Source organism: Bacillus rossius, chromosome 11 (genome assembly GCF_032445375.1).
Source record: "Bacillus rossius redtenbacheri isolate Brsri chromosome 11, Brsri_v3, whole genome shotgun sequence".
NCBI classification, from domain to species: Eukaryota; Metazoa; Arthropoda; class Insecta; order Phasmatodea; family Bacillidae; genus Bacillus; species Bacillus rossius.
The window spans coordinates 21,085,044-21,599,557 of NC_086338.1; the positions used below are offsets into that span (position 1 = coordinate 21,085,044).

Consider the following 514,514-nt stretch of genomic DNA (forward strand, 5'->3'; position numbering starts at 1 on the left):
AGCTTAAGGGATAAACCTGGATACGCGATACGGAACACATGAAAGCATTAGTACTTGCTGCTATATCTTTCGGGTTTCTGCGAGCGAGCATTAAACACTTTTGTACGATGTTACATTTCTTCGGAATGCTGACAAATATTTTCTCCGGTGTTTTAACGGACGTGTTAGTGCATTGTGGCACTACGCACCATTTGTAAGCTATTTCACATAACAGTAAGAATATCAAAGTTCTCACTAGCCGCATTGCGACGTGAAAGCTGACAGTTTGTTTACAAGCATGTGACGTCATGACATCAGGTGACCTGCAAACATGGCGTCTCACAATTTTGGCGGCTTTTTTATTCATTTAAAATTTAATGGTGATTTTCATAGAAAATAAATAACTTCACAAAAAATTAGTCAAATTGCTTAGGTATTATGTCATAATGAACAATTTTAGACATTTACCTAAAACCTGACAAATACCCTATTATATCGTGCTTGTATATATTTGTACAGTTACTTCATGCATTGCGGAAAGCACTTGTGTCTATTCATACTCTTTTTTTTATTTCTAAACTATATTAAATACAAAGTGAGCAACTAGTAGTATTGTGGAGTGAAATGACAGTCGTATTTATTAAACTATGATATGAAAAAATAATTTTAATGTTATGGCCCCATATTTAATAATGTAGGCATTTGAGAACTTGAAAATACATTCTGAGTTACATTTAACATTTTTGTCTAATGGCATAGATGTCACTTTTAGTAAACAAATCCACGGCTCCTGCCTGTTGTGTAGCCTCTGCGGTAAAGTTTTGATAGTTTGTGGTTATATGAACGCAATCACTTAAAATCAATTTTTTATGAGTGTATCCATATATAAGTGTGTGAGGACTTGACTTAGACATGAGCTGTGCTTATACTTTTATATAAATTCTGCTTCCTGGAGGTTTAATATTTAGTTGTAAGGTCATCTTTCTTTTGATGTTTATGTAAACATTCATTTTTTAATTAAGTTTTTTTTACAAATATTTGATTACTGACATTTCTTCAAATTCAATTGTAAAAACTTAATAGTATATATTCTCATTGCTATACAAATTGATAGTCTGTGGACAATAAAGTCAGAATTCCAATGACATGGTGCATCCGTCCAGTCGTTGCCAATCAATTACATTAGGATGTATATCCATTATAAATCATGCTTTTGTACTGCAGCCAACTTATGCATAGAAAAATACTTTTTAACATAATTCACAAGTTTATTTTTCTTTGTCAAACCACCAGTAGTAAAGTACTCTTCCATGACAACAAACTTTGGGCCGAAGTTATATTCTGTTGGAAATTACTTGGTACCTACTTAATTAATTCACAAAACCCCTAAACGTTCTGGAAATTGTAGTTATAGTATGCTGTGTTACTAACATAAACAAAAAATTAAGACCAAACAAACTTCGTGCTCTAATGAAATATTTGAAACCACTGCCATTTGTGATTTTATCCATTCCCCCCTCTGAAAGTTTTAGTGTGGCAAGCTTTCAGTGACAACTATGTATTTTACATATTTTATACTTGTGATTGGTGGAACATCATGTGTTTAATAGATGGGCGTGATAGGTGAATGTCAATCGACCTGAAATTTTTTTTGCTACTTTGCTTATCGTGCTTTGGTGTCGTGCACACAGCCTTGCTGTGCATACGAGACACTTGCAACATACACATTTTAGTAAAATTCAAAATGGTGTATATATTGGAGCAAGGACAAGTATTATGGCCTTAACACCAATATAACAAATGTTAAGTAAAACTACAATTTTGTTCATAGAGAGCATGGGACATAACACTATGCTTAATCAAAAATTCATACCGATATGGTAATGTTACTCCTACAAAGCACGTGTAATGTTACAATGGTGATCAATCAAAACTACTAACTAGTATGGTAACATACTTGCTAAGTACATTTTATTTAACTTGATCAGTTAATATTACCAACTGGTACGATATAATTACAATAAACAAAGTACCTGTTATTTCACATGGATATCAATGAAAAATGCTCATTGGTATGATAACATTACACTTGCAAAGTACGTGTTATTTAACTTGATGATCAGTTAATATTACCAACTGGTATGGTAGAATTACACCAACGAAGTACGTGATATTTAACATGGTTATCAATGAAAAATACTCACTGGTATGGTAACATTACACTTGCAATGAACGTGTTATTTAACTTGATGAACAGTTAATATTACCAACTGGTATGGTAGAATTACACCAACAAAGAACGTGTTTTTTAACACGGTTATCGATAAAAAATACTCACTGGTATGGTAACATTACACTTGCAAAGTACATGTTATTTAACTTGATGATCAGTTAATATTACCACCTGGTATGGTAGAATTACACCTACGAAGTACGTGTTATTTAACATGGTTATCAATCAAATCTACTAACTGGTACGGTAAAATTACACCCTTATTGTACATGTCTTTTTACATGATGTGTAAATAATTATTAACTACTTAGGTAAAACTACCCTAACAATGTTTATGTTAATTTACTATAACGTTGTGGAAAAATGTCAGCAATTATAGTAACATTACATGAACTGAGTACATGTATTATGTTATCCTGGTTAGTAAAAATACTAAAAGGTTTCGTAAAATTACACTTCATTGCAGTTGTAAAAATACCTTATATGTACTGTAAAAATACACGTACACATGTACGTGTTAAAATACATGAACATGCGTGGAGATAGTGCTGCCACATACTTTCGGGTAAAATTACACAATTTTTTTTACAGTGTAGCTAACATTGAAATCTCCGGTGTAATCGCCGTCGGTGCCATCGAGTTCTCTGCTGCCATTGTCGTCCCTGTCATCGAGGTTTCCGATGCCGATGGGAGAACATACGTCCATGTCGACATTAAAGATGCCATCAAGTTCTCAAGACTAGCGGGTTTATGCACCAGACTTGTCAGAAAAGACGATCCGCACTGCACCATGGTTATAGTTGGACTGAGGGACCTGTCTTTCGGTCCGTACGGCTGCTGATATACTACGTTAGTCAAAACAACTGTTAATTTTTTTTTACTAGGTTTAAATGCAGGGATTTTAATTTAATCTATAAATCAAAGCCCACAAATTTCAAGTTTTACAATTTTATTTTTAAAAAATACAAATTATTTAAAGATAATAAGCATATTCGCAAGCAACGCTTTAAACGCTGCATAAACTGCCTCGTGGATTCCGGTTGCAACTGGTTAACTGGTCTCGGACTCAGGCACAGTCTCAAGCTCAGGAACACAGGTATCCAACTGGTCAAATTATTCGGCGATGACTGCTTCGGTGAGACTTGGGCGACGATATCTGTGACCACGACCTGGACTTAGCTTTGCCTCGGTGCTTTTTGAGACAGGATCACTGACTTAACTACGAGACGCATGTCGTTTGGGCTTCTGTGCAGATGCATCGCAGGTCACAACAGGTATCAACAGTAGTATAGTTTGGGGGCTCCGGAAACAGGATGCAGGATGTGGTGCCGGTGCCGGTGCCGGTGTCCGCCATCTTGGATTGTGTGGATGAGTGTAACGGGACACAGCGTAACGGGACACAACGTAACGGGACACATCGTAACGGGACAAGTAGATCACGGCGGCCATTTGGGATCCGCCATCTTGGATCCGCCATTTTGGATGAGGTCATTGTGTTCTCGAAAATTCCTGCGATGTGTTATCCGCCATTTTGATTAATGACGTCACCGTTGCAATTTCCGTTACGGCCGCCATCTTTAACTTTTTTATTTATTCGATTTCAACGGAAAAAATTTAAAATTTATAAAAAAAATAATAAAATTTTAATAAATTATTTATAAAAATCATACATTAACGTCATGGAGCTCGGAGTCCTCGGTTCCAACCCGATTAGGGCAAAAAAAAATTAAAAAAATGGCGACCGATCCATCCCCCGCGGTGGCTGCAAGCAGACTGACTCCCACCACATGTTTCATAACATATATATAATCCGGTAGTATGACGTCATGTACGCCATCTTGAAAATCTTTATTTATTATCCGATTTTAATGAAAAAAATTCCAAAATTCATCAAAAAATTAACGTATTTCAATTCTGTTTGATTATATCGATGTACGTTCTTGGTTCGATTCCTGGCGAGAGTAAACAGTCGATCCTTCCTCCATGAAAGCTACCTAGACTGATCTACCACCATTAATACCAAGGTATATATCGTCAACTGGTATGACATCATGTCCGCCATCTTGTCTTCATCCGCTGGAGACCACCATCGTGTTTTCGTCTGCTAGAGTGTGCCGATACCATGTAGTATAATTATCTAGTTACCACACCTTTGAACTTGACCTTGAAATTTGACCTTGACCTTGAAATTTGACCTTGACTTTAAAAGTTGACCTTGACCTTGAACCTTGACCTTGAAATTTGACCTTGACCTTGAACATGACCTGGACATTGAAATTTGATTTTGTCCTTGTCGACCATCACGGACCAGACATTTTATGTTCAGTAGATGCTACCAGGAGCTACCACCTGCTGGAGTACGCCATCTTGTGTGTGTACTCGTATTAAAGAGTACATTTCCATCTGGATAATTTTATTCTAACCCGCTACAGTGCAGTAATCATGTATAACTGTGACAGCCGCCATCTTGTCATTTGGCCGCCATCTTGAAAATCCGTAATTATTTAGCTAGAAATTCGGGAAAAGTTCCAAAATTCATCAAATAAATCACTCATTAATTTACATATTGATTCGATCCGCTCCTGTCCTCGGTTCGATACCCGATCGAAGTAATAATGTTTAATTTTACATAAAAAATAATTTCAATAAACCATGTTCAACATTCGTAAAGAGACTGTAAATCCTCTACGACCATTATCCTATCAGACATCAAGACCACCATATTGGAAATGCGTAATTTTAATGCTAGAGATTCAGGAAAAAGTTCAAAATTCATTAAACAAATTTGTAATCTATATACTGATTGATTAGATCGACTAAGATCCTTGGTTCGATCCCTGTCCGATACAAAACAACTTTATATTTTAAAAAAAGTACCACTAAAGTGTCAGGTTTGAGAAAATAAAAAACACCACAAGTTCTTTTAAAAAAACTTTTATTACATAAATTATACACTACCACAAGTACAAAAAACACACAGACAAATTACCAAAGATTCGTGGATCTCACGATTCAAACAGTCTTCTTACTATACGGACTATGTCCTTTACATGACTTTAAATGCCTATTCAGTTTATCAGCTCGACATATTGGTACACCACAATTTGCACACAAAGTCGAATTATCGACTTTATTAAAAGGACAGTGATATATTTTGTGTCGTTGTGCACTTTGAATATTTGCCAATGTTTTGTTACAAAATATACAGCTCGATTCCAATGAATGTACAGCCAGGCTATCACAATTCCTAAGATGCCGTTTTAATCTTCCATATTGTACAAACTTGCTTAAACACCTGTTGCACTGATATTTAATGCGTTCAGAGTTATTACTACAATTATGTATTACATAATTCCGTAATTTCAAGTTTTTGATCTTCTCACAGTACGTGCAGTCGGGTGATGGAACACCGCTGGATGCTCCTTCCTTCATCAATGCCACTGGAACTGTTGACAACCATTGTAACACTGCTGACATGTTAACTTCTGAAGCCGTTGTGGTCTGCTTGCGGAAGATGTTGCACGCGTCAAAATCTTCTGCTGTGCTGAGAGAGCAGGTGTAGCTGTAGACGTTGTCATCGTGCTCTGCACTAATGATGGTAGACCTTCAATCCAGGTTGGTGTAGATAGTGGTAATGATGCCATCGAGTTCTCAAGAATAGCTAGATACAGGTCTATTATGTTATACAAGTCTAACTATCCGATCCGTTCATTACCGCAGACAGAGACAGACTAAAGTCCATATCACCAGGGTCTCACTTATATAGTCTCATCAGCTGGTACAACACATGAATCAAAACAATAACCAGGTTCATTATACTCGCAAATTAACTTTCTCGGTGGATTTTTTATAATGAAGATGTAAGCTATCAAGACGTGAAATTAGTTTTTTGCACTTATTGCACTGAAATTGTATTCTTTTAACATTATTAGAACAACTGCTTCTTTCATGTCTGCGAGCATTTGAGGTGATAGTAAATGATGCGTCACAGTATTTGCACTGACGCAATGTACGCTCTTCATTAGTTGAAGAATCCATTGCTGATGATGAAACTTCAGCTGATGGTGGAACAGAACATATCGAAGTCTCCTCCAGTGTTGTCAGAGGCATTGCCAACGGGATCTGCTCCAACATCGTCGGCGCTGACGTCATGGTTCCCGTAGTCGATGGTACATCCTCCATCGAGTTCGACGTTAAAGTTGGTAAAGATGCCATCGAGGTCTCAAGAACAGCTAATTGACACGACTCATACACCAGAAGAAACAAACTAGGCGATCCGTACACCGCTGATGTCAGTAACAAACTGAGCATCCTGCTGTCTAGGACTCGCTTATATACATGCACCGTATGGAATAATACGCTAGTCAAATCAAGAACCATCTACAATAATACTAGAGTCAAAACAACATTAAAAATAGAAGGACCATCAACGAAAAGGCAGCACATTTGGAAGCACCGACAACGAAAAAGCAGCACATTTGGAAGCACCAACAACGAAAAGGCAGCACATTCGGAAGCACCGACAACGAAAAGGCAGCACATTTGGAAGCACTGACAACGAAAAGGCAGCACATTTGAAAGCACCGACAACAAAAAGGCAGCACATTTGGAAGCACCGACAACGAAAAGGCAACACATTTGGAAGCACCGACAACGAAAAGGCAGCACATTTGGAAGCTCCATCAACAATAAAAAAAGGCAAAAAGGAAGCACAAGTTACGAGATAAGTGTTAGTTAGAAATCAGAATACAAGAAATAAAAACATTAAATTCTTATAATTTAAATATTTATTTTATTTCTTTACATTATACAAATGCAAGTAAAACAAACTATTATTGTATGTAGCCAGCTTTCCTCAGTTCCATGGAGCTACGAATCTTCTAGAACATAAGTTTACGAGACTGCGAGAATACAGGACTACAAGTCTACACGAGTACTTGACTACTTCTTAGCTCCAACAGCTCCAAATGCTCCAAATGGCTCCAACAGCTCCAAATGGCTCCAAATGCTCCAAACGGCCTCCAAATGCTTGACAGCTCCAAATGCTCCAAATGGCTCCAACAGCTCCAAAAGGCTCCAAATGCTCCAAACGGCCTCCAGATGCTTGACAGCTCCAAATGCTTCAAATGGCTCCAACAGCTCCAAAAGGCTCCAAATGCTTCAAAAGGCTCCAATTATCGCATCTGTCTAAGTCGGCATTTTCTCTTTTGCTCCCACTGCTCCAACAGCATTATGTTATATGATTCCATGGATACTTTGTTACGTAGCTACAGGTCTACGAGTTTCCAATGCATCATGTTTACGAAGCTTCCAGAACACAAGGTTACGAGACTGCGAGGCTACAGGACTACGAAGCTTCCAGGACACGAGGCTACATGGCTACGAGACTACATGACTCTAACTGTTTACAATAGCACCACTCAGTGGTGAGAGGTAGGATATCTAATGCATAGGTACTTGATGCAGGTAGTTCTACTTTTCAACAACAGATGTCGCCACATGTTGCTTGCAGGTAAATAATATTTAGCTCTTTTATGCGGGATGCGGGATGCTCACTAACGATCGCAAAAGATGGATGGCTTCGCTAGACACCAAGGAGAAGGAATTTCGTCTTGTACGTTAAAGCTTCACAGAAGTCTCATGATATATTATTTGACCGAGCAATGATTTTTTTTGTTTCCACCTGATAAAATTATTCATGCACAGATCAACTTCTCATCTGTAACCAGAAGCACTCGGAGAACACCATCAAATGTCTAGTCAGGAATAATCAGAAGCACTCGGAGAAAACCACCAGATATCTAGTCAGGAATAATCAGAAGCACTAACAGAAAACAATAAAAAAATATTGTCAGGAATAATCAGGAGCACATGGAGAAAACCACCATAATATTGACAAGAATAATCAGGAGCACACGGAGAAAACCACCATAATATTGACAAGTATAATCGGGAGCACACGGAGAAAACCACCACAAGTTTTCTTTGATATCATAAAATTACAGAAAAAAAAATTAATAAAAAATTTAAAATAAATACAAAAAAAAATACAAAATCAAATTCTACTAGCTTGTGAACTTATCATTGACTTGCAAAGTTAGAGTTCTAGTACAAGCCAGAATTTGATTTTGTATTTTTTTTTTTGTATTTATTTTAAATTTTTTATTAAATTTTTTTTCTGTAATTTTATGATATCAAAGAAAACTTGTGGTGGTTTACTCCGTGTTCTCCTGATTATACTTGTCAATATTATGGTGGTTTTCTCCGTGTGCTTCTGATTATTCTTGTCAATATTATGGTGGTTTTCTCCAGGTGCTCCTTTTTATTCTTGTCAATATTATGGTGGTTTTCTCCATGTGCTCCTGATTATTCCTGACAATATTTTTTTATGGTTTTCTCTTGGTGGTTCTGATTATTCCTGACTAGATATCTGGTGGTTTTCTCCGAGTGCTTCTGATTATTCCTGACTAGACATTTGATGGTGTTCTCCGAGTGATTCTGGTTACAGATGAGAAGTTGATCTGTGCATGAATAATTTTATCAGGTGGAAACAAAAAAAAATCATTGCTCGGTCAAATAATATATCACGAGACTTCTGTGAAGCTTTAACGTACAAGACGAAATTCCTTCTCCTTGGTGTCTAGCGAAGCCATTCATCTTTTGCGATCGTTAGTGTGCATCCCGCATCCCGCATAAAAGAGCTAAATATTATTTAACTGCAAGCAACATGTGGCGACATCAGTTGTTGAAAAGCAGAACTACATGCATCAAGTACCTTTGCATTAGATAACCTACCTCTCACCACTGAGTGGTGCTATTGTAATCAATTAGAGTCATGTAGTCTCGAAGCCATGTAGCCTCGTGTCCTGGAAGCTTCGTAGTCCTGTAGCCTCGCAGTCTCGTAACCTTGTGTTCTGGAAGCTTCGTATACATGATGCATTGGAACCTCGTAGACCTGTAGCTACGTAACAAAGTATCTATAGAATCATATAACATAATGCTGTTGGAGCAGTGGGAGCAAAAGAGAAAATGCCGACTTAGACAGATGCGATAATTGGAGCCTTTTGAAGCATTTGGAGCCTTTTGGAGCTGTTGGAGCCATTTGAAGCATTTGGAGCTGTCCAGCATTGGAGGCCGTTTGGAGCATTTGGAGCCTTTTGGAGCTGTTGGAGCCATTTGGAGCATTTGGAGCTGTCAAGCATTTGGAGGCCGTTTGGAGCATTTGGAGCCATTTGGAGCTGTTGGAGCCATTTGGAGCATTTGGATCTGTTGGAGCTAAGAAGTAGTCAAGTACTCGTGTAGACTTGTAGTCCTGTATTCTCGCAGTCTCGTAAACTTATGTTCTAGAAGCTTCGTAGCTCCATGGAACTGAGGAAAGCTGGCTACATACAATAATAGTTTGTTTTACTTGCATTTGTATAATGTAAAGAAATAAAATAAATATTTAAATTATAAGAATTTAATGTTTTTATTTCTTGTATTCTGATTTCTAACTAACACTTATCTCGTAACTTGTGCTTCCTTTTTGCCTTTTTTTATTGTTGATGGAGCTTCCAAATGTGCTGCCTTTTCGTTGTCGGTGCTTCCAAATGTGTTGCCTTTTCGTTGTCGGTGCTTCCAAATGTGCTGCCTTTTCGTTGTCGGTGCTTTCAAATGTGCTGCCTCTTCGTTGTCAGTGCTTCCAAATGTGCTGCCTTTTCGTTGTCGGTGCTTCCGAATGTGCTGCCTTTTCGTTGTTGGTGCTTCCAAATGTGCTGCTTTTTCGTTGTCGGTGCTTCCAAATGTGCTGCCTTTTCGTTGACGGTGCTTCCAAATGTGCTGCCTTTTCGTTGATGGTCCTTCTATTTTTAATGTTGTTTTGACTCTAGTATTATTGTAGATGGTTCTTGATTTGACTAGCGTATTATTCCATACGGTGCATATATATAAGCGAGTCCTAGACAGAAGGATGCTCAGTTTGTTACTGACATCAGCGGTGTACGGATCGCCTAGTTTGTTTCTTCTGGTGTATGAGTCGTGTCAATTAGCTGTTCTTGAGACCTCGATGGCATCTTTACCAACTTTAACGTCGAACTAGATGGAGGATGTACCATCGACTACGGGAACCATGACGTCAGCGCCGACGATGTTGGAGCAGATCCTGTTTGCAACGCCTCTGACAACACTGGAGAAGACTTCGATATGTGCTGTTCCACCATCAGCTGAAGTTTCATCATCAGCAATGGATTCTTCAACTATTGAAGAGCGTACATTGCGTCAGTGCAAATACTGTGACGCATCATTTACTATCACCTCAAATGCTCGCAGACATGAAAGAAGCAGTTGTTCTAATAATGTTAAAAGAATACAATTTCAGTGCAATAAGTGCAAAAACTAATTTCACGACTTTATAGCTTACATCTTCATTATAAAAAATGCTCTGAGAAAGTAAAGTGCGAGTATAATGAACCTGTTTATTGTTTTGACTCATGTGTTGTACCAGCTGATGAGACTATAAGTGAGACCCTGGTGATATGGACTTTAGTCCGTCTCTGTCTGCGCTGATGAACGGATCGGATAGTTAGACTTGTATAACATAATAGACCTGTATCTAGCTATTCTTGAGAACTCGATGGCATCATTATCACTATCTACACCAACCTGGATCGAAGGTCTACTATCATCAGTGCAGAGCACGATGACAACGTCTACAGCTACACCTGCTCTCTCAGCACAGCAGGAGATTTCGACGCGTGCAACATCTTCCGCAGAGCAGACCTCAACGGCTTCAGAAGTTAACATGTCAGCAGTGTTACAATGGTTGTCAACAGTTCCAGTGGCATTGATGAAGGAAGGAGCATCCAGCGGTGTTCCATCACCCGACTGCACGTACTGTGAGAAGATCAAAAACTTGAAATTACGGAATTATGTAATACATAATTGTAGTAATAACTCTGAACGCATTAAATATCAGTGCAACAGGTGTTTAAGCAAGTTTGTACAATATGGAAGATTAAAACGGCACCTTAGGAATTGTGATAGCCTGGCTGTACATTCATTGGAATCGAGCTGTATATTTTGTAACAAAACATTGGCAAATATTCAAAGTGCACAACGACACAAAATATATCACTGTCCTTTTAATAAAGTCGATAATTCGACTTTGTGTGCAAATTGTGGTGTACCAATATGTCGAGCTGATAAACTGAATAGGCATTTAATGTCATGTAAAGGACATAGTCCGTATAGTAAGAAGACTGTTTTAATCGAGAGATCCACGAAACTTTGGTAATTTGGCTGTGTGTTTTTTGTACTTGTGGTAGTGTATAATTTATGTAATAAAAGTTTTTTTAAAAGAACTTGTGGTGTTTTTTATTTTCTCAAACCTGACACTTAAGTGGTACTTTTTTAAAATGTTAAAGTTGTTTTGTATCGGCCAGGGATCGTACCAAGGATCTTAGTCGATCTAATCAATCAGTATATAGATTACAAATTTGTTTAATGAATTTTGAACTTTTTCCTGAATCTCTAGCATTAAAATTACGCATTTCCAATATGGTGGTCTTGATGTCTGATAGGATGATGGTCGTAGAGGATTTAGAGTCTCTTTACGAATGTTGAACATGGTTTATTGAAATTATTTTTTACGTAAAATTAAACATTATTACGTCGATCGGGTATTGAACCGAGGACAGGAGCGGATCGAGTCAATATGTAAATTAATGAGTGATTTATTTAATGAATTTTGGAACTTTTCCCGAATTTCTAGCTAAATAATTACGGATTTTCAAGATGGCGGCTAAATGACAAGATGGCGGGTGTCACAGTAATAAATGATTACTGCACTGTAGCAGGTTAGAATAAAATTATCCAGATGGAAATGTACTCTATAATACGAGAACACACACAAGATGGCGTACTCCAGCAGGTGGTAGCTCCTGGTAGCATCTACTGAACATAAAATGTCGGATCTGTGATGGTCAACAAGGACAAAGTCAAATTTTAAGGTCCAGGTCAAAGTTCAAGTTCAAAATCAAATTTTAGGTCAAGGTCAAATATCACGGTCCAGGTAAAAGGTCAAGGTTAAGGTCAAATTTCAAGGTCAAGGTCAAATTTCAAGGTCAAGGTCAAAGTTCAAGATCATGGTCAAATTTCAATGTCGTCCAGATCAAGGTCAAATTTCAAGGTCAAGGTCAAATTCCAAGATCAAGGTCAAAGGTGTGGTGACCAGATAATTATACTACATGGTATCGGCACACTCTAGCAGACGAAAACACGATGGTGGTCTCCAGCGGATGAAGACAAGATGGCGGACATGATGTAATACCAGTTGACGATACATACCTTGGTATTGGTGGTGGTAGATCAGTCTAGGTAGCTTTCATGGAGGAAGGATCGACTGTTTACTCTCGCCGGGAATCGAACCAAGAATGTACATCGATATAATCAAACAGAATTGAAATACCTTAATTTTTTGATGAATTTTGGAATTTTTTTCATTAAAATCGGATAATAAATAAAGATTTTCAAGATGGCGTACATGACATCATACTACCGGATTATATATATGTTATGAAACATGTGGTGATAGTCTGCTTGCAGCCACCGCGGGGGAAGGATCGGTCGCCATTTTTTTATTTTTTTTGCCCTCACCGGGTTCGAACCGAGGACTCTGAGCTCCGTGACGTTAATGTATGATTTTTATAAATAATTTATTAAAATTTTATTATTTAATTTTTTTTATAAATTTTAAATTTTAAATGGCGGATAACACATCGCCAGAATTTTCGAGAACACTATGACGTCATCCAAAATGGCGTATCCAAAATGGCCGCCGTGATCTACTTGTCCCGTTACGATGTGTTCCGTTACGTGCTGTCCTGTTACGCTGTGTCCCGTTACGATGTGTTCCGTTACACTCATCCAAGAGGGCCGCCGTGACATCACAATCCAAGATGGCGGACACCGGCACCGGCACCACATCCTGCATCCTGTTTCCGGAGCCCCCAAACTATACTACTATCAACACATCCAAATTTGGTGTTTATGTGCTGACGAAGCCACTACTTCCCTGATGTTGGCTGGTAGTATGGTGTACGGTATTATGTAATAAATCGCACGGTTTCCAGGTTTCGCAGCAATCTAGTAGCTGCTGAGTCGGTTCGGAGGACACGGAAAATTGCGAAAACCGCCAGTGCTGAGCGCCTCCATCACAGGTTTCCGTTTATGTGCGTAGGTATCCGGCGTCCAGGTATATGTACTCGACACTACTGAAGCTAGGTCTTACACTCACGTACAACTTCTTGCATGTCGGACCACAAAAGAAGGCACGAACTGTTGCACGTCTTAATATATTCAGGTCAAAATCACACTGCGAGAGCTATTTCCGCATTAGTTGCGAGTTTGTACAAGCACACACTCGTTTAAACAAGTCGTGTGGTTGCCCACTATACATTACACTTGGCTTGCGCAGTAGTCAGTATGCGGGTCTACAATTTCAAACAAGCAAAATTTGCTCAGCCATTTCTTCTGCTCAGGTCCGGCGACATAAATGATGCCATGCGAATTCTGCAGAAGCAAATCATCTAGAGTGTTTTTCACTTGGTAGAGTGGAATTTTAACTTCATCCCACTCCAAGCCAAATAGTATATAGGGGCTCCTGCACCAGGCTTCAGGCTGTGGAGCCGACCGCCATCATTGATTGTGACGTCACGGCGGCCATATTGGATGACCTTGACCATTGACCTTAACCTTTACGACATTTGACCTTAACCTTGACCTTGACCTTCGAAATTTGCCAAAATTCGCCAAAATTTCCAGTCTTTTGGCAAAAATTCCGCCAAAAATTCCCAACAAATATGTTAATTCGAAAATTACGATTTCGAAAACCTCAAAATACTTTTTGCCTTAGAAAAAACACAAATTCCTAAAAAAATGGCTTTAGTATCAATGTCTACAGCCTACGATAAGCCATTTCTAGGAATTAGGATGCCATGACCGCCATATTTGATTATGACGTCACAGTTGCTTTGGAGCTCTTGGAACCGAATGTGATGAGGCCTGCGCATGAATCTTTGCCTAAGCCTGTACTCGGTACATTACAGTTCAATGATAACGGATTCTACTTGGCGAACTCTGCATTTCGTGGAATGTAGAAAGACTACCACTATCTAAATATGTTTAGTGAGTTGAAATTTTTTTTAACATTTATTGATGATATCAGGCAGAAAATTATCAGTAGTATAGAAAAGGGGCTACGGGAATGGGTTCTAAGTGTGGAGCGTGGAGGCTAACCACCATCTTGGATTGAGACATCATGGTGACCATGTTGTATGACCATGACCTTGACCTTTGACAATTTTGGATCCACCATCTTGGATGAAGTCACCACTGCCATTTTGATTTTTTTAACTTTTCACCATTTTGAATTATGATGTAACCATTGCAATTTTCGTTACAGCCTCCATCTTGATAATCCATAATTTTTATGCGAAAATTTAAAAAAAAATTGAAAATCTATTAAAAAATAATTTATTTAAATTTTAATAAAAAACATTTCTAAAAAAAACGCACTTAGATCATGGAGTTCTCGTTTAGAAGCTGGCGAGGACAAAAATAAAAAAATAAATGGTTTCACATCCTTCCTCCACGGAAGTGTATAAAACAGCCCTGAAGACACGGCAATAGAGATATTCAGAAACATTCCAATAATTCGAGGCCGACATATAACGGCTCGTGCACCTCGCCTACCCAGAAGCACCAACAGAGTTCCGCTAGTAGCTAGCCACTAGTGCTTTTATAGACGGGCTTAGAGATGCGGAGGTTCAGCAGTCTCTTCGTTTGGCCCGACACAAGATGAACTGCGAGGCCTTGGTCCATGCCCTGGAAGTTGTGGCAGCACACAGTGCCTCAAGAAAAACGAGAATAACGACAATAAGAGCTTGTCTGGAGCTGTACAATGCAGCCAATGCTAGAAACACCACTAATGCAGTAGATATTCTCAGGACATTGAAGAAGCTGCTGAATGATACTCCAGGTAACCAGATCAGAAGATCAGGAGGACGCCCGAGATGATTTGTCTGCAATGTACCAGGATACTTCCAGTAGGACTGTCTGTTATGCAGGAAGACATCGCAACATAAAGAGAAACAGAATGATTAGCAGGGAAACGAGCAAATAGCTGGTGTGAGGGGGCGCATGCTAGTTCTACAGGAAATGGTAGCCTCCAGGGTTTTTCCTGTATCTATATTTCGTAAAGGCCATGAAAGTTTGTTGCCTTATAAATGGGTCAATGGCAGACAGTGTTTACTTACGGTTGTCAGAGGGGCATCGGCGTCCATAGTTCGCACAGACATTTAAGTAGTGAAAAGCTGAAGAGAACACCCATTCCGTACAGACTCAAAACAGCCACCGGAGACACTCTACCTGTACATGGACAGCTGGATTTGGAGGTAAGGATTGGAACATGGGCATTAACACAGACCCTTTTTTTTGCTGCTATCACCGATGAGGTGATTCTAGGAGTGGACATCATGAACCAATACGGTTTCGTTATTGACATAAAAGGGCAGGCACTGCGTATTAAGGATGAAGGTATGACCTTGTTTAACCCCGACCAATTGGAAGTTCCTCTAATGCAAAGTGGTAGTTAGCGAATCTGTTTCAATTCCAGCAAACTATGAGGAGATAATAGCAGCTATGATTATGGGAGACCCTAGGTTTCCCAACCTGTTTCAGCTGGCGACCCACCTGTCCTTATCGGAATACATCCATAGTCCATCAGTCCATGGTGGAGTGAAATCCTCATTTGTATTGTATCCCTTTCTTATGTATATATAATATACCACAAAATATTGCATATATATATATATGCTTTTTGGAAGATACAGATTATTATTGATAAAAAAATTGTGTTCTGATTTGAAAATGGTTGACAAAATATAAGCTCTGTATAGCAAAACAGTTATTTATTCAAAAATAATTTTGTTTGCAATATATGCAACAAGTGGTTTCATACTCACTAACACGTGTTCCTGAAGGAAGATAAAATCTTTAATTTAAAAAGTACACAAAGTCATGTTTAATTTTTCAGGCAAAAAAATTCATGCAGCTTTGTTATTATTACAGTTAAGAAAATTGTTATCACAATATATCAGTATGTAAAATTGTTTTTTTTAAGTAAGAATTCGGTATTAATGAGATTTTTGGGACTCTTTCGATTGAATTAACACTTCAATGTCAGTATTAATGAAGATGTTTTTAATCTTAAGTCAATGTGAACATTGAACCTTTTTTTATGTACTTGGTTTTTAGGAAAACCAAAGTTGAAAAATTACGTTCGCATACATACGTAGTGCTGAATAACATCAGAAACCTCAATGGTGTTATGGATATTGTTGGATAATCGGTCCTCGTTTCCATCCAAAATGTTGTTAAATCTTTCTGCTTATAAACTGACTTCATCATGGAATCACAAGAAAGTTAAATGAATTTTTTTCCTGCAAAAAAAAAAAACAAATTAATAATACTGATTTTTCAAAGAACACACTTAAAACAATTAAGGGAAATCTAGAATAGCTAAACATTTCAAACTTAGTATTTGAATAGAAAACTTCACAAAACTGACTTCATATTTTGCAGTAACAAGTTTAATCAATAGAGTATATAGTATTATTTTTTAAAGAATTCAATTTTTTTAAATATTTTTAATTGATGTATTAACATTTTATCACGGTGATTAGTCATAAAATTAAAATTGTTAAAAAGAAATAAAACATATGTTCAGTTACAGCAATAAATTAGGATTTAATAGAGTGGTAGCTTACCTGGGAGGTCGTGACGTTAAGAGGCTTTAAATTGCGTATGCAATGGTTAGCACATTCAATTTTGTGCACAAAACGTCCAAAAGGAATATTTTGAATGATTCTTGCGGAAACACTAGAATCTCCATCACGCACGAACTATTTGTACTTTAAACCATGCATTTCCATACTGTTACAAAAACCTTCTACAATAACACTTTGCTCAATCGCTGTGGATGGCTTTTGTTAACTCCAATTTTTGTAGAAGAAATGTGTTTTCGGTTCCTTATTTATTCTCGAATGAAGACGACAGATGGTAAATACTTATTTTTTACGTCTAAGAACAAAAGTTTTTTGTTCTTTGGCCTATGATCACTGCCTGGAAAGAGAAGTTAATAATAAGTTTACTTCTGTTGAAGTGAAGTCGATTTAAAGTAAATAATTGTATGTATTAATAGTAGTATATATTAATGCCTATATATTAAAGAACTGAGTTTATTCAGGTTGAAAAGAACTTAATGTTTTAGCACATTGTAAGATTTACATATATTTCGAATTTTATCACCATAGTTAAGACATGTTTGAGTAAAAAAAAATCCAACATTCGAACATTCACATTTTTGAATAAGAAGAACGGAATTATTTCTATTGCAGTTTTGTATAATAATTTTCGTACGTGGAAAACCTTTTAGATGGTTTAATATCATGAACTTTTCTTAGTACAAACAATAATAAAATGGCATTTGACTGAACCTAAGAGTCTAGATTCACTAACCGAGTGGCAGATAGATTTATAATGAATCGACTATATCCAATTACATATTTGACATACATAGGAGTAAATCCATAGACATATAAAAACGTAATCCACATATCTCACTTGCAGAAGATTTGGACTAACCCTACAGGAAGATGAAATATCTATGGGACGTATATGATTTGACAAATTCACATTTTGCAATCACAAATATATTGATGTATTATACTGTAGACATAAGATGATTTCATAACAGAACTACTTTAGAATGACATAGGTAGTCTTTGTTGTGATTTAAGTTTTCTTGAGTGTGTGAAATTCGTTGCATTTGAAACATTTTAATGTGCTTGCTTAACAGCGAATTTCAAAAAGAAATTAAAAATTGTTAATATCCTATTATAGTTCTACTTATGTCTTTATGTAAGTGTTCTTGGATATTGAAGGAACTTTTAAAACGCTCAGAATGTTTTCTAATTGTGTGAATCCGATGCCAGATGATACAGCAGCCCATGCCTCCTTACTATTCAGTACACTGCTATCACATTCCTCGTTCTGTATCTCGCATTGTCGATTGCAGCCATCACATGCCATGAACCACTTACAGTGTAGCCCTAAGTCATTTCTGATTTATTTTTTGAACTGGATTGTACCCAAAGTGCACTGCTTCTAGTGGCTGCTCTGAAGGCTAAGAATTTTTGGGAATTACGTTTGCGGGATCAAAGAGCCAGTTTCCTTTCAGAATATCTCAAGAAAAACCTCCTTGGTCAACTTCAAATAAAAGTGGTGGCATTCTATCTTCCAATTCTGTCTGTTCATTTTCATTCCTGTATGTAACCAAAAAATATTAAACTACATAATTCAAATAACTTTAAAAAAACAAAAAAAATTAAGGTTAATAGGTGTACAGATGTAGAATGTGTATGTTACACTTTACATCTTTTTTTATCTCACAAAGTGATTACTGTTAAAATCAAGTCTCAAGTTATGCATTCAATTGTGTACAATTCGTCGCCTGAGAATTGGAGTGTTCTATGTCCATTGAAGTCGGAACTGAGATATAGGCATTTGAAAGTTCAAATAACTATGAATACCATGCCATAGAACAAAATAATATTGGTCTTAAATTAAGAACAAACATTTTTATGTGCGTAGACGTGTGTGGATATAGTACAAATGAATACTAATATTAATTTCGTGTCCATAGCATAAAAAACTAAAAAAGTGGACATAGAACACTCTAATACTCAGGCGGCGAATTGTGTGCAAAAAATACTTTACCTACGATTCACATGTTTTGCTATTGATTTTTGTCATGTATATTCTTTGGAAAAATAACTTAGGAAGAAGTTCTTTGCCACGGACTATAGGCCTATAAGGACTTGGAAGCTCGGCCAGGAAGCCGCAGGCAGGGGGACGGGTCGAAACTCCCTCTTGGGCAGAAAAGAAAGAAGAAAGTCCACGGAGCGACGAGCACATGTTTACAACCTCCCTCTGTCTCATGGTCGCCTGATACTTTCGGGAAGGAACTGCTCGAAATTTTTTTTTTTTTATCTTTTCTTTAAATTTTTTTATTGGCTTGAACATTTCAATGCCCACCATTTTAATTAAGGGCCTACCATTTGTTCGAACAAAAGGAGCTCGGACAAGTGGTCATTCGGAGAAGTTGACACTCGGACAAATGGTATACACCCTTTTACTTTAACTTCCCCTTACAGCCCCCGCAGCCCTCTACCAGAGTGGGGGGGGGGATTAAAAAACGGTTGTGAGCTGACGAGGTCGTAGAGATGTCATACATAGACAATGCTCAACGAGCCTTTCACTCGAGCAAGCGAGGGGGGAGACAGGCACGTCGAAGCCGTGGTCTTAAAACATAACGGGATTAAAATATATACTCAGGATATAAATTTCACTAATTTAAACTACCCAACAGTGGAAAAAAAATCATGTTACAAGTCACAATACAAATTGTAAACAATTTCTAAGTACCACGACTGCTGGTACGTTGTTTATTCAACACGTTTAGTCTTTATTCGCAGTTCTCTTATTTGTTGAACATCTCGATTTCCATTTAGTGAAATTTCTTTCGAAATAATACTAATTCCATTAATAATTACTTAGTTTCCTCTTTCGCTTGTCCTTTGTAACCATTATGTTTATATTTTGCGTAGCGACATCATTGAAAAGCAACTGGCAAACAGATCTGCTTGAATGAGCTAATTTAAATGAGTTGAGTAAATTAAAAAAAAATAACACTTAAAAAAATATGTTCCATTTGAATTATTACATTTAATGTTGTAGTTCAATACATGACATTCCAACAATTGTCTGCATTTAAATACGTACATAACAACTCGTATGTGCCAAATTTAAACTTAGTCAAGTGTATCTGTCATGGCGTACATTTTTGACACTTCATCTGTCAAGTGAGCCACTCATATTTAAAACCATAAATTGGTTTATGAGCATTGTACGAGAGTGATCTACTTTTATCATCTAAAAGCTATGGAAGCATAGGCGTAATGGTTTCATCGCTAGGCTATATCTATGAATGACGCTACTGTTTTTTTTATTGGATTTTAGGCTTTTACCTCTTAATATTCCCAAAATTTATAATGTTAACAATCCAGTTTTCTGAAATGCAAGCTAATAAAATGCATTTAAATAAAATAATGTTCTTATTTATTTTAGCGTGAAATTCGAATTTTGTCATTTTAATACTAACACTATTCAAGTACCTTTAAAGTAATTCAAATTAATAATACCAATATAAGAGCAAAAATAAATGCTTCCTTCGTCAAATCATAAAATATTTGGCATACGATTAGGGTACGACCTAAGATAATATGATAAACAGAGTGTATCCCACTATATAAACGTAAATTAATCACTTAATATTCACCAAGGATCGCAACATATAATATTGTCTGGTGTCCTAAAATTATGCGTATCCAAAGTTATAGTTGACTATCAAACAAATGGACACTAACTCGTTGCTTGTAAAATATTTGCCATATCAGTAAATGGCTCGATTTGGTGGGTGGGGGAAGCGAAAAAAATAAGAAAAAGCTGTAACTAGAGAAAATTAGTAGATTTATTTATTAAAATAGAATTTTTTGTTATTGTCTATTATTCTATGGCACCATGGATCCTCGCCCCACGAAAGAGGTTGATTCCGAAAAATTACTCCCTTCCCTTTCATTTTTTTGAGCTAGATACGCCGAGATTACCAGTGAAAGGATTGAGCGTGTAACTTAACAGGTAATATTTTCTCACAACATAAGCAAAACGCATTACCGCGCACAACCACCGTTCAAATTTTTTTTAGGGGGAAAATGTACCCCAGTTTCTTATAATTATTTACTCGTTGTTGAATTATTTGCATGTTGTTACTAATCAGAATATAGCTTTTCAATAGTTTCTATCAAGATTTATTAGCGAAAATAAATACATGTGTTTGTTGTTATAAATTAAGTCTAATTAAAAATATCAAAATTACTTATTGTGATGAAATTTCCTGCAGTTGTTTCATGTGCACTTGTGTTGGTTTTTTATTTTGATAATGTTGCAGAATTCTTAGTAGTATTCTGTCTTCTCCAGTAGGAAGAAACTAACAAAGCTCTTGTATTACGCTTGTGATGAGATAATACCTTTTTCTCTTGCCCATCGTAAATAATAGTTCAATTTGCGCGCACTGTGTCACCACTACCAATGATTTCAAACTACTAAAATCGACGACTTGGCATTACTGTACCATCGCGTGCTCTCAAAAGCCGGCTTGCGACGCAGCGAGCGAGGATTGCACTACGCTTTGTTGGTAGAACTGACAACTATCCGTTAACCTTGCAGTATAGGAGGAAAAGTTTGTTTTTGATTATTCAGCTCGTCTATTGCTCTGATTTAAAGTGTTGTACTGCCAAAGTCAAGATATGACGTTATTCTTTTAAGTTAGACACTGACTTATCCAAAAATATATACCACAACTGCTTAAAAACACATATTTTCACTAGAAAATTATCACGTCACACAAAAAATTAAATTTTAAAAATATATCAAATAATCAGTAAGTCTGTTTAGTCAGGTTTATACCCAAATGTCTGAAGATTGTTGGAAATACAATTCAATACTTGTTTATTTTAATTACACGTATAGACGCATTATACCTGTCTGATGGTGCTGAACCTTGGAAAAAATCTGATTTCAAAACTTTTTATTAAATTCTGTATAAACGTCATTGCGTTTAACCATATTCCCAAAAATAGGTTGAACGTTTCTTTTAAGATATCTCATTCTATATCTCTATAACTTTAATCATGCTGGCTCAGGTTTTGATCAAATAACATGTCAATTCTCAGAATGTAAACCATGAGTTCAGCCTACACCTAGTTCCTTTTAGAATTCAAACGTGAGTAAGTGAGAGTGTGAGTGAGTGTGTTGGTGAGTGAGTGAGTGTTGGGTTTGGGTGGAACCAGCCTTCGTGCGTTTCATTTTGACGTGACGTTTAATAAATCGATGAACGCCGGCTGCACACACGAAAAAGTGTCCCGTTACGCATATTGTTCTGTTACGCTATGTCCCGTTACGCACATTGTTCCGTTACGCTGTGTCCCGTTACACTCATTGTACGCTTGCGCCGCATCTATCTCTCTTCCACTCTATTGGCCTATGCGTCCGAGGAGAAGAAAGACAGCGGCAGCACACAACTTCCTGTACACATGAACAGTTTCGTCGACTGTTTATAAAGTGAAGTGAAAAGTTAATGTGGTTTTCATTGCTTATTACAACAACAATTTCGGCAAAAAAGGGTTATTATTCTTGCATTTTAAAAATCTGATTGCTAGTATAATATCAAGTATTTATTATTTTATTATTAAAAAATGTAGCATTTGTCGGCGAGTGGAGTAATAATAGGTTATGTTAGATATTTGATGACATGTTTATTTATATGAAAACTTGTTAATAATTATATTTAAACGAAAAGTTAATGTGGTTTTCATTGCTTATTACAACGAGAATTTCAGCAATAAAGGTTAATTATTCTTGCATTTTAAAAAATCTGATTACTAGTATGATTTCAAGTATTTATTCTTTTATTATTAAAAAAATGATTCAATTTTATTCATAAAAGTATGCAATCATATCATCAATATTTTGTTATAACGTTGTCACGTTAAACTATCGTCCGTAAACCGACTTTAGAGATGACCAATTTTTTTAATCATGGTAATTATCATATCAGTTTTATTACGTTCACTATTATAGCGCTTATGCCTTTTCATGAAAATTCTGAATACGTAAAAATAAAACCTGTAACATTAGGTTAATTAATATGTCTACTAATTACAAAACTGACCGAGGTAAAAAGTCTGAACATTATTTAAATTACGAATAAAGTTATTGGAAATTATTAGTTACGTTTTAAATTACTCAAAAATAACTAACTCCAAAGTTCAGATATAACATAAAACTTTTAGAGGTAAAACATTAATATAAATATGAAAACGGTAAAACAAAAAAGGAGTAACAAATTTTTAAATACTCAAAAGTACATTATTAAAAATAATACTGTTCAATGTAAAAATTGTGATAAAATTATATTTCTTTTTTGTAAATTGTAAATGGCTGTGATAAGTTTTTAAAAATTATTTATTTAATTTTTGAAATTTTTGTATTAATTAAAATCATCAATCAACAACTTTATGGATGTTAATAAAATATTTTTTTATTTATTAGGCTTAGGGTAATGTATAAACAAATATATTTCATCCCGGAGGGTTTGAAAAGTGGTTAAAAGTTTTTTTTTAATTCTTTAATTTTTTATAGCTAGTAAGTATTTGCAAACACATTAGGTATCAATAATATATATTAAGACTACCAACCACTTGTTTGAAACATTCTGCAAATTTTTGCACATAATGGCTGTAAAAGTGATTTGATTTATTTAAAGAAAAAATGTACATTTCCAAATTTTCTAGATTGAGAGAGTAGTATATAATAGCCGGAGCTGCGGCAGGATGCAGGATGTGGTGCTTGGTGCCGAGCCACATCTCTGATTCTGACGTCACGGCGGCCATCTTGGATGATACATAAACAGATTCTGCTAGCTTGTGAACTTCTCATTGTTGAGCAAAGATATAGTTCTAGTACAAGCCAGAATTTTATTTATTTATTTTATTTTTTTAAATTTTTTATTAATTTATTTTTATTTTTTATTATTATTTTTTCCTGAAATTTTATGATATCAAAGAAAACTTATGGCGGTTTTCTCCGTGTGCTTCCGATTATTCTTGCCAATATTATTGCGGTTTTCTCCGTGTGATCCCGTTTATTCTTGACAGTATTATGGTGGATTTCTCCGTGTGCTCCTGATTATTCTTGACAATATTTTGATGGTTTTCTCTGGGTGCTTCTGATTTTTCCTGACTAGACATCTGATGGTTTTCTCCGAGTGCTTCTGGTTACTAATGAGGAATTTATCTCTGCATGAAGGATTTTTTTAATTAATGAAGCATGTCATTTTTTATTCAAGGTTGCATATAATTAGTGAACTTCTGCTACTTAATCATCACTTGTAATATTTTTATCAGGTGGAAATTTAAATAAATATATATATAATTACTCAGTCAAATTATCTCTGAGAAATCTAAGAAGCACTAACAGGATGGACGAACTTCCTTCTCCTTGGAGTCTAGCGAAGCCATCGATCTATTGCGATCGTTAGTGAGCATCCCGCATCCCGCATAAAAGAACTAAATATTATTTACCTGCAAGTAACATGTGGCGACATCTGTTGTTGAAAAGCAGAACTACATGCATAAAGTACTTTTGCATGAGATAAATTAATTCTCGCTGATGAAATAATTAAAAAATTCTATTTAAGTAATATATCTAATTTGAAACTCTTAGTTTGCATCTGGCATTAGTCTCAGTAACTAATATGAATCCTGATTCGGGATTTGATGCTGTATCGAAACGTCATCACTGTAGATACTGTAGCAAGGTGTTTACCTTGAGAAAGAATGCTAAACGACATGAGAGAAGCGAGTGTAATTTGGGTCCTTGTCAAAAACCATTTCATTGCAGTCAGTGTCAGAAATCCTTTGGTAGAAGATATTACTTGGATAGACATTACAAGACCTGTACAATTAAGATGAATAAAGAAAACGAAGACTGGGCTACAACATCGCGGAAGAGGAACGAAGGCGAAAAAGCTAATGCTAAAATTACTGATCTAGATCAAGATAATAATTTAAAATTTAAAACAAACGAAGGAAGTTGTAACCACATTAGAAATGAAAATATATTTACTCCAATATCTAGTAGTATCCATGAAAATGAGAAAGATGGAGAACCATCTGAAGCTTACAAGGTCGAAGACTTTGATGAATCATCTGAAGCGGGCATGATTGAAGGTAGTGGTGACACATCTGAGGCTGACATGATTGAGTACTGTACTGAAGCACCTAAAGCAGGTAATATCGAAGACTGTGATGGCGGTCTGAGACCAAAACGATGGAAACGACATAATAAAATAAATTTTCCTGATCAAGTTTGTGGTGCTGACATGATTGAAGACTGTGGTGACACATCAGAAGCTGGCATGAACGAAGACTGTGCTGACACATCTAAGGCTGACATGATTGAGTACTGTGCTGAAGCACCAAAAGCATGCAAGAGCGAAGACTGTGATGGTGGTTTGAGACCAAAACGATGGAAACGTCGTAATAAAATAAATTATCCTGATCAAGATTGTGATAATCACTGGCACGATGACAAAAGTGACCTTGAGGTTGGTGTTAAAACGAAAGATACCAGAGATAATAATATTTATTATAAACATGCAAGGATGATGAACGCAGCAGAAGAGATTAATTATACCTCATGGGAAGATCCTTACATATTGGTTGACAGGCTACGACTACTACATGGATCGCTTTGTGCAGGAAACTATTCGAACATTAAAGAAATATCTTTCATACTCAAAGAACTGAGGGAAGCTGGCTACATACAATAATGGCTTAAATTAAATGTATGTGTATAAACTTGAAGATAAATTAATATATTTTCTTTCCAAATGGTATCTACCATTTATCGAAATATGATTTCTAAATAAAACTTATAACTTAAAGGTGCAAAATACGTTACCACTGCCAGTCAAAATGTATACTAATAAAGACATGTTAGTAATCATGCCAAGTTCGATAAGAAAAGTAATTGGAATCAGTTGGAACCAATTGAAGATGGAGCTTTTGGAACAATTGGAGCCTTTTGAAGCATTTGGAGCCTTTTGGAGCTGTTGGAGCCATTTGGAGCATTTGGAGCCATTTGGAGCATTTGGAGCTGTCAAGCAATTGGAGGCCGTTTGGAGCATTTGGAGCCATTTGGAGCTGTGTTAAGCATTTGGAGCCTTTTTTGGAGCTGTTGGAGCATTTGGAGGCCGTTTGGAGCATTTGGAGCCTTTGAAGCATTTGGAGCCTTTTGGAGACATTTGGAGCATTTGGAGCCTTTTGGAGAATTTGGAGCTGTCAAGCATTTGGAGCCTTTTTTTGGAGCTGTTGGAGCATTTGGAGCCTTTTGAAGCATTTGGAGCCTTTTGGAGACATTTGGAGCATTTGGAGCCGTTTGAAGCATTTGGAGCCATTTGGAGCCGTTTGGAGCATTTGGAGGCAGTTGGAGCCATTTGGAGCCCGTTTGGAGCATTTTGAGTCATTTGGAGCTGTGTTAAGCATTTGGAGGCTATTGGAGCATTTGGAGCCTTTATTTGGAGCTGTTGGAGCATTTGGAGCCTTTTGAAGCATTTGGAGCCATTTGGAGCTGGCAAGCATTTGGAGGTTGTTGGAGCTGTTGGAGCCATTTGAAGGCCGTTTGGAGCATTTGGAGCCATTTGGAGCTAAGAAGTAGTCGTTGCACTTCTATGCAGGGCTAAATGTTAATAAGATTGCTTGCTTTCGCAAGTGATTCTGTAGTAGGATAGAAATTGTGTAATAAATATTATGTTTGTAAAATACTTTGAGGTGTTTTATTTCTCGAACTTTACACTTTTCTGGTACTTTTTTAAAATTAAAGTTGATTTGTATCGGTCAGGGATCGAACCAAGGACCTTAGTCGATCTAATCAATCAGTATATAGATTACAAATTTATTTAATGAATTTTGAACTTTTTCCCTAATCTCTAGCATTACAATTACGAATTTCCAATATGGTGGTCTTGATGTCTGATAGGATGATGGTAGTAGAGGATTTAAAGTCTCTTTAAGAATTTTGAACATGGTTTATTGAAATTATTATTTTTTATATAAAATTAAATGTTTTGCATCATTCAGGGATCGAACCAAGGACTGGAGCGAATCGAATCAATATGTAAGTTAATGAGTGATTTATTTAATGAATTTTGGATTTTTTCCCGCTTTTCTAGCTACATTATTACATGATTTCAAGATGGCGGTCGAATTTCAAAATGGCGGGGGCACTTTGGTAATAAATGATTACTGCACTGTAGTGGGTTAGAATAAAATTATCCAGATGGTAATGTACTCCATAATACAAGTACACACACAAGATGGTGTACTCCGGCAGGTGGTAGCTCCTGGTAGCATGTACTGAACATAAAATGTCGGATCCATGATGGTCGACAAAGACAAAGTCAAATTTCAAGGACAAAGTCAAATTTCAATGGCAAGGTCAAATTTCAAGGTCAAGGTCAAATTTCAATTTCCAAGATGGCTGCCGCGATCTACTTGTCCCGTTACGCTGTGTCCCGTTACATTATGTCCCGTTACGCTCATCCAATATGGCCGCCGTGACGTCAGAATCAGAGATGTGGCTCGGCACCAAGCACCACATCCTGCATCCTGCCGCAGCTCCGGCTATTATATACTACTTGAGAGGTAAGAAATTATTAATGAACAACTTCCATTTACAGTTTCGTACTGCATTTTTATTATTTAAAAATTTTGAACTTTCAGTGGGTGAAAAGAGGTAGACAGTTTCTTAAAATATATATATATCCCTGAATCGAATCAAGGGGTAATAAAAAAAATTTGTACGTATATGTTTTAAATTTTATAGAGATTTAACAGTAAAGGGAATATAATATGTATTAGTTTTAAATATAGAAATTAATCTTATTGAAGAAAATCAATTGGAAGGTAAGAAAATTAGCATGAAATCTTCACATAATGTTAAACGTCAATTGGTATTGCTATTTCTCTCATTTCTACGATAAATGGGATAAAACAACTGTTATAATTGGTTTTATACGAGAATATTTAATCTACATAAAATGATAAGTAGTAGGTGAACAACTGAGTATGTATAACTTCGTTACATAAAGAGTAAAGTACTGTGTTTATTTTTAATTCGACCGCAAAGGGGGTAAAAAAATGTGCAAATCTATATCTAGGTATATCTAAAGCATAAAAAGTGAGAGGCGAAAGAAACTGACCACAAATTGTTACGAAGATTGTTATAACCATTTTTTTTTTAACTTTACCAAAAGAAAGTTAATAATTAAGTAAGTTTGCATTTACGGTAAAAAAAAATCGAATGTATGAAACCAATCTAGCGAAAAGTAAAAAATTGAGCATAAATAATTTACATAAAATTTAACGTATTGTGTTTTAAAATAATTCAAAATTTTAAATTCAAATTATGTGAAAAGCATTAATACTTTAGGAATTTCAACGTTAAACATTATTATGAATCAAATCTTATGTGCACCTGATATAATGTTGTGTATATTTATTTATATTTAACTTTTGTAAATAATCATATTATTTCCATACAATGTTAAATATCTAAAATATCAAAATATTTGTACGATAGAAGCCACGGGCTATTACGTATTACATTTATATGTCAGGAACGCAGTCCGAAGACCTAGTCGGAGTTCGCATCAATTTTCATTGAATCGAATGTATGGGAGGACCACGTGTTAAACGGTTTTATCTAATCGGGTTATATAAACTTTTATCATACCGAAAAGACGTTATAAAAGTTAAATAAATTATGTGGACAAGTTTATTTTCTATCTGTATACAAAACTAGAGAATGAGATATGGGAAGAAATTGACCAGTGTCAGAATTAGATTTATTTATAACTACCGGTGAGACAAAGGTTTGTCGGCATATAAAAGAAGGGTAGTGCAATGCATTGCGTAAACAATTATCACATTTTTTTAATACAAGAAACAAATTATGTGTTAGTCTTGTTATTTTTTTAATCTATGCCAGCAAGCTTCACTAAAGACTGTTTACATATTACCCTACCTGACCTAAATAAGTAAAAGAACATTTTCTGCTCATGTGTGTAATCGAACCAACGTTCTCCCGATCACAGAGTGGACTATCTCCCGTAAGAACTACTTTACGTAAATGCGTGAAATAAAGAGTATAATGTAATAACTTTTGCAACGAAGAAATATGCAACTTTTAACAGAATTGTATCTGTTTCACTGCGTGCGACCCAGACATGCTTTGTGAATTTTTTTAGTATTTCACTTTTAAATTAACAATAGTACTGGTTTGAAAATGTCTGTTTTAATATACTATTGTAATCTTTATAAATTAAAAAAAAATGTTTATGAATACTCTCGTGATGAACAAAGAAAAATATAACTTGTGTTGAAAAAACTCTCATAAATTATTAATTCTAGACCAAACACAATTTTTTTTTTATACCTGAAGTTTCACCGATTTTATAACAGTACACAGGACGGAAGTTTGAATTTGACGTAGTTGCTACGAAAATCTAGGAATTTATAGCTACGAAAATACCTTCGTTTATTTGTGGGGCATTCTTCGTTGAAAAAATACCGTAACTTTCCGTAAACATACACACGAGACTTAAAAATGTTTTTAATGTAATATTTATTAGGATGAAGGTCGATTAAATTAGAAAATGATTTACAAAACATAGTTCATCTCCTTTCTTAAGCCATGACAGGTCGCCTTCTTGTGTAGTAAAATGCACAAACTGAAGGTTTTCTTTGTTGGAAATTATAATCATAATCCGAATGAAAAATAGTTTCGGCCTTTAAAAATACATACAGAAAAGCAGTGTGATGAAAATTAATTTAGTGAAGCTTTTGAATAAAGCAAATTTGAATTTGTAAAATAATTGTGGGTTAGTCTCAGAGTCTCTGCGCAAACTTGCTGCTGAACAGGAGCGAAGTTAATCAATTGCACGACTTCTGGGACAGATGCGGGAACACATTGAAAAGCATTATTCGTGCTTTCACGGCCTTATGCGTCACTGTCGGCCATCTTCAACTCGGAGTGAAGCGCCCGACTTTCTTTTCCCCGGGAACTGAAAAGGAATTAAAGAGCTCGCAATTAATCTTCGGCACAAGAGCGCAGACTTGCGGCAGGGAAAAAAATGAAATATTACTTCGCAGTTTGGCATCCGGCGAAGAAAAGCGAAAGCGAGGATGAAGAGTGTGTGCTTGCTGTCCGCTGTGTCAGAGTTTGTTGCAAAAACTTTGAAAGCGTGTGCACGACGAAAAATTATACATATAGTAAAAAACATAAAACCATTTATGGTCTATAGTTCTTTACAAAACTAGTATTTGACTTTAAATTTGAACCAAAGATATTAGTTCAGTACATGCACTAAAATTAGTTTTAAGATTAAAAACATTGTGCCCGAATAATTTTTAATAAAAATTTACTTCAAATACTACAAACTTTGTGTCTGACGAATAACAATTTTATTGAAAACCCCCGTAGTAGTGTAGCTTCAAGCTGTGGGTTGGGAATGGGGTCAATGACTTAATTCTCTGACGTCACGGCGGCTATTTTGGACACAAAAATAACTCAAAACTCCTCCAAATTTCCCATTTTCGTGGGAAAATTCCCGTTTAGAGGAAAAATTTCCCGTTTTAGTCCTCAAAAATGACATCAAATACGAAATTCCTTAATATTGCTTAGATTCCTTAGGGAAGAGAATGATATCGCCACCATTTTGGATTAGGGGCCGTTCAAGTATTACGTAACGCAATTTTTTTTAAGATTTTTAACCCTCCCCCCCCCATGTAACACGTCGTAACCTTATTCTGTACCCCCCTCACCCTTCTTAAACATTACGTAACACCCAAGTGACCATTTTTATCTAAAAGTCATAATAATGTTTCGCAAAGTACCGGAAATTTGCTAAAATACCTTTTTTATTGTTTTAATTGCGTTTCCGGGAATAATAAATAAAACAAGTGTGTGTACTAGGTGTTCGTCTCGTTTCCTGTCTGTACTGTGTGTTCATTTAATTTCCTGTGTGTACTGTGTGTTTTTTTTCTTTTGTTGAATGTGTGTCGTTACTTTAAATTCGGGTAGCTCTTTAGCAGCTCTGAATATTTACTAGTCCAATACCTCTTTGGTTTGATTAAATGAGTAGTGTGTAATAGGGGCTACAGGCACAGGATTTAGGATGTGGTGCCAGTGCCGGTCCGCTATCTTGGATTGTGACTTCATGGTAGCCATCTTGGACTCAAAAAATCCTCAAAATTCCTCAAAAATGGCTCAAAATGAATCAAAAATTTCCGTTTTAAGAAAAAATTTCCAGTTTTCGAGGGAAAAATTCCCGATTCGAAGGAAAATTCCCCGTTTTAGTCCATAAAAATGCCAGAGGCTGAAAAATCCTAAAACTGGCTTAAGCATCCATGTCTACAGCCTACGATAAGACTCTTTAGGATTATGACGTCACCATTGCAATTAATGTTACGGTCGCCATCTTGAAAATCTTTTTTTATTATACGATTAAATAAAATATATTTTTAATTAAAAAAAATTGCAATTATTAAAATTTTAATAAAAATATTAAAAAAACCTTCATTTACGGCACGGAGCTCGGAGAGCTCGGTTCTAAACCGGTGAGGGCAAAAAAATTAAAAAAAACTACAGATCATTCCGCACAGAAGCCACCTCCAGACTGACCCCCGCCACTTGTTTCATAGCATATTTATCATGACCTTGTATGACATCGTGTACGCCATTTTGAAAATCCGTAATTTTTATGTTAAAAACCAGGAAATATTTTAAAAATCATAAAAAAGTTAAATAATCGAATTTAAATATAAAATTTTTAAAAACCACTGTTACACTTATCATTACGGTCGCCATCTTGGATTATACAAATGTTGCATGTTTCGTTACCCCCGCCATCTTGTTTGAGTACGGTGTCATCATTACACTTTACCTTACAAACACCCTATTGGATCCTATTAATGTTGCAATTTGTGTTATGGTCGCCATCTTTAAATTCCGTAAATTTAATGCTAGAAATTCGGGAAAAATTCTAAAATTCAACAAAAAAATTCACTCATTCAAGTAATGATTCATTCGAAACTTAGTCCGATCACTAGTTGGTATATAAAATAATTTAATGTAAAAATACTGCAATAATGACAAGCTCGAAAATAAAACACCTCAAGTTCTTTCACAAACATAAAAATTATTACATAATCTATATTTTACTACAGGATCACTTGCGAAAGCCATCAATCTTATAAATATTTAGCCCTGCATAGGCGTGAAATGACTTATTCTTAGCTCCAATCGGTTTATACTAGACAGAGACCAACCAGATCCTTTACAGACATAGTCCTCTTCTTCTTGACAGATTTTCTGGATACCGTTTTTAACAGTTTGCTTCACATCGTCAGAACTGTAAATTACTGCAGCCGATGTCTTGAATGCACACTTCTTCACTTTGTCATCGAACGGATATGGCTTACATATAAACAGTCCAAACACAAGTTATATTTCAAAGGTCCGTTTGTTGCTACGTCATCAGTAAACTGATTGATTATGTTCTGTCTGAAATCGTCAAGAAAATTACAAATGTCTTTCTTCTCACTAAACGTATTTAGATAATAGAAGTCTTTCAATGTTCCACGAAATGCAGACTGCGCCAGTAGAAGCCATTATCGTTCACTTGTAATGCTCCGAACACAGTCTTAGTTTTAGTTCCATGTTCTAACGTCATAGCAATCGGTTGCTGCTCATCTGTTTTTTTGGTTGTACGCTTCCGTGTCTCCAATCTAAAGCGAGGAGTCGAAATGTCGGCAGGTAGTTCAGCAGTAGGAGCACAGACTCCAACTTTACATTTTATCGCATGATGTCATAAACTGTGAATTCGAGTAAACCATTTATGGCACTAATCACAGCGAAACTTCATGCGAGAAGGATTCTTCTTGCATTTGCTCTGCTCATGTCTTCGTGCATCATGGGAAAATGCGAACGACGTATCACAGTAGCTGCAAGGATACCGTGGTGATGAAGAAGGGCCTTTCAGACCTATTCAGATACTGATGTTGCAACAGTAGTACCATTTCCAGGCATACTCTTATGCACATCGATGCATCGTTGTTGCACCGAAACCTTTACTTTCTGCCGATTTGACGGACATTTGCATATATTCATGTGCGTTTTCATATCATCTTTTCTGGCAAAATGCTAATGACATTTCTCACAAACAAAAATTTTTCGAAATAGGTTCTTGACACATTCGCTCTTCTCGTGTCGTCGAGCATTGCTGTTGTTTGAGAAAATCTTGTCGCAGTAAGAGCACCGATGTTCGTTAGTTATTGTCAAATCAGCATCCATTCAAGTCTCCATCGAGGTCGTATCGTCTATCGTGGTGATTTCCTGCACAACCAGCTCTGTAGTCATGAAGCTCTCTTCTGCTGGTGGTATAACATCTGTTGAAATCTCCTCCAATGTTGACGTCATCGTTGCCAACGGGAGCACCGTCAACAAAAAGGCAGCACATTTGTAAGCACCGCCACGAAAAGGCAGCACAATATAGTTGGCTAGAATTCTACTAGTCTAAGAGACTATTAGGCCACAAGGCTAAATGTCTTAAAGGATCTAGCTGGTTACGAGTTATACATGGCTAGATACAGCATGGCTAAAAGACCGCGTGGCTACGAAACTTCATGACTCTAACTGACAACAATAGCACCATTTAGTGGTTATAGTTAATTTATCTCATGCAAAGTTACTTGTTGAAGTAGTTCCGCTTATCATCAACAGATGACGCCACATGTTGCTTGCAGGTAAATAATTTTTATTTTTTTGCTGCATGACTAATTGGTCGCGTGGCTACAAAACTTCATGTCTCTAACTGACTACAATAACACCATTCAGTTGAATAGGTGACTATGGATCTTCAAGTTTACGAGACTGCGAGGCTACAGAGCTACGAAGCCTCTGGAACACGAGTTTACGTAACTTGGAGGATACAGGACTGCAAGTATGCATGATAACTTGATTACGTAGCTACCCGTCTTACAAGGCTCCAATTGCCGCATCTGTCTTCGTCGGAATTTTCTCGTTTGCTCCAACTACTCCAGCAGCATTATGTTATAAGATTACATGACTACTTGTTTACGTAGCTACAAGTCTACGAGGCTACTTGAATAAGCAGCTACAATTATACGAGGTCCCAAGACATCATGACTACGCGACTACGAGCCATGAGGTTACGAGACTACGTGACTACTAATCTTCAATTTTAGAAACTGCAAGGCTACAGAGCTATGAAGCTCCTAGAACAAGAGTTTACGTGACTGCGAGGATAGAGGAATACAAGTCTGCATGAGTACTTGACTACGAAGCTACTCGACTACAAGGCTCCAATTGCCGCATCTGTCTTCGACAGAATTTTCTCTTTTGCTCCAACTGCACCATCAGCATTATGTTTTAAGATTACAAGGCTACTTGCTTACGTAGCTTCAAGTCTACGAGGCTCCAATACATCATGACTACGAGACTACGAGCCATGAGGTTACGAGATTATGCGATTGAAAGTCTTCAAGGTAATGTGATAGCGAGGCTATAGGACTACGACGCTTCCAGAACGCATGGTTACGAGACTGCATGACTAATTAGCCGCGTGGCTACAAATCTTCATGACTCTAACTGACTACAATAGCACTATTCAGTGTTGAGATTTAATTTATCTCATGCAAAGCTACTTGTTACAAGTAGTTCCTTTTTTCATCATCAGATGACGCCAAGTGTTTATTGCAGTTAAATAATATTTATTTATTTTATGCGGGATGCGGGATGCTCACTAACGATCGCATAAGATGGATGGCTTCGATAGTCTCCAAGGAGAAGGAAGTTCGTCCTTCCTGTTAGTTCTTCTCAGATTTCTCACGGTCCGCCATCTTGGATTGTGTCGACACAGCGGCCATCTTGGATGGGTGTGACATTGACCTTTGACCGATACCACAGGAATGATCGTAAACACACGGAAAAAACCATCAAAAAATTGATAAGAATAATCAGGAGCACACAGAAAAAACCATCATAATATTGGCAAGAATAATCAGGAGCACACGGAGAAAAACATCATAATATTGACATGGATAATCGGAAGCACACGGAGAAAACAGCCACACATTTTCTTTAATCAAATAAAATTAAAAATAATTTAAAAAATACAAAAAAATACAAAAAGTACATAAAATTTTGGCTTGAGAACTTCTCATTGATGAGCAAAGATATAGTTATAGTTCCTGTATCCTCGTAGTCACGTAAACTCGTGTTCTAGAGGCTTTGTAGCTCTGTAGCCTCGCAGTCTCGTAAACTTGAAGATCCGTAGTCACGTATTCCACTGAATAATCTTATTATAGTCAGTTAGAGACATGAAGTTTCGTAGCCACACGGCCAATTAGTCATGCAGCAAAAAATAAATATTATTTACCTGCAAGCAACATGTGGCGTCATCTGTTGATGAAAAGCGGAACTACTTGCAACAAGTACCTTTGCATGAGATAAATTAACTATAACCACTGTATGGTGCTATTGTTGTCAGATAGAGTCATGAAGTTTCGTAGCCACGCGGTCTTTTAGCCATGCTGTCTCTAGCCATGTATAACTCGTAACCAGCTAGATCCTTTTAGACTCGTAGCCTTGTGGCCTCATAGTCTCTTAGACTAGTAGAATTCTAGCCAAATATTTTTGGAGTTGGAGAGACAAAAGTCAGTTGGAGCCAATGACTGTAGGAGCCAATGACTGATGGAGTCACTAGACTGATGGAATCAATAGACTGATGGAACCAATGAATATTGGAGCCAATGTATGTTGGAGCCTTTAAATATTGGAGCCAATGAATAGTTGAGCCAATGAATGTTGGAGATAATGACAAATGTGCTGTCTTTTTGATGATGGTGCTGCCTTTTCGTTGTCGGTGCTTCCAAATATATGCTGCCTTATTGTTGTCAGTGCTTCCTTTTTGTTGACGGTGCTTCCAAATGTGCTGCCTTTTCGTTGGCGGTGCTTCTAAATGTGCTGCCTTTTCATTGTCGGTGCTTCCAAATGTGCAGCCTTTTTGTTGTCGGTGCTTCTAAATATGATGCCTTTTCGTTGTCGGTGCTTCCAAGTGTGCTGCCTTTTCGTGGCGGTGCTTCCAAATGAGCTGTCTTTTCGTTGTCGGTGCTTCCAAATGTGCTGCCATTTCGTTGTCGCTGCTTCCAAATGTGCTGCCTTTTCGTGGCGGTGCTTCCAAATGTGCTGCCTTTTTGTTGATGGTGCGTCCAAAATGTGGTGCCTTTTTGATGGTGCTTCTATTTTTAATGTTATTTTGACTATAGTATTATATTAAATTGTTCTTGATTTGACTAGCGTATTATTCCATCCGGCGCATGTATATAAAGGAGTCCTAGACAGCAGGTCGCTCAGTTTGTTACTGTCGTCGACGGTGTAAGTATCACCTAGTTTATTTCATCTGGTGCATAATTCGCGAAATACCTTTACTTGCAAACTCGATGGCATCTTTACCGACTTTAACGTCGAACTCGATGAAAGTTGTACCATCGTCTACGGGAACCTGGACGTCTGCGACGAAGATGGAGGAGCAGATCCCGTTGGCAACGATGACGTCAACATTGGAGGAGATTTCAACATATGTGATACCTCCACCAGAAGAGACCTTAATAAATACAGAGCTGGTTGTGAAGGAAACCACCACTATCGACGATACGACCTCGATGAAGACTTCAATGGATGCTATTTGACAACAACTAAGGAACATCGGTGCTGTTACTGCGACAAGATTTTCTCAAACAACAGCAATGCTCAACGACACGAGAAGAGCGAATGTGTTAAGAACCTATACCGTAAAATTTTTGTTTGTGAGAAAGGTCATCAGCAGTTTGCCAGAAAATATAATATGAAAACGCACATGAAGACATGCAAAGGTCCTGCTGTGCGGCAGAAAGTAAAGGTTTCGGTGCAACAACGATGCATCGATGTGCATAAGAGTATGCCTGGAAATGGTACTACTGTTGCAACATTAGTATCTGGAATAGGTCTGAAAGGCTCGTCTTCATCACTACGGTATCCTTGCAGCTACTGTGATACGTCGTTCGCATTTTCCCATGATGCACGAAGACATGAGCGGAGCAAATGCAAGAAGAATCCTTCTCGCATGAGTTTCGCTCTGATGAGTGCCTAAATGGTTTACTTGAATTGACAGTTTATGACATTATGCGAAAAAATCTAATGTTGGAGTCTGTGCTCCTACTGCTGAACTACCTGCCGACATTTCGACTCCTCGCTTTGGATTGGAGACACGGAAGCGTACAACCAAAAAACAGAAGCGCAGCAACCGATTGCTATGACGTCTGAACATGCAACTAAAACTAAGACTGTGTTCGGAGCATTACAAGTGAACGATAATGGCTTCTACTTGGCGCAGTCTGCATTTCGTGGAACATTGAAATACTACTATTATCTATATACGTTTAGTGAGAAGAAAGTCATTTGTAATTTTCTTGAGGATATCAGACAGAACATAATCAATCAGTTTACTGATGACGTAGCAACAAAGTGATCTTTGAAGTATAACTTATTGTTGGACTGTTTATATGTAAGCCATATCCGTTCGATGACAAAGTGAAGAAGTGTGCATTCAAGACATCGGCTGCAGTAATTTACAGTTCTGACGATGTGAAGCAAACTGTTAAAAACGGTATCCAGAAAATCTGTCAAGAAGAGGAGTACTATGTCTGTAAAGGATCTGGTTGGTCTCTGTCTAGTATAAACCGATTGGAGCTAAGAATAAGTTATTTCACGCTTATGCAGGGCTAAATATTTATAAGATTGATGGCTTTCGCAAGAGATCCTGTAGTAAAATATAGATTATGTAATAAATATTATGTTTGTGAAAGAACTTGAGGTGTTTTATTTTCGAACCTGTCATTATTGCGGTATTTTATATAAAAGTATTTTTTGTATCGACCATGGATCGAACTAAGTTTCGAATTAATCATTACTTGAATGAGTGAATTTTTTGATGAATTTTAGAATTTTTCCCGAATTTCTAGCATTACGTTTATTGGCTTTCAAGATGGCCACCGTAACGCGAATTGCAACATTAATAGGATCCAATATGGTGGTCGTAACGTAAAGTGTAACGATGACATCGTACTCAAACAAGATGGCGGGCGTAATAAAACTATTAACATTTATATAATCCAATATGGCGACCATAATGATAAGTGCAACAGTGGTTTTTAAGTAATATTTTATTAAATTTTTATTATTTAATTCTATTAATTATTTGTTTAATTTATTTAAAATTTTTTCTCGATTTTCTAACATAAAAATTACGGAGTGTCAAGATGACGGACATGACATCATACTAGGTATTGATAAATATGCTATGAAACAAGTGGCGGGGGTCAGTCTGCAGGTGGCTTCTGTGGGGAATGATCTGTTTTTTTTTTTGCCCTCACCGGTTTAGATCCGATCACAATGAGATCCGGGGCGTAAATGTATGTTTTATAAATATTTTTTATGAAAATTTTATTATTCGGATTTTTTTATAAATTTAATTTTTTTTTATTAAAATCGAATAATAAATTAAGTTTTTCATGATGTCGACCGTAACATATGTTGCAACGGTGACGTCATAATCATAAAAGAGTATTATCGGAGGCTGTAGACATGGATGCTTATGCCAGTTTTAGGAATTTTCAGCCTCTGGCATTTTTATGAACTAAAATGGGAAATTTTTGTCATTATAGTAAAAACCATTTTAAATACACTCCGGTGTTGAAGACTAATGAGTCAGCTCAAATGTGGTCTTATCAACACCACTGGAAGTATACACTTGAGAGCGAACACGAGCGAACACAGTCGCACGTACATCACACGGTGGAGGAAAATGCTTATCCAATCACGGACAAGTAACTGATTGGGAAAGTGACACGGGGCGACGTGGTTGGCGCAGGTTCAACCGTCGCAAACCCTCCTTCCTCTGCCCGTGGAAACCAATTAATTACCTCTTTGGCTTCGTTTATTGGTCGTTAAGGGAGGCTCCATCACTTATTCAGTAATTCCACCTTCCAATAGTTCGGCCATTGAACCTCTCCAACAAAATTTTAGTCTCCACATTTTTTCGCCCCATGCTCTCCAAGAATCCTCACGACTTAAAATTTAACCAATAAAATATAGGTCTTAAATATCACGAAAATATATAGCTAAAACACGTATACTTCTTAAATATGGGTTAACCTGCTTCCCGAGTGTGATAATCACCATCAAATCTGGAGCTGAATAACTTGTACTTAGATCGCAAATAACAAGTTCAGTTTTTTAAATGTAACACTTGGCGTTTACATAACGTTACAGCGTACAAACTTTTACAGACACTAGAAAAACTGTCGTTCCCATAAAATTATTTTAATAAACTATTAAAGGAGAAGAAACATTATTTTGTATGACAATTTATGATGCAAAAAAAGGGGATAAGTGTAGAAAGGGGGTTACTGGCAAAGGCTTATAGTTGTTTATTTTGGATGTGGTCAGTGACCGACCACTCTGACGCCACGGTCGCCATTTGGGAATCAGAAAAAACTCAAAATTCCTCAATATTGACTCAAAGCGACACGAATTTCCAAATAAAAATCCCATTTTCGCAGGGAAAATTTCCGTTTTGAAGAAATAAAATGCCATCGGCTTCAAAATTCCTAAAAATTGCTTAAATTCCTAACGATCACCCGCTCTAAGCTGCACTATAACAATAAGGATGCTATGGCCACTATCTTGGATTATGACGTCACGGTTGCAATTTCCGTTACGGCCGCCATCTTACATTTTCATAATTTTTATGCTGTAAAAACTTGAAAAAATGTTTAAATTCATAAAAAAATTAATTTAATAAAATTTTTATAGAAAATATATAAAAACACATTTGCACATTTTGTTAAGGTCGCCTTCTTAAATTATAGAAACGTTGTACATTAGGCTATGTCTGCAAACTTTGACGTGTATGACATAATCGTGGCTCGTTTGTTATGGACACCATTTTGGATACTAGAATGTTGAATATTTTAATTTTATGTAAATTAAATTTATTTGATGTGTCATGTTCAAAATCCTAAAAGTAGTTTAAGTTCCACATAACCCAGTCTTCAGTAAGTATTTATGTCCGCCATCTTAGAAAGTAGTTATGTAGCTAGATATTCGGGAAAAGTTCCCAAAATTATCAATAAATTCAATTATCAATATAATGATTGGTGCGAAGGATTTACCTCCATGGTTTGATTATTGGACAGTGATAATAATAACTAAAGCTTAAAATAAATTATAAATTTTGTTTCCCATTACCTTTCGTGGAGTCATTCACTCTACGAAAAACGACGGCGGAACCGTACCCACAATATTCTGATTACCTGTTCATTGCTCCGACCGCTTTTATTTTTTATTTTTAACAGTGTTTCACTTGCCCGTTATTTTAGTCATAAGCCAGCCAAACATCGCCCCTTTATTTACTTATTATTTCTTATAGTTTGACTATTTCGTGTGACAGTCTCATTGACCTCGACAAATTAGAGACAAAAGTGAACACTTACAATTTTACACCCATGCCTTACCCGGGAATCGAACCCAGAATACCTGGGACCGCGGCAGTAGGCCGAAAGGCACTAGGCCGAAAGGCACTAGGCCGAAAGGCACTAGGCCGAAAGGCACTAGGCCGTAATTTCGGCAAAATGACTTTCGGCCTAGTGACTGCTACCTGAATCCCTTGCACCATATGGACATACGCCATTGCTAAGAACATGTATGTCTGTAGAAGAAAACTACAAAAAAAACAAAAGACAAAAATACAAAATTAAGCAAAAAATTGCTGTTGTCAACAGGATATTAACACCACATAATATTCCATAACAGGAAAATGGTCAACAAACAAAGAAAAACAAAGAAAAATGGACTAAGAGAACGAAAAAAAAACCCAAATGATGACAGCACAAAAATATTGAACCCAAAAAATTCAGCACAACAGTTGAAACGAGACAAAAACACGACAAAACAAAAAGACGAAACAAACACAATAGTTTTCCAAAACAGAAGAGAACTAAAAAAATCCACAAATGATGACAGCACAAAAATAATGAACCCAAAAAATTTCAGCACAACATTTGAAACGAGACAAAAACACGACAAAACGAAAAGACGAAACAAACACAATAGTTTTCCAAAACAGAAACAAGCGACGTTTCTTCTACAGACATACATATTCTTAGAAATGGTGTAAGTCCAAAAGCTTAGACCAAGTGATGCACTCCCATTGCACAAATCTTTCAAAGATAATATCAAAGACGTGTTTGACGGTCTGACGGGTCAGAGTTGCGCTTGGTCGCAGATGCAAGCACAGCTCTGGGAGTGGGCGGAGAATGCAGGCATCGAAGCGACGACTGCTCGTCTGTGAGCGAGGCTCGGGAGCCACGGAGTGTTTCTTCGCGCGTGTGTGAGGGGAGCATCACTTCGCAGATTGGGAAGGTAGCGGCCGCTGCTACCCCACCTTCTTGTGTGACCTTTCCGACCCTTCTCTCTCTCTTTCTCTTTCTCGACCCTCCTTTCCGCTATCTGGACTCGCCACGGCAGCCGAGAGCCGCTTCATGGCGAGAGTTAGGGTGGGGAGGGGCGGCCGATGCGAGGCCATGAAAGTCACTGGCGTGGGTGGCGTGGAAACTGCCGCATTGCCCTCCTGTTGCACGCCTCGCCCAACAGGACCTGGCTGGTCTCTGCGCGAGGCGCCACGCCCAGAGGCCTGAGAATATATATATCTTATATATAAAATTCTCGTGTCACAGTGTTAGTTACCATACTCCTCCGAAACGTCTAACCCATTTTTATCAAATTTTGTATGCATATTCAGTAGGTCTGAGAATCGGTTACTATCTATTTTTCATACCCCTAAGTGATAAGGGTTGTCCACCCCTAACATTTCTTTTTAATTTTTGGATAATTTTTTTTTTATTTTTTTATAATGTGGCATTAAAAAATACACACAACCCTAAATTTTCACCCTTCTATCACCAACCACTAATTTTTAATAGAATTTTATATTTTTTAACCCCGTTCGATAGCTGATCAATTAATACTTGACCAACCTTCCCCGCCTACAGTGAGCTCATTGCCTGGATTAACACAGAGACCACGTATTAATATGTAATTCCATCCCTAAGGGAGTGAAAAAGTGTTAATTTCATTTTATAAAAGAAAAAATCATAGGTCATAGACATATAAATAGTGAGTGAGTGTCATTTCTTTATGTCTGCCACACGATCATACACATAGTAAGGTCTTGCAAATTCATATTTTTCTCCTTGGTGAGACCAGCCCGCTTAGTGGAGCTCGCAGCGGCTAGCAAAATAAAGGCGCTCATAACAGTTTTGTTCTTAATTTCGTCAATAGATAGAGTTGTCTTGAATTTTAAACGCACCATCGTTTGATGCGTTTGTCATGTCTTTAATTTTCGTTTGTTTGTGCCGTATGCGTTCCTATACCATTCATCTGATTGCGATGAAATTTTGGTGAGTTTTTATGCGCATCCCCGTGAATGTTTCTGAGACGGTATAACTGTTTTTGCAATAGTTTCAAAAAAATGTGTTTCTTCATATTATATAGCGGCACTTCGTCTGTTTTTGTTGGCTAAGTGCGCACGCATGACACAATTTATTTAATAAAAAAGAGAGGCAGAGATATATTGATATATATACAGAGTGAGATAGAGTGAGACAGAGAGATAAGTTGAGATAGAGCGAGGTATAGAGAATGAAATTGGTTAGATAAAGAGATATATAGATGTATAGAGCTATATAGAGATTTATATATAGAAGAGATAGAGATAGTGTGAGGTATATATGTAAATATGTAGATATAAAGAGATAAATAGTGATAGAGAGATACATAGATATATAAATATGTAGAAAGAGATAAATACATGTTTAGAGAGATGGATAGATGATTCGTATATGTGTAACTACTTCAAACATATTACAAAACAAAACAGAATGAGGCATTGCAATGCATGCCGAACATTAGCTAGATAATGGAATCTTTTCAATATTAGTAATCTCTTTTTTAAGCTTTTTTCTAAAGTGCTTTATAGAGTCAAGACTACATACAGACCACCAATTTTTAGATATATACAGGTAAATAACTATACACTGACAGAACGTCTGTCGGGATCTGAAAGTGATATAAATTATTTTGCAAACTGGACATTCAAATTAAGAAGATATTTATTACTAACTACATCTGATTTCGAAAAAGGTCCCCTTTACCCTGTGTTCAGCCCGGGCAACGCCGGGTTTTGCAGCTAGTGGCTGAATAGGCAGGAGGCATCATTTTATGCAGAGGGTATTGGAAAGCTGGTGCATCGGTACGACAAATGCCTCAATCTGCACGGCGATTATGTGGAAAAATAGAGTAAAGATGTACGTTTCTTTTGACATTAAAATAATTTCCCAATTCATTCCCGTTTTTTTTATTACATTATTTTTATTATTATTATTATTGAAAAAAAAATAACCCTCTTACATTAAAATATGTGAACCATTGGGCGTCTCACTATACTACTATGCATAGCAGCTGCGGTACGCTTGTCTCAACTTACTGCCGCATGTTGGCGTACATGAAAAACACATTTATTTCAATAATTGGTTGCTTGTCTATACAATTATTAATATTAATAGCTATGACAAAATACATTGTTTTAAGTAATTGTATTTAGAAATATTATGCTCATAAATTGTGATTCGATTACTTTGTTGTCCGTTGGGAACTGAGCCCTTGTTGACTGATTGAATGATGAGTGATTTGATAACCATTATTATTTTTTTTCTTTAGAGTCTCTGCTTTGTAATATTTATTAACAATGAACCACACCTCCCCAAATTTACTGACTTGTTATTCAGATAAAATTGTTTCATTTAATTATATCAATGATCATTCCATATTTATTAAAAATATACAATATACGAGTATATACGAGTATTGACACCAATGACTTTCTGTGGGACTTAAACCCAGAACTCCTTTCACCGAAAGCCGTCTGCGCTATGGATATAAACTGCTCCAATTCGTTGACGCTAAGTTTATGGTGATGGCAAAATCATCTGCTTAAAATATACAGGCATGATTACGGTGATTCTGATGTTCCGGTGTGGAAGGGTATGGAACCCGATTTTCATTGTTTCAAAGTGGATGGCTGGAGGGACATAAAAGGTTGACGACTCGGGAGACGGGAATATCTTCAACACATGCAGTGGTTTTAATGAATGCACTTATTTCAATGACTGCAGCTCTAATGAGTCTGTTAACGTTGTACAGAATTGAATAATACAACCAGCACTAATGTTCGTTGAATCTGTGGCCGGATGTTCTCCAAAATAAAAGTTTATCCCACGTAACCTGAGATACAAGAACGTCAAAAGAATCCAGCTTGCATACGGTTTGGCTTCAAGGACTCTCACATGCAGTTATCTACAAACAATTGATTACAATTACATGGAATATGCTACGAACAATGTATATTCCCGTTAAGTTGCAGTGCCTCCACTATTGCAGAACATTGGCTATGAAGCGTCTACAAGAGCTAAGTCAGATAACTTAACTGCAGCAATGAAACACGATAAACGAAATCGCACAAAAATAAAATAACTTTAGAAACTTCGGCATCAGCATATTTATTGTGAGAATGAATTAAAATCTTCTACGACCAATAAATATATTTTGGATTTTATTTATTTCTTGTATTAAAGATTAGTTTCATTTATAGAGCTAGAGAAAAGCGAAAAGAAATTTTTTTTTTCGTGTTCGCAACTGGCCACTTATATTTTCCATTCTATAATCATTACTGGATGAACGTAAACCTCCAACCAAATTGTTCAACAATTTATGCGTAATAAATGACAATATTGTTACAGTGTGAAACTAAAACAAAATTTTGTTATGGTTTAATGTTTAAAAATGTTCGAGTTTTGAGATTTTCAACAGGAAATTCTGTTTCATTTTATCAATTCTTATTTGAAAAAAAGTAATTTTGTATAACAAATCAAAACACACCTTTTTTCACCAAAAACATCACCAAACACAATTGGTCAAACAACAAACAAATTTATTGGTGTAATATTGCAGCAGAATACTCTAACAAGGCACAAAATTAAAAAAAAAAAAAAAAAAACATATTTACGTACAAAGCTGCAAAAATATGAAAGCACATACAAGGTGATTTGCTATTCATAAGGAGACATTATAAAATGCATATAATGCTATTTAAGGCTAATTAAAGTTGTATAAACAGACATATCGTTAAACATTTGTACCCATCGTTTTGTTTTATTTTGAATTTCACCAAACAAAAATATATTTACAAAAAATCCTTTTTCTCTTATGAAAGCATACAAATAGTTACATTAAAATGGTTCATTTAACTTAAAACAAAATTCATTAATGTATTAACAATTTTGTCTAGGTAATTAATTTCTTATAAAAGCATTAAAAATAATTTTTTTTGTTACAGTTGTTAGTTTAAATGAGATTTTAAATAAATATTTCTAAAAAATTAGGTAATAATAAACACAATAAATTAAAAAGCTTTCAAACATTCAGGAACTTGTTGTAACAAATCAAATTAAATGACTAGAAAATTTTAGTTAAAAACGGTTTCTTTGTTTTTAATTTTAGGAACAACACATTCTACAATAAAACAAATCAATTTTATTTTAGTAACAGTACATTATTAGGTTTTGCTTTGATATGAATAACAAACAAACAATTGGGAAATTATTTAAATTGACTGAAAATAATACAAAAATTCTAAACAAAGTTTGATTTGTAGTTATTATTAAAATTTACTATAAATAAAAGCATTTATGATTATGGGGATGACACAAAACTGGATGAATTCAAGTGATACCAAGCTGTATAAAATTACAGCTGCAAAAGTTAAGAATTTTAAAATTTATATGATACAAACAATCAAAACAAATCAAGTGAAAATTAATTAAAATTGTGTGAAGGAAGTATGCAGCTGAATTATTTTGTATTTTATGTGTGTAAAAGGTACTTTCATTAATGCCACTGACGTATTCACGTGGATAAGGTTGCATTGATTACGAGGCGTGTAAGGTTGGTAGTGAGACCTTGTTACAATTGGTTAGGCACTTGATAATTTTGCACTTTGCGTTTAACTTTTATAAGCCTCTGAACTGTATCGCTTTGGCTTCATATGTTTTTTTTTTATTTTCCATTTCCTGCTGATGACGCATTACAACCATAATAAAAAATTCTACATACTTATCTAAATTATTTCATGAATAAATTGAGAGTTATTTTGGCCACTGTCCCATATTTAGAAAGGCTTAGTTTATAATAGCAATAAAGTCGTAAATCATTAAAAAATTATAAAAGTTAAAAATGTATATGCCTTTAACCGCATTTTTATAGCTTTAAAAACTTTTTTTGCCATATGCTTAATATATAATATATTTAATGCATTTATAATCGCATTTAGAACTTAAAAAATGTCCAGGGTGGTTCTTCACGTCTGAAAACTATTGAACTGAAAAAACGCTAAACGCAAATTTCAAAACTGTGTCACATATGTCCTCGACAATTAGGTTCATGTAACCATTCTGCATTTCAAAACGTACCAAGTGGAATCTGACACAAGGCGATATCACATTTGTACGGGGACGCAAGGTGGTGCTAGTTTCAGGTCTGTTTGTTCACAACCGTAGCAACCATGCTTGAGTGCAGCTGAAACAAATGTATTTCGTGCTGGACGGTAACATTAAAGTCGTAGGAGAGTTGAAATTATAATCATTTAAATAACTGGTAATGACCGCTGATACACGGTTCAATTGAGGTTTCAATCCATGCAGTGAGGGATTTTTCTGCAGTTTCGGCCACTTTGGTAAACATAAGATGGTCATCAGTACAAACTTTTGCTGTATAAAGGCTCGTCCTGCAATTTTTTTTAACTTCTTGGAAATAAAATAAATTGGAAAAATCGCAAGATATGCCGTCATTAGGCCTGTACTTTAAAGAAGATATGTCATATGAGCAAGAATTAAGCTTAAAACTTCTTTCTAAAAAGAACAAAAATGTCTTTCGAAACTCTAAATTTTTATTAAAGATAGAACACTAGTATTCATGTTCAATTACTAAATTTGTACATTTACATCAATTAAACTACAAAAAAAAAAGTGTTTGCAGGAAACTGAGTTTGGTTTATTGCTCGAGCATGTATACCAAGTTTTATCCCAGTACCTAGAATAGTAATAATTTTTGTTTACAGTTACCAAAATAGTTTTCCGTTATCAAATGCGCACATAAGAAGAACGATACAACAAAATAAAGTCATATTGTTAAACATGGCATTTTTTATATGGTTTGAAAACATATACTTGAAAGCATCATCTATTAAGATAAAAAAAATTATGCGCCAATTTACGGAAGAAATAATTAGTATTATCTCGAAAAACTTATTTCATAAATGCAAAAACAAGCTTGAGACTTATGTAACAAACAATTTCTTTGGAGCAAATGATATCCTAATGTATGTATTGTAAAGCAGACGCGCTGGGGAGTGCAGGCTGCTCAGTTGCTGCGCGCCTGCAGGAAGTGGTCCAGGCGCGGCCGGTGTCTCAGCATCTCCAGCTGGAAGCCCAGAGACATGCCGCTGCGGGGACGCGCGGGCGCAGTCAGCTCTCTCTTGCCGCCCGGTGCCCTGCCACAGTCACAGTCCGCACTGCGGTCATACGAACAACCTACAGCAAACATTCCCAAGCTACATTTTCTGCAATGTGGTGGAGTCAACCGCGCTATAAAAACCAATGCTGAAGGCGTACCACTGTAGACCTGGTGCGTATTAAATTAAAGTTAAAGTTAAAATATAGTACAGAAATTTCTTAAAATGATTTAATTTAACGCATAACGTATTTCAAATATTTCCTTAGGTTTAATAATAAAAAAACAACAAAAAGTATATAACAATCAAATCAATTTTTTGTTCAGTTACGAATCACATATTACGTTTTATATTTATTTGTGACATGTTAGTGTGCCGCCAACCATTATTTTGGCACAATTTTAAATTTGAATTTTTTTTTTTTAATTAAATAATGTCACCAGTCATTCCTCTGCTGCAACAACTTAAACTTGTTCCTCCTCCTGTACACTGCCATTCAACCTTTGTCAGACATGTCCCCCCAATTTTTCCCAGCCCTAGATCCGATTTTTGCCGAGTCCTTAGCCAGTCAGACTCAGTATTGTTTTATACACGCCTTCGCGCACGGATGTGGACTTCGCCTGTAATTCGCCTCTGATCCGTGACTAGAACTCCTATGAAATGCAAGCTCATAGGGCAGACCACTTCCAAGACCTCGCCTGACGCGAGCACTTCTTGATATGATCGCGAATCAACTTCGCCAAAGTGAAGTCACGCCTCCGGGTCCTGAAGAGCATCATTTCCCACTGTCATCAGCAGCCCCAATCCCCTCCCCCCCCCCCCCCCCTGGCCCAGAGCGATGACCGGCCTCTAACCCCGGCCAGGGTCGGCCTCTCCTCAAGGCCACCACACTAGTCACAAATGTCATGCTTGTGTCACCTAGCGATAGTTTTGCGAATCACTTCCCCTGGGAGTTTGAACGCCCGCGGAGCGCCTGCCCTCTGGCGTCTCTCGCAGTAACCAGTTCACGTAGTTCCTTCCCAGGCCACCAGGGCACTGGCCTTGTCCACCCCATAAGCTCAGTGCTACTAGCGGCCGCCTCGTGCGAGATGACCTCTACTCGGTTCAACCACACCTCAGTAGGTCGCGCTGACATCGGCCAGTACCACCCACTTCGAGATGTCGAAGTCTGCCTTTCTCAACAAGAACCTCGGTAATCTTCGGAACCTTTCGGTTCGAAAGCCGAAGCCTCCCCTCTTTCTTTCTTTAACATAGCCTTTTAATTCCGAGTCTCGGTCGCCCCAAACTTTCTGCGCGCCGCGATTCGGGACTGACTGCATCGCATCTACGTCATCGGGACGACTCTCCGTTCTTCTTTGAAGATGTCATCAAACTAGACAAGTGATGGTTCTCACAACGGTAGTTTTTAGGCGTTAGTCAGTCCGTATATATGTAGCTCGTAAAAGTATTAATGTGTAAGTAGAGACCGGAAAAATTCGCGGGTTCAATGACCTCCAGGATAGACTCCACTATCCTCTACAAACTCGAGCAAATGCCAACTGTTCATTGGCTGTTAACTTGTGAGTCGTCTCAAATGGGTAGCCTGTGATTCAACATTTCTATGAGGGAGGGTCTCTAATTGGCCCTCATATCTCCAGATTAACAAATTACCAATGGCAGAAGCAGCACTAAGGTATAATTATTTCAATTGTAGATTTCATGAAATGAATCCGCGAATTTTTCAGGTCTCTATGTATGTCATCGTAAATAATTAATTTAAAAAAAAAAAATACATGAAACATCCGCGGCGGGTTTGTGTGCTCAACAATCAGGCAGACCCTGGAAGACATCAACCTGTTTGACAGGGACCAAGTACCGGACCAGGGTGCAAGTAACAAGTACCAGGCACCATGTACCAGGGTACAAGTACCGGGTACTTTTCCAAGGACCAGATCAGTCTCTACGGTCCGGATGACTAAAGCCCCCTGACGTCCCGTCAACTGTTCCACTTCGCCTAGCAATCTTCAAGCCGCCAGGCCTTCAGTTCTTAAAACCTTTTCGGACTAGCATGCAACCACGAAATTTCTCAGATCAGACATCCAGAAGCTTCCTTCGACTCTTTTACGTGTTTATTGTCATGAACTTTATTTAAACTTTGTTAAAAATATATATATTATTGTCTAATAAGGGCCGCCCCATTCTTTTAATAATGTGATCTTAAATCCATGTTGTATATATTTTCTGTTAATAAACTTATATTATATACTTATAGTATATAATGGAAACTAACCAAAAGTAAAATAAAAACAGAGGAACTAATGTCGGGACGAAATCATTATTTTGCCTTCCAAACCAAAAGATCCACACGTCACCCCCAGTCATCAGGAGAGACTGACGAGGTGTAACATTAGCTATCAGTATAGAGCACTTGGTAGGATTAATTTCGTGAATGAAACGGAAATTTGTAAACACGATGCTACCATCCCTAGCGAATGTTACGAACCAATGTTCACAAAGCCAAAGGGAAATTTATAATATTAACTGCTTAGTAATTTTTAAAAAGATGGGTAGTGTTTTCATAATTTTCCTTTTAAGAAGTAGGTCCAAAATATTAGTTTAGTATTTTTTAATTTTTTTGACTTCATTATCGGAGCCGTTTCAATATATATTAAAACATTCCGCTCTATAAATCGAATGATTTGGAACTACTTTAAGTAAAAGAAGAAAACATGCCCCCGAAAGGAAAATATGCGATACCGCGGCGCGCGGACTATTAATAGACCAAGGTCGAATCATTTAAAAATTATTCTATACAATTTAATAAGTATTCATTCGTGTAAATAGCTTTTTTTTTAGTACTTTACATGTGTAAGGGCTTAAATTGCTCAATTATGATAACGAGGCTGAATTGTATTAAGACATTTACGGTATTTTTAAATGCGGTACGTAAAAATGTACAGTAGTAGCAAATATATTGTAGCTTTTATTGAATGCGGGCTGATTCATTGCATGCTACAGGAACCATTTTAAAACATAGAGTTAATTTGGAATGAAGTGTTGAACGTATTTTATAGTTGCGTATTTTCTACTTATGAGGTGATTGCATTTGGTTCTTACCTTAAATTTAGTGTATTTTAAAGTTTTGCTCTGCTTTTCGGAGCACCTGCTTTAAGGAAAGGCAAAAAAAAATTACACTTGAAATTAGATAAGAAAATTCAATTGTTAAATTTAATTATTTTGGAGAATATTCCCAAGTGGGTGTCTGACTTATGTAGGCTTATCCTGGATTGGGTAACCTATCACATTGTTTCACTTCCATTTCATATTTTATATTCTTCTATATGGAGAAAGCTAATATTTGTCCTTCGTGATTCGCCTGTCGCCAATGTATACATATATATTGTTACGAACGTGAGCAAGGCCGGGACACGTGCAGGTGCAGAGTAGGCTGACGGCTGCCGCAACATGATATGCGCCGCGCGCGCCTGGAAGATTACAAGGATTATCTCTTTACCCCCTCCATCGCAACATTCCCCGCGCGGCGCCCTGCCTTTGACACGTCACTGACACCTGACAGCTGCGGAGTTACGCGAGCCGCCGACATGTGTTTCGAGAGATTTCTGCCACCGTGTCGGCGCGGAATGAGGCGACTGGCCCCGGCCGCGCACGTGAGTTCTGGAAACTGCGGCTGATAGATGAAACGAGGACGGCGGCCTTAGAGTAGAGAGTTCAGAGAGAAGTCAGTGAGAGTTCAGTCGGGAGCTTTCCCGCGACGGAGTTTCCGGACGATAGAGCGGCGAAGTCCCTGGACAAAAGTTCCAGGGCGAAGAGTTCAGTTCCGGGCGATAGTGTCGCGGGCCGGCGGAGTTCCGAGCGAAGTTCCAAGCGAGGCGCCGAGTGGGATCTCGATGAAGGGGAAGTGCGACGGCGGCGGCGGAGTGCGGCGACGGAGTCCTGCGACGGAGGACCACGAGGTGTGCTGCGGCGAGAGTTGCGCCAGAGGTGCGGCCCAGCGAGGCGTGTGGATTGTGAGAAGCGAGTGACTGGAGGAAGCATCAATTTTAAGCACAATTGATTAACTTGCATTTTTAGATTATTTGCTAGTAATGTAAAGAGTGGCAATAAATAAAACTGTGTGTGTGATAACAACCTTTAATTGGGCTGTCCCTTTACGAACCCTGTAAATCACAACAATATATATATATATACATATATAGCTTTACAGAATCAGTAGTCAGTGATGTAGTTAAATAAATATTTTGTTTTCGTTTAATTTGTTCGTGGATTGCCCGCGAACAGGCGATGGCTGATCAGAGCGCCAGGAGGAGTGTCGCGCGCATAATTGGAGGGGTGAAGGGGGGTGTAAACGAACAAAGTAGGGCAGCGGTTCCCATGAGGAGTTCCGCAGAACCCTGTGGTTCCGTGGCAGGTCGCATGCGTTCCGTGAGTCAGGACGAATGTCATATAAAGCAGGCATAATTACTGCCAAATAACTTCCTTCCAAGGAGTTGGGGTTCCGCCAATAGTAAAGTCAATCATATGGTTGCCTGGTAGAAATAATTTTAGGAACCGCTGAAGTAGGGAATCGGAAAAATTTTGATCTCTTTGTATTTTTTCGTTCCAAAGATACAAACATTATGAACCTCCAGTTTGAATATTCGTTAAGTGTTCTTAGGTTTAATTAGGTACTACCATTCAAATGAATTAGTACAAATATTGTTTTATCGATAATGTGTTTTATTTTCTTCCAAAGAATTTTGTGAGCTGTCAGGGCATATAAATTTTATCATCGATTAATTTTTGGGTTATTTTCAGAGTGTCTTGCTTTTTCATCCTTTTTTGCAGATAATGATGTTTAACTATGGCATAGCTACAGCTTAAGTCAAAAAAAATTTTTTGATATAATTCATCCCCATTGGAAGAAACATTAAAATGCGTGGATAATTTATATGGGTTGTTTCATTTCAAACGAAAGTGGCAATCAAGCACTCATTTTGGAAGTGAATATTCTTTGGGCGTGATAAGAGTAAAATTTCAAGTGTGAATTTCAATGCAACGTTTTCGTGAGCCAATGTTGTGAAACGTTTCTGATGTGAAAAGAACAGAGAATAGGTACCTACTTGGCCAAAGATATATGAAGAGAGCACTATGCCATATACTTTAATGGACTCGTTTTCTCTCTCCTCTTTTTGCGATTATTCGCCCCCCCCCCTAAAAAATTGAACCGAGAGAGAGAGACGAACGATCGAATAAGACCGAGAGTGTACGCATGCTCTTGTTTCAGAAAATAGATATAGGTATCCTATATAGTCAGGCTGTATAATGCCTGGAATTTTATATTTGCCACCGGTGCGCTCGCGTCCCTCCTTGATCAAACAGCAGCATACAGAATCTCTGCATTTCCCGCAAAGTTAGCGTTACCTGTTACTAATTTCATAATTATTTCAGAGATTTGGCGTTTTTTAAATAGCATAATTGTTTGAAGAAACAGTAACATGCGCAGTTTTTTTTTATAGTTTGTTTTATCAACGGGTAATATTTATTTTAATTTAATCATTACTATTAGAAAATTGTCTTCTTTCTTACTTTCTCTCCCTTTCCCGTTTTACCCCTTAGGATAGACTTATGATTCGAAGTTTCACTTCCATCAAATGTGCTTGGTTACACGTTCTCTTTATTTATTGTATGTATTATTTGGTCATCGACAGACGTGTGAATGGAGTCAGTAATAAGTGACGAGGTAGGCATGGAATGTCAAGGATTTTCCTCCAAGCAAGATACAGAGCAGAATGCTGGACTACGGTGTGTTACGGTGGGAAATTAGTCCAGAGTCCTCGCCACTATTTATATTTTTTTTAAATGTTTGGATCATCTTATTGTCATCCTCGCCTTCACACGTACAAGTAGTGGGTTAAAAGGTTAAGTAAATCTAATATAGTATTCAAAATTTCCCCAAAATCCATACCTGGCCCAAGAATCCGAGCACGGTAACTTCGTAGTAAATTTGTTTGGTGTTCCATGACAGTTGGTGTGATATGAGGAATAAAATGTGGAAGGAGGAAAATTATTAATTATGGATTGAGGAAGTGAAAAAGGAAGTTATCAGAAGTGTTTAAAGAGGAAGAACTGAAGTGAGAGGGAAATGGAAGTGAAGAACATGGCTGTAGGGTGGATCAGGTGTTTGAGGAAGGTGATAAAATGGAATAGGAAAGTGCTTAAGAGGAAGGAAAATACAAGAGATGGTAGATGGACGGAGGATAAATGGATTGGGAATGAGAAGGAATACAGGGGTTGAGAGGGAGAAGATGAGTGTAGACGATAATTAAGTGGACCGCCCCCAGGATATTCAGATTGGGTTATTGGTTGCCAAAAGGCTACCTCAAGGCAAATTTTGTGATCCAGAAACAGGGGCCATATCAACTTTCTAAATTTATAAATAAACAATTTTTTTTTCGTTGCATTGACAAATTTTGGGGTACTTGCATTTTATTTATTTTTTACTTTCTGTTAATGTGTTGTTTTGGTAAATGTAGGTAGGTACATGTATAAGATCGGTTTTTCTCATCATAAAAAATTGTTTTCTTAAATAAGTGACTTTAGTGATTTATATAGTTCAGGAGTTGATTGTTTTTGCTGTTGATAACGCAGTGAAATAAGTATGGAAAAATAATTATGTTTTCAGAAATAATTAGTAGGTTAACTTGTATGTCAAACGTGTTATATGATTACCATTTTTTTTTAATTTTACAGGTAATTACATTTAGGCATCAATTTAAAGACACAAATAAATTAATATGTTTTGTTACAGTTATTAATGCATTGGAACTAATAATTTGTTGCATATTGCAATTAAAAAACAGAAATATTGTACATTTCCAATACATTGCAGTTGGATGAAATTATTTATGCCATTAAAATGTACATAGTGTACGAATTAATTTTTTTTCATACAAAATGAAATTGTAAATATATTTCGAGATAAATTCTCTGAAAATTTCTTACATTGAGAGTAAGCGCGTCTACGGCTTCTGAAATGTTTTTATACCAAGACACATCATATTGCTAAAAAAAAAAAAAAACACTTAATTCACAAATGTCTAGTATTTATATGGCAGCAGTATAAAACGTTGTTATGCTAGTGGCAAACAATCTTAAACTCTAAAATCCACACGCGTGTAAAGAGATCAAGATATTATACCCGGTTTTGGGTTCGAATCTACATGAGTTCGAACATTGCAACATCACACCGATTTCAAAGAGCATAGATTTTTATTTGATTAAAAAGCTTGAGAAACAATAAACATACATACATTTAGATAATAAATTTATCTATTCGTTGTTTTTATATAATTGCTCACTTTAATGTTAAAATAACTTCTATATGTTTTTTCTTATGCATTTCACATTTAAAACTAAATATAAAGTAAGAGCGAAACAATCATTGTAAATAGGACAACTCATGACAGGGATACATTTTTTTTTGTTCTGCACAAAGTACAATGTCAAAAAAATGGGTTGCTGTAAAAAGTAAACATACAGATCTTTAAAATTACAACTTGTAGCTGTATCTTTAGCAGAAGGGATTTGTAAAAGATTATAGAGTATTCCAGCTTATACTAACCCATTTTAATTCGTGTTTAGTTAATCTCCATAGGTCACTAATTGATTGAGCTATCATGTGGTCAGCTTGAACAGGTACAAGATAGGCTATGTTTAAGATTTTTGTGCATTTGTTTAAAGGAATGCTATAATAAGCAAGTTTAATTGTTTGTGTAGACCACTGGCATTTATGTAAGCTGGCCCTTGAAAAAACAGGCATACCATAATTTAAATATTGTAATATTTCTTCTTAAATCTGTTATAACTTACTATCTAGTATACACAGTTGCCTCATTATAACTGTTTAAATGTCTTGTAGCACTTTGTTTGTACGATTTTCTTTGTAGTGCTGGTTATTTATATTAACATGAATACTATATACATTTTCTAACGAAAATTTTACATTAAGGTAATAAAATTTTAAAAGCCATCTGCTGCAGTACTATTTGTACAATCAAAAACAAAGTTTCGTCGTTTACATTCCCTGATTTCTGCAAGTTTGTTGATTGATCGTGACACAATGATTTTAACAAAGCACTGAAGATTAGAAACGATTTATTATCTTTAATTAATCAAACAATCAAAATTTGTTTGAACATTTTTTGATCAGATTAAAGACCATTAAATGTCAGGTTATCGTATGGAGTGAAATATACATTTAGTACAAAAGTTTTAAGTTAATCATATGTGGTACAATAACTATAGGTAAACTCACTGTAAAGAAATAATATAGGTTGTAATATAATAATTGTGGTACACACATTGTAAGTTGACAATATGGTATGTAATTCAATATGGTATACTCAATTTAAGGTGTTCATATTGAATAGAATATAATATGGTTACACTCAATGTAAGATTATCATCTGGGGTTGACCATATGGTGTGGAATATATCATTAGCAATTTTACGTTTATCCCATGGAGTGGAATGTTCTATACACACTCTCACTGTATGTTGTTGGGGGGGGGGGGGGAGGGGCTGTATTGTATCCCCTTGGAAAGGGTACCTTTCATACTTCTGGTGGCGGTAGTGTAGCTGGGTAGAAACTGGAAAGGAACCCTTTCCGATTTCTTAAAATGTTTCGGTTTTAATGCAAATATGCACTGGAAAGGTATCCCCTCGGAAAGGTTAGGTTAGGTTAGGTTAGGTTAAGTTAAGTTAGAGGGGATCATTTTCACGACTTTAAAGCCGAAAATAATTAGCATTTTAAGAAATCGGAACGGGTAACTTTTCAGTTTTTTTTTCTGCTGTGTCATTGCACAGAAAATTATGAAAAGCACCCTTTCCGAAGGGATACCTTTCCAGAGCATATTTGCTTTTTAAGTAATCAGAAAGGTTACGTTTCCAGTTTATAACCAGCTGCACTACCGCCACCAAAAGTATGGCAGGTACCCTGTTTTCGTGCGTGATGGAACTCACCTCGGCCGCGCTAGAACGCCTGGATGCGGTGGTTTTCCCGGTCGCACACCAGGATGTTGCCGTTGGACATGACCGCGATGCCCTCCAGGCCCTTGAACTCGCCGTCGCCCGAGCCCCAGCAGCCGAACGCCCTGAGGAACGTGCCGTCCGGGTGGAATATCTGGATGCGGTTGTTGCCCGAGTCGGCCACGATGATGTAGCCTTGGTCGTCCACCGCCACGCCCCTGCAGGCACACGGCTGTGTCGGCACACTACAGCGTGAACCGCAGCCAACATTGTGTATACTGTCCTGAGGATGGAATCAGAAAATTCTCAGAACTGCTGCATGTCAGGTATACTAAGGCAAGAATAGGAACGATAAAATAATTTAAAACAATCAGAGATATTAGGGCCGAAAAAGGGAAAAAAAATATTCAAAGCAGTCATGAGGACTGCCGACAGAAGTGAAAAAAATTTCGCCATTTTTACGAGAAAAAAAAATCTCACACAACAAATTTGTTTTATCACGGTAGTAAAATAACTCCTGAATTACTATAAAATACGCATTGTATAGTAATTGCAGGTATTTAAAAAATTAATAATGACGTTCTTAATTTTTAGGTTATATTGATACAAAGACTCCATTTTCTTCGTTATTCAAACTATATATCTATATGAGAATATTAATATATTTTATACTCACTTTTTACTGCACAGTAATCTTATACTTAATATTTAAAAGTGCAATAAGTTATATTAATAGGAACATATATAGTGTTATCGTTAACACGTCACGTGACCATGTCGATACGACTTACGTGAATTTACTCCCTATTGAAACCTTCCCATAGAAATTTTTACTTCAAAAACACTAAATATTCTACAAATCACAAATAGCGAGAAAGGAATCCGAAATATAACAAGATACACGAAAATGTGTCATGTCAACCATTATGGCTTTTGACGACACGGCAACCCGGCGGCACAATCTTCTTCTTTAGTGTTCATTGCAGCCCTATATTTAAACAAGTATGAGAAGTGTAGTGCCACCAACCGCTCACAGATAGTATTTGAATGTAATCACAATAAGTGTGCTAAATTGGCTTGTGACATCACCTGCAGTTAAATAGGTGAGCACTATAATTCCCATGTGTTATAATTAGATGTATATTTGTGTAAAAAGGCACGATTTTCAAATCATTTATGTACATTAGGGTGATGCTTAAAAATGGTTAAAAAAATTTAATAGTTCACCCTCTCATTTTATTCTTCCACATGTAAAATGGTCTAGAATTTTTTTTGGCTGTATTTAAAGTTAATTTAGGGGTCGCTACCAGCATTTAAAGTTTATAAAATTACCAATATTGCAGCACATGAAGTTTTAATATAAGGAAATAAGTAATTTTAAAATACTTGAGCAATCAACCACCACTTTACACGTTAAAGGGAACATTGTCGTACTGAGACTCCCCTCCAAACAACCTCACCCCTCCCCCCTCCTCAAAATCCCCCCGTTACACCCCCCAACCAACCCACAGCCGAGGTCATGTGTGAGTTGCCTGTCAGTACCTGTCTGGGCAGTGTGCCTGTCTGATCTGTGCAGTTGTTCATGTAGCTTATCCAGAGTGTTTTTAAAAGTAATTATGATTGTGAGTGTGAGGTTAAAGTTAGTTATGGAAAGTGATTTTGGTTTGTGAATTCATAGTAAGTGTTTTTGTATTCATTGTTTGAATAGTAAACCAAATAATTACACAAAAAACTAAAAAATATTATTTACTTGAAAAGTTTTTATCTATGGAGGCTGCAAATTTATGTATTTAAACTGAAAAGTCATATAATTTATGGTTAATAATTTTATAACTATTAGTATTTACCATGGAACATAGAAAAAACTCTGCAATATATACAAGGAAAAGACAGAAATATGGTTGGTCGGACAGATGTCTGAAACGCTCATTCATACCAAACTTCCATCTGAACGGGAAGTACTGTCCGTATTTTTTTATTATAAAGAACAAGTAAAGCAAAATATTCGTGAAGCTGCTTATTCGACCTCTAAAGATTTGCTAGCCGTTTGGAATAAGGCAATGATACTTACCAGACAGCAAATACATGTTGTTGATAAAGTAGAAAAGTTATTCAAAGAGTGGCAGAATCTGAAGAAAAATAAAGAAAACAAATCTAAAAGATCAGCAGTATTAAGACTAAAAGAAGAAACATGGAATTAAAATTTAGATTACTTATTTGATGTAGCGCATGCAAAGGCACTGGAAATGATTCAAATTCAAGAAGATAGAGACTTTTTAGTGTTGCAGCGTGAAAAAGAATGTCCAGGGAAAGTAGGTGGCATTGACAAGAAACTATCCAAGAAGGAAGAAGAGCAAGAGCGTAAAAACGCTAGAATGGAGGTGCTTAAGGCAAAAGAAAGTGATAGTATTAAGGCAATCACGTGTAAATCAGAAATTCCTAGCATTTTTTACGATGTTGAATCCTCACATGCTTACGACAGTGACTTTGAGGGGCCTTCAACATCTAAATCTGGGGAAATACAAAACATAGGACTCAAGAAAAGAGGAAGAAAAAAGCTGCTTAACAGAGAATTGACTACAAGCTTGGATGTTACAAAAATAAGTGATCGCAAAGCAGCTCTTGTCCTTACATCCACTTTAAATCGGCTGGAATGTGATCCTGCAAAATATAATATAAATTTTTCTTATATACGCCGCCAGCGAGTTTAATGCAGACAGAGCATTGCAGAATATATAAAAAAGGAGTTTTCAGCTGCTGTACCTTTAACTGTGCACTGGGATGGGAAAATGTTAGAATATATTACAGGACAGGAAGTAGTCGATCGTCTTCCAGTTTTAGTTTCAGGGAAAGGAGTGGATCAGCTCCTTTGCATACCAATAAAATAATCTGGAGAGGGTGAAAAAATAGCATCAGCAGTTTATGACTTTCTCGTTTCCTGGGGTATAATTGATAAAGTGAAGAGTATGTGTTTTGATACAACTGCATCTAATACTGGATCACACAAAGGGGCTTGTATTTTACTTAAACATAAAATGGATAAAGAAATTTTTTGGCTACCATGTAGGCACCATATTATGGAAATAATGCTCGAATACATCGTACAAAACCAACTAGGACCTTCTTCAGGGCCAGATAATTTGTTATTCAAGAGATTCCAGAAATGTTGGTCATCGCTCAATAAAGAAGAATATCTAACAATTGAAAATGATGTAGAATCTATGGGCAAGATAAAGAATCTTAAAGATTAAATAATTTATTTTTCTCAAAAACAATAAGAGAATATCAGCCAAGAGATGACTAAAAGGAACTGTTGCAGATAAGCATAATATTTCTAGGAGGAGTTCCAGAGAAAGGTGTATCATTTAAGAAGCCGGCAGGTCTTCACTGTGCTCGATGGATGGCCAAATCAATTTATTCTCTGAAAATATTCTTATTTAGAGAACAATTTAAATTGACGAAGCTCAAAGAAAAATGATTGCTTGAGATCTGTATGTTCTCAGTCATTATTTACAAAAGTTTTGGTTCCAAGTTCCATCAGCATGTTCGGCACCAATGAACGATTTAGAGCTCCTTAAATAGCTGAAGAAATATGAGGAGGTCAACAGTGTTTTAGCAAAAAGGGCATTTAACAAAATTTGTGGCCATTTATGGTACATTTCTGAAGAACTGATAGCTCTATCTTTTTTTTGATGATAACGTTGCAAATGCAACAAAGAAAAAAATGGTGGAAGCACTGAATAAAGAAGGAGCTGAATTCTCTCCAAAGCGCATCACTGTTGACCTGGACACTGGATAAGAAAGGGCTGGAGGATTTTGTCAGCAGTAATACAAAACGATTCTTTTCCATCGCCGGAATCGATTCAAAGTTTATTGAAAAAAAAAAGTTGAAGATTGGAATAAAGACGAAGAATATGTCAATATGAAAGAAATATTGAAGTCATTCAAGGTAGTAAATGATACTGCAGAGAGAGGAGTGTCCCTTATACAAAAATATAATAAAATTCTTACTCTTAATGAAGACCAGAAACAGTACATTTTATTAATTGTAAAATCATTCAGGCAGAAGTATCCAGACTACAAAAAATCCACATTGTTGTCTGCCTAGCAGTTGGTTAGGTTTGATTGAATAGTTTTTAAAAGACTCTGTGTCTGTACTATTGTTATTGCATCATTATGTTAAAACAAAAATTTATACTGTTCGTTAAGAATCTAGAAAAATAATTATAATTTCAGACACTTTATCACAGTATTACAAGACCATGTTTGATATCTATTTGTAAGGAAATAAAAATAAAAAGAATTATTTGCCAAATTGAGTTTTTTTTAACATTAACCAGTTATTTTATTATGTAATTAAAAACCAAATAGAGATAATTTTAGCATTTAAATTAGGTTTTAATAACATTTTTATACTGAACAACCAGAAAAAACTGGGTTGTAATAAAAAATATTAATTCCCTACAAACAATTTTTTTTTGAAAAATGTTAATTTTGCAATATTTTTTATAACTTCAAAGCATGGTAATAACCCCTTAAAATTGTCCAAAAAAAAATTGAAAAAATTATATTTTGTTTTTCTTATCAGGTAGAACAAAATGGTGGGGTGAACTACAGCAAAAATAAAAATAATTTTTTTTGGTCTTTTAAGCATCACCCTTAATGTACATGTACCATGTAAATGCAGGTTATAGACTAATATACAACATTGTAATATATCTGACTTAGATGAGCCAACCACTTCAGATATCGTCACTTCAGGGCAATCTGGGGTAAATAAAAACCCAAATAAGTTACAATAACTTGGATTTCTCTCTCACACACACACATTCCCATTCCTTAGTGGCAGCGAACCCTTGGGGACCGCTCCCGAATTCCTACCCTGGTAGCGGCTGCAACAACAGCCCTACTGACATCCCTCCCACCTGGGAGAAGTCACATGAAGGCCTGGGAAAGAGTTGGAACTATCCAAAAATTTACACAAACCAGAGACTTATGGGCAGGTAATAAGAACAAACCCATAATTTAAGAAAAAAGGCTTTACTGATCACGTTGTCAGAACCATCCCAGATATTGCACGAATCATTGATGATGATAAGGGAAACGGAACCATCTAAGAATAGTCTGGATTAGTTTTACGGATTTGAGATTTGGTAACAGGCAAAATTATCTTCCGAAATATTTTTCAAATAACAAAACTATGTTAAAAAGTCTAATTTTCCGCAAAAATTTCATTTCTTATGAATAAGATTATTTGATGAAATGATGAAAGTATTTAATTCTGTATAAAAATGTTAAGAAATGTGTTTTTTTAACATGCGATTGAAACAAAGTGTTTGTACATTTCTATGTACAACACAAATCAAGAAACTTGGTGAAAAATTTGGCCACAGCCTGATGGGAATGCAATGGGCACGATTCAATATTTTGCCTGCAAAGTTTCCGGTAACCCTGCATGGCCGGCCTGGAATTCTCAACCCTGAATATCTTATGCGAATCCAGTAACAATTTCGTGCTCCAAAAACTATGTAGTGGCTGTTTTTTTCCAGTAGAATGTCTATCATATAGTTAGGTACAAATTTTATTTTTATTTTGATCATACAAGTTCCTTTGTAGATAAACCTTTTCCAACGTTGTTAAACGTTGTATACTCTTTAAGATTTAATAATTGAAACATTAGCAGGGGTTTTACTGAAACTAAATAAATTTAAAAATAAATATGCACTAGCTTTTCAGTACTCGACATCTTACGTCGGTAACGAGAAAATTCATGTATTCTCATGTAGCAAATACACTTATAATATGAAACTTGGACACGTAAGTAAAGTCGATTTTTTTAAAATAAAGATGAGCGTGATAAATATACAACAATTGTGTTTGCAACTACATTTATTGACACGAATCACTCGTAGTTTCCGCACGCACCGCTAGAATTCGTTGCCGGAGCAGCTACGTTGTATGTTGAATCATTCGATTTTCAGAGAAAAGGGATATAATGATACGGCTTCAATAAAGACGGTGAAAAAACCTGGAAATTTACTGAAGTTGGACATTGGATCTGATTCTTGGCCAAGAATTCTATTAAAATACTGCCCATATTTTAACAGTTCATTAAACAGTTAATACTATAAATATTCCTTTTTTAATTTCGTTATCGCTGTCGGCCACATAATTCCGTTTCATGCAGCTTTAGTTTCATTTACGGAATAACTCCTAAAAAATGCCGTATACCGATAGCGCAGACGTTACACATCAACATATTTATAGTATTTATAATATTTTTCTTTAATTATATACATCACAGTAATTATACGTATATTTTGATAATTTTTAGGCAGGTAAAAAGAAGACGAAAGAAAATAAAAGTCATATTTGGTTTGGAGTTGTTTCTATAATGGTAACGCAACACTGAGGTCACGATATCGCAGTGCATGCTAATTACAAGAAATGACGCAGTAACGCCATATTGTTTTAATCAAAACGAAATTGTTGATCAAGAATAAAGTAATTTAAACCGATAGGTGTTTTTGAATACGCCACAGATATATGATAGCCATTAATATTCATTAAAAAATTTGTTTGATTAAAATTGTTAAGTGAACGCGTTAACGTTGGTAGATTTGATTTACAATAACTAAAATTCATCGCACAATATTTTTTTACCCTTGTAAAAATACCACTACATTTTTAGATGACTAACTTATTAAAACCTAACCCAAACACGGTTGCAAATGGGGTAATAAAAATTCGGAAACTTTTCTGCTTCCACTACAGTTTAACATTTCTACGTCACGTATAATTATTAATATTTTAACTCATCTGCTCTGTCTTGCAGCTTCATTGCGATTTTTAATTGTACCCTTCATTTCCTGAATTTCCTGGGACGGGTCTTCATTAATCATTCACACTCGCATGTACGAATTAACTGAAAGTTCTCCCCAAATGGTGGGTTTTGTTAGCGTTCTTCACATACATTACAATTCCACGCCAGTTATTTTTCAGCATTCTCCGCTCTTTCGCCTGCAATATTTAACTGGCGTGGCTGCGCGCTGTTTCCCCGAAGCGGTCGCTAAATGACTCCGCCACTCGCTGCCTGCTTAACGACTGTGGATGGCCAATTTTAGCAACATCCACCATGACCTCACCGGTGATATTCTTCCAGCTTCTAGCAGCTGTATCTTTCTTAATAATTCGTCGGAAATCTTCCTTAAAAGCTACTACATGCTGTTCAGTGGTCTCTTCAAGCTGAGCTAGCTCTTGTGCCATTAGTTCTTTACTCTCGGCTAAATACTGTTCCATACTTTGCACTTTCCAATATATCTTCAAGCTTCTTTCCTCTAATTTCTTTCTCATTTATTTTATGTAAACATTATTTCATCGGGCATTTCTTTTCGCATTTCTTATTATTTCTTCTTGTATTTAAACTCAATCTTCGTGGCATTATTTACCTCTTCATAGCTATTACTAATTTAATAATTCGAAGGTTTTTTATTCATTAGTTTATGGGCAGCCATCCTCCTCGTCCACATACACAATTAGGACATTCCTAATTCCTTTAATTTATACATAAATTTAACCTATGTAATAGCCTAACTTGTATTCAAAACTAACCCTTACATTATTATTAACAAAACCAACACTAATTTTTTTGCACTCAAAACTAACTAGGTACCGTTACTAACTTACGAATAGGTAAATTCTATTATTTATATGTTATGTTTTTATTTTATTTATTTTTATTTTTAAAAATATTTCTAAAATCAAATTGTGAAAACAGTTTAAATGATAAATCTTACAACAGCTTAAAGTAAGCACTGCTTGCAAGTTCAGGGTTGCGCGTGAAAGCGACGCGGTTACATAGTAAACACTAAATTTATAGAAACTGGTTTTTGTGGACCGACGCGTAAATCTGTAGGATTCGCACGGGGGCACATGGAAACTCGCTGGGGGAAGGAGGTGCCTGAGAATTGTCTGCGTTGATGCGTAACCGACACCAGTCAAAACCAGATAGGACGCTTGTACGTTGTATACTGCCAATATGTTGGCCTATATGCATGAATAAAAAATACTTAAAATACAAAGAAAATTTTTCATAAAACATAGTTTTTATATTTAATTTTATCAACCCAGTTTCTCAGTTACAATTTTGCAAGTGCAAGAGGAGGGGAATCCTAATTATTCCAGGGGCCCCATGTTTGTGGGATTAATCTCGTCTAGGGCATAGGAGATTTTTCCGACGTTTCGGTCAATACTTCAGTTGTCATAATGGTAGCATCATACAGAAGATGGCGACTGCAGTGTCAACCTAAACGTCGATGAAACCTTCGCGCTCGATGCGGCTAAACCCACCAAGTAACCAAGTAACTGAGACAATGGCTCGAAAGCCCGCGATCATTTTTTCCACTAAATTTACCAAAAAAGCTTTTTGACGTGACAAAGTCTAATAAATCTATGAACGCCGGCTGCACGCATGAAAAAGTGTCCCGTTACGCATATTGTTCCGTTACGCTGTGTCCCGTTACACTGATTGTACGCTTGCGCCACATCTATCTCTCTTCCACTCGATTGGCCTATGCATCCGAGAAGAAGAAAGACAGCGGCAGCACACAACTTACATCTACACGTGAACTGTTTCGTCGACTGTTTATAAAGTGAAGTGAAAAGTTAATGTGGTTTTCATTGCTTAATACAAAAACAATTTTGGCAATAAAGGTTACTTATTCTTGCATTTTAAAAATCTGATTACTAGTATAATTTAAAGTATTTATTCTTTTAGTATTAAAATAAAAATGATTTCATTTTATTCATAAAAGTATGCAAACATTTCATCAATGTTTTGTTATGACGTCACGTTAAACTATCGTCCGTAAACCGACTTTACAGACAACCAATTTTTTGTGTGTCTTTTCTTTGGACAGTGACCATGTTTCAGGAAGACTCGCGTCTGCAGTAAGGCGAGTGTCGCAGTCCCTAACCACGCGGCGGATACCACCCGCCACACTCGCGACGACAATGCTTTTGTGACTCTTGATGCTGCCTACACCCGCATAGACGCTCCCTGACTTCGCTTCGAACCGTGCGGGCAGTTATGACCGTTTAATCTTTCGGAAAAGTGACAGCCACCAGCGAGTGAAAGATTCTAGCATCGGAACCACGCCCACTATCCCGGGAAGGAGAGAAACACAGAAAAAGGAGGGAGATAGAAGTGCGACTCTTACAGTGTCAACGGGAACAATGTTTCCCGCGACATATGATTATATGTCGGGTTTGCCCACAACTACCTACAAAAAACAATTAGGGTCAGAAGTTATAATATATAGTTTTATGTTTATACTGGTAATTTAACTATTTGATGAATAAAAGCTTCGTCAAAGAGATGTCAGCTGTGCGTGAAATACTTAATGCGGGTTTGTAATAAAAATAGCATGTTCTGTATAAATGCCTTAAGATGAAGAACTTCTAGTATGCCATACCACAAAATATGTGGTTACAACAATATAATGAATTATTTTCACTCGTTTATTTGCCTAATAATAGCTATGTTAGAAATACGTTACAAAATTTACCGTCTAGCGGGTGGACTCGAACCTACTTCAGAAAACTAGGTCCCTGTCTTTAAGTTGGAGTTTCTGAACCGAGTTGATTGCCTCGCTAGCCTCCGTATGACGTCACTGTGCCGCTACCCCCCCCCCCCCCCCCCCCCACGTACAAATAGTAAGCCCGCAGCTTCGCAGACTTCATCGCTTGTGCGGCTCGAGTCAAAGTTTAAGCCTGATTAAATGTATGCAGTGAAACAATAAGTGCGACTTGTGTTTCGACAAGTAAACGAGTAAGCTCACGACTTGAGGAGTGGAACTCACTTGCTGAACTATTGGAGTTGATGACGAGTGAGAGTAGGGACTTGTTAGTAACTGTGTAGGCGTAACTGGTGCTGACACTAGGCGTCGTAGCTGGCGCTGAGCAACGACCACACACGACAACACGAATTGTGACTACAACCTGCATCGGTGGTGACTGGACGGACGTTACTGCTCGACTCTACTGGAATTGCGTCCCGATATTCCGTTGGGCGCTATGATGCCAGACTTTGGATGTGGAACTCATTTGGTTTTTATAATCGGGAGCTGCAGAGTTCTTGGAGATAACTCACCGACGTGATAAAAAAAGTATCGAAAATTTTGCATTATTCAACAAGATAGGTGAAATCATTTCATAAAAGTTGTTATATATTTGGTTAAAGCTAGTTCAGGTTTATGTGAAAGTGTTTTTATTTCATTTATGTAAAATCAATCCTTGTGCATACGATCTGCTTGAGTAATAGAAAAATGGTGCAAAATATGTTCTTTCCGTTTTTTTACAAAATCATTTTTTTGTGGATTACATGGTAAATACAAAAATACATTGGTATTTGAAGCTGATTTATCCGGTAATACATTGGCTAAATCACCCTTGGTAGCTACTTTTCACCCGGAAGCCTCATACTTGTTTTAATTTTAACGTCCCGCATAATTTTATGGGACCTATTATTGAAATATGTGAAATTTTCAATTTAAACACCCCTGAAAACACTCCGCGGGAGCTAACTTTTCGGAAAACCACAATCTCAGATGAAGGCTATGTAATACATATAATGAACATTACTCCTGAATTTAAAAGTATTTAGGTTATAAACTTAAAAAAAAAAAAAAAACCTTTTTTATCTATAACTCCCCCGTAGCCCTACTTGGGAGTTGATTTTCGTAAAATAGTTTTTTTAGCAGATGTGTACTCAGTAATGAAGTCACGTGCCAATTTTCAAGTCTGTAGGTCTTATAGTTCCTGTGAATTCGTCATTGAGTGGTATTTTGCTTCATACAAACTTTACCAACACTTCTCACCCATTTAGGAATAAAATTTCTAAAAAAAATACCTTATTAGAGCACTTTTATTGTACTCAAGGAATATTTCCACCTAATTATAAATTTTAAATAAAAAAGATTTTTAAGAGCAATAAAATTAAATTTAAAACTATATAACTTATTAAAGTATGTCAACCAAAACTCCTGACTTCATTTCAGTAAAAACAAAAACATTGGGTTTATTTTCAGTGTTGTTTACTTAAAACCACTTACCTGCAGCTAAAGCGTTCATAAATTGTATTTGTTAGTAAAGTTAAAGAAAACCATGCCGTCAGATGGATGACTGTTATAATTCACACTTTTAATAACATTTACTGTAGGTATCATTTCGAATGCTGGTTTGATCCTTTCGTCGATTAAATCATCATTTTTGAAGTAATACATTTATATGAAAAAATTACATTGTTACATATAACATTCATACCTTATTTATTAAAGTTTTATTTTTATTTGAACAATAGTTTTCAATGCAATTCATTATGCGGGAAAAAATCGGGGAGGGATATGTCAGTTTTATTTTTTATTTAATTTTACGGTTCAACGATGTTTTTTAACTAAGAATGTATTGCGTAAAAATATATACAATATATAAAATTGAAATCAAGCATATTCATTGAACAATGGTTGCTAAGTTTAAATTAGTTACTTCAGATCATTTGTATAATTTCTGTTTAATACAAGTAGAGAGCCAAAACTAAGGTTTTTTCTTTTTTATTTAATTGATCACTTAATTAGTTCATTAATATAAATTTCTTGATTACTATACCCGAAATTTATTTTTAATTTAAAAAGCTGTATTGGAGCATTTTCGCCATCGTCCGTGGAGACACAAAAATTGGAATTTCTGTCATCTTTCTTTTAAAGAATGTGGGTCTTCCAGGCATTAACAATTAATTAATTATTTGAAGTAGGTACTTCCTATATTTTGATGAGATTTATTTTTTAATGAAACTTTTAATTATAAATTAATTTTGAAGTCTAGGTCTAAAAAATGAAATGCAAGAAACATTCTTAAAAAAATTAAAATAATCGATACCTATTGCTAACCCCTTAACTCGGAAAACTGATTACGCTATTCTTCTTCCGTTAACTCGTGGGTTATCGGGCTTGCTGCAGCAGAGTTTTGCCAAATCGTGATGTCTATTGAATAAATATTTGTATATATAGTACTTTATATAAACAGGTCTTTGTTTAGTATATAATGTTACCCACAATTTATCCCCAAAATATTTGGGGATTACATGTTGGATACATTTTGCGTATATGTTCAAAAACATTGTGTTAAAAAAAATTCCATAATCTTTATTTTAATTGATTTCGTGCCTTGAAAATCTTACTTTGGGACGTTCTACGTTTAACATCATGTGATATCTGTGCGCATATTACCAGTTCCTGTTAGAAAACCTCCAATCTTGGTCCTCGTGCTATGCCCATAGAATACATCTCTAGGCACATCATCCTTGGTGTTACATTTGAAGTCATATTGAAGTAAGGTATTTATAACTATTTCCATGGTGACAACTTCTTGTCAGTAGGCCTACATGCTAACACCGAAATCTTAATTAAAATCGTGAGATCTTAAAAATGCCGAGCATTCTGACAACTTGGTCTACTTTTAATACAGAAAACGTGAACTGTCTATCCCCTCTCACTTGCACAAATTCGAGTTTTACTCTATGAAGGGAATTTTCAAGGCAACTTCTTTTTTTGCGTTCATAAAAGTACAGGCTCTCATTTCGAAAGCTGATTAAAGAACTGAACAATTATTGAAACCTGAAACAAAGGAAATACCCTTTCTGCTGAACTGGAGAAATTGTAATAAATATAACCTCTTTGCTAGATAACTAACAATTGCCCAACTGGGAAACATGAGCTAGTTCTCCTCTCTGACGATAATCAGTAACTGGGCCTTTAGTATTTGATTATGATTTTCCCTAAGACCTGAAGGATTTGAATTGGTTCGATCTTCTGACACGAATAATTTTAACTTGTCCTGCGTTCTTATCAATTGCTCTCCCCTCAAATTTCATTAAACGGGAAATGGCTCTCCCTCTTACTAGGAAAACTTGAAAGAGACTTTACTCTGCCTTGGATATTATGAACTGGCTCTCTGTTATGACCTTGATAATACGAGAATAGCCGGTCATTCCATCTTAAATTAAACAATCTTAATTGGCTCCCATATTGAATATGGGAACATTAAAGGGCTCATCTTTAGGACGCTTTAGATAAAGGGTCATCAAATAGAAATTTAAAAAAACCTAAAAATGGCTGTCACTCTGACTTGGAGAATATGGCCGCGTCTGCCTTGCCATCCTTATACTGGAAACTGGTATATCACTCAAAAATGGGTTGTGCCAAATAATTTTAACTCGGACTTAAGGAAAATATACCGCCTTTTCCTTATCATCTCGATATTAAAACTGGGTATTTCCGCTAAACTTCGGTAATCCAGATAGCTGTAACTCTGACTTGTGAAAACATAAACCGACTCGTCCATGCCATCCTGATGTTTGAACATGTCACATGGATTGCCCTGGGGAACATGAAGCACCCCGACGTGAAGCGGCCGCCCCTCACCTGGGGAACTTGAACTGGCCCTCCTCGGAGCCCTCGCTGCCGAAGGTGGTGAGCACGCGGCCGTTCACGTCGAAGATCTGCACGCGGTGGTTGTTGGAGTCCGACACGATGACGCGGTTCGTGCTGGACACGGCTATGTAGTGCGGGTGCTCCAGCTGGCCCGGCTTGCTGCCGTTCGAACCGAACTTGCCCACGAAGGTGCCGTCCGACTGGAACACCTGGGACAGCCGCGGCCAGGCATGGCTTACACGCAGGAGCACTCGTTAGTAGAGACCTGTACATTTCGCGGATTCACTTCGTGAAATGCTGCTTCTGCCATTGGTTCTTTGTTAATCTGGAGTTATGAGGGCCAATTGGAGACCCTCCCTCATATAAGTGACGAATCACAGGTTACCCATTCGAGACGACTCACAAGTTAACAGCCAATGAACAGTTGGCATTTGCCCGAGTTAGTAGAGGATAGTGGAGTCTATCCTGGGGGTCATTGAATCCGCCAATTTTTCCGGTCTCTAATCATTAGGGTTCAAGCGGATGTCTTTGGGTTTAGTACCACAGATTAAATACATGCTGGCATAAATTTTGACCATACAGATTTTATACTTTGTAGAGAGTATAAACATAAAAAATTAGCTGAAAAATTTAAAGAAGTAAAAGGATTGATTTCATAGTCTAATAAATTCATTGCCACTCAACAATAAAGGTACAGTGGAAATTATATTAATTATATATATATTACAAGACATTTTTAAAACAATTGTAATAAATATTTATTTTGCCAACTACTATCTGTACAGCAGTTTTGTAGCATACGGGTAGTTTTCATGAATATGAACAAACAAAAGTTATCACTTTCTGTTACCGAATAACAACTTATAAATATTGAAAAAAAATTACGAACCTTATTTGATCTGTGGATACTAAAAAATTACAAGTCAGCGTGGAAAAAGTATCAAAAGGGGAAAAAAGCAAACCACAAAATTATTTTATAAAATGTTGTTATTGACACATAACATAGGTGACATCGATAAAAGGTACTTTTGCCAATATCAGTAGTCGTTTAATATTGGTACCATGATTTACTAAGGAAGTAAGTTATGGCAATTAATATTTCCTTACTTTCACTTACACCTAAAATTTTATATGAATATGATTTTTTTTTCATATAGGCACACCGAATATTTTTTCTTAAATATTAGCATAACTTAATGATCTACCGCAAATACATCCAAATAAATGTTTAAGAAAATTGCAATGCTCAATTTATTAAAAGATTCTGCGAAAAAACCAAAAGTAAATTTTCTTATACAATGCTCCTATCCGTAGGTTAAATGTAACAATAGTATTTTGAAACATTACAATTTTAAAATACTTATATTTATTTGTTACAACAGTTACTAAATAATTTTGATGTTATACGTTGACACGCAAAAGCTGATAATATGGACTATTTTGTTAGCAAGATTTGTAACATTTTTTCCCTGTCCTTTCTTATACGTAAAATCCTCCTAATTTTTTAACAAATGTTCTAATAAAACAATTCTAAATGTCGACGTTTCAAATGAGTTAAATTTATATTATGTAACTATGTTATTCATAGTGTTATATGATTAAAATATATTGAATCATAGTTTTATCCCACATGATACGTTCTCCTACTGAAATTTAAAATTTCTTTTGATGTAGGAATACGGAAAAATATGTAATCAATGAATTTCAGAAATGAATTTTAAAAATTATTATTGCAAATGAAATAGTTTATTAACTATTTGGTAGCTAAAATTTTCTTAGAATTTAAATTAATCAGATTTAAATCAATTAAAAATATTTTCTCGAACTATCTCGGTTACTCAAGGATGATTTTGGTCCACACCACAATGTTAAATCAGTTATTTCACACAGTTAGTTAAAAAAATTACATTTAGTTTCAAGCGTTATGACATTTAAGTCAAATATAAATATATATATATGAAATCTTGCATTTAATATTTATTTTTTTCAGTATTAAAACTTTTATAAAGCTTGTAAATTTAAATAGGTACTCTAAGTTTTTTTTTTATACATCCAACATTCTATATGCAACAACTGCATACACGACATACTTTTTATTATTTTGAAATATCCTTCAAGTGCACTTTATTCCACGATTAGCAGTCTACCATGAACGAAAGGGGTGTAATTGAGTAGAATGAATGGTCAAGCCTCTTAGCTGTCATGAACGCCAGGACCATTTTATTCTCTGTACTGCAACAAATTGAACCGCTTTCTTGCACATTTCCTTCGGCAAGGTTCCGCTTCTGAAAATATTTTCTCTAAGAATTTCATAACCGATCATATATCGGTTTCACATACCTGTAAAGAGACACAATATTGGGTCGAATAAAAGAAATTATTTGTACCGCATTGTTTTCAAAATATTTGGACAACAGTGTACTTATAAGGTGTGCCACTTATTTTAGTTTTCCGAAGGTAGTATTAAAACCCTTGTGAATAATAAATATTGTTAGGAAATCTCATGGCAATGGGGTGAAAATAGTTACGAAACAAAGGTACAACCCCAAAACGTAAAACAACGTTGCCTGGATGTGCATGATGTGCATTTTAAAAACCATTAAAAGTTTTTATTTTAAGATGATAATCTATTATCGTACTATTATAAAGCCTATATATTGACTAAACCACTCAAGTTTCACCATGATGGTCCGGAATCAGATTTACGGTGAGGTCAAACCTGCTGTTCTTATGTGACGAACGTCTTGTACGTTGATGATGACTTGTGTTTCTTTTTTTCATTGAATTCATCGATGTTAAATATCTCCAGTTAGAATATGAAAAACGTCTATTCGTCTAACTTCTTTAAAGTCAACCACAATGTGGGTAATGCACTGTCATTATGTTCACACTGCATACGTCATTATCGTTTATAAACTGACCATATGTTTTCATTTTCATCAATCTTTGTTTCAAATTACACTTAAAAGGTTTTCAGTACACCTTTATTAATACTTTTTATTTATATGGTCAGATAAACTGAAGGACCTCTTCTTATGTTATCACTTGTGGTCTAGACTAATTAATATATTTGGTGCAGTCACTTTGGTTATATATGCAGTTACTAACTAAATAAACAAAGTTACACAATAAATGCGCCAAAAAGATCGAAAAAACAATATTCAATGCACTTTATTGAAAAAATCTGTGTTAAACTTACAAATTAACCAGTTCAGTTCGATGCAACCATTTGGTCAGGTCAACCAAATATTTTACATAACATAATACTTATTTACTTGTTTGAAAAAGCTGTATATATTTTTGTATCATCACATAGCAGCAAACCTTTTCATAAAAGAATTAGATCCTTTTTGTAGTGCATGCAATAATTATAGATATTTTTTATAAACACAATTTAGGCCTTCAAGTGATCATAATGATACATAACAAGGTCTGAGGCCTCTCATCCTATCTACTGTGTCAAAATTCATCAGGATAACCAAGACCCTTTTTAATTACTGACTAAAGAATATACAGGGCTTGTGAGTTCATTAAATTAAATAAGAATAATTTAATTTCAAATTATATTAAGCCACCATATATAAACCTGATGTCCTACTGATGTATCCTATATGGTTGAATTCACTAACGAGTAGCGTTCTTGTGGCTATCGGAACGGATCTAAACCCAATATTTTGGTCTGACTATTTTTTTGTAAATTTCAAATTGTAACTCAAATGGTAACAGACTCCGTTACAATTTTGGAAGTCCTCTCACCCTGAACAAAGTTAAAACAAATTTGAGACGTATAAGCGGGTTATTATCTATGGTATGTTTAGTTTAGACTTTTATAAACTCTTAAAGCTCTCATCAGTAGTAGTACCAGTACTACAAGATTTCCCGAATTCCACTTGCAAAGTTCCAAACACTGTTGACAGGACAGCAGTGACAGAAGTATTCGTCGACCAGGGTAACAGTCGCCAAGATTGTGAAACAACAGACGGGTCCCACGACGCTGACCTGGGCGAAGCGGGAAGACGGGAAAGTCACTCCTCTTTGCGGAGATTCCTGCGTGGAGAGCGGGCTGGAGCCACAGCATCACGCGGCTGTTCCTGCTGAGACAATGGGATGAAGCCTCACCTGCACGCGGTGGTTCTCCTTGTCGCAGACGTAGATGAAGCCGAGGGCGTCCGTGGTGATGCCCCAGGGGTAGTTGAAGCGGCCGTCGGCCGTGCCCTGGCTGCCGAAGCTCCTGAGGAACCTGCCCGCTGGGTCCATCACCTGCGCCGAGACAACACTGCTCAGCCGAGTGGAGCCTCTCTCAGCCGAGTGGAGCCTCTCTCAGCCGAGTGGAGCCTCTCTCAGCCGAGTGGAGCCTCGCTCAGCCGAGTGGAGCCTCTCTCAGCCGAGTGGAGCCTCTCTCAGCCGAGTGGAGCCTCGCTCAGCCGAGTGGAGCCTCTCTCAGCCGAGTGGAGCCTCTCTCAGCCGAGTGGAGCCTCTCTCAGCCGAGTGGAGCCTCTCTCAGCCGAGTGGAGCCTCACTCAGCCGAGTGGAGCCTCTCTCAGCCGAGTGGAGCCTCTCTCAGCCGAGTGGAGCCTCTCTCAGCCGAGTGGAGCCTCTCTCAGCCGAGTGGAGCCTCTCTCAGCCGAGTGGAGCCTCACTCAGCCGAGTGGAGCCTCTCTCAGCCGAGTGGAGCCTCTCTCAGCCGAGTGGAGCCTCTCTCAGCCGAGTGGAGCCTCGCTCAGCCGAGTGGAGCCTCTCTCAGCCGAGTGGAGCCTCTCTCAGCCGAGTGGAGCCTCTCTCAGCCGAGTGGAGCCTCTCTCAGCCGAGTGGAGCCTCACTCAGCCGAGTGGAGCCTCTCTCAGCCGAGTGGAGCCTCGCTCAGCCGAGTGGAGCCTCTCTCAGCCGAGTGGAGCCTCTCTCAGCCGAGTGGAGCCTCTCTCAGCCGAGTGGAGCCTCTCTCAGCCGAGTGGAGCCTCACTCAGCCGAGTGGAGCCTCTCTCAGCCGAGTGGAGCCTCTCTCAGCCGAGTGGAGCCTCTCTCAGCCGAGTGGAGCCTCGCTCAGCCGAGTGGAGCCTCTCTCAGCCGAGTGGAGCCTCTCTCAGCCGAGTGGAGCCTCGCTCAGCCGAGTGGAGCCTCTCTCAGCCGAGTGGAGCCTCTCTCAGCCGAGTGGAGCCTCTCTCAGCCGAGTGGAGCCTCTCTCAGCCGAGTGGAGCCTCTCTCAGCCGAGTGGAGCCTCTCTCAGCCGAGTGGAGCCTCTCTCAGCCGAGTGGAGCCTCACTCAGCCGAGTGGAGCCTCTCTCAGCCGAGTGGAGCCTCGCTCAGCCGAGTGGAGCCTCTCTCAGCCGAGTGGAGCCTCTCTCAGCCGAGTGGAGCCTCTCTCAGCCGAGTGGAGCCTCTCTCAGCCGAGTGGAGCCTCACTCAGCCGAGTGGAGCCTCTCTCAGCCGAGTGGAGCCTCTCTCAGCCGAGTGGAGCCTCTCTCAGCCGAGTGGAGCCTCGCTCAGCCGAGTGGAGCCTCTCTCAGCCGAGTGGAGCCTCTCTCAGCCGAGTGGAGCCTCGCTCAGCCGAGTGGAGCCTCTCTCAGCCGAGTGGAGCCTCTCTCAGCCGAGTGGAGCCTCTCTCAGCCGAGTGGAGCCTCTCTCAGCCGAGTGGAGCCTCTCTCAGCCGAGTGGAGCCTCGCTCAGCCGAGTGGAGCCTCTCTCAGCCGAGTGGAGCCTCGCTCAGCCGAGTGGAGCCTCTCTCAGTCGAGTGGAGCCTCTCTCAGCCGAGTGGAGCCTCGCTCAGCCGAGTGGAGCCTCTCTCAGCCGAGTGGAGCCTCTCTCAGCCGAGTGGAGCCTCTCTCAGCCGAGTGGAGCCTCTCACAGCCGAGTGGAGCCTCTCTCAGCCGAGTGGAGCCACACACAGCCGCGGTGTCCCGACTCTGCTGTGGCCACGAACACTCGTCTGCGCGTTCACTGTGTGGCACCACATTGGGCATGACGCATTCGAAGAACGTTCTTGACGTATTTTCTTTCCCAGTATATAGCAATTTTTTTACAGAAAATATTATGGAGCCACTAATTATAACTTCGTTTTCGTCGTTTGTATAATAATCATCAAAAAAGAAAATGTAATTTTACAGTTTTAAAAATTTTCTGAAATTTTACGGTTAGTGTGTTTACTTTCTTCACCATATACTCAAAAAAAAATCTTTGTATATCAATAAAACACTATAAATTTAATAATAAATCCACAGCTTACCCACTATTCTGTGCTATTCAGTTTACGAACTACGGTGTATTTACTCTGTTCACAGCGGAATACAGATCACAGAAGTCAGAATCCAGCGTGAATACTACACGTTTACACGTTTACCGTGTTGCACCACATTGGGTATGACGCCCAAAACATTGGCTCTAGTGTAGTGTTTTTCATTGTGGAAACAGTTGCAAATTATATTTTTTAATGTGACTGAGATTCCAATTCATTCTCTACCCTTGGTAAATAATAATTTCCACGATGTTTTGGGCAGGAGAGTATGGCAACGGCGAAGTTATAAAGTGACTTCACCTATGTCACAGCAGGCCGTCTCCTGACTATTCATATCTTTCCGTGTGTAGCGGCGTCCCCCATTTGCCTAAAGCTTCTGGTTCACATTGTCAATCTTAAAAGGCAGCATTTGAGATTGCTTTGCTTTACTCAAAATATTTATACAAAATAGGGATTAAATAGCATTCCTGTCAATGGAATGTCGACAATTTTAATTGAATATGTGTTAAAGTGTTGAAGTTTAGTATTTATTTTGGCCAAACCAGTTTTTTATGCCTGGACACATTAAAAATTATTTATTTGTGTTTTTAGGGTATAAATTTATCGTTTCAAAGTAAGATGACAAATAATAAATATGTATTGCACTCTAGACTAAATTTCAAAGATATAAAATAAAATGTTTGTTTGTTAATGTATATTTTCGCGCTATCTTACGTTTTGTTTGTACACATCATGTTTCTTACAGTCGAGTGTTGTTAATGACGTCACATGCAGATGAAGCTGTCTGAACGGTCTGACCTCGGAAGAACATGTTCGCCATTCGTGGTCAGACACGTCCGCTCAGAGCGACTGTGGCATCAGCACTTGACGCCAGACCTCACGTGCACCGATCCAATATCTAGAGACCGGAAAAAAATCGTGGTTTCGATGGCCTTCAGGATAGACTGCACATTCCCCTGTACATTTTGGCAAATAACGCAAGTTCATTGGCTGCCGACTTGACAGTCGTCTCTGCTGGTTCGGCTGTGATTCAATCCTTCTTTGGTTGAGGGTTTATAATTGGTTGAGATTTGTCAATATGAACAGTAAGCCAATAAAAAAAAACCTCTAAGAGGTATATGTATTTGAATTCTAGCCCATCGCCGAATGAATCCGCGAATTTTTCCGGTCTCTACCAATATCATATTCACATCTGCGCCATCAGCTGCGGCACATCGGACAGACGTGACTGCGAGAATGTGGCAGGGCTACATATCTGCTAGCCTGTGCGCCACAAGGATAGAAATTGTCACCGTCGAATCCAGGTCTGGGTTGGGAGGGAGCTAGCAATCAAGACACTGCAACTTCATCTCCAGCATAACATAAAATGTTTCGGGAAGCCTAAGATGTACATTAATTTCTGTCCTTGCCCGAACACGCTCGAATATTCACCTTCGGCGATCCTCGGGTTTATTTATATATATTTATATTTTTCTGTTTATTTTAATGTAGCTATACTTACTAAACTAACCGTCCATAGTGTTTTAAAGTGTTTTAATGTAGCTAACCTAACCAACCACTTTTAATATTTAAATATATTTTTCCTGCGCAAAAATAAAACAAATCCCTTGGTTGGCCGGTGAATATTTGCGCTTGCTCGGGCAGGGACAGAACTTGATGTACATCTTAGGCTTCTCAAATGTTTCACAGGCGTGAAAAAAAATTGTTAGTAGCTTAAGGCCCTGTCATGCTGTCAAAATTCCGCTTCCAACACTTTCCTACATGGTTTGTCAAATATAGTTGGTGGGTTATGACGTCATGACAGCCATGTTTGTTTGACCAATTGGATGATGTGATTTTCCATCAAATACATTTCATATGGGACGGGTTATAAATTATGTTTGATGTTTTATATAATCGGACTCTCAAAATAGAGTCTTGCGAAAACGGAATTACATCAATTTCCGTCACTAAAATTGGCGAAGAACACATGGACATTAAAAAAGGTTTTAAAAGTGATATAATTTAAATATATATAGATAACAAAATAAATTTATGTTTAATAAATAAATTATTTTTCTATAAGTTTAAAAAAATTCCAATTATTTAACGATAATTGTTGTGAGTTCGTTTAAACATGTTCGAATAATTAAAAAATTCTCAAATAGCATAATAAGTTAAAACATTTGATGGAGAAAATTGGACGCGGTATGTATTTATTCATCCAATTAATTACCTCACATAAATCTATGAAAGCGCTAAAATATTTTATATAATTTTTATATAATTTAGGTTCCAAAAGTTTATTTTGTACAAAAAAATTAAATGGCGGCGCACAGTAGTGGTTACTCAAATAGCAGTCACACAAGTAGTCATGTAACAATATTAGCAGGTTCCTTGTCGCCGTATATTTTACGCTTCAAAAAATATAGTTTCAACCACCACCAATGTTTGGTCTACTGAATTATTTATTTTCAGCGTTAAAGTGAATAGCTATACTATTTTTTAGCTTTAGTTTAAATGCGCGAGATGACTAAACGCTGTTTTTTTCTTAAATAATCGTTAAAATCATAAAACTATCATAAGAAAACAGTAAAATTGTGAACCTTCTAACTAAGTTCTGCGTTCCGTTCATACCAAGATAAAATTTTACTTGGAAGAAAATAAAGTAATTTTAGTATGTACACAAGCAGATCTCAAAGGGATATTTTTAATACACCAATATGATTCAAAGGAGTTCATATGTAAAGCAAAAAATCTCAGTTACTGTAAATAAACGTTGATTTTAGAAACTTTTACGGAGATCCCCACATAGTATTTAACCACTGTTCTCAATGATAAATGTAGGAATGATTGGCAGAGTAAATACGCCACTGTTCTCAATGATTAAAGGTAGGAATGTTTGGTAGAAAAGAGACTCCACTGTTCTCAATGTTTAAAGGTAGGAAGATTTAGCAGAGTAGAGATGAGAACGCAAAAAATGTATCCTGCGCTGTAATTAATTTTTTGTAAATGGAACGCCAATATTCATGTAAAATTACAATTATTTGTACATGTGTTAATTTACAATAACAAAAACTGCATTACAACCATTTAGTGTTTCCAGTGATACTGGGATCAGATTCTTACCAAGGCATTAATGCGTTAGGTTGTCCCAATATCTCCAATAGTTAAAGTTATTGGAAACCGTTATTTCAAGTGCTTTTCTAATATTAACTCAGCACATTAATCAGCATTATAAATAAAATTTAATATTTGTTTGTCTTTTATATGGTTTAAAACATTATGGTTGATTGAAACTTCAATAAAAATGTAAAATCAGGCACCAATTTTAGAACGAAATACTCATTTTATTTCGGAAAAAGGTATTTCATATTTGCAAAAATAACCATAGCCCTAGGTTATACCAAAATACAATATCCTTCTTGTATTGTTTTTTAAAAAACTACTTCTTGGCAAATGATTTCCAAAGAAATCCATAGTGGGAGGCAATCCAAAAAACCGTATGATAACAAAAACAATTTGGCGTTGCAGCTACATATATATCATCTCCATCCAAAATTTAATTACACCGCTGGATAGCTAAAGGATCAAAGAATTCGTTACGATAATTGAGGACTCTGACGCATCACGCGCGGTGGAGGGGGAAGCGCTGTCATTTTATGGTCATTTTCGTGCGTTTCGAGATTTACATTTAGTATAACTTTTGACTTGGAGAAGCTACAACGTTCTTTTAAATTTCAGTCGTCAGCTGTCGTCAAAATCTATAGAATGTATATGTAAAACACTAGTGTAAAATAATTACCGTTAATATATATGGTGTTAAAATTTAATATATATATATATATAAATATATCTAAATAATGTCAGTCTATACGCAACTTATTAGTGTTCAAACACGAATAAAACATACATTAAATAGCGTATTTTACATTTTGTATAGAAAATATTACCTGTTACGTACACGTATTCACGTACAACACACGGCCGTGTCCATGACACAGCCACACCCCATTTTTTCTGTGTACCTAAAAACTAAATATCTTAAATATTTAGTATCAAAATATGTATGTTGATTTTACAGTTATTTTTGTCATTACTCAAAAATTAATAAACGGATTGTTATGTTATATTTTTTGTAAGTGTTAATAATATTAATAAAAGCTCATTTTTAAAATGCTTTATAGCCGATAAACATAATTTTACCCCCAAAAGTTTGAAAAGTATTTAATGTGTAGTAGATTGAGTAGTATTTTCGAAGATAATGAAGCATGAGTAAAGATATAGGGCATGGTCTAATGAACTCTACAATGAATCAGACTCGTTCCACGCCAGAATGTGAGTTTGATGGGTACGTTTCGTAATTCCAAAATTTTCTATATCTGGAGGTAAAAAACTGCCTGAATAACTTATCTATAAAGTTACGTAATGCCTTTTTTCATTATTTCTAAATCGACTCCAATGGTTGTGAACAAAAGAACTTAATCACGTTAACACAAAAAATAATATTAACAAAGGGATCAAAGCTTAATTCAAGACATTAGAATCAAATCACTTACAACCGAACAATAAAAAAAGAGTATTTTATTAAAATTTACCCCAATGGTAGTCAAAGAAGAATATTTAAGTGTAACGTGTGTACCTTTACAAAGAAAAATTAATGTCAAATCTACTGAAGCACGTGGTAAGTGTCTGAGCACAAAAATTATGTACACAGAGTTATGTACTGTATTGAGTCTACAATTTTTGGTAATTCCTTGTTAAATAGGGGAAGTGTAAGTGATTTTGGTCCATAAACGGCCTTATATGCAATGGTATTAAGCGGATGATAAGCAATTTAGTAAGAACAAATAAAAACAAAACACACTACCTTAAATCTTATGACTATTAATTCGCAAACCTAAATCAATTGAGATAAGGTAAGAAAATATTCATGAAAAATTGCACGCAGATGTTTGAAAAGTGTTAATTTATGTTCGATACAATGTTATGGTTAGCGGTGTAATAAGTGTATATTAATAAGATTCAGACCTAAACTAGAAAATTTGAGGTTTGGGTGAAAAATTGTTTAAATGACTTAGTGATAAAAATTATATATTTTTTCAACGCTAACCATTTACACGAGTTATTATTTTGTTGAGGTGACTTCGCGTCCCACAACGAGAAAAGAGACTTGCCCTTGAAGTAACTGTCACCAGTGATACGTACTTGTGTGGCGGGTGTCCAACGCCACAGGCGCACTAATTAAAAATTGCGAACGCCCCCCACCCAGAGAGCTCATTGGTGGGGGTAACCACGTGACTGGGGAGTGGTCTTTTGACTCGTCATACGACCTCCCTCCCCTCTAGCCATACAGTCTGACGTAGGAAGTCCATTTAGTTTAAGTTATATTTCTTTTAAACTTAATTATATTTAATTTAAGGCTTCCTCCAACACCATCACCCCTAACATTTTCACACAACCGTAGCCTACCTTTGCGTGGATGCTGAGGATAGGGCCTCGCGATGAATTACTGGACAATTTCCCTAACCAATCTCGGCCAATCTGAGGCTCTATCTCCTGAGTGCAGGCTCAATGCACCAGCTCGCGAAAAAGCATGAATTTTATAATAGCTACCAAACTAAACATATTTTAATGAACAGCATCAGAACTCGGAAGGATGACTTCAGGAACCTTCAACTGGGGCTAATGTAGGCTTGCAGTAGTCGCCTCGAGCGGCGCGACCATCAACCGTCTCTGGGATTTTGGGCAGCGAGGTTTGGACCCTCCCCCACCCTGGCTTGAAAGGTACACTGCTGTCCACTAGAAGAAGGAAGATGAAGATAGCTGCCTGGCACCCCGTGCGCCCGCAGTTCGAGCCGGTTTACTGGTTCGTCTGCCCACCGCCGAGAGCTGGCCTTAGCTGGCGGCGAATCAGTGGGTTTACCCGCTTGCAGGGCTTGCCTTGCCGCCTTCTGCCGCTCTGTCCCGCTGGCCTGGCCGCGGCTCCGGCGCTAGGGGAAGGGAATATTTACAGCAGCCCATTTCTTTTTTAACAAGTGGCTGCCTTGGCAGCTGGGCTGGGCTGACGAGTGAAGTCGCCCACCCCTGGGGTCGCATGCATCCCTAGCTAATAATATTAATGCGGGCCGCCCAACCCCTGCATGGCTGATTCTTTCAGCCCCACCCAACACTTCTTACCTGAAACTTTTCCCTCTTGTTCAGTAGTTTCTTACTTGCTTAATGCATGTTAATTGATCCCCGCATGACCCGGCCTAGGGTTTTCCCTGTGTGCATGTTTTACCTGGGTCACTTTAGTTAGCTTTTAGGCTAGGCAATTAAAGGGGTGTCAGTCATGGCGCCAATCGCAGCCATGGCTGGCAAATAAACCCCAAATAAGCACACGATGCACGCGCCCTTGTACTGCTCGGTTAATACCCCGCATGGTAGAGTGTATAGGCTTCGGCCTAAGACACACTTAGGTTTTCCCGTAACCATAAACACCCTCCCCCTTTTACACACTTAGATTAACTTAGGCTAGGAAAAAAAATCGTTTATGAGGCAGACCATCATAGGCGACCAGCGGAAGCGCTGCTCTACCGCAACTGAGACCTGCCGCCGCGCTGTCTGACCACCTAGAAGAAGACCGTCACTAAGGACACCGATATTGGACTTAGGCTCTGCGAAGGGTGTGGTGACCGAGAGACTCAGTGGAGAAGTTGTGGAGGATGACACTTGGTAATAGCGTGTACGAGACAGTCAAACAACAGCATACGTTTATAAACACTCTTATTTTTAATGATATAGCTATCGGAACTACAGAGTAATTACGAGTGGGCAGTGGTAAGGGCAATTCAATGTATGAGAATGTGTGTGGTCAGACAGAGGCAGACATACCAAGGCAATGTGTGACAATTCCCGACTTAGACTATGAACACCAGATTTGAACCTTAAATCGAGTAGGGGTGTTCACTCGGTCCAATCCAATCCAGGAGCAAGTTATTGTTTGGAAGTTACGATTCGCTGGTGTGAGTGTGCCAGGTGCGGACAGCATGACAGTCCGGCCAAGAGGGTTCGTGGCCTGTCCTTCGCTCCTCTCTTCGCTGTCGTCAGGGGAACTTGAGGTTCCGAGACAACAGCGCACGGCGTGGTGAGGGAAGCAGGTGCTGCCTGCAGTGTCGACTCGGCGAGTGTTGCCCGGGACAGGACGACCACCGAGTGTGGAGGGAGTGTCCGGCCGTATTGGACCCGCTACCACCAGGGGTCATTTACATTTAAATATTCTGGCAAGCCACAAGGTACACTTGGACTTAAGATTATTAACGTATAATAGTTTGTAAGATATCTTGTGCTCAATCACAACCATAATATTCTCTTGTAATTTTTCCTTTGTGAAAAGTTGTGCATTATATATATTTTGATTATAAGCAGCTTGTTCCTAATTAACGTAAATACATTGTGACTAGCTCTTATTTATTTAATTCATAGAGTAAAGCGAGAAAAGGAATTTAACAAATATATTTCCAATTCTTTTTGAAGAGTAATAATTAATAATGCTGGCATTCTTTGTATTGTTGCTATTGCTAACATATGCTATATTTTCATTTTAGCAGCCAGCTAATGAATTCAAGCGGGTCAAGTTGAAGAACAAAAGTTATTGCTCCTATGACAATTGAGTGTGTCGTATTAACATTTTATTGTTTATTTTTCATTACTTTATGTTTATAAATCGTGTTACTCTCAGAACGCAGTTTTATTGTGTCGCTCTAACTAAATCCCTTAATTCGCCTATCCGGGGAAAACAATTGACTTTAATAATGTGGCATTTCCTTTTATAAATACATATTTTTAATGGTGCTTAGAATAGTAGGATAAGTTAAAGAGTAAAATACATATCTCATAATTTTTTCAAGCACAAAGTATTATATAAAGTAAAAATAGTAGGTATACATACAGAGCTAAAAATTTCGTTTGAAAAATTTTTGAAAATTATTTTCTCAAAGTCACTACGTTATGAGAATGAAAGCACATTTTATTTTAAAATTAGTTATATATATAATTAATTAAAAATATACCAAAAGTTATATGAAAATAAAAAATTATTTTGGTTTGACAAATGTTTTGGATGTTTCTTAGGAATCATTTTTTTTAAGAGTCATTCAAATAACTATATTTTATCGAAGAAACCCAATATTATAACAATAAGAACATCCATAAAAAATAACATTTCAATTGTTGGAACACTAAATTTAATTTCATTATATAATAATGTCGTATGATATTAGACAATTGTATAATTTAATACAATCTTTGCACTTCCTTCTAAGGGCGTTTTTTTTCAACACTCTTTTAAAGTTTCAGCACTGTTCCATAGATAATCTTTGGTAAGTAACATTTTTATTTCTTTGATATGCTACTTAATATTTAGTCCCAAACAATTACTGCAGCAAAACTTCTCCTACATACTTCTCACAGGGAGCATTCCTAAATGTATATAAATAGTAATGATGAATATTTCAAAAGAATTTTATACTTTTAACACATTAAATTAGTAAAAAACTCCACAAATTTTTTTAATTAACTTCCAAGTATTTTTCGATATAATTAAATAAAAAATTCTCGAATGGACCGTTCTAATAAAAAATCACTTCAGTGTCTTTCTTACTAGGGTGTCTTGAATCATACAAGTAATCACCAAAAATATATACATCAATTAATTAAGGAATAATAATTGCTTACACCATAGATAAAAACACAACGTTTAAAGCTGGAAGCCTTAATTGATTTCAAAATTAATGCAATAAAATTATATTCTGTTGTATACCTCCGTTATAAACCATATACGTAATTCATTTTCAAACAAATTTATATAAGTTTAACTATCATTATGTATCACAACTATAACCACTGTCATAAGCTAATGTCATATGTGTTCTCTTAATGCAGGCAAAATAACAGTCTCTCGTTGGTGACACCTGATGTAAGCTCTAGCAGAATTTTGAGATTCATGCTGACCATTCATCAACCAGAGATGTAGGAACCTCCGTAAATCACAATACTCGCAGCAAATGGAGTGTTGGCTCGGGGCACCGAAGTCTTCGTGTGTGTGACTGGCAATAAATAGTGATATTCCCGTGAAGGGTGTTGCTTTCATTGACATGGAGACAAGATGGCTTTAATTGCTCAGGGAAAACGTAAACTAATAATTTATTTAGTTATGGTTTAGAAATGATGACTTTCAATAAAAAATTTAATGTATAGGCTTGAAAACCTACAGCAACAACATTTCTTCTTGAAATAAATAATCAGTCCTAGAAGAAATTTTAACTAATTGAATGTTACTTGTTAAATGTCGTTTTTTTTGTCTTTTATTTTTCAGTCTGAAATAACGAACGATGTCTCTGCTTATCTAAGCGGTATTAAACACACTGAATTCTGTGAACTAACACTAAATGTCAACTGCTAAGGAAAACGCATTATTTTGTTGCAAAAAAGAAGTGTTCATGATTTATTATTAGTAGAATGTATTAGCCGGTACGTGGACAGGAGTAGGAGTATGGATTGGTGATGGGGTCAATGTCCAACCGACCTCTGACGTCACGGTGGACATCAAAAATATAAAATTCCTCAAAACTCCTAACATTCCCTAAAATTTTCCCTATTTAGAAAAAAAAAATTACCGTTTTTACAGGAAATTTTCCGTTACTACACCAGAATAATTAAAAAATTCGACATGTCCCCAATGTGCCTTAAATTGTTCATGGCCAAGCTGCCATAAGTCACTGTTTAAGAGCTTTGACACCTCGGCCGCCATTGTTGCGCTTTACGGCACGGCCGCCATCTCGAACTACCGTAATTATTAACCGATTTTAACAGAAAAAAAAATTTTAAAAATTATATAACAATTTAATTAATAAAATGTTATTAATATCATTCCTATAATTTAGTTTGCCGCAATCTTGTATTCTAGAATGTTGGGCTTTTCGTTCTGACCACCCTGTTGGACAGGTATTATGTCATCGTCGCACTTTTCGATATGGTTACTATCTTAAAATCTATAACGTTACATTTTCTACAATCGCCATCTTGGATTTTGGATCATTGCAATTATTTTAAAGCCACCATCTTGAAAATACGTAACTATTACCCGATTTTTAGAAAAAAAAATATATTAAAAAATTCATTTAATAAAATTTTGGTAAAAATATACTTGCATCTCGGAGTCCTAGGTTGAAACCAGACGAGGTCATTCGATTAAAAATGGCAATTGATCCTTCCTCCACGCAAGCCACCGACAGACTGATCTCCCACCACTAATTCCAAGGAAGATATTATGTTAGACAGTATGAAGTCATGACGGCCATTTTGTTTCCGTCTGCTGGAAGCCGCCATTTTGGATCCAACGTATTGTTTTCGTCTGCTACAGTGCACTTTCAGAATGGTTTCGCACCTCTTGAAAGTGTGTAACGTCGTCAAGGTCAACTCTACACCCAAAGCTCTGAGAACAATGGTGTCCTAGTTATCACGTAAATGAGGCTCTGGAAACGAGCGGTACCCTTCAGAGCTGCAGAGAAAGTGATGCGGAATAAAGTAAAGGAATGGGTAGAGATACGCTATTGCTAATAGGATTAAGCATGTAGCACTTATGGACCGCACCCCTACCTTGTGCTAACGGAACATCTGGCTGACTAACTGGGCCTCTGACCTGCATCATGACCTCGCATATAGTATTCTCGAAACAATATAATATTAAAAAAATTGATCAATCTTAGTGTTTTTGATCAGTGCTGAGGTACTGAGAACCTATTACTAAATATTACTTATGAAGAAATGTATAGTTTTTTTACAGGTTTTTAGAAAACCATCTTTTGTTGAAGGTACCTGCCTTTTTCCAACTTTTCCTGTAAAATAGCCTGATTTAGATTTTCTGACCTTATATGTTAATTAATTTATCAGTCTAGAAGAATATTGTAGAGAACTGTTATAGTTATCACGTCCATTAACATTCATATAAAGTTTATTTATTTAAATATGTACATGGATATATTTTTGAAATAACATTGATTTCGGTGCCTCGGTAAATGTAATGTCATACCTGAAACAAACCCTTCATACCATCTAAAAACGATGTTTCTCATTGAAATATACATAAATCTCAGTACACACTATAAGCAGTGGCGGTTATTGCATTAGAGCACACTCGCACGTGAACCCCCTCGCCTCATTTAAATAGGCACCTACTGTAATACTTAAATATCATACACATCGAATAATAAATAAATGCATCCCATTTGGTCTTATAACCATTAGCAATATTTTCCAAACCCGCCGCTATAGAGTAAGCGCAGCTTGCTGGGATCGCACGTGCGATGGAGGCTAGGCGGGCGACGGCGCGCCGCTCGGCTCGGAGCGACGTGGTGGGGGCAGCTCCCCATAAGCCAGCCTAGCAGCACAGTCTAGGCGTGCGCAACGCTATCCTGTGCGCGGCGCGACCTTTCTTGTCCTGTTCTCCCATTTTTGCTCGCTCTTCGAGGATGATGACGGCGCTGTTTGTCATGTGTTATTGTTATACTTTAGTGCGACGTTTAAAAAGTTTGTTTTAACTACTAAGTTAAGTTACTCGTTATGGCCTTGAGTAAGTTAACAGTCTCGAACATAAAAACACTGGTGTTCTCTAATTTGCCATTGGAAAGGAAAATCTAAATAAAACAAGCAGGCAGGCCAATGCCTAAACTTACTATAGTGCAAGTGACTAAGTCAAAAAATAGGGAGTTCAGAAGAGAATTTAAGCAGGACATTTGCGAGAAAAACTCGTGGATATGTGGATGCGAAGAAACCAACCGGCTCTATGGTTTTCCCTGCCTGCTCTTCGCGAAACTAAGTGGTGAATCTAGTTCTGTAAGTTTTGGCGTCTCACATTTGTCTCACTTAAGTCAAAAAATAAAGAAGCATGAGAGTGCAGAAACACATTTGAATTCCGTCCGAGAGTTTCATCTTTTGGGGAAATTAGACATTCGCCAACAACTTGATTGTGCCTACCGTTTGAACATTAAACAACATAACGAGCAAGTTACAAAAAATCGTTATGTCTTGTTTAAAATTATAGATTGTATAAACATTTGCGGGGCGTTTGAACTCGCGCTGCGAGGTCACGACGAGACACAAGAATCTGCTAATCCTGGAATTTTTAGAGTGTTAATTATTTTTTCAGCAGAGTTAGACAAATCTTTGAAATAACACCTTGCAATTGCAACTGTTTTCAAAAGGACTTGTAAAGAAATCCAAAACGATTTGCTAGATTGTATGCTTAAAGTCTGCCAAGAATACATCAAAAAAGAAATTTCATGTGCAAGTTTTGTTTCAGTGATTGCAGACGAAACGACAGACATATCATCTTTATTCCAATTGGTTATAGTTTTTCGCTATGTGTTACCTAACGGGCAAGCAGTATAACGATTCTGGCAGTTTGTAAATCCTCCAGGACATGATGCTGCGTCAATCGCAGAATGTATTCGCATTGTTTTGGAAAGTATTGTTGACAAATCCGAGAAATTGATATCTCAGAGTTATGATGGGGCTAGTGTAATGAGTGGGCATCACAATGGTGTTCAGGCCATTATTCAACAAAATTATATATACGCGCATTACGTGCATTGTTATGCGCATCAGTTGAATTTAATTGTGGCACAATCTACAAGCCAAAACCCACAAGTCCGTGTATTCTTTTCCAATTTGAGTGATATAACTAACTTCTTTAACCACTCACACAGAGAATTTCTGTTCTTGATGGCGTTGTTGGCAGGAGAATTCCTCGTGCTTCTTCTACAAGATGGAATTTTAAGAGTCTTACTGTTAACACGGTGTACGAGTACAGAAAACAACTGATTGAATACATGAAAAAAATTGAGTCGTCATGCAAGCAGTCAACAACAATCAATCAGTCGGGAGCTATTCGGCGTATGTTGAATGATCCAGTGTTTGTATTTTGGCTGACAGTTATTCACAATATAATGCTGCACCTATACATTTTGTTTAATCAGCTACAAAAAAGGAGCATCGATGCCGATAAGTCAGGAAACATGTTGACAGTTTTCGACTTTCATTTGAGAAAGAAAGAGAGAATATGGATAAAGTGAGAATGCGAACTGAAATGTCGGTGCCAGAGCAGCATTCTAAAAAAAAGAAAGTGGAAGATGCTCATGTAAATAGAACTGTTGCAGCCAAGGTAGTATGTGATGTGATTACTAATCAAGTAAAGGAGAGGTTTTCTTTCACAACATATTATTCTGCGGTATGCCTTTTTGATCACGTCTGGACCACCCGCTTCAAAGGCGGGGTAGGGGGGGGGTGGTTCGGCGATTCTTTATTAAAAGAGCCTAATGCTGTGTACCCCCATTTTCAAAAGGCACCAGCCGCCACTGACTATAAGACCAGACTACTAAAGCATCAGTGAGTCTGGCATCTGGGAGTAGGTTGCACTATGTGTAGGCTTGCTTTCGGAGTAATTCTGTTGGGGCAGAATGCCCGGTTGTCGGATTGGAAGATCCACTAATACCGCAACATTATTTGGTCTGTTCTGGGGGTCGGTGGTGTGGTCGCCCTGAAAGTCGTGACTAGATCCCAGTTGTTGAAACGCGTTTGTTAAAAACATGTCATGTAACTGATATCTAGAGACCTGGAAAATTCGCGCATTCATTTCGTGAAATGCTACAATTGAAATAATTTTACCTTAGTGCTACTTCTGCCATTGGTTCTTTGTTAATCTGGAGTTATGAACGCCAATTAGAGACCTTCCCTCATATAAGTGTCCAATCACAGGCTACCCATTCGAGAAGACTCACAAGTCAACAGCCAATGAACAGTTGGCATTTGCCCGAGTTTGTAGAGGAAAGTGGAGTCTATCCTGGAGGTCATTGAACCCGCGAATTTTTCCGGTCTATACTGATATCTGAACAAAAAGTAGATGTCTACTCCCAGATGGAACGTTGAAAGGGACACGGCGCACCTGTATGCGGTGGTTGTAGCGGTCGGCGATGATGAACTGGCCGATGCGGTTGACGGCCACGCCCGCCAGGCAGTCGAACTCGCCCTCGCCGCTGCCGTAGCCGCCGAACTCCTTGACGAAGGAGCCGCTGGCGTCGAACACCTGCACGCGGTGGTTGGACGAGTCGGCCACCACCACGGAGTTGTCTGGGCCCACGGCGATGCCGCGCGGCCACGTGAAGCTCCCGGGCTCGCTCCCCCGACTCCCGATCTTGAACAGCTGGCGCCGCTTCTGCAGGTACTGGCCCCTAGGGGAGGAACCTGCTGCCGCCGCTGCGAAACCTGCGCAACCAGTTCAACACTCGGTGCTTCGCTCCGGACATTACCGGCAGCTCATCCACTGATACCACTGATACTTCGCTCCAGACATTTCCGGCATCTCATCCACTGATACCACTGATACTTCGCTTCAGATTTTGTACAGCTCATATATACACATGGTACTACCAAACTATGGGGTGGTGCCCGATTTTTGGGTCCGCCATCTTGAAATACGACACCATTTTGGTTTTCTCCCAAATATTTCGTCACTCGTTAAAAAACTGCTGAATATCACCCCTACTGTCGGGTTTTTGGCAAAACATGTGGGCATATGTTTTATTAACAATTCAATTTTCTACAATTGGAGCCCAAGAACGTCTTTGTAGGTTGAATGTTTGGCGACAAATAAATTTTTTAACTTTAATTTAGTTTTAAAATCTTTGTCATTCGTCCAAAAATAGCTGTATAGAACCCAAACTGTTGGGTTTATGGCAAAACGTGTAAGCATGTGTTTTATTAAAATTTGAATTTTCTGCAATATGAGCCCACTAAAAGTTTTGTAGGTTAAATAGTTTGTGAGAAACAAATTTTCAAACTTTTATTTCATTGTCAATTATTTTACTTGCACCGAAAAATAACACCAACAGTTCATGGTACTAAAAACTTTTTAATTTTGATTAAATGTTCAAAATTGATGTGTTTAATTGCTTATAATATTTAAAATTTTCAATCCTTTCTTAAAATTTTGCGCTAAACATTTTGTAAGATACAAGTTTCTTATAAACATGTCTAATATTTAATCTTTTTGGAAAGGTCTTTTAAGAAACTTTATTTGCTTGTTTCAGATTTCTGATGAAAGGAGAAAATGAGAATCATAATGGATTGGTACAAGTGTATTATTTGCCATAATGAAGGTGGAGACTTGTGGTCTCCAAGTAATATATCGCCCGAAGAAGCAAGGAAAAGGTATGACGACTTTTTACAACTTGTAGCGGATTTTGAAGAACTCAAGTGTTCGCCATATGAGTTTTTAGAATGTGGTAATACCAATACTTTATGGAAAACAGTGCCAAGTGGCACAAACAGTGCAGACTAATGTTTTCTCAGTCAAAACTCGACCGAACAAAAGAGCGACTGAAAAAAAAAATGTAAACATTAGTCGAATGATCTTGGCCGAAAGTTCACACGTCAGTCAACGATGCTGCCATCGTCACAAAGGAAAAATAACGAAACGTACATATTCTGTATGAAAGAATGTGTTCTTCATAATTGTTCAACGTTAACTCTTGACAGGAGTGTGAGAAATATGGCTTGCGAATTACAAGATATAGAACTATTATAACGAATCATTGGTGGATATTTGATAGCCATAGAAGCAAAGTATCACAATAAATGTTTAACATCTTTCAAAAATGGCCACAGAAGTATGGAGAGAAGAAGAAACTCTGTGTCGTCTGATAACAGTTATATTGACGCAATGGAAGAATCCCGGGTGTTTGTGGAGCTTGTCCTTCATTTAGAATCATCTTTGGAAGAAGTAAATTACATTTTCAAAATCTCTGATTTATATATTTTATATGAAAATCGGCTAAGGGTTATGGGCTTTCCGAAGAAAGTCAACAAATCAAGACTCAAGAAAAAGCTACTTGAACACTTTCTTGGTGACTGCCAAAAGCAATCTGATGGTAAAAACGTACTTCTGGTTTTCAATGAAGGTCTCCAAAAACTACTGAAAGATGCTATGCTTTCACACGATTTTGACCAATGACTCGGGTTTCCAAATTACTGCGAACAGAAATTTCTAATGCAGTCGTACCAAAATTCGCAGGTTCTTTTGTGCCAAACTGTCAGAGCACTCAATACCAGCAAACTTAAAAAAATTTGTATCGATGCTTCTATATGAGCCAAATATAAAAGAAGAGAGTATTAAAGTTAGCAAAGCATGTCTTACCATATGTCAGTTGATAGTGTTCAATAGCAAGGTTAGGACACCAGCATCTACACAACATTATATTTAAGCCTTTATGTCCATGCTCACACAAGAAGCAAGGCACTGGCAACACAACTTTATGAATGTGGGATTAGTGTCAGCTACGACCGGGTGTTAGAAGTTCAGGACTTGCTCACAACAGCTGCCTTCCAACGTTACAAGGATGATGATTTAGTGTGTCCCACTCAACTCCGTAAGGAACTATTTACAGTAGGTGCTCTGGACAATATTGAATATAACCCTTCTTCAACAACTTCTATAGGGTCTTTTCATGGAACCAGCATAAGTATGTTTCAGTTTCCAAGTTTTATGAACCCTGGCATACCAAGACCTAAGATTATTGTTCCAGTTGCTGAATGCCACACGAAGCCAACACTACCCGATATCTACCGTATTGTTCCAGCTGTGGTTTGCCATACGGGAAGCCTAAAAGTACCAGACATGCCCATGCGGAATATGGAAGGCCAGTGTGAAAAGGCTATGAAAAAGGAATTACAGTGGATCAAAAATAGTATTCCCATCCTCCAGAAAGTAAAGATAGAAACTGATGATGTAGTGGCCTGGGGTGCTTATCATGCATCTCGTTAAACTGAGGCTAATTTTATACCTAGTATAACATCCCTTTTACCTTTGTTGAAGAAAAAGCTGCAAGCATAACCATGGTAAAACACGGCATGGATATTGTAAGAGCTATTACCGAAAGCTGCAATCCGAGCCAGGTTCGAGTCATTGCCGTCGATCAACCACTATTCACCTTAGCTAAGTACGTTCAGTGGCGTTGGCCAGAAATGTATGGAGAAGATAAGTATGTTGTAATGATGGGTGGGCTTCATATTGAGATGGCTATGTGGAGTATGGTTGGTGATCTGCTGCAGGATTCTGGATGGATAGAATTTCTTACTGAAGCCAAATTTGCATCATCCGCAATGGCCAATTCTTTCTTAACGACATCGCATCTTACTAGAACAAGACACGCACATCAAGTAACAGCTCTTTCCTTGGCAGTGCTTCAGGACAAAGCATTCAAATCTTTACCTGGACCACATGATGACGAGGCTTTTGTACAGTGGAAGAAAGACATGATTGGAAGAAACCCTACAGTTGAGTTCTGGAATCTGATTTTGGAACTAGAACTCAAAGTTTTGATGTTTGTACGTTCACACCGTCAGAGAAACTTCCCTCGTTATGTTTAATTTATGGGACAATTAGTCCCTTGGTTTTTCATTTTAGATCACAAAAATTATGCCCGTTGGCTTCCCAATCACATTAGAGATATGAAGTGTATTCCAGATGTCATCAAAGATCAGTTTCAGAGCTGTTGGTCTTTTCCGAAGACCAGCAGGGCATTTTCAAGCATGCCTTTGGAGCAGGCACACGAACAAAATAACAAGATGGTCAAAGTTGCAGGTGGTGCAGTTGGTCTGATGGAGAATCGAGATGCTTTTAGAAGGTGTATGGTTTCGGGTACAGAAATTTCATGTATTTTGAATGAATTTGAAGATATCACAGAAGAGTCCAACACCCATGATAAAAATCATGAACAGGGCTTTTCTACACAAAATACAGTCAAAGATCAAGTCAACAATTTTGTTGAATGTATCTCATCAAAGTTCAACCCCTTCCTTAAATGTGACGAACTAATCAACATTTACAATCACGACTGTGTCGGAAAGGAAATGGTAAGCGAGCTACGCACAATGCTGGATACTGCAACAAACCAATGTACAGCATATATAAAAGATGTTATCATCGATAGGACAGTTTCAATAAACAGACCACTTAAAAGGAATCATGTAACACTCTTTAAGCAACCTGGACGTAGTGCACAACGAAATAAATGTGATCTGAGCACTGACTTAAAAAGTGACTATGGACTTTTCGCTCAACTGTTTGTAGCATGCCAAGTGCGTCAAAGTGATCTTTCCGAGTTATTTTCTCACGAAAACCACCCATGGCCTCCATCTATAAGTAAACATGGAAATTTGAGACTTACAAGCGATAAGTCAGATTTGCTGCCTTGCCTTCCTCCTAGCAAAAATCTTGAACCACCTAAGTTTGATATCAAAATATTTGATGGACCTTGCATTGTACATGCACTTCCTAGATATGAGGCAAATACTTTTGGAGACTATTGTGATATCGTATTCTTACCATGGATCGATAATCAACTTAATGACTGTTCCAGAATAGATGTTGTATGGGACACTCTCAAAAAATACAGTCTGAAATGAGCTACCCGTGCTAAGAGAGGGAAGGGAGAAAGGAGAAAAGTAACAAGAGAATCTAAACTTCCTAAAAACTTTGTTACGTTCCTTCAAAATTCAGAAAACAAAACTGAGCTCTTTGCCCTACTTAGTGATACAATCTCTATGCATAATGTACAATAAGATAAGCATTTGTTCATCACACATGGTAAATGTGTCATTTCTAAAATCAGTGGTACGCCCATGCCCGAAACTGATCACTAAGAGGCTGATACCAGAATGTGCCTTCATATACTGGGTGCATTACAAAAAGGTGCACCTAACATCATTATAAGCACTGTGGATACAGATGTGGTTGTAATACTAGTAAGCATATTTTTCAAGCTACTTACTTACAAACCTCATTTTCAACTGTGGGTTGCATTCGGTAATGGTAAAAAGTTCCGATATTATCATATCAATGACATTTTCCAAGAGCTTGGAGAAAACAGGTCACAAGCATTATCATTTTTCTATGCATTTACGGGCTCAGATAACATATATCAATTTTCTGGTAAAGAGAAAAAAAACGCATGGAAAACATGGAAGGCATACCCTTCAGCTACTGAAGGATTTATTTTTCCTGCAAAACATCCTTATAAGCCAGTTGATAATAAACCAAAGGAGTTTGAACTCATCGAGAGATTCACATGCATAATGTACGATGGCACCACAGAACTCGACTGTATTAATGAGGTCAGACAGGATCTGTTTACACAAGGAAGACAAGTTAAGATGATGCATAATCTACCGCCCACACAGGATGCTCTCTTGCAACACACAAATCGATGCCTCTATCAATCTAGCATCTGGCTAAATAGTTTTAAATCGTTTCAGGATACACCTAATACAGCTAATTTTGGATGGAAATATAACGAAGAAACTTGGCAACCGATCTGGATGTCCATACCCGAAGCGAGTAACAGTTGTAGAGAATTGATAAAGTGTGGTTGTAAGGTTGAACCCCTCTGTTCTAACAGTTGTTTTTGTAAAAAGGCCGCACTTGCCTGCACTGCTCTTTGTCACTGCAAATGCCATTGTGGATAGTGTAATTGTGAATGAACTGTAAGCATCTTTATGTTAAAATATAAACATTTCAAATTTTATCAATGTATGGAACATTACAGCTCAGATATTTGTCATATTGCAGGTGCCCAAATGCATGATCTAGCTATTTTTTTATGATTGTACACTTATTTATACTTATTTCAACCACATTGAGGTCTATGTATATTTCCGAACATTGCAAGTTATTGGAGAATTGTTTAATTTGAACACTAACTGCATTTTATATTATCAGAAAAAATCTTAATTTTGTGGTTCACTGCAATGACCTATAAACAATTAAAATCTAAATATCTTATAATTATATATAAAAACATTGAATCTATTACATATGTTTGGTGGATTTCTTCATTATTAACCCTGCAGTTGTGGTTACAGTTGGTGTTATTTTTCGGTGCAAGTAAAATAATTGACAATGAAATAAAAGTTTGAAAATTTGTTTCTCACAAACTATTTAACCTACAAAAATGGTAGTGGGCTCATATTGCAGAAAATTTAATTGTTAATAAAACCCACACTCACACATTTTGCCATAAACCCAACAGTTTGGGTGCTATACAGATATTTTTGGGCGAATGACAAAAAATTTAAAACTAAATTAAAGTTAAAAAATTTATTTGTCGCCAAATATTCAACCTACAAAGACGTTCTTGGGCTCAAATTGTAGAAAATTGAATTGTTAATTAAACATATGCCTACATGTTTTGCCAAAAACCCGACAGTTAGGGCGATTTTCAGCAGTTTTTTAACGAGTGACGAAATATTTGGGAGAAAACCAAAATTGCGTCGTATTTCAAGATGGCGGACCCAAAAATCGGGCACCACCCAACAGTTTGGTAGTCCCAAGTGTATATATGAGCTGTACAAAATCTGACGCTTTAATCCAGCGGGTCACGATTATTCCGCTAAGCCACCACACTATTACAGGCAGTCATCGTTTAACATAGCTACACACTACCGTCAGAACCAACACTTTAGTTAGTCTACTGTCTCTAAAGTTAAGAATACGGAATAACGAAATCCAATGGACATTTTATTTAGGAGGCTAGTGTTAAAAACATATATATATATATTGCTTTTTTTGTTAGACTTTTACCATAGTCGTTTACATAGGACAAAGACTATTTGTATTTATTCAGCAACGCTCCTCTCTATTTTTCTTTCCAAAAATATAAACTAAGTTAGGAAACTCTGAATTTTAAAAAAAGAATAACATTTGATCCCTTTTATGACTGTTCTCACTTAGTTTCAATAAATGAATAAGAAATGCTCATGAAAATTTACTGATAATTTTAACAGTGGAGAATGTCAGCTCGGCAAAACCATATTGTAGCCTCGGAACCCTTGGGCCCATTTGACCGATAATCGATCTTCATGTGCATTTTGAACTGATATTTCGTGTATCATGGACAAGAAGATAATTATATACGGATAAATAAGTGAAATGGAACAATGATTTTGGCAAGGAATTGTCAGTTGCTTACAGTGTAAGGAACATCACAGAATTTGCCTACAGTGACAATGGGAAATACCTTGAAACAAAAATCAGGTTTGTATTCTCTGGAATTCCAGCCCATTATCTCATCACTGTTTTATTCAGTTACTGTAAAATTGGGAGTTAAATGATGTAAGTGCTGTAAAACCTACACATAGCCAGATGATCTCTCCTGCTGCATAAAATTTCTTCAATGAAGAAATTTCGCCAACTACAGTTAGTTAATTTTCAAGTCTTTCGGAGGCTACTACAATCCTGTATGCCCTATCACTTCAAAACTTTGTTACTTTACTTAAAGCTTGTTAATTCATATTAATATTTGTATAAAACTAAATTATTAATTTTTAATTTTCTTAGAATACCAGATTTTATGGTTTCGTGGACAAAAGTCACAAATATATCTTGGCTTCTGGGTTGGGTCCACGTACTTGTAATTAATTATGTTGTCGATCTTTTTGGCATGCCTTGTTTCAGTCAACTTACAGGTTGATTAAAAAAGGAAGTTCCTTATGTCCTGGCACAGTTTTTATACCTAGTATTTCGGGCGATGTGCCATTAAATTCCCGAGGGAAGACATGATTGACGGTGGGTGTGACCAATCACAAAGTAACTGTCCAACTCATCGCTTGACAAGAACTCATTAAATCATAACCTTGACACTCTGTGCGATGTCAACATCAGTCTGTAATCAAGGCTAGTTAGATGCTCAAAATAGAATGAGATTCCATCGGTATCACCTTGGTGACCACTTCTGCTGATAAATGTGTCACTTTTTAAGACGAAGCTATTCAAGAAAATAAGTACAAACAAAATAAATCTGGTTAAGATATAAGTATGATACTTATGCTACCTGTTTATAGAGACGCAATTTAGTCACATTCTTGAACCACCAGAACCACCAGCAAGATAAAATTAAGTTAATCCTGGATTTGGAGAATGTAAGTACTCAACTCTTTCTGGTTTTACTTGTCAACGGAATTGGATGCACAATGAAACCCAAAAAGAGTACAGAATACTCATAAAATCAAATATGTAGTTAAATGGGTCTCCCACATTTCTTCCTACCACGACGGACAGTTATATTTACACTTTTAAAAAGAAAACATGATATCTGCGACGAAGGTTGTAGTTAGAGATAATAAAAAAAATAATGAATACATTGTGGCATACAGCTACCCAAAAAAAGAGATATCTTCATTTATGTACAACAACAAATAGTTTCAATGGAAACAGTGGCCATCAAATATATTTTTAAGCTCTGCCGTACATCAAGGATACTAAAAAATAGCAAGCAAAGTCCTTTATAAAATATTACATTAGTATAAGTCAAAAAACGTTCAGTTAACTGAAGTCATCTAAGACCCGGTGAAAGACTAAGTCATGTATAAGAATCCTCCAAGTTTTTGCAAAATAACATGCTGCTGCAAGAATATTCATGTAAAATAAACTGATGTTTGGATCTACATTTGTCGAAAACAAATATTCAAAAACACCAAATAACAATAGAAATCACTCAGCCGTATCACAGCATTACAATGAAACCAAACTCCTAACTTACTTATAATATTACCGTATATATTAACATCCTAATTCAAGCCCCAAATATTCAGAAGGGCCATGGAATTAAAAAAAAACTCCCCAACAACTCATCAAAAGGTAAGGCTAGAAATAAGTAGTCTTTGATTAGCTAAAATAATTTATGGTCAAATTCTAAGAATAAGCTTAGAAGGATGTCTCTTCACCGTACGAAGCAGAATTGCATACGGCCATACACAGGAACAGCTCACTGCAAACGTCTTTATATAAATACTGTGCCAGAACCTCAATTCCTGGAGTTGCTTATCGTCCTTAAGATGGCTGCAAAAGGCAGCAACAAGCTAAACATTATAACTGCACTCGGAAGGACCCAGGCTTGAACTCCGACACAGCCAACCCAAAAGAAATCAAATATATGATATTGCAAGATAGACAGAATTCTAAAATATCTCTTTTTATTTCTTATTAATGAATGTTTGTCTAGTTATGATATTAAAATTTCTGGTGGTTTAATGTGTTATCGTTTGGTAACGTTTAAAGAAAAATAATAATTTTATAAGTTTGTATTATATTTTTATATTCTAAATTATATTTTAATAGAATGTATTTTTGTTATGGTGGTTTAAACTTGATAGAATTCTAAGTTATGTGTAATTTACAATAATTTTAATACAATGTGTCCATAAAGAAATGTTTCAGAATCAATTATATATTATAACATTTAACTAGGACTATTGACAATAAATCATAAACCAATTGAATGTAATTAAAACTAACTTTATTAAAAATGTTCAATATGTGCACGCACCTTTATTTATGTGGCACACATCCAACCTAATGTCCCATTATTCCCACATTTTTGTTAACAAGTCCGGAGTAACGGAAACATTAGCCTCTTTAATTAATTGTGTGTCTCATCTCTGGCAAATCATTAGGTAGTGGCAGAACGTAGACACGATCTTTTATAAAGCCCCAAAAGGAAATAATCGCATGGCTTTATGTCAGGTAAACGTGGAGACCAACAAAAAAAAACACTTTCATTTCGACCATTACGACCAATCCAACACTCAGAGACTTCGATGTTCAACCACTCTCGTACAAAGAGATCACAATGTTGCCAAATAAATTTTACAGGTTCACGATCACTAATTGGGTAAAAAGCCATTATTTCAACATAGTTGGAGCTGAAAGAGCATGCACTTATGTAAAACAGTTTTAAATACTCCTTAATTGTGACCATGGACCAACCCTCTAACGGTCAAAGATGATACTATTGGGACAATATTTCTTGGACATAGCTCACAAGGTAGGTGGAGCACTGACCTGCTGCTACCGCCGTAGCTGCTGTGGGGGAAGTGGGGGAGCCTGCCGGGTTTTTTTGGTCGTCATCAGAGCTCTCGATGCTGGCCGAGTTGTGTCGCAGCGGCAGGCCCAGGGACAGGCGCCGCGCCGCGCTGCTCGCCGCCGAGGAGGTGGCCGTGCCCCCCGGGTCCTTGGAGTCCTTGGAGTCCTTGGAGTCCTTGCCCGCGCGCGCGCCGTACTTGTTCTTGAGGTAGCGCGCCCACGAGCTGAGCGCCGCGCCGTCCTTCTCCGAGCCGCCGGCCGGCGGTCTCTCGGGCGAGGCCTCGCGTGGCTTGAGCGCGTGCGTGGAGCGGCTGCGCGCCAGCTCGGAGCTCGCCGTGCCGGGCCCGTAGCGCGACGCCAGGTAGGACGCCGGCATGGCCGTGGGCGACGAGGGCTCCTCCGCGTCGTCGCCGTCCTCGCCAGCGCCGAAGTTGTGCGAGCTGCGGCTGCGCGCGAGCCGCGTGCGCCGGTCCTTGAGCGCCTGGTAGCGCGTGCGGCCACTCGAGTACTTGCCCGCGTCGTCCGCCGCGGCACCGTACCTGCGCGGCTCGGCGTCCTCGTCGGGCGACACCACCGCCGAGCTCTTGCTCTTGTTCAGGAAGCGGCTTGTGTAGCCGGAGGACCCGTGGCGGGACGGCGACTCGTCGTCGGGCTGCGCGCGCGACAGGTACCGGCTGGACGGCTCCTCCTTGCCGGCGCCGTACGTCGAGGCCGGGCTCCGGTAGGAGGCGCCGCTGTCGACGGCCGGCGTGTTGCTGTATCGCCGGGCACTGTAGCTGCCCGTGTCGTCCCGGCTGCCCTTCCTCTGCTGGGTGTCCGTCGTGTCGCGGGCGTGCGCGCTGCGTGCCAGGAGCGGACCGATGTCCGTCTTCTCCATCGCCTTCGACGGCGCGGGCGCGGGAGTGGGCTTCTTCGTCTTGTGGTCGTCCGACTCTTCCTCGGAGTCGGTCTCCTCCGACTCGGAGCTCGTCTCCGTCTCCTCCTCCTCCTTGGGCTTCTCGACGGGCGGCGTGGTCGTCCTGTTGGGCAGGAAGCGGCTCTGGAAGCGCGGGGTGCCCGCCGCCGGTTCCTTCTTCGTCGTGTCGGAGCCCGTCGATGATATCCGGGTCCTCGGGGTGGAGGTCCCGCTGCCGCCACTCTCGCCGCCCTTCGTCAGGTACTTCTGCTTGATCTCCTCGGTGGAGAAGACGGCGCCCGTGTTCTTCACCGCCGTCGACGAGGCGGTCGACGAGTCCGACGACGTGGACGAGTCCGAGCTCGCGGACCGCGCTTTCTTCGGCGTCTGGGGGGAGGCGACGGCGCCCGCGGCGTCGGAGGACGCGGAGGAGCGACGCGACAAGCTGGCGGAACCCTGCCTGCTGGCGGCGACCTTCTTCTGCGTCTGTTGCAGCGAACTGACGGAAGAGCCGTCGTCTGATTCCGCGTCGCTTGAAGCCACCTGAAAACACAGGAGTGTGATGTTAGCTGGTTACGGGATTATAGGAGGTTACAGATCGTTAAGAAAGGAAATCACAACATATATTACTAAATGAAAGGACAATTGTTTAGTGATTTTAGTTTACTAAATGTGCTTTTACTTTATTACTTTAGGATGAAATTAAGTTTTCGAAAGAAAGTTAGATGTGTTAAATCTAAATGTGGTCAATTCTCGCGACATCACCAACTCACCGCGTAAATCGTGATGTCCATAATGTCTCACTGCCAATAATTTTAAAAACGGTAGGCTTCCGGAAGTATGACGACACATTGCAACACGTATTATAAAAATATTTTTATTTGTACGAACTTTAGAATGCTTGGACGGTAGTGCCAGATTTCAGTTTTGATAATGTTCTGGTCTATATAGTCACGTTAAAGATTATATTGACATGGTAATGTTTGTACTGTTCTGTTGTCTTCGTTAAACTGTATTTATTTTACATCCATCTGGAATACTCAGATTTTTTTCTGTAGCTGTGCATTACCAGAGGATAGGTACTCTGAATATATGTAAGCATTGCAGCACAGCCGTTCTTTGTATCACGTATTAGACTATCGCCAACTCATCTAACAAATTGTCCTCTAACAAAGCTTTACTAACATGGACAATGGGGAGAGGGTGTTATACCTCGGGTGCGGTTGTTCTAGAGGGAGACTGCAGCTCGGAGGCTGGCGCCCTGGCCGAGGTCGGCGACGGAGGGACGCTGCCGTCTTCAGAAGAGTTCTCGCCCCCGGCAGACCGCTGCTTCAAGGCCGCGACTCTCTCCGACGCAGGACGAGCCTCTGTCTGAGCTTCAGGCGCCGTGGACGAGGACGGGGCGTTCTTGTTTTGTTTCTTGATCTTGGAGATCTCGTCATCTTCGCTGACCTGCCGCTGGGCGGCCTTCTTCGGCGCCGGAGCCTTGGCCTGGGGCTGCGGCGGCGGCGGCTCCTTGTCCTTCTTCTTCTTGCCCAGCTCCGACTCCTGCAGGCGCTTCATGACGCGCGGCGAGTCGTACAGCCGGAAGATCCCGCTGAGCGGGCCCTTGGTCGCGTCCTCGGTGTCCAGAACCCTCTCCCGCTCCTTGTGCTGGTCGCCCGTGAAGCGCACCGCCCGGCCGGCCTGCGCGTCGGTGTCCGAGTCCGCGTTCTCGCCGTCGCGGTGGCGCGTGAAGCGCGAGCGGTAGCGCGACCTCGCCGACCTGTTCTCGCTGTCGTACGGAGACTCGAACTCGCCGCCGTAGTCGCCTCCTCCCCCGGACCGCCCGTACCTGGTCGCGTCGTAGCGGTCGTTGCCCGCGCGGTTCGCGGCGTAGCGCTCGCCGAACTTCCTGCCCCCGAGGGGCGAGACCCTCCCCGAGGGCTGGTCGCGGTCCTCGCCGTAGCCGCGCTCCTCCTGCTGCCGGAACTGCGAGGTGAGGCGGTGGTCGCTCTTGGAGCGCATCAGGCCCGCGCCTCCGGGCGGCTGCAGCAGTCCTCCGGCGCTGGCGCTCGTCGTGATGGCGCCCGCCGAGCCGGGCTGGTGCGGCGTGTTCATCAGCAGCTCCCCCAGGCCGGCCAGCAGGATCACCAGCTGGTTGGGGTCGTGCGACATCGTGAAGCGCACCCTCCGGTTGTAGTCGGCGTTCTCGTACTCGAAGTTCCTGATGAACTCCACCGTCTTGAGGAAGATCTCCTTGGCGTCCATCAGCTCGCAGTCGTCCCACTCCACCGACTCGGTGATGTACTTGTCGGCCAGGTCGCAGTTGCTCTGGATGTTGGCGATCTCCAGCTCGAGGTTCTCCTTGAGCGTGATGAGGTTGCGCTTCTCGCTGGCGAGGTAGCGGTCCACCTCACCCGACAGGAACTCGCAGCGGTCCTTGATGGCCTTGGCCAGCCGGCGCTGTATCTCGGCCACCTCCTCCGACACGGAGCTGCAGTTCTGCTGCAGGCTGACGGCGTTCTTCTCGACGAGCGAGAGCGCGTCCTGCAGGCGGTGCAAGGCGCGCCGCACCTGGTTGTTGATGCGCGCGATCTCGCGCCGCAGGATGTCCATGTGGGCCTCCTTGCAGTCGGCGCAGATCTTCTTGTCGCAGTGCAGGCACAGCGAGCAGTAGGACTTCTCGGAGCACACGCTGCAGCGCTCCATGACCTGGCCGCTGGTGGGGTCGGGCAGCTCGCCCGTGATCTCGATGTGCAGCTCCAGGAAGCGCTGCAGCGTCACGTTGGTGGGGAAGCCTTGCACGCCCTGGTAGGGGATGCGGTGCTCGGCGCGGCACTCCGGGCACTTCACCTGCAAGCCGCGACCAACAAGCCTCACACCAGGAACTACCCCGGCACGGACAGCGCGGAGAACTCCGGGAAGAAACATCACACACTGGTCTGTCAGTGCCTCATGACAGGAATCATCGCAACTGTCTTGTCTAAGGAAGCAGTCATCGCTGCGTTGTCAAAAACATCTGGTTTTTTTTATTTCATCGCTGGGTTCACTTGTGCGTCACTGTGTTTTCGTAGTGTTGTCCGTGTTATCAGTTGTCTGTATCATCGATCGGTTTGACTGTTTGTCGTTGAATTGTCCAAGGTTTTTTATTTGTCTGTGTCATGTGTTCTTGTTACAACTTTCTCGATGCTGTATGTCCACTTTGTTCGTCTATGGTGTGATATTTTTTCCGATTAATTGCTTTTACAGAATTCTCTGCGCTGTCTTTGCGTTCACACTTTTGGCATCGGCTGATTTTGGTGGTTTCTCTGTGTACTTGTGTGATTATTTTTATTTTGGTATCTGTTTGATATACAGTGAAAACCACCAATGGCGTATGTCCATATATATTGTTTTAATTTAATATTATTCATTAGAAGAATAGTTTAAATAACGTATTGTATGATAGGCCATTCTCCCTGAAGATAATAATTTTATAAACAGTTGTAATAACATACCACCGTTTATTTTTCATTGATGGGTGTGATTCTGGTGCAGTGCAAAGCTGAATTTAAAGTGAATGTACATAAGCCTTCTTAATATTAAAGTAGGTGTTAATTTATTGCATTTCCCTTCTACTGTTACCTATAAAAATTTTACATTTCTGGAACAGATTGACTACATTAAACTAATATGTAGTAAAGAGTTAATCACTAAAATTAAACTAAAACAATTTAAAAATCTCTTAAACACCTTTGTTCAATGTATTGTATACTTGCCTTTAGTTATATTAAAAATGCATTGTGATACGTCAAAACCTTTAAAATACTTCATTAACATATAATTTCAATCAGTACTTTCCTACGATTTATCTGAGAAAACATACATTTATGTTCTTACTAATTTTCCAATACATAATACAGAAATAAAATATTAAAATTTTATAGTCGTAGTAATTAAATGTGTTATAATTTCGTGATTTGTTTGGCATTTTATTTAAAAATGTTTATGTCTTTGTTACAAAACTTTATGTGAAATGTATTCGGAAGTTAATATTTTGAAATTTCGTACCTTATTAAGTTTTTTCATTTGTGAAAACATTTTTAATGTATATTGTTGTTTTACTAAATATTAAAAAGCAGTAAAATGATTGTTAGTTAAATATAAGAGTATTTAACTGACATTGGTGAAGATTATTTTACTTTTCCCCAGATTCTAAGCTTTAGTACCTTCTTAGTACAATTTAATAAAAAAACATAATATAATAATCGCAGTATAAGAGTTATAATTAATTCATAGTACAGTTATAGTTCAGAGTCCTTACAGCATTAAAAATTAGAAGTTACGAATTAAAGGTAGGCTACATATGGTATGTAAAAAAATTGTTTTGTATATGTTTTATATATGTTTTATATATGTCTAAATATGCAAAAATCATTTGTTTAAAAATTGATTTTAACATGTTTCATAAAATAATACAGGTTTCTAACAAAATTATGTTATTGAAACAGAAATGTTTTCCCCCATGATGAGCTAAGTTATTTTATCAAATGAAAGGAAATTAACACGCATCAAAAAAGAGAGATAACTAAAGAAAAATTAAAATAACCCCTTGTGTGTAGAACAACATAGTTCTTAAATGTGTAATTTTTTTTTTAGTTTAGGACTTTAATATCATCACATTCATCCAAAAACACTCAAGGAGATTTTGAGAATCTTGCGTTGAAACATGTACCGAATGGTTGCCAAACAGGAAGCAAACGTTTATGTCGAGGCCTAGTCTTACGTAAACATGTTTCAGGAAATATACAAGCTATTACGAGCAACAAAGCTCTCTGATACCACGCGGCGTTTTTTTTCCGGATATACGGGAGTAAGTAATCAGTGAAACAAACTGGCATGTAAACACATTTCTTCGAATGAAGTGTGTTACATCACACTTAAGTCAGCTCAGAAATTTTTATAAACAACTATACCATCTGACAACCTTCAATAATTTGTTTCGATTTTAAGAAGAGTTTCTAGATAAAGAAGACATAAATTACATTAACCAACAACATAATGGAATTAATTTAACTGGTAAAAACGTTTTCGATGTGGTTATGAGAGCTCAATTAATTTAAAAGGGTAGGATTTTTTGTATCAATTAAAAAAAATCTGTTGCATCACTACTAAAAATTTAAGGCAAAGAATATCGAAATGTATTTTGTTATCCTACAAGTTATATTAAATGGCTTTTTATTAACCTTAAATAAATTACGGAAGGCGGCAGGGAAAACACACATACGAACACATAGCTCACAACAACGCACGGAATACAGTATTTAAAGTATGACGTGCAATTTGACTGCAACCAATAAAATGTATAATGACTGTGAAATATTGAGTGCCGTTTTCGATTCGCCCATGTCCTTGTTCGTAAAAAATTGTTCTGTTACTGTGTGAAAAAAAATTGTAGAATATCTCAACAAACAACTGATATTTGACACCGTTGTCGTAAATCATACTTTGATGAAAATTAACTTTTATTGGCACTTGAGTGTTTGAAATTAATTGTTTTTTAATAATACTTTAACTAATAAAAGTGAATTTGTTTGAATTTTACAGTCAATTGCATTGTGTTTCATACATTTTCCGAAACATTATAGCGATGCAGATATGACAAAGGCTAAATAAAATTTGATCGTAAAGATGTGTTCACGGTAAATGAGAAAAATAAGCTTTTTGAAAAAAAAATTAAGGAACATAATATGTAATATCATTAAATTTAAATGTTTGTGCATTAATCGTAAACCATTTTTATAACACGAAAATCGGATGAGAATTTCTAAATTATAATATTAATTATTTTTCATGTTCTTTGGTTATATATGGTAATAAACGATAATGTCATATGATCTGAATGCAAAGGATAAAGTTTCAATTAACTAATTGAAATTATAAAATTGTTGCACAATCTAAAATTTAATACTAATTGACAAATTTAAAACGAGTAAAAAGTGTTACAATTTCCACAAAATTACTTGCTAGTAATAACAGGCATATTTCGAGGAACCCAAATTGATACATACGTTTACAAGCAATCTTTCACTTACATGACACGTAAGATACTTAATGATATACAGGAAAAGCTAAAACATATTTCCCTTTCCTTGTTCTGAGAAAACTATAAGTCCTTCCTACTCAAAAACCAGTGTAATTTAATGCATAGGTTAATTTATTTCTGTACTGTTAATTTATATGTATTATTTTGTTTTAATTGTATTATATTAGTTTGTAGTTAACTATTTATTTATGTGTTCATAGTGGAATTTTTTTTATTCACATACCAATTGAAAATCAATGCCAAGAGCCAAAATTTGGGCTTGAATAAATAAAATAAAAATGTTTCTCGTAAATAAATTTGTTGCCCGTGTACTTGTGGTAAACGAGCTTCTGTCCTTGATCGTAGCTAGTTATTAGTTGAGCTCTGCAAACGTGAATCTAGTGTTTCGAAGAGTGGCAGCTAGTCGAATAGTCCCGTCACATACAATGTTTCTTATTTATTGAAGGTAGCAAGGTTGTGTGTTCGCAAATGAGCTTAGAGGACTATATCCTACTCTGTGTCATGAAAGCCGCAGTTACGAGGTTGTAAAGGCAATGCGATTTTGCAATGTTTTGACTCTGCCCTTTACAACAAGAAGTTAAAAGAAGGTACGAAACATTAAACAGTCTTCAACCCGGAAGGAAATCTTCTTCAATTTTTATTATAATATTATTTTATTATAAGTGCCAATACAAATTTAAATTCAGTAATAAACAGCAATATGGTCGCAAAAATCATATTTTATTCTCGCCGCGAAATATTCAGCTGGGTATATTCTCAAAACAGTGTTTTATATTTGCCCAAAAAACTGTTTCTCAAAGTGATATGGTTCGCGTAATAAAAGTGAACCTGAGCCTTGAAGGTTCTTGGCTGGGAATAATTTATAAACATTTTCTGTTGAAGGATATGGACTGATTCTCGCCTCATTTGCATGGCAACATTGTCTTATGTTACGTCGATATATCACACCAAATCTGACGATGAAAACAGCAACAATGTGCGTTTATTACTATTTTCTCAATGAGGCACTTTAAGGGACCAACGCTTTTGTTGAAACTATTAAATTGAATGTACGGTTACTTCACGCAGAACGTATTAATCGCACTACAGCCATGAAATATAAACCATTAAATGTAATGAAAATGGCTTTTACAGGAGGTAAGAGAAGTTATAACCTCAACCTATGTGTCCAAACTGGCGCAAATATTTGACGGTTCTACTTTTCAAGTTCATTTAAATGCAGGACGCAAACATTTTCTACTGCGCATCTTGAGTGCATCGTTTATCTCAGTGTTTCACATACGTCAATAAAGTTTAGTAAACATTTAGTTAAACTATTGGTCAACAGCGAAGTTATTATAGAGGAATCATGCATGGCATTATAGTAACGGACTACCGTATAATTTGTTTGGAGTGGTAATGAGAAGTTATGATTTAAGATATTTTTTGGTATACGGTAATACTTCTTAGACAGTGTATCAAAAAAGCCTAAATAACGGACAAAAAAGATGAATATGCAAACACAAAGGAAACAAGCCAAAATCAACTGGCATAGAAAATTCGGTCGAATGAATAAGAAACAATGACAAAACAGAATCAAAACGTACAGTAAATAAAAATAAAAAGGCTTTGCTAAACACTGTGACAAAACAGTCGAATCCAACTGTTGTTTGTTTAGACGTCACTATTTATGGTACTATATGTAAATTTTCTTACGATTTAAAGTATCAGATATTTTATATAGTATGATTTAGTCAATTTATTAATTATGACAAGTACTGTAATAAGTCATAAAATTTATAAACTACAGTTATATTTGTGTTACGAATTCAATCAATTTATCCATCTATCTAAAAATACATGGGCGTAAAAACTAAAGCGTACCGAGATAGGTTATGTAAGTTTATACCTATTTCGTCTTAGGCTAATGAATTAACATATGGATCTTACTCAATGGTAAATAACTATTTTATCAAACACACTAGATAATCCTTACTAATATTATAAATGCTAAAGTAACTCTGTCTGTCTGTTTGTCTGTTTGTTTGTTACCTTTTCCCGGCTGAACGGCTGATCGGATCGTAATAAAATTTGGCAAGGAGATAGATTATATCCTGGGGATGGACATAGGGTATCTTTTGTCTAAAAATATAAATTTTAAAAGGGTTAAAATATATATCTTAATTTTATGTTATGTGTGTCATATATACAAACTGTTAGTGTCATTCCTCTATGTCTGCCGAGCAATAGCTTTCAAGCCATTACGTTAAGTTTTGCTATTGTAAGGAACTAAATAGAGATTAAGAAAAAAATGAAGATCTTGACAGTTTGTTGTGTCGCCATATTTGTTTCAATTTTCAATACCGTTTTTGTATATTACAATTTAAATTGCAGGGAAAAAAATCATGTTTCAAAAACACATAAATAGTGAGTGTGTGTCATTTCTCTATGTCCACGAGGTCTCGCCGCGTCAATTTTTTCCTTGGGGCGAACCCGTCCGCTTGATTAAATAAACAGCTTTTATCGTTGAATGATTTCATGATTTTTTTCATGAAAATCTGCTCTCATAAAAAAGTTGGTTTTATAGACATTCAATAGGTCTCTCTCTCTCTCTCTCTCTGAAGATCAATCTATGAATCGTTAAAAAAAATTTCCTTAATTTTTTTAGATTGATTTGATACAATATGATTTCACTAAAAATCAATTTCGACCCCTTCCTATTTTCATTTCCACATTACGAAGTTTCACTTCTTCCACGTGGAGGGACTCCACGCAATATTTTTGCATGCAATTAAAAACTATTTTTTAATGATGCCAAAGAAGTATAACTTCTCATGCGCGTTCCTAAGTACAAGCACCCATTTTTTAAATTAATTTCATCTATATATATTTTTTTTCTCCCTACCTAGGGCACTCATAATTCTTTTAAATTTCACGTGTATGTTTTCAATGTCATTCGAGTTGTACAATTTTTTTTCTCAAATTGGTCATTATTTATACTTTGTTTCATTTTGGAAACATACGTATTTTCAGTATTATGACAAATAAAAAGAAATTAGTTTCACTAACATTCTTAGGTTTTTATTGTGTGGATAGTTTCAAGTTTAATATTATGTAGGTACATAAATTCTTAAGCTTATAACTTTCTTCGAAATTTATTCATAGGTTGGTAGGGCCTCCTAACATTTTCTATTTGTCAATATTGTAATTTTTTTACAGTACCTACTTATTTGCAAGGAGTTTGGTTTAGTGTTTATAATTTATCTGCTGAGCGTCAAGAGTCTTAGGGCTGCCGAGACCGAAGACCAGAAATATTTATCAATTATGTAATATATTGTTGAAAAATTTGAATTTTACTATTTCAGGAAAGTTGATTTTTTTATTGATTAGAATAGTTAAGTGTAATTGCCATCTTCTTTTATTTCATATTAAACATTATGTTTGGTTGAGTGTGAGATAATTTAATTTATGTACGTTTTAATTTCATTTAATTTCCAATATATATTCTTACCTACCTACTTCTATTAAATTTCCAGTTGTTTAATTTTTTTTTGTCAAATTAGTTGTTATTTACACTTTTTGTTTCATTTTGGACTATGTTTTTTTTTTATTTAATTCAAAGATTTATGGTGTGTAGAGGGAGTTATATCTCTATTAATTTCTATACTCCTTAGGATAAGCGGAATATTGCCACCACAGTTTTACATATAAACAAATCCTACAAATGTTTAAAACATTATTACAAATAAAAAATAGTTTCAAAAACATCCTTAGTTTTTTTTGGTATGTATAGTTTGAAGTTTAATATTATGTATGTACGTAAATTCTTAAACATACAGTTATTTATTAATTTATTTTGATAATTATTCTTGGTAGGTAATAAGCTTTCTATTTGTCAATATTGTTATTATGGTAGATAGGAGTACAGTAAATGCCTACATTCTTATATTCCTTTATATCTTTCGATTTTAAGTGTTTTCGAGCCATTCAGGGTCCTCGAACCCACCGCCCCCCTCTGGGAACAACGCCCCAAAATTTCGACAATTTCAGAAATTTCAATTATCTATTCTTTCGAGATGGAGTGTTCCAAAACCTACGAGGTCCTGAACATCCACTTTCCGCAAAAGTGAAAGCCCCAAAATTCAGAAATATAAGAATATATATAATTGGATGTTGGCATGTATGACGTCGATAAACTCTTACACCGTTTGACCTATCGCCATGAAAGTTGGCACATCGAAGTGTTTTTATCATGGAGAAGGTTTTTATGCTAACCATTTTTTTTTAACTCACCGCTAGATGACGCTGTAGCGCATCAACTTCTGAACCTTTCAACCGATATCCATGGGAAAACAGAAAACCATAGGTCACAGATACAAAAACAGTAATTATGTGTCATTTCTTAATGCACGCCACACTGGACATATCGCAATTAATTTTGCTGTAACTCGCGGACAATATATCACCCGGTGTCAGCCAGGGCAAAGCCGGGTACTGCAGCTAGTAAGTTAATAAAGAGATATTTAAATAGGCAAATTGTTCCATTATTACTTATACTCCAGCAAAGAATAATTGCATGTAATTATCAAGATATTCCAACAATTATATCTGTAATTTTTGAGATACATTACAACAATACAGAAATTATTTAATAAACATGATTTATTATTATTCATTACACAATATATTTTAATCGAAATTGTACCCAATATAGAACATTAATATCTTATCATATAAGATTCAATTAAAAGTGTAAAGAATCACGAATCTTAAAATCCGGAGTTAAGGTGAACCCAGATTACACTTGCAAATATCTTCAAATATCTAAATATATTTCACAGTGATCCATAGTTTAAAAATAGTAGTATCCTTTTAGTACAACATTATAAGGATAGATCCAGCTAGTTATTCAACGGGGAGCACAAGTATTAAACTTCAAGACTACTGGTATGTTCATTAGTAACCTGCCAAAACTAGTTGTTATTAACCTAAAATCAAGTTCAATTCTTTAAAGTTCTTGAAAAAATAAAGAATAATTAGTCCGTATGTACTCATAATTTTACTCATGTCTAAGCAAAAAATATATATTTAGAGAGATTTGTGTTTCTAAATAATATTTTCAGTAATAAAGTCTACGTACATAAGCATAAACTGGAAACAAAATTACATACATAAATGTAGATATTTCAATTCTAATCTCAATTAAGATTTTTTGTAAAACTGCCCTATAAGTAATCCACATTTGACTATAAACAAAATATGTTTAGTGCGATGATATAAATGTAAAACCAGCTAATGTAATTACTTAATTCAAAATATAATCATAAACTTTATTTTTGATACAGTTTATTCCATCTAGCAAAACCTTTCTTAAATTACTCACTCATTGTTGTTCCAATAGAAAATTTATATTCTGATTAACGCCTAGAGGGATTCAAAGCTTGACCTGTACGAATTCTGTTTCCGATGCATACAGCCTACAATATCATTGAACTTTCTTATTCATAGAACTCATAGATTGCAAAATAAATAATTTTTTATATCGCGAAGATGCCAGTTTATGAGAACTTATGTGAAAAACACACGTTTCGAGACGCAACGACGGTAGTAAACATGTAGTATAATCAACACAACGTGAACGCAGAGACGCACAGGCGAACCCAGGATGAGACAAACACAGTAAACTCCCTAAGTCAACAATATTTGTTCAAATACATCAAGAACAAACAGACCACTGTGTTCATCTGTGCCATACTATTTTTTTATTTTTTATTTTTATTAAAAGTGGTCGGGTTTTAATGGTACACATCCAGAAATGTTGATATGTTATAGATAGGGACACCTGTATTTCGCGATTTCATTTCATGTCAAGGTATTTCACAAAACACTGTAGCTTTTTCTAACAGTCATGGCAAATTGTGAGGGTGCAGCAGTACGGTGACCACATTCTCACTGGTCCCGTCAAGAGCGGGTCGACACCTCTCACCGACCTCAGCCGATAACCACAGGAGAAAAGCTACACTATTTTGTGAAATACCTTGACACGAAATGTTTACAAGAAATACAGGTGTCTCTAGTTATATAAATAGCTAGAGCAATACGAGTCTCAGAATAACAGAGCTAAAAACACTTACGGTAACTTGGAATACGCTGGAGTTTAAAAAATGGCAAAATGCAGTGAAACAACGAGGGACAAGCACTGACCTGGCGGCGCACGTAGTCGACGAGGCCGTCCATGCACGGCTCCATGCAGAAGGAGTGCTGGCATGGCAGCAGCTTGGGGTTGCGGTAGCGGTCCAGGCATATGGCGCACGTCAGCAGCTGCTCGAACTGCTCCATGCCTGCGGACACGCGCACACCCTGTATCACCTCGCCCCCGCCGTGTCTGCCGTGTCAGTGGTGGCTGACATTAGATACAGGAACATATCCTTATTGTAAACATACCTTCATCAATTCATGGCATCCTCTTTCGGCAAGATACATTGAAAAAAAATTGTTTTTTAACCAGGGGAAGCAAAGATGAATGAAATAGACTCAGTTACAAGATCAGAAATGAAACACCATACTAATGTAAAATAAGGCAAAAATTTAACAATAAACCGTATCTTGGAATATGTTTAGCTGCCTTAAAATATTATTTGTGTTTATTATTTTGTTTCGTTCTTTGACCTACATTAGAAAAAAAATTTGCTTTGCATGATCCATGATGCGTTCAGAGTGTATAAATTTATAATCTTAAGGGGAAAGTAAAATGCAATACCTGTAGAAGTATAATATTAGTGTAGAGGTATACCATAAGTGTATATGAACCTATTGCCGTTAAATAATACGAGATCTAGAGTTCCGTTATCGGTCTGGTAAGTAACGTAAACACAATAATAATAAATTAAACGTTATAAATACATTTGATTTTTTTTTTACTTAGGAAGTTATTTCTCTCCCTGAAAAAGAGACTTGAAAACATTTTAAACTACTAGATATTAAAAATATTTCCGGTGTGGCGTTTCATCACGCAAATATCGTAAATGATATTATTAATTTAAGGATTCCTTACATTCTTTAGTTCTAAATTAAGGCTTGTTAAGCGGTAGTCGTATGATATTAAAAGTTCATAATTTATGTTAAAGGTTCATGCTCTCATGGTTTATTTGACGTGATAACGTCTTATAAATCGATGTACGCCACCTACACGCACGAAAAATTGTCACATTCCGCCTGAGCCATTTTGCAAGAACCAGCCAACCACCGTGCGAGAAAATCTTCTATAATATCAAACAGGTTAAGGCGGGCTTTTTAAATAATTGTTCGTGATTATATTTAAACAAATTATTTAAATTAAATTTGCAAAAAAATGTAAAAAAAATTGTAAATTAAAAAGTAAGCAATTTTTCATAAATGTTTTCTTATGACGTTATCACGTAAAATTATCGTCCGTAAACCGACTTTACAGACAACCCCCTTTTTAAATTAGTCCAGTTTGGTCAATAATAAAAATAAAATTGTGAAAAACTATTTTATTCAGGGTTTATGTTTACAAAATATCTACATCATTTATCCACATAATCGCTATTCAGTTCCAAGGACTTTTTTGAAACGCTGCACCATTTTCTTTAACCCCTCTGCACAGAGGTTGGCCGCCAGGAAGTGCGGCTACTCGCTGGGCAGACGAGTGAAGTGGGAAACCCACACACAGGGGCATTGCACAGGGCACTGGTAACGGTCCGTTTGCACACAAAAATCGTATTATAACAACGTCCTCACACGTCCAACCTGGCTCTCCTTGACACCTGGTGTTGCCGGAGAGGGGCCATGCCTGCCAGGCGCATAACTCGCAAAGATGCCATCGCATCGTAGCAAGGTGTGGGATGCTGCTATAAATGCCCCTGTGTGCAGGCTTCCCGCTTCGCTAGTCTGCACTGCGGGCAGCCGCGTGACCAAATGTACATCATTTAAATTAACAGCCTTGAATTTATAAAGAAAATTATCCAGAATAAAAAAAACACAGCTATGTACATTGAATCAACATGCTAAAAGTAAGCGCTTCCTTGGAGATTTTTTTATTTAATAGATAAATAGTTACTATTACTGCTTACCCAAGTACACTGTTATAATTGGTAACAAATTAATGGGCTTTTAGACGAAGAATTCGCCTCAAATAAGCAAGAATTGATCGTAATTTCAGGTTTCTGGATCGGCGTATAATCTAAAATTTGAATTCTTTTTGTCGTTATAAACAGAGTCAATACGAACGTGGAACAATTAAGGGTTATCTGGCATTAGTCTTAACAAGTTTTTGAAATTTTACTTGTACACCAATGTAATTCTCGTGGATTTATTTTCAAAGCAAAGGAACTTATTTCACACTAATTTACAAACGTAATGGTAAAATTTCAAATATCCATGGATAATTTTAACAAGGTTTATTCGTAAATTTAAGGTAAAATGTTTTGAAACTGTAAATGCCCAAACATTAAAACTATAAACTTATTAGCAACACATCTTACAAAAATATTTTTCAAGTCATATTTAAAATTTGTAATTTTTTAATTAATACTTCAGAGATCTCGTAGTAATCACCTTAGATCATAAACCCTGGATAATATTTTTCTTTTTTCTTTTTTGTGACTGAAATGTGAAGTTAATAACATACATAGCCTAGCACGAGTTTATTTTATGAATAGCCATACAAAGACATACATTTAATACTTGATCTCAAGAATTTTATAAAACTGCACTTAAATGAATTTCACGTTTTGTTTTAGGATCAGCAGGGCGTAAAATATAATTTACTGTTTAAGTACATGTGAGTGAAATTTATTCACTTTGAGCAACTCTGACCTATGTCATTTTCTTACAGACCACTCTATTGGAAGAAATCACTCTTTATCGGGAGATGCATGTTAGTGTGTCGTTTGGTTTACGTTTTTATTATTAGTAAAATATATTTTAAGAAATGTAAACAATGTTCATTTGTAGAAACAGGAAAAACACAGAAGTATTTTTTTCAGCCCATTATTCAGGATTTTTACAAAATATTTCGGATCATATAAATATTCACTGAATGCCGTGTTCATTATCGCTATTGGTGGCTTGTTAGTTTACCCGTTATCGCATATTATTCATTTTTGATTTCTACACTGGTTTTCTTAGCAGTGGTATTATTTACTGTTTTTGATAATTGTAACTGCTATTACGCAACACACCCGCACAGGTACGATATTTTAAAATAATTTGTTATCCCGCAAACACAGATTTGTCAAACGAAAACAGTTCTTTGGCTGAGAGTGAACTCGGCTTTTCTCCGACGTCCGTGCTACCCAACGTAGCCGCGACTGGTCTAGATGATTTCTAAAATAGGTTCAACTTGAGGAAATATTTTCCTTCTCCGGTTTCGCCGGTCTACGAATGGACATCATGTGCCTTGCCCTCCTCCCTTTACCCGCCACGACCGTTCCGCGCGATATTTATGTTAGCGCGCGGGAAGCGAGTGGGCCCGTGCACGGGCTCCAAGGCGCTCTCTGACGCTCGCTGCGGGGCCGCCGGATTATTTTTCCTAGCGCGCGGCGATGAAAAAACACGCGTCAAGGTCGCCGTGTTGCCCTCGGGCGCCGCTAGATCGCAGCACCGGCCGTGGGCGCGGGGGTGGAGGGGGATCACAGGAGGAGGGGAGGGAGAAATACGAGGGGGGCAGCCTCCCACACGCTCGACTATTTCCGGAGATGGCCAGGGAGAGAGTGACGTGATTTACCCGCGCGCATGGACTAGTCACGCCGGCCCGGGAACACCGAATCTGCGTCTCTGCTACAGGAGCGCTATAAGTTATGTTCGGCAGCATCCTGCTCGTTCACATGGGATTTTTTTGCGTGATAGCGTGGTACTGCCAACAAAGTTATTGGACCTTTTAATACATGCTTTAGACAAAGTGCGGTTTTAAATGGAACCATATAATTTCATTTTATAAAGTAATATTTCATATGGTACAATACACAACAATAAATACTTTTTTGTAATTTAACGGATATTAGGATACATTACTGACGATTTCATTTTTTTATACTTCCGTGAATAGTCTAAACCTAACTTAAATTTAACTTTAAGTGGCTCTAAGCCTCATAAAACATTCAAAGAGCAACCAAAAAATGGAAAAGATTAGATGTTAATTATGGCTGATAGAATAATTTATAGATTAGAGCCGAGTACAAAAAAAAGTAAAGTAAACGGTGTGGTCCACGACCCTAAGTGTTTTGCATAAAAGAGTTTTTTTAAGCTCGAGGGGTCACAATTCCAATTTGCCATAATGCTCGTGATTAGCAATAATTCACTTTAGCTTGTTATAAAACACTTAGTTTTGAAAAATAAATGAACATAAATATATGTTGTACACGTTTTTTTAGACGTAGTCACTATCTATTTCTTACAGGGTATATTTTCTTATTTTTACGAATCTTTCAAATAATTTTCATGTTACTATCACAGTTGCCCTACATAAATTAATCTATAATTTCTGTCACACTGCGATTTATCGTAGCATCTATAACTGTATGGCATGCCAAGGCTTAGAGAAAGTAATCGCTCCTATTTTAAATTCGGATGCGCTTTCTTAAGGTGGGAGATGTGCGCTCGTGTCACATACTCTCCGGAACTGGGGTCGGCTAGACTCACAGTCACTGGGGTTAGAAACCGTTGGATCTGTAATGGTCCAGTCCAGCGATACGATAACTTGGCCGATCGCTTATCGATGGCCTTACTCTGCGGATGTGCTTTGCACATTACCGTGTCACCTACCCTGTAGGGGTTAGGGGAGCGGTACTTATTGTACCTTCTCTGACTTGTTTGGTGAGCCAAATTTAAATTCCTACGCGCCTTTCTCCAAATCTCCGTGATGTCCTTGGGATCATCCGGCAGTAAGTCTTCGAGAGACCAAAGATTGGAAAGGGGTGTGTTTGGCTTATAAGTAAACATAATCTCAAATGGGGTGGATTTGTGTCCTTCATGTCGGGCATAATTAAATGCCATCTGTAACCACACCAATATACTGTCCCATTTTTCCTGCGCATTCGCGTGGAACGCTATGTGCGCCGAACGAAGATTTCTATTAAATCTCTCCGCGTGCGAGGGTTTAGGGTAGTATGGCGATGTCGTCACATGCTATATACCATGCGAGAAACACATGTTCTTGAAAGTTCTGGATGTAAACTGTGTTCCGTTGTCGGATACAATTATGTTCGGTAATCCTGAAGTTTTAAAAATGTGATTTTGTAATGCACGCACAGTGGTGTCAGCTGTAGCCTTACGGAGTGGAATAAGCCAAACAAACTTCGAAAAGGCATCTATGCCCACAAGAAGCATAGAATGTCCGGAATTGGATCGAGGAAATGGCCCTACAAAATCAATAAAAAGTTTTTGCATAGGTCTATCGGCTACTTCTGAGGCAAGAAAACCGTAATGTATATTTTGTGCAGGTTTACTTAGTGCACATAGCTTACATAACTTAACTCGCTGTGTAATGTCCCGGTGCATTCCTTCCCAAATAAAATGGCGTCGGATACCTTGAATGGTTTTATAAATACCTAAATGGGCACCGAGAGGTGAACTATGGTAATATGTGAAAATCATATCACGCAGATTTTGTGGAAGAACAATTTTAAGGTGCCTTGACTGTTGTGTACGTTTTTGTAGAAGACCTTTAGCTAACTTATAAAATTTCGGAGCTGTACCAGTTTCAACTTGTTCAATTATTTTTGCCAAATATGGGTCGGCTTGTTGATGTGTTTGTATGTCCTGAAAAGCTAAGGGGAAATCGGTTAGGAGTGCCTGACACGAAATCTGAGGTTCCTCCTGAGATATTGTTTCGGAGGGGTTCTCGAACATTCGAGAAAGTGTGTCAGCCACAATGTTTTGAGTACCGCGAATATGTTGAATATTAAATTTGAGAGAAATAATTTTGGTGATCCACCTTCCAAGTTTTCCTAATTGTTTAGGGTGAGCTAACAGCCAGGCGAGTGCCTGATCATCAGTTTCCAATAGAAATTCCCTATGTTCCAGAAACTGTCGGAATTTATCAATACCAAAAACTACTGCTAACCATTCCAATTCATACAATGAAGATGCTTTCCTTTCCTGAAAAGTTAATGTACGTGAGGCAAAGGCAATGGGTTTCCTAGCGCCATCTATTTCCTGAGACAATACCGCCCCTATAGCAACACTTGAGGCGTCTGTTTGTAAAATAAAGGGTTTACTAAAATCTGCCATGCGCAGAACAGGTGGATTCGCTATAGCTTCTTTCAAGAAATTAAATGCCTTGTCTTGTTCAGGACCCCAAATATATTGTGTATTTTTCTTACGTAATGCATTCAAAGGTGCCACATGCTCGGCGAAATTTGGTATTGTTACGATTTCCCTGCGGGTTCGTAAGGATAGCCCAATTAATAGATTTTATTCCACACACACAGTTTTATTTATTACTACTACTTGCCACTTACAAATAATCTTCTAAATTGGCAGATAATTAATTACACGTAAAGAAATGTCTATTCCCCAGTCACTCGTTCCACACACCTCGCTGGGCCGCACTTCCGGCGCAACTCTCGCCGCAGCACCCCTCGTGGGTCTCCGCCGCGGGACTCCGTCGCCGCACTCCGCCGCCGCCGTCACACCCTTCGCCGAGATACCACTCGACGACTCGCTCGCCACTTCACTCGGGACTCCGCCGCGCCCACGACTCTATCGCCCGGAAACTCCCGACTCCACTGAACTCACTCACTCCCTGCCCTGGAACCTTCGTCCAAGGACTTCGCCACTCTGCCGCACCTGCGGCACTATCGCCCGGAAACTCCGCCGCGGGAGAACTCCCCACTCAGACTCTCTCTCTGACTGACTCGAAGGTCGGCCCAACCTCCTTAAATAGCCCTTGGGTTCCCGTCCAGAACAATCGGGCATGTCTCCGAGATATCGCGCGACCTTCGCCGTCGAAATGCCCAGAAACGCGTCGTGAGTCCTCGAAGGACGCGGCGGCTGCTCAAAGAACGCCGATAAACTCAACAAGCATCGGGTTCCCACAAAACGCGCCGATAAACATGTCTAAGTCCTTTTATTCCGCAGTGCGGCCTCTTTTAAGTAACTCGATCTGAGGCAGGTGCGCGCTGCGACGGTCAGGATGTTGCGAGACAGTATGACACGAGATACCAGGGAGAAGATGCGGGTGGAAGGGGGGGGGGGGGCGCAGACAGGCCGAACGAGCACGGCGATGCCAAGCACTGCAGCCAAGCGCGATCGTAACAGTATGTATTTGGCATAAAAATTAGCCATGCCAATAAAACGAGCTATGCCCTTTGTGTCTTTAGGTGGTTTGCATTCCCTGATCGCCTGTGTTCGATCTGGATCAATTGTAACACCTTTGTGTGATACCAAATGTCCAAGAAAAGATATTTCGGAAGCAGCAAATTTTACCTTTTTTGTATTTACAGTGAGGCCTGCCTTGCGCAGTCTTTCAAGGACAAGAGTCAGATGCTGGATGTGTTCCTCAAAACTTTCTGAATAAATTACAAGATCATCTAAATAATTGTAAACAAATTTAAATTTAAAATCTCCTAATACTTGTTCAAGAAGTCATGTGAGTACTTGAGCACATGTGCCCAAGCCGATAGGTACCACATTATACTGGTAAAGATTCCAAGGTCTTGCGTGAGTAGGATCTGATGGTACGCCGAATTGAGATCGAACACACTGAAATACCTGGCCCTACTAAACCAATGAAAGGCCGAGTTCAAATCTGGGAGGGGTGTTTGCGGTATTTTAATCTGTTTGTTCAGTTTCCGATAATCAGTGAAGAAACGTTGTTCCGTGCCCTTGGGCACTAGAAATGCAGGTGAACTAAAAGGAGAATTAGAAGGTTCTATTACCTTATTATCTAACATTTTCTGTACGTGTTTTCTCATAATTTCCATTTTAGGACCTAAAAGTTGATAAGGGTGACTTTTGACTGGCATGGTATCAGTCAATTCAATTTGATATTCAATTAGGTTAGTTCGACCTAATTTCTTAGTTAGCACATCTGAAAATTCATTACACAAATCTTGAATAGCCACTTGTTTACTGGGCTCGAGATGATCCAGGGACAAAGAATTTCTCTCGTCAGTGTTGGTAGAAACATTAGTAATTTGTCCTGACCTTTTATTTTCAGGTTCCACGAATGATATGACAAAATTTTTATTAAATTTAAATACAAAACTTCCTGCTTGTAGATCAATTAAAATACCTGTTTTAGCGATGAAGTCGGAGCCTAGAATAAGCTGCGTGGCTAAGTTTTCTGCCACAAGAAAAGGGAAATTCCAAGTGAATAATTCTATCCTGATTTTCACTATAGCCACTTTGGATATACTAATTGGTTCGTCCGCTGAAGTAAAACAGCGCACATCCGTGACTTCTGTTTTCAGAACCTGCTTGTTCTTCTGTAATTCCCTAAACAAATCGCCTGAAATAAAACTACGAGTAGCTTCTGTATCTATCAGACCAATAATTTGATTTTTGCCAAACATTGCTTTAGTGTATGGTAATACAGTTCGGACGTGACCGAAAATGTTGTGACACTTACGTTTTCCTTTGTTAGTCAGGCTAACACATGTTTTGAAAATTCTTGTGAATTTCTCAGAATTTTCTTTATGATTAATTTGCTGTGTTATAATCTTCTGTTTGTGTTTTCTGTCTTTTTCTGTGTATTTCTTTCGTTTATTTTTCTTGTGTTTTTGTTTTCCTATGTTATGCCTTTTTTGATTTTCATCTTGTTTTTGTGATTCGTTAGTATGCACATTATGAACAGAAAAATTCCTCTCGGATGAAGTTTTAGGTGGACCAGGTAGAAATTTGCCTGGCCACCGCCTTACGCGTTTTTTGCCTTGTTGAAATTTAGTTTGAAATTTTTGTGGTTACATTGCTCAATGTAATGTCCTGTTTGCTTGCAATAATTACAGAAAGGTGTTTGTTGTTGTATGTTCTTGCTTGAACCATACTTATTATTTCTGTAGTAGTTTGTTTTCTGTTGTGGGTGGCTATTCTGTTGTTTCGTGTATGGAAAACTATTTGCAGTTTCTGCCTGAGAATCATGCTTATCCACGGACTTCGCTGACCTGTTTCTCTGAGTGTCTGCATATTCGTAACTCATGGCCTGTATACAGAGATGATCTAGTTCTACAAAACTCCGTGGCCTAGCCTGGAAAACAGCGCGTGAGCGCTCTGCCTGATTTAGTCCGTCTACTATGCAACTAACAATTTCGCTCTCTGATACGCCCAATCTCAGAACCGCCGCGGCTTCTCTGATTGATGCTACATAGTGCGGCAATGCTTCATTACTTCGCTGTACCCTGTTGTACCATTCCAAACGGTAATTTGTCAAAAGTCTGGCGGGTATAAAAAAATTCAAAATTTCTTCGTGGTATTTGTCAAAAGAGTAACTATTTTCTATTGCTTGACTCGTTCTTTCACTCAGTGGTGGTTGGGTGTAAGGAAAAACTATCTCCAACAACTGTTTGTCAGGAATGCCCCCTTTCTGTCTGATTTTAAGTAAGTGCCTTATGAATTCGATTAATTTATCTGGGTCAAGACCACTTGTTTCTGGAAAACCAATAAGTAATCTCTCGACTGGATGGGCAATTTTCCCATAACAGCTATACTCAGCCGCCCTTGGCGTAACTGGTAATGTTGTTTCTGGTTGATTCTGCGTTGATGGCGGAGGTGGGGATGAAGGATGTGCAATTTGCGCGGTGGGGATGGTAGGGATCGGAGTTCCATGCCCGGATGTCAATAAAGAATGAAACTGGGAATATGGATTAAAATATGGCTGGTTTGTGGCGAATGGGAAAAACAAATTTTGTTGTGTTAAAGGATGTGGATTTGCAGGCAAGTTACCGGAAAATGTGACACTGGTGATGGGAGCTGTAGAAGCATGTATGCCTGAGGGAATTTGAATGGTGGCTGCTGGGATAGGAGGGGTTGAAACCGTGATGAGTGATTGAGATGTTGATGTTGAAAAAATGGGCGGAACCTGCCTTGTTTGACACAAAGATACTTGTGTGTCGGGTTGCCTTATTTCCTGAGGAAATTCCGGATTTTCACTCTCTACATTTCCTAGTGTTTCCATTCCTAGGTTTTCTGCCTGGGCATTGTTGGCCCGGAGGTCCTGTTGAGTTTCTAATTGAGCTGCCCTAGCTTTCAATTTAATTTGGAAGGCGTTTGTCTGTTGCAGACAACGATATAGCTCTGTTCGGTAAACACCATTGAGCACATCTGCGGAAAGTACCACAAGATTTTCCAGTCGTCTGGTTACATGCTCTAATCGCATAATGTGTCGCTTTACATTGGGCAAATTCTCTTCCACATCTGAATAACTTACGAAAGCAGCTATGTCGTAAAATTTGGAGCAAGCTATGTTGAATTCCTCGAGTATTTCTAAATTTAGATTATGTACTGAGGTAGGTAACTTATCACGTACTGCGGCTCGAAGCCTCTTTCGCAGCTCTTGCGCATTTCCAGTAGTTGGTAAATTACGCAACTGCAACTCGTAACTTAATTCATCTACTAGTAATAGCTCCGGAGTAATCATCCTGTCCGGATTCATAGTATTACACAAAACAAAACACTACCCTCTTAAAATTATCTCTTACTTTAAACTTATAAATACACTTAAATATAGCTTATGATTAAAACAATTGCTTTATTGCGTGGGAAGTATGTGCCTTCATAATTTATTATTATTATTACTACGCGCGTCGGGAAATGAACAGTGTACTCGGGTGTAACAAGCTGTCAGGTTAGCTTGCACATCACGGTACCTACAATGAACGTCACGTCAGCCGGCAGGACTGACCTTGGCGCGTAGCACCTTTAACAAGGGGAGTGGGGGGGGAGTATCTTGTCCAGCGGACACGTCTCTGTTGATAAGCCACGCGCGCGGGCTGAGTCGCGTGGGTGGGCAGCCAGCTGCCTCTTGGCACGCGCTCAAATGTAAACACAGAGACCAAAGTGCAGCAAAACTTATGATAATTTTAAAATTCAATGGTCAATTTAGACACTACGTGTATCAGCGGACAGTTCACAAATTACTTACTACAAAAAGATTCTAAGTGACAAAAAAATATAAAAAAAATTTTTTTATTCAATTATTTTTTTTTATTTTAATTTTAGGTATGACCTTTCAAATTAGGTATGCCTATAGACGTAACCATGCTCTGCTACCATTTTGAATTACCCCAAGTGTCTTAAAGAATAATTAAACAATAAGGTAAAATTATTTGGAAACTTTGATTACTGGGTCTTCAATTAATAACCATAAAAGTCAACAACAGAGGTGACACTAGGAGTAAACAAAGAAAATTTAGAGACTCCTTACGAATACTTGGGAGTAAAAGGATCGTTATTATATATTAAATAAATAAAAACAACTGTTACGTCTATAGACTTCCTTATTTTATTAATAATTGTTCTTTCTTTTTTTAAAGATTGACTTTTCCTTAGTTATATCGGTTTTTTATTGATAAGTGATCTTATTTAAATCCCTCACAATTACACTGACTATATTATATATATTTTTTGAACATATTGACTATCGGGCCGGCCCTGAATGTTTAACAAAAATAACAATACTTAAAAACATGAATGAAATCAACATTAGTAACTTTAAAGGTTGTACATATAGTCCTTCCAAAACATAATATAAATTTCTTCTCCTCGAACTGCTTTTTACTGTCCGCTGTCTTAATTGGGTTACACTATTTTTGAGTTCGTGAATAAAAAGATAGAATTATGCGGGTATCACCCGGGGCTGTAGGTAGACGGTGATCGAGGTAGTAGGCCTAAAGATGGTGGATTCTGCGCAGGAACCGACTCCAGAGGTTCTGGCGGAGGATTTTGGTTGCCCCAAAATTGTAACCCTGTCTGAAACAGAGGTCCAAATTCCAAAGAATTAGACCTGTTTCCAGACAGTATACATAAATGGCGCAAAAGGCCAATAGTGGGAAATTAAACGTGGGTGGGGGATGACGTCAAGACTTACCAATACAGGGTGTTGGTCCTGGCGCTCAGGATAGGGCGTCTCGTCTCTGCAAACTCGAACCACGATTCGCGGTAGCCACGGAAGTCATCACGAATAATTAGAAAATAATTTATATAAAAATACTAAGTTTCTCTACTTTCAAATAAACTACTGACTGGTTAATAATTTTAGCTAGGGACTCCATCCCTCTAGTCTGAGAAGACTACATAATATACGATGTCGATGATTCGCCGAAGATCGCAGATACAAACGGTACCAGTCAGTCAGGAGGCGCGCACCGAAGTAAGTTCAGAACGGGATATCACCAGAATATCATAAACGCGGGGTCTCTAGAGAATGGGAGGGGGGTTAGGCTCTGAGCCGAAAATTACCGAGTCCACCCGAAGGTGTCCGACATAAAAAAATTAGATCTTACTGGAGTGACTGCGCGACTGAGGCGCTATCTTTTGGTGGCGAGCAGAAGTACTAATAAATCGACTTGTGGCCGACGAGTGTGTCAAGCTAGGGGGTTAATGGAGTAACCAGTGGTGCCACCTAGTGGCCTGAGACATAAGGAGGGGAAAGGTTGTCGTTACCTCCGCGCGAGCGCAGTAGTGTCGGCGCTGCCGACGCCCACAAGTGGCATTAGTTACCACAGCCGTCGCTAGGTGTCGCTAAAGTCCAGAATCGTAACTGCGGCTGTCAAGCCTGAGATGGCCTTGACTTCGGTTAACGTACCCGTGCGGTCGTCGCTCCTAGCCACACTTCTGAGAAGAAAGTGGTGGGTGAGCAGGAGGAGGAGGATGGCTTCAAAAAATGCATGGTCTGTGGGACACAAGGCCCACGGGATCCTCCTGTCGTGTCTTGCTGCTAGTGAACCTTATACCGATTCGTGACAGAGTTAGCAGGGCTCAGCACTGCTTCACAAGCTGCTGTAGGCAAAAGGTAGTCACGCGAAGAAATAAAGTTACCGGCCCCGACGTGCCTGGAGGCGGGAGAAATATTAGCCAGAATGCTAGCCTAGCATGAGGCTGGGAAAGAGAATCAGCTCGCCTCTGAGAACAGAGGCTGAGGGCCTGGCCGTAAAGAAAATAAGATGAGAGAAAAAGAAAAAAATATATATATTTCCAAAAATATTTAAGATTTCAAAATTTTAAATAAAACGTGCCTAAATCCCTAATACACGACACACATCATTGGTTGTAAGTTTAAACTTAGTTACAAAAAACTTTCAGTTTTTAATGACTTGTTAAATATTTTTCCCATACCTATGCCTCACACCTACAATCATTGAACTGAGCACATTTCAGGCAGTTGGAAGTGTGGATTGTCCCGCCGAATAGAACACAATCAGCTGTCCTAGAAATATAAAAATAAAAATATTTTAAATTTTTTAACATATAGCTATGTAAAACACAAAACGGTAAATATCCACACATATACAGCTACCGACCTCATATGGGGGTTTGGGGGTGAAAACCTACCCGAGCGAACGTTAATGTGCATGTATATATCTTATATATAAAATTCTCGTGTCACAGTTTTCGTTGCCATACTCCTCCGAAACGGCTTGACCGATTTTGATGAAATTTTTTGTGCTTATCCGGTATCTATGAGAATCGGCCAACATCTATTTTTCATCCCCCTAAATGTTAGGGGTAGTCTACCCCTAATTTTTTTTTTATTTCCAGTTTTTGGTAGGAAATCACCATGGCAACGGCTGTTGCTTTGTTGATGCTTCATTCGTCTCTATGGCAACGGCTATTTTATTGTTAGTGCAGTCCTCATCACCGTTGAAATTTTGCAAGTGGTAGTGGGAGGGGGAGGTGTGGTGGTAGTGGGAGGGGGAGGTGTGGTGGTAGTGGGGGGTGGAGGGGGAGGTGTGGTGGTAGTGGGAAGGGGAGGTGTGGCGGGAGTGGGAGGGGGAGGTGTGGTGGTAGTGGGAGGGGGAGGTGTGGTGGTAGTGGGGGGTGGAGGGGGAGGTGTGGTGGTAGGGGAAGGGGAGGTGTGGCGGGAGTGGGAGGGGGAGGTGTGGGGGTAGTGGGGGGTGGAGGGGGAGGTGTGGCGGTAGTGGGCAGGGGTAGGGGGAGGGTGGGAGAGGGACCGCCGACGCCGAGCAGATTTTTTCGCGAAATATGCCTGCCCCTAATGTTCCTTATGTTACGCAGGATGACATTTTCCGAAAATTAGATCTAATGGGTGGTTAAAACCAGGCAACAGTGGGTACTTTGTCTGCATGAGAACAGTATTTTGCATTGTTCATGCCTTCTGCGTCTCCATGGCAACGGGCATCGCGCGGCAGTGGCGTACCCACAACGAGGGGCATGTATTATGAGCGGCGCAAGAGTGATCTGCCTGTAGACTGCCGTAGCGAAGTACGGGTACATCAGTTGTACGTTGCGTGCACGAGTCGGGTAACCATCGGTGCTATTCATTTTCTCTCCGGTACATTATACAGCATTGTAATAAATTTTCACTGAATTTTTTTTTATTTACCATTACTATAAATGGGATATGTGGCTTAATTTTTTTCCATTAGTACCTATAGCCGTGCGAAGCCGGGTCGGGCAGCTAGTATATATATACTATCCAATGCTCACTTCGCAGATAATTACCTAATGTCAGTAATAAATAAAAAATTTGGTTAAGAATTTCATCATAAAATGACAATAGTATAAAATATATTTCTGTCACGAAAACAAAACACAATCGCAAAACAAAAAGAAGTCGAAGAAACCAAAATCTCAAGGTCTGTTACAAAGTTCACGTCCGTTAATATAGTTATGAGTAACTTTAGTATTTATTATTTGATTATATATAGCCTATAATTTAAGCTACCACATGATCTTAATATATTTTCGAATTTCAGGACTGACCCTGTCTCTCGGTCCGAAGACGCTTGGTCTATATGTATGTATGGCTTTGTACATGAACGGTTTAGAGGTAATTCAGATAATCAAAAAACTAGACTTTCATATTAGGCTTATCGGCAACGTATTTAATTCGTCGAACATTGTCGTACATTGACTTGTGTTTTATTTTTGAAGAGAGAATGATTTATAAACTCCGCGAAAGGTAATGAAAAAAAAACAACAGAAAATTGAATTTATTAAATATTAAGTTACACTTGTCACTGTTCAAGTATAGAATTGAGGGCAGGAATCCAGCGATTCAATATGCAAATTAATGAGTGATTTTTTTGATAAATTTTGGATTTTTTCCCGATTTTCTAGCTAAATAATTACACGATTTCAAGATGGCGTCCAAATTTCAAGATGGCAGGGGCACCTCGGTTATAAATGTTTACTGCACTGTAGCTGGTTGGAATTAAATTATTCAGATGGAAATGTACTCTATAAGACGAGTACACACACAAGATGGTGTACTCCAGCAGGTGGTAGCTCCTGGTAGCATGTACTGAACTTAAAATGTTGGATCCATGATGGTCGTCAAGGTCAAAGTCGTAGATCAAGGTCAGGGTCAATTTTCAAGGTCAGGGTCAAATTTCAAGGTCCAGGTCAAATTTCAAGGTCAAGGTAAAAGTTCAAGGTCAAGGTCAAAGTTAATGGTCAAGGTAAAATTTCAAGGCCAAGGTAAAATTTCAAGGTCAAGGTCAAATTTCAAGGTCAAGGTCCAAGTTCAATGTCAAGGTCAAATTTCAAGGTCAAGGTCAAAGTTCAAGGTCAAGGTCAAAGTTCAAGGTCAAGATCAAAGTTCAAGGTCAGTCAAAGTTCAAGGTCAAGGTAAAAGTTCAGTGTCAGCAGTTGAGGACAAAGGTGTGGTGACTAGATAATTATACTAACATGGTATCAGCACACTCTAGCGGACGAAAACAAGATGGTGATCTCCAGCGGGTTGATTTCAAGATGGCGGTCGTCACGAAAAGTGCAACGGTGGTTTTAAGGATTTTTTTATTATTTAATTAGGTTGATTAATTTTTTTTATGATTTTTAAATTTTATCCCGAATCTCTAGCATTAAAATAACGGATTTTCAAAATGGCGGACATGACGTCATGCTCACTGGCGATATATATGCTTTGATAAAAGTGGTGGGAGTCAGTCTGCCAGCAGCCACCACGGGGGGAAGGTTCGGTCGTCATTTATATTTTTTTGCCCTTTCCGGGTTCGAACCGAGGACTCCGAGCTCCGTGTCGTAAAAGTAAATTTTTTTATAAAAATTTATTAAAATTTATTAAGTGAATTTTTTTTTAATTTTAAAATTTTTTCGTTTAAATCGGATAGTAAATAAAGATTTTAAAGATGGCGACCGTAACAAAATTTGTAACGGTGATGTCATAATTCAAAATGGTGGTCATAATCCTAGATGACGTCAGAGGCTATCTGTTAGGAGTTTTGAGCCTCTTTTAGGAATTTGGGTTCTTTCTTGGGCAAAACGACTTTTGAGGATTTTCGAAATCCTATTTTTTGTATTGTGGAATTTTTTGAGATTTTTGGCGGAATTTTTTTCCATAGAAATAGAAACTTTGGCGATTTTTGAGGAATTTTGGGCAAATTTTGCCCAATTTTAACTAGTTTTGAGGGTCAAAGGTCAATATCCTACTTGTCCCATTACGCTGTGTCCCATTATGCTCATCCAAGATGGCCGCCGTGATGTCACAATTAAAGATGGCGGACCGACAATCTAAATCCACTACCTGCATTCAGTCCCCGGACATACTTTCCTATACTACTACCGGGGTGTAATGAAACGCATTCCTCCCATATTATCGAAGAACCGACCAGACTTTCCAAACTGGTAAGACAAGTCTTTCAGCAACAACTCGTGTGGTTGTTTTAGAGTCCTCATCAAACGCTTGAAGTATTCATTCATCTACCAGCCATCCCCTTGGTGCGCGTCCACTCGAGGCTCTTGGATATGACAGTTCCTGGTCTCCTCACACGTCCATTAGAAGTTAAAAAGGTCCCGTGGTGGGGAGACGTCGCTACATTCACATTGCAATTAGCACTGCCACACGCAAGAAGCATATCAGCGTAATATTCTGTGCCGGAAATTAGGCATTTCGTCACCTTTTTTTAATTTTTCTATAATTATAAATTTTTTTGGGAAATCTTATTTTTTAATTTATCTGGTTGTTAAGGGGGAGATTTTCTTTTTGTTAGGCTGGTGTACGCCACGGATTAAAACTTTGTGCCAGTGGACCGAAGCAGCCCCTTTCTCAGGGGGCCAATCTGATATTTTGCTGTCTAATGTGGACGTGGGCAGACCAGCTGATATTTCTCTCGCCAGCGGTCACGTCCCGAGTTTGTAGTATTATTTCTCTTCATGACCAAGATTCCATAGAGCAGCTTCTGGGATGCAAGCTGCTACTTCTTAGAGGCCTGCTGAGAATAGCAAGTCTCGTCACGAATGGGTCTCCAGTGGACCTGCGTTCCCACCTTAGTGGCATATTCTGCCCACCCTCCCCTCTCTCTTCACCCCACCTTAGTTCTGAGAAATCAAGCCAGGAGAAGTGACCTGACGGGAACTTAGCCAAGACGATGGCCTAATTCAAGGACTTTCTCCCTGGTCTTACAGAGACGCCCACGACATCTAGCGGCAGAAAAACTAACCGCGAGCCTGGTCGCCAGCGTGCAGAGCTCACCCTCGTGACACCTGGTGGCAATTTAGCTCACCGCCTCAGTTAGTTCCCCTAGAGAGCGCGCATGTCGTGTTGTTGTCACGCCCGCCTCGGACTCCTTCGGAAATTTTCGGCTTAGAACCGAACCTTACCCCTCCTTCTCCCTAGGACTTTAGCGCCTGTTTTAATTAGAAACCTTGTCCGCCATCGCGGGAACTCAGTACTCCGACCTCGGCTACTGACCATGTCTTCTCGGCGTCCTCTGCGATAAGAGACTTTTCGTGGGAACGGCGATTTTTGGTTGCATAAATGATGTAGTCAGTTGCTTAAGGGATGTGATCCCATTTGTACAGTAGCCAGGCAGATGTAATTTTTAGAAAAAGTCATGTGTAGTTAAATTCTTTATTTTTTTAATTTCTTAAAATTTAGTTTCCTTCGCGCATCCGCGAATTCTCGGTGCGTGTCATCCTGATGTCGGTGAGAGACCCTTCGTGAGTCCCGAAATCTACACCCTGTTTGGTGAGTAATATGACCTTTTTTTTCCCCCAAATTCCCTTTGGTTGGCCTTTTGCGCCAACTGTGTATGACTGTCTGGAAGCAGGTCTAATTCGTTTTGAATTTGAATTGTGTTTCAGACAGGGTCCGAGTTTCTTGGGAGAGAAATTGCTCCCCGCATGATCTTCGGGACCTCCAGCTGATTTTCCCCTTTAGAAGAGTTTTCCTCTCGGTCCGACATCATCCTGGGAAGACCCGGGTGATATGAGCTATATATATTTTCCGCTTGCATAGAAGGAACTAAATTTATTAAAAGATACCCGCAAGCAGTGCTTTAAGAACATAATCCTCAAGAACATGTAAAATCAAGGAAACTAATATATATTAAATCGTTGGGAGAATCAAATTTTGGTGCTATACTTGAAATTTTTGTTAATGTAATCATTTGTTTGTTAAGGTGTAATAGGTATTGTTTTAAATAATGTAGGGGCGCCCCCTTAACTTTGTTAATTACTAATTTCTTGATTATCATGTCGAAATAATGCTAAAACCAAACCTCTTACTTATAAACCAGGAAATTCTAAAGACCAAGCCGTTTATATATCGTATTTATTTATAATATACCTTCCTCTACATAGCGATCCACGAACTCCCAAGTTACTAGTGTGCATGGAGTGTAAATTTGGTCTTGTTCACCGCCTCGTGTCCCCTCTGGTCATTAACTTTAATTTTCTTAATATTTCGCCCAGCAGTTTCCAAGGTTTTTTTAATTAATTAAAAATAATATAGTTTTTGGGCACGAGGGGCGTTACACTTCTTTACTGAATTGAGGCATTGTTACAACAGCGAAAACAAACACAACAAAAACAACACTTCTAACAATGATAACTGTTCAACCAAAGGTTTACAACTATAAGTTTTAACAAACAAAGCTCAACTACGACGAGAACAATTTGAAACGCACGGGCACTTCCAATAGCGGAGAACCTGGGGCTGATTTTCACATGCACAACCGCGCTTTGCTGCTCAAGACAACATATCGTCAATTTACACGCTCCTGTGCACGAGGCTACAGTCGCTGGTAAATAAGCGAACTGGTAAAATGGAACCATCCGCATGCACTGTCATTAGTAGCCATAGCCTCGTATCTGGGAAGCTTGTAAAATGACGTCTGCCACCTACTTGGGGTGTGCATTTCAGAATCGCGCACCTAGTCACGTCACGATATTCCAACCCAACGATCGACAATGAAAGGATCATTTTGGATGTCCAAGAAAGTGACAAACATTTTACCTTCTTACTTTGAGACCACCGCATCGTTCAAACCGGTTCAATTGTAAGTGCCAGTGTTTGGTCTTGACAAACAAGTAGCTCTTATTCTGACCACATAATGGATGATTTATAGGATATGTAGAATACCGTTGGCAAAGGTATAAACTAGCAACGTCCGGTATTCCGTCATTTCCACGATTTAGACTCAATTTAGGAACCAAAAAGTAGTAATTAATGCTCGTTGTTTATAGCACACACTTATGATAATAAAGCCTAATTTCATATTCTGTGTATGAAGCCAACAAATTTAACACTCGATTTGTTGACGTAACTGTCCAAATCAGCAGCTGTATACAAAACGTTGCGTTTTTGTCTACAAACGACACGTCACAGCCTAACTAGATTTTTGCTATAAATCTTTAATTGTACTTTTTACGCGTTAAGGTAAGGTCTCACACGCAAATTTTTGTGTTTAATTATTTCTTTATTATTATTATTTTAGGGCTTATTCTGAAATTTCAGCTTAAATTATTCCCATTCATTGTTTGTTCTTTTACTTATATTTTTAACAGCTGTTTCGTAAGTGCAACGTAATTGTTGTAAAATGTCGGGCAAGTGGTCGTAAATTTTATTATTTTTGCGGTGTTTTACAAATTTTAATATTCATTAATGGTTCTTTGTGAATATTAGTGGCAAAAAAACAAATGTGACTGAGGTATCCCCTTGAAATTTCAGAAAGACTGTTATAAATAAAAATAAAAATAAAAAATTCCAAATGACGAGTGAGGCCAAGACATAAATTTTAATAACATACATGTCACAAAGTATAAAAACAGTTTGTCTCACAAACTGGAACCCACAAAACGTTAGAGATTTAGAAACCTCAATGATACTCAACCTGAGTCAGACTTGAGACATTTTCCGTGTTGAGTCCAAAATTTGTCCACAGCACAGCTTGCCCGTGCGGTGTTTTTATGTCTATATCTAGGTTTTTGTTTCATAGCTTATTTTAAAAAAACTTACCTCAACAGTGTTGGCGGGTTCTCGTTTCGATATCAAGTTCTCGAGTGCTGCTAGACCAAAAATGGATAAGATGCAATTATGTCACGTGTAAATATGCACTTCAGAACCATTGTATAGATTATTTTCTCGTTATCACAGGTCCGTCTTCACGTAGACACTCAACAGCGAAGAACACAGAAGAGGAAGTGGATCTCAAATAGAAAGAATGGCTTAGTGCAGAGTGTTACAATGATTATTGATACCCTGCTCTGCTTTCTATAGGCGGTGAGGTTTGCTTATCTACGACTTCTTGGGTTCTGGTAATACTTCAACTGTACTCAGTCACGCAGCATTTCTTGTTCTTTATCACTGCTTCAATATTGTCAATTGTGTGTCAAATGAAGCGTCGTGAAGAAATAGTAGTACATTATAGTTAATATAATCAGGCCTTGCACTTAATGTTTTTTAAATCTTGCTAAACGACCACATAAAACACTATATATCCAAGATGAGACAAACGGAAATTCACCTAGACCGCTGTAAGCAACATGAAACCATCTGCAGCCCCAAGTTGCCAGCCTGGCTTGTCATTACGTCTGGTCTCCAGCAACATAAGAGCGAGCCTACATCAAGTGGAGCTGCTGCTGTGAGCCTTCTGATTTTCAGAAATATAATCTATGTATTAAATATATGAATAACATGAAATTTTGACTGCAGATATTTTGAAACAGTTTCCCCTGAATGGGTTGATTTTTAAAGTTCGGTAAAGTTGTTGATGTTCGTATATTTAATAATGTTTGTCGCTGTTTTTTTTCCAGTGTCATTTGGACCAGTAAACTCGGATTCGCGCTTCTAGCAGTCGGCAGTCAGTAGAGCTGAGAGCTGAGAGCTGAGAGCTGAGACCCGTGGAGACGCGAGCGAGGCTGACGACAATGCGGCCGCTGGCAGCGCCGGCAGAGAACTGCTCGCTATTGGCCGGAGCAGAAGCGGTCGACCTACTTCCTTGGTCGCCAACTGGCCGCAGACTTGCGTCCCTGGACTGTCGCGCCGTGGATCAGAGTGTCCGGGACTTGAGCAGTCCTCGCTGCTTTTACCAGCACACACCACAAGGCAGAGCTCCGTACCAGATTACAAATTATACTCTTGTACTGTGACGTTATTAATGCGGCTGTCGGCGTTTGTCTTGGAATTGGGTCGTTTTTTATTCGTCACCGCCGTGTTGTAGATATATTTATACGGTTTAAAAATAAATACTAAGAACTATTTTAGTAGCGGGCTGGTCTAGAACCGAGGGAATAAGTTGCACATGTTACGACTGAGAAGCAGAGACTATAGCAATTACGGCTAAACGGTCAGGTAAGAAGTAAGGAAGAAAATAATAAATATATAGTTTAAAAACATGGTATAAGCCTATGCGAAATATAGTGCTAGTTTCATGCGAAAATAAGGTTCTAACGTTTGTTCTCTCACACGAGAAGCTCTGCTGAGACCTGTCGCGAATGCCGTTCATGCAAAAGTTTCTATTTTGTGTGTTACAAGCAACGCTCTTGTAATTTAACAAGCAGGCGATACTACAAGACACACTGTTGTACTTTCACAAGGGATGGTGAATGTACAAATACCTTGTAAATTTTACAACTTATTTTTAGAGTGTAGCGTGGGGTCGCCCCTGAGCACAAGGTTGCCTTTCGTCGCGCATAAAGCAAACTATGAGGTTCAAGCGATGACTGTAACATTGTATGGCGGATAAATGGTGATAAAGATGTCATGCAAGTTACTTGAATGCTTTCAAAAACCTGTTACCTGTTACCTGTTACCTGTTACCTGTTACCTGTTACTATCGTTCTCGTCGTTGTTGGCCCACAGTGTTTGTCTGAGTTGTTATATGATTTTTTCTATGACCAAGTTCCTTCAACGGAATAATTGTGCTGTGTGATATTTATATGTTGAACATTTTTTGCCCGTTGTCGCTGTCGTTCTCGTTTATGTCGTTGCTGTGTTGTCCATAATACTTGTGTAGTTTTATCGTATGATCCGTTGTCCAACATCGGCTGATTCAATCTTGCAATTTTTTATCTTCATATTATTATTTATTTTTTATTTTCGGAATTTGTCCATGACAAACAGTGCAAAACTACAATATTGTATGTCCAAAATCTTGATTTAATCAAATATCCCTACTGCATGAATCATTTAAAGAACTGTTACTGGTTGTTTCATGCCTAAAGATTATTCTGAAATTAAACGTGTTAGCTTTTTTAATACTTCTAAAAAATTCAATTTTAAAACTTTATATGTAAACAAAATTATTTACCCGCCTCAGCGTACTATGAAATGCTTTTCGCTAACAAATCCCAATCGGATATCTAGAGGTATTTTCAAACCACGTTGTTATCTCTGAAGCTTTGCGCACCATTTCTGTGCCTAGGCAGGAGGAACCTCGCAAGCAAAATACACCATCTGGCTTTGAAAATATTTTATCGCGTTAAAATTTTCTTCCGTTTGATTTTTAAATTTTAGTCTGATTACAGTATTGCATTTTAATAGGTGGAATGCTTTAAGTAAATAGTTACTGTTTGATAAATCAATTTTTCTTTTCAAAGCCATTGACTTTAATCGTCAATTAATTTTTTAAAATTCTTACAACGGTAATAATACTGTCAATAAACCCTTTATTATGGCCTCTGAAAATCTCTTGAAGTTTATCACTGTCACTCATTTTGTTGAAGAATATTTGCTGCACATGTTTTGTATAATACTGATAATATGTATGTTAAAATGGCTGTGAACGTTAGGACCTACAGAAGCTCGGGCCTTTGCACATTAGTTTAGGCATGTAAATTTAAAAAAAAAATAACAAGGACGACTATTGAATACTAAATTTCCGGTGCATATCTCATCAGTGTTTAAGTACTACATAGTGTAAAGTTACAAAGAAGGTTCTAATAATTAAATAGTATTTATTCATTATTATTCACATTTCTCAAAACATTTCCCAAAATACTGAAAAGTATTACCTAACAATCGCTGTAGTAAGAAATATAACAGTTTTTGTCAAACAACATATAGGTTTGTTACTGGAGTGTAAAATATGCAATAATATCTTATAGATCTAAAAGAATGTGAAGTGAGATAGAGTTTTAACAGTGATGTAAAACGCGTTATCATTTGTTACATGTCACGTGTCAAAGTATGCTGTTGTATTTCTTAAAACACATGATTTTTTTCTAATGTTTGTGCATAGATAACCTGCACTGTGAGTGACAAGGACCTCATAAATATTATCTTGTTTCCATTTGCGGCTTTTTAATGTTAATCCCGCATACGAATTAACAACATTATAGTTGATGGAGTATCTTATAAGGACTGTGAGTTTTATAAGTGTGCCCTACCACATCTAAGCGAACAGGCGGATTTAAGTATAATATCAAGTAAACTTGAAACCTTCCTTAAGCCTTATTTTGTAAAAACATTGTTTGCAATAATTCGCAAAATCGCGAAAATGATTAAACTTGACCCATTTTTCCTACAACCTCGGACCTCCAGTGACAGAGGTTTTCAACTTGACATGGCAGACAAATAGTCGCCATTCACAATCACTGGCACTCAGCCTGTCAGATCTGTGCCAAGGCCAACCAAGTAATATCTTCTAGCTCAGTTGTAAAGACAAATACTACTTGGCTGCTACTTTCTAGGTTTAAACTCACACAATAGCAAGAGAAGAGGTCAAAACTACCGCGTTGACCTTAAAGAGCAATTTTACGAAAACAAAAAAAAAATGTGCCAAAAGAAGATACATGGTATTATCTCAACAAATAGTGGCTTATTTGTGTTTTTAATTGTTATTACATGGAAAAAGATTGGAAATATTCTTTTTAGAATAGGTACTGTTACTTATTTTTTAAAAAAAAATATATTGTATTGTTATTATATGATTTTAAAAAATTGATTGTAAATTCGGTTTACGGACAATATTTTAACGTGACAACGTCATAACAAAACATTGATAAATAATTGCACACTTTATGCATAAAATAGAATCATTTTATTTTAAAAATAAAAATAAAAATTTGAAATTATAACTAGTAATCAGATTTTTAAAATGCAAGAATAATTAACCTTTATTGCCGAAATTGTTGTTGTAATAAGCAATGAAAACCACATTAACTTTTCACTTCACTTTATAAACAGTCGATTGGAAGAGAGATAGATGCGGCGCAAGCGTACAATGAACGTAATGGGACACAGCGTAACGGAACAATGTGCGTAACGGGACACTTTTCGTGCTTACAGCTGACGTTCATCGAGTTATTAGACGTTGTCACGTCAAAAACAAACGTGAACCCCAAACAATGGAAACATCTACGGTCAGTATAATTGTATTTTAATGTAAAATTTTTAGGGATTTTTTCAAGTCATCCAATTAAAGATTTAAAATATTCCAAATAAAGCATAATAAAAAACACGAGTTTTTGTTTCCTAACGACATTTCATCTTATATACTGACTAGCTGCAGTACCCACCATTGCCCGGGCTGAACACAGGGTGAAGGGGAACTGTTTAGAGATCAGATGTAGTTAGTAATTGTCTTCTTAATTTGAATGTCAAGTGTACAAAATAATTTATATCACTTTCAGATCCCGACAGACGTTGTTCTGCCAGTTTATAGTTATTTACCTGGTCTGTATGTAATCTAGACTCTATAAAGCAATATAGAAAAAAAACTGAAAAAAAGGGATTACTAATATTGAAAAGATTCCATTATCTAGCTAATGCTCGGCATGCATTGCAATGCCTCATTCGGTTTTGTTTTGTAATATGTTTGAAGTAGTTACACATATACAAATAATCTATCCATTTCTCTAAATATATATTTATCTCTATCTACATCTATAGTACTATATATCTATGTATCTCTCTATCTGTATTTATCTCTTTGTATCTACATATATACCTCACACTATCTGTATGTATTCTATATGAGGGTACTGATTTCTTCGTTGTTAATATCACACGGGTGTTTTTTACTTGTATGGGAAAATTAAGAATGAAAATGCATCTAGTGCGTGACAAAAAATGTTAATATGCAATAATAGATTTCTAGCGCCTGCGGCATTGTCAACACACACTTCGTACGTGTACTGCATGTTGTATCTAACCCCCTCCAACGCATTTGATTCTAAATTGGAATATTAGTAAGGATCCCTAATGTTATTGATAATATAATATAGCCTATAGCCTTCATCGACAAATGTACTATCCAACACTGAAAGAATTTTTCAAATTGGACCAGTGTTTCTGTGATTAGCGCGTTCAAGCAAACGAACAAACAAACTCTTCAGATTTATAATATTAGTATAGATTAATCACATGCCTGAAATTATATTTATTATATAAAGTCGTAGCAGTATAAACGTTTTTCTAGATGTCCTTGAAGGGCAATACTCATGCGGATGCCTTCTCGCCGCGCTACAGGTTTCCTGTGCGTGTCGGCAGCAGACACAGCCAGCGGACACAGCCAGCGGACACAGCCAGTGGACACAGTCAGCGGAAACAGCCAGCGGACACAGTCAGCGGACACAGCCAGTGGACACAGCCAGCGGACACAGCCAGCGGACACAGTCAGCGGACACAGCCAGCGGACACAACCAGCGGACACAGTCAGCGGACACAGCCAGCGGACACAGTCAGCGGACACAGCCAGCGGACACAGCCAGCGGACACAGCCCACGTACACAGCCAGCGGACACAGTCAGCGGACACAGCCAGCGGACACAGCCAGCGGACACAGTCAGTGGACACAGCCAGCGGACACAGCCAGCAGACACAGTCAGCGGACACAGCCAGCGGACACAGCCAGTGGACACAGCCAGCGGACACAGTCAGCGGACACAGCCAGCGGACACAGCCAGCGAACACTGCCAGCGGACACAGCCAGCGGACACAGCCAGCGGACACAGCCAGCGGACACAGCCAGCGGACACAGCCAGCGGACACAGCCAGCGGACACAGCCAGCGGACACAGCCAGCGGACACAGACAGCGGACACAGCCAGCGGACACAGTCAGCGGACACAGCCAGCGGACACAGCCAGCAGATTTCTCCAATAAATAATAAAGGCATTATTTCTATTGCTTCATTCCTATATGTAATCCCTGTTAGGGTATAATAGGAGATTTATCAATCTAGTAATATTTTATCTTCAAATCATATAATCTTTATATTAACTTATTTTCAAAAGGTTTATCGGGGTTAGTAAGAGATTATATTGACTTGTCCCCATAGTTAATGTTATATGCATATTATATATCTTCATGTAAGATTAATTTCCTCTATCCAAATAAATGTTAAAGTAAACATAATAAATAATATTAAACAAAAATTTTCTTCTTACTTCAGAATCTTCTGAACATATACCATCACCAAAAATTATAATAAATATTTTCTTCACCTAAAATGGGTTTTAGACTATTATATTTATCACATCTTGAAAGTGAACAAATTTTCCTTCTTGCTTCAAACCTTAATTATATTCCATAACCAGAACTAAGTTTTCTTCATCTATATTTAGAGTTTATCTTCATAATGTTTATCACATAAATCAACTGGAGAGAAATTCCTCTAAAAGTTTCTTACAGTCAATCTTCATCGCTGTCCGTTTCCACAGATGCATACCACCGGTCAAATTCTTCTAACCGTTTCCCCATTTCTGTTACTAGGTTTCTCCAAATTTCAAAAGAATTCTTATTATGGATAAGACTTCGAAGATCTTGAAAGTCATATCCTAGTGTCAGTAATTCTTGAGTATAGTTTTCTCTGATATCTTCTGTCTTCTTACAATGATTTAAAACATGCAGTACTGTATCTTCTACTTCACAAATCTGACAAAGAGGTGACTGTACTAATCCAAGTGAATAGAGTTTTGATTTAAAATTTCCGTGGCCACTGAGAAATTGCGATACATAATAGTCCGCTGTGATCCACCGACATTTAAGTCTTGCGTTAATGTCAGGTATAATATTGTACGTATGTCTTCCTGTTGTTGAGGAGTCCCAAGCTTCCTGCCATCTTGATATAACATTCCGCCGAAGTTCCTTCTTCTCTGCCACAGAGATCTTCCTATCCCTATTTAACTGGGATACTTGCCCACGTTCATATATAACTAGGTCAATGGGTATGAGTCCGGCTATAACTAGGAGTGCATCAGTTGAAATTGTTCTATAAGATTTAGTTATAGCAATAAGTACAGTTCGTTGGCTGGATAATAAAGTTCTTCGAGGATGAACTTGACAAGCAATGCGACTCCAAGCACCAGCTGCATATGTTAAAATACTCACATAAACTCCTTTATAAATAATCTCTAGGGTCTTATAGTTTAAGCCCCAATTAACAGGTGTAGTAGATCGTAATCGGTGGAATAATATTGCAGATTTCTTCGTTATGTACTTGATATGCTCGTGGAATCGGAATCCAGTCCCAATCTGTACTCCCAAATATTTAACAAGTTGTTTAATTCTTACAACACGTCCCTCGTAGCGAACTGTGGGAGGTCTATTAACATTAAGTTTACCCTTGAGTAAAATACCTTCCATTTTTTCTGGAGCAATCTTTAGTTTAGAAGCAGTTGCCCATTGGTGAACAATACCTAAAGCCTCTTCAGACTTCTTTTCTAACATGAATCTTGAATTAGCAGGGATTAATAAAAATCCATCATCGGCGTAGCCGTATATGACACAATCTTCTGGTAACTCTTCTCTAAGAAGTGGATCAAATAGCACATTCCAAAGAAGTGGACCAAGGACTGAGCCTTGAGGACAGCCTTTGGTTAATGTCTTATTATATACTACGTGTCCCTGTTGACATGTACATTCTCTATCACATAAGAAATCAAGTATCACTTTATAAATGTTTGAGGGACACCTCAGTTGCTTCAATCGAAACATAATCTGGGGCCACCAAGCATTGTCGAAGGCCCCAGATATGTCGATTGTTATTCCCATTATATATTCATAAGAACTTGATTCAACTGTAGAAAGCACATCCATCAGAGCCAGCTCTGTACTTTTGCCTCTGCGAAATCCATATTGGCGATTATGTAAACCATGAACTTTCTCCAAGTAAGCATGTAGTCTTTTACTTATTAGGCGCTCATATATTTTACCCAAAATGGGTAACATAGTAAGAGGCCTGTAAGATTTAACCAGCGAAGGGTCCTTCCCATATCCTTTGTATATAACTTTCAATAAACCCTTTTTCCAGGCACTGGGGAAAACTTCTTGGAGCAAGGCCCTATTATACATTTTCAACAATACATCTTCCATTCTAGTATATACTCTCCAGAGCATTTCTACAGTTACATTATCCAGTCCAGGTGCTTTCTTCGGCTTTAGCTCCTTTATAATTTTCCTTAACTCCTGTATTGTAAACTCAGGTATGGGAAGAGTAGCAGGAACTTGATTCATTTCTTCCCTCTTCTGTTTGCATAATTCATCCTCGTCTGCAGAACAATCATCCGGTAGAAGTCCATCCAGAATAATTTTAAATTCTTTGATATAGAGCATATCTGTAATCCATCAACAACAAGGCCTGGTATTTCTGTAGGAAGCTTATTCTTCTCAGCACATTCTTCTCAGACACAGCCAGCAGACAGAGCGAGCGGACACAGCCAGCGGACACAGCCAGAGGACACAGTCAGCGGACACAGTCAGCGGACACAGCCAGCGGACACAGCCAGAGGACACAGCCAGCAGACACAGCCAGCGGACACAGCCAGCGGACACAGTCAGCGGACACAGCCAGTAGACACAGCCAGCTGACACAGCCAGCGGACACAGCCAGTGGACACAGCCAGCGGACACAGTCAGCGGACACAGCCAGCGGACACAGGCAGTGGCCACAGCCAGCGGACACAGCCAGCGGACACAGTCAGCGGACACAGCCAATGGACACAGCCAGTGGACACAGCCAGCGGACACAGCCAGCGGACACAGTTAGTGGCCACAGCCAGTGGACACAGCCAGCGGACACAGCCAGCAGACACAGCCAGTGGACACAGCCAGCGGACACAGTCAGCGGACACAGCCAGCGGACACAGCCAGTGGCCACAGCCAGCGGACACAGCCAGCGGACACAGACAGTGGACACAGCCAATGGACACAGCCAGCGGACACAGCCAGCGGACACAGCCAGCGGAACAGTCAGCGGACACAGTCAGCAGACACATACAGCGGACACAGTCAGCGGACACAGCCAGCGGACACAGCCAGTGGCCACAGCCAGCGGACACAGCCAGCGGACACAGATAGCGGACACAGCCAGTGGCCACAGCCAGCGGACACAGCCAGCGGACACAGATAGCGGACACAGCCAGCGGACAAAGCCAGTGGACACAGCTAGCGGACACAGTCAGTGGACACAGCCAGCGGACACAGCCAGCGGACACAGCCAGCGGACACAGTCAGCGGACACAGTCAGCGGACACAGCCAGCGGACACAGCCAGCAGACACAGCGAGCGGACACAGCCAGCGGTCACAGTCATTGGCCACAGCCAGTGGACACAGCGAGCGGACACAGCCAGCGGACACAGTCAGTGGCCACAGCCAGTGGACACAGCCAGCGGACACAGTCAGTGGCCACAACCAGCGGACACAGTCAGCGGACACAGCCAGCGGACACAGCCAGCGGACACAGCCAATGGACACAGCCAATGTACACAGCCGGTGGACACAGCCAGTGGTCACAGCCAGTGGACACAGCGGGCTGACACAGCCAGTGGTCACAGCCAGTGGACACAGCCAGCGGACACAGACAGTGGACACAGCCAGCGGACACAGCCAGTGGACACAGCCAGTGGACACAGCCAGCGGACACAGTCAGCGGACACAGCCAGTGGACACAGCCAGCAGACACAGTCAGTGTACACAGCCAGCGGACACAGCCAGCGGACACAGCCAGTGGACACAGCCAGCGGACACAGCCAGCGGACACAGCCAGTGGACACACCCAGCGGACACAGCCAGAGGACACAGCCAGCGTACACAGCCAGCGGACACAGTCAGCGGACACAGCCAGAGGACACAGCCAGCGGACACATACAGCGGACACAGTCAGCGGAAACAGCCAGCGGACACAGCCAGTGGCCACAGCCAGCGGACACAGCCAGCGGACACAGATAGCGGACACAGCCAGTGGCCACAGCCAGCGGACACAGCCAGCGGACACAGATAGTGGACACAGCCAGCGGACAAAGCCAGTGGACACAGCTAGCGGACACAGTCAGTGGACACAGCCAGCGGACACAGCCAGCGGACACAGCCAGCGGACACAGTCAGCGGACACAGTCAGCGGACACAGCCAGCGGACACAGCCAGCAGACACAGCGAGCGGACACAGCCAGCGGACACAGTCATTGGCCACAGCCAGTGGACACAGCGAGCGGACACAGCCAGCGGACACAGTCAGTGGCCACAGCCAGTGGACACAGCCAGCGGACACAGTCAGTGGCCACAACCAGCGGACACAGTCAGCGGAGACAGCCAGCGGACACAGCCAGCGGACACAGCCAATGGACACAGCCAATGTACACAGCCGGTGGACACAGCCAGTGGTCACAGCCAGTGGACACAGCGGGCGGACACAGCCAGTGGTCACAGCCAGTGGACACAGCCAGCGGACACAGACAGTGGACACAGCCAGCGGACACAGCCAGTGGACACAGCCAGTGGACACAGCCAGCGGACACAGCCAGCGGACACAGCCAGTGGACACAGCCAGCGGACACAGTCAGTGGACACAGCCAGCGGACACAGCCAGCGGACACAGCCAGTGGACACAGCCAGCGGACACAGCCAGCGGACACAGCCAGTGGACACACCCAGCGGACACAGCCAGAGGACACAGCCAGCGTACACAGCCAGCGGACACAGTCAGCGGACACAGCCAGAGGACACAGCCAGCGGACACAGCCAGCGGACACAGACAGTGGACACAGCCAGCGGACACAGCCAGTGGACACAGCCAGTGGACACAGCCAGCGGACACAGCCAGCGTACACAGCCAGTGGACACAGCCAGCGGACACAGTCAGTGGACACAGCCAGCGGACACAGCCAGCGGACACAGCCAGTGGACACAGTCAGCGGACACAGTCAGTGGACACAGCCAGTGGACACAGCCAGCGGACACAGCCAGCGGACACAGCCAGTGGACACAGCCAGCGGACACAGTCAGCGGACACAGCCAGCGGACACAGCCAGTGGACACAGCCAGTGGACACAGCCAGCGGACACAGCCAGCGGACACAGCCAGTGGACACAGCCAGTGGACACAGCCAGCGGACACAGCCAGCGGACACAGCCAGCGGACACAGCCAGCGGACACAGCCAGTGGACACAGCCAGCAGACACAGCCAGCGGACACAGCCAGTGGACACAGCCAGTGGACACAGCCAGCGGACACAGTCAGTGCACACAGCCAGCGGACACAGCCAGTGGACACAGCCAGCGGACACAGTCAGCGGACACAGCCAGCGGAGACAGCCAGTGGCCACAGCCAGCGGACACAGCCAGCGGACTCAGTCAGCGGACACAGCCAGCGGACACAGCCAATGGACACAGCCAATGTACACAGCCGGTGGACACAGCCAGTGGTCACAGCCAGTGGACACAGCGGGCGGACACAGCCAGTGGTCACAGCCAGTGGACACAGCCAGTGGCCACAGCCAGCGGACACAGCCAGCGGACACAGCCAGTGGCCACAGCCAGCGGACACAGCCAGCGGACACAGTCTGCGGACACAGCCAGCGGACACAGCCAATGGACACAGCCAATGTACACAGCCGGTGGACACAGCCAGTGGTCACAGCCAGTGTACACAGCCAGCGGACACAGCCAGTGGCCACAGACTCGCTTCACCGCCGGCTCTGATCAGAGCGAAGATGTGCCGACACCGGAGTTCCCCACGCGAGACACTGCAGAGTTCTGACTCCGAGTTGGCTGACTTTGATTCGGACCCCGAATGATACTCGTTCGTGCATGTCCAATATAATTATTTTGTTGCTGTTTTAAAAGAAATAAATCAATAGTTTTAAAAAACTAAACAAATTGCTTTTATCGCTGAATAAATTAAAAATTAAAGAAAAAAAAATTGTAATTTAATTTTTTTTTGTCTAACAGCCTAATAATAATGCACCACAACTCTGTTAAACTTAAAACGTGGGTTGCTTGATATAATTTGATCTGAATCTTCTATCGGTAATTACAATATGAATTAGCTTGGCTTCTGGGTTGTAGCCGTGTCCTTGGCGAATAATTAGCCAAGGACACGGCTACAACCCAGAAGCTAAGCTACTTCAGACGATGGCCGTGTAAACCAGTGAACATCCTTACTAATATTATAAATGCAAAAGTAACTCTGTCTGTCTGTCTGTCTGTTTGTTACCTTTTCCCGACTGAACGGCTGAACGGATCGTAATGAAATTTGGTAAGGAGATAGATTATATCCTGGGGATGGACATAGGCTATATTTTGTCTAAAAATATAAATTTTAAACGGGTTATAAAAATTATATCTTAATTTAATGTAATGTGTGTCATAGATATACAAACTGTTAGTGTCATTCCTCTATGTCTGCCGAGCAATAGCTTTCAAGCCATTGCGTTACGTTTTGCTATTGTAAGGAACTAAGTAGAGAGTAAAAAAAAAATAAAGATCTTGACAGTTTGTAGTGTTGCCATATTTGTTTCAATTTTCAATACCGTTTTTGTATATTACAATTTAAATTTCAGAAAAAAATCATGTTTCATAGACACTTAAATAGTGAGTGTGTGTCATTTCTCTATGTCCACGAGGTCTCGCCGCGTCAATTTTCTCCTTGGGGCGAACCCGTCCGCTTACTTAAATAAACAGCTTTTATCGTTGAATGGTTTAATGATTTATTTCATGAAAATCTGCTCTCATAAAAAAGTTAGTTTTACAGACATCCAATAGGTGTCTCGCTCTCTCTGAAGATCAATCTATGAATCGTTACAAATTTATTTCCTTTATTTTTTTAGTTTGATTTGATACAATATGATTTCACTAAAAATCAATTTCTACCCATTCCTATTTTCATTTCCACATTACGAAGTTTCACTTCTTCCACGGGGAGGGACTCCACGCAATATTTTTGCATGCAATTAAAAACTATTTTTTAATGATGCCAAAGTATAACTTCTCATGCGCGTACCTAAGTACACGCACCCATTTTTTTTAATTTAATTTCTTCTATATATTTTTTTCTTCCTACCTAGGGCACTCATAATTCTTTTAAATTTCACGTGTATGGTTTCAATGTCATTCGAGTTGTACAATTTTTTTTTGTCAAATTGGTCATTATTTATACTTTATTTCATTTTGGAAACATACGTATTTTAGGTATTATGACAAATAAAAAAATTAGTTTCTCTAACATTCTTAGGTTTTTATTGTGTTGATAGTTTCAAGTTTAATATTATGTAGGTACATAAATTCTTAAACTTATAAATTTCTTCGAAATTTATTCATTATATTTGTCAATATTGTTATTTTTTTACAGTACCTACTTATTTGCAAGGAGTTTGGTTTAGTGTTTATAATTTATCTGCTGAGCGTCAAGAGTCTTAGGGCTGCTGAGACCGAAGACCAGAAATATTGATCAATTATGTAATATATTGTTGAAAAATTTGAATTTTACTATTTCAGTAAAGTTGATTTTTTTTTATTAATTAGAATAGTTACGTGTAATTGCCATCTTCCTTTATTTCATATTAAACATTATGTTTGGTTGAGTATGAGATAATTTAATTTATGTACGTTTTAATTTCATTTAATTTCTTATATATATTCTTACCTACCTACTTCTATTAAATTTCAGGCGGATGTTAACATTGTCATTTCAGTTGTATAATTTTTTTTTGTCAAATTAGTTGTTATTTATACTTTTTGTTTCATTTTGGACTATGTTTTTTTTTTTACTTAATCAAAAGGTTTGTGATGTGTACAGGGAGTGATATCTCTATTAAATTCTATACTCCTTTGGATAAGCGGAATATTGCCACCACAGTTTTACATATAAACAAATCCTACAAATGTTTTAAACATTATGACAAATAAAAAATAGTTTCAAAAACATCCTTAGTTTTTTTTGGTGTGTATAGTTTGAAGTTTAATATTATGTATGTACGTAAATTCTTAAAAATACAGTTATTTATTAATTTATTTTGATAATTATTCATAGGTAGGTAATAAGCTTTCTATTTGTCAATATTGTTATTATGGTAGATAGGAGTACAGTAAATGCCTATATTCTTATATTCCTTTATATATCTTTCGATTTGGAGTGTTTCCGAGCCATTCGGGGTCCTCATCATCACCCCCCCCCCCCCCCCCAGGTGGTTAAAACCCCAAAATTTCGAAAGTTTAAAATTTTTAAAAAATATCTCTTTCGATTGTAAGTGTTTTCGAGCCATTCAGGGTCCTCGAACCTCCCGCCCCCCTCTGGGAACAAAGCCCCAAAATTTAGACAATTTCAGGAATTTCAAATATCTATTCTTTCGGGATGGAGTGTTCCAAACCATTCGAGGTCCTGAACATCCACTTTCCGCAAAAGTGAAAGCCCAAAAATTCCGAAATATAAGAATATATATAATTGGATGTTGGCATGTATGACGTCGATAAACTCTTACACCGTTTGACCGATCGCCGTGAAAGTTGGCACATCGAAGTGTTTTTATCATGGAGAAGATTTTTGTACTAACCATTTTTTTGTAACTCGCCGCTAGATGGCGCTGTAGCGCATCAAATTCTAAACCTTTCAACCGATCGCCATGGGTAAACAGAAAACCATAGGTCACAGATACAAAAACAGTAATTATGTGTCATTTCTTAATGCACGCCACACTGGACATATCGCTATCCATTTTGCTGTAACTCGCGGACAATATATCACCCGGTGTTCAGCCCGGGCAAAGCCGGGTACTGCAGCTAGTTATTAATAAAAATATAATTTTTCTTTATTTTAGGATGTATTCAATACATTTTTTTTTCATTTTGTAATTACGAAAATTAATTTATGCCCTTAAAAAAATAATGAGCTCAAAATTAGTAATGAGGTGCTTCAACGGCGCAAATCTATAGAATGCGCAAGTGGGACCAGCAGAAATTTACGGGGGCCGGGGGGGGGGGGGGGACGCGAGGCCCGAGCATTTTGCACGTGGGGTGAACCGACACCTCATATCTGAATGCTGTGCTTGTATGATGTACACTGCCCATATATTGGCCAACACGCATGCAATAAGAAGAAAACTTGAAAATATACAGAAAGTTATCCATAAGACATAGATTTATTACTACACACGTTCACAGTCTTGCTCTTGCAAGTGCCGGCCAACAGATATCGTAACTTATTCAGTTGAGGTAAATATTATTTATTTTTTATGTGGGATGCAGGGCTTTGCTGGACATAAAGGAAAAGAAAATTCGTTTTTTGTCTGTTTTGTTTGTTTTTGTTCTTGTAGTATAAATTATGTAATAAATGTTTTATTTGTAATTTGGTTCGTTTATTTCTTACACCTGTCACATTTTGGGTACTTGTAAATTAATATTTTTTTTTGTATTAATTGAGCACCGAACCAAACATCAGACGTAGGGACTGGAAAAATTCGCTGTTTCAATAGCCTTCAGGATAGTCTGCACATTCCCCTGTACACTTGGGCAAATAACGCCAGTATATTGGCTGCTGACTTGTGAGTCGTCTCAGCTGGTTTGTCTGTGATTCGATACTTCTTTGGTTGACGGTTTATAATTGGTTGAGTTTCGTACAGATAAAAAGTAAGCCAATAGCAAAATCATCTAAAAGGTAGTATATGTATTTTACTTCTAGTCTATCGCCGAATGAATCCGCGAATTTTTTCGGTCTATAATCATACGGGGTCGAATAAATCATTGTTTTGAGAAAACATTTACCTGATATCTTATGGAATTTTTTTCCGACTTTCTAGCTTAATTCTTACAGAATTTTAATATGTCAGCCAATATGGGCGACAAGACCACGGATGTCAAGGTAATAAATAATACTGCACTCTAACAGGTAAAAAAAACATGGCGGCAGCACCCTCTAGCAGACGAATAACCATTTGTTTTATCCAAAATGGCGGCCATGATGTCACACTGGATGATGTAGAGTACCAGTATTCCTGCCGCATGAGGTCAGTCTGCTGGTGGCTTCGGAGGAGGAAGGATCGACAGCTATTTTTATTCCAAATTAAAACCCATGGCTCCATGACATAAAGATATTTTTATAATTAATTATTTGTTTTATTTTTAAATTTTTCCCAAATTTCTGGTATTAAAAAAAAACTATTTTCAAGAAGTCGTCCGTAACGAAAAGTTCAACCACATGGAGTGAGACATTCGAAACCAAAATAGCAAAAATTTCTAGAATTCAAATTGGTGGTAATACAAAATTATGAGATAATTATAAATGGCGGTAATACAACATTGCAGAAAAACACAATGGCGTATCCAAAATGGCTGCCGGGGCCAACTTCACGTTCAAATGTCAAGTCAAGGTCAAAATGTTCGCCGTGACATCAGAGGTTTGTCGGTCATTGACCCCACCTCACACCACTTCCGGACCCTGTTTCAGGAGACACTTTTATATACTATTATTAATATCCTAGCTTACTTTAGATCTTTGTGAAAATATATTTTAAAAGATTTAAGCTAAATCCATTATTAAGTTTCCGAATTAATATTTATCACAGCGTAACTCTTTAAACCAAAAAACGTATACTCCTGTGAGGATTATTTTGTTTCAATGGCGTGTATAATGTGTTGAAATGTTTCGCAAAACAGTATGTGGGGTTGATGACTAACTTAAAGTGTTTGATGTTAATTTAAGAGTTATTTATTTTTGACGTTACAACGTCTAATAAATCGATGAACGCCGGTTGCATGCACGAAAAAGTGTCCCATAATGCACATTTTCCCACTACGGATGTGTCCCTTTACGCTGATTGTACGCATGCGCCGCATCTATCCTCCACTCGATTGGAACAACCATCGATTTGACTTTTCAATCCTGTTTTCGTCGTTTGAATTGTTAATATTATATAATTTAAAGATCGTCCACCGATTTTCAGCACAATCGGTACGGTTATTCAAAAGTAATGTTGAATTTTCAAATACGTTTTTTTTTACGAACAATGGTGTTTTACAGTTACACATAATAATTCAAATTACACCCGGGATCTTTTTCACAATGTTTTAAAAATATTGTAATACATTATAAATAACTTTGGTGTATTTGGGATGCGTATTTATTATAAAAAAGTATTATAAAAACGAAATAATATTATTCCGCTACGGTGCTGCCATCTACGGTGCTGGACGCGAACCGAACGAATCGTGCTATCTATCAGCTGTCGCGGGAACCAGGCACTCGTTAATACATATTTTCCTTTGTTTATCGCGAGGAGCGTTATTATTAATGAATTATAAAAAAAAAATTCTTGCCCGGGGCCACAATTGCATATCATTTTAAGCACTGGAATACATAAAAACGTAAAATATTCTCGACGAATTTTAATCTGTGGTTTTGATTGCTTATTACAACAACAAATTCGGCAATAAAGGTTAATTATTCTTGCATTTTAAAAATATGATTAATACTATTATTTAAAGTATTTATTCTTTTATTATTAAAAAAAGTAGCATCTCTCGACGAGTGCAGTAATAATAGGTTATATTACATTTGACTAAAAAATTATGGTAATTCATATAATTGATAATTGATATTTGATTACAGATTATTTATATAAAAACTTGTTCATAATTTTATTGAAACTTTATAGCTTAACGCCAGTTTTTAAAATTAATTACAAGTCATCTACACGTGAACTGTTTCGTCGACTGTTTATAAAGTGAAGTGAAAAGTTAATGTGGTTTTCATTGCTTATTACAACAATAATTTCGGCAATAAATGTAAATTATTCTTTCATTTTAAAAATCTGATTACTAGTATAATTTCAAGTATTTATTCTTTTATTATAAAAATAAATATGATTAAATTTTATTTATAAAAGTATGCAATCATTTCATCAATGTTTTGTTATGACGTTATCACTTTAAACTATCGTCCGTAAACCGACTTTACAGACAACCAATTTTTTTCCCGGATACGAGAGTTCTCTTTAGCATCAAAACCACATTGTATCCTAAACCGGTGTGTTCCAACGATCCTTCACTTCGCTACGAGCGCTGAGGAACATTATTGGTTCAATAATTAAAGTTATAAACCTTAAACTAGAAATGTGAGCGTGAAAATTGTTGGCCAATATTTTGGTGTTCGGACCATTTACTTTAAATTTGATTTATATAATTTATAGGAATTTTTTTTCATTTTCAGCATAGATTTAAATAATTTAAGATGGGTTTATGTACTTAGATAAAATTAATATCTTCTTATACTGTCTGTAAGCCTGTAAAGTGTTTGGTATTCATCTCATTTAAAAAAAAATTTATCTTGTTTTTTTTATGTTACCCTTGTAATAAAATAGTTGCAAGTAACAAATTTAAAGGTTAACTGTGGTATATTTACTGTGAAATCTGACCATATATATAGTACATATTATCTTTTTTTACCTTCTTATGGCCTGCCTATAATTTTTATTTAGTTGTGTGTGTGTATGTGTGTGTGTGTAAAACGGTTAATAAAATTATTAATGCTTTTATTTGAGAGTATAACTTGTAGGATTTTCTGATTATTTAGAAATTATCTTTAAATCACCGTACAATTTTATGAAAAAAAAACTTTTTTTAAAACTAACATCCATTTCAGAGATAGGCTTTATCACTAAAAAATAAAAAGAGAAACTTGCTAAAAGCTAAGTATAACACTGGCATCACATATGGAAAACCATATAGAACCCCAGCACAAAGTAATAGGTAAGAGCCATACAGTGTCTAAATCTGATTGGCCAACAACAGCAAAAGAGACGCATCCAAAAATGATACCCCAATGGCAGAAGAGCCTTCTTATGATTAGCTACACATATAAGACTCCTGGCATTAATACATTAAAAAACACTCTACGCCTCACCGCTCTCAACTGATTCTCAAACTAGAAGATGCTTGCTGCAATGAAAAGCGAAACTTCGATTAACTCTGTCACTCGAAAGCAAAATAATGGTCGTGAAATAATGCAACCAAGTTTGAGTGTATCATTTGACTTAATTTGTAACATATAGAACGATGGTTTTTGTGTCCAGCATAAGGAGTCCACTGTCTGGTCAGGCGGCCGAGGTGGTGACTATGCTAGTCTCAGCCTCTGTTCGTATATGGAGCTCTGACGAATCCCCCGATTGCGTAAACGACGTATCCCTTGCTCATGGGGGACCCCATGGCGGCAGGTACTTAGGGCTAATAGCACTATGTCAACAAAGAAAAGCAAGGAGAAACCTTTGATTGGTCACTTGTGTCCCGTATGAAGATAATTCTGTTGGAAGTATGTAATGTTGGGCTTTGTAACCTTGCAAACCTTTTACACGAATGTCAAAGGGATTGTTCCCCCTTTTATTTGGTAACCCAGCCCTCTTATCCAGAGTGGCCCTGCGGATACGCCGGATACGCGAAACAGGAGTGGTGTTAGATACCCAGGTATGTCCAGAAACCGAGGCTACCCATCCCAGTATAGACACCACCGTCACCCCCTGCCTCACTCAGCTGACCAGACTAGTGGCTGCGTCCAAAGCTCTATAGACGAATTCAGCATTGCTGGCGCCTACCGTCCTCGGCCCTTCAAAGAGCGTTCGCAGAGGAGTGGTGTTGACCGTCAACGCGGGAGCCTAGAAGGCACGCCGCAGTTTCTATTGTCGCCTGACCCTCCACCGCACTTGTACCTCCCTGCTCCGCCGCCGACGAGGCTGTGTCGTAATTACACGCCTGCAGGTGGCGCTGAGTTCCCGAGATTCTCCGTGCGAGCAGAGCGCGTGTAACGTTACTAATGCAAAGAGTTGCCGTAATTAGGTCGGCCGACGCGGCCATCTCGGTAACGAGTCATGTTATGCTGAAGAAGGGGGGGAGGTGTTGCATGGAAAAAACCAACAAAAAAGGAATCCCTTTTTTTTCTTGGCCATTATAAGTCGACCCATAAACCCCACCCCTCCTTTGTAGTGACCAGAGGGCATGAATAAAACAAGCCCTTTTCTCGAAGGGAAGTTTCGCCCGGGGAGGAAGGTTGGGATAAGTGGGTTTGGGGGCTCGAGATGATCAATTTATAATCGCGCTACCAGAAGTTAAGGAAGTGGTGGCCGAAGTTACTCTAGGAGCTGTCAATACAATCAATTGGAGGGAGGAGGTGTCATCCCAAGAGAAAGATTAATACAAAATCCTACTTCATCAGTAGTAAATATTGGAGGGTCCGAGCCCAGGATTAGGAAAGTGGATTGGAATTGTAAAGCCATCTTGGATTATGACGTCTCGTTGGCCAACTTGGACTCAAAATTCCTCAAAATTCCTAAAAATTACTCAAAATGACAGATTATTTCAAGGTAAACATCCCATTTTAGGAAAAAAAAATCCCGATTTAGTCTTTAAAAATTGAAATATTTGAAATTCGAAAAACCTCAAAATTACTATTCCTTAAGAAAGAACCAAAATTACCCATTAAGGGTTCAATTCCCCATCAGCGAGCCTCCAATAAGGCTCTAATCTCTAATGAGTAGCTCAGACTATGACCTTGTCCAAAAACTTGAAAATTTTAATTTTTGACCAAACAATCTCAAAAAATTTGAAAAATTAAAAAAATTCCCTATTTTGAGGAAAAATAACCTTTTTGAGGGAAAATATTCCGTTTTAGTTCTGAAACGTCAACGGCTTGTAAATTCTCCAAAGAGGCTTGAACTCCCCGGTGACAATTCACCTTTAAACCTCCGAGGTAATGACATCAACCATTAGGATGTCACGATCGCCATTTTGATTTATGATGTTGCAATTATCGTTACGGCCACCATATTGAAAATCGTTTTTTATTATAGATATTCATGAAGAATTTTAAAAATTATAAAAAAATTAATTAATAACAATTTAAATAAAAAACATTCCAACTTATTGGATTCTGTCACGGCCGCCATATTGAAAATCAATAACTATTATTAGATTATAATGAGAAAAGATTTAAAATATATAAAAAATAATCAATATCTATAAATTTAAAAAAATACATTGTTACATCATAAAGTCTTCTTTTCGAACCCGATGAGCGTAAAAATAAAAATGCTGACGGATTCTTTTTACATGGAAGCCATCGGTAGACTGACCTCCCACCACAAATTCAAAGGTATCTAGTATGACAACATGTCCGCCATTTTATTTTCATTTTCTGGAGGTCACTTCTTGTTTACGTCTGCAGGAGACCGACATCTTGTTTTCGTTTGCTTGAGTGCACTGTCGCCATGGTAGTTTTATTTTACCTACTAGACTGCAGTTACCATTTATTTCAATGGCGCCCGCCATCTTGAAATTTGGGTGCCATTCTAGAAATTCGTAATTATTTCGCTATAAATCCGGGAAAAATTCCAAAATTCGATATTAAAATATTGCAATTAATAAACTGATTGATTAGATTGATTCATGGCCATGGTTTGATATTTAAAAATACAAGAAAAATCATTTTAGGCTAAAAATTGACTTATTTAATAAAATATGGTGTAAATTCATAAAATCAGCTTAGGTACCCAGTCAACCAGTTTCCAGTAGGTCGATGAGAATATATTGGCCGCCATCTTGGAAAACCATAATATTAGACGTCTAAATTCAGAAAGCATTAAAAAATCATCAAAAAATCCCCCAGTAATGTACTAATTTATTTGATGAACATTTTTCCTTGGTTCGATTATTAGTCAATGCAAAAAAAAGATAATTTAATATCACATCAATTTAAGATAAAAATTAAAGGTTCAAAAAAATAACTTCTTTACAAATACTATTTATTACATAATTTATACTCTACTACTGGAACACATGGGAAAGTATGTAATCTAATAAAAACTTAATTCAGTAATGATTCAGCTAAATAATTCTTAGCTCCAATTGGTTTACTAAAGTCATAGCCCAGCTAGATCCTTTTTCCTACGTAGATTTTTTTCTTCACAACAGAGATTCTTGATACTGGTTTTAACAAACTGCTTCAAACCGTTGGAATTATAAAAAAGGAGTATTCACTGTCTTGACTACATTCTGTTTCACTTTTTCCTCGAACGGATATTGTTTGCCATAAACACAGTCCAACCAAAAATTATATTTTAAATATCCGTACTTTGCTAATTCCTTTGTAAACTAATTGACTATATTCTGCTAGAAATCATCAAGAAAATATCAAATTTCCTTCGACTCACTATATGAATTTAGATAATAGAAGTCTTTCAACGTTCCACGAAATGCAGATTACGAAAAGTGGTATTCGTTATAATTTACCTGCAATGCACGGAGCACAGTCTGAGGTTCATATTCATGTCCAGATCTCAGTACATTCGGTTGCCGAACATGTGTTTTTGTGCTTCTACGAATACAAGTCTCTAATCTAATGCAAGGAATGAAATGTCTGAAGGTGGTTCATCAGTAGGCATACGGACTTCACCTTTACATTTTTTCGCATGCCCTCGCAAACTGTCAATATGTGTAAACCAAACATAGCACTAATCGCAGCGAAACTTCGTACAAGAAGGAATCCTTACACATTTACTACTCTCATCTCTTCGTGCGTCATGGGAAAATGTAAACGACATATCATAGTAGCTGCAAGGATGTCTAGTTGATACATACGAACCTTTCAGACCCGGTGTACTCTTATGCACATTGATGCATCGTTGTTGCAGATTTATTTTCTGCCGCGTAGCACGACCTCTGCATGTCTTCATGTGCGTTTTCGTATTATCTTTTCTGGCAAACTGCTAAGGACATTTCTTACAGCCAAACATTTTGCGAAGAGGATACTTAGCACTTTCTTTCTTCTGTTTTCGTCGAACATTACTGTTGTTGTTCGAGAATATCTTGTCACAGTTACAACATCGATGCTTGATAGTAGTTGTCGGAACACTAACCATTGAAGTATCCATCGGCGGCGAAAAGTCATCCATCGAGGTTTATTCTGCTGCTAGCACTGTAATCATTAGTCTCTCTTCTGCTGGTGGTACCACGACTGTTGAAGTCTCCTCTAGTATTGTCGTTGACGAGGCCAACAGGATATGCGCCACTATCGTCGACGCTGACTTAGGATTCCCGCAGGTGATGGTACAACTTCCATAGAATTCGAAGTTAAAATTGAAAAAATGCCCTCGAGTTCACAAGAACAGGTAATTACTCGAATTATGCACCTGATGAGACAAAGTTGGTGATCCTTACACGGTCGCAGCCAGTAACAAACTGTTAAGTCCCGTCGTCTGTGGACTCGCTTATATACCCTCAACTGATCAAGAAATATGCTAGTATAAGTAACAAACATTTACTGTAATATACGAGTCAAAACAAGATTCAAAAATTAATTACACTCAAAAAAAAGTAAATACACGAAAAATACAACTTGGTATGATAGGTTCTCATTAGTATAACACAGACGTGACTACGTACATTTAATGAAAAGGACGTACTTTTTCACGAACATTTAACTGAGTAAAATGCACTCGCCAATGTGCGATATATTAAACCTCACAACCTTAACTAATTTATTCGCAAATCATGTATTGTCTCGTTAAGAAAACGAAACTAATGAAGAGAGATGTAATGGTTTAATTATGTTGTATTCATAATTTGCAGTTCTATAAAAACTGATTTTCTTAATGTCCTAAATCAGAGAGAATAATTAATGTAACTTGCTAATGACCTTTGCACAATCTCTGCTTCGTAGTGGAATTAAGTTTGCAATAGCAAAGTTTAATTAATGCAATGTGTAGAGAAATTTGCGTTGCGCAGAAACTAAACAAAATTCCCTTTTAGCACAGTCTAGAGTTTTAAGTAGATTTAGAAGTTCTTATTTCTTCTGGAAATATTTTGCCACTCCTATAAACTTCTGGAACATTTTAAGAACTAAATGTACAAAACATATTTATGTTCTCCAATATTTTCAAATGATCGATTAAATATTTGATCACATTCCATGCAGTGAAAATATTACGACTATTTTCAACTCAATGTATCCACCTTTGAATAACTTAGAACGAATTTAATATAGTTACGAATGTGAGAGAACAGACCACGACGCCAGGTTCACAGCTGGCTGGCGGCCCCGCACGGACACTGGCGTCACGCACCGTGTCAGGTGCCGTCCACTGACGTAAGACATGCCACGCGTGAGTAGTATAGGATAGCCGGTCCGAGATCAGGCGCCAGGCGCTGGTGCTTGGTGCCGATCCACATCTCTGACGTCACGTCCATCTCTGACGTCACGACGGCCATCTTGGATGGTTGTGACCTTGACCTTTGACCTTGACCTTGAATTTGATCCTCAAAAATCGCAAAAATCCGCCAAAATTGGGCAAAATTTGCCCAAAATTCCTCAAAAATCGCCAAAATTTTCATTTCTGTGGAAAAAAGTTCCGCCAAAAAATCTCAAAAAATTCCACAAATTAAAAATTTCTCATTTCGAGGGAAAAATTTCCCGTTTCGAGGGAAAAATTCCCGTTTTTAGTCCTTAAAAATCCCAGCGGCTGAAAATTCCTAAAACTGGCTTAAGCATCCTTAACTCAAGCCTCAGTTAAGCCATTTCTAGGAATAAGGATACCATGACCGCCATCTTGAATTATGACGTCATCGTTGCAATTTCCGTTACGGCCGCCATCTTTAAATTTATTATCCGATTTTAATGAAAAAAAATTTAAAATTCATAAAACAAATTAAATAATAAAATTTTTAATAAAATATTTAAAAAACAAACATTTACGACACGGAGCTCGGAGTCCTCGGTTCGAACCTGACGAGTGCAAAAAAAAATAAAAATGGCGACCGATCCTTCCCCCGAGGTGGCTGCAGGCATACTGACTCCCACCACTTTTTATCATCATCTAGTATGACGTCATGGCCGCCATCTTGTCTTCGATGCTGGAAGCCATCATCATTGTATCGTCGGCTAGAGTGCGCCGATGACATGTTAGTTTAATTCGTATCCGCAAGAGTGCAGTAATCATTTATTACTGTGACATCCGCCATCTTGTCATTTGGCCGCCATCTTGAAAATCCGTAATTATTTAGCTAGAAATTCGGGAAAAGTTCCAAAATTCATTAAATAAATCACTCATTAATTTACATATTGATTCGATCGATTCCCGTCCTCGGTTCGATACCCGATCGTTGCAATAATGTTTAATCTTATGTAAAAAAAATAATTTAAATAAACCATGTTCAACATTCTTAAAGAGACTTTAAATCCTCTACTACCAACATCCTATCAGACATCAAGACCACCATATTGGAAATGTGTAATTTTAATGCTAGAGATCCGGGAAAAAGTTCAGAAATCATTAAATAAATTTCCGATCAATATACTGATTAATTAGATCGACTAAGATCCTTGGTACGATCTAGGATGATGCAAAAAAAATTAAATATATCATCAATTTAACATAATAGTAACAGGTTCGAGGAATTAAACACCGCAAGTTCTTTTACAAACATAATATTTATTACATAATTTCTATTCTACTACAGGATCACTTACGAAAGCCAACAATCTTATAATCATTTAGTTCCGCAGCGGTGTGAAATGACTAATTCTTAGCTCCAATCGGTTTATACTAGACAGAGTCCAGCCAGAACCTTTACAGACATAGTCCACCTCTTCTTGACAGAGTTTCTGGATACCGTTTTTAACAGTTTGCTTCACATCGTTAGAACTGTAAATTACTGCAGCAGATGTCTTGAATGCACACTTCTTCACTTCGTCATCGAACGGATATGGCTTTCCATATATACAGTCCAACCACAAGTTATATTTCAAAGGTCCGTTTGTTGCTACATCATCAGTAAGCTGATTGATTATCTTCTGTCTGATATCGTCAAGAAAATTACAAATGTCCTTCGACTCACCGAACGTATTTAGATAATAGTAGTCTTTCAACGTTCCACGAAATGCAGACTGCGCCAAGTAGAAGCCATTATCGTTCACTTGTAATGCTACGAACACAGTCTTAGGTTTAGTTCCATGTTCAGACGTCATAACAATCGGTTGCTGGGCATCTGTTTTTTTGGTTGTACGCTTTCGTGTCTCCAATCTAAAGCGAGGAGTCGAAATGTCAGCAGGTAGTTCAGCAGTAGGAGCACAGACTCCACCTTTACATTTTTTCGCATGATGTCGCAAACTGTCAATTCGAGTAAACCATTTAAGGCACTAATCACATCGAAACTTCATGCGAGAAGGATTCTTCGCGCATTTGCTCCGCTCATGTCTTCGTGCATCATGGTAAAATGCGAACGACGTATCACAGTAGCTGCAAGGATACCGTGGTGATGAAGACGATCCTTTCAGACCCGATCCAGATACAGGCGTTGCAACAGTAGTACCATTTCCAGGCATTCTCTTATGCACATCGATGCATCGTTGTTGCGCCGAAACCTTTACTTTCTGCCGCACAGCAGGACCTTTGCATGCCTTCATGTGCGTTTTCATATTATCTTTTCTGGCAAACTGCTTATGACATTTCTCACAAACAAACATTTTACAATATAGGTTCTTGGCACATTCGCTCCTCTCGTGTCGCCGAGCATTGCTGTTGTTTGAGAAAATCTTGTCACAGTAACAGCACCGATGTTCGCTAGTTGTCAAATCAGCATCCATTGAAGTCTCCATCGAGGTCGTATCGTCGATCGTCGTGGTTTCCTGCACATCCAGCTCAGTAGTCATTAAGCTATCTTCTGCTGGTGGTATCACATCTGTTGAAATCTCCTCCAATGTTGACATCGTCGTCGTTGCCAACGGGATCTGCTCCACCATTGTCGTCGCTGTCGTCAAGGTTCCCGTAGACGATGATACAACGTCCATCGAGTACGACGTTAAAGTCGGTAAATATGCCATCGAGTTCTCAAGAACAGGTAATTACGCGACTTATTCACCAGATGAAATAATCTAGGTGATCCTTACACCGTCGACGACAGTAACAAACTGAGCGACCTGCTGTCTAGGACTCGCTTATATACATGCACCGGATGAAATAATACGCAAGTCAAATCAAGAACCACTTACTATAATACCAGAGTCAAAACAACATTAAAAATAGAAGGACCATCAACGAAAAGGCAGCACATTTGGAAGCACCGACAACGAAAAGGCAGCACCGACAACGAAAAGGCAGCACATTTGGAAGCACCGACAACGAAAAGGCAGCACCGACAACGAAAAGGCAGCACATTTGGAAGCACCGACAACGAAAAGGCAGCACCGAGAACGAAAAGGCAGCACATTTGGAAGCACCGACAACGAAAAGGCAGCAGCGACAACGAAAAGGCAGCACATTTGGAAGCACCGACAACGAAAAGGCAGCACCGACAACGAAAAGGCAGCACATTTGAAAGCACCGACAACGAAAAGGCAGCACCGACAACGAAAAGGCAGCACATTTGGAAGCACCGACAAAGAAAAGGCAGCACCGCCAACGAAAAGGAAGCACATTTGGAAGCACCGACAAAGAAAAGGCAGCACCGCCAACGAAAAGGAAGCACATTTGGAAGCACCGACAACGAAAAGGCAGCACCGCCAAAGAAAAGACAGCACATTTGGAAGCACCGACAACGAAAAGAAAGCACCATCAACGAAAAGGCCGCACCGCCAACGAAAAGGAAGCACATTTGGAAGCACCGGCAAAGAAAAGGCAGCACCGCCCACGAAAAGGAAGCACATTTGGAAGCACCGACAAAGAAAAGGCAGCACCGACAACGAAAAGGCAGCACATTTGGAAGCACCGACAACGAAAAGGCAGCACCGACAACGAAAAGGCAGCACATTTGGAAGCACCGACAAAGAAAAGGCAGCACCGCCAACGAAAAGGAAGCACATTTGGAAGCACCGACAAAGAAAAGGCAGCACCGCCAACGAAAAGGAAGCACATTTGGAAGCACCGACAACGAAAAGGCAGCACCGCCAAAGAAAAGACAGCACATTTGGAAGCACCGACAACGAAAAGGAAGCACCATCAACGAAAAGGCCGCACCGCCAACGAAAAGGAAGCACATTTGGAAGCACCGGCAAAGAAAAGGCAGCACCGCCCACGAAAAGGAAGCACATTTGGAAGCACCGACAAAGAAAAGGCAGCACCGCCAACGAAAAGGAAGCACATTTGGAAGCACCGACAACGAAAAGGCAGCACCATCGACGAAAAGGAAGCACATTAATTTGTCATTGACTGCAATATTCATTGGTTCCAATATTCATTGGCTCCAATATTCATTGGCTCCAATATTCAATGGCTCCAATATTCATTGACTCCAATATTCATTGGCTCCATCAGTCATTGACACCTACAGTCTTTTGGTTCCAAAAGTCTTTTGGCCCCAAATATATTAGGCTAGAATTCTTCGAGTCTAAGAGACTATGAGACCACATGGCTACAGAACTACGTGACTACAAATCTTCAAGTTTACGAGACTGCGAGGCTACAGAGCTACGAAGCCTCTAGTACACAGGTTTACGTGACTGCGAGGATACAGGACTACCAGTCTGCATGAGTACTTGACTACGAAGCTACTCGTCTACAAGGCTACAATTACAGCATCTGTTTTCGTCAGAATTTTCTCTTTTGCTCCAACTGCACCACCAGCATTATGTTATAAGATTACAAGGCCGCCTGCTTACGTAGCTTCAAGTCTACGAGGATACTTGGATACGTAGCTTCAATTCTACGAGGTCCTAAGACTTCATGACTACGCGACTTCGAGCCATGAGGTTACAAGATTACGTGACTACGAATCTTTATGTTTACAAGACTGCGAGGCTACAGAGCTACGAAGCCTCTAGAAAACGAGTTTACGTGACTGCGTGGATACAGGAATACAAGTCTGCATGAGTTCTTGACTACGAAGCTACTCGTCTGCAAGGCTCCAATTGACACATCTGTCTTCGATGGAATTTTCTCTTTTGCTACATCTACGCCATCAGCATTATGTTATAAGATTACAAAGCTACTTGCTTACGTAGCTTCAAGTCTACGAGGCTCCAATACATCATGACTACGAGACTACGAACCATGAGGTTACGAGACTATGCGATTGCAAGTCTTCAAGGTTACATCATCGCGAGGCTATAGGACTACGAAGCTTCCAGAACGCATGGTTACGAGAATGCATGACTAATTGGCCGCATGGCTACGAAACTTTATGTCTCTGACTGACTACAATAGCACTATTCAGTGGTGAGAGTTAATTTATTTCATGCAAAGGTACTTGCTGCAAGCAGTTCCGCTTTTCAACATCAGATGACGTCATGTTTTGCTTGCAGGTAAAATAATATTTATTTATTTTATGCGGGATGCGGGTTGTTCACTATCGGTCGCATAAGAAGAATGGCATCGATAGTCTTCAAGGAGAAGGAAGTTCGTCCTTCCTGCTAGTGCTTCTCAGATTTCTCACAGTCCGCCATCTTGGATTGCGACGTCACGGCTGCTATCTTGGATGGGTGTGACTTTGACCTTTGACCGAAACCGCAGGAATGATCGCAAGCACACGGATTAACCATCATAATATTGATAAGAATAATGAGGAGCACACGGAGAAAACCATCATAATATTGGCAAGAATAATCAGGAGCACACGGAGAAAAACGACACATGTTTTCTTTGATATCATAAAATTACAGGAAAAAAATATTTAAAAATAAAAATAAATAATATATTAATAAAATTAATAATAATATAATAATAAATTAATAAAAAAATTTAAAATAAAAACAAAAAATACATAAACTGATTCTGCTAGCTTGTAAACTTATCATTGTTGAGCAAAGATAGAGTTCTAGTACAAGCCAGAATTTTATGTATTTTTTTGTTTTTATTTTAAATTTTTTTATTAATTTATTTTTATTTTTAAATATTTTTTTCCTGTAATTTTATGATATCAAAGAAAACATGTGTCGTTTTTCTCCGTGTGCTCCTGATTATTCTTGCCAATATTATGATGGTTTTCTCCGTGTGCTCCTGATTATTCTTATCAATATTATGATGGTTAATCCGTGTGCTTGCGATCATTCCTGCGGTTTCGGTCAAAGGTCAAAGTCACACCCATCCAAGATAGCAGCCGTGACGTCGCAATCCAAGATGGCGGACTGTGAGAAATCTGAGAAGCACTAGCAGGAAGGACGAACTTCCTTCTCCTTGAAGACTATCGATGCCATTCTTCTTATGCGACCGATAGTGAACAACCCGCATCCCGCATAAAATAAATAAATATTATTTTACCTGCAAGCAAAACATGACGTCATCTGGTGTTGAAAAGCGGAACTGCTTGCAGCAAAAACCTTTACATAAAATAAATTAACTCTCACCACTGAATAGTGCTATTGTAGTCAGTCAGAGACATAAAGTTTCGTAGCCATGCGGCCAATTAGTCATGCATTCTCGTAACCATGCGTTCTGGAAGCTTCGTAGTCCTATAGCCTCGCGATGACGTAACCTTGAAGACTTGCAATCGCATAGTCTCGTAACCTCATGGTTCGTAGTCTCGTAGTCATGATGTATTGGAGCCTCGTAGACTTGAAGCTACGTAAGCAAGTAGCTTTGTAATCTTATAACATAATGCTGATGGCGTAGATGTAGCAAAAGAGAAAATTCCATCGAAGACAGATGTGTCAATTGGAGTCTTGCAGACGAGTAGCTTCGTAGTCAAGAACTCATGCAGACTGGTAGTCCTGTATCCTCGCAGTCACGTAAACCTGTGTACTAGAGGCTTCGTAGCTCTGTAGCCTCGCAGTCTCGTAAACTTGAAGATTCGTAGTCACGTAGTTCTGTAGCCATGTGGTCTCATAGTCTCTTAGACTCGAAGAATTCTAGCCTAATATATTTGGGGCCAAAAGACTTTTGGAACCAAAAGACTGTAGGTGTCAATGACTGATGGAGCCAATGAATATTGGAGTCAATGAATATTGGAGCCATTGAATATTGGAGCCAATGAATATTGGAGCCAATGAATATTGGAACCAATGAATATTGCAGTCAATGACAAATTAATGTGCTTCCTTTTCGTCGATGGTGCTGCCTTTTCGTTGTCGGTGCTTCCAAATGTGCTTCCTTTTCGTTGGCGGTGCTGCCTTTTCTTTGTCGGTGCTTCCAAATGTGCTTCCTTTTCGTGGGCGGTGCTGCCTTTTCTTTGCCGGTGCTTCCAAATGTGCTTCCTTTTCGTTGGCGGTGCGGCCTTTTCGTTGATGGTGCTTCCTTTTCGTTGTCGGTGCTTCCAAATGTGCTGTCTTTTCTTTGGCGGTGCTGCCTTTTCGTTGTCGGTGCTTCCAAATGTGCTTCCTTTTCGTTGGCGGTGCTGCCTTTTCTTTGTCGGTGCTTCCAAATGTGCTTCCTTTTCGTTGGCGGTGCTGCCTTTTCTTTGTCGGTGCTTCAAAATGTGCTGCCTTTTCGTTGTCGGTGCTGCCTTTTCGTTGTCGGTGCTTCCAAATGTGCTGCCTTTTCGTTGTCGGTGCTGCCTTTTCGTTGTCGGTGCTGCCTTTTCGTTGTCGGTGCTTCCAAATGTGCTGCCTTTTCGTTGTCGGTGCTGCCTTTTCTTTGTCGGTGCTTCCAAATGTGCTTCCTTTTCGTGGGCGGTGCTGCCTTTTGTTTGCCGGTGCTTCCAAATGTGCTTCCTTTTCGTTGGCGGTGCGGCCTTTTCGTTGATGGTGCTTCCTTTTCGTTGTCGGTGCTTCAAAATGTGCTGTCTTTTCTTTGGCGGTGCTGCCTTTTCTTTGTCGGTGCTTCCAAATGTGCTGCCTTTTCGTTGTCGGTGCTGCCTTTTCTTTGTCGGTGCTTCCAAATGTGCTTCCTTTTCGTTGGCGGTGCTGCCTTTTCTTTGTCGGTGCTTCCAAATGTGCTGCCTTTTCGTTGTCGGTGCTGCCTTTTCGTTGTCGGTGCTTCCAAATGTGCTGCCTTTTCGTTGTCGGTACTGCCTTTTCGTTGTCGGTGCTTCCAAATGTGCTGCCTTTTCGTTGTCGCTGCGGCCTTTTCGTTGTCGGTGCTTCCAAATATGCTGCCTTTTCGTTGTCGGTGCTGCCTTTTCGTTGTCGGTGCTTCCAAATGTGCTGCCTTTTCGTTGTCGGTGCTGCCTTTTCGTTGTCGGTGCTTCCAAATGTGCTGCCTTTTCGTTGATGGTCCTTCTATTTTTAATGTTGTTTTGACTCTGGTATTATAGTAAGTGGTTCTTGATTTGACTGGCGTATTATTCCATCCGGTGCATGTATATAAGCGAGTCCTAGACAGCAGGTCGCTCAGTTTGTTACTGTCGTCGACGGTGTAAGGATCACCTAGATTATTTCATCTGGTGAATAAGTCGCGTAATTACCTGTTCTTGAGAACTCGATGGCATATTTACCGACTTTAACGTCGTACTCGATGGACGTTGTATCATCGTCTACGGGAACCTTGACGACAGCGACGACAATGGTGGAGCAGATCCCGTTGGCAACGACGACGATGTCAACATTGGAGGAGATTTCAACAGATGTGATACCACCAGCAGAAGATAGCTTAATGACTACTGAGCTGGATGTGCAGGAAACCACGACGATCGACGATACGACCTCGATGGAGACTTCAATGGATGCTGATTTGACAACTAGCGAACATCGGTGCTGTTACTGTGACAAGATTTTCTCAAACAACAGCAATGCTCGGCGACACGAGAGGAGCGAATGTGCCAAGAACCTATATCGTAAAATGTTTGTTTGTGAGAAATGTCATAAGCAGTTTGCCAGAAAAGATAATATGAAAACGCACATGAAGGCATGCAAAGATCCTGCTGTGCGGCAGAAAGTAAAGGTTTCGGCGCAACAACGATGCATCGATGTGCATAAGAGAATGCCTGGAAATGGTACTACTGTTGCAACGCCTGTATCTGGATCGGGTCTGAAAGGATCGTCTTCATCACCACGGTATCCTTGCAGCTACTGCGATACGTCGTTCGCATTTTACCATGATGCACGAAGACATGAGCGGAGCAAATGCGCGAAGAATCCTTCTCGCATGAAGTTTCGATGTGATTAGTGCCTTAAATGGTTTACTCGAATTGACAGTTTGCGACATCATGCGAAAAAATGTAAAGGTGGAGTCTGTGCTCCTACTGCTGAACTACCTGCCGACATTTCGACTCCTCGCTTTAGATTGGAGACACGAAAGCGTACAACCAAAAAAACAGATGCCCAGCAACCGATTGTTATGACGTCTGAACATGGAACTAAACCTAAGACTGTGTTCGTAGCATTACAAGTGAACGATAATGGCTTCTACTTGGCGCAGTCTGCATTTCGTGGAACGTTGAAAGACTACTATTATCTAAATACGTTCGGTGAGTCGAAGGACATTTGTAATTTTCTTGACGATATCAAACAGAAGATAATTAATCAGCTTACTGATGATGTAGCAACAAACGGACCTTTGAAATATAACTTGTGGTTGGACTGTATATATGGAAAGCCATATCCGTTCGATGACGAAGTGAAGAAGTGTGCATTCAAGACATCTGCTGCAGTAATTTACAGTTCTAACGATGTGAAGCAAACTGTTAAAAACGGTATCCAGAAACTCTGTCAAGAAGAGGTGGACTATGTCTGTAAAGGTTCTGGCTGGACTCTGTCTAGTATAAACCGATTGGAGCTAAGAATTAGTCATTTCACACCGCTGCGGAACTAAATGATTATAAGATTGTTGGCTTTCGTAAGTGATCCTGTAGTAGAATAGAAATTATGTAATAAATATTATGTTTGTAAAAGAACTTGCGGTGTTTAATTCCTCGAACCTGTTACTATTATGTTAAATTGATGATATATTTAATTTTTTTTGCATCATCCTAGATCGTACCAAGGATCTTAGTCGATCTAATTAATCAGTATATTGATCGGAAATTTATTTAATGATTTCTGAACTTTTTCCCGGATCTCTAGCATTAAAATTACACATTTCCAATATGGTGGTCTTGATGTCTGATAGGATGTTGGTAGTAGAGGATTTAAAGTCTCTTTAAGAATGTTGAACATGGTTTATTTAAATTATTTTTTTTACATAAGATTAAACATTATTGCAACGATCGGGTATCGAACCGAGGACGGGAATCGATCGAATCAATATGTAAATTAATGAGTGATTTATTTAATGAATTTTGGAACTTTTCCCGAATTTCTAGCTAAATAATTACGGATTTTCAAGATGGCGGCCAAATGACAAGATGGCGGATGTCACAGTAATAAATGATTACTGCACTCTTGCGGATACGAATTAAACTAACATGTCATCGGTGCACTCTAGCCGACGATACAATGATGATGGCTTCCAGCATCGAAGACAAGATGGCGGCCATGACGTCATACTAGATGATGAAAAAAAGTGGTGGGAGTCAGTATGCCTGCAGCCACCTCGGGGGAAGGATCGGTCGCCATTTTTATTTTTTTTGCACTCGTCGGTTTCGAACCGAGGACTCCGAGCTCCGTGTCGTAAATGTTTTTTTTTTAAATATTTTATTAAAAATTTTATTATTTAATTTGTTTTATGCATTTTAAATTTTTTTTCATTAAAATCGGATAATAAATTTAAAGATGGCGGCCGTAACGGAAATTGCAACGATGACGTCATAATTCAAGATGGCGGTCATGGTATCCTTATTCCTAGAAATGGCTTAACTGAGGCTTGAGTTAAGGATGCTTAAGCCAGTTTTAGGAATTTTCAGCCGCTGGGATTTTTAAGGACTAAAAACGGGAATTTTTCCCTCGAAACAGGAAATTTTTCCCTCGAAATGAGAAATTTTTAATTTGTGGAATTGTTGAGATTTTTTGGCGGAACTTTTTTCCACAGAAATGGAAATTTTGGCGATTTTTGAGGAATTTTGGGCAAATTTTGCCCAATTTTGGCGGATTTTGGCGATTTTTGAGGATCAAATTCAAGGTCAAGGTCAAAGGTCAAGGTCACAACCATCCAAGATGGCCGTCGTGACGTCAGAGATGGACGTGACGTCAGAGATGTGGATCGGCACCAAGCACCAGCGCCTGGCGCCTGATCTCGGACCGGCTATCCTATACTACTCGCGTGCCTGGGCGGATTACCCCCTCCACTCATCAATCCACGCGCATCGTCCAGCCTCGGGCTATTACCTCCATCAGCGGTCCAGGAATCATGGGCCTACAGAGGCCGCCGCGTGGAGTTGCGTGAATAGGCGTCACCCTTCTGTATGTTTCGGGCGTCGAGTCGGCCCGGGAGGATGCGAATATTGCAGTCGCTCCAGTACCATTCTGGAAAGACGGCCCACTTATATAAAAGGGCAACGCCATTCTCCGCGGGAGTTCCGCGACAGTTCCAAGTTCCGAGAGATTTCCAAGAGTTCGAAGAGTTCCGCAAGTGAAGAGGATTTAGACATCGGCGAAGAGTGTGAGAGATCCCGTCGATAGTGGTACGACGTGGAGTGACGGGATCGAGAGAGTGCGACTGAGTGGTGCGAGACTGTGTGTGGACAGGCGCAAGGTAAGGTGCGAGCCACTGTTGAGCCTGGCTCCAGTGAGGAGTGTAAACTGTGGACTGGACAGACATTGAATGACTTGCGAAAATACATCTTTTAGTGCCAGTGATTGGTGATCGAACATTTTTAAATCAAATTATTTATTAGTAGGTAATGTAAATGTTAGTAATTAATAAAACTTTAATAAAACCTAATTGGGCTATCCCTTACGAACCGAGTTCTCCCCACATAGGTCGTAACAATATGATATACCAAATAAGATAATAATGTAAATTTTTTGACCTGCAATCACTTTTTTTCATCCCTTGCACTATAACGTGTTCGTATAATAATTTTCTTTGCATCAAGTTTTGACATATATTAAGGTGGTTTAAAATATATTTCAATGAATTTGATATATATTTTTTTAAATGTCAACTGCTGATTTACGGTACCTACTAATTCGTTTCATTTAAAATTATTTCAGCCAAAGTCTACGATGATGTTTAGGATTTATACAAAAGATTATAACATATTTGATAATAAATCTATTAAAAAAAGTAATGATATTTTTTTTTTACTTTCAAAACTTATTTCCACCGCTTGAAGTAATGATTGATTGGATAAAAATTTATCATCACGAAAGTTTTGTTCAATATTTATAAAGTAAAAAGGAAATAAGACTGGGTTCGATCCTCTACATCGTAGGAAAATGTTTTATTAATTTTTCTTATCCCAACCTCGGGTTTTTTCAAACCCTGCAATAATTGTTAGTTTTATCATAACTGTTAAAAAATTTTTTTAGATGATAATTATAAGATTTACAAACACTATTATCGAATTCGTTGGTGTGCTTACAAGCGGAAATATGATTTATTTTTGTCCTCCAACCCTTGTTTTTTCCAATCCCATTCAGTTATGTTTGGTCGTAAAAAAACTTATTCAGACAACGATTTTTAGTATTACTTCTACGTATTATAATATGTTCGTACTGACCCTCCATATTATGAAAATAACAGCAATTTTTCGGTTTTTCAAAAAACCTTCCCCATTTCTATTTTTTAGTGGAAAATGGCTCACTAACGAATACGATCGAGATTTTCCACAATTAGCTTTTGTGTATAAGTTACTACGGTATTTTTGAAAAATTTCGGCACTTACCGTGTCCACAAAATTGCGATATATATTTAGATATATTTACATTTAGATTTAGAGTTAACGATGGCTTTTTGGATCTATGTACCACGAAACGAAAAAATTATATACAAATTTTCCTAAAGTCGCACCGGGTTCAAAATTCAGTGTGATTTTTGTGCTTGAATTGTCATAAGTTCTCGTTTTTATTTGGGGGTAGATATTTAATTTTTTTTATTTTTTCCTTTTCAATATATTTACCTTAACTTGAAAGAAATATTAAAAATAAGGAAAAACTTAATCATTTGAGTTTTTAATAAAACATGTTTTCTAATAATTTAATATTTATTTCATGTGTTCATTATAATACTGGAACATATCGCCAAATGACATATTTGCTAAATAGAACTCTACAATCACCATCTGTATATTTGGGTGAGTACCATTTAATATGCTGTAGACACTATCAAAATAATTATCTTTCGGGTTTCGTGTGTGTGTGTGTGTGTATTCCCACAGCTGTGTAATTTTTCAGAATTCTGCTGTGAATGGCGTGTATGTTGATAAAAAAAGACTTCTTAAAACAATTGTAAGTATAAAACTAAGAACTGAACGTTTCTAATCACACTTATTACATATAATTAATTAGTGTCTGCTTGTATGTAATAAATGTTTAACACTGTACACATCTGAATGCCATCGATTACACCAAGTAAACACAAAACATAACTTTCAATTCTAAGGTATACTTTTACAAATTAAAAATACTTACGAATTTATTTTCTGCCGTGTATTAAGCTTCTTTGTGTTTTGAGAATAATATTCCGTGAAATTAATACCTAAATTTGACACTACCCATGAAAGATGAGGAAACAACTACTCTTCAATAAGAAATTTAATATTCAATTTTTTTTTTACTTATTCACTAACCAATCTGTCTACCTTGCGTTTTTATGACTGTCATGGGTAATGAGATTATTCTGTATCACCTTTGAAAATTACTTCATAAATTTTTTGGGATTTAGTTGTTTTGAGTACCTTCATGCTCTCGCGTTTATAAACTGAGGGGTTTTGAAATTTTGGATTTCCTGGAGGAGTTTTAAGTGTGTCGTTATGCTACCTACACAACAGTGCATCACATGACATCCCCGCCGAGACTGTCGGCTCGCTGATGTATGCATGTCTGCTCGCTGATGTATGCATGTCGGCTCACTGCTGTGTGCATGTCGGCTCGCTGATGTATGCATGTCGGTACATTCGATAAGCGGCCGGCCCCCAAGGACGTGACAAGTAAGGTGCAGTTTCTAATTTACACAATAGTGCATCTCATAAAGTAGCTTGGCTTCTGGGCTGTGGCCGTGTCCTTGGCGGATAAGTCACCGACGTTTCAGTCGACATTGCAGTCGCCATCATCAGGAAGCAGTATGTAACTGCTCCCTGATGATGCCGACTGCAATGCCGACCGAAACGTCGGTGAATTATCCGCCAAGGACACGGCTAAAACCCGGAAGCCAAGCTTCTTCAGACAATGGCCGTGAAAGCCTGCGCACATATTAATTCATCTCATAAACCAGCTCAAAGTGAATAAATTATTGTTTCATTAATAGCCACTGAATATGCAATATTAAAGAGCACACTTTCCACCCTTCTCTTAAAAGGTGATTAGGCTCCGCCTTCTTGCAATTTCAAATAATTTGATGCTGTTTGCAATATGGCTACAATGCTTATTTTTCTGTTTTGTCATGGCACAGGACTTAGCTTTGGCTGATTGTTGAAGTGAACACTTGTGAAGTCGTGTGAAAGTTGTGATTATTTCCTCACGGTCATTACAGACTAGAGCCTGTTAGTAAATATGCGGATGCACCAAGGTAAATAAGGTTTGGGATGTATGGTTTTTGCCTTGACATGCCAGAAAAAAAGGATTAGTAGTTCAAAATTAGAATTATTGCCAAAATATAAGAAAGACCAAAATTTTGGGGCCTAATTCCCTTCAAACAAGTTTTACGGCGTATTTAGACATAATAAATAAATGTTATTGTAAGTATCACGTTTCTCAAATGACAATTATTACTTAGAATTTTAGGTTTTGAAAAAAGAACTTAAGGGTCCTCAGATAGCGTTAAAATTTATTTTCCGTTATCATCTTTTTTTTTTTGATTATAAGGTAGGGCCTTTCGACCCACCACAAATATACATGTTTCATGTATTCCTGTAGCTCTCTTCTCTCCCCTCCCCCTTGTATCATTGTGGTTACGCCCATGAACGCGACCCACTCCATCTTCGCTGTAAACCGTTTCCCGAAAGACGTCATTGGCCAAGGAGAAGTAAAAATAGAGGCGGCTACTGGGCGAAGCGCAGCGCTGGTAGGGTCTTTGTTCGCTGGCCAGAGAAACCGGCGTTAGGCTTGAGGTGGTTGGAAGCAAAGCGGCTTAAGTAAAAAAATATACATTTGTGTTATGTTTTATTTTAATAGGAATCTGTTTGTAAGGAAATGGAAATTGTTTGGTCCTAAAGGGATACATGTGATGTCTAAGATTTCAGCTGCCGTGTAGAAAGTTCTTCGTAAACTAATAATTATTTTTCTTTTATTGAAAGAAAAGCCTAAAAGCCTCCAAATTATTATACATTTACTTAATGCCCTCTAATAATTATTCTGACCGCCTCATTGCGAAGTCCAATTACTGCCATGAACACTTCGGAATGGACTTTTGATGACAATTCCCACCAACAATTTCTCGTCATTCGTCTTCAAAATAGTCTGCATTACGACTGTTCCAACTGATAACATTAAAGTACAAGTTATTGAACATATCGACTCTTTGTTGACCTGAAGAAAAAAATACACTTTTAAGTATTCAAAACTGCTCACAAGTTCTGCAATGCTGTCTTAAACAGAAGATCCCTGCAAAAGTACGAGAAAAAAATGAACTGAGAGGGCGCTTCCATTGTTAGACTTAGTAAAGAGTTCTCCCGCTAGATAAGATTAGTAAATACCTTCACTAAACAGGTGCCCAAATGCCATAAGTTTGAAGGTTAACGTTTGATCGTAGTATTTCTTTCTCAAACTTTTTTAGTGTTCCGCCTGAAAAGTCGTTTAGACTGATTTAAAAGAACGAAACGCGTGTTAAAAATTTTGTTTCCTGCTTGAAAATTCGGCAACGGAAGCTTAACAAATGCTTCAAAAGGCTTTCATGGAGAATGCTGTGAGCCGCACACATGTTTTCGAGTGGTTTGGGCGCTTTAAACGTGGTGAGATGAGTGTTGAAGACCGTGTTCGCGCCGTTCAACATCTCGAAACGATGAAAACATTGAAATAATCCACCAAAAAAATTAAAGAGTACCGTCGTTTCACGACAAGTCAGTGGAAGACTCCCAACTCCCCCGAGACCAAAAAAAATTAAGACAAGAAAAATTCGAATGTTAAGACGATGATAATTGTCTTTTTTAATTTTAGTGGAAATGCACACCGGAAATTAGTTCCCTCTGCCCATATTGTTAACCACCACTTTTATTTGGACGTTTTAAGACGTTTGCGAGAGGATTGCGGAGGAAACGCCCGGAACTTTGGCGATCAAGTGACTGGTTCCTTCATCAAGACAACACCCCTCCCCCGGCCACACACACCGCCTTACTAGTGAACCGCTATTTGGCCTCTCAGGGGTGGTCTGTCGTTCCCCTCGCTCAGTACTGGCAACACCCAGCCCCGTGCAACATTTTCCTCTTCTCTAGAAAGAAGAAAAATCTAAAATGGCAGCGTTTTGGTGATGTGGAAGCGGTAAAAACAGCTTCGCAAAGGGCACTGGGGCACATCCAAATTGAAGAGATCTAGAAGTGTTTCAAACAGTGGGAAAAAAGACTTGACAAGTGCATCGCATCTAATGGAGAATACTTTGAAGGTAACGAAAATAATTTTGTAAAAAAAGGCAATAAATGAGTTTTTATGACAAAAATTCCTTTTTTAGGGTTCCCCCCCCCCCCCCTCCTTGTACTACACTTTATCTATATGGACACTTAACCGCGAGACATATGGCCATCATTGGATCCTGGCTGCTCACATGGGCAAGTCAGGACTTCATAGTTCTTTGGATGAATCTTGAATTAGGGCAGTTGATTTTAATATTTATTTTTGACATACGCCTTTACTAATTTTGACTGTATGTCATAGATAAAACCCGAAGAACGAACAAAAAAAATTAATACGCAAACACAAAAAACAAACCAATTTCATTTGACATGGGCTGATTTTGACTAATTTTCTGTAGATTTGTGTATTCATATTTCTTTTTCCGTTCTTCCTGTTTTCTATATATTGCAAACGTTGAAACTAGCAATTGCGTACGTCCTCAGGTTGTCAATTACCCTCGAAGATGGATGCAACTTCTCAATCCGAAACGTTGGGCACATTATTTACTTCCTCGAATGTGATCTGAACACAAAAAAGCCAAACGCGCATTTTTAAAACAATATGTCACACCTGTGAAATGAAAGTGATAGATAAAAAATTTGATAACTAAAAATATATAACAAAAGAATGTGTGTTCGTCTTTTGTTTTGTTAAGCTAAAGTTATAGTTAAAAAGATACAGGAAATAGAGAGATAGAGAGTTAGAGATAGGTTTGCACAGATAAAGAGAATATATCATGGTAGATATACATACATATAGAGCTATGGATATAAATAGATATAGAGAGAGATGAGGAGTGATACAAATACATAGAAATAGACAGATAAGTGATATAGGGAAATATTTACCGAGATATATAGATACATGGAGATAGATGTATAAACAGAGCGATAGAGAGATTATATATAGTGTGATTAATAGAGGTACATATATAGAGAGATAGAAAGAGATATGCTTTGTATAAGCCTTTTTTACCTACTTCAAACAAATTACAAAACCATTGAATGACGCATAGCAACCAACGAATGCCGGGCATTAGCCAGTTTATGAAAAAATTCTTAATAACATTGTTACGTATGCCCTGCATACGTACATTGATGACGCGAGCGCAGCGCCTAACCACGTGCTGGATGCAACGTGTTCAACACCAGTTGTCGCGCGCTACGCGTAAAGCATCGGAGCCGCTCGGAAATGCTCGGCGAACTTCGTTGGGCGGGCTTTGTACCGGACATCGGGTGTGCGGCGTGTTCCGGTCTTGTAGGCCCAGAACAATCTCAGATGTTTTTTACCTCGAGTTTCAGAGTATATAAGGCCCTGGGAGAGAGACAGCGGAGAGAGACAGCTCCGAGACGACACCCGAGGCGGGGAGCTGCTGCCCGCGACTGCTACACCGCCTGCCGTCACGCTGCCCGAGCACCTTCGATCCACTTGGTAAGACACTTCTCCGTAAAACAGTTTGCCCAGCTAAGAGCAACAGCGTTAAGACAGCGATACCATTTGGATCAATACTTATAAATTCAGAAGAGGGGCTAGCGTTAAAGGTGGCATGGTTTGGAGATGACGGTGTTTGAGCTTAAAACCACCCAGAAACCACACAAAAAACAGTAACTCCCAGATTCAACAGTCGGAACTAAGTGTCTTTCAGTAATAAATAAACTAACACGTAAATGGAGATAGATACAATGTTACGCAGGTTGGTACTGCGTAACGAGGAAACTCGCCCCTGCGGGCTAGTGGGATACCACCCGCCATACATTGCACGGACTCGGCGCGCGAATTTCAATTGAAGCGCGTTGGATAGCAGATCCTCGGGTCCACTCGTGCCGAATCGCCTTTGATCGGAGCACGTGGACGTGGTCGGAAATTTCCGAGCCGCGTTTCCGATTCAGGATGTCCAGAATATTTCTCGCTGTTTTAGTATGGAGCGCAGCGTGTATATAAGCAGGCTGCAAGCACGAGTTCCACAGAGTCTTCTCTCAACCGGCTGCGTGAATAATGCGGTGACCACGACCCGCACCTTCGATCATCGACGCCGAAAGGCTGCTCGCTGAGGTCTTCAAGCTGCGCACGGATGTCGAAAAAGGCGGTAAGAGAGGCCGCAAATTATACAAGTCAGTTACGGACTTGGTAATAATTCAGTGGTAGCCCAGTAACAATTTGCAAGTTGGCACGGGACTTCGGAAGTAAAAAGTATGTGTCGGACTTTGCAGTAAAATGACCAAGGGGAACATAGAAAATTCCGCCGAGGGTCATGAAGTGGTTTGCGACTAGGAGCATAACAGAGTTCTGCTCAGCAATACTTTAAAAAAAATATATTTTCTCGTTCTATTAATACGGTGAAAATAAAAGGTGCTACTACTTGATTAAAACCTTAAGGGCGTAGTGCAGTGGCATTAGCGGGACTATCAGTCGTGGCGTTTAAGACTACCTATGAACACAAACAAGGAGGTAAATTTTTAATGAAAAACTGTTTTAAAATAATTTCAAGCAACAGCATGTTAGGTGATTTGTCTCCAATTCTCTGCACTAGTATAGTGTTCGTTTTATTACCAAATAGTGTGAATTAAGAGCCGGCGAAAATGTGCAAGTATCAGGGAATCAGCACGGCGGCAGAGGTAGAATAAAGAAATTCGCTCCGTCGATGTTTCCGGTCCGACTGGGGTGATCAGGTCAAGGATCAACGGAAATAAAAAAACACTCGCCACTATCACTTAAACGACATTGAAGATTTTAGCCAATTTTATTTGGGGAGAAGTGTTGAAATTTAAATTGTGTTAGAAATATCTCGTTCCTAAGTCTCTGGTACTGTTAAAACAATGTCTAATTTTGATCTGTAAGTGAAGGTTTAAGTATTTTGTATTAAAAAGAATTTGTAATTATAACTAAAAGAAAAGGGTCCAGTTAGAATTATTTATTGAGGAATAATTCGTGTGGTTATGAGAAAATGTTTAAAAAGTAGTGAATGGTACGTAATTTTGTATAAATTTATTTCAGGTGTTTTGTTGGTAATCGCTGGAACATGAATTGTAGCAGTAATGTGTAACAGCCAACATAATAAGAAAATTTATATTAATGTATGAGGATTATATGTGTTTGTATATTGTGTGAATAAATCTCTGTACATGCCGTACTAAATATGTGTTATACAATGCTCTGTGTTTCCTTAAGCTCTTGTTGCCATTCTAATTTCCAACGACTAGGTAACAACAAGAAGAATTTTGAACATTGAGGAATTTAAACGTTGATCAACTTAGCCGTCCCTCCGTCGCTTGGTTAAGTGATGTTTAATAATTATGTTTTAAAGAATTAATGCCATACTTAAGGGCGTTAACGTAAATGATAAGAGTTTTATATTTGTGTGTTTTAAAATCATAAAACTTGTTTACTATTCTTTTTTAAGAAACTGCACACAAAAGCTTGAACACTTTGTTTCTGAAAGGTTCTCTATTTAGCGATAAGCTATTATAAAATTGGCTGGCTGCTCGCTACCACCTGAGCGGCAGTCTGCAGCGCTTGGCAAGGCTCGCCGTCTTGAACCTGTCTTGGCAGCTTCAGCGCAGCCTCGTTTGCCCACGGCGGCGGCTGCGTCAGAGCGGTCAAAACTGTCGCCTCGCCTCATGCGGTGTCGACATAGCGACGACGCGCCGAACAGTCTCAGTGACTACTCAAACTTATATCCTCTTAAGACTTGCGCACTTCGCCGATGACATTTCACAGATTTGTAGATATAGGATTGCAGAATTTTTTTTTATTATTCGGCAACTGTCTTAATCGCAAAAAAATATATATTTGTACGATTTGAACGAAACTAGTCAATGGATCACGAGTATGGGACGTGTATTTTTCGCGAAATGATTTCGAGACAAGCTGAGAGTTAAAACGCTGCGAATCACTTGTATATCTTGATTGTTAGAGTTCGTTAAGGTACAAAAATATGTAGACTGAAAGAATTCGCGGATTCATTTCACGATAGGCTAATATTAAAATGTTATACCTAATTTCTACGTATTCTATTGGCTAGTAATTATCCGGAGAACTCTGGGCCAATGAGAAACACTCATGCTACTGCGTTGGAAAATCTCGCGAGAGAGCGGCCAGCAAACGAGTGGATGAATTATGCTCAAGCACACGCATAACGTTGGAGCCTAACCAGGATGTCATTGAACTCGCGGAATTTCCCGGTCTCTAGGTACATGTCTACTGTCAACACAACAGCCACGATGCTTCAGTTTGGAAGGAACCGCGTCCTGAATGGCCTGGTCAAAGAAGGCCATCTCTTCTCTTTCAGACGGTCACCAATTGCAAAAAATAAACAGCTGGAACGTATATACTACATTGCTGTATAATGAGCATTCAGATTGATCTATTTGCGAAAAATGCCTGCCCTTTATCACGCTCTGAAGAAGATACTGCCAAAGAAAACATTATTTCAACTTGACGAATGTTATGTGACTGGAGAGTAGGATGGATTGTGGTGGCAGACCATATGGCATATTATTTAGTTTTGAAAAAGATTGTAGAGTAGGGTAGACTGGGAACGATTGTACCAGGGTACGGTCGTGACAGTTGTCGTATTGGCGACACTACAAGGAATACCTTGGGGAGGGGGTGCAAGGGGAGAGAGGAGCGGCGTGCATGTCCGCACGTGTTTCACAGTATTGCGTCAGCCGGCGCGCAGAGTACCACATTACTGTTTTTTCCATGAAAAGTAAGTTTTTTTGTTTGATTTGCTTGTGTGATTTTTGTTTTATTAATACAGATGGACTGATAAGTGTTTTTTCTCGTAAAAACTTAAACATTAGTGGTTAAATGCAGTTATTACTTTGAACTTAGTTTATCCGGTATAGTCATGGCAATTTTTTTTTTTGCAAATGAATGCAATGGGTACGGTTATGCCATATTTTCTGAGTACAGTTGTGACATAAGTAAATATTTTTTTTTTTTTTGCTTTTAGATGGATCAAATGCCAAGGAAAATATAAGCTCTGGTCCCACTTTGAGTGCAAAGATGGTAGTCGCCATTACATTTGTCATAACTGTGAAGAGTCTCACATAGGTCTTAGTAGGTTACTTTTTTAGAAGTTAGAACTTCCTTAGATCTTATTGATTTGGTTTTTGTTGTTGCATGTTCACTTCCACAAATGTTTATTAAAGCTGCTATACAGCTGATTAGAATTTTAGTTAACTATTGGCTGTCACTTTCGACCCCAGGCATTGTCACAACTGTCCTTGGAGTGGAGACGATTATGACTTTTTTTTTTCCTTTTTATTCAAATGGCTCCTACAAGTTAACCTTTGCACTTATAGACAGAATTGTAGTATTTATACGTAGAGAAATGTCCATTTCACTGTTAAACACACCTTGCTTCCCGGTTCCAGCTAACTGGAATACTTACGAAAATATGGGCGATCAAATGAAAATTGGCACAACCGTACTCAGTCTCCCCTATAACTTGGCACTAGAAAATAAATCATATCATACAAGTGCCAGTTAATAGAGACAGAAAACATTTTTGTGCTTATAGAACTTTATTAATTATTCAACATATATGTACTCAGGGAAATTTCATTTTTTAACATTTTTTCCCTCTTGAGATTTGTTCCAACTAAGTTTCATTTAATTTCGTGCTTCTTTTGTAAATGGTTTCTTAGTAGCTCAGTTTCATTAAAATAAAATTGGTGCTAATGAAATAAACATGTCAACGAATACGTTTTATATTTAAGCCTTTGACAAAATAGACCGCGAATGTTTCTGGTATCTTTAAATTATTTCGTCACGAGTTGAACTGAAAAACTTTACAAATTTTTTCTTCAATAAATGATGGGCAGGGACTGTGAAATAACTCGCCGCTCCACATACCTTTAGGCAGGACTACACAATCTTAATGAATGCTCGGGCCAATGACATCCATACATTGGCTCTTGGCTGTGCGAGAAAACAAACTGCTTCAACAATAGTGTGAGTCAAGCCTGTCGCTGAATAGTTGCTCCTTGGTGGGCCTGTATTGTACGATATACGTATACGTAGAGGCATACTTATTACGCGAAAACATTACGAAACTAGCTGAAAATCAGAACACTGTGTCATAGTCTTTGTATCGTGATTGGGTGATTTTCTTCCAGGTACGTCTATACTGTTACAACACCAATCACAGTAATTCAGTGGGGAAGCAAATGCGTTCTGAGTGGCTCCGTCAAAAGAGGAAATGACTTCTCTCGCAGACGGCCGCCATTCACAAGCAATAAACAAGTGGTGTGGTTATACCTCGTTGCCGTCTAATAGGAGTTCAGATAATTTTTGTGAAAAATGACTGTCGACACATATACGTATAGGTATATCGGTTACGTTTACGTACTATACGTACTATTCCTTGACTGCAGGTCTTCTATTGGCTGAATAATTCCACAGGACGTGTGGCAGTAAGATCACTATAGCAGAAAGTGGGTGGAAATGTTTCGCGAAGTATGTTCGTGTCTTACAGATTGAACGGAAGTTACTTTCATAAGCCTCTCTACGAGCAAGAGCCATTTAGTTTCATTTGTAAATTAAATATTTTGCTCACATGAAAAATCTCACAATAAAACTATCGTACGGATAAGGGAAAATAAAAGTTTTAAATAGTAATTATTTTTTTTTACCTGGCAACAAATAAAACTGCAATAAATTTAGGTCCCTAGCAATGTCATAAAAGTTGAGCAATAAAATGGGCTGCTGTTATTTGTTGAAAGAAGCGCGGGTGATTTTCAATTTCACACAAAACTATTTTACTAAAAGAAATTTAATTTTCAATCATTTCAATTTTAAGTTGCATAGACTACGGCTCAGGAAATCGTGATGACGATGTTCAAGAATTTGACTATTACCGTTCCTTTATAGATGGTTGTTTCACTGTTATTCTATTGTTTCGGAATTTATTTTGCAACTATGATTTAAGATGACTATATCTAGTGTTTACGAGCCAATTAAATAAAGTCCGACGATGAAATTAAAATTATGAAATTCCTTTTTTTTTTAGCTACATTTGGTATAAGAAATTTTAATGTTAACTTAAGAATGTACGCGAAACTATAATTGAGCTAATTAAAAATGTTAAAACATCGAAACAGTACTTTTTCTTCTCAGTACGTATAAATAAACAAAAATTATATTTCTAAAAAAAAAATTATTTTGACAATGACGAGATTTGAACACGTTAATTATGTGTGAAGGTAATATGTAGAGACCGGAATAATACGCGGGTTCAATGACCTCCAGGATAGACTCGCTCCACTATCCTCTACAACCTCGGGCGAATGCCAACTGTTCATTGGCTGCTGACTTGTGAGTCGTCTCGACTGGGTGGCCTGTGATTCGACACTTCTATGAGTGAGGGTCTCTAATTGGCCCTCAGTCCTCCAGATCAACAAAGAACCAATGGCAGAAGCAGCACTAAGGTATAATTATTTCAATTGTAGGATTTCACGAAATGGATCCGCGAATTTTTCAGGTCTCTAGTAATGTTATTATCATTCAAAACTTTCATGTAATTAATTTCATTCATTTAGTACTGTATTTAATGTACACTAAATTGTTTTCTTTCTAAAAATAATTAAATAATTTAGTAGAATTACACAGCGTAATAATAAGCATTTTTGTCGACTCCAACAATTTTTTTATTTAGCGTAACATGATTTTAAAATAACATAAATTATTCATAATCTAAAACGAAGTCTAGATTCTGGTGATACAAACCGACAAGTTGCTTTCAAAGGCATTTCGTGTGCACATGTTTAAAACAAGGAAATGGTAAAATATAATTTTCCCCACGCAGGGTGTTCGGAAACTTCTGAGCATAAAATAAATTGTATGCAGGGAATTCAAACACAAGAAGTTTTTGATCATAAACATATGTATGCGAAGATATAAGCGTGGACAGCATTAGGCATATTTGAAATTCGCGCACATCCATGCATCACTGTATTGTCTGAAATGGCATGAGGTCGTAACCCCATGTGACAAATGAGCCAGGAGACGGGTCGGGCGCACACATTTAGATTGACGTCACACGCACTATCTACCAACACGGTGGGTGGCTGGTTGTGGTACATTCACACGCTTGGCTTTCGGTGATCAGCACAGTGCCGACTGTCAGAACGGTTCTGTGATTACTAGAGACAGTAAAAATTCGCGGGTTCAAGTCATGATATACTATCATCTAAACAACTGTATCTATATATTACTTCTGTGATTGACTCACAGTTTATCTGAAGGACTTTGAGCCAATGATAAACCTTAAACCAAAAGAGTATCTAATCGCAAGCGTCCCAGTTGACAGGTGTCACGAGTCAATAGCCAATGAGCAGGTGGCATTTGCCTGAGTGTGTAGAGGATTGTAGAGTCTACCCTAGAGGTTATCGAACTCGCGAATTTTTCCAGTCTCTAGTGATTACAGATTTTATGAATACCTAAAGACCGGAAAAATTTGCGATATCAATGACCTGTAGGATATACTTCATGATCCACTATGCACGCGAGAAAATTACATTTGCTCATTGGCCACTGACTCGTCACACCTGATAACTGAAGCGCTGGTGAATCGATACTTCTTTTGTTGATGGTTTTTCATTGGCCTAGTATCATTCAGATAAACTGTGGCCCAATCACTGATGCGGTAAAAAGGCAAACGTTTTTGGATTCTAGACCATCACGAAATGAATCCGCAAATATTTCCGGTCTGTATGAATACCAAATGGCATTGCTGAGTTTCATATTCGTAGAGAGGCCCGATATGCTCATTGTGTGCTAAAAGGCGAAAGTAATTACATCAGAGACAATGCACATTTCCCGAGGCATCTTTCACCACAGAAGTGTACTGAGTAGGGAAACCTCCAAAAATGTTAACCAGCGTCAGGTGAAATTGTAATTTTGTACAACGAACGCTGAAAGCTAGTGCGCATGACTTAACGCTACGTCCTATTCCCCAATGGTACGCAAACGGAGACGGATCACGTAAAAGTAGACGGATTCCCCGGAATATTTCACTATCGCGTCCGCTCCTTCCTCAATGCACAGAAACATAACAAAATTGCAAGAAACGAGAATGCATTTCTAGGTTACGAAATAATAATTTAATTAAAAAAATGTTATTCTTCGAGAAACAACCACACGCAGAATTAGCATATGTAACATAATAAAACTACAAAGTAATAATAGAACATAAACCACCCTGTTTATGCCACTTAAATGACCCAGAATTTAAAAAATAAAATAAAATAAATTTTTCCAGAAAGGTGTGAGTATATAGTTTGAAGGTATTTTATTTTATTATTTATTCTTTTATTTCATTTTAAGTTGTTTATGTGTTTTATCGGACAGGCAGTCTACAGCGGGACTCACTTGCATCAAAAGGCTGGTAGGTGCTGGCCCACAATCGTGGATTCTCGCTAACAAGTGTGTGGGTTGGCGCGCCGGCGCCGCAGACAGGTGGGGGTAGCAGTCGCAGCTGGCCGAGTCACGATCATGTTCTCTCTCTCCCACTATCCTCCGTGGCTCGGGCGAACAGCGACTATCAACAAGCGAACCACGTGGTTCTGTTTCAGCGCCACTCTCTACCGCAGCCCAATCATCAACGAGAAAAGGGGGTTGTCTGTAAAATCGGTTTAGGGACGATAATTTTACGTGGTAACGTCATAACTCATAAGAAAACATTGATGAAATATTGCATACTTTTTAATTTTCAAATATTATTTACAGTATTAAAAAATTTAATTTGAATAATTTGTTTAAATATAATCACGAACAATTAGTTAAAAAGCCCGTCTCAACCTGTTTGACATTAGAGAAGATTTTCTCGCACGGTGGTTGACCGGTTCTTGCACGCTCGACTCAGGCGGAACGTGACTATGAGTCATGCTTTTTCGTGCGTGCAGCCAGCGTTCATCGATTTATAAGAAGTTTTCATGTCAAAAAAGCATATTTTTTAAACATCGGGTTTGCAGCCAAATTTCAAATACCGTGTTCGTTTATGGATCACAGAGAAAAGTACATAGATAAACTATAATGCCATCAAACATTACACTCAATTTAAAATATTTTAAAATAAAGTAAGGAATTTGATTTTCACGTGTACTCTCATTGTTTGCCAAAAATAATTACTAATGGAATATATTTACTTTCATTTTTTATTGTTTGCTCATAATTTCGTCAGGTATAAATGTTAATTAAAAGTAATGATTAAATGTGATATATTTTCAAGGTTATCTCCAAAATATGTATCTTAAGTCAATGATTAGTTAAAAGTATTTTTTAAAAATATTTCGTATTTATTGTTAAACAGCGCGGCGATATACAACCTACAAATGTGGCTTACATTGGCCAAACCTACGAACTTCTCTCATGTCAAATGCCACTAAGGAGTTAATAATACAGGCATTTATAAAGGAAGAAATATTTATCTTTATAGGTATCAAAACCCGTTTTATTTTAATATTTGGTCATAGAACTTGAGGCAGGTTTGATTCATAAATTTTTCTGACTGAAAAATAATATATTACCTTACATACAAGCGTTTGAATTTTTATGCTTTTCAATAAATCTTACTTATTTTATTTGTTAAAATTACAAATAAAAGTTTTTACTTAAATTTTGTTATTTATTAAACGTAAAATAATTACTAAATAAATACTATCAAACTTAAAACACGATTCTGGTAAGTATCTACAGTATTGTCATCATTGCAACTTTAAGTTACTTCTCATCGCAAGGATGATATACTCATTAATACTTTTTCTTTTTGTTCTACTAAACTCATTTCTTTATTGTCTTAATATTTGTATTGAATTCTTGATTTATTTTTGTTCGATATCCAAAAAATAATAAAATTATTATCCTAGATTTTCTTGAAATCTGTATCACATTCACGAAAACCATATAATTTACACTTGAATGTTTAAAGCTAAAAATAAACTGCAAGTGTTTCATAGAATAGTTTCCTTCAAAATAAATGTTCTTGTTTTCAATTCACAATGCATTTTTTGTTTTAAATTAGAATTGTAACAATTTCTTGACCATTACATAGTACTTTTTAAATTTTCAAACCCTATATTGGTGCTTGGCTAAAACTCAATTAGTGTAGGTTTCCTGAGGAAATCGCCACAAGACCGCACTACTTCAATCCCTATATCTATTGTAAGTACTACTTCACAGTCCTGATCACAGCAAGTATTATTATACGCCCAAATTCCAAATGCCAGTATTTTTTTAAGTGGTATCATAAATAAGCAGTTACTGAAAAATATCTGGGACGGAGGAATAAGCGATAACGTTTAAAATTAATAAAATATATTGCTATGTCTTTATTGAGACAACTTTGCCTATGTAACATTTATGAAATACTTTTAACAAAATAACATTTTTATTTCAGTTTCAAGACAAATATGTAATTATGTCTTGCAATATATGGAATTGAATCAATCGAACCACTTCTGTGTATTTTTGAAGTAAATTATGAAAATATTCTACACTGGCAACTATAAATATTAGAGTAAGCAACTGTTGAATTGCTTTATTGTGACGCAGTGATGTAGAATAATTAAAGTTTTCCAATGAAATGCCATTCATATTCAGAAGTTTAACAAGCTTCACACTCGGAGAGCTTGAAGTTAGCCACCGCGCGATGGACTCGCACATGTCCGCAGAGTACACTCGCGTGTCACTCGGCTCTTCAGTCCTTCAACCAGCTGCCCCCCCCCCCTTCCTTGGTGGAAGATCCAACCCACAAGCCATAACCATTCAAAGAGAGTACCCCATAGGAGTCAAATCCCCGCTGCTCAGCCAGCTACCCGCTGACCTTGACTGGGTCAAGAGGTCTTCGTGCCTGCAGGACATCTGCCCTGGCTGGAGAGAAGTTCCGACCTGACGGACTAGGGTCAAGCGGACTGGATAAATAAGTGGTCCCGCGCACATACAGGGGCATCAAGAAGAACGCTGGTTACAAATTATCCAGTGATTTTTGTTCATTTGGGTTTACCTTTCGAAAATTAACGGGGTATGATTTCACTTGCATTGAGCATGTAAACATAAGTATTATCTCATTATATCACAATAGCATTCAAAAACTTGTTAAGTCAACAGCAAGAAACCCCTTCTTTCTTACACCTGCCTGTTTGCCTTGTTCACATCGGAGCACGGGACCAGGATGTCGGATAACGGTGTTGTTTTTACGAAGATTCAGTTATTTGAAATAAGAAGATCTCTAAGTTTATATAAGGTAATATATTCGTTCAAATGTCAGTACAATTACTGAATTTTTTAATAGTGCAGATAAAAATCATTAATAATTAATTTAATTGTTTTCTATGTGTAAAGTGTTACAAAAAAGGTTTGTTAAAAAAATCTGTTACCCCCAATTAATTCAATATTAAGAAAGCGTCAATATTTGTAGTGACTATATGGTCATTAAAAATACTATATCGATGCTTGGTGTTCTATCTTACATACTTATCCAATTATTTTAATTAAATTAGTTGTTCAGTTCCAACTACAAAAAATAACTTTCGGCTCTGTCTACGGGCGTAGGTAGATTTTGATGTACCTTTTTATTCTGAAAATATTTGGATACTTCTATAAAAATCTAGAACATTATTTTAACTAAATATACATCACGTGTTTATGTTCTCTTTTATTACAACATTATCTATTAATTTTTTTTGTTATTTTCAATGCAGCGAAAATATTAGGAATATTTTTTAATTAATATATACACAGGAACGAATTTCATATTGCATGCCAAATAAAGTAATTATTTCAAGTTTTTCACTTGAAAATACTATTTTTCATCCCTTGCACTATTAAAGTGGTCATATAACATTTTCTTTACACCAAATTATAAGAAAATATTAAGATTGTTTAAAATAAATTCAAACGAATTTGAACTAAGAAAGTTTTGAATTGTTTAAATTTAAAATCCTGTATTTACGCTAATAATACGTTTCATGAAAAATTGTTTCAGCACAAGTTTTATATGAAGTTTAGGATTTATATGATAAATTATAACGGATTTAATAATATATCTATACAAAAATCTTTTTGATAAATTTTTGTTTTCAAACCTTGTTATTTCTACCTCTTGCATTAATGGTTGGACATATAAAACATATATTTGGACGATTTGTTGCTACTATTTAGATGTTTAAAAAAATTGTATTTAATAGTGTACAAGGTAAGGATTTTATGACTTTTTTATTTTAAAACTTTTTTTATACCTTGCAGCAAAAGTTCGTCTTATTAAAAATTGTTTCAGACTAAATTTTTGATGAAAAGTTTAAAATTTACAAACACTAAATGAATTCTATGGTGTGCCTACGAACATAGTTATAATTTTTTTTTATCCTCCAACCCTTGTTTTTACCCCTTGTAGTTTTGGTTGGTTGTATAATAAATGTTTTAGAAAAACGTGTTTTGAAATTATTACTACTACGAGTTATAAAATGTTTTCCATATTATGGGAGTTACAGCGATTTTTCTGATTATCATAAAACCTTCCCCATTTTTACATTTTTGGTCTGCAATGACCCATTAACAAACTCGACCGATATTTTTTACAATTAAAGTTTATGAATCATTTTAGAGGAGAATTGTGAAAAAATGGCGGCAGTTATCGTTCCACAAAAATGTGATATATACATATATATATGTAGTGTGTGTATGTATGTATGTGTGTATGTATATATATATATATATATATATATATATAAACTTTTGGCTTGGCGATGGTTTTGAGGTCAATGAACCATGAAACAAAAAAATATATAAAACATTTTCCGGAAGTCACACCATGGTAAAGGCTACAATAGGTAGTATTTCTTCGAAATCTACCTATAATGTGTACTAACCTCGGTAAGTAATTTATATGATCAACAACAAATGTGTTCAATAACTTTTCCATTACTAACCTGCATCCCAATTTTTCTGATAATTGTCACACTTATTTGACAAACAAATTGTCTTTGCTGGTTCTAATGAATACTATTATAAGTGTGCGACTTTAATATTTCCTAAGAGGCAATAGCTTGTAACATTAAGATACCAAACAACAAACCATTATTTTTGATTAATGAATATAATTTAATTTAATTCAAATGTTTGCTCGTATTATCTGAATGGGTTTCACACACAAATTACAATTTAATGCGGTCACATTTCATAGATTCATAATATCTATTCCCATATTACATAAGCTTGCACTATGTCTGCAGTTGGACCTAACGTTGTCTGACACGCTTCAATAGACTTTGAGACAATATACAAGAAATACTAGGTAAAAAAAACCAAGTCTATAAGTTATACAAAGTCCAGAGTTAAGGAACAGACGGCATTGGCTCAAGTGTGAGGGTAACTGGGATGTCCGACATACTTATGATCGAAGTCACGAACTATTCTGATCTCCTAGAGAAGGTTAAAGGCACGAGTAATTCGCACATTCATTCGGTAGTTAATCACACTTGAAATATATGATCATTGCGGTTTCGATTCGACTATCACCAGACAGATATTTTTAAGAGTACTTGACGATCATTAATCAGCAAACAGCGAGAATAAGCGATGTCTTAATTACATGCAACCAGGTCGAAATTTTGGAAAGCCTCTGGCTTTGATAGCGGCCTATAAGCATAAGTGAATTGAATTGGGTATGTTAACTTAGATAAATGTTTAGATTTGAAAATTTTTATAGTTCTAACCCAAATGAATTCTAAATATAGATACAGTTATCTGATAAGTGTAAAGCGCCCTAGGGATAAAAATTATGATCCAATACTATTATCTGAACTGTATTATTCTATCTTATAGAAGGTTCCAAATAGAGATTTTTCTGCTGCTGGTACTTACGTGTTGAAACTGTTTACTTGTAAACCTATTACACGATATTTTGGTGTCCTTTCTTTGCTGATATTCCTCAGTGTTTCGAACATTTAGTCTTGCCTGAAACTTTAAAATAATATATATGCATGACATTGTTGTACTCAATACACTAATTAATAAACATTTTACTCCAGTCAACATACAAAAATTAATGAATTCAATATTTATTGTTTGATTTCTATTAGGTTTTTACAATAAAGTACGTATGTGGTGTTACGAATATTTTTACCAATGGTGTTTAATGTTTGAAGTTAAAATTTGGTCAAATCGTTGCAAAGTAATCCGGGATGTGCGAATATTAATCATCCCTTTTTAGATCATATCCCACCAAATCTCTTCGTATTAATCCCACAATTCGTATAAAGTCAAATTAAAATGTATCCCAACGTATCCCATTAAAAGAAGCAGGCATTTTTCGCGAATATATCTGAATGCCCATTAGACTGTAAAAAGGTATACCCACACCAGCGGTTTCTTACTTGCTATCGGCCGCCGTCTGCAAGAGAAACAATTTCCTTATTTGAACGGGCCATTCAGGAAACGTTTTACTTGCACGGGGAATTATTGTCATTGGTGTGTCGAAAGTAGACATGTACTTGACAGAACTCGTAACCATTACGAAAAACGGTGTTTTAACTCTCAGCTAGCTTAAAACACAGGCCCTAAGCCGACGTGTCCCATCGGGGACCAACAACAGGTGAGCGCTGTTACCTTGTGTTTTGTTGCCGACAGTTGCGTGTTATTGGCTGGCCGCCGGTTGTGGAGGGACTACTCCCGGAGGTGGAGACATGGCGCGCGGATGCTGCCGACACCGACTGCCGGGGCGTCTCTGCGAGTAGCTCTCTCTCCCGGAGAGAGGGACGCTTTTAGAACACGCCCCACGCGCCGCCGGCTCTGTTCGGCCGTGACGCGGCGCGCAGGCACAGCTATGAGTGTGTTTACACCTTCAAAGGAACTGTGTTGTAGAATTTTAACACAGGCCTTTTAAAGTGAATGTAACTCAGTACTTACTCGTGATATCAGAAAAAGTTGTTTTAGGAATTCCAACCTCGACATGAAAGAAAATGTTAAGGGAAAAACGGCAGGGAGAAAGAGACAAAAAGAGATAGAAAAAAAAATTCAAAATATTGAAACACACCATAAAGTAAAACTGTGCCAGTTACTCTTTCTTCAAACAATTCTACCTTTTAAGATACGCCAAATATCTCAACGTAATATGTAATACATAACAGGTAGCGCTATTTAAGCGGGAAAATTTAGGGACTTTCTCAAAAGCAGTCATTACGGAACTGGTTGAACAAGGAGAAACGCGAGCGCGCTGGTAGCAAATTTTAAATTCAAGGAATTCACAGCTGACTGAATACGAAACCTAAATATATTTTCTGAAACAACCGCATACACACACTCACTCTTATTATTTCGTTAATATATCTCTTTCTGTTTTTTTTTTTTTTTTTTTGACGGGGGACGAATCATCACAATAAAAGGAGAATGTGTATTAGTCCAGCAACGTATATAGCACTGTGCTCTTTATATTTCTTTAGCCAAGTAGGTACCTATTATCAATCACTATCCGTCATAAAAGGTTTTAAACAATATTTCACGAAAACGAATTAAAACTCGGCCTTGAAATTTTATTCTAGTCGCGATCAAATAAGTTTCACTTTTAAAAAAAATGAGAAAATCCTACACTAATTAACTTATGACCTCAGTAATGAGTGAATGTTTGTGTTTTTATGTTTCAAATACACTCATAATTCGAATCTCAGAATGCTTTAAAATAATGCCGAGCGTGACAAATATAAGCAAATAGCGTTTTTAACTGCATCACTTGTTAATCGCACGCAGTTTCCGAATCCACCGCTAGAATTTGCTGGAGAAGCAGCTTCGTCGCCTATTGAATCATTTTTTATGATAGCCCTACTGAAATTTCAAACTATATAATGAAACGACTGGGATAAAAGCAAAAATGACTTGAAAAAATACTAACGCACATCTTTGGATCTCAGTTTCAATAAGGAATTTCATTAATATACTGCTCATTTTGTTAACATTTATAAACAATTAAAACTATAATATTTATTTTTGGGTTTGTGAACTTTGGATCGCCCCATCCAACACAGATGGAAGCACAGATGTTACACATTTCCGTTCCATTCATAAAATAACTCCAACCAAATGCCATATACGGAGAGCTATGATATTTCACATCAAAACCTTAATTTTTTTATTTGATATTTTATTTTATGTTATGTGCCAACCTAAAACATAACAGAGTGACGCATTTAAATCAAACACATACAATTATATTGCATACAACACACGATTACACAAAAACACTGTTAACACAGACATAATATTAAAAAGTATGTTCTGTGAAAATGAATGTCATTAAATAACACACAGGCAAACACATGTACATAAACAAAACTCATAGAAATCAAGCTTTATTTCTCTTACAACTCTTAAAAATTATAGCGTAAAACCAACGTATATTAAGATTTTCATGAATACACAAACTAAAATCAAACTCATCGACAAGATATTGTTACTAAACGGCACCATGACGACAAATGTTCTACTAACCAGAAGTGTATTTTGACTTCAATAATTGACATGCAAATATTGCACGAAACACACTCTGACTTCCTACCTCCGTGCCTGCGAGGCATTTCTGCAGCGGTACCTTCGCCATCATGCCCCGTCACCACTGGAGAGGGTGACTCGTTTTACAAATACGAATGGGTTAGGATGGTATTCCAAGACGTTAGAGTAAGGTAGCGAATAAGTACTATCTTTTTACACGCTTTATATTAGCACCACCTGTATGTTTGTTTGTATGTTTGTAACCGACTCTTTTGGGTGCGATTTTGACCCTTTTTTAAACGGCCAGATTTAATTCAAATTTTGTAGATTTATCGAGGACCGATGACAATACACTAATTTGATAAGATTATTCCATTATTAAATTTTCAAAATAGGTTTTTACTTTTTGTCAATTTATATAATTTCACAATATTTAGTAGGCTTTGTTTATATCGCGCCAAAGACAAACTGAAAGAAAAGAGTTCGCACATTGTAAAGAAAACCATTTCTCTCAAGTGCGAACTCTTTTCTTTCAGTTTGTCTTTGGCGCGATATAAACAAAGCCTACTAAATATTGTGACATTTAATTAAATGAAAAGTGAGAGTGGGTTATTATTATTTTAACTAAGCTTGTGAATCTATCAGAATTGCACATAACACGTTTTAAAAAATAACACACTTTAATGTGTGTAAAATGTCTACAAATATTGATTTTAGATTGTTTCAATTTGGCGGTGATTGAAACAACAGCGTGCCAAACTTTGCCTCGTCGACGAAGGCGCGGGAGTTTTTACACGCTTTTTTACACGCTTTATATTAGCATCACCTGTATGTTTGTTTGTATGTTTGTAACCGAATCCTTTGCACTCGATTTTGACCCACTTTAAACGGACAGATTTAATCTAAACTTCGTACACTTATCGACGACCGGTGACAATACACTAATTTAATAAGCTTATCTCATTATCCTGATTAGGATCTACAGGATTAAATAATTTCCTCACCCAGCCTCTGTGTGAGAGTAAGTGAGACAACCATGCAGTCGGCGCATGCGTTCCGTCTACCTACTTTCCAGCTCGAGCACTCAAGGTACTTATTAGTATTATTACAATCTCTCCTTGTCAATTGGTTTGTTGGTCGAGCGGATGAAGGCGCAGGTGTTTGATGACGTCAACTTACGGACTCACCGGTCGTGGGTTTTAATTGCGTCCACGGCTGAAATTATTATTTTTTGCTTTCTTTTTAACCAATTTTGGGATTGGTGCCGTAAATCAAACAGTAATTCTTCTGGGACTTCGCCAATCCTTCTATTCAAACTAAAAAGTAAAAAATAAATATAGTTCAAAAAAACTAATAAACACACTTTTAAAGCACATCGAACTAAAATGTGAAAATTTTTTTTTAAATAAGATTAAAACAATAATAAATGAAAAAAACTAGTATTATTGTGAAAAAAGCGCGGGGCGCTTTGTTCCATATTTATCGTACATTGAGCGCCCGATGGTAGAGCAGCCGACATGTAATTGGAAGGCTCTGGGTTCGAATCCCAGTCCGGGCTTTCCGAATTTTTCTCACATATTCTATACACGCTCATTGAGAAGGTCCTTTCCTCATCCTTTCTCAATCCTTATCCTTCCCAAAATTCCTGTAACTTAAATGTGGAACGCTTCACTGACTATCAATACAGCTGTACACATTAATAATTTGGAAAATAATTACAGTTACTTATAGTTATCACAGAATTAATAGTAGATTAGAACAAATAACAGCTTAACAAAATTAAAAAAACACGCTTTTATGAATAAACCAAACTATAAAGTAGAAATTAATAATAGTTTAAAAAAACTAAAAAACACGCTTTTATAGAAAATCCAACTAAAAATAGAAAATAAATTTAATAAATTTGAATTAAAAAGTGTAAAATAAAAAAATGTATGTTATTTAAAAAAAGTGTGGGGTGCTTATTTAAATGATATCAAAATGATAATCTTTCTACTCATATCTGTCAATAAAATAATAATAACTATTGGCACTATGCACCACACGCTTTTTTTAAATAACATCTATTTTTTTTATTTTAAGCTATTTTTAATTCAAATTTATTAAAATTTATTTTCTATTTTTAGTTGGATTTTCTATAAAAGCGTTATTTTTAGTTTTTTTAAACTATTAATTATTGGGATACAGATGTAACGTAACTCGCAGATCGTATTCCAGATCGTGTCCAAAAGGAATCCCAGAAGGGGAACTGAAAAACAACTGTTTAAATAAACGGTATCCCGCACGAGGTTATTAACTATATTTAACTCAATAAATCGAATGTTTTAATACAATAGATTCACTTGTTTCGGCAAAAATCCTGTTGATAGCAGCACCGCTGCACTAATTACATGGCGTTATTCTAATTAACTATTATTTCTTGTTTTGGCCAGTAAAGTGTACAAAATGTATTCCAGAATAGTTTCGCTACAATAAAGTTTTCATTGGCCCACCAATCCCAATTGACGTGGGTTTCTCGCTACTGAGTAGACGTGCTTGAGCACCACTGGACGAATCTTGCTACTCACTTGATGCGTCTAGCCAACAACAGCTCGTTCCTGGTCGCTGGCTGACATGTCTTACTCACAATTGCACATGTTGGCCACAAACTGAATTATACCTGGCCGTTTATTACGTTTCTGGCTACTGATTACGCGTGCCTCACTACCAACTGTATGCATCTTGCCACCTACTGGACGTGCGTTCCTGGCCACTGAATATACTTTCTTAGATGCAGACTGGAGATGTCTAACCAACATCTACTAGATGTGCCTGACCACAAACTGAACGTGTCTAAATACCAACTAGAAGAGTTAAGCTAACAAATTGAATGTGGCTTTACACTAAATACATGCCTGACAGTAGTATATGAATGGCGGAGCTGCGTCCGGCTTCTGGCTGTGGTGACTGTGGTGACACCCGCCATCTTGGATTGTGACGTCACGGCAGCCATCTTGGATGCAGCGCAACGGGACACAGCGTAACGGGACACAACGTAACGGGACAAGTAGATCACGGCGGCCACTTTGGATCCGCCATCTTGGATCCGCCATCTTGGATCCGCCATCTTGGATGACGTCATTTTTTTCTCGAACTTTCCGACATTTTGTTTTCCATCATTTTGAATTATGACGTCACCGTTGCAATTTCCGTTACGTCCGCCATCTTTAACTTTTTTATTTACTATCCGATTTTAATGAAAAAAAAATTTAAAATTTATTAAAAAATTTAAAATTTATAAAAAAATTTAAAATTTATAAAAAAATTAAATTAATAAAATTTTAATATATTTTTTTTAAAAACGTAAATTTACGACACGGAGCTCGGAGTCCTCGGTTCGAACCCGACGAGGTCAAAAAATTAAAAATGGCGACCGATCTTTCCCCCTGTGGTGGCTGCTAACAGACTGACCCCCACCACTTTTTTCAAAGCATATATATCGACAGTGAGCATGACGTCATGTCCGCCATCTTGTCTTCGATGTTGGAAACCATCATCATTGTATCGGCGGCGAGAGTGCGCTGGCGCCTAGTTAGTTTGATTCTTACCCGCTAGAGTGCAGTAATCATTTATTACTGTGACACCCGCCATCTTGAAATTTGGCCGCCATCTTGAAAATCAGTAATTTTAATGCTAGAGATTCGGGAAAAAGTTCAAAATCCATTAAATAAATTTGTAATCTATATACTGATTGATTAGATCGACTAAGGTCCTTGGTTCGATCCCTGGCCGATACAAAACAACTTTAATTTAAAAAATACCACAAAAGTGTTAGGTTTGAGAAAATAAAAACACCACAAGTTCTTTTAAAAATATTTTTATTACATATATTCTAATCTACTACAAGTACAAAACATAATACACAGACATAGAACTAAAGTCTTGTGGATTTCTCGATTTAAACAGTCTTCTTATTGTATGGACTAAGTCCTTTACATGTTCGTAAATGTCTATTCAGTCTATCAGGTCGACATATTGGTACACTACAATTTTCACACAAAGTCGAATTATCGACTTTATTAAAAGGACAGTGATATATTTTGTGTCGTTGTGCACTTTGAATATTTGCCAATGTTTTGTTACAAAATATACAGCTCGATTCCAATGAATGTACAGCCAGTCTATTACAATTCCTGAGGTGTCGTTTTAATCTTCCATAGTGTATAAACTTGCTTAAACACCTGTTGCACTGATATTTAATACGTTCAGAGTTATTATTACAATTGTGTATTACATAATACCATAATTCCAAGTTTTTGATCTTCTCACAGTACGTACAGTTGGGCGATGGAACACCGTTGGATGCTCCTTCCTTTATCAATGACACTGGAACTGTTGACAGCCATTGTAACACTGCTGTCATGTTAACTTCGGAAGCCTTTGAGGTCTGCTCTGCAGAAGATGTTGCACGCGACGAAATCTCCTGCTGTGCTGAGAGAGCAGGTGTAGCTGTAGACGACGTAGTCATCGTGGTCTGCACTGATGATGGTAGACCTTCGATCCAGGTCGGTGTTAATACTGGTAAAGACGCCATCGAGGTCTCAAGAACAGCTAGTTTTTGGTCTATTATTCAAGTCTAACTACCCGATGCGTTCATCACCGTAGCCAGAGACGGACTAAAGTTCATATCACCAGGGTCTCACTTATATGTTCTCATCAGCTGGTACAACACATGAGTCAAAACAATAACCATGTTCATTATACTTGCACTTAACTGTCTCGGAGCATTTTATATAATGACGATGTAAGCTGTCGAGGCGTGAAATTAGTTTATTACACTTATTGCACTGAAATTGTATTGGTTTCAGTAAATTATTCGGACAACTGCTTCTTTCATGTCTGCGAGCGCTTGAAGTGCTAGTAAATGATGCGCCACAGTATTTGCACTGATGCGAAGTACGCTCTTCATTAATTGAAGTCTCCTCTGCAGTCGGTATCGGGATCTCCGCGACTGTCGACACCGCAGCCACTGAGCTCTCCGCTGTCGTGGTCTCCTCTGCATCTGGTATCGGAATCTCCGACTCCATCATCATTGCTGTGATCGAGGTCCCCGCTGCTGACGGTAAACAGTCTATCCCGGTCGACATTGGAGCAGTAAATAAATCTCACGAAATTGACTGAAGAGAGCAGATCCGTACTGCACCGCGGCCAGAGGTATACTGAGGGTCCACTCGTCTGAACTTCGCTTATATACCCGCGGTCTAATGGAATACTACATTAGTCAAAATATTGTCTGTAATTAAAATTAATTTTTATTAGGTACCTAAAAATTGTAGAAATAAAAAACAAACACAAGTTCAGGTTTTACACATTTATTTATAAAAAAATTACACAAATGCATGTTAGGTTAAGGAATTAAGCATTTTCGCAAGCAAAGTCTTTAATGCTGCACGAACTGCCTCTTCGACTCCGGTTCCAACTGGTTGGCAGGTCACGGGATCAGGAACACAGGTTTCCAGCTGGTCATCTTCTGCGACGTCGACAACTCCGACAAGACTTGGTCGATGACGTCTGTGACCACGTCTGCGCCTTGGCTCTACTGCAGTGCTAGTTGGGACAGATTCACTGCCTGAACTTCGACGACGTGACGCACGCCGTTTGGAAGTCTGCGTAGAAGCATCACAGGTCGCAACAGGTTGCAACACGCTCATGTTTGGTGTTACACGTGCAGACGAGGCAACTACCTCAGCGATGCTAGCAGGAAGGATTGTGTGCGGTCTCATGTGATAGACGGCACAGTTTCCAGGTTCGCAACAATCTAATAGCTGCTGAGTCGGTTCGTAGGACACAGGAAAGTGAGCAAACCGCCAATGCTGAGCATCTCCATCACAGGTTTCTGTATATGTACGTAGATACCCGGAATCCCAGTAGCTGTACTCGACACTGCTGAAGATAGGTCTTGCGCTCACGTACACGTTAGCAGGATGAAACGTAAACATCTTCTTGCAGGTTGAACGTCAACTGAAGGCATGTACGTAGGTACGTCATTTATATATGCAGGCTCCTACTAACACTGTGTGTGCCATTTCTGCATTAACTGCAAGTTTGTACAGGCACAGACACGTTCAAACTTGTCACGTGGCTGCACGTCGTATATTGCACTAAGCTTGCGCAGGGAAGGACAGCCATAGTCGGTCTGTAGGTCTTCAATTTCAACTGTTCCGTCGTCACATAGATCTCGTAGCCATTTCCTCTGTTCAGGTCCGGCAATGTATATTGTTTCGTTTTGAACTAGTAAATCTTGAAGTGTGTTTTTCACTTGGTGGTATGGGATTTTTCCTTCGTCCCACTCTAGTCCGTGATAATATTTGCATAGCCATTCGTTCGAGCGTTTACTTTTTTCGTCTAGTAGTTTCCAAGGATACGGAGGTCGGAAGCTGCGGGTTCGAGTCTTGTCTCCGGAGGTGACGGCAATTTCTTTGAGAACAAAGCAGTTTTGGCTCTGAAAACCTTGCAGGTTGCAGTACATCTTGTCGCTAGCAATGCTCGATCGTAACTGAATTATTATCGCAAACGAAACAGTATTAAGTCAGAATTTTCACAAGTTTGTCTCGACAATTGTACGATGCAAGCCGATCGTGAAGTATCAGACAAAAAGCATAGGTGTTTGGTGGAATATTTCCGCTAGTCGTTATCTCGATCCTACAGTCGATGATGTTTGAATTTAATCGATCATCCTGTTTGGAAACGTCAAACACCATTAACGGAGCCTTGTTCTTGAAACTGTCGGGACTCAGTATCGGTGACTGTCTCCGTCCATAGTAAGCTTACTGAAACTTGGCATACATTTGATATGCGAGAAGAAATCTTCCACTTTCGAAGTCCATGTTCATATCAACATACGGATAAATTTCGCTGTTTAAAAATATTTTTACATTACGTAATTGACAGTTATCGAATAAGGAGCGACTTACTCCTCCATTGAGCTGTCTTCCGGTCTGAAGACAGACGATGATGTATCTTGGTTTTTCCGTAGCGAAGCTGGACTTTACTATCCAATTGATACGCTGACTATGAGGCAAGCCAGGATAAGTTTCCAGGCTCCAGGATCGGAATGGCACATCGAAGTTCTTGCCATTTTCTATGTTCTTCAACATCTTGACTCGTTCAACGGTGCTCACTTGGATGTGGGGCAGCATCCACTCGATAGACTGTAGTGTTAGCGAGACATCTTGAGGGTTTTCTGCAGCGACGACAATTGCATTAATGTGCGTGTTGGCTAGAAGCAGTACGAGCTCTTGTTTCGAATTAATGATTATATGCCTGTAGTCCTCAGCGAATCCAAGAAGCATGGACAGAGGAACACAAACTTCGAACTTTCCTTCGGCATAAACCGGAAGCTTATATTCATCCTCGAGAGCCCAACCGGCCATCTTTGCAGCAGTCAGTTCATTTGGCGTGAGCGAAAGGAAATTTTTCATAGCAGATGTTATGCCTACATCTCTCGTCTGGTCTACCTCGACGCCATTGAGTACATAAGTAATGCGCTCGATGAGGTGAAGAATACCATTGCAGGATATTTTCGTCGTTGTCGGATGCGTACCATCCGCTTTTGTAAGCATGCCTCTTATACGTAGAAATGACTGAGAAGGTAAAGTACAAATATCTTGGTGCTGTACAGCAATGCGTACTTCCGATGGAAGTGCGTACGGTCCGTGCAGGAAAGGCTGGTACTCGTGCAATTCCATTTTCATAATGCTGTCATCAAAAATGACCGGATCTTCCACGTTGAGGATTTGGTCTTCCATATTTATTCGGCACTTGTCCAATACTAAGAAGATACTTTATGTTGTCAGGTGTTAATGCACCGATGTCTGGTAGAGAACTGTTCTTATTCACGTCAATACGACTTCTTTTATAACTGTTCGGTGTTACGAACTTTATGCCCATCGCTTCAAGTGCAGCCGTAATGTAATTTCTTCGTCTTGAAAATTCACCAATCGTCCTCGCTGGTCAACGATTCTGACGACGACTTCGTGTGCGCACTTCACGACGACTGGAACATAAATGATACTTTGCGCTACTTCGACCAGTTTATATCCTGGCGGGACCATCGGCGAAAATTCGTGCAGCATTTTGCTTAGTCTTCCGTTGAGATACGTTCTACTTGACAAATTACAGTTTAATCTTATGACATTCACAGGCAAAATGTTTACTGTGCGCGTAGATTCGTACGTTCTTCCTGCATCATACACCTTTTATTCGAATCCTAACATCGAACCTATGGTCCCAGGTTTCGTAAAGTCGACAATTTCACTGCATGTTAGAATGCTTTTTTGAGTGTTTGGATTTCCACGCAGTTGAAAGTCTACATCCTGTGGTAACATATCCCTGATGTAATTTGCAATGTCGTCAATTTCGTAAGATCCAACAGGTAACTGTATTTCATGAGCGGTCCCATCGCTTTTCAGGAAGCAGATCTTGCAGTTTTCTTCGTCGATATTCGGTATGGCATTATACGTTTGAAAATCTACGAGTCCGATACACCATTCTCCGTCTAAATCCAGAGGCGGGAAATGAACCGCCCGCAGCTCAGATGCGTGACCTGTCAAGGTAAGTGTTATCGACATGACTAATAAATTATCATCACTGCACAACCTTTAAGTAGCAATTTTTATTTGTCAGCTAAACTATTTTTTTAGTTAAAAAGCGAAGACACAAGTGTCCGCAGTTTGTTTGATTAGGCCTCTGTTCCGTTTCGTAATTGTAGAACAGTGTAGTGGTCCGGCCCAGGTACCGCCTAAGTTCAGGCGGAGGTCTCAAATTACCGAAACTGTCGTAGTAAGTATCTTTTTTTCAAGACTTTATATACACAACCCAGTGCGTGCCGCGACCTGCCGTCGTGTCTAAATTAATTATGGCGCGTTCGTTGGTTTTTGGTTTGCTGGGTAAAGTGTCTCGCATAAACACGCCAAGGAAATTTGGTATTTTCAGTTTGCGTGCGTAATTTATTAAATCTACGTTGGTGAGCGGTCGTTTCGGCAGAGAACTTAGGATTTTCGTTTCTTTTTCATGCCTCGGCCTGATTTGTGAGGACGTAAGTACAGTCCTGCGCCGTTTTTTTTACCCATGGCAATGGCTTCCATGCTTGCATTATGTCGCTGTGCTTCTTTTAACTGCTTTCGCTCATTCTTCGAAGTGTTGACTGCCCGCACTATACCGCTCGTTGCACCGATGAGACCGCCGAGAGCACCCAATGCAGGCAAAAGCAAAGGAAGAAATCCTCCTATAATCTTCTTGTCGAGAGTCTGTAATTTTTGCTTGGCTTTTTGTATGCCTGCTCCAGTCTTGCGTTTGGTCTTGCGTGAGTTAGTCTTTGACTTGATGGAGCTGGCTTGACGAGCACCCAGTCCTAATTTCGTCTTTGCCTTCATGATTTTAGATACGCCCCAGGCCGTGATTTTTTCTCCCAGACCCGCGTGCGTCGATTTACTTATTTCTTCAGCTTCCTGTGTCAATATCTCGTCGGCCCGGTGCCTGGATTCCAGATCCTTGCTGAGCGAGTAGGCAATATCGTGCTGCTTGCACTGATCGTCGAGAGAATTAATGCCCACGTCACCGCGAGCTAACCTTTTCGCTAGTTTAGTGCCGGGGCCGCAAAATCTGTATCCGGGAATGTGTAGCTCGAATGGCAGATTGTTTATCAGCAAATTCACGAGTCCTGCACCACTGTGTTTTTTGTTCTTACCTCTTCGAGTCATTACGCGCAACTGACCAGAAAGTATAAATGTGTTTGATTTTATACAATTTATTTAGTACAATGCAGATCGTCAAGCAAGATGTTTGTTTGCCCGTGCGCATTACGCAAAACGATGAAACAAGCGGTCGCGAATCGTGACATGGCTTACTGTTGCCTTCTGCTGTACGATGCATAATGACGGGACCCTCAAACTGTGACAAGACGTGCGTTCTACTGAGTTTACTGGTGGAGCCAAACGGTCTTCGGTTCGAGAACGTTTACTTGTATTCCAAGTCGTTGCAACAGTCAAAGTACCAGCGCCTAGCAACTGTTCTACGCTCGGTGGAAGGACTGGAGTATTATCCGTTTAGCGATAATACCGATGTGGTGTCTACCGACAAAGCAAAGCCTAATTCCATGTTTGTGATCGACGATGTAATGTGCGAAAAGCAGGGTATTATACAAGAGTACTTTTCCATGGGCAGGCACGCCAAGGTAGACTGCGTATACCTGTGTCAGACGTACAGTAGAATACCCAAACATCTCCTACGAGATAATGCGAATGTTATAGTGCTTTTTCGCATGGACGAACTTAATTTACGTCACGCCTACGACGACCACGTAAACACTGACATGTCGTTTCAGGAATTTAAAGACATGTGCTCCTTGTGTTGGAAAGACGAACACGGATTCATAGTCATCGCAAAGGACTGGCCTCTATATAAGGGCAGGTGCAGACGAGGTTTCGATCAGTTTATCGTCAAACATGAGTCATAGCATTTCGAAATTCGGTCGTAGCAGCAGACATACTGTATGCCCCGACTCTGATATCCGCAAATACATTATACTACTGGCTCAAAAAGTAGAAAGTGTGAAAAACGAAATAATAGAGTATCTCGTTGCCATCGACCAGCGTGTGGAAGCCTCGGATTCTCGCATTCGCGACATGATTGAAGTATCAAATGCACAAAGACGTGACGAATTGAGGAATTTACAAAGTAGTATGAAAGCATCACTATCGCACTTGACAACTATTTCAGATTTTGCCACACACAAGAAAGAAGTTTCTGCGAATGAATAATAAAGTATAAAAGGAGGACTTGCAGTATGTTTTCAGCCAGTACAATGTCGGACCTGGCCAGTGACCTTCATCGAGCTATACAGTCTGTTCGTGAAAAATATTTACTTGCTAGATGAACCAGACTTGCACGTGAGATGGAAAATGAGGAAATATTTAAACGAATCACTAGTCGCCTCGACGAACTTAAAAACAAGGAAGAACCAGCTATCATTGTGAAGACAGAAGTTGAAGATGAAATGCCAACTGTAAAGAAGAGAAAGTATGAACCAGATCGAGAAGAAGAAGACTTAACAAGTACAGAGACCATGCACAAGAAAAAAATACCGAAAAAGGGACATCAAGTGAATGCAATGGTCCGACCATACCTGATATCGTTTACGAGCCGGAATAATGACACGACCTACGGAGTGTACAGAAAACATAATAAGTGGTTCCTTGGTGCTAAAGAAATAGACTTTCTACCAGGAAATATCGTTCGCGTAGAAGAGTTCAAAACGCGCAGGACTCCGGGTCTGTACGAATTGCTGTTTCGCAGGGAGCCTAAAGAATATTCTCACAAAGACTTACAAGAGTACAAAAAGCTGTTAGAGCTAACCAATGCACATTTTCGCGATAACGATCCAGATAGTGGTGTATATAAAGACATAGATCATGAAAAAATCGACATTCTCGCTAATCTCTTCAGTGAACTAACAATACATGGTGAAAGTTTAAATAAGCTAGAAAGTGATCAGATATTTGACTATGTATATTGGGACGAGCCCAATGAATTAGTTGATCGTCTTAGAATTCTACATGCTTCGCTTAGTGTAGGAAACTATTCGCACATCAACGAAATAGTCTCCATACTTGAAGAACTGAGGGAAGCCGGCTACATACAATTAGTCGAACCGGAATCGCTCACGAACTTCATGCTCCTGCTAGACGAAAATACCTTCGTCGCAAAGTCATAATTCGTGGAATTGATGATTTATTCCAGGCGGACCTTGTTGAGATGATACCGTATTCCCGTTTGAATAAAGGTTTCAAGTACATGCTGACAGTCATCGATGTTTATAGCAAGTTCGCTTGGGCTAGACCTGTCAAATCAAAGACTGCAACTGAAGTAGCCAAGGCCATGAACAATATTTTGCGTGATGGACGTGTACCGTCGCACCTGCAAACGGACCTCGGGAAAGAATTCTACAATGCATCCTTTAAAGCTTTGATGAAGAAGTATGGCATCAAACACTACTCTACATTTAGTAACGTCAAAGCCTCCGTTGTCGAAAGGTTTAACAGAACTTTGCGATCCAAGATGTGGCGGCAGTTCACGGCTAACGGAAATTACAAGTGGCTTGACATCTTGCCGAAACTAATAAACGAGTATAATTCCACGATGCATTCTACCACGAAAATGAAGCCAAAGGACGTAAGGGACAATCGCCTGCTTCGAACAGTGTTTTCCAACACGAAGAAGAAAGATCCACGAAAGCGTAAAGCTAACGTCGGTGACATTGTGCTAATCTCCAAGCAGAAAGGTTTCTTCGAGAAAGGTTTCACTGCGAACTGGAGTCCCGAACTTTTCCGTGTGACACATGTTCGTGAATCAGAGCCTAGGACCTACTACCTCGAAGATATGGACCACAAACCTATCCGTGGCGGCTTATATGCCGAAGAGATTCAGCCTACGTTGTATCCTAATTTGTACCTGGTGGAGAAGATTATAAAACGAAGAAACGGACTGTCCTACGTCAAGTGGTGGGGCTTTCCACCTCGCTTTAATTCGTGGGTGGCAGATGCAGACATCGAGAAATCCACAAGACTTTAGTTCTATGTCTGTGTATTATTTTTTGTACTTGTAGTAGATTAGAATGTATGTAATAAAAATATTTTTAAAAGAACTTGTGGTGTTTTTATTTTCTCAAACCTAACACTTTTGTGGTATTTTTTAAATTAAAGTTGTTTTGTATCGGCCAGGGATCAAACCAAGGACCTTAGTCGATCTAATCAATCAGTATATAGATTGCAAATTGATTTAATGGATTTTGAACTTTTTCCCGAATCTCTAGCATTAAAATTACGGATTTTCAAAATGGCGGCCAAATTTCAAGATGGCGGGTGTCACAGTAATAAATGATTACTGCACTCTAGTGGGTAAGAATCAAACTAACTAGGCGCCAGCGCACTCTCGCCGCCGATACAATGATGATGGTTTCCAACATCGAAGACAAGATGGCGGACATGACGTCATGCTCACTGTCGATATATATGCTTTGAAAAAAGTGGTGGGGGTCAGTCTGTCAGCAGCCACTACAGGGGGAAAGATCGGTCACCATTTTTAATTTTTTGACCTCGTCGGGTTCGAACCGAGGACTCCGAGCTCCGGGTCGTAAATTTACGTTTTTAAAAAAAATATATTAAATTTTATTAATTTAATTTTTTTATAAATTTTAAATTTTTTTCATTAAAATCGGATAGTAAATAAAAAAGTTAAAGATGGCGGACGTAACGGAAATTGCAACGGTGACGTCATAATTCAAAATGGTGGAAAACAAAATGTCGGAAAGTTCGAGAAAAAATGACGTCATCCAAGATGGCGGATCCAAGATGGCGGATCCAAAGTGGCCTCCGTGATCTACTTGTCCCGTTACGTTGTGTCCCGTTGCGCTGTGTCCCGTTACGCTGCATCCAAGATGGCTGCCGTGACGTCACAATCCAAGATGGCGGACCGACAATCACAATCCACGCGCCGGCGCCGGACGCAGGACCGGCTATCCTATACTACTCCTGACCACTGAATATATGTACATGCCAGGTTATTCGACTGATGCGTATACCTGGCCTAATAACACTTGTCTATGCTTGCAAAAGATTCGTGTCGCCTACTTAGAAGACTGTAGAAATAGAGAAACGATAGTTATTATCTTGTTTGTTGTTTTAGAATTTACGTAATAAATGTTTTGTTGGTATTTTTGTGGAGTTGTTTTACTAACCGGCCACCTTTAGGTTAATTTTTATTAAATAAGTATTGTTTTAGCGAAAATTATTTTTATCTGCTTCAAGCAAGGATCGAACCGTGTAAGAAAATCGTTTGAACGAATCATTATTTTAGTAAATTATTATTTATTTATGAATTTTGGTATTGTTCCCAAATTTCTAGCTTTAATATAACAGAATTAAAAGATTTCAATCAATAAAGGTTAAAAGATAGCGTATGACATGAGAGTCTGGTGATTGCCATTATAGTAGGTAAAAATTAAACTAATATTACTCCAGCCTAATCTATAAAATGTCCTATATACTACGTGACACTAGCACTCCATGTATCGATTACTGGAAACCAGGTGGCGGTAAAGCCGTTTAACTGTTGTGTGTAAACTAGCGCCCCTGGTAACTATTATTTAAAATAAAGATTGTGACTACGCCCTCTAGCAGGTGATGGGGCTACTATTCCATCAAATTCTAAAAAAATAAAAGTCAGAATATGTCTGTTATTTTTATATATACCTTTTTTAATTTTCGGTCTGGTAAATGTCTTACGTACAAATGCGTATGTTTTCCAATCTAGAGATCCGATCAGTCAAGGTTTGAAATTACTCAAAGTAAATGCGTATAAACTTCTATCGTACATGGTTGACACAGTAGGTCAGTGTTCAGAGCAATAAGCAGCTAATTTGGAAGTCATGACTTCGAATCTGCCCACAACCAAATATTTTTTAATTATTTTTATATTTTAAGGAGCCACCATAAGAACATAAAACGATTTTTACTGTAAAAGTAGGAATTATAGAGAAAAATATAAAAATATGATTTCTACGACGGTACCTAGTGTACCTAGCAGGTGACACTAGCGCAACTGCGAACCACTGAGCAGGATTGCGGATCAACAAAAAAAGAAAGTGCCTGACGATTGTCAATGAGGTACCGATCTTAGACATCGGGGAAGGAAACGTTCAAACATGGCTGGATTCTAACGATTTACAAGCCACCACAAGAATTCACCAAAAAGTTGTAGTCCCATAATAAATACATTATGCCAGAATCAGCATTTCTATACTACTACTAGCTGCAATACCAGGCGTTGCCCGGGCTGAACACAGGGTGAAGGGGATATTTTATCTAAATCAGATGAAGTTAGTAATTGTCTTCTTAATTTTGATGTCAAGTGTTAAAAAAAAATTTATATTACTTTCAGATCCCGACAGACGTTGTTCTGCCAGTTTATAGTTATTTACCTGGTCTGTATATAAATTAGAATTTATAAAGCAATATAGAAAAAATCTGAAAAATAAGAGATTACTAATATTGAAAAGATTCCATTATCTAGCAAATTCTCGGCCTGCATTGCAATGCCTCATTCAGTTTTGTTTTGTAATATGTTTGAAGTAGTTCCACATATACAAATCATCTATCCATCTCTATATATATTTATCTCTATCTACATATATATACATCTATGTATCTCTCTATCTCTATTTATCTCTTTTTATCTACATATATATTTCCCACTATCTCTATATATTATATATATAAGTCTCTGTATATCTCTATACATCTATAGGTATATCTCTTTATCTAACCTATTTCATTCTCTATACATCATTCTATCTCAACTTATCTCTCCGTCTCTATCTCACTCTCACTCTCTCTCTCTCTCTATATATATATATGTCTCTCTTTTATATTTAAATAAATTGTGTCTGCGTGCGCACTTATACAACAAAAACAGATGAAGTGCCGCCATATAAAATGAAATAAACACATTTTTGACACGATTCGTGCTCCAACTATTGAAAAATAGTTATACCGTCTCAGTATCATCCATGGGCATCCGCATAACAAATTACCAAAATTTCATCGCAATCGGATAAATGGTATAGGAACGCATAAGGCACAAACATACGAAAATTAATGACATGACAAACGCATCAAACGATGGTGCGTTTAAAATTCAAGGCAACTCTATCTATTGACGAAGTTAAGAACAAAACGTATATTAGCGCCTTTATTTTGCTAGCCGCTACGAGCTCCACTAAGCGGACTGGTCTGACCAAGGAGAAAAATATTAATTTGCCAGACCTTACTATGTGGATGATCGTGTGTCAGACATAGAGAAATGACACTCACTCACTATTTGTATGTCTATGACCTATGATTTTTTCTGTTATAAAATGAAATATCACTTTTTCACTCCCTTAGGGATAGAATTTCAAATTAATATGGGGTCTATGTGTTAATCCATGTTATAAGCTAGCTGTAGGCCAAATTTCATTAAAATCCATTTAGTAGTTTTTACGTGAAAGAGTAACAAACATCCATTCATCAATACTTACAAACTTTCGCGTTTATAATATTAGTAGGATAGTATATCTTTTTTTTATCTTGGTCTTGTAAGTGTCTCGATGGCCGTGCATTGAAGGCATATGTTTTCAACAAAAATAGGTTCGAACTGCGATGGTTAGTATCGCGTCTGTTCTTATCTATATTTGTACAAAAAAAAATAAATTTAATATGTCGCTGGGACATAATGGAGACATGAGACAATGAATGAGATTTAGAGATTTGGCGCTCTCTAGGTACAAACAGCAGAAAAAAAGGTGGTGGTATTCAAAATGACTGCCTCTATCAGAACATAACAATAAAAAAGTATGTTTTTCGTGATTTTATCTAAGATGACAGCCTCCAGCAGACGAAAACATGATGGCATGATCGAAAAAAGTGGTTGTGATGTCAAATGCTAAATGGCGGACATGGCCTCTAGTGTTCAAGATGGCAAACAGTAACGAAAAGTGTAACGATGACGACATTTACATCTAATATGGCGGCGGTAACATAAATTACAAGGGCAATGTGAACGTCAAGGTAATCCAATATTGCCACTTTGACTTCAGAAGGAGGTCGGCCATTGACCCACCTCGCGCCTCAATTATATTCCTGGGCTAGAAGTAACTCTTTCTTGGTTTTATAGTTGTATTAAACAGAAATATATACATTACAACTGTCCTTCGAAAACATAATCTTTAATCATAGAATAATTCAAAATTACCAGTGGAAAGCAGTTAAACGGCATGACCAAGAATATTTAAAAACCTTTTAATAAAGTTCATTAATATAAAGTACAAAATTGCAGTAGTTTCCTTAAAACAGATTTTTTCTTATCACAAAATAGGCTCTGTTAACTATACTGCTATACTGCATATTTTACTATGCGAATAGTAAAATATTGTTTTCATATGTATATTTATGTTTTTAGCTTGCTACACGCAATTATGATGCTTATCTTTTAACAATATGGTCTGATGATACATTATCTCACTTTATTTAACACCGAATGTAGTAGAATGATTCGTAGTTCTTAAAATGTTTAAATAACTATTGAAATATTTAGACTATGAACAACATTTAGAAGATATATATTTCCCCATGGATGTAAATAATATGATCTGTAAGGGACGATAACCCATTACCGGAAAATATATTTGTAAATGGAACAGAAAAATTCATTTAAAATTACAGATACTTTACATTTGTATATTTACATGAAAACAACTGTTTCACTACAAAATAGTGTTTGCAGTAACACTGGATTCATCATATTTGTCGGGAATTTATGCTTTCCCAGTACCTTCAATATTTAATGTTATTTGTTAATTGTTACCTGAATAGCTTTCCAGTATTAACTGCACACATTAATAAGCAAACACAAAATAAGAAAATAGAGCCAAAATTTTAAATATAAGTTTATCTTTTCCATAGCTTAAAAAAAATATGCTTGAATGAAACATCAATAAAACATAAAATTATGTGTCTATTTTCGTAAGAAATTCTCAGAATTAGCTCCAAAAAGGCATTTTTTTCTTCAAAAATAACAATACCAATGTGTTGTAAAAATTAACAATGTATTTCTTGAAGTATTACAAATAATAAATATTGGTAACTGAATTCCAAAGGAAACTTTTGTAAAAGAACATAAATATTTTTTCTGTGTTCGTGTTTCACCCTGTAAGCCTACAGACAGAATATGTTTGACCCGACCACACTCTGTGAAAGCCACATATTTCCTGGAGCACATATCTCTGTACGCCCTGGCTGAGCTGCGGGCGAAGCCGCGACGCCACTTGCTGGCCGACAAGAGCGGCAGAAGACTGGGCACAAGATGTCAGCTGTGTTCTCCTCCCGCTGACCCCACACCGTGTCTTCTTTTAATCATTCAAGCAACGTGGAATTTTGATTTAATACAAGTTCTCGGAAATAAGCCAATGCAGTTTCGCACCACTTGTCATGGGAAAAATTCGTTAAAGAAAAATAAATACAAAACGAGAACATAAACCATCCAAAAATTAGTCTAAATCAGTTAACGTCGACCAGATTAACACAACGATGAACCTAAACAGGTATTATGGTCAAACCAACGACGACTGCACAGACGAACACATTCAAACTGAAATATCAATCTCAAGAGAATTCCTTGGAAGGAATTTAGTCATGAAAAATCATATATATATAGTTATGCTCATCACCGAATTTCCAATCAGCATTTCGAACTATCATTTTAGAAGGAATTTTATAACTGTAACTATTGGCTTTTTAGCCCACTGTAACCTACCACTTAATTATTGTTTGCCAATTTCCTCGAGTCGTTCACAGCGCCGTATCTGATATTTTGCCGGTTCCTTTGCGAGGCTAGCTTCTCGCTTCGTATTTGCCCCGCCTTATTGCACGACCGGCGACTGAAATGCGGCCTGCCTCTGTGATCAGGACTGCTTGTGGCTGCAGCTCACAGGGCAGCCAGTTTCTCAGAGCTCGTCTGAAGTGAGCACTTTCAGCCGTACTCCAGGGCTGTCGAGCACATATAGGTGCTCTGGGTAAGACATTCCTCACGAGCCAGCAACCCCCCTTCCTTCCCAAATTACCACGAATCACCACCCACAGCATTGAATATTGCTTAAACCCGCCCAAATACGGCCTGTCTCAAAGTCTGGCTATTGGTTTTAGAATGTAACTCCTCTGATTTCTAGTGGTGGAGTTATCAACTACTTCGAGGCCTGGCCAAACACATCCTGCCCCATAGCGACTCACGCAACAAACATTCTCTTGTCGTTCTTTTCCGAGCCACCAAAGAGCTCCACCAGTCTCCTCCATAAGCCCCATGCCTTAGAAGTAGTCTCGTTAGATATGTGCGAGTTGACTTTTTCTCTGTTTCAGCCACTCCCCAGTAGATCGCGCTGCGATCGGGCATTAACACCAATGTCGAGATAACGAAACAAGTATTTCTCGATCCCTCCTTCAGACATCTTCGGAACCTTTTGGCCCTGAAGCTTTCTTTCAAAGCAAATCGCCTGATTTAATTAAGCATCACAGGTGCCATGCCAGGGACTTCTTGGCGCGACTTCTCACTGACTGCATCGTTCTTGGCCAGCACTCAGCACGAGTCAACTTCGCTTCTACTACTAGGATGTAGTCGCCTCGTCAATGGATGCTTTCCCTAAGCTTTTAGGAAGTTATCAGTCAGACTGTGCATTAGTGTAGAGAGTTGTATAATGTGCTAAATTTTGTTAAATTTAAATTATGAGTGCTTCCGCATCCACCGCGCTAGTTTCGGTCCGGATTCCGCGGGCACCTCGGCTAGACCTCTCCTGAATTATGAATTCAAGCTGCAACACCCTGTTTTATTGAGTTTGCGACACACATTCTCTTCCCCGACTATTCCCCTTTTTGTGGGCATTTATGTATATTTAACGACTGGCTGTTTAGCAGGTATAATTCGTTTAAATTTGGCTTGTTCGCAGACAGGGTCCCAAACACGGAGCCGAGATTGCAGTTTCCTCTGGTCCTCGGTACCTGAAGACTACTAAGGCGCCACCTGGTAGCCTGGCTCCATTATAAATTATCACTCCCGACTCGCAAGCTCTGAACATACTATCTCCATATTCTCCGTGACACCCACAGCGAGCCAGTTCGGCACGATCTCAGGATGCCAACAGTCGAAAAATTATGTGATAGCTGAATTTGTATAATTGCTAGACTTAAATTGTACAAAGTGTTAATGATTATAATTCTAGTATTGTCAATAACTAGAGGTACTCAATGTAAGCTAAACCGGAAAGAGTGATAATGTAAATTGGCTATTTGTTTAAAATTTTGAATGGATTTTTATTTTATATTATTGTTTTAAATATTTACAGGCCGGACCCTACTATAAAATTTTCACTTATTAAGGCATTAACACATATTTTAAATTGTAACTTATTTGTTATCATTATCAAACCAACATTTTATTATCTACAAAATTATGTTTGTTTTCTCTTGTTACTATGAAAGAAAAATAAATAGAAACACGGCTATAGACGAACATACAATTTTTAATTTATTAATTTGAAACTAACGATCCACTGTCCTCAAAGTGTTTTCATGGAGACATTTTCTTCGTTGTTGGGCCTTAAGTATCACCTCTCAGGTTTAAAGTGTGGTTTTGTATCGTTTCCAATGCCCGCCACTTCCCAAGTAAATTATTATTCTCTTAAATATACAAATATCACAAACAGACACTAATGCCATAACAATATTTACTTTTTATTGCTCTATGCCAACTTGTTCCCTCTAGCATTGCTGCCGAGTCCGTGGCGCAAAGATAATATTTTGATTAGATCTTGGTTTTGGGCAAGCCATTTTTCTGCACATCTTCGGTCAGTTAAGTATCTTAAATGCGTGATTTTGTGTGTTTGTTGTTTTGTATAATTTTGTGTGTGAATTATTATGTGTTTGACCATAGTCTGCGCATACACATGAACATTATCTTTCCGTATATATGAACATTATCTTCCCTTATGTCGTTCAGGATTTGAATTATTAATGTTATAATGTAGTTGAATGGTCTTTCCTTTTTTGTTGGTAACCTTTATGTGCAATTAAATATTAAATACATATTAAATTGTTTAATATATCTTCACACGACCAACTTTATGTGGCTTTGTAATTATTAAGAGTGGCAAGTCAAGTAAAACTGTATATTAAAATATTATTGATAAAATTAAAAAAAGGCTACGTAAAAATAAAATAAAATATATTTTCTTTAAAATCATATTACTATTTTATTGGTTGTTATTAAATAATGGTTAGTAAAATTAACAACATATTATTTATTCTAAATATTATTGCTGTAAATTAATTTTAAAAACATTTAATGTATTTTTAAGTGTTATTTACATATATATTAATTTTTATTTGCATTATAAATTATAAATTATTACATTATTATTAAAATTTAGTTGTTTCTTGATTTACATTGTTAATTAAAATTTAAATTTAAATTTATATATTTTTATAAGAAAATTTGATATATATTTTATATAAGCTTTATAATAATATTTAATACTTTATATTTAGTTTATTATTTTTAAAAGATAAAATTTAAACATTAAAAGCAGTGTTTTTAATGCCACTTCAGTTCTTTTATTTTTTTATTTTTATTAATTTTATGCCCGCGGAATTAAAGCTAGTTTTTTTAATATTTTTTATCTGGAGCGTAAATGCCATCCATGAAGCATGGAATGGCGTAACACAAGGAAGGGAATTGATGTACTATCAAGGAAGGTCAGTTGCGTACCATCAAGAAGAAGCAGAGGTGGACTAAGTAGCGTAGCAGTCACTCACTGACTTATCATACACAGTAAATTAAAATAATCAATCATAATTTCGATTTATTTTCATTATTAATAAACATTTATCTCAATTATTTAACTAAATAAAATAATTAATGTTACACACGTGTTTATATTAGGCCTGTATGTATATAATCTCATCACTGACTCACTGACTCTGTAACGCCAAAGAGATATGTATATCTTGGATTCAAGCGTATAACAAATCACAAATATTTACCTACTCCATAGAGATGTGTATAAAATAGAAAATTGAAGTGTATCAATATTGTAACATTGGAAATATGCTACAGCTGAATAAGTGGAACACGCCTTAATTTTATTAAAATGATTGTTACGTTCAACATTTATCAACGGCCACCTTGGGCGCCTTAGATCCTTCTAGTATAGCCTATACCTAATAACAGCACATTCCACTGTGTTCGTCTGTACTGTTATAATATATATATATATTTATTTATTTATTTTAAAAAAATAGCTAAGTTCCTTCCACAGAATTGTTTATGCAGTCTGATATTTAACTTTCAATGTGTTCGTATGTGCTGTCGTCGTTGTGCTGTCCATTATACCTGTTTAGCTTCATCGATGGTTTTATCTGTTTGACATGAGCTGATTAAGGTTTGTTCTCTGTGGGTTTGTGTTCTCATTTTTTATTTCTTATTTTCCTTTTATGGATGAAACAATGCATGACAAACAATGAAAAACTGCAATGTCGTATGTCCAGAAATTGTATTGCACCGTCTGTGACTCCCATTTTCACGTTAAGCAGTCGTCATTTCAGGACCCGCGCCGGGTCAACGACTTTTAGCTTGAGGCGTCACACGGCGGCATAGGAGGAGATAATGAAATATATCAGCCAGCCGGGTAGATACGGCGTATCGCGACGTGTCGTGCGTGGGAGATGCAGATGTTCACCCTCCACACCCACCTTCCCCACGGGCTATTAGGAGCCGTCTCCAGAAATAGCGCTTCCAGATATAGTTCGCGGATTCTGCATGGTTTGATAAAGATGGGATGGTTTGTGGATTTAGGACGTTTGGGAAGGGGGGGTGTGTTTCAGTGGAGTCGGGTGAAACGTTTCAGTTTTCTTTTTCGGGGCACCAAACAGGCTCGAAAACAATTTGAAATAATTTTGATTAAACGATATTATAGTTGTTGACTCACGTATTGGATATTTCACCTGTTGACACAAATGTACTGTGTCAAATTCCTGTTTTCAGGATTGGGTGTTGGATATTTAAACTTATTATTTGTGGCTGGACTATGTAGGATATGAAAAACCATATACGTTAAAGGGCAAAGTAAAGAAGTGCGGATTCAAGACAGTGAATACTCCTATTTACAATTTCGAATACGTGAAGCATTCTGTTAAACACAGTATCGAGTAACTCTTTCGGAAAAAAAAGACTAGGTATGTAAAAAAACGATCTGGCTAGTCTCTGTCTTCAGTAAACCGTTTGGAGTTGAAAATTAGTCATTTAAAAACAATGCAGATCTAAATGTTTATTAAATTAAGTTTAACAAGTTTTTCTGCAGTAGTGTAGAATTTATTTCAAATTAATTTATTTGTGATAATGTTTTGGTGTTTTATTTCTAAAATCTCTCGCTCTTATGGTAAATATATGTGATATTTAATGACTTTATTTTGCATTTATTATGACTGAATCAAGGCCAGGAATCGATCGAATCAATTAATTAATTACGACTGAATGTTTTTTATTGTTCTTGGATTTTTTCGGAATATATAGTTTTATTATTACGGACTTTCAAAATGGCAACTAATATAGCCTACAAGATGGCGGATACCACGACAGTCTGTTTATTGGCACTCTAGCGGGTAAAAATTAATGGTGGTAGCACACTCAAGCAGATGATGTATGTACTACATGCCACTAGCACTCCTAGTATCGAGTATTAAACAAATAGCAACAGTCCCCTCAAACACACGATATGTTCACTACGTGACACTAGCGCCCCTAGTAGTAATTACTAGAAATAAAGATGGTGACCTCCAACAAATGGAAGCAAGATAGTGTCTGTTATGTCATAATAAAATATTGCGGCATCTAGTAGGTGAAAACAAGATAGAAGCTCTAAGATGAACATGATGTAATACTAGCTGCCGTAATATATTCCTTTACATGAGAGGTGGGAGGTCAGTCTTCCTGTAGCTTCCATGGAGAAAGGACCAGTCGCCATTTGTTATGCTTTCACCGGGTTCGAACCGAGGAATCCAAGAGGTAAATACGTTTTTTTTTAATAAATTTTAAATATTTTTTTTATGTATTTAATTTTTTTCAATATTCTGTTTTATTTATTACGGATCTCCAAGATAGCGACCATAAAAATAATTGCAACGGTACTGTTCCAATTTAAAATGATAGATTTTAATATGGTGGACAGCTCTAGGATTGAAAATGGCGTATGTGACCACATAATTCAATATGTAGGAATCCAAAAGGGCAAAATACAAAATGGCTGACCTGACTTCATCCGGTATGGTCACTAAGGTTAAGATCATATGTACCTAGCAGCTTAATGATGACTTGATGATTGGGAATTTATGTCACTTTGGAGAATTTTCGTTTTTTAAAGAGAAAAATATTTTTAGATATTTGTAAATACAAATATTTTTATTTTTTAAGGTTTTTTCTCCTCGAAAATTTATAGTATAAAAATTACAGATTTTCAAGATGGCGGCCGTAACGAAGAATGAAACGATCTAGAATCCAAGATGTCCGTTACGAAACGTACAACGATTATGTTATACATATCTAAGATTGTGGGCCAAACGAAATGTGCAACGGTTTTAGAATGCAAGATGGTGACCATAACTATATGTTCAAATGTGGTTTTTTATTAAATATTTTTAATTAATATATTATTTACTTAATTTTTTTAACAATTTTTTAAAAAAAATCCGAATTTCTAGCATTTAAATTACGGATTTGCAAGATGACGGGCGTAATTTAAATTGCAACGGTGACGTCATAATCCGAGATGGTGGCCATAGCATCCTATTTGTCAAGGTGCGGCTTAGAACGGCTAGTCGCAAAGGAATTTGAGCCGTTTTTAGGAATTTCGAAGCCGATGGCATTTTTAAGGACTAAAATGGGAAATTTTCCCTTCAAATGGAAATTTTTCCCGCGAAAATGGTACATTTTTATGAATTTCTAGTCATTTTGAGTCAATTTGAATCCATTTGAGTTTTTGCGAGTCAATTTGAGTAATTTTAGAGTCATTAGTGAGTCCAAAATGGCCGCTGAGGCGTCAAAGAGGTTGGTCATTAAAACCATCCACATCCACACCCAGAAACTAGCACCAGTAGCCCCATTTATACACTACTACCATGTAATACATTACACACAAATTTACTTCTTTAAAAGTGGTGGTTTTAATGGTCTAGAAATGTAAAAAAAAAAATAAATAACCCACACATAATTTTTAAATTAATGTTTGCTGAAGTAATCAAATACATTCACATTTTAGTTGCATTGCATTTAATGATCGTTATGTTTAATTCACGAGATAAACAAATGTAAAAACCAAATATCTTTGATAACGTGATGTAAATGATTAAGGAAACAAATCTAATGGTGTAACAATTATTGTAATACACATTTATTTTTAAAATTTTGTCTAATGTTTTCCTTATTCTTATGTGTTGATTTAGAACTTATCATAAAAGTTCTCTTACAACTCAAAAAATTAAAAAAAAAGTTATTATCGTTCAATTTGAATTGCACTATTATGATTGTATAAACGGAAAGGTGAGTTTTAATAAGAGCAGCATCGGACTTTTCTAGTGACAGACATCCGTATACTCTGGTATAATGGTTTTAAACAAAGCTACTCTTTGAATCTGTGTCGGGCCCAGTGGCGGAGGGCGTGTTTTGGCAAACTCCAAGTTTGTTGTCGCAGTTATATTCTTGACAAAAGAACCTCTGCCAAATGGCTTGCTCGTCGCAGCATCTGCCCACTGACGTTGCACCGTTAGTGTATTCACTGACCCGCTGCTAGCTCGTGCGTGTTGAATACAGCCAAAAATTAATAGTCAAACAAAATATAAAAAATCCCAACAGCCACGTCTTCAACTGGCTTCCTGTGGACCTAGCTTATAGCTGAATGTCTGTTATGTAGGGCTCTTCTTTATGTGTAACATCTTAGCACTTTAATACGGCATTTGGAAGATGTAATGTCGTGAATGGAACGGAAAGGTGTAACCAAGGTGGTAGCGGTAGGGAAACTTGCTGGCCCCTTTGCCTACGAGCCACTCGGTGGCGCGACTGCGCGGCGAGGGTCGAACCATAAACTGCCATTGTTGGAGCGGGCAGCCTTCCACACGGGCCACTTCCTGTCGCTCAGACGCTCTCCTGTACCTCACACGTGCTGACTGTTTCCGATGGCTTCTTGAGATTGCAATTGTTTTATCATTGAGATATAATCACGACCAGCAATTTGGGATACACGATCTGATGCCTACAGCAATCAAATGTTACGAGGGAAGGCTTGGGAAGGAATGTATGGGATATTGGTATCACAGTTTGATCACATGGATGCTGCTAGGGAGAACCAAGCAAGTATGTTACAATTTCTGTATGTGTATTTTAAATAAAAAAATATGTAAGTGTTTCTTTTTGTGTATACAGTTTTATTTTAACATACAATATTGAAATAATGTGGCTGTGATAGAAAGTTGCAATATTATGAAAAAAAATTGATTTTGAAAATATTTTAAAAATTTAATGAACACTGTTCATGGGAGAAATTGGTTTGTGTAACATATCCAATTCCATTTTAACGTAAACATTTTAATAATGTATGCAGTTGTGATTGTTATCTCAAAATATACAATTACAGGAATAGTTTAACTTTAAAAATTCAAATTATAAAATATTAATTTAAGGTGGTTACACAATAAAGAACAATAAATTACAATTTATACTTATTTAAATTTATTCTGAAAAATTAAAACTGTGATATTTTTACAAGAATTCGCGCCACTATATTTTATTTACCAAACATGTTCACTGACAAACCCAAATTTAAAAAAAAATCATGCATGGCTAGTTGTAATTAAGATTAGCACTCAGTACACACAAAACTGCATCGTTTTAATAATAACTGATCCAAAATACAACATTGGCACTTAGGTTATGTTTGTGAAAAAAATGTCAGTGTCAATCATTTATTCGATTCTGCCACGGTACAAAAGTAATCCGCAAACTTTTCTCTGTTCAATAAAAGCCAATCTTGCTCCACCTGTTCGCACTACAGTTTCACTTACGTCTAGTCCCACAACATTCAGAGAGCTGTCAAAGTCTGTGCCATCCCTCTCTCTTACGCCTTTAGGATGGTTTCAGCATTCCGCACGTTTACATTCAGCGGCCTATGAAGAAAACACCATTTCTGGGTAAGAATGCTAAAAGAACATTGTAAGTATGCTATTGCTCGCGAAAGGCGGTAATTGAAAATTTTGTTCTTCTGTGAAATATATTTTCCACCATTTGGTCTCTGTATGTGGATGGAAATAGCAGATGCATCGTCACCAACAAAAGTAAAGGTAAGTGGATCTCCATCTCTGTTTATTGGTCTATCGTTAGGAATATCTATAACTCTCTAAAAGGGCTCACTGTTTTTATTAATCGATGAGTCTTATGCTTTGTCATATGATCCAACATCAACAAATGTGAACCTGTAGATAGAATACCAGAGTGCTAATTGTATCATGGAAAAATGTTTCTTATAGCACAAGTACGTAGATCAACTGCCCGCTGGTTGAATAAGTCTCTCAGGTTTACCATCTATTGCTGCAATGCAGTTTGGGACATTAGCTCGAGTCTCAAAACCATGTGTGATTTTGAGCTATTATTCATAAGTTAATTGTGGAGAAAAAATGTTCACGTAGATTCTGCCAAAGTTTTTCACAGACATCTATGAAAATCTTCTGGGTAGTAGTAGTTCCACATCGGAAAGTGTAGTGTAGATACATGAAAGAGCATCCAGTAGCAAGATATCTGAATGAAAGTAAAAACAAATTCTTTATTGTACATTTGCGCATCTAGTAGTGTTTGCCTTGAGAGTGGTCAGCTCATTTTAATATGTATAACATGTTAAAACACGTGAATTTGTTAGGTTAGATGTTTACAAATCACTGGTCAGTTTGAAAGACTCGCTCAGTTTTTTTTTTAAATCTGTATACTTTATTTTTATTTTTTAGCTGTTGACCCACAAAGAAGATTGAAAAGTTTGAGCGATTCGTTCAGAAGAGAATTGGCAAAAAAAATCAAAAAAAAATCAGGATCTACAGGAAAAATTGGGATACAAGGAATATATTTATTTCAAGCAGCCATGTCTCCTGCTGCCAAATTGTGAAACGAAGAATTGTGGACCAGAAGAGGAATTGACTATTGGCCAGGAGGTAAAGAGGCAAACTGAAGAGTACAAGCATTCTTAAACTACTCCTGCTTCGAAGAGGAAGAGAACATGTGCTCAAGAAGAGCAACTTACAGACATTATTTCAAAGACTATTAAAAAAAAAGCACAGACAGAAAAATATGACAGTGACAGACATTTTTACTAAGCCTTCTGCCTCATTGAAAGGACTCCCAGAGGATGCCAAGCTCGATTTTCAAAAAGAAATCATGCATACTCTAAAAAGGGACAGGCAGGCAGCATCTTCACATCCCCATTATCCAGTTTCTCATTTACACCCAAGTCACCCTTCATCGAGCATGGTACTCCACATGGTTTTCCTCTCCAACACACAGTCATTCATGCACCTACCAATGGACGACCTACGCCAGTCATTCCAATCAGTCAAAATTCCTTCAGCTCACCAATGTATCCAACAGCAAGTTCTTAAGGCACGAATCCGCTTCAGAAATTCCGACCACCATCTATTGCAGCATCCCAAGTCGAGTCTGATGACTAATATATGCGAAGACCTTTTTTAAAATTCAATTTTACAATTTTTCCATAAATACTGCAATTTTGTAAAACTAATTTTTTTTCTAGTGCGAAGTGTTCGCTACATTTATTGTATTTGTTTTCATGTATGCATGCATTATGTTTATTTATTCAATAACTAGTATAAATATTATTTAACAGTTTGGATTATATATTTTGCGTACATTTCTTTAGGCACAATTACTATATATATTTTTTCTGTTTTATAAAATGTAGTTTAATTGAAAAAACACTGATAGTAAAAAAATCATTTTCCTAATCTCTTAAAAAATAATAAAAAAATTAATAACCGCCTTAGTGTTATTGCAAGTCTCTCCTCAGCGTGTATACCTACTTCTTCTTATGTTGGTGGCCTTCTCGATGAGAACTTTAATCAAGGCAAGAAGTTGTGCAAAAGAATCTTTTCTCATTCGAAAACAGTTAAAAAAAAGCATTGAAGTGTCTTCTGTAAGTGTACTCATCATAGTGTATAACTGTCCGCCAGCCAGCCGGTCGGATGTTATTGGTTGCGTGTATAGTGATCGCTGTTGCCTGCGACGACGTCCACGACGGACGAGGAGAACAAGGAGAAGAGCTTCTCGTCGGAGTCCGAGACCAGACTGCTTTCCTCTGGGGCGCTTCTCTGCAGCTCGTTCATCCACACGGGCCACCAAGTAGCGCTACTCGCTGGCTTGTTCAGGCCACTGCCGAGAGTTCGAGCCAATGATTCGGACAGATTGGACACTAGATTTTAAAACATTTTTAAAGATTAAGGTTCATTGAAGAGTCGTAAACTAAAATAAACGCAAATAGTTACTCGACTTAACGTATTTTACATATTTATGCTTCATGCCGATTCAAAATTCTAATTAACTATATACATATACGCTTTTATTTCGATGGAAGTAACATCTCAAATAAGTATGCACTCTGCAAGTGAACTACGTTGATCTTCTATAGATGATGAAAGTGTCTAGAACCATTCCTAGGAATCGTCATAACTACTGGACCAGTTGAAACCTCGGACGTGAAGTGCACTCAGTAGCTAAAGGACTCCGGTCTCCCGGTCACGTGGTCTGGGTGGAGGCATGTTGGGAAGTTGGCAAGCCTGGCGGTCGACGGCGGGAAGACCCCGCATCAGCGGGAGGTCGGCAATTCTCCGAGCAAGATGGGACAGACGACGTCACACAATGGTACTTGGGGATATTTGGAGAAGGAATCAGCCGTCGCATACGGTGAGACAGCATCGCAGCGTTTATCTAAAGTGATTCCGGTAAACCATAGGATATTGAAATTCAACCCCACCCATTATCTTCTTTTGTTAATGGAACTGAAATTACCATGTTAAATGACAGATATTCATAAATTTTTAGATTTACATGAAAGCAACTGTATCGCTACAAAAATATGTTCGCGTTACTAGTGGGTTCGGATTCTTTCCCGAGAATTTATGCTTTGTGTTGTCCGAGTTCCTTTATTAGTAAAAGTTGTTTGTAATACAAATCATTCCCTGAATAGCTTTCTAGTATGAGCTGCAAATTAACTAACATAACAAAAGAGGTTCAATTGTTGAATATTCCATTATATTTCTCTTGGTTTAAAAAAATAATGAAATTGTATTAGATATCAATGCATATTTTTTAATGTTCGTAGGCTCGAATATATATATTAAATATTATTTCCGAAAACTAATTTCATACGTGTAAAAACTACCACCGCAAATGTGTTTTGTAAAAATTACAGTAGTTTATTGTTCTAATACAAATTATTTCTTGGCAACTGGTTTCCAAAGTAATCTTCTGTAAAAGTACTTTAGAATGTTTTCTGTGCAGGCTCTTCCGTGTGATATTGTCACGCGGTAAAATTTTACGTGTAGAGTTTTTTTTAATTTGGCTTTGCGCATGTAGTGCTTTGTGAGCCCGCGTGAGTTCCTGACACTTGTTTGCGACACTCGAGCATTGACTTGTTTTCCTGGCGCGGTAGATTGCTAGCGCTCTCTGTTTTTCTAGGACGGTGGCGTGATTCGCCGCCCGAGGGCCTGGCCAGCTGCGCGGGCGGTTGCGTCATCCTGTCCTGGAATCTCCGGGAGTGTTGGCTGCCCTGGTTGGTTTCGCTGCGTTGTTGTTTCTCGCGCAGGCGCGCGCCTGACGCGCTGGTGTTTGTGTCGCTACCAGGTGGCAGAAGTGCGAGTCTGGCATGACCGTTGGAGGGGGTAATAGCGTCGGTTGGCGGAATGGCGGTTGTTTTGTGAAATCGCGGCCGGGATTTTTGTTTTCGCGTGGAGTGTTCTCGACGTGATGACGTTGTGAAGTGAATGTAATAAAGGGGTCCACCCTGGGTGGGCCTGGGGTGGTTCTTCTTGGTGAGGTGCTGGAGGTCTGTCGGAGCCCCGGCCTGGCGGGTAGCTGCGTGCTGCCGTTCGACGGTGTTGTAAGTAATGGCGAACTCGTAATTTTCTTTCACCTCTTGTAACATCTGGGGGCGTATTTCAAACTTGTGTTAGGATGACTTAACGTTTTAATTCTTTCCAGGAGTGCAGGCAGTTTGAAGTATTCAGTAATGTAAAATTTCTTTCGTTAATTTTAGCTTAAGGATGGGTCGAGGTGTGCGTTAAGAATAATCATGTTATTTTAAAAAAAGTAATACTCGTTCTAAGAAGAGGATAAATTATTGTTTATTTATTTCAAAGGAGTATTTTATATTTTCTTTGTTACCAGAGTATGTTGACATTATTGACTTTATTTATTTATTTAATTAGTTAATTATTTACTTTTGTGTTGGTCATAGTTTACCAGAAATAAAACCTGAAACGATGTGGGATAAATAATACTTTTTTTTTCTTTCAGTCAACACCCTACACCTCCTGTCCTAAGGAGGTTAGACAATCCCTGTACCAGCTCTACTGCTACCACCCCCCCCCCCTAATGTTTATTTTCAAATAATAAGATATTATCTTATTTTTTTTTATTTTGAGTGACATCTTGTAGATCTTGACGGAGACCGAGGGCGATTGCGACAAAATGGTGTGAGGCTAGGGTATGTCTAATTGTAGGGTGTGTGTGTTATTTTTTTTAATTTGTTTGGTGTAATGGTGATGTTTGGTTTTAACCATATCTGTTTCAGGGGTCTCGAGGTACAGCCAGGTTATTTATAAATGTTTTAAGCATGAGTGATTATTATTAATTTTTTTTAAAATTTGGTTTTAGTAATGGCCTATTCTGTAATGGTAATCATTTTCTTTTTTTTCAGCCAGTGTTTGAGATAAGTGTTTATGTTTATCAGCAAGGAACAACATATTCAGGAGTTTTAATTTGCATACCTTCCATTTTCAGGTTTTAATTAGAGGAGTGGAGACAGAATGCCTACTTACATGTTCTCTGAATAAGTGTAAAAATGAAATGGTCTTGTTATAGAGTTAAGTATTTTAAATTTTCATTAAGTTAAGTAATTTATTTTAAACATTGCACTTTAGTATTTCACTTGGTTTTTTTTTTGGTATTGTGTGTGTGTAATTATAAGCAGTTGATTTAAGATTTTTTTTTTAAGCCAGGTTAGGTAGGAGGCTGAATGTTTATCAGGAGCATGATTTTTTTTTTTTAGTTTAAGTATGTCCACACACTTAGTATTCTGTTTATTTTTTTTATGTTTGGGCATGTCTTATCAATACACTCTTAGCCTATGTACTGACGACAAGACAGGGATACCTGATATTTGTGGAAATAGTAGTTCAGATGAGGAGCCCCTGGTAAAGATACAAGAAAAATTGCATTTGTTAAACTCAGCACCTAGAGAAGACCACCACGACACAATGGAGGCAGGAAAATTTTTTGTGGAACCTAGCTATTTTTGGGGGAGACAAATAGAAGATGTCGATGAGTTTATAAAACAGTTTAGGAGAGCAGCCAAGGTCAATGGCTGGAATGACCAAAAATGTATTGCGTATTTACCCACATTTCTCAGGGGACCAGCTAGCCGCTGGTATGACAGTTATGAGTCAACATTGGAAAATTTGAAAACTTTTGATGAATTGGCCACTGCTTTAAAGGCTGCTTTTGTTCGTGTAGGTCAGGTAGAAGACCTGGAAATAAGACTTCAATCAAGAGTACAGGGTGGGGAGGAACCATTTGAATCTTTTATTTACGACGTTCTTCACCTTTGTAATCGGCTTGACCCCAAAATGCCAGAAGCCAATAAAGTGAGATATTTATTAAGAGGCTTACGACCAATATTGTGGAGAAAGTTATGCTGTTTCCTAACAACACAGTAGACCAGTTGCTAGGAAATTTAAGAAACATTGAGGCAGGTCTATACTATGCGAAGAGTCATGATAGGTTAAAGAAAAGTGGGGCTGTAAAACCAGAACAAGTTCCTGTTCGAAATATCAGGGAGGCAGACACAATGGATTCAAAAATAGAAAATAGACTAATGGATTTGGGGAAACAGTTAAAGCAACTGCGTGAAGAAATGGAAATTTTAAGAGTTCAGCCCATACACTTACAAAACTTCAGACCTAGTGGAGAAAATAGAAATAAGTTTAATAAACACTTCCAACAACCTAACCAACAGAAACACAATAGTACACCTAGAGACACAACCCAAGAGCCCGGTTCTAGGACCTTTGCTAGACCCCAGAGGACCTTTGATGGGAGACCCATCTGTTTTAAATGCAACAAGCCGGGAAACATTCAGTGGAACTGTCGCTCACAGCCAAATATGCAGAAAACAGGGAAACTAGGCAGGAAAAGTTATGCACAGACTAGGAATGCATTCTGTAAAAACACAATGTCCCTTTTTAAGTGCGATGGGGTGTTCAGTCTAAAAACTAAGATTTTTGGGACAGAGATCCCCGTTTTTATAGATAGCGGCGCTGCTGTATCTTTAGTGGATAGTAAGTTAATTCCTAAACGTTTTTGGAAACCAGCAGAACACAGAGTTGTAGCAGGGGTGTCTGCACAAACCCACCACTTGAATCACGTGGTTATGCTGGGTTTTAAATTAGGCCAATTTTTTTATCATCACCCAGTAGGACTGGTAGAGACACCAATCCGTGGTCTTATTTTAGGATGTGATTTTCTTACTAAGTTTGAGGCAGTAATTTCATGTAAGGGAAACAGAAATACTTTATTTACAATAAACCATCCCACCGCAGGCATTCCAGTACAAGGAGCAGAGGTGAGGGAGGCTAAGGACAGACACATAAAACATGATAAAATTAACGCACCCCCTTGTGAAAACCAAGTTCAGAAGTCAGGAACCCAAGATGATCCTCCTAAAGTAAACAAAATTGAATCAGAACCTACTTTGAGGTTAGGTTGTGTCAGAATAGAAGAGCATTCACACAACAAGGCTAGGATGCATCAACGAATTCCAGTGTGTTTTGCAGGTAATGATTTAGCAGAGGAAGTTAGTAGTAGAACCCTAAGGGGCAAAGAGAAAATGTTACAATTACCTGTTTTTGTTGTGCAAGATATTGATTTGACTAAGAAGCAACAGTCTGACCCCAGGTTAATGCCTTCAGGACCTAAGACAAAATTACGTAGATGGACCAAAAATGTTTCTTTGCATGATGATGTGTTTTGCTATAATAATCCCAAGCCAGATAGAATAGACCAACGCAGGTACGACAAACGAAGACGAGCGGTGAGTTATAAGGTGGGGCAGGAAGTGTTAGTGTTTACTCCGATCCGGAAAAAGGGGCTTTCGGAGAAGTTGTTGCATCGCTGGTTTGGTCCTTTTGTTGTTGAGAAAAAAATATCTGATAATCTGTATCGGTTAAAAAAGTGTCAACGTGGGAAAGTTAGCTATGAGGTAGCTAATGTGGAAAGAATGAAACCATTCTTTGCTGCCTGAGTTTATTTATTTATTTATTTATTTATTTTATTTTTTTTATGGTGATGTCAATTGTGAGCCCTGTTTGTATTGTGTCTAGATTCTTTGTAAGGCCATCAAGTATTTGTTTTTGGTGTTCATGTGTTGTGTATTTTAACCTGTGATACATTTCATTTAGGTCCGGGGTAATGTTTAATAAAGAATTGTCATTTTAAGATTTGATTTTTTTTTTAAGTCGTCCTTAAGAGTGTTTCAGGTACCCTCAAAGCCACTCGGGCCCTCATAATGAAGACAACTTGCTGGTGGCTACTGATGGGTATGCTGGTGCTGTCTCGAGGGGATGACGCGCCTCATTCGCCGTTCCAACCTGAGACAGTGGGGGTCATCGCTGGTGCCCATTTCGAACCTCTACCAAAGGTGATGTTGTATACCTCATCGGTACCTTTAAATTTTAAGGCCCCCTGGCCATTACAATTATCAGAAATTCATGAAGGTATAACACTTTTGAGTTCTTGCCCCTCTAATGCATCCTCTGACTGGTGTTCAGTTTTCCAGGAATTAAAACAGGTTATGTTTTATTCTGATATGCTGTTGAATAAACTAAATGATGCAGCTGGTGAGAATTTGGAGTATGACAGTGTGGTTAATAGAGAAAAGCGAGGCTTATCTTTTATTGGCGATTTTGTAAGATGGTGTTGTGATGTGGCAGTGACCAGTCAAGTAGAAAGTTTATTTCTAAATCAGCAACAGATTTCTCGGCATATTGATCAGATGGAAGCACAAATCATAGATGACCATGTGGCGCTTGCCAATTTGAGTAATTCTATTAGTGTTGTTAATGAAGCCATGACAAGTGTTTTGAAAAGAGTTCAAACGAAATTCACTAACCTTACTGATTACCTGAGAACTTTTAGAGAAGCAATAACAGTTCGTTTTTCCGGGATGGCAAAAGAAATAGGTCACTCTTTTCAGTTACAATTATTATTAGTGGCTCAGTTAGCTAAGCAAGCTCACACTCTAACTCGTATTGAAGTTTTGGATCAATGCCGCTCACATAAGATTCCTTCTGTTTTGATAACACCGGCACTTTTACAGGAAAAATTGCAAGATTTGGAAACTATCCTTGTTAAAGATGGTTATAAATTAGCAATTAGTAGTACCCAAGTTCAGACTTATTTCCATTTGCCTATTTGTAGATGTAATGCGTTTAAAGAAAGTCTGTATGTGTCAGTTAAAATCCCTATTGTACGCTATAGCTCTAATTGGAAGTTGTTTCAGTTTGTTGGTATACCTTTTCATTGGAAGAATAATAAATGTCACCTAGAACATGAACCAAACTTTTTAGCGGTGGATGGTAACCACCTAGTGACCATCCAAGGACGTAATTTGTTGGACTGCCGGCCTTTGGAGGAGAATTTGTGTTTTGTGCCTAGATTTTCAGGAGACACCATGGGAAGTGCATTGTGCCCCAAAGCTTTGTTTCAGGGGGTTACAATCGAAAGACTTGCAGAACTTTGTACTTTTCAATGCCGTTCCGGAACTCACCTCATGATCACGCAGGCTGGGCCGGAACACTATTTTTTGACTCACCTTAGGGGCAAGGTGGAGTTACAGTGTGCCAAGAATCCTAACCAAACTTTGATTATAGATGATGAAGAACGACCAGGTGCTGTGGACATAGAAGTTCCATGTGACTGTCGATTGTATTTGAATAGTGAATTGAAAATTAATGAATTGTACCCTTGTGACTATAGAGCTAAGTCTAAGTTTCAACTACTTCATGTGATCCCAGCAGCCTGGACCAGGTTAAAGAAATTAAAGATTTTTCCACGGACTGCTTCCAGCCACACAGTTTTCCCCTCGTTGGAGGATTGTTTAGATGAGGACTGGCCCTCTGCCATTCCTCATTTGAATTTCACGGTTTATCGGTTCACTAGATTGGACCCCATTTCTTTGAATAAACTGGTTGAAGTATTGAGTTTCATGGTCAGACATGTTCAGAGTGATAAATATGGCTCACACCCCTCATTTCTCAGAAAAAGAACCGATACATAAAACTTGAGCGTTTTTTTTTTCCCCCGAATCCTAAGGAAACATGAGCCAGTCAACTCTTTGGTCAGCATTCTGTTCTGCAGGTCCATTACATGTAAAAACAAAAGTCGTTGCACCTCACGTGTACATTTGCTAAAGTGTATTATTGTTGTGATAGGGGGTACCCTATTTTTGATTATTATTAGAAATCCATACCTTGTGGGTATTGGAACGTTCCCACGTGTAGCTGCACTGGATGAGACCACTATGTTAAATGCTGAACTTACTGTTATGGTTTTTATATTGGGAATTATAATTGGTATGTTGGCTTTTCTTATCTGGAAGTGTATCCAACTTAAACGAAGTGCACAGAAAAATTTGAAGATATCGTCCCCAGTCACGCCTGTTGAGGCCTCCACGAGTGGAGAGGCTATGGACTTACGAGAACGATTACGTAATGAAAATGTAATAAAGGCCAAATTGTCTAGTAACACTGGTGATGAATTTCTTGTAAACATCACACTTATCGAACCATGAGGTAAATTTTCTTTGATTGATGGACTCATCCTAATTGTTTATTATTATCGCGGTTTGTAATTATTTCAAAATGGTATTTGTTGTTTAATGAAGAATTAGCCATGTTTTTAAAACAAAGTAAGTTACGACTAATTATTTGGGCACATTGGTGTATTGATTATAAAGATTTAGATTTTGTTTGTTAACCAGAGATGATCCTAGGTGTCTGTTATTTTGATAGGTTATGCTGGATTGGAGGTTAAGCCAAGAAAGAGTTCCTTATCTCCTTTTCCTCCCTTCCATACTCCTTCCAGTGTCATGTACTGTGCGTTTGAACCAGATTTCCGTGGACTCGGAGAGCCAGGACCAACTTTAAACTCGACATGTGGTGCTAGTGTAGAAGATGAACTGTTATAGCATCAATCACCGTGTCCATCCTCATTACCGAGGATCTGGGACTATACAGCCTGTACCTGGTGGTGGGAAAAAGTAACTGTTATCCCTTCCAGGAATTGTTGTGGGCTGTGTGTGACTCCTGTGGAAGTGCATTCGTCGGATGACCCCAGTTGATTGCGACATGTATGTGTGGACTCTCAGTTTCTAGAAGAGAAGAGACGAGACTGCTTGGTCGCAGTGGGGTTCGCCGCTATCATGGCATTGCTACGTTGAGAAGCCAGTGCTAAATTTCTGTACTAGTGATTTTGGTGAACATTCTATCCCGCAGCGGGTTGCTGCCATTACGACTCTGTGAAGATTTTGGACTTCAACTAACCTTTGAAGCTGTTGAACTACCTTCTGGTTCCTACCTAGAAGCATATCCTCTTTTGCCCTCGGTCCTTTTAAAAGGGGAAGGATATTTTGTTGCAGATTTCTTGTTTTGCTCGGGTTAACCTTTATTTGTAGGTTATTAGTTTTGTATCCTAATTATTGAATCTTAGGGTAAACAGGCACCTGGGTTCATCAATGGTTAGGCGTTTTTGGATTCCCATACCTACCTTGTTTGAGATTTGCCTATGTGAGACACTGTTGTTAAATGACATTAATGAAAGGTTAAATTTATGAGTATGTCATTTTCTATTGTTGAAGATGTTGCTACCCCTATGTAAGTTTGTGTTTTTGAATCACCTAAGATTATTTTTTTGTTGTTATTGTTTATTTTGTTGATGAATCTGATGCTGGGTATGAAAGTTTCACAGTATTGACGGATGGCACTGCTGGCAACATACAGCAGAGATGGCTGGAGCTGAGGGGTGCTACTCCAAATGGTGGAGCCCTGGACTTGGGGACGAGCTGCAGATTGTCCTCCGGGATCATGGTTCCCGCCGCCCCTTCGAGCTGTTCTGTCACCATACTCCGCCTCTCTCGGCTGTAGGCCAGTCAAGTTAGGCTTAAATGTGCTTGTACCTCAAGATTACTTTATTTAGCTCAATACAACTATGTACACTCATAATTGGAGATATGAAATTGTAATTTTATGATGTAAGCAATCGGATCAATTTTTGGATACCTCGAACCCGTCTTTAAGTTTAGCTCTGTTTGTTATGTTATTGATTCTCCTCTGGCCGGTCTTGCTATGACTTTTAGGAATTGGCTCGTGCCTCTCAGGCTTCTTTTGTAATCTTAATAGTTAACATTGTAAAATTTTCTTTTAATCCTTTGTTTGTAAATTTAAAGTTGTGGTTCTTGGCTTGTGGGGCACAAGCCCTCGTCGTCCGCAGTGATGTCACGCGGTAAAATTTTACGTGTAGAGTTTTTTTAATTTGGCTTTGCGCATGTAGTGCTTTGAGAGCCCGCGTGAGTTCCTGACACTTGTTTGCGACACTCGAGCATTGACTTGATTTCCTGGCGCGTTAGATTGCTAGCGCTCTCTGTTTTTCTGGGACGGTGGCGTGATTCGCCGCCCGAGAGCCTGGCCAGCTGCGCGGGCGGTTGCGTCATCCTGTCGTGGAATCTCCGGGAGTGTTGGCTGCCCTGGTTGGTTTCGCTGCGTTGTTGTTTCTCGCGCAGGCGCGCGCCTGACGCGCTGGTGTTTGTGTCGCTACCAGGTGGCAGAAGTGCGAGTCTGGCATGACCGGTGGAGGGGGGGGATAGCGTCGGTTGGCGGAATGGCGGTTGTGTTGTGGAATCGCGGCCGGGATTTTTGTTTTCGCTTGGAGTGTTCTCGACGTGATGACGTTGTGAAGTGAATGTAATAAAGGGGGCCACCCTGGGTGGGCCTGGGGTGGTTCTTCTTGGTGAGGTGCTGGAGGTCTGTCGGAGCCCCGGCCTGGCGGGTAGCTGCGTGCTGCCGTTCGACGGTGTTGTAAGTAATGGCGAACTCGTAATTTTCTTTCACCTCTTGTAACATCTGGGGGCGTATTTCAAACTTGTGTTAGGATGACTTAACGTTTTAATTCTTTCCAGGAGTGCAGGCAGTTTGAAGTATTCAGTAATGTAAAATTTCTTTCGTTAATTTTAGCTTAAGGATGGGTCGAGGTGTGCGTTAAGAATAATCATGTTATTTTAAAAAAAGTAATACTCGTTCTAAGAAGAGGATAAATTATTGTTTATTTATTTCAAAGGAGTATTTTATATTTTCTTTGTTACCAGAGTATGTTGACATTATTGACTTTATTTATTTATTTAATTAGTTAATTATTTACTTTTGTGTTGGTCATAGTTTACCAGAAATAAAACCTGAAACGATGTGGGATAAATAATACTTTTTTTTTCTTTCAGTCAACACCCTACACCTCCTGTCCTAAGGAGGTTAGACAATCCCTGTACCAGCTCTACTGCTACAACCCCCCCCCCTAATGTTTATTTTGAAATAATAAGATATTATCTTATTTTTTTTTATTTTGAGTGACATCTTGTAGATCTTGACGGAGACCGAGGGCGATTGCGACAATATTTCATTGCATTATTCCTGCATCGTCTTACTTCTTATTAGACATCAGGCGAAACCTCCCAAGTATTCCGATGATTAGGTTAATATTGGTAGGCCTAATACAAATAATGTCTTTTAATACAACTTTATTTTGTGGTGGCTTAGAAAATTCTAAAGAACCTGAGTTCAAATCGTGAACCGGCCATGATGATTTAGATCTTCCATAGTTAACTGAAGTCTCTCCAGGCAACTAATAGACTGAGGCTGATTTCCTTTTCCCAATATCTCTGTTTCGCGTAATTTGTGCCACCAATTAGCATTTTTGCACAATTGTAAATTTAAAATTTCAAATAATTATTTTGGCAGGAATTTTATAACTAAAATTTAAACTTGTTCACCCCACTATACTCACACACTTAATCTTTGTCAGGCTAGTTCCCCAAGTCGCTCCCAGTGCCTCATCTGAAACTTAGCAGATATAGCAGCTTGCCTCATTTTCCCCCGTGCCCCGCGCCTTAATCTGTTTCGCAACTCGGCAGCGTCCTGGCCTGCCCACTGTTACCCTTCCGCGGACTACTTGTTGTGAAGTTGTATGTCTTCCCCCCTCTGGCCCTGATACTTCCATTTTGACCTGCCTCGACCTGTCGCACTACTTTCGGCTCCCTGCGCACTGATACACTATGTATTCCGGGTCCCTGGGCTACCGCAGTGACGCTACAGAGTGAATCCTTCGCGCCAGACGCAATCACCGTGTTCGTCTGAGTTCTGTTGTTGTACAAGTGTGAGTGCAGGATATGAATCAAGATATAGTCATTCCAGAATGGGTTGAGTTCCAAAATTTTATTTATTTTTATTATGTAGTTATTTTTCTGGCACCTTTCTTTTTCAATCTTCAAGTGTGTAAAACCACACTTTTAAACTTGAACACTGACATGTTCTAACTTCTTCTCGTCATGTCTTGACGACATGTTTTCTACCCTTATAATTGTGGGTTCGCGTATATTACGAGTTTCAAGATGTTCCCGATTTAAGTCTTTCAACTCTTTTCAAATGCATTCCTGAGGAAGTCCTCTAAATGCGCAGCTACCGGGACATCTCCTGTTTAAGGGAAGCACATTTTTTATTTTAAAACTAGCTGACCCGGAAAAATTTGTTTTGCCATATAAATTACTTCTAGGGAATTTCTAGTGTAGAAAAAAAATAACTAACTGATTGTAAGTGTGTAATGAAGTGGTATATGAGGATGTGGTGAAAGAGGCATGGAGCGCTGTGAACGATGAGGGAATATAAAAATAACAAAACACCAAAAATTAATTTTCATAATTTATTTTAATTTATTATTTAAAATTATATATATCATTAATTAATTACGATAGTAACAATTACAATCAATACCAATCTCTTAATGTTATAGCGTGAACAATATTTTTTGTTAGCCCATATTTAGCTAATATAAAACAAACTGGATGGTTTACCCACTCGAGAGCATGCTACGGAAATTGTCCGTGAGAAAAACATAGTGTGCTCAAATCTAAGCCACAAATAGACATCGTTTTGCCTTGGGACTTATTGATAGTCAATGCAAATGCCAATCTAATCGGAAACTGAATACGTTTAAATTGAATTGGCACATCTGTAGGTAAAATAGGGATTCGTGGCATTAATATATTTTCACCTCGGAACTTGCCATTTAAAATGCCGGGTTCGATAACGTTTTTCATTAATTTTTTAATAACTAATCGTGTACCGTTGCACAGCCGTGGTGGGTTCAAATTACGAAGTAAAATAATCGGAGATCCAACCTTCAATTGTAAATTATGCAGTGGCATGCCTGGCATATCCAGTGAGTTTAAAGACTCTGTTGGAAAATTTACAGCTTCATTGGTATCGCAAACTGTATGAATAGATTTGTATGATACCATGTATCTTTAGATTTAAATTGTCAACGTCCACATTTTTTGTTGCTAAAATTGCTCTTTCTGCAAGCCACTCATGATTTATGTACTGTTTGTGTACATCGGGAAATATTTGTTCAATGAGAGCATCTTGCGAATCAATAATTGTGAAGAAATCGGTCGGTAATTTTACGCATCCAGTTTAATCAATAGTAAATTTTCCATCGCCGATATCTAAGAGTTGTTTTAAAAATATTTCAGCGGATTGATCTTGAAGCATTTGAACGCGCATATTTACTTTTAGCTGTAGTTTTTCAACATTACGCCACAATGGTGATTATTTTAAGCAAGCGTTGATCTCATCAGCGTATGTTGAACGTGGAATGACGGAAAGTGTTTGTCTGAAATCACCTGAAAGGACTAACAGAGTGCCGCCAAATAGTTTGTCGTTGTTTTTAATATCTTTCAATGTCCTGTTCAACGCCTCAAACGAATGTTTGTGTGTCATAGTACATTCATCCCAGATTATAATTTTACACTGTTTCAGCACTGTAACCATGGACGATTGTTTTTTTATGTTGCACACTGCATCAGGGTTATTTTGAATATTTAGTGGCAGCTTAAATACTTAAGGAGCTGTTCTGCCTCTATCCAATAAAGTTGCCGCAATGCTCGATGATAAAACGGCCAATGCGATGCCAATATTTGATCGTATTTCGGCGAGAATTATCAAAATAAGGAATGTTTTGCCAGTTCCACCTGGTGCATCCAAAAAGATGAACCCACCTTGTCCTGCTGAAACTGCGAGCATAATGCGGTCGCAAATGGTTCATTAGTCCTCATTCATTAGTAGGACATAGCGAGAAACAATCGCCGCCATTTCTACAGTGTTGTACTGCAGCTCACGATTCATTTCAGTGTTCATTAAATCAGATGCAGTTCGATTTGGCGAATTCATACCGAAATGACTGAGTGGTAAGTTGGCAATGAAAATGCAAAGATCCTCAATAGCAATCAATGCTTCATTGTACATATTGTCGCTGAATGTTATCGTTTGATCGTTGCACCGTGTACGATGTTAATGCAATATATCATCAGTCATTGAATCTTTGTGATTATCCCACAATATCTCTGCTCGGGTTGGGAAACATGTAATCAACACTATAGCGAATAGTAGACGAATTTGTATTGATGTACAGTTTAATCCTGCTTCAGCAAGCATACATTCATGTAATTTAATAATGAAACTCATTAAAGACTTCAACTTTTGTCTGAACACATGTGATGTAATGTCATGACCATGTATTGCATTTTGGCCAGGCAATAGCAAAGATGTAATCTCTGGCCATTTTGGATTACATGTGAACGTGATAAATAAACAAGATCATCCATATTCGCGCACATAAGTCAGAGCATCCTGTATATATTCTTGCATATGGCGTGGACTACCTACGTACGATGATGGTAGAGTAACAGAGTTGCCAATTTGGGCGGCGTCGGCGTTGTTGTCAAAAGCGTCTTGCAAGTGAATGTACTCTTCCGCACGCAGCTTGAGTTGATTATATCGTAAGTATCGTAGTCGTTTACCCTCTATCTTCACGTACATATCGACCATGAATTGTTGACAAAGCTGAAGTTATGGACAATATTTGCCAAAGAGAAGTACGATGAGTACAAACAAACTCTAAAATCACATTAAAATAGTTAATTCCTAACAAATATTCAAATTGTATGTTTCTATCATTTTTATTGAGCGCTATTTTGTTTTATTTGTTTTCGTTAAGTTGCTTTAGAACATATAAATAAGTACCTAGAAACGACAGAAAAAATGTAGGTATGAAAATAAGAGGCTTAGCAATAATTTAACCATACTTTAGTTAAATGTTCAATAAATATATTGAATTTCTCTAAATATATAATTATATTTTAGAAATTCCATTATATATATACATGTGTGTGTTAGTCGCGTATGCCTTCCTAAACGATTCATCCGATCTAGATGAAATTTTGTACACTTGAGCTTTGGATACAAGGAAGGTCGTTGTCTAGGTGAGATTTCGAAATACACCCCCCTATTCTTTACCCTTCTACCACAAACATTAAAAAATATAATTGTTGTAATTTTGAATATGTTTGGCAGACTTAAACGTATCAATTATTTAGAAAAAAATAGGGATGTCAAAAAACTAACTAAATTCCCTTCCCCACTCTTTAAGGCAGGCATTTGGTTATTTTTGATGAAAATCTAGAAGAAAATAACTGTAAAAATTTAATTTAAAAAAAATTAAGGTTATACTGCCAGAATCACCCCATCCCCTGTTCCCAGCCCTCGAAACAGAACTTTGACAATACTTAATCAAATTTTGTTCCCTGTGCGTTTAAAATAAGGGGAAAATTGATGTGAGTATGTGGTTTATAAAAAAAAGACAGGTCACTGTCTAAATAAAAAATAAAATAAACATCCACCTTTCCCACCCCCAAAAACAGAATTCTATTACATTTATGGTAAAATTTTGTACACCTTACAGTAGTATAGGACAGGCGAAGCTGGTACAGGCTTCAGGCTGTGGTGTCAGTGCCGGAATTCAGTCTGTGGATCCCGACGTCACAGAGGCCACATTGAATGACCTTGACCTCCGCGGCCATTCTAGATCCGCCAAATTAAAATCGAGCACCCCGCTCTCTAATGCTGAACTTTTCGTTACGCCCCGCCATCTTGGAAATGTATGACGTTACCGTTGCATTTTTCGTTACGACCGCCATCTTGGATTACAGAACTTTGCAATTTTCGTTTTGGTCGCCACCTTGTATTCTAGTAATATGTCCGCCATATTGGATTTGATTTCACATTCTTTTTTCGAATATGACATCATTCCCGCCATTTTGCTTTCGTCTGATGGAGGCCACCATATTTTATGACGACACGACTACCATTTTGGTTTTCTTCTGTTCCGATCGAGGCCGGCGATCTGGATACCGACGTCTTGGATACCGACCTCCTTTTTTTTGATGTTTACTCATAGAGCGCGCCGGAGTCGCTCTGTCTCATCACACACGGTCTATATTTAATTATGTACCAGAGCTTTTATGGTCCTTATAGCCATATTAAATTAATTTTTTTTTTTTTTTTACAAAATAGATTGTAAGCGCTGTGATTCGAACCATCGCAGCTCTGACCTCTAGGTTGGAAAACATACGCCTTTAACCGCTTGGCCTTCGAGACATTTGCCAGACTGAGAATTAAGGTATAAAAATATAACATACATATTCGAACTTTTAATTTTTTTATTATGAAGGAATAAAAGCATCATCTGTTCGAGACAGAACAGCCATCTTGTTTTCAAATTCTTGCTACCAGGAGCGCTAGTTACAACACATGGCATCTGCTAGGGAGTGCTGTGGCCATCTTATTTTCAGTAATTGATACAAGGAGCGCTAGTGTCATGTAGTACCTACACATGCCATTTGCTAGAGTGCGGCAATCATTAATTATTACTTTGGTGCCCACCATCTTGAAATAAATTTGAGCATCACCTTATAAATAAGTAATTATTTACCTATAAATTCGGGAATAATTCCAAAATTCATTAAATAAGTTTGCAATTAATATACGGATTTTTTAGATTATTTTCTGTTCTTGGTTAGATCCCTGGGTATGAAAAATTATTAATTTTATGTAAAAAAATATCAATAAAACATCGTGGAAAGTCCTAAAAGAAGCTTAGTTTCCTAGTCTACTAGCCTTCAAAATTTCGTTATGTAAGCAATCTTAAAAATTCGTAAAATTAACCTAGAAATTCGGGAAAAAGTTGAAAATTCATCAAAAAATCACTTATTAGTTTACTGAATAAATTGAAGGATTCGTGCCATTGCTTTGATCCTTGACTTAAACAAATACTTAAATATGAAGTAAACAATAATTATATAATAAATCATGTTCAAAATACTAAAAGAGGCTTAAGTTCCTCATATACCAGCCTTCAATACATAGTTATGTCTGCCATCTTGGAAGTTTGTGTTTTTTGACCTAGAATTTGGAAAATTCCACAATTCTTCAAAAATTCACTTATTAAAATAATGATTAACGCTATAGATTTCCGTACTTGGTTTGATTCTCGGCCAGTGATAAGGATAACTAAAGGTTAAAATAAGTGTTATTTTTTCCCCCATTATCTTTCGTATAGTTTATTAATCATTCACTCTACTAAAATCATCACTAGAAAAAATACCTGTAAAATGAATTAAATATGCTGTCACTATGCCAAACATGGAAGTCTATTTTTTTATAATTTTAATACATTCCGACCAGTTTATGTAAAATGCTAAACGTATAGGCCAAGTGTCTACGAACCACCAGACCAGGTCATTTACAATGTCAGTTGTATAGACCAGACATTTCCAAACCTCATGACCATCTTCGACGATAGCTAATGCAACATATTTCAGCCAGCAAAGACAATGTCTTCAAACTGTCAGACCTACAGTATTGATAAAATCAATTCCAAGGATTTTGACAGGCGAATAATGATTTACACTAACAAGAGGACAAAGAATCCCTGAAAAATGTTTTTTCAAGACAAAGAGGTTTTGGACTAGTTAATATTCAGAGCTACTACAGATTTCACTACGCACATTTAAGAAACGGCACACATTCAAGAAATAAAAATACACACACAGTACACACACTGAACACACAGTACACACATACACACATACGCAATTAACACACAGTACCCACATTACACACACACAGGACATGCAATGTGAATGTAATACAGACATTGAACATGCAGTAGTGTGAAGACAGGCCTTTAAATCATAATTCGTAAAATAATTACAATCACTTAAAAAAAATTCATTATAACTTTATTTATTTATACATTTATGTTAAAAAAATACTCAGCAAAGCTTTTTTAATTAAAAATAGTTGTTTGTAACTAAGCTATTGATTAATCAAGAAATGTGATCATAGCCCTCTATCATAATTTTAACATAAATCGAATTTTTTTAGAAATTTGCTTGATTTTGTTGTTGATATTAGAAAGCCAATAGTTTTTATCTGTATGCAACAGTGATTTAGATTCTTTAAATTGCGTTTGTCTAGTTTGTGATAGTGAAATTTCATCTTTAAAGACTTCACTAGTTGTTTTGAATAACAAAGTAGATATTGAATAGCTTTTTCCTTAGTAGAATGTATATATATTTCAATAAGTTTATTCATTTTACTTGTTAAATAACCCACGCAGTGTTAAAATCTAGAGTTATAATAATTGACCAGTCGTGGTCTCTAAGAGCATTGAATTGTCCGAGATCATCACCATTCTTAATAGTTTAAAAATGAGGACAATGAATTATCGCTTTTTTTGACACTATTACAAATTGAAAACTGACTTCGAATACAGGATGATAGTTGTCTTCTTTAACTAGTGGGTCGAGAGCTTTACTAACGGAACATAAGTCAATGTTATTAAAACATAGTTCCAAAAGTTGGTGAGATGGTTGGGTATAATTAAACTGATTTAAACCTCTTACAGATGTAAATTTGGTTAACACACGGGCTTTCGACTTATTAATTGACTGCTGTATATAAACAGTATGCAACTGAGTCCAGTCAACGCCTGGAACATTGAAATCACCAAATATTAAAATATTTTCTTGTGAAATCACAAACATGTCTTCGAGGACTTCAAAAAATGTAGTAGGCCTATACGTTTAAAGGATATGTTTTTGTGGGAATATAAATATTCCCTATGATTAAGAATGTATCTCGTTTTTTTAATATTATCCAGTAGGCTTAAATTTTCAAGTGGTCATATTCATGTATAATTGTTACGTTTTTAAATTTATGCTTGTTTACTGCTGTCAGAACGCCACTTCCTCGTTACATCGAAGTTTGAACAGGGTCTATATTAGTTCTGTACACGAGGTAAGTATCATTAAAATAATGTGAGTTGATAGTATTATTCGTGAACCACGATTCCGTAAGATATATCAAAACATTATCACTTCGAGAAAGGTTAATAATAAATTCAATAGCTTTGGTTCTTAAACCTCTTATGTTCTGATAGTAAAGTCCTTGTCTATTAGCTGCACTGAGAATTAAAGAGAGGCTCCTCCAGGCTCCAAGGAAGATATAGAAGCAGAAGTAGACTTGGAGTTAACATTTGCGGTAGATGTGTTTTTACGGGTGAACATGTTGGTGTCCGCAGTTGAGGAGGCATTATTTAAAATTTGTTCTGAGTGCAATTTCCAAAAAAAAAAGGGGGCTTATCAGACAGCCGCTTGGCCAGAACACAATCTTATTAACACAACTGGAGTCTTCTTTTAAAACCTGCACATGGAATGAAGCATAAGCATTATATTTTCTTTTCAATTTAGTTACTTTGATTTTTTTGAAGTTTAATTTACTTAAAATATAATTATCAATTTCTTGATCGTGGACAGTTGGGTCAAATCTTGTCACAAAGAGAGCTTTTGTTCTTCTAGATGTAGGTTTGGGTAAAATTTTGAGTGTGGTTATGTTATGTATTCCTACATTCAAAGGATTTTCTTCTTATCATTCGTATGAGGGACGCACCACAACGCCGAATGCCAAATTGACTACAACGCCGACAGCTGGAAAACTGCTGTGTACCACAATGCCGAATTACCACAACGCCGATATACATTAACCCCGAAAAATGTCATTGCAGGACTGCCACAAAGGTTAGGTTAGGTAAGGTTAGCACACAAATTCATTCAGTTGTTTTTAATTTTGCTCCTGTGGCCCCCCCCCCCCCCCCACATCAACATTTTTCGGCGTTACTGTATTTCCGCGTTGTGGTACACAGCAGTTTTCTAGCTGTCGGCGTTGCGGTCAATTTGGCATTCGGCGTTATGGTATTCGGCGTTATTGTACGTTCGGCGTTGTGGTAACGACCCGTTTGTATGTTTGGTTTCACTGGTTCCTCTTGGTCAGGACTTGCGCCTGTGTTCCTCCGCTGTCCACACCTCGGTGTTTGTCCTCTGGGTCCATGATGCTACGTGATTGCGGCTGACCTGTGAGCAGGTCACGCGGCCGGCGGTGGTTTCCCTGGTCTCTGGGAGACACCACACGGTCTGCTGCCTTGCAGGTTCAGCATTTCCTCATCTCTTGGCTGCAGGTTGTTTCGGGAACTTTGCTTGAATATAACTGTTCCTTGATTTTATTTAAGTCATGCTTGATACCAGCAGTGTCTTCTCTTGAATCTATGAGTAATTTTTTTAGCACAAGGTTCTCAGATTTTAGTTCGTCTACCTTTACAGTTAGAAATTTTATGAGCTTGACTTATCCATACATAAAATATCCAAGTTTACTGGTTCGACAATTTAAAACTTCACACGTAATTTCCCGCCATTTGGATGGAGTTTATTTTTTGGTCAGAGACCTAAATATGATCTGATTAGTTATGACTGTAGTATATATAGAATTACCACCTTCAGTTGAAGGAAACACCGTAAAGTCAGATCGATTTAAGAATGAAGTATTAATACTGAAGTGTTCACTGAATTAACTTAAATAACACGAAGACAAAACATTGAAAAACACGGAGCGCGTTCGCAAACGTCCGTCCACTTTGAACACACGGGGTAACGGAACCATTCTTTAAGTGAAATTTCTTAGAATCAATGTCATAGTATTTATGGTTTTGACTGGGCCAGCAGTTGGGCAAACGGTACTTATACCTCGCATTCCGATAATACCCACACATTTACCATTCAGTTTTATAAAGTTACAATTTCCTGTGAAGCTATCGTTTACAGTCAGTATAAATAAAGCGCAGGGACAAACTTTTAAGTATGTCGGAATAGATTTCAGAGAATTAGGTTTTTCCTATGGAAAATTATGTGTTTCCTTATCTATATGTAATTCCGGAGAAAACAAGTATAAACTAATACCACACGAAAACATAGCTAAAAATATTGTAATAATTTATAAATAAACTGAATTCTTTTAAATAATTTATTATTTGTAAGATATTTGCGTTTACTTAGTAAGGACAATTTTTATGTAAAAAAATTAAAAATAATTTTATAAAATTAAATTCTTTATACATATGTCATTCATACAAAAATGTATTATAAATAAATAACGAACAAAGAAAAAAGTAAAGTGGGTGTTTGCAGAAGGAAAAAAGAGTAAATGAATATTGATTTGATAGTCTGATCGACATTGAGGTGACGGGATAGGGTTGAGGAAGGAAGATGAGTGAGGAACGTGAGGGATGGGACGAGGAGAGGACAGATTACGGAAATGTAAGTTTCTCGTCTTATCTGTATGCGGGAGATAAATAAAATATATACGATTGTGTTTGTTTATGCAACATTTCAACGCCCATAGTGCGGCTGCTGCTTGGGTTCCTGAACTCAACAAAACACAAAAGAAAATATATATTTTTTAAATTTAATAACTAGCTAAGAGTTTAGTTTAAAAGTTTATATAATGTTTATAGAATTATAATTTCTGGTTGACCTTCTACTTCGGTGCAAGGGCTAGAGTGATGAAATTCCTCAATTTTTTTTTTCGTAATATTATTGAAATAAGTATAGTTAAACAAAAAATCTATCTATCTCTCTCTAAATCTCTATCGCTCTCTAATTTTGTATCTCTAGCTACATGCCTAGCTTTCTCATTCTCTATATCTTTATGTATATCTCTATATATCTCTATATACATTTTGCCTCTCTATCTCTCTTTATCTCTCTATATCTGTATCTCCCTTTTATATTTCTCCTGTATGTAATATCTCTCTCTATCTCTATATATGCCACATTACAGAAAAAAATTTAAAATCTATATTAACTATGTATTTTTTATCTATCTTTTTACTTGTCACAGGTTGGTACATAGATTGGTAAAAACACGCGCGTATTCGAATGCAACGTGTGTCAATATTTCCAAGCAATCGGTGAATAACTTTAGGAGATTGAATATTTTGAACGATGTTTTACATTTTTTATATGTATAATAATTTTTTTTTCCAAAAATATCAGTGCTTCTATGTTATTCCTCTTTTATCGGTAGGTTTTTCGCTAGTTTACTTCCTCACCCACTTTCAGCTTAACGTGGCTGAAACAAAGACAATCCACCCCCTTACGTCTCTTGACGATGTTAAGGGTGCGTTCACAAAGGAAGCTGATTACAAGCGCTTGCTAACAAGCGTCGACAAGCGCTGACCGACGCGAGAAAAAGTTTTAATGGTATCAAGTGTGTGTGTTCAGAGATAGCTTGTTCCGACTTGCAAACGCCTGCGACAAGCGCTGAACGGCAAGCAAGAACCTGTTAATACTTATTTTTCGGCGCCAGCAGCATTCAGTCCCTGACAACTACTTGTACAGTCAACATGAATGTCGATGATATTATTTTACAAGTGTTTAGAAGAGGACCTATATGGTACAAAAGTGTCAAACAAAATGCGAATAGAGTGTACGTAGACAAGTGTTGGAAGGAGATAGCCTTGGAAATGAACACAAGCTAATAAAATTTATTTTTGAGAATTGAATTTGTTATTTTAAGGAATACTACTGACCGAATGGTTCACTTTGAACCATAGGTTTACTGGAGGGTTATTTGATACGAATTTTTCAATTTCTATTTGTATAATTAATAGTCGTTTTACCAGAAAATTATTTCAAGTTATAAGTGTCTATAATATTTTTAAATTATGTAAATATTTGCAGTCCTTTATAAATACAGTTACTTTATTAAAATAACACAAACTGAATTCAATTACTCAAAGCAAATTAATAAATGTGTGTTTCATTTTTTTAAGAGACTTCCACTGATTTCTGTAACTCCTGAACATTTTTCTGGACATTGCCGGAGGAGATGAATTTTTCGATAGTTTCCGTTGCTCTTCGGTACTGCGCAAAACTTGGGGCAGACAATTCTGTCAGTGTGCTACTACTTATGAATATTCTTGACCTTTATCTGTCTGTCCCAGAAACTGTTAACGAATTAATATATTCGATTGTTTAAATGTTCTATGGATACACAATATGCACACTGTGTAAATTAATTAGTCTAAATTTTTTTTATCAACTAACTAGTGGAAGTATCAAATTTAAAAACCGTCATTTAGAAAAATTTTAAGACAACTTACATAAATAGGCTACATTTCAACATATCTGGTTAATTACATTATCATATATATATAATTGATTTGTTAAAAAAATTCTTTATTAATGCATACTGCACATCAGTGATTCAAGTACGATTACTCATACTATATTTATTACGATTACTCGCGAAAAGTTTAAGTCTATAAAAACTAATGGATTGTTGGCAAAGTATGTCTAAAAAATGTCTCTCACAGCTGTTCCTGCGTTTGTGATTCTTTTCGTTTTTTTTTTCCTTTCTTCTTTCTGGAACTGGCATCACAACGGCCTGAGTCAAATGATGTTGTACGCCTTCAAAATCAATGATGATGTTGTCTAACAGGGAAATGCATTTTATTATGTGCTCTGCGAAAACAAACTTGGTTTAAATTATGGTTAATAGTAGTCTCCTTCTTACAAAAATAATGCCAAAATCACATTCCTCTGACTATCTCATACGTGATAACCTTTTGTTGAACATTTCTTCATCAAAGCTAAGTTAATTATGTACAGTTTGAGTAGGTTAGCCATTAGTGGATATGCGTCATCACCCATAATTACATAAGGTGCTTTAACATTGGTACCAGGTAAACATGCTGGATTAGGAATATCTAGATTATTGGTTTTCATTACTTTAAACAAGTCAAATGCTTCAAATGTTTTTCCATCATTTTGTTTACCGAAATCTCCAACATAAATTAATATGAACCGGTAATGACCATCTGCCAAACCCTGCAGCACCATTGAAAAGAAATGTTTGTAGTTGTTAAACGTCGATCGTGATTTTTAGGGCACTTGATTTTCACATGCTTACCATCTATGCATCTTAAGCAATTAGGAAAGTTCCATGGGGAGAAGCAGTCATTAGAAATCTCTAAAAACTGATTATTTCAAGGCACAGGCATATGCGAAGGCTGCAGTACTATCCAAATGACTGCTACTACTTCACTTACAATGTTGCTAAGAGTACTCACACCAACACGGAGATTAAATGACAGTGTCCGAAACGATGATCCAGTAACCAAATACCTGCAAAACGAAACAGTGTTTTTGTAAGCAATAAAAACATCTTGCTCACACACATTCAATGCTAACATACACACAAAAAAACATAAAATTAATATCAGCTCTATAATTATTTTTCTCTTTTTCAGAACATGTGCTGAAGAAGAAGTGTTAGTATTTTCGACATAAATATTTCACTGAGCTAACAAAAATAACTCGTACCAAATCCGGATGAAATAGTTACTTTTAAGTTGCAGTATTTTAAAGCACTTTCTTTTTAAAATAAATTGTACGACCTCAACAAAGTTTAGGTTACTGTTTCACACTTAAAAGCTTAAATACTGTTTAAGATATTGAACAGCAGAGGAACTCTCCAGATATAGGAGACAAGGAAGAAGTTATTGGGTCTGAAGATGAGGTATGAGTTCAGCCCCAGGAAGATAATGCCGTGGATAATTTTTTGCGGAATAGCATACGAGGGCGATACTCCACGAACACAAAACATTGGAAGACATTCAACGGATAGAATTAAACGTATTAGCGTGGATGACTATACGCCTTCAATGCTGGAAATATAAAAATAAAACTTGAAATTTTAACACAAAAGAGGAACAATAAAGAAGAAAAAGAACCTGAAGACGAGCATTCATTATTCTTCAAGGGTCGGTTACCACATGCCAGAAAAATTCGTCCGGAACAGATTTTTCCATTTTGTGCAAGGATTCAGGAAGTTGTTTAAAGTAGTATATAATAGGGGCCCCTGGGACATGGCTTCTGGCTGTGGTGCTTGGTGCCGAGCCACATCTATGACGTCATGCCCATATGTGACGTCACGGCGGCCATCTTGGATGAGAGTAACGTGACACAGTGTAAAAATAAAAACGGAAAAAAATTCAAACATTCTGCTAGCTTGTAATAGAACTCTAACTTTGCACATCAAAGAGAAGTTCACAAGATAGTAGAATGTATGAATTTTTTTCCGTTTTTATTTTTAATTTTTTATTAATTTTTTTGTATTTTATGATATCAAATAAAACTTGTGGCGGTTTTCTCCGTGTGCTTCCGATTATTCTTGTCAATATTATGGTGGTTTTTTCCGTGTGCTCCTGATTATTCTTGACAATATTTTGATGGTATTCTCTGGGTGCTTCTGATTATTCCCGACTAGACATCTGATGGTTTTTTCCGAGTGCTTCTGGTTACTGATGATAAATTGATCTCTGCATGAAGGATTTTTTTACTTAATGAGGCATGACATTTTTATTCAAGGTTGCATTTAATTAGTGAACTTCTGCTACTTAATCAACACTTGTAATATTTTTATAAGGTGGAAATTTTAAAAAAAATCATTACTCAGTCGTATAATAATAATCTCTGAGAAATCTAAGAACCACTAACAGGAAGGACGAACTTCCTTCTCCTTGGAGTCTAGCGAAGCCAATCTTCCTTTGCGATCGATAGTGAGCATTCCGCATCCCGCATTAATGAAATAGATATTATTTACCTGCAAGCAACAAGTGGCGACATCTGTTGATGACAGCCAGAACTACTTGCATCAATTTGCTTTGTATTAGATAACTTAACTCTCGCTGATGAAATATTTAAAAAATTATTTTTAAGAAATGGTTCCAATTGGAGAAAACTGACAGTTTGTATCTAATAGTAGTCACAGAAGCTACGATGGATTATGGTTTGCTATCTGCAGCTGAATCGGAAAGAAGCCGCTGTAGATACTGTGGCAAGGATTTTGTCATGAGAAGGAATGCTAGACGTCATGAGAAGAATGATTGTGCTAGAAACCCACTTCGCAGCATGTTAAGCTGTAATCGTTGTAGCAGGTTGTAAACACGAATTGACAGCTTAAAAAGACATGGTAGAACATGTAAAGTCAAGACTACTTGCGGCATAGAGGACACCGATGGATCCACTAGACTAAAGAAGAGTGATCTGCATTACGTCAATAATTTTCCTTGTCCTGATCGTGATGGTATTAGCTCACCCGATCGTGAGGAAGAACATAAATTGAAGGATGCTAATGGCTTCGGGAAGACTGAAACTAATAGAAGTATCAACACCGTGAAAGTGAGAATACATTCAAGCCTATATTCAGTAGATCCTCCATTCTTTGTAAAAATGATGGACTCCTAAAAAGGAAGCATGAAGACAATGAAGACACTTCGACATCATCGATAGCGAATTCATACGGTAATCTGGGTGAAGAGGATGTCTTCTACAGTGATTGTTACAGTGACTCTGAGGCTGTTGACAAAGGCATAGACTGTGATGAAGCACCTAGAGCTGACAAGATCGAAGAATGTGGCGATGTCCTGAGACCGAAACGATGGAAACGTCGTGTTATAATAAATAAATCTGATAATGCTTATTATGATCACTGGGACGATTGTGATATCAAAAGTATTTATAATAAACAAGCAAGTAAGATGGTGGTAGAAGAGATTGATTACACATCATTGACAGATCCAAACATATTGGTTGACACGCTAAGATACATGGCTCGCGTTGTGCAGGAAACTATCTGTGCATCAAAGAAATATCCTTCATACTCAAAGAACTGAGGAAAGCTGGCTACATACAATAATGGCTTCTTTTACTTGTATTTGTGTAATGTTGAGAAGTAATGAAATATTGAAAGTAAAAATTTTATGTTTTTATTTCTTGTATTCTGATTTCCAACTAAGCCTGTGTGTGTGTGTGTGTTTCCGCTACTGTATGTGTGATCATTACGTTTCCTGTGTGTACTGTGTGTACGTTCCGTTTCCTGTGTGTGCTGTGTGTACGTTCCATTTCCTGTGTGTACTGTGTGTACGTTCCATTTCCTGTGTGTACTGTGTGTACGTTCCGTTTCCTGTGTGTACTATGTGTAAGTTCCGTTTCCTGTGTGTGCTGTATGTACGTTCCGTTTCCTGTGTGTACTGTGTGTACATTCCGTTTCCTGTGTGAACTGTGTGTACGTTCCGTTTCCTGTGTGTACTGTGTGTACATTCCGTTTTCTGTGTGTACTGTGTGTACGTTCCGTTTCCTGTGTGTACTGTGTGTACGTTCCGTTTCCTGCGTTTACTGTGTGTACGTTCCGTTTCCTGTTTGTACTGTGTAATGATTACATTTATTGTGTGTAAATTGTATGTATTGCACGTACATAGCGTACATTGCGTGTTGGAGCCGAGTAGACTTGTATCCATGTAGCTTCATAGCCATGTAGTTTCGTAGCCATGCGGTCTTTTAGTCATGCAGTCTCGCAGCCATGTATAACTCGGAACCAGCTAGATCCTTTAAGACTCGTAGCCTTGTAGCCACGAAGTCTCTTAGACTCGTAGCAATGTAGCCCAATATCATTGGAGCTGTTGAAAGAAAAGGCAGTTGGAGCTTTTGGGACCATTTGGAGCTGTTGGAGCCATTTGTAGCATTTGGAGCTGTTGGAGTTAAGAAGTAGTCGTTGCATGTCTATGCAGGGCTAAATGTTTATGAGATTGCTGGCTATCGCAAGTGATTCTGTAGTAGGATATAAATTGTGTAATAAATATTATGTTTGTAAAAGACTTTGTGGTGTTTTATTTCTCGAACCTTACACTTTTCTGGTACTTTTTTAAAATTAAAGTTGTTTTGTATCGACCAGGGATCGAACCAAGGACCTTAGTCGATCTAATCAATCGGTATATGGATTACAAATATATTTAATGAATTTTGAACTTTTTCCCGAATCTCTAGCATTTCAATTACGAATTTCCAATATGGTGGTCTTGATGTCTGGTAGGGTGGTGGTAGTAGAGGATTTAAAGTCTCTTTAAGAATGTTGAACATGGTTTATTGAAATTATTATTATTTTTTTCATAAAATTAAACATTATTGCATCGATCGAGGATTGAACCAATGACTGGAGCGGATCGAATCAATATGTAATTAATGAGTGATTTATTTCATGAATTTTGGAACTTTTCCCGCTTTTCTAGCTACATTATTACATGATTTCAAGATGGCGGCCGAATTTCAAGATGGCGGGGGGCACCTCCATAATAAATGATTACTGCACTGTAGCGGGTTAGAATTAAATTATCCAGATGGAAATGTACTCTATAATACAAGTACACACACACAGGATGGTGTACTCCGGCCGGTGGTGGCTCCTGGTAGCATGTACTGAACATAAAATGTCGGATCCATGATGATCGACAAGGATAAAGTCAAATTTCAAGGACAAAGTCAAATTTCAAGGTCAAGGTCAAATTTCAAGGTCAAGGTCAAATTTCAAGGTCTAGGTCATATTTCAAGGTCAAGGTCAAAGTTCAAGGTCAAGGTCAAAGGTGTGGTGACCAGATAATTATACTAACATGGTATCAGCACACTCTAGCGGACGAAAACAAGATGGTGATCTCCAGCGGACGAAGACAAGATGGCGGACGTGTCGTCATACCAGCTGGCGATATATATGCTTTGATAAAAAGTGGTAGCAGTCAGTCTGCCTGCATCCACTGTGCCTAGTATTAGGGATATAGGCACGTTTTATTTAAAATTTTGTAATCTTAAATATTATGGAAATATTTTTTTTTTCTCTCATCTTATTTTCTTTACGGCCAGGCCCTCAGCCTCTGTTCTCAGAGGCGAGCTGATTTTCTTTCCCAGCCTCATGCTAGGCTAGCATTCTGGCTAATATTTCTCCCGCCTCCAGGCACGTCGAAAGCCAGTAACTTTATTTCTTCGCGTGACCACTTTTGCCTAGAGCAGCTTGTGAAGCAGTGCTGAGCCCTGCTAACTCTGTCACGAATCGGTATAAGGTTCACTAGCAGCAAGACACGACAGGAGGATCCCATGGGCCATGCGTCTCACAGACCATGCGTTTTTTGAAGCCATCCCCCTCTTGCTCACCCACCCTTTCTTCTCAGTAGTGAAGCTAGGAGCGACGACCGCTCGGGTACGTTAACCGAAGTCAAGGCCATCTCAGGCTTGACAGCCGCAGTTACGATTCTGGACTTTAACGACACCTAGCGATGGCTGTGGTCACTAACGCCACTTGTGGGCGTCGGCAGCGCCGACACCAGTGCTCGCGCGGAGGTAACGACAAACTCTCTCTCCCTTATGTCTCAGGCCGCTAGGTGGCACCACAGGTTACTCCATTACCCCCTAACTTGACACTCTCGTCGGTCACTAGTCGATTTATTAGTACTTATTCTCGCCACCAAAAGATAGCGCCTCAGTCGCGCAGTCACTCCAGTAAGATCTAATTTTTTTATGCCGGACACCTTCGGGTGGACTCGGTAATTTTCGGCTCAGAGCCTACCCCCCCTCCCATTCTCTAGAGACCCCGCGCTTATGATATTCTGGTGATATCCCGCTCTAAACTTACTTCGGTGCGCGTCTCCTGACTGACTGGTGCCATTTGTAACTGCGATCTTCGGCGAATCATCGACATCGCATCGTATATTATGTAGTCTTCTCAGACTAGAGGGATGAAGTCCCTATCTAAAATTAATATTAACCAGTCAGTAGTTTAGTTGAAAGTAGAGAACCTTAGTTTTTTTTAATTTATATATATATACATATTTTTTAACTCATGATGACTTCTGTGTCTACCGCGCATCGTGGATCGTGTTTTCGGAGACGAGACGCCCTCTCCTGAGCGCCAGGACCCACACCCTGTTTTGGTAAGTCTTGACGTCATCCCCCCCCCCCCCCCTTTATTTCCCTCTATTGGCTTTTTGCGCCATTTAAGTATACTGTCTGGAAACAGGTCAAATTCTTTGGAATTTGGACCTCTGTTTCAGACAGGGTTCCAAGTTTGGGGCAGCCAAAATCCTCTGCCAGGACCTACTGGAGTCGGTTCCTGAGCAGAATCCACCATCTTTAGATCTACTACCTCGATCACCGTCTACCTACAGCCCTGGGTGATACCCGCATAATTCTATTATTCTATTCACGAATTAAAAAAAAATAGTGTAACCCAGTTAAGACAGCGGACAGTAAAAGCAAGTCGAGGAGAAGAAATTTATATTATGTTTTACAAGGACTATATGTACAACCCTTAAAGTTACCAATGTTGATTTCATTAATGTTCTTAAGATTTGTTATTTTTGTTAAACATTCAGGGCCGGCCCGATAGTAAATGAGTTCAAAGAATATAATATAATAAGAGTAATTGTGAGGAATTTAAGGAAGATCACTTATCAATGAAAAACAGATGTTACTAAGGAAAATTTAATCTATAAAAAAAAGAAAGAACAATGCTTAATAAAATAAGGAAGTCTATAGACGTTAGAATTGTTTTTATTTATTTAATATATAATAACGATCCTTTTTCTTCCAAGTGTTCGTAGGGAGTCTCTAAATTTTCTTTGTTTACTCCTAGTGTCGCCTCTGTTGTTGACGTTTATAGTTATTAATTGAGGGCCCCAGTAATCAAAGTTTCCAAATCATTTAACCTTATTATTTAACTATTCTTTAGTCACTTGGGGTATTACAAAATGGTAGCAGAGCGTGGGTATGTCTATAGGCATACCTAAGTTGAAAGGTCATAACTAAAATTAAAATTTTTAAAAAAAATTGAATAAAATTTTTTTTTTATATATTTTTTTGTCACTTAGAATCTTTTTGTAGTAAGTAATTTGTGAACTGTCCGCTGATACACATAATAGCTAAATTGACCTTTGAATTTTAAAATTATCATAAGTTTTGCTGCACTTCAGTCTCTGTGTTTACATTTGAGCGCGCGCTGTGAGCCGCTGGCTGGCTGCCCGCCCACGCAACTCGGGCCGCGCGCGTGGCTTATCAACAGAGACGTGTCCGCTGGACAAGATACTCCCTCCCCCCCACACCCCTAGTTAAAGGTGCTGCACGCCAAGGTCAGTCCTGCCGGCTGACGTGACGTTCATTGTAGGTACCGTGTTGTGCATGTAACCTGACAGCTTGTTACACCCGAGTACACTGTTCATTTCCCGATGCGGGTAGTAATAATAATAATAAATTATGAAGGCACATACTTCCCACGCTATAAAGCAATTGTTTTAATCATAATCTAGATGTAAGTGTATACCTAAGTTTAAAGTTTAAGAGATAATTTTAAGAGGGTAGTGTTTTGTTTTGTGTAATACTATGAATCCGGACAGGATGATTTTTCCGGAGCTATTACTAGTAGATGAATTAAGGTACGAGTTGCAGTTGCGTAATTCCTAACTACTGGAAATGCGCAAGAGCTGCGAAAGAGGCTTCGAGCCGCAGTACGTGATAAGTTACCTACCTCAGTACATAATCTAAATTTAGAAATACTCGGGGAATTCAACATAGCTTGCTCCAAATTTTACGACATAGCTACTTTCGTAAGTTATTCAGATGTGGAAGAGAATTTGCCCAATGTAAAGCGACACATTATGCGATTAGAGCATGTCACCTGACGACTGGAAAATCTTGTGGTACTTTCCGCAGATGTGCTCAATGGTGTTTATCGAACAGAGCTAAATCGTTGTCTGCAACAGACAAACGCCTTCCAAATTAAATTGAAAGCTAGGGCAGCCCAATTATAAACTCAACAGGACCTCCGGGCCAACAACGCCCAGGCAGAAAACCTAGGAATGGAATCACTAGGAAATGTAGAGAGTGAAAATACAGACTTTTCCCAGGAAATAAGGCAACCCGATACACAAGTATCTTTGTGCCAAACAAGGAAGGTTCCGCGAATTTCATCAACATCTCAATCATTCTTCGCAGTTTCAACCCCTCCCATCCCAGCAGCCACCACTCAAATTCCCTCAGGCGTGCATGTTTCTACAGCTCCCTTCACCAGTGTCACATTTTCCGGTAACTTGCCTGCAAATCCACATCCTTTAACACAGCAAAATTTGTTTTTCCCATTCGCCACAAACCAGTCATATTTTAATCCATATTCCCAGTTTCATTCTTTATTGACATCCGGGCAAGGAACTCCGATCCCTACCATCCCCACCTCGCAAATTGCACATCCTTCACCCCCACCTCCGCCATCAAAGCAGAATCAACCAGAAACAACATTATCAGTTACGCCAAGGGCGGCTGAGTATAGCTGTTATGGGAAAATTGCCCATCCAGTCGAGAGATTACTTGTTGGTTTTCCAGAAACAAGTGGTCTTGACCCAGATAAATAAATCGAATTCATAAGGCACTTACTTAAAATCAGACAGAAACAGTTGTTGGAGATAGTTTTTCCTTACACCCAACCACCACTGAGTGAAAGAACGAGTCAAGCAATAGAAAATAGTTACTCTTTTGACAAATACCACGAAGAAATTTTGAATTTTTTTATACCTGCCAGACTTTTGACAAATTACCGTTTGGAATGGTACAACAGGCTACAGCGAAGTAATGAAGCATTGCCGCACTATGTAGCATCAATCAGAGAAGCCACGGCGGTTCTCAGATTGGGCGTATCAGAGAGCGAAATAGTTAGTTGCATAGTAGACGGACTAAATCAGGCAGAGCGCTCACGCGCTGTTTTCCAGGCTAGGCCACGGAGTTTTGTAGAACTAGATCAACTCTGTATAAAGGCCATGAGTTACGAATATGCAGACACTCAGAGAAACAGGTCAGCGAAGTCTGTGGATAAGCATGATTCTCAGGCAGAAACTGCAAATAGTTTTCCATACACGAAACAACAGAATAGCCACCCACAACAGAAAACAAACTACTACAGAAATAATAAGTAAGGTTCAAACAAAAACATACAACAACAAACACCTTTCTGTAATTATTGCAAGCAAACAGGACATTACATTGAGCAATGTAACCACAAAAATTTCAAACCAAATTTCAACAAGCCAAAAAACCCGTAAGGCGGTGGCCAGGCAAATTTCTACCTGGTCCACCTAAAACTACATCCGAGAGGAATTTTTCAGTGCATAATGTGCATACTAACGAATCAAAAAACAAAACAAAAATCAAAAAATGCATAACACAGGAAAACAAAAACACAAGAAAAATAAACGAAAGAAATACACAGAAAAAGACAGGAAACACAAACAGAAGATTATAACACAGCAAATTAATCATAAAGAAAATTCTGAGAAATTCACAAGAATTTGCAAAACATGTGTTAGCCTGACTAACAAAGGAAAACGTTAAGTGTCACAACATTTTCGGTCACGTCCGAACTGTATTACGATACACTAAAGCAATGTTTGGCAAAAATCAAATTATTGGTCTGATAGATACAGCAGCTACTCGTAGTTTTATTTCAGGTGATTTGTTTAGGGAATTACAGAAGAACAAGCAGGTTCTGAAAACAGAAGTAACGGATGTGCGCTGTTTTACTGCAGCGGACGAACCAATTAGTATATCCAAAGTGGCTATAGTGAAAATCAGGATAGAATTATTCACTTGGAATTTCCCTTTTCTTTTGGCAGAAAACTTAGCCACGCAGCTTATTCTAGGCTCCGACTTCATCGCTAAAACAGGTATTTTGATTGATCTACAAGCAGGAAGTTTTGTATTTAAATTTAATAAAAATCTGGTCATATCCTTCGTGCAACCTGAAAATAAAAGTTCAGGACAGGTTACTAATGTTTCTACCAACACTGACGAGAGAAATTCTTTGTCCTTGGATCATCTCGAGCCCAGTAAACAAGTTGATATTCGAGATTTGTGTAATGAATTTTCAGATGTGCTAACTAAGAAATAAGGTCGAACTAACCTAATTGAATATCAAATTGAATTGACTGATACCACGCCAGTCAAAAGTCACCCTTATCAACTTTTAGGTCCTAAAATGGAAATTATGAGAAAACACGTACAGAAAATGTTAGATAATAAGGTAATAGAACCTTCTAATTCTCCTTTCAGTTCACCTGCATTTCTAGTGCACAAGGATACAGAACAACGTTTCGTCACTGATTATCGAAAACTGAACAAACAGATTAAAATACCGCAAACACCCCTCCCAGATTCGAACTCGGCCTTTCATTGGTTTAGTAAGGCCAGGTATTTCAGTGTGTTCGATCTCAATTCGGCGTACCATCAGATCCCACTCACGCAAGACTCGAAACCTATTACCGCATTTTGCGTACCTTGGAATCTTTACTAGTATAATGTGGTACCTTTTGGCTTGGCCACAGGTGCTCAAGTACTCACACGACTTCTTGAACAAGTGAAAGGAGATTTTAAATTTAAATTTGTTTACAATTATTTAGATGATCTTGTAATTTATTCAGAAAGTTTTGAGGAACACATCCAGCATCTGACTCTTGTCCTTGAAAGACTGCGCAAGGCAGGCCTCACTGTAAATACAAAAAAGGTAAAATTTGCTGCTTCCGAAATATCTTTTCTTGGACATTTGGTATCACACAAAGGTGTTACAATTGATCCAGAACGAACACAGGCGATCAGGGAATTCAAACCACCTAAAGACACAAAGGGCATAGCTCGTTTTATTGGCATGGCTAATTTTTATGCCAAATACATACCAAATTTCACCGAGCATGCGGCACCTTTGAATGCATTACGTAAGAAAAATACACAATATATTTGGGGTCCTAAACAAGACAAGGCATTTAATTTCTTGAAAGAAGCCATAGCGAATCCACCTGTTCTGCGCATGGCAGATTTTAGTAAACCCTTTATTTTACAAACAGATGCCTCAAGTGTTGCTATAGGGGCAGTATTGTCTCAGGAAAAAGGATGGTGCCAGGCAACCCATTGCCTTTGCCTCAATACATTAACGTTTCAGGAAAGGAAAGCATCTTCAGTGTATGAATTGGAATGTTTAGCAGTAGTTTTTGCTATTGATAAATTCCTACAGTTTCTGGAACATAGGGAATTTCTATTGGAAACTGATAGTCAGGCACTCGCTTGGCTGTTAGCTCACCCTAAACAATTAGGAAAACTTGGAAGGTGGATCACCAAAATTTCTTCTCTCAAATTTAATATTCAACATATTCGCGGAACTCAAAACACTGTGGCTGACACACTTTCTCGAATGTTCGAGAACCCCTCCGAAACAATATCTCAGGAGGAACCTCAGATTTCGTGTCAGGCACTCCTAACCGATTTCCCCTTAGCTTTTCAGGACATACAAACACATCAACAAGCCGACCCATATTTGGCAAAAATAATTGAACAAGTTAAAACTGGTACAGCTCCGAAATTTTATAAGTTAGCTAAAGGTCTCCTAAAAAACGTACACAACAGTCAAGGCACCTTAAAATTGTTCTTCCACAAAATCTGCGTGATATGATTTTCACATAATACCATAGTTCACCTCTCGGTGCCAATTTAGGTATTTATAAAACCATTCAAGGTATCCGACGCCATTTTATTTGGGAAGGAATGCACCGGGACATTACACAGCGAGTTAAGTTATGTAAGCTATGTGCAATAAGTAAACCTGCACAAAATACACAGTACGGTTTTCTTGCCTCAGAAGTAGCCGAAAGACCTATGCAAAAACTTTTTATTGATTTTGTAGGGCCATTTCCTCGATCCAAATCCGGACACTCTATGCTTCTTGTGGGCATAGATGCTTTTTCGAAGTTTGTTTGGCTTATTCCACTCCGTAAGGCTACAGCCGACACCACTGTGCGTGCACTACAAAATCATATTTTTAAAACTTCAGGATTACCGAACATAATTGTATCCGACAACGGAACACAGTTTACATCCAGAACTTTCAAGAACATGTGTTTCTCGCATGGTATACAGCATGTGACGACATCGCCATACTACCCTAAACCCTCGCACGCGGAGAGATTTAATAGAAATTTTCGTTCGGCGCTCATAGCGTTCCACGCGAATGCGCAGGAAAAATGGGACAGTAATTTGGTGTGGTTACAGATGGCATTTAATTATGCTTGACATGAAGGACACAAATCCAACCCATTTGAGATTATGTTTACTTATAAGCCCAACACACCCCTTTCCAATCTTTGGTCTCTCGAAGACCTACTGCCGGATGATCCCAAGGACATCACGGAGATTTGGAGAAAGGCGCGTAGGAATTTAAATTTGGCTCACCAAACAAGTCAGAGAAGTTACAATAAGTACCGCTACCCTAACCCCTACAGGGTAGGTGAAACGGTAATGTGCAAAGCACACCCGCAGAGTAAGGCCATCGATAAGCGATCGGCCAAGTTATCGTATCGCTGGAATGGACCATTACAGATCCAACGATTTCTAACCCCAGTGACTGTGAGTTTAGCCAACCCCAGTTCCGGAGAGTATGTGACACGAGCGCACATCTCCCACCTTGAGAAAGCGCATCCGAATTTAAAATAGGAGCGATTACTTTCTCTAAGCCTTGGAATGCCAGATACACACACACATATATATATATATTTAAGACTCAGTAAGGAGTTTAACTGAAGAATACAACACCTAGGTAGTAACATTAAGTAACAATAAAAATCCATGGTACTAGTTTGTAAGGAAACTTAATATAAGGTGTTAGTTTAAGTGGCCACTTAAGTTAATGATTTTAATTAAGTTAAAGAATTTAATCATGTTAGTCATTAAGAATGTGCACATTAGTTCATAAGAGTGTTTAATTTTTTTTTGTGTGTTAGCATGTAAGTAGTAGGATACAGGCGAACCTGGTAACACGTCCTACTAAAATTTTTAGTTGTATTTTTGCTTTCCCCTAAGCTCCACTTTAACGCGGGGGAGTATGTGCCGTGTATTAGGGATTTAGGCACGTTTTATTTAAAATTTTGTAATCTTAAATATTTTGGAAATATACTTTTTTCTCTCATCTTATTTTCTTTACGGCCAGGCCCTCAGCCTCTGTTCTCAGAGGCGAGCTGATTTTCTTTCCCAGCCTCGTGCTAGGCTAGCATTCTGGCTAATATTTCTCCCGCCTCCAGGCACGTCGAGGGCTGGTAACTTTATTTCTTCGCATGACCACTTTTGCCTAGAGCAGCTTGTGAAGCAGTGCTGAGCCCTGCTAACTCTGTCACGAATCGGTATAAGGTTCACTAGCAGTAAGACACGACAGGAGGATCCCGTGGGCCTTGCATCCCACAGACCATGCGTTTTATGAAGCCATCCCCCTCCTGCTCACCCACCCTTTCTTCTCAGAAGTGAAGCTAGGAGCGACGACCGCTCGGGTACGTTAACCGAAGTCAAGGCCATCTCAGGCTTGACAGCCTCAGTTACGATTCTGGACTTTAACGACACCTAGCGACGGCTGTGGTCACTAACGCCACTTGTGGGCGTCGGCAGCGCCGACACCAGCGCTCGCGCGGAGGTAACGACAACCTCTTTCCCCCTTATGTCTCAGGCCGCTAGGAGGCACCACTGGTTACGCCATTACCCCCTAGCTTGACACTCTCGTCGGTCACTAGTCGATTTATTAGTACTTCTCGCCACCAAAAGATAGCGCCTCAGTCGCGCAGTCACTCCAGTAAGATCTAATTTTTTTATGCCGGACACCTTCGGGTGGACTCGGTAATTTTCGGCTCAGAGCCAACCCCCCCTCCCATTATCTAGAGACCCCGCGCTTATGATATTCTGGTGATATCCCGCTCTGAACTTACTTCGGTGCGCGTCTCCTGACTGACTGGTACCGTTTGTAACTGCGATCTTCGGCGAATCATCGACATCGCATCGTATATTATGTAGTCTTCTCAGACTAGAGAGATGAAGTCCCTATCTAAAATTAATATTAACCAGTCAGTAGTTTAGTTGAAAGTAGAGAACCTTAGATTTTTTAAATTATATATATATATATACATATTTTTTAACTCATGATGACTTCCGTGTCTACCGCGCATCGTGGTTCGGGTTTTCGGAGACGAGACGCCCTCTCCTGAGCGCCAGGACCAACACCCTGTTTTGGTAAGTCTTGACGTCATCCCCCCCTTTAATTTTCCTTTTATTGGCCTTTTGCGCCATTTAAGTATACTGTCTGGAAACAGGTCTAATTCTTTGGAATTTGGACCTCTGTTTCAGACAGGGTTCCAAGATTGGGGCAGCCAAAATCCTCTGCCAGGACCCACTGGAGTCGGTTCCTGAGCAGAATCCACCATCTTTAGACCTACTACCTCGATCACCGTCTACCTACAGCCCCGGGTGATACCCGCATAATTCTATTATTCTATTCACGAACTCAAAATGATAGTGTAACCCAGTTAAGACGGCGGACAGTAAAAGCAAGTCGAGGAGAAGAAATTTATATTATGTTTTGCAAGGACTATATGTACAACCCTTAAAGTTACCAATGTTGATTTCATTAATGTTCTTAAGTATTGTTATTTTTGTTAAACATTCAGGGCCGGCCCGATAGTAAATAAGTTCAAAGAATATAATATTTTCACGTCTCACTTTCAGAGGGGGGTTCCATTCTTCAAAAAAAATGTATCTCAGATAAATAATAAACTCAAAACAGTAACTAGACATAGTGCATCTCACTGAGGATTGAATCTTAGTAGTTGTATTCTTATACAAGAATAGAAAATCAGGATACTGAGAACAAAATAATAGATACCTAAGAACAATAGAACAATCACATTTATTTATAACAATTAAATAGAGCTGACAAATAATGAGGCACCTTCCATGTCCGCTACCAGCCATATATATTCCGACATAAAAACAATAAACCATATAAGATTTTCTTAGTAGTACTAACACATTAACATTATCCTAATAATTTCCTCCAGGCCACCCAATGATACCAAACTTCGTTAGTTCTTCCCCAACTTCAATTTTAAAACTTATTCAGAACATCCACTACCTCGAAACTGATTTTAAAAATTATTTAGTTTAAGTTTATAACGTCATCATAAACATGAAAAGAGAGGGATCGTGATGCAAACAAATTACCGAATTATACTTGAAAACACGTTAAAAACACCGAGCTTTGAAAAACAAATTATTTAAGAGACCAAATAATACACCAAACGAGAAATTTAAAGTTAACTACGAAGAAACATGAAGGTGTGGAAGACTAAGAGTTTGGCATCACTCAGACGCCATTTGCTAGCACTCACCTAACCATTACCAAGTCGCCGCACGGCCGGGCAGCATGACAGCCTTCCACAGGATTAGAGCCCCGCGAAAACATTTTACACCTCTTTTAAGCCATTTGCTTGGCCGCAAAACCCCTACGGGGAAAACATCCTGACGGGAAGTTTTCCTGTGTTTTACAAACACGTAAAGTTATTACAACAAGCCGGCCGCGCTGTCGGCCGCGCCGGGTTGTCCACGTAGTCAGAAAACCAGCCACCAGGTGGCAACACTCGCCCTGCGCAAAGCGCGTGCGCACAACCTCATTCCCAGCTGGCCTCAAAAGAAGAACGGTAAACAAGTTTGCGCCGCGTTTCTCTGGAACTGCAGCAAACAACGTGTCAGCTGGCCTGGCTGAAACGCGGTCACGCCTGCGTTCCCAGACAAAGACGTGCAAGACTCGCACTCTTCCAGCCCCGCGGAGACCCAAATCAAACAAAGGTGTTACCCCATCTTAGCTTGAGGGAAACCAAGTCCCGAACTAGCGAAAAGAATTTAAAATTGTATTTTCAACAAATAAACTAATTAAATAAATTAATGATAATTTTGAGCTATGCGACATCACCCCGGGCGGCAGGAGCTTGTGCCCCACAAGCTTACAACAATGCTTGGGGATTATTTAAGTTTGCCAAAAAAAAAAACCAATTGTCACTATCATTTCTATGTGATCCAGTTACAGTTATAAATTAAAATTAGTGATTACAGTGTTTGCTGTTTATGTATACATACCAATTCTAAGTTCTACTAGCACTTATTGACAATTTACTCTCGGAGGACAAGTGTGTTTTACAAAATTTCACATGTTAACACTGCTTGGGACAGCAAGCAGCCAGGAGGGATACAATTACAAACAACTAAAAAAAACTCTCAAATATCAAAATAATAGTGAACAAATCGAACAATTAAATTATCTTATTTAAATTAATGACATATTTTCATGTGTTTTATCAAGAAGTATTCATGAGATCAACACAGATCAACACAACTAACCAAGGAGGGTCATACCAGGTATCAACACAAAATAACTTTTAAAGATCCTTAAAACAAGTAACTATTCAAAAACTAAACTCGTATTTTATCTGCAATATTTAACAACTTGACAAGCTTACCCTCCACATTTCGTAGACGAAGGATAAGGTAAGGTACCTAATAGGAAAATTTACAACAAAAACTTGAAGGTGTCCACATGTAGGTTGAAAGTTTATAACTACACTGTCCTTGTCTTGCTATACACTTTGTTTTGAACGTCAGGTCAGTAGTTTCAAACGACGGATAATTCTAGTCTTCTAGATAAATTTGTTGTTAAGGGGGGTCACACCCTATCACGATGCGTAATCACTGTCCTTGGACATGGCCACTCCCAAACCGCTGATACGCTTGGTAATCGTGCTTCACCACACGATTCGACGATATGGGCCCCAGCCCGCAGCAATGGGTAGATGAAGATCCTCTTCTCCCAACTGGCCCACGTGGTATCTGGCTGACCCTTAACGATGCGCCTTCTCCCAACTCGAGAAGGGACAAGAGTTCTGGATGGAGCTGCACCACAGCACTCCTTTCGAAATTGCACTTAACAAGTCCGCCTCAAAAGTCATTTTCTTCGATTGACGATAACTATCAATGTCACTTCTTGAATAATAAAAACACAAGGGGGGGGGGGGTTTATGGTGGAAAATGGGAATACGGAAAGGATCCCACCCACATTCTCAATGATTTGTCCTGACGTCATAATTCCCCTTATTGAACCTGGTATTCTCCCTCCATCGTTATTTGGTTCTATAAAAATTATTTATGGGCGCATGCCCCTTCACATAAACATTAATCAAATTCTAATTTCTCTAATCGTAGGTAAAGCTTTACATTGAACAAAATGCATTTACTACTAATCATCACAAACAGAAATGGTTACTTTCAATTCCTCCCCAGTTTCACTGGATAACTTAGCTACACAACCATTATCTCTGGCTAGTATGTCTTTTAATTCTACCTTTTCACTGGTAGAAGGAACAGCATTTTCTACTGAAGTCGAGATTTCTACAGACATACTGAGGGGTTTCCGATTTCTCAGATATTTTGGTAACAGAAATAACAACATTACAACTATAACCAATATAGTAATTACAGTTACACTTATTTCTATACCAAGGGTAGTAACATTGTCCAAGGCGGATACTCTTGGTAGCGTTCCAATACCTACTAGATATGGATTTTTAATAATAATTAATAATAATACACTACTTACAATGGAAAGCGCAATACTCTGTAAGTTTTTCATTACAAATCCAGGTACGTTTTCTGGTTCTCTTAAATGAATCGGGTCTAAAGGGGTTTCAAACTTTGACAAAGAAAAATTTAAATGTGGTATTAGAGTTGGCCAATTTACATCTAAACAATCCATTAAAGATGGAAAAACTGTATGTGTTGACGAAGGATGAGGGAAAATTTTCAATTTACGTAACTTCGTCCAAGCTGCTGGTATTACATGTACTAATTGAAATTTAGATTTCGTTAAAGAATCACATGGATACAACTCGTTAATTTTAAGTTCTTGGTTTAAATACAAACGACAATCACACGGTACTTCTATATCTAAAGCTCCGAGGATTTCTCCACTTCCTAAAAATAAAGATTCATTGTTATTAAGTACAACAACAAAGCTGGTTTCAGGATAGCCACCTGAAAAGTCTTAACGAGAAAAAAAACTTATTAAACATACCCACAGGTACAAACCTTAACACCGAAACTAAATAATTTTACCAATAAACTCATCAATCAAATTTCAATTATTCTGACAGTCTGACCTCTGGCACCTGGTTCATGAATGACTCCGACCTGAAATCGATGACTATACACGCTTGAGCAACATACTTCCAACATTTTCGAAATAACAAAAGCCAATAGATGCCTAATATCTACCTCCTGTGGACTCACCTTGTGGGACTCTAACCCAACAACAACAAAGATTCTCAGTGGCAGGATTGGCTCGGCCAATCATCCCCGTGGTGCCAATTCCCTGGCCCACCACTTCTACCCATCCGTGCCTCTTACATTGGTAGCCACTGCTACTTCAAAAGGACACAACATTCCCCAGGCTCATTCTTCATTCACTAAGGGTCGCCTACCCTGCGAACCCAGTCACAATCAGGGCCTTCATACCCTCATGCTACAGCCCATTCCTCCAGGGTCTGTACTACATTACTCCAAAACTTCTTACAATGGCATCTTCACCAAATAGATTTTGCTAACTCAAGAACCACCCAATCGAACCAGGACCATAGCCAAAATCAACAAAAATTATGTCTATTACTTTTAACCATTATTTACTATTTAACTTTATCTTTTAGAAAAACAATAAACTCCTGAATCAACAATCATCAAATTAGACTGCCCAAAAAAAAACTTTTCTTTATTCGCTTAAAATCTGCCTGTTATTCATAACCCATGGAAGCTGAAATAAAATTTGTATTAAACATCCTACACCAAAATTAAAAAAACATTATGAACATGAAAAAAATACTTTCACCTTAACATCTGTTATGCTGTATGCAGCAACCCTATGGTTAGACTCATCTGGTGGAAAACATCAACAGCACGAAACAACAGCTACTGGTGGTGCTATCAGATCCTCTCTGATGTAATCTCCAGCAACACCATGCACCGTCTTCTCAGTCATAAAGTCAGTTACAAGTCACCCCTGAACTGAGTACTGCAACACTACTTTCACAAAACCGATAAGAATCAAGTACAAACAAAACAACTCATTAAAAAAATGTTTTCTCTGTATCACTAAGCTAAATACAAATTTTCGTGTAGTTAAAATAAATACTTTGAACTATCTCTTGTGTCAAAAGTAAATATCAGGGACACCGTACAAAATAAACATTATTTAAATTTTAATTATGTTGAGAAGAGAAAGAGAAAAAAAAATTAAAACATTACATTCCAAGAAGAAGAAACAAAAAAAAAATTATCACTTAAAACACTTTACTCAAAAAAACATTAACTCCCTTCCATTATCATTTATTAAAATAATAAACCTTCTCATAAATTAATTCAATAAAATTTAATTAAATACGTAGGCAGGTACACTAGCTATCTCTCCAACAATGATTCACATTTCCCTACTTCCTAACTTTAACACAATCTTACTTAACCCACAGGGAATTTACCAACAGAACAACCAAAAATTTTGATGTAGTGCCTATCTCCTAGAGGCCCACTTCACAACAAGGGACTCTAACCCCACCAACAAACTTCATTGAAGTGGTACCCTTATCCCATACGGGATAGCCACTTCGGTACTACACTGGGGAACTCCTGCCCCAAACTACTCATAACTCTCAGGGTTCTCCCGACCCTTAATCACGTAGCCAGCCCATCTTCTATGGGTCTGCTCTACAATCCCTACTATCCCAGGGACACAACATCTCAAATTGTCCCAGCTCAGCTCCACTGGCTGGACAATAACAACTACTCTCACATTAAAAAAAAACCAAAAGAATACCTTACTGATGCCAGGAGTTAATTCCCTGAACACACAAATAAACAAACCTCACACTTTTCCTTAGAACTAATCCATTCTACTATGTACCTCCTACAATTCGAAACTCAAAGTTTAAAAAATTTGATTATTATCTAAACAAAAATTATTATAATGAAAAATAAATAATTTCGATAAAATTATTACTTTCAACATCACTAAATTAATTCATAAAAAAAACTGTGTAATCAATGACGCACATAAACTAAATCATTAAAAAAAATAACTGTGAAACTCTTATCTGTCTGACGTCCAGCCGGCCGGTAAACACCGGGCCGGAACGAGTCTTGCCGCGCCGTGCCGAGCCGTGTCGCACCAGGCCGGCCACCGCTCAAGGTCAGCGCACAGCTGATTGTCGCGTTCGTCATCGTACGCCAGCTCCACGACACATGACTTTACTCGTCCACAACAAGCACTGACTACAACATTACTTAATAATACAAGTTTTAACATCGTTCCTGAACCAAAAATTCCACACAAACTCTTAGATTCATTACAAAAAAAATTTAATGGTGACATAATTAAAAAAATTAATTAATCATTAAACCGGAATTAAAATTTACGTAATTAAAATTAATAACACTTAATAGGTGACATGATAAAAAAAAACTCATGACTGACTGACAGAGTGACTAACTTGACTAAACCAAAAACTTTTTATCCATAAAATTTAAACAAAACAATAGTAACATTACTAATAAAAATACGTGAAGCACAACGCAACACGTCCGCCGCGTGCTCCCATAACTGTCATACCATTTTAAAGCAGGCCCTCTCAAAAATGTAGGCAAGTATGACAAACATTTTTGCTCATTCCACCCATTTACCTTGGCTGCTCTGCGAAACTGTTTTAAAAATTCCTCAACCTCCTCACATCTCTTTCCAAAAAAAAATCCCGGGTCCACAGAACATCTGCCTGTCTCCATGTTTAAATTCTGATCTTTCAATTCTGGTTTTATGTCGCTTAATTTATCTTTTAATGCTTTCAATGATTCATCCTCTGAAGATGAACTACTATCACTGTTCTCAGGGTTTTTTACTTTGTCATCCAATATTTCAATTGTGTATTTACTAGCCATCCCTAATAGACTCCACCTTAAATTATTTTCATTAGTCCTTAACTTAACTTAAGCATACATTTCACATTTCACCTTAAAATAATTATTGTTGGACAAATACAGCCATCCCTGGTCTCCCACTGGTTTCCTGAAATAACCTAAAATAAATTATATTATCATTAAACAAGTAATCCTATAAACACATTGTATATTATTTAAGATTCCAACTTTATCATTAAGCTTAACAGAACTATATCAGATCAGGACATTTCACATTCTTGAATAGGTGATGTGATTACTTACAAAACATTCTCAAACATGACATGAGCTTAAAATTCCAGTAGGTATTCTGTCAAACCAAAAACCATTCGTCGTCTACAGTATTAAGGGATCATACAGTACAACATACACAATAACACATAAACACTTCTAGGACACCACCCTAGTAATATGAGTATAACAACTCATGAGCACTTTAGCTCAAATACAATAACACATAATATGAGTATGACAACTCAGGAGCACTTTAGCTCAAAGTACATAATAACAATAAATACTGTATCCCAATACTAACAAATGTGCTTAGCAACTTACAATGCGTAGACATCAGCTGATTCAACAATATTACATAACACAAGACATCAGCTGACAACGAATTCATATTCCTGGCCCATTACTGACCTACAACCAGAACCTTGGTTGGCTCATATGTCACATACCATCTGAAAATTCAGTTGAGATACCATATCTGATCTCCTGATCATCTTCTGTTCTGTAGATATACTTTAGCTTCCTTGGATATCTCCTTTTCTATACTGCAGTTACAGAACTGGTGCTTTATATGCACGTAACTGATTTATATTATAATTGCCTACGATCTTGCCTGTCTCACAATCTGCTAAGGTGTAGCAATTTGGGTGTGGTTGTTTTGCTATCACGTATGGTCCTGAATAAAGTAAGAATAATTTTCTAGTGACATTCTCCCACTTCTTGCTGGTAGGTACAGTTTTCTTTAGCACAAGGTCTCCTACTTGGAATTGGTGGATCTTGGATGCTGGTTTTCGACGTTGGCGTAGCTTCGCTTCTGACATTAGACGCTCCTTCACCAACTCTTCTATATCTTCTGCACTTACAATAGTTTCCTCTGCCTCTGTAGGTCTACTTGGACAAATCGGTGTGTATTTACGTGGTATCACCTCCGACATCTCCAGTACTAATGCTTCGTAGGGTGTCAAACCGGTTGATGCGTGGATAGTGTGATTTAGCACGCATTCAATAAAGGGTAATCGATCTCTCCAACTCTGCTGCGCATCATGGCAGTACAGTCTCAACATGTTACCAAGAGTTTTCATCTGGCGTTCCACGGGGTTGCTTTGTGGATGACGCGGTGATGATGTTGTAGGGGTTATGCCTAGTTTCCTAGCGCCTTGTTGCTAGATTCCACTCTGAAATTGTGTACCTAAATCTGACAACACACATGTTGGCTTTCCTACGCAATCACAGAACTCCTTTAGTTTCTTTAGTACCGTTTTAGCATTGTCACTAACAATGGGGTACAATTTTGTGTACTTGGTAAACACATCAAGTAACACAAACACATATTGCACTCCAGCCTTGGATGGCGGCAAAGGTCCAAATAAATCCACCGATACTAGCTGTAGTGGATGACTAGGGATAATGGCTTGTAATTCTCCGTGCAGGTGTTCCTTAGGTTGTTTAGCCTTCTGGCAAAGGTCACATGCAGATGTCACTCTGGCTGTAGTCTTTGGCATGTTAGGCCAATATAATTGTCTTTTCAATGTTCCTAACAATTTACTGGATCCTACGTGACCTAAACTTTGGTGAACCTCCCAACAAATTTGATGCTGTAGGATAGCAGGAATTACTGGTTTCCAATAATCTTCAAACAACCTATTGCCTATGTTATGACGAAATAAAATTTTCTCTGGTGACAAGCAAAAGTGCATATGGATCTGATGTGTATTATCACACTCTGTCAGTTTCTTGATGGTCTTCTGACAGAACTCATCCCGGTCTTGTTCATCTTTCAATGTTTCCAGTATTTCCTTTAATTTCTGGTTATTCGTTAGCTTTCTCAAATCCATGCTTGCCACTAAAAATTCCTTAGGCTTAGATGCAGTCGCTACTTCTCTCTCCAATTCTGGTAATCGGCTTAGACAATCTGCTTCAGTGTTGTCTGTCCCCTTGATATGGCAATTTCAATGTCATACTCTTGTATTAACAAATACCATCGAGTTAAACGGCTGCCAAACACTTTACCAGCTTTCAAGCAGGTTAACGCTTGATGATCAGTTAAAAGCTTCACCTTCTCACCAAGTAAAAGATCTCGAAACTTCTGGAGGGACCAGACGATGGCTAACGCCTCCTTCTCCGTTACAGTGTAATTCTTCTCCGCTGAGTTCAACGTGCGACTAGCCATTGCGACAACTTTTTCCACATCGTTCTCATCCTTCTGAGCTAACTTGCACCCTAGGGCTAAGTTGGAAGCATCTGTGTACAGACGTAATTCACGTCCTTGGACGGGATGATGGATGACATGTTCTTCTAGAAAGATCCGTTTCAAAGCTCCAAAAGCATTTTCTTGGTCTTCTTTCCAGCTCCACGGACAATCCTTTTTCAAAAGAGTAAACAATGGTACTGCAGTTTCAGCTATTATGTCTGAATAATTTCTATAAAATCCTACCACCCCTAAAAATGCTCTTAGTTGCCTCACATTCTTGGGTGTAGGAAATTCTTGAATCACCTTCATTTTGTCTGGACTGGTCTTGATTCCTGTTGGTGTCAGAATGTGACCTAAAAATGGCAAATCGTCACGACAGAATACAGACTTTTTCAACTTTACGGTCATGCCGCCCTGTTTCAATTTTTCCAGTACTAGATGAATATGCTGCAAATGTTCTTCGAAAGTCCTAGATGTTATCAGGATATCGTCCACGTATGCCCTAGCGAAAGTACTGCATTCAGGACCCAAAGTAGCTGCTAGGCAACGCGTAAATTCAGCAACGGCATTACACAAACCGAAAGGCATAACTTGGAATGTGTACTGCTGGTTACGAAATAGAAATGCAGTATATTGTCGAGATATCTGTTCTAGTCTGATTTGCCAATATCCGGAGGATAAATCAAGGGTGGTTAGATAGCGGACTCCTTGATACAGGCGTAAGATGTCACTCGTCTGACAAGGGCTCTCTCGATCTCGAATGGTAATCTTGTTTAGCTCCCTGGCGTCTAAACATAACCTTACAGAACCGTCTTTCTTGCTGACACAAACCATAGGATTGCTATATGGGCTCGCTTCTCTTTTGATGACATCCCACTCTAACCTTAACTGTAAGTAAGCAGTAGCCTCTTCAAGGTACTTTGCCAGTATCGGGTACGTTTTCCGATGGAATGGCAAATTGTCTTGCACAACTATTTTGGCTTGGTAAAATTTATTTAACCCTGGTTTATCCGAAAATGTTTCTCTATGTTGGGATAGCATAGCATACAACTGGTGTATTTGATTTGAATCTACAGTAGTGATACCTTGTAGAGACTTCTGAAGATCTTCAAATGATGCTACTAAGCTATCATTAAGTTGTATACTCATTACTTGCTGAGTTAGGTTATCCTGCCTTAGCATGCCTACGAAATCACCAGTAACAGTCCAAGAGTCTATAGTAATAGTTGTAGGTACCTTGCATTGTTTTGATGATACAGTTAAGCCATTAAAGTCCAATATTACTCCATATTGGGTTAGAAAGTCAGTTCCCAATATTAACGTTTTTGCTAAACCTTTCACAATTAAGGCTGTAATTATTTTGGGTTCACCCAAACCTGTCACCTCGAGTAACACCTGCCTAGTTACTAGTGGACTGGCACGTGATGTAACTCCAAATATCTTTATACTGGGTACTGGAATGATAGGTAATTGTTTTCCTAACCTTTCCAGATGTTTTATAAAGTCCTCATTAACGCATGAAATTTCTGCACCACTGTCCAGTAATGTGGGTACAGATTGTCCACAAATATTTAGTAAAATTTCAGGACACATCACACTCAATCTAGGTAATATTTCCTCATGTTCGTCCTTAGCCAGAAAATTACGCTCATCATCGCGTAACATAACAGTACATAGAAACTTATGATAGTCCATGCACTTTTACATTGGCAAAACGATTTTTTTACACAACCGGTTTGACCCCTCTACTGGAGTGTGGATCGATGGTCGGGGTGACTCCCCACCAATCCGTTCTAGTTTGAAGGATTGTAGCTGACTTTGGCCTGATCAGCCAAACCAGCCTTCTCAGCTATCCAGTTGGATTGATTTGCTGAGTTATAGTTCCCCTGCTGCTTGGGGCTAGATGTAGGTAGTAGCGGTTGCTGCCTACTGAAATAACTTCCAGAATGATTGTGATTTGTTGATTTGTAGCATGGCGGTGGACGGTGGGTGTTGGGCAGACTCAGTTGGCTAAGTTGCTCCTGTTGACTGGTCTCGTATCCAACGGGATTGTGGGATGATGGCAGTCGGTTCTCTACCTGGTGACTTGAAGACTGTTCACAGCAGTGTAGAGATGACCTGGGAAGCCGTTCCTGTGATGACCCCCTGCGCTGGTTTTTCTTGGCGCGCGGCTCGCTGTCCGAATCGGATTTCTCTTCCGCGTCGTTTTCTGATTGGTGGCGTTTTCCCCACCACGACCTGGATTTCTGTGGTTGGTACCGGAAATTCTTCCGATTGGAGTAGTTACTTGGGCGCTGGTAACCGTCTGAATGACTTCTCCCTCGTTGGCCGCTCCCTTTGTCGAACTTCCACGACATGGTGTTTACGTTGGCTTGCCTGTTCTCTTGCTGGTTATTTCTCTGCCACCCTGGATATAATGGCGGATTCTTCTGGTTAGTCGGCCGATCGCTTTCTTCTTTAAAAGAAGTCCTGTTGAGGTGGTCCAAACGATCAAAGGCCAACACTTGCTCTCTGAATTCAGTCAAGTTTTGGAATGATCTTCCTGTCAAATGCACTTGGTACTTAATAGGCAGTTGTGACAACACCATTGCCACAAACTCCTCATCGCTCATCTCTAAATCAAGGTATCATGTCTTTTCAAACATCTGAGACATGTGTGCCTCAAGTGATCTTCCCCGTTTTGTATCATACTTCTCGGAATGCAGTTGCGCCCTCAGATTACCTTGTATCTTCATGTTCCAGAACTGGTTCTTGAATCGGTTTCGGAACTCGTCGTAAGTCTGGATAGAATTTCGTTGCATTTCCCACCAGTAATATGCGTGATCTCTCAGTGCGTTATTTAGGCACTTTAGTTTCTCAGTTTCCGACAGATGAAATGTTTGGACATATTCCTCAAACCTTTTTACAAAGCGCATTGGGTTCTCATGACTATTGGCTGAGAATTTTGGCATTGATTCGGCCCATTGCCTTAGTGGATGGTGCATGGCTGTAATTGGATCAAGGACGGTCGTCTGCTCTCGGTGTAACGTTCTGACATCGGACGTTTCTGTTTCTTGACTTGTAACAGTAGATGATGGTGTGGATATTACCCCCTGTACATTCCCTGAGTGTACCTCAACAATTGTGTCATTAGGAGTAGTAGATTGCAGTTGTTCACTAACACCTGGTGTCTGTTTATTCCTCTCCCACTGCTCCAGTTTAGATTGTAAATCTAATTGTTTCTTCTCTAGAGTATTGCATTTTTCATCCACCTGTCTCTGTATATTATTTGCATGGTGGTCTACTACATCTAATGCAATGGTGTGGCATGTGATTTGTATATTTTCTACATTGCTCTCTAATTGAAATGTTCTCTCACCTAAAGTAGTTAACTGAGTAGACAGATTCTCCTTAACTGATAGTACAGACCTTTCACACTCTTCCCTAACCTGTGATAGCTGTGTTGTGGTGTTAATATCCAGATTCTCCATACGCTGTGTTATCGATTGTACATGGTCAGTTAAGTCTGAGAGCACTTTACCTTGGGATTCTATGGTTTCTGATAACCTACTCTCCATACCTGACATACCCTCTTGCATATTCTCCTGATTTTGTTTCAAACAAACCTGCATATTCTCCTGTATGCTACACATGTCCTGACGGACACTGTCTTTCATATTATCCTGTTTTTTATCCAACCTCTCCTGCATGCTACACATGTCCTGACGGATACTGTCTTTCATATTATCCTGATTTTTATCCAACTTCTGCTGCATGCTACACATGTCCTGACGGATACTGTCTTTCATATTATCCTGACTTTGTTTCAAATTAACTTGCATATTCTCCTGAACTTTATCCAACCGCTGTTGCATGTTGTCCTGATTTTGTTTCAAACTACCTTGCATATTTTCCTGAACTTTATCCAACCGCTGTTGCATGTTGTCCTGATTTTGTTGCAAACTACCTTGCATATTTTCCTGAACGTCTTTTATCATTTTTCCCAAATTCTGCATCATTTCCATTAGGTTGACAGTCCCTAACATGGGTGGTGATACTGGACTCTCCTGTGGTGATGTGTCATACTCTCCTAAATATAGGTGACACTAACAGCATCCTCGTCCTGTGTAACTATATCTGGTTTGTCTGTCGGTTTTTCCTCATTCAGTGGTTGGACTCTAACGTTATGCATTTCTTTTTCATCACCCTCTATGTGTGTATCAAGCGTTGGTTCTCCCAACCTGTGCTCCACTTCCCTGGATTTACTCCTACTCCTATCCTTTGTGTGGTATTTTGAACTTCCCCTTGTCTCCATGTTGGCAAAGATTTCTTGACACAGACAAAAACACACAATATGTAGAACAAGTTTACCTTGTCTTCTCGGGCCCCACGTTGTTGCGCAACTTCTGTAGTGATGTACACTCCTGTACTAGTCGCCACCACAGCCTTTCTCCCTTTCTCTCTGGTGTACGCTCGGGTCACCCGTGTGGTAGCCACTTCGGTCGACTCAGCCTCCTTTCTTCTTCGAGGTGTACGTCACCAAGTTGTGGTGATCACTACTGTAACTATAATTTACTCTGCTTAAATGGGCGCCATGTTCCTATTATTATTCATGAAAACAAATAATATTGAAACGGAACAAAATTTTTTTATTATACTTTTACATATATATAACTGTGATCTAGCCTGATTGTAATGTTTCCATCAACTTTATCGATCATTATTCAATAATATTCAACATAGGTATGGTGGGCAAATATCATATGACAGAATAACTTCTAATGAATTAACATATATCATTGGAACCATAAAATTAATTACTTTCGTCATTCTCTTACATAGAATATTACCTCATTTATGTTAGACAAAACAAAAAAAAAACCTTACTCGAAAAGTTATATCTAGTAACAAAACAAAATATTAAGGTAGCTATGATACAGTCTGGATGAGATCATATAATCAATATTATTTTCCCAAAACTAGCTTCAATCGTTAACACACGAAACTCTCATCTATACCTCTGAGCTTGTCGACAAAATTTAACTTGTAAATCTTTCAATTATATCAATTTGATCGGTGTCAAAGAAGAGTTTTTTTTTTTTTTAACATTCAAAATAATCAGATCGTTCAAGCTTACCTATATCCTTCTTGACAACTCAAGCCTGAGACATGGCAAATACTGAGAATGGTCAAAACTCAGATAAATCAAACCTGATTACAACAATTGATAATTCAATTTGTGGCCAAACTTCATAGGATCATAATCAATTGCCACTCTTGATATATTACGACCATTTTCTGAAGTTACAACACATTTTCGTGGAACTCAAAATACCGTCTAGCCATATTTTAAACAATCGCTTTTTCAACTCTTTTCTTCTATATCCTTCCCTGCACTCATACGAAATTCAACTCTCTAATTGTTATAAAATTTAAACATTGATTGTTGACCTAAATAAACAATATGGCTGGGAGTAATTAACTTGACTCATACATTGGTATCTGATGAACAATACGTTAATACCTAACCAAATTATAGCAATCCGAATAAATTTAAATATAAAAATTATGAAAATACTTGCCCTTCACATTAACCTTCAAATAAAATATTAGTAAACATTGTGCACAGATGGAAAATTAAATACACATATAGCCAACATGAACAAAATTAAACTTTAGAGTCCAAAGAGTAATCAAATAATTGTCCATGGAGGTAACACACTAATAAAATCTGAAACATACATAATTATAAAAATTAAATATTGGTTTGAGGCAAGACTCTGTACGTGGCTACGCGTACAACAACTATCTTAATACGCCAGCTGCACTGCATGCTCTTCTTCACTAAAATAAATCAAAATGTTAGACCACACATAACTCTCTTATCTTAATTTATTTTTCAGTATCCCAAAATTCTTTATACCTACTACCCGGCGCCTCCACCATTTCTGTCACGTCTCACTTTCAGAGGGGAGTTCAATTCTTCAAAAAAAATGTATCTCAGATAAATAATAAACTCAAAACAGTAACTAGACATAGAGCATCTCACTGAGGATTGAATCTTAGTAGGTGTATTCTTATACAAGAATAGAAAATCAGGATACTGAGAAAAAAATAAGAGAAACCTAAGAACAATAGAACAATCACATTTATTTATAACAATTAAATAGAGCTGACAAATAATGAGGCACCTTCCATGTCCGCTACCAGCCATATATATTCCGACATAAAAACAATAAACCATATAAGATTTTCTTAGTAGTACTAACACATTAACATTATCCTAATAATTTCCTCCAGGCCACCCAATGATACCAAACTTCATTAGTTCTTCCCCAACTTCATTTTTAAAACTTATTCAGAACATCCACTACCTCGAAACTGATTTTAAAAATTATTTAGTTTAAGTTTAAAACGTCATCATAAACATGAAAAGAGAGGGATCGTGATGCAAACAAATTACCGAGTTATACTTGAAAACAAACAGGGAACTGTAGTGCTCAACTTATTACACGTTAAAAACACCGAGCTTTGAAAAACAAATTATTTAAGAGACCAAATAATACACCAAACGAGAAATTTAAAGTTAACTACGAAGAAACATGAAGGTTTGGAAGACTAAGAGTTTGGCATCACTCAGACGCCATTCGCTAGCACTCACCTAACCATTACCAAGTCGCCGCACGGCCGGGCAGCATGACAGCCTTCCACAGGATTAGAGCCCCGCGAAAACATTTTACACCTCTTTTAAGCCATTTGCTTGGCCGCAAAACCCCTACGGGGAAAACATCCTGACGGGAAGTTTTCCTGTGTTTTACAAACACGTAAAGTTATTACAACAAGCCGGCCGCGCTGTCGGCCGCGCCGGGTTGTCCACGTAGTCAGAAAACCAGCCACCAGGTGGCAACACTCGCCCTGCGCAAAGCGCGTGCGCACAACCTCATTCCCAGCTAGCCTCAAAAGAAGAACGGTAAACAAGTTTGCGCCGCGTTTCTCTGGAACTGCAGCAAACAACGTGTCAGCTGGCCTGGCTGAAACGCGGTCACGCCTGCGTTCCCAGACAAATACGTGCAAGACTCGCACTCTTCCAGCCCCGCGGAGACCCAAATCAAACAAAGGTGTTACCCCATCTTAGCTTGAGGGAAACCAAGTTCCGAACTAGCGAAAAGAATTTAAAATTGTATTTTCAACAAATAAACTAATTAAATAAATTAATGATAATTTTGAGCTACGCGACAATATAATAAGAGTAATTGTGAGGAATTTAAGTAAGATCACTTATCAATGAACAACAGATGTTACTAAGGAAAATTTAATCTATACAAAAAAGAAAGAATAATGTTTAATAAAATAAGGAAGTCTATAGACGTAACAGTTGTTTTTATTTACTAAATATATAATAACGATCCTTTTCCTCCCAAGTGTTCGTAAGGAGTCTCTAAACTTTCTTTGTTTACTCCTAGTGTCGCCTCTGATGTTGACTTTGATAGCTATTAATTGAGAGCCCCAGTATTTAGAGTTTCCAAATCTTTTTATCTAATTACTTAATTATTCTTTAAGACACTTGGGGTATTACACCACCATTGTGGAAGGAGCCTGTCGCCGTTTTTAGTTTTTTTTGCACTCACCGGGTTCGAACCGAGGACGGTGTTCGATATAATCAATCAGAATTCGAATAAGTTAATTTTTTGATGAATTTTGGAATCTATACCGATTTTCTAACATAAAAACTGCGGATTTTCAAGATGGCGTCCAAATTTCAGGATGGCGGACGTGGCGTCATGCACGCTGGCGATATATATTCTTTGAAAAAAGTGGTGGGGGTCAGTCTGACAGCATCCACCACGAGGGAAAGATCGGTCGCCATTTATATTTTTTTTGCCCTCACCGGGTTTGAACCGAGGACTTCGAACTCCGTGTCGTAAAAGTAAATTTTTTATAAATATTTTATTAAAATTTTATTAAGTGAAATGTTTTATAAATTTTTAATTTTTTTCATTAAAATCGGATAATAAATAAAGATTTTAAAGATGGCGACCGTAACGGAAATTGCAACGGTGACGTCATCATCCAATATGGCGAATAACATAACGCCGGAATTTTCGAGAAAATAAATGATGTCATCCAAAATGGAAAATACAAGATGGCCGCCATGATCTACTTGTCCCGTTACACTGTGTACCGTTACGCTCATCCAAGATGGCCGCCGTGACGTCACAGATGGGCATGACGTCAGAGATGTGGCTCGGCATCAAGCACCACAGCCAAAAGCCATGTCCCAGGGGCCCCTATTATATACTACTGTTTAGCAAATTTGTTTACCCCATGTCTTACAGTGTTGTATCTACAACTAGAAACAGCACTCCATTTTCAACCAGAGCGTATCCATGGATGAATATGAGGCAACACCAATTTCTGCAAATGAGGATTTCACGGACTTGACCAATTAATAAATCTCAAATAAAAATAACTAGATGAGGATTTTTTATGCGTGTAAGAAACAGTAAATTTTTCAACAAAATGCATGTCATATTTAAATTCACAATTGTTTGTGTTTACATTAATTTAGGCATTTTTATGTTATTATATTGATAAATAATTGAAACTTCAACTTTTTTGTGATTCTTTGTCCCCTGATTAATTAAATAGACATAAATAAAACCTCTTATCTTATCCGATACCATAACATGATTAATTCAATTATTGATCTCAGGTTATAAGTGCAGATTATCTTAACAATAAAGATAAAATGCAAAAAATGATAATGTGTTTATATTTAAATACAAATTATTATTTAAAAGAACTTTTTTTAACTGTGGATTGTAATATGGAACATATTACATGGTAAGATTATTTTAATCTTATCGTAACTATATAAAATTACATTATAGTAATTGGTTCCTAAAAATAATTATTATCAACCAAGACTTGCCTCAAACAAATAACTAACCGTTCTTCGGGATGAATTGGTCGCTTATGCCGGTTTCCCCATAATTTGTCCAAGTATATTAAAATTTTCTTGAGGGTATAATTGAACGTCCTCAACTCCCTTCTCATATAAGAAAAAAAAAACTCACCTTGTCCAGTTTTAGCTGAGGAAACAGACGGTGGTATTCACCAAGTCTTCCTCTACCGCGGTTAATTACATGAAAATTATACCGACCTTCTGTCTTCGCACTTTTACATCTACATTTTCAAGCAAATTAATGGTTCATCACTAGAGGAAGACATTATCACAAAGGAGAGTTGAAAGTTTACTAAGCTTTTGTTGTGAACACCCAACACTAGCCTCAAGCGCTTGCAAGCGCTGGGAGCAAGCGCTAGGAACAAGTAACTTGCTACCAGCTCTCTCTGTGAACGCACCCTGGACCTGTCTAGGCGGCGGCTGAAGCAGGCTGCACGCGACCTCTGCGAGATCGGTTTACAATTGAAATATTATTGTTAATTTTAGCAAAGGAAGTTTTCCGATATATCGGGCATATGTTGGTGCGGGTTAGTAAATATATATATTAACTACCAAATGACTACCCAGAAACCAGTAATATGTAAACACTGGTTTATAACGTTATATATTTTTATTTAAGTTAATTGATAATATGTTTTGTAAATAATATAATTTATTAGTTTTTAAAGCTAAGCACTGTAATAGCTCGAAAAATTCTTGCCACAATATAATTGTTGAATAAATACAATTCTACAGTCCCGCCAAAATGGCATCATAATATACTCTCATTGACTGTTGCAATATGGATCCGTCACTGAAATAAAATATGTTGATTTTCCTGATATGCACACGACTTGTCTCCGTACTATGGGCTTTTTTGAAAAATAGGTTCGAATACATGGCGCTCGAATCTTGCGCACATGGTCATGTGCTGTTACTGTTACTGTTATTTTTTTTTCTGTCGTCTTCCTCCAGCCCGCTGTCGGACTAGGGAACACATCCCTCCACCCGTTTGCCAGCCAATGACAGCCCTCCGCCGTTACGTTGAGTTTATCTCCCCCTGGTAGAAGCCATAAACCTATTATCGCTGTTTATTAATATTTCTCTTTATTCCATATAAAATCTTTTTTTTTTTTTTTTTTTAAATGTTAGTGTTTGATTTGTGTTTTCAGACAACTTACTAAATGGGAAGATTAACTTAAAATAGCCATTCATCAAAATATAATAAACAATATTAAACTAGCCATTATGTGTCCCCATTTTCTTTGCTTATCTTATTATGCGATATTAAAGTTATCATCAATCGTAATTAGTTTATGACTTTGATAGATTAAGAAAATTTGATTATATATGTAGTACAATGTAGTGTCGGTAGAAATGGCATATCACTTTATATTGGTTACAGTAAGTTTCGAAAATATTTGGTTGTATTATTATATGTCCGCTTTCGTCATTGTAGCGAAACAAAATATATACCAATTTTTAATCCTAATGTGCCGTGTATTAGGGATTTAGGCACGTTTTATTTAAAATTTTGTAATCTTAAATATTTTTGGAAATATTTTTTTTTTTCTCTCATCTTATTTTCTTTACGGCCAGGCCCTCAGCCTCTGTTCTCAGAGGCGAGCTGATTTTCTTTCCTAGCCTCATGCTAGGCTAGCATTCTGGCTAATATTTCTCCCGCCTCCAGGCACGTCGTGGGCCGGTAACTTTATTTCTTCGCGTGACCACTTTTGCCTAGAGCAGCTTGTGAAGCAGTGCTGAGCCCTGCTAACTCTGTCACGAATCGGTATAAGGTTCACTAGCAGCAAGATACGACAGGAGGATCCCGTGGGCCTTGTGTCCCACAGACCATGCGTTTTTTGAAGCCATCTCCTCCTGCTCACCCACCCTTTCTCCTCAGAAGTGAAGCTAGGAGCGACGACCGCACGGGTACGTTAACCGAAGTCAAGGCTATCTCAGGCTTGACAGCCTCAGTTACGATTCTGGACTTTAACGACACCTAGCGACGGCTGTGGTCACTAACGCCACTTGTGGGCGTCGGCAGCGCCGACACCAGCGCTCGCGCGGAGGTAACGACAACCTCTTTCCCCCTTATGTCTCAGGCCGCTAGGTGGCACCACTGGTTGCTTCATTACCCCCTAGCTTGACACTCTCGTTGGTCACTAGTCGATTTATTAGTACTTATTCTCGCCACCAAAAGATAGCGCCTCAGTCGCGCAGTCACTCCAGTAAGACCTAATTTTTTTATGCCGGACACCTTCGGGTGGACTCGGTAATTTTCGGCTCAGAGCCTACCCCCCCTCCCATTCTCTAGAGACCCCGCGCTTATGATATTCAGGTGATATCTCGCTCTGAACTTACTTCGGTGCGCGTCTCCTGACTGACTGGTACCGTTTGTAACTGCGATCTTCGGCGAATCATCGACATCGCATCGTATATTATGTAGTCTTCTCAGACTAGAGGGATGAAGTCCCTATCTAAAATTAATATTAACCAGTCAGTAGTTTAGTTGAAAGTAGAGAACCTTAGTTTTTTTTAAATTATATATATACATATTTTTTAACTCATGATGACTTCTGTGTCTACCGCGCATCGTGGATCGGGTTTTCGGAGACGAGACGCCCTCTCCTGAGCGCCAGGACCAACACCCTTTTTGGTAAGTCTTGACGTCATCCCCCCCCCTTTATTTCCCTCTATTGGCTTTTTGCGCTATTTAAGTATACTGTCTGGAAACAGGTCTAATTCTTTGGAATTTGGACCTCTGTTTCAGACAGGGTTCCAAGTTTGGGGCAGCCAAAATCCTCTGCCAGGACCCACTGGAGTCGGTTCCTGAGCAGAATCCACCATCTTTAGACCTACTACCTCGATCACCGTCTACCTACAGCCCCGGGTGATACCCGCATAATTCTATTATTCTATTCACGAACTCAAAAAAAAATAGTGTAACCCAGTTAAGACAGCGGACAGTAAAAGCAAGTCGAGGAGAAGAAATTTATATTATGTTTTGCAAGGACTATATGTACAACCCTTAAAGTTACCAATGTTGATTTCATTAATGTTCTTAAGTATTGTTATTATTGTTAAACATTCAGGGCCGGCCCGATGGTAAATAAGTTCAAAGAATATAATATAATAAGAGTAATTGTGAGGAATTTAAGAAAGATCACTTATCAATGAAAAACAGATGTTACTAAGGAAAATTTAATCTATAAAAAAAAGAAAGAACAATGCTTAGTAAAATAAGGAAGTCTATAGACGTAACAGTTGTTTTTATTTATTTAATATATAATAACGATCTTTTTCCTCCCAAGTGTTCGTAGGGAGTCTCTAAATTTTCTTTGTTTACTCCTAGTGTCGCCTCTGATGTTGTCTTTGATAGCTATTAATTAAGGGCCCCAGTATTCAGAGTTTCTAAATCTTTTTATCTAATTACTTAATTATTCTTTAAGACACTTGGGGTACTACATTAATAATGAGATTTTAAACAAACAAAGTTACATCATAAACTGTCCAGAATATTTCGCGCATTACTCTAACAAACCAACAGACAAAAAAGATAAATATTCAATTTTAATATAGAAAATAATAAAAAATAGTATAATCGTTTGAATTCAAAATATTTTAAACTCAATAATTATATAATTATCTATTATAGGCTGGCATGCGTGTTTATTGCTATAAAAGTTATTTTTTAAAGTAATATTTATGATTATGATGACGATTTACAAGGGTTTTCGTGCGTTATAGAAAGATTCTGAAGAAATCCATAAGATGCTCGTTATTTTTATTGATTTAGAAAAAAATTGGTTGTCTAAAGTTGGTTTACGGACGATATTTTAACGTGACAACGTCTTAACAAAACATTGATGAAATGATTGCATACTCATAATATGAGTACATATTCATATTATTAATAATATTGAATCATTTTTATTGAATTATCACAATTTTGTATGGATACAAAGAAGAAGTGAAATTAAATCTACTATTTAATTGATAAATTTAATTTTACTTGCACTCATTAATTCAAATATTTTTATTAATTTAACGAAAAAATTATTTTAACTATAACTTTTATACATGTTTGCTATTTAACTTCTTCCAATCTGTGTTATTCTGTTAATGATAGTACGATGATAGGAAAATTAGGAAACTAATGGGAGTGTTTCAAGTTTAATGTGCCTCGAAAAAGTCAAATCGATGGTTGTTCCAAACGTGTGGAAGAGAGATAGATGCGGCGCAAGCGTACAATGAGTGTAACGGGACACAGCGTAACGGGACAACGTGTGTTACGGGACACTTTTTCTTGCGTGCAGCCGGCGTTCATCGATTTATTAGACGTTGTCACGTCAAAAATAACAGTTTGCACCCACTGGTAGTCGAACCAGGTACGCTCTGACATCTCAGCTTCCGCAGCCCCTCCAAGGAACACCAAAACAGTTTACAAACCAAGTGACTTCGAAGTTTATCCCCGCCGCTGGACGAGTAATTCAGCTAAACTTAAAAGTTTTGGAGCAGTTTACACCCACTTGGCTACTAATTGCGTCCGGGAACTAATGAAGTAATCAAAACTTTACCTACCCCCGGTGGAGACAAGATTGTTTTAAAACCTGGCTGCGAAATAAGAGATACGCCAGTTCTCACGTTCACTAGCAAACTTTATAGACTGTACTAATGATTAAACCTTGAACTCACATAGGCCTACATCACGAATGTAGATTCGTATCTTCATTTTACTGTCCACGTTGAATAACCTTAAAAATACTGCTCTCCCAAGTATATGCAACGGATCTAAAGAATTGCAATGTACAGAGATTTATTTTGACGATGAATCATAATAACACCTCTTAAAATACTTGAGACGTGTGTTTACGATAAGCACTAAATAAACTATCAATATCGAAATACTTTTGCTGCATTAAAGTTTCGAAATAAATTTGTGGGGGTAATAGAAAATATCTATAGTCAATGTTATTCACGGTCGTTTTATTTTCATGAAATCTCCGCTACAAAACTCGAAAAGGAGAAAAGATATATGGACCACTTTATGGGATTAACACTTTAAATAATCACGTTTCCATAAAAAAATTAAATAATTACGATAAGTGAGAAATTTCAGAAACATTTTTTTTATGGCTACAGTTTGATTGAAAACCTATATTTAGCAAATCTATCTAATTAAAATTTATTGAATGCATGTGAGTTTGTTTCTAAATTCAATTCAATTTATGTTACAAAATTCAATAACTAATAGAAATACTAAATAATTTAAATTTCTTGTTATCTTGTTTTGTTCGGTTTCCCAAATTTGTAACTCTTTTGTGAAAAAATTTATGAGTTGGAAGCACGTGCAATTGTATTATCCTTACTAAATGTGTACAGTTCTTTTAAGTATATTTGAATTATATTGTTAGTTAAATCTTTCCTAGGAAAAATTAAAAAAAAAATTTAAAACCATACCATTGAATAGCTAGGAGCAAGTGCACAGAAGTATTAACTAATTCATTACATTGTACAAAACGTATAAAAGAAACATCTCAGTTTAAAGTCATCGCTCTTAATAATTTATAAATAAATATTTTCAGAATCTTTCGCAACAAGTCTGGATGAGATGTTTCCATACAAATTAAATAGGGTACACAATATGTATAAAATATCTCTTTGAAGTTATTATCCTTTAGGCGCGTTATAAAAAAATGATGTGTGAGTTTTTATGATGCGCGCGTAAAATGCATCGCAATTTTCACAGGATAAATAAAAGACTATAAAAAAAGATGGTTAAATAAAGTTATAAGTGTGCTTTTAAATCTTATACTTTAGTGAATGATATTTAATAATGGTCCATATAATGAAAAACCATTTATTTGTTTTAAATATTAGTGATATAAATTGTGTTTATAAACTTTTTGAATCGTATTTATATAAATGAGTGTTTCTCACCGTATGTATCGTTTATTTTCATTACAAATTTTTATTATTACATTATTATTCATAAATAATTAAAATAAATAAAAAATATAACATTTTCAGCATCTTTATAGATTTTTATTATTAATTAAAAAATATCTCCATATTAACTGATTAAAATATTTAAATATGTACACATGATATTATTAATAATGAACACTCAGTATAAAATCAAAAGTTTAAATTTTATTGAATTTGTAATTTAACAACATTAATTATAATACTACTCCCATCCTTTCCTTATTTATTGATATTAATTATATAGATGCCAAATTAAAGTTAGTATTTTATTATGCCAAATAAGTATAACTGCTAACGCGCGTACGTAAGTACACACAATCAATGTTTTTATATATTATTCTAATGTAATTGTACTCTCACGTAGTTAAAATATCTTTCATCAGGGCAGATAAAATATTGTAACTGTTTTATTTAAACTAATGGTAAACACTTGCAATAATATTTGCCACACGTATTACTATCGAGTAAAGAATATAATTAATAATTTTCCTTTCATATTTTAGATTAAATATACGAAATTTGGATCAATTTGTACCAATAAAACGAAGCAAATCAAATTATTATGAATGCTATAATGAGATGAGTTTAAAACATCTTATTTATTCATTAGTTAAGGAAATGTACAAAAATATTTAAGATATGGGAGATCGAATCCATCCTAATTAAATTAATTGTTACAATAATTTATATTAGTACATCAAAATTCGCGTGAAATTGCAATTGAAGATTACAATTGGAATTAAAGTGGTATGTACAATTTAACATTTTGACACTTGTCCCAGCTCTACAAAACAAACAATAACATACATTATTGATGATGAAGAATGCATGTTCACTATAAAACATACAATTACAATGTAAGTAGGCGGTATGTAACACAAAGTGTGCATACATCGTTTATCCATTCAGGAATGTAAAAGTTCTGGTAACATAATTCCTTAATCCATTATTCAATGGACTGCAGTAAGTTGATTAGTCATCAATACACAGTCAACTCTCAGATGCACTTATGTTTTTTTGTGTTATAGTATTGCAGTATAATTTCTTCATAAAATGGAGAATAATAGTTATAAAGAAAAATTGTACAGTTGATATCAATTGGCAAGAGAGATAAAAACCAAAAGAAGAAGATTTAACACCGTAATCCAAATTCTGTGAACATAGCTCTTCACCTGAGTTACCATTTTAGTTTAAAGCTTAAATACACAATATCAACTAGGTCACAAAATACATAAATCCTATATTTTATAATATTATTTGCCCAAACTTAATATGTAAACTCAAAACTGTAATTAATAAAAGTGCAAATACAGTAGAACAACTATTGATCATTTGTGTGGTAAAATTTATCAATCTGCATGTTTTTTTTTAAATAGAGTGACATTATTTAAATAAGTTTAGTGAGTAAAAATACATATTTGTACTATTCTTTACAAGGTCAATCAGCTTACTGATGAAATAGAAACGTACGTACCCTAAAATGTTACTTGTGGCTGGACTGTTTATATGGTAAACCATATTCGTTAGAGTTCAAAAGAAGAAGAGAACATTCAAAACATCGGCTGTTACAATTTGTACTTCTGAAGATGTAAAACAGTCAGTTGAACACGGTATCGAGAAATATGTCAATAATAGGAAGACTACGTCAGTTTAGTATCTGGCTGGTCTCTGTCTTCAGTAAACCGATTGGAGCTGAGAATCAGTCAGTTCAAGCCAATGCAGAACTCAATGTTTATTCTATTACCTTTTTTTATATTTTTTCTGTAGTAATTAAAATTGTATAATAAATAATTAATTTTATAATTTTGTTGTTTTTTTAACATGTCATTTTTATTTTATTTAGCGTTAACTTATCTTGTTTGTATTCATAAAGGATTGAACAAAAGTTAATAAATTTATCATTATTCATACAAGCTATTTTTTAATCAATGTTATAACTTTTTCCCATTATCTTGCTTAAATATTACAGATTTCCAAGATGTCGGCCCGATTTCTAGATGGCAGACGCCTTAATTATAAATGAATACTGCACTCTAGCGGGAAAATATTTAAGTAGTATGGTAGCAGCGCAATGTAATGGACTGGAAACAAAAGGTCTGATCCAAGAAGGTGTCCTCCGGTTGACGAAAACAAGATGGCTGGTATTACGTAATAATGGCTGACGTAATTTCTTGCTTGGCATTGGGGGTGGGAAGTATGTTTGCCGGTGGCTTCTGTGGAGGAAGGATTCGTCACCGTCTTTAATCGATTGCACATGACTGGTTCGAACTCAGTACCTTTTTAAAAATGTTATTATTAAAATTTATTTAAATATTTGTTTTATATATTGTAATATAATTCTTGTTAAAACCCGATGATAATTAAATATATTTTCAAGATTGCAGCCGTATGGAAATTTGCAACGATGATGTCATATTTCAAAATATAGGCCGTAACGAAAAGTGCAGCGTTCAATAATCCAAGATTATAATTGCTACAAAATATGTAACGTTTTAGAATCCAAAATAGTGGGCCAACTGAAAATTTCAAAGTTTGAAAAAAAAAAAGTAATTTTTTCCCAAAAATTTCAAGAATTTCAAGATTATGTCCAAGGCCAAGTTTACGGCGGCTTATGTCGGCTAAATGTGGGGATATTTACGCCACTATGAGGAATTTTCTTTTTTCTAAGGCAAATATCTATTTAGGCACTTATAATTTTGAATTTTTGAATTTCTTGAATAAAAAGGGAAATATTTTCACTCATAACGGAAATTCTTCCTTCTAAATGGGGAAAATTCTAGGAATTTACATGAATTCAATTTTTTTTTATGAATTTGGCAGCAATTGGACACTACAAATGGTCGCCGAAACGTCAGAATTCAAGATGGCAGTCAGCACCAGCACCTCAATCATAGTTAGTTTCTGGACATAGTACATGTATACACAACTCAAATTAAATTGTTATTATATTTGTAGAATGACGATGACATCAGTTACTGTTAACTTATATAAATTACGACATTTGATATCTAGGCAAAAATTAAACAATCACATAGTAGGCCAAAGTGTTTTGTGTGAATCGATAAACTAGTTTTTTTTATATATATATTTTAAAGACATTTTTAAGTTTTGAGTAAAATGCCAGAAGTAAATAAAATATTTTCTTAATCGAAAATAATAATTAAGAAGCTAGGGCTGATGTCAATTATCTAAAAAAAAAAAGTTAACTTAGTTGAAATGTTTTTAAAAAAGTGGGTTGTATGTAAAGTCGGTTTACGGACGATAATTTTACGTGATAACGTAATAAGAAAACATTGATGAAAATAAAATTTAAATAATTTGTTTGAATATAATCACGAACAATTAGTTATATAAATAAACTGATATCAAATCAATGTCAATAAATTGTTAATTTGAAATGACAAAATTGGACTAATAAATAATATTTTTAAAATAATTGCTGCTTTTAAAAAGTCCGCTTAACCTGTTTGATATTATAGAAGATTTTCTCGCACGGTGGTGTTGGCCGGTTATTTGCACACTCGGCTCAGGCGTAACGTGACAATTAGTCATGCTTTTTCGTGCGTGCAGCCAGCGTTCATCGATTTGTAAGACGTCTTCACATTAAAAGATCGCCGTGAGTTTTGTGAATGAGTAGTATAGTTTGGGGGCTCCGGAAACAGGGTGCAGGATGTGGTGCCGGTGCCGGTGTCCGCCATATTGGATTGTGACGTCACGGCGGCCATTTTGGATGCAGTGTAACGGGACATAGCGTAACGGGACAAAACGTAACGGGACACATCGTAACGGACAAAACGTAACGGGAATTAGCGTAACGGGACAAGTAGATCACGGCGGCCATTTTGGATCCGCCATCTTGGATCCGCCATTTTGGATGACGTCATTGTGTTCTCGAAAATTCCGGCGATGTGTTATCCGCCATTTTGAATTATGACGTCACCGTTGCAATTTCCGTTACGGCCGCCATCTTTAACTTTTTTATTTATCATCCGATTTCAACGGAAAAAAATTTAAAATTTATAAAAAAATTAAATAATAAAATTTTAATAAATTATTTATAAAAATCATACATTAACGTCACGGAGCTTGGAGTCCTCGGTTCGAACCAGGTGAGGGCAAAAAAATAAAAATGGCGACCGATCCTTCCCCCTAGGTGGATGCTGGCAAACTGACTCCCACCACTTTTTTTCAAAGCATATATAACATCATCTAGTATGACATCATGACCGCCATCTTTAAAATCCGTAATTTTAATGCTAGAGATTCGGGAAAAAATTTAAAAATCATTAAAAAAATTAATCAACCTGATTAAATAATAAAAAAATCCTTCAAACCACCGTATCACTTTTCGTGACGGCTGCCATCTTGAAATCACCCGCTGGAGATCACCATCTTGTTTTCGTCCGCTAGAGTGTGCTGATACAATGTTAGTACAATTAACTGGTCACCACACCTTTGACCTTGACATTGAACTTTGACCTTGACCTTGAAATTTGACCTTGACCTTGAAATTATACCTTGACCTTGAACTTTGACATTGACCTTGAAATTTGACCTTGACCTTGAAATTTGACCTTTACCTTGAACTTTGACCTTGACCTTGAAATTTGACCTTGACCTTGAAATTTGACATTGAACTTGAAATTTGACCTTGACCTTGAAATTTGACATTGAACTTGAAATTTCACCTTGAATTGAAATTTGACCTTGACCTTGAAATTTGACCTTGACCTTGAAATTTGACTTTGTTCTTGAAATTTGACTTTGTCCTTGTCGACCATCATGGATCCGACATTTTATGTTCAGTACAGGCTACCAGGAGCGACCACCTGCTGGAGTACACCATCTTGTGTGTGTACTCGTATTATAGAGTACATTTCCATCTGGTTAATTTTATTCTAACACGCTACAGTGCAGTAATCATTTATTACCGAGGTGCCCCCGCCATCTTGAAATTCGGATGTCATCTTGAAATCAAGTAATAATGTAGCTAGAAAAGCGGGAAAAAATCCAAAATTCATCAAAAAAATCACTCATTAACTTACATATCGATTCGATCCGCTCCAGTCCTTGGTTCGATCCCTGGCCGATACAAAACAACTTTAAATTTAAATAAGTACCAGAAAAGTGTAAGGTTCGAGAAATAAAACACCACAAAGTCTTTTACAAACATAATATTTATTACACAATTTCTAACCTACTACAGAATCACTTGCGAAAGCCAGCAATCTAATAAACATTTAGCCCTGCATAGACATGCAACGACTACTTCTTAGCTCCAACAGCTCCAAATGCTCCAAATGGCTCCAAATGCTCCAACAGCTTCAACAGCTCCAAATGCTCCAAATGCCTTTTCTTTCAACAGCTCCAATGATATTGGGCTACAATGATACGAGTCTAAGAGACTACGATACTACAAGGCTACGAATTAAAAACGATCTAGCTGGTTCCGAGTTATACATGGCTGCGAGACTGCATGACTAAAAGACCGCATGGCTACGAAACTACATGTCTATGAAGCTACAAGGATACAAGTCTACTCGGCTCCAACACGCAATGTACGCAATGTACGTGCAATACATACAATTTACACGCAATAAATGTAATGATTACACAGTACACACAGGAAAAGGAACTTACACACAGTACACACAGGAAACGGAACGTACACACAGTATACACACAGAAAACGTAACGTACACACAGGAAAATGGAAAGTACACACAGTACACACAGGAAAATGGAATTTACACACAGTAAAACGTAATGTACACACAGGAAAACGGAATTTACCCACAGGAAACGGAACGTACCCACAGTACACACAGGAAACAAAACGTACACACAGTACACACAGGAAACGGAACGTACACACCTGAAACGTAACGTACACGCAGGAAAACGGAACGTACACACAGTACACACAGGAAACGGGACGTACACACAGGAAAACGAAATGTACAATCAGAAAAACGGAATGTACACACAGGAAAACGAAATGTACACACAGGAAAACGGAATGTACACACAGGAAAACGGAATGTACACACAGGAAAAAGGAATGTTCACACAGGAAAACGAAATGTACACACAGGAAAACGGAATGTACACACAGTACACACAGGAAACGGAATGATCACACATACAGTAGCGGAAACACAGGCTTATTTGGAAATCAGGATACAAGAAATAAATCATACTTTTTTCAAATATAAATAGTTCATTTATTTTTCAATAGTACACGCATGACAGTTAAGCAAATGATAATTGTATGTAGCCAGCTTTCCGAAGTTCTTACAGTATGGACGATACTTCCTCGATATGCGAGTAGTTTCCTCTACGAACAGATTCCACCATCAGTCTTAGCCGGTCAACCAATATGTTTGGATCTTTCCATGATGCGTAATCAATCACTTCAGCCACCATCTTCCTTGCATGTTTATAATAAATATTATGATCTCTGGTGTCTTCCGTTTTAACACCAACCTTAGGGTAACTTTCATCATCGAGCAAGTGATCATCACAAGCTTGATCAGATTAATTTAATATATCACGCCGTTTCCATCGTTTTGATCTCAGGAAACTATTACAGTCTTCGATCTTGACTGCTTTAGCTACTTCAGCACAGTCTTCGATCACGTCACCAGCTACAGAGTCACTGTAGCAATCACCGTAGAAGGCATCGTCTTCACCCAGATTGCCGTAAGAATTCGATATCGTTGATGTCGAAGTGTGTTAATCGACTTCATGCTTCCTTTTTAGGAGTCCATAATTTTTACAAAGTATGGAGGATCTACTGAATATGAGCTTGAATGTATTCTCACTTTTCACGGTGTTGATACTTCCATTAGTTTCAGTCTTCCCGAAACCATCAGCATCCTTCAATATTTGTTTCTCGTCACGATTGGCGTGCTATGGCTTCCATCTTTTCTATATTAATAATATTATTTGTCTTAAAATCTCCGCGTCCGTGTCACTATCACAGACGTAAAGACATCATCTTCGTAGCTGTCATCAATATTGTCATGAGCTGCATCAATATCACTCATTTTATGATATCGTTTACACATTTCAGGTGTCAGAGATTTACCGCAATCTATGATCTTGTGAGCTCCATTCTCATTTTCTGTAAAAGCCTATGAGTCCAGTTTTATTATTTAATCTGTCAACCCATCATCCCAAACCCAATTAAATCATCTTAGTATATAGAAAAAAATCAACAAAGTTCCTTTCATTTAATCATAGGAACCGCTTCATCCTTTCCACCTATAGTATAGTTTCTTGAGCCCAAGAGTCTTTCATTATATATACCACGCAGTGTTCTTCAAGAGATGTGGTATACCACTATTTCTACATACAAATCCATCCTATTAATGATTTGTTTACACATAAAAAACCTTCACATTATTTTTACGTGTTTTATTAAATTACCACTTCGAATAAAAAAATTACCACACCTTGTAATTTCTACACAGGACTCTATGCCCAAGACATTTTAACCATCATCTCTCTGAAAACAACCATGTCCCATCTATATGACAAAGTAAACGAGGGTTAGTGGAGATAGGTCAAACAAGTGCTAGTCACTCATAGGGTAAGAACCATGTGTTCGATACCTATCTCAGTCATTGTAGCATCTGTGTATTTTTCTTACCTCATGTAGAAAAATATGTTCCAATGCATACGAATTTAAACTTATTCACGTGCGACTAGTCAAAATTACATCAATTCAAGCACGTCAACCGCAAAAAAAAAATCTCAAGGATAGAGGCAGAGGTTGTCGATCAAGACACGCCTACCATCACCTTCAAATGATCATTGACCCCTCGCGCGGGAATTGCAAGCTTGCAGAATGCTGCGACACTCATATGTTTTGCTCAAGACATGCATACATCACATCGCTAGCCTTCCAACTCAGTACACGTAAAACTCCAGTGAAATCGTAATCCAGCATACGTAAAGTACTTGCTGGAACCACTTCAAAGTATACATCACTAAACCAGAGAATAAAATCAGCCTTCGAATGTATATCTTGCTACCTACAAATATAAATGTGTGTGTAGCACATATACGAGAGGAGTCGATTCCTACATACCATACTGTGAAAGCCGATACTCTGATAATTATAAGCAGCAAAATATTTCAAATCATGACCCCGGCCAGTATACATTCATTTTCCCATGTTGTAAAAATTCATGTTAGTAATCAGCAACGAAGGAGTGAGTAACTTGGACGAAGAACCGCTTTCCAAGTATCCAGAATCTTACTGATACAGCCCATCCAGTGCACCAGCATACTCCGAAGTGTGGTCAATTGATAAACATTCTCTAATTTTTTAATATCACCTCCGTAGTGTACACCAATATATGACAGGTTACGATTTAAGACCATAAATTTCCCACAAGTCTGTTAGTTTTATTTCGGGAAGTAATAAATTATTTCTCAAAAATAATATAATCAACTTCCTATCAGATTTGCTCTAATTTTACGACATTACCTGTACCTGCACTTTACCAAAACATCTCCCAAAAAAAACTTAAGAATGCAGATGGCATACTTAGACAAAAATAATTTTAGCAAAAAAATAAAAAATCTTCAGCATTATTGGTAAAAAAAAATTATACACACAAACAAGACAAAACGGACATTACAAATCCGACCTAAATTACGTGTCAAATGTAGTTTATTACATTAAGATGAATGAAGTAGGTTAAGAAAAATATATAAAAAATTCTTTAATTCTATAATTTAGTAAAAATTGTACATTTATACACAATAAAATCTGACATGGTATATATATCGTATACATTTCTCACTTCATGAGACATTCATTTTTATTAAAATAAATTATTATAGTTCGTTTTAAGAGTGACAAAATTCAAATAATTCATACAGATCACGATACATCAGATCAGGAGTGTAACACCTTAGAGGACCAGAGATGCTGATGCTAAAGACCTTCATTTACAAAATTTATAATGTTTTTTCAAGTAAAATTTTCGTGTAACCTGTATACCGCACTTCTCACACAGAAATTTTACACGGTCAAGATTTCTTCTACAGCCATGATTTTCATGGATGCGTATACTTCGTAGTCTTTCATATCGTTTACCACAGTAGCAGCACTGATACAGATATTCATCGCAATTATCATCGCTTCCCCGATGTTCAACTCGCAAATGAACTTTGCTTTTACAATGCCTAATCAAATTACTTTTGTTTGTGAAATGTACACCACATGGGTCACACGGAAATGTCACACGATTAACGTTTCTTCTACAGACATGATTTTCATGTCTTCTTGTATGTTGACGGTATTTAAAACTTTTGTCACAGTACGTACACAGATGTCTCGTCGTTAGACCTTGAGTCACCGACGGCTCGGAAAGTATCTTACTTTCAATGTACACTGCTGTTGTAGGCGACGAAGTCCCGTATGTTGCATCATAGCAGGACCGTCCAACTGTGGCAAAACGTGCGTTCTGCTGAGTTTACTGGAGGAGCCAAATGGTCTTCGGTTCGAGAACGTTTACTTGTATTCCAAGTCGTTGCAACAGCCAAAGTACCAGCTCCTAGCTACTGTTCTACGCTCGGTGGATGGTCTGGAGTATTTTCCGTTTAGCGATAATACCGATGTTGTACCTCCAAACGAAACAAAAGCCAATTCCGTGTTTGTTTTCGACGATGTAATGTGCGAGAAACAAGGCATAATACAAGAGTACTTTTCCATGGGCAGACACGCCAAGGTAGACTGCGTATACCTGTGTCAGACGTACAGTCGTATTCCAAAACATTTGCTGCGAGACAACGCGAATGTCATAGTTTTGTTTCGCATGGACGAACTTAATTTACGCCACGCTTATGACATTCCAGGAATTTAAAGACATGTGCTCCTTGTGTTGGAAAGAAGAACACGGATTCCTAGTCATCGTAAAGGACTGGCCTCTATATAAGGGCAGGTACAGACGAGGTTTCGATCAGTTTATCGCCAAACATGAGTCATAGCATTTCGAAATTCGGTCGTAGCAGTCGAGACTTACGTACTGCTCTCAAGTCTCATGACGGTGATATCCGCAAATACATTTCGCTACTGGCTCAAAAAGTAGACAGTGTGAAAAAGGAATTACTTGAGTACCTCGTAGCCATAGACCAGCGCGTGGAAGCCTCGGATTCTTGCATTCGCGACATGATCGAAGTATCGAATGCAGAAAGACGTGACGATCTGAGGACTTTTCAAAGTAGTCTGAAAGCATCACTATCTCACTTGTCAACAAATTCAGATTTGACCAAACACAAGAAAGAAGTTTCTTCGAACGAATAAAAAAGTATAAAAGGAGGTCTTGCAATAAGTTTTCATCCAGTGCAATGTCGGACCTGGCAAGTGACCTTCATCGAGTTTTACAGTCTGTTCGTGAAAAATATTTACTTGCTAGACGAACCAGACTTGCACGTGAGATGGAAAATGAGGAGATATTTAAACCAATCACTAGTCGCCTCGACGAACTTAAAAACAAGGAAGAACCAGCCATCATTGTGAAGACAGAAGTTGAAGATGAAATGCCAACTGTAAAGAAGAGAAAGTATGAACCAGATCGAGAAGAAGAGGACTTAACAAGTACAGAGTCCATGCACAAGAAGAAAATACCGAAAAAGGGACATCAAGTTAATGCAATGGTCCGAACATACCTGATATCGTTTACGAGTCGGAATAATGACACGACCTACGGAGTGTACAGGAAACATAATAAGTGGTTCCTCGGTGCTAAAGAAATAGACTTTCTACCAGGAAATATCGTGCGCGTAGCAGAGTTCAAAATGCGAGAGACTCCGGGTCTGTACGAATTGCTGTTTCGCAGGGAGCCTAAAAGATATTCTCACAAAGACTTACAAGAGTACAAAAAACTGTTAGAGCTAACAAATACACATTTTCGCGATAACGATCTAGATAGTGGTGTATATAAAGACGTAGATCATAAAAAAAATCGACATTCTCGCTAATCTCTTCAGTGAACTAACAATACATGGCGAAGGTTTAAAAAAGCTAGAAAGTGGTCAGACATTTGACTATGTATATTGGGACGACCCCAATGAATTAGTTGATCGCCTTAGAATTCTACATGCTTCGCTTAGCGTAGGAAACTATTCGCACATCAACGAAATAGTCTCCATACTTGAAGAACTGAGGGAAGCCGGCTACATACAATGAGTCGAACCGGAATCGCTCGCGAACTTCATGCTCCTGCTAGACGAAAATACCTTCGTCGTTAAGTCGTAGTTCGTGGAATTGATGATTTATTCCAGGCGGACCTTGTTGAGATGATACCGTATTCCCGATTGAATAAAGGTTTCAAGTATATGTTGACACTCATCGATGTTTATAGCAAGTTCGCTTGGGCTAGACCTGTCAAATCAAAGACTGCAACTGAAGTAGCCAAGGCCATGAACAATATTTTGCGTGATGGACGTGTACCGTCGCACCTGCAAACGGACCTCGGGAAAGAATTTTACAATGCGACCTTCAAAGCTTTGATGAAGAAGTATGGCATCAAACACTACTCTACATTTAGTAACGTCAAAGCCTCCGTTGTCGAAAGGTTTAACAGAACTTTACGTTCCAAGATGTGGCGGCAGTTCACGGCTAATGGTAATTACAAGTGGCTTGACATCTTGCCGAAACTAATAAGCGAGTATAATTTCACGGTGCATTCTACCACGAAAATGAAGCCAAAGGACGTAACGAACAATCGCCTGCTTCAAACAGTGTTTTCCAACACGAAGAAGAAAGATCCACGAAAGCGTAAAGCTAACGTCGGTGACATTGTGCGAATCTCCAAGCAGAAAGGTATCTTCGAGAAAGGTTTCACTGCGAACTGGAGTCCCGAACTTTTCCGTGTGACACATGTTCGTGAATCAGAGCCTAGGACCTACTACCTCGAAGATTTGGACCACAAACCTATCCATGGAGGCTTCTGTGCCGAAGAGATTCAGCCTACGTTGTATCCCGATACGTACTTGGTGGAGAAGATTATAAAACGAAGAAAAGGACGGTCCTACGTCAAGTGGTGGGGCTTTCCACCTCGCTTTAATTCGTGGGTGGCTGATGCGGAAATCGAGAAATCCACAAGACTTTAGTAATTTGCCTGTGTATTTTTTTGTAATTGTAGTAGTGTAGAATTTATGTAATAAAATTTTTTTTAAAGGAACTTGTGGTGTTTTTTATTTTCTCAAACCTGCCACTTTAGTGATACTTTTTTAAAATATTAAAGTTGTTTTGTATCGACCAGGGATCGAACCTAGGACCTAAGTCGATCTAATCAATCAGTATATAGATTACAAATTAAGTTAATGAATTTTGAACATGGTTTATGGAAATAATTATTTTTTACATGAAATGAAACATTATTGCATCGATAGGGTATCGAACCGAGGACAGGAGCGGATCGAATCAATATGTAAATTAATGAGTGATTTATTTAATGAATTTTGGAAATTTTCCCGAATTTCTAGCTAAATAATTACGGATTTACAAGATGGCGGCCAAATGACAAGATGGCGGGTGTCACAGCAATAATAAATTATTACTGCACTCTAGGGGGTAAGAATTAAACTAACATGACGTCAGCGCACTCTAGCCGACGATACAATGATGATGGCTTCCAGCATCGAAGACAAGATGGCGGACATGACGTCATACTAGGTGACAATATATATGCTTTGAAGAAAAAAGTGGTGGGAGTCAGTCTGCCTGCATCCACCGCGGGGGAAGGATCGGTCGTCATTTTTAATTTTTTTTGCACTCGTCGGGTTCGAACCGAGGACTCCGAACTCCGTGTCGTAAAAGTATATTATTATAAAAAATTTATTAAAATTTTATTATTTGAATTTTTTTATAATTTAAAAAAAAATTCATTAAAATAAGATAGTAAAAAAGTTAAAGATAGCGGCCGTAACGGAAATTGCAACGGTGACGTCATCATTCAAAATGGCGGAAAACACATTACCGGAATTTTCGAGAACACACAATGATGTCATCCAAAATGGCGGATCCAAGATGGCGGGTCCGAAATGGCCGCCGTGATCTACTTGTCCCGTTACGATGTGTCCCGTTACGTTTTGTCCCGTTACGCTGCATCCAAGATGGCCGCCGTGACGTCACAATCCATTATGGCGGACACCGGCACCGGCACCACATCCTGCATCCTGTTTCCGGAGCCCCCAAACTATACTACTTGAATGCTTCCCAGTGGACAAGTGTACCTAGTCGCCCTGCAGACGGCAGGGAGCCGACAAGAGCGCGCGGCCGACTACCCGACCGCAAGGCTGGCACGGCTGCGAGCGGGGAACAGGGTTTCAAAGGGTGTCAACATTTGCGAAAGCCGCGGCTCTTTCGACCTGCTCACTCCGCGCCCGCTCCAGCAACCACGCCCACCTCCCCCGAAAAAAAAATGTGGGGGGAGTTATTTCGGACCGCTGCCAGTTCGATATTCAATTAACGTGACTTGAGGCCGGCGCCCGCGCGGACTGCGCTGATATATTTTATTCATCGACGGCCACCTGCGGCGGCGCGTCAAAAGAACGCAATTCCTGTGCCGACCCTCTTTTCCTCCCGTCACTAACCCCACCCCTTCACCCGACCACCAGCGCTCATCCCCACACCCAATTTACTTTGCTCCAATTTCCCCGTCGCATTTTATACTCTCTCTCACTCTTTTTTTTTTTTTCGTTGAAGACGCGCAAAATCAATGAAGGTGCGTGAATTGGGGTGCTTGTTTGCTTGCCTGCCTGTTGCGGGGTAATGGAGATACTTGTGGCACTCCCATCGGAAAATGAGACATACATATAAGCATCACTTCAAGCGATTCGGGAACCATAGGAATTTCACTAGCGTTTTGGTGGACGTCTTTTAACAAGGGACTCCGAATATCTCCTTAATGTGGGTCAAACCGATATGAAACATTTTTTTTTAACAATGACCAGTATAACAATTTGACGTGACATGCGAGACTGCCTGTAGTCTTGTTTCCGCAAAATCTGTGTGTGCGGCCAGGTTACTGATGATGGAAGAAACCTTTCAACACCGGGCTGAGTCAGCGGGAGAAAAACTATAAAGAGGTTTATTTAATATAATTAATTTGGGAATTTTCAGAGAAACAAGCTGATGGGGGCCTATATACATGATTGTGTAACTGTAAAGGGGATTCGCTACTGAAAATAATGAAAAATTTGTAAATTTTCCATTTTTTTAAATAATTTTTTTTAGCTTTTATGGAATGTAATTAACAAGGTTTTATGTTAAAAATATATATCCTAACATTGTAAGAGTCAAATTTATTACTTTTTACAACACTACATAATCTCAAAGTAGGCATTTCACAAGTAAATTGCATTTATTCAAGAATGTTCACAAGCTAGACCTAAATCCTTATGGAACATGCTAATTTCATGTTTATGAACTAACAACTGTCTACTAATATACTTATCAGAGCAATAAGATTCATGGAAAAGAAGAAGTAAATAATCAGCTGACTTGTTTACTCTATGATTCTATTTCTATAGTTGTGCTCTCTGATGTTGAAAAAAACAGTGAGTTTGTAAAGTTTGATGTTATAATTATTATGAGCAGACCATCGAAAAAAAGGCAAAACATCAAACAAAGGAATTCAAGTAATATAAATAAGCGACATAAAAAGGATGTCAGCGAGGTGAGTTCCAACCAAAACATTGATGAAGTACAAAGTGAGGTTAGGTTACCTATACCTTAAAACAATCAAGATTTTTCTCGAAGAAATGAACCAGTCTAAGTGTATCAAATGAGGGTACTGTACCAGACCCTGTAACAGGGTTTGCTTTGTACAATAACTATGGTGAACAGGTGGAAATCGACGAGTCAGCAGCTAGTTACTTGTTGGTTGATAAGAATCTTCTTGTTGGTTTTATCTCTTTGTTTCCATGCCCAGAGTGTTTCAATAAGAACTTGAAGGTTAGTACTACATCTACTACATCTTCTAAAGGGTTTGCATCTATTTTGAAAATATAATGTTTTACATGTTCCTATGAGACAAGTTTCGTAACATCGAAACGGTCAAACCTATCTCAATCTGATTCATCTCTACCTCCCTATGATGTCAATAGTCGAACGGTACAGGCTTTCTCATCAATTGGCAAGGGTCATAGAGCATTAGAAACATTTGGAATGTACCTAAACATGAAAACACTGCAAAGTAAAGCCTACAGTTGGCACATTGGAAAACTGCACACAATTTACATTGAAGCTGCCAAGAAAAATTTAGAAGCTGCTCAAATTGAAGTTCGTAAAGCATATTGTCAACTTGATGGCAGGTCAATGGATGATGAAGGTCCCTTCAATATAAGCGTAATGTATGACGGAAGTTGGCAAAAGAGAGGATTCACGTCAAAAAATGGGATTGGCTGTTTCGTGGAAGTTCTAACAGGACTTGTTATTGATTATGAGGTTCTTTCGAAATACTGTAGGGTATGTGAGAAGATGAAAATCCAGCTGGGAAAAGACTCTGTAGAATTTCAGAACTGGTTTGACAGTCATAAAATAACAGATTGTCAACAAAATTATGAAGGGTTCTCTCCAATGATGGAGGTTATTGCAGCGGAACGGCTTTGGAAAAGGTCAGAGGAACATTGTTTTCGGTACACTACATTGGTATCAGATGGGGATTCAAAAACATTTGCTCACTTGAGTTCTATAAAGCCTTACAGGGAGTTAGCAATAGAAAAAGTTGAATGCTTGAATCATGTGGCTAAAAGGTTAGGGACAGGCCTCAGAAAAATAGTCTTCGAGAACACAGGGAAAGGTGATCCACTTGGAGGGAGAAAACATGGAAGTTTGAAGGCTACAACTATAGACAAACTTACAGGATACTATAGAAATGCTATCCAGAACAATCTAGGAGATACTAAAAAGATGAAAGGTGCAATTTTTGCTACATTACATCACTGTAACTCAACAGACCAAAATCCCCAACATCAGAAATGTCCCGAAGGAAATAATTCTTAGTGTTTCTTCAACAGAGCATTAGCAAAAATGGAAAAACCTAGACCACAAAACCAAATGATTAGAACACCTATTAGTGACAAAGTATTTGATAAAATACTTCCCCTGTATGAAGTCTTCAGATGACTTACTAAGAAAGTGTGTAACAGGAAAAACACAAAATGCAAATGAATCACTCCACGGTGTTGTATGGTCGAAATGCCCAAAAACCACTTTTGCTTCAAAAAATAAATTGGAAATTGGAGTCAGTGAGGGCATTTGTCAATATAACACTGGATGCATGAAGTCTGTGTCTGTTTTTCAAAAGGAAGGTGGCATTAGTCCAGGACCACAGACAGAAAAAATTGCAAAAAGCTTTGATCGGAAACGACTCTGCCTTGCTAGGGTCCGAAAACACAAAAAATATTCAGAATACAAAAATAAATTTAGACAAGCGCAACTTCAAGAAGAAGAAAGAAAAAAACAACAGGAGGGCCTAACTTATGGTGCTGGTGAATTTTGAAGCTGTTGCAAAAATTTTTTCTTTCCAAACAAACTTTCTCTCAATTTTCATTTTTCGGAGTAAGTTATGTAATTTTTTTATAAAAATATACAAAAAAAATGTACAAGAAACTCTTATAAGAATTTTATTATGTAAAATAAATCAGGCTCATAAACTAACAAAAGCAGAGACATCAAAACAAAAGTTTGTTGGCCTATTGAACTGAATTTGTGCAAAATGTTAGGTACTATAACTTTCAACAGGTGATTCCTGCAAATCATATATTTTGTGTTTTTAAAATTTTGAATTGATATAACTCAAAAAGTAATTGTTGCACGGGAATTAAAATTTTACAGATCATTCTTCAGTATTTGAACTAAGTATTTAGGTAGATTTATGAATGTAACTTTTGTATAAATTCAGATTTAATTTTTTTTTGTTAATGTAAATATTTATTATAATTAAAACATATATTTATATTTGTATTATATCCACGTTTTTAAAAGTACAATTATGAATCTACCTAATAATGAAGAGGACATCATCAGCTGCAAAATTACACTTGGTTCATGAAAATCTAATAAATAGTTCCAGAGTTATATAAAATTTTGTACATTACATATATATTACATAAAATTTACAAAAAAAGCCTTCACCGTACACATTTTAATTTTTTTCTTATTTTATGTATATGTTTATTATACACTTAAAAAGGAATAAAAATATATCTGAAGGCCTCACAAGATAAATAAAAAAGTTAACATTTTCAGTAGCGAATCCCCTTGTGGGTCAAACCGATATGAAACATTTTTTTTTAACAATGACCAGTATAACAATTTGACGTGACATGCGAGACTGCCTGTAGTCTTGGTTCCGCAGAATCTGTGTGTGCGGCCAGGTTACTGATGATGGAAGAAACCTTTCAACACCGGGCTGAGTCTGCGGGAGAAAAACTATAAAGAGGTTAATTTAATATAATTAATTTGGGAATTTTTAGAGAAACAAGCTGATGGGGGCCTATATACATGATTGTGTAACTGTAATTTTTGTCGGCACATGGTTAAGTGCTGTTTCCAACCAGAAGGGTATTTTTACAAAAGAATAAATGTTTATTTTTTATTCTTCCAGAAAGCTCTTAAATTATATAGTCGCTCTAGTAAAACTGGTTAGTGGCGTTTTTCTCGTTTTATTTGTGATATATATATGCTTTATTAATAATCTCAATAGCATGTAAGTTTTATCCTCGGACTAAAACTAGGGTGTAAATAATTAGGAGAGCTAAGGTTAATAAAAACACACATTTTGTTAAAGAACCTATGTGTTTATTTTCTGTATATACATACTTTTTAAATCTAACATTGCATATTTTATGGTGGTTATCGTCCCATGATACGTTTATTACATCTCTCAGTCTTACACTATATAGCTATGTAACTATATAGATTAAAAGTCCATAAATTTACGGAGAAATTAGCTGGGCTCGCATTACAGAGGATTTAGTTAAGGATACCATTTCTGTCATTGTTATTTGTTTTCCAGGGGTTCGTTCAGCCATTCCAGGAAAATTCTGAGATGGCTTCTTGCCGTAGATTATGGCCAATTGATTCCAAAAATGTTGGTCTCCGATTCATCCGTTCCACAAGATCTCGCTGTCGATGGAGTGTCACACCAAAGTATATTATAAATAATTTTTGACAAATTGTAAGTTTTTTGTGAAAAATTCATCTTCCCGATAGGATTAAAAAGTAGTGGTGTGAACCGAAAAAAATATATAAATTTTACGTTTTGGGTAACCCATCGACTCCATATTTGATTAATGCATGACCCTAATGACATAAATACTACTGTCACTATCTAATTCAAACAATTTTAAAACCTATTTATATTCTTATACCAAAATTTTGAATGCTCCAAAACAAAATGTTGAAAGTAAAAAATTCTATTGTTTTCCGTACTTGGAACTTTATTTTTTATACAAAATAACCCAGAAACTAAAACGGAAAAACTGTTACAAATGTACCATTCCACGTGTGTTTACTTTATATAAAATATTTATGCAGTGATACAATCTCCGTAGTAGTATATAATAGGGGCTACTGGCACAAGGGTCCAGGGTGAGGTGCCGACCGCCATATTGGATTGTGACATCACGGCGGCCATCTTGGATGGATTGTCGTGAAAAGTTAGAGTTCTAGTACAAACCAGAATATGTTTTGGTTTTTTTATTTTTTATTAATTTTTTCTTCTGTATTTTATGTTATCAAAGAAAACTTGTGGTGGTTTTCTGCATGTGCTTCCGATTATTCTTGTCAATATTATGGTGGTTTTCTCCATGTGCTCCTGATTATTCTTGACAATATTTTTTATGGTTTTCACTTAGTGCTTATGATTATTCCCGACTATACATCTTATGGTTTTCTCCGAGAGCTTCTGGTTACAGATGAGAAATTGATCTCTGAATAAAGGATGTTTTACTTAATGAGATATGTCATTTATTCAAGGTTACATTTAATTACTGAATTTCTGCTAGTTAATAAAAACTTGCAATATTTTTATCAGGTGGAAATTTAAAAAAAGTCATTACTCAGTCAAATAATAATAAGCTCTGAGAAATCTGAGAAGCGCTAACAGGAAGGATGAACTTCCTTCTCCTTGGAGACTAGCGAAGCCATCCTTCTTTTGCGATCGTTTGTGAGCATCCCGCATCCCGCATAAAATAAATAAATATTAATTACCTGCAAGCAACACGTGGCGTCATCTCTTGTTTAAAAGCAGAACTACTTGCGACAAGTACCTTTGCATGAGATAAATTAACTCTCACTGACGAAATAATTAAAAAATTATATTTAAGTAATGGTTGCAATTTAAAACTCTTAGTTTTGCATCTAACATTAGTCACAGAAGCTATCATGGATCATTTTTGTTATCTGCAACTGAATCGGACGGCAGCCGCTGTAGATATTGTAGCAAGGATTTTGTCATGAGAAGGAATGCTAAACGACATGAGAAGAATGATTGTGTTAAAAACCCACTACGCAAAATGTTAAGCTGTAATCGGTGTAGCAGGTTGTTAACACGAATTTACAGCTTAAAAAGACATGGTAGAATATGTAAAGCCAGGCCTACTAACGACATAGAGGACATCGATGGATCTACTAGACTAAAGAAGAGTGATCTGTATTACGACAATAATTTTCCTTGTCCTGAGCGTGATGGTATTAGATCACCCGAACGTGACGAAGAACATAAATCTGAAGGATGCTGATGGCTTCAGGAAGACTGAAACTAATGGAAGTATCAACACCGTGAAAAGTGAGAATACATTCAAGCTCATATTCAGTAGATCCTCCATACTTTGTAAAAATTATGGACTCCTAAAAAGGAAGCATGAAGACGATGAACACACTTCGACATCAACGATATCGAATTCTTACGGTAATCTGGGTGAAGACGATGCCTTCTACGGTGATTGCTACAGTGACTCTGTAGCTGGTGACGTAATCGAAGACTGTGCTGAAGTAGCTAAAGCAGTCAAGATCGAATACTGTAATGGTTTCCTGAGATCAAAACGATGGTAACGGCGTGATATATTAAATAAATCTGATCAAGCTTGTGATGAACACTGGCTCGATGATGAAAGTTACCCTGAGGTTGGTGTTAAAACGGAAGACACCAGAGATCATAATATTTATTATAAACATGCAAGGAAGATGGTGGCTGAAGTGATTGATTACGCATCATAGAAAGATCCAAACATATTGGTTGACCGGCTAAGACTGTTGGTGGAATCTGTTCGTAGAGGAAACTACTCGCATATCGAGGAAGTATCGTCCATACTTAAAGAACTGTGGAAAGCTGGCTACATACAATAATCATTTGTTTAACTGTCATGTGTGTGTACAATTGAAAAATAAAAGAATTATTATATTTAAAAAAAAGTATGTTTCATTTCTTGTATTCTGATTTCCAACTAAGCATGTGTTTCCGCTACTGTATGTGTGATCATTCCGTTTCCTGTGTGTGCTTTGTGTGTACGTTCCATTTCCTGTGTGTACTGTGTGTACATTCCGTTTTTTCCTGTGTATACTATTTCTTCATTTCTTTCATGTGTGTACTGTGTCATCATTACATTTATTGTGCGTAAATTGCGTGTATTGCGCATACATTGCGTACATTGCTTGTTGGAGCTGATGGAGCATTTGCAGCTGTTGGAGCTTTTGAGCTATTGGAGCAGTTGGAGCTGATGGTCAATTGAAGCATAGGAGCCAATTGTAGATAGATCTGATGGCGTGAATTGTAGCTCTTGAAGCCAAATGTAGATGGATATGAAGGCACGAATTGAATCTCTTGGAGCCTAGCGTATTTTGGTGAGATCGAATTCATGAGACGAGAACGTACCATAACTCATCCAATTTTTACGATAATATGATCCTCTTTTTTTTAAATGTTGTTTTGACTCGTGCATTATAGTAAATGGTTCTTGATTTGACTGGCGTATTATTCCATCGGGTGCATGTATATAAGCGAGTCCTAGACAGCAGGTCGCTCAGTTTGTAACTGTCGTCGACGTTGTAAGGATCACCTAGTTTGTTTCATCTGGTGCATAAGTCGCGTAATTACCTGTTCTTGCGAAATCGATGGCATCTTTACCGACTTTAACGACGAACTTGATGGACGATATACCATCGACTACGAGTACCATGACGTCATCGACGACGTTGGTGAAGCAAATCCCGTTGGCAACGACGACGTCAACACTGGAGGAGACTTCAACAGTCACGATACCACCGGCAGAAGAGACTTTAATGCCGGTAGTGTTTGGCTGTACAGGAAACCTCGACGAACTCTGTTTTGCCCTCGATGGAGACTTCAATGGATGGATAATCGTCAACAACTAACGAACATCCATTTCGTTACAGCGACAAGATTTTCTCAAACATCAGTAATGCATGTCGACACGAGAAGAGCGAATGTGCTAAGAATCCTCTTCACAACACGTTTGGTTGTGAGAAATGTCATAAGCAGTTTGCCAGAAAAGATCATTTGAAAACGCACATGAAGACATGCAAAGGTCCTGCTGTGCGGCAGAAAGTAAAGGTTTCGGTGTAACAACGATGCATCGATGTGCATAAGAGTATGCCTGGAAATGGTACTACTGTTGCAACGCCAGTATCTGGATCATGTCTGAAAGGCTCGTCTTCATCACCATGGTATCCTTGCAGCCACTGTGATACGTCGTTCGCATTTTCCCATGATGCACGAAGACATGAGTGGAGCAAATGCATGAAGAATCCTTCTCGCATGAAGTTTCGCTGTGATGAGTGCCTTAAATGGTTTACTCGAATTGACAGTTTGCGACGACATGCGAAAAAATGTAAAGGTGAAGTCCGTGCACCTACTGCTGAACTACCTGCCAACATTTCTTTCTAACATACAAATTACGGATTTTCAAGATGGCGGACACGTCGTCATACTACCTGATGATATATGCTATTAAAAAAAGTGGTGGGAGGTCAGTCTGCCTGCAGCCACCGTGTGGGAAGGATCAGTCGCCATTTTTAATTTTTTTGGCCCTCACTGGGTTTGAACCGAGGACTCTTAGCTCTGTGTCGTAAAAGTTTTTTTTTATTTTTTATTTCATTTTTATTAATTGAATTTTTTTATTAATTTTTAATTTTTTTCATTAAAATCGCATAATAAATAAAGAATTTCAATATGGCGGCCATAACGGAAATTGCAACGGTGACTTCATAATCCAAGATGGCGGTCATGGAATCCTTATTCCTAGAAATGGCTTATCAGAGGCTTTAGACATGGATTCTTAAGCCGTTTTTCGGATTTGGAGTTCTTTCTAAGGCAAAACGAATTTGAGGATTTTTGAAATCCTATTTTTTGAATTGTGGAATTGTTTGAGATTTTTTGGCGGAATTTTTTTTTATAACAATAGAAATTTTGGCAATTTTTGGCTAATTTTGAGGAATTTTGGGCAAATTTTGGCGAATTTTAAAGGTCAAATTCAAGGTCAAGGTCAAAGGTCAAGGTCGCACTCATCCAAGATGGCCGCCGTGATGTCAAAATCCAATATGGCGGTCGGAACCTCGGCACCTCACCCTGAACCCTTGTGCCAGTAGCCCATATTATATACTACTCTCCGTACAAAGAAAACTAGTAGTACCTCTAAATTTCCTCTAAATTAGCTACATGTGTTAACTCTAGAACGAAACATTTATTTGACAAACTCAGATTTGCAAGATCATTGACTATATTCCGGAACCACTGATTTAATGTAAGATTTATGACTTCATTTAACTCTGATTTTTTACTTGAATTTCAGACCAGTATATGAATGGCTTTAATCTCGGGTTGGATGTCACTTCGACTGAGGATTCGACACATATTGAAACTAGTAAACTATGTGTTGAAGAATATATATCTTAATAGAGACGAATTGGTTCATGTTCGTTACGTTTTACGGTTAACATTTGCTCTGATGACGTAATGAGCGTTGGTGGGGAGTATCGAACTAAAGTCAGTGAGAGCTGTGACTCCGAGAAAAAAAACCTATTTGAGTGATTTAGATGTATATATTCTCTTTAGTTAAAACTAAAAGGTGAGTGGAATAACTATAAAGTTGCTAACTTTGGGTTTGGAGGAATTAATCTTAAATGGCTAAGCGAAAACAGGTAAACTTGGAGAAAATAAAGAAAACAAGCGAAAATGTTAAAGCAGAAACAATTATAAATGCCAAGATTTGCCGAAAGGTATCGAATGAGGCAAAATGTTGCCGAGAGAAATGAGCAAGTGGGGTAAAAAGAGCCCCCGAACGAGGCACGAAATTTGCCCTCGAGCGAGCCTCAGCCGTCTGCCACGCTAGCAGCGACGGGGAATGAAGAAAATTTGTTTTGGCATTGAACGTGGATATGCTCTCTAATGATTCCGATGTTGATAAGGAGTGAATTGAGTCAGTTGTTTGAACGATGGGCTGAGTTTGTCGCGGTTTGGACTCACTATTTTTTTAAGCCGCCAAACTCTCAGGAAAGAGACCCGTAAGTACATGTAAGAAATTCCAGTAGATGGAAATAGAGAAGTCTGACACAATTAATTTATTATGTGACTGCGGATAGATGGCTTGATGGTTTGTTGGCTTGCCAATCGTGAGGAATATGCCATTTTCGGAAGTGTCCGCCTCTCGTTGCTTATGATCAGGACCTCGACGGCCATTTTAGATGACTCTACATCCAGCATCTTGGAAACCTTAAATTTTGGAAAAGATATAATCATTAAGCTGGAAATTTGGTAAAAATATTCCAAAAATATAAAAAAATATACACTCATTTAAATAAATATTCACTCGGTTTATTTCTGTTCTTTGTTCGATCCTAATTTGATGCAAAAAAGAATACTTAATATAAAATAATATTCATAGTAAATTATAGTGAAACTATCCTAAAAACCGCTTAAATTAAACATCACCCAGCCTTCAGTAAGCTACCGATGCCATCTTGGCGGCAATATTGGTGACCAGCTGCTTTCTTATGTAAGCTATGCATGTCAGTCTGTTGGCCAGGCACGCAAGTCCAGTCGTTTGGTCAGGCTAACAGGCCCAGTTGGTGGCTAGGCACGCCAGGTTGGTGGCCAAACACGTCTATGCAGTAGCCAGGAGGTGGCCAGACTACCTCCATCCGTAGCCCAGCACATCCAGCATTTAGTCAAAAACTTACAGTCAGTAGCCAAGAGGTATTATTTCGTCGCTACTTGACGAACATTAAAAAAGGTAATGTACATAGCTATGCACTTAGACCAAGCATCTTTGAACCAAGAGCAATTTTTCGTCAATACTCGGCGAAAATTTTAAAAAGTTCATGTTCAATCTCATGCCTATAGACCAAGCGTCTCCGAACCCCGAGGCTAATCATGTTGTGAGTACAAACATGTCAATACTCATTCGTCAAACAGGAAGCACAGTAAAAAAAGCATATCCGGCCAAAAGAAAGCATTCTAAAAAAAGCGAAGCATAGTGAAAAAAAAGTGTACAATCGTCAAAAAGGGAAATACGCTTAAAAAAAGGAAGTACACGCAAAAAATAGGAAGCAAATTAAAAAGAAAGCACATTTAACGAAAAGGATGCACATTAGGACGAAAATTCGATAATAAGTAAGCACATTTAACGAAAAGGACGTACATACACTAATATTCATATAAGCCGGGATACTTTATCGGTTGCTGGTTTTCTTCGTGTGCTCATGATTATCCCTGCCAATATTTTGTTGGTTTCTCCACGTTCTTCTGGACATTCATGTTCACTATGTTGGTTTTCTCTGACTGCTCCTGGTAGTTCCTAATGAGATCATTGCTAATGTTCTTCCAGTACGTCTGGTTATTTCTGGTGAGACTTATGCTACTATTCTCGGAGTGTTTTTGGTTATTCCTGAGAAAAAAACATCCCTGCGTTAATTTTTTGTACTTAGACAAGCAATAATTATCAGAATTTAGTTTAATTAGTTGGTTTCTCTTACCAAATCAGCAATTAAAATATTTTTTATCTGGTAAATTTCCTGAAAAAAAAATGAATTACACAAGCGATTATCTACTATTTCTTCATACACTTGAGAAACACTATCGCGCGAAATTCACTTTATTATCCATGTTGTCTAGTGAATCCCTCCTTCTCTTACGATCAAGAGTGAGCCTCCCGTATCGCTCATGAAAGAGTGACTGCCTGTACAACGCAGCATTTGGCATCAAATGTTGCAAGAATCGGGTCTACTTGCAACAAGTTATTTGCATGAGATATATTAACTCTCGCTGCTGAATAGAGCTATTTAAGCCTGTTGTTATCTTGTAGACACATAGAGTAACAGGTGATTTGCCTAAAGGCGGTTTGCCTAAACATGAATTCGTTACGGCGATTTGCCTAAAGTCATTTCACCTAAAGGCGTTTTGCCTAACGTCGATTTGCCTAATGGCTATTTGCCAAAAGGCTATTTGCCTAAAGGCGATTTGCCTAAAGGCGATTTGCCTAAAGGTGATTGCCTAACGGCGTTTTCCCTAACGGAGATCTGCCTGACGGCAATTTGACTAACGGCATATTGCCTAACTCCGATTTGCCAAACGGCGTTTTGCCTAATGGTGATTTGTTTATCGGCGTTTTGCCTAAAATGTTACTATGATGACAAAACCTCGTTTTGCCTTACAGCGTTTTGCCTAACGGCGAATTGCCTAACAGAGAATTGCCTAACGGCGAATTGCCTAACGTCGAATTGCCTAACGGCGAATTGCCTAATGGCGTTTTGTCTAACTATGATTTGGCCAACGGCATTTTGCCTAATGGAGATTTGCCTAATGGCGTTTTGACTAACCTAACCTAACCTAATCTAACCTAACCTAACCTAACCTAACGAAACCTAACCTAACCTAATGGCATTTTGCCTAACAGCGTTTTCCTTATCAGCGGTTTGCCTAATGGCGATTTGCCTAAACGCGATATGCCTAATGGCGTTTTGCCTAACGCTGAATTGCCTAATGGTATTTTGCCTAAAAGAGGAAAAATCATTTTGCCTAACGGCGAATTGCTTAATGGTGATTAGCCTAACGGCATTTTCCCTAACAGTGTTATGCCTACCGGCATTTTGCCTAACAGAGTTTTGCCTAATGGCATTTTGCCTAACTCCTATTTGGCCAACGGCATTTTGCCGATCGGCGATTTTCCTTACAGCCTTTTGACTAATGGCGTTCTGCTAAACGGCGTTTTGGCTAAAATTAGACAAAATGCCTTTAGGCAAAACGACACATGCCCGCCTCGTAGCCTTGTGGCCTCGAAGCTTTGTAGTCTTGTAGCTTCCTGCTATGCAGCCTCGTAGTCTCGTTACTTCGTAGCCATGTAGCCTTGCAATTTTTTTATTCAAAGCTTTTGGAGCTGTATTCTATAGTAACATGTAACAGACCGTATCTCTATGGCGAGATCGTATCCCTGTGCCGAGAATGTATCCCCGCTGATTTAAATGTTTATGAATGTATGTCTTTTTCGTTAAATGTGCTTCCTAATTGTCAAATTTTCGCATCCAAATGTGCATCCTTTTAGTTAAATGTGCTTTTTTTTTAATGTGCTTCTTTTTTTACGTGCTTCCGTTTTGTCGAAAGTGCACTCAATTTTGACCTTGTTCCTTTTTTATTGTGCTTCCTTTTTACCGAATATGCTTGCTTTAATGTCTGTGCTTACTTATTGACGAATGCGTATTGACCAGTCTGAACCCAGGACATGACTAGCATCGTGGTTCTGAGACGCTTGGTCTATACGCCTGACATTGAACATGTCCTGTTTAATTTTCGCCGAGTATTGACGAAAAATATCTGTTGGTTCGGAGGCGCATGGTATATATGCATTGTTTCGTAATTACATTAACTGTTACGCCCCTCGTGCCCAAAAATTATATTATTTTAAATTAATTAAAAACCCCTTGGAAACAGCTGGGCAAAAATATTAAGAAAGTAAAAATTAATTACCAGAGGGGACACGAGGCGGTGAACAAGACAAAAATTACACTCCCTGCACACTAGTAACTTGGGAGTTCGTGGATCGTTATGTAGAGGAAGGTATATGATAAATAAATACACTATATAAATAACTTGGTCTATAGGTTTTCCTGGTTTATTTTTAAGAGGTTTTGTTTTAGCATTATTTCGACATGATAATAAAAATCTTAGTACAGTAGAACCTCACATATCCGACCATGACGGGACCGATCCATGGTCGGAACGGCCAAAAGGTCGGATATCCGTAGGAGCAAAAGAAAAATGCCTTTCCCAGCTATACAGTTTGTACAATAATACAACTTTATTTGTAAAAATTTTGCTGTATACATTTAGAACATTTACTGTTGTTGAATTACAGATGATAGTATGAATACAATGTAAGCAAACCTTATTTAAAGAATTCAGTAATGTATTTTTGTTTCAGTTTTGCCAAACTTGATTTTGCGGAAGTGTCCCTCCACTTTTTTTGCCCATTATACGTTACGTTACGTTAAAAAACATAGAACAGTACAAGATTATAGTACGAGCACATTCTACACCAACAATCACGTCTGACCTAACAGTTTGCGTCACTTTTTCAAGTCTGAACAGGCTCGCCAACCACGGAGAGTAGGTCGGATATCCGGAGGAGTCGGTTGTGGGAAGGTCGGATATGAGGGGATCTACTGTAATTAACAAAGTTAAGGGGGCGCCCCAACATTATTCAAAACGATACATATTACACCTTAACAAACAAATGATTACATTAGCAAAACTTTAAAGTATTGCACCAAAATTTGATTCTCCCAACGATTACATATATATGAGTTTCCTTGATTTTAGATATTCCTTAGGATTACGTTCTTAAAGCACTGCTCGCTGGTATCTTGTTAATGAATTTAGTTCCTTCTATGCAAGTGGTATATATATATATATATATATATATATATATATATATATATATATATATATATATATAGCTCATATCACCCGGGTCTTCCCAGGATGACGTCGGACCGAGAGGAAAACTCTTCTAAAGGGGAAAATCAGCTGGAGGTCCCGAAGATCATGCGGGGAGCAATTTCTCTCCCCGGAAACTTTGACCCTGTCTGAAACACATGTCAAATTCAAAACTAATTAGACCCGCTTCCAGACAGTCATACACAGTCGGCGCAACAGGCTAACAAACGGGAATTTGGGGACGAAAAAAAAGCTGGATTACTCACCAAACAGGGTGTGAAATCAGGGCTCGCGAGGTGTCTCGCGCCGACATCAGGATGGCGCGTACCGAGAATTCGCGGATATGCGGAAGAAACGAAAATTTTTAGGAAAGTAAAAAAAATAATAATAATTTAACTAAACATGACTTCTTCTAAATACTACATCTGACTGGCTACTGTACCACTGGGATCCCATCCCTAAAGCAAGCTGACTATATTCTTGTGCACACGAATTCGCCGTTGCCGCGAAAAGCCTTTTAGCACAGAAGACGCCGAGAAGATGTGGTCAGTAGCAGAGGTCAGAGAACTAAGTGCCGGCGATGGCAGACAAGGCTCCTAATTAAATCGGGCCCTAAGGCCCCTAGGTAAAAGGAGGAGGGAGGTTCGGCTCAGGGCCGAAAAAAGGCGGAGGTGCCCGAGGCGGGCGTGACAACAACACGACATGCGCGCTCTCCACCGGCGGTAACAGGAAGCTACAAAGAATCGACTTCTACAGGCCGCGAGAAGAAAGCATAGTGCCTTATGGCGCCGCGGCGCTGTTTTCTAGCGGCGTAAAGGGGAACTAACTGAGGCGGTGAGCTGACTTGCCACCAGGTGTCATGAGGGTGAGCTCTGCACGCTGGCGACCAGGCCCGCGGTTACTTTTTTTTCCGCTAGATGTCGTGGACGTCTCTGTCGCACCAGCAAGAAGGTCCTTGAAATCGGCCATGGTCTTGGCTAAGTTCACGTCAGGTCACTGCTCCCGACTTGATTTCTCAGAACTAAGGTGAGGTGGAGAAAGAGGAAGGGGGGGACAGAAATAGCCACTAAGGTGGGAACGCAGGTCCACTGGAGACCCATTCGTGACGAGACTTGCTATTCTCGGCAAGCCTGTAAGAAGTAGCAGCTTGCAGCCCACAAGTTACTCTATGTAGTTTTGGTGATGAAGAGAAATAATATAACAACCTGGGGTCGGGATGTGACTGCAGGCGAGAGAAATTTCATCCGGGCTGCCCACGTCCACATTAGACAGCAAAATATCAGAGAGGCCCCCTGAGAAAAGGGGCTTTGGTCCACTGGCACAAAATTTAAACACGTGGCATACACCGGCCTAACAAAAAGTAAATCACCCCCTTAACAACCAGATAAATTAAAAAATAATAATTCCCAAAAAATTTTAAAATTATAGAAAAATTAAAAAAGGTGACGAAATGCCTAATTTCCGGCACATAACTTTTGAAAATGTTCGCCAATTATTGATGAAAAATTACCTCTTGGCTACTGACTGGATGTTTTTGACTAAATGTTGGATGTGCTGGGCTACGGATGGAGGTAGTCTGGCCACCTCCTGGCTACTGTATAGACGTGTTTGACCACCGAGTTGGCGTGCCTTGCCACCAACTGGGCCTGTTAGCCTGACCAAGCGACTGGAATCCCGTGCCTGGCAAACAGACTGATATGCATAGCTTACATAAGGACGTGGCTGGTCACCGATAATGTAAATGGCCACTGAATATACATGCCTGACCACCAACTGAATATGCCTTGCCACCCTCTTAACATGGGTTCCTGGTCAATGAATAGACGTACATGGCCACCAACTGGGCGTACTTTGCGAACTTGCTAGATGTGTCTGTCCAACCTTTCTGATGTGTCTGTCCAACCTTTCTGATGTGTCTGACCACCACTGGTTGTGTCTGGCCACTAACCGATCGTGTTAGCTCAACCTCAAAATTGAATTGCCTTACCACCAACTGGATTTATCTAGCCAACAAACTCAATGCGCATGTCTACTAAATACATGCCTTCCACTGAATAGACATGCATGGTCATCATCTGGTCGCACTTTGTCACCTACTGGATGTGCCTGACCATCTAGTATGGGCCTAGCTACCAACTGGTTGCGTCTTGCTAACTACTATTCTTGCATTCCTGGTCACTGAATAGACTTGCCTGGCCACCGACTGGACTTAACTTGCCACCAACTTGATGTGTCTAGTCAACAACTGGACGTGCCTGTCGCTGACTAGACATGCCTATATGATAACTGGACATGTCGACCACAAACTGAATATACCTGGCCAACGGTTACGTGCCTGACTACTGAATATAAGTGTATAGGTACCAACAAATCGTGTTAACCTGATCACTGTCTTGAAGTAGCTACATAATGTCAAAACCACATTTAAAAAAAAGGACACAAAAATAAGGGGGGGGGGGGCCTTAACAAAGCTGAAAAGCATCAGAGCTACTGTCACACGTGCCGACGTAAGCTGTGTGCACATGCCTGAAATAAAATGGAGGCGCACTAGTACTAGGGTGAGAAAATAAACAAACGGTTAGGACAGCAATTTGCAAAAAAAAAAAAATAGAGGGAATTAAGTACCAAAAAAACAGGTGTAAGTAAATAAGTAAGATAAAAATTAAAAATTGGTGTTATGTTAGTTTTACTACAAGTGGTCAAGAAAGATCGTTTATCATTGTGAATCAAACTTTAACTAGGATAGAGCTCACAAAGAGAGTTACAAAATAATTAAAATGAACTAATATTGAAGATATTTTTAATACAAATAAACTCATGCATTCTGCTATCAGTTTGTGAACATCCACTCTGGGTGTGGTAAATTCCAACTTATAGTTTATATCAAACAAGGCCTGGAATGTTATGCTGATTCATTTAAAGAAAACACAGAAGTGTGCAAGAAACCCAGAGTTAGAGCAGAGTGAGTGACAAATAAATTTAGCTTAACTCCTACAACCATAAGCAGTAGAGTAACTGTGGACTTTATACTAACTGGCTCGGTCTAATATGATGTTTTAAAAGAAAATACTGTACACGAATAAAGTTCTTTGGAGGTAACCCACCGGGAGAGGCAATTATGCAAGTGACAAAAACCAAATATTTTGATTTGAAGTCTGGCTTATTATATTACTGGATATTATACTTAAATTTTCTTCTTGCAGTTTTACAGAAAGGACACAATATGAATTTAATTTATCTTGAAAGAAAGATCCATACGATTTTGCGATAAAATTAAATTTGGCATTACACGTAGGATTTACGAAAAGTAATTAACAAAGAGCTGGTACCATTATATTTAATTTAATCGTTGATCGGCATCTGCGACATTTATTATTAATTTTGATAGTATTAACTTAAACAACTACATAGGTGCTTATTGGTGCTAGAATAGGTATCATTTTACATAGTTACGCTAGTTTTTCTTATAAAATTGTCCCCTTTCCAGTAGTGAAATATATGATGGAAAAGAAAGGGGTTGTCTGTAAAGTCGGTTTACGGACGATAATTTTACATGATAACGTCACAAGAAAAAATTGATGAAAAATTGCATACTTTTTAATTTTCAAATATTATTTACAGTTTTTGCAAATTTAATTTAAATAATCTTTTCAAATATAATCACGAACAATTAGTTAAAAAGCTAGCCTTAACCTGTTTGATATTAAATAAGATTTTCTCACACGGTGGTTGGCCGGTTCTTGCACGCTCGGCTCAGGCGGAATGTGACAACGAGTCGTGCTTTTTCGTGCGTGCAGCTGGCGTTTATCGATTTATAAGACTTTATCACGTCAAAAAATAAGGCAGATCACTAATCATTTGGTGGATAGTTCTGAATATAAGAGCATGTTAGCACGGCTGAGGCAGGCGCGTGGGAACGGAATGAAGTACTCTTGCAGAGTGGCATTGTTAAATCGCTATGAGACAGAAAAACAAGCAAGACAACGAGGGAATATTATTCCCACGTGAAAGCGACTTCATCTCTCCGCAGGCAGTGATCGGTCTCCATCTCGGAACACAAGTTGCGGGGGGAAACTCGGTGACCAGCTGGTTCAGGCACCGGCAGGCACCAGCCGCGAGCCAGCTGGTGCCTCCCATTTCAGGTCAGAAATTTATATTTATATTAATCACTGATCAAATTTGAGACTTTTTCAATTGTTTAACCTTCACGAAATGAAAAATATATACAGCGCATATTTTCGCATAATTAGCTGCCAAAGTAACATTTTTAACGTTTTTGGGTTGTACAAATAAGGAGAATTAATTTTTTTGCAGAACTGAATCTGTTTAGGTTTCACTACAATGCCACTGGCTACTTCATGATATGGTTGACATTTCTATAATAAAACTCATTTCATGTTTCTTGGCTGTCAAAATCGTAACAAATTTGAGAATTTTGAAATGCAAGGTGAAATTAATTAATATTTTCTGAAAGAAATACAAACCATTTCTTGAAGTAGCGAGTGGCATTTCGGATAAACCTAAAAAGTTTCAGTTCTGCAATAAATTAAATTCTCCTTATTTATACAACCCAAAAACGTTAAAAATGTAATTTTGGCAGCTAATTATGTAAAAAGTATGCGCTGTATATATTTTTCATTTCGTGAAAGTTAAACAATTTAAAAAAGGCTACAAGTTTGTCTGTAATTACTGTCAATATATAATATTTACCTGAAGGTTCCTTCCATGGTCCGAAATAGGAGAGGGGAAAGGGGCGGAGCTATGCCGAGGAGATGGGATGAGATAGTAACTTCTGATTGGCCATGGGTCCTTTGGTAGTAGGGACCCACAATGACCAACCACACCTGGGTCGCACCACTCAAGACTGCCGGCAGAAGGCACGCGTGGGCGCCAAGACAAATGACCGACAAGTGGCCGATGGCTCATGCTGTAGTCACCACCTGGCAGGTAGGGGAAGAACTATCACGGTTATAGTGCTACAGATGACCGACTGGTCGCACATTAGAGGCGCTTGCATCGCGCTAAGGGACGTGTCTTTCCACCAGCGGGGAACTGGAGTTAGAGACAGTCAACGGGCCAATACCCTGGACACCTGGTTCTGGGAACACTAGCGAACAAGAGCTTGTATAGTGGGAACTTGACTGTATTTGCCTCTTGGACTTGCTCTGGCGGTGGTGAGAAGTATCTCCAGGCCTGACCAGAGTTGCCTCTTTCAGACGACATCTCAGGAGGTTCGCGCTGCAGTAGGGGCAGATGGGAGCAGAAACTCCAAGAAGCATACTCGCTAGAGTTACAGTGAGTGAGAGGAATTACATCCAAGCAGTTAATAGGAGTGGAGAGAAAAGAATGTGCCTTGCGGAATAGACATGGGACTGTTGGATCAAGTGTGTGGCGGTCGGATAAATTTTGAGAGGGTACAGTCGAAAGTAGAAAAAGAAAATTATTTCATAAATCAGATAATAATAAAAAATTATAATAAATAGCCAGTCATAGGTACTATCAATAGAAGTGAAAACTTAAAACTTTGTTTTTAAATGTGTAATATGATATCATTTCTACGTCAAATGTACGTAAAAAATGATTTTGGTATTATATCAGTACGATGTCAGCATGATATCATTTATCCTTACATATTTTTTTAGTCAGAACATATGTCAGTGGTAGGCTATGTAAAAATTACGTAAAAAATTCATTAGATAGCTATGAGTTACCAGTGATGTCAGACCTAGGTCATGTATTCACGTGGTCAAATTAAATTCACTTACTGCTACTACAGCATGTCGGTGATGCGAACTCACAAGATTTTACCCATCCAAAAAATAGTCCAACACGCACATGATACAGTCGAGTATATACAATGTATTAGTGTATATATACGTATACACGTACACAGGCCTCTGCGATTCGCCAGTCTGGAGCAACACGTCACTAGCATGTCGGTGACGCGAACCCATAAGTTTTGCCCCTACCAAAAATCGCTCAACTCGGCTAAAGAAGTTTTCACTTCAAAAAATAGGTAAAACAGAAAATTTTTGCCATGATAATTTAATTTTCTGCACAACTTAGAAATTGAAAAATATGTTATGCAGGTAGGTCAAAGACACATATAATCTTTAGAAAGGTTATACGTAATGTGTAAGTTACCAATTTACCTTCCGTGATTACTCCTTCAGCCAAATTTTATTAATTGAATTGTGACTCATTCTGTATCTACCGAAACAATACAACCATTTGGAACCGAGATACCATTACGGGTGTAAATCTAACTCGGGGTGTTTATGGTAAGTACGTGTGTTATGAATACGAAGCAGCGAATGAGCGCTCCCCGGCTTGCCACTCCCGCGGTCGGGCTGCTATACGACCAGGCGCCAGTCCTCGGGTCGGCCAATAACACACGAGTCTGGACGCGCGCGGTGAACAACGCGCACTCTCTAGGCATTCGCGCGCGCCGGACCTTCAATACATTCCGGCTGAGAGAGAAATTAAAACTTCAATGTGCAAAATGTCACTTTACTTGCGGAGATTATCTTCACAAAAAAAAATATACAGGCAAACTTACCGATAAAAAAATTGTAGCATGGTTCATACGCTGTGGAAAATGTTTAACCTTAAAAATTACAAAGAATAATGGCTACAATTTATCTACGTATCGTCATATAGTAAAAGATTCTGATTTTATATAATTTGAACATTAACTCACTTGAGTTACTTCGGGACAGTGACAAAATCTTTGATACCAGGTGAAGTGCAGCGTGCATATATTCTTTTTCCTTACACTAAACGTTTTCCCAGTTTAAAGCGGAACGCACAGCTTGTAAATTCAAATCTGGTGTAGATGCAACTGTGTGAGCTGGGTGCTCGGGTAAGAGGAAGAACCGTGGACGACTAGTAAGTGGCCACGGAATTGTTTGTTTTTGAATGGCTGTTTGTATCCCGGGGTTGGTAGCGCTGTGATAAAATAAACTGATTGAACAAGACGTCGTAACCAATTATGTATTTTTATTTTGTCTAAAATCTTTCAGTCCAAGCTCGTAGACATAGGCCTATTGCAAATATCGGAAGTCTTACTTAGTCCGAGTGTATTGCGTGCATTGGTAATGCGGCGATAAACATGCGGAGTTAATGACGTCTTGGCCCTTTTGAACTGGTTGGCAGTGCGCTTAGTGAACTTAGACTTGGCCCTACACAGAACTGTTATCAGTTTTTTTAAAAAGAAAAAATAACATTTGTAATTTTTCTTAGCATTGTAATTTATTTAGTAGCAAGACGTATTGCGGTAGTAAAGTAGGGAGCTCCCAGACTTTTGAGATTTCGTCGTTTGTATTATTTTTATATGCATAAATATATATAGTATTTTATTGATATATTATTTTCATATGTTATGTGTTAATATAATTTAACTGATTTTAGCTCTATATGCTAAGAGCCTTTTCAATCATAACCTTTATTTATCATTTTTTATAGATTTTATATAAAAATTTTATATATGTTTACAAATATATACTTTTAGGAACCCTGTCACACGGTCTGTTATTTCTGCCTTTTAATATAGGTTTTCTAATGAGTCTAATGTTTGAAAAAAATAGAAAAATCACTCTAAAAATAGATGCAACAAAATTCATTAATCTTTTGTGGACTGCGGTTTCAAAAACACCTACTTGCCATTTTTTTTTAAGATTTATTTATTTTTTTAATTTAAAATTGTAATTTTTTTTTAATTTTTCTTATTAATTTGATGGGTTTTAGTCAAGATATTTTCCCGATTTAAATCATGTTTGTTATCAGCAATGTTGTGCAAAATTGACGCAAAACCGGTCTGGGTGTGAGATTGGTCTCCTTTTACTCTGGAACAGAGAAAACGGGAAAGAACTCAGCGATGTGGGCTTTAACTAGTGACGTCGGCTGATTTTAGCTTATTTCCTGTGTATTTGCATATTCATCTTTTAACCCGTTACTGAACTTCCTCTATGACATACAGTGTAAGCAGCAATATCTTATGTCCAAAAAACAATCAATATCCACCATTGCATGAATCATTTAAAGGACACAAAATTTAAAATCTAGCTTACAAACAGTTCTAAGGGAAACGCAAAATAAAAACAGTTTTCACGCGAAATTAATAATACGCAACATAAGATTTGGCTTACTTTAAGTTTATTTTAGCGTTTTGATACAGTTTTCGCATAGATCGATTAATGTGAACCACCCTGAAAACGTTTTAAAATGCGATTTTCTTTTCTATGTGTTTATGAAGATTATAATTTGCTCAAATGTCAGTCTTTAAGAGAAACTATATTATTGCAACATAATTTCTGAGAGATTTTGATACATTTTATACTTAAATAAATATATCATATGAAGACTTTCAAATTAAATTTTTTGCTTCTCAATATTGAAGTGCCACCGCAATGGGGGTTGAAATGTTCGTCGAACTTTTTAGGTTTAACAGCAATGTCACTGTCTACTTCAAGAAATGTTTCGAATTTCTTTCAGAAAATATTAATTAATTTTACCTGGCATTAAAAAATTCTCAAATTTGTTACTATTTGGACAGCCAAGAAACATTAAATGAGATTTTGTGATAGAAATGCAAACCGTATCATGAAGTAGCCAGTGGCATTGCAGTTAAACCTAGAAAGTGTCAGTTCTGCAAAAAATTAAATTCTCCTTATTTGTACAACCCAAAAACGTTAAAAATGTAACTTTGGCAGCTAATCATGCATGAAGTACGCGCTGTATATATTTTTTCCCTTTCGTGAACGTTAAACAATTGAAAAAGTCTAAAAGTTGATCAGTGGTTAACATAAATATAAAATCATGATCGGAGATGGAAGGCACCCTAACAACGTCCCTGGCTTCGCAGGGCCCTGGTAGCGCCAGCTCGCTCTGTTCTCGCTGGTTCCCGCGGCGCGCCGGGCAGAAATACCCCGCCGCGCGCTGGAAATAGCGCCTCGCCTCGCGACGTGGCCTTCAGTGCTTCAGGTCAGGTTTCAGTTTCAGCCGCGCGCCTCACTCCTCAGTAGCACTTCATTCATTCCCTGCTTCAAGTGTTATTCATTCATTTTGACGTGATAACGTCTCATAAATCGATGAACGCCGGCTGAACGCACGAAAAAGCATGACTCATTGTCACGTTCCGCCTGAGCCGAGCGTGCAAGAACCGGCCATCCACCGTGCGAGAAAATCTTCTACAATATCAAAAAGGTTAAGGCAGGCCTTTCAACTAATTGTTCGTAATTATATTTAAACATATTATTTAAATTTAAATTTGCAAAAAAAAAACTGTCAATAATATTTGAAAATTAAAAAATATGCAATTTTTCATAAATTTTTTCTTATGACGTTATCACGTAAAATTATCGTCCGTAAACCGATTTTATAGACCAACCCCCGCCCCCCCCCCCCTTTTTTTTAGAATAAGCTAAATTTGTATAATAAATTTTATCATGCAAAAAAATTGTTGTATATAATTTTAGAATTACTAAGATAAAATAAGTACGTTATATATAAAGTTTAAATTATAACAATTTTTAACGCAGCCATACACGATGAAATCCTCTATAAATGTACACAATGCCCCACACATTAAAAATTGTTATCGACTCAATTTATGATTGAAATACTAATGGTTTTCCCTTTTCCCCGTGATAAAAATTTCTAAAATGTAAGATGCACTAAATAATGATTTGCAGCAAAGAGCAAAGTAAAACTATTATATATATATTAAACAGCTTTAAAAGGTTTGCAATAGCAAAAAATTCAATGCCATTTACAAATTTTTCCCAATATCGAACCTTCTAACCTTCAGTTGCATATATTGGAAAACAGTTATAAATAGTTGTTTCAACCGAAAAACGAATTTTTTGGTGTCCCTATAAGCTGAGAGCTACAATCTGAGCAATACATGTGCACGATTTATGAAAAAAGGCAAAAAACGAACTCCAACATAAAGAAAGAGAAGGGAAGCCCCAGAGTACTTAAGCGCAAATAAAAAACGCAAGAAATAAGAAGAGGCCCATTAGGATTGGCTCAAAAGCCAATGATAGTAGAAACCCATTCCTCATTTGCTGATACCTCAGCCAATAGAAATAGGCATGAAGATCCTTAGCATTATATATAGTTATATGTACACACAGGTTTTCCCATTTCTCAACGTCAAATCGAGAACAGTGGTTATACCATTTGATCATAGTTATGAAATTTAAATAAATCTGTAGTTACAGCGTTAAAATAATTTTTTCAAAATATTTGTGGATGCTCCGCAGCAAATTTTTAGGTACTGTGACAAAAAATTTGCTACGCAATCATAAACTACCCTACTATTGATAACAATTCAAAATAAATTCATACGTGCAATGCTATTGGGGAAAAAAATATTTGGAAAACTTATGCGACAAATAAAATACAGCTCGAGTAACTCAGTACACGAGATAGAAGTGAACTTTTGTTGCAATTCCAACCTCGACTCGAAAGTATTTCGTAAATAGCAAAAGATTAGTGAAAGAGAGAGAAAGAGTGAAAGAAGCCAATTTTTTTAAACTAATGTTGAGTAGGGTTTTTTGGCTTTAAATTCTTTTTTTAGTATTTAAGAAGTCTCACCTTTATTGTATTTACTAGAAAATTTATTAAAATAAAAATTAATTACTAAACATAAATCAACGAAATTATTACTCACTAAAAAACTGTTCATACTATCAATAATTATTGATAAATTAATAATGATTAACTAACAATAAATATTAATCACTGGTGAAATACTTACACCATAAAGAAAATATGTGAGTGTTACTGTTTCCTAAAATAATTCTGCAATTTGGAACACTCTGAATCTCTAAACTAAATATGAAATTCATAACAGGTATCGCTATCCATGCGGAAAAGGCAGGGACTGAAAAATTTTGAAAACTACATTGCTTTCTGAATTTTTTTAAGCCAAAATCATTATTATTTATTCAATCAAATGTTCTTGGCTTGACGTTGATATATGAGACTTCTGTTTATAGAACGTTACCATCTTCTTTATCTCACAATGAGAGAGCGTGAAATTCTTGTCGGAAAATTTGACGTCCCTTTGCGAATAGCAGTCTACCCTATAAGATAGAAAAACCCAACTTAATTGTCCCTGAAACATAGACGATCAAAAAACTAGTCACAGTATCGTCACTATCTTAATCGCTCAGGAAAAGTTTAGAGCGTTTGACTACCACGCTAGAGACTTGGGTCCGATACAAGTATGTATGTTCTATTTTCAGTTTTTATAGAGTTTTTCATCGAGTACGAGAAAATTCATGTTTACTTATTCAGATATATTTATATATATACATATATATTTAAAACATTCAAATGCTATGGTAAAGTAAATATAAAATAAGGAAAACACTGTTTTTAAATGCACAACATAATGTATTTTGAAACATACCAATGTGTTATCTTTGAAAGATTTGTGCAATGGGAGTGCATGACTTGATGTATGCTTTAGGACATACGCCATTGCTAAGCACATGTATGTCTGTAGAAGAAAACTAAAAAAAAAACAAAAGACAAAAACACAATTTAAGAAAATTATTGCTGTTGTCAACAGGATATAAACACCACATAATATTCCATAACATGAATATTGTCAACAAACTTGTTTCAACAAGCTTGTTTCTGTTTTGAAAAACTATTCAGTTTGTTTCGTCTTTTCGTTTTGTCGTGTTTTTGTCTCGTTACAACTGTTGTGCTGAATTTAATTTTTGGGTTCAATATTTTTTTGCTGTCATCATTTGTGGGGGGTTTTTCGTTCCGTTAGTCCATTTTTCTTTGTTTTTCTTTATTTGTTGACCATATTCCTATCCTACTAATATTATAAACGCGAAAGTTTGTAAGTATGGATGTTTGTTACTCTTTCACGACAAACTCCTGAATGGATTTGAATGAAATTTGGCCTACAGCTAGCTTATAACCTGGATTAACACATAGGCTACATATTCATATGAAATTCCATCCCTATGGGAGTGAAAGTGTGATAATTTTATTTTATAACAGAAAAAATCAAAGGTCATTGGCATACAAATAGTTAGTGAGTTTCATTTCTCTATGTCTGCCTCACGATCATACACATAGTAAGGTCTTGCAAATTCATATCCATATCTTTGGTGAGACCAGCCCGCCTAGTGGTTGAACTGAATTATAAATATAAACAAAGATTTTCAAGGCACTAGCGATTTGTTAAAAACGCATTGTACTTAAAGTAATATAGGCCCAAGGTTAGGCAAGTAACTAAATAGGCAAATATTGCATTTTTAAAGTATAACAATAAACATAATAATAACTACCGTACTGTATTTTTTGGAAGTGTAGAAAAAGCACGTACTAAGAATTATGCCGCGAAAGCGTAAGTCTAATCTTTCCCAATGCTCTATTAAAGCTCTAACTATGAAAGTAGCTAGACTTAACGAGACGTTTCCACAAGCCGAACTGCGAAGGCTTGAACAGACAGAGCGTGAGGCAGCTCACAGAGCTGCCTAGACACCCGAACAGTCCCAGGATCGACGTCGTCAGCATGCTGAGTATCTAGAATCTCAACGGGCTTCTGAGACACCCGAACAGTCTCAAGCTCGGCGTCTTCAGCAGGCGACTTACATGGCGTACCAAAGAGCTATAGAAACCATTGAAGCTGCTGAAGCTCGCAGACGCGCTGTTGCTGAAAGGGCACAACAGCGACGACTAATATTTACAAGAGACGCGTGGGGGGTATTCGATAAAGCTGCATTTGAGTACGACGAAACTCTTGATTACGAAAGCCACAAAAAAATTTTAAAAATATAAGCGATGAATAAAGAATGCAGATTTTGGGGTGTTCTTAAATGGAAAGAGGAAGCTGCAGGCATGTGTTGTTCGAGAGAAAAAGTAGCTCTTCCTTCAATAGACGAGCCTGTTGAACCTCTTAAAGAACGTTTTTTCAAATGAAACAGATGCGTCTCGCAGTTTTCTTAAAAACGTAAGGAAATACAATACATGCTTCCATATGACATCTTTTGGAGCTGATAAAATTGTGGCGATGCCAGGATTTTGCCCGACTTTTACAATCCAAGGGCAAATATACCACACAATTGGCTCTTTGCTTCCTGCTACTAATACGCAACCAAAATTTTTGCATGTTTATTTCATGGGTGATGAGGAAGCACAAGTTGATAGGCGTTCTGAGTACGTACCAGGCGTGGAAAGAAACACAGTTAAATAATACAAAAAGTTTTACATGATCACAACGTTTTAGTGCCGGAATTTAAAATGGCTTAAGATACAGTAACTAGCAATAATTACAAGGTTGTGATACACCCAGATCGAATACCACGTGGTGAACACGAAAGACGATTCAATTCCCCGACCACAAACGAAATAGCTGCCGTATTAATCAATAGTGAACAAACTGCGTCTCGGGACATTGTTATTCAGGCGCACGATGGTCGGCTCACTAGAGTTCCAGACACTCTTAGATTTTATGATGCTCTCGAGTACCCGATAATTTTTTGGAAAGGACAAGAGGGGTACAGTTTTGATATTCCTCAGACAAACCCAGTTACAAAACAACCCATACCGAACAAAAAACGTCGTGCATAGACTTTAATGCGTATGATATAATGGTACGTAGCAACAATTTTTATTTATTGCTTCGATGTAGATTTCTCCTTCTTCAGTTTTTGGTGGACATGTATGTCAAAGTGGAGAGTGAGCGCTTAAGGTTTATTGCCTTAAACCAAACAAAACTGCGAGCAGAAAACTATATACATTTACAAGACGCGATAAGGAATAATGCGGATTTAAATCCAAATAATTTGTGTCAAATGGCAATACTCCCATCGTCATTTGTAAATAGCCCGAGATATCTTCATGAGTACACGCAGGATGTGTTAACATACGTGCGTAACTACGGGAGGCCTGATCTGTTTATTACAATGACATGTAATCCCGCTTGACCAGAAATTACTAAATAGCTCATTCCAGGTCAAAATTCAAAGGACAGACATGACTTAACAGCCAGATTTTTTAAAATAAAAGTTCAAAAATTGGTTGCTCTGCTTACAAAAGGTAAACTATTTGGAGACATGAAGTGCTTCATGTACTCGATCGAGTGGCAAAAAAGAGGTCTGCCTCAGGTGCACTTAATGCTGTGGTTGACGGAAAAATTACGCCCTAACCAAATTGACGAAGTCAAAAGTGCGGAGATACCAAACCCAGAAAGTGATCAAAAACTCTACGATACTATAACTAAAAATATGATTCACTGTCCCCTTTGTTCGCACTAAATCCGTCATCACCATGCATGAAGGAAGGAAAATGCATCAAAAAGTATCCAAGGGCACTTTTAAAAGATACTCAAACTAACGACAAAGGCTATTCTCTGTACAGGCGTAGAGCACCAGGAAATGGCGGCCGTACGATAACTCTAAAAACGCGAGGTGGAACACAGGAGGTATTGGTTGACAATAGCTGGATTATCCCATTTTTTCTTCTTCTCTCTAAAATTTTTAATTGTCATATAAATGTAGAGTTTTGCAATACGGTACAGGCGATAAAATATATTTGTAAATATATAAACAAAGGCAACGACCAGGCTATTATTCAACAGCAAGGGAATGTTAATATTGACCCGAGAGATGAGGTGCCAACGTTTCGAGTCGGTCGATATGTTAGCAGTAACGAAGCAGCGTGGCGGATCTTGGGTCTGCCTCTGCATGAGAGACACCCAACAGTCACTCACCTTGTGGTTCATCTGCCCAATGGTCAGCGGATTTACTTCACTGAAAACAATTTTAGAGAGAGAATGGCCGCACAACCTATTACGACACTAACTGCATTTTTCCTGCTTTGCCAAAATGATGCATTTACAAAAACGTTACTTTATGTTGACGTACCCCATTACTAAACATGGAACGTGACGTCGAAATAATGGAAACGTCGTTTACAAGGAACACCTGTCGACGGCTTGCCAGGTGTGGATTCAGGAGATGTTCTTGGGCGCATTTACACAGTGCATGTTAGTAACTTCGAATGTTACTGTTTGAGAATGCTGCTGAATGTAGTACAGGGCCCCACTAACTTCTTGGATCTAAAAACAGTTGACGGCCAAGAACTTGAAACTTTACGACAAGCGTGTGAGAAGTTGGAGTTGTTGGAAGATGACAACCACTGGGATGCCACAATGGAAGAGGCCGTGCTGTGTCGCTCTCCTTCGCAAATAAGAGAACTATTTGCAATATTGATATGCACTTGTGGTTTATCCAATTCTCTTAAACTATGGGATAAGTATAATGCTTCGTTATCGGAGGATATCTTGCATAGATTTGAAAGGATGGATCAAGTTAAAAATGATCTATGTTTGAATGAAGCACTGAGACATATAGAGGACAAAATAATAACAATTTCCGGTAAGAAATTGTCCGACTTCGGTATGCCTACACCGCAGCGTCGAGGAGAGTTGTCGACCGATTTGATCCAAGAGCTAAGCTACGATACGGCTCTATTAGACGCTCAGGTCAGCGAAACTGAACCACGCCTGCTACCCGAGCAAAAAGACATTTATAACAAAATATTACAACGAGTTGAACTTGGCGAAGGTGGTCTTTTTTTCTTGACGCCCCGGTAAAACATTTTTGCTTAATTTTCTTCTAGCAAAAATTCGTAAGGACCATAATGTTGCATTAGCGGTGGCTTCCTCTGGGATCGCTGCAACATTGCTGAGCGGTGGACGGACGGCACAGTCGGTTTTTAAATTACCTCCTAATCTGGCAAGCGAAGAAACCCCAGCATGCAACATCAGTAAGAGCAGTGCCCGCGGCGCCCTGTTGCAACAATGTAAGCTGATTGTGTGGGACGAGTGCACTATGTCATACAAACGCGCCATTGAGGCACTTGATCGCTGTCTACAAGACATTCAAAGCAATCGAAAGTTGATGGGTGGTGTGGTAGTGTTATTGGCAGGGGATTTTTGACAGACTTTACCTGTTATCGAGAGAGGCACTGCAGCAAATGAAATTAACGCATGTCTAAAAGATTCATATCTGTGGTCTAAAGTTGAAAAGCTTTATCTTATCACTAACATGCGAGTCCAGTTATTCAGGGATTCGAATCAGGAGCATATGCTCAAAAACTGCTAGAAATTGGTGAAGGCCACCTAGACACTGACCAAGAAGGTATGGTTCTTTTCACACAGATATTTTGTCATGCTGTGGAGTCAGAAGACGAACTTGTTGAAAATTTTTTTCCGAATCTCCAACAATATATTCTTGACGAAAATTGGTTGTGTGAAAGAACTATACTGGCACCGAAAAATGAGACTGTTGCCAAAATAAATAAAAAAATCTTGGCCGAAATAAACAGCGAAACATCAGTGTATAATTCCATTGACACAGTTATGTCATCCGATGACACTAAAAGTTATCCCGTAGAGTTCCTAAACTCTTTGGAGTTGTCCGGGGTGCCATCACACATGTTGGATATAAAGGTAGGTGTACACATTTTGTTAATGCGTAACCTGAACGTGCCAAGATTATGTAACAGTACTCGGTTGCGAGTTACCGAACTAGGAAGGCACATTGTGAAGGCCACAATTTTAAATGGAGAAGCCAAGGGAGACAATGTTCATATACCACGCATACCAATCATACCCAACAACTTGCCATTCATTTTTAAACACCTGCAGTTTCCATTAAAAGTCGCTATTTCATTGACGATCAACAAATCGCAGGGTCAAACCTTAAAGGTAGCAGGCATACATTTGTGCACGCCATGTTTTTCTCACGGTCAGCTTTATGTGGCTTGCTCACGTGTTTCTAAAGCGAAAAATATGCATGTTTATGCTGAAGGAAAAAAATCGTTGAATATAGTTTATAGGAGCCTACTGCCTATATAGTTTATAGGCCTATGATTGGGGCTCTGCAGTGCTTAATTACCGTATTTATTATGTTGACAATATTGTGACGTTATTATAGAGCGGCTGTAACATCTCAATATTGTCAGGCTGTTATATTTTTTTTAATGCGACCCAAAAATTATTTATTGGATAATTTTAATGTCATAATGTTAGTTCTTTTCTACGCCACGCTAATATAAACTACTCGAAATACTAATCCTGCGCAGACGAAGTCGCAGTCACTAACTAGTTGTGGAATATTATGTGGTGTTTATATCCTGTTGAAAACAGCAATTTTTTGCTTAATTTGTGTTTTTGTCTTTTGGGTTTTTTGTAGTTTTCTTCTACTGACATACATGTGCTTAGCAATGGCGTATGTCCAAAAGCTTACATCAAGTCATACCAAGGTGTAACAATATTTACACACCATGGTCATAGACATTTTCTCATGATGTGGCGTTCTATGCGGGTGAGACGTATCATAAAAACATGTAAAACATTTGGTTTGTTCGCACCACGCGTATTGGATTAACGCTACAGTGTTGAATTTACTTTATTTTTATAAACAACAGAGAGAAGCAGTTTTCGTTGACATTTTGGATTGTAACTCGTGGTTCTATCTGTTTTGCAGCTTACCAAAATTATTACAAACAGGCGCTCAATTGGTAAAGAACTAATGAAAGTATTTTGATGTTATTCTTTTTGCAGTGCTATTTCCCTTTGTTCTTGTAACAGTAAGCGCATTGCCGCTCAGAAGACATAAAAAAAAATTTGTTTTAAATAACTTACAAGAAAATAATTAAGTATAAAACGTATAGTTACATACTGATACTCCGTACTATGGTAAATTAATATTTAATTTCTTGTATTTTTAATAAATAATTATTTTTTTAAATTTCAAATCTATAAAAATAAAAAAAATAAAGTTTTAATTTTGGTAATGAATCCAAGTTGCCAGCGAGGTAGCCAAATGTTCTAACCGCTAGCCCAGGCTGCCTGAGCTGTCGTAAGTGCAACGTCACGGGGAATATAAGGTGTGCCTCGTTTTTCGTTCAGCCCTTTCTAGGGAAATATTTGGATTTGGTCTTTCACCCTCGCAAGGTAGATTACTATTTGGAATTACTTTACGCTCGCTAAGAAATGTCAATATCGGCAACCTAAAGTTCGCGCCCTCTTCTAGTAAATTGATTTCTCTACACCGAAGATGTGTGTGGCAATGCAGAGCGAACAGTCGGTAAAATCTAATTCTTCAACATGGCTCAATCTCGGAAGCCCAGATAGCTCATTACGACAAGTACATGACAGTACTGACAGATTACCATCTAAATTATACTAACAGAAAAGATAACCTCATTTCGACAAATACTAAACAGTACCTACTGACCGACTACCAGCTCAATATCTGACAACATTAATACCTAACACACGATTATTAATGAACTCGCAAATAGCAAATACATTACAGCAAACAAAATTTACAAAACGCTCCAAAGAAAGAAACACTTTAATACCGCCAAATTGAGCATTGCAAATTAAATGTACAACTGGGTACAAATAAAGCGGGATCTGTCCGATCCGACATTATCTTTACACCTAAGGTCAAATGCTAATGACATTCTACAATAACATTATACCAACGGCATGAAAGAAAAAGAAGATACGCCTTGAAAATACATATATTTTTCAATGGCATGACATCGCTTACCGCAGAGTCATAACATGCAACTCTGCAGGACCAATAAGGCACTGACAGATGTGACGGTTATGAATTTCCCAGTCATCAACAAACATGATGATATTGTGAATATTCTATTCAAGTTGTTCTCACTCAAGCCCTACATTTCACGTTGTAAACGACAGCGCCGCCAGACAAACAGGACTTCGTTCAACACATGAGAAGGAAGCTATGGGAAATTATTCAACACGACACGCTAACACAAAGTTATGAACATTATTTTTGTGTAGGGGCATGCAGATTTCGCGAAAAGATTTGTATACTAGATGAAAGTTAAAACACTGTAGCACCGTCTGTGTTTCGTGATTGGGTGAGTTTCTCCCAGGTACATATCGATTGTTACAACACCAATCACAGTAATTCAGTGCGGAAGCAAACGCGTCCTGAATGGCTCGGTCCAACAAGGCAACGACTTCTCTCGCAGACGGCAGCCAATCACAAGGAAGAAACCACAGGTACGGGTATACCTTGTTGCAGTCTAATAACTGTTCAGATCTTTTCGCGAGAAATGCCTGCCCCTATTTATGTGTTTTTAAGAGTTGTTGCTTGTAGTGATATGGAACCGAAATAATTTAAACAAATTGTTCTTATTTTCATTGAGTGGTATTGTTATATGCGCGCTAGAAGGAGTACCTGAGCGGGCCTTCCAGAGGATGGACACAGGTGGGCGGCCGGATTACAAGCGCCTCGCTACTCGCTACCCGCTCAAGACTCGGACTACTGTCATTAACACTTTCAGCGAACTGGGAATGCCACTACAAACTGTAAACAGCTCCAGGAAGGCATTAGTACCACCCCCCCCCCCCCCCCTTCCAGGCACCAAGGCAGCTACCTGACAGCTTGCCTCCCTTCCTGCCCCCCTCACCCAGCTAGCCATCGCTCATCTGAGATATTTGCCCCTGCACAAATTATTTCAATACAACAAGTATAACATTATAGCTTTCCTATTACAGATAGAGACATGTGGTCTGAATCTTTTTTGACCTAAATAATTTGTAGAATATGCCTAAATATTTATTTTCTATGTAAAACGAACAGCCTGTTTACAATAGAGTATTGAAAAATGAACAAATCATTTAAAATCTATGTGAAAATGTTTTTGAAAAAGTGGGTATTAATGCAAGTGTATAACTGCATTATCTACGTTTTGGTTTTAATTTCACCATGTTATCTTATTTAGAGCCTACATAAAACGTATTTTAGTTAACATTGATTTTCCTATACTGGCAAGATGCCAGCGCCCGACCATCCAACTCGCAATATTTCGGGCGTCGGGTCGGCCTGGGATGATGAGACTCGGCACAGCTGCTCTCGTCCATTCGAGAAGTACATCGGAGTAGGGCTCCTGCACCTGGTGCCGGTGCCGAGGTCCGCCATGTTGGATACTGACATCAAGGCGGCCATTTCGGAATCAGAAAAGACTCCAAATTATTCAACGATTTGGCGGGAGCAATAAATAAATACTGCACTCTAGTGGGTGAAAATTAAACTTATATGACGGTAGCGCCCTCTAGCAGACCAAAACAATTATTTCGGATCAAAGATGTCTTCCAAAAGATGAAAACACGATGGCGTGCGTGACGTTATACTAGCTGGCTATATATCTACCTTGACATTCGTGGTGGTAGGTCAGTTATTCGGTTGCTTCCGTGGAGGATGGATGTGCCATTATTTTATTGCTCTCACCGTGTTCGAACCGAGGACTCCGAACTCCATATCGTAAGTATGTATTTCAATTGATTTTCTTAAATTGTATTTAAATAGATTTTTATTAAATTATTTTTTTCCCGAATATTTGTGCAAAAAAGTATGATTTTTCAAGATGGCCGACGTGACGCTATAAATTGAAAATGGCAGCAATTTTTTATCAGAATTTAATTATATAAATATTTATTTATTTTTAAATTATTCCCGGTATTCTAGAATAAAAATACAAATTGCCAAGATTGCGACCGAAAAGATGATTACAATGGTTACATACTGATTCCCGATGGCGGCCACGACATCCTAATGGTCGAGGTCATGACCTCGGCGGCTTAGGCTGGCTTGCCCTTGGGGAATTTAACCCGCTTTGGGAGATTTTTTAGGACTGAAACGAGAAATTGTACTTTAAAACGGTAATTTTTTCCACGGAATCTACAATTTTTTTTTTAGATTTTTTTTTCGCAGAATTTTTCCCCCATAATACTATTTATTGGGGCGGATTTTGGTGATATGTTTGGCAAACTTTGGCAATGCTTAAGCAATTTTTGTCAAATTTCAAAGGTCAAGTTTAGGTCAAAGGACAAGGACAAACTTCAAGATCATGTTAAAGTCAAAGGACAATTTCAAATTGAGGTCAATGACCAAGGTCATATTAAGGTTAAAGGTCAAGGTCTTGTTAAGGTCAAAGGTCAAGGTCATGTTGAGGTCAAATGTCAATGTAAGAGATCAATTTAAGGTTAAAAGTCAAGGTAAAGATTACCAAATATGGCCGCCGTGACGTCAGAATCCAAGATGTCAGACCGTCTTCTCGTTTTTCGCACTGTCACTGCTTTCAGGAGGAAACTAACTAAACTACTCATATGTTTTCTTGGAGGTAAAATCCGAATTTATTAAACCATTGTTATAACATTTCGTTAGTCAGTGTAACCTCATTTCAGAAGTATAAAACATTATTCTGTTTTAACTACAATTACAATCAAGAAATAATCCTCTCTAAGGAAAGTTCTATTTAATTGACAGAAATGTCGTGTAATTTTAGGAAGTTCTGGATTTGTAAATAACAATTTCCGTTATTGGATAGAATATATTTTCATTTGACAGCGTTCCTGGTTGTGTATGCACGCCGGTCCCTCTCGACAGTTTCCATGCACACGGTGGATGCGACATGCATCAAGAAACTAAACGTGGTGTCCATTCGACACAGCGGCAAACCGGAAGCCACTATTATTCACATGGCGGCAGTTGCTCAGAGACGCCCGTGATACCACTTTGAGGTGACTGCCGTAACTCACAAGTAGCCATAGGGAACAATAGGGTTTTTTAAAGGCTGAATCGAGGTAAATAGGGAAGGCACATTGATAGCAAAATCGTTTATGTTTGATTTAATAAGTGTTTAGTATGTGGACAACATGAAAATAATTTGGAATACTTCACGAAGGCATTTATGGTCTTGTGCACGTAGAGATAAGTGTGCACATGTGGTAAGTATGCCATTATAGATGGAATATAATTTAATTTTTACGCAGGTGTAATTATCGTTATAAAGGTTATTTTTGACAACCTGATCGATTTTGACTAACAAGATGTTACTCAATTTTAGAAATCTCAAAATCTTTCAACCGTTTGATGACAAATCTGTTGGTTATATTTACACTTGATATGTGTTTTAACGAAAACAAATTCTTACGCGAAGAGCTCTCATTGTTAAAAATGAAAACGCCCATCAGTAAATAAAAGCAATAATAAGGAAAAGTGATATTCTTAAAGTGTTTTTTGACTTCATTGGCTAATATAATGCATTAGCTGCGCATAATTTCTCTCTACAGGAAAGCTTTTAACTCGAACTTTTTACCAAATTAGCGTAATCTAATACTTTTTAGCAAATAAATTGCAGTTTTTGATACAATTCTATTTTTTAATGTTACTAAATAAATAACACTTCAACTTTGTTCGATCTAAATTTTACTAAATAAATAATTTCTTACTCTCCGTTTATATGGTTGCGAGACTTCCACTGTTTAATCACCCTCGAGACAGAAAAGAAACTGATTTTTTTTAATGAGGGGTTAACAGCAGTATAGAAATATTGCTCCAAGCCATAAGGTAGAAATTTTGATTATAAATGTGTCAGTTATATTGGATTATGACGTTTCACCAGCCATATTTGATGACCTTGGCCTTTGGCCTTAATATTCGTAATTTGCCAAATTTTGCTAAAAAATTGACAAATATTTGCCAAAATAATCCTTAATTTCCCGTTGTGCAAATTTCCCTCGAAAATTAACAAGTGGGTGCTAAAGTTATTTTAGGCGTTATTTCGGAGGAAATTTTAAAAATAAACCCAAAATGTTAAGTCATTAAGATGAATTTTGGAAAAATTTAGAATTTTTTTTTTGCAAATTTTGGCAAACATTGGAACGTAATGGTAAAGATCGTAATAGATGGCCACCATGACGTAACAATCTAAAATGGTAGACACCATCCATAATTAACAATCAGACTCCAGGGCTCAGAGCAGCGTTCCTATTATACTGTTAATTGATGTTTTTCATTCAGATATATAGTTTGGACCATGACACAATTTAAAGGTTTTAAAAAATGAACTTTAGTCAATTCACAGAATTTTAAATTTGTGCATAATTTTTTGATAAATATACAATTTGAATATGAATATCTTGGTCCTCCCAATTGGTTGCCTCAAACATTTAGCTATCGAATTGCCAGTGCTCACTGATCTCAGAAAGGTAAACATAATTATTTATTTGTAAAATAAATAATTATTATCCAGGCTACACAGAAACAATTTAAGGTTGTAGATTAGAAGAAATGTGAAAACAAGTCTAATCATTAAAAAAATATATTAAAATATCATGATAAGCTGAGTTTATAGAACAAAGTATGTTTGCATTATGTTAGTAATTTTTTTTTATTTCCTCCGATAATTATTTTTAACTTTATAAAATATAAATTAAATGTTTAGCTATTACATATTATATTAGATTATTTATTAATTAAACAGTGTCTTATAAAAATTGCTTTAAAATGTAGCACTTTCATGGCCTATTAATAAAATTATTAGTGAAATATTAACTTTGTTACAATTTTAAATATAAAATGTAAGATCAATAATTTAAATAAATTAAAAATTAGTTATTTGACCATAAATTCATTCAATAAAATTTGATACAGGTCCGACAATATTGTTACGAACGCAGACAGGACCGCGATGCGCGCCATGCTCGCAGCTGGCTGACGGCCCTGCACAGACACTGACGTGATGCGCCCCATCCATTGACTTAAGGCATGCCACGCATGCCTGACCGAATTACAAAGGTCCTAGCTACATACCCAATCCGCTCCTTGCGGACCATTAGTGGCCTTGGAATTCCGTCTTGCAGATGCTGTCGCGAGAAGTGACGTGAATTGACGTCGCTGTTCTTGGTGTTTCAGGTATCGGGTCGGCCCGGGATGACGCAACACACCACAGCTGCTCTCGTCCCTTCCAGAAGGATTCCACGGGTATATAAGCGACGCTGAATATAGCCACCAAGAGATGAAGAATAAAAATTATAATCGCCAAAAAGAGATGTAAAAATAAATAGAGAATGGCCAAGTATAGATGAAGATTGAAATGAAGAGGAGATGAAAAATAAATAAAGAACTGCCAAGAGGAGATGAATTATGACATGAATACTAATATTGAAGACACAATAAATGCCGATGGGTCAAGAAGAGATGCGAAACGAAATAGTTTCTGCTCAAGAAGAAAGGAGGAAGAGAATTGACGAAACCAGAATTCAGTTCGAGGGTCAATTCAAGTGTTTCGAGCAGTATCTCGCACAACAGGGGCAACTAATAATATGGCCAATTTACGGTAGAAAACAATGCCTCAAACTGTCTTTGGCTCCAACAGTCATTGACTCCAAAAGTTATTGGCTGCAACAGTCTATAGGTACAAAAGTTATTGGGTCAAAAAGGTCTTTTGCTCCAAAATACTTTGTTTCCAAAAATTTTAGGCTTTAACTGTCTTTGGCTCCATCATTCTTAGGCCTAGCTGCTATTTGGATACAAGGCTACGAGGCTACGTAGCTACGAGACTACAGAACTACAAGAATACAAGGCTTCAACTGGCTACTAGAATGTAAGGCTTCTAGGCTTTAAGTCTACGAGGTTACAAGTCTATGAGGCTACAAGACTACATGTCTCTTACTGTCTATAACTCTATTCAACTGCGAAAGTTAATTTATCTCATGCAAGAGAACATCCCAGACAAAACTAGATCAGAACTGACGCCACACAGCAGTAAAGCACCCCACATGTACGGTCTTCCAAAAATTCATAAACCGGACATGCCTCTGCGCCCGATCATCAGTTGCTGTAATGTCCCATGCCAGAAACTATCAAAATACCTCCTGAAAATTGTTGAGCCACTAGCAGGACAGACAGATACTTTTGTCAAAGGTTCCAATAATTTTATTTCTATAGTCCAAACACTGAAAATAGAAAACAACGATACCCTGGTGAGTTTTGATGTCCAAAGCCTTTTCACCAATGTACCAGTAGCCGAAACGCTCAGCATTTTCAAAGCCAAATTGGAGGCTGATCCATTTTTAAAGGACAGAACTGTAATATTAATCCCATCCATCATGGAAATGATTACCCACTGTGTCACCACGACATATTTCCAGTTCAAGGATATTTTCTACAAACATACCGATGGCATGGCAATGGGCTCTTCTCTTTCACCATTTATGGCCAATATATTTATGGAAAACTTTGAGCAAGAAGCACTTAGCAAAAGTAATAGCCCTCCTAAAATCTGGCTCCGTTATGTAGACGACACCTTCACTGTCTGGCCACATGGACTTGAAACTTTGGAGGAATTTGTGAACCACCTTAACTCTCTGAGGCCATCAATATAGTTCACCTATGAAAAAGAAACCAATGGTAGCATTCCTTTTCTGGACGTACTAGTCAGCAGAAAAAACAACAGTCTGGAAACCAAAGTATACAGGAAACATACACACACAGGCCAATACCTTACCTTTGCATCCAACCATCCCAAAACAACAAAAACTGGCATAATTCACACACTAACCAACCGAGCTGAGATTATTTGTTCTGATGAGAAATCTATTGCGGTTGAACACAGTCATATAAAAAAGGAACTCATAGTCAATGGTTATCCTGCTAACACCATCAAACAGCATATGAAATCCAACAAAACACTCAAACCCACAGAAACCGATAAACCGGCAGGAACTCTAGACATTCCGTATGTTCAAGGGCTTTCAGAAAAATAAGACGCCTGGGAAACAAATATGGACTCAAAACCGCTTTCCGTTCTAAATCTAATATTAAAAGCATTGTTACAAAGGTGAAACCAGCCACAGAAAAATTACAAACCCACAACTGTGTGTATCAGATCCCCTGTGAATGTGGCCACGTGTACATAGGTGAAACTGGCAGAGCTCTATCCACCCGAATCAAAGAACACAAAAACAACTGCAAGAAGGGTGAAACCCTAAAATCCAGACTTGCTGAACATACATGGGAAAATAGCCACAAACTTCTCTGGGAAGACTCCACACCACTCATACAGGAACCCGATAAAATAAAAAGGAAAATCAAAGAATCAGCTTTCATTATTAGCAATAAAAATATTTTCAGCCAGCAGAGAATTGAATTAAAAAATATGTGGATCCCTTTGATTAAGAGAGAAACATCCCTGCAGCACAAAACAATAGCCAATACTCAACCTACAATAACCAATCCGCTTTAACTCCATGGTGCACAGCCAATAAGGAGTCAGCTTGTCTGCCATTGGCTGAGCAAGATGTAGTCCATTTTCAGATAAATACCCTCATTTTTCCAGTCCCTTGTGTTTCCGTACCATGTGCGTCTCTGCCTGAGGACGGGAGCAGATAGCAGTTCCCGAAACGTCACTTGTTTCTGTTTTAGAAAACTGTTGTGTTTGTTTCGTCTTTTCGTTTGGTCGTGTTTTTGTCTCGTTTTGACTGTTGTGCTGAATTTTTGGGTTCAATATTTTTTGTGCTGTCATCATTTGTGGGGGTTTTTTCGTTTCTCTTTTTGTTTTTTTTTTGTTTTTTTGGAAAACTATTGTGTTTGTTTCGTCTTTTCGTTTTGCTGTGTTTTTTGTCTGGTTTCAACTGTTGTGTTGAATTTTTGTGGGTTCGGAATTTTTTGTGCTCTCATCATTTGTGGGTTTTTTTCGTTCTGTTAATCCATTTTTCTTTGTTTTTTCCTTGTTTGTTGACCATATTCCTGTTGTGGAATATTGTGTGGCGTTAAATCCTGACAACAGCAATTTTTGCTTAATTTGTGTTTTTTGTAGTTTTCTTCTGCAGACATACATGTGCTAAGCAATGGCGTATGTCCAAAAGCCTACATCAAGTCATTGACGGTAACATATATTATGAAGGTAAATTTTCATAGTTGCGGATTATTCAAACTAAGTGGTATCATATATTTTAACATTGACAAATATTGAATTGAATAATCATTAGCACTTGGAGATAACCATAAAAGATTTTGGCAGGATTAATCAGGAGCACAAGTAGAAAAATCGGATTGTTGTCTTGAGTGTACTGTGTTTGTGTTCTGTGTGTGCTGTGCATTCATTGAATGTACAGCATGTGTAGCTACTAGGCGTCCATTGCCTGTTCTTTGTGTGTACTGTGAGTATATAGTTACGTAGTGTGTACTGTGTGTACTGTTTGGTTTTCATTTTGTGTACTACGCTCATTTCATATCCTGTATGTTTACACTATGTGTCCAATGTGTGTACTGTGTGTCCAATGTGTGTCTTGTGTATTCATTGCGTGTCCTGTGTGTTTACTGTGTGAACATTGCGTGTCCTGTATGAACAGTGTGTCCATTGCGTGTACTGTGTATCCAGTGTGTGAACTGTGTTTGTATTGTTTGTTCAATGGGTATACTGTGTGTCCATTGTGTGTTTTGTGTGTTATTTTTTGTTGAATGTGTGTAATGTTTGTTCAATGTGTATACTGTGTGTCCATTGTGAATATTCTGTGTTTTTTAATGTGTGTACTGTGTTTTCAGTGTTTATTGTGTGTGTTTACTGTGTATATTGTGTGTCCATTTGCAAGTGTTGTGTTCTCATTGTGTGTTTATTGTGTTTGTAATGTGTCCAGTTTGTGTACTGTATGTTCTTTTGTTTTGTATAATGTGTGTCTTTTGTTTAATGTGCGTTGTCTGGATATTTACTCTTGTTTTTTATTAAAATTTTTTTATTGATTATTGGTCCTTCAATAAACGTAAAATATGTTCCGTTAGTCTATTTGCTTGTAATTTATTTTATCGATACTTTAGGTCTGGCAATTTAAAGACGTTGTCTTGACTGCTTGAAATACGTTATATTAGCTATCGACGAAGAAGGTATTGTGGTTCAGAAACATCTGGTCTATAGCCTGACATTGTTCATGACCTGTCTAGTGATCCGAATACACTTTGCCTATACGAAGGTATAACGTTGTAACTGAACTGGTTGGAATGCATTTTATAAATTAAAAAATAGACTTCGGTGTTAGGCATAGCGAAAAGTTATTTATTTCGTCGGACAGGTATCTTGTTTAGAGTCGTTTTTCGTAGAGTGAATGATTAATAAATTCAACAAACGGTAATGAGAAACAATTTCAAACTTTTTTTTAAATTTTAGTTACTTTTATCACTGGTTGAGATTCAAACAAAGGATGGATATCCATCCCGACAATATTTTAATTAATAATGTTTTGATTATTTTGGATTTTTTTTCAGAATTTCTACATCAATAAATACAAACTTCAAAGATGGCGGTCATATCGGCTTACTTGCTGCTGGTTTATAAGGAACTTAAGCTGTTTTTAGCATTTTCAACATGATTTATTGAATAAGTATTTTTTGTCTAAAATTAATGTTTGGTATCGTCCAGGGAACAAACCAAGAACAGGAATCGATCGGGTAAGTTAGTAAATTAATCATTGATTTTTCGATAAATTTGGGATTTTTGCCCGGATTTCTGAGTTAAACAATACGAATTTTCAATATGGTGGTTAATATGTCATCAGAGGCTTACTAGATGCTGGTAGTAGAGAATTTTAAACTTATTTAAAGATTTTCCACAATATTTATTGAAATTATTACTTTTTACATAATATAATTTTTTTACATATATATATCAAGTATCGAACAAAGGACCCGAAGAGATCGAATCAATAATTATAAATAAATGATTTTTTTTATTAATATGGGATTTTTGAGTATATAGCTAAATAAATAGAGATTACCAAGCTGTTGCCCAAATTTCAAGATGGCGAGTGCCCCATTATAATAATAAATTATTACTGAACTCTAGTGTGTAGAAAATAAAATAACATGGCAGCAGTGCACTCTAGAAGACGAAAACAAGATGGCGGACATGACATAATACAAGCTGGTGATATATATCATATATACATATACCTTGACATTAGTGGTAGGTGGTTAGTCTGCCGGCGGCTTCCATGGAGGAAGGATTGGTGATTTTTTTCCCTCGCCTTGTTCGAACCGAGGAATCCATGATTACAGTGCATTTTTAAAATAATATTTTACTAAAATTTGATGAATTATTTTTTATAAATTTTAGAGTTATCCAATCATTTTTTTAATAATTATGGATATCTAAGATGTTGAAAATAACGAAAACTGCAACGATGTTTTATAAAAAATATTTTAATAAAATTTCATAATTTAAATTTTTTTATAAAAAAATTTAAAAATTTTCCCGATTTTCTAGCATAAAATTTACAAATTTTCAAGATGTCGGCATAAAAATTAATTACAATGGTTACATCATATTTCATGATAGCGGAAAGTTCTAGAAATTTAAATGGCGGAAAAACAAAATGTTGCATATCCCTAAAGGCGGAATCCAATAAGACAGATCCAAAATAGCCGATCAAGTTGGCGGATCCAAGATGGCCACTTGGGTGAAGAGCAAGGTTAATTAAAATGGTGGCTTTCACATCACAATCCAAGATGGCGGTGGGACCTCACTGCTCAGCCAGAGGCCAGGCCCCGAATACCCATTTGTGAACTACTGCTTTGAATTAAGATATATTTAAATGCAACTTAGTTCCATGATATAACTTGCATTCCGGTGCTATGCGGTGTCTCGACATGCCTTTCGGTTTTGTTTCGATTTTACAGAAAATCACCATTCCCTGTTTATTAGCGATGATTTGAAAGGGCAGTTATGATGGTGAAGATAGTAATAGTGGCAGTTTGACTATGTTAAAGATAATAATGATGATTCAGTCCAGATGTTGATAATGTAGATGAAGTCCGAGAACATTATTATGATTTAATAACTATGATGAGGATTATTATTGTAATAAGGGAAATTATAATAATGACTTATATTGATTGTATCATGTTTTAAGATACTTATATTGTTTCAGATAATAATGATGAAGACCTTTAACATTGTGATGGATGTTGTTTATTATTTCATTTTATATTATATTGAAGTACTTTGAGAGTAAGGACATTAAAGGCAGACACGAATAACAGAATACTTATGAACACAATGATAACGAATCATAAGAGGTTTAACTGCATTGTTAAAATAAGTTTACCGTTGCTTCTTACAGCGCCTATCAACGCATTTTACTTGAATATTGATAGTTATTACAAGATACGTCCTATTGTTTTTAAGTTGTTTTTAATTTCACATTCCTATTTCAAAACCAAAAAGTGAACTGTTTTTACCTAAAAAAAAGTTCGTTTATTAAAACATACTGTATTGTTACGAACGCGATAGACCAGACGGCGATGCCAGGTTCAGAGCTGGCTGACGGCTCCGCCAGGCCACTGGCGTCACGTGTCGTGCCACGTGCTGTACACTGACGTAAGGCATGCCACGCGTGCCTGGCCGGATTACAAGGGTCGTCGCTACCCCCTTCTCCCTCCGCCCCCTCCCCGAATCGTCCTGCCGCGGAGCTGTTATCTGTAGAGACCGGACAAATTCGCGGGTTCAATGACCTCCAGGATAGACTCCACTATCCTCTACAAACACGGGCAAATACCAACTGTTCATTGGCTGTTGACTTGTAAGTCATCTTGAATGGGTATCCTGTGATTCGACACTTCTGTGAGGGAGGGTCTCTAATTGGCCAGATTTACAAAGAACCATTGGCAGAAGCAGCACCAAGGTATAATTTTTTCAATTGTATCATTTCACGAAATGAATCCGCGAATTGTTCAAGTCTCTAGTTATCTGTCACTGAGCGGCCTTGGGAATTCCGCGGGCCGCCGCGTGAAGTGACGTGAGCGAGCGACGCCCTTCTCGACTGTTCGGGCGTCGGGGAGGCCAGGGATGTCGCGGCTCGTCATCAGCCCTTCTCGTCTGTTCGAGAAGGGCGCGCCTGGGTTCATAAGCAGCGACGCTGGCCTCCGCTGCAGTTTCTGGGGCGCAGAGTCCCGCGACGATGAGTGCCCTGAGTGCGGCGAGAGTTTAGGAGGAGTGACGCCCATTGAAGAGTGCGGACTGTTGGAACTTGACAGGCACTGCGTGACTTGGGGATCAACATTTTTAATTGTAAGTAATTGGTAATCAAGACTGCTTTTAAGAACAAATATTTATGTGAATATTAGTAATTAATAAAAAATTTAATACAAAACTTAATTGGGCTATTCTTTACGAACCTAGTTCTCGCAACATTAAAAATCGTAACAGTATTTACGTTTTATTTTTAATGCCAATTTTAGGAGGCGTTACGTATTCTTAGAGTGTTTGCATTTTCGTGTCAACAAGATGCGAATATCTAAGGATGATACTGTCTCACGAATCAGGAATTGGCATTCACGCATGCACGCAAGGAAAAAATTATAAATTGTTTTTGGCACATAAAAAATATTTTCCAATATAGGACCATATAAAATGTTTTGTGGGACAAAACAAAAATTCTATAATTAAAAAAAAAGTATTGGTTACAAAATAATTTTCCTGTCCTCAACAGGCCACTTTGTGGATAATTATTTTACTGGCAATACAAAATATATTAGATAGTCTCTGCTAAGGTATTTTTAAGTAGCCACAAACCTTTTTAAAGGAAAATATTTGTGTGCATTCTTTCGTACGACCACAATAACAAGGGAACAAAAACAAGGGAAATTTGACGTCCCTACCCATTTCAGGTATTTTTAATGTTAATTTTCATATCAGCAAAGTAATTTTAAAATAACCATTTTGAAAATTTTCAAAACAAAATTAATCTGAATGACAAAACAATTAAAAAAATTAATGTGAACTTTTTCTTAAACACTTTTCTTAAAAAGATAGAATTAAAAGCTTTTGAACATTAAATTAATTACAAAATCTGGCGCGTTGTTTTCCAGTTAATCAGAAAGAAATTAAAATTATTCTAAATGTATAAACCAATTGAAATAAAGCATCCCAAACATATATAATGTCAGTCTCTTTTTGTCGCTATGTTTCAATTCTTTTGCACGTGATCAAATTCCGTTGGCTTTTTTATTTCATAGTTACTTTATACAGCATTCGTGGTGCTTCTTGTTCATTTAGTAGTGTAACTTTTATCATAATAATTTTTTAATTTTATTTTATTTCTTGTTTTATATATATATATAAAATCAGAACAGTGTGATGAATTTGTGCCTTATTAAAAGTGGAAGGAAAAAATTTAAAGATCAGTTCGTTTGAGATTCATTTTCCTCTGAAAACTAACGACGATGTGTCAGAATTGCAAATGAAGCCAGCTTCATTTAGAATGAAAAACGAGAGGATAAAAGGAAAGTCAATATTAGAATTTCAGGGACCCAGGCGACATTTGATAATTTGCGGGTAAAGAAAATGCGAATGAAGTAGCGCTTCGTTGAAAACATTTAGCTTGGGTCTCAAAATTAGCTAAATTAATTTAAAGAAAAAAATTAAAGTATCTTTGTAGTGACAAAATAGAGATAACTTCACAGAAATGATATGTATAAATGTACACAGCAATTGTGCTCCATTTACAAAAGTGTTAAATACAGAAGAGGAGTTAAATACTACCCCATTCAAAACCAACCATGATACATTCAGTGTCTGAAGAGAAAACACTTTTTCTTTCCATATTTATATTTATTGACCCTAACTAGATCAATTTAATACAAAAGCAGTCGAACACACTTAGAAATAACATTAAAATTTAATATATATTTAACCAAGAACATTAATATAAAAAATAAATCTTAACCTGGTTAATATTTTGCAAGTTAGATAATTTTATGAAAATAAATATTACACATGGTTATAAACATTATTTAAAATATAGAAATTAAAGTTTTTAAAATATTAGTTTTCTGCTTTATCCGTTTATATGTCTGTGGGTTTGTCTGTGTGTTCCGGCATCAATCGAAAACTACTAGATGGATTTTTATAACACGTTTTTCTTAGAAACGATTTTGACTAACAAAGTATAAATATCTATAATTATAGTATTTTAAACCTGATTGGTTAAAACAGTGGTAAAATAAATTTAGAATTATAAGCAATATCCCTTAAACTATATAATCACAAGAAAGATAGTGTATCAATAATAAATATATAAAAGCTTCAAACATATTTTTACGAATTTGCCTTATTTCTCCAAACAGGGAAAAAAAATTATTTCAAATAAAAGGTACTCTTTGGAATCTACTAGAACCATAAGTAAAAAAAGTATCATAAAATTAAATCTTATCGAATTATATATTATTTTTTTCCTTGAAATTAGTCCGTAAAGTGATTTGAAAAATGAGGTTTCGCATAATTAGAAGATAATATTAACTCCGAAATAGTAACGACTTGATGTAAGTTTATGGACATACGCCATTGCTAAGAAATTTTTCTGTTGAATATATTATATTTTTATATATTATATCTTATATTATATTATATATATTAAATCATATTTTTAAGTCAATAAGAAAAATTATGTTATTTCTAAGCTAATTTATACATATTGATCTAATGATTGCCTCAGATAGAAAATTCTTATTTATAGTGAATATGTAGCCTAGCCCATTGATATTGACAGTTTCGAAATACAACTATACATTATAATCAATCATTTAAGACATTGTCTGATACCTAATCAACATGCTGAATAAAGTCTAAAATGGTAATCGTCGTGTTACCTCGGCATTTAGTATTTCTTCTTCAATTTATAAAGTTTGTATGTATTTACTACGAAAAATACTTTTGTGATTTCAAGAAAAGATTCATAGGATTAAAGATTTTATCTAAATTAGCCCAGCTTGGTATGGAAGTTTAAATAAGTAAACTCGGAAAAGAGTCACTAAAAGTTGGATTGTCTGGAGAGGATTAAATTTAACTACAAAATAATTTTTTTTTTGCTAAAGAAAAAAGCTACATATGTGTCAATGCTCTTGGAATTTTTTTGGAAACATGTTTAAAACATATTTAACACGTAGCACACGGAGAGTGTAGTTTTTAAGTCAATGAGCTTTTATTAGGATAAAAAGGTATTTCCGTAAAAAAATTAAAAAGCAAGTTTTAAGATTCAGATACATCCTATTCCCCCATTTCGTCTTTTTTAATATCGAACCTTGAGTTTGATTGGGACGAATTCAGATCTGTCTACCAGCAGTACTGTGTTATTTGTTGAGACCTGAAAAATTCGCGGATTCATTTCGTGAAATGCTACAGTTGAAATAATTATACCGTAGTGCTGCTTCTGCCATTGGTTTAATCTGGAGTTATGCGGGTCAATTAGAGACCCTCCCTCATAGAAGTGTCGAATCACAGGCTACCCATTCGAGACGACTCACAAGTCAACAGCCGAGGTCATTGAACCCGCGAATTTTTTCGGTCTCTAGTTATTTGTTTAGAAGTGTAAAACTAATACTTAATTTTAACTTACTATGTGTTGTAATCAGGCGGCATAACATCATAATATATCCATTAAACACATTCTACAGTATTTGTGCAAAAATAAAAATAAAATTTTAACTGCCAACTTTTAGCGACATTTGTTACATCTTCAGGTCATTTTCTAGCATCCCTGTACGCCTGCTTTCCCACATTTGAAAACCATCTGACAAGAGGGCACATGTGATTTTTTTTTCTATTCTGAACCAGTCGTTTTGTGTGCTACAGCCCAATCACGCCATTGAGAACGGAGCTGCTGATAGCTAATCTAAGTCTAAGGCTGACTGGTGGTGTCGCAGCCGGAACGAGACCCGCCAGGGCAGTCCAGATGGTCCAGATTTAGGCTAGCGGGGTCGCGGCGGGAAGGCGCAAATAGATCAGTTACGTTACTCGCCACCACGCAGTTCACTCGGTCTCCGCCAGAGCGCAGCAGTCACCGCGAATAACGTCTTTGCGTATTCAGGTTCTGGGCTTTGCGATTTTTCGATACATCGATAGAGACCCGGATATTTCGCGTGTTCATTTAGTCGCAAGCTAGAATGCAAACCTTCACACTCTCGCACTGTGTTCATGATTGGCACGCATTTGTTTGGACACGCCCCTCTACGACCGTGAGCCAATGATGCCCAGCTAGGAGAGAAGTAAGCGAATCAGGTAGTGTCAATTAACAAGGATAAAAGTATTCTCGCTGAGAAATCATCCAATGGGAAAGTAAACATGGGTCGAGCACACCTATAACTTTGAATTCTATCCTGAGGCCAGAAGAATCCGCGACATTTCTGGGTCTCTATACATCGATACCAATCCTTCATAAAATAAGTATATATAAGTATATATATCGATATTCATATTTGAAGTGAAAAAGTTTTATAAATCGATGAACACCGGCTGCACGCACTAAAAAGCATCACTCATTGTCGCGTTCCGCCTGAGCCGAGCGTGCAAGAACCGGCCAACCACCGTGCGAGAAAAATCTTCTATAATTTCAAACAGGTAAATGCGGGCTTTTTAAAAGCAGTAATTTATAAAATTTGATTTATTTGTCCAATTTCGTCAATACAAATTTATAATTTATTGACATTGATTTGATTTTAGTTTATTTCTATAACTAATTGTTGGTGATTATATTTAAACAAATTGTTTAAATTAATTTGCAAAAACTGTAAATAATATTTGAAAATTAAAAAGTATGCTATTTTTCATCAATGTTTTCTTATGACGTTATCACGTAAAATTACTGTCCGTAATCCGACTTTACAGACAACCCCCTTTTTTTAACAACGTTGGTACTGTACCTAAGACATTTACATTCGTTGGTAAGATATAACATCACGACATATACATACGCAGAATCATCATTATTATTATTACTGTTATAAATATCATCGGTTTTTTTAACCAGCTGTTAAAAGCATCGTGTGTCTCCACCTATAGTTTCTTTCACTCAGCATTTAGCAATTTAGCATTATTGGATAAATGTTTATGTTTAGGTCTATGTCATAGACAGGGGTCATCTTTTCTCTCCCCCCCCCCCCCCCTTTTTTTTCCATAGTGGCCCAGCAAAAGGAAATTACTTGAAAGCAAACCCCGGGGCAAAGTTATTTGATTCTATCCCCCCTCCACCGCTTCAAGATATTAAATTCTGCATACGCTCCATGTCTCAAATTGTGAGCGCTCTTTCTCTCGAGTGTGTGTGAGAGAGAGTGTACTTTCGCATCATTTCGCGAGAAAAACATTTAGAGCTATCTCCCGTGCTCTCTCGTTATTTCTGTCTATCAATTTGGTACGTCGCAATATCTCATGAATAGAGACCTGCAAAATTCGCGGTTTTGATGGCCTTCAGGATAGACTGCACATACACCTGTACACTCAGGAAAATAACGCAAGTTCATTGGCTGCCGACTTGTAAGTCGTCTCAGCTGGTTTGTCTGTGATTCGATCTTTCTTGGTTGAGGGTTTATAACTGGTTGAGATTCGTCCAGATGAACAGTAAGCCAATAGCAAAATTATCTAAGAGGTATATGTTTTTGAATTCTAGCCTATCACCGAATGAATCCGTGAAGTTCGCAGGTCTCTACAGTTATGAAGAGGGTGCAAGCTAATTTGTAACAAAGATTACATGTAATTTATGCAAATACATAGGTACCTGGACAACTATAATAACGATTTCAGACGCAACAATAGATTGTCTTGACAAAATGTGTGTGCTGTATTTTCAGGTCATATTTGCTGTTTGTTAATACTTGTAACAGCAACTTAACTTCTTTCAATTAAAAAAAACTGTGAGTAAGTCTTTCAGTACTTGCCAGTGATATGTAAACATGGAAACTGGGTAACAACCAAACTAATGTGTTCTCATGTTCATGTTGCAAATAACTTGTAATACGAAACACGGACACGAAATTTAATCCAGAATTATTAAAAATAATAACGAACATAATAAAAAAATTGGTTGCCTGTGAAGTCGGTTTACGGACGATAGTTTAACGTGACAACGTCATAACAAAACATTGATGAAATTATTGCATACTCATATGAATAAAATTGAATCATTTTTATTGAATTATCACTATTTTGTAAGGATACAAAGGAGTAAAATGAAATCTACAATTATTTAATTGATAAATTTACTTTTATTTGCACTCATCAATTCAAATATGTGTAATAGGCCTACTTTAACGAAGAGATTATTTTAACTATAACTTTTATACATGTTTGCTATTTAACTTCTTCCAATCTGTGTTATTCTGTAAAGGATGGGACGATGAAAGGAAAAGTAGGAAACGAATGGGAGTGTTTCAAGTTTAATGTGCCTCGAAAAAGTCAAATCGATGGTTGTTCCAATCAAGTGGAAGAGAGATAGATGCGGCGCAAACATATAATGACCGTAACGGGACACACCGTAACGGGACAATGTGCGTAACGGGACTTTTGTTCGTGCGTGCAGCCGGCGTTCATCGATTTATTAGACGTTGTCACGTCAAAAAATGACAAAATATACAATTTTCAAACCCCAAAACTTCTGGAAGCGAATCACAAACATATTTCCTATGCTCGCCAATAGAATATGCTGCCTGAATAGTAAAAGTTGCCATGTCACCATCTAACGCAAATAATATCTACGGATGAGTGAAATGGATATTTTTCAATAAAAGTTATGGCACTTTAGTTTCCAATTGAATAACTTGTAATTTACAAAGTCAATGTTATCATTTATAGGACTTAAAGGTCAGTTTTCAATCATTAGATATTCCATTTGCAAAGATTGACGAAAAAAAATCATTACAGCCATCCAAATTATAGCATGGCATTGTAAATTTCTATTTTTTTAATTGAAAAGAAAAAAACATTTTTGTGGTTAATGATATAATTACTTATATATTCAAACACATTAATTATTCTTAATTACGAAGAACTTTCTACCCATTGAATGAATTAAACATTATAATTCCACTAGCTATGACTTACAGACAGTAGCATATAAAAGGGGTTACTGGCACAGGGTTTACGAACCACATCTTGGAGTGTGACGTCACTATGGCCATCTTGGACTCAAAAATTCCTCAAAAGTGACTTAAAATGACTCGAAATGACTCAAAATTCCAAAAAATTCTCTTTTCGCGGGAAAAATTCTCTTGTTCTACCACAAAAATTCAAAAATTATGATTTCGAAAAACCACAAAAAACTTTTGCCTTGGAAAGGGTACGTATTCTTTATTGAGGCTACACCTCCGGTAAGCCTCTGACGTCATCTAGTATTATCACGTCACTGATGCAATTATCGTTACAGCCGCTATCTTGAAAATTCGTTATTTTAATGCTATAAATTCCGAAAAACAAAATCCAAAAAATATTTTATAAATTGCTTACCTCGAATTATCAGTTACTTAATCGATTTCGATCCTCGGTTCAATTTCCAACGAGAGTAAACCAGTTAATTATTAATATAAGTAAAAAATTCTCAATAAAAAGTAAAAATTAAGATGTCCTACGCAACACCCGTCATATTTAATTATGACGTCACCATTGCAATTTTCGTTTTGTCCATCATCTTGGATTCTAGAAACATTGCTCAATTCATTATGCCCTTCATCTTGGATGACTATGACGTCATCGTTACACTTTATGTTATGTCCGTCATATTGAATTCTAGATCGTCGCAATTTTAGTTACGGCCACTATCTTGAAAATTTGTAATTTTAATGATAAAAATTTGTAAAAAATTTAAAATCACAAAATATAATTAATCATATTTTAATCAAATGTTATTTAAAATACATACAGCACGGAGTCCTCGGTTCAAGCACGGTGAGGTCAAATAAATAACAAATGGCGTCAGATCCTTCCTCCACAAAATCCGCCTGCAGACTGACCCCCTACCACTAATTCCCAAGGTATGTATCGCCAGCTAGTAAGACATCATGACCGTCGTCTTGTTTTCGCCTGCTGGAGGCCAACATCTTGTTTACAACTACCAGAGTGCGCTACCATCATATAAGTTAATATTTAGCCCGGTAGAGTGCAGTAATAATTTATTATTACTGAGGCGCCCGCGATCTTAAAATTGGGACGCCATCTTGGAATTGTGTAAATATTCAGCTAGAGATTCGGGAAAAATAACAAAATTTATCATAAAAATCACTCATTAAAATCATGGTTGATGCTATAGATTTCCGTCCTTGGTTCGATCCCTGGGCGATGAAAAAAATATTATTAAAAATACCACACAAGAGAAAGGTTCGAAAAATAAAGGAACACAAATCCAAAAAAATCCAATTATTACATTAATTCATCAAACACAAACAAGTAAATTACTAGCGTTTCTCGATTTCTACAGTCTTAGAAGGCAAAGCGAGTCCTTGCATGCCTTGTCATGTGTTTTCGTATCAGGTTTACATAACAGTTGATTAACCAGTAATGTATATTCAGTAGCCAGGCTCGTAATAGACTGCCAGGCACATACAGTCGGTGCTTAATCACAATCAGTCCGGGGCCAGTCAAGTATTCGACGTTCAGGCACTCCAAGTAGGAGTCAATACGCCCAGTCAATAGCCAGGAATTTCTATTCAACGTTCAGCTACGTACGCCCATTGGGTGACAAGTCATATCGGTTGTTAGGCACATTCTGTCCACGACCAGGCACACATTTGAAGGTCAGACACAACCAGCAGGTGGCAAAACGTGCCCAGTCCGCGGCCAGACATGTATATTTAGAGGTCAGATATGTATTTATCATACAACCATATTCCGGTTGTTGGCTAGACACGTTCAGTTGGTGGTTACGCACATTATGTCGGTGGTAAGACACATCCAGTAGTTGTTGTCTAGTCACCTCCAGTCTGTGACCAGACACATATACTCAGTGAACAGAAAAGCACATACAGTAGGTGACAAGATGTATCCAGTTGGTAGTTTAGCCTTTCTATTCTGTAGCCTGGCACGTAATTGGTATCCAAGTGCATTCAGTTGGTAGCTTAAATGTTCAGTTTTTAGTTAGACATGTCCATTCAGCAACAAGGAGCGAATAGTTAGTGGCCAGGCATGTATTCGACGGTCAGACACTACCAGTAGGTGTCAATACCCACCCCGGTCGGTAGCTAGGCACGTCTATTCAACGTTCAGGAACATACATCCATTAAGTGGCAAGTCATAGTTAGTTAGTTGCCACGCGCATCCATTATGTGATCAAACACATCAAATCAGTAGCCAAATGGTATTTTTTTTCGATACTCGGTGAAAATATTTAGTCAGTTCATGCAGAAAACAATGCACATAGTCCAAGCGTGTTCGAACCAGGAGGTTTCATTCTCCGATATGCGTCGATCATTTTAAACATAACATGATCAATATAATGCAAATATACCAGTCGTCTACCAACAATGCGTCCAATCATGTCGGGAGTAAAGACTTTTTTATGCTCATTCATCGACAAAGAGGAAGCACAATAATATAAAATGAAGCACATTAGTATAAGAGAAAGCACAATCAAGGAAAAGGAATCATAACCAATGGAAAGGAAGCACAATCAGAAGCAAAAATAACGAAAAGGAAGCACAAGCGGAAACATATTCTACAAAGAGGAACCACAATCAACGAATAGATAGAAAGCACTTTCGACAACAAAGAATACCAATCAACGAAAGTAGTATAGGAATGTATTTCCTGGCACAGGCTTCAGGCTGTGGATTGTGTGGAGTGGGATTGTCGGTCCGCCATCTTGGATTGTGACATGACCTTGACCTTTGACCTTGACACCGGCGGCCATTTTGGATCCGCCATCTTGGATCCGCCATTTTGGATGACGTCATTGTGTTCTCGAAAATTCCGACATTGTGTTTTCCGCCATATTGTATGATGACGTCACCGTTGCAATTTCCGTTACGGCCGCCATCTTTAACTTTTTTATTTATTATCCGATTTTAATGAAAAAAATTTTAAAATTTATTAAAAAATCCATTTAATAAAATTTTAATAAAAAATATTTATAAAAACAAACATTAACGACCCGGAGTTCGGAGTCCTCGGTTCGAACCCGGTGAGGGCAAAAAAAAATAAAAATGGCGACCGATACTTCCCTCACAGTGGACGCAGGCAGACTGACCCCCACCACTTTTTACCAATGCATATATATCGTCACCTAGTATGACGTCATGTCCGCCATCTTGTCTTTGTTGCTGGAGACCACCATCTTGTTTTCGTCGGCGAGAGTGCGCTGACACCATGTTAGTTTAGTTCTTACCCGCTAGAGTGCAGTAATCATTTATTACTGTGACACCCCGCCATCTTGAAATTTGGCTGCCATCTTGAAAATCCGTAATTATTTAGCTAGAAATTCGGGAAAAGTTCCAAAATTCATTAAATAAATCACGCATTAATTTACATATTGATTCGATGGATTCCTGTCCTCGGTTCGATACCCGATCGATGCAATAATGTTTAATCTTATGTAAAAAATAATAATTTCAATAAACCATGTTCAACATTCGTAAAGAGACTTTAAATCCTCTACTACCATCATCCTATCAGACATCAAGACCACCATTTTGGAAATTCATAAAATTAATACTATAGATTCGGGAAAAAGTTCAAAATTAATTAAATAATTCACTCATTAAAGTAATGATAAATTAGATCGACTAAGGTTCTTGGTACGATCTTGGATGATGCAAAAAAATTAAATATAACATCAATTTAACATAATAGTGACAGGTTTTGAGAAAATAAAAAACACAAGTTCTTTTAAAAAAACTTTTATTACACTACTACAAGTACAAAAAAAATACACAGACAAATTACTAAAGTCTTGTGGATTTCTCGATGTCTGCATCTGCCACCCACGAATTAAAGCGAGGTGGAAAGCCCCACCACTTGATGTAGGACAGTCCATTTCTTCGTTTTATAATCTTCTCCACCAAGTACGTATCGGGATACAACGTAGGCTGTATCTCTTCGGCATAAAAGCCGCCATGGATAGGTTTGTGGTCCAAATCTTCGAGGTAGTAGGTCCTAGGCTCTGATTCACGTACGTGTGTCACACGGAAAAGTTCGGGACTCCAGTTCGCAGTGAAACCTTTCTCGAAGATACCTTTCTGCTTGGAGATTCGCACAATGTCGCCGACGTTAGCTTTACGCTTTCGTTAATCTTTCTTCTTCGTGTTGGAAAACACTGTTTGAAGCAGGCGATTGTCCTTTACGTCCTTTGGCTTCATTTTCGTGGTAGAATGCACAGTGGAATTATACTCGCTTATTAGTTTCGGCAATATGTCAAGCCACTTGTAATTTCCGTTAGCCGTGAACTGTCGCCACATCTTGGAACGCAAAGTTCTGTTAAACCTTTCGACAACGGAGGCTTTGACGTTACTAAATGTAGAGTAGTGTTTGATGCCATACTTCTTCATAAAAGCCTTGAAGGTCGCATTGTAGAATTCTTTCCCGAGGTCCGTTTGCAGGTGCGACGGTACACGTCCATCACGCAAAATATTGTTCATGGCCTTGGCTACGTCAGTTGCAGTCTTTGATTTGACAGGTCTAGCCCAAGCGAAATTGCTATAAACATCGATGACTGTCAACATGTACTTGAAACCTTTATTCAATCGGGAATACGGTATCATCTCAACAAGGTCCGCCTGGAATAAATCGTCAATTCCACGAACTATGACTTTGCGACGAAGGTATTTCCGTCTAGCAGGAGCATGAAGTTCGTGAGCGATTCCGGTTCGACGTATGTAGCCGGCTTCCCTCAGTTCTTCAAGTATGGAGACTATTTCGTTGATGTGCGAATAGTTTCCTACGCTAAGCGAAGCATGTAGAATTCTAAGGCGATCAACTAATTCATTGGGGTCGTCCCAATATACATAGTCAAATACCTGATCACTTTATAGCTTTTTTAAACCTTCGTCATGTATTGTTAGTTCACTGAAGAGATTAGCGAGAATGTCCATTTTCTCATGATCTACGTCTTTATATACACCACTATCTGGATCGTTATCGCGAAAATGTGCATTGGTTAGCTCTAGCAGTTTTTTGTACTCTTGTAAGTCTTTGTGAGAATATCCTTTATGTTCCCTGCGAAACAGCAATTCGTACAGACCCGGAGTTCCGCGTGTTTTGAACTCTGCTACGCGCACGATATTTCCTGGTAGAAAGTCTATTTCTTTAGCACCGAGGAACCACTTATTATGTTTTCTGTACACTCCGTAGGTCGTGTCATTATTCCGGCTCGTAAACGATATCAGGTATGGTCGGACCATTGCATTAATTTGATGTCCCTTTTTCGGTATTTTTTTCTTGTGCATGGACTCTGTACTTGTTAAGTCCTCTTCTTCTCGATCTGGTTCATACTTTCTCTTCTTTACAGTTGGCATTTCATCTTCAACTTCTGTCTTCACAATGATGGCTGGTTCTTCCTTGTTTTTAAGTTCGTCGAGGCGACTAGTGATTGGTTTAAATATCTCCTCATTTTCCATCTCACGTGCAAGTCTGGTTCGTCTAGCAAGTAAATATTTTTCACGAACAGACTGTATAGCTCGATGAAGGTCACTGGCCAGGTCCGACATTGTACTGGCTGGAAACATATTGCAAGACCTCCTTATATACTTTTTTTATTCGTTCGCAGAAACTTCTTTCTTGTGTTTGGCTGAATCTGAATTTGTTGGCAAGTGAGATAGTGATGCTTTCAGACTACTTTGAAAAGTCCTCAGATCGTCCCGTCTTTGTGCATTCGATACTTCGATCATGTCGCGAATGCGAGAATCCGAGGCTTCCACACGCTGGTCGATGGCAACGAGATACTCTAGTAATTCCTTTTTCACACTTTCTACCTTTTGAGCCAGTAGCGAAATGTATTTGCGGATAACGTCGACATGAGACTTGAGAGCAGTACGTAAGTCTCGACTGCTACGACCGAATTTCGAAATGCTATGACTCATGTTTGGCAATAAACTGATCGAAACCTCGTCTGTACCTGCCCTTATATAGAGGCCAGTCTTTGACTATGACTAGGAATCCGTGTTCTTCTTTCCAACACAAGGAGCACATGTCTTTGAATTCCTGGAATGTCATGTCGGTGTTTACGTGATCGTCATAAGCGTGACGTAAATTAAGTTCGTCCATGCGAAACAAAACTATGACATTCGCGTTGTCTCGTAGGAGATGTTTGGGTATTCTACTGTACGTCTGACACAGGTATACGCAGTCTACCTTGGCGTGTCTACCCATGGAAAAGTACTCTTGTATTTTGCCTTGTTTCTCGCACATTACATCGTCGAACACAAACACAGAATTGGCTTTTGCTTCGCTTGGATGTACAACATCAGTATTATCGCTAAACGGAAAATACTCCAGACCATCCACCGAGCGTAGAACAGTAGCTAGGCGCTGGTACTTTGGCTGTTGCAACGACTTGGAATACAAGTAAACGTTCTCGAACCGAAGACCGTTTGGTTCCTCCAGTAAACTCAGTAAAACACACGTTTTGCCGCAGTTGGACGGACCCGCCATTATGCAACGTACGGCAGAAGGCAACAGTAAGCCATGTCGTGATTCACGCGCACTAAATACATCGTCTTGCGTAATGCGCACGGGCAAACACACGTCTTGCTTGACGACCTGCATTGTACTAAAGTAATTGTATAAAAGAAGCATATTTATACTTTCTGGTCAGTTGTGCGTAATGCCTCGAAGAGGTAAGAACAAAAAATACGTCGGTGCGGGACTCGTAAACTCGCTGATAAACAACCTACCATTCGAGCTACACATTCCCGGCTACAGATTTTGCGGCCCCGGGACTAAACTAGCGAAAAGGTTAGCTCGAGGTGAAGTGGGAATTAATTCTCTCGACGAAAAGTGCAAGCAGCACGATATCGCATATTCATTAAGCAAGGATCTGGAATCTAGGCACAGAGCAGATCAGATATTGGCACAGGAAGACGAGGAAATAAGTAAATCGACGAACGCGGGACTAGGAGAGAAAATCGCAGCGTGGGGCGTTTCCAAAATGATGAAGGCAAAGACGAAATTAGGAATGGGTGCTCGTCGAACCAGCTCCATCAAGTCAAAGACTAACTCACGTAAGACCAAACGCAAGACTGGTGCAGGCGTGCAAAAAGCCAAGAAAAAACTACAGACTCTCGACAAGAAGATTATAGGAGGTTTTCTTCCTTTGCTTTTGCCTGCATTGGGTGCTCTCGGCGGCCTCATCGGTGCAACGAGCGGTATAGTGCGGGCAGTCAACACTTCGAAGAATGAGCGCAAGCAGTTAAAAGAAGTACAGCGACACAATGCCAACATGGAAGCCATTGCCATCGGTAAAAAAACGGCGCAGGACTCTACTTGCAACCTCACAAGACAGGACGAGGCATGAGGAAGAAACGAATGAAAAAATCCTAAGTTCTTTGCCGAAACGACCGCTCACCAATAAAGATTTAATAAAGTACGCACGCAAACTGAAAATACCAAATTTCCGCGGCGTGTTTATGCGAGACACTTTGCCCAGTAAGCCAAAGACACGTGAGTGCGCCATAATTAATTTAGACACGTCAGCGGGTCGAGGCACGCACTGGGTGGCCTATGTAAAGACTGGAAACATGGCCGAGTACTACGATAGTTTTGGAAATTTAAGGTCTCCGCCAGAACTAAGGTTGTACCTGGGCCGGTCCACTACATTGTTTTACAATTACGAAACGGAACAGAAGCCTAATCAAACAAACTGCGGACACTTGTGTCTTCGCTTTTTAACAAACAAAAATTAGCTGACAAATAAAAATTGCTACTTAAAGGTTGTGCAGTGACGATAATTTATTAGTCATGTCGATAACACTTACCCTGACAGGTCACGCATCTGAGCTGCGGGCGGTTCATTTCCCGCCTCTGGATTTAGACGGAGAATGGGATATCGGACTCGTAGATTTTCAAACGTATAATGCCATACCGAACATTGACGAGGAAAACTGCAAGATCTGCTTCCTGAAAAGCGATGGGACCGCTCATGAAATACAGTTACCTGATGGCTCTTACGAAATTGACGACATTGCAAATTACATCAGGGATATGTTACCACAGGATGTGGACTTTCAACTGCGTGGAAATCCAAACACTCAAAAAAGCATTCTAACATGCAGTGAAAATGTCGACTTTACGAAACCTGGCACCATAGGTACCATGCTCGGATTCGAATCAAAGGTGTATGATACAGGAAGAACGTACGAATCTACGCGCGCAGTAAACATTTTACCTGTGAATGTCATAAGAATAAACTGTAATTTGGCAAGTGGAACGTATCTCAACGGAAGACTAAGCAACATGCTGCACGAGTTTTCGCCGATGGTCCCGCCAGGATATAAACTGGTAGAAGTACCGCAAAGTATCATTTACGTTCCAGTCATCGTGAAGTGCGCACACGAAGTCGTCGTCAGAATCGTTGACCAGCGAGGACAATTGGTGAATTTTCAAGACGAAGAAATTACATTACGTCTGCACTTGAAGCGATGGGCATAAAGTTCGTAACGCCGAACAATTATAAAAGAAATCGTATTGCCGTGAATAAGAAAAGTTCTCTACCAGACATTGGTGCATTAACACCTGACAACATAAAGTATCTTCTCAGTATTGGGCAAGTGCCGAATAAATATGGAAGACGAAATCCTCAACGTGGAATATCCGGTCATTTTTGATGATAGCATTACGAAAATGGAATTGCACGAGTACCAGCCTTTCCTGCTCGGGCCGTACGCACTACCATCGGAAGTACGCATTGCTGTACAGCACCAAGATATTTGTACTTTACCTTCGCAGTCATTTCTACGTTTAAGAGGCACGCTTACAAAAGCAGATGGTACACATCCGACAACGATGTCAATATCCTGCAATGGTATTCTTCACCTAATCGAGCGCATTACTTATGTACTCAATGGTGTCGAGGTAGACCAGACGAGAGATGTAGGCATAACTTCTGCTATGAAAAATTACCTTTCGCTCACGCCAAATGAACTGTCTGCTGCAAAGATGGCCGGTTGGGCTCTCGAGGATGAATATAAGCTTCCGGTTTATGCCGAAGGGAAGTTCGAAGTTTGTGTTCCTCTGTCCACGCTTCTTGGATTCGCTGAGGACTACAAGCATATAATCATTAATTCGAAACAAGAGCTCGTACTACTTCTAGCCAACACGCACATTAATGCAATTGTCGCCGCTGCAGAAAACCCTCAAGATGTCACGCTAACACTACAGTCTATCGAGTGGATGCTGCCCCACATCCAAGTGAGCACCGTTGAACGAGTCAAGATGTTGAAGAACATAGAAAATGACAAGAACTTCGATGTGCCATTCCGATCCTGGAGTCTGGAAACTTATCCTGGCTTGCCTCATAGTCAGCGTATCAATTGGATAGTAAAGTCCAGCTTCGCTACGGAAAAACCAAGATACATCATCGTCGGGCTTCAGACCGGAAGACAGCTCAATGCAGGAGTAAGTCGCTCCGTATTCGATAACTGTCAAATACGCAATGTAAAAATATTTTTAAACAGCGAAAGTTATCCGTACGTTGACTTGAACATGGACTTTGAAAGAGGAAGATTTCTTCTAGCATATCAAATGTATGCCAAGTTTCAGCAAGCTTACTATGGGCGGAGACAGTCACCGATACTGAGTCCCGACAGTTTCAAGAACAAGGCACCGTTAATGGTGTTTGACGTTTCCAAACAGGATGATCGTATAAATTCAAACATCATCGACTGTAGGATCGAGATAACGACTAGCGGAAATATTCCGCCAAACACCTATGCTTTTTGTCTGATACTTCACGATCGGCTTGCATCGTACAATTGTCGAGACAAACTTGTGAAAATCCTGACATAAATACTGTTGCGTTTTCTATGATAATTTAGTTACGACCGAGCATTGCTAGCGACAAGATGTACTGCAACCTGCAAGGTTTCCAGAGTCAAAATGGATTCGTGCTCAAGGAAATTGCCGTCACTCACGGCGGCCGAACTCGAACCCGCGGCTTCCGACCCCCGTATCCGTGGAAACTACTAGACGAAAAAAGTAAACGTTCGAACGAATGGCTATGTAAATACTACCATGGCCTGGAGTGGGACGAAGGAAAAATTCCGTACCACCAAGTGAAAAACACACTTCAAGATTTACTAGTTCAAAACGAAATAATCTACGTTGCCGGACCTGAACAGAAGAAATGGCTACGAGAACTGTGTGATGTGTCAGTTGTAATTGTAGACCTACAGACCAACTACGGCTGTCCTTCCCTGCGCAAGCTTAGTGCAATATACGATGTGCAGCTACGTGACAAGTTTGAACGTGTCTGTGCCTGTACAAACTCGCAGTTAATGCAGAAATGGCACACACAATGTTAGTAGGAGCCTGCATATATAAATGGCGTACATACGTACGTGCCTTCAGTTGACGTTCGACCTGCAAGAAGATGTTTACGTTTCATCCTGCTAACGTGTACGTGAGCGCAAGACCTAGCTTCAGCAGTGTCGAGTACAGCTACTGGGATTCCGGGTATCTACGTACATATACAGAAACCTGTGATGGAGGCGCTCAGCATTGGCGGTTTGCGCACTTTCCCGTGTCCTACGAACCGACTCAGCAGCTGGTAGATTGTTGCGAACCTGGAAACTGTGCCGTCTATCACATGAGACCACACACAATCCTTCCTGCTAGCATCGCTGAGGTAGTCGCCTCATCTGCATGTGCAACACCAAACATGGACGTGTTGCAACCTGTTGCGACCTGTGATGCTTCTACGCAGACGTCCAAACGGTGTGCGTCTCGTCGTCGAAGTTCAGGCAGTGAATCTGTCCCAACTAGCACTGAGCCAAAGCCCAGGCATAGACGTGGTCACAGACATCATCGACCATGTCTTGTCGGAGTTGTCGACGTCGCAGAAGATGACCAGCTGGAAACCTGTGTTCCTGATCACGTGACCGGCGAACCAGTTGGAACCGGAGTCAACGAACCAGTTGGAACCGGAGTGGATGTTACAGTGTGTGCGGCATTAAAGACTTTGCTTGTGAACATGCTCGATTCCTTAACCTAATATGTATTTGTGTATGTTTTATAAATAAATGTGTAAAACTTGAACTCGTGTGTTTTTTATTTCTATAATTTTTAGGTACCTAATAAAAGAATAATTTTAAATACAGACATTATTGTGACTCATGTAGTATACCAGTAGACCGCAGGTATATAAGCGAGGTTCAGACGACTGGACCCGCAGTTCACCTCTGGCCGCGGTGCAGTACGGACGTGCTCTCTCCAGTAAGTTTCGTGAGGTTTAGTTATGTCGACCGGAATAGAGAGTTTACCGACAGCAGCGATGATGGAGTCGGAGATTCCGATACCGACTGCAGAGGAGACCGCGACAGCGGTGGAGATCCCGATACCGACTGCAGAGGAGACAACGATACGTGCCGATCCATCATCAGCTGAAGTTTCACCATCTGCATTCCAGACTTCAATCCATGCGCGCAGACATGAAAGAAGCAGCTGTCAGAATAATGCTCAAAGAATACTGTTTCAGTGTATAAAATGTAATAAACTAATTTCACGTCTCGACAGCTTACATCATCATTATAAAAAATGCTCCGAGAAGTATAAAGAACATGGTTATTGGTTTGACTCATGTGTTGTACCAGCTGGTGAGACTATATAAGTGAGACCCTGGTGATATGAACTTCAGTCCGTCCCGTCTCTGACTGCGGTGATGAACGGATCGGATAGTTAGACTTGATTAATGGACCAGTATCTAGCTATTCTTGAGAACTCGATGGCATCATTACCACTATCAACACCAACCTGGATTGAATGTCTACCATCATCAGTGCAGAGCACGATGACAACGATGTCTACAGCTACACCTGCTCTCTCAGCACAGCAGGAGATTTCGACGCGTGCAACATCTTCTGCAGAGCAGACCTCAACGGCTTCAGAAGTTAACATTTCGGCAATGTTACAATGGTTGTCAACAGTTCCAGTGTCATTGATGAAGGAAGGAGCATCCAGCGGTGTTCCATCACCCGACTGCACGTACTGTGAGAAGATCAAAAACTTGAAATTACGGGATTATGTAATACACAATTGAAGTAATAACTCTGAACGCATTAAATATCAGTGCAACAGGTGTTTAAGCAAGTTTGTACAATATGGAAGGTTAAAACGACACCTCAGGAATTGTGATAGACTGGCTGTACATTCATCGGAATCAAGCTGTATATTTTGTAGCAAAACATTGGCAAATATTCAAAGTGCACAACGACACGAAATATATCACTGTCCTTTTAATGAAGTCGATAATTCGTCTTTGTGTGAAAATTGTGGTGTACCAATATGTAGACCTGATAAACTGAATAGACATTTCAAGTCATGTAAAATACTTGGTTCATACAACAAAAAGACTGTTTGAATCGAAATATCCACAAGACTTTAGTAATTTGTCTGTGTATTTTTTTTTGTACTTGTAGTAGTGTAATAAAAGTTTTTTTAAAAGAACTTGTGTTTTTTATTTTCTCAAACCTGTCATTATTATGTTAAATTGATGTTATATTTAATTTTTTTGCATCATCCAAGATCGTACCAAGAACCTTAGTCGACTTTAATGAGTGAATTATTTAATTAATTTTGAACTTTTTCCCGAATCTATAGCATTAATTTTATGAATTTCCAAAATGGTGGTCCTGATGTCTGATAGGATGATGGTAGTAGAGGATTTAAAGTCTCTTTACGAATGTTGAACATGGTTTATTGAAATTATTATTTTTTACATAAGATTAAACATTATTGCATCGATCGGGTATCGAACCGAGGACAGGAATCCATCAAATCAATATGTAAATTAATGCGTGATTTATTTAATGAATTTTGGAACTTTTCCCGAATTTCTAGCTAAATAATTACGGATTTTCAAGATGGCAGCCAAATTTCAAGATGGCGGGGTGTCACAGTAATAAATGATTACTGCACTCTAGCGGGTAAGAACTAAACTAACATGGTGTCAGCGCACTCTCGCCGACGAAAACAATATGGTGGTCTCCAGCAACAAAGACAAGATGGCGGACATGACGTCATACTAGGTGACGATATATATGCATTGGTAAAAAGTGGTGGGGGTCAGTCTGCCTGCGTCCACTGTGAGGGAAGTATCGGTCGCCATTTTTATTTTTTTTTTGCCCTCACCGGGTTCGAACCGAGGACTCCGAACTCCGGGTCGTTAATGTTTGTTTTTATAAATATTTTTATTAAAATTTTATTAAAAGGATTTTTTAATAAATTTTAAAATTTTTTTCATTAAAATCGGATAATAAATAAAAAAGTTAAAGATGGCGGCCGTAACGGAAATTGCAACGGTGACGTCATCATCCAATATGGCGGAAAACACAATGCCGGAATTTTCGAGAACACAATGACGTCATCCAAAATGGCGGATCCAAGATGGCGGATCCAAAATGGCCGCCGGTGTCAAGGTCAAAGGTCAAGGTCACGTCACAATCCAAGATGGCGGACCGACAATCCCACTCCACACAATCCACAGCCTGAAGCCTGTGCCAGGAAATACATTCCTATACTACTAACGAAAAGAAAGCCCATACGTCAAAAGGAAGCACAATCAATAAAACGGAAGCACAATCAACGAAAAAGAAGAATATTCGACAAAGAAGTAGCACAATTTTAAAAAAGGGTAGATCCGTCGGAAGCACCATTTACAAAAAGCTAGCACATTCTACAAAGTGGAAGCACAATCAAAGAAAATGAAGCACATTCGACCAAGAGGGAGCACAGTTAACAAAAAGAGAGCACATTGATCAAAGAAAAAGCACAATCAATGAAACGGAAGCAGAAGTAATGAAAAGAACGGACATTTAAACGTGAATTCGCGAAAAACGAAGCGATACTAAAGAAAAGGAACCACATTTGTCGAAAATTTGACTTGGTGAAATATGTTCTCATCAGAACGACTTTTTCAAACAGTCGGATATGATACTACAATCTTGTCTACGCATATAATGTAAAGGACGCAAATTTACACTTAAATTAAACTCATTAGGATACCTTTTCATACGTAGAATAAGATTTATAATTAACAGTAGACCTCAACTTCTCTAACAGACTTTGACTCCAACAGTCTTTTGACTTCAACAGAATCAAAGACATTTGGCTTAATGAATAAAAGTGTACTTAGCTACAAAGCTACAAGTACACGAGACTCCAAATTCTTCATGTGTCTTCGGCTGAAATTTCTCTTTGGTTCCAACTCAACCAACGACATTTTGTTATAAGTTAACATGGCTACTTGGTTACATAGCTACAATTCTACAAGGCTCCAAGTGAAAACGATTACGCGACTTCGAGTATACAAGGTTACGAGACTGCGAGGCTACGAGACTACAAGGCATTATGACTACGCGACTACGACTCTACAAGGTTACGAGACTACGTGACTACAAGTCTACAAGGGTACGAGATTGCAAGGCTACAGGACTACGAAGCATCCAGGACTAAGACTACGTCGCTAAGTGCTTCTGGTTGTTTCTGCGAAACCGATCTCTCCATGAAGGAATTTTTTACTTAAAGATTCATGTCATTTCATTCAGGGTTACTTTTGATTAGTGAAAATTTTGCTACTAAATAAGCACATGCAATATTTTATCAGATGGAATTCAAACAAAAATAGCATTACTTAGGCGAATAATAAGGGTGACGGACCACAACGCCGAACATACCATAACGCCGAATGCTAAATTGACTACAACGCCGACAGCTGGAAAACTGCTGTATACCACAACGCCGAAATACATAATCATTAATGACGAAAAATGTCATTGCAGGACTGCCACAAAGGTTAGGTTAGGTAAGGTTAGGTAAGGTAAGGTTAGGTAAGGTAAGGTTAGGTAAGGTTAGGTTAGGTTAGGTTAGGCTAGGTTAGGCTAGCATAGGTTAGGTTAGGATGTGGTACATTTTTCGGCGTTACTGTATTTCGGCTATGGCACACAGCAGTTTTCTAGCTGTCGGCGTTGCGGTCAATATGGTATTCGGCGTTATGGTATTCGACGTTATTGTACGTTCGGCGTTGTGGTAACGACCTTGCAAAATGAACTGTCTTCTTCTTGGTGTCTAGCAAAGCCATACTTCTTTTGCGATGGTTAGTGAGCATCTCGCATCCAACATAAAATAACTAAATAATATTTACCTGCAAGAATACAAAGCGCCATCTGATGACAAGAATCGAAAATACTTTAAACATGTTATTTTGCATGAGATAAATTAGCTTTCACCATTCAATGGTGCTATTGTATTCAGATGGAGCCATATATTCTCGAAACCTAGCAGTCTCGTTGCCTCGTAGCTTTGTGTTATGGAAGCTTCGTAGTCCTGTAGTCTCGCAGTCACGAAGCCAATTAGCCTTATGTTGTGTCTTACAATATTTATTTCATTTCGATTTTAAAAAATAAACATCCATTATGTACTTAGCAAAATAATATACCTTGAGACATCTAAGAAGCACTATTATGCAACACGAATTTCCTTCTCCTTGGCATCTACCGAAGCCTTCTTAGTTTTGCGATCGTTAGTGAGCATCGCGCATTCTACATAAAATAAATAATTTTTACCTGCAAGCAACACATGACATCTTCTTTATGCAAGAATCGTGACTACTTACAAAAAATTTTTTTGAATGAGATAAATTAACTCTCGCAGCTGATTGGTGTCCAATACAGTTAGAGCCAAGTAGTCTCGTAACCACATAGCCTTTGTCCTGGATGCTTCGTAATACTCTGTAGCCTCACAGTCTCGTAACCTTGTAGACTCGTTGTCGCGTAGTCATGATGCCTTGGAGCCTCGTAGCCTCGCTGTCTCGTAACCATGTAAACCCGAAGTCGCGAAGTATCGTAACCTTGTAGACTCGTAGTTGCGTAATCGTTTTGGCTTGGAGCCTTGTAGAATTGTATCTACGTAACCAAGTAGCCATGTTAACTTATAATGTAATGCGTTGGTAGCGTTGGAGCCAAAGAGAAAATTCAGCCGAAGGCAGATGCAGAATTGGAGCCTCGTAGACTTGTAGCTTTGTAGCTAAGTATTCTTTTATTCATGTAGCCAAATGTCTTTGAATCTGTTGAAGTCAAAAGACTGTGGGAGTCAAAGTCTGTTAGAGCAGTTGAGGACTACTGTAAATTATAAATCGTATTCTACGTATGAAAAGGTATCCTAATGAGTTTAATTTAAGTGTAAATTTGCGTCCTTTACATTATATGCGTAGACAAGATTGTAGTATCATATCCAACTGTTTGTAAAAGTCATTCTGATTAGAACATATTTTACCAAGTCGAATTTTCGGCAAATGTGGTTCCTTTTCTATATATATGCTTCGTTTTTCGCGAATTCACGTTCAAATGTCCGTTCTTTTCGTTGCTTCCGCTTCCGTTTCAATGATTGTGCTTTCTCTTTGATTAATGTGCTCTCATTTCGTTAAATGTGCCCCCTCTTGATCAAATGTGCTTCATTTTCTTTGATTGTGCTTCCTCTTTGAACAATGTGCTTCCTCTTTGTAGAATGAGCTTCCTCTTTGTAGAATGTGCTTCCTTTTCGTTTATTGTGCTTCCTTTTTGTAGAATGTGCTTCCTTTTTGTAGAATGTGCTTCCTTTTTGTAGATTGTGCTTTCGGTGGATCTATCCTTTTTTATTTGTGCTTCTTCTTTGTCGAATGTACTTCTTTTTCATTGATTGTACTTCCGTTTCATAATTGTGCTTCCTCCTTGACGAATTTGCTTTCTTTTCGTTGATCGATAGTAGTATAGGAAAGTATTTTCTGGCACAGGCTCCAGGCGGTGGTGCTTGGTGCTAGTCAGCCATCTTGGATTGTGACGTCACGGCGGCCATCTTGGATGGTTGTGACCTTTGACCTTTGACCTTTACCTTGAACTTTGAACCTCAAAATGTGCCAAAAATAACCAAAATTGGGCAAAATTTGCCCAAAATTCCTCAAAAATCGCCAAAATTTCAATTTTTTTGAAAAAAAAATTCCGCCAAAAAATCTCAAAAAATTCCTCAATTCAAAAATTAGGATTTCGAATATCCTCAAATGTTAATTTGTCTTAGAAAGAACCCAAATGCCTAAAAGCGGCTTAAAACTCCTAAGAGCTAGCACTTTAAGCCGCCAACCTTGAAAATAAGGAGATCACTGCAGCTATTTTGAATTATGACGTCACCGTTGCAATTTTCGTTACGGTCGCCATCTTTAACTTTATTATTTATTATTCGATTTTAATGAAAAAATTTTTAAAATTTATAAAAAAAATCACTTAATAAAATTTTAATAAAAATTGTTAAAAAATAAACATTTACGACATGGAGCTCGGAGTCCTTGGTTCGAACCCGACGAGTGCAAAAAAATTAAAATGGCGACAGGCTCCTTCCTCAATGGTGGGTGCAGGCAGACTGGCCCCCACCACTTTTTGCCATTCATATATATAATCAGGAAGTATTATATCATGTTCGCTATCTTGAAATTTGGACGCCATCTTGAAAATATTTATTTATTATCCGATTTTAATGAAAATAATTCCAAAATTCATCAAAAAATTAACTTATTTGAATTCTGTTTGATTAGATCGATTAACGTCCTTGGTTCGATTCCCGGCGAGAGTAAACGGCCGATCCTTCTTCCATGAAAGCTACCTAGACTGATCTACCACCAACAATACCAAGGTACATATATCATAAGCTGGTAACACGACATGTCCACCATCTTGTCTTCATCCGCTGGAGACCACCATCCTGTTTTCGTCTGCTAGAGTGTGCCGATACCATATTAGTATAATTATCTGGTCACCATACCTTTGTCCTCAACTGTTTCATTGAACTTAGACCTTGACCTTGAACTTTGACCTTGACCTTGAAATTTGACCTTGACCTTGAACTTTGACCTTGACCTTGAAATTTGACTTTGTCCTTGAAATTTGACTTTGTCCTTGTCGACCATCATGGATCCGACATTTTATGTTCAGTACATGCTACCAGGAGCTACCACCAGCTGGAGTACACCATCTTGTGTGTGTACACGTCTTACCATCATGCTAGTTTTATTCTAACCCGCTAGAGTGCAGTAATCATTAATTTTAACTGTGACACCCGCCATCTTGTTATTTGGCCGCCATCTTGGAATTGTGTAATTATTTAGCTAGAAATTCGGAAAAAATTCAAAAATTCACCGAAAAAATCATACATTACTTTACATATTGAATCGCTTTTTGGTTCGACCCCTGGACAATACAAAAAAATATATGTAAAAATACCTCAAAAATTATAGGTTCAAAAATAAAACACTGTAAGTTCTTTCTCAATCATAATATTTATTACATAATTTCTATTCTACTACAGGATAAGTTGCGAAAGCCAGCAATCTTATAATCATTAGTTCCGCATCGGTGTGAAATGACTAATTCTTAGCTCCAATCGGTTTATACTAGACAGAGACCAACCTGATCCTTTACTGACACAGTCCTCCTCTTCTTCGCAGAGTTTCTGGATACCATGTTTAACAGATTGCTTCACATCGTCAGAACTGTAAAATTATAACGGTCGATGTCTTGAGAGGACTTCTTCTCTAGGTCCTCGAACGGAAATATTTACCATATAAACAGTCAAGCAACAAGTTATAATTTAAAGGTCCGTACGTTGTTACTTCATCAGTAAGCTGATTGATTATGTTCCACCTGATATTCTCAAGAAACATAAAAATTTCTTTAGCATAAAATGGATACAAATGGCTCTAAAAGGCTCCAAAAGGCTACAAATGCTCCAAATGGCTCCAACACCTCCAAATGTTCAAATGCTCCAACAGTTCCAAAAGGCTCCAAATGCTCTAACAGGCTCCAAATGCTCCAAATAGCTCCAACAGCTCCAACAGCTCCAAATGCTCCAAAAACTCCAACAGCTCCAAAAGGCTCCAAATGTTCCAAAAGGCTCCAAAAGGTTCCAAAATGCTCCAACAGCTCCAAATACTCCAAATGGCTCCAACACCTCCAAAGGCTCCAAATGGCTCCAACAGCTCCAACAGCTCCAAATGCTCCAAATGCTCCTACAGCTCCAAAAGGCTCCAAATGCTCCAACAGGCTCCAAATGCTTCATCTGCCTTTTCTTTCAACAGCTCCAATGATATTGGGCTACAATGCTACGAGTCTAAGAGACTACGAGGCTACAAGGCTACGAGTCTAAAAGGATCTAGCTGGTTCCGAGTTATACATGGCTGCGAGACTGCATGACTAAAAAGACCGCATGGCTACGAAACTACATGTCTATGAAGCTACAAGGATACAAGTCTACTCGGCTCCAACACGCAATGTACGCAATTTACACGCCATAAATGTAATGATTACACAGTACACACAGGAAACGAAATGAAGAAATAATACACACACAGGAAAAAAACGAAATTTACACACAGTAAACACAGGAAACTGAACGTACACACGGGAAACGGAATGCACACACAGTACACAAAGGAAACTGAACGTACACACAGTACACACAGGAAACGGAACGTACACACAGTACACACAGGAAATGGAACGTAACACAGTACTCACAGGAAACGGAACGAACACACAGTACACACATGAAAGGGAACGTACACACAGAAAACGGAACGTACACACAGTAGACACAGGAAACGGAACATACATACATACAGTAGCGGAAACAGAGGCGTAGTTGGAAATCAGAATACAAGAAATAAAAACATTACATTTTTTTACTTTCAATATTTAATTTATTTCTCAACATTACACAAATACAAGTAAAAGAAGCCATTATTGTATGTAGCCAGCTTTCCTCAGTTCTTTGATTATGACAATTATTTCATTGATGCACGAATATTTTCCATCACAAAGCGAGCCATGTAGAAGTCTTAGCCGGTCAAACAATATGTTTGGATCTTTCCATGATGTATAATCAATCTCTTCTACCATCATCTTACTTGCTTGTTTATTATACATACTTTTAATATCCCAAACGTCCCAGTGATCATAATAAGCATTATCAGATTTATTTATTATAACACGTCGTTTCCATCGTTTCGGTCTCAGGACACCGCCACATTCTTCGATCTTGTCAGCTTTAGGTGCTTCATCACAGTCTATGCCTTTGTCAACAACCTCAGAGTAACTGTAACAATCACTATAGAAGACATCCTCTCACCCATATTACCATATGAAATCGATATCGTTGATGTCGAAGTGTCTTCATCGTCTTCTTGCTTCCTTTTTAGGAGTCCATCATTTTTACAAAGAATGGAGGATCTACTGAATATAGGATTGAGTGTATTCTCACTTTTTACGGTGTTGATACTTCCATTAGTTTCAGTCTTCCTGAAGCCATCAGCATCCTTCAATTTATGTTTTTCGTCACGATCGGGTAGGCTAATACCATCAGGCTCAGGACAAGGAAAATTATTGTCGTAATGCAGATCACTCTTCTTTAGTCTAGTGGATCTATCGATGTCCTCTATGTCGTAAGTAGGCTTGGCTTTACATGTTCTATCATGTCTGTTTAAGCTGTCAATTCGTGTTAACAACCTGCTATACCGATTACAGCTTAACATTTTGCATAGTGGGTTTTTAGCACAATCATTCCTTCTCATGACAAAATCCTTGACACAGTATCTACAGCGGATTCCTTCCGATTCAGCTGCAGATAACAAACCATGATCCATGGTAGCTTCTGTGACTAATGTTAGATACAAACTGTCAGTTTTCTCCAATTGGAACCATTTATTAAATAGAGTTTTTTAAATATTTCATCAGCGAGAGTTAAGTTATCTAATACAAAGGTACGTGATGCATGTAGTTCTGCTTTTCAACAACAGATGTCGCCACATGTTGCTTGCAGGTAAATAATATTTAGTTCTTTTATGGGGGATGCGGGATGCTCACTAACGATCGCAAAAGAAGGATGGCTTCGCTAGACTCCAAGGAGAAGGAAGTTCATCCCTCCTGCTAGTGCTTCTTAGATTTCTCAGAGATTTTTATTATTTGACTGAGAAATGATATTTTTTTTAATTTCCACCTGATAAAAATATTACAAGTGTTGATTAAGTAGCAGAATTTCACTAATTAAATGTAACTTTAAATAAATTAACATGACTCATTAAGTACAAAAATCCTTCAAGCAGAGATCAATTGCTCATCTGTAACCAGAAGCACTTGCTGAAAACCATCAAAATATTGTCAAGTATAATCAGGAGCACACGGAGAAAACCATCAAAATATTGAAAAGAATAATCAGGAGCACACGGAGAAAAACACCGTAACATTGACAAGAATAATCGAGAGCACACGGAGAAAACCACCATAATATTTGACAAGAATAATCGGAAGCACACGGAGAAAACCACCATAATATCGACAAGAATAATCGAGAGCACACTGAGAAAACCACCATAATATTTGACAAGAATAATCAGGAGCACACTGAGAAAAAGACCTCAAGTTTTCTTTAATGACACGAAATTATAGAAAAAAATAATAAAAAATAAAGATTAAAACGAAAAACACAAAGGATTCTGGCTTGTACTAGAACTCTAACTTTGCACAACAATGAGAAGTTCACAAGCTAGCAGAATCCTTTGTGTTTTTCGATTTTATTTTTTATTATTTTTTTCTGTAATTTCGTGTCATTAAAGAAAACTTGAGGTGGTTTTCTCCATGTGCTCCTGATTATTCTTCTCAAATATTATGGTGGTTTTCTTCGTGTGCTCTCGATTATTCTTGTCAATATTATGGTGGTTTTCTCCGTGTGCTCCTGATTATTCTTATCAAATATTATGGTAGTTTTCTCCGTGTGCTCTCGATTATTCTTGTCAACATTATGGTGGTTTTCTCCGTGTGCTCCTTATTATTCTTTTCAATATTTTGATAGTTTTATCCGTGTGCTCCTGATTATACTTGACAATATTTTGATGGTTTTCTGCAAGTGCTTCTGGTTACAGATGAGCAATTTATCTCTGCATGAAGGATTTTTGTACTTAATGAGTCATGTTAATTTATTTAAAGTTACATTTAATTAGTGAAATTCTACCACATAATCAACACTTGTAATATTTTTATCAGGTGGAAATTAAAAAATGTATCATTTCTCAGTCAAATAATAATAATCTCTGAGAAATCTAAGAAGCACTAACAGGAAGGACGGACATCCTTCTCCTTGGAGTCTAGCGAAGCCATTCTTCTTTTGCGATCGTTAGTGAGCATCCCGCATCCCCCATAAAAGAACTACATATTATTTACTTGCAAGCAAAATGTGGCGACATCTGTTGTTGAAAAGCAGAACTACATGCATCAAGTACCTTTGCATTAGATAACTTAACTCTCGCTGATGAAATATTTAAAAAATTATATTTAAAAAAATTGTTTCCAATTGGAAATCTGTCAGATTGTATCTAACATTAGAAACAGAAGCTACCATAGATCATGGTTTGTTATCTGCAGCTGAATCGGAAGGAATCCGCTGTAGATACTGTGGCAAGGATTTTGTCATGGGAAGGAATGCCAGACGTCATGAGAGGAATGATTGTGCTAAAAACCCACTACGCAAAATGTTAAGCTGTAATTGGTGTAGCAGGTTGTTAACACGAATTGACAGCTTAAACAGACATGATAGAACATGTAAAGCCAAGCCTACGAACGGCATAGAGGACATCGATGGGTCCACTAGACTAAAGAAGAGTGATCTGCATTACGACAATAATTTTCCTTGTCCTGAGCCTGATGGTATTAGCTCACCCGATCGTGACGAAAAACATAAATTGAAGGATGCTGATGGCTTCGGGAAGACTGAAACTAATGGAAGTATCAACACCGTGAAAAGTGAGAATACATTCAATCCTATATTCAGTAGATCCTCCATTCTTTGTAAAAATGATGGACTCCTAAAAAGGAAGCAAGAAGACGATGAAGACACTTCGACATCAACGATATCGAATTCATACGGTAATCTGGGTGAAGAGGATGTCTTCTATAGTGATTTTTACAGTGACTCTGAGGCTGTTGACAAAGGCATAGACTGTGATGAAGCACCTAAAGCTGACAAGATCGAAGAATGTGGCGGTGTCCTGAGACCGAAACGATGGAAACGACGTGTTATAATAAATCTGATAATGCTTATTATGATCACTGGGACGATTGTGATATTAAAAGTATGTATAATAAACAAGCAAGTAAGATGATGGTAGAAGAGATTAATTATACATCATGGAAAGATCCAAACATATTGTTTGACCGGCTAAGACTTCTACATGGCTCGCTTTGTGCAGGAAAATATTCGTGCATCAATGAAATATCCGTCATAATCAAAGAACTGAGGAAAGCTGACTACATACAATAATGGCTTCTTTTACTTGTATTTGTGTAATGTTGAGAAATAAATTAAACTTTGAAAGTAAAAAAATTTAATGTTTTTATTTCTTGTATTCTGATTTCCAACTACGCCTCTGTTTCCGCTACTGTATGAGTATACGTTCCGTTTTCTGTGTGTACTGTGTGTACGTTCCGTTTTCTGTGTGTACGTTCCGTTTTCTGTGTGTACATTCCGTTTCCTTTGTGTACTGTGTGTTCGTTACTTTTCCTGAGTGTACTGTGTGTACGTTCCGATTCCTGTGTGTACTGTTGTGGCCCCCAGGCCACATTTATGTTATTTATTTATTTTAGTTATTATTGATTTTACGAATTATTTCCATTTTAAATAATTTCTTTTTGTAAAATCTTATTTAATGTTTTTTTGGTTAATTATTGTGATTATTTCCTTTTATAGTTTTATTCTGATTTGGTGTCTGTCTAGTTTTATTGTTTTTCAATATATATCAAATGTGTTTTCATGGCCGGCTACTGGGAGCGCGGGTTCGTTTCGCCAATGACGTCATGAGCGCTCGAGTGCCGGCGAGCTGGACTGAACTGTGGGCTGCGGTCTGTTGGTTTTTTGGAGTCGCCGCGACCGGACTTGTGTCGCGAGGAAAGCAACGGCTTTTCGACTCTGCACCGGCCAGTCCTCGCCGGGGCCTACTGAGATGGTGCCTTGCCTTAACCAGAGGCGTCTTCAGCGGCAAGATATTCGAAATCTACGCTAAGGTAAAGAGGCGACACATAGCTTTGGCTGTAGCGGGTTGTGGATCAAGATTTATTATTAAAAAGAAGCATAGTTTTGCGAGGCGAACTTTTATATGAACTGCGTATAACTGTGCCAGCTTATGGATTAGATATTCCCGTTGTATAAAATGGGTCAATTCTGCTTTGCTGGACTATGATAAATGTGGAGTGTAGAAATTGCTGCTATGCCCTGAAGAGATTTATTATTTAAATTATGTTTACCTGCGAGATTTGCCCTCAGAACTTAAAACATTTTTAGTGCAGCCGCCTCATTGCGACCGAGTGATATTTTGCATGGCGCATTTGATGGAACTATATCTACGCATTTTCTGAAGGTCACGGTTATCAGCTGTTTGATTCTTGGAAGCAAGACGTGCAAATATTCATGATCGTGCACGTGTATAAATCCTTCTCCCAGTAGGACTCTATTTGGTACTTTTATAATTAATTTCTTTTTATTATATAGTATTTTTATAGTATTTGTATTTTCTGATTATATAGGTATTATGGATCTATTGAAAATTAAATTAATAATAAAATTTTGAGTAGCCTTAATCTGTTTGATTGTTGAAATGAGCCAAAGTCTTGCTGTATACGTTCGTAGTTTTTCTGCCTTTCATAGCTCGACCGCCCGGGTGCGACTTTTTGGAGCGAATTACCTTTTTTTGGTTTTCCCTGTTTTTGTATTGATAGTTACCCAGGGTGAGTCGGGGACGGGACTTCCCTTCTAATTTGACCGGAAGGCGGGTTTTGACCTGCGCCACTCTGCTAGGCATAGACTTTGCCTTTTTCTGATTTTTTTAATTTTAAACATCATGGCAGTTACTTGGATCTACAAGGTACAAAAGAAGCAATTGTTTATTAATTTACAAGCTGCAGGAATAGAAACTAGTGCTGAGGATGACGTAGATTTATTACGTAGGAAACTGAGTGCTCACATTAAAGGAGGTAAAAATCAGCAGTTTGTTTAGAATCCAGTAGAGTCAGTTAACGATAGAGTTACGTGTTTGCCGATTATGATGCAGAGCAAATTACTTCTAAAAGACCTTGACAAGATACTTTTTTTGCAATCAAGTGATTCTAAACAGCTAGTTAAATTTTGTTTGGGTGCTGAAGCCCTGAAAAATCACCAAATTTTTGAAAGTGAACAGCAATTTTTGATGTGCATTTCTAGTAGATGTAGCGGGATTGCTAGAGACGTTTTTGCCTCTGGCATTAAAGAATTGGCTAGTTGGGACACTGTAAAAAATAATTTTTGGGAGCACCTCTGTCCCAAAAGGGTCAAAGAAAGTTTGATACGTGATTTAATTTTCCGTTTCCAGCGCGAGAATGAAAGTACTGTGAAGTTTGTGCAGGATATAGTGAGTCACGTGAGAGGTTTTGATGTCAAGTTAGATGATGATAATATTCTTTCTTTGATTTTGGAGAATATTACGCCCGCGGTAAGACATGAATGCGCTTTCGTAGGCAGGCCAAATAATTTGGGCGAAGTGAACGAATGGGCCATTAAGGTTGTTTATGCTAAGCAAGAATATGAGAAAATTAAGGGTGTTGTACGTTGCAATCCTGATTTGTATAAAAACAGTACGGAGAGAAAAGTTGATATTAATTGTTTTAAATGTGGAAGAGAAGGACATTTGGCTAGGAATTGTAGCAGCGGGAAGAGCGCTGTTTTTCACTGTAATTTTTGTGGAAAGAAAGGGCATTTAGAAGCCTTTTGTTTTAGAAAGAAAGGGAATGAACGCAGTCGTGTGTGTGGGTATTGCAATAAAAGAGGACACCTGAGTAAAAGGTGTAGATTCAAAAAAGAGGTTAGAAAGTTTCGATTTAATAATAAGCACACTTTGGCAGTGGCGAGAGTGACCCAAGGCCTCTGTGTTAAAGGGCTAATAGATACTGGGGCTAGTTGTAGTTTTGTACAGCAAGAGTTTTTAGCCGATTTAGTACGCGCTAACAAACATTTAAAATACAAAATAGAATGTTGTGATGCAATGGTAGTACAATTGGCCAATGGCGCGGAGCATAAGGTTAAAGTGAGAGTAGCACTGCATTTTAAAGTGGAGCATTTATCTTGGACGCGTAAATTTTGGATAATTCCTGGCTTAGTGCACAAAATGATTTTGGGTATGGATTTTTTGATGGAAAGCCAAGCCATTGTTAACTGTAGGAGAAAGGTACTCCAGTTTGGGTTTAATGAGAAAATTAGAATAGCATTATGCGAAAATAGGCGAAGAGGGAAGGTGGTTTGTGGAGGTATGGAAGGTTTGAAAGAAAGGTTAAATGGGGAGCAGGTGCTACAAATACAACGATTAAGTGAAGAATTTAATGATGTCATTACCACCAAAATTGGTGAGTACACCTTAATGCCTTATAAAATTGTCATGATGGATGAAACCCCCATCAAATGTAACCCATACCAATGTGCGCCTCCTAAAATACAAGCATTTCGTGGAATAATAAGTGATTTGCTCAATGATGGTATTATCACTCCTTCTAAATCAAATTTTGCTTCGCCAGCCTTTTTAGTGGATAAAAAGGAGAAGGGAAAATACAGGTTAGTTTTGGATTACCGCTTACTTAATGCGAGAGTAAAATTGGATCCGTTTCCCATGCCTAAAGTAGAAATCATTCTGCAATATTTGGGTAAAGCAAAATTCTTTACTGTGCTTGATTTAAATTCTGCTTTCCATCAATGTGTTCTGGACAGGGATAGTTGGAAATTTACGGGCTTTGTTACCCCATGGGGGCATTTTGAATGGAAAAGAGTTCCTTTTGGTGTAAAATTTGAGGCCCTATGTCTATCACGTATATTAGGCAACATTTTACAGGAGTTCCAATATGATTTCGTTATCAGTTTCCTAGATGATATTTGCATTTTTTCGGACTCCTTTGACAAACATCTAGAACACATTAGAAAGGTGCTTGAAAAATTAAGGGAAGCTGGTTTTACTGTCAACCCAGAAAAAATTTGTTGGAGTCAAAGCGAAATAAAATTTTTGGGGTATATCATCAAAGAAGGAGAATTAATGATGGATAGGAATAAAATAGCTCCTATAGTTAATTTTCCTCCTCCTCGTAATGTAAAGGGGGTGATGCGATTTTTGGGGATGTTGGGTTATTTTTCTCGTTTTATACCTAATTATGCTAACTTGTGCGCACCATTAAATAATTTAAAGAAAAAGACGTGGAATTTTAGCTGGGGGGGGGGGGGAAAGAGGATCAAGCCTTTAGAGATTTAAAAAAAAGCCATTGCTCAACCCCCTGTATTGATATTGCCTGATTTTGAACAGAAATTTATTGTCCAAGTAGATGCCTCAGGAGTAGGGTTAGGAGCTGTGTTACTGCAAGAACGTGATGGAGGTCTGAAGCCAGTTATGTATGCCAGCAAATCCTTAAACCGCCACGAGCTAAAGTATAGCGTATACAAGAAAGAGGCCCTCGCCTGTATTTTTGCTTTAGAACGTTTTGAAAGTTTTTTGGAGCATGATCGTTTTGAATTATGGACAGATAACCAGGCTTTGACGTGGCTTTTTTCCCACCCACGTCAATTGGGGAAAAAAGGGCGCTGGATAATGCGGCTGACTCGTTTTCGTTTCGACATCAAACATATAAAGGGAAATGACAATGTGGTAGCGGACGCTTTATCGCGTATGTTCGTCGAACAAGAATACCTACAGGAAGAGGAAATGCGGTGTGAGGAGAAGGTGGAATGTAATGTTTTAAGGTAATTTCCCCAAGGTTTTATAAATCTGCAAGAATTACAAGCTGAGGATCAGGAAGTAAAAGATTTAATTTCTCATTTAGGGGAAAAAGGGACAAAAAACCTGTATATGAGAGACGGTGTGTTATATTGGGTAAAAAATGAGGAGAAGAAAGTGTTTGTAACCCGGGGAGTGAGAAAAATGATAAGATATTATAATGACTCGAATGTGGGAGCCCATGGAGGGGTAGAGAAAACCGTGGAGAAAATTTCAAAGGAATTTTTTTGGCCTAACAGGAAAAAGGAAATAAAAGATTATGTGCAAAGCTGTGAGGGCTGTCAATTAACCAAACAAGCTAGGAATAGTAATGTAGGATGGTATTCTGTGGAGGCTTTAACGAGACCATGGGAGAGAGTATATTTAGATATGTTTGGGCCTTTACCCAGGTCCTTAAATGGTAACAGTTATTTGCTTATCTTGGTCGATGGTTTTTCGAAATTTTGTTTATTTCTTCCTTTGCGTAGTATGAAAAGTGAAAATATTATAAAAGCTTTGGAAAGCAAGGTATGGGGTTTGTTTGGTAGTCCAGAGCAGATTGTGTCGGATAATGCTACGTATTTTACTAGTAAAATTTTCAAAGTTATGTGCCTCGATTGGGGTATTAAACATATCACTACCAGTCCTTATTACCCGAATCCTAATTTAGTGGAAAGGATGAATAAAAATATTAAGGTAGCTCTTACCATTTTCCATCAGCGTAATCAGCGTAAGTGGGATAGCAGTATCCATATTTTAAATTAAGCATTTAACATGACTGTGCATAGCGGTACAAAATTCACTCCATCAGAAATATTTTTAGGGAGAAACGTTCCCTTACTTAACTGCTGGGGTTTGCATCCGAAATGTTTGAGTACTCAAAGTCCTCGTCTGTTGGAAAAAATGTGGGGTGAATCAGCTGATAATTTGCAAAAAGCTAGAAATAAAATGAGTAAATATTATAATAAAGGACGAGTAGAAAATGAATTTAAATTGGGAGATGAAGTTTTGTGCAAGCAATTTGTGTTAAGTGATAAGGCTATGTACAAAACCGCAAAATTAGAAAATACTTATGATGGACCTTTCAGAGTTGTTAAGTTTTTGGGACCTGTAACCGCATTGTTGGAAGATGTCGAAAGGCCAAATAAGGTAAAAAAGGCTCATTTAAGCCATTGGAAGAAATTTGTGAGGCGGGACTTAAACATTAAAAACTTTTTTTTTTTGTTTTTGAATGGATCGAAGTGTCTAAGTAATTTTATCGATCCGGAACTGTTTGGACTAGAACTTTTTTGAACATATTGTTTATGGTTTGAAATACTAAAATTTGATTTTTTTGTCTTAGCTTTTAAGATTTACCTGCTGTAAAGTAGATATTTGTAGTGCTTTCTAGTCATAACTTTTTGTCTTTTGTGATTTTAGGATTTTAAACTCTTATCTTTCTTATTCTTAACCTTTTTCTATTTGTATTTCCTTTTTCTAGATCTCTTGTGAGCTAAGCCAAAGATAATTTTAGTTGCTAAATTTTCTTTTAACGTAATTTTTTGTGTCACCTGTGATTATGGTGACGATCTTTAGCCAATTGTTGTTTTAGCCAGTTTTTTTTTTGTGAGGAGTGCCACATTTATGTTATTTATTTATTTTAGTTATTATTGATTTTACGAATTATTTCCATTTTAAATGATTTCTTTTTGTAAAATCTTATTTAATGTTTTTTGGTTAATTATTTAATTATTGTGATTATTTCCTTTTATAGTTTTGTTCTGATTTGGTGTCTTTCTAGTTTTATTGTTTTTCAATATATATATATCAAATGTGTTTTCATGGCCGGCTACTGGGAGCGCGGGTTCGTTTCGCCAATGACGTCATGAGCGCTCGAGTGCCGGCGAGCTGGACTGAACTGTGGGCCGCGGTCTGTTGGTTTTTTGGAGTCGCCGCGACCGGACTTGTGTCGCGAGGAAAGCAACGGCTTTTCGACTCTGCACCGGCCAGTCCTCGCCGGGGCCTACTGAGATGGGGCCTTGCCTTAACCAGAGGCGTCTTCAGCGGCAAGATATTTGAAATCTACGCTAAGGTAAAGAGGCGACACATAGCTTTGGCAGTAGCGGGTTGTGGATCAAGATTTATTATTAAAAAGAAGCATAGTTTTGCGAGGCGAACTTTTATATGAACTGCATATAACTGTGCAAGCTTATGGATTAGACCTTCCCGTTTTATAAAATGGGTCAATGCTACTTTGCTGGACTATGATAAATGTAGAGTGTAGAAATTGCTGCTATGCCCTGAAGAGATTTATTATTTAAATTATGTTTACCTGCGAGATTTGCCCTCAGAACTTAAAACATTTTTAGTGCAGCCGCCTCATTGCGACCGAGTGATATTTTGCATGGCGCATTTGACGGAACTATATCTACGCATTTTCTGAAGGTCACGGTTATCAGCTGTTTGATTCTTGGAAGCAAGACGTGCAAATATTCATGATCGTGCACGTGTATAAATCCGGCTCCCAGTAGGACTCTTTTTGGAACTTTTATAATTAATTGTTTTTATTATATAGTATTTTTATAGTATTTGTATTTTCTGATTATATAGGTATTTTGGATCTATTGAAAATTAAATTAATAATAAAATTTTGAGTAGCCTTAATCTGTTTGATTGTTGAAATGAGCCAAAGTCTTGCTGTATACGTTCGTAGTTTTTCTGCCTTTCATAGCTCGACCGCCCGGGTGCGACTTTTTGGAGCGAATTACCTTTTTTTTGGTTTTCCCTGTTTCTGTATTGATAGTTACCCAGGGTGAGTCGGGGACGGGACCTCCCTTCCAATTTGACCGGAAGGCGGGTTTCACCGTGTGTACGTTCCGTTTCCTGTGTGTACTGTGTGTACGTTCCGTTTCCTGTGTGTACGTTCCGTATCCTGTGTGTACTGTGTGTACGTTAGTGCGGGTTCGTGCGGGTAGGCCGCCCCATCATAAGGTGAACAGAGTAGCATGGCTATTCGGGAAGTCAGAGAGCAGGCCTCAGCTGTCTCTCCGGCCCATATAAACCATTTAGATGGATGGGGTGAACTTCGTCCATCCTTGTGATGGTAGCCTTGACGGGACACTCCAGTGCTGTGGTACTCTTCAGACAGGCAGTATCTGCAGTGGGGAGGCTGCTCTCCGTGGGCCATATGGCCTCCGCATCTTTCCACTGTCGCCAGTCCTGCTGTGGTGGACCCTTTGGCGCCATGTTGCACCCATGTGCCTCTGTCATGGGTGCGATTGTCTCTTGTGGTGGAGGCGGACTTGTGTACGGTATTACCACCTTAGCATATTCCTGCTATATGACAGTCCGGGTAGGGTTGTACCTTCGCGCCCCTGAGGCTTTGGGTGCTAGACGCAGGGCGTGGATGTATCATTCTACCTCTCTAGCCACAGATAGTAATTCGTCCAAACTTCATCCCGCCATGCCGCGCATGAACGGGCATAAGTCCGGGATCAGAAGTTCCACGACTACCGGGAGTGTCTCGGTGCGGTGTTCGCCCTTCTTCAGACATCGGTGTAACCGTAGATTATTATAGACGAAGCCTTCCACACTTTCCCTTGCGGCCTGCTGGCGGCAGAACAGTTGACTCGGACAGTCAACTTAGAGAGGAATCTTGTCGGGTCGTGAACTTGTACCCGGGCATCTGGTACTCGCACACCATAGACCACGACTCCTGGGCACCTCTATGAAGCTGTCCACTGGGTCTCTCTGTGTACTCATCATTGGCGCGGATGTAGTGGTGGTCGGTCCGCGCTCTCACCACTCGCTCTGGTACTTCCACACACTGACTGCAGAGCCGGCGGGCCCTCCTCTCCTCCACTGCCGGAGAGGTTGGGACCACGACAGACGCGCTCCGCTGTCGCCGTGCGGCAGTCGAGGGAACCTAGTGTCCACGCCTTGTCTGCACACACACACTGGGCTGCTGCACTGACACACGCACTCGCTCACTCCCGGTGCACACGGACAAAAGGAACGGCGATGGGCAACAGCGAACTTAGCGACTGAGGAAGGCATGACAGACATCAACTTAACAGTTCAAATAAAATAAATTAAGCCTAAGAATTCTTTTTTTTTTTTCAGTTTTTTGAATCTTAGTAGAAAATTCTCCGAGTTTAGATTTTTGATTTCTCTGTTTTGGTATAAACAGCAGGTTAAACAAACACGCGGAGGAAATAAGGAGCATATTTGCGATAGTTTTTAAAAGTTTTTGAATGATGTACACATACACAAAGAATATTTTTGTGACATTGAACTTAGTAGGTACCAGTGAATTTGCGAAAATAAAAATGAACATAAGAATATCTCTATGATATTTTTATCCAGCATTCTTCGTAAATTAAAGGTGAAAAGGTTTATCATTGCAGTTATTGCCAACTCGTCATGGCCACGTTATCCATCATGTGTCTAAAAAATATCACTTGGCAAAACTCTTGTGCGCGTATCTAGATATTGCTTGCAATGACCTACGTGGTTAGTATATTTTTAAAGGGTGTAATAGGACTCAAAGAAATATTATGCGCAAATGGATACCTACCTTTTTGGCCACACCTCAATGACAAGTGTTTAATCTTCCCACCCTCACACACATCGCCTTAAGCTGACAGATCACAATGTGTTTGGTGTCTACTATATCAGATTTTTCCGTATGTTAATATCTGATATTAAATGTTTATTTTGGAAACATTGCAACAAATTCTATATAGAAGGGAATTAATATTAATATCAGTTGTCTCTGCAGGATTGTATTGACTCCAAAGATAAACAGGCTCATATACGCTAAGCTTGGTGACTTTCAGTATAATAGTAAGAAAATAAGTATAATGATTATATACTGCAATGTAAATTTACAAGCATAATATTTTGCTCATACTACACAATACTAAACGTTTGAAACCTAGAATTTTTCTTTTATTTTAGTTTATTATGTACTCAATTTCAATGGTATCGGAAGGCATATAGGAATCTTAGTAACTCTAAAATGCCATAGATGCCCAAAATTTTTGTTTTACCAGAAATTAAGACCATGCACCATTCGAAACAAAGTTAATAAGTGCTATTGCCCAATCACTGCAAAAAAAATTGTGCTTTTTAATAAGAATGCAGGAAGGCTTTTTTAAAATTGAAAATGATATAATGATCTTTCTTGCAATTTTACAAGTGATATCGTTGGCAACTGAGTTTCCAAGGTTTATCTTTTTAAGAGTACAAAAATATTCTTACAATGAATGTGCATGTGAGATACACGTTTCACAAGCAGTTAATAAAGATTTATATATATTTTTGAAAATAAGTTTTTAACTTGTTCGCATTACAATTTGTCCATAAATATCAATGCATTGACCCGAATTATGTTTGAAAAACAGCTTGTGTTTGAACAGAGCACCGTATCTATGAAAAGGTAAACAGATGATACAAGATAGCCAAATCAGGACAGTGTCTCACCTTGTCAATATAGCGAAGGCGTTTCCGTGCTGTCAGGTTGGTGTCCCTGGCCAGAAACGGGCAGTCCGAGGCCCCGTGGGCCGTCCCTACTATCACCGTCGCAGCATCCTCCTGAAACAAATATGGCCGCCATTGCTCGAGACCGAGTTCCAAGACTTGAAGTCTATGAAGGTCTTGTGGATCGGAGACATCTGGTCTATACATTTGGCATTGGTCTTGACTTGGTCTCGTGGTCCGAACATGCTTGGTCTATATCTATGGCTTTAGATGTTATTCTAAGTATTGAAAACTAGACTTACATGTTAGGTAACGCGACAATGTATTTGGTTTGCCAAACAGGTATTTTGTCTAAAGATTTTCTTATAGTGAATCCTACTAATACCTATTATAAACGCGAAAGTTTGTAAGTATTATAGACAGACATGCTACACAACAAATTAAGTATAATATTATTATACTGGTCTAGTACTACAAGAAAACATGGCTACACTCCAGTGTGTGTTTTTAGAATTTGGCATCTACTACTACTACTACCACTATAGTCATAGAGTAGTGGCTGCAGAAATAATACTTAAAAAAAAATTCAAATTTGAGAAATTAAGAAAATTGACTATAATGGGTAAAAAAAGATGGCGGCCTAGTATGCTGCGCTACAAGATGGCGGCCTGGTGTGCTATGCTACAAGATGGCTGCCTGGTATGCTGTACTACAAGATGTCGACTTTCAGCAATCGATTGTCATACATATAATATTATTTAATTTTTTTTTCAAAGTGTGCTGTTCTGGTTACTTCCTAGCAGCCGAAATTATTTTTTTTTCCAATGTTGAAATAAACATGGCGGCCGGCCCGTTTTAAATTTCCCTTTTAGAACTATAAAAAAAACATGGCGGCCGCATAGCAGCCGATGCGCCTCGTTTAAATTTACCGCCTAGTACTATAAATAATAAACATGGCGGTTTGACTAGCAGCCGACACTATATATTTTAAATTTCCCGCTTAGCACTATAAAAATTAAACATGGCGGCCGCATTGCAGCCGATGTGCCTCGTTTAAATTTACCGCCTAGCACTATAAAAAATATCCCCTTTTCTTTAAAAAAAATTTATAATCATATATACAACATCTGAAATTGTTTCTCCAACAGGGTCTCGTGGTCCTGTGGTTTGTGTCACGGACTAACGATCCAGATTCGAATCCCCGCCGCCCGCCCTCACATTATTATACTTGTAAAAAATAATTCCGGCGCGCGCGACACTAGCGCTACCTACCTTTCTCATTTAGAAACACACACACACCCCTCCACATGAAGTCAACAACATTCCCTCCACGCGGCTCCTGGCAACGCCCACCCGGCCAAGTGGTGCCATGCCCCACGCCTGCCACGTAATGCCACGCCCACCCGCCCACGTGCTCCGACAACCACCTGTTTGATGTTGGCAGTGGAACCAGAACAGCACGCTGCCCCTACTTTGGAGCATTTTGAGCATTGGAGCAGTTGGAGTTGTTGGAGCTAAGAATTAGTCGTTTCACGGATATGCAGGGCTAAATGTTAATAAGACTGCTGTCTTTCGCAAGTGATCCTGTAGTACGATAGAAATTATGTAATAAATATTATGTTTGTAAAAGAACTTGCGGTGTTTTATTTCTCGAACCTGACACTTTTCTGGTATTTAAATTAAATTTATTTTCAGCTTCGTCCATAGATCGAAGCAAGTTTCGATTCAATATGTAAAATAATGTGTGATTGTTTTGGTGAATTTTGGAATATTTCCCGAACTAATTAGTCAATCATTTCAATTATCTAATGTAACGCCCCTCGTGTCCTTGTTATTAACATTGACAAGATGTCGACAAAACAGGCCTGGAAAGTGGCGGGCAGAAAAGAAAAATTAAGAACAAAATTTAAACATCAGAGGCGGACACGGGGTGGGTCCAAAGAAAATTTGTAAACTCCCTATCAAGACTTGGGAGTTTAGTGTGGATCGTTATTGCCTTAAGTAATAAAAACAAACAGTTACGTTTATAGGCATCCTTTTATTTAAGATCAAAGTTTGTTTTCAAGATTTTCTGTTACAAGCTATAAAGAGAAAACACTTCTATCATTTAACCATTATTAAAGAGAGCTCAGTCTACCTAATCATTTGCCGACCCGGGCCGCGAATAGAAAATTATTTTTCCAACATATCATTCTTAAAGAAACCGTAAAGTTTTAACATTTTACAATAATCTGTAATCACCATATTAGCTTATCATTGGTTAATTATAAAAATTTCACATATACAATTTCGAGATGGCTGAAGAGACCAAAGCTGTTAAACTGGTTCGAATCTGATATCTAAAATTACATTTGCAAAATTTACAAAATAAAACTTTCACTGGCACTCGCTCTCACGAACTGAAGATTTTCTGGCGGTTCGTAGCTGATGGCGAAAAGGCCGGGGGTGAGAGCTTCCACTGGCGAAACCACCAATTCAAAATTGGAGGTCGCCGGGCTTCCTTAGTTCCCCATCATGGTTTCTTTCTCTTTGGGGGAGGGGGGACTAGGACCCTGTCAAAACAGGGTAGTAGTTGTTGTTAGGCACAGCCATGTTGCCTGGCCGGAAGATGGAGGGCGATGCGCGGCCGACGTCGCGGTTAAAAGAAAAAAAATATATGCGGCACCAGACAAGAAATTTGGTTCGTGGAGAAACTAGGATTACTACGTAGAGGCTATGCTGATATGACTAAAATTAAAAACCAAAAGGTAAATAGGGAAACATCCCTTTTCTGATCGGACTACATCTTAGTACTGCTGCTCGGCGTCAGCTTTGATTAACTGGACGGAGCCCGAAACACGATAAGCGGTCTACCGACGCGGTCGTTCCAGAGTGCAGAGCAAGAGTCCCCTCACATCCGTGCCGCGTCGCTAATTCAAACAATGTCTTCGTCCTAGAGGGTGGAGGGGCGTCGGAAACCTTCGGCAACTCTCGCGTCCGGCCCGAAGTGAAACATCGTAAAAGACTTCCCTCTGTAGGAGGTGGCACGCACTAAGGTCGACCAGGGGCGAGTTGCGGTACAGTCGACCTAAAAAAAACTACTCCCTTATGAAACCAATCTATATGGAAAATAAAATTATTTCCAAAAATAATTTTAAAATTATGATAAAATTTAAAAAAACGTGCCAAAATACCTAATTTCCGGCACACTAAGATGGCAGTCGTAATGGTTTAAAGGATGATGGTAATAGATGATTTTAAGTCTCTTTTAGGACTTTAATAATAATTTATTATAATTAGTTTTTACATAAAATTATTTTTTTGCATTATCCATGTATCGAACCAAGAACAGGAATTGATATAATCAATCATTACTTTAATGAGTGAATTTTTTTATGAATTTTGGATTTTTTTTCCCGAATTTCTAGCCTAATAATTACACGATTCCAATATGGCGCCCAACTTTCAAGATGGCAGGCATTTCAGTAATAATAAATGTTTACTGCACTCTAGCGGGTAAAACGTAGACAAGTATGATGGAAATGTACTCTATAAGACGAGTACATGCACAAGATGGTGTCCTCCTGCAGACGAAAACAAGATGGTGGAAATGACCTCTAGCAGGCGGTAGCTCCTGGTAGCATGTACTGAACGCAAAATTGTGGATCCATGATGGTCGTCAAAGTAAAAGTCAAATTTCAAGGTCAAGGTCAAATTTCAAGGTCAAGGTCAAAGTTCAATGCCAACAGTTGAGGACAAGGGTATGGTGAACAGAAAATTGTACTAACATGGTATCAGCACACTCTAGCAGACGAAAACAAAATGGTGGTCTCCAGCGGATGAAGACAAGATGGCGGACATGTCATTGCAGCTGACGATATATATACCTTGGTATTGGTGGCGGTAGATCAGTCTGTAGGTGGCTTCTGTGGAGGAAAAATATGTTTTTTTTTTGCTTTTCCAGTTTAGAACCAAGGACAGGAATCGAACTAATTAATCAGTATTCTAATAAGTAATATTTTTGATGAATTTTTGGAATTTTTCTCGAACCTTTAGCATTAAAATTATAGATTTTTAATATGGCAACCGTAACGAAAAATGCAACGGTGATTTTAAGATTTTTATTATTTAATTCGATTTAATAATTTTTTATTGATTTTTAAATTTTTTCCCGATTTTCTAACATAAAAATTACGGATTTTCAAGATGGTGACCGTAACGATAATTGCAACAGTTACGTCTTAATACATGATGGTGGTTCTTTCTCGAACAGGTGGTGCTATTATTACTTCAAATCAAAACAATTACAAGTCCGAATATGCATGTTATTTTTATATATACCTTATTTTATTCTCAGTCTGGTAAATGTCTCGATGGCCGTGCGGTTAAGGCGTATGTTTTCCAACATAGAGATCAGAGCTGCAGTGGTTCGAATCACAGCGCTTCCAATGTATTTTGTTAAAAATTAAAATTTAATATGTCGATAAGGATCATAATAGCTATGGTAGGTAATGGAACATCTAACTTATGTTATGAATCAGAGCGACGATGGCGCTCTCTATGAACAAACCGCAGAAACAAAGTCAATGGTATCCAATATGGTGGCCTCCAGAAGAACAAAAAATAAAATAAAGAGCGACGCTGGCGCTCTCTAGGAACAAACAGCAGAAACAAGGTCAACGGTATAGAGATGGCGGCCTCCAGAAGAACAAAAAAAATTCAAGAGCGATGCTGGCACTATCTAGGAACTAACAACAGAAACTAAGTCGACGGCATCCAAGATGGTGGCCTTCAGTGGAACAGAAAAATTCAATATGGCGGTCATGACGGAAATTTCATCATAATGAGTGGGGCGCTCGTTCAAAATATGGCGGATCCAATATGGGGATCCAAGATGGCGTAAAAAAAAACATATTTAGGTCGTTTAAACCGTAGTCGTCCATTCCTACATGTCTAAAAACTGTAACGATCGTAAAGGCTGAATTTTTTTACATAGAATGTAAAGTATTTCCCCAGTATATAAATTTATTTTTTCAACGTTTTCTTTTACTGTAAGTTCTCACATGTTCTGTGGTTTTCAAATAAAACAGTTTGCCTCATTTTTTTTCCCCTAAAGTCATTTGTCCTAACTTGGTTTTTCATAATGTCGTTTGTCCTAAAATCATTTGTCCTAAAAGTCGTTTGTCCTACAGTCGTTTGTCCTTAAGTCGTTTTTTCTAATGTCGTTTGTACTGAAGTCGTTTGTCCTAATTTCGTTTGTCCTAAAGTCGTTTATCCTAATGTCGTTTGTCCTAATTTCGTTTGTCCTAAAGTCGTTTATCCTAATGTCGTTTGTCATAAATTCGTTTGTCCTAAAGTCGTTTGTCTTAAAGTCATTTGTCCTAAAACTCAGAGTAAGGATTTATCAATACTGAAACCGTCGTTTGTCTTTAAAGTCGTATGTCCTAACGTCGTTTGTCCTAAAACTCAGAGTAAAAATATTTTGAAGCTGTTCCGTCGTTTGTCCTAAAATTCGTTTATCCTAAAGTCGTATGTCCTAAAGTCTTTTGTCCTAACGTCGTTTCTCCTAAAGTCGTTTGTCCTAACGTCGTTTGTCCTAAAGTCGTTTGTCCTAATTTTTAGGACAAACGAAATTAGGATAAACGCTTTAGGACAAACTATTTTAGGACAAACGCCGCACCCCCGGCGGCTGGAGGTTCTCCAGTGGCATAGCATGTTGGGATGTGTTCCTCAGCCTCTGTGCGTAGCCGTCGGCCTTCAGAACTGTGCCGCGTCTGAATATCGTAAATATTCCAGGTCCATTGGGGCCCATGGGAGTTTCACTGCCGTGTAAAAAAGATCCACCTCTGGAGTTCCTCCGATTCAGCCCATTAGGGAGCAGGTACGGAGCCACAGGTGCGCGCAGCTCATACATCTTGTGAAAAACTGTCAAAAGGTTAAAATTGTTTTGGTACCATCAGTGATTTTTTATTTTAATTATTTCTTCAATAAAATATATAAGATAATTTGCATTAAATGTGTATAATTTTTTATTAATGCTAACTATTGTTTTTGCAACAGGAGCCCTCAGCTGCAGACGAGGGCTCAGCGGTCCGAGAAGCAAGCGCAGGCACCAGCTAGTGCGGCTACCGGCAGCATGCCCGCGTGTGGTGGGAAGTTGTCAACCAGGCGTCTGAGATCAATTTCTTAAGCAAAAAAAAAAAGGTTGAATGTAAAGTCGGTTTACGGACGATAGTTTAACGTGACAACGCCATAAAAAAAACATTGATGAAATGATTGCATACTTTTATAAATAATATTGAATCATTTTTGTTGAATCATCACTATTTTGTATGGATACAAAGAAGGAGTGAAATGAAATCTATAATTTAATTGATAAATTTACTTTTATTTGCACTCATTAATTCAAATATATTTATTACTTTAACGATGAGATTATTTTAAATATACCTTTTATACATTTTTGCTATTAAACTTCTTCCAATCTGTGTTATTCTGTTAAGGATTGGACGATGATAGGAAAAGTAGGAAACGAATGGGAGTGTTTCAAGTTTAATGTGCCTTGAAAAAGTCAAATCGATGGTTGTTCCAATCGAGTGGAAGAGAGATAGATGCGGCGCAAGCGTACAATGTGCGTAACGTAATGTAAAACTGTGGGGTGTCTTTCGTGGATCGCAAAGGAAAAGATGCGCCAAATCGCCTCGTTGCTGCTGACATAGCGACCCATCTGATACTGAGATACTTCGTCGTTTGCATTTGCTACAGTGAATAGAGCTATATCGCTGCCTTTATTCACATATTTGCATATATTCTTGATCGACTTGACGAAGTTACAGTATTCCGCATTGATGTGAGCCTCAAAAGCCTTGGACAATATAGGCGAATATGGCACAATCCAACGATTGTCCACTTTAACATCTTGCCCTTTGACCTTCACAACTGCAAATCGCCCATTGTCGGCAACTGATCGCCGACGATACAGTGGGTATCTGTCATTTCCTGTGATAGTGTCAGCAATCAGGTCTCTCGGGTATCGCTTGGAACACTTACCATGGATCATACAGGGCGAGTCGTTGAAAACTCCGCAAGGTCCATGGATCATATTCTCAGTCACCACTGCATGCAATTTCGGATCAACAGCTTCATACGGGATTTCGGCTGAGATGATTGAATTGATTTCATTCGGCATGATTTTTTTCTACAAACCAAACCAAAATGTGCGCATGAGGCAGACCACGCTTTTGCCATTTAATGGTGTACATCCAGCAACGAACTTGACCATACACATGGTTCATTATGATGAAATCCATCAGAGATTTTAATTTTTGTTTAAAACCTCTGGCAGTAATGTCATGTCTCTCAAATGAAGTTTGGCTAGGTAGCAGTTCATTCTTGATTTCGATCCATTGGGGGTTACAGGTGAAAGTTATAAATAGACGTAATTTGAAAACAACTATTGTATTTTTGGAAGTTGGCCAGAAAATGGTTAGAAAATACTTCCCGTTCCAGAAACTAATGAGTGCAATGGCTCTGGTGGCGGGATCAATTGAAGCAATATCACTTTTCCATCCGCACAACATAATCCAGGAGATTCACCACTCAATTTCAACGCCTTGCTATGCGGACAAACGACTGACATTTCTCCAATAGTTACTGACATGTCCGCACCGTAATCAATTTCGGGATCGTAATGGAATGCCGCTCGTTCCAGGTTCACAGGAGCACCGCGTCGGCGCAATCGGTCATGTTCATTTTGTCGTGCTCACTGGCGTTGTGTTTGATGTGCACGAATTCGTTGATTTCTGAATCTATTCGCTTGTCGTTCATTTCCAGTCGCTCTCGAACGTAACTTGGACATGCCAATACGACTATCATTATCCTATTCATTATCCGTCTCTCGCTTGTCATCGGTATGGTTTGCACGTGAAGTAGCTCGCTGCGCATTTGACTGACTTCGACGACCTATGTCAGCTCGTCTTCTCCTTGACATTGTAAAACGTCACGGAATTGTTTTCACAGTCACTCAAATCTGTTGATCTTACCTTGAGATCTTTACAATATTGACATTAATTTCTCTAGTCTCGCTAAAACACATTTGAATGAATTAGTGATTATGTCTAAGCGTGCACAGTCTATTAACCTTAATAATAAAAAAACCTTATGAACCTTATTAGCCATATAAATAAAACCTTAACAATCAAATTAAATCTTACTAATCAAAAAATATTAAAAAATACAATAAAACCTTACAAACCAAAAAGCCTTGTTCGCAAAATGTAATTAAATTTGCTTTAACCAAATCTATTCTTAAAATCCGCTACGTTTTTTTTACAAAAACATTTTTTTTAATGTAATAGATTCCACACAACTGCATGAAATGAATTACAGTTATGCATGGAGCAGCGAACTTACCTTGAAAACATCACAATATTGAAATCCTTAAACAAATTCCTCGAATCTCGTTAAAACACATTTTAATGCATTTGTGGTTATGTCTAAGCCGGCAAAGCTAATTTGCCTTAATATAATGGCTGATCAAAATGTATGTTTTCAAATTTTAATTAAATTCGCTTTAACCAAATACATTCTTAAAATCCACTACCATTTTTTCGAAGAAAAAAGAAAGATTTAAATGTAATATATTTCACACAACCGCACGGAATGAATAATAGATATATTTACACTATTTCCACAAATAGTTACCAATGAAATATTCACAATTTATATCAAACTTCGCTAAGCGGACGGGTCTCACCAAGGAGAAGGATAAGAAGTTGACAAATATATGGCGGCCAAGGAGAAATGACACAAACACGTCAAAAATCAACCAGCGGCTAGTTAGGTTATCTATTAAAGTGTTTATTAATATATTTTTAACAATTACTTATTTCTGGATAAAATTTATTCTCTGTCCTTTTATGTACCCCTGACAACGTGTATGCAAAATTTCATGATGATCGGTTCTGTAGTTAATGCGCGAAAGCATAACAAAAATAAATTGGGTTTTTCCTAATTTTTTCTCCCCTTAATCACCTTGTATTAAGGCGAACAAAACAAAACAAAAATTATTAAAATCGGTCCAGCCGTTTTCGAGTTTTAGCCAGACTAACGCACGGCGATTCATTTTTATATATAAGAAGAAGAAGAAGAAGTAAATTTAAGCTACATTTCACTTTTTTTTTTTGTGTAGATGTGAATAGTTGTGTTGACTTTCTGTAAGACAGGATGTCTTAGATTTTTATTGTTAATGTAAAACTTTTACTTTAAATATGGGTTTTAATTCCTGTGTTTGGTTTTTCTTTTCATTTTATATTTTGGTAATAATTTATTTAAAACCCGCGGGAAGCACTATACATGATAAATGCACTTTCTGTTATTTCACACAATAAAAGAAAATAACCTTTTAAAGAAAATAATCAATTAATTTTGATTACATCATAAACATGATTTATAAAAATAGGCTAGGGGTAAAAATTACTATTTCTACTATTGTACAATTTTTAAAAAACGTTTTAAGAGGACTTGCGACTGGCTTCCTTTAAAACCAACTGTAATTATCTTGCGTTGGTTATATTTTGCGTCATTGCATTCCTTGCGTAGTTTACAAACCCGGCCTAAACATGGCTTGGCTTATGGCTGCCAGTCATCTAGAATTTTGACCACTAACGCGGTCTACATTTTGTTTCATTTCAATTTATCGGTGGAACATTTCTAGGTGTGGCGTTTAGGGAGCTATGTTTTTTTTTTGCCTGTGTGTAAGGGCACTGTCATCCCAGTTTTTTATATCACTGTTTACAAACATCTTCCCACAAATTCGTATCCATTTTTATATCACTTCAAATTTTTAATGATATATTATAGATTTCAGGTATTTTTCTAACTATGCCATTTACAGTTCCGATTGTATTATCATAGTTGAATTCCGCGTCGATGCACTTCGAGGCAGGAGCGCCTTGCTTTGGCGAATAGGTTCGCTTTAGTCGCTGCTGCAGTTATGTCACCCGTGTTAAAAACTCCTGATCCATGGTCCTTGGCGATCGCTTAGCGACTGTTTGGACGCGGTGACTCTCGACATTAAATGGCTCCAGTTGTGTCTTTTTAGTCGCGGCGATAAAATAAAGTCGCCTGCGTGCACTGGTCAACTGCGCGCATTGGTTCGTTGAAGAGCGACGGAGCGACAGAAAGTCGCCCGTGTGTGGGGCGAGGGGACGGGAAGTGGATGAAACAGCGCCGGGGCCGAGCAGGTATTTGTGGTCCGGCGGCCCACGGACTGTGGCTCGCGCTAAAAACAGCCGGCGCAGCTATTTCCGAGCAGCGCGCCTCCCTCGCGCCGCGTCTGTGCTGGCTGTTGGACAGCGAGGCTGCCGTCACACTGCTTCAGCTCAACAAGTTTACCTAAACATGTTTACAAACGCTAACATTTACGGCACACTGCAGTTGTTATAAAGTGTGTTCAACTCCAAAACCGATTGTCTGCTGTCATTCAATGAATGTGTTGCGGGTCGTATTTATTTGAGCAAATTTACCTTTTTGCGTGATAACGTCTTATAAATCGATGAACGTCGGCTGCACGCGCGAAAAATCATGACTCAATGTCACGTTCCGCTTGAGCCGAGCGTGCAATAAACGGCCAACCACCGCGCGAGAAAATCTTCTATAATATCAAACAGGTTAAGGCGGGCTTTTTAACTAATTTTTCGTGATTATATTGAAACAAATTATTTAAATTAAATTTTGCAAAAACTGTAAATAATATTTGAGAATTAAAAAGTATGCAATTTTTCATCAATGTTTTCTTATGACGTTATCACGTAAAATTATCGTCCGTAAACCGACTTTACAGATAATTACCGTCAGGATCAATTTTAAAACAATAAAATATTTACCTGTTGGTTTTTTTTTTTTTTGTTTCTGTCAGTAAAATAGTACACCAACTTGTGCCAGCGACATTCTCCATTTTGTATTATTAACAAAGGACTGTTTATAGTCTCGACACTCAACAGCCAATCAGAGACTTATCTAAAACAGTTGATCTGAACTACGTTGTGCCCTAGGTAGGCGCCCTTCCCTTCTAGCACATGTCTTGAAATTACTTATTAGGTAATATGTCTAACACGACACCTACTGGGTTTGCCACCCGCAATTATTGGGTGCAAAGTAAGCAGTCTACCAGCCAGGGGAGCTAGTAGTCCTGCTAAGAAAAGAAGTGTCCCAAAAAAACAACATTCCTACTGTCAACATCCGGAGCTGACGTCATGCCGGAAGTTGGCCATTGTTTTGACTACATAGAAAACTGTTCCTGGACGTTCTCTTCTGGGCCGAAGGGCGCTGCTCAGGGTATGTGAACCCCTGGAGGGACAGTTAGAGCAGACAGTCTGCTGGTGCCTGCCGCACAACGTCACTACGCCCGTCGACGCTACGACTCCGTAGTCTCCGTCAAGCTGATCGATCGCCGCTGGAACTACGCTCCTTTTGTGTATGGCAAGCGGTAATAATTAAATTATAGAATATTTTCTGTGCCTGAGGTGACAGAATATTTCTGAAGTGGAACACTGCAGGAAGAGGTTGGAAATATTCTTAAGACAATATCGGACTTAGTCATTTGGGAAAGACGTTGACGTTGATCGCAGTGTGCTAGACACTTACTACTGGACATAGTGGCTAGTGACGATTCTGGTTGGTGTCGTAGAGTTGGTCGGCGGTTGATGGTAGTGGTGGCGACTTTTATAAATTGGACCTTATTTCCTCAACGAGCGTACGTTATATTACATAAGTTACGTATGAGGTATTACGCTTACGTAATAGGAAAACCACTTTGCAGGGCTTTCATGCAAATAATTGTCCAAAATGCTTTTTTTCATAAGAGCCTAAAGTGGGTTCACAATTGAGTTACGTAGGATAGTAGTGCTCTTGTAAAGAGACAGCACATTTATTAACGGCAGCGAGTATGCAGAGACAGTCTTCAGTCAAGGGACAAAGACTAGCAGTACAAAGTGGAGGTGTGCCTGATGTTGTGCAGACACGAGTAACTTGTTTCAACTGTTTGCTGAGCGCTCGGACGACCTGGCAGCTCGGTGTCGGTGTGCGAGTGGCTCACTCGCTTCGGCCCACAGCGAGTCGCCCGGAGCGAGTTGAGGGCGACATTATACCAGGGCCGCGCCAGCGAATCGCAACTCGGCCGCGGCGCAGCAGTTACCGTGTGATTCACGACCACTCTACGAAAAACTACACCAATCGAGATACCTGTGTGACGAATTAAATACGTTGTCTCGCTGACTAACATAAAAATCTATTTATTTATTTTTTTCGATGCATGAAAAACATTCCAACCAGTAAATGTAAAATGTTATACGTACAGATCAAAATTATTCGCACCACGGAACCAGGTAATAAATAATGTCAGACATATAGTCCATATATTTCCGAACCTCAACACTTCTTCGTCGATTGCTAATGTAACATATTTCAAGCAATCAAGACAAAGTCTTCGAACTGTCAGACCTAAAGTATCGATAAAATAAATTTCAAGCATTTAGACCAACGGAACATGTTTTATGGTTGCCAAAGGACCAATAATCCCAGAAAAATGTTTAATCAAGACCAAGTGGTTTTGAAACGATACATATTCAGAGATACTACATTTGACTACGCGCATTTAAAAAATATAACAAAAGAAAATAAAATACTGTAAACACAGTGGAAGCACAGAAGACACACTGAACACACAATACTCACATTGGATTCACAGTACACAGACAGTACACACATACTGGACGCAAAGTACCCGCAGTACACAATGTACACCCAAGGAACACACATGGATCATACAGGGACACACATTTTTAACGAAACGTTAGCACAATTGGAAGCACAATTGGAAGCATAATCAACGAAAAGAAAGCACAATCATATAAATAACCCAATCGGAAGCACAATTGTGATAGAGGAACCACAATCAACGAAAAGAAAGCACAATTGAAAGCTCAAACATAGAAAAGGAAGCACAATTGGAAGCACATTCATAGAAAGGAAGCACATTGGTAAGCAAAAAAAATGAAAAGGATTTACAACTTGATGAACAATCAACGAAAACAAAGCACAATCGGAAGCACAATTAATTAAAAGTAAGCACAATCAACGAAAAAGAAGCACATTTGAAAGCACATTCGACAAAGAGGAAGCACAATCAACGAAAAGGATACGTTCTCAGCAGTAAAATACAATAATATAGGCTTTACTACGTACATTTAACGAAAGGGCGTACATTTTTCACGAACAATCAACTCGGTAGGTTACGATAGGATATAATGACTTCATCAGTCATTGGCTCCAATAGACTTTTGGTTTAAAAGTAATTGGCTCCAATAGTCTTTGGGTTACAACAGTCTTTTGGCTCCAAAGTTCTTTTAGCTTCAAGAAGTCATAGGCTTAGCTGATATTTGTCTCTTAGACTAGGAGGCTACGAAGCTTCAACACTTCAGGACTACAATACTAATAAACTACAAAACAACTAGGCTACTTGTGAACTTCTCATTTGTTGTGCAACGATAGAGTTATATTACAAGCAAGAATTGTATTTTTTATCATCTTAATCATTTTTTTTATTTTATAATTTTTTTTTTGATTTTCTGATTTTAGGGAAAACGTGCGTTTGTATTTTCCACGTGCTCTTGATTATTCCAAGTAGTATGTAAATGTATGTCCGAGATCAGGCGCCAGGCGGTGGATTGAGATTGTCGGTCCGCCATCTTGGATTTGTGACGTCACGGCGGCAAAAATTCCTCAAAATTCCTCAAAAATGACTCAAAATGACTCAAAAATTCCCGTATTAAGAAAAAAATTCCCGTTTTCGAGGGAAAAATTCCCGTTTCGAGGGAAAATTTCCCGTTTTAGTCCTTAAAAATCATAGCGGCTAGAAATGTCCTGATAGAGGCTTAAGCATCCTTAACTCAAGCCTCAGTTAAGCCTCTATCAGGATGTGACCTTGACCTTTGACCGTGACCCCGACGGCCATCTTGGATCCACCATCTTGGATGACGTCAATTCGTTTTCTCGAACATTCCGGCATTGTGTTATCCGCCATTTTGAATTATGACGTCACCATTGCAATTTCCGTTACGGCCGCCATCTTTAAATTTATTATCCGATTTTAATGAAAAAAATTTAAAAATTATAAAAAAAATTAAATAATAAAATTTTTAATAAAATATTTAAAAAACAAACATTTACGACACGGAGCTCGGAGTCCTCGGTTCAAACCCGACGAGTGCAAAAAAAATAAAAATGGCGACCTATCCTTCCCCCGCGGTGGCTGCGGGCATACTGACTCCCTCCACTTTTTTTTCAAAGCATATATATATCGTCAGGTAGTATGACGTCATATCCGCCATCTTGTCCTCCTCTGCTGGAAGCCATCATCAGTGTATCGTCGGCGAGAGTGCGCTGACGCCATGATAGTTTAATTCTTATCCGCTAGAGTGCAGTAATCATTTATTATTGCTGTGACACCCGACATCTTGTCATTTGGTCGCCATCTTGAAAATCCATAATTATTTAGTTAGAAATTCGGGAAAAATTCCAAAATTCATTAAATAAATTTGTAATCTATATACTGATCGATTATGTTGACTAAAGTCCTTGGTACGATCTAGGATGATGCAAAAAAAATTAAATATAACATCAATTTAACATAATAGTAACAGGTTCGAGGAATTAAACACCACAAGTTCTTTTACAAACACAATGTTTATTACATAATTTCTATTCTACTACAGGATCATTTGCGAAAGCCAGCAATCTTATAATCATTTAGTTCCGCAGCGGTGTGAAATGACTAATTCTTAGCTCCAATCGGTTTATACTAGACAGAGTCCAGCCAGAACCTTTACAGACATAGTCCACCTCTTATTGACAGAGTTTCTGAATACCATTTTTAACAGTTTGCTTCACATCGTTTTAACTGTAAATTACTACAGCCGATGTCTTGAATGCACACTTCTTCACTTTGTCATCGAACGGATATGGCTTTCCATATATACAGTCCAACCACAAGTTATATTTCAAAGGTCCGTTTGTTGCTACATCATCAGTAAGCTGATTGATTATGTACTCTCTGATATCATCAAGAAAATTACAAATGTCTTTCGACTCACCTAACGTATTTAAATAATAGTAGTCCTTCAATGTTCCACGAAATGCAGACTGCGCCAAGTAGAAGCCATTATCGTTCACTTGTAATGCGCCGAACACAGTCTTAGGTTTATTTTCCTGTTCAGACGTCATACCAATCGGTTGCTGCACATCGGTTTTCTTGCTTGTACGCTCACGAGCCTTCAACCTAAACCGAGGAGTCGAAATTTCTGCAGGTAGTTCAGCAGTAGGCACACGGACTTCACCTTTACAGTTTTTCGCATGTCGTCGCAAATTATCAATTCGAGTAAACCATTCATGACACTCATCACATCGAAACTTCATGCGAGATGGATTCTTCGTGCATTTGCTCCGCTCATGTCTTCGTGCATCATGAGCAAATGCGAACGACGTATCACAGTAGCTGCAAGGATACCGTGGTAATGAAGACGAACCTTTCAGACCCGATCCAGATACTGACGTTGCCGCAGTTGCACCATCTCCAGGCATACTCTTATGAACATCAATGCATCTTTGTTGCGCCGAAACCTTTACTTTCTGCCCAACAGCAGGACCTTTGCATGCCTTCATGTGCGTTTTCATATTATCTTTTCTGGCAAACTGCTTATGACATTTCTCACAAACAAACATTTTACGATATAGGTTCTTGGCACATTCTCTATTCTCATGTCGTCGAGCATTGATGTTGTTTGAGAAAATCTTGTCGCAGTAACAGCACCGATGTTCGTTAGTTGTTGTCGATTCGGCAACCATTGAAGTCTCCATTGATGGCGAACCAGCGTTCGCCGAGTTTCCCTGTGCAGCCAGCACTAGCGGCATTAAAGTCTCTTCTGCTGGCGGTACCACGTCTGTTGAAGTCTCCTCCAGTGTTGACATCGACGTTGCAATCGGGATCTGCTCCACCATCGTCGACGCTGACGTCATGGTTCCCGCAGTCGATGGTACAACCTCCATCGAGTTCGTCGTTAAAGTCGGTAAAGATGCCATCGAGTTCGCAAGAACAGGTAATTACGTGATTAATGCACCAGAAGAAACAAACTAGGTGATCCTTACACCGACGACGTCAGTAACAAACTATGCATCCTGTTGTCTAGAGCTCGCTTATATATACATGCACCGTATGGAACAATACGCTAGTCAAATCAAGAACCATTTACAATAATACTAGAGTCAAAACAACATTAAAAATAGAAGGACCATCAACGAAAAGGCAGCACATTTGGAAGCACCGACAACGAAAAGGCAGCACATTTGGAAGCACCGACAACGAAAAGGCAGCACATTTGGAAGCACCGACAACGTAATGGCAGCACATTTGGAAGCACCGACTACGAAAAGACAGCACATTTGGAAGCACCGTCATCGAAAAGGCAGCACATTTGGAAGCACCGACAACGTAAGGGCAGCACATTTGGAAGCACCGACAACGTAAAGGCAGCACATTTGGAAGCACCGACTACGAAAAGGCAGCACATTTGGAAGCACCGTCATCGAAAAGGCAGCACATTTGGAAGCACCGACAACGTAAAGGCAGCACATTTGGAAGCACCGACAACGTAAAGGCAGCACATTTGGAAGCACCGACAACGAAAAGGCAGCACATTTGGAAGCACCGACAACGAAAAGGCAGCACATTTGGAAGCACCGACAACGAAAAGGCAGCACATTTAGAAGCACCTACAACGAAAAGGCAGCACATTTGGAAGCACCGACAACGAAAAGGCAGCACATTTGGAAGCACCGACAACGAAAAGGCAGCACATTTGGAAGCACCGACAACGAAAAGGCAGCACATTTAGAAGCACCTACAACGAAAAGGCAGCACATTTGGAAGCACCGACTACGAAAAGGCAGCACATTTGGAAGCACCGACAACGAAAAGGCAGCACATTTGGAAGCACCGACAACGTAAAGGCAGCACATTTGGAAGCACCGACTAAAAAAGGCAGCACATTTGGAAGCACCGACAACGAAAAGGCAGCACATTTGGAAGCACCGACAACGAAATGCAGCACATTTGGAAGCACCGCCAACGAAAAGGCAGCACATTTTGGATGCATCATCGAATAAGGAAGCACATTTGGAAGCTCCATCAACTAAAAAAGGCAAAAAGGAAGCACAAGTTACGAGATCTAAGTCTTAGTAAGAAATCATAATACAAGAAATAAAAACATTACATTCTTTTAATTTAAATTATTTATATTATTGCTTTACATCATACAAATGCAAGTAAAACAAGTCAATATTGTAGGTAGCCAGCATTCCTCAGTTCCTTGTGTATGAAGGATATTTCTTTGATGCACGAATAGTTTCCTGCACAAAGCGAACCATGTAGAAGTCTTAGCCGGTCAACCAATATGTTTGGATCTTTCCATGATGTGTAATCATTCTCTTCTACCACCATCTTCCTTGCACCTTTATAATAAATATTATGATCTCTGGTGTCTTCCGTTTTACCACCAACCTCAGGGTAACTTTCATGTTTGAGTCGGTGATCATCACAAGCTTGATCAGATTTATTTAATATATCACGTCTTTTCCATCGTTTCGGTCTCAGGACACCGCCACATTCTTCGATCTTGGCAGCTTTAGGTGCTTCATCATAGTCTATGTCTTTGTCAACAGCCTCAGAGTCACTGTAACAATCACCGTAGAAGGAATCGTCTACCCAATTTACCGTAATAATTCGATGTTGATGATGTTGAAGTGTCTTCATCGTCTTCATGCTTCCTTTTTAGGAGTCCATCATTTTTACAAAGTAGGAAAGATCTACTTGAATTCGGCTGGAATATATTCTCACTTTTCACGTTAAGGATTCTTCCATTGTCTTCATTCTTCCGTAAATCATCAACCTTCTTCAATTTAAGTTCTTTGTCGAGATCTGAAGAGCCAAGAAAATTATTGTCGTAATGCAGATCACTCTTCCTTAGGCTAGTAGATTCATCGTTGTCATCTAGCTTGTACGCAGGCTTGGCGCTACAAGTTCTGCCATGTCTTTTTAGGCTCTCTCTCCGCGTAAACGACTTGCTACATCGAACACAACTTATCATATTGCGCAGTGGATTTTTAACACAGTCATTCTTCTCGTGTTGTCTTTTATTCTTTCTCAAGATAAACTCTTTACTGCAAAACTTACACCTATGTTCTTTTGATACAGCGTCAGATCCCAAATCGGAATTCATATTAGTTACTGAGACTAATGCCAGATACCAATTGAGTGTTTTAAATTAGATTCAATACTTAAATAGAAATTTTTTCATATTTCATCAGCGAGAATTAATATATCTCATGCAAAAGTACTTTATGCATGTAGTTCTGCTTTTCAACAACAGATGTCGCCACATGTTGCTTGCAGGTAAATTATATTTAGTTATTTTATGCGGGATGCAGGATGCTCACTAACGATCGCAAAAGAAGGATGGCTTCGTTAGACTCCAAGGAAAAGGAAGTTCGTCTTGCATGTTGGTGCTCCACAGATGTCTCATGGCGTAATATTAATTTGACTGAGTAATGATATTTGTTAATTCCACCTGATAAAAATATTGCAAGTTTTCATTTAGTAGCAGAAATTATCGAATTAAATGTAACTCCAAATAAAATGACATGTCTCATTAGAACAAAAAAAAATCCATGCAGAGAGCGGTTTCTCAGAATAGTCAGAAACACTTGAAGAAACCACAGGAATGATTGCAAGAACACGGGAAAAACCATCAAAATATTGTCAAGAATAATCAGGAGCACACTGAGAAAACCACCATAATATTAACAATAATAATCGGAAGCACACGGAGAAAACCATCATAATATTGACCAGATTAATCGGAAGCACACAGAGAAAACCACCACATGTTTTCTTTGATATCATAAAATTACAAGAAAAAATATTTAAAAATAAAAATAAATTAATAAAAAATTAAAAAAAATAAAAAAATGCATAAACAGTTTCTGCTAGCTTGTAAACTTATCATTGTTGAGCAAAGATAGAGTTCTTGTACAAGCCAGAAATTTATGCATTTTTTTATTTTTTTTTTATTTTTTATTAATTTTTTTTTATTTTTAAATTTTTTTCTTGTAATTTCATGATATCAAAGAAAACATGTGGTGGTTTTCTCTGTGTGCTTCCGATTAATCTGGTCAATATTATGATGGTTTTCTCCGTGTGCTTCCGATTATTATTGTTAATATTGTCACGTGCACCTAGCCGGTGCCACCGCCATTTCTGTCACGTCTCACTTTCAGAGGGGGGAGAGAATCGTAGCTCTTTACATAGAAACAACTCGCTTGGCATCAACTAGTCTTAACTTCATAAAATACTTTACTGTACCTAGGATCATAGGTTCGTCATCCCGTACAGGATGTCTGGTGAGAGCTGAACTAAGGAGATTTTGCAAAATAACATAATACTTAATTAAAATTATTTTATTCTTAAAGTCAAATACTCAACATCATTTTAAAGAACATTTAAATAGCGGGATTACAATTTAAAACAATAATCTCTTTACTTCCTTAACGATTGAACGACCTTACAAGAGAGAGAATGAGAGAACTTCACTAAACACTTCCCTAGTCCTTCCGAATACCTCAAATCATAATTAATACTTAAAATTAAAACAAAGATAAGTCCATACTCACATTTTCCGAAAAGCCTTTCTTGATCGATTACTTAAAACTAACGTAGGGGCCTCTCCTGCCCTTAAAATCCGAACGAACATTACATTTTAAAAAATTATAACTAAACGACTAGTGACAAGGGCCATAGCCTCCGCCCGAAAGCTTGACGACTACATTATGACCTAACTTAAATTAAACGACTCGTGGCCTCTGGCGTCGACCATAGCTTCCGCCCGAAAGCTTGAATTCCTACATCACGAACGAACTAACAACTCGTGACCACAGGTGAGACGCATAGCCTCCGCCTGAGTGAGCCTGAATTCCTACATCACGAACGAACTAACAACTCGTGACCACAGGTGAGACGCATAGCCTCCGCCTGAGTGAGCCCCGAGTCACCACTCACTTGCGCTTAAATTCGCGCGCCCTGCCGCGCCTACCATAACAAAAGCTCGTTATTGAAGTCAAATTTACTAAACAACTAACTAGAACATCTGGGAAGGCTACCCCCCTCTACCCCGATGTGCAGGCCACACCGCGCGGCTTGTTACGACAGCGCGCCCCAGTAACTGCGGCCCGTGGCTGCGCCAGCGCGCGGCCAAACAAACAAACAAAATTCTGCAAGCCCGCAGCGCGCCGCGCCGGCCCCGTGCCCCAATTACATGGTCACGCCACTTGCGCTGACGAGTGAACAGAGCAGCCAGCCCAGAGTCCCGTCAGTAAAGTCCCCAAATTTGATTTCAACAACCCTGCAAAATTTCAACCCGCGACATAACCCTCCCCTCACAGAGCTCGAGCCCCATCGAGCTACCTCAAATTTACAAATTGTCTTTTTCCATTAAACCATAACTATAAATTCCTCATTTCACAAAAATAATAATTTTCTTAGTTCCTTGCTGTCTGAACATACATCTAGATTCTGCATAAGAGTTATTTTAAAACAACAAGTATTCATAAAATTAAATGTAAAACTTTTATCTGGTTTGTTCTCACAGGAACCTTCAGAGGCTCGAGTTCTCAATTCTAAAAAAATTGTTCTGTTAGTGAAGCTCTCTTTACAAATTAAATTACTGTTCTTAGTTTCTCAGTATTCGTTAAACAATGTGCAAATTCTTGATAATTATTATTATTTTTTTTTTCGGTTTCCGTTTATTACCATACTTCTTTCGTTCTTCAAAAAAAATTAAGTGTCCTTACAGTGTTTCAATTAATTAAACTCTTATCTCGTGAAGGTTGGTGCAACTCCTCGAAGTCAGTGTTGTCGAGAAGAGTAGCTCCCTGGGCTGGCCATCAGCAAACACCACTCAACTCCAACAGCTACTGGACTGGCTTCCAGGGCAGCTCACAACTTCTCCCCACATCTGCTTCGGAGTTGTGCCATCCTCATCACGAACAGATTACAATTCTGAAACATCATCAACAGGCATTACCATCACGCCTGACAAATACAAAACTAACTACTAAACTGCAATCGATGGGCAAGGATGCAAACACACAAAAAAATAAAATTAATTAATTCAACTGCTAACATAAAGTATCCCACCCTTAGCATAATCTAATCAGGCAAATAATTTGATAGGAAAAACTTAAGGAAGGGAAACATGACCTCCAATGATTTTCCCTAACTCTTGAGTCTTGATCTTCTCTATACAGCAAATAGTCCCCACGAAGTAACTGGGTTGAAGGTCAGTTCACATGGCCCACCCATAACCTCTTCTACTCTTCTTTTCTTCTGGGGGCAACCACAATGCCCACCAATCTCTCTCCATGGTGCCGAACCAGCTATCCCATGAGAGTAAACAACGTAGTCAATAGAAGCGCAGAGGGGAAACACCAATCTCTGGCTTGTCGAGTCATAAAACTGCTTTATCTTCTTCTTCTTCTGAGTAAAAATATCTGACTAACCTTGCTTCTATTCTTCCAAACAGTAAAAGTTCATCAGGTATCTTCATGAAAGAAACATTCTAACTAATAATTCTTCATTTTTCTTCTTCTTTATTTCTGTTAGTTGTAATAGAAGGCCATGTTAGGGAGGTTATAGGGAAAAAGAGTGGCCAATTCCCACCCCATCACCCACCTAGATCATGACTAATTAACTTTTAAACTTTCTATTTGAAACAAATAAAAAAAAAACATTTTTTTTTATTCAAACTTTTAAACTATAATTACTTTTACTTCATAACCTCAAAAGCTAATCAATAATTCTAAATGAAATTGTGATTTACTGCATCCTTGTTCCATCCGATCTGTTTGTTTATAACCTTTCTTGTAAAGTATAAAATTTTCAAACATTACTAATTCAAAAAAAAATTAAATTCTGGTGTCCTTTGAGTTACAATTAACTTTACTATTTCTTAGCTTGAAATAATTTAAGTTTTCAGAACTATTGTATTGTCTAATTCACAACACTTAAAAATCAACTCAAAACAACAAATCATCAAAATCAATAAGATCATCTGACCTACCTATCAGTACTGTGAACTTGAACTGTTCGTACACATTTATAATAAGCTATTGTATTTAAATTCCAACCTAAATAAGGTTTTAAAAAAAAAACTACTAATCCCTCTGTAAATTAAGAAAATTAACTTTAAAAATTAAACTTAAGGTATTAGTTCTTTTTGACAGCTACCACAACTCACTAGTTCCATTACATTACTATAACCTAAAAAGTTCTGTAAATAATGTTTATAACAAAAAAAAACTCCAGTTACTGTCTTCCATAAAAAAAAATAAAACTTTACATGACCTTATTAATCTCCACTTGTAAGTCCATGGCTGCCAGATTTCTCTTCTCTTGAATCTTCAGTCTTGGCTCTTGTTTCAGTGATCTTGTATCTTGTCTCTCGAACTCTTGTCATCTTGTAAACTGGACTGCTGCTCAGCTCATCTTAAGGAATCTGTAACAGTTTCAAAAATACATGTTAATTTAAATTACATAATTCCTGTTCTTTGGTCCTAAAAAAAAATTGTATTATTAGTACACATTACCCTGAAACAACATTATTATTCATTGTTTATTACTTAAAAAAAATGCTTTACCATAAAATCCTTTTTTGTTCTTTTCATTAGGCCTATTTATTTTCCTTCTTCTTAATTAAATTCTGCTTCAAATGTTAATCCTAACTTAAGACCTACCATCTATTTATTATTCATTACCTACATTATTTATGTTACCCTAAAATTCCCATAAGTTTCTAATACTTCCTATCAAAGACATTCTCTCTAAAAAAAAATTTACTTGTGACTCTTAACTTAACAAACTTAAAAAAAACTTTTACACTAGACTTAACTTATTATTCATTCTTAGTTACTAAATTTCTATATGTAAACTTTAGTACTTACAAACAAAAACTGCCTATTTCTCTCTACCTCTTAATCTCTTTCAATTATTACAATAATAATGTTACCTTGCATCTTTAAACTTTCTTCTTTTCAATTAAATTAGACATCTCATAACAATAAAAATTCTGCCTATACTCTTCTTATGGGTGTACAAACCAACAACAAAATTTCAAATTCTCAAGTTTCCTTATATTTAAATTATGCAATACAAATAACCTCTGTGGTGCCTGTACCCTTTTAGGCCTACCACCTTCTCCTCTCACATCATGACAACTCTTATTCCTCGGGGTCTGTATTCACTGTTACAAATCAAATATCTCAAAAAAATTAAAAACAAATTTATTATTTTAAGAAAACAAAAATTTACATTGACTTTACTATGGAGCCTGGAAATCTCAATGTCCCACAGCAGCTAACATGACTAAATCCCATGGAACCCCAGGTTTACATAACCTGTGCCCAAAAATTTAAGCATACCAGGCTTTCCCTGCACTGGTTTTACAGCATCACACACTATTTAGGGCCCCTGATCTGCCATCAGTCCCAAGGAGTTTTCCCACAACCCCTCTCTACACAAGCGCCTACCGCATTCCTCTCAATTGGCTATCGGTTTTACGGCATTCTTTTGGGATCCGACCATCAAGTTAGGGCTAATCGAACACTAAACCTCCATACTTCCAAACTAATGTAAATCAATTAAATTTTCTCTGTAAATTCTAAAAATCAAAAAAAATTATTCCAACATGCCAAAGAAACTTCCAAAAAAAATTCATAATCTTATCTTCAAACCATTAAAATAAAAATAAATAGATTACTCTGTTTTCTCCTTAATAACTGTAAACTGTCAACAAATATCATGTCGTAAATTTTAACTATGCTTACTGACTCTTAATCATAAAATCTCATTTGTCCTAATTAATAAACAACCGATTTCCTTAAAATCTCACTGTATCTCTCACACTCAAACTTCACTGGCTGAATATCTCAATAAATTCAAAAACAATTATCTAAACTCTTAAAGAAACTCCTCCCCAATTATTCAAATTACTTCACCTTATTTTATTTCATTACTTAAAACACCTTACTCAAAAAAATTAATTAATTATCTAGCTATCTTCCATTATTATTTATTTACCGAACAAAACTTTCTCCTAAATTAATTTAGTAAAATTCAATTTCACATTAGGCAAGTACACTAACTCTCTACAGCAATGTTTCTCATTTCCCTCCTTCCTAACTGAATCCAATCTTACTTAACCTCCAGGGAATTTACCTCACAAAATAACCAAAAATTTCACTGTAGTGCCTATCTGCTATAGGCCCACTACACAGGGGGCTCTAACCCCACCAACAAACTTCATTGAAATGGTACCCTATCCCATACAGGATAGCCACTTCGGTACTACCATGGGGAACTCCTGCCCCAAACTACTAACAACTCTCAGGATTCTCCTGACCCTTAATTCCGTAGTCAGCCCATCTCCTATGGTCTGCGCTACAATTCCCTTTCTTCCCAGGGACACAACGCCTCACCTTAGGGTCCCTCGCCCTAATGAAAACATTAATTTTGTCTCTCTGTTCTTTTGGAGTAAATTCCCTCTACACACAAAATCTAGCCTTCCCAGTTTTCTCAATGCTTATCGATTTTATAGTGTACCTCCTTAATAATGTTTACAAATCCCAAAAAAATATTTTTAAAACCGAGGTAGAATTTAACTAACAAAAACATAAACAACTTACAACGAAACACTTCTAGCCTATACATCATACACTTCTTAAAATAAATTACTTACATACTGAAAGTTCCTCTTCTTCTAAAACACACTTAAATTTAAATTTATTTAACCAATAGTCTATTTTCTTATCGCTAAGTTACCGTACAGCTGATCAAAACAAGGTCACGGCCGTCCACGTCTCCGTATGAGCCCGTGACGTCACCGAATTCCATCAGGTGCGCCAACCCTCGCTTGCGGTTCCTCCGTTCTCCGCTAGGTCTCAGCACCTCCCCGTCACGTGTTCATTCTGCCACGTCCACTGACGTGTCGTTCTGAAACAACTCTCAACATTTTTCTAATTAAAACAAAACATCACTATAAATTCTATAACTCTCTTTTACATAAACTCTCGTTTTCTTTTTAATTCCTTTCTAACGTTTATCCTTCCCTCGACTGATTTAATTCGTACGTCTCGTCTCCTACGCGCACGAAAACAAAACAAACTTCACTTGAAAGTAATTCCTATTTACGAAAAAAACTTTATTTTAAATTTTAACTCTCTTAACCTACAATCTTAAAATTAATTTCAATTAAATTAAACCACTTGCATTATCTCTAATAAGCATTTAACTTATAACGTATTCTCCTCACGTAATAATCCCCGATATAAATCTACAATAAATTCAACGACTTAAAACAACTTATCACTATAAACTTTATCCTTACAAGTATCCTCAAATAAACATCTGTTACGTCAAAAAAAAATCTCAAAGACTTCCTCCACTATAGACTAAAATTCCGTAATCCTCTCCTCAAGTAAACTCTTAATAACCTGCTATCAGAAGCTGAAACTAACTTAATAATAAACATAAAAATCTACCTCTCTCTCTCTCCAGAAATAGAACCTATCCGGCGAACTCTACCATTTCTGTCACGTGCACCTAGCCGGTGCCACCGCCATTTCTGTCACGTCTCACTTTCAGAGGGGGGAGAGAATCGTAGCTCTTTACATAGAAACAACTCGCTTGGCATCAACTAGTCTTAACTTCATAAAATACTTTACTGTACCTAGGATCATAGGTTCGTCATCCCGTACAGGATGTCTGGTGAGAGCTGAACTAAGGAGATTTTGCAAAATAACATAATACTTAATTAAAATTATTTTATTCTTAAAGTCAAATACTCAACATCATTTTAAAGAACATTTAAATAGCGGGATTACAATTTAAAACAATAATCTCTTTACTTCCTTAACGATTGAACGACCTTACAAGAGAGAGAATGAGAGAACTTCACTAAACACTTCCCTAGTCCTTCCGAATACCTCAAATCATAATTAATACTTAAAATTAAAACAAAGATAAGTCCATACTCACATTTTCCGAAAAGCCTTTCTTGATCGATTACTTAAAACTAACGTAGGGGCCTCTCCTGCCCTTAAAATCCGAACGAACATTACATTTTAAAAAATTATAACTAAACGACTAGTGACAAGGGCCATAGCCTCCGCCCGAAAGCTTGACGACTACATTATGACCTAACTTAAATTAAACGACTCGTGGCCTCTGGCGTCGACCATAGCTTCCGCCCGAAAGCTTGAATTCCTACATCACGAACGAACTAACAACTCGTGACCACAGGTGAGACGCATAGCCTCCGCCTGAGTGAGCCTGAATTCCTACATCACGAACGAACTAACAACTCGTGACCACAGGTGAGACGCATAGCCTCCGCCTGAGTGAGCCCCGAGTCACCACTCACTTGCGCTTAAATTCGCGCGCCCTGCCGCGCCTACCATAACAAAAGCTCGTTATTGAAGTCAAATTTACTAAACAACTAACTAGAACATCTGGGAAGGCTACCCCCCTCTACCCCGATGTGCAGGCCACACCGCGCGGCTTGTTACGACAGCGCGCCCCAGTAACTGCGGCCCGTGGCTGCGCCAGCGCGCGGCCAAACAAACAAACAAAATTCTGCAAGCCCGCAGCGCGCCGCGCCGGCCCCGTGCCCCAATTACATGGTCACGCCACTTGCGCTGACGAGTGAACAGAGCAGCCAGCCCAGAGTCCCGTCAGTAAAGTCCCCAAATTTGATTTCAACAACCCTGCAAAATTTCAACCCGCGACAATATTATAGTGGTTTTCTCAGTGTGCTCCTTATTATTCTTAAAAATATTTTGATGGTTTTTCCCGTGTTCTTGCAATCATTCCTGTGGTTTCTTCAAGTGTTTCTGACTATTCTGAGAAACCGCTCTCTGCATGGATTTTTTTTTGTTCTAATGAGACATGTCATTTTATTTGGAGTTACATTTAATTCGATAATTTCTGCTACTAAATGAAAACTTGCAATATTTTTATCAGGTGGAATTAAAAAATATCATTACTCAGTCAAATTAATATTACGCCATGAGACATCTGTGGAGCACCAACATGCAAGACGAACTTCCTTTTCCTTGGAGTCTAACGAAGCCATCCTTCTTTTGCGATCGTTAGTGAGCATCCCGCATCCCGCATAAAATAACTAAATATAATTTACCTGCAAGCAACATGTGGCGACATCTGTTGTTGAAAAGCAGAACTACATGCATAAAGTACTTTTGCATGAGATATATTAATTCTCGCTGATGAAATATGAAAAAATTTCTATTTAAGTATTGAATCTAATTAAAAACACTCAATTGGTATCTGGCATTAGTCTCAGTAACTAATATGAATTCCAAAATGTGCTGCCTTTTCGTTGGCGGTGCTTCCAAATATGCTGCCTTTTCGTTGTCGGTGCTTCCAAATGTGCTGCCTTTTCGTTGTCGGTGCTTCTAAATGTGCTGCCTTTTCGTTGTCGGTGCTTCCAAATGTGCTGCCTTTACGTTGTCGGTGCTTCCAAATGTGCTACCTTTTCGTTGTCGGTGCTTCCAAATGTGCTGCCTTTTCGTAGTCGGTGCTTCCAAATGTGCTGCCTTTTCGTAGTCGGTGCTTCCAAATGTGCTGCCTTTTCGTTGTCGGTGCTTCCAAACGTGCTGCCTTTTCGTTGTCGGTGCTTCCAAATGTGCTGCTTTTTCGTTGTCGGTGCTTCCAAATGTGCTGCCTTTTCGTTGTCGGTGCTTCCAAATGTGCTGCCTTTTCGTTGTCGGTGCTTCCAAATGTGCTGCCTTTTCGTTGTCGGTGCTTCCAAATGTGCTGCCTCTACGTTGTCGGTGCTTCCAAATGTGCTGCCTTTACGTTGTCGGTGCTTCCAAATGTGCTGCCTTTTCGATGACGGTGCTTCCAAATGTGCTGCCTTTTCGTAGTCGGTCCTTCCAAATGTGCTGCCTTTACGTTGTCGGTGCTTCCAAATGTGCTGCCCTTACGTTGTTGGTGCTTCCAAATGTCCTGCCTTTTCGATGACGGTGCTTCCAAATGTGCTGCCTTTTCGTAGTCGGTGCTTCCAAATGTTGCCGCCATTTCTTTGTCGGTGCTTCCAAATGTGCTGCCTTTTCGTTGTCGGTGCTTCCAAATGTGCTGCCTTTTCGTTGTCGGTGCTTCCAAATGTGCTGCCTTTTCGTTGTCGGTGCTTCCAAATGTGCTGCCTTTTCGTTGATGGTCCTTCTATTTTTAATGTTGTTTTGACTCTAGTATTATTGTAAATGGTTCTTGATTTGACTAGCGTATTGTTCCATACGGTGCATGTATATATAAGCGAGCTCTAGACAACAGGATGCATAGTTTGTTACTGACGTCGTCGGTGTAAGGATCACCTAGTTTGTTTCTTCTGGTGCATTAATCACGTAATTACCTGTTCTTGCGAACTCGATGGCATCTTTACCGACTTTAACAACGAACTCGATGGAGGTTGTACCATCGACTGCGGGAACCATGATGTCAGCGTCGACGATGGTGGAGCAGATCCCGTTAGCAACGTCGATGTCAACACTGGAGGAGACTTTAACAGACGTGGTACCGCCAGCAGAAGAGACTTTAATGTCGCTAGTGCTGGCTGCACAGGGAAACTCGGCGAAAGCTGGTTCGCCATCAATGGAGACTTCAATGGATGCCGAATCAACAACAACTAACGAACATCGGTGCTGTTACTGCGACAAGATTTTCTCAAACAACAGCAATGCTCGACGACATGAGAATAGAGAATGTGCCAAGAACCTATATCGTAAAATGTTTGTTTGTGAGAAATGTCATAAGCAGTTTGCCAGAAAAGATAATATGAAAACGCACATGAAGGCATGCAAAGGTCCTGCTGTTCGGCAGAAAGTAAAGGTTTCGGCGCAACAACGATGCATTGATGTTCATAAGAGTATGCCTGGAGATGGTGCAACTGCGGCAACGTCAGTATCTGGATCGGGTCTGAAAGGTTCGTCTTCATTACCACGGTATCCTTGCAGCTACTGTGATACGTCGTTCGCATTTGCTCATGATGCACGAAGACATGAGCGGAGCAAATGCACGAAGAATCCATCTCGCATGAAGTTTCGATGTGATGAGTGTCATGAATGGTTTACTCGAATTGATAATTTGCGACGACATGCGAAAAACTGTAAAGGTGAAGTCCGTGTGCCTACTGCTGAACTACCTGCAGAAATTTCGACTCCTTGGTTTAGGTTGAAGGCTCGTGAGCGTACAAACAAGAAAACCGATGTGCAGCAACCGATTGGTATGACGTCTGAACAGGAAAATAAACCTAAGACTGTGTTCGGCGCATTACAAGTGAACGATAATGGCTTCTACTTGGCGCAGTCTGCATTTCGTGGAACATTGAAGGACTACTATTATTTAAATACGTTAGGTGAGTCGAAAGACATTTGTAATTTTCTTAATGATATCAGAGAGTACATAATCAATCAGCTTACTGATGATGTAGCAACAAACGGACCTTTGAAATATAACTTGTGGTTGGACTGTATATATGGAAAGCCATATCCGTTCGATGACAAAGTGAAGAAGTGTGCATTCAAGACATCGGCTGTAGTAATTTACATTTCTAACGATGTGTAGCAAACTGTTAAAAACGGTATTCAGAAACTCTGTCAATAAGAGGTGGACTATGTCTGTAAAGGTTCTGGCTGGACTCTGTCTAGTATAAACCGATTGGAGCTAAGAATTAGTCATTTCACACCGCTGCGGAACTAAATGATTATAAGATTGCTGGCTTTCGCAAATGATCCTGTAGTAGAATAGAAATTATGTAATAAATATTGTGTTTTTAAAAGAACTTGTGGTGTTTAATTCCTCGAACCTGTTACTATTATGTTAAATTGATGTTATATTTAATTTTTTTGCATCGTCCTAGATCGTACCAAGGACCTTAGTCGACCTAATCGATCAGTATATAGATTACAAATTTATTTAATGAATTTTGGAATTTTTCCCGAATTTCTAGCTAAATAATTATGGATTTTCAAGATGGCGGCCAAATGACAAGATGTCGGGTGTCACAGCAATAATAAATGATTACTGCACTCTAGCGGATAAGAATTAAACTAACATGGCGTCAGCGCACTCTCGCCGACGATACACTGATGATGGCTTCCAGCAGACGAGGACAAGATGGCGGACATGACGTCATACTACCTGACGATATATATATGCTTTGAAAAAAAAATTGGAGGGAGTCAGTATGCCCGCAGGCACCGTGGGGGAAGGATCGGTCGCCATTTTTATTTTTTTTTGCACTCGTCGGGTTTGAACCTAGGACTCCGAGCTCCGTGTCGTAAATGTTTGTTTTTTAAATATTTTATTAAAAATTTTATTATTTAATTTTTTTTTATAATTTTTAAATTTTTTTCATTAAAATCGGATAATAAATTTAAAGATGGCGGCCGTAATGGAAATTGCAACGGTGACGTCATAATTCAAAATGGCGGATAACTCAATGCCGGAATGTTCGAGAAAACGAAATGACGTCATCCAAGATGGTGGATCCAAGATGGCCGTCGGGGTCAAGGTCAAAGGTCAAGGTCACATCCTGATAGAGGCTTAACTGAGGCTTGAGTTAAGGATGCTTAAGCCTCTATCAGGACATTTCTAGCCGCTATGATTTTTAAGGACTAAAACGGGAAATTTTCCCTCGAAACGGGAATTTTTCCCTCGAAAACGGGAAATTTTTTCTTAAAACGGGAATTTTTGAGTCATTTTTGAGGAATTTTGAGGAATTTTTGCCGCCGTGACGTCACAAATCTAAGATGGCGGACCGACAATCTCAATCCACCGCCTGGCGCCTGATCTCGGACATACATTTACATACTACTATTCCAGCTTTTCCTCTAAGTGCCTCTGATCATACCTGTGGTTTCTCTACGTGCTTCTGGTTATTTCTGAGGAATAGATGTCTGCATGAAAATTTTTTCGATTAAAAGACATACAATTTAATTTTTGAGTTTCATTTAAATTGTTAATTTCTGTTACATAATTACCTAACTATAATATTTTTTATCAGTTGGATTTCCTAAAATAAACATCCATTACTCAGTGAAATAAAATGCAATGAGACAGCTTAGAAGCACTAAAATACAAGACAAAATTCCTTCTCCTTGATTTATAGTGATGTCTTGGTTTTTACGTTCGTTAGTGAGCATCCCGCATTACACATAAAATAAATAAAAAATATTTACCTACATGCGACACGATGCGTCATCTGTTGGCAAGAATAGGGACTAGTTACAAGTTACTTTGCATGAGATAAATTAACTCTTTCAGCTGAATGGAGTCAAAGACAGGGCCTAGTAGTCTCGTAGACTAGTAGACTTGTAGACTTGTAGCCTCGTAGAATTGTAGCCTAGTAGTCTTGTAGTCCTGTAGTGTGTAGCTTTGTAGCATCTTAGTCTAGTAGCCATAAAGCAGCTAGGTCTTAGATTGTTCGTGCCTAAGACTTTTGGAGCCATAGACTGTTGAAGCCAAAGGCTGATGGACCCAATGACTGTTGAAGCCAATGTCTTTTGAACTAAAAGACTATTGGAGCTAATGACTGATGGATAAAATAATAAAATCGGTGATAATATCCCACAGAGTTTATTTTACGTGAAAATGTGCAATCTTTTCGTTACATGTAAAGTAGACAAACCTGTTTTATCGAATAATAATGCTGAGAACGTATCCTTTTCGTTGATTGTTCTTCCGATTGTGCTACTTTCTTGTTGATTGTGCATGAAAATGTGCTTCCATTTCTATGATTGTGCTTCTTATGGTGCTTTATTCTGTTGATTGGGCTTCAATGTGCTTCCTTTTCTATAATTGTGCTTCCTATTGTGCTTCCTTTTCGTTAAATGAATGTGTTCCTGTCTGTTCCTTGTTTGTTCGGTGTGTGTATTGTGTGTACTTTGCGTCCAGTATGTTTATGTACTGCGTGTCCAATGTGTGTATACTGTGTTTTCAATCCACGTCCTGTGTGTACTGCGTGTATACTGTGTGTCCCTTATTTGTACTGTGTGAGTACTGTGTTTCCAGTGTGTGTACTGTGTGTTCAGTGTGTGTGCTGTGCGTCCAGAGTGTTAACAGTATATTCTTTTATTTGGTTTTAAGTGTGTCTTTTCGTTCAATTCGCTTAGAGAAATCTGTAGTAGCTCTAAACATTTAGTGTTTCAAAACTACTTTCAACATTTTTCAGGGATTATTGGTCCCTTACTGAGCGTAAAACATGTTCGGTTGGTCTTAATGCTTGCAATTTATTTTATCGATACTATTTGTCTGACAGTTCAAAGACTTTGTCTTGATTGTTTTAAATATGTTATATTAGCTATTGACGAAGAAGGTCTTGTGGTTCAGAATATCTGGCCTATACATCTGACATTGTACATTACCTGGTCTCGTGGTCCGTAGATGGTTGGCCTATAGGTATAGCATTGTACATGGAATTTGGTTGGAATGTATTTTATGCATGGAAAATAATATTCAAAAGTCCTAAGTGTTTGTTACTGACGACCTTGCTGACTTTTTCATATATCTTGTAGTGAATTAGGTTTTGCCAAAGGTACTTCCGATTGGGCACATATGGGACAAAACATAACAAACCATGAACAATCACACAGTCTCAAGTGACACAATTTCAAGTGAAATATACATTCACTGTTACGAAAGTGCCAAGCTTCATAATTCGTGCCGTATACTATATAATACCTTGTATACTATTTGCTAATGATCAACGATACTGTAAAAAATGGTGGGGCTATGGGAGTGAATGTTCCTTGACCTAGGGTAAAGTTGTTCGATGGTTTTTTTTTTGGGGGGGGCTGGGGGGCTTCAGCCATTTCTGCTCCAGCGTGCTGCAAACTTGATGAGCCACTGAGCCATGTTAAAATTAATATATATTCGTTGTGATTTTACTAGCCAACGTGTAAACAGGTATGTCACTAATTTAGGCTAGAGATGATAACATATATTAAACTTTTTCTTTTAAAATGTATTTACTGCTGTTTTAAAACAATAAAGGTTAAAAATATTTAATTTTGTATTGTTTAAATGATAAACGGAATAAGTATAACTTTAGTTTATATTTTTTAATTGAAAGGGTAGAACCATTCAGATATATTTTACTAACAACTATTTTTCGGGTTGGTTTGTAATAAAAATACGTTTGAATCCATTAATTTGATTTTCTCATTGGACCATTGTGCGTCACAGGCGCTCGCGGACACCAATACAGTGGCTCCAATGTGTGGAAGAATCCGGAACTATCGCTATCCGGTTCGAAAAGAGGCAGTGTTGATTCTATTCCAGACCTCTCTCTCTCTCTCTCTCTCTCTCTCTCTCTCTGACTGGTTGTGATGAGATGAAATTACGTTACCAGCTCAAGGGATGAGACTCTGCAATAAAAAAAATATTCCGTTTTCCTCGTCGTATCATTTCAACCGAAACATTTTATTTCTGACAAAATAAAAGAACCAAATGTGTTTAGCGCTTTCGTAAAACTCATGATTCCCGCTCCAGTATTTTACGATAAAAGAGTACTTTTTCAACTTTTAGCGCATTTCATGTTCCATAAATTTTGTAATAAGTTTGTTTTACCTTTTGCACAGTGGTGTAGCGTAAAATTAGGTCCACTTTTTATGTCAGTGGTCTGTATTTTAATTTAGACCTCCTTAGAATATTATTTCATAACATAAATGTTTGTACGATTTTTGAATATAAATTTTGTATCTAGAATTTAGCTTATACTTAAATGTAAAATGGAGAAATATATATATATAACTTTAGTTTTTGCAATATCTATTAAACAAAAGCATTAATTCCATAAAAAACGTAACTATTTGTATAAACCAATATTTGAATATTGCAATTTATGTGGCAAACTAAAACTTTATAGATGTTAATCAGATTTGGTACATCTTTAGTCATAATTAAAAAAAATGATAAATTTTTAAGTGATGGTTATATAGAAATATCTGTTTTTATATGGTGGGAAAAACCCTAAGACACACGATAGCTTTTTCATATTGCTATTTTAAACTATTCACTGAAATGGTACACAACATGTTATACCTCATTCTTAGTACTCTACTTGATGCATGAAACACTATCATAAACAATAATTCTATACTCAGTAGCTAAAGAAAATGTAAACAGTTTCAGTATTTAACTGATCAATGAATACAGAACATGTTAAGCTACATGAAATACAGGATGTTCATAAAAATATTCCATTTTCAATTATAATTTATAACTGTTTAATTGAGACTATTTAAATCTAATTATGCATCAAATTGAAGGTAAACTAACATTGTTTTTACCTACAAACGTTCAGTATGTGCAAATTAGTCATACGGCACACATTCCAAAAAAAGTCCAATTCTTTCTACATTTTGGTTAACAAGTCCGGAGTAATGGAAGCAAAAGCATCTTCAATTATGTGCCTCAACTCTGGGAAATCATTAGTTAGCGGCGGAACGTAGACTATTCCTTTTGTAAAGCCTTAAAGTAAAAAATCTAATGGCGTTATGTCTCGACCATTATGGCCAATCCGAAGTCAGAATTTCGACGTTCAGCCACTCTCGTACAAGGATATTGCAATGGGAAGGGGCTTCATCCTGTTTCCGAATAAAGTTTACAGGTTTTCCCTCTACTAAAGAAAAGAGCCAATATTTCATGCTGCAAGCGACAAAACAACAAGGCATTATTCACGCATGCGTTTACCTAAATCTGTTTGAGTAACAGTTTAATTGATACCATGAAACCACACTCTACAAAGCTTACAGTTGATACTATACGGTATAGTATACTGTGATCTAGGTGTCCTTGGGTGATAATGTGTCACGCTGGCGTGGTAAGAGTAGGAGTGGCCTCATAATGTCGATAGAATGCTCATAAATTAAGCCATCAGCCCATTTACGATGTAAGTAGAATACATCTTGTGAACTGTCGTGACGAAAGATATTAGATTTTGGTGTCAAAATTAATTTATACATTCAAATGATACTAATATGTTAAAAGATACGAATTAATGGTCACCAGCATGTTGTGGATGATTACATATAACAAATATTACATGAATGAACACACCATGCAATAACACACATTAAGTGTAGTATGAAGTAAAAGAAAAGAATATAAAAATGAAATATTTGGTTCGTGCACAAATAAATAATTAAATATTTACAGCACGGCAAGTATTATTTAATGTTATAAATTTAAATATGATTTTATAAATCACTATTTCAAAATCAGAAACTGCAAATAAAAACCTAATAGGTACACTTTGATGAAACTGATTTTTGTGCAACCCAGACTTAATAATAAATTTGTTATAGCATGTATGGTAGTATTTGTGGTGGCTACTTCCCGCAATTAAATAAATTAAAATGTTTATCAGTATCATGATAAGAAGTTGACACGTATTCCCTTCAATACGCACGGTAGCTCAGGGTTCGTTAAAGCAACGAGAAGCGTACAAACTGGATCAATAAGGCATATCTGCCACTGTACTGTAATGTTATTGTAAATGGAACGTAAATATTCACGTAAAATAACAGGTATTTGTGAATATGAACATTTACAAACGTATCACTACAAAACAGTGTTCGCAATTATACTGAGATCGGATTCTAACCCAGGTATTTATGCTTTGTGTTGCTCTAAGTACCTCCAACAGTTAAATATATACGTAAGCCCTGAATAGCTTTTAAGTAGGTTAACTTAAATATTCTTGAAGTGTTATTATTAAAACAGGTTTTTATTTGTTAATAACAAAAATTTCTTTCTTTATAACATCATAAAATCTTGGCTCTAGATATAACTTTATATCTAAGCATTCTGTTAGAACCCAAGTGGCTAGAAAACACAATTGTAGGGAGAGGATTTAATGATTTTATCTTTTAAAATCATTTTTATTTTGCCTTTCAATAAAAATCTTATTTTAAAATGTTTGTTGAGAGCATACATCAGACGACATGTGATGGTATCACTCAAGGAAACCTCGGAATACAGACATCAGGAATAAGGGACCTTGGTTCCATCCCACTCATTCTGAGTGCGAGTCCAAGATTTCCTCTTTTCCTTTATTATTTTTCATAATTGGCTTTTTGGTAGTTTTTTTCATTGCCAATGAGTAAACTTAAATTGAACTATTTAATTGACTTATTGACGTACATTAGGCTAAAGGCATGTTATGAAGAGTATTTATACATAAAAAATTCATTCTCGAAGCCGGAACCTCTCGCACCGAAAGTCGACGTACATTAAACTGCGACACACAGAAAAATATAACTGTACTTTTACCAACGATTCCTTTGAAAACCAGTAGTCAATAAATATTTTTTAATACTACAATAAAGATATTGTGAATTTGTACAATACATGTTCATGGTTATTTTTGCATGTAGGTATTATGAAATACGTTTTTTGAGATAGTACTTAGAATTTCTAACCAAAAATTGCACACATTTTATAATTTAATTGGTAGTTTTATTTTAGCATATATCTTTAAACAATGGAAAAGAAAATCGATTATTAAACAATAGGACCATATTTTGCTGTACCCTATTTATAAATTGGCGCATTTAGCTGGAAAGTTACAAAGACAACGGTATACAAATAACTTTGAATATTGGGGGTACTGGGAGACACAAAGCATAAATTCCCGGGAAGGAATACGAACCCAGTATTACTGCGAACACTATTTGGTAGTGACAAATTTTTAATCTAAATGTACAAATTTACTCCAAATATCTGTAATTTTATATGAATATATTTGTTTCATTTACAAAAACAAATTACAGTGCACAGAGACAGGCAGCCAGGTATTGCATCATGAAGAAGTAATATATAAGCCAGAGACTTTCGAGTGCTGAAACGGTAAAATGCAGACTATGGCGTCTTTACCGTCTTTAACGTCAAACTCGATGGAGGTTGCACCTAACGACTACGGGAACCCTGACGTCAGCGACGACGATGATGGAGCAGATCCCGTTGACAACGTCGTCGACAACACTAGAGGAGACTTCAACAGTCGTGGTACCACCAGCTGAAGAGAACTTAATAACTACAGAGCTGGCTGCGCAGGAAACCACGATGTACGTCGTTTCGCCCTCAATGGAAACTTCAATGGCTGTTGATTCGACATCAACTAACGAACATCAGTGCCGTTACTGTAACAAGATTTTCTCAAACAACAGTAATGCTTAACGACACGAGAAGAGAGGATGTGCTTAGAATCCTCCTCGCAAAATGTTTAGCTGTAACCAATGTCGCAAGCAATTTGCAAGGCATGATAATTTGAACAGACACTTGAAGACATGCAGAGGTCCTGCTGCGCGGCAGAAATAAAGGTTTCTATACAACAATTATGATTCGATGTGCATAAGAGTACACTGGGGATTGGTACAACTGCGGCAACGTCAATATCTGTATCGGGTCTGTAAAAGCTCGTTTTCATCACCCCGGTATACTTGCAGCTACTATGATATGTCATTCGCATGTTCCCATGTAGCACGAAGACATGAACGGAGTAAATGCAGGAAGAAACTTTCTCGTATAAAGTTTCGCTGCGATGAGTGTCATGTTTGATTTACACGTATTGATAGTTTGCGACGACATGCGAAAAAATGTAATGGTAAAGTCCGTTCGCCTAATGTTGAACTACCTACATAAATTACGACTATTCGCTTTAGATTGGAGACTTGTGAGCGTACAAGCAAAAAAAAAAAACAGATGAGAAGTAAGCGATTGCTATGGCGTCTGGACATGAAACTAAACCAGACTGTAATCGGTACATTACATGTGGATGATAAGACGTTGCTCTCGTTGTTCGTCATTTTCAGCGGCCACACGTTGTGACTCAATTTCAAAATTAAAACTGTGATGACATATATATATATATATATATATATATATGTATATATATATATACTTACGTAGTTGATTGGTAAACTGTAAAAAAATTAAGTATTTGTTTCTAATAAAATATTAAACTAATTGCACTCGTGATTTTTTATTTAAAATACCAGTTCATATTTTTTAATTATTATGTCCATAAGATTGAAAAATATTATTCATATTTCATCATTTCATCAGTATTTTATTCGAATTTAAATATAATTTCTAAAAAAAACATAATTTTCTAACAAAAAAAATACCGAACAAAGCTCGGTCTTCCAGGTACTGTTATTAAAATGTTATTAATAAAAAATTTTAATCATAATTTAAAATTTTTCAAGATTTTCTAGCATTTAAATTACTACATTTCATTATTTTGGCTGTAATTTAAACTACAGATCGAATCAATCAGTATTTTAATAAGTCATTATTTTAATTTTGAACTTTTTCTCGAATTTCTAGAATCCAATAAAGCGGACCAAAATTAAGTGTAACGATGATGTCATAGTTATCCTAGATGGCGGGCATAAATAAACATGAAAAATTTCTAGGATTCAAGATGGTGGTCGTAACGATATGTGCAACGGTGTTTTTAAGTAATATTTCATCAAAATTTAATTAATTATTTTTTTATAATTTCTAAAATTAATTTTATTAAAATCGGATTATAATTACAGATTTTCAAGATGGCGGACATGACGTCATACTAGTTGACGTTATATAAACCTTGGCATAAGTGTTGGGAGGTCAGTCTGCTAGTGGCTTATGTGGAGGAAGGACCTGACTCCATTTGTTTATTTTTGCCCACGCTGGGTTTGAACCGAGGACTCCGAGCTCCATGTCGTTAGTGCGGTTTGTAAATATTTTTATTAAAATTTAATTACTGAATTTTTTAATTTTAGTCTTTTCTTCATTAAAATCTGAAAATAAATAAAGATTTTGATGATGGCGGTCATAACGGAAATTGTAAAGGTACGTCATAATCCAAGATGGCGGTCATGGCATCTTAATTTTCAAGTTCATGACCTCGGCGGCTTAGAGCGGATAGCTCTAAGGTCTTTTAAGCCGCTTTTAGGATTTTGTGTTCTTTTTAAGGCAAAAAGACTTTTGAGGGTTTTGAAATGCTAATTTTTGAATTATCAAATTTTTAAAAATTTTTGGAGGTTTTTTTTCTCCGAAAAACTGGAAATTTTGGCGAAGTTTTGCAAATTTTGGAAAATTTTGAAGGTCAAAGGTCACTGTTAAAGTCATCCAAGATGGCCACCGTCACTTCACAATCCAAAATGGCAGTCGGCACTACAGCACCACCGCCTAGCGCCTGTGCCCGGACCGGCTAATACATACTACTAGTTAGCTACATTAACAATACTTTAAAATGAAAATAACTTATTATGCTAATTTCACAACCTTTTAAATTGTCAAGTCCTATTCACAGTATTTTTCATGCATTTAACCTGTCCACAATTTTTATCTTATTTATTGTCTTTTAATATGATAACATAACCACACTTGAAATGGTAAAATATTACATTTTTGAATTTTTATTTTTATTTTTTTAAAGACACGTGGCTTTCCTTCAGAGTTACCAATGTTTTAACCAAACAAAATATAACTATTAACCAAATATAGCCTTCAGAGTTACCAATGTTTTAACCAAACAACATATAACTATTAACCAAATATAGCACTTACGCTATAAATGTAATTTTGATTTCAAATCCTCGGCATATCAATTCTAGGTAAACAGAGTGGGAAAGAAAAAATCCTAAAGGTTCTTATTTAAAGGTTTATATTATAACTGTAGCAAACTGTTTGCAAGCACAGTTAGGACGCATAAAGAAATGTGTGTGTGGAGTTCATGCATCCAGTCAGTCGCCCACAATTACACTCCGATCGATAAATATTCACGCCTCTTATTTAAACTGATCATATTTACACACTAACGGGCTCGTAACTATAATTTAGTGTGTTTTAGTTAGTCAAATAATAATTCGTGACAAAAAATTACCCATGCCAAACTAAAACGTTAAAATCATTATACCAGAAGAAATATTTAGTCACACAGCTAAAACAATGATCACAAAACAGTGTTTAACAACACTTATTTACACAAGTAAATGAATTAATAATACATAAATAAAAGAAGAATATTTTATTTGGAAGATGGCCAGTAGCGCGGTGCACAATAAGCTTAACCCCCGTTGTGTTGCCCTGTGCCCAAGTCTGGGTGGCGTCAGACGCAGGCGGGTCCCTATCCCTGCAGCATGGCGGGGTTCTACCTGAGCCGCACGCCGCCACGTGGAGCCAGCTCAAGGCTGCTCCAGCGATCACCGTCCGCACCAACGGCCCCGGAGTGGGGATAGCGCGACGAGCCACCCCCAAGAAACAACCACGCATATGCAAGTGCGTAAGTGCGCGAAAGCGCAGGAGCGCAAGAGAGGAAGAGAGCAAGAGCACAAGAGTGCAAGAGCGCAAGATAGCAAGAGCACAAGAGTTCAAGAGCGCAAGTATGCTGTGTCATTTCTACTCTTCCCTGCAGTCTACTCTATCGGTTACCCCACATCATACCTAACTATTCTTCTCCTCTCCCGGTTCCCCCACCACACAAATTAAGCAAAGAAATTGCTGTTGTCAACAGGATATAAACACCACATAATATTCCATAACAGTAATATGGTCATAAACAAAGAAAAACAAAGAAATGGACTAACAGTGTGTTTTTGTCTTTTGTGTTTTTTGTAGTTTTCTTCTACAGACATACATGTGCTTTAGCAATGGCGTATGTCCAAAAGCTTACATCAAGTCATGCACTCCCATTGCACAAATCTTTCAAAGATAATGTTATAAGTACAATTTAAGTACCTGCCTAACTCGTGCGAATTTCCTCCATAAGTTTTCGCAAATAAATAGTTTCAAGCAAACTCATAGCCATATTTACAATCAGTTTTGTGCAGAAAAAGAAAAAAAAATTCTTCAGGCTGCCCATTAAGCGTTTGGTAATTATCTTTTTCGAAGTCCTTCGACCTGGCTACAATGAGCTTATTTACACTGCTCTCTCTCAACCTCCGAGCTGAATGTGCTGGTATCCCGCAGACATGTGTTCCACTGATTCCAACGATGAACTAAGAGAGTCCGTCGTACCGTAACTTCTAGCTTGTTGCGACACATGTGACAAGGGTCGTGTGTTCGATTCTCCGTCCCGACATTACTGAAGCTCGTGAGCGCGAGTCAGTAGCCGAGCGGCTCGGAGCCCACTTAATCTCACAAGTCCCTTCGTCGTATGCCATTACTTTGTTTTTAAGACCATTTCTGTACCACCACAGCGCTCGTGCATGTGTTGTCTGGAATCATTTTTAGTCACTAGATAAGAACTAGGGACCGGCCAATAAAAAAAACTGAAAACAAACAAATAATATCAAACCCCTAGTACTCACAGGATTCTATATTCTAGGGGAAAAATATTCAAAGAAATAGTTTACAAGAAATTAAGTAGATTTAAAATTCACACTGACAACATTTGAAATTAACTGATACTTTTTTTTATATCCATCTTCTTGTGATTCCCAAACGTATTGTACTTCTAAAATGTAATATATAAATAGAATACGATATGTATTAGTTTTGTAAACTTCATTTTTGGAGCAAACCTTTTAAAGGTTTGATTGTTTCAACACCATGATTAATATTTTTTTTAATTTCCTCCACATTATTTCATTTTTGATCCATGAAACCTTGATTCGGATTCAATGGGTACATTTCAATTACTATTTGAGAATGCAAGTCAAAATTTATTCTAGAAGATTGGGATTTGTCCCGTCACTTATAATTTTTTATATATATTTGTGATCTTCAAAATATCACGTAGAAGATAATTTAACGAACACTAGCATGTATTTGTATCAATTTGAGAGAATATCTATACAAATAAAAATGTAAATGTTCGTTCGTTCAAAATTTTAAATCTCCGAAAGTACTTCACCGATTAAGTTGAAACTTTGACACAACGATGCATTCTAATACGTGGGGGGGGGGGGGGGGGGAGGAGATGTTTTTATGTATCTATGTCATACTTGTGACAGGTAAAATGATAGATAAAATTATACATGGGTAAAAAAATATATAAATGAATGTTTGTGTTCGTCTTCTGTTTTGTAAAGATAAAGATTTAAATACAAATATATAGACATACAAAGATAGAGATAGAGATATATAGAAGGATTGAGAGGGAAATATCTATAGAGATGTAGATAGAAAGATATAGATAGGGAAATGGATTGACATTTAGAGAGAAATAGAGATATAAAGATAAAGTTAGAGTAATATGGAGAGATATGAATAGAGATGTTTATATATAGAAAGATATAGAGAGATAGAGAGATATGCTTTATATATGTGTACCAACTTCAAAAATTAAAAAGTAATAGCAATGCATGCCGAGCATTCATTAGCATATTAAATATGCGTTGAGAAAATTTTGTGACCAAACAGCAAATGCAGGAGTACTATTATAAAAAATTGATAGAGAAAGCCCACTACATCTAATAGTAAGGACGTGTAAAAGAAGTGAGACAGTCGGGACCGCGGACGGAAGGACACTTACAGCTCTGCGGGAAGAAGTCAGAAGGAAGAAGTCCTGCGAGGTCCTGGCTGAGTCCTCGAACCCGCGGCCGCCCGCCCGCGCGCGGCACTGCGCGCCCCGACCGCCGCCCCCGGGGGCGTGGAGGCCTGCGGGGGGCGGGGGGCAGGAGGGCCCCCCCCCTCCCTGGCAATCGCCTCGAGGGACACCGGCCGGCGTTGCCAGATGTACGGGAATGATATCCCCCCTCCCCCGGTCCTGGTCCAGTGAAGAACTGGCAGCCGGATGCACCACGAGAACAGAAAATCCCCCCCCTCTCCAACATCCAAATACAGGATAACTCAGGGCCGCGTCAGAGAAAGGTAACTTTACAGATGGAGCATGAGGTCTAATTCTGGCCGGGGGGGATAGGTAGGAGAAGCCAACAAGGGGGGGAGGGGATATTTCAGTATACTCCACTTACCAATATGGTGGCCGTTTGTTTACCTGTATTGTAGGTAAAATGTCCACTCCTACCATTACAAATGTAAATGAAGATTCGTTTTGAACTTTTAAAATATAAATATATAATATAAACACATTAACCAGTAATATTTTGATATAATGTTCTTCGGAACATTATAATCAGGCCACAGAAACTGATACAAATATAAACAATCTTCCGCCATGTTGGTATTTGAAAATCAGAAAAAAAGGGGGGAAAATGGATTCCCGTCTAACGGCTAATGCTCCTAATACCTGGGCTGCATGTGCTACTGGTTACTCAAACCCAACATCGTTGCCAGACTTGTGCGTGTTAGATAAGTTTATGTCCAGCCCAACTCTTCTTGCCCTGCTTGCTTTAGCAGTGTACCATGTTAGTGAGGCGGGATGATAAGTGCGATGCTCTCTGGTGCTTCTAGCGCGGTATCGCCCTTAAGCGCAAGGCTGTGGACTGGTGCGCAGTCTTCTCGTAGAGCACAGGAGAACTATGAGATTACAGCGGGGACCACGTCATTATATGGCAGAGAAATGAACATTAAAGTGTTATGCAAATGCTTTGAAAACTTAGAGTATCTGTACCGGGTGTTTCATGCCTATATATTATTCTGAAAACATGCGTTGTAGCGATTTTCACTCTAAAAATACAGTGTAACTAACAAATACAGAACAAATACATGCACTCTCGGCGTATTCTGAAATGATCTTCTTGAACAGACCTCACTCTGATTTTGAAGTGACAACATCTAATAAATCGATGAACGCCGGCCGCACGCACGAAAAAGGATGACTCATTGTCCCGTTACGCACATTGTCCCGTTACGCTCACTGTACGTTTGCGCCGCATCTATCTCTCTTCCACTCGATTGGAACAACCATCGATTTGACTTTTTCAAGGCACATTAAACTTGAAACACTCCCATTCGTTTCCTACTTTTAATATCATCGTCCTATCCTTAACAGAATAACACAGATTGGAATAAATTAAATAGCAAACATGTATAAAAGTTATAGTTAAAATAATCTCTTCGTTATAGTAATAAACATATTTGAATTAATGAGTGCAAATAAAAGTAAATTTATCAATTAAATTGTAGATTTAATTTCACTCCTTCTTTGTATCCATACAAAATAGTGATAATTCAATAAAAATGATTCAATTTTATTCATAAAAGTATGCAATCATTTCATGAATGTTTTGTTATGACGTTGTCACGTTTAACTATAGTCCGTAAACCGACTTTACAGACAACAATTTTTTTTTTTTAGCAGTTTTTAAATAGCATGCTTTTTTTTAAAAGCTTTGCAATTCGAATGGGTTCCCAGGTAGGCGTAGCGCCTAATCTTGCTATTTTGCATCCCGAATGACTGAGCCCAGGGTTTTCCCTGAGTGTGTGCATGGTTAACTGAGCCCAAACTAACTAGTCATAGTCTATATATAATAATTTCCATGGCTGGTCGGTCCCTCATTACGGCACACGGCTGAAATTCCGCATTATTTGGCGTTCAGACTTGGGCTCAAGACGCACTTAAAGTCTTCCCAAAACGGGACAACTCCTTACTCAGTACACTTAGTTTCAGTTAGGTTCTGGCTGCGTGACCACCGTGCGCGTTAGAAATGAAACTTCGCGGACAGAGGCGTCATTGCTTCGACTACCATACCGGCTTTTACAGTTTTCACGTGGTTAAGTTGGAGCTTCACCACTGCACGATCAAATACAGATATCTTTAGAATAACAATTGCGTAATGTTTAAAGGAATTTTTGCTACTGATAAATCACGCTTAAAAATAAATATTGTCTGAGAAAACTAAATTATTCACAAACATTCAAAATGGGAACCACAGGGCAGCAATAACACGAGTGTGTTGTTGGTGCTCACGTTTTGCAACTGCTAGGATGGAGATATAAAATACAACTGATTTGCGATTTATTATAATCATTGTTCTTATTGAAAATATTTATTTTTATGATTTTGTAAAGTAAAAATTTTTTCGTTAAAAAAAACAGGCCCAAAAATAAACTTAATTTAATTCTTATTTTAAATAAAATACTATTTAATTGTATCATTATATATAGTTCAATGGCACTGTATGCAGTTCTTATAAAAGAACCCAGTATTTTCTATTCAATTATGAGTAAATATAAAATATTTTGATGTGAACCATTTCAGCTCTCGTATACAGCATTTAGTGGGAGTAATTTCGTGAATGCAACGGTAGTCAATAAACGGAAATATTAAAAAACCTCGGTGCTGCCATCTATGGTGAATGGCTTGAACCAACGTTCACAAAGCCAAAGGGAAACTTTAAAGTGATAACATTTTAATGAATTTGATCCAAATGGGCAGTATTTAATAAAAATTCACTGTCGAAAATCAAGTCCGAAGCCGGAGGTAGTATTTTTTCAAAACGGTTTTTCTGTTATCGGAGTCATTTCATTTTATAGTTTAAAATGTAGGTCTTCAAATGGAATGTATCGGAAGCAGATGTAGCTGCGCCGGAAGCGATTTCTAGCGGCGGGCGTGGAAACTACGTGTGATTCGCTTCTAGAAATGCAGATGAAAACACAATTGGCGTAAACTTATCACGCTTGGCGTTATTACAAAGAATTCTACGTTAAATTAATTTTCCGAGTTCTGTATTATAAGTGTATATGCAACATGAGAACACATGAACACGCTCGTTATCGAGGTATGATGTCAAACATCGCTGGCGAGAAATGAAAGACTCTCAAATTGACTTGAATAAGTCTGGCTGAGCAAGCTTGCCATATCAAACATGCTTCAAGCTTGTTGCAAGCTTCGCTCTGATAAATATGGAGAAAAAAATTAATTTGCAAGCATGCAATAAATTTGAATGAGAGTTGCTAAGTCAAATTTACAATGGCAACAATTATTTGATATTCAGACAAACTTTTCAAACTTGCAGGTGTGCGCATGTATGTTTCCTGCAATCTTGCAATGCTGTCAGGGACGCTTACCCGGTCCTTTATCAGCTGCGCAAGAGGGGAAGTGTGTCCTGAAGTCTGACTGGCCTCTTCGCGATGTTGGAACAACATGCATTTTTGTATCTGCCAAGGAAAGAGGCCCTACCTCACTGTCAAAAATTTAGCTTCCGACACTTCCAATCTGTTTTGTCACAAACAATTGGAGAATTATGACATCATCGAACACGTTAAAAACGCCGCAATTTTCGTTTGAAAAGTTGGCTGACTTAAGTTTTCATTAAAAATTTTACATGCACAACGGGTTATAAAATATATTGGATGTTTGATGCAATCAGATAATCAAAATCGTGCTCAGCGAAAACTGAAATGACATCCGTTTCAGTCACAACGTATCTTAAAATTGCCAAAAACACGTTGGTGATTAAAGAGGAATTAAATTGATATAACTAAAATAATGTTAGTACGAATGTTGTATGCTATTTAAATTGTGGCTGACAGGGCCGCATTTTTACTTGTAATTTATTTTTGTTGCTGGTCTCTAGTTTTATATGGTTTTTTATTTCACGTATTTTTACGCCTTTTTTAATTAATGTTTATTTATCTGTAAATTCTTTTAATTATATTTGTTTCTGTTAATTAGTTATACGCCGTTTGGTAGCTATGGATTATGAGTTTAAGAACATCGATTATGTTTCACGTAAATACCACTTGGCGAGCGCCCGGCGGTTGGCTGATGACGTGAGACATTTGGCTTGCCGGGAGTGAAAATCAGCTGGGGCCGCGCTGTGTGTGTGGCCAGCGACCGTCGAGGACAGAGCTATGTGACGGTGCGGACTGGTGTGCCGGGCGGCAACGGGCGACGAAGAGTATGGGGGTGGAGGCTCCACGCTGGGTGACAGGGCAATGGTTTGCCCTGTGATACTGAACTTATCAAGGTAAAGAGAGGCCGTAATTTTGATTTTTACCCTCGTGGTGCTGCACTGGTTTTTGGCAAACCTAGTGAACTGTGTATTTTCCCATACTAAATTTTATTTGGACGGAACTTTTATTAGCCTGTTTGGTGAAGAGGCCCATTCGTTTCACACGTTGTTCCAGTGTGGGATTTTTTAAAAAGGTCGCCCGTTTGCCTGTAGTTGTAATAAAAGTATAAGTTTGGAAGAAACGAACATTTTGCAATTTGTTTTTGAGACTTTGTCTTCGGAATTTGCATACTTAAAGTTGCATTTAGCTAATATAATCAGCTTGTGCAGTATTATTAAATGTATGCGATCGGTATTGGACTACATGCGCAGCCTGATGTTGGTTGGTGCAGCCATTCTACGTTTTTATGAAATCATTGGCAAGTTAATAAAGAAGTAAGACTTTGTTTGAAGTATATGATAAATACTTCTGTGGTAACATAGTTATGTTACGTGAAGAGTTTTTGCTACATTTCCCTTAAAAATAAGATAATATTTTTTTGATCATCGTTCACGCCTTTGTGAATTCGTACCTATGGCCCGGCGTGGCATTAGACTCTGGAGTTGGTGAGGAAGGTCAGGAAGCCAGCGCACGCCTAGGATATTAACTTTGTTTTTTTGGCAAGTCTTTAGCAACGAACATCTGAAGAAAGACTAAACCGTTGATTGAGAGTTTAAGAACTTTATTTAAATAAATTTTTTGTACTTCAGTTTTATTATTGTAGAATTTTTATATATTTGTATTGATTGTCTTGTTTGATTTTTGGTATTAGGGCAGTCAGTAAATTTTGATATTTTATAGTGGCCACGCCTCACGCCCTTATATATTTTTATACTTGTTTTTTCAGTATTTATATTTTTTTACGATTTTTTAAAGGTTATTGTTAGTATCACAAATGGGGATAAGATGCTGCCATTATTAACGTCAGCTTTTGTAACTAAGCTTGTATGGTTATTTATAGTAAATACTATTTTTGCAAATTTCTATTTTTTAATAACATACGTCCAAAGTCTTGCCTCTTGTTTGTTTAATGGTTACTCTGCTATTATATCCTTTGAAGTTTTTGGCCTGACCCCTGGGCAGTGGTGTGGGGAATTTATATTGTTTAGCTTTTTATGCCTGGTTTTAATATTTATTTTTTCCCTTGATACATAGTGTAGCCGCGGTAACTGGGATACAACTGAAAATGGAGAAATAACAGGGGTCTTTCTATTAAAGCAGATATTTGCTGGTGCTGCAAGAAAGAAAGTCAAACGTAACAATCGTAACTATAATTTATTCACAAATAATATAGAGGAAAACATCCATAATATAAGTTGATTACAGGCAATAAATATGCATTTATCAAGCATTCCCGCGGGAATCATTCACACAGATACACGTTAAAATAATGTTGCGATAATTGGGGATAGCTGACGACGCATTTGATATAGCACAAATTTTATGGGCCGCTAGGAAACAACAAGAAATAAATAAATTACACTTGCAATTACATACAATTACTATTACCGTTACGACGTGGCTTGACAAGAAGTGTCCAAAGACATCGTGGCGTGCCCATATACAACCACAGACAAACAATATTACATAGGCTACAGGTAGTATACTCGGCGTCAGCAAAAGAAACTAAGGCAAAAATTTAAATTAAGCAATGACCTAAAGGATCCAAGATTACTTACAAACATTACTAAATATGGCAAAAATCCAAAGGTGAAAGCGCGGCCACAACGCGCAAGCAAGAATAACCCAACCCATACAGCACACAATGTTTCAGTAACATGTCTGTGATGTTGCAGTAACATTACTATGTTTCGAATAGATTACATTTCAACTGTCATGTTTCTGGAATATTTCATAAACATTTCATTGAACACATAGTACTCATGTCTATAAATTAAGTTTCAGATACATTTCAGCAAGATTCGTTTGGCAATATTACATTGTGGTTGATTCTGAAATGTATCTGAGACATTATATTGAAACTTCCCATCATGCTTGTTGGCACTGAAGTTTAGAAATCTTTGATGACTTTGTGTATTACTTTTTGTTTTGGCGCAGTATTTTGGTACTTGGATTTTTATATGTGGTGAATAAATTGTAAGTTTGAACATTATTTATTTCATGTTAGTTTGCTATTTTTTGTTTTCACTTTCGCACGTAAGCAAGTATAGAAACAATCTTTTATGCGTCTTCGAAATGTGTAAAGCTGTAGGTTAAAAGATAAGAATATTGTGGAATGTCTTTTTTTGTCTTTTGTAGGCTTATTATGCTCAAATATTCCCGTGCCATTTATATGTGCGCTGTTTTCAGTCTAATTTTTTAATTTATGTGATGCATTAACAGGATATTCGCGATTTAATTAAATTACTAAAGCATCTAACAAGTTTTCTACTTACTTTAGCTATGCCGCTATATGGTCGTTGACTGTAGAACATGAATGCTAATGATTGGGTTAGTCCCTTTAATGTTATCTTTAGTTAAAAATCACACAATTATAGGCTTATAGGTTCCTTAAATTTTGGTTTTAATAGCATTTGATTAAACCAATTTATTTTATTCAGTTATCACCTTCGGGCTTTTATAATATACTTAATTAAATATATTTCATAACCTATAATATGTAGTTAAGGGTAATGTATGTTTATTTACTGTGCACAACACATAAATTAATTATGTTGTGTTTATTTTAATAAAAATATTGAAGAGTTTTTTTTTCCAAATAATTTACAACTCTACTGGTTAAGTAATTATTTTTATTATGTTCTGCACTCTGTAGTACTTACATCGTATGTTGTAGGACGACGTATTACTATTAATGGAAATTTAATAAAGCCTGCTATTATATCTTGCTTGTAATAAATGTAATTTATTGTAAGTGAATGCACTAGGCCTACACGTATAATTTGACAACGGTTTCATTAATTGCCATTTCGTTTAACAAAGTTATTTCTGCAATCTGGCCTTCATTTTATTGGTGGGCTGGGATTGCAGCGCAAAATAATTGAAATAAATTTTGTCCTTTACCGCAGAGAAAGTAAAATTCTTCGAGTTGTGTTGAACTAAGCATAAGCATCATTGGTATTTCTATTTAAATTAGTTTTTCTTATGCTAAATTATGGTAGTAACCAATTATGTTTGATTTTGAGAGTTTGAATGTGCACTACAAAGGATAATATTGAGAATCGGCTCAAAAAATTACTAGAAATTTTAGAGTATTCTTACACTAAAACATGGGCTGAATTGTAATGATGTAACATCACAGGCACTGTTCACACAGACTTTTATTAGGAAATAATTAGGATTTTCATGATAAACTTAAGTTTTCTTTTAAAACTTTGCTTAAAATGTGTTCTTATACAATGTCATGGGCCTCTTTCCATTAACCAGACACCATTAAATTGATTATTAGGAATGTAAATAGCATGTTAAGAAATTCCCAGTGAAGAAGTCTTCCTGCTTAATAAGTTTGAAAAAAAATGCATAGGTTGCAATACCAATTTGTCCCTTTAAAGATGCTTTCAGTTTTGAAATTTATCATTGGCTTCAGAAACTTTTTTTTTCTGTTTGCATGTTAATTTAAAAAGTAAATAATGTAACAACTTAGTGTCTACATGTTTAAAAATCTCACATACATGTCATAATTGACCTGAAACAAGTTAAAAATAATTGCTTTTTTTTTCTTTTTTTTCAGCAAAAATCTCCAAGAACATCTGCATAGAGAGTCAGTTAAAAATTTCATGCATTGTGTATATAATATATATATATAGTTTTTTATTAAAGTCTACTTCTCAGACTACGTTGTTTTTTGTTATTGAAAATACCCCTTTGCATCTTTGCCTCTATTGTTAAGTATTCAAATGGAAAGAACCTGGTTTGACCTGGTGTGGCTTTCTGATTGTGGTTATACATGGTTCTTAACTTACGTCAAATGCATTCTTGGCTGGTTTCATAACATATATCATAGAAGTTACAATCCAAAACCCTATTGTCTGTTAGAATAAGTTTCTCTATCTCAAATGACTTCATTGTTGACGAGTTAGGCCAAACTAGCTACCTTCTATTTTGTACAAAGTATAACTCGCCATGCATATTATTTTAAAATTTTGTCCTGCATATTACAAAATCCAAATCACAAGCACCAGCCATATATACTATAGCATTAAATAAGGAGAAAAGTACATCACAATACGAGCACAGGTCAAGTCTCATGGCTGTTCATTATGTTAATACCGGTTTCCTGTGCAACATACAAGTAGGAATTTTCTATTATAATTTTTTAGTGTATTGTATATAGGTATATTAGTTTTTTATTTCTATAACATTTGTTTGAGGTTGAATGCAATTTTTTTTCTTGTGTGTATCAAGTATTTTAAGTTAATGTAATACCACATGATTATCTAGACCACTGATACCGTACACAATAACAGTGTCGTGATTTTTGAGAATTTCAACGTCTGGAATGCAATAGAAAACCACACCCAAATTCTCAAGAAATTTTTCAAATACAGATAAAGACATCGATGGACAAGTGCTCATTTATGATACTCAAAAACAAACTTGAAGTGGCCATAACACATTGGGTTGTGAAAATTATATTTTAAAATTCTAAGTAATCATGTCTCCTATGCAAGTGGGGTTTGGTTGTTATGGATTAAGTAAATATTAGCATACTTTCTGTGCTGAGCATAAGGAGATCACATCCAGATAGCTTGGGGAGCCTCAATTTAATTTATTCATTACAAGATGACATTGTCATTGTATTCAATAATGGAACCTTTGTGCATTTGCTTGTCCCTTTTTCCCCATGTACTGATGTAGATGCATGCCTGCCTTCCACTATATCACATTCAAATTCCCCATTAAAATAAAATGTAATGGACAGGAGCCATGGACACCAGTGCTGGGCTTCCTATGACATTCATGTAAGTTTCATTCACTTGCAAGCATACTGAAGACTTATTAAAATTTAACTTTCGTGACCATAATTTGTTTTAGAATAATAAAATAGTTTGTAAAATTAATGTTAGGCAAGTCTGGTACGCTGACCTGGGAAAACATCTGATGTCTAATTAGATCAATTAAATTATTTCTTTAACTTGGTTAATATATATATAACTTTAGCTCAGTAGGGTGGAAAATATGGTTTCATTAATTTACATGAATTGTTGGATTTTGTTGGCAGGCCTTTTTAATCTTACATATGATAGAAATTATAAGCAAATTTTAAATTGGTTTTTCAGCAATTGTACAAGCCAAATTATTAAGTAATATAATCAATTATCATTACATTAAAAACGACAAAAATTTACATTCTATGCCCTACCAGAGCACATCTTTAAAATAATCTCAAACAAAATAATATTACAATATCTATTTTTTATATATAATCAAAAAATGACACATTACTAAGGACAAGCAAAACTTGACGAAAACGAGAAGATACGAACAAGATCATATCAATCCACCGATTAACACTTTCTAAGGGAGTGGTCAAGCGGCATTATGCACAAAGTGATCAAGAGGAAGTGTACGAGGGCATGCTGTGATGAATTGGAACACAGTAACTGCACTTCACTGCGACTAGCTGACCAATGCAACTGTAACATTATGTTATCTATTAAAGTGCAATACTCTTTTAAATTATAAATATACCCTCAGTCATCCTAATTTCCAGAGGTATTTTAGGTCACATGATACATTTTATACGTATTTCAGAACATTTATGGAAATATTTCGGTTAAATGTTTCAGAAATATTGATGAGATATTAGTGGAAACATTTCAGAAACGTTACCATTCGATGTTGCAGGGAGGTTTCATTGAAATATTTCACAGGGTGGATATTTTGACGTTTCTGAAATATATCCGAGATGTTTCAGGTAGGTTGCGAAATGTTTAAAAAATGTTACAATGTTTCAAAAGTTATATTTCTGAAACATATCTGTAACATTTTGTGCTGTATGGGAAGAGAACATACTAATTATTAAAGAAAATTACAGAAGCTAAGTTTCACAGCCGAGTACATACCAACGCGACGCCAGCCCCAAGAGACAGCCTTCGAGTCAGACGACCGATAGACTGCGACGAATGGCCTGGGTGCCGAGCTTATATAGGCCGGGAACAATACACGGCAGAGTGCGCTGGTGGCACGGCGGGGAAGGTAGGAAGAGGGGGTTAGGAAGGGATGGTTGGAGAGGAAAGTGAAAGGGGGAGTGGGGAGGGGAAAGCAGGGGAAGGAACGCTAAGCAGTGCCCGCACTGCTTCAAACCCCCCTCCCTAAAGTGTCCCTGCCTGGAGAGCCAGAAGATCCACACGATGAAGAAAGTTCATGACGTTGAAATCGGAGACTGGAGACAGCATCAAACAGCAAGCTTCAGGATCGCCGCGGCGACCAACGAGATGGCTTCGGATGTAGGCACACGCTACGCAGGTCTTCGGAACAGCGGTAGACGGCAGCCAGCGGCTGATACGTAGTACGGAGTAAGAAGTCCAGAAATGAAGTTGATGTTCAGCCCAGATCCAGGGCTCAGAGCAGGGCGGTCCTACGAGTCGCAACTACCCAGGCATGGGAGGGGACTCCAGCAGGGAGCACCAAGTCACAGAGCCTTAGCAGGCTGACGAAGGGGTCAGCAACGGTGTCCAGGGCCCGTCAAGCAAGGGCCAGGGGAACCCTTTTTTCTCACGGCGGTGCGGGAAGCACTCAGCCGGAATCAACACGGTCGCTCTCCAAGACCCAGAAGCGGCGAGACAGCATCGAGCCTCCACACGACGAGGAAGCCGCCAGGCAAGCTCATGGTAGCACGATGGGCAGTAACACGATGGGCTCTCATAGGCAGGTACCACCAGTAGGGAGGAGGCGACGAACGGAAGGTCCCACGGAGACGTCTCTCGGTGAGGTGAAGCCGAAGATCGCTGGCGGAAGTCGGGCACAGCAAGCAAGGGTAACAGGGAAAAAAGTATGGTGCGCCAAACTAAAAAAATAAAGGGAGCCGCAACAACACGCACAAATCCAAAAAATACAAACTGCAGATACAATTTTCAAACACAAGTTCCTAGGAACATAAACACTTAACAACAGGCCAATAGGCTAATCTCATAATAATATGTACAACAAAGATATAATACTGTAACTGGATGTAATACTGCAAACAACTTACAACAAACCCATAAAAAACTATTTAACGAAAGGTTTCACCTGGGTTACGTGAGCCTTTCGAAATTTAAATTTGTGCTTACAGCACTTAAACAAAAGGGTATTGGCACCCAAAAACTTGTCGATACAATAAGGTCCCTCATAAGGAGGAAGTAACTTTACATTCAATTGATCAGCCAACTTATGCAATTTAAATGCTCTGCAAAGGACTAAATCCCCAATCTTATAACCATGAGGTGCTCTAGCCTTGTTGTAATGGTCAGAGACGGCCTTATGGGCCTTATGAATGATACAGGAAACCATGTCGAGTACACGTTCCAATGCCTGGGCGTCCAGGCTGGTGTCCAGGGGCGGCAAGCCCCACTGGTTCAGTAAGGGGATGGTAAGCTCACGGCCTAGGAACGGGATTGAAGGTGGAAAACCAGTAGCTGAATGAATAGCCGAATTAAGTCCGACATTAATGTATTCTAAATCTGAATCCCAAAGAGTCTGATCAGACTGGTAGAAGGAAATCAGGATGCTCTTATGAACCTTATTTTGCCGCTCTACCATCTTGCCCTGCGAAAAATAAGCTGAACTATAAATAGGTTTAACAGCCCATTCAAAAAGAAAATTCTTATAAATAGTAGACTGAAAATACGGGGAATTGTCAGAAACAATCATACATGGAGGACCAAACAACTTGAAAACCTGTTCCTTAAGCGCCTTAATGATAGAGGCAGCCTTCATGTTTCTAAGAGGTAACAAAATGACAAATTTTGTGAAAATATCCAAAACAACAAGCAAAAAAATATTACCCTTCTTAGAACGTGTCAGAGGACAAAAATATCTATATGTAAGACATGCTAGGGCGCAACAGGAGGATCAGCAGCATACAAACCCACCTTAGAATTATGAGGCGGCTTAGAAATCTGGCAGTCGAGCAGTGGCGTAGCGTGGGTGGGGCGGAGGGGGCGGCAGCCCGCGGGGGCGGGTCGCCGGTGAAGCGGGTTGAGATCTGATCTATGATTCATTCATTACATGTGTCAGACACACTATAATGTTCCATTTTTATCTAAAATTTTGCGCACCAACTATTTTTTAATATTTATTTAAAAGAAAAACTGCGAAATCACTGACAGAGCTCTTTATAACGTTTGTTTGTTTACATACGAACGGCAACATCGCATCACGCCGCGCCGCCCGGCGCGCGCGAGCCGAGTTGAGCGGTACTCCTTATTATGTTAATTACTCATACAAAATCTTTATTTCACGCGTCGGCCCGTGTCGATGCCTCTCTTTCGCACTCATTGAATTTAGTACTACGCATTGTACTGTAAAGTTTGACCTTAACCCAGGGCAAACCAACAACTTCCGCAAACCTGGACACAGTAAAACTCCTATATTTCCCCGTACCGCGAGCGCAGGTAAACCCAAAAAAATATTAAAACCCAAACTAATAGCACGCTTAAAAAATACTAATAAGGTTGCGAACAGTGAGAGGAGGCAGCAAGTTAAAAAGACGCAAAATTTATATGACAACATTTAATATATATATATATATATATATATAATAAAATCGTTTCATCACAAATCGGCGCATCCATCATAAAATGCATACCCTATTACTACTTATAAAAAAATAGCTATATAATAATAAAAAGGCATTAAAAATATATAAGAACATATTAATACAAATACAAATACAAATATAGATACGCACCATGCGTATCACCGCTGTAAATACCAATTAACATAGGCGAAATCTAGCAAAAAATTGACACACCTTAACATGCAAATAAATATACCAAAAATTTAGCAAATTACAAATTATGGGTTTACAAGCCCTTCTCAGTTAAGTCATTTTCTAACGGTCGATGCCTTTTTTCTTCTAGGTCTGGCAGGAATTGGGTGAAACACGCTGAACGTAAAATCCCAGTTTCAGTTTTATTAGTCCGTTAATTTAAATCCCAAAAATCCACAAATTATAGTTTCGCACCAGGGGTCAAAGGGGTCAACGGGGCAGTGGCACGGCTGGCACTTACTTGCTTTTTGACGTCGTGATGTCTGGTCACCAAATACACTCGTTTGCTCACGAGTGTTTTTAATGGCAAACCCTTGCCATTATACGTTACCGTAGCTGCAGGTAATTGTACGGATATGACGAATTCTTCGCCATACCGTCTTGGAGTTTATTTCGGCGCACATAATTAATCCTTGGAAAATCCTTGCGATATTCACACACGCCTCACCAACCACTCGCGTTCATCGTACCAAAGCGTTCTAAATTATATAAATAAACCCCGTTCATATTCAAAAAGGAACACACGTATACAGTTACTTCGATGTGGAACCATCACCATGGCCAACCCGCGTTTTACTTCACGTGCGCGCCCGCCTGGGCCTACCAGGCGACTCCGCTCGCCCGTCTCACCAGAAGTCACACAATCAGCTGTTCTGCTCGCGCGCCGTCTAGCGCAGCGATTACCAACATATTCGGTAGTGTCCTCGAACTTTCCAGACCAATTTAATAACTTAAAATCTTAAACTTTAAAATAATAAGACTAAACAAGAATTACAAATTTATTTTTTAAAACAACATATAACAAACTTAAATCCAAAATTTCTCGTATTACCAGGGCATCCGAAAGATTAATAAAATACGTTAACCATTTCTGCCAACATAAACATTATCAAAGGTAGCAGCTGTAGCACACATGCTACAGTACTGATCTTTGTTTGTTTTAGTGCATCGTGAAGTACCGTTACGCAATCACGCTTTACTCGTATGTTTGTTTCGCGAGGGTTTCGGATACGGAACGAAAGTCATTTTGATTGTGTTTCGATCTTTTAAATACTGTTGAATCTTCTAAAACTAAACATTTAGAACTTTACCCAATCTTTGAACTAGTTTTTGAAAATGAAAACAGTCAAAGAAAGCGGTGCGGAATTCCGCAAAAAAAAAAAAAAAAAGGCTAAGAAAGAAGCAGATGCGAAGTCTCAAGGTGCATTACTGAAATATTTTAGTTCCAGTTCTGGTTCGAAAGCCACGTTAACGTCTTCGGTGGCATCCTGCAGCAGCGGAAGTGATTCCAGTGTAAGTAGGTATATGATTCCTCCATCTAGAATCATGCATGGCCTAGAATTACCCCAGTTATTTATTATTATTATTTATTTATTGTTTACAAAAGTTACAAAAATTTCTTACATTAGTCTCGCAAAACCTATTCACCTAGGTTTGTCTGCGAGTACGGAGTCACACTCGTTCATTAAATCTTATTCACTTAAAATTGCTCTAATAGCTGTTTGAACATTGATTATTGTTTAAAAAGTATGGAGTATATTAACATAAATTACATTGAGTTAAGGTACATCTTTTTAAGTTTACGACTGAATTTTGTCCTGCTACTTGAATTTAAAACTTCAATAGGAGATGTTTTATAAATCTAGTAGTAGTCTAGGAATATATATATATATATTTTTTTTTTTGTTTTTGGATAACTTGATTATTTATGGTACCTGTCATACAAAGAAAACATAATTTTTCATTTAGCTCAAAAATGGCACCAACGATTTTTCTCAAATTTCTCGTCATTTTATATTTTAATAACATCTATAACATGGCTTACTCAGTCAGTTTTTACCGGGAAACTCTAAAAAAGGTTGCTGCCATACAAAATCAATTTTGTTTGTAAATTTTCCTATAAGCCCGGCAAACCGCGCCGTCACCAAAACCACTTTTGTTTTGTGATAGATAAAATACTTATTTGAAATTCGAACGTGTCCTCCGGCCAATATTCATGGGAATACATAACTTATTTTACAGGTACAAGAAGAAGACGTACCTGCCGTCGCAGTTGGAAGTAGTTCTGGTCCCACCACAGAGCAGGGTCAAGACCAAGTCGACTCATCAAAAGTACCTCAAGCATCTAGTCATAAGCCTGCAGAAAAAGTGAATGTTGCCAAAGAAGACATAATTGAAATTGTGCCTTCTGCTCCTGCCGAAATCAAAGATGTGAATCTCGACGATGTAGGTTGCTGGCCTTCTCCTATGACCGACGAAGTAAGAACGCTTCTAGTACGTCGCGGATCTGACTCAGTACAGCACATCGATTCCAAATTTGCCGATGTTGTTCGCTCAGGGACTTCAACGAAAGGCGGTACCCGAAAACTAACCAAAGAGTGGTTCTACAAACCATTATCTAACGGTGAAAAGGTTCTCCGAACATGGATGGTGTACTCGCCTTTGAAGCAATCCTTGTATTGTTTTTCTTGCAAGCTGTTTGGCAATTCTGGCTCTAACTTTGCATCTGAAGAAGGATTCAACAAATGGTGGAAGCTAAATCCAAGAATAGGAGACCATGAAAATAGCCTGGGCCATGAACAGAGCTTCTTGAAATGGAAGGAGTTGGAAGTTCACCTGAACTGTAAAGCAACCATCGATCAGAAACAACAAGAAGTTTTCGAAAGTGAGGAGAAGAAGTGGAGGGATGTACTGTACAGGTTGCTGAATATTATCCAGTTCTTAGCCAAACAGAATCTGGCCTTCAGAGGACATCGAGAAGACATTCGAGGAGATGATAGTGGCAATCGCGGGAACTTTCTGGAGTTAGTGCACCTCCTAGCTAAATACGAACCTCTTCTAATGGAACACCTGACAAAGATAAAGCTGGGAGCAAGACTCTCAGTTTCGTATCTATCTCCAGAAACCCAGAATGAATTTATAAACTTACTGGGACAGCAAGTTCGATCCACCATCATCCGTCGTATTCAAGAAGCTAAATATTATTACGTAATCTTCGACAGTACACCAGACATCTCCCACAATGACCAAATGAGCCAAGTTCTGCGATACATACATATCGAAGGAGAAAAAGTCGCCGTGGTAGAATCTTTCATTGACTTCTTCGAACCAAAAGGAAAAAATGCAGAAGATCTCAGCAACGATATAATCGCGAAGATAACATCAGACGGACTGGACATACAGAATCTGAGAGGACAGGCTTATGACAATGCTGACACAATTTCAGGGATCCACAATGGAGTTCAAGCCCGGATTAAAGCACTGAATCCGAAAGCTATATTCGTTGCATGCACAAACCACTTACTAAAATTGGCTGGGGTACACGCTGCTTCTGAATCAGTGGATTCCGTGACGTTTTTTGGACCTCTGGAGAAGCTGTTTGCCTTCTTTTCCGCATCAACTGTTCGATGGAACGCTTTGGTTGCCGTCACAGGTCAAGCAGTAAAACGAGTCACTGAAACGCGCTGGAGCGCTAGACATGTAGCTGTCAAGATGCTTAAAAATAAGTTTGAGGTAGTTCTTGAGGTACTGGAACAATAATTAACAGATTCATCTCAAACTTCCGAAACAAGATCGGGAGCCATTCTTCTCCTGACAGCCATGCAGTAATTTAACTTCCTAACTTTTCTTGGCTTTTGGGCTGCAGTGCTACCTGAAGTAGATGACGCACAGATTTACCTGCAGCAACGAGGACTAAGTGTGGATAAGTGTGCTCAGAAACTCTGCGCTTTGAAAACCCTCTTAGTGGAAAGTAGAGACCGTTTCGTGCAAGAAGTAATCGACTTTGCTAAGACTCTCTGCGAAAAACTCGGAATCGAACTCAAAACGAGAAGAATTCGCAGGAAAAAACGCATGCATAGCGATGAATCTTCTGAAGATGCAGCTTTGTCTCACGAACAGGAAATCCGTCGAGAGATTATCGCATCATTCGACAAGATCATTCAAGAAATGACGACTCGATTCCAGCAAATTCAAGAAATATCGGACAAGTCAGCCAGCGAAACTTTTGGACAGCAAGTTCAAGTGTGATCTTTCCCATGTATTAGAAGACATCGACAAGGACGAGTTTCAGATGGAGCGGAAGCGTCTTCAGCAGTTTGTTGTTGTTGCCTGTTCTGAATCAGAGGAAGATATAAGTGGTAAAGGACCACTGGAGCTCCTCCAGTTCATTCAAAAACTGAATCTCGGAATTTCGGTTCCAAATATAGTCATCTTGATTCGTATATATTTGACTTTGGCGATTAGTGTTGCAAGTTGTGAGAGAAGTTTTTCGAAGTTTAAGCTAATAAAAAATTACCTCAGGTCTTCTATGAGCTCCGTTAGACTATCAAACTTGGCTATATTGTCGATTGAACAAGAATTGGCTGCTAATATTGATTTTGACAAAGTTATTTCTGACTTCGCTGCTCATAAGTCCCGTAGAATCCGCTTGTAAAACCGCTCATCCTATTTTAACTTCAATAAAAGGTATCTCATTGCATGTGAAATTTAATTTTAATTAAGCACCTATAGAATGGGGGCGGCAAAATGGGTCTCCCGCCCCAGGCGCCGAGATGGCACGCTACGCCACTGCAGTCGAGACAAAATCGAATAAAGCTCCGAACATCAGCATGAAGCTCGGGCCAAAACAGGTGCCCTGAAATTCTGCGAAAAGTTTTATCTATTCCTAGATGACCACCTAGGAGAGATGCATGAAAATAGGTAAACACCATAGGCCTCAAGACAGCTGGAACAAAAGCCTTTCGGGCTCTGCCAGAAGTTCCTGTAAAATACAACATAACACTTTCCTCAACGCTTCTTATCATGAAGATATCTCAGCACCTGCTGGCAGAGGGGTCCTTATTCTGACATTCCTTGATGTTAAAATAGGATTCAGGAAAAAATTTAAAGGCAGTAATAAATTTAGTAGCGTCAGAAGAGCGAGGCTCCAAAGGCTCGAATTCATCGGTGCAAAACATGCGAGAGAGAGAGTCAGCTATAACATTATCTTTGCCTGGAATGTGATGGATGACAAACTGAAACCGTGATAACCTCAAAATCCAGCGACCCAGCTTACCCAGCTGATGGGGATGATTAAACACCCAACTAAGGGCTCGGTTGTCGGTAAATAAATCAAACTCCCGAGCATCAAGATAACTTTCAAATTTTTCTAGGCTGAACAGGCAAGCTAAGACCTCCTTCTCATAGACACCTAATCGCTGCTCAGACTCTGATAGCGAGCGACTATCATAGGAAATCGGCCTAATCTGGCCTTCCTCAAGGTGTCCTAGAATGGCTCCAAGCGCATTTTTGAGGCATCAACCTGAACGGCAAACCGTTTACTAAAATCGGGTAGAATGAGCACTGGGGGAGAAGCCATAGAAAACTTCAGCGCCTGAAAATATTTCTCTTGTTCGGGGCCCCACTCAAAAACTGAATCCTTCTTACGCAAAATATTTAAAGGAGCAGATAAAGAAGCAAAATTATAAATGAATCTGGAAAAATAACCTAACATACCTAAGAAATGCTGAACTCCCTTTAAATTGACAGGCCTATGAAACTGGACGATAGGGGTGATCTTGTCAGGATCCATCAGGAGGGTACCGTGTGAAATAACATAACCTAAAAATTTAACAGATGTTTTTCCTAATGTAACCTTCTTCGGGTTAACAGTGAGATTGGCCCCTTGTAAACTATAAAGGACTTCAGTCAGGTGAGTAATGTGATCCTCAAAGGTGTTACTGTAAACAATGATGTCATCGACATAATTAAACACATAATCATATTTAAGATCAGATATAACATGATCAAGGATCCGGCTCATAGCCTGACTGCCAAAACTAACACCCATTGGCACACTATTAAATTCAAAATGGCCAAAAGGAGTTGAAAATGCTGTATACTTGCGGCAACTAGGATCTAGCCGGCACTGGTGAAAACTTTGATTCAAATCAATAACCGAAAAATATCTACCCTTATCTAGATGCTGAAGGGCAGACTTGACAGTAGGGAGAGGATAAACATCGTATTTAGTAATTTTATGGTCCAGAGGAATGTAATTGTGCACCATGTGCCAGCTCGCGCCGTCTTTTTTACGCACTATAAAATTAGGAGTGCAAAAATCAGATGTAGAAGGTGAAATTACACCAGCAGCCAAGAGCTTATTCACGATGTCATGCATGGCCTGAAGTTTAGGGGGAGAAACCTTGAGATATTTAGCGTGAACAGGAACTTCATCCTTTAAATAGAATTTAAAGGGCAAAATGTCACAACATCCTAATTAGGAGTGATAACATCGGAAAAGGCGTGAACTGGGTCGGCCATAGCCTTCCCTTGAGCAATGCTTTCAGCATCGCGGCACTCAAAGATATCAGAATTACTAGGTTGCGAACGTAAAGGAACCTTCACAGAAGGGCGAAATCAAAACGGAGCTCACGCTGGCCCACATCCAGGATGCAGCGACTCTTGCTCAAAAAATCTAAGCCCAAAATAAAATTAGGTGAAAGACCAGGAACAAAAAGAAACTTGCCATTCCAGGAAAAATGTTTAATCTTAAAGTGAATAACCACGAATGTATTTGCGCGAAGACACTCGCCATTCGCCACGCAAATGTTAATCTGGTTTTCAGAAAATTCACGAAAAGAAAATTTAGGAAATGTTTTGATTAAGGTCTGGAGAAATGTCTCACTAATGGCCGAGCATGTAGCACCGGTATCAACAAGAGCCGAAAAGAAATGCTCGTGAATACACACGGGCAAGAAATTCAGAGAAACAGTTAGAGGCTTTCCTATAGAAGCGACAGAAACGACCTCTTTTCCGTCCTATCAATGGCCGTTTCCCGGACAATTACTCCGGTAATGACCCAATCCCCTACAAGAAAAACATTAACGTGCGTTAACGTCAACGCGTGCCTAATCGCAGTCCTGAGTCACGTGTCCAAACACGCAACAATTTGCGCAGCGAGCGCGAGTGAATGTTGGAGCAACCCTGTACCGGCTGCGTAGAAGTGGCAACAGCGTCACCAGTCAACCGCCGGCGCGGCTGGGAAGTGTCAAGAGGTGGGGCAGATGGTTGCCCGGGGGGGGGGGGGAATTATGCTAGCCGCGCCTCCGGCGGGGAAGCGCGCACGCGACCCACTGTCAAATCTAGGTGGTGGGGAATGCCGCGCCCGTGAGCTGTCATGAAGGCGAGGCGAAAAGGTGGAATGCTGATGACTATTATTTTCCTGCGTGCGTAAAACACGAGCGTCAGCATCGTGTGCGTCACTGCCACGAAAATCTGAAGTAACCTGTAGGCTGTGAAATCCCCTGTCACGAACATGTGACACGGACGTAGACCTAGCCTTATATTTAGACACTGCTAATAACCGCGCCTCCACCTCACTACCCCAAGCACGCTAAGCATCAAAGGTGGTAGGTGGAACTAACATACCATAGTGGGTGAGCACATGTGGCGCAAAGTTGCCTAAAATAAGCTTTACTAACTCAGGCTCAGCGATGTAAATTTCCAAAACATCGGCATAGGAAACAACCTCATCAATGTAATGAGTGACTGACTCATTAGGACGCTGAAACCTGAAAATCAAATCGCGCTTACACGCATCCATGACGCGCGACGGACACACAGCACGAAGTACCGTCGTCCTTAAAGTATGAAAATCGACCTTCTGTATGATAGCTTCTGTTAGCCTAGACACATAAATGCCAGTCCACTTACTAAGCAGATCTTTCATAAAGGTGCTAGCTGACACCAAATTCAATTTAGCGAGGCGCTCAGCCTGTAGAAAAAAATCTAGAATAGGCCTAGGCTCACTGCCACTCAACACAGGAAGGGATTTGAAAATAGAGAAAAATAATTTTTGAGAAAAGGAATTATCGGGAGCTGGAATTACTTCCAGTTTGGGCTGCGCCGTCGGAACACCAGACGAGACGTCACTGACCTCGCGTATGAATTGAACGAGCCGGGCGCGCATGTCAGCCATGGTGTCGCTCGCTGCGGCAGGCAGCTGGTTCTCCTCGAGATACAGTATCAGCTCGTCGCGGTGAAGCCGGTAGATCCAACTGACTCCCGAGCTGCTCATGGTCATGAAAGAAAACAAGCAAAACACAGCAAAACCACTGCAGAAGTAGAGTAGTGCAGAAGTTGTAGCCGCAGCAACTGGGATACAACTGAAAATGGAGAAATAACGGGGTTCTTTCCATTAAGACCAACTGCAGATATTTGCTGGTGCTGCAAGAAAGAAAGTCAAACGTAACAATCGTAACTATAATTTATTCACAAATTATATAGAGGCAAAACATCCATAATATAAGTTGATTACAGGCAATAAATATGCATTTATCAAGCATTCCCGTGGGAATCATTCACACAGATACACGTTAAAATAATGTTGCGATAATTGGGGCTAGCTGACGATGCGTTGGACATAGCACAAATTTTATGGGCCGCTAGGCAACAACAAGAAAGAAATAAATTACACTTGCAATTACATACAATTACTATTACCGTTACGACGTGGCTTGACAAGAAGTGTTCAAAGCCATCGTGGCGTGCCCATATACAACCACAGACAAACAATATTACATAGGCTACAGGTAGTATACTCGGCATGAGCAAAATATACTAAGGCAAAGAATTAAATTAAGCATTGGCTTGAAGGGTCCAAGATGACTTACAAACATTACTAAACATGGCAAAAATCCAAAGGTGAAAGCGCGGCCACAACGCGCAAGCAAGAAAAAAGAACATACTAATTAAAGGAAATTACAGAAGCTAAGTTTCACAGCCGAGTACTTACCAACGCGACGCCAGCCCCAAGTTACAGCCTTCGAGTCAGACGACCGATAGACTGCGACGAATGGCCTGGGTGTCGAGGTTATATAGGCCAGGAACAATACACGGCAGAGTGCACTGGTTAGCACGGCGGGGAAGGGAGGAAGAGGGGAGGTAGGAAGGGGAGGTTGAAGAGGAAGGGGAAAGGAGGAGAGGGAAGGGGTAAGGAGGGGAAGGAACGCTAAGCAGTGCCGGCACTGCTTCAATAGTTTACTTTTATAATGAGATAAAAATAAAAAACTTTGATATATGTCAGAACAAAAAAGTTGTTAGTGTGATATTATCTAAAACATATTTGAGGTTATTTGTCGAAAGTTAATAGATGGAAAAAAATTAAATGCCAATATCCCATACAATATTACCCCTCCAACATTATTGTCAAATAAGTCTGTAGACAACCATTTGACTTTGTGACAGGGTCATTACGACCTCTCGCAGGAAAGTACAGCATTCACCTAGCAATTCTGAAACACATCAATGATTACATGATAAATGTGTTTCATTGTAATCAGTGGTATTTGTGAGTCACGGTATAAATTAATTATGTTAAAAGCAAGCAGCCACTGAATAATTAAATCACTTGTGGAATTAATTATTTTTCGCCTGTTTATAATGATAAAACCGGTTCACTGTTAAATTTAAAAATAATTTCATTTCGATTTCGTATCTTAAGTACTTGACATTTCGGCTTATTAATATAATATAGAGCCGCAGCACAAAATTTTGTGTCGTGGTCGTGTTCAATGTGTAAATAAAAAAAAATATAAAGACATCGTGAAAAACCTATTATAACAGTTCGTAACCTACTCCTTCAGGCGGTAAAATACTTGTCGATATTCATAATAACTTCAGTTTGGATGAATTGGGCTTCCAAAATTTTTAATTGAGACATTTTCACGGCCGTGCTTGGCCGAACATCCACCCCGCCGTGCTCAGCCGAACATCCACACGGCCGTGCTCATCCGAACATCAACCCGCTGTGCTCAGCCGAACATCCACACGGCAGTGCTCGGTAGAACATCCACCCCGCCGTGCTCAGCCGAACATCCACCCGGCTGTGCTCGGCCGAACATCCACCCTGCCATGCTCGGCCGAACATCCACCCCGCCATGCTCGGCCGAACATCCACACAGCCGTGCTCGGCCGAACATCCACACAGCCGTGCTCGGCCGAACATCCACCCTGCCATGCTCGGCAGAAACATCCACCCGGCCATGCTCGGTCGAAAATCCACCTGGTCGTGCTCGGCCGAACATCCACCCCGCCGTGCTCGGCAGAACATCCACCCGCTGTGCTCGGCCGAACATCCACCCCGCCGTGCTCGGCCGAACATTCACACGGCCGTGCTCGGCCGAACATCCACAAGCCGTGCACGGCCGAACATCCACCTCCCTGTGCTCGGTCGAATATCCACCCGGCTGTGCTCGGCAGAACATCCACACGGCCGTGCTCGGCCGAACATCCACCCTGCCGTGCTCGGCCGAACATCCACCCCCCCTGTGTTCGGTCGAAAATCCACCTGGCCGTGCTCGGCCGAACGTCCACCCCGCCATGCTCGGCCGAACATCCACCCCGCCGTGCTCGGCTGAACATCCACCCGGCTGTGCTTGGCCGAACATCCACACGGCCGTGCTCGGCCGAACATCCACCCCGCCGTGCTCGGCCGAACATCTACCCGGCTGTGCTCGACCGAAAATCCACCCCACTGTGCTCGGCCGAACATCTACCCGGCTGTGCTCGGCCGAACATCCACAAGGCCGTGCTCGGCCGAACATCCACCCCGCCGTGCTCGGCCGAAAATCCACCCCGCCGTGCTCGGCCGAACTTCCACCCCGCCGTGCTTGGCCGAACATCCACACAGCCGTGCTCGGCCGAACATCCACCCGGCTGTGCTCGGCCGAACATCCACACGGCCGTGCTCGGCTGAACATCCACCCCACCGTGCTCGGCCGAACATCTACCTGGCTGTGCTCGGCCGAACACCCACCCCACTGTGCTCGGCCGAACATCTTCCCGGCTGTGCTCGGCCGAACATCCACACTGCCGTGCTCGGCCGAACATCCACCCCGCCGTGCTCTGCCGAACATCCATTCCGCCGTGCTCGGCCGAACTTCCACCCCGCCGTGCTCGGCCGAACATCCACCCCGCCGTGCTCGGCCGAACTTCCACCCCGCCGTGCTCGGCCGAACATCCACCCAGCTGTGCTCGGCCGAACTTCCACCCCGCCGTGCTCGGCCGAACATCCACCCCGCCGTGCTCGGCCGAACTTCCACCCCGCCGTGCTCGGCCGAACTTCCACCCCGCCGTGCTCGGCCGAACATCCACCCCGCCGTGCTCGGCCGAACATCCACCCCGCCGTGCTCGGCCAAACATCCATCCCGCCGTGCTCGGCCGAACTTCCACCCCGCCGTGCTCGGCCGAACATCCACCCCGCCGTGCTCGGCCGAACTTCCACCCCGCCGTGCTCGGCCGAACATCCACCCCGCCGTGCTCGGCCGAACATCCACTCCGCCGTGCTCGGCCGAACATCCACCCCGCCGTGCTCGGCCGAACTTCCACCCCGCCGTGCTCGGCCGAACATCCACCCCGCCGTGCTCAGCCAAACTTCCACCCCGCCGTGCTCGGCCGAACATCCACCCCGCCGTGCTCGGCCGAACATACACCCCGCCGTGCTCGGCCGAACTTCCACCCCGCCGTGCTCGGCCGAACATCCACCCCGCCGTGCTCGGCCGAACATACACCCCGCCGTGTTCGGCCGAACTTCCACCCCGCCGTGCTCGGCCGAACATCCACCCCCCTATGCTCAGTCGAACATACACCCTGCCGTGCTCGGCCGAACTTCCACCCCGCCGTGCTCGGCTGAACATACGCCCCGCCGTGCTCGGCCGAACTTCCACCCCGCCGTGCTCGGCCGAACTTCCACCCCCCTATGCTCGGTCAAACATACACCCTGCCGTGCTCGGCCGAACTTCCACCCCCCTATGCTCGGCTGAACGTACGCCCCGCCGTGCTCGGCCGAACTTCCACCCCGCCGTGCTCGGCCGAACTTCCACCCCCCTATGCTCGGTCGAACATACACCCCGCCATGCTCGGCTCAACAGACGACCAGAGAGGAGCCGACTTTCGCCTGTCAGTTACCAGTTGCATATCCTCGTTCTACGGGCTACTTAAACAAATACTAACGAGAGTGTACTTGTGTTCGCGTCTTAGAAGTTATACTTCTTTATGGTTTAAACATTATAATTTGCAATTTTTAATAAAAAAACAAATTAAGTACTCATAATGCAAAATTATTATAAAAATATTTAAAAAATTAAAATTTTTAATTTAGCAAATAATTGAACAAAATAACAATTAAAATCATGATAATTAAAGTTTTAATAGTTTAATATGCTTTATGCTGAATTTAATTTATAAATTTAATTTAATTATAGTTAAGATATTAAAAAAATTTACATACGGGAATTAAAATTCATTTCTATAAACAATTTTAAACAGCTTATAAAACAATTTTTTCTAACACTTATATTCACTATAAATAAAATTTTATTTATAATTTTATGGACAGTATTAAATATCAATAACTAAATTTCTGAGTTCGACGCACACGCAGTTCCACACACTTCGCTAGAATTCGCTGCTGAAGCTCCTACGTCGACTAACGAATATTTCGATTCGCAGAGGAAAGATTAAACGATAGGTATAATGAAATGTGTCCGATAAAAAAAAAAAAAAGACTTTAATATTAATAAACTGAGGCTTTGATCGTATTAATGACAATTAATTTTATTAAAATACTGCCCACCTCGTTAAAATTCATTATAAGGTGTTTACTATATAGTTTCCGCACATGTTAGATTACTATAAATAATTAAGTATCAAAGGATAGTTGTACTTCTCGGTCTAATGGGACCGGGATATCCCGTCTACTTGGGATCGGGTCTTCAGCCGACCGTAAACGGTCGAATAGAGAGTGTGTATTGAACGCGTTCCAATTCCTTCTCTTGCGATCGGATCTTTCGCAGACGTTCGAATACTTTTCGGTTCAATTTGGACGGCGGGCCTTAAGCATTTCGCACCTGTGTTTCCGTACCATGTGCGTCTCTTCCTGAGGACGGGAACAGATAGCAGTTCCCGAAACGTCGCTTGTTTCTGTTTTAGAAAACTGTTGTGTTTGTTTCGTCTGTTCGTTTTGTCGTGTTTTTGTCTCGTTTCAACTGTTGTGCTGAATTTTTTGGGTTCAATATTGTTGTGCTGTCATCATTTGTGGTTTTTTTTTTTCGTTTTCTTCTGTGTTTTGGAAAACTATTGTGTTTGTTTCGTGTTTCCGTTTTGCTGTGTTTTTGTCACGTTCCAACTGTTGTGCTGAATTTTTTTGGGTTCATATTTTTGTGCTTTCATCATTTGCGGGGGTTTTTTCGTTCTGTTAGTCCATTTTCTTTGCTTTTATTTGTTTGTTGACCATATTTCTGTTATGGAATATTATGTAGTGTTTATATCCTGTTGACAACAGCAATTTTTTTGCTTAATTTGTGTTTTATGTAGTTTTCTTCTACAGACATATATGTGCTTAGCAATGGCGTATGTCCTAAAGCTTACATCAAGTCCTTAAGCATATGAGATTCCACCGCGCCCCTGACCAGGCGGGTGGAGCTCGCAATGTCTAGGAGTCCAAGTGCCTGAGAGGCGCACAGACAAACATGAGCGGTGTAGTCACACCATAAATGTTCATTAAAATTTTTGCATGGTGAAAGTTATCAAGCCTCAGTTCTCTAAACAGAATTTTCATTGTAAAGAAAAAATCTAAACCGGAGTTCGTAGCAGTATGACACATCCTACCTAGCTCTTTGTTGTCCCTGTAGGTATTTAGAGGCTGTATAAAACGGAAACCCAGATCACGGGATCTGGCAACACTGTCCTACCACTGTTTCGGGAAGTCTATTTTGCGCACGGCTCTCTGTTTCTTTGGTGGAGGGGGGGCGGGATTCTTCCTCTAAGAGGTGGGCGAGGGGGGATGAGGGGAGATAGGCCCCTGAGCCAACAGCAGGTGGCGTCATGCTGCGGTGGTGGGGGCAACCTGGGGAAAGTCCCTGGAATAAAGGTATTTCTCACTATGAGTCGCAACATACCTACATTATTAGAAATTTCAGTAAATTTTAGGACTTTGCAACGAAAATCAAAATAAAAAAATTTGTTGTCTGTAAAGTCGGTTCACGGACGATAGTTTAACGTAGCAACGTCATAACAAAACATTAATGAAATTATTGCATACTTTTATGAATAAAATTGAATAATTTTTATTGAATTATCACTATTTTGTAGGGATACAAAGGAGTGAAATTAAATCTACAATTTAAATGATGAATTTACTTTCATTTGCACTCATTAATTCAAGTATGTTTATTACTTAAACAAACAGATTATTTTAACTATAACTTTTATACAAAGAAGGAGTGAAATGAAATCTACAATTTAATTGATAAATTTACTTTTATTTGCACTCATTAATTCAAATAAGTTTATTACTTTAATGAACAGATTATACTAACTATAACGTTTATACATGTTTGCTATTTAACTTCTTCCAATCTATGCTATTCTGTTAAGGATAGGACGATGATAGGAAAAGTAGGAAACGAATGGGAGTGTTTCAAGTTTAATGTGCAACGAAAAAGTAAAATCGATGGTTGTTCGAATCGAGTGGAAGAGAGATAGATGCGGCGCAAGCGTACCATGAGCGTAACAGGACAAAGCGTAACGGGACAATATGCGTAACGGGACAATATGCGTAACGGGACAATATGCGTAACGGGACAATGAGTCATCCTTTTTCGTGCGTGCAGCCGGCGTTCATCGATTTATTAGACGTTGTCACGTCAATAAACGAAGATTTTCTTCCTTATTTGTATAATTGATTTTCACTTCAACTACGCCATATTTAAAGATCTGAGTTTTGTCTTCTGTTGTGATCTGTGGGGGACGAAAGAAAAGTGTTTTCGTAGTAGCCTACATTTCATAATTATAACATGATTTTTTAATACGTCATGATTAATCTTGTACATTCATGTTCAAAGTAAACGAACTCAGTACCCGTGCATTCGTGAAGATTACTGAAAAATTAACGAAGATCCATGAATTATATCTGAGCTGCGTTCTTCGTAAATTTCCTGTTTAAACTTTTACAGCGTAAAACCCAGAATATCTGAGCACGCAAAGTCATGCATGTTCACTTCATCTGGATGGTTTGGTGATGTGTTGGTAGACGCGTCTGAAACTTTGACCCAAGAATGGGTATTTAGAGTTTCCTTATCGTTGAGAGTATATATTGGGATTATAGTTTTAAGTTTTTCCCTGAACGTCCCTACATCGTAAGGCGCCAGGCCATCCTGATGTGCAGAATTTCTAGGCCTCGAGATTATACGACTATAGTTTCTAGTTTACTTTACCCCTAAACAACAGCTTATAAGCTGGTGAGCTTAAATAGCTATAGATTGTCAGCTTACAATTGACATATTTGCTTACAGACACAGAGAATACTGTTAAACTATTTCACAATAATTTTTACTGGTCTCTGTGAGCCTTTACAGAAACCACTCCAGTGTAGTGTTACCTTTCACATCACTATCCATCTCAAATAAGGCGTACAAGCTTTTCTACACAACGAGTTCCCGTGATTAATAATCATTTACAAAATGATATATATATATTTTTTAAATTGCTATGTTTAAAGTGCCGGCTTCTGTTCATGATTTCAACAAAAGTCCGTACACATCTAACAAGGATTATGCATTGGGATGCCTCTTATACACGTGGCAACACTGTTGCCTTCTAGCATTACATGTACGCAACCAGAAAACTTAGCCTCAGTCTGGTGATGGGTTCAGCTTTGCCTTTGCCTTCTCGAAACTTCGTTTTAATACTGAATGCTGTTGCGTGCTATTCGTTTCTACTGTAACTATGTAGGTGTTCACTATTGCCTCAGAGTTCTCAAAGTCAAGTCCAACTATTTTTGATCCTGTTATAAAAACGGCCAAAGATTTTGGAGTCATTGCTGTAACCAAATGAATTCGAGAAATTCCCCTCGACACTCGTGCGTGCTCCTACGACTTTGGTGAGACCAACTGTAATGAGAGCTTTTGAAGTGAATCTTTTTTTTACAGCCGAAAGAGCAATATCATAAAAACAGGTTAATGGAAGTGAAATGGTAACGGAGTCAATGTGTGTAACGAATGAAAAGTATGTAACGTATGTAACGAATATTGCTCGATGGCATTTTATTTTATAAAAATTGAACTGAATCATCTTTACAGCCAGTTTTGGATGGCGGCAGCAGCGAATGATTTTATATAATTTTATAAACGTTTAAATGGTTTTGCATACTTTCGCTCGCAACTCTTAAATTTGATCCGGTGTTGGGCATTAGAATTGTGACAATTTATTAAGACATATGTACAATAGGTTTATGTATCATATTTTTGTTCAAGTAAAACCATTTTATAATTCTTACATTCCGTTGAAGGCGCTAGTAAATAAACGCATGATTAAGCGTGTATAAAATACAAGAGTACCCTTAAAAGTTCCTATCCCTCATGTATGTGAAGTTTCACTTGTAACACGTGGTTTTTTTTTTTATCTTTTCATGTTATTTAACTCGTGAAATTAACGTCCAGGTTGGCTATAGTTTCGCTGCGACGGCCAACAAAGCAAGATGCGTCTTTGCAAACACTCGTTTGCAACGCCGCCGCCAAAGAGTCCGGGTAATTTCCTGGCAGCGGGCTCCTGTTTTCCGTTTGAACTAAGAAGGGAGGGGGAGAGTGAGTTCCGAACGAGTGCCCGCACGTAGCTGAATAACACGGCGCGTTTACGAGACCAGGAATACACATGCCTCCCGCTCACGGCAACCCGTCCTCCGCAGTACCAGTATCCTCAAAAGTAAAACAAATATCACGGGTAGGCGATATCACGACTCCCGCCTACTTGTCGCAGCCTCTGAGCTGTGGGCTTCTTGGCGGTACCACTAGTGTTGCATGCTGGGAAACTGCGTTACAGTTCCTGATATGCCACGAGCCGAAGCTGCCAAGATGGCGGACTTACGCGTGTGGCAACCTGCACCCGGGAGTGGAAAGCCTTCTTTTCAGAGACGAGAGAAGCAAAACTCGAAGTTCCCCGAAGTTCATGTTTTTTTCCGTATCTTTAATGTAGCTATCCTAACCAAATCAACCGTCCACAATGTTTTAAAGTATTTATAATGTAGCTAACCCAACCTAATTGACCATTAGTAACCTTTTATCAACACCGACATATTTATTTACAATGAACAAAAAAAACCGAAGATGCACGATCGGGCGTTTGGCGCTCTCTTGTCTGTGAAAAAAAAAGTCTTCCCGTGTATGTTCGCGCTTCTGGACATCGGGGAACGTAACGAAAATATTGGTATGTAAAACAAATAAATTTTGTGAACTTAAATAATATTTATGTGAAATAAATACAACTTTAAGAATTTGTAACTATACTATCTTCATTCCATTTATAAATAACGTCTTAAGTTTGTAGGTTATGTGTGTCTGTAGCTTAACGGTAAAGTGCACGGTACCAATGAACGAAACATGAAAACCACGACAAGTTTTAGGCCCTGTCATTGCATTTTATATATTAATTTTGTTTATTCTTCATTATAACATTATATAGTTTACCTTATGGAAAAAGTATTATCATTAATAGTTATTATTTCTCTATCGATATATCAGAGAATACCTTAATACCTTTTAATAAATATTTCTGCAAATTTTTGCTGTTATTTCAAACTAGTTAGAGTAGTTGGAAATAGGGGGTTCAAGCACAGGCGGAGGAGCCAGGAGCCCGCCATCTTGGATGACGTCATCGGCGGCCATCTTGGATGACGTCATCGGCGGCCATCTTGGATGACATCATCATGACCTTTGACCTTGACCTTTGACCTTGACCTTTGACCTTGCTAATCTATGCTAATCTATGCTAATCTATGCCAATCTACGCTAATCTATGCCAATCTATGCCAATCTATGCTAATCTATGCCAATTCGTATGCCAATCCATATGTTAATCCATGCTAATCCATATGCTAATCCATGCTAATCCATCCGCCATTTTATATTTCTAGAAATTTCCACCAACTTCGAATCGTGACGTCACCGTTGCACTTTTCGTCACGGCCGCCATCTTGGATTAGAATTTTTTTTTTCGAACTTTTGAAATTCGATGTAATCATCAGCCGCCATCTTGTTTCGTCTGCTGGTGGCCGCCATCTTGTTTTCGTCTGCTGGTGGCCGCCATCTTGTTTTCGTCTGCTGGAGGCAGCCATCTTGTGACGTCATATAGTTCTGTTGGTCGCCACCAGATAGCAGCAGGGATTATTTTATTTTAACTAAAATATTTTCAGTGCCGAGGCTGGGATTCGATCCATGGGACGTGAAAACGTCCAGGATGTCGTGGTTACGAGGCGGACACCTTGACCACTAGACCACGAGACCAATTGGGATATGGTGGAATAAATAATCTATATATGCTACGTACTGACGGCAAGTTTATGATAAATGGGGGAGGAGGGTGTTTTTGCCTTCCTTAATGCATACCTAAGGCCCCACATTTTAAATTAAAATTATTATACAGCCGCCATCTTTAATTCCAGCACAGACTACCAGATGGCGCTAAATTCAAAAATTAGTTACCAGAGGCGCCGCCATCTTGGTTCTCAAGTTGGCTGGTAGATGTCGCTAGTATCGCGCGCCAAATTCAAAAATTAGTTACCAGAGGCGCCGCCATCTTGGTTCTCAAGTTGGCTGGTAGATGTCGCTAGTATCGCGCGCCAAATTCAAAAATTAGTTGCCAGAGACGCCGCCATCTTGGTTCTCAAGTTGGCTGGTAGATGTCGCTAGTATCGCGCGCCAAATTCAAAAATTAGTTGCCAGAGGCGCCGCCATCTTGGTTCTCAAGTTGGCTGGTAGATGTCGCTAGTATCGCGCGCCAAATTCAAAAATTAGTTGCCAGAGGCGCCGCCATCTTGGTTCTCAAGTTGGCTGGTAGATGTCGCCACCGTCGCCATATTTTAGTTCATACAATCGATACCAGATGACGCCACCATCGCCATCTTTAGTTCCTAGTGTTGCTACCAGAGTGTGCCACCGTCGCCATCGTGTGCCACCGTCGCCATCTTTAATTCTTAAAGTTACCGCCGGAGCGCGCCACCGTCGCCATCTTTAATTCTTAAAGTTACCGCCGGAGCGCGCCACCGTCGCCATCTTTAATTCTTAAATTTACTGCCGGATGGCGCCAAGTGTTATGTAGTCAGTCTAGACAAGTCGGGATAAGTTTGGAACCTGTAGCCATATTATTATTAATTAATAATGTATGTTTATTAAATATGATAGAGTATTTATAAAATATTGGTGTTGTGTAGAGACTCTCTCTTCTTCTCGTAGTGGTGGAAGACATCTCGAAGGTAGTGTTAGAATTTATGTATTAAAGCAATCACTCTAGCTGAGGAGACTAATAACTTATAGTTACAATTCAATAATAGCGGCAATTAAATGTTTTTGAAATTAAAGCAAACAACGTAAATGTTAAACACATATTTATTTAAATCTTATTACAAACAGCAAGGGGTAAGAACAATCGATGATTTAAAAGAAGTAAATAACGAGTAATAAAATCACATAATATTCACACACTACACATCATAGTGACAAAGGCAACATTAACTCGAGACCCAATTATACATAGTAGTATGGGTGGTCGAATAGCCAGAATTTAAGTAGCTGAACATTACAATGGGCGCAATGGAATTTGCCATACAGTTTTATACATTTATCCGGCGGTTTCCATAAGTCTTTAAAAGTTTGTTGAAGCTAGGACAGTTTCTTTCATTATGTAAATCAACAATGTTGGCACTGCACAGTTCACTAAAGATACTTTTCTGTTTGTCTCCTAGGACGTATACTACATCTCCTTCTTCAGGGTTGACGATGTCACATAACACTGATGAGATTTGGTCAAAGCTCACTTCACCTTCGTTCCACGAGAGTCCATGCACTTCATAAGTCAGTTTACGATTCTCGCTTTGCGACAGCCTGTCTAGTTCGGACCAGTCACATGGTGGTTTGAATATGTATTCATAGGTCCTCAATACATCACCATCCTCGATGAACATTGCTGCAAGTTGCTTAACCACATACCCCTTTTGTGATGTGAGGCACTGAATGTTGCAGAGAAATAATGACATTTTTTTGCCAGTACTCACGATAACTGATGTGTGAAGCTGTGCTAGCTCTGCAAGGCTGATGCTAGTTCTACAGGTATGACTGCAAGGCTGCTGTGCTGATGTTGTCTCTAGGATGCTGAATGTCAGACTGGTTGTAACAACCTTTGGTGTCGTAGTACACACAAATTTACAATTCGTCTTCATCACTATCCCCCAAGCCACTATCCGTTCCTTCATCCACATCTTCGTTCGCCTCTTGCGCTTCCTTTGTGGCCTCGATGCAGGTCATAACAGCCTGATATAAATAGGTAATAAATTCCTCTTCCTCAGGGAACTCAGCGAGAATGTTGAGGGTGGAGGATGTAAGGTGGTAATGTATATCATTAAAGTCCATACCTATGTAGTGACGTACTACCTCCATTACAAATTCCCGAACATCGTCCATCGTAACACTGTTTAAATTACAATCGCAAGCACTCTCCACGTAAACACTGGTGGAAGCCATGATGATAGGAGCGTGGTTAGAAGCAGACTACCACGTTAGCATGGAGATGTCGTCAGAGCCCCCCACACCACTGGGTGGCAGTTACGGTGACTCCAGAACTCGCTCGAAATATCCTGCACAACACATTCCAAAAACATGACGTAGCCTATGGTTGACGGCACAAACACCCTGAGTGGCTCTGTGTGTTTCCTCCTGCCCGAACACGCGCTGCTGTGAAAGCCTCTTCCCAAGCACAGACGTCACTCCCGCAGCAGACAAAACAGGCGTATGCTACAGGAGCTAGAACAATTGAATAACCAAATATATTTAGACTACCCAACTACATAAATGACATGAGATAATTCCTGTGCGATAATCGTACTTTAAATGTTGTAATGTATGTATAAACATTAATCATTCCGAAGTACTTGAAAAAAAAAAATGTAAGTGAGGTGTTATTCACCTTTAGCGCTTCTCGATTTCTGTATCCGCTACCCACGAATTAAATTGAGACGGGAAACCCCACCATTTCACAAAAGACCAGCCATTTCTTCGTTTGAGAACTTTCTCCACCAAATATGTGTCCGGATACATCGTAGGCTGGATATCTTCAGCATAGAAGCCACCACGAATAGGCTTGTGGTCCAAGTCTTCGAGGTAGTAGGTCCTTGGTTCCGATTCACGAACATGTGTCACACGGAAAAGTTCAGAACTCCAATTCGTCGTGAAACCTTTCTCAAAGACACCTTTCTGCTTGGAGATTCTCACAATGTCACCAACATTAGCTTTATGCTTGCGTGTATCTTTCTTCTTCGTGTTGGTGAATACAGTCCCAAGCAGACGATCATCCTTTACATCTTTAGGCTTCATTTTCGTGGTAGAATGCACTGTGGAATTATATTCACTTATAAGTTTCGACAAAAGATCCAACCAAAAACACCTCAAGTCTTTTACAAACATAATATTTATTACTCAATTTCTATCCTACTACAGAATCACTTGCGAAAGCCAGCAATCGTATAAACAATTAGCCCTGCATAGACGTGCAACGACTACTTCTTAGCTCCAAATGGCTCCAAATGCTCCAAAACGGCCTTCAAATGCTCCAACAGCTCCTTAACACAGCTCCAAATGGCTCCAAATGCTCCAAATGGCTCCAAATGCTCCAAAACGGCCTTCAAATGCTCCAACAGCTCCTTAACACAGCTCCAAATGGCTCCAAATGCTCCAAATGGCTCCAACAGCTCCAAAAGGCTCCAAATGCTCCAAAAGGCTCCAATTGTTCCAACTGATTCCAATTACTTTTCTTATCGAACTTGGCATGATTACTAACATGTCTTTATTAGTATACATTTTGACTGGCAGTGGTAACGTATTTTGCACCTTTAAGTTATAAGTTTTATTTAGAAATCAGATTTCGATAAATGGTAGATACCATTTGGAAAGAAAATATATTAATATATCTTCAAGTTTATACACATACATTTAATTTAAGCCATTATTGTATGTAGCCAGCTTCCCTCAGTTCTTTGAGTATGAAGGATATTTCTTTAAAGTTCGAATAGTTTCCTGCACAAAGCGATCCATGTAGTAGTCGTAGCCTGTCAACCAATATGTTAGGATCTTCCCATGAGGTATAATCAAACTCTTCTGCTGCGTTCATCATCCTTGCATGTTTATAATAAATATTATCTCTGGTGTCTATCGTTTTAACACCAACCTCAAGGTCACTTTCGTCATCGCGCCAGTGATTATCACAAGCTTGATCAGGATAATTTATTTTATTACGACGTTTCCATCGTTTTGGTCTCAAACCACCATCACAGTCTTCACTCTTGCATGCTTTTGGTGCTTCAGCACAATACTCAATCATGTCAGCCTTAGATGTGTCAGCACAGTCTTCGTTCACGTCAGCTTCTGATGTGTCACCACAGTCTTCAATCATGTCAGCACCACAAACTTGATCAGGATAATTTATTTTATTACGTCGTTTCCATCGTTTTGGTCTCAGACCGCCATCACAGTCTTCGATCTTACCTGCTTGAGGTGCTTCAGTACAGTACTCAATCATGTCAGCCTCAGATGTGTCACCACATTCTTCAATCATGCACGCTTCAGATGATTCACCAAAGTCTTCGACCTTGTAAGCTTCAGATGGTTCTCCATCTTTCTCATTTTCATGGAGACGACTAGATATTGGAGTAAATATATTTTCATTTCTAATGTGGTTACAACTACCTTCGTTTGTTTTAAATTTTAAATTATTATCTTCATCTAGATCAGTAATTTTAGCATTAGCTTTTTCGCCTTCGTTCCTCTTCCGCGATGTTGTAGCCCAGTCTTCGTTATCTTTATTCATCTTAATTGTACAGGTCTTGTAATGTCTATCCAAGTAATATCTTCTACCAAAGGATTTCTGACACTGACTGCAATGAAACGGTTTTTGACAAGGGCCCAAATTACACTCGCTTCTCTCATGTCGTTTAGCATTCTTTCTCAAGGTAAACACCTTGCTACAGTATCTACAGTGATGACGTTTCGATACAGCGTCAGATCCTAAATCGGAATTCATATTAGTTACCGAGACTAATGCCAGATGCAAACTAAGAGTTTTAAATTAGATATATTACTTAAATAGAATTTTTTAATTATTTCATCAGCGAGATTAATCAGAAGCACTCGGAGAAATCCATCAGATGTCTAGTTAGGTATAATCAGAAGCACACGGAGTAAACCGCCATAATATTATCAAGAATAATCGCAAGCTCACGGAGTAAACCGCCATAATATTGTCAAGAATAATCAGGAGCACACGGAGAAAACCACCATAATATTAACAATAATAATCGAAAGCACACGGAGAAAATCATCATAATATTGACAAGAATAATCAGAAGCACACGGAGAAAACCATCACAAGTTTTCTTTGATATCATAAAAATACAGAAAAAATATTTAATAAATAACAAAAAAAAATTAATAAAAAATTTTAAATGACAAAATAAAATACAAAAATACATAAACAGATTCTGCTAGCTTGTGAACTTCTCATTGTTGAGCAAAGATATAGTTCTAGTACAAGCCAGAATTTTATGTATTTTTGTATTTTATTTTGTCATTTAAAATTTTTTATTAATTTTTTTTGTTATTTATTAAATATTTTTTCTGTATTTTTATGATATCAAAGAAAACTTGTGATGGTTTTCTCCGTGTGCTTCTGATTATTCTTGTCAATATTATGATGATTTTCTCCGTGTGCTTCCGATTATTATTGTTAATATTATGGTGGTTTTCTCCGTGTGCTCCTGATTATTCTTGACAATATTATGGCGGTTTACTCCGTGAGCTTGCGATTATTCTTGATAATATTATGGCGGTTTACTCCGTGTGCTTCTGATTATACCTAACTAGACATCTGATGGATTTCTCCGAGTGCTTCTGATTAATCTCGCTGATGAAATAATTAAAAAATTCTATTTAAGTAATATATCTAATTTAAAACTCTTAGTTTGCATCTGGCATTAGTCTCGGTAACTAATATGAATTCCGATTTAGGATCTGACGCTGTATCGAAACGTCATCACTGTAGATACTGTAGCAAGGTGTTTACCTTGAGAAAGAATGCTAAACGACATGAGAGAAGCGAGTGTAATTTGGGCCCTTGTCAAAAACCGTTTCATTGCAGTCAGTGTCAGAAATCCTTTGGTAGAAGATATTACTTGGATAGACATTACAAGACCTGTACAATTAAGATGAATAAAGATAACGAAGACTGGGCTACAACATCGCGGAAGAGGAACGAAGGCGAAAAAGCTAATGCTAAAATTACTGATCTAGATGAAGATAATAATTTAAAATTTAAAACAAACGAAGGTAGTTGTAACCACATTAGAAATGAAAATATATTTACTCCAATATCTAGTCGTCTCCATGAAAATGAGAAAGATGGAGAACCATCTGAAGCTTACAAGGTCGAAGACTTTGGTGAATCATCTGAAGCGTGCATGATTGAAGAATGTGGTGACACATCTGAGGCTGACATGATTGAGTACTGTACTGAAGCACCTCAAGCAGGTAAGATCGAAGACTGTGATGGCGGTCTGAGACCAAAACGATGGAAACGACGTAATAAAATAAATTATCCTGATCAAGTTTGTGGTGCTGACATGATTGAAGACTGTGGTGACACATCAGAAGCTGACGTGAACGAAGACTGTGCTGACACATCTAAGGCTGACATGATTGAGTATTGTGCTGAAGCACCAAAAGCATGCAAGAGTGAAGACTGTGATGGTGGTTTGAGACCAAAACGATGGAAACGTCGTAATAAAATAAATTATCCTGATCAAGCTTGTGATAATCACTGGCGCGATGACGAAAGTGACCTTGAGGTTGGTGTTAAAACGATAGACACCAGAGATAATATTTATTATAAACATGCAAGGATGATGAACGCAGCAGAAGAGTTTGATTATACCTCATGGGAAGATCCTAACATATTGGTTGACAGGCTACGACTACTACATGGATCGCTTTGTGCAGGAAACTATTCGAACTTTAAAGAAATATCCTTCATACTCAAAGAACTGAGGGAAGCTGGCTACATACAATAATGGCTTAAATTAAATGTATGTGTATAAACTTGAAGATATATTAATATATTTTCTTTCCAAATGGTATCTACCATTTATCGAAATCTGATTTCTAAATAAAACTTATAACTTAAAGGTGCAAAATACGTTACCACTGCCAGTCAAAATGTATACTAATAAAGACATGTTAGTAATCATGCCAAGTTCGATAAGAAAAGTAATTGGAATCAGTTGGAACAATTGGAGCCTTTTGGAGCATTTGGAGCCTTTTGGAGCTGTTGGAGCCATTTGGAGCATTTGGAGCCATTTGGAGCTGTGTTAAGGAGCTGTTGGAGCATTTGAAGGCCGTTTTGGAGCATTTGGAGCCATTTGGAGCATTTGGAGCCATTTGGAGCTGTGTTAAGGAGCTGTTGGAGCATTTGAAGGCCGTTTTGGAGCATTTGGAGCCATTTGGAGCTAAGAAGTAGTCGTTGCACGTCTATGCAGGGCTAATTGTTTATACGATTGCTGGCTTTCGCAAGTGATTCTGTAGTAGGATAGAAATTGAGTAATAAATATTATGTTTGTAAAAGACTTTGAGGTGTTTTTGGTTGGATCTTTTGTCGAAACTTATAAGTGAATATAATTCCACAGTGCATTCTACCACGAAAATGAAGCCTAAAGATGTAAAGGATGATCGTCTGCTTGGGACTGTATTCACCAACACGAAGAAGAAAGATACACGCAAGCATAAAGCTAATGTTGGTGACATTGTGAGAATCTCCAAGCAGAAAGGTGTCTTTGAGAAAGGTTTCACGACGAATTGGAGTTCTGAACTTTTCCGTGTGACACATGTTCGTGAATCGGAACCAAGGACCTACTACCTCGAAGACTTGGACCACAAGCCTATTCGTGGTGGCTTCTATGCTGAAGATATCCAGCCTACGATGTATCCGGACACATATTTGGTGGAGAAAGTTCTCAAACGAAGAAATGGCTGGTCTTTTGTGAAATGGTGGGGTTTCCCGTCTCAATTTAATTCGTGGGTAGCGGATACAGAAATCGAGAAGCGCTAAAGGTGAATAACACCTCACTTACATTTTTTTTTTTTCAAGTACTTCGGAATGATTAATGTTTATACATACATTACAACATTTAAAGTACGATTATCGCACAGGAATTATCTCATGTCATTTATGTAGTTGGGTAGTCTAAATATATTTGGTTATTCAATTGTTCTAGCTCCTGTAGCATACGCCTGTTTTGTCTGCTGCGGGAGTGACGTCTGTGCTTGGGAAGAGGCTTTCACAGCAGCGCGTGTTCGGGCAGGAGGAAACACACAGAGCCACTCAGGGTGTTTGTGCCGTCAACCATAGGCTACGTCATGTTTTTGGAATGTGTTGTGCAGGATATTTCGAGCGAGTTCTGGAGTCACCGTAACTGCCACCCAGTGGTGTGGGGGGCTCTGACGACATCTCCATGCTAACGTGGTAGTCTGCTTCTAACCACGCTCCTATCATCATGGCTTCCACCAGTGTTTACGTGGAGAGTGCTTGCGATTGTAATTTAAACAGTGTTACGATGGACGATGTTCGGGAATTTGTAATGGAGGTAGTACGTCACTACATAGGTATGGACTTTAATGATATACATTACCACCTTACATCCTCCACCCTCAACATTCTCGCTGAGTTCCCTGAGGAAGAGGAATTTATTACCTATTTATATCAGGCTGTTATGACCTGCATCGAGGCCACAAAGGAAGCGCAAGAGGCGAACGAAGATGTGGATGAAGGAACGGATAGTGGCTTGGGGGATAGTGATGAAGACGAATTGTAAATTTGTGTGTACTACGACACCAAAGGTTGTTACAACCAGTCTGACATTCAGCATCCTAGAGACAACATCAGCACTGCAGCCTTGCAGTCATACCTGTAGAACTAGCATGAGCCTTGCAGAGCTAGCACAGCTTCACACATCAGTTATCGTGAGTACTGGCAAAAAAATGTCATTATTTCTCTGCAACATTCAGTGCCTCACATCACAAAAGGGGTATGTGGTTAAGCAACTTGCAGCAATGTTCATCGAGGATGGTGATGTATTGAGGACCTATGAATACATATTCAAACCACCATGTGACTGGTCCGAACTAGACAGGCTGTCGCAAAGCGAGAATCGTAAACTGACTTATGAAGTGCATGGACTCTCGTGGAACGAAGGTGAAGTGAGCTTTGACCAAATCTCATCAGTGTTATGTGACATCGTCAACCCTGAAGAAGGAGATGTAGTATACGTCCTAGGAGACAAACAGAAAAGTATCTTTAGTGAACTGTGCAGTGCCAACATTGTTGATTTACATAATGAAAGAAACTGTCCTAGCTTCAACAAACTTTTAAAGACTTATGGAAACCGCCGGATAAATGTATAAAACTGTATGGCAAATTCCATTGCGCCCATTGTAATGTTCAGCTACTTAAATTCTGGCTATTCGACCACCCATACTACTATGTATAATTGGGTCTCGAGTTAATGTTGCCTTTGTCACTATGATGTGTAGTGTGTGAATATTATGTGATTTTATTACTCGTTATTTACTTCTTTTAAATCATCGATTGTTCTTACCCCTTGCTGTTTGTAATAAGATTTAAATAAATATGTGTTTAACATTTACGTTGTTTGCTTTAATTTCAAAAACATTTAATTGCCGCTATTATTGAATTGTAACTATAAGTTATTAGTCTCCTCAGCTAGAGTGATTGCTTTAATACATAAATTCTAACACTACCTTCGAGATGTCTTCCACCACTACGAGAAGAAGAGAGAGTCTCTACACAACACCAATATTTTATAAATACTCTATCATATTTAATAAACATACATTATTAATTAATAATAATATGGCTACAGGTTCCAAACTTATCCCGACTTGTCTAGACTGACTACATAACACTTGGCGCCATCCGGCAGTAAATTTAAGAATTAAAGATGGCGACGGTGGCGCGCTCCGGCGGTAACTTTAAGAATTAAAGATGGCGACGGTGGCGCGCTCCGGCGGTAACTTTAAGAATTAAAGATGGCGACGGTGGCACACGATGGCGACGGTGGCACACTCTGGTAGCAACACTAGGAACTAAAGATGGCGATGGTGGCGTCATCTGGTATCGATTGTATGAACTAAAATATGGCGACGGTGGCGACATCTACCAGCCAACTTGAGAACCAAGATGGCGGCGCCTCTGGCAACTAATTTTTGAATTTGGCGCGCGATACTAGCGACATCTACCAGCCAACTTGAGAACCAAGATGGCGGCGCCTCTGGCAACTAATTTTTGAATTTGGCGCGCGATACTAGCGACATCTACCAGCCAACTTGAGAACCAAGATGGCGGCGTCTCTGGCAACTAATTTTTGAATTTGGCGCGCGATACTAGCGACATCTACCAGCCAACTTGAGAACCAAGATGGCGGCGCCTCTGGTAACTAATTTTTGAATTTGGCGCGCGATACTAGCGACATCTACCAGCCAACTTGAGAACCAAGATGGCGGCGCCTCTGGTAACTAATTTTTGAATTTAGCGCCATCTGGTAGTCTGTGCTGGAATTAAAGATGGCGGCTGTATAATAATTTTAATTTAAAATGTGGGGCCTTAGGTATGCATTAAGGAAGGCAAAAACACCCTCCTCCCCCATTTATCATAAACTTGCCGTCAGTACGTAGCATATATAGATTATTTATTCCACCATATCCCAATTGGTCTCGTGGTCTAGTGGTCAAGGTGTCCGCCTCGTAACCACGACATCCTGGACGTTTTCACGTCCCATGGATCGAATCCCAGCCTCGGCACTGAAAATATTTTAGTTAAAATAAAATAATCCCTGCTGCTATCTGGTGGCGACCAACAGAACTATATGACGTCACAAGATGGCTGCCTCCAGCAGACGAAAACAAGATGGCGGCCACCAGCAGACGAAAACAAGATGGCGGCCACCAGCAGACGAAACAAGATGGCGGCTGATGATTACATCGAATTTCAAAAGTTCGAAAAAAAAAATTCTAATCCAAGATGGCGGCCGTGACGAAAAGTGCAACGGTGACGTCGCGATTCGAAGTTGGTGGAAATTTCTAGAAATATAAAATGGCGGATGGATTAGCATGGATTAGCATATGGATTAGCATGGATTAACATATGGATTAGCATAGATTGGCATACGAATTGGCATAGATTGGCATAGATTAGCATAGATTGGCATAGATTGGCATAGATTAGCGTAGATTGGCATAGATTAGCATAGATTAGCATAGATTAGCAAGGTCAAAGGTCAAGGTCAAAGGTCAAGGTCAAAGGTCATGATGACGTCATCCAAGATGGCCGCCGATGACGTCATCCAAGATGGCCGCCGATGACGTCATCCAAGATGGCCGCCGATGACGTCATCCAAGATGGCGGGCTCCTGGCTCCTCCGCCTGTGCTTGAACCCCCTATTTCCAACTACTAGTTAGGCCTGAAGAAATTTTTAAGTCACGATTTTAAAATAAACAGTAAAAACAAAAGTAATTAAAATACTACATATTTTTATTAACTTTGTAACTGATTGAAATTTACAAGGAAGATAATGTCCTTATATTATTGATATTTAAACAAACCATTTATAGGAATGCAAGGTAGTTTTCTTTAACTTAGGGTTTTAGTTTATGAGAAGAACTTCACTTATCTTTCAATTTGCTTGTTTCGGTTTAAAAAAAGGTTTATTACAATTACAAAAAAGGGTAATAAGTTAAACAACAGTGTAAAAAACTAACACAGAATAACCACTCAAAACGGCATGACTCGTCCATTTGAAATGTTAACATGGACACATGATTTACTGTGGACGTGGACTATCCCTATAAATTAAATCCAAGTTATTTTACTATGAGGCACACACAACAGATATCCTATGTTAAATAAAATATAATTTTTCTTGAATACTTCTTAAAATAATAAATTAGCCCATCAAGAAGGAAAAATTCATCTAATTTAGTTCAGAGTTTGAAAGTTTTTTTTTTTCATTTGGTGGCACAAGGTGCATTATTTTTTGAGTGACGAGTAGAAGATAATTATAAAAAAAATCATTTCCACTTTTAACATTCTTTTTTATTTATTTATCACAATTTTTGTGTATTTTCAGTATTTAGTTACATTTACCGCATTTCTGTACAGCAACTATAGTTCAACATGATATTTACCAAGGAAAAAAAACTTATATAAAATTAATTAATACGTTTTCTTACTTCCACTTTGGATGCACAATAACTTCCTTGTGTAAATAAAATTATAATGCCTGTTTCAAAATTGTGGTTTTATGCATAAAAAAATAACAAGCGTGTAGTATCATTGTAAAGCTCTAATAGTGTTACAACATCAACGAATGAAATGTTGCAGTGCACACTTCAGCAGCGATGTTCGTGCTTTTAATAACATGGAATCTTAAAGAAAACCTTATTAAATAAAATATTTTTAAATTTAAAGTAGTAAAATTTTTATTTCACAAAATAATTCTTCTGTATTATACCAATCACGCAAAAAATAATTACAAAAATTAAAATTAATCTAATAATATGAATTACCGACCAAATTCCATAAGGACAGTTTACAGAATAATGTTTGTACTTAAATAAATTTCGACCGGCAGAGACACTTTAGGTTGCGATGACGCTCGCCTTACACGATGTTTAATTTATGACATATCGTATGTCATCCCCATTGGTATAAAAGTTAAAATGACAGTTTGTGTATCAGTAGAGAAAAATAAATTCGTTTCTTCACACACACGATACATAAAGGCCCAACAGAAAACAGCCTCCATAGTTGATGACCAATCCGCCACACATATGTGTAGAAATAAAGACATCGCTTTAATCTGAACAAATAATGTAATAACGCGCACATTTCAGCAGTGGAATATAAAATTACTTAACCTGGGGAATGTATATTTTTTTATTTTTTCTGCTATACCTAATTTGCATAAAATTCTACAAAGGTGTCTTAGAAGACTGTTTATAAAAATAATCTATGCAATTTTTTAATAATTTTTCTACTATGCTATTTTGAAAATCCAGTAATATTATTTATAAAATAATAAAATGGAAATGGCGTCCGATTTAATGTATGTTTCTTATGATATAACTATAAAAATCATGCAATTAGTCACTTCATTGTTATGACTCTCAGCAATAATTTCCTCATTTAAATTCATGAGTTTAAAATTGTACCGAATATATTTTTATAATTTGATTGATTATTACACTTATTAAACTAGTTTATAAAATTGCAAAAAAAAAATATCTTAACAATTGGGACAAAAAAAGCACAGGAGACCAGGGCAATATGATCCCCAGGGGCAAAACGATCACCCTTGGTTTTAAAACCTGTAGGTGCTGCTATCTAGCTGCTAGCATACACACTACTTGTCTTTGATAGAGGAGCACTGTTGTGAGAAGTTTCGTGCGTTCCGGATTAACCATGCATCTGTAGACAACCGAAAACCATTTTATTGATGAGCTGATCTAAGGTAAGCACACATTTCAATAATATTTTATTATTAGCGTATTTGCTTAGTATTGCATTGACTTGTATTAACAAAACACGCGGGGAATATACATTTAATAGACAATAGTATGAACAAAAAATATGTGACGGTTGGATGCAGATGTCAGAATGAAACAAAATGTCGCGCTCCGGGGCAAAACGATCCCGTAGTGGGATCGTTTTACCCCGTGGGGATTATTTTGCCCCTGACATTTAATAGGTGTTACTTGTGTATTGGTTATCTGTCTCTGTTTGTCTACAAAATGAATTACATGTGAGCTACTTGAATATTTATACTTATTACCCATTTTAGAATTGAAATTATCTGTTGTTGTTTTATATAAAGGCTAAATAATTACTAAAATAATTTACTGCATTTTTAAGACAATAATTAATTTTAAGTTTCAATATTTTGATTTGGTTTCGTATAGTTTAGCTTGTCTGCATCAAAGTTTTGTTGTAGTGAGTTAACAAACTGTAGACCAATGAAATTGTAGAACTAAAAATATGCATTGTTCTTAGAAAATTTAAATAATAACATTTAAAATGTCAGCCTATAACACTTTTATTACAACACAATTCCAAAATTGTCTTATTTTTTAATGTTGGGATATATTGCTAACACATTTATCATAGCATTAATATTATGTTGCATTATGTTTATTTTCAGGATTGCAAAATGGTGCGTACCTACAAACGCAAAACTACTCGCCAAAGCTGGGGAAGTGAAAACATGTCAAGTGCCATTGAAGCTGTATGAAATGGCATGGCTGTAATGATAGCAAGCAGGAGATTTGGTGTCCCCAGAATGTCACTGAAGCGCCGAATCACTGGTAAAAACATTGATGCAACATCAAATAAAAAAAATTAGGTAGGTTTAGACAAGTTTTTAACGAAGAACAAGAACAAGAGTTGGTGAGTCACATACTTCAGATGGAAAACACAATGTATGGTCTAACTACTCGTGATGTGCGCAAGTTAGCATTTCAGTTGGCAGAAAGGAATTGCATTGCACACCCTTTCAACCGTGAAGAGGGCCTTGCAGGAGAAGACTGGTTACTTGGTTTCCGACGTCTTCATCCAGAATTATCATTAAGGGTTCCTGAATCCACATCTGCTGCCAGAGCACGTGCTTTTAATCGGCCAGTTGTGGAGAAATTCTTTAAACTTCTTGGGGATGTGAACTCAAAGAGACCTTTTCCGCCACATAGAATTTTCAATGTTGATAAAACTTCTATTGGTACCGTTCCAAGTAGAAATTCTGCAGTATTGGCTCAGAAAGGAAAGCGTCAAGTTAGTAGGATTGTATCTGCTGAGAGAGGCGAGTCGTCTACAGCTGTTATGTGTGTGTCTGCTAGCGGTGCTCATATTCCCCCCATGATCATATTCCCTCACCAACGAATGAAGGCGGAGCTGACTGATGGAGCTCCTCCAGGTTCAGTATTTGCATGTAACAGCTTTGGGTGGATGAATTTGGATGTGTTTTCTTCTTGGTTTGATCATTTTGTTCACCATACAAAACCAACCTGTGATGATCCCGTTCTTTTGATTCTGGATGACCATTTGAGTCACACAAAGAACCTGGATGTCATAGAACTAGCGAGGAAATGTTATGTCACAATCATTTGCTTACCACCTCACTGTACACACAGGCTCCAACCCCTGGATGTTGCAGTAATGTTTCCACTGAGTGAGTACTACAATGTAGCCCTTGAGAAATGGCTGAACAATCATCCAGGCCGAGTTGTCACCCTATACCAGATAAGTAAATTGTTCGGCGAGGCATTTTTGAGAGCATGTACTCCTGTCAATATTATAAACGGTTTTCAGAAGTGTGGAATTTACCCATACGACCCTGATGTGTTCCAAGACTGTGACTTTACACCTGCAGAAACAACAGATCAAACTGAACTTCAACCCCGTGATTATTATATGCTTACTTTACCTGTTGCTCGCCCTGAGACCTCTTCTGCAGGTTGTTCACAAGATCAGGACATTGCAAATGCAAATACAGCAGCAGATGGGCTGCCTCATAATTTGGTTGATGTCCCTTCATGTAGACCTACTGTACGCTTAAGTGAAGATTGTGCTTATGTGTTGAAAGTGTCTTCTGTGGTTGAGGAAGGTCAGCCAGGTTCAAGCAAGTGTCAGCATCCTTCAGCATTTACAAATTCACCTCCAGGGGACATCTGTCCACTTCCCAAAATCAGCGGCCCAAGGTATAACACCACAATAAGACGAAAACGTGGAGCTACAGCAATACTGACAAGCAGTCCCTACAAAAATATGTTAGTGGAAGAAAAGAAGAAAAAAGAAGACGAGGAACAAAACCGAATGCTAAAAAAGGTCAGGCCTACTAAGTTTCAGACCAAATCAGTTCTCAAGAAGAAGAATAAGTGAGGCTGTTTACAAAACAGCATCCCTAGTCAGTTTCATGTGGATATGCCACACCAAGATAATAGTGAGGATGACGATGATCCATTATGCATTTACTGCACTGAAGCATTTCTTCAATCTGTAGCAGGTGAGCCTTGGGTGAAGTGTCAGTCGTGCAAATAGTGGGCTCATGTAAATTGTGCAGGCATTGAAGAAGATGATACAGTTTTCTGTTGTGATTATTGTCGCCATTAAAAAGGGAATGTGAGAAGGATTTGTTTAATGGTTAAAACATTATTTTCAAAATGGACTTAACTTTAAAAAACCAATATGTCATGCCAGTTCTATGGTGAAACAATATGTTTCTTGATGTTTATCAACATAATTACAAATGTTGTAATATAACTTCATGTCTTTGTTATGCTCCATAATTTGTTAATTTATTTTGATTTAAATTCACCTGTGTATGTGTAAATTAAGTTAAGGATCATTTTGCCCCATACTCCGGGGCAAAATGAGCTTTTTGCATAATAAGATTTAATCACTCTCAAGGATTTTAGTTTTTATGTCATAAATATTTTAAAAATTCGTATGTGTTCATTGATTATGTCTTCATACACAAACAAATCCTCACATTGCTTCATGTACTGATAAATTGGGAATAATGCTTCAAAGCTTAAGGGGATCATATTGCCCTGGTCTCCCCTACAGTGAAACCCCTCAAATCCGAACTACATGGGGCTGTAGCCTGTTCGGATTTAAATTTGTTCGGTTTAGCCGAAAACTATCCAATACATAATAAAGAGCCCTGGTTACGGTATAGGACTGTACATGGTTTTACTGGTTTTTACACGCGACGAACGAGGTTAGTGACCTTTACTGGTGAGCAGGCGGCGGGAAGGTAGCTGACCGTATTGTCGTTTGGTAGGCCTGCGCTAAAAATAGAACACTGCCCTAACAGTCTTGTAGTTGCTCAGCTCCAGTCTGTTTTTCTGTGCGGGTCTCTGGCCATCTTCGATGACCTTGACCTTTGACCTTGACTTTGACCATGGCGGACATCTTGGATGACATAATCGCCACCATTTAGTTTTCTCGGACTTTCCGCCATTTTGAATTCCAACAATTTGTTTTCTAGAACTTTCCGCTATTTTGAGTTATGATGTCACATTGAAATTTCAGTTACGGCCGCCATCTTAAAAATCCGTAATTGTTATGCTAGAAAAAATTAATTTATCAATTTAATAAAAAATATTTTAAAAACGCACTAACATCATAGAGTCCTCAGTTCAAACCAAATGAGTCCAAATAAAAAAAATGGTGACCGATCCTTCCTCCACGGAAGCTGCAGGCAGATTGCCTCCCACCACTTATGCCAAACTATATATATATCGCCAGTTAGCATGACAGCATGTCCGCCATCTTGTAAATTTTTATTATCAGATTTTAATAAAAAAATCTAACATTTTAAAAAAATTATCAATATTTAATAAAAAAACTATTTAAAAACATTCATTGCACGTTTCGTTATGGTCGTCATCTTGGATTCTACAAATGATGCACAGTTCGTTACGTCCGCCATCTTGGACATGTATGACATAATCGTTGCACTTTTCGTTACGGACACCATATTGGACATTATTTTATAAGTGCACTTACATCCTCGGTTTGAACCCAAGCGTGATCAAACATAAAAAAAAAAAGATTAATCCTTTTTTTCACTGAAGCTACTGACCAACTGACCTATGTGTCGGAAATTTGGTATTTCAACACATTTTTTTCTAATTTTATATAATTTTAAATTATTTTTGGAAATTTTATTTTTCTTTATAATTTGGTTACTTTGGGTGATTTACTCTTTGTTAGGCTGGTGTACTCCCCTAAATTAAATTTTGTGCCAGTAGACAGAAGCACCTTTCCCAGAGACCTATAGGATCTTTTGCAGATATAAGACTTTGTTGGCAGCCCGTTTGAAATTTCCCTCGCTTACAGGCATGTCCCAGGCCTGTAACGTTACTTCACTTCATGACTAAAACTGCATACAACAGCTCTGGACGAGTTTTTACCATTTCTCAAAGACGAGCTGACCATAGCCTTTACCGTCACGAATACATCTTAGGTTCTCTCCTCAAAAAGCACGTCATGGACGCTCGTTCCCAGCGTCGTTGCGTTTTATGCCCCCCACTTACTCCACTCCCCGCTTTCAGTTCTGAGAATTCACCTCTGGAGCATTGCCCTGCCGTTAACCCCGCCAAGCGTTGGCCGGGCGTCAAGGACGACTTGCATAAAAAATGTGTGTGCAAAGATGGACCACCCCACGACATCTAGCAGCAGAAACAGTAACTTATTATCTTGGCCGCCAGAGTGCAGCTCCTGACTGCACCCTTTAACCCCTGGTTTAAGCAGATGCCTTGGGCGAGTCGATTCTTTTTGGACATCGACATCGACATCGAAGTGAGAGTTTTTTATGACGCACACTCGGGGAACTTCGGAACCTTTCGGTCCGGACATCCCAGTCTCTCCCCTCCTCTTTTGATAGAACATTTGCTTTTAATTACGAGACGCGGTTCTTCACGAGACACTTCGCGTCGCGACTGCAGATGGACCGTTTGTGGTTATCGGCGAGTCGACGAGACACGGCAAGACTTCCATCCGGCCGCAACCGACTATGAAGTCGCTTAAATAAGGGATGCTATCCCTGTAATCTTCTTCAATTAGTTTAGTCCGTCTGCGTAGTACAAGAGATATAGTTATTTTTCTTTTAAATTTTTTATTTTGAATTGATGAAAACATCCGCGCCCAGACGCGTATTCGCGGGATCCAGTTCCTGGCTGGCGACGCATCGGTAAATAGAAGCTGACTTCCCTGTCTGACAGGGTCCGAGAGCCGGACGCCAAATTGGCATTTTCATCTCCCTTCCTCAACAGCACACAGGCGCCCTGGCATCATGTTCCTGCGTGATCTCCGGGAAACGAAGCCATGACATCCGGTGCTACTGTATCTTTCAACCTTTTGTTGAACTTTCCTAAATTACGCCGTCAGACGAAGTTCATCATATAAACATAATTTCTGGACTTTAAGTACATACCTCAACTGGGATAGTTTAAATAGATTTGTATTTTTTTATTGGTTTAGGTATTTTTAGTAAATGAAACTTTTTATAATTGAATTTATGGTCGACCCATATTGTTTTTTCTTTCTGAATATATTTGAGATCTGTTTAAGTACTTAATTGATATTGTATGTTTATTGTTTTAATAGCTGTTATAAATTTTCTTTTCTTAAATTTGACGTAATTATATTCAGATGGAATCACACCTTGTTTCTGTTCATTTCTAATAACATTGTGAACCTTAAAGATCTCCAGCACACCTCCCACCATTAATGTCAAGTTTAATCCCACCAAAAACATTCTGTAAAAAAATTAGCCAAGTCTCGATGGACCTGCTTGTTTATCTCTAAAAAGTAATGAAATCTAGACAAAGTCGTGCCAGTCTAAGGTTCCTTACTGCGATTTATTTATAATTGTAGTTAATGTTGTGTGACTTGGCCGTTGAACATTCTTTAGACGTTAGTGGGTACAAGTCAATTTTGTTTACATGTAATGTTATATCTGTTTGTTGAGCGAGATAATAGCCCATACTGGTATAGGTAATTGGACGCTAGTGTACCATTTTAGACTGTTGTTGATTGTGCAACACATGCATTCAGCATTCACAATGCTGACTTCTGCTCTCTACTTTTTGGAGCGTCAAATCGACCACCGATCTAACATAAAATAGACGTACAGACGGACTTCTATCAATGATTGGAAGTCCGTCTGTACTGGAAATATTTTTTTATACTGTTTGTTTCAGGCTCGCTTACACATAAGTATTATTGAAATACACAGCTTTATCAAGCCTACAATTGACTGGTTATTGAATCAACGTTTTCCAAGTGGCAATTTTCCATCGTCAATGGGTAGTGGTTCTGGCGACAGATTGGTGCAATTGTGTCATGGAGCACTTGGTGTTGTACCCTTGTGTACCCTTCAACGGCCAAGTCACACAACATTAACTATAATAATAAAGAAATCGCAGAAAGTAACCTTAGACTTGACACGACTTTGTCTAGATTTCATTACTTTTTAGAGATAAACAAGCAGCTCCATCGAGACTTGGCTAATTTTTTTACAGATGTTTTTGGTGGGATTTCACTTCTTTTTGTAGAAACGTGGGCATATTGATTTATTTTATTATATTTTCTTATTTGACACATTTGATTTTTTTAAGAGAATTTTTTTTTACTATTACAAATCTTTCTTTTCTTTTTTTCCGGTTCTGTTTTTTGTACGGTAGCAACAGTTTATCGTATTGCCCATTCGCGTTTATTATTTATTCTTTTAGACGGTTTGGACGGTTTAGACGGTTTAATTTCTGAAAGATCGGCGCGGTATTTACGCCTAAGCCGGTTGTATTTGGTGATCGCTGAAGCTTGAGCTTTTATACTCTTGAAGTCAACATTTATGAGGTGTACCCCATGAAGATTGGTTACTCGTGAAAGCACCACGTAGGCTTGGCCACAAGAGAATATGGAGGTGCCAATGTCCATGAGGGCATTTTTTAAATTTAGACCTTGGTTCTTGTGAATTATTAGGGCATACGCCACACAGATTGGTAATTGTTCTCTGTACACGTATGCCCGGGGTATGATCTCAAATTTTGACCTAATAGGAAATAATTCGTGAATCAAATTATTAGCGAATTTTACTACCAATTGTTTAGGCTTTGTTTGGTCTTCCGGGTCCCACCTCACTTTTTGTACAACGCCTATCGACCCAGTCACTAAACCTAAACTAACATCAATGTTTCTCCTAAGGATTACTTTAGCTCCCTCTTTAATGATTAAAGTTTCTTCCAGTCCAGCAGTCATCGATGCATCATCTTCATATTTTTGTAAACACGCCCGGGCTTTCGTTATCATACATTTTGAACAATCCAAGGAATCTTTAGCAACTAACTTTATGTCGGGGTGCGGAATCGCTTTTAACATAGCATTATTTAACTGCATACACATATTTCTAGTCGGTAGTAAACAAACAGTATCTTCTAGTAAGTCCCTCAAACATTGTGCTTTTTTCATTATCCTTCCTTCATTGGAATGCGAGAGCAGAGGTATCAATCGGTTAGACAGTATACCTCTGTCTGATTGAGTTGTCACTCCTACTCTCATTCTTTTTAACATTTCTACAAACGTAGAATCATCCAGCTGTCTCATATTCAACGTAAGTTCGTCGTAACTAAAAAGTTCAGTCCATAAGTTTAGAATACTTAAGGAGCCTCTATGTTTATTAATTTCTGAAGGGGTTTGTTTTTCAAATGGCGACTTTTCTCTAACGGGGGGAAGTTGCAAAATATCCCCAAGCACTAAAATATGTTTTTTTCCAAACCAACCATCTTCTACATCAGAAGTATCAAACACTTCTCATAAACGAAATTTATGTAGGCTAAAGTTACATTAGATATCATAGACACTTCATCTATAGTAAATAAGTCGACAATTTTTAAGTCTGTCCTTAAAACTTGAAGTGCTTCGTCTGAAAGTGGTTTGTATTTAGGAGTTTGTTTATGCTCTACGGGCAGTTGTAGTAATCTGTGAACAGTTAATCCGTTTAAGTTAAATGCTGCAATTCCAGTCGGGGCAGTAATAGCAACATTTTTATGCAGGTTGTTGTAATCCATATTTTTAAGGTTTTTACTAAATAGCTCTTGCCGGTGCCACCGGTGCCACTAACAAAATGTCGCAATATTTATTTTTGGTTCGTAATTTTATTAGTGACTGTATCAAATGCCTTTTTTTGATCAGAATTCAGTTTATCTATCATTGCTTGCTCATTTATTTCAGAAATATCAGCTTCAACTAAATCAAAGTTGTTTAAATCTTCCATAGCATTTACCGCTTCCAAAACTTCAAACTCTAATGGATCGTCCGGTCCTTCATCTACTATGTTTTACCTTTCTTCGTATAGTTCTGCTACTTTTTCTTCTACCTTCTCAAAAGCTGTTTGTAAAATATTTCGTAATTCAGTCCGTAAATTTTCGTAGCGTAATGCTTCTTGTAAATCGTCCTTTACAGCATTAAATGCTTCTGTGTATGTCTCATGTTGCATTTATAGGTTATCTAGTATTCTCCAAGGTTTAAATAATAACAACAAGGAAAATAAATATTTTTCTGGCATTTGCTCTACATCATACAGGTAATGGTTAATTAGGTATGGTCTATCTCGTTTTTTAAGTATTTTTTATTTGCTAAAATATAATAATCTACTTTATTTGAAACAGGCCGTGTATTAACTAAATCATAGTCTTTCGAAAAGTCAAATAGATTCATGTCTTGTAATTCGTCAGGTCTGGCAGGGTAAACGTTGTCTATTCAAGAATCGTAATATATGTCAGTGGAATTCCGGTCCAGTGCAGTCATTTCAGATTTCGATTTAACCCTGCGATTACGATGAATGTTTATGTCTAACCATCTTATTGTTGTTTGTGGGTCCATGCTGTAAAGTGGTATTCCCAATAATGTATCGCTGGCTTCTAAAGCTCCGCATTCTCGATTCGATAATACTCTGAGACCAATATTATATAACCGACTTCTAAGACTTTTTGTAGAGTTAACATCGTTAAACATGTCGGTTACATGGGTCTTTTCACTTTTAGTAGTATACTTGGTCACATAATAGTTCAAAATGGCTGTTTTCTCTCCAACATATGTAATGTCAATATTTCCATTCCACGCCAACAGCAAAGCGGGATTGTAGTCATTAATCATATCTGACTCCTTTAAGCGGACAATATTGTAGAGATGATTATTAGAGCTGAGAGTTTTTCTTGCCGCTATAGTTTGAAAAATGTCTCTTATGATAAGAGAATCCGTCACAGTTCGAGGAAATCAAAAATGGCAAACTGAAACGAATCCTTTTTTCGTTTTCTTTCTCCTCATGCAATAACTGTTATGTTGATGCATTTGATACGAAGTGGCCCGTTGATGTAAAGTAGGAGAAATATCTTTTTTTTTGGAATGGCACATGTCACGTATTTAGAAATAAATGACGCTACCTCGTCTACAGATTACTTATGTAGAATAGGCGCATCCTTAACCCATAACATTAAATGGAAGTGCTGAGCACCCCTAGATTGGTACTCTCGACGCCAAAAGTAATGAATAATCTTGCCTAAAGGCTCATCTGAACTAGTTAAAAAGTCTAACATGGCATGAAACTTGTTATCTATAAAACGTGAGGTAGATACGGGGTCAAGAGCAACCAATTCACTGATTGTTTTATTGGCCATTTCAACGCCATTTACTTGCCTGATGTACTCTCCCAAATCCTCCCACATCCACTCAGAGGGACTCATGGTAAGAAACCAAGTTGCTGGACCGTAATTTTGAGTCATACAATTTACATCGTTTCTTGGTTTCTTCCAGAACTGTTCGGTGTTCCTCAGTCGGCCAAATATTGCGGTCTAATCACCTTCCAGCTCATCATTGTTAAGCATTTGGAGATACTGTTCTGCCGTAACTTTATCCCTCTGATTAGCACAATTCATTTTATAAAAGATTCCGGAGTTTAATTGGCGCATATTAGCATCATTCAATAAGAAAAATAGATACTGTTGGTTAAGTCTAAATTCAGGATGTTTTGACATAAGCCGGGCTTTAATAAATTCACTAGAAGTCACTTTCTGTTGCCGATTATGAAATTGGCCGTATTTTGCTTCTACATATAAATGTGGAAAACATTTAACATCGAGGTCTTTACCTCGAGCATCAATCGGTGCTGTGTTAAATTTGAGCATTTGGTAGAGTTCTGAAGCTGGTGCATTTTGTCTCCATTCAAAGGATATATGTTGTAATGCTCATAATCAGTTTCCTTTTCTCTTGTGATTTGGGTCAACAGTGCTGCTGTACCATCTTCTAAAATACCTTCTTCAGCATTATCTGGTGTATTTGTAACGTTATGTTGAATATTTTCATGTATGTTAATGAGCTGGTTAGGTAAATCCGGTAATTTGATATGAGCATAATGTTCGTTGACATTTTTTAAGTATTGTAATGCTTTATACACTTTATTAACGTCAACAATGTCTTGCCATATAATATTTACGTTATTTGGCGTACTTCGGACTATAATATAAAGTTCTGGATTTTCAATTATTGCTTCTTCAGGTTTTGGGAGTATTTTTAGGGTTTCTTCTATCGGAAATGGTAAATGAAAAGTCCTTCCCTTTACTTTTTTAACCATCTGACGATTGGGTAGACGTTTATTAGCCACAGGATTCATTGTGACAACCACCTGAAACGCTTTAGTGCGTTGGATTAAAATGTTTTCATAGTCGTTTAATTGAGCTATTTCTGGTAAAACAGTGCTTACGTGCATGTCATTGAGGATACAGAGAGCAGGCATTTGGTAAGCACGAATCTTAGCAAGGCATGTGTGGCATATGTACGGACTGTGAGTTATTAGGCTAGAATTATAGTAGTTCAGGAGCTGATTCCAAACATATTTTGATATGGGCTTTCTTAATCGTTCTACGGAACTAATATCCCTAGAATAACAAAGTTTAATGCACGACATACAATCCAGTTTCGGTGTGTCTACACTTTTTTTGGAAAATAATTTAAAAGCAACCTTATTACCTTTTATTATTTCATCTTCCACGATTTCACTATCAGGTGTACGCTCTACAACGGCACTTCCTACCGTCGGTTGCTTTCCTAGCTCCACAAGCTTATCCACATTACCACTCGCCAAAGAATCGCCAATATCAAGCAATAACTTACAGTCGCTGTGTATTTGATCAATCTCTCTGATAATAGTCCGAATATGTGGTAAATGCGATTTGACGTTATTAATAAAGTTGAAATTTTCTTGCAGTTTTCCTGTTTCTACAGACATCGAGTAAATTTGCGCAGTAGTTTGAAGACTCAATACTTCGAAAATGTTTTTCAATTTTAGTAAGATTCCATCATTTAATACGCACAATGAATCCGAACAAGACCATGTCAGACGTTTGGATATTTCCTTAACATTTGTAAAGGTCTTTGCTTTGCCAGTATCATCAATCTCAATAAGTTTTTCTTTATCTTCATTAACCTTATAAGCTTGTTCAGAATAAAATGGCTCCTGATTACTACGATGTTCTGATTTACCAAGAAATGCTTCAAATTTGTCTTTAATATCCTTGCTTTCAGAACATATTTTTAACTTCTCTAATGCTGCTATTATTTTTTTCTTTTAATTTATTTGCAATCTTGTTCAAATCTTCTAAAGTTCTTTGCCTATTGTGGAGACTCCACTTAACTATTTTTTTCTGATTCTAATCTATATTTATGTTCAGTTGTAAGAACTCTAGTGATTGCTTCAGTGTTTCCCTTAAAGTTTAGTTTGTCAGTAGATCACTTTGGCGCTAAGTTTTGTCTATTTACTTCCGGATGTGAAGCACGGTAGCGAGATACTGCTGCCTGATTGACTTCCGGATGTAAAGCAAGGTAGCGAGATACAGCGGCCTGATTGACTTCCGGATGTGAAGCATTGTAGCGATGATACAGCAGCCTGATTGACTTCTGGATGTGAAGCATTGTAGCGAGATACAGCAGCCTGATTTACTTCAGGATGTGAAGCACTGTAACGTCCTACAGCTGCCCGGTTTACTTCAGGGTGTGAAGCACTGTACTGTGCTACAGATGCCCGGTTGGCGCCTGGATGTAAAGAATTATAAAGTTATAAGGTTTCTCGACGTTTTTCAGGGTTTTTTTGGTCGGTAACGAGCCGCAGTTTCTCGAAGTTGTTCAGATCATGACAGTTCGGATACCTTAGGTCTTCATTTTTTAGTTTTAGTCGGTTTACCGCCTCTTCCCTTATGATTCATGTTCAATTCACTTTGCATAGAGTTTAAGTCATATAATGTACATATAGCAGTATCTGATGTTACAGATTTTTATATTATGGCATCAAAGGGGGAAGAATATGGAGAGGCATCTCGTATAGGAATGAGTACAAAGTAGTGGCCGCTTAAGTAACTACCGGTAAAACGAAAACACTTTTTTTGGCCAGCATCGCCAAAGGAACCTCTTAGTATACCGTTCTCATACACTTAAAAAGTGAAGGGATAGATTTTTCCAGCAGCCATAAGCTCAGAAGCTGAGCCGTAGGTAGTGGTTTTCATCATATCGCTCGTGTAGGATTGCGCGCTCGTGTATACGTCACCATCAGCATCACACGTGTACACTTGCATTTCGTCCCAATGTTCAGCAACGTATGCAACTATAGCAGATCTGATACTGCAAGTTGAGTCAGTTCTACCATACACCAAGAAAGATATTGAATGGAAGAGACAAGACCCATCTTTGGGCATACCAACTACTTGGTAGTCACTAAGTCCAACGTTGTCTTCTAATATTACCGACATTTTTTACGATATTATCTCGCGAAATCAAACACAAATAAACTCAACGACCTTTAGTATATGGACAACAAATCATAAATACCGATAATATTTAGACTAAAACAATAATAACCTATATCGTTAAGACTTCTTTTGTCTTAATAAAAAAAACTCATACATAATATGGGCATGTGTCATTTTGCCTAAAGGTGTTTTTGCCTAATTTTAGGCAAAACGCCGTAAGGCAAATCGTGGTTAGGCAAAACACTGTTAGGCAAATCGCCGTTAGGCAAAACGCTGTTGGCCAAATAGGAGTTAGACAAAATGCTGACTTGTCCCAAGCAGAGAGGAGGAGCGGGAGCGGTCCCCGAGTTGGGGTCGCTGCCCAAGAGCAGGGAGAGATCAGGCAGAGGGGGAGAGAGTGGGAGCGGTCCCCGAGTAGAGGTCGCTGCCCAAGCACAGGGAGAGGTAGGAGCGGTCCCCCAGAGAGGTCGCTGCCTACCAGAGAAGGAGGGAAGGAGGAGGAGCGGTTCTGCAGAGAGGTCGCTGCCTACCAGAGGAGGGAAGGGGGAGGAGCGGTCCCCCAGAGAGGTCGCTGCCTACCAGAGGAGGAGGGAAGGAGGAGGAGCGGTCCTGCAGAGAGGTCGCTGCCTACCAGTGGAGGGAAGGGGGAGGAGCGGTCCTCCAGAGAGGTCGCTGCCTAAAACAATACTGCTCAAGTATTCAGTCACTTTTATTGGCCCAGAATTACTGGGAAGAGCTTTCTGCCTGGCTTAGCTCAGCCAGGGTAAATATACAATGTATGTACATATTCAGTAGGGAGGGCACATCTGTACCCTTCCTGTGCATACATATTCGAATTACAATACTCTTTACATTCACTTGTATCATTAACAGGTTTCTTGTCACAACACTATATATTTACATATTTGTCGTGAATTAGGCTGGGCAGATAGACAAAGTTACCTTAATTCACATTCCCCTTTGTCTGCCATCTAGGGGCGGGTGGCGAACTAATGTTCGCCACCATAGATTGTGTAGGAGGGGTGGCGCACTTGGGGCTTGTGCTATCACACCAGCCGAGGCCAAAATGGTGGACATGACAATTCGCCCCCCTCCCTCTGTGGCCTTGGCTGGGATCGTTGCACATGCCAGGAGTCAGCACGCTGGGCTTCAGTCCCAGGGCTGGCTCCTCTACACTGGCCACTACACTTCGCGGAGGTTAGTCGGTAGCGGGCTGGGCTGCCTAGCCGTTCCCATGGTCGTAGGGTCCTGGAGGTAGTTGTCCTGGTGGAGAGGGGCAAGTAGGTTCCTGGGGTTCGGGGCTTTTGGACAGATCTGTCTTCCGTCTCCATGGCTGCAGGTGAATCCTGTTCTGGGGAAACCATATTCCTCGGTCTGGAAAAGGCTCCTTCTTCCAGTGGCATCTTGCCTTTGAGAGGGCGCCGCTCAGCGGCTGTCTCCATGACTGCATGGTCGATTTCCCCTTTGGGGTTCCTCCTTTCTGGCACCACTGAAAACCACTGCCCGAGTTATTTTGACTTAGCTTGGTTGTGGCAGAGCGAAGGGAAGGAATTTCTTGAGGTCTCTGGTCCCCTTGCGTCAACACAACCATAGGTTGGTCTCTGTGTTGTTCAGTGCAGATTCCAGGATTAGGGTTAACACCACTTTGATTAGGGGCATTCAGGTCACCCATTCCTTTGGTGCCCCAGTCAAGAGTCCGGCGGGACGTTCGTCCGAAGTGTATAGTTTGATCTTCAAAGTCCAATATCGCCTGCTGCTGCTTGAGCCAATCTTGGCCCAGCACAAGTTCTTCTCGAAGGTCCTTTGCGACTAGACATGGGATCTCCATCTCCACATCGGCTATGCAGCATTGTACCACAGCATTGCCCAGTAAGGTCATGGTGGATCCCTGGGTGGCAATCTGTGCCATTTGGGGTTGGGAATTAATAGGGGTCCCTATTATCTGCACAACACTCTCGCGCACATAATTAGTGGTGGCGGCTGAGTCGATAAGAGCCTGAATGGGCTGTGAGTCCAGTTGCACCTTGATTCTTAGCAGTTCTTGTTGTGGGTGGTGCTGTACGCACATAAGGCTCGGGGTCGGTCTACCTTCGAGCCGAGCTTGGGAGTTGAGGTCTTCTACCTTCGGTGTAGGGGTAGGGCTCGTTGGCACCACTCTTTCCCTCCAGGGGTCTACTGTGTTGAGGCTGTTCCTTTCAGACTGTTTGCAGCGGAGCACTGGGCAGTCTTGGTGAAAGTGTTGTTCAGGGCAGTGCCAACACTTCGGCAACCTTCTGTTGGGGGTAGCATATTCTTGTACCAGGGTTGGTGGTGAACAAGGTTTACTTGTTACAGTGCCCCTAGTTTCGAGACAGTCTCGCTGCACGGCAGTGGCTCGAACCATAAGTTCGGATAAATTCTCGGGAGGCGGATGCCGTAGAAATGGCCGTAGGTTGGGCCGCACCAGCTCCAACAAGGTAGGAAGAAATTCATTTGGGTCTCTCCCTGGGTGTATCCTCTTATAAAGTTTCCTTTTCTGTAGTAAGAAACTTTCGACATCCTCTTCTTCCTTTTGTTTGGTACCATATAATTGGGCAGTAAGCTTTGCCAGTCTTGATTGGTTTCCAAAATGGTTCAGGAAGCCCCCTGTGAACTCTTCCCAGGTGTCATACAGCCCTTCATGGTTATTCCACCATCTAGAGGCTTCCCCAAGTAGTAATGGACCTATCTGGTCCACCCATTCGGTGGGGTGGATTGCATGTGCCCGTAGGGCTTGCTCCCATTGGAGGACAGATTGCACAGGGTCCTCATGATCCTGCCCTCTAAAGGGCCGAGGTACACTTGCAGATCCTGTACTTGAAGGTAAAGTGGGATTCACTCTACACTGGGCGCAGGTAAACGACATCCCAGCAAGGTCCAGTGGTGTATCTTCCCAGCCTAGACAGGCGAGATGGTAGTCGCGATGGCAGGCCTGGCAGGTGACGAGGACTAGGGCTGTCTCTGGGCAGTTCGGCGCGAAGCAGCGCCGGGGAGCTGGAACTGTTGGCTTCTTCTCTACCAGAAGTTGCCTGCAGGGCTGGCATATGTGGATATATGCCTGTTCCCTGACTTGTTCCACGATACCAAGGCATTGTAGGTGAAACTGGGCATTGCAGCATACACAGGGAATGCTGGGTCCATCCGGTGCACTGCAGCGAGGTGCGGCACAGGATCCAGAAGACATCCTTCAGTTGGGTTGGGCGCCACCAGGTGTTTTCTGCACTCCTGGAAGTGGATGTAGCTCTGGCTGTGCTGATAGCTCTTGTAGAGGCAGGGCGTGGTCCTCAGGTTATCCAAGCTGACTGGCCCCACGTTGGGCGCCAAATTGACTTGTCCCAAGCAGAGAGGAGGAGCGGGAGCGGTCCCCGAGTTGGGGTCGCTGCCCAAGAGCAGGGAGAGATCAGGCAGAGGGGGAGAGAGTGGGAGCGGTCCCCGAGTAGAGGTCGCTGCCCAAGCACAGGGAGAGGTAGGAGCGGTCCCCCAGAGAGGTCGCTGCCTACCAGAGAAGGAGGGAAGGAGGAGGAGCGGTCCTGCAGAGAGGTCGCTGCCTACCAGAGGAGGGAAGGGGGAGGAGCGGTCCTCCAGAGAGGTCGCTGCCTAAAACAATACTGCTCAAGTATTCAGTCACTTTTATTGGCCCAGAATTACTGGGAAGAGCTTTCTGCCTGGCTTAGCTCAGCCAGGGTAAATATACAATGTATGTACATATTCAGTAGGGAGGGCACATCTGTACCCTTCCTGTGCATACATATTCGAATTACAATACTCTTTACATTCACTTGTATCATTAACAGGTTTCTTGTCACAACACTATATATTTACATATTTGTCGTGAATTAGGCTGGGCAGATAGACAAAGTTACCTTAATTCACATTCCCCTTTGTCTGCCATCTAGGGGCGGGTGGCGAACTAATGTTCGCCACCATAGATTGTGTAGGAGGGGTGGCGCACTTGGGGCTTGTGCTATCACACCAGCCGAGGCCAAAATGGTGGACATGACAATGCCATTAGGCAAAACACCGTTAGGCAAATCGCCGTTAGGCAAACTGCTGATAGGCAAAATGCTGTTGGGTTAGGTAAGGTTAGGTTAGCTTAGGTTAGCTTAGATTAGCTTAGGTTAGGTTAGGTTAGCTTAGGTTATGTTAGCTTAGGTTAGGTTAGCTTAGGATAGGTTAGGTTAGGTAAGGTTAGCTTAGCTTAGGTTAGGTTAGGTTAGGCAAAACGCTGTTAGGCAAATCGCCATTAGCAAAATGGCATTAGGCAATTCGCCATTAGGCAAAACGAGGTTTTGTCATCATAGTAAAATTTTAGGCAAAACGCCCTTAGGCAAATCGCCGTTAGGCAAAACGCCGTTAGGCATAACACCGTTAGGCAAATCGCCGTCAGGCACAACTCCGTTAGGGAAAACGCCGTTAGGCAAATCGCCGTTAGGCAAATCATCGTTAGGTGATACGCCGTAAGGAAAATCGCCGTTAGGCAAAATGCCTTTAGGCGAAATGACTTTAGGCAAATCGCCGTAACGAATTCATGTTTAGGCAAACCGCCGCTAGGCAAATCGCCTGTTACTCGATAATATTATACTCAGCCTACTCAATATATACAAACTATAAACAAAACGTTAATTCTTAATTATTAGACAAGTGTCAATATAATTAATTATCAATGAACTTTGTACCAAAGGTATTACCTACCTAGTACTGAAATACAGCTATAATAATTATATTTTTAAACGAAACAAAGTAATATCTATCTAAATAAACTAAACCTAGAATACTAGAAAAGTACTTACCTACATATAAACACGAAAGTGATTAGAAGTACTGCCTAACTGTAAATTAAACCGAGAAAACTAAGAGTACTAAATAACTAACAATTAAATAAAGTATTCAATTAAAAGTAATTTTAAATCTAATATTTACGTAATAATCAGTAATCCGTCACTAATCTTTAATTTCCTAACCTATTCAAATCTTCGAATTGTTATAATAACAACCTGCTAATTAACCTTAGCAAACCTCACGAAATAATAAGCGAAATCAATGAAATGCAAATAATCCCTAGCAAACGTTTTCAAGCGCAGCAGAAGAATGTCGTAAACGACTGTAACGCGGCCGGTTGCCACTTCGCAATATAAGGTTATCGGAAAAACAAACGTAAGCGCGTTTTAAAATACAGTCAGCGCCATCTAGCGACGTGTGCGGGTATCACCGCCACTCTTAGTTCAATGACATATATTTTGACCAAATTTTGAGCGAAATTATTTAATATTTTAGTGTAATTTGTTTATTTAATTTGTGTAATGTTAGAGTAGAATAAATTTAATCTTTCGACTATTTCTTGTTGTAAACTTGTAAGTATAAGTATAAAAGCCAGTCTAGTCTTATCCAGAGTTTTCTTTTAATTTTATTTATATGCGTATTAAAAGCAGAAGGGGAGGCATTCGCCCAGCAGTGGGAAGCATTAGGCTACATTAAATTAGAAGATGTGTCCCACTACGCTGGATTTTTGCAATGACATTCGATTTTTTATGTAACAATAGTAGAAGGGGGCATTAGCATATCTCTAATACAGCTGAGACAAGCTGAGGGTTCTTCATCAGATACTTCAGACCTTCGATTTTTGACTTCAAATGAAGAGGCAAACAAAGTTGAATATTTTTTGTAAAGGCGGTATGTCGATCTTTAATAGTTTGGTTGGGCTCTTGTGTTTTCAAATAAGGGTCACCAGGTACTCCAGGACTTCGATTTTCCTAGTTTTTATAGTTTTCCCTTTATGTGGCCATTAAACTCTAACTCTGTACCAAATTTCAGCTCTCTGAGTTTATGGGAAGTACTAGTTCTATTCTGATGATCATGAGTGAGTGAGTGAGTGACATAAATGCGAAACTTTGCTTTCGCTTAACTTCGGAACTAAATGAACTACAGGCTTGAAATTTTTTATTTTAAGTATGTGATTTTATAAATTACTGGATGACGAAAGTTTCTGCGTTCTGGTCTTATCCAGAGGTTCTCAATTAGGGGCCTGAAAATGCGGCGAAATGGTTCCAGTAAAGGATGGTACGGCAGTGTTTGTTTCGCGTTTGACTTGGCGGGGGCACTGCCGTGCCCCCCGATATATATTGCTAGCTAGTATGACATCATGTCCACCATCTATATTTTGTCTTCTGGAGCCACCATTTCATTTTCGTCTGCTAGAGTGCATTACCAACAGGTTAGTTTAACTTTTTTCTCTAGAGTGTAGTAATCATTTATTATTACTGTGGCATCTGCAATCTGGACAGTTGGATGCCATCTTGGAAATTTGTATTTAGTGACCTAGAAATTAGGGAAAATTTCCAAAATTGATCAAAAAAATCATTTATTAATTTAATGATTCAATCGATACTTGGTCAATGCAAAAAAAAAGGTAATTCAATTAAAAATACCACAAAAGTAACAATGAAAAAATTAGAAATAAAACATAATTTATCTTACAAACTTCATATTTATTACATAAATTCTACACTACTACAAGTAAAAATACACAAACAAATTACGGCAGTAACAGTTATACGTATCGTGCCTTGAGCTCAGCTCATTGCTGTTTGTATACTAACATTCTGGGTGAAAGCGATATTTGGTTATTTCAAACAAATATATTTTTCTACTGTACCCTAAATGATAACGTAATAGGACGTTAACATTTTCGCGTTGTGTACTTACGTTTGGGAGAAAATTTTAAATACGGTGGAATATTATCCTTCATCTGACAATCTTCTCTTAGGGTCAGTTTCTCTGAAAGAATAATGAAGCTTAAGTTTTCAGTACTTTGTCAACTTCAAATGATTCGCTATTTGTTTGTTGACGATTTCATTAGTTACATTTAAATAAAAATAGGTTCTTAATTACTAAATAATATTTAAGTAAGCGGTAGCCAAATTTTAGTAAAACTTCAAGTGGGTGGTCTGACTATATATAGTTTTTTAACTTAAAAATATGAAATACGACGAGAAGATTTAAAAAAAAACTTTTATATAACCCTATGTTATGAAAAACGACACTACCCCATAATGAAAATACATACTATTGTGGTATTTGAGACGATAACATGTCTTATGTTTGCAGCAAAGTCTAGTCTGTGAGTCATAATGCTAATGGTTTCTAACAAACTAATTTTGTCTACAGTCCAGAGTTTGTATCTGCATCAGGGACAAAATGAGAAGTGCTCTGTTAAAAGGTGTTCGCACGTGTGAAATGTAGGAACGACTGACGTTCCAGGAGAAGTCGAACGTAATTTCATCGACAGCGCGTTCATGTCGACAAAATGGAATTCGATCAGCTTCCCCCCCCCGCCCCCCCCCCCAAAACCATCCCCCTTTTTCGCAATGGGTCCGCGCCCTGGCAGGCGATCATTTGAAATGTAAATTCCTCACGGTCTCCCGCCAGGAGGGAGAAGCGGGACTGGGGTCACAGTTGTTGAGGAGGAGGGGGTGAGACCGACCCCCAGGGGCAATGCTCGGCATTCGAAGAGGGAGAGTTTGGTAATTCAATGAGGCGCACCCCACCCCCACCCCCCCCCCAAAAAAAAAACAATTCGCCGGAGCTGAGGTTAACGGCAGACCACTCGCTGGAACAGTCGCAAACACGCCGTTTTTTTTTTTTTTAATTTCGTGGTACCTCTGGTACCAAATACATTTTGGACAGCTGAGTGTTTTTTTATCATATATATAACAACATATTACCACAAAATTCAGTCTTTATTAAATACACAAAATATCATACTGGTACAACGAACGCAACTTATCGTTTGCGTAGAGGAATTTTAACTTCTACATTCTTCTCGTGTTTTCTACTATTCTTACTTAAAATAAATTCCTTGCTCCAGAATTATATACAGATTAAACACTGGAACGAATAATATGTTTTGAGAGAGCTGAGAAACTTTATCTTGCATAACGAACTACCTTCTCCTTGATATCTAGCGAAGCCTTCCTTCTCTAGCGAATGTAAGTGAGCAGCCTGCATCCAGCATAAAAATATATGAGTAGGTGAACTGCAAAACCTCCTTTATCCACTCCAAGAGATTTTAGGAAAATCACAAGAAACGTATGCAAAGTGTAATTATTAATACATTGAAGTTTTTTATTTGCAGATATTTATCATAAGTAGTTGTCATTTAAAATATAATTTGGCAGATATAAGTCCCGTGGTGGCGCTAAATAAAAAATATAATATGACGGATAAGGGCAGTTTCGAAAAATACCATTGGCTTAAGAAAGTTTTGAAATTAACAATTCGGGATGTTGGAAGTTTTGAAAGAAATTTGTTTGGAATACCTTTCATGTTAACTTCTATATTCTATAAAAATTAATGTACAAAACCTATATCATATATAACTGAATGAAAAGTAATTCTGAACATTTGCAGGAAATTTCAACGTTAAAAATAACAAGATCAGGCACTTCATCGACAATTTCTTCATCCGTATTGTCATCATCACCTGGGACTTCATCATCTATGAAGTCTTCTTCACCATCAATTATATTTTGGTAAAAGACGAGGTCTTCCTGCTCCCTCCAGTTGGTTCCAAAATGTTTAGCCAGAAGATTAGCAACATAAACTAACTTTTCATGTTTAACAGGAACCATGTTGTCAAGTTGAATAGGTTTAATGCTGCTTATCGAGTTGTTTTTTTTTCTTTGTTATTGATCCGTAAAAACCTAAGTCAAGTGCGTAGTGTTGTTCGCTGTGCACACTAATGTTTCCCTTGGTGCTCGATGTTAAGATAATGCTTTTACACAAGGATAACTTAAAAATTCCATTTTCCGGTAGGCTTGATTACTTCTTTAACAGCAGACTTCCAGTCATGGACAGGCACTTCTGCACCCAATCTCTTAACAGTCTCGAAATCCTTCAAAATAGCTATGTATTTGATAGGTATTTCAATTGTCCCCACACTCCTAGTTACTTTTTCTACTCTCCCAAAAACCCTGTCGGGTGGTAGGAAAGAATTTCCTACAACAGGGAACACAAATTCAACTTTCTGTACTGTTTTTGGTAATTCATGTTTAAACCTCTTCATCAATCCCCCAATCAACGTGGAAATTTTATTCTGTCCATGACAGCCATCTGAACAGAGTCGAACACAATCGTAATTGCTGTCTTCTAGTGGTGCATTCCTGAGAGTATCAAGTAAGGCTGAAGCGATTTCATTCGAACCCTTACGTCTCTCATTTTCCAGCCAGGTAAACATGGTAACCGTGTCAATATTCTGTGGTGTTTTTGGGTGCCCACGACAAACTTTAAAATTGTAGTAGTATAACTGTCTACTATAGTATGCTGCCTGGTCAGGCACTTGGGGCAGAACTAGGTTTTTTTGGCAATCGTAGGTAAATAACAGAATGTTTTAGTTTCTGTTTCATGTAGGTGGCTGTAAAATGCTTTGGATTTAAATTGATTAAATCTCAACTGTATCATCTAATCAGATTTTGTCTTTGCGGCATGACCAGTTTGCTGAATTTGGTTTTTAATTTGAATGTATGTAGAGCATGCATCCATAGCTGGTGTCTTAAAACTGATATTGAACTTGTAGAGAAATATGAAATATTTTTTTGAAAAACTGATATTTCACTTTGTTGGCTACTTTGTCGGTATGGTTGTTATTATACATGTGCCATAGTTTTTTAATGATCAAACCACAGGGGAGGTACTGTCGTTTTGATTCGCCCCTCATGTAGTGGTATTCCACTGGCTTCAGACTCGTTATGAACTTCATAACCAATTGCCTTTTAGCCTCATATTTAACACTACGCCTGTCTTCTCCTCGTCATTCCCTAAGGGAAGCACCAGTTTCAAGGTGTTTTCGGCACAGATTCATAACACGGTAACTTGAGATACCCAAAATGGGAAGAAACTATTTTGCACAAACCTGTTGACATCAATCCCTGGTCTTTACAAAATAACAACTAACACATGTCTTGCGGGAACTTCCGGGAACCTTAGCTAGTGATGTCCTCTGTGGTTTCTGCTGTGATGTGTACTTCAAAAGGAATGCATCCTGCGCCACTTTTCCTTTATTTGCATAAAATGTTTGATGAAAACGCATGATATCTTGTGGTTGTATTGTCGCACATTGGAATGTTTTAGAATTGTACCCACAGCTTGGTATATTGGGAAGAGTCTTTGATTTGTATTTAGAACAAATAGTAACCAAACTAATTGAACAAACTTTATTTCAAGTAATCATAATGTAATAAATAACAACCTTGGTGGTGTTTAAGTAACCTTCAACAAAAAAAAACATTACAAACCATTCACTAAAGAACTTTACAATACAAGACCATTTAATATTTTGATCAATAGACTGAAGGTAACATTTTATTTGCGCACATTTAAAACACCAGTGGGTCAATTTTCTAGCAAATTGATGGGTAATAACTTGATCTTATTTAAAAACATCACGAATAAGCTGACCAAAAATAAAAGGAGCAACTTACCAATTTTTTTTTTTCGCGAGTCTATTCGTTCTTATTAAACTTCCTTTTCCGACTCCTACCTCTTTCAGCAAAAGCACAACATTACTCATTCTCCATTCTTCAAGTCAACACAATTTGCATTCAACAAACCAGACAATGTGGTATTCACACAACAGCAAAAACAAAACTGCAATAACTGCTGACAAAAGCTGACGAATGAAATTACAAATATTTACACCATTAAGAAAAACCAAATTCCCTTTTAATAATGCAACCAAACATGAAATCCAGTCCTGTAAATATTTGCAAAACCACATTCTCACCTTGCAATCTATGTGTAAAAATAATTTCAGGAATAGGGCAGTTTTGTTACAAGTTTACACACACATGTACCACTTAAGGAATAGGAAAGTTTTGAAACATTATGTCACATTGCGGATAAGGATAGTTTTATTGCATATGCCTTCGTGGATAACAGCAGTTTTGAACACACACCACAAATTTCATCACATCATTTATAAAGGAATGGAGGACATTTGAAAAATAATATGGACATTGTATATGCAATAATGCCAACTGAGTCTGAATCGACTCTTTACTGGATTTTTTATTTTTTTGGATAAGGGCAGTTTTGCAGTTCACCTACTCACACGAGAAGAATGACTGTGTTAAAATGCCATTGCGCAAAATATAAGTTGCGTTCGTTGTAGCAAGCCATTTAAGCGAAGAGAGAGATTATACAAAGCTAAACTTGTAACGCCAAGCATACTTACAAGATAGAGAACAACGACGGAGCAGCTATTCTTAAGAAGAGTGTTTTGTATTACCTTAATAATTTTCCTTCTATTGAACAAGATTATGTTCATAGCTCTCCTAATCTCGACAAAGAACTTAAATTGAAGGACAGTGAATTTTATGGAAGACTGAAGACAATGGAAGAAACATTACCATTAAAAGTGATAATGTATTCAAACAAAATTCAGACAGAACCTTCTTACTTTGTAAAAATTATGGACTCAAAAAGGAAGCTTGAAGACAACGAAGAAGCTTCGACGCCAAAGATTTCGAATCCTTACAGTAATATGGGTAAAGACGCTGACTTCTACGATTATGGCGACAGTGACTCTGAAGCTGGTGACAAGACCAAAGTCGGTGATAAAGCACCTAATGCTGGCAAGATCGAAAGCTGTGATGAAGCCCAGCAACCGAAACGATGGAAATGGCGTGATAACATTAATTATTCTTATTAAGCTTATGATGAACACTGGGACGATAGTGATGTTAAAAATATTTTAAAAAGATATTCCAGGATGATGTCGATAGCAGAAAAGATTGATTATACGTCATGGGAAGATCCAAACATTCTGGTTGATCTCCTGAGACAAATTTAATTTTTCATTAAATATGTAATAGAAAAAAACATCTAGATGCTGGTGCTTATATCCAATGTCCTGAATTTTCTTTATCATGAAATTGAATTACTGCACAAACAAACAATAAACCTAGGCAAAGGTTTTTCCCATTTTAATTATCTTTATGCTTAACTGCACTCTTTTGTATGAATGAAGGCACTGGATTGTGCTGATTGACTATAACAATAATAATAATTATTATTTAAGTCAACGAAAACTTAATTTAAGTATAATTCAAAACGAATTATTTTTAAAAAAACAACCAAACGATTTGTTAACTGTACTAAATGAGACCCACCCCAAAATTTGTTATGTTCTGCAATTAAAATTTACAGATAATCATACTAAATTGTTGTGTTTGGTGCAACAAAACCTGTTCATAAATGGCGCGGAATGGCTTGCACATGAATCGTAAACACTAATTATTTTTAATTTAATTACTTGGGTGCTCTCCAAAATGTGTCCAAGGTACTGTTGTACCGTGTAGATAACAACTTAAACAGTTGCGTATTTGGGCTTACAGATGCACTCTCAATAGCAACTACTAGAGAGAGAGAGGACCAAGGCAATGATAGAAGCTGAGCCTGTGGCATGAGGACTATGCTTTGCGACACCAGTCATGTAATGCGAGAAGTCTACATTCCTGCAGGAGTTGTTACCAGAAGGACCTACCATCCCTATTATAAATGCGAAAGAAATCCTGTCTTGTCTGTTACCTTTCACGCCTACACCACTAAGACCAATTTTGGTATAGAAATATTTGAGATTTATGTAAAACGTTAGTTGGATTCATCGTAAGGAAACATATTCTGAAGCTTATTTTTGTTATTTTTAAGATACCTAATGCTGCCGATATGCCTCGCTAGAGTAAATCTAATCCAGCACGTAGCTGTAGCAAAGCTTGAGCTGCGAAAGAATCTGAGGAGCAGACTCAGTCCTTCAGGCTTTAGATGCCGAGCGTCACGCAGCTCAAAGGGCTGCCGAGATCCTAGAGCAGACTCAAGCCTGTCAGGTTTTAGATGCCGAGTGACATGCGTCATCGATAGCTGCAGAGACGCCTGAAGAATCCCAAAGACGACGTGTTTCAAATGATGAACGGCATACAGGAAGGAGACATATGTGTATACAATGAGTCGTTTCACGATGCCGCTTTTGATTATGACCTATTATTTATCATAATAACCATTGATTTGTTCTCATGGGGAGAATATGTGAAAGATTTTTACATTGTGAAGCACTCAAGTGGAAAGAAGAAACTCCGAGTATTTGTTGTACTGATATATATACAAAAATGGAAATGAAATAAAACCAAATGTTATAAAACGATTTGAAAACAAATGAATCACTTTATATGAATGTTAATAAAATAAATGAAAAAAAAAAATTACCCAAATAAAAAGAAATAATTTACATTCAGTGAATCTATATATATATATAATATATATATATATATATATATATAGATAAATATGAGATTGATCAACTCCGACACCGTTTGTCCGATAATCAAGAAAGTTGGCACATCAAAGTGATTTTTTTTGTTCATGTGGAAAAGGTTTTTATGCAATCCATTTCTTGTAACTCGCCGCTAAATGGCGTTGTAGACATACAAACACCAATTGTGTGTCATTTCTCTATGTCCACCACACTGTCTGCATATAATTAAGACATACCCTCCCTAAGAGATTGTGTGTCCGCCACACGGTCATTTAGTAAGGTCTGGCAAATTCTTATTCTTCTCCTTGGCGAAACCCATCTACTTATTGAAGCCTGAGACTGCTGGATAATTAAAGGCGCTAATAACCGTACAGTTTTAGAACTTCTTCAAAAGATGGCGTGGCCTTGAATTTGTAACGCCCTATCGTTTGCGTCCGTCACGTCTTGCCCAGGGGCTACCTGCCTTCCTACATAATGAAGCAAAAAATTGTTCCCCCAGTTTTTTTACGTGACAACGTCTAATAAATCGATGAACGCCGGCTGCACGCACGAAAAAGTGTCCCGTAACGCACATTGTCCCACTACGGATGTCCCACTACGGATGTATCCTGTTTTGCTCATTGTACGCATGCGTGACATCTCTCTTCCACTCGATTGGAACAACAATCGATTTGACTTTTCAATCATGTTTTCGTCGTTTGAATTATTAATATTATGTAATTTAACGATCGTCCATCGATTTTCAGCACAATCGTTACGGTTATTAATTTCCCGCCTACCATTATAAAAAATAAACAGGGCGGACTACATACGTTTTTAAAACTACCACAACACAAAATAATTTTTTTAAGAATATATATAACATCTGAAAGAATTATTTTCAATATGGCCTCGTGGCTGTGCGCTTAGCATCGCTGACTAGTACCAATTTAAAGGTTGACGGATCGAATCCCAGCCCCTGCAACATCGTCATATTTGTACTTGTAAAATAAATACGGCGCGTGCGACACTACAAAAGTTATAAATATATTTGAATTAATGAATGCAAACAAAAGTAAATTTATCAATTAAATTGTGGATTTCATTTCACTCCTTCTTTGTATCCATACAAAATAGTAATAATTCAATAAAAACTCATTCAATTTTATTCATAAAACTATGTAGAGTTAGATTTTATCATACAAAAGATAGAAAAATTTAAAAAAAAATTCTTTCTCAAAGAATATAATATTTTTAATGCCTAAATAGTTTGGTTGCAAAAACCTATTATGGCTCAGTCTCAGGCCGAATAAGATATTTCATTTTCTCCTGGATCAATCATTTCATCAATGTTTTGTTATGACGTTGTCACGTTAAACTATCGTCCGTAAACCGTCTTTACAGACAGCCAATTTTTTTATGTATAGCCGTGGTGCACTGCTATTGTGCAATCAATTGGACCTTTAAAATCTAATTTTCCGTGGTTGAAATGTACGTCCTACAGACTTGAAACTCGGCAGTGACGTTGCTTATATTATGATGTGTTTATTCTGGGCAACGATGTTGCTTCAGCTGGTTCCTAATAAGATTCTACGGTTGCAGTGTTTGGCAATTCGTGGCTGATAATGTAATTAGTAAATAGAAGTAGGTTCTGACACAACTTCCAGGGCGTTGCCAGTTCATGTGCAAGCCATGTCATGTTTGCTAGTCAGAAGGCATATTATGTCTTTAGGATTTTGGTGTATCTGAGTACGAATATGTGACTCCATCACTTGTTTACAAAAAATTTAGTAGATGAGCAAAATCAAGCTTTTTTAATAATAAGGCAGTAGACTGAAGTAAAGCTACATAAATTTTATGCTGATATTTGGATCGAATAACTGCACCTTTAGAAAATATATAATCGACTCGATCAAACAATTAATAATTAATTGTGGTGACGATTTGGCATAATACTGGGAATTAATTACATAGTAGAAGGATAGGAATAATGGCCAAGATTTGCTGAATTTAGCTTCCTTAAGTTTCCAGAAATCACTTCCAACATTTATTACTGTTGTAACTTAAAATAAACTATAGCTAATTACCTCATAAGACCCTTTTTGTGTGTGCTGATGTGTATGTTAATATACTCGATATCTACAAGACATTGAGCCACTATCATATAAGGGAATCAGAAAGTTAGCTTTGCGTGTCTTCAGCGAAAAGAAGCTGGGTAAATTCTGCCCTCAATGATAATTTTTCGCCAAAAATAAGGGTCTACGTCAATTAGGCCCCTGCAATTACTTGTCATAAATGCGCACAACGGTAACGCCTGATTTGCTAGTCCGTACAAGATGGCGCGAGACAAGTGCTAGACTTCTGGTCCCTGAAATCCTCCCTACATTGTTGAAAATTTCCAAATTAAATCAATGAAGCATAGAGTTTCTAAATCATCCTGGAATCTTGGTAAATTTACGGATGTCATTGAAAATTTACTGTCTTAAACATTAAATCATAAGAATAAAATAAGTGTATTTATAAAATTCTTCAAAATTATTTTAAGTCATCTGCTAACAAACATCGAATTCCAATTTAAACCCCGGAGTATACGTATTTTAGAAGTATCAGCTGTACGAATTTAAGACTAGAACTTAGTCTATTTCCGGCTATTTATCTAGCAAAATTTCCGTAAATGTACTGTAGTTTTTAACAATGTAGCAAATTCTGAGAGAGTTCCTTACTCCGAGAAAATTGTTTATACCATATTCCTTTACTCTGATTTGCATTATGCACATTTGTCTATACACTCTAAATTTTTCGTAAATGGAATAGTCACGTAAAATTACAATAATATGCAAATTATTATAGTTACATAAAAAACTGTATCAATACATATTAATACTATTTCGAAATCTTACAAGGGCATTTATCATTTGTGTAGTCCTAGTAGGCCTACATATAATAGTAACAAATATTTTTAAACCGTTCCCTGAATAGCTTTCCAGTACTAACTGTATACATTATTAAGCAAACTGAAAAATCTAATTTTTTAATATTATCTAATTTTTTCCATGGTAAAAAAATTATGCTTGACTAAAATCTGAAATGAAATATAAAATTATGAACAAATATTTTTTTATAAGTACTCAGTATTATCTCGTAAACAGCGTTAAAAATATGCAAAAATAACCATAGCAATGTGTTTTACAAAGTTTCAATATATCTGTATTTCTTGTAGTAGTATTACAAATTATTACTTGATATCTGGTTTCCAGAGTAATATTTTGTAAAAGTTCAGAAATGTTTTCTGTATGATGACCTCGATGTGAATGAGTTGTTGGAACAAATAGAAACCCAAAAACAATTCACCCCGGAGATGCTAAGCATCTGCATAAGTAAAAACGTTCGCATTAGACCTAAGAAATACGTTGGCTACAAATCATCCATGATTATTCATAAATTGTCATTACTAAATATAATTACGTGTAGTAAGTTCGCTTACTTTAAACATGAATCCACAAGTAAAAATTTGGTTAACAATTAAAATATAAAAAAACTGGAAAAATGTTCTACTGTAAAAACTTCATTATTTAATTCATGTGTGTGTTTAACTCGTTCATAAAGCAAAAACAGAATTCGGAAGACAATGTATGGAGTTGTTTCTCCAAAGACTCGTCGTTCTAAAATTGCTAAGAACACTTCGTGTATTCAAGATGAATTCGTCGTTAATCAGTCAGTAATGTAACTGTAATTTCCAACAGAGTGGCCATACGTACCAAAATCCACCCCCTCCCCAATGACCATGGCAAGTACATCCTCCCCCCCCCCCCGCAAAAAGATACTTACCTAGGACTTTCTATTTTATAGTGTCCGACCAGGTGGTCAGGGGGTCCTACACCCTAATTTTTTTACTATTATTTTATAATAATCGTTTTTAATTCAAATAAAAAACAAAAATACTGAGTTAAATATTGCACTTTAAGGACAAGAAATGTAAAATTATAACATAAATATATTTCTTTTTATATTATGTGTTTATTCAAATTTTCTTATTCACCCCCTCCCCTTCCAAGTTTTTTTTTAAATTCCTTCCAAAGTTCCCGCCGGGAGGCGCGAAGCGATACCAGTCGCCCGGCGCGCGCTGTCCGCTGTCCTGATTGGCCCGAGCCGGCGGAACGCTGTCCTGATTGGCGGCGCAGGACACAGGGCGTCTCCCCGAGTCGGCGGGACGCTGTCGCCCTCAGGACAGCGCTCGGACGCAATGCGATAAGTTCTTTCTTCTTCCTTTATTTGTTCGGATGGAGCGGGGGAAAGTGAGGGGAAATAAAGGGCGCGTGTTCTTGTTCTTTTCGTATCCCCGGGGCGAGGACAGTCCTCTTCTTATTTCCCCCACTTTGTTTGCGAGACCCCCCCACCCTTGCCGGCCCAGCTATCTGGGCAGCGGCGCGCCCCGTGTTCCGGCTGATTAGATTTATCTGCGCCTCTCTGCTGGTTCGCTTCCTCGGCCGACTGCTGAGTTGCACGCCCTCCTTCACACCGGGGACAATTTCTTTCAAACTTTAAACCTTACAAGAGATTAACTATTTTTTTTAATAGTACGTACACAAATATATAGAACCCTCACTTGGCATTAAAATATTTGCATGCACCAGTTACTATATATAAATAAATATATATATATATATAGGGGAAGGGGGGGCAAGATGGGGTCGTGAGGCAAGATGGGGCAGGTGTTTATTTGTCTGCATGGTGCTGCCATCTTACGGGAAAGGATTTAATATCGAAGAGCAAGTCACGCTGGCTCGGCGTACAAGATTTTAGTAAGCTTGGAGTATTTAGTTGTGTTCGGTGGCCATTTTATTGTATCTCACTGTTTTGATCTTATTTTAATTGGTTTTGGCAAGGCCAACAGGTAAGCCACGATTTAAAATGTTATATTTCTTGGCTTGTATTGAATAACATTGTGTTTGAGGTATTTAATACTGTAACCGCGGAACTGACTAAAAAAGCTGTAAAGTTATTATACTTCTTTTAAGTATTATGCTACAGTTGAGGCAAGATGGGGACGTCCCCATCTTGCCCCTTAACATTGCTCCCATCTTGCTCCTTAAAAGCTCCTAAATATTGTCATGCCAAGAGTAATGCTTTTGATAAGTTGTAGTTATATTATAGGTTTAAAAACCATACCTGCTCGTTTGTAATAGTCTAGTAAAAACCAATTTTTTTAACTATTAGGACAGCTGTATGACCAATACCAAATTACTCCAGACAGAGTGTACAACTGCGATGAAACAAGTGTGTCATCAGTGCCAAAGTGAAGATCGAAAACCATCTCTTCGAAAGGAAGAAAACAAGTTGGAGCTCTAAAATCGGCAGAGAGAGGACAAACAGTAACTGTAGAACTTTATGTCCGTGCACCAGGCGTTTACATGCCACCGATGATATTTCCTCGACAGAGAATGAAAGACGAACTGTTGGATGGGTCTGCACCTGGAACTTGGGCCGAATGTCATCCATCAGGCTGGATGCAGTCCGACATTTTTGTAAGGTGGTTCAAGCGGTTTATGCAATTTACTAACGCCTCCAAAAATAATCGTGTTTTATTACTGTTTGACGGCCATTCTACACAAACAAAAAATCTTGAACTAATTGATCTAGCAAGAGTAAACGGGGTTATCCTCCTCTGTTTCCCGCCGCACTGCACACATCGTTTCCAGCCACTGGACGTTACATTCATGAAGCCACTCAGCACATATTATGAAGTTGCAGTAACCATTGGTTGCGATGCCACCTAGGGCGTGTTGTCACAATGTATCAGATAGCCAGCTTGTTTGGAAGTGCTATTCTACGAGAAGCCACAATGACGACAGCCATCAATGGTTTCAAAACCACGGGAATATGGCCAATACACCCTGAGGTCTTTCAGGATAGTGATTTCTTGCCTTCCGAAACAACTGACAGACCAGCGCCTAGTGTCGTTGAAGGAGCCAGCATACCAGAATCTTCGGGTTCTCAAGTATGGAAGGATAATTCTGTTCCTAGTTGTTCGTCCAAAACTACTGACAGAATGATGCCTGATAATGTCACTGAAAAAGATAGCATACCAGAGTCCTCGAATCCTGTAGTAAACAAGAATTGCATATTTCCTAGCTGTTCGTTCTCCACTGTACAAAATAACACTGGTACATTGAGTCGAGTATCCCCAAAAGATACAATGCCGTTTCCCCATTTCGGCAAAGAAAGGAACAATTATAGTGATCGGCGCCGTGGGAAAACTGCTATTTTAACTGAATCGCCATATATAAATGACCTGAAAGCTCAAACTGGGAAACGTGCTGTTTCTTGCAAAAACAAGCTGAACCTAGAGCACAGAATGATGACAACAAAGAAGAGTAGGCCCACCCAAAGAGAAAAAGGACAAAGGTTCTGAAGTGAAAGAAACTGACGATGCTAAGTGTATTTTTTGTGGTCATTTGTTTTCTGAATCAACGGAAGCGTGGGTTAAGTGTATAGAATGTCAAGGGTGGGCTCACTGTGCATGTGCTGGAGAAGACGATGAGGACGAAGACACTGCTTATGTATGTGACATGTGTGAATAATGGTACCCCATCTTGCCCCAAGTTATGCCCCATCTTGCCCCATGTATGGGGCAAGATGGGGTGTTATCGTGAGATCGTAAATGTTTTGCCATTGTTTTCAGTGAGTAATCTGTAACTATCATTTTAGTTTACAAAGATAGCCTGACATTTTGTGCACCTGTAGAAATATTTGTCGCCATATTAGCAACAACCATTATTTTTTTAAGGCAATTTCTTCTTAGCGTCCCCATCTTGCCCCCCCTTCCCCTATATATATATATATATGAATTAAACTAGCTCTCCATATATACGGTATTTGGTGGGAGTAATTTCTTGAATGCGACGGAAGTAAATGAACGGAAATATGTAACCGAAGTTGTTGCTATATATGGTGGATGGCGCGAACCAAAGTTCACAAAGCCAAAGGAAAACCCTATAGAATTAACTGTTCAGTAAATTTTTAAAAGATGGGCATTATGAAATTCCTGTCGAAAATCAAGTCTAAAGCGGACGTTTAGAAGTTTTACCAGTCTTTTTCGATTTTGTATAAGACGTTTCATTATATAGTTTCAAATTTCGCTCACGACACGAATGATTCGATAGTCGACGTAGCTGCTCCGGAAACGAATTCTAGCGGTGGGTGCGGTTACTACGTGGATTTTGTCAATAAATGTAGTTGAAAACACTATTTAAGTATATATATATCACGGTCGGCATTAGTTTACATCAAATTTCGTATCTGAGCATCGTATTTTTTTAAAGAAAGGAAAAAATATTTTTTTTTTAACTTTCATGTAATATATATATATATATATATATATATATATATAAGTAATAGAAAATATTAGGATAAACGATGAGTTCTTCGAAAACACAAATTACTGAATTTTTGCATATACTACGCCGTATTTCGACATCCGAGTAGTATTATATGTTTCGTTCTTAACAAAGGTAAACACACATGTACACAAATGTAGAATGTTCTTGTTTTCTATATAAATACCAAGAATATAACTTTGGATTCATGTCCAAAGTAAGTAAAATCATTTGCCGTAAAATTAACGAAGTGTAGCGCTACCTATAGTATATGCCATAACTGAAGATAACTACAGTCTACTCTCAAGTCTAGGATGCCAACCAGTGAAGATGTGAATTTCAAGTATGATGATTTCGTTCTACTGAGTTGTATCTATAGCGATACTGTAATAATTATTCAATTTTTTATATGTGTCATGGAATTAAAAAATAAATATTTATCATCAGTTTAACTTTTGTAATTATATTAATAAGTTTACAATAAATTAAAGCATTATTTTAAACTTACCATTCGGTACGAATGATAAAACATTAGTGATGCTAATATATTTTATTGTAATGGACGTTTTTACCACTAAATCTAAAATAACAATGTAGGCCTACCTACTCTACAGAAAGTCACCAAATAGACACATTCAGATAGGATTAAATAGAATTAATTAATATATTGTATCAAGGATGGTACATATTTAGCAAAAGTCTTTGGTTGTTAATATTTTAAATACGCAAAATCCCAATGCGTTCATTAAAGAATATTAATAAATTCAAATTTATATAATGTCCAGCAAACTAACTCAACTATAGAGTCTGATAAAACTTTCTCAGAAAATCACCCCTGGTTTAGCAAAATATACTCAGATATGTTAGTGTCAAAGTTCTTAAGGGGCCTCCCTAGTAGCTTCAGAAGTTAGCGGAACACTATGTTTTTTAAATAATGATGGGACTTTATTGATCGACACTACGAATCTGAAAATTTTTCACCCAAGAGAAGATACTACACGAATTGTCTGTATACTTTTACATTTATGTTTTTTTCTATCAAAATATGAAATAAAAAATCACCAATATGTCCAACTTTGGGGCCATTTTATACTGCTTAGGAGAATGACAGAAAAAAAGTACAAGTCTAGAAAAAAAGATAATTTTTTTCTGAAGAAATTCATGTATTTAAAACATATAGTCATCGCTCTGAATTCCGAGATATCTTTTCCGCAATTTCTGCAAATCCTGAAAGTTTTCCACCGTCTCGTGCTGCCGCTCGGCGAAGCCAGCTCGCAGCCCACAGCACAGGTAGCGTGGTGGTGGACCCTGGCCCGGGGGGGAGGCAGGCTACCTGTGTGTGCGTGCGTGCGTGAGAGGGAGACAACCCACAACCGGCACCGGTAAAAGATAATCCCATGACCGAAAGAAATTCTCAGAATTGCTTTTAGTGTGCCTCGCCACAGTACCATGTGCTCGACTTACTCTGTGTGTATATTCGTGTATCTCTAAAACATCGCTTTTTTTCAATCAACACGTTGAAATTTGTCGTACAAACTATTTATTGGTGACTTTACAGTCTCGCTAGCTAATTCGACAAAATTTTTATTTAACTTTTAACATGAACATACACTTCAGTGTTTTCCTTCTATTTTTAATAAATATTCAAAAAACAATTATTATACTGCCCAATATTTTTTTAAATTATTTTAGTTTTCCAAAATTATTTTACACATCTTACAACGCTGAAGAAAAATTTATACTGGTATTAACCAAATGGTTAACTATTTACAAAAGTTTTCATACTTAAAAATGTAGGTTTATATAAAATGTATCTTAAACTAAAAGAAAAATCATATTTTGAAAACTAAATGTTATTTTTCTATGCTTTTTGGTTAGATAGATATCTGATGGTCTTCTCTGTTTTAAAAATGTTCATGGAATGATAAATAAAAAATAAAAACAAGGGAAGATCTATATTAAATAAGCTAGTCAGAAGTATATATATGTTCCTCCTGGCGCAGGAGTCACGAGGAGTATTGAAGATGAGGTCAGTGACCGATCGCTCACATATGTAATTATGGATGGTACGTTATTAATTACAAAATTCAAAAACCATTTGGAAGTTAAAAAGTATAAATAGTGGCAATGTTTAATGAAGATGACGTAAATTTTCAGATAAACTTATTTCTACAGCTCGATTAATTAATAAGGACAGGAAATAAATTTTTTACAGCAATTATACAAAATTATTAAAATTTTACAAACCACAATTAATTTATCCAAAAACCAAAATTAAGTAAATATTGCCCATACATTACAACATCCACGAAGAACCTTGCAAATTATTTTTTTTAGATGCATTATTTTGCATTCAAGTTCTTTTTGTTTAATACTTCACCTACTTATAATTGTTACATATTTGGCACATGGTCCGTCACGCCCAATTAAAGGCCCTGAATAAATATAACGCGTTTCTAATCAAATTTCACGCCTGTTACTTTACCTGCAACCCGGAGCAGTGTGACATAAATTATTGTACACTCGTGACGTTGGCAATCAACTTAAATATTTATGAGTTAAAACAAAACATAACTATAACGGATAATAAAAAAAAAATGTAAAATTTTGAAAGCTTGTTATGTTTTTATATAGTACACAAAGCAGTTAAACCATTAATCATTTGTTGTTGAAAAAAAAATCCGTAATCTTTCATGCTTTTTTCCTTGATTTTTATTTCCAGATATTTTCGTTCTAGAAAAAAAATTAAGGTAGCCTTATTCCAAATTTGTTATGATAGACGTTAGTTAACTAAGAATATAAATTCGCTTTACAACCACAGCTTGTACACAAGTCGTAAAAAAACATGGGTTCTACTTACAGGCCGTATTGAACTTAGTAGGTTTATGACAAATACAACAGCAATAAACATATGGCTGAGTCTGCTTCCATGTGCACTTTTTTTTTAAGTTATCACTTTTAAAGCGGGTAAAGTGTAGGCTACCTATCAAGTAGCTTAGCATTACCCAAAGTGAATGTCGTGCTCCAGAAAATGTTCGAACTATGTAATATTTGCATCACTGTTGCGTTACAGACCTGCAACTTTTTTCAGTGCGCGATGTCACTCTTATGTAAAAATATGTCGTGTTTAGCGCTAACGTGTTCGAATGAATCCACATCGAGCTGCCAAAGAATACCTATCGATGTCGGCAACATACATAAGTATACAAACCATCGTTTACAAGTGTATTCATACGTAAGTATATAACTGGCGGCGGGCCATGATGCAGTTGGTTCTTCGCGTACAGTCCACTGACGGGATAAGAAGCGTCAAAGATCTTATATGGCTATTCTGTAAACTTGTATGTAATTTCACTGCCTGCTTTAGACAAACAACATCCATTACTTTCAGCTTTGGCTTGAAAAGAATTACTCCGGCCGGCTTTCTTATAAGACTTATTTCAGCTCCTCGTGCGACCAGTGTGTATAATTTGTCCGCGGCCTTATCTTTGGGTGAAAGTTATTTGGAAGGGAAGTTGTGTTGGTAATGTTATTGTTCATCATGTATTACATAACAATTCGACTTAGATACGCACATGTGTTTTTAAAATATAGGTATGTTTAATAACTTGCAATACAAAGTACCTATGTGTTGAATTTCATGTATTGAATTTTTTTATTACATGATGTACGAACATAATAATTACAATATTTCATGAGAAATTTTTAACACTTTTTACAAAGCAATCTCTAATTTCTTCCACACCTCATGGTTAACCTTACTATTTTATTTCATGTTTCAGTTGATTTAAACTGTTTGGAATCATAATATGACGGACAATGAAGAATATTAGTTTCAGTAAATTTTATGTGAGGATTTACTTATTACATTAAATATACCTCAATTTTTACCTCAAAGGAAAAATTGCATATCATTAAATGATAAATATTTGTTTCCCTTTAATATAGTTTATGAACATAACTTATTGTGATAATACCTATTAGTTAAATTGTGTTTTTGCAATGCTCTCCTATTGCAGTAAAATTCTTGGGCAAATTGAATAGCATATAGTCGATCTTTAACATAAGCTTTTAGAATACATAAACGTAATAAATTATGTTCTCGTGATTTTAACAATTAAATATTTCTTCGCATGAAAAAATTAATTAACTAAAAAAATATTTCAGTAAATTTATACTCAAGGACTAAAAATGTTTATTTTAGTTTTAAAAAATATTGTATGTATGTATACTTTTCTGAAAAAAGTATATTCAAGAAAACAAATTTTCTTCTTTTTTGTTTTGATCTTGAACTTACTTGACAAGCAATATTGAACTTCAACTTTATACTTTCGGTATAGCACTTTTCGATTTATTCTTCTTCAAACGGGAATTAAAAGTAATGAATAAATAGTATTTTCCTCTATAATTATTGCAGCCGTATACTGAAAAGTTAAACTTTCCTTTATTTGCATGACGCGGAACTCCTAACTAGACAAAACGTTTGTTATTTATTTTGAACGTTTTATTTATGTTTCCTTTCGAACTTAAATGAAACTCTTAACATTTAATTTCATCAAAAGTTATACAATATAAGTATCAAGTTAAAATATTTTTTAAGTGAAGTTGTGGCTATTTTGTTGTTGAAAATGACACTCTGAAGTTTGAATAAAAGTGAGAAATGATAAAAATATATTTGTAGTTAAAAACAGTTAATTCATTTCAAATTCAATCTTTTGTACATGCATATTGCCAAATAAATTCCACAATATATTAAATTCTATGCATTTGAATCTATTCGTATATTCTGCAGCATTAATTCCTATAAGCAAATACTTATTACGTACAATGTACTTTTAGTCCTGTCGTATATAGTTATACAAATTTTTTTATCAAAATTATTGTTTCGTCTATGCGGTTATGGTTGAAAAAGAAAAAAAAGTAATTTATATTATTTTTAAATTCGGTTGTTAGTAAGAACATGTATTTAGTGTAATATGACATACATTATTCTGTTTATTAAAACATTACTATCGATAACTCTATTTTAGATTTATCTGTATGTTATAAGGATTTCAACTTGATTTTTTTTCTTCGGCTTATGACAGCAGCAAATTTTGTTTTATCGCATATGTAATGTTTTTATGTTTTGCATATTATAATTAATGAGTTAGTATTTGTTAGCGGGTGAGGCTTTTTCACAAATGGACGCGTTCTTGGCGGCTAGCAGGTAGGACGCGTGTATTACGCAGGCTGGATAGGGAAGTACGACTGCGGGCGAGCTCCATGATAGAAGCAACGGGAGAAGTAGCACTCGGCTATTTGTATAGGTTGGGATAGCTGTGCGAATGGTAGAACAGACCACGGGTCTATGGTGAGGAAAAAGGTCCCAAGCTCGACATCCCGACGATGAGACCGTTTACGAACTGTCGATGGATCATCAGGAAAGTCAACAACTTGTTCAGAAACTTGAGTCCCTCTTTCAAAATTCAGTTTAATACCTGGAGATGACTATATTCGATGTTCTACCAAGCGAAGCAAACTCTTAATTCATTACTAGTTGATGTTTCATATTGTGACGCAAAATAAAATTGTGAATTAGCTTACTTTGCTCATGCCAGGTTTTACAAGTTTGGTCAAAGTTAATTAAATGAATAAAAATTGTGTCCCTTTGCTGCTGGCTACCCGCAAGAAATTACCATGGTGAATAATAGATAATAATTTAAATCGACATGGAATATTATATGATTTTTATGGGATTGTGTTTTGGTAATGGTGTGTGTATTTTTAAGAAACTGTCTTGTGTATTTTATTACATTCACTTCACGTAACGAATTGTCTGAACGTAATGTTATTGTTTGTTTGTTTTAATATTTCGTTTAATTGAACAATAATACATAGTTTGCCGCTTCGAGCGACTACAGAAATGACAATACAATTAGTTTACAGTGTTCCAAACATTTTAGTTTCCTCTACTGTACATGGGGCGAATATTTTTTATGTTATGTTTACTGAAACCACTTTACGCGCTAAGTGAGATGTTGCGATTGCGTAGAAGCGAAAATATGTCTTAAAACCCTGGTAATGCTATGAATTCCATTCATTAGTTTACTCGGTGATCCGCAGGGTCTGTTGTTATGACTGAATACATGTGCACTTCCTCTATGTAGCGTGGCTTCATTGAGATGAAAGCATAGCTCACGTTGATGAAATACTTATTAATTAAAAAATAAAAATGTTATTTTATGCTTCAATTTCTGTTAGTGTCGTACACAGATTTAAAATGTAATGCAGAGTTCCTTAGTTTTATGTATATTGAAATTTGCTCATGTGTAGAGTAGTTATTAAAAGCATAAAAAACATATATGACGAATTGTTGTGTATTATTTCCATTAGGCGTAACCATGAAAATAGATAAGATTTTATCATTATGTGAAACCTACATTTGAAATGTTGGCGTTTAAATATTTATAAAAGCGTGTGAACACTTAAAGCGCTATTTATCTATTTAGGAAGTAGGTAGTTTCTTTGATTTTAGAAGGTTTTTTTTTTAACAAACAACTAAATTAATTCAAAAATTTGAACTACTGCAAGCAAAAAATACTTTATTCAATTTTTATTTTAAAATAAGCCTTATATTCTACCTTGCTTACACTTTATTATCGAAATGGATTTTTTTTTGACAGAGATGAATACCGTAAATTAATACACAAAACAAACATGTTTTTGTATGATACAATAACAGCTAGTGACAGTGACGAAACCAAAATTATTTTGATAGTTTGTATAGAAAATCCCCAACAGTAGTGGTGATATATTTAGGGATTTCGTTATAGATGGGTACTATTTCACAATAAAAAGGAGTTATCGTCAATTATCAAAGCAGCCATATTTCGTATCTTCTTTGACAGCCTAAATACAGCACCAAATTACGTACTTGGCTAAAAATTAATTCCAGCTGCATGTGTACATTCCGGGAGGAGGGGAAAATCTCAGGGTGGCCCGAACCTCCCTGAAATAAAAAAAGCCCATCGGAGGGGGCCCGCTTGGATTTGCAAAATCTTCACGTTATCGCGCGGGCCTCATGGGAATCCTACAGATTTTCGCCCGTGATTCCAGCTATACATTTCACTGACACCTTGAGCACAACAGTCAGTGCACACTGAGTTCTTACATACCACCCGCACTTGTCTTCGATAAAATCTGAACTCAGGTGGATTCAGCATGACTGACTAAGCCTGTAGTCTGAATCCACCTGTAGGCCGCTGTTGCAACAGCTAAGAAATTTACACTGCTCGTAAACAGTCTGTATGTAACTCGGAACGGGATTCCAGTTCATTCGTGTATATTTATTCATCATATTATGCAACGTTAAAGTCATTAAAAAATATTTAAAAAAATTAAATGCTAAACATGTAATAAGTGCCAGAAAATAATAATATGCTGTAATATTTAGTGTACCTAAATACGACGTGAACCCTAGAATACAAAGTTGACGATGTGTCGTTGGTGGGATCACTTGTTTGTTCCTGACATTTTTTTCTCTACAGAATTTTAAAGTGAGTTTGACATGCACTTTTTCTTTAGGAAGTAAGTTAAAAATTTGTTTGTCGTTATTGCGATTTCAAAAGTTGATTTGTGTCTAAGAGTAAAAATATGTAATATTATTTTCATCATTTTATTCCCAGTTTTATTACTCAATCTATTAGTAGGACGTGATTTCTCGTCGCGGTGCGGAAGACTTTTATGAATGAAAGCATAATGTTCGTGCAAAACCATTCATCACACAAATGTCAGTTCTAAAGTATAATGTTGTAAATTTATTTTTAATTATAATAATTTTTACAATTTTTTTTCTGAAAACACAAGCTAACGCATCAATTTTTGGTGACAATTTTTTGTAATGTATGTAAATCTATTAATTATGTAGAACATAATTAAAAAAATAAAAATTCATGTTTAAACAGAATTGACGATTGTTTGTATTTAATGGATATGGACTGGATCGCAACACTAATTTAATGTTTCAAGTTAATAAACACTGTCAGGAAGCAAGCAAGGCAATATGAGAACATTATCTTTTGGTTGAATGTAGCGAAAGGGAAAAACAGTCACCTTTCTTGCCACGATCTTGTTCGCAGATAACGCAGGTATAAGTAGTAAATGGACTCCACACAATGACAACCCTCCCATTATTCCGCCCCCCTCGCTGAAACGCCCTCTCCCCCCTCCACCGCGGCTCAGGCGACAGGCTCAGGTATATCGCCACGCCCAACCACTGGCAGTAGCACGTGGCCAGTGGCCCACCGCGCTAAACATTTTTACTAGGGAGGCCCCTTAAAGACATAAATTCACTATTCATGTAATATTAATTTGCAAACTAAACATAATAATCACATTTATAAACAAACATTTCTTATTCCGAATACACTGTGAGTAGTATATAAATGCATGTCCGGGGACAGGGTGTGGTGCTATGATGCTGGTCCACCATCTTAGATTGTGACGTCACGGCGGCCATATAGGATGACCTTGACATTAACCTACAAAATTTGCCCAAAATTTGCCGAAATTCGCCCGAAATTCGCCAAAATCCACCAAATTTCCAGTTTTTTTTTTTGAAAAAAAAAACACTGCCAAAAAATTTTAAAAATAAAAATATGTCTCTATTTCGCAGGAAAATTTACCGTTTTAGTCCTCAAAAATAGTAGATGCTTGAGAAGTCCATAATGAGGCTTAAATTCAGCATCTACAAACCTCCCTATGCTTCTGACATTTTTAATGATGACGTCACCATTGCAATTTTTTATGGCCACCATCGTGAAAATCCGTAATTTTTTTCATATTTTAATCTCAAAATTTTTATAATTTATAAAAAAATTCATTAAAGTTTAATAAAAAATAATATAAACACCATTGCACATTTCGATATGGTTGCCATCTTGGATTCTAGAAACATTGCACATTTCGTTACGTCCGCCATCTTGTTCGTGTATGACATAATCGTAATGCGTTTCGTTACAGAAACCATCTTGGGTTCTAGATCTTTACACTTTTCGTTACGCCCGCAATCTTGAAAATCTGTAATTATCATATTAGAAATTAGGAAAAAAAATTAAAATAAATAAAAAATTAACTATTCAAATTAAATAAAATATTATTTTAAAAAAACCTTTCGTCATAGGGCTTGTAGTCCTCGGTCCGAACCCAGTAAGGTCAATAATAAAAAATTGCGACCGATCCTTCCTCCATGGAAGCCGCAGGCAGACTGACCTCCCACCACTTATACCAAGGTATATTTATATCACCTGCTTTAATGACGTAATGTACAGCATCTTGTTTTCGTCTGCTGGAGGCCGCCATCTTTTTTTTCGTCTCCTAGAGTGCGCTACTATCGTGTTAGTTGTGTTTTTTTACACTAGAGTGCAGTATTCATTTATTATTACTGAAGCGTCAACCATCTTGAAATTTGGGTGCCATCTTGGAATTGTGTTATTATTAATCTAGTAATGAGGGGAAAATTAAAAAAAAAATCATTCAATAAATCACTTGTGAATTTACTGATTGATTCGATCTAGACCTGTCTTTGGTTAGATACCTGGATAAAGAAAAAAAAATTAAATTTATTTAAAAATACAATCGTAAAACATTATGTTCAAAGTTCTAAAAGTTGCTTAAGTTACTCATATACCAGCCTCCAGTAAACCTTAGTGTCCGCCATCTTGAAATTCTGTAATAATTTACCTATAAATTCGGGAAAAATTCCAAAATCCATCAAAGAAATCACTCATTCATTTACCGATTGAATCGATACATGGTTAGATCCCTGGTCACTGCAAAAATTGTTAAATTATTTTTTTTAAATATACTAAAGAGATATGTTCGAAAAAAACACCAAAAGTTATTTTACAAACGTTAAACTTATTTCATAAATTCTACACTACAAGTACAGTTGTGAAAGTTAACAATTCCTCAGAGCGCGGCTCCATTGCGTTAGCGGCTGCTGCGTCGTGGAGAACAGTTCCGCATCACTCCACTGTTACAGCGATAAGTTCCTCGACATTATACTGAAGCCGCTATGCATTGCACGCTGCATATGATTACACCGAGGAGAGTGCATTAATAACAGAGGGTTGATGAATTTAGATATGTTTATGGGGGTTTTCAAGAAGAATCGATCTACCCCGTTGCTAATTGGTCTAGAGACCAGCTTCATTGCCATAGCACCCGTGGATCAATATCTCTCCACTGTCATAAAAAATCTGTCTGATATTATTGATTCAAGTAAAAAAAATATTGTGTTAATCTCTGGCACATAAGTTTTTATTAATTAATTAGTGTTAAATTAAATAGTCTTTAATATTGGGTAAACATTAACAATAACTTAAAGTATAAACAAATTTTGCTTTTGATCGTTTTTTTTAATTTAAGATAATTCTACTTCTAATCCTTTAACGCCTTTCAAATTTTATCAGAAGAATCAACCAATGGTTGAGGATGAATATAAACTTCATTTTTTAATAAATATAATAAATTCTTAGTTGTAAAGATACTTTGAAAAAGTAATACTAAATAATAAAATCTTTGCATACTAAAAATAAATCTCAGATATTAAATATCAATAAATTATAGAAAAAATAAAATTATACGCCATAGTTAATACGCACCTTGTATTTAAAATATATAACAAATAGATCACATTGTATGTATGAATTAGTAAATTATCCTGGTAGATTTTACTCTATATACTATTTAAGTGACTAAACTTTACTGATTTTTTGAGTTTATGTACATCCCAAAATTATTCCACTCATGCAACTGTCGTGTTTTATTTCAATTAACCAAAATTAATCATTTTAATATTTATAATTTTAGTTTGAGAGCTGTTTGAAATGTTTAATTAAAAGCAATTTTAATGTAGCCATGTAACCAAATAAAACATTTTGTCATCATTAAAGAATTAGTAGCATAATGTCAAAAACAGACATAATGTAGAATAAAATACACTAATTCTTCCCCATGAGCCTGCCAAACCTTAAATTTTATGTGAATATTAATGTTTTGTATTTTGTAAAAAAATTGTTTTATGATTTTTCTACTCACTGAGACCTGAGCAACCTGTTCGATTACGTTCTTGTAGAATTTTGAATAACGACTGTGTTTAACTTTAACTGGTGGCTACACATTTTAGGGATACTTGCATAAATTATGTTGTCAATATGACTTGTTTTATGGACAAATTCCCAGAAAAATTTATTTTATTATGATAAATGCTACCAAATATTTTTATAATTATATTGCCTGCAAATTTTTATTTTTATAATATTAAAATGTTAAATAGATTAACTAGACTACATAAATATAACTAAATTTTATCACTGAGAAATGGATGACAAAGAAAAGCCCTAGGGTAACCATTCATGGGGTCTGATTTCTATCCTAGCATTATATTTTTATTAGTTTTCTATTCAAAATACAGATAATTGCGGTCATTATTTTTTAATATTTATTTAAAATTCCTAGTTAGTAAATTTAGAAACAAGGGTAGCGATAATAGTCAGCGGACATAAGTATTTTAATAAATTTAAATATTTTGTTATAGTTTTCAAATATTATTTGGGAAAAAAAACATTTTTTTATCAAAACAAATTATTTATTTTTATGTTCTTCAAATTGATTCATATTTAATTACTTCGTAATTATATTGCAGCGGTTATCAATATTTTTTTACGTAGTGAGCTAGTGACGATAACCAGAATACACGCGAGAATTTCGACGCTGTATGCTCGGTTGTTCTACACTC

The 514,514-nt window shown here is 38.2% G+C and overlaps 2 protein-coding genes across 7 annotated transcripts; one reads left to right on the forward strand and one right to left on the reverse strand.

Moving 5' to 3' along the window:
• Positions 1-42,008: 42,008 nt before the first annotated feature.
• LOC134536685 (RING finger protein nhl-1) lies at positions 42,009-424,377 on the reverse strand. 6 transcript variants are annotated; one of them, XM_063376531.1, is made up of 10 exons: positions 424,263-424,377; positions 381,580-381,690; positions 244,516-244,570; positions 113,538-113,674; positions 102,500-104,122; positions 100,372-101,830; positions 90,421-90,740; positions 74,348-74,488; positions 70,220-70,437; positions 56,740-56,959 (listed from the first exon to the last, which is right to left on the reverse strand). In XM_063376531.1, exons 4-10 carry the CDS (start codon positions 113,670-113,672, stop codon positions 56,746-56,748), a joined length of 4,110 nt encoding a protein of 1,369 aa, XP_063232601.1. In that variant the 5' UTR covers positions 113,673-113,674; positions 244,516-244,570; positions 381,580-381,690; positions 424,263-424,377; the 3' UTR covers positions 56,740-56,745. The 6 variants fall into 6 exon arrangements, with proteins under 6 accessions (XP_063232603.1, XP_063232604.1, XP_063232601.1 ...); XM_063376533.1 differs by lacking the exons at positions 70,220-70,437; positions 244,516-244,570 and adding an exon at positions 42,009-47,774 and having other exon boundaries at positions 56,736-56,959; XM_063376534.1 differs by lacking the exons at positions 70,220-70,437; positions 244,516-244,570 and adding an exon at positions 42,009-47,814 and having other exon boundaries at positions 56,736-56,959.
• A 17,737-nt stretch (positions 424,378-442,114) lies between these two features.
• LOC134536430 (uncharacterized) lies at positions 442,115-454,365 on the forward strand. Its single transcript, XM_063376145.1, has 3 exons — positions 442,115-442,192; positions 447,309-449,308; positions 454,359-454,365. The coding sequence occupies exons 1-3, from the start codon at positions 442,115-442,117 to the stop codon at positions 454,363-454,365; spliced, it is 2,085 nt and encodes a 694-aa protein (XP_063232215.1).
• The last annotated feature ends 60,149 nt before the right edge of the window (positions 454,366-514,514 follow it).

Coding starts and splice junctions, on each gene's coding strand:
- LOC134536685 (XM_063376528.1), bottom strand. CDS start 113,672: ATGGAGCAGTTCGAGCAGCTGCTGACGTGCGCCATATGCCTGGACCGC. Junction 90,741..100,371: donor AGCTACGGCGGTAGCAGCAG/GTCAGTGCTCCA, acceptor CTGGTTGCGCAG/GTTTCGCAGCGGCGGCAGCA. Junction 56,960..70,219: donor GGCCAGTTCAAGTTCCCCAG/GTGAGGGGCGGC, acceptor GTGTGCCTGCAG/GGGCGTGGCGGTGGACGACC.
- LOC134536430 (XM_063376145.1), top strand. CDS start 442,115: ATGGCACGCTACGCCACTGCAGTCGAGACAAAATCGAATAAAGCTCCG. Junction 442,193..447,308: donor TGAAGCTCGGGCCAAAACAG/GTGCCCTGAAAT, acceptor CGCCGTGCTCAG/CCGAACATCCACACGGCCGT.